Below are 537,379 nucleotides of genomic sequence, written 5' to 3'. Positions count from 1 at the left end.
GATTATATGTTATGGGGAGGGTGCAGAAAGAGGGTAGGGATAGCCATAAAGAAAGCAAACCAACTCTCCTGCTTCTGAAAACAAAAAAGCAGAGATGGCAACTGGAATTTATGGGTCAGGCAGGCTATACCTGGAGTTGCCCAGCCCACACATGCTTTTATCCCCTATACCTAGTCCCTGGTTTGGGGCTGCATTTGTCCACTTCAGAAAAGTGCATCTAGGGGTTACAGCAGGGTTGAGTGTTCCTAGTGCTGACCCACCAGGTAAACCCCCACAAATCCTCAAAGGTCCAGGCAGAAAGAAGAGAGTAGGAAAGGTCTTTAGGCCCCTGCTGCTTCTCTTTCCAACTCCACTTGAGACAACTATGCATAATGGCACCTCAGAGAGACTCTGAGAAATTCTGTGTCCCCAGATCAGAGCATCCCCCCTCTCCCCATTCCTTTTAAGCTATCATGGTGATCAAAGACACCCCGGTGGCTGTGAGCCTGTCCCAGGGCCTGGCAGAGTGCTGTCGGGGAAACCTCTGGTTCCATCCTATTTTCATTGCTAAAATGGCTTTGAGCAAGTCACCTGAACAGGTTTCATGTTTAGCTGTAGGTTGGAGGTTTCAATGTCTACTTTCCATGGATATTTTAAGTATTAAACAAGGCAATGAATGTGAAATACTTAACACAGTGCCCAGCACATAATAGGTACTAACAAGTACGGGCTATTATTGTTGTCAACATTGAGTCACTGCCCAGGCCATCATTAGCCTTGCCCTAATTTCAGATTTAGAACCAGCTAACACTAATCATGTACCCATAAGTGAGGGCTCTCACAAATACTACCTCATTTGAGTACCCAATTGCCCTGCTCATTTGCCTGGCTTATGAGCTTATTTTCAGTATTGCCTCTTGGCCCTGATCTTTTTTGTTCCTGTGGGTTTCCTGGCTTTCCAAACACCCATATCTTACCAGTGTCTGTGGTCTGGTTTCAGCCCACAGTCCATTCTGCTTCCCTCCCTGTGGTTCTCCACGACTCAGACAGCAGCTCAGACCTGGTGCCAGGGTGTTTACCTAAGAATGACCTGTGCTCATCACAATCCTTGGCCCCACATTTTTCTCCCCTGTTCTGACTCCTTGTGCTCCTTCTGGTATCTGCTGCTGCCCTCAGCCCCAAGTTGTCCCCAAGAACTTCAGCACCAAACCAAAGCCCTAGTTATTTTGCTGCTTGTCTAACATTTGTCTTTCTTGACAGTCCCTGAAGTCTTTTCTGATCCTCCGTGATACACTAGCTTTCTTGCACCTCTCCCCATCCTGTACTTTTCCTCTGTTCTTAACATTTCCACCCAACCTTGGACTCCCCTTTTCCCTACTCTCCACACCCTGGGCCCACTCCAGGCCATAACTGTATGTTCTATCAAAAATAGCTCAACCTTTTGTCTCTGTCACTAGCAGTCAATGTTCTAAAGGAGCTTAAACCAATTTCAGCTAAGATATTAATGCAATTGGTGGTTTAAGGGCTATGTATATACTTTAACAAAAAATTAAAGGAGGCAAAACTTTATCTCAAGGGAATAAATTCCTAATGGTCATGGGGGCCAAAGATTTAAGACAGAACTGCCTTCTCTTAACACAGTTTGCTTCAACCTAGTTCTAGGTTCATATAGGTTTATAATTGTTACATCTTCTTTATGAATTGACCCTTTATCATTATAAGGTGTCTTTCTTGCCTTTAGTAACAATTTTTGTCTTAAAGTCTATTTTGTCTAATATCAGTATAGCCACACCAGCTCTCACTTTCTCCCTATTTATGCTTTTAAATCTAAACTAAGTCTCTTGTAGACAGCATGTAGTTGGATTGTGGTTTTTTGGGGGGGGATTGCTTTTTGTTTTAGTTTTTTATTTTAGAAAGAGAGAGAGAGAGCACATGAGTGAGAGAGAGAAGCAGAGGGAAAGAGAAAGACACAGGGCTCAATCCCATGATCCTGGGATCATGACCTGGGCCAAAATGAAGAGTGAGATGCTCAACCAACTGAGCCACCCAGATGCCCCTCGATCATGTTTTAAATCTATTCTTCCAATCTCTGCCCTTTAATTGGAGAGTTTGCTATGTTTACATTTAATATAATGGGTAAAGTAAGATTTAGTGTCTACCATTTTGCTAGGTCTTTTCTATATTTTATATTCTTTGTTCTTCTGTTTCTCCATTACTACTTTCTCTTGTGTTAAATAATTAATTTCTAGTGCACTATTTTAATTACCATTCCATTCATTATATATATTTTAACTTATTTTCTTGGTGACTGCCCTGTAAGTAACCATTAAAATCTCAATTTATAGCAATCTAGTTTGGATTAATACCAACTTAATTTCAATATTACACAAAACTTTGCTCCTCTATAGTTCCATGCCCCCCTCTCATATGTTGTTATTGTCACAAATTATATCTTTATACATTTTGTTCCCATCAACATAGATTTATTGCTATTGATTTATGCAGTTCTTTTTAAATCAGATTTTAAAAGGGGTTATAAACAAAAAATACATTCATACCATTTTCTGTATTTAATTACATAATTATTTTTACCAGTGCTCTTTTTTTCTTCACGTTGATTCAAGTTACTATCTAGAGCCTTTTCACTTCATCAATATTTCTTATAGGAAAAACCCCTCTCAGTTTTGTTTACATGAAAATGTTGATTTATCCTTCAGTTTTGAAGGATAGTTTTGTCCTATTTTGAACTTCTGGTTGACAGCGTTTTTGCCCCTTTGCTACTTTGAATATACTATTCCTAGTTTCTGGCCCCCATGGTTTCTAATGAGAAATTACCTGTTAATCTTATTGAAGCTCTTTTGTGTATGTTGAATTGCTTTTGTTTTGCTGCTTTCAAAATTCTTATTTTTTTGGCTTTCAACAATTTGATTTTGTTGTGTCTAGCTGTAGGTCTTTTTGAGTTTATCCTACTTGGAGTTTGTGTAGCATCTTGGTTGGTTTCCATCAAATTTGGGGAGTTTTTGGTCATTATTTCCTTAAGTATTCTTTATACCCTTTTCTCCCTCTCCTTTCCTTCTCCTGTAATGCATATGTTGGCATGCTCGATGGTGTCCCACAGGTTTCAGAGGTTTTGTTCATTCTTTTCTTCATTGTTTTTTGTGTTCTTCAGACTGCATAATCTCACTTGCCCTATATTCAAGTTCACTAATTCTTTCTTCTGCCTGCTGAAATATGCTATTGGGACCCTCTAGTGAATTTTTTTTTCCATTGTACTTTTCAACTTCAGAATTTCTATTTGGTCCTTTTTATAATTTGTATATCTTTATTGATTCTCTCTATTTGGTGGGATTTTGTTCTCATGATTTCCTTTAGTTCTTTAGACATGGTTTCCTTTAGGTCTTTGAACATATTTAAGTAACTCACTTAAAATTTCAGAGACCTCACATTAGTAGCCACCTGCACTGTGTACAAATCAAGTTCTGCTTGGCAGTCGTTGCTTCCTTCCTCATACTTCACACAACACAGCCAGAACTTGTCTCATTCCTTAACCCAACCTCAAACCTCCTACCTACAGCCTTACCTGACTTCAGGATTGGAGGAGGGATATGAAACTCAAAAGTCTTTCAGATCTGAGAACTGTCCCTCCACCTTAAGCTCCTTCATGTCCTGCTGGAGATGTCCTGCCCAAGGAAGTGTCCAGCTCCTGGAGGAAGTGACGGGAGGCCAGAAATCCTCAGGCAGTGTTTTCTTTCCTGCCAGGAATCCAGACATTCCATAAAGCTTCACTCAGAAGGGATGGGGGGTGGGAAGGGAGGAACTACAGATCAGAAGTGTTTAATTACTTCAAAATAATGAAATCACAGTACATAAGCATACAGAAACAAAGATTTAAGCAACTTCTTGGTGACTGAGCTTAGGAGCACTGTCACCTCTCCTCCCATTATTTGGGGGAAATAAATTTGCTACACAAAGCCCAGCCAAGTTTAGTCAAAAATCTATAGGATTTTACTTTATTAGTTATTTCTTCCCTTCTTATCTGGTGTGTGTGTGTGTGTGTGTGTGTGTGTGTGTCAGGGTGAGGGGTAGGGGTAGGGTTGCCAGGATGTAGGATCTTTCTAAACCTTCCCCACTTCCTAACTTTATTAATGTTTCTATTAATAACTATGTTAATTATCCACAGTAGCAAACATCATAGCTCCAACTTTCACACAATTCAGTGGAGCCAGTTTCAGTGAAGTGGCCTACTTAGGAAGAACCTTCCTGGAAATGATGGGGGTTGGGAAACCATATGGTGCTTGGCAGAGGACCTGAAATCAATGTAGAAGCTGAGAAGCATTGGTGAGGCTGTCATTTATCATCCTGGAGTAGGACTGAGTCAAGGCCAAGAACTGACCCTCTCTCAGGGCTGGAACTTCATCAGCACTTTGGCTCTGATTCAGAAGTGGTACTTGCACTCTGTTGACATAGCAGTAGGAGACTCCTAGCAAATGAGGACTCTTCGGGCCATGGAGGTCTGTGCGATCATAATGAATTATGACTGGATCCATCTGACCTATAAAAGTAAATACTGCCCATAAAAACACTGCATTACTCAGCAAAAATCCCCAAAGAACATGGGCAGAAGGAATGGGATTTTTTTTAACTTGGAATTGAAACATGTAGAGCTCAAGGAACCTCATAATGAATTTGAGTAACATGACTGTGGAACTAGAATTCACTGAGCATGTGTAGTACCAGGTCAAGGACAGAGTGTCAGGGTGCGATTTACCATCCAGTCCATAGGCACCCCCAGGCCATTCTGTAATGATACTGTGTTGTGCTTATTTATACACACTACCCACAGGGCTCTGATAAGTGAAATGCGCTGGACTGAGCTCCCGAGGGCAGAAGCATTAATCTCTGCCTCATGCTTGGCACAGTGTCTGGCAAACAGTGTTTGCCTTATAGGAGCAGTTGAGAACAGAGCATCATTTCTCAAGAACAAGGCCCACCACTTGGTGAGCCACTCCACTGGAGCCCCAGTTCCCAGAAGCTGGGTGACTGGGTCCCTGTGGTCTGTTGCAACCCATGGGGTTGCCTTGCTGGTTCAAATGAGCTGCTGCTTCTGGCACTCAAAACAGTGCTGAGAAGTATTCCAGCTGCTGTGATTCAGTTGCATTTCAGACAGTGTGATGCCCATCAAAGCATTGCATCTCATCACCCTGCAGTCTCCCCAGCTGTTGCTAGTAGCAATCCATTACCCTCAGGCAGCTCAACAACTCAATTTGACTTGGGCTCCATGCCTCTGTGCATAAAAGATGCTTCCCTGCCTGGCTCTCTTCCTTCCTGGTATGGAATGGGCCATCTTTACCCAGGCTGTGCCTCTCCCAAATGTTTTCTCTAACCCCTGAAGACCTGCCCAGAATAAGAACCTGTACACAAGTTGTGTGGCCTCAGGCAAAACCTGGAACTGCGTGGTGCTCTGAGCCCCAGCTTCCACATCTGTAAAGTAGTGTTCTCTGTCTTACTGTCTGCTAGTGTGAAGGTCAAATGAGAACTCTGGGAAAAGGGTTTAGTCAACTGAAAGGCTCTAGACAAATGTCAGTTATTACATCATCATCTATCTCCCTGTGCGAGAGTCCAAAACAAAACAAAACAAAATAAGAAAGAAAGCCACACTTCTTGGTAACTGGGAGAAGCTGAGACCTCAGGTTAGAGCATCTCCTATTTCCCTGGGCTAGTAGAATAAGGAAAGCTTGCATTCCTTCAAGGTATAGACCTCTAAGAATGTTTTGTATCTTTCCATTCTGCTTTGTGGTGGGATGGGGGCCCAGCATCCAGGCTACAAGGTCCTCACTGGCAGGGTTCTGGTCTCATCCAATGTTTTTATTACCTAATAGACACTAGGTGTGGATGTGTAGATTTGTTGCTGAGTCAAGACTTCAGATCGTGTACTCTTAATTGAACCACCTTTAAATATATGGTTTGTAGACACTCTCCCTTTGGGACAGTAAAAAGCTCTGGAGTTGGAGGGGAGTGCGGTTGCACACAAAATTGTGACTGTGTTCGGTGTCACTGAATTGTACGTTTGTAAATGGTTAAATGGTAAATTTTATGTTTTGTGTATTTTGCCACAATACAATTTTTTTCAGAAAACACTTTCACACACATTTATGTTGCATGAATGAATGAAGGATTGACTCTCTTCAGTGTCCAACAACTGACAGTCTAAGGTACTGAGTGTTTGTCTCAGGTAATATCAGAGATGAGGGAGCAAGAAAGGAAGACACACTTAGCTTACTTAATGCCCTTGATGCTTCAGTGTACTCAAGGGAGGAAACACCTAGAAACCCACAGGTGTACACTAACATTCCATTAAAATGCCTTGACCGTAATCCCCAGGGTCCTCTTCCTTTCAGGGTGTCACCCAGCCCCACCCAACCCTGGATTCTGCTGGGGAAGGACCCTCAGGGCTCCTGGCACTTCTGCCCCCTGCACACTCTTCTTTTTAGGAGTTTGGCCACAGTCCTTCTAGATAAGCTCCTGGGGATGGGACCTCCATATCTTACATGCCAACAGGAGGGCTACGCCGGGTCTCAGAGTGTGGCCTCAATAAAGGCGTGTTGAATGAGTCTTTTGTTATTCCTGAACTTCTATTGCATTGACTACAGTGGAAAATACACTCATTAGAAATACTTCAGCTCGGCAAGATTTATGCTGTAATCATTTATGGTAAGAAGACTAGAAACTAGCAAAGAAGGACAGGAGCAGGAGAGGACCCGAATACTGTGTTCCATGATGAAGGACTGACTTGGGCGTTACACTTGCTCTGCACAACTCAGCAGGGCCAGATTAGAATCAGCCAGCACAGAGCATGGGGATTGTGACCTATCATAAGGAAGTGTGTCCCAGTGAGCACTGTCCGACAGTAGAATAGGCTGCCTCACCAGATAGTGAGCTCCCTGATACTAGAGGTATTCAAGCAGATGTTGAACCTTCTGCTCTTGAGAATGCCTCTACCTCGATCTGCCCAACCCTGAGAGTCTGGAATTGTTTTGAACTGAGACTGAAGCAGAAGTTTATAGTACAAGGCGTGCCCAGGAGTCTGGATCAGCTAACCAGGAAGCACCCCTGGACCAGGAGAATGCTGAGCCAGTCTATTTCTCTTGTTCATCTTCCCATTCACCCTTCTCCAGTTTATCCCCTGCTCTGTATCTGCCCCACTTCTCCTTCCCTTTCCCCTTTTATCTTTCTGATTCTCTATCCACCACCCCCTCCCGCAGCCCGCTCCCCCTGCCAGGGAGTAGAAAGCACCTGGCCTGAGAGTCTCACGATGCTTCTGCAGCTTGCCTGGCATGGAGAGAGGTGCTGCGTCTTTGCCAGCGGCCTGCCAGCTCCTCTATTGTAGCAAGTGAAATTACCAGCTTCACACTGCGGGTCTATTTAAATCAGCCTTTCATGTCTGATGGATTTAAAAATATGCTAGAAGTCAGCATCTTAAATACAAGAAACACAAACAAGCAGATGAGGCTGCATTTTCCTCCCTCTGTGCCCACCCCACCCTCTTCCCTTCCTCCCACTCTCTCCTACCCCCTCCCAAAGCAGTTTTCATTCACGAGGCCCATCTCCCCACCCACCCGACTGCCCCTCCGAACCCCCATCCCTCCCCTTCTCTAGATGGTGTGGCAGTCTTCAGCCTGATCCGTGGCGGGGAGCCCCGGGTCTAGGTTCCCTGCTCAACTCTGCAGGACACAAGTAAAGCCACCCAGTGTGGTCAGTGGGGTCTTCTGCCCTATTGTGTGCAAATGGAGCTCCAGCCTGAACCCAGGGTGGGCTCTGTCACAGATGAAGAGGCTGTGGCCCAGGCAGGAGGGGTAACTTGTGGGGTTCAGAGGTCAGTGAGCAGCGATCCTGGCTCCCCACCCACTGCCCTGGCAGTCCACAGCCAGCCTTCCAAAGCAGATGTGTTCAGTTTTCAGGGCAGGCTATTTGCTAGCCCCAGAGCCCCACCGCTCCCAGTAATCCACCTGTGAGGGCCTCTCGGGCTCTGGTCACAGCAGTGGTTCTCTGTCCTTAGGAATGGACCCTTTTTGGGGCCTTGGCCCACATCGGTTGACCCAACCCCACTTTCTCCAGCTACAATTTAATCATGTTCCCTGTAAGCCCTGGGTGTCATCTCTTTGGGGCTTGATATGTGGGCCCCAGGCATGTCCTCGGGCTGTGGGTCGGTGGCAGGAGTTCCAATGGCACCATCAGGATGGCTGTGTCACCTGAAAGTGCTCTGCTGCTCTGCAGGGCACAGGCGGAGGTGATGGCTGCGGCTCGCGGTTCTCAGCTTTGGATGCCACGGGAATCACCTGGGCAGTTTTCCTTTGTCTTTACTAGTTTATTTATTGGTATTTATTCTATTCCGCTTGTTTTGCTTTATTTTTTTTAAGAATAATACCGATTCTCATTCCCCCCAACACACGAGAATTTCTGATTTAAGTAAAAGTTAACAGAGCTTTTAAAAAATTTGTTTAATATTACCACTATCAGCAATAAAAATAGCGGAACGGAAAAATGTTCTGCTTGTGTGTGAACATTTTCTTGACTTGGGATCTGCTCTTGTGTGCCTGTGTCTTTGCCCATGCTGTTCCCTCTGGCTGGATTCTTTAAGAGAATTTCAAGGGCTTGCTTGTGGCCATGCAGCAAGCCATCAGATGGCCTGGCGGGGTTCTGAGGCCTGCCTGGGATTCCACACCCTGTCAACCAGCAGGCCTTAGAGAACAGCCATGTTCTGGTGCTCCCCACGTGGGAGGGACAGTTGGGGCTCAGATGCCACGCCGGATCATCGTGTGTCTGTGGATATAGAGTACATACACATATACACCATATGCACACACACCACACTCACATACTTACACATACCACACACACACACCACACATTCAGACACATCACACACCACACACACTCACATACTCACACAAATTCACATACCACACACATACCACACACATGCACATAAAAACACACCACACGCTCAGACACACACATTCATTTTTTTTTCAAAAAGGTATCTACAACCCCATTTATTGCAGCATTATTTACAATAGCCAAGACATTGAAACAATTTAAGTGCTCACTGATGGATAAGTAGATAAAATATAGATTAAAAAAATAAAGAAAAACGCAAACACACACACTCACGCACACATATATGTCCATCTCCCTCATCAACTTTTCCAGCATTGGTTCCAGCTCCCAAGTGACAGGCCATGGTTACAACTTCTGAAGGTGACCCCAATCTTCCCTTTTTTAAATTTTTTTTTATTTTTATTTTTTTAATATGAAATTTATTGTCAAATTGGTTTCCATACAACACCCAGTGTTCATCCCAAAAGGTGCCCTCCTTGATACCCATCACCCACCCTCCCCTCCCTCCCACCCCCCATCAACCCTCAGTTTGTTCTCAGTTTTTAAGAGTCTCTTATGGTTTGGCTCCCTCTCTCTCTAACTTTTTTTTTCCTTCCCCTCCCCCACGGTTTTCTGTTAAGTTTCTCAGGATCCACATAAGAGTGAAAACATATGGTATCTGTCTTTCTCTGTATGATTTATTTCACTTAACATAACACTTTTCCAGTTCCATCCACGTTGCTACAAAGGGCCATAGTTCATTCTTTCTCATTGCCATGTAGTATTCCATTGTGTATATAAACCACAATTTCTTTATCCATTTGTCAGTTGATGGACATTTAGGCCCTTTCCATAATTTGGCTATTGTTGAGATTGCTGCTATAAACATTGGGGTACAAGTGCCCCTATGCATCAGCACTCCTGTATCCCTTGGGTAAATTCCTAGCAGTGCTATTGCTGGGTCATAGGGTAGATTTATTTTTAATTTTTTGTGGAACCTCCACACTGTTTTCCAGAGTGGCTGCACCAGTTTGCATTCCCACCAACAGTGCGATACGGTTCCCGTTTCTCCACATCATCTCCAGGGTCTATAGTCTCCTGATTTGTTCATTTTAGCCACTCTGACTGGAGTGAGGTGATATCTGTGTGTGGTTTTGATTTGTATTTCCCTGATGAGGAGCGACGTTGAGCATCTTTTCATGTGCCTGTTGGCCATCTAGATGTCTTCCTTAGAGAAGTCAGACACACACATTCAGACACAACACACACACCACACTCTCATACTCACATACACACATTCACCAAACACACACCATATCACACATACCACACACACCATACAGTCAGACATCACACACTCATGCATGTGTCACACATACACACACACACATACACAAACACACTGATGGAAGTGCACACTCTACCCATTCCAATTTCATCCCCACTCCTTCCCCGGTAGTCCCACCACTGACGGCTTGAACTACTTTCCATGTAAGTTTGACTATGTGCCATGGTGCCACACAAGATACTATGCCCTTGGAACACAAAAATGGAGAAAAAAATCAAGGAGTTCAAAGTGAGTGGAAGAGTTTTACTAGCAAAGAGACCAGAAATGAGAAGGACTGTGCCGAATGCCCTGGGAAGTGGATGTTAGTGAGACTAAGCTCTCCCTGTTGGGAAGGGAGGTTTTAACAAAGGATTGAATGGCTCTCTGAGAGCAGGATGGTAAGGGGGTGCCCTCAGGCAAAGACAGAGGGGAGCAGTCCTGGTGGGGAACACCAATGGAGAAAAGGGTGATAGGGGAGGGAGCGGGTTTGGGGGTCCAGTGGTGTCATCAGCAAGGCTGGTGAGCCAGTGCGGGGAAATTATGGAGGATGAATTGGGGAATGTAAGCAGATGAGGCCAAACCTGGAGAGCCTGCCTGGACCAGAGGAGTTTAAATACCATCCCGTAGGTGACAAGGAACCACTGGAGGGTTTTGAACAGGAAGGTGGCAGGGTCAGGTCTGTGCCTGTGCTAGAAGAAAGAGGAGAGGAAGGATGGGGGTGAGCCTGAGGACAGGGAGACAGATGAGGATTGATCACCCCAGTCCCAGGACCCCACACTGAGAGGCCCAGGGTGTGGTGGGGAGGGAGAAGGAGCCTCATAACCCACCAACCTCAACTTTCAATGTGACCCATGTTTGTGAACCAGGCCACATGTTAAACGTTGGCCTTCCCTCTCTGCCTTCCCCCAGCCCAGTGGGTTTCCCAGCTGGCCAATACTTCCTCATTCAGAGACAGGGAAACTGAAGGACTCCGTATAAATGTGTTTTTTTGCTCCTTTTCCTGCTTCTATTCTCGCTAGGACATGCACGCCCACTTTCCACATGCCTCATAGTGCAGATAGTGTGTGTCCTCTTTGTGAGGGACAAGGGGCCAATGATTTCTCTAGAAATCATCAGCACAACAGATAACATCCAAGGAAGGACCTGGTGAGAACGAGCCCACGAAGCCATCATGAGCGCATTCCATACTACGGGTGCTACACATCTTTGCACCAAGACCCCCTGACTCCAAGGAATGGGTGACTTAAGGACCCTTATCCTCGTTCTAACTGGTTCCTCAATGTCTGAGGGGACATGTGCACCAGACCACACTCCTCACTGAGGAGTGACCCCCAGACCCCAAGCAAAGATGAGACTCTCCTTTTCTTTTCTGTGTTTCCCAGATGCTCTGACTGCTTCTGCGCTCTCTCTCTGTATCTTCAGTAAACTCTGCTCTTACTTTCTGCTGGCTTGCGTTTGATTTCTGTCCTGCGAGTAACCAAGGACCCTCTTGGCTGGTCCTGCGGGACCCCCTCTGTGTCCTTGGACCCAACCAGCCAGCATCAATTCCATACTGTAAGTCATTACATCTCAACCACTGCTCTTTTCCAATTAAATCCATTGAGCTTTAGAAAAGGTGCTTTCTCCGAATGAGGTGGGGGCTTAGGAGATATACACTACAAACCTCAAGGCAAATAAAATTAGATATTGTATCCTCCTCTACTTGGAATTTTCCAGGCCCAAATTTCTTCCAGGCACATAAATAGTCAAAGCTATGGCTGTGGTTTGTGGACTGGGCAGAAGTAACAGAGAACCCATGAGTAGACAACACTTTAGAGTTTACCAGTTTCTTCCACTACACCCTCTGTGGGTCATCTTCCCTCTGTAGAACGGGAGACTCAGTGAAAATGAGCACCTCCTCCAGAGCAAGGCTGGTGAGAACTAGAGCTGGGACTTATCCAGCCCCTGAACCCTCAAGACTGGGACCAGACTCACTGTGCTTAGACATAATCACATTGTTTGCCCTCAGTTTCCATCTACAGCTTGTCAACCCCAGGCCTCCCCGGATCCTGTACACTTAGGCAGCCCTACTCACACCCTCCCGGCCCCTCCCCTCCCTTTGCTCAGAAGCCGTCCTCTCCACAGGCCCCTTTGTTTGGGGACACTCTGAAGAGTGATGTGTGAAAGAGAATCTAATCAGAGATAATCAATAGGCAATATTAGCAGAACCAAATGAAGTCCCTGCCTGGATGAGAGTCACCTAGCCCCAGCCAACAAGCAGCCAGTATCCCTAACTCCATTTCCTCTCAGTTATTAAAATGATTTTACAAGAGATAGTCCCATCTCAGGAAAGTCACAGACTAATAAAGTGCAGTCGAGCGTCTGGAGAAATCCCACATCCAGGCTTACCCTCCCATTTCCTTTGGCTGCTCACTGGCAAAGCCTCTGTGGTATCTTTCTGCAGTACTGGTGGACCTTCATTTCCTCCTTGAGTCTTTATTTCTCACTTTGATCCCAGACCCTTCACAAAGCCTGGCAGCCATTCTCCTGTCTCGCACTAAAAACTCAGATGTAGGATCTTTTAGGAAAACTCTGTGCCCAGGGTCACGAAATAAGCGCCACAGAGTTACAGAACAAATCTCAGATCCTTCAGACTGGCCATCGGGGGAGGGAAGGGGGACGGTGCCTGGATTTCATTCCAAGTGAGCACCTTTATTTCACAGATGAGAACCCTGAGGCCTAGAAGGAGCCAACCAGGACAGCTACAAGCATCCTGGCAACTGACAGGAACAGCATGGCAGCAGGTCAGCATCTGCTCCTTCAGCAAGTATTTATCAGATCGGATGTCTCTGGTGGGCCATGGGGCTGTACTCAACACTGAAACACAAACATAAGTGAGCTATAGAACCTTCCCTCCAGGAGACTGTTGTCTCAGGGCAAGGGGAGCAGACACAAAAACAGATAGGGGTAGTACAGCATGGGAGGTGTGGGCACGGAGAGCTGCCCAGAGATGCAGGGAGCCCAGCAAAGAGGGTCACAGAGGCCCATGTGTCTGAGTCCTGGAGGCACTCAAAGCCTGGCATGAGCCATAGCCTGTACTCATAGCAATCATAGTGAATGGACACAATGTTTACCACGTCCCAGGCACGGTTCTTATCTAATCCTTACCGCCTTTCTCTGAGGAAGATAGTACTGCCAGTTCACAGGTCAAGGAAACTGAGGCAGAGAGAGGCTAGCTTCCTTGCTTGAGGTTACCCAGCCAGGAGAGGGAGAACTGAGGTCTTAGCTTCAGAGTCTACATGCCAGCATGGCCCGTGCTCCTCTGTTCCAAGGTGACTACAGGTCCTCAGTTAAGACACCACATGCAGCTGCCTGCCACTATGGCCAGGTATGAGCCCTCCATCCAGCCGTACACCAGGCAGCCAGTAGCCTTGGCCGTGAGTCACATTTAATGACCTCAGGTTCCCTAAGCCCTGGCCCTGCTCTGACCTCCCATGGCTTCTCTAATCCAGGCATTTGCAAAACCACCGTTTCCAAGCAACGGAATGAGGTGCCTTTTCTCTTTGGCCCCACAAAGCAAGCATTCCCACCTACTGTGGGCAGAGACTCTACTCGGAGTTGTTTCTCCCTTTCTCCCTAAGACAGCCCAGAGTTACCTGCATGTTCTTGTCTGGGGCCCTCGGTTCCAAGAACAGGGAGCTATCATTTATAAGCAGCTGTAGCATGCTGCATGCTGCATGCTGCATGGGGGGAGTCAGCAGGCCATCTCAGACTATCTCATCCAACATTTGCAATAATCCTGGAAGAAAGGTTAGTATCATCCCCATTTAACGGAGGAAGAATTCACACAGGAAGAAATACTGCCAGTAACTCCCTGCAGGTCTCATAGCCATTGGCTGCAGGAGTCAGGCTTCAACCCCAGGTCTATTCATCTCCAAGACTGGCTGGTGTTCACCGCATCATCCATGACCATGAGCCTGACTGGTGAATCTGTGAAGCCTGCATCTTTGGCTTCAAGCACAATGCTATATCCAACTGAGCTAACCAACCGTGGCCAGAAAGCAATTGTCATAATATCAGAAACCCATTATGACCCACGAAGCCTCTGAAAGACGCTTCAAGAATACATTTGTGAGTTGAAAGCGACTCCGAGCATTATGCTCCCCTGGAAACAGCTGCCTGGGGCTTGAAGACAACAGAGAAATCCCAAGATGCAGATCCAGCCTCATACAGACCCTACCGACCACCTCTTGCCTCCCAGACAATTACATCCTCTGAGCTAAGCGGAAGTCGTCCTTGTGGGGAGAACAGCATGACATGACACCAGACAGGATAATGCAAATGATCTCAGAGTTGCACAAATAGCCCCTTTGTGGATCCCCGATTGGTGAACAAGCAATCCTACAATGAAGCAATTTGTATTCAAGCCATTTTCCACAACAGCAACCCACAGAAGCCTCAATCTCCACCCTCCCCTCGTGGCTCCTGCGGGCTCTGCCCATTTTACATTGACCTTTTCTGTGGTCATCTGTGGTTTTCTGAAATAGGCAATGGAGTAAGTCTATTACCAGATTCCAAGGGAAAGGACTGCCAACTTAAGTAATTAGATTGCGAGCATGGGTGGCATGCAAATCTTGTCCTGTCACTTTCCTGATGAAACTCTTCGGTGCCTTCTCAGTGTCCAAGGCAAACGTCTCCCTGACATGGTGGCTCCCAAGGCTCTTGACTGTGGGCCCTGGCTATATCTTCTCACTGCTCTCCCCTGCCCCTAACCTTTGCTCTTCTCTGATCTTCTTTTTCAAATGTGCCACACTCTCTTGATGTCTTTGGGCTGGCCCTTGCCACGTGGCCTTCCTGCCAGATGCCTCCCTATGCCCATCTCCCTTGTCTTGCCCCTCCACTTTTGAAAGTTTCTGTTTAGTTTTTTTATGTTTATTTATTTATTTTGAGAGAGAGAGAGAGAGGATGCACGAGTTGGGGAGGGACAGAGGGAGACGGAGAGAGAATCCCAAGCAGTCTCTGTGCTGTCAGCACAGAGCCCAACACAGGGCTCGATCTCAGAAACTGTGAGATCATGACCTGGGCTGAAGTCAAGAGTTGAACGCTCAACTGACTGAGCCACCCAGGTGCCCCTGCAAATTCCTGTTTAAGGTCGTATCTTCAGAGAGGCTCTCTTGATCTCTTAGCAGTGTCTTACTCCTTCAGCCTCTGCCTTTCCTCTTTTATCATATTTGTCATTCTTCCTTAGGCTTTGCTCCCTCAGCAGCCTGTAAATTCCAGGAGGGCAGATACATCCATTTTGTTCACTCCTATGTTCCTGGGAGGGACTTGAGAAATATCTCTGGAATGCAAGAAGTTAAGAAAGACTGCTTGCTTAGTCCTTCCAGTTCCAGCCAGGACTGGAACCGGAGCCTTCATGGAGCAAATGAAATTACACCTGTGCTTGATCTGAAAATCATGCCCCACCTCCAGATAACATGTAGTGAGCATATCTCCCTCCTGCCCCCATATAGATCTTCCATGTTTCATGGTGACATGATAATCTTGGACTGTGTGGCTATGTGTGCAACAGAAAATTACTGCATCTCTAAGTTTTGCTTCTTCCTCCCTGCACAGATGTTCTCTCAGGAGGCTCAATCCTTGCCCTGGGCTCAGAGGAGGATCCCTATCGTTCTGTTCTTCTAATGCCCTCTGACTCACAATGCCACAGTGGCACATGCCTCGGTCACATTAATGACAATTTATGACAGTGGGGAAGTGGCTGGTTATTTCCTATTAAGTGTAGCCGAATAACTCTTATGTAAGCATTTATGTGGTTGTTACTGCAGTCAATATGAGGTTCCCAGCCTGATCCCCACCTCATCCCTCTTGCCAGGCCCAGAAGGTGCTGCCGAGTTGCTAACTCCAGCCATCAAGAAAATAGGTGCTCTAAGTACACTAACTCAGTAAATTACTAATCAAAACCAAATATGACTAGAAGAAAATTCTCCTGGGGAAAGCAGCGTGTGTTGGATTCCAGGGTAAAGTGGACATTTTGGATTATTACAGATCCTCTCCACGGGATGCAAACCAGATACTAGATGTAGACACTAGGCTCAGTCTCAAGGTCACCGGGAAGTCCTTGTGTTTGGAGATGCAGGTGGAGAGAGACAGAAGGTGAGGACCTTCCCAGAGAGTCCCAGGTGGGACTGTGGCATCTCAAGAACTGAGGATCTTTTAGCTCTAATGGAAGGACACATATCAGGTGGTGTCAGCCACTGTCTGCTGGAGGGCTGGGAGATGGACTTTGAGATCTCTGCAAGTGGGGCACCTGGGTGGCTCAGTCGGTTAAGGATCTGACTCTTGACTTCAGCTCAAGTCATGATCTCATTGTTCATGACATTGAGCCCCCACGTCAGGCTCTACGCTGGCAGTGAGGAGCCTGCTTAGGATTCTCTTGCTCCCTCTCTCTCTGCCCCTCCCCAACTTTCTTTCTCTCTCTCTCTCTCTCAGAATAAATAAACATAAAAAAAAAGATCTCTGCAAGCCACCTGTGAGGCTTTTAGAGAGCTAATGAACAGGAGCCAACAAGCAGGCCACCTCTGCCCAGGGCTTTTGGCAAAAACTCTACATGTGTGTTACTTACAAGGCTGCCCCCCAAACTCACCAAAGCTTGCAGCCCTGGGGCCTTGCCAGCTGTTGACTGTGGCTCTGATGACAAAGCCTGCTGCCATCCAGCACCTTCAGAGGTGCATAGGCTCAGGCACTGGCACCCAGGTAGGTTTCTCAGTAACAGAGCTGGAATGCAGGGCAGAAATATTATTAAAATAACAATCATACCTGGAATTGCTATTGTGCTTCACAGGTTCCTAACATGCTTTACATTTATCTCCTTTCATCCAGATCATCTCTAAAGGGTCTCGTGGACGTGCAGTAACTGGCCCAAAGTCACATAGTGAGTAATCAGCCCCACTGGGGTTTGTCTCAGTCTTTGGCTCCAATCCCCAAGGCATGTGGCAGAGTTGTCCAGTGACTGATGCCTGCCTTTGGGGGTGGGGACAGCAGGGCCTGGGCCAAGTGACCCAGCATCCTAGGGGTTTCCTCTGCCAGTTTGCTCTGTCTGCCCTTGAGGGTGAGGTGCTAGCTACAGACCCTTTGGTAAAGATGCTTTTCACTTCTACTGTGAGAAATGACCTATGGTTAGGATCAGGAAGGGTTCTGGGCCTCCTTGAGTGCTGTCATTCTCTGAAAATGATAGACCGGGTCTTCCTGTGGCATTAACAGATAGCTGGGCAATTCAGGCATATTTTCCTTCTATTTCAAAAGCTTAATGACTGAGGGACACTAAGGAGGCAAAATCCTCACCACTCACCCTGATACAGCTTGCATCACCGAGCTGGGCTCACACTGCAGATGTGGGGGGGGGGGGTGGGTAGAGCAGCCAGGTTAGGGAGGATGGCTGAGGGACCTCATTTTTCAGTGTTGGGGCAGGAGCAAGCTCAGCCTGCCCAGAGATTGGCAACCAGACAGTGCAGGCCATAAGGATAGGGATAGTGCCTGTGACTCTGCTACGTGCCATTGCCTACCTCAGGGCCTAGAGCCCATTAAGTATCTAATAAATGTTTGCTGGTCAAATTTCTGATCATCGAACATGTTGTGTCTGAGCCTTAGCTGAATATGAGCCAATTGCTTCCAATGGGATGAGCTCAAGGCAGCCTGGGATGCTTTAGATGTGGAGCCAGGCACACTCATCATGCCTAGACAGGTGTGAGATCACCCATCCTCAAGCAGGTTTATCCCAACAGTCTCAAGACCACAGGGCAAGGGTCTAAGACAAGCTAGACTGCCACACAGGTGGGGTTACAGTCAGAAACCAGGTATGTAACAAGGTGCTTTGCAAGACTCAAGACAGCAACCAAATAAAATCTGTCTTGAGGAAGAGGGTTCCAGAACCCAGGACCTCTGTGTAGTGGCAAGGGTGGGGTGGGGTGCAAGAACAGACAGAACTCCCCTAGTGTGTGATACCCAAAGATTAAGGGTAGGAGATCACTCATGTTGGCCAAGATGCAGAGAAAGAGGATCTCTTTTGCACTAGTGGTGGGAATGCAAACTGGCGCAGCCACTCTGGGAAACAGTATGGAGGTTCCGCAAAAAGTTAAAAATAGAACTACCATACAAGCCAGCAATTGCACTACTAGGTATTTATCCAAGGGATACAGGTGCGCTGTTTCTAAGGGGCACAGGCACCCCAATGTTTATAGCAGCACTATTGGCAATAGCCAAAGTATCAAAAGAGCCCAAATGTCCATTGATACACGAATTGATAAAGATGTGGTATATTATGCAGTGGAGTATTACTCAGCGATCAAAAAGAATGAAACATTGCCATTTTCAACTACGTGGATGGAAGTAGAAGGTATTATGCTAAGCGAAATAAGTCAGTCAGAGAAAGACAAATATCATATGGCTTCATTCATATGTGGAATTTAAGATACAAAACAGATGAGCATAAAGGAAGGGAAGCAAAAGTGATATAAAAACAAGGAGGGGACAAAACATAAGAGACTCTTAAATACAGAGAACAAACCATGGGTGGGGGGATTGGCTAAATGGGCAAGGGGCATTAAGGAAGATACTTGTTGAGATGAGCACTGGGTGTTATACATAGGGGATGAATCACTGGAATCTACTCCTGAAATCATTATTGTACTATATGATAACTAACTTGGATGTTAATTAAAAAAATAAATAATAAATTAAAAATTAAAATTAAAATTAAATTTTAAAAAAAAGGATAGGAGATCACTCCATGATCACTACTGGCCACTAGGCCAAGGACAGACTCCTATCTGGGTGACTGACCCAAAGCGCAGGAATGGGCTGAGATGTCTCGCTTAATTTCATTTTGTTACAGAGGTCTGGATTCAGGCTGGACCTCAAGGTGGGGTGCCAGCTGTAGTGCCAAGAGGGGAGGAAGGCTGTAGAGACAGGGGAGCAGAGAGGGCCTAGCAAAGGGGAGACAGCCTCCAGAGGTGGCTTTTGTGAGAGTAACAAAAATTCCAATATCTCCCCAGGGGCACAGATAGAAGGGACAGGAACCTGATAGTCCTAGAATGGCTCCTGAGCACATTACATGAAGTCAGGTTGGTCAGGTGTCACCCTGTCACCTCCCACCTGCACCCCCATGTTGTTCAAGAGGATGAACAGAGAAAGGCAGGTTTCTGCCCTTGGAGCCTGTGCTCTAATGGGGAAGAGAGCCATGCATGCAATGGCCTTCAGAGAGACTCAGGTAGACAGTCCCAAATAAGACCACCAATGAGGTCCCAGGGCTGTGGGTCTGGGTAGAAGTAGGCTGGGAATGGAAGGGGGAAGTTTTCCCCAAAGACAAAGAAAGAAAGAAGAGAGACAGGAGTGAGAGCCACTAGTAAGTTTTGTACAGTCTCAAAAAAAAAAAAAAAAAAAAAGCAGAGTCAGGGACAGAACAGATTTCACAAGTGAAGTCATCTTTATAGGGTCTCTACTGTCATGCCAAGACCTCATCTCACACACCCACTTCTATTCAGAACGTGCTCCAAGCAGATATTGCTTATTTTCCACTGAATTAGAGAGAAATTACATTCCCTCTAGAGCATTCTTGTGGGCAGGAGAAAGGGGCTGCTGTGGAAGTGCTCCCCATGCCTTGCCCAGCTTCACCCCTGCAACCCAGGGGCAGAGATGGGAAATGGCAGGGCAAGGGCTGAAGACCCAGGGCCGGGCGCAGGCTGCAGGGGTGACCTTCTTCTCCTCTGGTGGCTGGAGAGGCCTGAGAGACCTCTGGGCCTCTGTTCAGCTCAGTCCTCCCCTGTCTTCCAGGGATGAAGGGATGCCTGCAGGCCCCAAATGCCTAGAGCTCCTAGGGGGTCATCCTCCTAGTTGGTTCCTGGCCACATAGCATTCTACTCCATTGACATGGATGGAATCCTCCACAAAGTTGGCTGGGCTCCCTACCCAGGGAAAGGCAGAATGTAAGGGTTCCCCAATTGCCACCACCATGAAAACCCACTAATGAGTTTCTGTCTAATGCCCTCTGGGGGACCCCCCACCTCCATTTCCTTCTTCACCTCCCTTCCCTCTCCTGACACATTCACTGCTGTCTTCTTGAGCTTGTCCTTTTCTTTCCTTATCTAACACATGGGGATGGAAAGTACTACATGATGTTCACTGTACTTGTGTCCAGGTACAAGGAGAGGCCTCCAGGCCTGGGCTCAGAGGGATCAGCACGGGCAGCAAAGGGACCACTGGGCAGGACTGAGGTCACAGTCTAGCTCTGCTACAATTCCATTCCTCCTTCCGGGGCCTCAGGGGGCCTCCACCACAGAACAGGTGGGGGTGCTTCTGCACCTAACTTCCAGGATTCTGGAGAAGCCAACAAGCATACAGATGCCACAGGGTTACAAAAGGGTAGGGGCCACTGCTGCTGGAGTCACTGATCATTTTCAAGGACACCACCAGCCTCAGGACACCCCACCCACAGCTGAGCCCAGGCCTCCCCTGCCTCCTCCCCACCTCTACCCACTACCTCTAAATGGCCCTCTTCCTTCCCAGCATCTGGGAAATCTCCCCCAGGGGAGATAACACAGATGACATTACCCGTCTCAGAAGCTAAAGAATAACCAGAAACCAAACCACATCCAAACACTTCACCACTCTGGCAAAGTACATTGTGTTTCCATCCTATGGAGATTTGGTTACCACACTTGGACCAAAGCTAGAAGTTTTGCCAACAGGTCTCTAATGGAAAGCGTGATTGACAATTGAAATGCAGGACAGCCTTTTACAAGCTAGAGGGAAACCAACATGGGCTCCAAGAGGCTCAGCACAGCTTTTCTCAGGGCCTCTGTGTCCTATTGTGCAGTTTCTGCACTGTACCTATCACCAGACCAGGGGACAAGTGGGGACTGAAGTTCACATTTCCTGCCAAGCAGAGTCTCCACAGAACTGTGTGTGTGCCTTCAGGAGGCCCCTTTTAAAATTCAGGCAAAGGCCCCATATCTGCCCATAGAGCTTGCTCCCCTTTCTGAGTGATGATGGCTCCAGAGAGAATATTTCAGAGCTGATGGGGGCAGGAAATAGCATAAAGATGCAGGTGAGTGAAAATGGGGTTCTGGGCCAAGGGATGGGCACCCAGCCAAGACCCAAATGCTGCTCTGGGCAACTTTAGGTGAAAATGCACAGGACTAGCAGCAGGAGAGAGAGAACGTGAGAGGGTCCAAGATACCAATGATCTCAGAATATTAGGGTCAGGAGGATTCTGGGGTCACCTAGATACATCATTTTCAGAGGTATTTGCTTTTGGTATTGGTTCCTTTTCATGTCTTTATTTTATTTTTATTTTTTAGTAGTAGAATCTTTTTCCCAAGGAAAATAAAGACCGGCGAGGGAAGAATTGGATTTTTTTAAATTTATTTTTTAATGTTTATTTTTGAGAGACAGAGACAGAGACAGAGCATGAGCAGGGGAGGGTCAGAGAGGGGGAGACACAGAATCCAAAGCAGGCTCCAGGCTCTGAGCTATCAGCACAGAGCCCAACACGGGGCTAGAACTCACAAACTGTGAAATCATGACCTGAGCCGAAGTCAGATGCCTAACTGACTGAGCCACTCAGGCATCCCAGAATTTTTTTTTAAACCTAGGGAGAAGGGAACCCAGAACTCTGCCCACCTTGATCCTGGCACCTCCCACAAGCCCCAGGGCTCCAAGGACACAGCGTGGAACATCAGCTAGTCCAGATGAGTGGTGAAAAGGCTGAGGCTCAGGAAAGTGACATGACTTGCCCAAGGTCCATGGTGCACTGAAAGCAGAGGCCAGCTTAGGCAGGGCCCAAGAAGTTGGGGGCGCTAGAGATTTACCAGCCATGCTGGGGAAGGGGGCTGCCTTGGGAACCTGGGGCACCATCCTAGGACCCACGTATTTTTCACCTGTACTGGGTGGGAAAGCTCTACTCAAGGTGGGTGAGCTCCTGTCAGTGCAAAGGGTGGCAGACCAGGCCAAACACTAGCCAGGGGTGAGGGACCAGGGACAAGACACTGTGCAGTACAGCAAACTCTCAGCACCCTAGTCTTTCACTCAGACCCTGCCCCAGTCTCTCTCCAGGGATCCAGGACCACCATCTCCTGCTTTCTCTAGGCCCTCCCAGTGGGATGCACACCCTAGATTCTCCTATTCCTGAGGTTGGCCTTCCTCCAGGCTACACGTAGCCTTCCATTCTAGAGCACTCTTGGTTAGCTCCTGTCCTCCCCCCCCCACCCAACTTCACCCCTAAGTCCCTCTCCCCACCCTGTGAGAGTTTGCAGGGGACATGCTGTTGGACCAGTCCTGACTGCTTCTACCAAGGCACTACCTTCTGGGAGCTGGGAACAGCATCTGTTGCTCCTGTGATCTTCCATTCCAGTGTGGCCTCTGACCTCCTCCCAAACCCTCCCACCCCAGAGCACCAGGAACACAACCAGGCCATCGCTTCGCTCTCATGTGCATTTATTGAGTGCCAACAGAGTGCGTGGTACTATGCTCAGGGTTCAGAGCCACAGTCTAGTCAGAAGAAGACCAGAGCTAGTACAGAGAACGTTTCATAGCTGCTTAACATCTGTAAAGGATGGGAAGTGGGGAGAACTAATCACAAAACAAATTCCTATTCGAAAGCAACAGAATCTCCTCTGAGAGTAATATATATTCTATGCGCGCGCACACACACACACACACATACACACACACACACACACACACACACACCCTGAATGAACACAGAAATATACCCACGTGGTTGTATATGCATGCATATACAGGTGTGGGTAAATAAACTAATGTATATGCTGTACACGCACACGCACACACACGCGCACACGCACACCACCGCACAGACAGGTAATCTGGCTTATGCTATCAAAGACACTATGTCTCCAGGTTCTAGTGAAGCAATCTGTCCTAGATGCCTGCAGCATGCAAAACTTGGAAGTTCCAGAGATTCACAGTTAAGGAGGACAAATGGGTATACGTGTATACTTTTCCATCCTCGGGGGGCCCCAGCCACAGCACTGGAGGTTGCTCTTTGTCGGCGACAACAAAGCCTCTGTGAAGGGCTCCCAGAGCAGAGCTGAGGAACTGGAAGCTCTCTGTCCAGTGGCCCACGGGAGCCCTGGTGAGTTCACCAATCTTCAAGGCAGAATTTAAAAACTCTGGTTTTCGAGAGTGTAGTCCTGCAAACGGTGTTCCTTGTTACAGAGCCGCAGATCGAGGTAAGAGTTTCTCTTCTTGCTCGCTGTCTGCAGCCTCCCACGTATGCTAACGCATTTTGTAGTCATTAGATACAGATGTTTCACACAGCTGTCCCTTAAAATCCAAATCTACCGTGAAATCGAGGTCTCGCTACAAAAGGAAGAGCAAAGGGTCCCAGCATTAGTGTGGTAGCAAAGGCAAGCACCACCCCCTCCCGCAGGCAGAGGGATGGGTAACTACAGTGTTTCTAAGGTTTTCTAGCTAAGGGGTTCCCACAAACAGCCCTCGGGAATCTATTCTAGTGCCTCATTATCCACACAGGAAGTTCTTTGATTCCTAACCTAAAGCCTTCCTGTTATAATATAGAAATGTTCCCTATGATTTCATCCTGAGAGAAAACAGAGTGGGGTGGTTTAGTCTTCTGTGGCACAACCTTCAAAGCATTCTCTAGATGCTTTTAATACACACGCTTGCACCCGCGGTTGCTCAGAAAGAATCGCACGATCCCTGACCCACCAGGCTCGCTGAAGAAACGTGAACCAAACATCTTCCCGGCCACCAGAAGCTGTTATTTCCTGGGTTGGCTTGTTCTAAATGAGCTGAAACCCATGGCAACAGCCTCTGTGCCCAAAGCCCCTCGGATGCAGAACTGGAGGCTAAATGCAAGGAAGGCTGAGAGTCCAGAGTGGGTCCTCGAGAAAATCTATCACCCTTGAGTTTTAAGGGTCCATGGTTGGAGGCCTTCAGTTATACGTAGTGAGATCCAAACCCGGCTTTCTACTGCCCCTCCCCAAGTACCTTGTCTGGTTGTGCACAAGGCACTTGGGGCACCAGGGTGAGGAGGTCCTGGGAGCTCCAGGGAACCAGCTCCACAGGTCCCTTCTTCCCTCTGACCCTGTCCCAGACAGAGACTGCCTCAGCACTCACCACATTTTTGGCATTTGGCTTCATGGATATGGTCCCATAGATTTCTTCCCCCCTCCGGACAGTGAGGTAATCTTCCAAGTAGAAGACAGTCTGCTTCCAGTGGGTGTAGGGGGCATCGGGGGCTGAGGGGAGAAGAAAAGGGAGGTGGGAAGGAAGAGTCAGAGAAGATGTCTCCAGAAGGACTGAGGCTGAGACCTTGCCTAGAAGTTGCTGGGCTTCTTTTGGGATTCACCGAACCAACTCCCAGCACTTGTGTGGGTCAAGGCACCCAGCCCCTGGAGCCTGCCTCCAACCCCAGAAATCCTCACTCAGCCCCAGGGCTCCGCCTTCCATCAAGATCCCAGATCCTCCAGGCTGCTGATCTTAGCTAGGAATCAGAAGAGAAAGAAGCAGGTATTACAAGTTCCTTCCAAGGGGTGGGATGAATACCCTCTCACCAACTAAACTCATTAACATAAAAGAATCTCAAAAGGCTACTGTTTTTAATTAGTTCAACAGAGTGAAGACGTTCAGACAGCGTAAGAGGGAGATTTGTAGAGTAGACCATCCTGTCTCCCCTTAAATGACATCAGGTGTGCAAATTTCTTAACTAAACCCATGTCCCACCAACACCCCAATCCTACATATAGGCTTCCCTGCCACTTCTCTGCCCTAGAACTGAACCTGGTACCCTTGGCCCACATCTGTTGTGGGGTTTCATCTGTGTCCTCCTAACTGGATCTAAAAGAAGTAAGGGATATTTCTCATCCCACAGCCCCACCACTGGTCCATAGCTCACTCTTCCTGCATGATCCAAAGTCACACCAATCCTGGTAACTCCCTGTATTTGCCATTAAATCCCATCCATCCTCTCTCGGCACACTACATACTCTACAACCAGAAGAGGGGGCCTGCTTATGGGCCATCTTCCTCAGCAACAACTATCTTTGGAATACTTTTCCCTCCTAGTCCACCAGTCTCTCCCTTCCTCATCCTTCAAAGTCACTTCCTTTGGGAAGCGTAGTTTGGCCACCCACCCTGAGCTTTGGTTAACACAATGCCTATCATACTGCAGCATAAATACCTTTGTCTTTTTTCAGCTGTGTGCTTCCTCCACAAGACTGCAATTTCCATGAAGGCAGGCACCATGCCAGACTTGTTCACTGTTATATCCTCAGTGCCTACCACCACACTTGGTAGATCTGTAACTACTACACTTATAGATGGCAAAACCCAAATAGTAGACACTTTGTTATGCCTCAAGGTACCCATAGATGTTCAATTACATTGGAGACCTTGAAAACTATAGATAGTAAAAGAACCCATTATAGTAAGATCCTCTTGGCCCTTCAGTCTCTTACCTTCCTCCACCTGGATGTAGGACTCATTAATACTGATTTCCTCTTTGCTTGGGACAAGAGCTAAAAATGAGAAGACTTGGGGAGAATAATAATAAGTGCCTTTCAATACTTCAAAAACTGTCACATAGAAAGACATATGTGGCCTTATATATGGCATTGGAGGCAGAACAAAGGCTAGTCACTGGGAGTTACTAGAAGGCAGATTTTTAATTCACCAGGAAAAATTAGGGCTGTTCTGCAATCATCTGAGCTACCTGAGGCCCAGCTTTGAGGTGTTCCTATAACAAACACTGGAGATTTATCATGCACTGAGTCTGATCAGATCACTTCTAACAAACCCCAGGATCTATTTCTTACAAACCCCAGGATCTATTTAAAAGGTAGTGAAGAGTCTTTCTTTGCCCTTTACAATGAACTGGCTTGATCAAATGTCAGTGATCTGGTTAAAGACTTGGGTAGCCTTCAATGTATGCATTTGGGAAATCAGTGCAAACTCAAGGTCATGGCAGGGAAAAGCAGCCTGAGCATTTGGAAAGGCTTGAAGGAGGATCATGAACATGCAGTCTGTGGCTTTTAGATCCTAGATACCCAAACATATCCAGCTTCATGGCCTCTAAAGCATATTGCTGTCTACAGACAAAGTCCACCTGTCCCAGCCCCTTCCCTGCCAACTACATCTAAATAAATTGTCAAAAGATAGTCTCTGGTGTATACGGAGAATGGCAGTGTATGACTGACAGCACTCTCGCCCCCACTTCCTCCTACACCAGCTCAGACAGGTGTCTCTCCTGTTCTTAAAGACCTTCAGGCAAGGGGATTCAAGCAACTTCCTTCTGTCACCTAATCAGATGCCTTATGAGAGTCCCAGAGATTCACTGGCTCAGGTTTGGCAGCCATCAAGCCTAGGTGTGTCTGGTGGTGGTCCAAAAAATACACCAGCCTTGGGTTGGAGAAAAGTGGGTTTTTTCTCCTTGACAACATCAAAAGTTTGAGAACCTCCCCAAACATTTCTGTCATGGGGTCCATCAGCCATGGACTAATCATCTAGACCACTTTTCACAATACTAATTCTCCATCAAGGTGTCCAGGAGAAACTGATTAAAATTCAGATTTCTCAACTCTACTCCTAGAGACTTGAATTCAGTCATTCTGGGGGATGTGAAGGGAGCAGACTTGCCAAGACTTAAAAATCCCCCCCCCCCCCATGTATTGTAGGCACAGAGCATGGCTGAAATCCCTTTACAAACCCACTCTTTCGCATCTAATAACATCTCTTTGGTGGGCAAGAGTGGAAAGAACATTTAATTAGGCAACAACAGTCCCAGTTTCATGCCTCCATGTTGCCTTGTGTTTGCACTATGACCCTGGGGCTCATTTTATACACCTGCAGAATGTGGGGCATGATATCTATCTCCCCAAGTACTTTGAGAATCAGATGGGATGAGAAGGGGGAAAGTATATGACCAAATCTCTTGCTGTGCCCAAGACAGCTCCAGTTTACTTGTCTTCCTAGCATAACTATTAATAGCTTTCCTTTTCACTATCAGAAGTGTCTTTAATTGAAAGATAAATATGGTCTCCCTACCATAACACATTAACCCCATGTTAGGGTATTGCTAAACCATTGAATTATGTGGTTATAATCATTATGGGAGGTGGCATATCATTTTATTTATCCATAATCTATGGCTCTGACCTTCAAAGATGTTCTACATCACTCTAGTGGTCTAGAATGTCCTGGGGAAGCATCCAGAAAGGTGCTAGGTGCAAGGGTGAGCACCCAGAACAAGGCTGTGGATGACATCTAGAATTCTCATCAGTAAATAAGTCTTTCCCACCCTACCCTGCCCCAGCTATAACCTTCTAGATCATATAACTTTCAGCATTCCCTATTATGAAGATATATTTATCCTCTTAATATCCTGACCCCACATGCTAACCTCCCTTTTTCTCCCTCCCCTTCACAGTCTCTCTGGGTTGTGGGTTATGGACAGCTTTTGTTCTATATTTTACAGTGAGTATAACCAGTACTGCCCCCAACATTCCAAGTACATATGCACTTATTCATGCATGCATTCCTTCATTCAACAGACATCAATTCAGGATGCCTATCAGTTCCCAGATATGGTCCTAAATTTGGAAAACAGTGACCTCTTCAGCCTTGCCTCCCCCTCACATCCTATAGCCTAAATGAGAAGACTCTCAGGCAGCAAGGTCATCCTTGTGACCAAGGATGGGAATGCAGAGCTCAGGGGGCTGTGGGAACAAATGGCAGGGGCTTTCATAAGAAGATTTTTCCTGGTGCTTTTGGAAAGGGAGTGGAATCCTGCTTCTTGTTTCACTTCACAGTGGCTAAGTGGCTGGTAGCTTTGCTTAAAATTTAAAACTTTTTCTAGCTATAAATTTACAATTTATATTGCCCAGGGAGATCAGAAGCTTTTTAGAGAATGAAAGACTGTGCACCAAGAAGCTTCTCTGACCTGAGACAATGACTCACTGTCACCAGATGGCAAAGCAGGAAGGGGCTGCTAGGCATCTAGGTCCAACTACATCATCCATAATGAGCTTGAGGCCCAGAAAGTAACTTACTCAAGACCTATCTCCTTTGTCTGGCCGCCCTACCTGGCTGACTCCTGGAAAGACTAAGACTCTACCCCAGGTCTGATTCTACTCAAGCCACTGTCCCTCCGTGCACCCCCAAGGGTCCCTGCCCCCATCCACTGAGGATGTGTCCAAGGGGAGGGGCAGCTATGCCCACTGGCTGGCACAGCCTGGAACCCTAGGTTCCTGTGCCCATTTGCGACAGCTTCTGCCTGGAGCTGCAGAGAGGAGATGCCAGAACCATTAACAGGGATTGTTTTCAAGCAGCACAATACGTGATGTGCTTGTGAGTTGGCCCCTCCAGAGCCAGCTGTGGCTGGGCTGAGATAGAAAGCTCAGCTGGCAGTCAGTCAATGGGATGGGGGCACATATGGCAGGTTACATGCTGCATGCAGTTCAAAAATAGCTGAGCCCAAACAATACAGTGTACAGACATACACATAGATGGGATAAAACTTTTTTTTAAAATAGCAAGGGGATAAAGAACACAGAATTCAGAATAATGTTCATCTAGAGGCAACATGGGGGGTGATGGGTTGGTGTGGAGCCTCCATTTAGTTAGGTGGTGAGCACACAAGGATTAATTATGTGACTGTGAATTAATTTACTTATTAATTATAAATAGTATCATTATATTTATTAATAATGTACTCTGATTAATATTTATATTCTAATTAGTAGCAGTTTATTTCTTGATATCAACTAATATATTTACATTCTAAGAACAATAATACATTTTTTTCTAGTTACTAATGTGTGCTAGTTAATAATTATTTATGTCCTAATTACTGAGGCAGTGGTGAGTTCACAGGTGTTCGTTATAAATAAAAGTGAACTGTGCCTGATTCAATGATGTCATGTACCAAGAATTAGGATTAATTCAATTCTGAGCATCTGAGGTCCTTGAAAACAAAAAGCAAATACTCTTTTCTAGATGGTCAAAGTATAGAGGATCAGAAAAGCCCACTGACAAACCCACACTACCTTGTAAAAATGTTTGCTACCTGCTGGAAGCAAAACCCCATGTGGACATTCCCCAGGTGGCTGAGGAAGCAGTGAAACAAAGTATCCCCCCAATCCTGATCTCTATGTGGGAATGCTGCTGTGAGAAGGACCTATGTCAACCAGAAGGCATAGGCCTTGATGAGAAAAGGTAGTAAGCGGATGGAGTTAGCTTTCCAGTTGATGTGAAAAGCATCAACATTGGCCAAATTTACAATCTTCTTGTTCAGGCAGCCTAGCACAGAGTCAGTGGTTCTCAAACTGATTTGTGCATTACAGTCACCTGGAGGGCTTGGTAAGACACAGATTTCTGGACCCAACCCCAGAGTTTCTGATTCAGAAGATCTGGGGCAAGTCGTGACAATTTGCATTTCTAACAGGTTCCCAGGTCATGCTGATGCTGCTGGCTGTGGACTACATGGTGAGAACCTCTGCACCAAGGCATGGAAACAGGCAGTGCAGGACCTCTGGATGACCTTTCAGACCTACGTTTCTGGGGTTCTGTGCAAAGAGGAGGTGATATAATACTATAGCTGTAAAAAGACAGACAAGGGGTTCTTGGCTGGCTTAGTCAGTAGAGCGTGAAAATCTTGATCTTGGGGTTGAGAGTTCAAGCCTCACATTGGAAGTAGAGGTTACTTAAAAATAAAATCTTAAAAAAACCCAAAAAGACAAATGAGCTCAGACCTTGATCTAGACCCATGGTCTTTGAGCCTCTGAAATATAGTCCTCATCGTTTCTCACAGGGACTTGTGACGAACTACAGTGGGAGTATGACCATAGAACAGGAAGAAACTGACCCAGTGGGCTGGAGACTTTAATACGAAGGGCAAATCCTCATTATCCCTCAGGCAGCCAGGGGCTGAGTCCTTCGATTCTGAACTTAAGTTTAACCAGGACTCCTTCCTGTGGGGCATCAGGAATGTTGTTCCCGCCATCACAGTGCCAGAGAACCACCTCTGGGCAGGGGTGGGACAGCCTGTCTGCTTGACCTCAAGGAATGGAAATAAACTCAGGGAAGGGAAACCCCCAGCTGAAAGCTATGGGCTAGATCCTAGGCTTTACAAACACACAATATTTCCCAGAGTATCCCTGCCACCCTTTCTCATCACCTGTAGCAGGGCAGACCCCGGTGGAAACATCATCCTGGAGATGGTAGAGGCAGGGCCAGCTTCTGTGGCTCCATCCCTGGTTTCCAATCACAGCAATGGTCCTCAAGCAGGCTCCTGTTCCACCCTCCCACCACTGCCACACCCCACCACTGTGAGGCTGAGTCTTACTTACCCTTCAAGGTCCAGGTAAAACCTCCCTTCTCCCTCCTAGCCATCCCTGCCTACCAGGAAGACAATCTCTCCTGCTGCCACTCTGAGAAGGGGAACAGCTAAAAATGACCAAGGTTGGGGGCCTCTGGTTTTCCCCAGGACAGGGTGCACCAGCACTGGGCCAGATGTTAGAGACCAGAAGATCATGATCTTGGTGGTCAGGAGACACCAGTTCTGGAAAAAAAACCTTTTTTTCTTGGAGGGGTTGGATAAACCTCTTGCCCTCTCTGTTAATAGGTCAAAGAGGATCAATCATTGTCACCAAGGCTTCAGGAAGTGAAGAATCATGTCCTTGGACTCTGGTAGAGCTCACCTACCCTTGGCACATGCATGCTGGCTTGCCCCTAACGACATGCTCCTGCTTCCCAAGAAGACTTCACATGCGTGGCCAATAGGAACATGTTCCCAAGAGCAGGACTCAGATCTTCATATACTCATTTAACAGTGATCTGTTTAGAACCCACTACAAGCCAAACACTGCTCTAGAAGCCCAAAGTGCAGAGATTCATGAGATGTGATCCCAGCCCATGGGGAGACTGAGAATTGCAAACAGAGTGAAAAATGTTGAATAAGCTACATCTGACATTGAAATCCTGTGTAGTTGTTTCAAAAACAAAAAATAAAAATAAAATAAAATAAAGTAGTTATGTCAATGAGGCTGTGAAAGTGTCTCCAAGGTATATTGTTTTTTTGTTTGTTGTTTTTTTTTTGTTTGTTTTTTAAGTAGGCTTCAAGCCCAGCATGGTGCCCAACATGGGACTTAAACTCACGACCCTGAGAGCAAGACCAGATCTGAGATCATGAGTTTCTTGCTTAAGTATGCTTTCTAAGGTTTATTGTTAAATAAAGACAAGGTAGCAGAGGGCAGTGTGTTTGGTATAAGTCAACCCATGTTTTAAGAAAAGTGTAGTTTGGATGTGGTACCATAGTTGAGGGGATCTGGGTAAAGGGTTCACAGGACTCTATGTACTATCTTGGCAACTTCATATGAGAAATATTTCAAATAAAAAGCAAAAAATAAAAAGTGGTTAACATATGCTTCTGGGGCACAGAACTGGGCTGGAGTGGGAAGAGGACTTTTTCCTTGACTTTTTTTTAAAAAAAATTTTTTTAACATTTATTTATTTTTGAGGCAGAGAGAGACAGAGCATGAACAGGGGAGGGTCAGAAAGAGAGGGAGACACAGAATCCAAAGCAGGATCCAGGCTCTGAGCTGTTAGCACAGAGCCCGACGCGGGGCTTGAACTCACGGACCATGAGATCATGACCTGAGCCCAAGTCGGACGCTTAACCGACTGAGCCACCCAGCTGCCCTTCTTGACTTTTTTATACCCTTTTTTTTTTACATTTCCATGACAAACATAAGCACAAGATGTCAGAAAGCCCCAAGAAGAACTCCTAAACTTAACCAGGAGTGAAGGAAGGGATCAAGTAATATCTGAGCTGAGAGATGAGGCCTGTGCTGGGATTGTCCAGGTGAGGAGTGGGCATAGGGGAGGTGTTTGGGGCTGAATTGTGTTCCCTGAAATTCATGTGCTGAGGCCCTAATCCCCCTGCACCTCAGAATATGACTATATTTGGAGATAGACCCTTTAAAGAAGCCTTTACAATAAGGTCTTTTGGTGGGCCCTAATCCAATCTGGTTTGTGTCCTTTTAGAGTCTCCTCATACAAATACATAAATGTCCTAATCTCTTAGAACACCAGACAGACACCAGGAGTACATGCCCTGTGAGGACAGAGAGAGAAGGAGGCCACCTGCAAGCCAAGGAGAGAGCCTCAGGAGAAAGCAAACTTGCTGGCACCTTGATCTTCCAGAACTGTGAGAAGTAAATTTCTGTAGTTTAAACCACTAGCCTGTCATACTTTGTTATGGCAGCCCTAGCAGACTACTGCAGGGAGAAAGGAGATGACAAGAGCCTCTGACAAAAGACCCTCTTGTCCCCGTGAAACACCTGGGTGGACAAAGGGTTGGCATGTGCAGAGGCAATAGCCTAGAGACTTAGGAAGCCTTTCTAAGTTCAGGGGACTGTGAGGTGCTCAGTGTGACTGGACCCTGTGTGTGGTGCAACAATGAGACAGGGGAGGAAGGCAAAGCAAAGGAAGGGCAGTGAGAAATGAGTTGGGAGAAGTTGGTAGGGGGCCAGGTATGGTGGAACCCCCACTTACAGGGCAAAGACATGTGGGTTTACCTGCTTCAGGCAATGAGGCACCTCTGAAGGGGGGCTGGGAGGGGAGCTCAGGTGGTATTTGGGGAACAGTGTCAGGAAGGATGGATTGGGGCGGAAGGAGACAGAGAGACATAGTCTGCAGCCTACCGAGAGATTCACTGAATCCTGAAGTAGGGCACAGTGGTGAAGATGGGGAAATCTTATCACACTCTGTATCCTTACCCCTCACACAGACTATGCCTAGAAAATGTTCAATGAACAAATGTGCCCCTGAAATTGGGCTTCCCCCCTGCTTCTCTCCACCGAACACATACTCTCAGCTCTGATCATACAATATACACTTTCATTTACCTTCTCCTTTTGGCAGTCAAAAGTGTGGGGAAGTGCTGGAGAAGGCTTACAAGATGCTAAGCAAGGGCTTATGCCCCAGGTCCTTTCCCCAGGTCAGGCCAGCCCTGGTCACTTCCACAAAGCCTCAGCATGGAGGGTGGGGAGGGTCTGGAGTGCCAACAAAAGGCTCACCTGTGGAAAACCCCATTTTCTTGTGGCACTTGGTAAATTCAATATTAAAATAGGTGACCAGGGCGTGGATGTAGTCATTTCGCTGTATCTGCAGGCAGAAGGCAGATGTGAATGACAGCTCTTCCGTCTTCACCGTGTAAATGTCCACTTCCTGTGGCCCAGAGAAAAGAGAATGCCAGACACTTAGCATCTGCACTAGGTCTGGGTCCTGGTCAGCAGCTACATTCCCGTGGAAGACCACTGCTCTGGGGCTACCATTTACTCTTGGGATGGATCCCCAGGCCCACCCACCACCTCCCAATGACCTCATCCATCCTTTCTTAGGGTGGGGTATGCTCAGGCAATGGTGCAAACACATTTGAATCAGAATGTGAGGGCAACAGAATTAGGAAGGTAAATCTGCTGGGGATGGGGGCTTATGGAGCAGAGGGTGGAAAAGGGAGAGGATTAATGAGACAGAACATTCCTGAACCCAATCTGAACAGCCTCAGAGCAGTCCACCTCAGCACTGCTCTGCTCATCTAGTTGTTCTCAAAGTGCGGTCCCAGATGATGGGCATTAGCATCACCTGGGTGCAAATTCTGTATGGGTGGGGTCGGGAGGGCATCTCAAACCTATGGGATCAAAACAGCAATTTGTACTTTATCAAACCCTCCCAGTGATATCAGTGAACCAGATTAGTCATTTCCCAATTTTTTGATATTCAAGTTCCCAGCAACAGGAGACACCAAGTATTATCTTAGGAGTGACGAACTGAGCCCACCTACAGTCACAGACTAAACTAAGGGGAGCCCTGCTGACCATCTACACCAAACCTGAAAGGAAGGAAGGAAGGAAGGAAGGAAGGAAGGAAGGAAGGAAGGGGAGAGGGAGGGAGGAAGGAAGGAAGGCAAGAAGGAAAGGAGGGAGGGAGGTAGAGAGAGAGAAAGGGAAAGAGAGAAGGAGAGAGGGAGGGGGAAGGAGGGAGGAAGGAAGGGAGGGAGGCCGGAAGGAAGGAAAGAAGGAAGGAAGGAATGTAGGAAGGATGGTAGGAAGGAAGGAAGAAAGAAAGAGAGAAGGAGAGAGAGGGAGGGAGAAGAAGGAAGAAAGAAAAGGGAACAATAAGAGGTAAGAATTTTTCAGTTCTGGCCAGGAAATGGAGAGCACAAAGAACTAATAATTCTAACAATTTCAGCTGGGAAGTGGCTGAAAATCAATGTTGCGTGGGGAGCAAGTATAATGAAAGACAGTTTGCAATATGCTGTTCTTTTCTGTGTGAAGGATGCTGACCTGCTATTTGCTGGCTCCAATGAGACAGGGCCAACCTTCCAAGGGCCCTAGAGGCATCCAGACAGCTTTCAGAGGACTAAGGAAGCTTCCCATTGTCGGGGGTGTGTAGCAAGGACCTCTGTCCTGAAGACTTTGTAAGAACCAGACAGATATCTGTGTGCCTGGACTGGTTCCCAGGGGCTCTCCTGAGACCCAGATGATAGAATACGTTGGGGATAATTAGAAGAGGGGTCTGAAGGTGGGGAAACAAGAGCAGGGAAGACACAGAGTGATGTAGCAGAAATGGTTTTTATCTCTACATATTTCTAGGATAAATAAAGGAAAGGCAGATGCAAAGCATCCCAAGGCACTCAAAAAGAAGTCCTGCCTCCAAGGGGGTGGACAAAGGAAGAGGTGCAGTCAAGGGAGAAGGTCAGATAAGAGTCCTATTGTGGTCTAGGGTGTGCAGCCATCACATCCTCTGAGGGAAGCTGAAGCTCTGACCTATTAGTTGGGAAGAGAGTGGAATGCAAATTTAGGGGGATGGGGAGCTCCTCAGTGATGTCACCTCATCAGTTTTGCTGTGCTTCTGGAACAAAGGATGGGGAACAAGAATTAATGGGATGGGAAGCCCTGGGTTGAGCATGTAGAATTTGATGGGATTAGAAAGCCAGTCTCCCTTCATTCAATGCAAGAGCCTCTTTGGTAGCATTCCTGGGAAGTGGCCCTCTGATGCTTGCTTGGACACCTTCATGGATGATGTATTCACTACCTGCCAGGCAGCTGATTCCATTTCCTGACACCTCCAATGCACAGGTCCCTCTTCTAAATGAGTAAGGAGAGTACACACCAGTCTCTGTAACTTCCACCCATGGAATAAGTCAAATGTCTATTCTAGCTCACATGGGCCCCCTGAACATTTTCTTCTCCAGCATAAACTGTGTCTTCTTTTTTATTCACTTTGCATGAGTCATGATTTCTGACTCTGTCACCCTTCTTGTTTGGGACATACTTCTAGCAGCATCTGATCTCAAAGACCACACTGCTGGCTCAGACTTCACTCTGGCCAAGCCACCTCCCCCCACCACATCCTGCTCATGTTCCTTTTTTCCTTTTGTCCTGGGAACTGAGTGTAGGGTCATCCATCATATGTCATCCTGTTAAGTTTGGGTCATTGCTCCTTTTTAAACCCAGCACCTGTTAGTCATGACATTCATTATCCCTCTGGTCATGTATTATCCACAGTTCTTTCCAGCTCAACAACTCAGAGCAAAACGTGATTAACTGTATCTTTGTTACTGGCATCAGCACAGTCCACCAGGCTCATGGTACCTGCACTCATGGACTACCATCTCTTTCTTAGCCAGGGCCAGACAGCCAGGCTCCAGGCTCTTTCCAAGGTTCTTGTTATCTTTCTCTCTTGGTCCCCTGCCTCCAGCCTAGCCTGGCCTTTCCGCCATACTTCTGGCTCATCTCAGCAGCCTGGCCCCCACCATGAGACTGGAGCCAGAGCAGGGGATGCCCATTATTGGTCTGTGTACCCATGCTGTGTAACCTAGCACCTGACACCTCTCAGTCTTCTCCTTACAGGTCTCCCTGCTTGACAATGTTCCTGCCTACCTCCCCCAAAGCCCACCCCAGACCTTTCCTCTAAAGCAACCCACTAATCTCTCAGATCCATTCAGACTGTGCTGCTCCCTGAATCCAAACCCTTCCATGACTTTTTATGGGAAGACCTGGGAAGTAGGCTCTGTGACACATTTGGACCAGGCTCCTTTCTCTTGTCAACTCTCTCACTTCTTCACCACTTTCGGGGCACACACACACACACACACACACACACAGACACACACACACACACACACACCACACCCGTGGATCAGGAATTCCACCTCCACAGGGTCCTGCTCTCAGACATGTATCAACCACTGTCAGCTATCCTGTGTTAGCTGACAGTGTTCACTAGGTCCTACAGACATTTGCATCTTAATAGGGGCTTCTGAAGGAACAAAAGCCTTCAAGACAGAAGTAATGAAGCTATACATTAAAATGAAGACAATGGAGGCAGTTGGTCTTTTGGAATGGGGGCAGGGCCATCTGCAAAGGTGGACAGCTGCTCTGGGCTTTGGAGGCACAGAGGCCCCTCTGGGCTCAGGCCCACCCTCCTATCAGAACCAAAGCCTACAGAGCCAAACCCGGTTACTCTGGCTTCCTAGATCCCAGAGCCCCATGCTGGAAGGTTTCTATCTTCCTGCTGCAGCAGTATCTCTGACACCCCAGGAGGACTTGGCCTCCAGCAACCCCCATGAAAGCTCCATAGGTACCAACTACTGAGAAGAGCCCCTGGCCGCCATTATCCCCACCACTAAATAATGTTACAAATGGATGTCTCAGAGCGGAGGTCTGGTCAAAACAGAGTCTTAATTATAATAAAGTGTTACACTCTAAAACGTTAATAGCGATGAAAACAGCAATTAAGTGTGTGAAGAAGGGCAAGTGTTTTCCCAACAGGCTTGACAAAATGTTGCTTAGCACATTAGCAACAAAGCTGACGGAGGGGCTCTCTTGGTTGCAGAAGAAAACACAGACAACTCTTATCCTTCTCAGAAAAGAGAGGAAGGAAGGTTACTGCACGGGGATGGGGCAGAACCTCAGCACAGAGCTCCAGGCTCGACACACACTCATAGCCACAAGGAGTTTACAGGAGTGTGTATAATGCCCTCACTGAGTTTGTTTACTTTGTCTCTGGCTGCACTCAGGTATAACCAGGTGAAAGAGTCTTACTAGGAGAGGGGAGAAGGTGGTGGGAAGGCAGAGTGGCCTTGGAGGTGGGGTGGGGGTGAAGCATCATGTGCCTGTGACCTACAGAAGCACAGTGTCCACACCCACCCCACCCCACCAAAGGCAGAAAGCAATCTAGGGCCCAAGCACAGTAAAGGAATTATATCTTCAAGCTGATTCCATTACATGCAGGTGCCTAATGGTTACATATAGCTGCTACATGTCATTTGGGCAAATTCAGTTGCACCAGTAGATTTCTATCTATTCTACAGTACTTACAAAAATGTTTTGTGTTATGGGTGGGCTTATTTGGGGGTGCACTTTCCTGCTTCTTCATTGGGGCAGGGAGAGGGAGAGGCTTCAGGGACAGAGGGGCTGGTAGGAAATAACTACAAGAACACGTTTGCTTGCAATCAACCCTGCCTGGACTTGGAACGGACCAAGTTAAGAAGTAGTGAGAACACCATCAACAGAGGGCCCAAGACTTAGCTCCCAGCTACACCTCCTAGGCAGGATGTTACAAGAGGGAGGCAGCATCTGATGAGTCTCATCTGTGTGAGGCTCATCTAGTTTTATTTGTCCTCAGAGGTCCCTTCTAAATGCCACAGTGACACTATGGACCAAGAGTTATGGTTCTTCTTAGGAAGACTGTGCCGAGGCACAAAGGACAGTTCTCCCTTGGCAAAGCAGTGGTTTACATCAGAACTTCAGAAACCTCTCCTCATCCCCAGTGGCCCTATACTCTTCCCCTTTATCCATTGAAAATGCTGCAGGTCTCCAGCTGAGTACTTCCAGACAGGAAGTGACATGTACAGGACCAGAGCAGGCAAGTATGTTTTAGCAAGATGAGGGCTGCATGGGCCAATGAATACTTACAGAGCGAACCCAGATTTTTAAACGAAAAAGTTAACTTCAACCATATTAAAGTGATGTCTTTCTAGATTTTAAAAAACAAATAGTCATTTATATGGTTCAACATAATATATTAGCATATATAAATGCAAATACTTAGAAAAGGGGCTGGAAATGTCAATACAATGTGTAAACAATATTACCTCCAAGAAGTGCATGGGGCTGAGAAGGAGGAGAGGTCAAGGGGAGCTTTTGGTTTTACTCTATCAAGTTTGATACATTTGAATATTTAATCATAAGAATGCACTAAGGATCGGTGTGCTGAGGATGCTGACCAGCTGCTCATCATATGCACTGAAGAAAGCCTTGTAAGAAAAGCTGTTAGAGCCTGTACAAACAAGACTACTCAGGAAGGAGGTTGAGTAGCTCTGTCTGTCTGGGTCACATGTAGACTTGGAGGTGGGAGTATAACGAAGTTTACAGCAGATTTAGGTATTGGATTTCTTTCCTAAGACGGCCATCCACTTGTGAATGGAGTAGCTTCCCCAAACCTGAGCATACCCTCCTGCCTCTCCTTTGATGCCCCCTCCCCCACACCCTTCCACTTGCATCACAAAGGATATAAACTGATTCCTTCCCCTCAGCTGTGCCACCGTGGAGTCCAGTGGCTCTCTCTCTGGCTCTGCTCAGTGTGAGCACCTTCTTGTGACAGGCAGTAACATTGGGATGCCAGAGGCTCCGGCCAAGGTGGCCTTGCCTCACCAGGCAGGGGGTGTGCAGGAGCTGGTATTGCCTTTACTTAAGGCCCACAGCTTTCCAGGGTGGCACAGCTGGATTCCCAGCATGCTTGGGCCCAAGCAGAATGAGTCTGCAGACCTTTATTAAACAGGCATTGGTCACCACTTGTTTTGGATCCACGATGTCCACCAGGGGCTCCTTCATGGCGACATCCCGGATACAGGTCATATCAAAGCCATAGACATTCTCCCACCCTGTGAAAACAGAGTGAGACATGAGGGCCAGCAGCAGGACCTCCAGAAGTATTCCCAGCTCTCCTGAATACTAGAGCACAGCATGCCCAAGAGAGCAAGGGACAGCTCATGTTCCCTGCATCAGAATAGAAAAATTGCTTGTCTGGGTGGAGAGCTTGGCAGTATGTACAGATCTCACTTGATGGTTAGGAAAACTAAAGATCAGAGGGGCTGAGAAACTTCTCTATGGCCACACAGCTAGAATATCACAGGAAGCAGGTCTTCCACAGGCCAAGACCAGAATCCAAATTGCCTGACTCTTCCTGTGTCTACTTTCCTGTCCCTCCCTCTGAGCCAAAAGAGTCTCCTACAAAGTCTTATTTGCCATTGACGTTTCTATCTTGGTGCCTTTGTTCAAGCCGTTCTGCATACTTAGAAGACCCATCTTTGTCCCTTCTCCTGACCTCACCCACCGAACCTTTAACAAAGCATGAAGAAACATGGGCTCTTAAAATGGTATAGGCTAGTTTGAATCCCAGCACCACCACTTACTGGCCAGGGCCTTGGGCTAATTCCCTAACCTCTCTGAACCTCAGTTTTCTCAACTGAAAAATGAAAGGGGAGAGTGGGTCCATGAACATCTTTGCCTTTCTCATATGCCATGATGCACTCACTAGGAATCCATCCCATAAGAAATAAACCCCAAGTAGTGCACAACCATCCCAGTGGTGCTCATTGGCCCCTTGTAGCTGCTCATAAGGTGCTTTGAGAGGGAGAAAGATGTAGGGTGCAGGGTTGGTGAGTAAATGAATGCACATCTAATGGCCTAAGATCATCCTTAAATGGTGATAATCATTGCTACCATTGATTGGCCACCTAGCTCAGGCTAGACTCTTCATTTTTTAATGTTTACTTACTTAGAGAGAGAAAATGCAAGCGGGCAGAGGAGGAGAGAGAGGGGGAGAGAGAAAGAAATCCCAAGCAGGCTCCACATTGTCAGTGCAGAGCCCGAAGTGGGGCTCCATCTCATGAACCCTGAGATCATGACCTGAGGCAAAATCAAGAGTCAGACACTTAACTGACTGAATCACCCAGGCACCCCTAGACTCTTCATTTAATATACCCAGCAACCTCAAGGGGATACTTCTATCTGACAGTCAAGGAAACAGGCTGGGAGAAGTTGGCATCTGGCTCACACACAGTATCTGGGCCAAGATCACACTCAGAGAGATGGTGGAGCTAAGGCTCACCCCAGCTTCTCCCCTGACTCTTCAGCTGCAATGACCCAGTTGTGACAGCAACCAGGAATGCAATTTCCTTTCCTTGTACTGCAGAGGGTGGCCTAAGCAGAGATTTTAGTTACTGAGCAGCTGAATTTCATTTGTCTGTTTATTCAGATGAGTCTAGAAATGCATCAAAGTAAAGATGCTTTTCTCAAAATCTTATGGGATTAAGTTTCCTTTTAAAATGTGCATCAAATAAATGTTACCTTAGGGAACTATGTTTCTGTATGTTTAGGAGAGGAGGTATGTGAAGAGGGAGGTGGGGACGGTCAGCTGTGCCTCTTTGACTCTTTTCTAAGGCACACAAAGACCTTCCTCAGGGAGAAGAGGCAGAGAAAATCATCTCCCAGAGGACAAGCCCTTGTGAATTCTGGCTTGAGGATAAGATGTCAGTCATATACCATTAAATCACCTAAGGTTGGTGCCAAATTCCCAGTTGGAATTTACTTTTGGAGAAGGAAACTGTTTGCTTGGCAATGGGACATGTTTCAGAGAAGACCCCCTTCTAGATTCTGGAAATAGCTATCTGTCCTCTCTCCAGACAAAACATTTACACTAAACACGCTGCCTTCATGTAAAATCCTTCCTTAAGGAACCTGCTGTCATGTTCCTGTTCCTTCCTCTCTCAGCCCTGCCTTAAGCTGAGGTGTAGGGCAACTGTTGGGCAAATATCCAAGAAGTCTCTGTGCATAATGGTTAAAGTCCTAAGCTTCAGAGTTCAAATCGAGGCTCTGCCATATATTTCCTATGTAATCTCAGTGAAAATTTACCTCTCAAAGAGTTGGTTTCTTCTTTAAAATAGAGATTATTATATAATTACAATGACTCTATTTGGTTGTTATGAGGTTTAAATGTGATAATATATGCAAAGTGCATAAGACAATGTCTGGCACATAGCTGCTGATACATAATAGTTGTTATCATTATGTGGCTTGAGCTCTGGGCTTTGCCACCATCTCAGCTGTGTGACCATGGACAGATCAATCCTTTTATCTAGGCTTGCTTGTAAAAGTGAGGAGTTTGGTTCAGTGCTTCTGTGCTCCAAAATCATCTGGTACACTTTTTAAAAATACAAATTCCTGGGCCCAAACCAGACCTACTGAATCAGAATCTCCAGATTTGGCATCGAGGAAGCTGGGATTTTACAAATCTATATAGGTAATTCCAACCAGAGTGTGAAAAACTTTGTGTTAGATGATCTTTAAAGGCCCATGCAGTTGTGAAATGATGAGCTTAATGTCTTATGCTTTTGTGAAACCTTTCCTAACCACTCCCAACAATGGGACTACTTCTATATTCTCAACACCTATAGGCCAGCATCTAGCACAATACAAGTGCACAAATAATGCTTTTTAAATTAAATTTAATTCCCAAATATTTAATGTCTACATTGCTTTGCAATGCCCAGTGTTTTAGTTACGTTTTCAGAGGTTAATTCCTATTTTTCTCCCCAGCTAAACTACCCTGTCTTCAATTATTCAGGAGAAAGTTCACCCAGGACATTAGATTAGTTTTCTCTTCTTTCTGCTAACCGTTCATTTCCCACTAGCTCCTTTAATATATGTGGCTCAGGGATGGGACAACAACAAATCAAATAGGTTTGTTTTTTGCTGCAATTTCTTGTCTATTGCCTGAGTGTATGTGGAGTGAGGGCTATTGTCTACCCAAAAATATTGTTAATAATTTTCTTATTTAAATTGAAAAAAATAACATCAGAAAGACCTGTGAACTTTTGTTAATGGATTAAAAACCAAACTCTTGAAAAGGACTGCCCTGTGGTATAATGAATGCAACTAAGGCAACAACAAAGCCCAGACCTATCATCATTACAGACTAGATTGACTCAAATTTCCACTTTAACAGCCTGACAGAGGAAAAAGCATACTCTTTTCTGGGCATAAATGCTGTGCATCTGTCTCTATTGTGCCTTTACTGACAATGCCCAGCATTAAGAAAAAATTACAAGGTGAATGATAAAGGAAAAAAATATGACCCATAATCAGAAGAAAATAACAGTCAACAGAACCAGACTTAGAGACAGCCCAGATATTGGAATTATCCAATGGAGACTTTAAAGTACCTATAATAAGTATGTTAAAGAATCTAATGGAAAAACATGCATGAACAGATGGAGAATTTCACTGGTGAGACAGAAACTAAAAATGAGCTGATGGAAATGTTAGAAATGAAAATCACATATCAGAGAAGAAGAATTCTTTCAATGTGCTTACTAACAGAATGCAGACATCAGAGGAAATAATGAATAAACCTCAAAATAGGTCAATAAAAATTACCCAAACTTAAATACAAAGAGAAAAATAAAAGAAAAAAACCATATATAACACCCAAGATCCATGGGGCAATATCAAACAGTATCTAATATATGTGTAATTGGACTCCCCGAAGAAGAGAAAGAGAAATCAGGCAGAAAAAAATATTTGAAGAGATAATGACTGAAAATTTTCCTAAATGAATGAAATCATCAGCCCACCAATCCAAGAATGCTATAGAATACCAAGTGGGATAAATACAAAGAAAAACTCACATAGACACATCAGAGTCAACCTGATGAGTATCAAAATAAAAAGAATATCTCAAAAGCAATTTGCAGAAAAAGAAATATGAAGCACTAGAGAACACGTTTTACATTTCATTGGAGAGAGCTGTAGCTACATCCTCCTTTCCCACCCTGGCCCCACGACTTGGGTTTCTCTGCTAGAGCTAATGGGGCTGCCTCAGAATGTGCTCAGAGATAAAAAAAAAAAAATAGAGCAAGTGCCATGAGATGCTAATTACAGTTTCTCTTCTAGACAGAAGGGAAAACTTTCATACATTTCAGTCTCTCAAGAATGGAATCAACTCCTTCTATAAAATCAGAGACAGCCAGAGGATAGAACTCTGGATGTTGGGGGTGAAGTTGGAAAAGAACCCCATGGAAAGCAACTGAGTCCTCCAAGTGGTCCTGCCTTTCAACCCTCCAGTAGCAGGCACCACTGACTCCATAGGAGGCCTTCCTTTTCGTCTTCTCATGAGCCAGAAAGCTGGTCCCCATGTCTCTGACTCTCAGTAGGTTGTAGATTCACGTATTGGGTGAGGTTCATGTATTGGCTAAGAAATCAAATGCAACACTGACCACATTTCCTTCCAGTTTTAAGATTCTATAAATCTCGATAGCAGAAATGTAAAAATAAATAAATAAAGGTTGCTCCTCTCTTGGGGTTAAACACCTTGAACATTGTTTTACTATTTATTTTCATTCCTTTATTTGTTCATTCATTCACTCAACAAAATATGTACTGTGAGTCTAGTACATGCCAATCATTCACTTCTCTTTTTGTGTGTGTTCTCTAGCAGTTGATGAGCATATTGAAGGCAACTTCTGTGTTTCACTCATTCTTGTGTTTCCATGTTGCATGTGGTTGAGAAAGGAAAGGAGAGAAGAAAGGAGAGGGGAGGGAATAGGGGATAGGGGAGGGAAGGAGGGGAAGAGGGGAGAAGGGAAAGGGAGGGGCAAGGAGGAAGCTGTTTTGTAACAATTTACTTTATGAAAGGGTCTAGGCTGGTCTCATTCTCCTGCCCCACTTTAAGATTTTTCTTTTAGCTGGTTCTTGAAATTTGCTTACAATTGTTCCCTTAGCAACCAGCAACCTTTATGCTTTACTTTTGATTTAGAACTCAGAGTAACCAAAATCTCTGTTTATTTGAAACAGATTTCTAAACGGGCTCACTTCCTTTACTAAAAACAAAAACATATCATTAAAAAATTTTTAAATGGAAAACTTCACAGTGTTTTAAATTTTAAATGTATGTATGATTTTTATTTGGGGGGGTTGAGGTTTTTTGGAGGGGCAGAGGTTGGATAGAAGACTCCAGAGCAAATATTTTATGAGAAAAAAGGAGGCTGATGTAATTTTTTTTCCATTCCCAGAAGCTATGAAAATTGAAGTGAGCAGTGTGAGATTAAATCACATGATCTCCAGTCCTGGACTAGCATCTGAGTGGCAGCAATTGCCCTCTTGCACCTCCCAGGGTCTGCCCAGGGTCCTCTCCAGCTCCAGCTGGCTCATTACAACATGCATATGCCACAGGTTCCCAAACACAATCCAGGGGAAGGAAGAGGGCAAGGTATGTTTGCTTTTAAACCATGAAAAAGTTCCTTAAAGAGCTGTGCCCTGGGTCAGGACTCAATAAATATTTACACATAAGAATGAAGAATGCACCTGAAGTTTCTCCTCAAAACACTATTCAGTATAGTTACACAGAAAGAACTCCAAAAGCTGCATTATAATGCAGCTCCAGGGCAAAATATGCCCTATTTTACATGCATTTGATCAATGTTCACTGTTGAGTTGTTTCTGCAATCTACTGTGAGAGCACACCTGTCCTACATTCTGAGCCACCAGAGGCCAACAAGCTTGGCAGTCAGTCTCGCTTGCCAGAGCTACAAACAAGAAGGGGCTTAGTGACATGTTCAGAGCCTAGGTCCAGTCTGGTGCCATATACCACCAGGAACTGTCACATCCTTTGATATACATCATCTCACTTAATCCTCATGGTGCTAGTGTATGGGATTGACAATATAATCTCTGAGGTCAAAGGGGTTAGAGAATTTGTTTCCAGTCATCCAGGTAGGATTTGAACCCAGGGTTGACAGTCTTTGAATCATGATCATCTAACCTAGGCCACCTTCCCTCTCATTGCTCATCAAATGTTAGAAATGACACCAGACTGGCTGAAGGCAGAGGCCATAGAGCTTCAAATAACTGTCCCATTACTGTCTTCTCCTGGATCTGGCTCTGATGTTATATTATCATCAAATGTGATCTGTGTTTTGATGTTATATTTCCAGAAGGGTTTGAACATACACACACAAATATTCACATTCCATAGCACAGTCCAGCTGAGGTATTGTTGGGCACTAGCAATACTTAGATGGCAATTGTGTGAATCAATGGAGCAGTACTCTGTCAAACTCTGGAGTCTCTGCCTCCCAGGGCAGAAGGCGTTGAGCATATGTTCAGTCTGTGAACCCTTCCATGGTAATCTTGCCAAGGAGGGTTTGTTCACTGCAGGGGTAGGAACCGCAGGTCTACTGACTCCATCACTGTGTGGAGTTTCTGCCTCATGCTTGGGGTTGGATCATGCACGTGCTTGCCTGTGTGAGGGGTTCTTTACTCCTTTGTCATGTTTAGCTCTGGTTGAGGAGACATGGCCATTTCTAACTTACAAAAACACATTTGGAATAAGCTTGAAGACCTAACTTGTGTCACCAAGAAATGCTACCCTCTAAATTGAAAAGAACAAAGCATCCCTTTTGGACCAGATAAAACATTGGAGAGGTTGTTTGTTTTTTTTTTGTTTGCTTGCTTTTTTTCCCTAAGAGAACAAGGTTTCGGGTGATAAAGCAGTATAAATATAGGTTTGGATATGAGACGCCCAACATGCACACACACATATGCATGTACCCACGTGCACACACACAGTCTCCATCTCTCCCCACCCCCACTGCTGTCCATTCCCCCAAAAGAACCTCAAAGAAGAATTTGAGTAGCATGGAGACAGGATTGAGAATGGTCGACCTGGCTAGGAATCTGCCATTTCTGACCCTCTGTGGTGGACTTTTGAGATAACTGAACCTCCACAGGATCCCAGCCAGCTGGCCTGATGTGCTCTGCAAAAAATCAGCTTCAGCTGCTTCGATTCATTTTTCATTCACATTGCATTCATTCTCTCAGTCCAGGATATGCATCTTATACCAGCTGTATTGCTTATTTTCTCTCTGTAGACCTCCCACCCTTGGGACTAGAAGAAAACATTTAGAGAGAAGAATCCAGAATAAGTCACAGGTAAACTCTCCATAGGCATAGCAGCTATATTCATGAGATCAGATGCTCATCTCAGGGCCAATGAAGTGTCTCCAACCCCAAATGTACAAAAAAAAATATCCAATGAAAACTTAAAAGGTAACTTACAGTGGATTTTGAAGTCCTTGTACTGTCTGTCTTCAATTGCTACCACGTACAATGCTGCCCGGTCTGGAAACATAAGCCCTCCAGGTTTCTGTTGATGAATTGTGGGGAAATGGGTCTCGTAATCTATTCACCTGACAAAGACATCACATTTTGAACTGCACATAGAGTCACCAGACAGGCACCCCCTTGCCAGCATTTCTCATTCAGCAGACTGTCACCTTGGCCAGGGTTAGGGTTAGGATGGCAATGCTCAGTTTTTCTTTGGGAGCTAGGAGAATTTGAGGGACTTAGGTAGAGTTAATAGAACAAATGAACTGGGGAAAATGTTAGTCTATGAGGAACAGCAAAAGATGTTATAACCTTTAGCCCAGAGAAGCCAAGGTCATAAGCATGCTCAGCTCCCTGGCAGCCAAATAAGTCCTAAGCACCTGTTGATCAGAATAGATTTTTGTCTTGACAACAGAGAATGGGTGTTGTTTATGACCAAAGAGGCCAAGGATAGACCTACAGAATAATGTGATAGGTATGTTGGACCCAGGTACCATCATTCTGTCCTTTAAAGCAGATCTGGTTTAAAGAGAGGGTTCTGGAGGAGGTGACCTTTTAGCTCAACCTCTCTCTGGAGTACTCATGTTCTTCCTAGACTGTCGGCCAAGGGTAGAGCAGCAGGACAGCCAGCAGACCAACAAGGGGACAGCATGCAGGACACTTACCAGCCACTTGTCCCTGGCAAAGATCACCGTGTTGAGCATTGACTCATAGAACAGACAGTAGCCCATCCACTCGCTGATGATGATGTCTACCTTCTCCACAGGCAGCTCCACCTCTTCCACTTTACCCTTAAATATGGTGATGACTGGAAAATATGAACCCCACGGCCACACTTTGCAGGGACCCTAGCCTGGAACCATGAGCATCCCACATCAGGGCCAGACCTACAGGTTTTATCCCTGTTCTGATTCTGCTTTTAAGATGTGACGTACCTCATCCCTCACCAAGCTAGTTATACAAAAAGAACTGCAAACTACTTGTGTGTTTTCTTCCTAAAATCTACTGAGCAGTCACTATGCGTCTGGCCCTGTGCCAAGCTTGTGATATACACCCTATAATGTGGTCTTCCCAGCAACTCTATGAAGTAAACGCATTATTATTATTCTCATTCAGAACTGAAGCTTAGAGATGTTAAATGGTGGCTGTGGAAGTAGAGACCAGGTCTGATATGCTATGACTCTAACACTCTGATCATGGTGCCCATCCCATTTTAGGCTGCCATGATGGTCCAAATCCAAAGGGCAAGGATACCTATTGCTCTTGCATCTGTTCACATCCAGGGCTCATCTCCCAGTGGGTTCATGAGGAAGGCAACTTTGTGTCTTGACAAGAGCATGGGCTCTGTAGTCGGGAGTTTAAATCCTGATCTTCTCATTATTAACTATAGGACTTTCCAAAGGTTACTTGACCTAACTGAACTATGATTCCCCAGAGAATAAGCAGGGAGAATAGTATCTACTGAGTGGGTAGTTGAACTGATCTGATGAAACAGCAAATGTGAAGTGCCAGGTTCTTAGCCGGGGCTCAACAGAAGGTAGACATCATCTGACATTCCCCTGCCTTGCTGACCAGCTGATAGAGAAGTGAATGGGATATGGTTGGGAACACTCTCCTGCTCTTAGTGGCCTCTGCTCATAAGTCACTTCCAAGACCTTTCTATCCTTCTGTGGCAGGGAAACTTCTTATTTGGGGTTTTGATCATTTGACACAGTCGTACACATAATTTTGGAGTCTCTTTTTACATTTGTTGCCGTAAAGATCATAGCAAATACTATCTTAGATGTTGCTGTGAAATCGACAGGGTGATGTATTGGTTGGCTGATTCCATCTGAACATTTCCTCTGAAAGGATACACATATTCATGCTCTGAAATTCTCTTTCTGCACCATCTTCTGAAAAATCACACCATGCCTGAGCTTTGCTGGGAAAATTGAACAATAGCTTGTACTCAGGAGTGGAAAAAAAAACACATACATACACACAAAGAGAACAGATCTGTCCTGAATCTAAGCTTCATTAAAATTAATTTGGATTAGAGGTTGCTGCATGACAAAGGGCACACAGGTCACTGGTTTTGCTTCATGTCTTCACATTGAAAACACAGGTGATGGAATGCCCATTAGTAGCCTCTAATGATGATTTTCTCTTTGATATCTGGCATTTAATCAAGGCTTAATCATATAAGGCCTCCTCTGTAAGGAGTCAGACACTTTGCAGAAGCATATTGGCCCTGATCACTCTAGTATATGTGCTGCCGAAGCGAGCACGTGGCCCTGATCACTCTAAAGTGAGGCCCCCAGCTTGTGCGGCTTTCTTGGATGCTACTCATGAGCCCTACCCCTAAGGAAGGCCTAGTCACTTCCAAAATGTTCAGAAGGGGTAGGAAGAGGAGATATCAAAGCTCTGCTTCTCTGGGGGCTCCACAACTTAAGAGCAGGAGCTCAAGCAAAAGCAGGATGCAGGATGAACCAAGAGGATTCACACAGGGACAAAGTAAGGGATTTTTGAAAATGCAAATCGAGTGCCTAACTTATTTCTCATTCTGAAAAAGAACTGACAAATACATGCCTGGCCCACCTGCCTCATTATTTGAGTGCAAAGCCTGGTTTGTCTTACTTTTGCAAATTTGTTGTTGTTGAAGAATAGCTGACATATCATATGATATTAATTTCATGCACACAGCACCGTGATTTGACATTGCGAACTGATCACCACCATAAGTGTAGTTACTATCTGTCACCATACAAAGTTGATACAGATTATTGTCTATATTCCTCATACAGTACATTACATCTCCATGACTTATTTATTTTATAACTGGAAGTTTGTACCTCTTAATCCCCCTCACCCATTCCCCCACCACCCCCTACCGTACCTCTGGCAACCACCAATCTGTTCTTTGTATCTATGAGTCTGGGTTTTGTTTTGTTTTTTAAATTCCACTTACTAGTGAAATCATACAGTATTTATCTTTCTCTATCTGACTTATTTCACTTACTGTGATGCCCTCAAGGTGGCTTCCCTTTCTTCTCTCTTTGCACATTTCTTGCAGGCTCTTCCCTAATGCCTGCATGTGTCTGTGAGGCTATAGGTCTGCTCCATCTCTTACATTAGATCGTGACCTCCTTGTATCTCAGGAAGATGTGTTCTCCTGCCTGTGGTTACACCACAGCCTCCACTCTCAGTGCCTAGTATATGGTTCACTGAGAATGATTCCATAAACAGGACTCTAGTAGGGTGGCAAGAAGCAGAGATGGACAAGAATTTATAGTCCAGTCTGACAGATTGGTATGTACCCAATATTCCTTGGGTGTCCCCCAGCATGAGTGAATGCTGTCCCTGTTCTCTGCAGTAGTGCTCTATCCATTAGTTGCTATATCTTGATCACTATGGGTACAGCAGATGATAGGTAGGAAGACAGATAGACAGATGACAGAAGACAGAGAGACAGAGAGGGAGAGGGAGAGAGAGAGAGAGAGAGAGAGAGAGAGAGAGAGGGAGAGGGAGAGAGAATGAGAGTGGGTCACAGAAAGGCAGACGGAATCAATTAACCCTATTAAAAAATCAACAGTCTGCGTCTCTGTTCATTTAACATCACCCTTCTGCATCCAAACATTTCTCAGAGCAGATGTAGCCCCTACTTTGGCTGGTGAGTAGATGGGCCTTATGTGAAAGGAAAAAGGTAGGCTTCCCCTCAGCCAGTTGTGGACTGGATTCCAGACCCCATTCATGCCCTTGCCCAGGTGCTTCTGTAGAGTGCTCAATTTTCACAACCTCATGTTGGCACCCTGGAGACAGACAACTTCATTTTTGTTCCAGCCGACAGCAAACAAACCTTGATCAAACAGTTCCTCTCCTTTGGGGCCTCGATTTCCTTATTGGAGGAAGAAAAAAGGGGGGGATTGAACCTAAAATTCCCCAAGATGCTCTGCAGTGCCAAAATGCTTTGATTCTTCAAGTATGTATGAGCATGTAAAAGACATTGTGCAAAGTTTACTGGTAGCTGACACCAATAAAGAAGATGTACCTCCAACCTCCAGCTTGACTCGAATTTGTACAAATTCCTTAGGACCAATTTTTAAAGAAAGAGGCCACATTGTTTCCATGGACCCAAATATAATTGCCCAGCTGAATCATCAGGGATATTCTTCCTGTTTTCTATAGTCACCACTGGCAACCACTTAAACTCCCAGATTCAATTTCCTAGTCTGCAAAATGCTACCTCTTATGGTAGGCTTTATGGCACCTAACCAGGGGCTACTGGCCAGTGCATGGCAGCAGATTGGCTCCAAGAAGTGTGCAGGCATCCAACCCTTCTACATGTCAAGCTTTTTCAAGGGGATCTTAGCCACTGATTCTCATGTTCTGAGCAGCTATGGGCTGTAGAACTCTGCTCCCAATCTGATCCCCACATCACTAATACTGTGTTAACTCAAGGTTGCATTAAGGTCACTCTTTGGAGCTATGTTTTTATTCCATAAAGATTATCAAAAGTTTGTTCAAATAAGAGGACCATGGCTTGTGAATTTTGGAATGATTAATCATAACTAAGTGCACAACAGGGAGCAATAAACTCTAAACTCTAAATTGGGAGATCCTCCCCTGTAATTTCAAGTATGCAAATAAGACATCCAGATTTTTTTCTTTTTTTGGATTTGTTTTCTTTTCATCTTCAGTGTTCATTACAGAAATCTAGCCATTCTGACTCATGGTCATTGGTTTGACTTAAAAAAAAATGGGGTGACTGGGTGGCTCAGTCAGTTGAGTGTCCAACTCTTGATTTCAGCTCGGGTCATGGTCCCAGGGTCATGAGATCGAGCCCCATGTTGGGCTCCATGCTAAGAGTGGAGCCTGCTTAAGATTCTCTCTCTCTCTCTCTCTCTCTCTCTCTCTCTCAAATAAAAACTAAAAATAAATTTAAAAAATTAAACCTAAAACCAAAAACCAAAAAACAATTTGGGCAAGCCTGATCTCATTTGGGCCTCCCACATGTCCATCAGAGTCAGGTGACCCTACAGGTCTGGAGTTAGTAGTCTCCCCAGTTTACAGTCCTCTGTTCCCCAGAGCAGATCTTGTGTAATGGAGGAGTGGGCATGAGGGTCATGAGTGTGAGGCAGGGAGCATGCTCTGAGGTGGTAGAGCCTCTCTGATGCCACCCCCACCACAGCATGGACACCAGCTGCCCCTCAGCTCCTTTTCCATGTTGTTCACAGGCCTATTTTGGCGACACCCATGCCAGCTGCCAAACAGCTTCTGGGGGCCTGATTCACCTCCAGGCTACGATCTCCTCTTCTTAATTGTCTATTTCAGTTTCCTATTTCTGAGACCTAGCAGAGCACTTGACCCCTCACAAACATTCAAAAATCATTACTGAATGAATGAATGGATGAATAAGCAATTTTGAAAAAAGGATATTTGGGTTCAAAGACAAAAGATCCTCAAACTAGTCCTAATTATGATAGTAAAAAATTGCTGGCATTTGAATAGCAGCTTGCAGAGTGATTTCACTTACATTATCTCTATAACCCTCACAGGAACCTGTGTGGTTGGTTTTATTATTCCATCTGCCTAAATGAGAGAACTGGAGTTTAGAGAAATCAAAAGGTAGAGCCAAAGGCTAGGCCAATTGTGTAACCCTGGTACAAGTCACCAGCCTCCCTGAGATTCCCCTCCTTTGTCTGCCAGTGGATATAATACTTGACTTACCCACAACAATCGTGGGATTGTTGTGGACACCAAGCAGCTGCTTGGGAATGATGGGAGAAAAGAAACCTGAGAAGGCCAAGGATTAACCTATCCTTCTCCTGAAGGCCAGTCAGGTTGGTTAGTAGGGTGAGGAGAGGTAGAACCATCTTGAGCCATCAGGGTGGTGGAGGTGGAACTGAGACACCTCCCTGGTATCAGCCTTGCCTCAGCTTTCTGCCCTCATCTTCTCCAAGGTCCAGATGCATGGATAAACCTCTCTTACAAGGTCAGTCAGTGTAAGCCCCATTCTTGGGCCAGTGGTGGTGGCAGAAAGAAGACACCAATAACTTTACCCCCAATATCTGGTGGAACTTGGAAAATACCCTGCAGCAAACAGATCCCATAACTGGAGCTGGCATAGATGAGCCATGTGTGCTATGTAGCCTCCATATATTAGAACCTTCAGTATGGTACCCCTCTTTCTTCCATAACCCCCCATTCACCCAAGAACATAGGGCTTGAGCTTCTGCCTTGCCCCTAGTGCATAATCTGCCTGGCTTCATGTCCTGACCTGCTCTGGCTCCCTTGAGGACTGAGGGCCTACTCTGCTTAGCTAGAGCTCTGAAGTCCTGCTAGCTTTGGCCTGAGCCCTTCCCTCCCCAGACACCCTGCACTGGCTGGACTAATACTTGGGCAATCAAAACCATCCTGGGACTCACCCCACCCCAACCTATCGCCCACCACTTAGAATCCCTAGCATGGCACAGCCTGAGTGCATACCCCACACATTGGCCACAGGCAGAGGATTGTGGGGGCTTAGCCAAGTAGGGTAGGGATTAAGAAGGCAGGGGTACTGGACAGGGTTTTTGAATCAGTGTGAATGTAGAAGGCAGCAAAGCCTTCCCTAGGCTCTGGGACTCTGAAATCATTCCAGGTATCACTGTCACCCAATACTTAGAGTTTACAGGCACAAAATGTCTTCCATCTCAGGGAGCTGGCACCAGTGGTCCCTCTGTGTGATACATGTCTGTCTACTCAGCAGGTGGCTTCTTCACTAGTCAAGTCTGTGCCTCAGTGCCCTCGATCCAGAAGCTTCTGCACTTCCAGTGCTGTGCTGGTCAGTGTCTAAAACTGGCTCCAGGAGGGGGAAAAAGGCACCTGCTGGTGTCGGTGGTGTAAATATTTCCACCATGGCTGATTTCTGTTGTTCACGCTGGGATGTCACCCGTGCACAGTTGGGAAGAAAAGTGCAGAATCAGCTCTCACAAGGGGTGTGAACTGTGAGCCAGTTCCATCATGCCATTGCGATCCCCCAGTCAGAAGTGGGCACCCCACTTTTCTCAAGGACTCCATCATGTTTCTTTCTAAGACCTTTCACCATTTGTAATTTTATCATGATGTCTGTTCACTTGCGCTTATGTCTGTCTTCTCCGTGAGATAAGTGAGCTTCACCTGAGCAAAAAGCTTGTCTGTCAGGTTCACCATTGGCTCCCAGCACCTGGTACAGGGCATGGAGTGTGGCACAACAATGCCTGAAGAAACAAGGGCGTGAAACCCAGCCCTAAGATTATTAATAGGCTTCTTCACGAGCAGTTAGGAAAGGAAGCAGCAATTGCCAGGAGTCACTAGTACAGGTTCATTAAAAAAAATTATATCTGATTAATCTCATTTTTTCTTTTGACAGAGTTATTAGTCAAGTTAACAAATGAAATAATAATAACCATGCTAAAATTTCTTGGCTGCTTACTGCCTATGGGACACCATTGTGTTTTAACAGTGGTGTGTTGGTAGATACTTAACAACTGGGTCTCCAGGGGAAAGTAGCCCTGATTTGTAGCATTTGCTTGTTTCTGTGGTGTAAATATTCCCACTGTGGCCAATTTCAAGCCACCAAAGTGACTTCATCTGTTCTACAAATACACTGAAAATTTAACAGTTGGCCCTCAGGAGCCTGTAGGAGCCTGTCTCAGCATGCCACAGTTTTACGTGCAGTAACATGGAATCGTCACAATGACCCTATGACATGTTGTTGCTCCCATTTCACAGATGGGGGAACTAAGGCACAAAAAATAAGGTATCCAAGATCACAAGCTAATCGGGCAGCACTGAGCGTGAACCAGGAAGTCCGGTTCCAGAGTAAGTGCTCTTCACCCCCCTGCCTGCAGTGTACCATGTGGGGACCTCCAACAGGAGCTCTGACAAGTCCTTGCCCCCACAGCATCCTTATCGTATGGATTTGCCACTGGCTATTTGGCTGTATTCAAAGGCACTGATCAAGAGCTGAACACAGACCAGCCTACGAGAGCTTCCACACTCACCCCAGGGCACCCATCAAAAATGTGGGAACAGCAAGCAGAGAACAATGACCCTGGAAGAGCCATGCTCTCTCAAAAGCCTGAGTAGTTGTAAGGAAGGACCAAATCTACCAACAGGAAGTCTAATATGAATAAGAAGTGTGATTCTCCGTTTGGATTCAAGACATAGGTTAGGAGCTCCAGTTGGGCAGTAATTCTGATAGTCAACAGATACGGATACGGACAGACGACAGGCTGTAGCTGATTCCATCTCAGCACCAGATGACATTGCATTTTCCACAATTGCTAATGGAAAGAAGTTGGAGCCATGGTGTCAGAAGCACAGCATCTGGGTCCCTCCCGTCTCCGGGTTGGGCTTATTTCTTAGCACAACTCCAAGGGTGAGGGGGAGACAGTGGCTCAAACCAAGCAAAGAGTGTAGGATCTGGGAGGGTGTCATCATCGTCGGGGGATGTGGACAAAGGGCTGCCACATGACAGGACGCTCCTACTCTGCATTGCCCAGAGGAAAGGAAGGGAGCCTCGGCAAGGCTGCAGGGAGGAGGATTCCCCTACCCCGGAAACAAGTGCTCCTCACAACCACGGATCCCAAGTGGCTGGTGGCAGGGTTCCTATCAGGCGAACCATCCCAAGGCTGCATGCCCCGGGGCACGGAGGAAACCTGCCGCAGCAGAGGATTGAAGCGTCATCTCCAAAAGTCTCAGGGTGCGTGTGCGGCCAAGAAAGAGCAAAGTGTAGAACATGAAGCCTGAAAGGACCTACACTTAACGTTTGAGCACCTACCACACACGAAGCCTGGCATTAGTCACTCTGTGAACACTGTCTCTCATCCTCGAATAGCCCTGCACGCTGTGCGGGGACATAGCTCCTCTCTGGGCAGCAGGTGGTTGATCAGAAAGTCCAAGCAATGGGACAGAGCCATCTCTACTGTTATGTTGTGGAGCATGCTCTGTCCATTGCCACTCTGCTGTGTGCTCAGGCTTCTTCGTCTGTGACACTTAATACTTTAGGACGTGCACAGGCAGGAAAAGAGAAAGGAAAGGAGGGATACACTTTCTCCCTTGAGTTTCCTGAGAAGTAAGTGGGTTATAACTTTTTGTTTCTAGAGCTATAAAAATTTTATCCATCCCTGAGCTCCTATGTCAATCTTCACAAACAAATCTACGTTTCTAAGCATCTTGGTAGCGCACTCAGCTCCGCAGCAGGGAAAAGGAGGAAGTCAAAGTCAAACAGGAGTCTCTGAGCACGTGAGCGGGCCATGCATGTGGAAGAAGCCATGTGAAGGCTGCATGACCACTGCAGGTGGCTTCGTGGAGGTGTGTGTCTACACGTGAATAAATCCAGCCCCAGGAGCTGTATGGAGGTGGAGGGGGAGAGAGATTGATTGATTCTGGGTAGCAGGTATTTTATGTCCTGTGTTGTTATTTATGTCTGTACACCTACGCTCCCAAGCCCCACACAATTGGCTGTTGCAACATTTCAAAAGCATTTCCATGGAAGCATTTGTACAGTCAAGCTGTCCTCTTTCCAGTACACATGCCAAGGCTGAGCGAGCGGGTGCAGCAGACAGGGCCCTGGGCGGTCTCACCGGCTCCACCCACCTGTTGCTAAGCCCAGGAAGGAAGAAGTGGAACAACTTTGCCTTGTAAAGGCCCCTGGGCCTGGTGTTCCCTCCTCCTCGGTACACTGTATGTATGAGGAATGAGGCATGGGGTTGGCTATTTACTTGGAGATAAGGGTTTGTCCCTCTTGGGCCTTTGCTCACTAGTAGAGAATCAAGTGTGAGCCATCAAAGTACAGCGCCTGGGATGATTGCATGCTAAGAATGCGGCTGAGCAAACTAGATGTCTAAGCAGCCCAGAAAGGGGGTGTCTACCTGCACAATAGTCCAGCATGGGGTGTTGAAGCTTGAGCAGTGTGGGGGCAGTGTGGTAAGCAGGGCATGAAGAGGTGGCCTGGGATGGGAGAGTAAAGTCCAAGGGGCCAAGAGGGCTGCTGCATGGGAAGCAGCCTGGCTCTGCAAGCTGGAGTCTAAGCAGGGAGAGGAGAGTACCCATGCCAGTGTCAGAGCCCAACACGGGGTGACAGACACGTCTGCATAGGGCAGGAGGTGGTGACAATGGGAGATGGTGTACATCCAGGGGGATGGTTTCAATAAGTAAACATATTAAGAATACTGGGAGCCAGGGCAGCCTGGGTGGCTCAGTAGGTTGGGCAGCCGACTTTGGCTCAGGTCATGATCTCATGGTTCATGAGTTTGAGCCCCGCATCAGGCTGGCTTCTGTCAGCCTGTCAACTCCAAGCCCGCTTTGGATCCTCTGTTCCCTTTTCTCTGCACCTCCCCCGCTTGCATGGTTGCTCTCTATCTCTATCTCTATCTCAAAAATACATAAACCTTAAAAAAAAAAAGAAGAATAGTAGGAGCCAGGTTTTTCACTGTCAGAGAAAGGAATTGCAAACATGGGAAGAGAGAAAGTTAGAGGATCCTGCAGTGGTGGTTAGAGCAGGAGGTGGGGTAGCACATGGACTTACACTTGACAGTATGTATAGATAGATTCAGAAGTACACGTTATGTAAATGTGTATGTAAACACACACACACACACACACACACACACACACATTCTCTAGTTCTTTCTACTGAAGCAGCCTGGGGGCCTCAACACCCTAAAATCAATGAGCACATTTAGCCCCAGATTCTAGTTTCTAAATGCCATTGTCCAGTAAATGGACTCATGACTCCTTGGAGAAACAGCTGATTCTAAAACAAAGCCGTGGAAAGCATAAGATGAGACTGGAATGTTAGTGCCAGAAAATAAGAAAGCTCACAAAAAATAAAGAAGGAATGTCAAAAGGACACAGAAGCCAGCTTAAAGGTATTCCCATGACCAAATTAGGAACAATTCGTGTATCAAAATAAGTACCTTTAATAATAGATGTAACCTATTGAATAAAATAGGAAATTAATGATGAGGAATGAAATATTTACATGGTTTCAAACCACTTCACCCAGAAAATCTTACTAATTACAAAGGGAGAAAGAGCAACTTGACCATGGAGAAGCCTGGCGGACATCACCAGAAGCAGTGATCAAAGCAAATGCTGTCGGTAACAGGACAAATCAAAACTGCATGTCCCCAAGAGCGTGCAGGAAAAAGGACACAGCATCTCCGCGAACTCCTGCCAGGAGGCACAATCTGAACCCAATCTTGCAGAAGCATCACATGCCCCCAACTGAGGGACATTCTACAGAACTCTAGCCTGCAATCGTCAAGCATCAAGGCAACAAGAGTTGAGGAGCATCTGGCCACTCCAGCCTGAAGGAAACCAGAGATGTGGCAACTAAATGCAACATGTGGTTTGAAACTGAGTCCTTTTAGGAGCGCCTGGGTGGCTCAGTTAGTTCAGTGTCTGACTTCAGCTCAGGACATGATCTCATGGTTCATGAGTTCGAGCCCTGCGTCAGACTCTGTGCTGACAGCTTGGAGCCTGGAGCCTGCTTCAGATTCTGCGTCTCCCTCTCTCTGTCCCTCCCCTGCTCACTTTCTTTCTCTCTCTCTCTCTCTCTCAAAAATAAACGTTAAAAATTTTTTTGAAGAAGGTGATTCCTTTTACTCTAAGGGATGTTATTTCAACAAGTGGCAGACATAAGCGGGATCTGAGCGCTAGCTAATGATCATGGAAGAACGTTAGTCTCCTGATTTTGATGGTCACAGTGTGGCTATGCAGGGAAATGTCCCTGTTTGTATGACACGCATATGCATGTATTTGGGGCTGATGGGGCATCATGTCAACAACTTGCTCTCAAAGTGTTCAGGAAAAAAAAATGTTGTACCTTGTCTATATATTGGAATGTTTTGAAGGTTAAAGGAAAGAAGTGATAAAGATAGGAAGGGAAATAAACCAAATTACAGGGGGTGCCTGGGTGGCTTAGTCAGTTAAGTGTCCCACTTTGGCTCAGGTCATGATCTCACCATTCGTGGGTTCAAGCCCCGCATCGGGCTCTGTGCTGACAGCTCAGAGCCTGGACCCTGCTTCAGATTCTGTGTCTCCCTCTCTCTCTGCTCCTCCCCCGCTCACGCTCTGTCTCTGTCTCTCTCAAAAATAAACAAACATTAAAAAAAATTACAGGAAACTGAAGCAGAGGAGAGGCAGAGAGGGAAAGCTCTCGAGGTGTGAATTAGAGGGCATGATGAGGGGTTATTGGCTTCTTTTTCCTGGCATACTTTCAGACCCAAACCTCCCTTCTCCCAAAGTCAGGCACTCCTCACAGGGACTATTCTCCCCCACTGTCACTCAGGCCCACTCTACACACTGCTACCAATGGCTGCAAGCAGCTGCCCTTTGCAAGCTTGGGGGGCTATAGTTCCAGATCCCAAGAGAATTGGTAGCAAGAGACAGATGAAGAGTCAGGGGGACGGGGAAGGCAGACCGTCCCTCCAAGTTCAGGCGTCACTGCACAACTGAACCTGTACAGAGGCAGGGAATGGTCTAAATGTCCTTTGAAGGCCCCTTGGAGCCCAGGGGTGGTACTGGGAGGGTGTCTGATCAGACATCAATTTGTCCCCACCCTCTTCTCCTAACAGGTTTTAATTTTCATTTTCAGGATTGGCAGCCACTCCTGGGGCTTCCACATCAATGTAAACACACTTCAGGAGAGAGTACAGGAGCAAGAACCAAGACCAAATTTCTTCCCTACCTCTCCTACCTCAGTTTCCCCATCTGTTAAATGGGGCAAACTTCTTGCCCTATGTCACAGAGTTGGAGAAAGGGATGTCAGATGAAAACACATGGATGTCAGGCTATTGCACCCTTGCAGAGAAGGAATTGGCCAGTTTTCTTTTCCTATATTTAGTAGGCAAGTAGAGAGCTCACCTCTCTTTCCCTTCTGCCCATGTCAGGGACTGTTCTGAGGAGTGTGCAGGATAGCTGGCTGCCCGAAGTGAACCAGGAGAGACTGGACACCAAAGTCAGAGGTCAAGGAAACATGTCCTCTACTCAAGCTGGAAAAAGGCCTCTGGACCTCTGCTCATGGCCTCCCCAATACCGCTAACCTTTTTCATTGTCACTCACCTACCACCCCCCATCCTTTCCTCACTTCCTGCCTTACCCAGCTAAAATTCCATGATCCATTATGGAAACGAACTTGTGTGCCCCCACCCACTATCAAAGCCCCACCCAGGCGGCCCTCCTCACACCCAAGCTGGTGAGAGTGGTAAGGAGAAACTCACACGAGGACTGAGCTTATTGCATATCTATGCTGATTCATCTCCAGCAATCCCCAGCAGTCCAGCATATTTGCCTCCCTCCCTCCTTCTGAAAGACCATTCCATCGTTTCCCACATCTTTTCTCATCCCCCTCTTCTCTGCCAATCACTGTCTCATTCTTTGAAAAGAAAATGGAAGCAACAAACTGGGGGCTTTCCACCAGCAGCCCACCTCTATCTGGAGCCACACTCCTCAGTCTCCATCTGTTTCTGTGGTTAAACTGTCCCTACTCCAAGGGAAAGACCAACCCTTATACCTGTGTTCTGGACCCAAGGGCCTCATGACTGACTTTTCTTTTTCCTGTATGTGCCTGTCTACTGGACAACTGAATCAGACACACATGTTTTCATATCTCCTGCCCTTAAAAACAACTACCTGCCTTGGCCCCACATTCACCTGTAGCTACAGTTCCGTTCTCCTGCTCCCTGGCACAGCAAGAAGACTTATTTATAGCCCTCCCTCCACAATTTATCCTACTCTAACTCAACTTCAGTCCCCACTCCAGCATTGAGTCTGCTCTTGTTTAGAACACCTATGGCCTCCATGTGGCCAAATGCAATGGTCACTTCTCTGTTCTTCCCTTACTTGATCTCTGAGCATTCCCTATAGTCGCCCCTTCCTCCTTCCCTTGGCTTCATGGTGCATCTCTCTCTCTTGAATGTCCATCAGCCTCACTGGGTGTATCTTCTCTGCCTCTTACTGGCCCTTTCTCCTCTGACTGGCTTCCAAACGTTGAAATGCCCCAGAGCCCTATCTTTGGTCCATTTCTTCCTCCAGCTATACTTTAAGCCTACGTGACATCATCTTGTGGCTTCAAATAACATCCATATGCTGAAGACTCCCAAATCCCATGTGCTGGATCTCCCTGAAATATAAACTCATAAATTTACTCTTGCTTAACAAGTCCACTGGATGTCCATCTCAAACCTGACATGTGCGAAAGAGAACTCTTGATTTCTTTCTCCCTCCCGTCATCCCCAGAAGTTCTCTACTTCCTGTCTTCCACCATCCACCCAGTTACTCAAGGCAACAAAATAGCTCTTGCTCATATCTTTTTTATCATTTCCATATGCATCTCATCAGTAGACCCCCTTACCTCTAGCCCAAAGTGATCACTTTTCTCCACCTCCACTGCCACCACGCTGGTCCATGCCATAGCATGTCCCCTGAGCACTGAAACAGCCTCCTAATGTGTCTCTGCTTACACTCTTGATGCCTAAAACACATTCTAATCCATACCCCATAGGAAATACTTTTCTTTGCATAATAGTCTCCAAAATGCCTCTATCATCTTTAGGGAAAAGAAGTCAACCTTGTTTTCCTAGTTTACAAACCCTATGTATGGCCCAGCTCAGCACAGGGCCTAGAGGCTAAATCTCATCCAGTTGACTAATAAAAGATGCAAGGAGTTCTTTGGATTGGGTACACTTGTGGGTGTGAGTGTGTTCAAAATAGTTTTCCAGGAAGAGGGGCCTGGGAAAGGTTGCAATGCATGGGTAAGGAGTGAAGGGAGGAAGGGAAGGGAAGGCACCTCTATTTATAATCAGACACCAGCTTGGAGAAGGTCCCACTCCCAAAGGCAGCCTAATTGCCAAGACAGCATTATCAGCAAGACAGCCCATGGGCAGTAGATGACCACATTTCTCCAAAGGCAGAGCCTGGGGTCTGCTAGGATGCCACTGGTTTGCTGAAAGGGAGAGGTAGGGATGGGGTTGTGGAGAGGGAAGAAGAGGAGGAATAGCTGCCATTTTGCAAAACTCAATAGAATGCCTACAGCTGGGGCCAAGCAGAAGGCATGGCAGCTAAGCCATGAAAGCTGCGCTGGGAATAACGTGCCCTTGGCTGACATGGCTGGGATTGGGAACCTCAGAATCCTGTAGGTTCAGTCCTGCTAATAGAGCCTCCACCAGGCTCCACCTTCCCAAGGCCAAGTGCTCTGTACTTTTCCCTCTTACATCAGTCTATACCACCCAAACAAGAAAGTGTAAACCCCCTCACTCCCTCTGTCCATGGGAAAACACACAGAGGTATATCTTACTGTTGTCCAAGTGGTTGGCCTTAATGATCTTCTCTGAGTAGTCAGAAATACTGGAACATTCAATCTAGAAAGGGCACAGAACAAAGGAGAAAGGTGTAGAAAAGATCACAGCCTGTCTAGCTCCTATTTAACAGACAAATAAGCTGAGCCTAGATGGGTACAGTGACCCGCCCACAGTCATACAGCTATTTTTTCATACAGCAGACTGAAAACTACAGTGCATCCCTCCCAATTTTCAGGCCAGTGGCTCTTGCATTGAATCTGGCTGCCTTTGCTGTAAGGAAGCTGACTTCAATCCGCTGCTCCACAATGGAAGACCTGGCGTCCAACTTGGGAGATTCAGTAAGACCTGGCAGGTCTCCTCCTAGCCAGAGGAGAATGGGATGAGGTTGCTTAGCTGCTGTACTCTACCCACTCCCTCCCAACCTCCCTGCTGAACTGGGCACATTCCAGGATAGGGACCATCAGGAAAATGCCACGTCAGGGCCTCGGGACCAGTCTTGAGATCCATCCTGCCACACACGTCATGCACAAGTCAATTCTTACCCTTTCTGCAGTAAGATGAGATGGTTAATTCCTTTTAATCTACAAGTATTTCCAGTCTCCCCAAATCTCCTAAGTAAAGGGCCAAGATATGTGAAAAATTAGCCAAGTATCAGCTGAGAGCAAGACCTTACGGGAAGAACGGGAGATCAGGTCCACACCTGGGGCATGTGTCAGGAGACAGCCAGGGGATGCTGGAACCAGAGGAGAGAGTATTTGCATAGGAGGACTGAGGGGATGGCCCACAGCCTCCATAAAAGCCTTGGGGATGGATGAGGGCACCTGCAGGATCAAGTAGGGGTTGCTTTGTCAGAGAAGATAGACCTAGGCCAGGCTCAGAGCCCAAGAGGATGGGCCCTTTCCTGGACTAAGAGGTCCTGTGGCCTTTGATCCCACTTTCTGTGGGACTGTGTTTCTCTCCAGTTCTTTCCCCCTCCTTGCCACGTTGGCATCCATCTGCAAGAGGCTGTGCGGTTTTGTGGTGAAGAACACATATTCTGGAGGCAGGAGGCCTGGATTCACATCAGGCCTTGGCCACTCTCTAACTATGCCTCAGTTCCCTCATAAGTGAGGAAACAGTCTCTGTTTAACGTGGTCATCATGAGGATTAAATAAGCCAAAGCATGCGAACAATTGAGAGCACTGATGGCCCCAGGCCCCAGGACCTTGGCAGCTTCACAGTCCTCCTTCCTCTTTTCCTATCTTCTGCCCCCTGCTTTCCTTTCCCCTGTTCTTCTCTCTCTCTCTCTCTCTCTCTCTCTCTCTCTCTCTCTCTCTCTCTCCCTCCTCCCCCTTACCTCTTTCTCTCCTCTCTTTCCCTTTCCCTCCTTCTATTTCTCTCTCCCTCTCTTCCCCCCTCCCCCTCCCCCTTCTCCTGCCCCCTCTCCATCTTTCTCTCCTTCTCTCTCTCCCTCTCCCTCTTATTTCTCTCTCCTTCTCCCTCTCTCCTTCTCTCCCTCTCTCTGGAGAAGAGCAGTGGGCAGAGGGGAGCCTGGATCAGGAGAGACTGTGAAATGAGCCATCAGGAAAGAGGTCCAGCTACATGTGAGAGTTGTTTATAAAGGCTGTGACAGCAACAGATCAGGAGGCAGACGGATTGGGACAGTTGGGATAGTCACCACAGCTGGAAGGCGCTGAGTGGATGTCTCCTGACAGCTCCTTAGCTGGAGCCGCTGGCCACTTGGAAGCCAGTGAGGGGCAGCCCTACCCTTTCCCTGCTCAGCCCTCAGCTACCCGTGTCCCAGACCAGGAAGAGGCCTCAGAGACAGGGCTGGCAGGGAAAGCAGGAGCATGGCTAGGTGAATCAAGCCCCATCCCCAGGGTGTGTGATCACAGGAAGTGGAGTCTGTCCATTTCTGGAAAGCCTCCCTCCTGGTGAGGAGAGCCCAGTGAAGGAAAGCTGGAAGGTAGGGAAGGGCAGCACTTGACCTGAGGCACCCGGATTGGCCCACCTCATCACAAGTGTCTCAGCTGAATACATCATGGCTTTTCCAGTTCGGTCTGTGGCAGAGATGCCTTGAGGATGTCCCGGGTTTCTAGAAGACCCTCTGCAGCCCAGGCACTGTCCAAGTCAGGTGCCAAGGGGGAATGCTGTCCCTCCTGGGGGACTCAGGGGCCGGCCTCTGAGGCCAAGTAGGGGTGGGTGGCAAGGGTTTTGGAGGGCTCTGGTCAACCTGGGGGCCTGGAGTTGTCAGCACAGGCTGCAGGACAACCAGCTAAAAGCACAGAGAACAAAGCCCTACTAAAAGCTGCTCAGCTCCCACGGGCCTCTGCAAACAGCTATCTTGTGCATGTGCTGGGAGTTTGACTGTAGCGTGTCTTTTATTTGGACCAAGATTAATTTTCATATTCCAGCCTTGGACCCACTGTATTTTTCACACATCAGCCAGCTGTGCATAGCTCTTCTTTTTCACAGTTTCTTCCCAGGTCCAGACCCTCAGCCTCCCTGTCATCAGTCCGTGTGCAACTGTGTAGTGGCAGCCAGAGGAAGTCTGGGAAGCTTCCCAGAGGGTCAGCCTCCATTTCTATCTGGAAGACCTCAGTGACCAGAGCAGAATTTAAACCTACCAACTTGCCCTTCAAAGAACAAAGAAAGGAGATTGTCTTGTTATCCGCTAGGGCCTTATCCTAACTATATTAATATCAAACACTGAGTGTTGTCCATATGCTAAGCCCTGTTCTAAAGCACTTTACATATGTATTAAACTCAACTTATTCTTCACAATCACCCCATGAGCAAGGTGTTGTTATTATGACCATTTAATATATGGGGAAACTGAGGTACAGAAGTGAATTGTCCATGGTCACACATCTCATGACTGTAAAGGCAGAGATTCAAGGCAAAGCTCACATGTATAATCACACTGTGCTGCTTTTCAAGCTGATGCTAGGACTAAGTTCTCTAAGGTAATGATAACACCAGAATGATTTTCAGAAAGTCAAAAATCCTCTGTAAATGTCAGCATTTGTCAGGGCGAGGGGCCAGGAGCAATGCCTGGATGATAGGGAGTCGTGGGATCTTGCCACACCTCCTGAGAGTCACACTCGATTTTTCTCTACTCCTCTTCAAGGATGTGGCGCCAGCAAGGGGTGGACCTGGGCTTGTACTTGTAGGGAGGGCAGGAGAAGGTGGGAGGCAAGGGCTATCTCTACAGAAGCCAACAGGAGAGAGGGTGTGGTATGCTCACCCCAAACACCTTCTTGGCCCCTGCTTTGGCAGCAAACATGGAAAGGATCCCGGTACCACTCCCAACGTCCAGCACCACTTTGTCCTTGAACACATGCTTGTTGTGATACATGGAGTTCCGGTAGGTGAGTGTCCGCACCTCATCCTTCAGCATTTCCTGTTATGGAAGGAAAGGAAAGGCAATGTCAATTTATTCAAGGCACCTGGGAGTACACCAAGATCATCGACCCCAAGACTGTCCTGCCAATTTTTCAAGAATCTCAATGCTGGGGGCGCCTGCCTGGCTCAGTCAGTGGAGCATGCAACTCTTGGTCTCAGGATTGTGAGTATGAGCCCCATTTTGGGTGTAGAGATTACTTAAAAATAAATTCTTTAAAAATGAAAATCTCAAAGACATAATTAAGCTGAGTTGCAGGAGAGTATGGTAAGGCAGCTGGACCAGGGGCTACCTGCACAATTACAAACGTCTCCAGCCTTAAAACACTACCCAAGAAAGATAATTTTGTACTGTAAGAGAAGAAATTCCTGGCCAGCCCTGGGAAAGCTTCCATTTACCAAAGAACAAAAGTAGAAATTAGTGCAATGCAACTTGCTGGATTTAAGTTAAACCTGAAGCAGAATGTTCTGCTACAGTGAGAAAATTGTCATTGAACAGGTTATTGGAGGAGGTTTGTGTTTTGCGTGTTTTTTGTGGTTTGTGTGTGGGAGGTGCATACTTTTTTGTTTGATTTTTTTTAAGAATAGGAAGTGTTTCTTAATCTACCATTATTCTAGTACTTTGTGGTAAAAGAGAAAGTAGGTTACCCTTTACAACTATCTCCAACCTAAGGAGAACATAATTCATCTGTGTATGGTGGTGAGGCCGGGATCTTTGTCCGTTCAAGCTATCAGCAAACACTTCTGACTAACTCATCACCAGTAATATTGGGATTATAGTATAATTTTAGTATAACTTGCATATACTACATATTTTATTTTATTTTATTTTATTTTATTTTATTTTATTTTATTTTTAAGTTTATTTATTGGGAGGAGGGGGAGGAGAGTGCATGGGAAGGGCAGAAAGAGAGGGAGAGAGAGAGAATCCCAAGCAGGCTCTGCACTGGCAGAATGGAGCTTGACACAGGGTTTGAACTCACTAACCATGACTTCATGACCTGAGCTGAAACCAAGAGTCAGACACTTAACCGACTGAGTCACCCAGGCACCCCAAAAAGCACATATTTTAAATGCGTGGTTAGGTGTAAGAGTTTTGACTCACATACACTTGTGGGACAACTACCATAATCAAGATGTAGAACATTTTCCTCCCCTTAGGAAGTCCTTGATCCCCCTTGACAGTCAATCCCCACCCCCATCCAGATGACTAATCATCCCACTTCTATCGCTAAAGCTTCCTTCTGCCTTCATATAAATTGAATCGTATGGTATGTATGGCTTCCTTTGCTCAACATAAGGTTTTTGATATTCATTGACTTTAGTGCACATATCCAAGGTTTGTTTCTTTTTTCTTGTTCTTGTTGTTGACTAGCATTCCATTATACGGACATCCATTCACTTGTTGATGACTATTTGGACAGTTGCAAATAAGGCTGGTACAAACATTCTTGTATAAGTATTTTTGAGGATATATATTCATTTTCCTTCAGTAAATACCTAGAAGTGGGTTTGCTAGTAGGTGTTTAATTTCATAAGAAAGTGCCAAACAGCTTTCCAAAATAGTTGCTTCGGTTCATGATCCCACCAGCAATGTATGAGCACTCGAACTGTTCTATATGCCAATAACTTAGTATTATCCCTTTTTGAAATTTTATTCATTCTTGTAGATATGAACTGGTATCTCATTGTAGTTTTAATTGCATTTCCCTGATACCTATTGATGTAGGTAAATTTTCATATGCTTATTGGCTATTCATATAGATCTTCTATGATGTGTCTATTTGAGTGTTTTGTCCACTTTTTTTCTAGAGCTATTTGTCTTTTCCTTATTGAATTATAGGAATTTATATAATCCTGGAAACAAATCTTTTTTCAGATGTACATGTTGTTAATATCTTCTTCCAATCTGTGATGGGTTTTTTGTTTTCTTAATGTTGTCTTTGAAAAGCAGTTTTTACTTTTGACAATGGCCAACTTTTTAGGTTGCTTTGTTTTTATTTTTTTAATGTTTATTTATTTATTTATTTATTTTTAATTTTTTTTCAATGTTTATTTATTTTGGGGACAGAGAGAGACAGAGCATGAACGGGGGAGGGGCAGAGAGAGAGGGAGACACAGAATCGGAAACAGGCTCCAGGCTCTGAGCCATCAGCCCAGAGCCCGACGCGGGGCTCGAACTCAGGGACCGCGAGATCGTGACCTGGCTGAAGTCGGACGCTTAACCGACTGCGCCACCCAGGCGCCCCAATGTTTATTTATTTTTGAGAGAGACAGAGACAGAGCGTGAACAGGGGAGGGGCAGAGAGAGAGGGAGACACAAAATCCAAAACAGGCTCCAAGCTCTGAGCTATCAGCACAGAGCCTGACGCGGGGCTCGAACCCACAAACCCACCCAGGTGCTCCTCTTTATTTTTTAAAACATTTTTAAGGTTTTAGGTGTTTTTTTAATTTTTAATGATTAGAATTATTTGTGTCTTGTCTAATCTTTGTCTACCCCAAGGTCACAAAAATATTCTCCTATGTTTTCCTCCAGAAGTTTTATAGTTATGGCTTTTACCTTTAGGTCTATGATTCATGTCAAATTAATTTTTTATGTGGTGTAAATTAGGGATGTGAGTTCATTTTTTACACAAAATAGATGGTGTAAGCACCATTTATAGAATAGACTATCATTTCCACCATTGAATTACCTTGCCAACTTTGTCAAAGTTTAATTAACTATATATTGGTGCATTCTCTAATCTGTTCCATTAATAAGCCAATTCAAAACTAACTCAATTTCTGTAACTTAGTATTAACTTTGAAATAAAGTAGTGGGGCACCTAGTGGCTCAGTCGGTTAAGTGTCCAACTTCAGCTCAGGTCATGATCCCATGGTTCATGAGTTTGAGTCCCATGTTGGGCTCTGTGCTGACAGCTCAGAGCCTGGACCCTGCTTCAGATTCTGTGTGTCCCTCTCTCTCTGCCCCTCCCTCGCTCACACTCTGTCCCTCTCTGTCTCAAAAATAAACTTTAAAAAAATGTTTAATTAAAAAAAAAAGAAATAAAGTAGTGTGAGTCCTAGTTATTTTACAAGGTTATTCTGGTTTTTTTTTTTTTTTTTTTTTAGATCTTATGCATTTCCATATACATTTTAGAATCTGCTTATTAATTCACAAAGAACAGCCTCCTGGAGTTGATTGGAATTGCACTGAATCTATAGATGAATTGATATCTTAGCAATATTGAGTTTTACAATCCAAGAACACTGATACAGCCTTCCATTTATTTAGGTCTTCTTTAATTTCTCTCTGCAGTGTTTTACAGATTTTAGAAGTCTTGCATTTCTTTCATTAAATTTATTCTCAACTATTTTTATTTTATGGTACTGTATATGATTTTCTAAAATTTTATTTTCTGATTGTTTTATGTCACTCTACATATGACCTTGCATTTTGCAGACTTGCTCCCTTCATATACTAATTCTAGTGTGATTTTCCACAGATTCCTTTGTTTTTCCATGTAAAAAAATCTTCTCACTTGTGAATGAAGACACTTTTACTTTTTTTCCTTTCTATATGTCTTATATTTTTTGTTCTTTTTTTTTTTTTTGTGCTTATTTTACTGCACTGGCAAGGACTGCCATGAAGTAAAATATTCAATAAAATAGAAGGCCGGCATCTTTGTTCCAATAATATATAAATGTCACCACTGAGTATAATGTCAGCTGTAGGCTTTCTATGAGTCTTTTTTCAGATGAAGAAGTTCTATTTATAATTTGCTAAGAGCTTTTATCATGATTGGCACTGAATTTTGTCATGTGCTTTTTCTACATTTATTAAAATGATAGGTGACCTTTCTCCTTCATTCAGATAATGCATTGACCTCCATAGATTGTCTTCAAATGTTGAACCAACATCTTGTCATAATGTATTATCGTTTTTAAATATTGCTAGGTTTTATTCACTAATATTCTGTTGCAGATTTTTCTATTATATTTATGAGACATGTTAATCTGTAATTTTCTCTTACCTTCTCTGGTAATCAGTAATGCTGACTGAGCTTATGACACAAGTTAGAAAGTGTCCTCTCCTCACATATTTTCTGAAAAAGCTTGTGTGAGATTGGTATTTTTCTTCTTTAAATATTTGACATATAATTCACTAGTAAAACCATCTGAGCCTAGAGCCATTTTTGTAGGAAGATCCCATTTTTTAATGTTTACTTATTTTTGAGAGACAGAGAAAGAGAGAGAGAGAGAGCACAAGCATATGTGTGGGGGAGGGACAGAGGGAGGGAGAGAGAGAGGGAGAAAGGGGGAGAGACAGAGAGAGAGAGAGAGAGAGAGAGAGAGAGAATCCCAAGTAGACTCCAAGCTCAGTGCAGAGTCCAATGTGGGGCTCAATCACATGAACTGCAAGATCATGACCTGAGCGAAAATCAAGAGTCAGACACTTAACTGACTGAGCCACCCAGGCTCCGCAGAAGATTCAATTTTTTAATAGATGCAGGACTGTTTTAGTTTTCCATGCATTCTTAGATCGGTTTTGACAAAGTGTTTTTCTAATGAATGTATCCATTTCAACTAAGATATCAAATTTATGGGCATAACATTGTCATAATATTCTCAAATTACCAGTCGAATATCTATATGATCTATAATGATGTCCTTTTCTTCATTTATATTATAATTTCTATTTCACCTTTTTCTTGATTAGTCTAAATAGAGCTTGTTGACTTAATTAGTCTTTTCAAAAACTAACTTTTAGCTTTGTTGATTTTCTCTATTGCTTTATTTCTACCTCACTGATTTCTGCTTTCATCTTTATTATTTGCTTTTTTTCAACTTACTTGGGTTTTATTTGTTTTCTCTGCTTCATAAAGTGGAAGCTTTGACCATTGATTTTGCACTTTATTTTTGTCTAATGAAAGCATTTAAAGTTATAAATTTCCCTCTAGGTTTTGCTTTAATTACATTCCACAAATTTTCATGTGTCTGTTTCTAGCTATAACAAAATACCATAGACTGGGTGGCTTAGAAAACAAACATTTATTTCTCACAGTTCTGGAGACTAGTAAGTCCAAGGTCAAGGAGGCAGCAGATCCATTGTCTGGTGAGGACCTGCTTCATGGTTTGCAGATGACCATCTTTACCTTGTGTCCTCACATGGTGGAGAGCAGAGTGAAAAGGCAAGCCCTCCTATATCTTTGTATTTTTCAAAGAATACTTTGTAAATTTATTTTGGTGAGAGAAGGATAGATCATCTAACAAATGATGCTGCAGTGCCTAACTATCTGTAAGACAATAAGGCTGGACCAAAACCTCACAGGATTTAAAACATTACTTAAAGATTAAATAAGTATTTAAATATGGAGGAAAAAACAAACAAACAAACAAATAACCTTAGCAGAGCTTTTAGGAGACTGTATTAGTTTTCTATTGCTGCTGTAACAAATTACCAAAAACTTAGTGATTTAAAACAACACAGATTTGCTATCACACAGTCTGGAGGTCAGAAGTTTCATACAGGTCTCATGGACTTGTCAGGTATTGGCAGGGCTGTGTTCCTTCTGGAAGATCTAGGAAAGAATCCATCCCCTTGCCTTTCATAGCTTCTAGAAGCTACCTGCATTGTTTGGTTCATGGTTTCTTGCGCCTTCAGAACCAGCAACTGCATCAGTGTAACCTCTGCCTCCATTGTCATCATATCTCATTCTCTAACTCTGACCTTACTCTTCTGCCTTCTTCTTCAACTTATTGGGACTCTTGTGTCATGTCTCCTCTTATAAGGACACTAATTCCATTCATGAGGGCTCCACTTTCGCTTTCATGACCTACTTACCTCCCAAAGGCCCTACCTCCTAATACCAATATCCTGGGGATTAAGATTTCAACATATGAATACTGAGGGACACATTCAGTCCATGGCATTGTATTTTCATTATCATTCAGTTTCATTATTTTCTTTTTTTAATTTTTTATAAGGTTTATTTTTTAGAGCGAGACAGAGCATGAGAGGGGGAGAGGCAGAGGGAAAGGGAGACACAGAATCTGAAACAGGCTCCAGGTTCTGAGCTGTCATCACAGAGCCCAATGCAAGGCTTGAACTCACGAACCATGAGATCATAACCTGAGCTGAAGTTGGACACTTAACCCACTAAGCCCCCAGTTTAATTATTTCTTAATTTCTCTTGTTATTTCTTCTCTGGTCCTATTTTTCAGTGCTGCTTAATTTTCAAATATTTAGAGATTATCTAGATAATTTATTGTTTTTGGTTTCCAATTTCATTATGATCAAAATAACATACTGTGCATGATTTCAATCTTTTGTAATGTGTTAAGATTTGTTTATTGCCTGGCATAGGATCTATCTTAGTGAATGTTTCAATGTGTATTTAAAAGAAGTGTGTATTCTTTACCTTGAGAATGCAATGATCTACAAAAGCCAATTAGGTCAAGTTATTTGATTGAATTGTTCAGATTTCTACATCTTACTAATTTTGTGTGTGGTTATTTTTTCTATCAATTATCAAGAGAGAAGTGTTTAGAAAAATCTTTAACCATGGTTGGGGATTTGTATTTTTCTCCCTCTAGTCCTATAGATTTTGCCTGATGTTTTTAATGCTCTGTGCACACGTGTATGACAATTTTGTAAAGTGTCACCTTGGCCAGGCTACTCTGAATTTCCATAATTCTCTTTCTACTATGTCACCAGCTAAAGTGAGTCCCAAAGAAGATTCTTATGAGATTTGGAAGGTAGAAGGGGGGCAGAAATCATTTTGTAGTGCACACTTGTCAATGATGATGTGTTGGCTCGCTTTGTTGGCATGAAGCAGAAGCTGGGCCTTCTTCAGTTTCTTTGTCTCCTGGGCCAGGTGTGTGTGTTTAGCTTCATGATAAAATGCCCAGCCTCTATAGGATATGTCCACCACGGAAGTCAAAGGCAATAGAATGGACATGTCTTTTGGTCTGTCCTCATAGGATTCAAGCTTGTGCATATTGGTTTTAGCTAGTCCTGATTTCCCCCTATTTTACATTCATATTCCTTTCTGACTAGCTGCCCTATGGACTTCAAGCTCAAGCATCATATCAGACATGGAGACAATAGCCTTACACAATTACATAAGCCATACGTGTATATATACATATATATATATATATATATATATATATATATCCTACTGGATCTACTTCCATAGTTGAACTCTGACTGATACAGAATATGGTACCAAGAATATCTCCTGAATATAAGGATGTGTGCTCTGAATAGGTTTTGAGTTTTCTGGAAACTGTTAGAGAGGCACTAATGACCCTGTTGCCATTGATAAGGAGGGCACTTGTCATCAATAACATGAAATGGCAAAGGAGTTACTTAAATTTTACTTACATATCTCTAATAAAGTACCTATGGAAACCAGATTCTGGTTGAGCAAGTATTTGCTTCCTTAGAACATTTTAGTTAACATGAGAAGTATAATGGGTGGGTTAGTTGGTTGGTTGTTACTAACTGTTCTAAAACACTGGGAGAAAGAAAATGACCTCAGAGGTTTAAATTCACAGCTCAGGGTCTGAGTATAGCACCTGAAAGGTTCTATGACCTCTCTGGGAAAAACAAACACACAAACAAAAACATTTCATGTAAGTTCAGGATCAAGATTTCTTCTTTTTTTTTTAAGTAGGCTCCATACCCAGCATGGAGCCCAACGTGGGGCTCAAACTCAAGACCCTGAGATCAAGATTTGAACTGAGAATCAGAGTCAGATGCTCAACCAACTGAGCCATCCAGGCCCCCTGCCAGAGCCAAGATTTCTAAAACCTAAATCCAAAGTCTAATCCTGCAAGTACCTGATTACAATACAAATTGCATTCCCATCTTTGCAAGGCCTCTTTTGTTAAAGTGAGGCATCTGTTAGGAAGGAACAGGATCTTGAAAATTGGAATTGGAACACATAGACAACATATGATGAAAGCAGGGCCTGAAGTTCCTAAATTACAGAATCTTCTTTGCCAATAGAAGTATCTTCCACCCTTGTCTGAGGGATTTAGTTTTCCTTTCCCTGAAGAACCATATTGGCCTACCTTGAGGTAGTTGCTTGCAAGGTACTACTGATTCTCCTCAGGACCTACCCCTGCCCTCTTTGCTGCTAACCATATAACAAGATTCAACTCTAAGCAAACCCCAAAGCATGAGGTATAAAATGTGACTCATGAGGAGGTATGATATACACCAAAAGAGCTACATTATATTTCCCATTTATATAGATTGAATCCTGGGGAATATGTATGGGGATGTGTATGAAGGCTGTGGGATCAACATGGAGGGATAAAGTTGGATAGGGCCAAGTTTATCAATACAGGATCATTAAGCAGAAATTTTGTATTCACTGTTTTAGCTTGAGGGGCTTAGAATGTCTCTAACAGTTTATTTAGTTGGGTAGTTGAAACATGGACCTAGGGTTACCCTTCTCTAAATGAAATTTGAAATGCTGAACTTCGTTGATATGTTGAAGAGGAAGGTATCCAAAGGCTTAGAAGATTGGAATGTTAGACTGTATTTGTCATGTGAGGCCTACTCACCAAAGCCAAAGAACAGACCTTTCATCACAGCTATGAAAAATAAGTTTGCAAAGGGAGTCCAGCATCCTTAAAGACCTCTGTGATTGCTCTTTCCTATAGGTCATAAATTACAACGGGAACTGCTACCATCAAACTTAAATCCCTATATGCAACAAGAATAATATCAACCTGGGATTCTGGGGAGGCTCAGGTCAAACCACAGCACTTAACTTCATATACTAGGTGGGTGTGGTTATAGCAAAGGGCTTGGAGCCAAAGCGTAACAGTCTGATTTCAGAGATATGTGGTGTTGGCCATAGGTCTCTAGAAAAGAGATCATAGTGTCTCTAGAAAATAAATAAATGGGAAGCATACTGAATTCTTACTTGATCTGTGTAAGCAGAAAAATTATAGGTCCAGTGAACAGAGGTCTGTTTTGAATTGCCAAAATCTAGAGTCATGCCCCTCAATTGATTCCCAGACTTGAGCCAGTTAACAGAACCAGAACCCCTTGAATGAAGGAAAGGCCACGTTCCATGAAGAAATCCCTTGTTACATTGCCAAAAATGGATATTGTTAATCTTTCTTCAAGTATTCACCAAGAGGATCTGCAGCCATTACCACAGTACAGTGTGACTGCATTGGAGAAAGGAAAATAAACAAATTTTGGAGGATCATTGGACCCTGGCTCTGAACTGACACTAATTCCATGAGACCCATTAGTTCAGGACACCAATTCCAGGAGACCCACATCCCCAATTAAGTGACCTGTTTGCCTGTGCAGAAGACAGAGGCAGATCTTGGAGAGTGACTGTAGATTATCATAAACATCATCAGCTGGAGATTCCAATTGCAGTAGCTGTTCCATATGTGGTTTTATTGCTTGGGAAAATCAATACAGAGGGTTGCTGGTTCGTTGTTACTTTTATCAGTCTTAGAAATTGATTCACATCTATTTCTTCAACTCATAGATCCCATGCTTTTGAGCTCCCTAACCCAGAACATCATTTAGCCTGTCTCAATTTCCCCTGCTGAAGGTGGAATGATAACAGTACCTACTTCATTGGGTTGTTGTGATGATTAAATAAATGTAGTAAGTGTTACCAAAGTGTTAGTTCTGGCTGTTTGTGACAGCTGTCACCATTTTTATCCATGCAAGGAAACAGTTGAGGGTGAACAGTAGTTGAGGAATGGAAGCAAAATAATGGCAAAGTTTTTGGAGGTTTGTCATCATGGCCATAGCTGGAAGTCCTTAGTGCTTTCCCTGCTGGAATTAGATTGGTCCAGTACTTCAGCAGATTCTGTTGTTGCTAAAGAAGAGGTTCCCAGCATCCCACCTTTGATTCAATGCCTTCCATCACTTCTTGGACCCCTTCTTCCCTCTAAGGCTCCAGACCACAGGAGTTAGGTCCAAAGGTACAAGTCCTGGGAGAAGAGTTGTGACTTAGCAAGGCTTCCCCTGATTGACCCATCAAAAGGGAAACTCTCTCCCCTTTCTCCACCCCTGCTTTAATCATCCCTAGGAGAGAATAGCCCAAAGAAGTCTCCAGACATTTCAGACAAGAGCATGTCACTCTTTGTTGAAAACAATTCCCAGCCCCCAGCTGTGGATGCCTTTGTCTCCCAGTTTCCCTGCCTATTAAACACATGACAGCACATTGACTAATTGCTGGGAAATGAGGCCCTGAAGAATCTATTTCAAAAGAACCTGCAGCAAGATTGTCAAAAGAAGAGAGCTGGCCAGGAATGGGATGGGCATCCAGAGCTGGGGGCTGGGAACACAGCCCCACTGGCAGGGAGTCTTCTGGATGCTGAGAAACCAAGCCCAGGACCAACTGTCAAAGATGCTGGGAATTCAGAGCTGAAATTTGGGAGGTCATGGTCCTGGCCCCCTCCCCTCTGAACAGAAGCCTCAGTAGGCACACATTTGTCACTTCCTCTCCTGTTCAAGATTCCATTCCTCTCAGAGACGCCCTGTGACAGAATGTCACAGTCTTCCTTCTGGAGGCTGAGTACAGAGTCATCGCTGGATGGGGCCATGGAATGGAAGTATAGAAGTATCCAGAATCACCTCTTGCTGTGTTCTCCAGCCCCAAGCAGTGCCCTCTCCCAAACTTGACACCTCTTGTTCATATTCACAGACTAATCAAACCCAATCCATCCCACACCATGTTTCCTAAACACTCACTGATCACTATTAATCAGCAAGCTGGCGGTGCTGCTGCCCGCCCCTGTGAGCATCTTGTTAATGATGGGAGAAGACTGCCAAACGGCCAGCTCGGCTCCGGATGGTGAGGTATGGGTCTTGTCCAGACTGAGGAGGCAAAGGCATCACCGCGAGCTGTCTGGCACAGAACGGAGATCCCTGGTGCTTGATAATGAGAAACAAGCAGGCCCTGTCTCTGCAAAGAACAATGTTAAGAGTCCGTCCACATGCCCCCCTACTTTTTTTTTATACCAGATGATCTTGGAGACCAAATAGGGTGGAGGGAAGCCTCAAGGTTGAAGGAAGCCTAGGTAGCCACCCTGACACTGAAGACCTCTGCATTTCCCCAGAAGCCAGATCTAGAGATGGCCTACGGCAGCAGTAGGAGGGATTTAATCTAGTAGTGTCAGTTGAGCTAAGCATCAGAAGTACTTCCAGATGCAAAGTATTGCTAAAACTATTCCAGGTCAGGTTACTAAGGAAAGAAATGTTATATATGACCTGAAGGTCATTTACTCCATGTTTATTAGCTCATTCTGGACAATGCTTATATATGTTCATGTACTAATTTTCTACCAATGTTTCATGTACTAGGTTTTTCTATCAATACATGAAATTGAGGAAAGCTGGTATAGTATTTATTTGATGACCCTTGGTGTCTTCTCCTGCTGGAGATCATACTTTCTGGTATGCCCATTGATGTGCTAACCAGACATCACCTGAGTGATCAGATTAGCAAAATCAGACAGTGCATCAAGCCCTGGGTTAGAGGCAGGGGAAGCAATTCTTGAAGGAATTACAGAGATTAATCATAGCACAGAAGAGCACATCCTAGGAGCCAAAGTTGTGGCCCAGCAAGAATGCAGCCATTCAGATGGAGGTGTCCCAGACGTCAGTCACAGGAGGCTCCATTGGAGGAATGGCTCCTGAAGATGGGGAAGGACAGGCACCAGGTACATGTCATAATTAGCTGGTTTCTCATGGCGGGGGGGGGGGGGTTCCAGGCAAGCCCAAGGGGAGGCATTTTGGGGAACTAGCATCTCTTCCTAGGAATCTGCCTTGAAATAGGTACCCAGAGCCACACGCCTGTTAGAATTTGTCACATGAATTAGGGACAGGGTGAACTCTTGAAGATGCCCCCTTTCTGCTCCCAAAACTTCTCACAGGCCTAGGACAGGGCTCAGTGCACCACCTCACCCCAATCCCCACCAGCAGGGGGAACAGGATCAGGGAAGGTACAGCAGCTCACTTATCTGCCCAAAGATGACATCTTAGCCACCAAGAATGGCAGACTTAGCTGGCCCCGGTCTTTCTGGGCCAGGACTCCCAGAACACACACAGGACCCAGTCTTCCTCCCCTGCAGGCCCCAGGCCTAACACTTTTATGTGGACAGCAGTTCCTGGGAGACCAAACCCTGAGTCTCTCTCGGGTGAATGGGCCAGGTCCCTGAGTCTAGAATTCATTGAGGAACACTTCCTTCACTCTCTATCTCCACATGGAATTGCAAAGGAACCAGCAGGAAAAAAAATCAAAATTTCCAGGAAGAACAAAAGACCTGTTTTAAAGTCTATATGGCATGGAAGTTCTGAATGAAGGCCCTGGGCCCCAAATGTGAAGGTTTCATTTCTAGCTCTCCCATTTATTAGCTTGTGACCTTGTAAGCAAAGGAAGTGAGGAATGTAAGTTGATCTGGATTCTTAAGGTCTTACATCCTCATGTATAAACTGGGGACTAATAATCTTCTTGTATTCCTCAAGTTCATTATAATGAACTTGTATTACTTCTATAAGTAGATGGCTGGGTGGCATATAGAACAATGTGCTTTTTTTAAAAGGAATATATGATGTTAAAACATAAACAAAAGGGGTAAATACTAAATAATAAAGATTTTGCTTATTAAAAAAACAAATAATTACAAATAATTTGGGGGCAAATAATACCAACTTCATAGGGCTGACCTGAGGAATAAATGAGCCAATAATGTAAAATCTCAGAACAACACCCAGCATGTTATAAGCACTAAAAAAAAAAAAAAAAAAAGGAAAAAAGTGCTGGCTATTATTTTTAAACACTCGTCTGGCAATGACATTTTGATATTGGGAGGGCTTACAGAAGCATCTGATTGAAACAGAAACTTTGAGACTTATTTGAAAATGCATTTACAAAGCAAGCAAGGCTTCGTTCCTTTTTCACTATTTCTTCATACTGTAAGGGGATAATAGAAATATTTTCTTCATAGGGTTCTTAGGAGGACTAAATGAAATGATACGTATGATGTGCTTAGAACAATGCCTGGCACTGAATAAACACCCAGTTAATGAGTAAGCACTCTGCAACCTGACTGGCTTAGGAAAATGCTGGAGGTGATGGGGGCAGGGGCCCAACCCCAGCCAGGAATTTTCTGGTTAGGAAGCTCTGCTCTGTTCTACAGCTAACATAAATCTTCCCTGCTGTGGTATAAGGCAAGCATTTAGACACAAGAATTTCCTGAGAATCAATCAGGGTGACAGACCTGGGCCAGGTCTTCAAGGAAGCTTCCTGCATTTCTTCCCCTGGGGGTGCTCATTGGTCTAGGGCCTAAGGGTTCATGTTCATGCCTGCCTAAAGACTGATGTCATGGCCTCCGGGAGGTCCTCTCAGCATCTAGGACTCGAGCTGCAGAGCATCTCCTGCAGAGCCAGGACTTAGAACAAGGACATCGGTCCGCCTGGATCACCTGAGCTTAGGGTCAAGAAGAGACACAGGCGCTGGACCATAAAACAAAGAAACCCTAAGCACCCCTTGCTCTCTGGCTGAGAAACACACAGACACATGCTTTCAGCTACTCACCTGCTCTGGGCCTGGCTCTGACCCTCTCCCAGAGAGGCTCACAGGAGGGAAGGAGGGCCAGGGGCCTTGAGCCACTAGGAAAACCCACTTTAAGACAGTAGACAGATGAACACATTAGGCTGCCTCAGAGGACAGTGAAGAAACAGCAGGGCTGAGCTGCCCTGTTCTGCCACCAGCTCCTCACGGTTTACCTCGTGGATCCCAAAGTGAGCGTAGGAGTCGAAGTAATAATCTCTCGAGGTCATCTCCTCTGGGTTCAGCAGCTTGGACATCTTGCCCCGTCCTGGGCAGCTGGGTTGCGTGGAGACATGATGGACACATTGCACAGGCTTGGGTGGGGCGACGGGCTGAGGGGGCTGCGGGGGGGCACTGCTCACCTGAGGGGGAAAATAAAGGGTCTGGCATCAGCAGTGGAGACCAGCTCTTGCCCTCTGAGATGTCACCCCTGCTTGCCTCCCCTCCCTGAGCCCAGGGGTTCCAGTCTGCCACAGCAGCCACTCCTAAGGGACGAATGGACCCTTCTAGATGTCCCACTGAGGGCCATGATTTATGGAGAGGCGCCATGCTACTGAGGAGCCAAAAAAGACGTCCATTTAACCTAATTCCATCTCTTAATAGTCAGGCGACCTGAGCCGACCCAGATCTTAGTTTTCATATGTGCTAAATGAGGACAACAATAGGCGAATAGCGAACACTCACTAAAGGGCAAGATGTATAGCGTCACATAGCATGGTGGCTGCAGTGTAGATTCCAGAGCCAGTCTGCTGAAACTTGAATCCAGCTCTGCCACTTCTGAGCTATGCAATCTTAGGCAAAATTATTAACCTCTCAGTGGCTTGGTTTCCCCATCTCTCAAAGGGGAATAAAATGATCCCCATCTCCTAGAGTCATCCTGAGGATTAAATAGTTGTATTTGTGAAGGGCTTATAAAAAGGCTTAGCACATAATAGGTGTTTGTTAAACTGAGTCCCACCTGCATGCTTAGATGAGTCTCTGGGCTTCTCCCCCAGCAGGCAGCACTTGCCCTCCCTCCCCACCAACAGAGGCAGGTATCTTAGGTTCTGGGGTCTCACACCTCTTGTCTTCCCTCCTGGCTTCTGTAAACTTTATTCTGAACTTTGGTAGAAATTTACTCTGAGCTTGAATACCCACACTGATGGTGGCCTCCTGCCTGCACACAACCAATCACTGTTCTTTCTGGGTTCCCAGCCCCACCATGTAGCCTGGCTCTATACCCCACTGCACCTGCCAATCACCAGCCAGGCCCTCTTCCTCTATAGGCTAAGGGGAGAAAGAGAAGAAGTTCAGGGAGCTTTGGGACCCAAAATTTCAGCTTGACTGCAGAAGGATAGTCATCCCAGGAGAAGAAACTTCTCTCCCTGGAGTGTAGGAATCCAGGTGTGTGAGCAGCACAGCAAAGGTTTCAAAGCAGGACAGAAGTTTAAAAAACAGTGGGGTACCTGGGTGGCTCATTTGGTTGAACGTCCGACTCTTGATTTCGGCTCAGGTCATGATCTCACAGTGTCTTGGGTTCGAGCCCCATATCAGGCTCCATGCTGTTAGCAGCTGTTAGCTTCTTGGGATTCTGTGTCTCCCTCTCTCTGCCCCTCCCCCCACTGCCATCTCTCTCAAAAATAAAATAACTTTATTTAATTTAAAAATAAATAAAAATTAAAAATAGAGAAGGAGTACTATCCAGTAGTTGGTCTTCTGGGACTCCTGGATCCCAATCCTGCCTCTAGTAAAATTAAAAATAGATACTGAGAGGCAGGTGTCACGGTAAATCCTGGGGCCTCACTGCCTGGCTTTGAAACACAGCCCTGCTGTTTGGTGGCTGACCTTTAGAAGTCATTTGTCATCACTGGGCCTCAGTCTCCTCCGCCATAAAATAGAGATCATGACAAAACCCATCTGAGAGAGTGGTCAAGAAGTTTGGGTGAGTTCATGTACATGAAGCATTAGAACACTGCCTTGCAATAGTAAGCTCTATTGTTGTTGTTATTATTATTGTTACCATTATAATTATTATTCAGATTACATAAACACTTCCCTGCTTTGTGCCTCAATTTTCTCATTTGTGAGCTGAATCAGCTCAGACTTACTAATCTTCTTCCCATCAAGGGAAATAGGGAGACCCTAGGACAGAGCAAGATCAAGAAACCCAAGGGATTCCATCTCTTCATTATGCTGTTCATACAGCCCCAAGACTGCCCTGTGCCCTGGGCTGGAAGACAGTGAGCTCAGGGGAGTGTAATGGTCCCATTTTCCTGGTGTATCTAGGCTACAGCCTTTGGGAAATAAGCAGACTTCCCAGTTTAGCAACATCAGATTTGAGGTCGGCGAGATCCCGGCTGGCTGGCAGAGGCAATCGGGGCTGCTTCATTAGAATGCAGCAGGTGTGCCCACCCTCAGCTTGGGATGTTGGTCACGGTCTCTGGGAGGCTAAAAATAGACTGTGTCAATTGCATACTCCCGTGCTGGCTGCAGAGTCACCTCTAAAGCTAAAGAAGGCTCTGTGCATGAAGCTGACCCCAATCTTGACTCTATTTAAATATATTAAAGAGAGAAAAAGTCCTAGCTGGTCCAGGCAGCATGCATGGTCAGGGTCCCAGGAGCCTCCGGCACCCCTTAGCTGCCATTCAACTCTGATTTGAAGTTTCCCTTTTCCATGAGGTCTGTGAGATTTCTTTTCCCAGCTGCCAATTTACAGTCTACCACGCACCATGCGTTGCATTCATGAAGCAAAGGAATGAGTGGATCTGATGGCCTTTCACTTCAATAACTACAGATCATGAGGATAAAGAGGTGACTGTGGCCCAATCCTTGGTCCCAAAGACTGTCAGCCTAGCTCAGCCTCTGGCAGAGGGGACTTGGCACTCTGCCCATAGCTGATAGGTGTACCCTGTCCCAGGAGGCTGGGAGTGGGGTGGGAAACAGCAGTGGCCCATAATCCCTAGGCATTCAGCTACCTGGGGATGTTGCTTTTCATTCCATAAATACCTACTGAGCATTGACTGCAGCAAGGCACTGTGCAGGTCCTGTGGAAGAACAGACATATAAGAAGAGTGCCCTCAAAGGTCTCTGATTTCTGGTAGGAATATAAGACCTTTGAGGGCTCCACTAGATGGTAGAATAGGATTTGCTTTATAAGGGAAGCTTGAGCAAATTGTCGTAGGGGTTTCAAAGGAGAGAATTCACTTCCATTTTAAAAATCAGAAGCGCTTGGGATAGGCAGTGGGGTAGGTGGAGTGCTTTCTGAATGGATTTTGGTAGGTGGAGCTGGTGGGAGGGAATTCTGAGAGAAGGGGATAGCTTGAACAAAAATGTAAAGGGGTGGGAAAGCAGCATGCTTGTTTGAGGAGCAACTTGGCCAAAATAGTGGGAGATTCCATTGAAAGGAAATTAAGGCCAGACTAAGAGATTGTAATTAAATACAAGACAATGGGGAGCTGTTGGTGGTGTGTAACCAGAGAGTTCTATGTTTGAGCTCTACTTTAGGAAGATTAATGTGGTGGCAGTGTACAGGCGGGGCACAGAGGAGAAATGTCACATCAAGGGTCTGGGGATTGGTGAGGCATATGATATTATGAGGCCATTTTCAAAGTCCAGTCAAGAAATAATGATAACCTGAACACTGTTGTATTAGAGGGCCTGCCTGCCAGAGAAATTGCAGAAATAGAATCCACAGGAGTTGGTAGCTGATGAGATATGGGGGAAAGAGAAACCTTGGAACCCAAGATGGCTTCAACATTTCAAGTCTGGGTGACTAGCAAAATGGTGGCGACATTAACAGGAATAAGCAAGTCAGCAGGAAGAGCAGGTGGGATGGGGGGGATAATGAGTTTCCATTTGGATTTGTGAAATTTGAAATATCATTGAGTCATCTAAGAAAAGATGTCAGGCAAGCAGAGAATAGTGCAGTTCCAGTTAATAAATATCATAAAATAGAAAGGCAAATGATAAGCTGAGAAGTACATGTCTAACATATATGGACAAAAGTGAATATCCTTAATATGCAGAGAGCTCTTATAAACCTATAAGAGAAAGGAAAACATCTTCCATTTAGCATTGGACAAAAGATCTTCCAGTCAATTCACATGAAAATAAACACAAGGGGTGCGTGGGTGGCTCAGTCAGTTGGGTGTCCAATGGCTGATTTCAGCTCAGGTCATGATCCCAGGGTTGTGGAATCGAGCCCCCACATCAGACTCTTCAATGAGTTTGAAGTCTGCTTGGGATTCTCTCTCTCTCTCTCTCTCTCTCTCTCTCAAATAAAATTTTTAAAAAGAAAAGAAAGGGCACCTGGGTGTATCCATCGGCTAAGCATCTAACTTTTGACTTCAGCTCAGGTCATGATCCCACATTCGTGAGTTCAAGCCCTGCATCGGACTCTGTGCTGATGGCACAGAGCCTGCTTGGGATTCTGTCTCCCTCTCTCTGCCTCAATCTCTCTAGAAATCAGGCAGCTTCAAATTAAAACAAAAAGTTAAAACTTTTAATTACCAAATAAGCTTGACTCCTCCAGAAACTATTAAACCACTGCATTTTTAAGGGCTGCAGAAAAAATAGGTACTTGCATACAGTTCTAGAGAGGATTTTTTTTTGGAAGGCAGTTTGATAAAAATGCATTAAAAGTCTTTAAAAGCACAAATCCTTAAACCCAGTAATTACTTTTTTTGGAATTCATCCTAAGGAAAGAATCATGGCAGACAACACAAAAATAGGAGTCAATCTAGAGGTTCCACAAAACAAAACTGCTTACGTAAACTGTGGTACATCCACACAACAGAATGCTATACAGCTGCTTATAATATAGTGGAAGAGTGGTTAATAAGAGAAATGTGATCACGATAAACCGTGGGCTGAGGAGAACAAGTGGGAGAAGAATAGTGTGATCACATTTTTAAAATTAAAACTTATTCATGCCTGTGTGTTAAGAGGGGAGATTCAAGGAAGGCACCAGAATTGGCGGCAATTATGACAGGGTGCTGGATTACAAACAGTTAATTCTTTCCTTTCTTGTGCTTGTTTATACTTTCAAAAATGTATGCCATTGACACGTACTATTTTGAAAACAGCAAAACGTAATAATATTGGTAAAAAAAAAAAAAATATCCCAGACCTCTGGAAAGAAGCTGAGGCTGACACTCTGGGTGGAAACCTTCTGCTCAGAGAAAGGCTAAAGGGTTCACTTGAGAAAGCCCCCCAGGGAAGGTGGTAGAGGGGAATGAGGTTAGGCCAGGGAGAGAAGCTGGAAGCCTCCTTCTCTGAGGACCTTGGAGGCACCAGGGGACCTGGGGAGAGAGGCTTAGGGAGGAGTTACTTCTGTGACTGGCCCTCATCTGAGGATGTGCGATCCAAGCATTACACTCCAGTGACCTGTCAATGGTACCAAAGCAAAGACGACCTCTATCTAGCCTCACTTACCCAGAAGGACACCATGCCTAGGAAGCTGTGCAGTCACTTCTAAAGCTGAAGAAAGCTCCATGCATGAAGCTGACCCCAATCTTTATGTAAAGGTATTACGAAGAGAAAAAATCCTAGCTGGTACAGGCAGCATACATGATCAGGATAAGATCCTTCTGAACTCCTTAGCTCTGATTCCAAGGTTTCCTTTTCTACAAGATTCCTAAAACCTTTTTCTCATCTGCCAACCTACAAAAAGTGTCTACCATGCACCATGCATTGCATTCATGAAGCAAGGTGGTGAATGGATTTGGGGGGCTATTCACCTCGATAACCACAGGTCAAACAATGAAGACAAAGAGGTCACCACGGACCAGTCCCTAGTCCCAAAGGCTGTCAGCCTAGCTCAGCCTCTCACATATGGGACTTGCACTACCCATTATCTGATAGGTGTGTCCTGTCCCAAGAGTGGGAAACAGCAGTGGCCCATGGTCTCTAGGCATTCAGCTACATGGGGGTGTTGTTTTACATCCCATAAATACTGACCAAACATCTGCTGTAACAAGGCACTGTGCAGGTCTTGTGAAAGAACAGAGATGCATACAAACCCTCTAGGTCCCCATATGGGCATATAGGAGCCAGCATAGGAAGCCAGGTGTGTCTGTGGAAGCTATTAAAGTTGGTTACACCACAAAGAAAGGTCCTTTGGAAGGGCCCAGAAAACCCAGCCTTTGGCACATCTGCCTACCTTCCAGTGTCCTGGAAAGAATTGAGCAATGTAGGGGGTGGGCCTTGGGGGACCATGGTGAGCTCATTTGGGAAGTCAGAAGCCCTGACTCCTCCATAGGCCAACCAGAGGCTCTGGGTGAAGGCAGCCTTCAAACTTCAAATCATCTTGTATATACTGGCTGAGAGGGCAAACTAGGGTTGGGAATCACAGTAGGAGACAGTGGCCAGACTGACTCCCAGCCTCAGCATATCAGTCTCTCTGCAGCTGTGACTGTCACAGCTCCAATTTTATCCCTGTGCCCAAGTTCCTTCCCACTAGACATCTTAACCCCTCTAGCCCTACAGTGTGAGGCTTATGCTTCAGCCCTGCCTTCTCCGACTTGATGTCTGGTGCTGGTAACCATTCCTGCACCACTGTCTCTATCCTTGATGCAGTGGGATGCTTGGTGCTGCAATGCATACAGCAAGCCCTGCCTTGCTCTCCCACCTCCTCCCAAGGGCCTTAGGCTCAGGGCACTGCTTTTGCAGAAGGCTTCCTAATGCCAACTGCTCTCCCAATCTGCTGAGAGTCACCTGTCACCATCAGGATTTGTGACTTTGCCTTGTACTCTTAGTGCTAACTGCTGATTGGGACTCTTCAGACACTGTGATCTGCCTCCAGGCCTGGTCTTTCCCGGGGCGTTTTCAGCAGTTTTTCTCCCCAGTATGATCTTCCTAGTCCACCCCATTCCACTGGGATGAATGGGTCCAGGCCCCACTAAATGCTGAGATAAGATGTAGGGTTGGGGTGCCTGGGTGGCTCAGATAAATGTCCCACTTTGGCTCATGTCATGATCTCATGGTTCGTGAGTTTGAGCCCCACATCGGGCTCTGTACTGACAGTGCAGAACCTGCTTGGGATTCTCTCTCTCCCTCTCTCTCTGCCCCTCCCTGACTTGTGCTTTCTCTCTCTCTCTCTCTCTTAAAATAAATAAATAAACTTAAAAACAAAAAAAAGATAAAGTGTTGTGGAAGCACCAAAGCTGGAGGAAACACCAAAGCTGTATATCAAAAGGAGGCTAGTTGGTGCACATGGGTGGCTCAGTCACTTAAGCGTCTGACTTCAGCTCAGGTCATGATATCCCTGTTTGTGGGTTCAAGTCCCGCATCAGGCTGTCTGCTGTCAGCACGCAGAGCCTGCATTGGAACTTCTGTCCCCCTCTTGCTCTGTCCCTGCCCCGCTTGTGCGCTCTCTCTCTCTCTCAAAAATGAACAAACATTTAAAAAAAATTTTTTTTTAAAAGAAGGATAGTTTCCTGAAGAAGTGGCATTTGAACTGGTCCTCAAAGGGTGGCTAAGATTTCCACAGGCAGGGGTAGGGATTCAGTGAGAGATTTTATTTTTCCTTTATTTTTCTTAACCTAACTCGACTTCCATCTGAAAGTAAGGGTGAGTGATAGGTGATGATAATGATGATGATCCTTAACATAGATTGAGGGCTCAGTGTGAACCAGGCAATGTGCTAAGCACTTTACAAATACCACATCTTAAAATCCTCATAATAACTGAATGAATAACTGAAATTTACAAAGAAACTGATACTCAAAAAATTCAGTCAATTGTCTGAGCCCAGGGCTAGGGTGTAACAGAGCCGAGATATGAACCATTATCTGTTGGACACCAGAGTTGATGCTTTTGACACCGATGCTGTGGTTAGCTCAGTTCAGTCACACCAAGCTTAACTGAGCTACTGCTAGGAGCCCTGTCCTCAGAAATGGATGGCAAAGCTGGCCCAAACAGCACGCCCAGTTCTGGGGAGAGAAAGAAGGTCAACAAGGCAATGACTAAAAAGAAGAAAATGTTCCGTGAAGGTAGGCACAGGTAAGTACCTCTCCAAGGTAACTGAATTCAAAAGGCAGCCAATAGCAAGTTCTATTTTAGAGAAGGAGAAGCTGAAGTCCACATAAGCAAAGGAATATGTCTAGGGTCACACAGGTAAACCCAGAACTGGAATCTCCAAGAAAATAGAAAAAGGGTAAGGAAGGGGTAAGAGAAAGAGGTCTTAAGGAAGGAGAATGGAGGTGAAGGAATATGGAGGGGGAAGCTAGGCAGCAGGGGGCAGAGAGAAACCAGCACTTTCTGCACCAGGCAGCTGAAGCTAACCCAAGCCCATTGGGCTATAAATGGCTCTTACTGGCACTAGCCCAAGCTGTAAAAACGATTTTCCTGAGAACAAGAGGCTCCACTGGAGGAGCCAAATCCTGCTCTGTTTCCAAATGTCAAGAGAGCTTTTTCTAACCTGAGTCGTCTGTCCTTAGCAGCAGCCTGCCTGGCCTGAAGTCCCATGGGGGCGGGATGGGGGGAATGGTGGACAGACTGCAAAGGGTGGGTCACTGCAGGGTGGGTAGAAGATGGTGTGGGAGGTGGGGTGACTCCCTGGCCAGGTCTCACTACATCCTTCTTCCCAGATGCCTTTGTCTCCCTCCCAGCTTCTTTTAGCCCATGCTCACATCTGGCCCCTGTCCCAGGGTCACCCTCAGACCCTCACACTCTTTCTCCATCCCAATGTTTACTCACAAGACTGTGAGGTAATTGCCTAGAGTGAGCTCTTCTAGCACTGTGTCTGCCTTTAGATAGGGACCAGAGCTTTAACTGAAAGGAGAACATTTTAATGGTAGAAAGTCCGGCAGCAGCAAGGCCAGAAAGGGCTCTGGTGGGCATGTGGACCTCTCCTACTCATACCAAAGATCACACCAAAAATGTATAGCTCTCGTGTCTGCCTTTGGCCAAAAACAATCCTGGTTCCACCCTCATATCTACCCATGTTCCCTATCATCTAGGCTGAAGATGGTTCCCAGGGAAGCAATGTCAAAGTGAGCCTCCCCAGAAGGAAATGCTATGCTAGAGTACATAGCCCCAGATCATGGTTTCTCGTCCTAGGAATCATAAACTTGTGAGTCTGGGAGATGGGAAGAAACATCTAGATGCTGCTGGTCCCACAAGACAGTGTTGTCTTCTTGTACCTGGCCCTCCAGGGTGCCTTGGTCTGTATATTTGTCAACAGTCACCTTCATGTCCCTCACTAGAGTTTTCTCTTTAAAGGCATATACTTTCTCTAGACCCCCCTGGGGCAAGGTCAGGCACTGATGCACGTCACAGAGTATCAGCTGCTGTCACCCACTGGGACCTTCTTGTTTTACAGTGTCCCTGACTATAACTTGGTAGAGCCCATCTTCACATGCTTTATTCCTTTAGACTCAAGTTCCCTCTGAGACTGTTCTCTCTGGATTCACCTTCCCTCGGGTCCTGTCACCCACTATTCTCAGTCCCCATTCTCTCACTGGGGGGATGCCTTGTACTGAGGAACGTTGCCAGGAGGCCTGGCAGGACGCTTGGATGATCCAGGACTTACAGAGGGGTCTAGGGCAGTGGTTCTCAATGTCTAGTCCCCAGACCACTAGCAACAGCATCTCCTGGGAACTTGTAAGAAATGCAAATTCTCAGCCCTTACCAGAAACCACTGAATCATAATCTCTGTGGTAGGGTTTAGCAATCTGTTCCAACAAGCCTCCATGTGATTCTGATGTATCACAGAGTTTGAGCTCCACTGGTCTAGAGTTGCATTTTCCCACATTGTATTTCACAGAATAGATACTCCTAGAAAAGGGATTCCATGGTCAAATAAGTTTGGACAAACAAGCTAAAGAGATTTTTTTTTTCTTTTTGTTCTCCAGCTTTACTGAGATATAATTGACACATAATGTGTAAGTTTAAGGTACACCATAATGATTCAATATATGTATATATGAAAAATTGAAAGAGATTTCTTAATTGCAGTACTTTTAAATCATTAATTTGCTAAAATGAATTGTGAATCTCCAAGAGGGAGTTAGGATGTCTTTTGCTCCTAAATTTATTTGTGACAACTTTTTTTTTCTGAGACATCTATAAACATCTCTGGAAATTAATGTTCTGAGGAAACCATCTGGGTGACTCTGATTTAGGACAGTGTTTCTCTGTTAAAATATGTATCAACCACCTTGGGATGGGTCTCAGGCCCGACCCCAGACCCATGCTATCAAAATGCCTTTGCTCCCTCTGTCTCCTGGATCAGTAACTGCTGGGAAGGAATCTATTGGATTTGTTGGGTCTGACCTCAGAGCCTGTGGGAACAAAACACAACAAGCTGCACATTTAACAAGTTCCCCCAGTGATGCCTATGAAATCCTGGTCCAGACAAAGCTGAGGACAGTTACTTGCCTTCTCCATTACTCTCTGACCCTTAATGCAGCCCCCAGAGGCCAGCCTGGCATACTCTTTGTGCCACTGTGATCCCCAATGTCAGAGCCAGGCCAAGGACACCTGGAAGAAAGGCTGCCTTAGCTCCCACAGCAAAAGAGCTGGGATTGGGTCTGAGCTCTCTCACCTTCAGTCTAGGTGACCTTGGACCAGTCCCTACCTTGCTGGCATTGCCAGGGTCATGATGTGGCTCAACTCAAAGGGCAGTCCTCGGCAGCTGTGCACACTGTCTGCGTGCTTCCCATCAGCCCCTGGCTGTCTGTGGTACAACAGCAGTGCTTGCTTCAAATCAAAATGGCATTGCACCCACACGGCACTCCCTCTGTCGCCTGGATCAGTAACTGCTGGGAAGGAATCTATTGGATTTGTTGGGCCTGACCTATTTTTTAAATAAACTGGGGCTGTTTTCCAGCTATTAGTCACTTTTCTCCCAAGCCTCCACATATTAAATTCTCTTCTTATATCCTCAGATATTTTGGCTGCAAGAGATGTCAGGTTAATTGGATGCTTGCCTCCTGGCTCTTCCTCCTTAATGGGCTTAAAAAGCAGACTTCCCCTCCACTTCCTCCCTTTTCCCTCCCCAAGGCAACAGGAGCCTTTTCTCTCCTTTGACTTGAAAGAGGTCGCCAAGCACTTGGCTTCTCTCTCCACTTTCCTGTACAGGCAAATGTGCAGAAAGACACAGCCAATGTCCTCACACCCTAACCTCTCCCAGAGTTGGACTAAACTTTAGTCTCATATTTGGGTCAAATTGTCCCTGTTGGACATGAGATGGTTTGTGGGTCCGCACTCTAGGCTGAGTCATCTAGAGAGGCAAAGAGTATCAGGCAGAAGTTGTACAGATAGTGCATCTGCGGATTCTGGTCTTGGTTCTTTCTTGCCCTGTTTGGGTCACTATGCAAAAACAACTTAATCTTTCCTACTCTCAGTTTCCTTTTCTGTCAAATGACAACAGTTATGTGTCCTGCTTCCTTCACAAACCTACTATGATGATTGAAAGATGCTGGGTGTATAAATATTCGGAGGAAATTCTAATGTTCAGTGAAAGAGTATGTGACACTTCCATCTGCGGCAATCTGAATCTATGCCCTTGTGCTATTTTTGGATGTTCTCTGGGCTCTGCTCTGGCACTAGACACAGTGGCTTTGGCTACCCTTAGCATTCTGTTCTTCTGCCTGCCTGACTCTTGTCCTCCCCCTCCATACTGTCCACTCACTAGGCTCTGTTCTACCCCCCTTCCTTGGAGCTTTCTGAGTATTATGCAATTGCTATCTTTAGGAACAAGGCCGTCGTGGAAAATCAGTCATTTTTTCCAGTCCCTGACACCTGGTCTCTTCTACTCCTATTCTGAACTCATATGGCATCTGTTGATGAAGCTACTGGTTACATTTTGTTTTATTTTGTTGACAAATGGTCTCATAATTGTAGGTGTTGCTTCTACAACCAAGAAGTAAATTCCCCCAGGCCAGTGACCATATCTGATGTGTTATTGTTTCTCCTTTAATACCTGGCACAGAGCTGGGGCTCAATAAAGATGTGTTGGTTACAGTATCCTTATACACTTCAATTGGGTCAATGTTGCCCTTCATAAATATATTATGAAAGTGGAGTGAAGGAGGCTTCTTCCCACCGTGTAATCAGAGACCTTTCATTCCCCTTGAAAGGGTGGAGAGATGGCAGGAAGAAAGACAAAACTGAGAAAAATAATTATCAGGATCTTAATAATACTCAACACTCCTTGGAAGGTTCAATGGTACTCCAAATGTCTTTGTCAAGAAGTGTCTCCTGAGATTTCTAGAAGAATATATCTTGCAAATACAGAATGAATTTACTAAGCACCCGTAATTCCATCTGTACAGACTATAAGTGCATTCAAGTACAGATTCAAGCGTATTTGTTAAACATTTTCCCAACAATCTCTTCACACCAAGTAGTTCAAGGCCAGAATTGCAGCTAATGATACTGTGGCTCAGGGAAGCTGACTGACAGATTCAGCCCATACAGCATAGCTGGTCTAAACCCCAGAGCTGACCCTCAGAGAGCCTCAGGCCCCATCATCTGGCCATTAAGCTGATGGCTGAAGAAAAGTGCGCTACAGACACACGTCAGAAAGAAAATCACAAGTTGTTTGTCAGGACCACAGACACACCATCTAGATCCTCATCTGGTTTCCATGGACCCCCCCAGACAATTTCCATCTAGTCCTAGAAAACCCATTTACTTCAAATAAATGTATTTCCACCCAGATCCTTAGCATAAATAACTGACTCCTTTAATCAGAGATTCTGATGCAAGTTTGCACTGAAAATACTGGCATTCCAGCTAGAAACAGAACAATATCAACCATCCAGTATATATTTGACCACTCCTCCAAAGGTGGCTGAAATTAGCCAATGACAGATTCCAGGAATATGGATTTTTAAAAGCATTCCCAGGCAATGCCCATGATCAGTTAAAAAGCCAGATAAAACATAAGAAATAACAGTTTTTAAGACATTGAACATCAGGCAATGAAAAACTGTATCCCTGAGGTGGCAAACAAAAAAAGTGAATCCTATGATGACCTAGCGTGAGTATCCAAGCTACAGAGTAGGCAGTAGGAAACCTGCTAGAAATCTGTGTTAGTGAAAGAGACAGAGTCAGGACTCTGAAGACAGCAGGGTAGTGAAGGTTTGCAAGGCAAAATACTGGAGGGTAGAAGACTAAGGGAGGAGGGGTCTTGGTGATCTGGACAGAATCCCCCTCAAGCCTTCAGCTGAGATGGGTTAAACCATGCATGTGAGGAAACTACCTGATGCTAGGGGAAAAAAGTACTGAGAAGACAGAGGTACTGATTTATGTTTCTCACACAAGGGCAGGAATACTTCTTGTCCACCCAAGCCAGAGTGGAAAACTTCATAATTCATGAATATGCAGAAGAGGTTATTTTTCCCTTAGTGGTGGATATTAGCCCTAGACTAAAGACTGCTTTAATTCCCCCAAACAAAACTTAAAAGCAAGACCTGAAGGGGTTAAACTGTTTAAGTAATTTAACCATATTCCAGAACAAAGCCTAGAAGTACAATATATCAAAAAATACTCAGCACCCAACAATGTCTCAAGGTCTGGATTACATACTGTCTGGTATTCAGTCAAAAATTAAAAGACTTGCCAAAGAAGTGAGAAAACACTACCTATAATGAGGAGAAAAACTGATCACGTGAAACCAGCCCAGAAAGGACATAGGTGACAGAACTGGTAGACAATGTCATTAAAATTGTTACTGTAACTATTTCATATGTCCAAGAAACGAGATGAAAAATTAAACCTGATAAGTAGAGACATGAAAGATAGAAAAATGACCCAAATTAAACTTCTAGACATAAAAATTATATGTGATGAAAAATACACTGGATTAGATTAATAGCAGATTAGATATTACAGAAGAAAATATTAGTGAACCTGATACAGGACAATAAAAACTATCCAAAATAAAACACAAAGAGAAAAAATACTGAAAATAAGTTAAATAGAATGAAATCTTGTCATTTGCAACAACATGGATGGAGCTAGAGGGTATAATCCTGAGTGGAATAAGAAAGTCAGAGAAAGACAAGTACCGTATGATCTCACTCATATGTGGAAGTTAAGAAACAAAACAAATGAACAAACAAAGGGGAAAAAAAGAACAACAACAACAAAAGCCAGAGTGTTGCATACGGAGAACAAACTGGTGGCTATCAGAGGAGAGGTGGGTGAAGATGAAGGAGGTAAGTGAGGGGGACAAAGAGTACACTTATCTTGGTGAACACTGAGAAATGTATGAAACCATTGTACCATTGTACGGTACATGTGAAACTAATATAACACTGTGTGTTAATTATACTTGAATAATAGTTTTTAAAAAGTTAAACAAAGCATCAGTGAGCTGTGGGACAACTTCAGATGTCCTAGTACACATGTGATTGTAGTACCCAAAGAAAGGGGAAACAGAAAAATAGTTAAGGAAATATTGGAATGATGGCTGAAATTTTCCATATAATAAAAACCATAAATTTTCAGATCCAAAAACCTCAACCAACCCTGAAGAAAGTGAATATGAGGCAGAAAAACTACACCAAGGTAATAATAATCAAATTGCTTAAAACTACTGATAAATAGAAAATAGCTGTCAGAGAGAGGGAAAGAGATGTTATACACAGAACAAAAAAAATAATGACAGCCAACTTATAAATACTTATAAGTACAACACAGCCTAGAAGACAGAACAGCAACATCTTTAAAGTACCGAAAAGAAAAAAGAAAAATTATCAACTTAGAATTCTATACCCAGGGAAAATATCTTTAAAAATAAAGGCAACATAAAGACTTTTTGAGACTTCCAAAAGCTGAAAGATTCCATCATCCTCAGGCCCACACTATAAGAAATGTTAAAGGGATATTCTTTGGGCAGAAAAATGATATCAGATAGGAATTTGGATCCATGCCAAGAATGAAGTGCTCTGAAAATGGGTAAATACAAAAGAACTTTGTTCTTTTTCTTTAAATGTCCTTAAAAGATCACTGACTGAAGGGGCTCCCAGGTGGCTCAGTTGGCTAAGTGTCCAACATTTGGCTGAGGTCATGATCTCATAGTCCATGGGTTCAAGCCCCGCATCAGGCTCTGTGCTGACAGCTCAGAGCCTGGAGTCTGCTTCAGAGTCTGTGTCTCCCTCTCTCTCCTCCCCCCACCCTCACTCACTCTCTCTCAAAAATAAATAAACATTTAAATTTTTAAAATAAAGTAAATAAATTTTTTAAAAAGATCATTGACTGTTTAAAAAAACAATGTCTTGTGATATTTATAACATACATAGAAATAAAATGTATGATAGCAATAGCACAAAGGCCAGAAGGGGAAGAATGGAAGTGCTCTCTTATAAGATTCTTATAATATATGTGAGGTGTTATAATATTACCTGAAGATAGACTGTGATAAATTAAATATGTATAATACAAACTCTAAAGCAGCCACTGTATAAAAGCACAAAAGGTTATAGGCCAAAAAAATAGCAAAGGGTATAAAATGAAATCATACTCAAGTATTACCTCCCCCAAAAGGTTAAAACAAGGGTGAAGGTAACAAAGAAAAGATAAACTATATAGAAACAAATAGCAAGATGGTAGGTTTGAACCCAATAGCATCAATAATTACATTAAATATAAATGGTCTAAACACCTCAATTAGAAATCAAAGATTGTCGTATTAGATTTAAGCACACCCATATGCCACCCTATTCAAAACTTACTTTTAACATAAAAAAAGTAAAAGGATAAAAAAAGGTATACCATGTTAATTCTAATGAAAGGAAAGCTAAAGTAGCTATATTAATATAAGACAAGATAGAAATAAGAGCAAATAATATCAGGAAAAAGAAGATACTTTCATAATGATTAAGATCAATTCATAAAGAGGACATAATTTCAAATGCATATTCATCTAATAAAAGATATGCAAAGTGTATGAAGCAAAACCCAATAGAACCAATTATTAATGAAATGGAAATTGAAACTACAATGAGATACTACTTTGCATTCATTAGAAGGGCTAATATTTTTTTTATTTATTTAAAAGTTTATTTATTTTGAGAGAGAGAGAGAGAGAGAGAGAGAGAACAAATGGGGGGAGGGGCAGAGGGGAGAGAAAGAATCCCAAGCAGGCTCCACACTGCTAGCACAGAGCCCAATGCAGGGTTCAAGCTCATAAACCGTGAGATCATGACTTGAGCCAAAATCAAGAGTTGTATGCTTAACCAACTGAGCCACCCAGGCACCCCAGGAGAGCTAATATGTTTTTAAAAAGAAAGAAAGAAGATGAAAATAAAAAGTGTTGGCAAAGATGTGAAGAAATTGGAACCCTTGTGCACTGTTACTGGGAATGTAAAATGATGTAGTCACTATGGAAAAGAGAAAAGAGTATGGCACTTCCTCAAAAAATTAAAAATAGGATTATCATATGATCCAGCTATTCCACTTCTAAGTACACACTCAAAAGAATTGAGAGCAGGGTCTTGAAGACATATTTGTACATCCATATTCATAGAAACATTATTCATAAAGTGAAAATGTGAAAGCAACCCAAGTGTCCATCAATGAACGAATGAATGAATAAGCAAAATGTGATCTACACATAAAATGGAATATTGTTCAGCCTTAAAAAGAAAGGGAACTCTGACAATTACTGTAACATGGATGAATTTTAGGACTTTATGCTAAGAAAAATAAGCCAGTCACAAAAAGACAAATACTGTATGACTCCACCTGTATAGGGTGCTTAAGAGTAGTCAAAATCATAGACACAGAAAGTATGATGGTGATTGACAGGGGATAGGAGAGGAGGAGGAGATGGGGAGTTACTGTTTCATGGGTATAGTTTCAGTTTTGCAAGATGAAAAGAGTTGTAAAGATGAATAGGACTGATGTTTGCACAACAGTGTGAATTTACTTAATACTACTGAGCTATGCACTTAAAAATGGTTATTATAGTAAGTTTTATATTATGTGCTATTGAGTTTAATACAACACATAAGCATTTAATCGTCAAATTAACACCTTAGTGTAAACTCATTCATCAGGTCTCTTACTTCCTGAAAGGAGGAAGAAAGTACATTTTAATAATGATAAGAAAGACAAAGTTATAGTAATCAAAACAGTGTGGTACTGGCACAAAAAAATAGACACGTAGATCAATGGAGCAGAATAAAGAGCCCAGAAATAAACCCGTGCTTATACGATCAATTAATCTACAACAAAGGAGGCAAGAATATACAATAAGGAAAAGACAATCAGTTCAAGAAATGGTACTGGGAACACTAGTCAGCTGCATGCAAAAGAATTAAACTGGACCACTTTCGTACACCACAGGTGAAAACAAACTCAAAATGAATTAAAGACCTAAATGTGAGACCTGAAATTATAAAACTCCTAGAAGAAAACATAAACAATATCTTTGAGATCAGCCTTAGCAATGTTTTACTAGATACGTCTTCTCAGGCAAAGGAAACAAAAGCAAAAATAAACTATTGGTATTACATCAAAATAAAAAGCTTTTGCATGGTCAAGGAAAGCATCAACAAAACAAAAAGGCAATCTAATGAATGGAAGAATATACTTACAAATGATATAGCCAATAAGGTCCAAAATATATAAAGAATTTATAAAACTCAACATCAAAACAAACAACAAAGAATTCAATTTAAAAATGGGCAGAGAGGGGCGCCTGGGTGGCGCAGTCGGGTAAGCGTCCGCCTTCAGCCAGGTCACGATCTCGCGGTCCGTGAGTTCGAGCCCCGCGTCAGGCTCTGGGCTGATGGCTCGGAGCCTGGAGCCTGTTTCCGATTCTGTGTCTCCCTCTCTCTCTGCCCTCCCCCATTCATGCTCTGTCTCTCTCTGTCCCAAAAATAAATAAACGTTGAAAAAAAAAATTTTTTTTAAATAAAAATGGGCAGAGAACCTGAATAGACATTTTTCCAAAGAAGGTATATAGATGGTCAATAGACATATGAAGAGATGTTCAGCATCATTAATCATCAGGGAAATGCAAATTAAAACCAAATGAGGTACCACCTTACACTTGTTAGAATGGCTAATAGCAAAGACAAGAAATAAATGTTGAAGAGAAGTGTGGATAAAAGATAACCCTCATGTGCTATTAGTGGGGATGTAAATTGGAGCAAATACTGTGGAAAACAGCATAGAAGCTCCTCAAAAAATTAAAAATAGAAATACCAAAAGATCTAGCAATTCCACTACTGAGTATTTACCCAAAGAAACCAAAAACACTATGTGAAAAATTGTGTGCACCCCTATGTTTATTGCAGCACTATTTACAATAGCCAAATTATGGAAGCAACCCAAGTGTCCATGCCTAGATGCAAGGATGGATAAAGAAGATGTGGTATACAATGGAATATTGTTCAAGCAAAAAGAAGAATGGTATCTTGCCATTTGAGACAACATGAATGGACCTAGAGGGCATTATCTTACGTAAATTAACTCAGACAGAGAAAGATAAATACTATATGATTTCACTTATATGTGGAATAAAAAATAAATGAACAAATGGAAAAAATAGAAACAGATCCATAAACACAGAGAACAAACTGATAGTTACCAGAGGGAAGAAGGGTGGGGGGAATAGACAAAATGGGTGAAAGGTCATGGGAAGTAGAGGCTTCCAATTATGGAATGAATAAGTCACAAGGATGAATGGTACAGAGAAAGGAATATAGTCAATAGTATTGTAATAGTGCATGATGACATGGTAACTACGTTTGTGAACATAGTATGATGTATAGACTAGTTGAATTACTATGTTGTACACCTGAAAGTAATGTGACATTGTGTGTCAACTATACTTCAACTTGAAAAAAAGAACAAGAAAAAATTGAGAGAGCAAAACAAAATATCACCTTCATTACTAATAAAGTTGAAGCAGGAAAAAAAAAATAATGAGATGAAAGAAGAAGAAGGTAAGACCCAAAGACCATTTGCCCAAGGAATACCTATGGGTCCTGGAGCCTGAGAAATGTAATATCTAGAAGCAAAAGGAGGCCATGTGCTAAAGGAGAAGAAGGAAGGCACAGAGTCGAACTGCCATCCCCTCAGTGTTCTAGGTTCTAAACTTTGTCCCCAAACTTCATACCCTCCTTCATACCTATAAGGCCCTGCAGCCTCTCAAAGCCCTTCCTGCTATTCAGTCTCTGACAGTCTGGACTTCATTCTACTGCTTGTGCATCCAAAACTTGCCCCACCTAGGAACTTTGTGCCAACTGCTTCCCCCATATATTTGAATTGTTCCCTCTTTCACCTAATTCAGGTTTTTATTCAAATCTCACCTTTGCAGAGAGTGGTCTCTCCAGGCTACTCTTTCTGCAAACACCCCCTCCCATCACATTCTATTCCCTTACCCGCTTTATTTTTCTTCAGAACTTGTATTGTTACCTAATAATAGGTCATATATTTGCTTATGTCTGTCTTACCCACACAATGAAAGCTACAATAGCTACCATCAGGCACTACTGTAATCCCAGTTTATAGAACTGTGCCTGACACTGAGTGTTCAACAAATATCTGGGGGAACTATGAAAAGAAAAGGGCTGAACAGCCATGATGGAGCAGATGGAAGTCAGTCCTGGAAGCCCACTCTCACCCCACACCAGGCAGCTATAACTCACAGAGCCCCCAGTGCACATTTTACCACCTGTCTGTGCTTGACTCTGGCCCCACACTGTGCTGGCTCTCAGATTCTCCCCGTTATGAATGTCCTGCTCTGCCCTGCTTTATTTCAAAGGACGCTGAACACTCCAGAGCCCAGGAAAACTGGGTTAGCTATTAGCAAACCCTTTGTCCATGAGGCCTAAACAGAAGCTGAGCTACCAAAGTCCTCACAGGTAAAGTCTAAATTTATTACCAAACTTTACACTACTCTACTCTCTGCCATGATCTGAGCCCCATCTACTCCTCAGGTTCCTCTTCAAATGCTGCCCCAGTCCCATTGCCCTTCTCTGTGTCCCCTGATGCATTGTGCCCAGGCCCCTTGGCCTTGGTACCTGCTATTCCTCTGTCTAGAATCACCAGCTCCTCACTATCAACTGCCACATACTTGTCCAACCCACATCTGGACAACTCCAATTAGTCTTCAAGGAGACTCAGATGTCATTCCTACAGCAAGTCTCCCTACCTTTTTCCCTGTCATATTAAACCCCCTCCAGAAGAAATCAGTCACAGAACATTCAATCTGACTGTTAGAGAAAGATAATTCTCAACAGAATGATACATCCTTAATGCTTTGCAAGAATCCTTTCTAAGGACAGTTTTTCAAAGTTACTAATCGGAGGGTCCCAAGATCTCTTATTAAGAACAATGGGATTGCTGGGGCACGTGGGTGGCTCAGTTGATTGAGCGACCAACTCTTGATATTGGCTCAGGTCATGATCTCAGTGTTGGTGATATCAAGCCCCCTAGTGGAGCTCTGTGCTGACAGCATGAAGCCTGCTTGGGATTCTCTCTCTCCCTCTCTCTCTTGCCCCTCCCCCACTCACAGACACTCTCTCTCTCTCTCTCTCTCTCTCAAAATAAATAAATAAATAAATAAACTTTAAAAAATAAAAAAGAATCATGGGATTTATTCCCCAGGTGAGTGTCACGAAATTTGTCTCCTGTGCAACCACAAGACAGTTGACAGAGGAAAGCTTAGGCTTCATGTCTGTATAAAAGAAAGCTTATGGTTTTGATGTACTAAGAAATATTAAGGAATGGGGATGCCTGGGTGGCTCAGTCAGTTCAGCGTCCAACTCTTGGTTTCAGCTCAGGTCATGATCTCACAGTTCATGGGATCATGCCTAGCATTGAGCTCTGTGCTAACAGCTTGGAGTCTGCTTGGGATTTTCTCTCCACCACCCTCTATGCCCCTCCCATGCTGGTGTTCTCTCTCTGTCTCTATCTCTGTCTCTCTCTCTCTCTTTGTCTCTCCCTTAAAATAAATAAATAAACATTAAAAAAAGAAATGTTAAGGAATGGAGGGCACTGAAGCATGCAGCCTTTTGGGGGCATGCCTTTGCCTTTCTTCTTGCATTGAAGTTCTTAGCAAATGGTGAAGTCTTATTTTAAATTACAAGTCTTGTCCTTTTCACCCAATGTCTCTCTTCTACAGAGGTTCCCTTGGCACCCCTCCTTCAGTCTTTACAAATCCCCTGTAATGGCTGGTATCCTGTCTGACTCCCCTACTAAAGCATAAGCTCCTCAAAAGCAAGGATGGTTTCTTACTGGGTTGCATCCCCAAGACTTATCATAATGCATGACATGGAGTTGGCACATAGTACATTCTCAGCAAATGCTTATTGAAGAAGTGACTAATTAAATGGATGGATGGATGGATGGATGGGCAAATGGTCCAGCAGAAAAGACTGAGGCTCAAAGAATTTAAGCGGCTTCTGCCAGATCCCTGATGCCAACAAATGACAGAACTCAAGGCCTCCATGCTTTCAGAATTGGCTGTAGGCAGTTATTTCTGGGTCCAGTTTCCCCTTCCATTCCCCAGGAATCTTTCCTGATGAATGAGGCCCATATGTGGCCTCATCTCCCTTGGGGCCTAACTGTGACACGCAAACCAGGCCTACTTTTCTGAATCCACCCAAAACAGGTGAGCATGTAGCAATCCTGACCAACACTGACCACCACAAACAACAGCTACCACTTGTTAGCCAGGCACTATGGTAAGAGCACTTTCACTATCATTTCACTTGACCTTACAACAATCTTTTAAAGAAAGAATATATGATTCTTATTTTACAGAAAGGAAAATGAGGCCCAGAGAAAACAAGTAAGTTCAAGGTCATTGTGTTAGAAATTGGCAGAACATGGAATCAAGCCTAGAGGAAGCTGCCTCCCAAATTTTAACAAAGTTATGAGAAGCAGTGTTGCTCCAGGTCAAGATCCTGAGCTGTAGGAGGAGTAATGACAGCCCCTGCCCAAAGTATTTTCCATTCAAAGTCATACTTGTATCCAACATACCTTATTTCTAGTCTCATCTTGCCACTAATTCATTGTGCATCCTTGAGTTAGCCTCTACCCTCTCTGGCCTTGGATTCCCAACTATAGAAAGAAAAGGGACTAGATTCAATACCATGGGGCCCAAGAATCAAAAAAGCATGTCCACAGGGACCAAACTGGTGATGTAAACCAGTGGAATACATGAATATAGGTGATGACACCCACCATGGGTAAGCAGAGAGCTATAGCAGGTAGAGGATGGGCACCTTCTATAAGAGGTGCCTGGTGTCCCATAATGTCATCTTTTGATCAGAAATATCTTGATTTTTAAAAATATGTTTATTTATTTATTTTGAGGGCAGAAGGGCAGAGAGAAAGGAAGAGAGATAATATCCCAAGCAGGCTCTGTGCTGCCAGCAGAGAGCCCGACATAGGACTCAATCTCATGAACTAGGAGATCACGGTCTGAGCTGAAATTAAGAGACACTTCATTGACTGAGCCACCCAGGTGTCCCAGAAATATTTTTATTTTTATATGCTGGCCTCTATGAGACCAAATGAAAAAAACTGTGAGCAGTTTGTCTCATGTCTTCCCATTATTTATCACCATTGTGTTCCCAATTGGGGAGCTGAGGTCTGCAAAAAGAAGAAGGTCAGTGAAAGAAAAAGGCTGGGGCAAATAGATACACAACCCTGAGAAACAAACCATGAGGGGAACCTGAGCTTCTGGCTGATCAGAATAACCAAAATACAGAAGATAGAAACTGCCAAAGCCAAGGGCAATGCATGGTATTTAAGACAGCCTAGAATAGGTTAGAGAATGGAGTCAGCCATGCTAATTCAGCCACACAAGTCCAGAAGGTACAGGGAGAGTGAATTTCACTCAAAGAAAGTGGTGAATGTTTAGATTCATGTTCCATGTTCAGTGTAGAGCAATGGTTCTCAAACTTGAGTGGGCATCAGAATCACCTGAAGAGTAGATTGCAACATCCATCTCTGGAGTCTCTGATTCAGTATGTCTCAGGCAAGGCTGAGAATTGCATTTTTAATAAGTTCCCTGATGGTGCTGATTTGGTTGGTCCAGCGATCACATTGGTAACCAGTGGGAATTTGGGTTCTGGTATATGACTGTTTATGTTTGGAATCAGGGTCCATCAGTTACTAGACACTGGTAAATTCACTAAATTTGTCTGTATCTCAGTTCCTTCCTTTGTAAATTGAGGGCATTATTAGTATCTACTCCAAAGATTGTTTAAAAATTAAATTCGACAGTCTACATAAAGAGCTTTGAAAGGTGCTTGGAGTATAGTAAATACTCAGTGAATGCCATCAAAAATTTCTGTTAGTAAAAGTATTTCAATGGAAGCTAAAGTGGGAGCACCTCAGGACTGGTAACACAGGAGCTGTATGATGAGGAAAGAGGAGAGAAGTTACTGGAACCCAGAGATGGTGAGGGTTATATGGAAAGGACTACACGAAAACTTCAGTTCTGGGGAAGAGTCAACTGTGACCCCATAGGGAAGGAACTGGAGGAATAATTACTCTGACTTCACTTCTCTCCCTTCTTTAGTCTGCTGATGCTCCCCACTGGTGGAACTCAAGCAGCCAGAAGCTTGGAGGGGCTGGGAAAGGGAGCCTATTGATGTAGTCCATTATAGCTCAGTCTTCCAGGGCACAGAGAAGGATGGAGAAGGATGGAGAGAAAATTTGAGGAACAAATGTAAGTCACCAGCACACTTTGAAAAGGGCCTACAGATATTTTTGTCTACACCCCCACCTTGAGGTAAGGTGGCCCCTAACCCAACTCATATATATTGGTGAGCCCCAGTGAAGGAGCTAATAGATTTGGTCCACATCCTGAAATGCTAGTCACACGTCAACATCAATCTGGTCACTGGCATTCCTGGCAAGGTGAGCCAGAAGATCCTGGTTTGAGACCTAGCCAAGGCTCAGACAGTGAGCTCATTAGGCACCAAGCTTGGAGAAAACTTAACTCTTTGGCTTTCTGTAAGGGATAAGAGACCACCTTGGAGGAAGCAGAAAAAACAGGATGAATTTAGCAGAAACTTGAAAACAAGCACAGTAGCCAGTGCGTAGGCCCTGGCTCTGGCCCTGAAACCAACTCTCTGACCTTGATGAAGCGTCTCTCCTGAAAGCCTCCCTCTCTGAAAGACAGTCACTCTCACTCCTGCCCTCTTCATCCACCTTGTTCCTCCTTATCCTTCAAGAGGTAGGGCCTGGAAAAGAATTCCAAGATGTGCTAAGTTGCCTTAGGCTCCTTGGAGGAAACCACTAGAGCAATGCCTGATATAATTGTAATTGCTCATTATCTAAAATCGTACAGAATGAACTACTGCAAAATAATATACTGTAAGGAAGGAATCTGCTGAAGCAACGACTGAATTAAAATAGCTGCTGCTAAATGTTTTCCTGAGACCAGTAACTTTTGGTGCTCTATTTAGTCATATACTGGTTTTCATCTCCAGAATCCTTGAACAGCACTGATGTTGTGCACTTCCCTGACACTGATGAAGAAAGTAGCCTGGAAGAGGCAAGTAGCCAGCTCTCCAAAAAGATCCAGGTACAACAAAGCATAGAAGATATCACAGGGAGTTTACCATGGTAAGAGAAGATAGTATGTACAAGTATAGAGCATAATTATATTCACTGAAATCTGCAATTGGAAAAGTAGAATTAACAGGTGGAAGCCAGAAAGGGACCTCAATGAGAGATGTATCCCTGTCCCCTGGATTCAGGTAAGGTGTTATTAACCAGACCCAAATAGCCTAAGGGACTTACTGGGGTCATCAGCCAACTACTCAACCTAAATGTAAAATCCCTGCTCAAGCTGAAATACAAGGGAAACTTAAATAGGAATTATCTGTTAAATAGGCACAAACTAGATTTGGTTTAGGAGTAAGAGCTCTGCAAAAAAGACTTCCAGAATCCCCAAGATCAAGCCCATCCTGTCATAAAAGAGAGAAAAAGAAAGAGGACATAGAAGCCCACATTAGAGCTTTCTGAAAGAATTGAGTGATTCTGGGGATGTTGAACAATGCTTCACGTAAGGAACTCCCAGGATACCTCCATATGGCTTCAACCACCTATCCAGGTTCACTCTCTATCATAATATTTGTTCTTCTTCCTCTCAAAGGATGATGCTTGCATGGTAAATGCAAAGCAACCGAGAACCTCAAACTCCCTGATTCTTTGTTTTGCAGTACTCTCAGGGTCAAAGATAGCATCAGAAAAGTCCTGTCCCATAGCAAGCAAATTGCAGAGCCTGGACTATCGCCGGGTTTCCTGAATCCCTTGGACCTCATTCTAATATTATTTAACATCCAAGTATCACCACCAAGGCCAAATGAGATAAAGAATGGTGATCCCTGATGTTAACTCACAATGCCTACCAGCTGCAGAACAATCACCTTGCATTGTTCCTCTGAGCAGGCAATTTCTACCCATAACTAATTCACTCATTCATTCATTCATTCAACTAACATTTATTGAGTTCTTCTGTGTCCAGGCATTGTGTTTCAGTGTAGCCAATGGACTGGAAAGGAGCAAGAGCAGAAGCTGGGAAGAGGGAAGCCAGTTACAGTGGCCCAGACAAGAGATAATTAGTGTCTGATCTAAGGCAGTGGGCTAAGGGAAAGGAGATGTTAACAAAATAGGATTAAGGAAGTAAAATTAAAAGGATTTTGTTATATATTACCTGGGATCGGAATAGGGGAGGTGAGAATAAGAGAAGCCTCTAGTATGATTCCTAATTTCTGGATAGAATGATGGAGAGAATGGCAATGTCCATCATGGAGACAGGCATACAAACGGAGACAGAGATGAGCACATTCAGAGGAAAGATAAGGAGCTCAGTTTGGGTCATGTTGAATTTGAAGTGCCTACAGAATATTAAGAAAGGGAAATCCAGCCAGGTCTGGATGTCACAAGATGTAGAAGAGGATGACATCATCCAGGGACAGTAATCTGGGGACAGCCTCACTAAGAGGTGAACAGGAAGAAGAATCCACATGAAAGACTGAGATAGAACAGTCAGAGATGTGGGAGAGGCAGGAGAAAGTAGGGCTTAGGACACCAAAAAGGAGAAGCTATCAAGAAAAATACAATAACCAACAGTGTCCAATGTTATTGATTGGTCATGTGTAATGAGTCCATAAAAATATTGGATAACAAAGGGGTCTCCAACGTTGGTAGTAAGATCATGTCAGAGAAGGATAAAATAGGATTATCACTCCCCCAGGCCTCCAGTATGAAGCTCAGCTTTTGGCACCAGCCATGGTACCCAAAGGAGTATAGCATCCTAGTTTGGGCCTGATCTGGAACATAAGCCAGATCCCAACACTTTAGAAATGATGGTCCAGCACCACACACTGGGGAAGACAAATAAGTACGGCTTTAAGAAATTTGAAGCTCAAATAATCCCCCTTTTTAAGTTTATTTATTTATTTTGAGAGAGAGAGAGAGAGAGAGAGAGAGAGTGAGGGAGGGGCAGAAAAAGAGGGAGAGAGAGAACCCCAAGTAGGCTCCACACCAACAGCCGCATAAAATCTGACATGGGGCTTGACACGGGGCTTGAACTCATGAACTGCAAGATCATGACCTGAGTCAAAAACAAGAGTCAGACGCTTAACTGACTGAGCCACCAGGTGCCCCTTCTCTTTCTTTTCCTTTAGCCCTGTACACATTCAGTACAGGCTAGACCCATGGCACAAGTAAGGTTATCCATCAGTTGCCTAGTCAAGTGGATATTAAAGGATCTGCTGCCCAAGACTGGATTCTCTCCAACATCCAGGCCCCCAGAGTCCAGAACCAAGAATCTGTGGCTGTCTCCCCCTACCACCTGAATGGTAATCCCTTCACAGTCTCTCCTGCCTGAAAAAGAAAGAGCCATTGCTCTTCGAAGCCTAGAAGCCCATGCCTGGGAAGTGAGAGAGAATGGAAGAGACTGAGCCAGCAGGTGGAGAGCAAAAATGAAGGCAGTGGTTTCTGGGGGAAGATTCACTTTTCCCCAGATAAACAGCTGCCTGCAAACAGCCTACCCTTATATGCTTTGTTCAAGTCAGGACCCTAAAAGAGGTCTGCTTCTCACCAAGCCAAAGCCCAGATTGACAGCATCTTTTTGCTTTTCCCTAAACCTCCACTTTCTATGCCATTTGCCACCGAGGGGGAAAACATCTCCCATTTTGAACAGCACGAATTTAGCACACGTGGGCATGTCTGGAAGGGGAAGCCATGTGGAGGATGGCGATGAGCTTGTCTCCAACTCCACTGACAACTCAATAAGGGGAAATTGGCATAATGCTGCACTGGAAGGCACTTGAGATAGCAAGTGAATCACAACAAAGTTTAAGACTTGCACAATACCTCCTCCCTTTCCCAAATGGCCTTATGCCCATTGTCTCATTTAGTTCAGGGGCATCCCTATCAAGTAGGGTAGGTTAGGATCAACTCATCCATTTTTCATTTGGTCGCTGAGAGTTATGGAAGGCAGATGGCAACAGAGTCAGAACCACGGGTTCTGTCCGTTGGCTTTTAACTCCTTCTACACTACCTAGTATCAGCCAAGGGCTTGAGGAACTGGAATGAATAAGCAAAAGTTGAGGCATTTCCTCCTTAGTGCTTAGGACAGAGCCTGACTGTCTTGACTAGATCATACGGGGTACACTCCAGAGGTGAGGGCATGGATCTCAAGAGCTCTAAGACTGTGGATATTTGATGCTGAAGCAGAGCTGGAAGAAGAAAAAGAGGTGGGCACAGGCTTGGCAGAGCTTCCGTGAAGCCTCCAAGAAAAGCCGCCAGATCTGGCCTGGTAGACAAAATCCTAGGACCCTGCAGTACTGGAAGCCCAAGCCAGTGGTTTAGTTTTCTTCACATCTTGGAAAATGGAGCATCTTATTTTTAACCTTTAAACAGAGGAGTGAGTAGCAGTGATGGACCAAGATAATGGTGAATAAAGGAGCCTCTGCAAAGCTCTAGGCAGGAATTGTGTCCACTCTGCAGAGCAGCTGGGCCCCAAGTCAGTTAGGAGTGCCTGCAGTTAGGAGCCAGAGCCTCAGGGCAGTTCAGATCCCTTGTCTTGGGACATCCCCTACTCAGTCTCCTGCTCACATCAGTCAGTGATGTTGGGAACAAATATATTGTTTGATCCAAATCCCCGAACTCCTCTACCTCAAGCAAGGTTTTTCAGGGGAGCCTCCATAGTCTCTATGCTGCATCTTGTCACTGCTAAAGTGCAGTAGTTCCAAATTCCTCAGGCAAAACCCTGACCCCTACCCTTTCTGGGGCTTACGCCTTACCTGTTCAGGAGGGCATTAAACTTAGACCCTTGTTTATCCAAAAATCTCCCCTTACTGAGTTTTCCTTGAGTATAAACTTTCTCCTTGCAATTCTTGCTTTGTCCATCAGCAGTGAACATCTAACTGTGTCAGCTTAACTACAGCCTGGCTTCAGGTCAGGAGGATTTCTTTCTATAGTGGAATCCTAAGTAACTGGCCATAGTTGCATTAGGAAGGGACAGAATGGATAGATATCCATTTAAACACTAGCATCCGTAGAACATTTTCTATACAGGAAAGGTACATGTAGCAATGATCATTGAGCAAATGATTTTAAACCTCTAATAGGTACTAAGCACTGTGGTAGGTGCTGTTCAATTGTGAACAGCCCCTACTCTCACAAAATTTATGGTGGACTTATAGACAAGGAAATCAGCAAGTACAGTGTGATGTGTGCCATGACAGAGGACGCACAGGTACTATGGGATCACATGGGTGGGAGAACAAAGTCAGACTTGGATAAGGGGGTAGTGTCAGGGAAGGCTTCCAGAAGAGGTGACGTCTAAGCAGAGATCTAAAGGGAGAGTAGTAGGTTGCCAGGAAGTAAAGGGAGGAAAGCAGTTGAGTATAGCTGGCGTAGGAGCAAAAGACTTCTAAGAAATTAAGGAAAGGAAGGTGGAAAAGTGCTTAGGGCATTACGGTGCAGAGCCTTATGAGCTATGGTAAGCAGGAGACCTTTCTCCTAATGAAAATGGAAAAGTCACTGAAGGGGATTAAGGAGGTGAGAAGTATCATCAGATTTCCACTTCAGAACATGCATTCATGCTGCTATGAGAACAAATTTAAGCAAGGAAGGGAGGATGTGTGGACAGTGTCCAGGAGGTTACTGTGGAGATCAGGCAAGAGATGGGGAACGAAAGTGGGCCATGAACCAGGATTACAAAAGTGGGGCCAGAAAGGGGAGGACAGGTTCAGGACAAAGAAACAAACTTGCAGGATGTAGAATCATCACTCACCATGAAGAAAGGAGATAGGAGAGTCAGGGCTTGTGACTGGTAGATTCTTACTAAGCAGGGTGAGGGTCAGCAGAGGAGAGGCCGGTTGGTGGGAAGAAATGCTATCTCGCAAGGGAGCCAGCAAGACATCTGAGTGGGGGTGTCCCATAGGCAGTTAGCTATGTGTGTCCAAGCTCAGAGGACAGATCTGGGCTACAGCTTGGAGTCTGGGAATCAACACATAAACTAGTAATAAAGCTAAGAGAGGGGATAAGATGACCTGGACAGAATGGGTAGGTAGAGAAGAAGGTGACTCAGAGCCCAGCCCAGAGGAAAACCACAGTGTCCGAGTTGCATAATAAATGTCGTGCATCAGCTGCAAAGTCGGCACTGCCTAATCTTCATGACCTTGAAATTCAGGTCTGTCTCTACAAGACTCTCCCTCAGATTCCCACACTCAACCTCACCCCAACATGGGTCCCCCATAGGACACGCTTCTCTGTGTTGACTCATCAGACACTGGCTTGAGCTCGGAAGCTCCAGGCTAGTGATTAAATGTGTCCCTTATTGGGGCGCCTGGGTGGCGCAGTCGGTTAAGCGTCCGACTTCAGCTCAGGTCACGATCTCGCGGTCCATGAGTTCGAGCCCCGCGTCAGACTCTGGGCTGATGGCTCAGAGCCTGGAGCCTGTTTCCGATTCTGTTCTCCCTCTCTCTCTGCCCCTCCCCCGTTCATGCTCTGTCTCTCTCTGTCCCAAAATAAATAAACTTTGAAAAAAAAAAAAAAACCTTTAAAAAAAAATGTGTCCCTTATATATCTCCTACTACAAATTGCAAACCACGTAGGATAAGCACATAAGCATACAAGGATGTACTTCTGCATCAGGGACCCACAGACTTAGGTGTACATAAACATCCCTGCACATAAACGCACCCACATACCCTACAGTCTGGATTAGGTCATTTATGTCTACTCAAATGGAACATTAGAAGTGACTTTGAACTACAGGTTTTCCCCTAAAAAAACAAAAACAAAAACAAACAAACAAAAAACACTGGACTAATAAGCAGTTGCAACAGGAGGAAAAAGAATAAAATGTTTGTAGAGATTCTTCTTTATGTCTTATTCCATGATCAAATTTAATCCTCATGGCTAACCTGTAAAATGGGCTTTAGAATCCCAAAGGGATGAAGACCAAAATGTTCTCCTGTGCCTCCATGGGACAATAGCTTTTATTCTGGAGAATGGAGAGTAGGAAAAGATTCTAACAGAATCTTTGGCATATGTATGATATACAGGTTGACTTCCTTTATTCATTTAAGAAATATTCATCACTGTCCTACTATGTACCTGGAGGCAAGAGTCGACCAAATGCACGTAAATATAGAGCATTCCTTAATTAGGATCCTGTTTACACTCATGATGAGCTGTAATCATTTTTGTGGGACTGTCTGATTGAGCCTCCTTAGAGAAAGGCTGTCATAGCTGCTTGTCAGAGAGAGAGATGAAGTCCTTGAATTGAAGGCTTCTGTGGGAATTACAGTCTTCCATTTTCCAGAAAGGCCACCACTGTTCTTTACTTCAGCTAACAAGAGGTTACCTTTCACAACTGAGCTACAAATGGGGGCCTAATTGATGAATTTGCTAATAGCCTTCCCTTTATAGTGGCATTAGCCTAGTTGGGTCTTAGCTGTACCTCCCTCGGGTGAGGCCTCACACACAGTGACATATTCTGCTAGATTTATGGCTAAGAGGACAGGGAGTTTAATTCAGTAATTAAACATCCAATTTGCCACATGAGCCTGGGAAATATCTCCATCCTCCCTCTTCCTTTTGCCTGTGCCTCAGTTTCTCTTGGTGGGAACGGGGCGGGGGGAGTTATCAATCCACCCAGTAACCAACAGGTAGGAGTTTCTCTCTTCTTAGCCGCAAGGCTTGTGTGTAGGGCACAGAGAAGTCTGTGATAATAGGCCTTCCCTCAAAAGGTCTGCAATCAAGCATGATTGAGACTCTCACATCCCCCATTTCTCTCACATTGTTAGGGACCCAGTGAGGTTTCCATTTCATTCTTAAGATGTTGCCAAACACCTGCTTCCTAGAGCTTGGAGTGGGGTAGGCCAGGCTGTGGGTCCCTCCTGTAACTGAAGCACTTCACTTGAGGACTAGTGGCCCCTGGGAGGGGGCTGCTAAAGAGCCTTATCTTCAGTTGTCTTCATGGCTCTGGCAGGCTGACCTGAAAATGAATTGGTGATTCAATGATTGTATGACCTGAATCAAAGACGCCCTCCCCTGGCCACTGTGCTCCATCCAGCTCTACTGAAACTGGTTCCCTGACATCGGTGGTAAAGACCCTTTATTCATCCACTCCCCCTTTGGGATGGCACTAGATAAGCCCAGATTACAAATAACAGCTAATCTTTCTTGAGCATTTACCATGTGCCAGACGCATGCTTTTCGTGAAATAACCCATTTAATCCTCATAATAACTCAATGGGATAAAGTGCTATTACCATATCATAGATGATGGGCCAAGGCACAGACGATGATGGTAACTTGCACAGCAGGCTGATAAGCTGAGATCCAACCCCAGGCGTGCCAGTCCCAAGGGCTGCACACTTTCTGTCACACAGAACTGCCTCAGGGGAGAAGTCAGTGGCCCACATGATTTAATTGTTTGGAAGGCACCAAGAAAATCCTTATCCCTCCTGCCCTCCAGAATTGCCCCTCAAATAAGCTGGTAATGGGCTCACAACTCTACCCCCAAAATAATTCCTCTGGCAACAACAAAGCAAATCTCCTGGGAGGATGAGGGGATCTAATACATGGAGCCTGCTACTGACAGGCTCCAATTAGCTATAGTCCCTTTCTCCTGCATGGAAGTGTATCACTTCCTTCCCAGATTCCCAAAACCTTCAGTGGGTGGGAGCTGGTGTAGGGCAAAGACGAGAATAAGCTTGAGGTTGGTGATGTGGATAAAAAAAGGAGAGAGGCCTGAGTCAACAGCAGAGCACATTCCAAGTCTGAGAATACCCCAACTCAGCTACTTTCTGGCTCTACAACTGACCACCGCAGATTCCCATTTCTTCAACTGCAAAATAGAAGTAGAAGGAGTTGCATTGTAATCTTGTTGTGTAAATCAAATACGGTGATGCTTACAAAGTACTTAACACTGTCCAACGCACAGTACAGACATTAAGATGGCAATTCTTGTTTTAATTATTGCTACTGCACAAGGAAGGAAGGCCTGATAAAGACACTGAGAAGTCCATGGGCAAGGTGGACCGCTGAGTGAGCGGGAGGAAAGAGACTTGAAGGAGGGAGACTACCTTCATCGACTTTGCAACTACTCTGAGGCCTTTATGTATTAATTCAGTCATTTGTCAGCCATTTCAGCTCAGACCTACTGTATGTGGACACTGTGTCAGATGACGTTGTGGGTTGAACCAAGCTGAATCAAGTCCCCCTCCCCCAAAAAGTCCTAACCCCTGTTGCCTAGGAATATGACTTATTTGGAAATAAGCTCTTTGCAGATGTAATCAAGTTCAAATGAGGTCTTACTAGATTAGGGTGGGCTCTGGTCCAGTATGACTGGTGTCCTTTTAAGAAGAAGAAATACAGACACACACACAGGGGAGAAACCTATGTGAAGATGAAGGCAGAGACTGCAGCAATGTGTCTACAAGCCAAGGAATATTGAACATAGCTGGCAACAGCTAGGAGCTGGGGAAGTATCAAGAAACAAGCTCCCCCTAAGAGCCTTCAGAAGGAACTGACCCTGTTAGCATCTGGATCTCAGACTTGTGGCCTCCAGAACTGCCAGAGAGTACACCTCTGTTGTTTTAAGCCAGCCTGTTTGTGGTTCTTTGTCACAGCAGCCCTAGAAAATAAACATAAGCAATAAAATTACCAAGATACATTTAAAAAACAAAGTTCTTGTTCTGGAATCTTTGCTATTCATTTCACCCCCCAGAAGAGGCTGGATGAGAGTCCAGGTTTAATCCAATGGCCTTGGGTCTGGCTTTCAAAGAGGCATACTTTGTTAAACAAGAGCTTCTCCTCTGGCCCACCAATTAGGACTCCAGGCTGGAGGATAAGGATATCTTACAGGAGTAGGCGGTGTGGAATGAGGATTGTCCCAGCCACAAGTCATATCAGGTCCCTGCCACCCACAGGGCATCGCATTGAGGACTGTGAAAATGAGGATTGCAGGGTGGTGGTGGCGGCAGAAAAAGAAACCCTGGAAAACGAAAGGTGGGGGTGAAGTCTTGTTTTCAATTTCTTCCAAACCCACCATTCCTCACATCTCCTTTTGATATCTCCATTCTTCCTCTTCATAGTTTAAGTTTCTACTCTGGTCCCTCAGATGCCTTCATAGCCTGGTAGGCTGGAGAAGAGAAAGCACAGGTCTTGGTGGCTAGAAAACTAGAGTTTGAATCCCAGTTCTACCACTCACTATTTGTGGGATGTTAGGTAAGTAACACTAACTGTCTGTGTGTCTGTGCTTTGGCTTTTTCATCTGTACAATAGGGATAGTATGTAACTCATATATGTTATGTATGTACATCTGACATACATTGTATAATGCATGTGTGTATGTATGTAATGCACAATAGTATACATTGACCAAGATGATATATGCCAAAGCATTTTAAACATCATGTGAAAAGGAAAGAGATCTCATTATTCACAGTTCCTAGATCTTATGTACAGAAACTCTGGTTTTAGATATCACGTATCAGGACATACTACAAAATTAGCACAAAAATATAAAAACAATAAATCAGATGCTATGCTTAAAGGACCAATGCCAGTGTACAAATGCCAACATACAAATGGCTTTGACCTAGGAGTTAACCAGTCTCAACACCAGCACTCAAGATCTCTGTGATACTGGACAAGATTTTCCATCTCGTAGTTTAAATGATTTGTGTTTCCATCCAGCTCTAAGTTTCTATGACTTTATGAAAAAGTGCACATCAAGCTGTTTGCTCTTATAAAATTACACTTTAAAAAAACTCTTTACTTATGGGTCACCCATTACAAATCTGGGGAAAACTGTGATGCTTGAGGGAATTCTAATAACAAGTGAAGCAGAAAAGCCATTTGATGTGTGAAATATCCAATGGGCTGGGTAACACTGGAAAGGCAAGTTTTCTTGAACAATCCTCTCCTGGTTATTCATATGAGAAGGCTAATGTCAGAATATCAGAGACTGGGTTGGAATACCTTGGAACAAAAGCCAGTAAAGAGGGTGAGACAGCCCTAATACAGCCCAAAATGCAAAAACAACCGGCCAGCTTTTATCTCCTTTTAGAATAATATGAACAAAGGTGACTCGGATTACACTATAAGAGATTGAGCCCCACTTAAGGAAGAACTTCCTTCTGAGATACATAAGTTTGGAGAAATCACCTTCTCTAAAACTTTTCTAAAAAAATTTTTTTAATGTTCATTTCTTTTTTGAGAGACAGAGTGACAGAGCATGAGGAGGGGAGGGACAGAGAGAGACACACACAGAATCTGAAGCAGGCTCCAGGCTCTGAGCTGTCAGCACAGAGCCCAACACGGGGCTTGAACTCATGAACCATGAGATCATGACCTGAGCCAAAGTCGGGTGCTTAACCGACTGAACCACCCAGGCACCCCTAAAACTTCTCAATGAGAGACCCAGCAGCCAACTTTATGTCCTAGGTGAAGTGTGTGCAGCAGCAGAAGCAAGGACAGAGCGACCCTTTGAGAACTTTTTGCTTGTGTTCTCTCCATGCTTTTTCCAAGTCAGTTCACAATGGCACATAACGCCTGCATTTCACACAACACAATCCGGCTTCCAGTTACCTTGGCAGTTCACATGTTGTCATGCTGCCGACTTTTCCCCTGCTGGCACACTAGACTCCAAGGTGTAAGTACTGTTTTTACAGATGTTTGCATGTTCCACACTGGTATGTGATAATCACTTTGCATTTCAGTTAGCAAAGAGGAAATGAAACCCACTCCTGAATTGGAGACAAGAGTGTTGTGTTTCACCCTCGTTGACAGCCAAAAGCCAATTTAGGACTCTCTGAAAAGCCGAATTTCCCTGGGGGGAGGGGAGCACGGGGCAGGGGTGGGGGGTGGGATATGGGTATCTTCTTAATGCTCCTGAGCTTGCTTAAGGATTGAAATTGGTGTTTGCTGAGGGAGGAAAAATCAATGTGGATTATGGTTTATGGATCACTTCAGCTGGAGAAGCAAGCAAGTGGGAGAGCTCATCCAGTTTGCACTTTTTCAGCAAGACTCAGGCTAATAGCATAAACACCTATCCAGAGCTCACCACATTCTAAACCCTTTGCGTGAATTAATTCACTTAATTATCACAATTTGATGAGGCCGGAGAGGTTACGCTCAACATAACACATCTACTAAGTTCAGAGCTGGATTTTAAGCCAAGCAGTCTGGTTCCAGAGCTGGCATGGTAAGTTAGCTTTCACACTCTTTGGAAGGAGATGTGAATACAGACCATCCTCAAAGAAGTGGGGCTGGATACTGCTTCCTCTTCTCTTCCTCCTCAATTCCCTGACTTTTGTGCTATGGGACCACACACTTCAGCTGAAAGGAACTTCCCAAGGAGAGGGATCCCTTAGCCACATACACCATGTCAGAAGTCAGCTCTGTGCTCTCTATAACACTAACCCCCTTGTCCCATTGCAGGATTTTTCCCAACCCATAATTATTATCACTCCCTGGGTCAGTAAGTCAATAGAACATTTAAAAAAACAAAACAAAACAGTCTCCAAAATGACTCCTTTGCTAAAACTCTTTTCTCACCCCTAGGGCTCTCCTCTGAGGTGCTAAAACCCCAATCAGGGAGTCATCACCATAAATAATGCATCAGGCTTTCACTAAGAATCAGTAAAGCAAGGAGCAGCTCAGAAAAGTCCATTATCCCCCCATGGTTCGTAATTGGGCATTGTGATTAATCCATTTATCTGCTATTCAGATGAACACCCCATAGTAAGAGTCAGTAATTACAGAATATTGAATAGGTACATGAATAGCCAAAATGTACCCATGCTTTGAGTTACTGCGGCAACTTGATTCCCAGAATCTTTAGTCATTTTGAATTTTAAAGGTCCGCAACATTAGCAGAGAGGTGAGAGATAGGAAGCCCAATTTTCAGAATATCCTGAGTGGCTAAAACCCAGAAAGCTCATGAGCTTGCTTGTACATAATCACATGAATCAGCTCACATTCAACAATTTATCAACATTTATTATCTGCTATGTGTCGGGCACAGTGTTAAGAACAGGGTATACCAAAGAAAAGTTCTGAAGAGACAGACATATAAAAAGCCAATCATCTTGTAATAAGAAAAGTGAGATGTGTGTTAAGAACACAGAAGAAGAATGAGTACTCACTCCCCAAGAGGGTGGAGGATCAATGCAGATCTGGGAAGGCTGCCCAGAGGAAATGACCTTTGAGTTGAATCTTGCAGGTTAAGGAAGATTTTTTTTCCAGAGAAGAAGGGAAAAGAGCATCCCAGGCAGAGGGACAAGTATGCACAAAAGTATTCGGGCAGAAAGTGATCTGTACAGAGAATTGCATAGGACAGGCATTAAAGGACTTTGTGTACTATGCTAGGGGAACTGGACTTTATCTTGTATCCTGTATTCAGTAGGGCAACATGGTAAGATTTTAAAGACATGTGTGAGCATGAGCAGTTTGGTGCTTTTGAAAACCCACTGAGCGATGATAACGAGGCTGGATTGGAGAAGGAGACCAATAGTTGAGAGGCTACTGCCTTAGTGAGGGCAAAAGTGAAGATGACCTGCCTCAGGCACTGGGAGAGAACCGAAAAGGATAGTGGGATGGAACAGTCCGACTAAAGGCTTTGCAGACATTTCAGAAGGCCATACCAGAAAGTTTCTGATGATAGGTGGGGAGCAGAGGTGATGATGCGTTTAGTTGAGGAGGAGAAGCCTATCAAGTAGCTGGACAAAGTGTAAATGATACGGATATCGCTTCATGTATGTTATGTTCCAGGACTGTCACGGTATTTCCTTATATCCTCTGCCTACCCTCCACCGTAAGGGAAATCGGCTCAAGTTAAAGGGGACTGAGGCACTCAGTGCCACCCAGAACGTACCCTGCCCACTAAGCCTGTGCCCCTAGTGTTCCCACTGCCCTAGCTCTGAACTTCACTTATTGAGGGAGGCTTTGCTTACAACGTAAATAGCTTTATTCTTCACTTTTTCCTTCCTGTCTAACAATTCAAATGTCTTTCCCTGTCTTTACCTTGTGAAAAACACCTTCTCCCATCATCCTTGCCTACCCCCAACATTGTATCTCTCCCTTCCAAAGTATCTCTAACCTCCCCATTCCTTACCCACTCCTATTCACACATGACATCTTTTTAGAAGTAGCAAGTGTGGGGCAAAGAGCAGTGAATCAGAAGTGAGGGCAATCTGGAGTGCCTGGATGGCTCAGTTGGTTAAGCATTCGATTTTGGCTCGGGTCATGATCTCCAGATAGTGAGTTCAAGCCCTGTGTTAGGCCCTGTGCTGATAACTCAGAGCCTGGAGCCTGCTTCACTTCCTATGTCTCCCTTTCTCTCTTCCCATTCGCTACTCACACTCTGTCTCTGTCTCTCTGTCTCTCTCTCAAAAATAATAAACATTAAAAATTAAAAAAAAAAAGAAGTCAGGACAGTCTGTGTTCCAAGACTGTCCTAGCTGACCAGGTGACTTTCAGAAACTGCTTGATCTCTCAGCCACAGTGTCCTCAGTTATAAAATGGGGATATGAAATGAATACTAACCTTTGCTTACCTCACAGGATTATTATAAGAGGAAAAGAGATAAAGTGCTTGCAAACAACACCAACAGAAAGTAGGAAAAGTGCTACAGAATTATCTGGATTGTTGGGCACTACTGACCACCAGACGGTGAGTTGCTTACGGGCAGGGGCCTGGTTGCCTTCATCTTTCAATCTGGAGTACCTAATTATTTCTAGTACAGAGTCAGTGTTTGATAAACACATTGAATTAACGACAAGGACCACTGCCACCACCAACACACACACACACACACACACACACACACACACACACAGGTGTCCTTGCCTCTCTCTCCCACCATAATGCAGGCAAACCCATAATACCTCCGCTTTTGGAACTACTGCTCTAGTCCTGGTGTGTTCCAAAAACAGCAAGTTCCTGGAGGAAAACCAAGTGATTGTCACGCGCCTGGATGCCTCCACTGGGCACGTTTGACCAAGTCTGAATTCCTCCCCTTCTCAAGGGAAGTTGCTAAGAACTGAACCCCAGAATCCCTCTCCTCCAAGGAGCCCCAGCTGCGTCTTTCCTTACCCCCTCCCACCTTTGTGCCAGGCATGCGACGTGTTTTTTTTTTTTTTTTCTTTGCAGGAGCTCAGCCGCCTCTACTGCTGTTTTCATTGATGCCTTGAGCAGACCTGGCATGTGCAACTGCTGAGAAGGGGGGGGGGGGAGCGGGGAGCCGCGGGGGAAGCAAGTAAAAATAGCCTGGCGCGCACCGCTCTGCCTGCTCTGGACGCCTTTAACCCTGGCCAAGGTGGGGAGCTCAGCAGCCACTACAGCACACTGCTGAACCTGGCAGGGGTCTGCATCCAGACCCCGTACAACAGCTGGGGTGCGGGGGCTTAGAGACCCGTGAAAACTTTTTTTTTTTAGAAACCCAGAAGTGGGGGGAGGGAAGAGCAGGAGAAAGCTGTTTCTTGCTTCTAGCACTCCAGCCACCTGGCTGCAGGGACTGCTATGTGCCCACTGGTCCAACACTTTACAGAAGTGCAGCCTTGACTCGGAGCTATTTTTAGCAACCTCTTCCGCGGGTGGGCGATCAGAGGGAGGAGTGTGAGGGGATTGGGAAGGCTAGCTCTCTGCTGTGAGGCTAGGCGCCTTTGCGGGTGGAGAAGAGGAAGTGTCGAGGGGATAAGCATGCTGGCTTTGCCCTAACTCAAGGAGACAGCGTTAGCTGATGAATGCCCTACTGCTTTCAAGCCCCTGAGCGTGTTTGTTTTTCGAAATCGACAATTGCCAGATGCATGCTGCTTCTAATCTCTCAGAGAATTGGGATTTTAAAAGCGTTGCTGCCTATTGCTATGGGGTAAAGGTTAGCTGCAGTTAAGACCTTACCGAAGATCGGAAGGGTCTCTGCATCGTTTTGCATTCCAGCAAGACAGAGGGACAATCCCCGTGCCACACCTCCATCCCCGCCTCACGCTGCATATGGGTAACCATATGTGAAATGTACGGCAGCCCCACCAGACACCCGGCTATTAATAGAGCCCGGGAGTTTGCTCTCTGTCTTTTTCCTGCCACCGAGTAAGGGATGATCTTCACACACATACCCCACTCCGCCCCCACCTCGGCGCACCGTTTCTCCAGGAAGGTAAGGGGGCTGCCCACGCTGAACCCCTTCGTGACTATAGGTGCCTAGAGCCTACGGACTAGTCCAGTTGTAACGACAGCAGGGTCACTGCGAGGCCAGGGAACACAGCCTCCAGTCTTGGGACGCAAAACCCAGCAGGGCTCTTTGCGTCCCTGGGCCAACTCGAGAGTAGAGAAAGGGCAGCTATTGGGCTGCCGAAGGCGAGGGGGGCAAGAGCGCAATCTGAAGAGCTGGAGTGGCCTCCTCCAAAGCCGCTGCGGGACGAATGGCTGTAGACCCATTTCTCCCCTGCAGCCCGCGGCGCGCAGCCCCCACCCGGCGCGGGCTTGGCTGCGGCAGGAGCGGGCGCTGTCCCTGGTTCTGAAGGTGGCCGCGACCAGAGCTCCCTCCCCGGGTTTAGCGCCCCAAGGAGGCTCAAACATTCCAGGGTTGCAGACCTCTCTCCGGCCCAGATCTGAGCGGGAGGGTCTGTTGGTGGTGCCCGAGTCCCACCACCCTCTCGGTGTGGCCCCACCGCGGCCCGGAGCTCTCCGCGGTGCTGCGGGGACCGAGAGCTGGGGGGACTGACTTGAGCCTGAAGGGTAAAGCTCAGGCAGCGTCTGGAGACGGTCAAGGCACCGCAGGGAGCCGACCTGGTCCCAGGATCACCCACCCTAGCTTTGCACAAAGCTGGGACTCTGGACCCCTAATGAAGCCCAGAGGAGAGAGCAGGGGAGCGCTGCTGCCCAGGGTTTGGGACTTGGGGAAAGAGAAGCGAGCAGCGGGTGGCAGGAGAGGGAGATGGGGTGAGAGCGATTCTTTTGCATTTTCAAAAGGGAGGGGACCTGAGACATGCACTGGCTTTTCCCCCAACACACATACACACACACACACACACACACACACACACACACACACGGCCGGCAGAAGCAAGCGGGATGGAGCCGGGGAAAGTTTGGCACTAGGTGCTGAGCAGCGGCGGCGGTGGCGGCGGCGGCAGCGACAGCGGCGGCGGCGCGGTGGTCCGGGGTGGGCTGCCGGGGTCGCCGAGAGCCCCGGCCCTCTCGCCTCCTTACCTCGGTGTTCTCGGCAGCGTTCTCCGCCATTTTCCTCCTTAGGAGCAGGCAGCGGGAGGAGTGTTTCATGCCCATAAGAGCCAGCAAGGGTTTGATGATACAGAGATAGTAGAGAAAGAGAGAGCTGGTGTAGCTTTAAAAGAGAGAGAGAGAGAGAGAGAGAGAGAGAATGGGAGGAAAAAAAAAAAACCAACCCAGCCCCTCTGCTGGAGCGTCAGCCGATACAATCAACTACGGTTGAGTCTTTTCTGCAGTCTCCACTTTGTTTTATTTTCCTCCCTTCTCATCTGCTTCGGATTCCTTCACACAGTTTCAAGTTCTTCTCGCGCACCCGACCCCCTCCCCGCCCCTCTCCACCCGCGCTGCGGGCTAGGCTGGAGGGAGGCAGCCCCGAAGGCTTCGCGGCAGCGGCGGCGTCTCTTCTCCTGGCTGCTCGCAAAGTCCGGCCGGCCGGAGGCAGCCACCAACTCCTCTCAACTTCTGCCGATCGGCTGGGCGAAGCAACACGCTTCCTGCGCGTCTCTCCTAGGGGCTGAGCCGGGTGAGTGGGGGCGGGGTAGGAGGTTCGGTAGAGCGAGCGGCGGCTGGGCGCAGACGGAGGGCCCCCAGCGCCCCCGGGCCTGCCGCCTCCTCCAGGCTCCAGGGGTCTTTTGGCCGCCTCCACCCCCAGGCGCCGTGGACAACTTGCGCGGGGGCAAAGGGCGGCGCGGACGCTGCAAGGCCACGCGGGAGACTCGATGAAAGCAGGCGCCGGAGCTGGGCTCTTGCAGGTTCTTAGACCCGGGTGTATGTCCTCCCACCGAGGACAAGCTCTGGGCAAGATTGGGCCATAGTTACCTCGCCCCCATCCCACCCCACCCCCAACTTCCCAGATCCTCTGTCAATTCTTGGTTCCTTCCTTGGCGAATTATGGTTTCAGGAGCGAAGGGGTGGGTGTCTGGATGAGGGAGGGTCCTTAACTCCTTCAACTCTAAGGCTAAGTGTGCTATCATCTCTCCTTTTCTCCCACTGTCCCTGTCCAGGCACTTGGGGCTCCAAGCTTCTCTCAGGTTGAGAGGTCGGGCCAAAGGTTCAGCCAGAGGTGGCTCGGAAGAGACCATAGGAGAAAGTCAAATGGCTGGGCCCACAGTCCTGTTCCCCTTACCCTAGTCTTCCCCGGCAGCCCCCTGCCCACACATTTCTCTTCTCCCTCCTCACCCCTCCCCCATGGTCACCAGATTTTGAAGTCCCTTTTATGGGAGAGAGGGAGGATGTCACGTACCCATTAGGATTCTCTTGATCCTTTTTTAAGGGAGTTTGGGCGGCAGCAGGGGGTGTGAATTTTTATACAATGCATTCCTGTCTTCACTTTGAGAGCTTCTTTTTCTCTGTCTTACTGGCCATCTGTCAGGCGGGTGGGAAATAGAACAGGGGGGGCACTCTGTCTCTCCCTTTGCAACAGGCCACTCAGGCTGGACTCCTTCAAAGACAGCTGCACTTTCAAGCTTTCAACCCACAAGTCAAGGACAGGGACCTAAAAGATGCATGCTCCTTGAACACCCTGGCTCTCTTCACTTCATCCCTGTACTTGCATCGGGAGATCAGTTCCGCATGCGTGCCCTATTTGTTTTATCACCTTTGACAGCCAGGAAATGTGAGCCTGGTTGTCCTCAGCTAACCTCAGGGTCCATTGAAGAAATGGACCAGAATCTAAAAATGCCTCCATCACCTGGTCCTAGGGGAAAGAGAAGATGCATTGCAATAATTGGAGGAGGGAGAGGAGGAGGAGGAGTGGAGAGTAAAAAGAGTGAAAAGATAATGGGCAACAGGCTTGAGTTATTGGGCATGTGTGCATGTGTGTGCACGTTATATGTGTTTGGGAAAGAGCGAATGTAAATGAAAGAATGAGCCTAACTCCTTAACCTTTTTCTTACTCAGACCACAGACCTTGACTAGTATTGGGGGTGAGGAAGCAGAATCTTTGGCAACACCTACTTGGTCATCCTCCTTCCCTTTCACACATGCAGAAAGCTGTAGGGGGGTGAATGAGATGAATCTAAGGAATGACTTTTACCCTCTTGACCCCCATTTTCTCTAAGCAGCTTTCTCAGAAACAACAGATTTGAGACATCTCATCCTCTACGAAGAGGGTCTCAGTACTATTACAATCAATGAAAATCAGAAAGGAAAGTATCCTCACAGCTCTTTGGTCCAGTTCTCTCGTTTTACAAATAAGTACCCTGAGATCAGAAAAAGGAGGCCATTTGTCCATGATCCTTCAGCCAGCTGAGGGAGCATCTGAGAGAAGCTCCCCAGCCTCCTGACTTTCAGCTTTACACTTTTCTCCCACCCTGTTTCTGCCTGTGCAGTGCATCCATTCTGTGACTAACCAGGGAGGAGGGGAGCGGAGACAAGCTCCCACCGAAATAGGCTGCTGCCTGTGCGTGATTATGTTGCTATGAGAACCTCAGTGGGTGTGTTTCCTCCGTTCTCTGTTGAAATCTTTTGCTTGGCTTGGCTTCTCCCCAAGCACAGACACAGCTCCCCTTAGAATGAGGAGTGAAGAGGCCGATATGGAGAGCTGCATTCTCCTGGCAAGAGTTTTCTATTCCAACCCATCCAATGCAGGCCCAGCCTGAGGCTGTGAGTGAGAACCATAGGCCACCATGGTAGTTCCACAATGGCTAGAGTGAGTAGTCTTGAAAGTGAATAGTCCAGTCCTCTGTTGAGCCACCTTGGAGCAGAGAGTTGTTCCTGCTGTGTTCCCACCTAATTACAAATTCACAAGCAAAAGAATTGTTACTTTAAGAGACTAAGTTTTGGGATGCCTTGTTACACAGCAAAAGATTACCTGAATACTCATGTCTTAGGGTTGTGAGAATTGATGATGTGTGAAAAGTGCCTAGCACATAGTAGGCATCCCCACTACCCCACCACTCACAGGAATTCAGTCTTTCTCCATCTCTTTTGCATAAGTATGTTAGCACAGCTCTTACAATATTAAAAGAATTCCACAAAGAATTTACTGGATATCTGTTATATGCCTAGCTCATTAATAGGCACTGGGCTTGACAATAGGCAACAAAAGGTATTGGACTGATCATTGAGGAGCTCTCAATTCAGCTACCTTGAATGCTTTGAAAGTGTATAGAACTTTCATAGAAGAGATTTTGAAGGGATTTAATGGGAGGCAAGAAGATACATAGGACGACCAGACATACACTAAGAAGTAGGTTAAATATTCTGGAACAAAATGCCCTTCCAGGTAGAGATGTCTTGAGGACACATTTTACTTTACTTACATCTTTGGTGCAACAAGATGTATTGAAGAGGACATGTGAAGTGCTTAGGATAGTGTCTGGCTCATGGGAAGACCACAAATGTTGTGTTAATGCTTGCTAGGCCCTGTGCTAGGCTCTGAGTCAAACATTACAGAGCACTTATTACATGCCAGAGACTCATCTAGACTTAATGTGTCCTCATGCAGTTCTTTCAACAACTCTTTTGGGAAAGTACTGTTATTATCCCTCAAAAACAGATGAGAACACAAAAACACAGAGAATTGTCCAAGTGTTATGTAAAGTCAGGATTCAAATCTAGTATGATTTATTCCATAGCATGACCTTCAAGAGGTTAACCAGATTCTGTGAACAAGACAGTGGTTCTCAAACTTGGCAGCAAGGTGGAGTCATCTGAGCTTTAAAAATACCAGTGCATTTCTTCGACCCCCAGAGAGTATGATTTAGTGAGGCCTCGGCGTCAGAATTTTTTTAATTCTCTAGCTGATTCTATTGAGCAGTTATGGTCGAGGACAACTGGATAAGGATATGTGGAAAAGATGAAAGTATCCACAGAGAAAGAAGGTCTCTAAGTTATAGAAAGGGCCTCCCAAAACTATAGGAGCCCCCCCACCACAGTATAGAAAGCTCCATCTCTAACACAGAAGTTCTTGAGAGCCACAAAGTTCTTGAGAGTGAAAATGTGCTGATGGTTTAGCCAGCATACAAAGGTTGGAATAAGACTCTTGGGAAGGGTATAATTGGAAAAGTTATCTGCCTTTGTGAGATGCCACAGAGAAGTGAGTTTCCTGCCACTGGAAAGGGTTCAGTCAGTGGAACTGCAAACCCTAGAAGGTTGAGCAAGGCCTCTGAGGTTCCATCCACTCCATTCTGTGATTCCTGAATGGTCTCCTCTCATTTCTGAGTCCTCCGGGAGGTATAGACTGTGTAGTAGCTCAAGTTCAGGAGGTAGTCAACACTGCCTTGGCTGTTTCCCCAAATCCAGTGCCCCTGCAATCAGGATGCAATTTGTCTGAGAAAGCCTAGACTCTGGCTCATCCAAATGTGGTTGCTGCAATAAAAGATGTATAAGACATGTCCTGTGTCTTCCCCCCTCTTCCTTCTAGGAGAACCTCACATGTGGCCTGGGCTCACATATGGCCAAGGCACGCTGCAGTGAATCCTTGGCTCCTCAAGAATCAGGCCACAGCCATGATCCATCACTACCTCATGGCAGCTAACCCAGCAGTGTTCCTAATGTCTTTTGGGCCAGATGGGAACCCAGCCAAGGCTGCAGCTAGCTACCTGGCTGAGCCTCCAGGCAGCCCCACACCTGGGCAGCTTTCCTGTACAAAAAGGCCCAATTATTTCTTAAACTACATCTCAAAGAAGGACTTGCAAGAGTGTCCCCAGTACCTGCAAAGTCTGGGTTTCTTTTGTTTTTTCTTTTTCTGTTAAAACCAGAATGTTATTTCTTTCTCACTCTGATAATGTCTGAGTAAGTCAGTTCATTGTTGTTTTGTGCTGGATATGAAAACATTTGGTTTGATTATTCTAAAAATATCTGAGGGGCACTTTCTTAGTATTTCTTCATTAATAGCTTAATCCTTGGTGTTTTGTGCCTCTAAAAAACTGAATACCATCATTATCTGCCTTTGTCTCAGGGTAAGAAGGACTTAAAAGACATCTAGATTTTCTCAATGGCCTATGATGGGCCCCAAACTTCTTCAGAGAAAGGGAAAGAGGGAGATAGCAGTAGAACCATAAAGGTACTGAAATATTCCTTCTAAAATGCTATCACAACAGAAATTAGTTTTTTCTTCTTGGCAGAACTTGTACACCCCACTCCTTTCTTCCTTTTCAAATCTTTCATAAAGGCTTACCTTTTTCTGGAAAATCTCTCCTAAATCCTCCAAAGCTAACTAGAAATCAATTCAGTTTATCCAGTGCAATAACTCAATACACCTTCACTTTTTAAATTTTTTTAACTTTTATTTATTTTTGAGACAGAACATGAGCAGGGGAGGGGCAGAGAGAGAGAGGGAGACACAGAATCCAAAGCAGGCTCCAGGCTCTGAGCTGTCAGCGCAGAGCCCAATGCGGGGCTTGAACCCACAGACCAGAGATCATGACCTGAGCTGAAGTTGGACACCTAACCAACTGAGCCACCAGGCACTCCTGAATACACTTTCACTTCCATTAGCCCTTATATTAAGTATTATGACCCAAACACTGTGCTAGGCATGCTAGACTAGAAGATTAAATGACATATCCCTACCCTGATGACACATCTTCCAGGAAGAGTTGGTTATGGATTCAGGTCCTATCAGGGGTCATATGGATTGGTTCTAATAGGTTAGATATGGCTATAATCAATGGTTTATAGTTACATAGGTCTTGCAATAAAAGAATCTATTGATATGGACAGGGAGACCCTCAAGGCTATAGGGTCTGGACAAGAAGCATAGTAGCCTCCATTCAAGGAAGGCTGGGGACACATTTTCTACCAAGATTCCAAAGTTTCTGTGTGTTTCCGAAACTTTTATGGATAAGAAATGTTCAGCCTTGCCTCCCTGCCAGGCACATTATATATATATACATTGATGTCACTTAGAGCATAACATATTATGACCTGCCCTAGAGCAGGTCTGATCTCTGGTGTCTCAGGTATAGATAGCCCTACCTGAAAATGCACAGTGAGTGGAGATGGTTAAACAAAACTGTGCTTGATTCCGTCGGTTTCATTTCTGGACCATTTAACCACCCTGATCTCTTTCTTCTCTTCCCAGAAGAAAGAGTATGGGCTTTGTGGTCTTACAGACCAGTAGGTTAACCTCTCCATCTGTGTAAAAATGGCTTAATGGTGATCTCTCTCTGGCAGAAAAGTTGTGACAATAAAATGAGACAATGCAGATGAAACACCTAGCATAGTTCTTAGGAAATAGTGTTCTAATGAAAGTCAGTTTCTTTCCCAGCATCTCATCATATAAGACCATGTCTACCTACATGAGATAGTCACATGGTGTGATGTGGAGAGTGTCATGCAAGGGTCAGCAGAACTGTGCCCTAGTCCCAGCTCCATCATTAAGTAGGATGGTGGCCTTGAGAAAGCCACTTTGCCTCTCTAAGCCCATTTCTTCTTCTTTAAAAGAAGGGATTTCCTTCCCCTTTATGTTTTATCATTTTATCCATGGTACAAATTATGATTCTAACCACACCAAAATCACCACAAAGACTGGTCACACACATCTCAAACCAAAATGCAACTCTGATGGCCAAAACAAAGGCTGAAGAGTAGAACAGCCTCTACCTCCCACTTGTAAGAGATCTTGAGTAGAAAGTTAATTTCTGTTAATTCCAAGAATTTACAAAGGATACTTGTAGGTAATGCTCATTACAATGTTCACTCCAGTACTGGGCTATCATTAGAGCTTTCCAGAGGTCAAAAGGGGTTTCATTTTTTTTAAAACAGTCCTGCTTGATTCTAGCAGCCTCAATGACTACAACCAAACAGTCATTATAAATGGTCATCACCACTTCATATCTCCAACACTTGTCAGGGGACAGAGTTCAGTGGGGAAACCAATGAATTTCTTGACAACACAGACTACCTGGATGTAGTCAGCATAACTTCATCGAAGTCTCAATGATCCGTATCAATTTCCAAACAATGCAAATCAGCAGATGATCCAAAAATTGCTTTTCTTCGACTCATTTTATATACTCAGATACACACAAATAGAATTTCTACCTGTCTAATGATTCTTGGTTTCAAAACATATTCAAATTAATGTGCTGTCCCACAGTACACAATAATGGTCAAAGATGATGGTCCAGAAAGCAGCCAGTTGTGTTGCTGGAGAAGCCAGTCACAGTCCTCTTCTTGCCAGAAACAATCCACTCTGTGGCTACTTCACCTGTGAAAGAACAAAAATCAATTATCACACCTAACACACCAGTCTGGGTCATGGATTGTTCAAGTTATTCCACAGAAAAAACTACATAAAGGTTAGGTGACATTTTAAAATCACACTGCAAGAGAAGAGTGACTTCAATTTCTTGGACTATCCAGCTATCCATTTAATTCAAATGCAACTGTGGCTTTCCAGAGGAAAGGGCTTCCCCTCTCCTGGGATGGAAATACTGTTTGCAAAGCTAAGAGCTATTTCCTGTGGATATTGTTCTTCTCCTAGGCCCTCATGGAAGGGAGAAGAAGCCCAGTGACCTCAGAATAGTGACTTCAAGCCAAGTGTCCACTCCAGGCCAGGCACTGTGCTAAGTACCCTACTGAGTTCTCACACCATCCCCAGATGTTAGTTGCATTGTTACCCCTATTTTATAGATCAGGAAAGGACATCTCAGAAAGGTTAAAGAGTTTACTCAAGTCACACCCCTGGTAAGGGATTGAACAATGCTCAGAGTCCATGTCTTCCTGACTCCACCAGTGGAAGGAGCACAGACCTCAGAGGCAAACATGCCTGGTTTTCAATCCAGCCATAAACTTCTTATCTGCAAATAAATAAATAAATAAATAAATAAATAAATAAAGTGGACCTGGTAAAACCTACTTCAGGGTTGTTGTAGTGACTGACCCAGAATCAGGCTCATCGTAGACCTCAAAATATGGGCATGATGGTATACAGCATGTGGCCGGATGTGACCGACTTAACTCAGCAAAACTGCATCTGCTGCTATGTTACTCTCAGCCGTAAGTACAAGAATAAAAAGTACACCCCACCTCCAGAGGCCAGAGTATCTGTCAACCTGGCAATGGCTCTAGACAGGGTAACTCCATCTAAATGGCAGCTATCAACCTGTATTCTTGCTGCAGTTCTTACTGTCACATCTGCTTAGTAACTGCCCTAAGTGGTGTCATTCTGGGTGGCATACCATATTTGCAGGTATAGGGGATGTTGATTTTTTTTTAACTTCTGGAAAACTCAGCCACGGCAGTGGGCAAATCTGCCACATAACTATGTTAGGACTTAGTTAATGCATCCTGAGTGAATGTGGGATTAATCGCAGGAAGGAAGGAAAGATCCGGCACTTTAGCAGGTGGATGGTGGATTAAGAAGGAAGAGAATGATATCAAAACAACTTTGTATATATGCTCTGACTCTCTTCCAGCCAGCAAAGATGGCCTTTTCTTTTTTTGAAAGAAAAATTATATGTGTGTGTGTGTGTGTGTAATTTTTTTTTTCCTTTTGGTCCATAAACCCTGGGTCCATAAGGCCCTGGAAGGTTCAGGTTATGCCTTCTGGGAGGCTGTGAACAAATCATGCCTGCTTCCTTGTGCCTCATTTTTTCTCTAGTTAATACAAGATTGGGCTTCCTCCTTCTTCCTGCTGGTTGGGTAATGGAGTCCCTGACATTGTTTTTCTTGCTGCTCTTTCCCAGACTGAGTTTGGAACAAATTTTCTGGTTCTATAGAATCATGACCTAAATTTGGGTGGATAAGAGGGAAATTTGACCAGTGAGCTATTGGACTTTTCTCTAACCAGGGCCAAGGGCTCCTTTCCCTGGTCGTGGGATCAGAGTTTATTTTTGTCTATTGGCATCTCAGACAGGATTCAAATGATGTAAGAGGAACTCCAGTATAACCAAGCCACTCCAGCCCATCACACTAAATAACAATTACTCAAGCTTCCCATTCTTGACCTCTCTTTTTAATTTTTTAAATGTTTGTTTTTGAGAGAGGGGGGGGGCATGAGCGCAAGCCATGGGAGGGGCAGAGAGAGAGGGAGACACAGAATCCGAAGCAGCCTCCAGGCTCAGCTGTCAGCACAGAGCCCAACGCAGGGCTCGAACACACAGACGATGAGATAATGGCCTGAGCTGAAGTTGGACACTTAACCGACTGAGCCACCCAGGTGCTCCTCTTGGCCCCTCTTTTGACAGAGACTCTCCTTACCACCCTCTCCCTTTATGAAGATCCTCCCAAGGGTTTCTAGGAGACCCGTAGGACCACATCACATGTACTCACACTGAGTCTCTCCCCCCTCCTCCTCCTCCTCCTCCTTCTCCTCCTCCTCCTCCTCCTCCTCTTCCTTCTTCATCTCTGGCTTCCCATAGCCAATGTCCAATGACTTTGAGGTTGCTTTTAGGAGCCTTGCCATTGCCCAAGTTGACAACGTCCCTCATGAGGATGCTGATAGCTGTACCAAGGCTGGTCTTCCAGCACTTTCAGCAAATTCCGGATGTCATGAGAAGCAGGAGCAGACTCGGTGAGCCCCCAAGCTCATTCCTTGCACTCCAAATCCCTTCAAGGCTCTTAGAGAAGCAGCCCCTTCTACTTCTGGTACAAATTCTTCCATTGTTCTGCAAGGGCACAAAGCCCAGTGTCAGGGTGGAATGCCGATGACACACCATCCTTTTTGTTGCTCAGTTTCTTCCTCCCCTGTATTCCACACACAAGATAGTAGTACAAACTCCCCCATTCTTCAGCCATAAACAGAAGTGCCTATGATGGTCAACTCATGCAAATGAAGCCTTGGGGGAGGAGCAGGGACCTGGTTCCAACCAAGCCTGGATACCCACTACACAGAATGCAGTAGACTGGGCATCTTCTGATGGGAGATGGGTGTGGGTAGCACTGTCTTTTCCATTGGGCTGCCAAGCATTTGTTCATGCCTTGTCAAGGAAATTTCTCACCAGCGTGTCATTCTTATATATTTAGTTGGATGGGTAGATAGTAGCATTTATGAAATGTCTACAACAGGGTGGACCCATTCTCACATCAGCCCCAACTTTGTCCTCCTATTTCAATGAATTCCAAACTCTCTCTGCCCCAGCTTCCCCTCCATCATACCACCACACCGTTGGTTATTAACACTCTTGGGGAAACAGCCCTTGCAGTTTATTAGCTATCAGCTGTTGGTGGCCTTCCAGAGGTATTTACATTGCAAGAGGAGAGTCTGGAAGTCTACCTCCAAGTTACAAAAGAATGAATCTCTAATGGTGGAAGGTCAAGCATCAGTGACAGACTGGTCAGAACAGGATTTGTGGAAGGTCATCCTGCCCTCTTTAAAATCATTACACTCATTTCATTCTTCCACCCACCACTAAGTTGTGGCCTGGCCTACAGGCTGCAGAGAAAGCATGGAGTTCCTTGGTGGGGGAAGGGGGAGAGATAAAGCACTGAACTTGAATCAGGAGACAAATTCTAGCTCCAATTCTGTCACAAGTTGCTGAAGACCCTGGGTTGGGGAGGTGTCAAGATAGGGACCCCTGAGCAAAAGGAGAGGGTGACTATCCCTGCCCTCACAACTGTTTGTAGTTCTGGTTTCCATCTCTTCCTCTGTAATGTGAGGAGTCTGGACAAGCTGAATTTGTGGGTCACTTTCAACTCTTTCAGCCTATTATTATGAACCTTGTGGCTGGCATTCAGTGTAGAGATGCTGTTCCCAAGAAAAAGTATTTAGGAAAGCTTGTGTTTCAAGGGCTCAGGCACTTGGGCCCTAAGAATGAATACCCAACCCTACCTGTCTTCATAGTTGTTTTTCTTTAGAAAAAAAAAAAGATAAGTTTTAAATATCACCTTGAGGAGTTCAAATGCTCATGGTCTCCTGGTAGGAATCATTTGTTTAAAAAAATTATGTCCAAGCTAGACTTGCAGAGAAGTTCTGTCTATAGCTAGAAGTTTATGGGGAAACATGTGAGCCAGGGTTATCCAGGCACATGGAAGGGGCAGGCTGGTGAAATGCATCTGTAGACTGGGACTCCAGGCTCTGTGCAAGGCAGCCATAGGCAGCTGCCTGTTCCTCCACCACCTTCCCCATCACACTTCTTACCCTCTGCCCCTGCTATCAGTTTTCTCCGGTTCCATTCAGATGCTTTTAAGTGGCATATAGTGCCTGAAGCATGAATAAAAACATCTGAGGGTCTAACCTGACACTAATATAACATATAAAAACTCTCCACAGCATGTTCAAGAATCAAGAAATCTTTTCTTTTTTTCCCCTAGGCAAGGATGCCATGAGGTCATGTGCACTCAAAGCTCTTTGAGGGATGGGAAGAACTCTCAAGCTGGTCCTTTCCCCAAGTCCAGTGGGTCTTCAGGGGAGTGACTTAACCTTTCTTGGCAAACAGCAAGTGAAATGCAGGAAAGCCTTCCCAAGAGATGCTAAAGTAGCTGCTTCTTTAGGGGTTATTTTTTTCTCAGCAGAGAAGAGAGTTATCTGAAGAAAATAGTTTAAATTCAGTACTTGGGGCGCCTAGGTGGCTCAGTCAGTTAAACATCTGACTCTTGATTTTGGCTCAGGTTATGATCTCATAGTTCGTGAGTTTGAGCCCCGCATTGGGCTCTGTGCTGACAATGCAGGGCCTGCTTGAGATTCTCTCTCTCTCCCTCTCTCTGCCCCTCCCCTACTTGCTCTTGCTCTCTCTCATTCTCTCTCTCTCTCTCAAAATCAATAAATAAACTAAAATGATTTTAAAAATTCAGTACTACCTGGAGCCAGGGGACAGGACATGTGGCTTCAAGGGTCCCCTACTAAGTTGTACAATCTAGGATTATAATAAAAGGACTAAAAAATATTAGCCAGGTTCCTAGGGCTCTTTTGAAGACAGGTGATTGAGCATGGCTGCTTCTCAGCCTTCCTCCAATCTTGAGAGTCAGGGAGAAACTGGACAAAGGCCCACATGAGTGGAGAGAGGATTAGGCTCCACAGAGGGCCAGGCCCGATCTCGAATGGGAGAAGCTGCCAGAGAAGCACAAACTCACATCAGGAACATGAGCCCCGTTTGGTTTTCTCAAATGTAATTATACAAAGGATAGAAATTTGAGGGGGAAAAATTACTTTAATAACATGAATTTTTAAAAGCCTTCCAAATCCTCGTCTGTGGAGAAGGTCCAGACCACTTCCCAGTCAGAATCTGTTGTGCCTTGGCTTGAATTCTGCTGACCCGTGAGGCAGCCCCATATGCCCCTCTCATGCCCACAAGGAGGCTTCCTGAAGCAGCACTTTGTGGATTCACCTGGACTTCTGGTACCTACAGCCTCCTACAGTTATTTTTCCTTTTCCTTCCCAAGGTTGTAAGGCCCCTTTCCTAACTGGTCTTCCCCCTCCATCCAGGAGAGCTGGCAGTTTCCCAAACTGCCAGGTCACTGGGCAGAGTTCCCAGAGGCCCAGGCCATGCTTCCCTCTACTCAGCTGGGCATACACCTGATGTTCTGAGTGATTTAAGCCTGACATTGTACTGCTTCCAATCAAACAAAGTCACAGAGACGTGTTTACTGCAATCTAGAGCATCAGTCGGGGAGAGAATTAGTTTCCCCACCCTCATCCTTCTGAACACTTAATGGGATGGCTTTGAGAAGTAAGAGACAGAAAACATTTAATGGGATGAAGGCAACCCCTAGCCATAGGTCTTCAGGCTTCAGAGACAAAAGCAAGGACTTGGATCAGGATTGAGAGGAGATTGCCAACATGTCCTGCCCATTCCACACTTTAATACAGTGAACCTACACAGGCAGCACAGCTCATACCTTCTGGATGGGGAGTTGTTTCTATTTAGCCAATTGTCTGTGGAGAGAACAGATACATTCCCTCTTCCTCAACCAGATGCAAACTAATTGAAACTTCCCTGCTCTAAGACAGAAGTATGTGACATTAGCAAAAAGTAGGTCCTTGACTCCCATTCCCATCCCACTTCTTTTGTTCTATTTTTCATGACCTCTAGTGGTTTTTTTATATTAAATATAATTCATTGTCAAATTGGTTTCCATACAATACCCAGTGCTCATCCCAACAGGTGCCCTCCTCAATGCCCATCACCTACTTTCCCCTCTCCCCCACCCCCCATCAACCCTCAGTTTGTTCTCAGTATTTAAGAGTCTCTTATGGTTTGCCTCCCTCCCTCTCTGTAACTACCCCCGCCCCCCCGGCCCCTCCATGGTTCTCTGTTAAGTTTCTCAGGATCCACATATGAGTGAAAACATATGGTATCTGTCTTTCTCTGCCTGAGTTATTTCACTTAGAATAATACCTTCCAGTTCCATCCACATTGCTACAAATGGCCAGATTTCATTCTTTCTCATTGCCAAGTAGTACTCCATTGTATATATAAACCACATCTTCTTTATCCATTCGTCAGTTGGTGGACATTTAGGCTCTTCCCATAATTTAGCTATTGTTGAGAGTGCTGTTATAAACATTGGGGTATAAGTGCCCCTATGCATCAGTACTCCTGTATCCCTTGGGTAAATTCCTAGCAGTGCTATTGCTGAGTCATAGAGTAGATCTATTTTTAATTTTTTGAGGAACCTCCACACTGTTTTCCAGAGTGGCTGCACCAGTTTGCACCAGTTGTTTCCACCAACAGTGCAAGAGGGTTCCCATTTCTCCACATCCTCTCCAGCATCTATAGTCTCCTAATTTGTTCATTTTAGCCACTCTGACCGGGATGACATGGCATCTCAGTGTGGTTTTGATTTTTATTTCCCTGATGAGGAGTGACGTTGAGCATCTTTTCATATGTCTGTTGGCCATCTGGATGTCTTCTTTAGAAAAAATGTCTATTCATGTCTTCTGGCCATTTCTTCACTGGATTATTTGTTTTTGGGGGCGTGGAGTTTGGTGAGTTCTTTATAGTTCTTTATAGGGCTAGTTCTTTGGATACTAGCCCTTTATCCGATATGTCATTTGCAAATATCTTTTCCCATTCTGTCTGTTGCTTTTTAGTTTTGTTGATTGTTTCCTTTGCAGTGCAGAAGCTTTTTATCTTGATGGGGTCCCAATAGTTCATTTTTGCTTTTAATTCCCTTGCCTTTGGAGATGTGTCGAGTATGAAATTGCTGTGGCTGAGGTCAAAGAGGTTTTTTTCCTGCTTTCTCCTCTAAGGTTTTGATGGTTTCCTGTCTCACATTCGGGTCCTTCATCCATTTTGAGTTTACTTTTGTGAATGGTGTACGAAAGTTGACCTCTAGTGATTTTTATAGAGGGAGCCAGCAAATGATAAACTATTTGAATCTGTTATGTCAGAGATGATTCTTTTTCATATACACAATCAAATCATAATTTTCCTGAGTATACAATTCCAGTTCAATATCTTCCCCACCCTCCCCAGTTGTGTGCGTACAATTCCACTGCATTTTTGCTTCTAGCATTTCTAGTGAGAAGTCTGCCATTGCTATCATTCCATTTTAGATTTCATTTCAGATTTTTTTTTCCTCTCTGGTAGAAGAGGTGCTTGAACTCATGATCTCAAGATCAAAAGTCACACACTTTCCTGACTGAGCCAGCCAGGCACCCCACCCACTATTTTCTAAATAGTTTTCCTTTAGCCTTATTATTGTGATGTATCTAGTTACAGGTATTTTCTCATTCATCGTCTTTGAATCTTGAGGCTTTTATGTTATACTGATTATTTTATACCTCCTGGTAAATTTTACTGTATTGTTTCTTTTCTGTTTTCTTCATTCCACTCATCCTATCCTTCTGAAACTTCTTATAGACAGATATTAAAATATCTGAATATGTTCTCCAAATCTCAACTTTTCTTTCCATATTTTTATCTCATGATCTTTTAGGCCACATAAGAGAATTCCTCAGTTTTATCTTCCAGTTCACTAATTTACTCTTCAGTTATGTCCACTCTGATGATCCTGCCCATTTGTTGGTTTTTAAATTTTGTTATGAACATTTTTAGTTTCCAAAGTCTTTGATTTTTTTTTTTTACCAATCCAATATCAGTACTTATTCCAATGTCTCTAGAAAAGTCTCATTTTTCTTGGACTACTAACATTTCCTTGGGTGTGAACTTTTTTTAATTGCAGTCAGCACCTCTTTTTCATATTATTGTTTTTCTACACATTTTTGGTGAATCCTACATACACGCCCATTTTTGTGTAAAATCCATGTTAAATCCAGAAAATCCATGTTAGCTTGGTCAGAGGCAAAGAATAGGATGTACTATGGGGCAGGTTTTACTTCAACTTTTCCAACATAAGTGAGGGAAGATGCTTGCTGTTGGTATAGTGAGCCAGTAGGGAGTACAAAAGTAGAAATCCTTCTCCTGGGTTATGCTGGCCATCTGGAGCACTAGTTTGCCTCTCTGACCAAAACATCCAAGTTATCTCTATTACTCACCGCTTACCTTGAGGGAGTCAAATGTAGAGGTGTGGAGGGAATCATCTTCCTGGTAACCCCAACTACTTGCCTTATTATTTACTACAGGCTTCTTTCTGCCCCATATTTGCTATTTTGAGACCACGACCCCATTTTTTAGGAATCCTACAGCAGCATTTGGAGATGTGGCTTCCTTCATCAGATCTTAACTACTTTCCATTCTTCAGGGATTCCTCAGTTTCTGATCTACCAAAGATACCCTTTCTTGTTTTCTAGCACTGGGTGTATTTTTAAAATATGTATCATTTCGGGGCACCTGGGTGGCTCAGTCGGTTAAGTGTCCAACTTCAGCTTAGGTCATGATCTCACAGCTCTGTGAGTTCAAGTCCCACATTGGGCTCTGTGCTGACAGCTCAGAGCCTAGAGTCTGCTTCAGATTCTGTGTCTCCCTGTCTGTCTCTCTGCCCCTCCCCCACTCACTGTCTGTCTCTCTCTCTCTCAAAAATAAACATTAAAAAAATTAAAAATAAAATATATGTCAGTTCTATGGAAATATTTGTCATTGCATATGGGAATTTGGGATGGAAGGGTGAGATTGTCAATTTTTGTTAATCCCTCATCTTAAACAAAAAACACATCATATGTTCTCAATAAAGGGTTATTGGTTGAGTGGATTCTCATGCTTCACTATAAGTTTTATTTGAAAGTTTTCTACCTTTGAAAAATTATTGATTGACTAAGCAACTGCTTTCAGCATGCCCCTCCCCTCATTTTAAGTGGGTGCAGAATTTGGCATCAGATGGTGGGATCTTATTCAGGGCCTAAAGGCATGGCTTTTCTTGCCTTTTCTTATTATTCCAGATTTTCCAAGGACTGGTAAATTGAAAAAAGACCCTAATGTTTTTCATTAATAACAGATGCCCACATGAACTAATTAACACCCATTGGTGGCTCCTGATGTTGAGTGCAACTTTGTAATCTTTAGGGAGTATTAGTAAAATTTGGATTCTAGAGAAGAGGATGGTCCTTGGATAGCTCAAGAAGGAGATAAAACTAGTCTTCTTCTCCTCTGCCATTGAAGTACATGTAGAAGCTCAGGGATACTGTACATTTTATGTCATCTGAGTGAAAGCCATGGTACAAGTTTCTGTCCTGCAATTCATGCTCACAATCCAGGAGACACAGCCAGCAAATGAGACATGGCTTCCTACAGAATGTGGAAGGGCCCAAGCCAAGGATCTGTAGAATAAATCTCTGCATGGGGTGGCAAGGTAAGTGACATGCCATCACATATAAGCTCATGAACAGTTATAATATATCATAAAGATTCTGATTCCATTGGAGAGTTCAGTCTACCCCTTCTGAATAATGTAGCCACTTCCCTACAACTCACCAAAGCCCTGTCATGTACTCAAGGTCTCACTAAGTTTTATTTCCATGAAAACTTTCCTGTGGCCTCCCAGCCCAGAAGGAATCTTTTTTTTTCTTTAAACATTCACAGCATTATGGACAGTGTCACTGACTTTGACATCTCATCTTATAGAGTTTTGTCCTACTTTTAGCCAAAAGTTACATCCAACAACTGTGATTATGCAGAACACAGGTTAAGGGAAGGAAAAAACTCTCAGAAAAGTAAGGAGAATAGTTATCACATTGTCCATGCAACACTCCAACCACCAAACCAAAGTTTATTAGCCTTAAGTTGAATATAAAGATAAGCTTGCTCGTTAAACAAAAATAATTCTCTCATTTCTCCAGTCAATCCTCAATTCTAATGGTTACAGCCAGTTAGAAGCTAAACAGCTAGAAGTTGACAAGAAATAACTGCCATTGGTTTGCAAGAAAGAAGCACCAACAACTGGAAAACTTTGGGGGACATTTAAGGAAAGGTCAAGTTAGAAAGAGATGAAATTGTGTTCTGTGAATTCTATTTTATAAGGCAGAAGATATGACCCTTTTAAACACCTCCATCAAAAGTATTTGAATAAAATGTTTCAGAACTTAAAAGCTATAAGAATATCTGCTGCAAGAAAATCCAGGTACAAGGGGCACCCCATGTCCCAAGTGGAATAAAGAAAACTCAAACTACTTCCCCCTTCTGTGCTGCAGATGCTTAGCCATTTCTTGGCCGTGTCTCTTGACTTCTCAATTGTAAGATCCAATAGGGCAGGGTAACACCTTCTGTTCATTTCCCTCTCAATGACTGAATACACAGAAGATGCTTATGCATGCTAGTTGAAAGAATGAATGAATAAATTCATGCATGCATGCATGTATCTAAAAAACTGATCCCTTCCTCTAACTTTTATTTTTAGGCCCAATGCCTTTCATTATTCTGGAGAAAGATTAGGAAGTGGGTTTTTTAAAATAATTTTTGAACAACTAGGAAGCCTTGTAAATAAACCACTGCAGCCGCACAATGCTCACCACCCCCTTTCCTTTAGCTTTCTCTTCACTTCCAGCGCTACTATAAGGAAAATTGGTTCTCCTATAATCAGTCACACTCTAGGCTGATGCTACTAATATAAATTCTTAAGGAAAAAAAGACTACAGAATGTTGATTCCCTTGAAAATCTTGCCTGATTTCTCCGAGGCTGGAGCCTTGTGGGCCCAGCCCCTGAGGATCCCTCTTCCCTCCACCATCTGCCAAATGGACAGACTTGAAGCCTTGTCCCTATGGAGCTGCATGCTAGGATACTTGCATCCAGAACCCACAAACAGCTCCAGATGCTTTGTCAGGCAGAAAATGGAAAAAATAGGAGTCTGCTATTAATGCTCCAGGGAAGTCATCCCTCAATTGGCTATTCTGATTGACCCAGCTGTGTAAGTCTCTGCCGAGAAGGCTTTTGGCAGGGGCCCATTCAATCTCCCTCACTTCATGACTTCTCTGCACAGCACTGAGCAAAACTCCTGTCCTGAGAGAGGGATGGGGGAGGCAGAGAGAGAATATATGTGTACTAATGAGGGGCCTCAAGCACCTGTGGACCTTCTATATAAATTCAGACCAACTCATAGATACTTCCTGGTTCATTGTTTATAAACCTGCCAATAGCAAAACCTAATCCAAGTGGAGAATCAGACTTCAAAGAAATGGTCTACCCTCAGGTAGTCTAGCTGCTTTAGTCCTCCATTGCCCCACAGTCCCTCATATCTCTCACTCCACACAGCTGAAAGTCTTCCTTTTTAGAAGCCTCTGGAAAAGCAGCTTCAACCTCTCTCATTCACAAACACCCTGACTCCTAGCAAGAAGTGTTGATGTCTGCCTAACCTACACAGTTCTCACTTGCAGCTGAAGCTCCTTTTAAGGTGCTTGGCTCCCGGTAGGGCCAGAAAATATTTGAGTCTCTGCTCTAGTGTTGTGTTGGTAGAGAAGATAAAGGAATTTTTATTAAAGTCAGTCTTAAGACCAAGTACCCAAATGAGGACTTCCTTCTATAAAATTTCTTAGATTCTTAGTAAACAAAACACATTCGTCCTAACCCAAGCCCAACCACATTTCTTAGAAAATTATCAGAAAGCCAACTTTAAAAGCTCTGACATGGAAAAAGGCATCTAAAAAGAGAATCTAAGGTACATCAGTCTTTGACCCCTCGTCCTCCATGTACATCATACACTTACGGGATGTGGAAGAGAGTGAGCATAACAAACAAGAGTGTTCTGGGGACACCAGGCCCTCCTGGGAGAGGGGGAGCTCAGTAGCTGCCTGCACCTTCCCCTCCCCATGAATCAGTAACCCAGCACCCCACTGGGTAGGGTGGTGAGAGAGGAAAGCTTGTCCCACCAGTATGGCTAGAAGGAATAATAATGCCCCCCAGCCCTTGCAAGACAACAGATAGGGTAGGGTGACGGGGGTGTCTGAAGATTGTTTGCAATCTATCTCCACTTCTATTAGAGATCAAAAGTAATGAATACCCCAGTAATTTCTAACAACTCAGGAGATGGTAGGACTCTACCACGCTAAGGGCTGCCAAGCAAGATCAACCCAGATCGTCAGGCAGAAGAAACCCCCAAGGATCCTTTTAGCTAAAAACAGGCAGGTTCACTCATGAACTGATGGGAAGTGACATTCTGAAATGCCTGGAAACTGATTTTGAAACAAAAGCTAAAACCAGTTTCATGGCAAAGGTCCTTGCTTGACAGTCCCTGGGGGCAAATGTCCACAATTCTCCCAGCTAACCAGAAGAGGAAACCGTGTGTTTCCTCCAGGACTTTGCACCTCCGCTCTCAAATTTCCCTTATCCCCCACCACCAATGCCATGTTTCATGACCACTGCTGCTGCAGTACCTCAGAGACAGCCCAGGACCCTCCATGGCCACTAAATTTGATTTGCACAAAGTAAGATGAAGACCCAGTTTACTCATCACTACATTTCCCTTCTCTCAGAAGCCAGGCAGTCAGCAATATGTGATGAAAGTCACCAATAGGTTAATTCTACAGGCACCCTCTGTGGGGACCCTGCCCTCAGGGAGCTTACAATCTGATGGGCTGACAGCACCTGCTCCCAAGAGGAACAGAAAAATAAACAAGAATGAACATGTTATAAGCAAATCAATAATGAGAGTAAGAGCTTGAATACCACCTGGATAGAGTTCCATGTTTAAGTTTGTTCATTGAGCAAATGTTTACTAACAGCCTGGTGTGCCTGAGGTACTACGTAGGTACCAGGGATATAAAGATAAGTAAGACATGATCCCTACCCTGGAGGAGACGCCTTGCAAAGGGAGGAGTGCTTGAGAAGGTAATTGTAAGACAATGAAGGGCAGTCCTTGACAGGAGCTTGAAATGACTGCTTTGGAAACATCTAGGCCCAGCAGCTAGTCTTGGTGTGCTCAGGAGAAACTTCCGGCAAGGAACCCTAACGATTATGACGAGTTATTCAAGCAAAGAGAGGAAAGTGCTGAGGCAGGCACAGGGCTACAGACAGTGTAAGCTGGGTGGACAGGTGAGAAGGAAGTGCAGCATCTTCCAGGGAGGACAGCAGCTCAGGGGCACAGGATCAGAGGGCATTGTGTGTAAAGCTGACAGGCAAGAGGCAGAGAGGGGGAATAAATGTGCTGCATGCCTATAATGAGCAAGGACTTTTCTAGAGCTGAAAAGACAAGTATACATTACTTCATTTTATCCTCACAGCATCCTCTGAGGTAGGCACATTACCATCACTATACACATAAGAACGTGGAGGCTCATAGAGGTTAAGTAACTTACTCAAAGTCACATAGCCAAAATACTGCCAGTATTTGAACACAAGTCTACCCGAGTTATCCTGAGTCTATCCAAGTCTGAATACTAGTCATGCTCATATTACCACAAGATGTGAAGGGCCTTGGACACCCCGCTAAGGAGTTTGGACTTTATCCTGAAGGCATCGGGGAAGCCCTGAAGAATTTCAGGCAGGGGGATGCCATGAACAGATTCGCATTTTTAGAAGTTCATTCTGGCAGCTGTGTGGAGAATGAATGGGAGAGTGTCTGCACACCAAGACAGAAGGAGCAGACAGAGAGGCTGCTCATAAATCCCAGCAAGAGACTATGGGGGTCTGGAGGACAGTTGTGGCAGTAGAGATGAAGAAGATGAACTCCACGTGGAGTAAGAAGGTAGAATCAGCTAAACTTGGTGATGGAGTGGGAAAGGGTAGAAAGGAGAATGAACCATCAAAAATAAGCAGGTGGAGCAGAGGAAACACCCACTGGGATTGTCAGAGCTGGGTCTCACATAATGGTTAATTTGGCCAGTTGGGTGATTGGAGATAATATTTATCATGATAGGGAGCAAAGGAGAAGAGCAGGTTGGAGGGGTGAGGGAAGGAATCCTGTTTGGGGAGAGCAAGAGGAGATGCCCCTCCAGGCGGTGACTGCCCCATCTGGTCCTCAGGAAGGACTCCTGGCTAGGTTTCCATCCAGTGGGTGGTCATCAGCATCACAATCACATTTGAACTCTTGAAGAGAATCTGCCCACCCAAGGAGAAGGTGATGATTGAGAGCTGCAGAGAGTAGGCATAGAACCCTGCAAAACCCTAATCTCTAGGTGGGATGAACAGAAGGAGAGGATCTCAGGAAGAAGAGTGAAAAAGACCAGCTAGAGGAAACAAGGAAACCCAGGAAGAGCTAAGGCAGGAGAGCATCTCTGGGGTGGAGCTATCAATGGCATTCCACTGCAGAAGCTTGAGTCTGGGAGGCCCGAGAAGCAGTGTCCATTAGGCTTACAATCCGGAGGTCAGCAGTGATTCCAGCTGAAGGAGTTGCATGCAGCAATCATGGAAGCGTGGTCTGTGAAAGCAGATCATGAGGGTCGAGAAGTGAATGGGAAGGGGAAGCCTTAGAGACAATAAATGCAGACAACACCTTCAAGAACGCTGACTGTAAAAAGAAACAGCAACGGGGGGCCGTGGTTTCATAGGGACCCAGGGTTGGGTGAGGGCTTCGTCTTTTTTATTAAAAGAGCCAGGAGCACATTTAAATGCTAATGGGAGAGAGATTAGGAAAAGCCTAGGGCTGTGAGAGGAGCATCCAAGGAAGAAGCTCACTGAGGGTCCAGAGAAAGGATGGGACTCAATGCTGTGGGCAAGTATTAGCTTTACTCCAAAGAGCTGGTTATCATTGTTATGGGAGGAGAAGCTACCAGGAAGAGTGGGCCAGAGGGGCCAGAGAGTGGGATCTTCCCTCATAATGAAACTTCATTTTGACCTTGAAGGTACAAGGTGAGGTTGCTGGGAGTTGGGGTGGGTACAGATGAGTTTTAGTAGGAAAGAAACCTAGAGTGACAGGTAGAGGCTTGTGACAGCTTTTGTGGGCCTGCACATGAAGCTGGCCGGGGTCCAGGGAAGGGCTCTGGGCAGGCAGTGGCACCAGGGGCTAGGTGCAGATCAGAAATCCTGTGCTGGCCTAAATGCAGGAGGCTGTGTGACCTTTGGCAGCTGTGCTCCGTCTCAGCTAGGAGCAAAGTAGGCATCCAGCTGGACAGAGTCAAGGTCAGCTCCTCCTTAGCGGCTGACAGGAGCAGACAATGAGGCCAAGGAGTGGAAGCAGCACAGGCATGGTTGGCACAATGTGTCACAGAGAAGCAAGTGATGGCATGAGGGGACTTCTTGGGGGTCTTGAGAGGAAATGGAAAGGCTAAGTCCTGGATGCAGTGAGGCCTCGAGGTCACAAGGCTGACAACCACAAGGACCAGAGCTGGGATGGAAGAGATCGCAGCATATCAGCATTAAGAGGTAGAGCAGTTCTGGGTAATGAAGATGAAGAGGGTGATTTTGACTGGAGTGACGGACATTAGCAATTGCAATAGACTTGTCTCCACCAAAACATAAACATGCAACAGTCACATTCAGCAAGGCGTCACTGCTGGAGCTGTTCTGGAAACGTAGTGCCTTTCCTGCCTAGAACCTCCCTTTCCCACCACCTCTGTGTGCATTACATCTAGAAGAGCCTGAAAGGCAATGAGCTGGCACATGTTGGGACTCCAAGAGCTGCTGCATCTTTGACATGGGTGAGGGGTAGACACGAAGGAGAGGCTTCCTGGCCTCCTGTGGTCAGAGGCCACACTCCCAGCACAGCATTCTCTGCCTCCCACCTCAGGGCCTCCTGTTCTTGGCTCCAGATGCCTCATGGCTCTTGGGCTTTTGCCCCCAACCTGCCCCACAGACTTGTTCTCTGACTAAGCCTTCATTTACCCCGTGAAGATTTTGGCACCACTGGTGGCGTTCCCCTCATATTAGATCCTGATGTTCTCCAGCTGTTTTCCAAAGGCTGGCTTCTGGACACAATCCCCACCTGCTGTATTTGTAGCCTAACGCTGTTGGAACTGGTACCTGAGTCCCAGCACGGCAGCCTTGCTAACCCCCCGGGAGGTGAAGGCGAGACAAGCAGCTGGCATGTGGATTTGCCCGTTGATTTCCCAATGGGCCTGTGCACCTGTGTCCACATGTGGCAAATGGCCTGCTCGTACCCTCCAGGCCCTTTGAGCTGGCCCTAATACTCCCAGCTCTTGGACACTAGAGCATCCAGTGTCAGACCCTGTGCTAGGAAGTATATAGTCACTTGGACTTTCCAAAGAACTTTGACGTGAGCATTATCCTAACCTTACAGTTGAGGAAAGGGAGGCTCAGAGAAGTTAAGTAACCTGTCCCATTGTGTCACAGCTTGCCAAGTGGCAAAGCCAGGATTTAGAGCCAGGCCTTTGTTCTACCAAAGCCCCAACCTCAACCTTCTCTGAGTCAACCTCCCCTTGAAGGGCTGATGTCAAATTCATGTTTTCATTTACACCCATTCATTCATTTATCAAACATTTGAGCACTTACTAAGCTCCAAATACTACCTTAGGATTTAGAAACGATAGGTTTAGCATATAAAAGGCAAAGGTTCAGGGCGCCTGGGTGGCTCAGTCAGTTAAGCATCTGACTTTGGCTTAGGTCATGATCTCATGGTTTGTGGGTTCGAGCCCTTCGTCAGGCTCTGTGTTAACAGCTCAGAGCCTGGAGCCTGCTTCAGATGCTTTGTCTCCCTCTTTCTCCCCTTCTCCTCTCGCATTCTGTCTTTCAAAATTGAATAAACATTAAAAAAATAAGTAAAAGGCAAATGTTCGGATGAGCTAAGGTGTCAATAACCAGGGGCACAGTGAAGTCCATTTCTTAGGGCAACCTGCAGACCACCTCCTGTAGCCAGAAAGAGCTCTGCAAACCTTTCCAGTCACTCTTTCCTATTCCCGTTTACAGAACCAAAAAGAAAGGAAGAGAGTAGGAATGAGGCAGTACCTTCCAAGCCTACCACTCTCTGCAACCTGATGGGCAGATCTGACTTGGAAAAACAGTGCTGTGGGTATTGGTGTCTCTCCCACACACACCTAGAGGCCTTTGGAATCTTTTCAAAGCACCCGCCCTCCCAAGTGCTTCATAGTCTTTATTGCCCGGACGAAAGTTCAGACAGGCCAAGTCTTCAGAGACCTGCTACTCCCCCATTCAAACCCTCACCCCCTCCACCCACCACCTCCCCCCCCACTCCATGTGCGCACACACACACATGTCCTACCACCAACAGTCTCCTTCGACACAGGAGAAAACGCATAATGTTACCCCAGCTATTGCTTATGGGACCAGGGACAGGCATCAGACTTAAGGGCAGCCTGTTTATTGGCCAGTGGCCCAGGAGGTGGCCTAGCATGAAAGTGGCTACTAACATGGGCCTAACTGAATTCTCTAGAGAAGTTTGAAGGTGAGAGAAAAGGCAGCAGCGTGTGTGACTAGACGCTAAAAGACACAGAGAGAAGCCACAAGTAAGCAGAAGCCATGAAGAAGCAGAAACCACATGCTGTAGGCACAGAGCATCAGAGTCAGTAGAAGCAGAGACAGAGGAGTGGAGAGCCAAGTACAAGGATGGAGGGATTTTACCTCATTGTAGAGAGTATGAGATAATCAGACCCCTGGAGCTGCCTGAGGTCCAGAATCCTGTTCCGAGCTCCTAGAAGCCAATCTGTCCTCAGTGTTTATGGAATCCTAAGGCTTTAAGGCCTCCCAATTTCCAGAAATATCCTTATAATAAATCCCCATTACTGAAAGTAACCTGAGAGGGTCTCTGTGCCCCCTGAGAGAGTCTGACTAATAGGCAGGCTCTTTAAACCTATACGGATTCACGGGAATGGATGGGGGAGGGCTGGGAGCATGGGTGAGTCACCACACCGAGACTCTTGGTGTTTTTTTTTTGTCACTCCAACCTGCCCTTCTCATTCCTGCCAAAAGCACAGCCGACTGCACAGCCCAGATTTGGCTCTCTATCCAGTCTTGAACAGCGCAATTGCCAAAACACTCCCCAGGTACTACCATCACTGCCACTTGCTTTTCCATGAAGAAACCTCTGTTCCATCTGACTCCCTCACACACAAGCAACTTGGTTCCAGTCTCCCATTACTCAAGACATGGGTCACCAACCCCTGGACTCCACTAACTGTGGTCCCAATGGGAAGCCACTAATTCACAGCAGGGCATCTTCCCTTTAAATGTATCTTTTCTAGTAGCAGGTTTGAACTTAGGCCTTTAAAAACTCCTAAATGCTTGCTTTCAAGAGCAGGTGCCATGTCCCAAAGCCTGTGGCAAGTTGGAAGCTTGGGGTCCTTGAAGGAGCCCAAGAATGGAAATAGCAATTTAGAGCTAAGGAGCTCATCCAAATTCGCCAGGTTCACATTTAGCTGAAGGAGGGCTTCCGTTCTCCTCTCCCTCTGCCCCTGAGGCTCCCTCTTAAACCACCTGTGGACACAGCTGTCCACCAAAAGCAGTGGCTTGTAATGGTGCATAGTTCCTATGATCTGAAACCATTCTGAGATGGGTGCTCACTTCACACCTACCCCATTTCCTCCACCTAGAAAACTATAGTGGGTACTTCTACACTGGCAATGGTTTCCCGGCCATACAATGGAGGCAGGGCTCACATGTATCTCCCACACACTGAGAAGAGAGAACAAACCACAGAGAGCCACTGAAAGGGGACAGATTTCTCTCCTCAGTGGCGCCCCACCCTGACCACAGCCCTCTGCCATGAGCCCTCTTTCCCTCCACCGTAGCTTGCTTAGTGCTGCCCTTGGCCCCCTGAGTAAGAGGCACATCAAATATTTTGGGAAAATCACAAAAGTTAGTATAATTGGTGCAGTCGCCATGACATCCCAGATGCCCAGGAGACTGGATGATTTGAAACACTCTAACTGACCCGCTCTCTGGGGTTATTGAGATATGTGGGCATGTTTGCCTTTCCGTAGATACAGTGGCATCTCATTCTCTGGTTTCTATGGGAGATGAGCCATTCCACATGCATTATCTTTCTAGCTAACTGAAATTTGACACCAGAGGTTTTAAGATTTCTTTAAAAGGTTGGCAAACTGAATTTTTTTTCCAAATTACGTGTGATCCACTCCTCTGCCTTTTTAAACTAAGAGTTTTGAAGATAATGTGACCTTTTCGTGGTGACTTGCTTGGGAGTCATTAGTATGAATGCCCACTGTTGCCCTGAGAGGTGCTTTGTCCAGAGTTCAGGGACCTTGGTCCTCTTTATATCCTTCAGCACCTTGGCCAGCAGGGGTGTCCGGACGCATGTGTGGGATCACATGGAAGAGAACCCAGAGGTTATGAATCAAGATGTGGGCAGAGTTTGCAGCTCTTGATGGCCCTGCTTTGGGAGTGAACTTCTCCTTAGTGCCTTGCCATATCTTCACCCTCTTTCTTTTTTAACATTTTTGAGATATAGCTGACATATCATAAAATTTACCCTTTTAAAGTGGTTTTAGTAAATTCACAAAGCTGTGCAACCATCATCTCTAATTCCAAACATTTCTTCACCCCCAAAAGGGAATCCCATACCCATCAATTGTCACAGTCCCCCCTTCCCCGCCCCCTGGCAACCACTAATCTACCGTCTGTCTCTCTGGATTTGCCCATTCTGGAAACTTCCCTAGAAATGGAATCATACACTCTGTGGTCCTTGGCATCTGGATTCTTTCATTTAGCATAATGTCTTCAAGGCCCATCCATGTGTCAGGACTTGCTACTCTCCTTGCTCCTGCTTCTGAGCATTCCCTTCACCTTCTCCCTTCTGTGAGCATGATAACACAGCTCGTTAGGATATGTGCAAAACAGAGTAAATAGAAAAACTGTAAGTATTTGCGCACTTTTATTTCAGATGCTCAGAAGTGTTGCTTGCTTGCTTTCAATTTCCCAGTGATGTTCTCAATGGCCAAGGTTTCTGGATTAGTACCTCCCAGATAAGAAAAGGGTCAAGAATCATTCACTTCATTCTCATTGTGCTTCACGTTTTTACAAATCCTTTTATACCTCTTTTCTATTTTGAGTCTCTCAGCAGTACTGAAGAATTAGTTCATACAAGAAAGAGAAAAGTGGCCCCCAACATTTAAGAATGGGCCTGATATTCACAACTAGGCTTCAGTTTGTTAGGAGTTAGCCATGGTGCTCTGTTGGACATAATAATCGCACAGAGCATGAACATCAGACACAGTCTCACTCTGACTCCAAGGGAGACAAAAAACAAGACTACTTCATAATCATGTCTAAGTCCAGACGAAAAATCAGGCTGCTGTGCAAATCACAGAATATCAAGCACCTGGACAATACAAGTGACTACTGCTTCTTTACCAACCACAACTTGAGCCTGGCTCCATTCTTCTCATCTTCCAGATAAGAACTAAGATATACAATCATAGCATTACACCTGCTTACTGACAATAGCCAACTCAGAGAAAGGCCTCACTTTCCTAAACACTCCTGAAAATCACCAGACACAAGCCAAAACCCCATAAGTGTTTTCTAACATTCTCTTAATTGGTGTGCATTCTTCCTTCTTGCGACATCAATGAACCCAACTTTGTTCAATCAGAGGTACATTCTTGGTAGTTTTTAACTGGAGAATATTGGCAGAAATGAAGTTTCTACTGAGACACAGCAGAAACACTCATTTCCTCAAACCAAGTGACCCCTGCCTCTTTTATGGTATTCACATCTGAAACCTCTTGACTCTCTGCCTGTTTGGGAAATTATGCAGACCCTAGCAAGGAGGTAAGCTCAGAATTCCAGTGTTTCCTTGAGGCTTTTCTACTTTGAGCTTATTTTGTTTTCCTAGAAATTTGATGCTGAGGGACTTCTTTATTATCTAGTCATCTTTGGACTGTTCCCTGGTGAAATTGTTGAGTAGCCTTCTAACAGCTGCTCCAATGTCTGTCTGTCTAATGTCTTAAGTGTTGTTTGTCTTTAGGTGGAGAAGTTGATAGGAAGAGCAGAGATGAGGGCCAAGAAGTCCATCCTTGAGCTGGTCTCCATGGCAGAAGAATTCAGGAGATCTCTTTGCATTAGAACCCTTTGGGACAGGCTTTACCCGAGGTCACCATTTCAAAAAGGCTTCTTCCCCAGTTGGGTCATTGTGTTCTTCCAAGAAACTGCTCTCATTAATGTCTCTTCTGCCTAGAAGCTAGAGGACTTTTGGCTGGCCCCTGATTGGTGATAATCAGCTTTTGGCCTTTGACAAAGCTCCAAGACACAAAGTCTCCTTACAGTCTATTCCACTTTTCTTGGGGTCTTCTTTGTCTAAAATGGCACTTTTCTGGGCAAAAAACCCACTGCTTTATTATTCTTGAACATGTTAAGGCATCTCCTTATTTCTCTAACACAATATAAGAGAAAATTTGGAATTGCAGTGGCTACTTGAGGGAATTTTGACATGAACCAGATGGTACAGATATAGTACAAAAAGTGAAGAAACCCTCATGAAGATCTTGTCATGTCTAAAAGAGAGATCATTTTGTTTAATATAAGAGACACAGGCTTTCTCCTTTGTTTCCATACTTCAGGGATTATTAAGTGCTGGCTTTTTATCATACAGTTTGATAAAATGTCAAGGGCCCAAGCTATTGTCTAAAACAGTATAATGTCACTCTCTTTCAAGTGTATATGTCAAAACCCATTTTTCTACAGCTAACCTTTTTACCTTTCCTTGAAGAAAGAATCTCATTAGCCTTGTAGTGATAATTTCATACTTATTGGAAGCTAGTTACCTCTGATTTTGTTTCTGTCCTTCTATATTCCCACCCTTTGGAAATTATAAAGATAGCTGATCAAAAGCATCATTCAGTTGTGTGTGTGTGTTTATGTGTGTGTTCTAGCACTGTCTAGAATCCAGATAAACAGTCAAAAATGTCTACATAGGAAGTTGTTCAATTGTGTGTGTCCCTTTTTGTCAACACTAGAAAGCATATTTAGATAATAGTCTGTCTCTTACTCTCTCTCTCTCTCTCTCTCTCTCTCTCTCTCTTTTTACCACATTTGTGAGATAATAAGAGAAGGTTTTAGCTCCAAGATAGAGAGTCCTGGGCTTGATTCACAGTTCTTAAAAAAATTTACCATATACAAATATGTCAGTATGATGTTTTGCTTTGAACAAGGCCTTGGTTCAAGTTCATACTTCCCAAGTTTCTACATTGGTTTTATGATGTAGGTAAGTTATGCTGTTTCCATAACTTATTTAAAAATAAAAATATATACACATACATATAAAATTATATTCAACTAAAAAGAATCAGGATAATGGTTCATTTGGGAGGTGTTTATGTAAAAGACATTGAGGTTCTGGCTCATCTGCTTCCTACTGTATTTTGACTCCTCTCCTTTCTTTGCTCCCTTACAATCCACCTGTTTTTGACTCTCTGAGGTCTTCTGCCACTTCAGAAGAAATGAAACTCTTGTGGTTTTCTCCAACCTTAGCTACTGCTCTGAATTTAACTGATTTTTTACAAATTTAACTCCTTTTTAAACATTTAAGGTGTTTAAATGTTTAACACTTAAGGTGTTCCCTTTTGGGGGAAAAGGGATTCCCTTTTGGGGGTGAAGAAATGTTTGGAATTAGAGATGATGGTTGCACAGCTTTGTGAATTTACTTCTACCTAAGGTAGAAGAATATTTATTCTTCTACGTGTATCTTCTGGTTCTTAAGTTTCTCTTACATAATCCAGACTTGATTCTATAAAAAAACTGAACCTTACTCCACTTCAAGAAGATGCTTGTGCTAAGGTTATTACAATCATATCGGCAAAACTTAGCCCATTGAAAATGGAAACTACTATCAGGGCTCTTTTAGCTACAAGAGTCAATCTGTTCTTGCTTTGCAGGAACTATTTGAATCCACTCAAGGAATCTGCCCAAATTGAGGGACAAATACCTGGCTCACTACTGTTATGCTAAATGATGCTTATTCTCCCACTCCCAGTCTTTGACCCTCTAGGGGATTACTTCTCACATGGACATTGGGTTTACACCCACCTGAAAAACACTAACTTAACCCATGTATCCAGGATAGCTGTTAGAGACTTTCAAATGCTTCAAATCACTACCCTCCCATTGGATCACGTTCCCCTGAGAAGTATACTCAGAAACCTCCAAAACAGGCAAGCACAGAGTACAACATGCATACTCTGAGAGCTACAGTTCCCCCAGCAGGATATTCATACAGCAGAGAAGGATAGTCCAAACTTGTCTCTGGCCATAAACAGACACCATAAATGAAGCAGATTCTCCTCTAGAAATCCAGCAGATCAGTGTAAACTTCATTAGCCAGAGTTGATCATTGTGTGGATAATCATATGGCCCTAAAGTTTGTCTCAGGTAGTCAAAGAGAAATTTATATTGCAGTAAAAATGTCTTGCTATCCCATTGTCAATACTATAGGAAAAGCAGGGCAATATGTGACTAAGTAAAAGAGAAAGCCACCTGGCTCTCTAAAACAGACCCAGATGGATTTTAAGTACATGTTTTCATTGTCTGAGTTTTATAATCTGGGCTCTTTGACTTTAAGACCTGTCACAAGGAACAAATCAGTCTTTTGTTTGTAATGATTGCCTGTGTGGCAGTTAACTGATATATTATGCCCAAGGTCTTTGGTGCTACTGTGCAGGAATTATCAAGTCACAGGAGCCAGTAATTCACCTTGCAACAAAAGAAAGAGGAGAAGACCAACCCTTAGTCCAACTACACACTACACTCTCTGGACACCCTCTTGACCCTAATCAGTATAAATTCAGCAAAGAGCAAAATCTGGATGTCAAAGATAAATGTCCTATAGCTTGAGTCTGTCTCCATTGCCAAAAGGAAGAATCTTTGGCTGGAGGTCATTGATGCATTAATCTATCTTTTTTTTTTTTTTTTTACAAAAGGAAACAGAGGCTCATGGAGGTTAAGTGACTTGCCCAAGTTCACACCACTAACCTATAGCAAGGGCATAATTTGAACTCTGGTTGTAAGACCTGGCCAGGAATCTGAGTACATCCTATTGAGTTGCCTCCTTCAGTACCAATGAGAGAGAAGGAAAACTGGGGGATCATCAGACTTGCCATGCCAGAGCTACCAGCAGCTTTCCTTAGTCCCACAGAATGTCAGAGCTCAAGGAACTTTAGATACCATCCAGTCTAACTTCTCCAGAGAAGAAAAGTGACTTGTTCAAGGTCACACAGCAAATTAGTGGCAATATCCAGACATCATCCAAGATCACCAGAGCTTGGTGCACTGAAACACCTTTCCATTCATCAGTGGCAGGTGCATTCATCCTTCCTGGTTGCTGGAGGATGTTATGTTCTGCTTCAGTGCCCTTCCTCCTAGAAAGAAATATCTCCAGACTGAGGTGGCCACTTCCTCTCTTTCAGCCATGTGGAATTTCTTATAATTTTAATTGAAACAAGGTCATCTACATTTCTTAAGTGACTGAGTCTATCTTGAAAAACTCAACTCTCCTGTGTATGTGTGCACTGTTCTTCATGCCAAATGGAGAATGAGAAGCAGTGCATATACCCTTAACAGGAGGGCAAGCTACAAGCGCTGCCCCTTTGGAAACTTCTCAAGGCATCTTTCAACCCACCCATGCAATTATCTTCTAAGTTCATTCTCAGAATGGAGATTCCAAATTTCAGGATCTATTTATATCCAGATGACAGTGCTACTTCCCAGCCGAAAAAAACAAACTTTGGTAACTCCCTATGTCTTCAAAATAAAGTCACAAATCCTTAACCCATTATCCTAGGCCACCCGCTGTCTAGTTTAGCTCTACCTCTAGAGCTCACGCCCACTATTTCCTCTGCAGACACTTAGTCTCCCTTCAGCAGATCAGATATACTACAAAGAACTGCTCCTCTTTCTGAATCCCAAATCTGTTCTCTCTCTCAGCAAATCAAATACACGTACCAGCGTAAACGTCTTTTCTTCCCTAAAGGTAGGGTCCCTAGTTTATTTTTGTCCTCCTTACTCAGCAGAGAGAGCCTCACATATATCTTAATATTGAGTAAATGAATGAGTTATGCTTGAAAAAATTATACTTATCCTCCCCCTCTGTGCCTGGGAAGAATCAACTACTACTGAAAACAGATAATGTCTTTAGATTTTCTCAACAGAATATAAACATAAAGCTCAAATGAGAAAGCAAGCTGAAGGGAGTGTGACATTGCTTTATTGGTAGGATCTTTTCTCTCTGAAAGTACACTGAAGAATAAGAAACACATTACACCAGGGGTTGAGATGGTATCTACTATCTTTGTGGTTTGTGTGCACTTTTAAACCAGGATTCATGGCTGGGGAAACAAAAGAACCTCTCTGCCTGTATAATTTTGTTCCTTTCCTTTATTGCTTTAAATAGGCAAGATGTGGTTTGCATTCCTTCCACCACTAACGTTGTTTGCTTTCTGTTCCTGAACAAAAATAACTTGCCGTTCATATTGCTCTCAGAGGTTGTTAAAGATCCCCTCCCCCTTATGCATTCCACTCATTTGTAACCAAGGTCTTGAGTGTTGCTAACAGAGGCTCCCTCGGCCCCATATCTTCTGTGATAAAGCAGCAAGTGGTGGGTCTAATTCTATTAAACACTGGATAATATCAGTATCCTTTAACCTTACTAGGAAAGTCCTGAAGCTGGAAGGATTATGTTGTATACACAGTTGCTCTAGGCAAGGATGTGTCCCAACATCCCAGGAGTATAAATATCGTCACCATCACCACTGTAAGGTGATGACAGCTTTTTACAGTTTACATATCTTTTTCCTGGTTATTCTTCCTCCTAATCATTAAAAGCATCTTGCAAGATAGGTGTTACTCTCTAGAGCACAGCCAAAAGTGCTAAGTGGCCTGCTCTGGAGCACACAGCTTGGCAGGGCCAACATTAAAAAAGGCAATGCCTTTTCCTCTAAGCTGCAGCAAACCTCCACTAGAGTTTTATGAAAGTCTAGCTTCTTGGCAATATGTATAAAAAGCAACTATAACCTTCCTTGATATTCTAACCTAGCTAACAACCTTTTCAGTCTAGAGAAAATCTTCTAAAACTCCAAGACAAGAACACGTGCTGCATACCTGCACTTGTAAACATTCACCCCTCAACTATCACCTTCACTCTGAAGCCAGAAACTAGAAATTCTCAGAGTAGCATTTCAGTCATTAAGGCTCACTTTCAGGGCAAGTCAGGATTTGGGTTCATGTCTCCCTCCTCCCAGATGTCTCTGATTTTACAAAAATCACACCCTGAATCTTAGGGCCATCTGCTAATTCCACTCTTTCTATATGCACTCCAGGGATTTCTACCACTCACCACCTCCAGTAAGGAGGGTGATCCCTCAACGTGTGTGGCAGTTAATGCTTGCCATGCCTCTTCCATCTGCCTGCAGTTATGTCACAAGATCTCAGAAAAGGACTAGCCAGGTCTAACAAAGACATTTCTGTGACTTCACAAACTGGCTTCTATCCATTCAACCCAAAATTAAAGTGCTTTTTGATATTGGTTACAGTCAGGGGGCTGCTGGCCCTCCTCAAGCACTTTCATTCCTTTGCATACCCTCAACCTGGCTTCCCTCTACCCCTGCCAGCAGCTTTTCATAGGAGCAATCGTGACACTTGTCCTGAACCACATAAGGAGATTCCTAATGAGAATAAATGAATGACCCAACTTGTTTCTCTGTCTGAAACTTGGCCTGCACGTGAGGGACTTCCTGCTTTAAGAGAGGAGAGAGACTATCTCAGAATAAAGAGGAAATCGTGTCCACTAAGGAAGCAGTTCTCTCCAGTGAGGTCAGGGCAGGGCTGTTGGCAGCTTCCGTTAATTCCGTTGGGGCAGGCAAGTGGTGATTGGCAGTTGGTTCTGAGGTTGAGCTGAGGATGCTGGGATGGATTTTTAAGTGCACAGTTGGCCCTTATGTCATGAGCCTAGCTTAAGCGCCCAAGGAAATGGAATAGCAGGGAGAAGGGATATTCGCAAATAATGCCAAAACCTCTTGTTAGTCTTTGGCTTCCATATCCTTCCCCAAAACTTTAGCTCAGGTGCTAAGCAGCCCAACATCTCCCCCGTTCCTTCATGGAAGCGGTTCCTGCTGGCAAACCAGTAGCTGAAATGTTGGCAAGATAGAGGGTTGTAAAATTTACCCTAGATAATCTACAAAAAGCTTTGTTGGAGTTAGGTTATGCATCTCTGAATCTGAGTTAGGTTTGTTGGGTCAGTGACCTTGCTCACTTATTGGCTCAAGAATTGACAGAGGAAATATCTAATAAATGCCTGTTGGATGGATGGATAAACAGCTAAATTATCTTTATCTGAGCCTGAAAATTGCCTTTACCATCACAGAGGTAAAGCCCCAGCTGCTTCAGGCCAACACCTGTTGGAAGAATTCCAGTCGGTCCGCCCTAGGAAAGTGGGCAAGAAGAAGTCCTCAACAAGGCTAACACAGAGGATTTCCATCCTTCTTTTCTTGCCCTCACTTCCACTGTGGTGCTAAAAAATCCCATCAAGGCTGGTCATCAAAATAGCAACAGCAGGATACAAAAGAATAACTCTTTGTTATGGCCACTAAGAGTTTCCTGAAAACCTGGCTCTCTCCCTATAGCATTGCCTCGTGAGCATGGTGGTGACGAGCTGGGCCTCTGAAATCAGGAAGCCCCAACTTTGAATCCTGGGTCCTCTTATTAACTAGATGTGAGACTTTGGGCAAATTACTTAACCTCTCTAAACCTCAATTTCCTCAATCTGTAAAATGGGGATAATATTGGGTAAAGCACTAAGAATAATATCGTGAGTATAGTTAGTGCTCAATAAATGTATTTTATTACTCCTGCACTCTATCCTGCCATTCCCTTCTTTCTCCTCCTCTCCATTACTTCTAATGACATAACATTGTCTATGAACAGCAATAGGGTAGAATGACCAGAAAAACTAGGCAGTTTTGGACATCCCAGAAGTTATTTACAAGCCTAAGAGCAATCACTGTAGTCTGACCAACTGCCTGATCTTTTGAAAAGCATGATTAGTAGCTGATAGTGTCCATAAGCCCACATGTATTCCTAAGAATGACAGAGATGTGCATCCATTCATAAAGTAGCTCTTAACTGTTTAGAAGAAAAGTATTTTGTGCTCCCAGCATATCTCACATGGCACCTACAGTGCCAAGAGTCTGCTACTTAATCAGTGATGTCACCCAGAGAGATAAAGGGTGGATTAAGCCTAGGTCTGTGAACTGGAGTAACCCACTTGTTAGTGGCTTAGTCCCCTCATATATAAAGCATAAGGTATTGGACTAGGTGCTCACTGAAGTACCGTTAAGTTTTAAGACTTAAGGTTTAAACAGTTCTATTTTAGTCCAGAGAGGGACCATAGAAAAGTAAAATACAGCTTAATGTCCTAGAAGGACAATAAAAATGTTTCTATTTGAAGTTAACCTAAAAAGTGGTATAGTTGCATGTAAATGCAATGGCATGGGAAGTCAAGTCTTCTCAAACATTTCTCAGCACCAGATGTGGCACCTGGAACAGACCAAAGGGGAGGCCAATAGATTCTATCCCTTACCCCTCTCTCAAGAGGACTCCATATTGAGAAAGAGAAAGGGAGCCCCCAACTCTCCCTGCCCCTTTACTGGCCACTCTCAAGCTGAAAGTCAGGGGAAAGGGAGACTCTGAGGTCTTCCATTACTGCTGTAGACACTAACCAAGCCCCTCCCCCTCCATTCCTAGGTTTTGAGACTCTCACCTGCACTCCCACCCCCAAAACAGTCTCCCACTAGGTATTAGGCATCAGCTGCGCTTCACCTGCAAAAGGTCTTCCTTTGCCAGTTTTTGGCACAAACTTTTGCATATTGTTGGCATAAATTTGCAGGTAGGGTTCAAGAGGCCTTGACTCCAATTATGCAGGAGAAAACATGACTGCATTTGCAGTAAAAGGCGACTATGGGGAAAGCATACTTGATCTGTTGTGGAGTGTTGGGAAAGGCGTGCTAACTATGTTGGCTGGGATGTCCATACTGTAGCCCCAACACCTGCCCCGCCCCCCGCCAGCTAACACTGAGGTCCAAGAAATTGGAGCTTTCTCAGTGTTGGCTTGAGGTCATGCCTAGTAGGTAGAAAAAAGCTTTGCCAGTCATGGGGGAAGAATAGAGAGGGTGGGAAGGGGGACGAGGCCCATGTATTCCATCCAAGAGGAGCATTGAAAGATAGCTGAGTGCCCAGGTTCAGAGCTGTTCACTCCAAACTGTGAATGTATGATAACTCAACACAGAAGTCCTTGTGTTCTAGTGAGTCAAATCAGGCTATGACTTCCAAAATAACTGTTCCCAGAACAGCTCAACGAATGAAGGTATCTGGCTGAAAGATGGAAATTGGAATGCTTGCCCCTGCCATCAGCCCTCAGGCCACCTTCGCAGAAATTAATGACCATGCCTATTTGTACTGCATGTCCACCTAACTTAAGAAAAGTTCTTAACTAGAAAAGCAAGTGGGTGAGTACCAACCAAATAAGGCCAATCATTTCAAGTGGAGACCCTCTGAGCAAGCTGGCAAATAAACCAGGCTTTGACCTTCTTCCACAAGGTGTGGGAAAACCTCTTGTGATGACCACACATGAGGAGGGGCTCTGATCACAACCTCCGAAGGGACAAACTTTCCACTGATCACAGGGATCAGTGAAGTGAGACCCACAGCATGGCCACAAAGGCCACCAGAGCAGTCTAAAGTAGACACCAAATTTATTATTTGCCACACAAGGAGAGAGGCCCATTTCTTTAAGAAAGATCAGGAAGCATGTCCAAACTGAAGGTAAATAAGAAAGAAACAGTGTGGAAAAGAAGTTCTGTCTGAACTTCTGATTGGCTCAAAAAGTACTTTGTAAACTTTGTTTTGGGATTGGTTGCTGTTCTGATTTTGTGTCACAGAGGTGTGGTCACAGGTGTCGACAGATCCTGGGCAGACCTATCATGCATGGCCCTGGGAGGCTGGAGTATGTGCCTGATCTCACCTCCATGAAATTTTTCTTTCACACCCACTTTGGTTAAGAGTTAGGGTCCCCGGGGTTCCCCTGGCTGCTGAGTGGCTTTGTGCCTATTACTCCCACTCCCTTATCGTCATTGCCTATAATGGATGGACACACCTCTCTCCTGGCTCAGTGGATGATATAACTACATAAAAGCTTTTGGGTAATTTTGTTTAGCAGGTAGCTATATTTTCTAAACAGGAAAACTGAGGCACAGAGGCCCAAGCTCCAGTAAGTTGGGGAATTTATGTTTAAAACATGACTGAATCCAAGGTGCGGGGATGGGGAGCAGGGAAAGCTAATGGGAAAGATCCAACCAAATGTTAACTCTGCTTAATTCTGGGTGGTGGGATTGCAGGTGATTTTTATTTTCTTCTTTTCTGTATTGGTTTTCTACATTATTGTTTCCTGTATTGCTGTTCTATATTCTTCAAATTCTCTACTATGTGTGGTTTTGAGATCATATTTAAAAAAAATTTTTTTTGATGCAGCAAGGATGAGCTCAAGGTCAAGGTGACTGTAGTAAAGGTGTATGCACTCAGCAAAATCAGGACATTCTCCCCAACAGGAGTTGAGAATTCAGAGCTTGCAGCTGAGTCTGGAGCCCCCATGCTGGCCCAGCTCTGGGCTCCATCAAAGCCAGACAGGCCTGCCTTTCCTCTCCAATGACTCTGAGAGTGTGACAGTGCTGGCCTGGGCTCAGAAGCCCCCACCAGCTCTTGCAGAGTATACTCAGATGCTGGTGGAACAAAGACAACAAATAGCATGTCGTCTTTATGAGACACCTCCTCTGCAAGAAAAAAAGAGAAAGAGAGGGAGAGAAAATATTCCTCTGTTCTCTAAAAGTGGTGGGGAGCACAGTCCCACCCGGACTGTATTTTTTTCTGGCCTTAGTGTTTCCATGGCAGGTATGGTCAGTCTCCAACCTTACAATGTTAGGACCTGAGCTGCACCAAGAAAATGCACGTCTGACCTTTGTTTCTAAAGCCTTTGAGTTAAGAAAGCCCACAGCTTCTGTTCTGTTGTTCACCTACTTTCCCTGCTAGAGGGTTTCAATTCTTCCTGATAACATTCTTTTTTTCCTCTCCCTCTCCATTCAATATTTAGTCAAGGGGGAAGAGATAGTGGCCAACATCAATGTTTCAGCCCCTTGTCATCTGGTCCTCACTGCACTCTCTCCTCCATGCCAAAGCCGCTCAACCCTATAACTCTCCCTCCAGAGTCACCTTCCTGACCATCCACTCACATTCCTTGACTATTTATTCCTGCCCCATTGGATAGATTCAGAAGGATCATCCTGGCCATTTCACAAGGGAAAGACTTTGTGAATTGAGGAACAATTGGGCTAAACAACAAATTACTCACATTGTTAAATTTATGCCTATATGCCCTGACTTTCCATCTGGAGTTTTGCATGTGGATTCAGAGATTCTGGAGGTCCTCTGATATTCTACAGAAAATGGCACAGGTCGATGTGTGTGGGTGTTAATTTTTCTCTTGGGAGGGGGATCCATAACTTCCATTAGATTTTCAAAGAGGTCTTTGATAGAGAAAAATGCCCAGAACATTTCATCTAATGGCTCCACCCCCTAGGTTAGACAGAAATTCATCATCCCAGTAGAAATTGTAGCTTGGCCACAGAGGATGGTGAAGCCAGAGGAAGGACAGTCAAGGGAAGGCCACCAAGTATGTTCTCAGAGGAGGTGGTGTGTGGTGTAGTGGCCTAGCTAGCATATACTTTGATGTGGTCACTGGGAAATGTGGTTCAAAGGAGGAAGGAAAGAAGCATTCATTGAGCACCTACTTGACGGTGGGGAGTTGGGCTAAACAGTTACTATACATTTTCTTGCTACAACTTCACACATCCTCTGTGAGGTAGGACTTATTATCCTCATTTTACAGATGAGGAAACAGGCTCAGAGAAGTTAAGGAACTTCCCCTATGTCACATAGCTAGGAAGAGACAGAACTGGATTTAAAACTAGGGCTGTGTGGCCAAAGGTCTGTGCTCTCTTTCACTACATTTTATAGCTCAGTCTCATCTCTTGTGTCCCTGACATCGTCATAAGAGGGAAACAGCCATGTCACTTGATACCTTGGAGATTCAGGTTCTCTTAACTGCAAAAATGGAAATTCAGTCTGTCCCTTCCTCCCCTCGCCTGTCTGGCTGTTTGTCAAGGTGTAACTAAGGGAGGCGGAAGGACCTATCCCTATTCAGTTTAGCAGACTCAACTCCACCATCTCTCCCCTCAACCCTCCATACCAGGGGAGGGATGGGAGGTTAAGGCAATGGGCCAGGATGGCCTCAGTAAGCCCGGAGCCCAGAGAGTGGGTTATGTCACTAGCAGCTCTCTGTAAATTGGAGTGCTGGCTCAGCCATGACTAAGGAGAAAGGAAGGGCATGGCAGAGTGCTGGACCTAAAGCTTTCACTGAACAGCCCTCACCTTGCATGTGTGATAGCCTCCTCATGGCTAAGTGAGTAGCAGTTTCTTTGTTCAACGTGGTAAGGACAGAGAAGAGTTAATCCAGTTTGGGGAGGAGGGGGAGGGCAGAAGCAGAAGGAAGTCAGTGCCCCACCTCTCCACCAGCTCACCCTCCTTCCATCCTGTCTGAGGGTCCTCGTCCTCTCCTGTTTAGGCCCCCTCCCCGCAGGCTTGGTGGCACCTTCACCCACCTCCATCTTCCACTTCCAACCCACCAGCCACAAAGTGTGAGTTAGTTAATCATAATGTTTTTGTGAGGGACTGGAGCCATCCATTCGCTGGAACTTAATCTCCCACTTGAGAAATGTCCAAACGGGTGGCTTTCCCCAACCCCTCCCTCCCTGGCCCCTTCTCCTTCCCTCCCTCAAAGCTCAGCCTGAATGACTTCCTTTGTGGTGGGCTTCTCTTCCTTTCAAGCCCCCTCACCCCTCCTCTACAGCACTTTCACAGAATGTGATCTTTCATTAAGATCAGTGATTCATTTCCCATCAAACTTTAAATATTCCTCTCTGAAATGAGTAATCCCGACTTTGAAGGGAGCCATGCAGTGACAGCCCCGCCTCTATCTGATTCCCGCCACCTCCTGCCTTTCCCCATTTAAGGCCTTGAAAATCAAGAGGGAGAAGCCTTGGTAAGTGAGCCCTTAGCTGAATCAGGAACCAGAGTTGGGGGAGGAGACTTGATGCAAACATGTGAATCCAGGATGCCCAAGCATCCTAAACCAGAGACAGTGAGGGAGGGGGTAGGTTGCCAGACCCGGAGACCTTGACAATCCTTTCCAGCCCCAATTCTTAGGAATCTGTTATGAGCCTTTGGTGGCACCTATAAGGACCTCTGATAACATGGTAGAGATATCCACAAAGTTTTCCAACACACAAGCAGAGAGGTGTGGGTATGGCTATGTCCCAGGACTTGGTTAGCATTGTCAGAAAGAGCTTCTGACAGCAACAGACCACTCACTTGGCCCTTGACCACCCACCATGTGGCTTTGGCCCTCGTTCTTAGCTCAGCTCACTCATGTGCCCCTGGGCAGGCTTTTCTTAAAACCTCTGTTCCCTCTCAAGTACACACCCAGATGTGAAAAAAGCAGCCTGTTATTCCACATGGGTCACCATGCTTTGTACCCTGTGACACCACCACCTTGACCACAAATGTTTGGACATAGGATTAGTGCCTGAGCTGACAGCAGCCACCTTGAGATTAACAGCCGCCCATGACACGGCCTTGCTGGGGACCTGGAGTTCAAAGAAGCTTAGAGAGACCAACAGGAGATCAAAACAGAAGCCGAAAGGTGCCCTGGGGGCAGCAGGCATTTGACCATGGAGATGAAAGAGCTTACAAGGGCTAGAAGCATAGAGAAAGCAAACTCATGGTTAGAGTTGGTGTTTGCACTGGGTCCCCAGGATGGTCAAGTTCTCTATGAGGCTAAGAGCTAGACTGTTGCCCAAGTTGGCTTATTTCCTTAGGTATCCTTACAATAAGCCTCCATTACCTGAGGTGGCCTGAGTATATCACTGCTACTTGATACCTGAAAGAGCCTGTTCTAAATTTCCTGTGACAAACACATGAGACAACATATGTTGAGCACTCAGACAATGCTCCACTAGAGGCTAGACTTAGATTCCATTGCGGGCATGGGGAAGGTGCTGAAAGCCCAGACTTAGGCATTGGTCCTGAAAAATGGAATACATGGCCAGGAGAGTACAAGGGTACCAACCATTGGGCCACATCAGGACTCAAATCACAGGGGGCCTGAGATAAGATGTGTGGTTGGGACATACAGGGAAACAAGCCAGTGTGGCCAAGCCCCAACACCCAGCTTGACTCCTAGACCAGTGAGAACAAGGCACAGCCTCTGAGTGAGCCGGATTCAGCCCAGTCCTCCCTGACTGTGGAAGGGTGGAGTTCATCTTCTAAAAGATGTCTGTTTACTCAGTGCTCCCTAGGTTTTCATCCAAACACATCATCCCCAACCCTACTTTGAGGTCACTTTGGCATGTGGAGTGTAGCCTCTGGAATCTCCCCATGGAAAGCAAGGTCTTTCCATGTCCTACCCCTCTTGACAACACCAGCAGCAGTAACCTCCTAACGTCTCGGGCTTTGCAAAGACTTACTAGAGGTCTATATATTTCCAGCACACTCCCTTAACTCCTCCATCTGATACCCCACCAGCTTGTATAAACCACCACCTTTAGGACCTGGGACCAGGCCCTCCACTCAGTGGGAGCTTCATAAACAACCACTGAGGGATGAGGCCTTCGGAGTCCTGGAGATGATCTTTGTACTAATATATGATACCATCCAGGAGTATATTTTTACTTCTCTCCCCTATCAGGTCATATGCTCTGAACAGGCAGGTATGGATTTTTTATTGGCTCCTTGTTGTTTTGTTTTGTTTTTCCTTTGAAATGACTGCTAAACTGATATTCCACCTATGAATATATGGGGCTTATTGAACAATCCTGTGATTGACGTTTCTGGCCTCCCTCTCCCACCAAAGATGCTTGCTCTTCAGGTCTTTAGGTATTTCTACAGCATCCTTCAGGGGAGCCAGCATCTGCCTGAAGTGACCTAGGCTATGGTGCTGACTCTCCTCTGCCCTTTGTGGTCCCCAAGACCAGCCAGTTTTGCAATCCAGGGCTTCACCATCCTAAGAGGCCTGGCTCAGAAATCCCAGTCTAGGGAAGCTGAGGTCCTGGGAAGAGACCTGGAAGATAGCCAGCCCCGTTCCTAAGCCTGAGGGATCTGGGAAACCATGGGAGGGAATTGTTTGTGAAACAAGAAGCTTCCAGGCCACACCGTCACCCTTCACATTACAGTCCTCAGATATGGGCCCTTAATTACCAGTAGAAGGACCAGAATGCTGAATGTGACCCAAGGCCACCTTGCCCAGGGGAACCCCAGCCCAGGAAAGCTTCTGAGAGATCACTTGGGACATTAACTCTTGCATCTATCTGTTGGGGAAAATGAAGGACAGAATGGCTAGAAATAATTTTCAAGTTCTATTTCAGACTCTTAAAATTTGCCAATAGGTTCTCTTCCCTTCATGGTGTTTGAATGAAACCAAGAGGAAAGGGTCACCATTTCCTCAGCTCAGCTGTCTGGAAGCCAAGCGGACCTGGCACTTTCTTAAAGAAAATTGCAGGTCACTGGGAAGAGGTTTTCATCCTCACTGTCATTAATAATTTTGACTTGGTGTTCTGCAGCTTATTTATGTGGAGAAGACACATCTTACCTTCTCTGCTCCTCAGCTGCCAGAGAAAAACGGCCACAGTTTTCTCGTGAAATGCCATGAGGCACAATAGATCAAAGTGATGACTGGGATCAAGGAAATTAGCAACATCACGGCAACCCAGTTAAGGCAGTTCCCATGGAAAATGTTCCAGAGCCTTCCCTTAAGTGAGCCATGGTGCAGGTGGAAACGTGGAGTCCTTAGGTGATCATATTGTGAGGTGAGCTAATTGGGTGGAAAAATCCACATGGCCTCTTGGTTAACCAATTCCATAGGGTTCTGACTGCTAGAGTACAAAGGCATAACTAAGCACCTGCATACACCTGGTGGCTAATTACAATAATTGTAGGCCAAGCAACTGGAGAAAACAGGCAGCCTCCTAGATTTTGGCTGGGCAAAAACAAACTCATAAACCAATGGTCAATAGGACAACAGTAATAGAACATTGCTCACCCCAACTAGAAGACGGATCTTTTTGCAGGTGGGTTTGTGTTAGACACCACTCCGAGTGCTTATCGACAGTGGGGTGTGGTTGAAGGAGCACCAGACTGAAATCAGAAGACCTGGATTCTAGGTTTGACTCTGTCACAACTAGCTGTGGGACTTTGGGTGAGTTACTTCCCCTCTCTGGGCCTAAGCATGCTGGTCTGGAAAATAAAGGGGCTACATTAGACCACCTCCTAGAGCCCTTCCAGCCTGAAACTTTGAACCCATGGCTATTTCCTTGGCAACTCATGAGTTAATCATATAACTAGAGCTCTTCTCTCAAGACTGGCTCTTGAAGTAGTTTCATTTCCTGATCAAAGTAAAACAACACTGGCGTAGCCCAACAATGGGGTCTGTTCACCCCATTGTTCACCCTGGGTCCCAAACCCTTTCAGAGTCAATGAGCTCAAAATTATTTTCATAATAAAACTAAGATGTTATTTGCCTTTGTCACTGTGTTGACACTTGTGCTGGTGGGTAAACTGTGCCTTCACACAAGGCAGACCTGGCCGCTGTGTCCTTCCCAGCTGGGGGCCTGCAGAAGGAAACAAAAAAACAAAACAGTTTCACTTAGGAATGTCCTGGATGAAGCAGTAAACAAGTTAATGAAAACTCAACTCCTGAATACACTTTTTAAAATACTCCTTGTGACGATGAGGGAAGTATACCTAAAGCAATATGGCTGTGTATCAGAGTAAGATGCTTGTCTTGAGGAAAAGCACATGCGTGATTGAGCTGCAGGCTGAACTAGTCATTTCTTACATGAAACATTAGTTTTGGAAAGGACAATTTATAGTCTGAATGTGTAGGCTTTGGTATTTGGTGGCCATTTTTTTTTCCAAAAATAAGTAAGCAGTCACTTCAAGGAAGACAGTTAATAGTATTTCTTGCCAGTGACAAAATTTGAGCTTTCAAAAGGAAATCAGACTTTTGGAAAACTTGTATCTGTTATGGTGACCTTGATAGTATCCCAGTACTTAAAACTTTGCTAATAAAATTAATATTAACAAATGTAATTTCTTTTATATTGTGCAATTAGACATGTCAACATTTAAAAGACCTGCATAAACATTTTCCGAATAACTAATGTATGATGTTACAAAATCTCACATGGATAAGAGATCCATTTAAAGTTTAAGGTAAACTGGGGCACCTGGGTGGCTCAGTCGGTTAAGCATCTGACTTCAGCTCAGGTCATGATCTCACGGTTCATGGATTCAAGAACCGCATTGGGCTCAGTGCTGACAGCTCAGAGCCTGGAGCCTGGTTTGGGTTCTGTGTCCCCCTCTTTCTCTGCCCTTCCCATGTTCATCCTCTGTCTTCTCTCTCTCTCTCAAAAATAAACAAACACTAAAAAATAGAAAGTTATTAAAGTTTAAGGTAAACTAGTATATTTTAACGTAACAGAGTAGGAAAATTTCATTAATATGGATTGAGATTTCCACATTACAAGTAACCTTTAGGAAATCACCACTTGCTGAGTTTTGGTGTAGAATCAAAGAAGACTATGCACACTTAATTTAAAAGCTATTAAAATGTTTACCCCTTTTCCAGCTACATATCTAGGCAAGGCTGAAATTTCACCATATACTTCAACCAAAACAGCATATTGCAATGGACTGGATGCAGAAACAGATATAAGGATCCAGCTGTCTTCTATAAATTAAGACATTACAAAGATTTGCAGAAATATAAAACAGTGGTTCTCAACCAGGGGGATGTTGTCCTCCCCCAACCCCAAAGGGAAATTAGGACATTTTTTTGGTTGTCATAAGTAGGAGGAGGGGGGTAAAAGCTAACATTCAAGTGGATAGAGGCTAGTGATACTGCTAAACATTGACAATGCACAGGACAGCCTCCTACCATGTAGAATGATCTCGTCCAAGAGTTCAATAGTGCCAAGGTTGAGAAACTGATACGAAATAATGCCACTGTTTTAAGTTTTTTACTTCAAAAACATTTGTTAGCATACAATGGGCTTATTCTTGTCATTTTTATCTTTTAAAATTTTTTTAATGTTTTTATTTATTTTTTTTTTAATTTTTTTCAACGTTTTTATTTATTTTGGGGACAGAGAGAGACAGAGCATGAACGGGGGAGGGGCAGAGAGAGAGGGAGACACAGAATCGGAAACAGGCTCCAGGCTCCGAGCCATCAGCCCAGAGCCTGACGCGGGGCTCGAACTCCCGGACAGTGAGTTCGGCTCCAGGCTCCGAGCCATCAGCCCAGAGCCTGACGCGGGGCTCGAACTCCCGGACAGTGAGATCGTGACCTGGCTGAAGTCGGACGCTTAACTGACTGCGCCACCCAGGCGCCCCTGTTTTTATTTATTTTTGAGACCAAGAGAGACAGAGCATGAGCAGGGGAGGGGCAGAGAGAGAGGGGAGACACAGAATCCGAAGCAGGTTCGAGACTGTGAGCTGTCAGCACAGAGCCCGACACGGGGCTCGAACTCACAGACCGCGAGATCATGACCCGAGCCAAAGTCGGACGCTCAACCGACTTGAGCCACCAAGGCGCCCCATCTTGTTATTTTTAAATGAGTTATTAGGGTCTCTTAATTTTACAATTTTAATTTATAATATGGTAACTATCAATAGATATAACCCACATAAACAAAAGCTCTGGTGTCTTCAACAATTTTTAAGTTAATAAAGGGTTTCTGAGACCAAAAATTTTTAAGAACTTTTGATACAGACTGAATGTGTTGAGCACCCCTATGCATTAACCACTCTAAAAAATAAGAACATTTTATGGCAGGTGTGCCCACAGACGCGTAGTTTCTTCTCAAAAAAGGGAGGTATCTAGACTGAAGCAAAGTAAAGAGGTCAGTGCAGGGGTAAACAATAGCAATTTAAGTATCCAGTATGTGTCAGGCCTTGTGATCACTGGTAGTCATGCAACCATAACAGAAATGCATCCATTGTTCCCAAAAAGCTTACTGTCTAGAAGGGAAGAGAGACACATTAACATAAATTTTAACTAAAATATGGGTAAGAAGAGGGTAATATACGCAGGGAGTATGTGAGATCAGTGGGGAGGAGCCTTAGGGTTAGGAGTAGGGCAAGGTTGGGGAGACAGGGAAGTCTCCCCAGGGAAAGTCATGTCTGAGTTGAATCTTGAAGAATTAGTAGGAATTTGGTTACTGAGAGCAGGAGGGGCACTGAGGAGAAGGTGGTGTTCCAGGCAGTAGAAACAACATTAGCAAAGGCACAGAGATATAAAAGAGCATGGCAGATTTGGAGAAGATATGAAAAGGTTGTAGAGAAAATGAAAAAAACACATACTAGATATGCCCCCTAACAAAATAAATCTATGCCCCCAATAAAATTAAGGTATTTTAAAGTCAAAAAATAACAACTCTGATAACACCAAGTATCTCTAGTTCTGGAAGAGGATAGGCTGGTTCATAACTTAGGTATACTGCTACAAAGTACCTGTTTTGGAAAACAAAAATGAGACCTTGCTCTTTTATCTTGCTGCAACATCAAATGCTCTGCACACACTTCCCTCCCGTGCACTCTTTTTTTCTGTCTTTACACCATTTCTATCTCTGGCTCACAAGGGCTTCCCAGGAGGCTTATTGTGGGTCAACACATTATGCTGGGAATGGACAAGGAGCCTTTCTAGCTCATTAGCATGAACCCCCTGGAATTGGCTCTACATTTTCCAGAAAGGTTTCCTGTGGTTAGTTTACATAAACACACGTGATACTGTTTTTCCTACCAAGGAAGCTGGTCAAAGTGGCTGAATGTTTATTTCAGAAGCAGTATGTCAACACCATTCTGGAAAACTGGAGCCAATTTGCTGTACTAAAAGCCCACTGGGGTGGGAGGAGTTCCTCCCTCCTTACACAAAATAAAAGAGGAGAGGGAAAAGAAAAGGAACATTTGTAACAGTAATCACTGTCCATCTATTCCTACCAAGAGACTTGGTCAAAGGTTGAACTAATCCGGAGGACACCCTGGCATTTTCCCAGGACCCCAGGGGAGAGCCTGCCCTTTCCATTGGTAGGCTACAGAAGAAGACTGCATGACACGCATCTGGGACTCTTGCTTTCAATAGGAGTCTGATTGATTGACATTCCTTGCATTAAGGAGGGCTACTTAAGTCCCCAGCCCGGGGCCTCAGCTCCCAGGAACCCCTTCAGGAGGCCTGTGCAGGCTGGTGTTGGGACAGACAGTGAGGGTTAAATCAGGATGGGCGTTTTCCCAGAACAGAATGCAGCTGAGGCAGTGCCTCAGGAGGGAGACTATGCACAGTGGTCAGGATGGGGGATTAAGGCAGTAGGAAGGAGGGCTGGCTTGCATCCATCTGCAGGTGGAGGTGGTTGTATAAACAGGAGAAGGAGGCTATCGAGAGAAGTAGGAGGCCCAGGGGAATGTTGAGATGGGACTCTTAGAGCAGACTGGGGCAAACAGCAAAGGGGTGAGGATACCAGCAGTGAGTGAGTGAGTGGATCCTTACAGGCTACCTGGTTCAGGGGCAGGCAACCTAACTAAAAGAAGCTCATCCATAGGGACTTTGGCTTGCACCCCTCTTGCCAGTAAGCCAGTGATTGAGAATCACTCTTGGACTCTATGAACGTCTACAGACCAACGCTCAGGAGGGCAGTGAGTGTGCCCGAGGACGTGAGCATTGTGAGAAGGGTGTCATATGTGTCCCCAGGAGGGCCTTGGCCTCCCCCCCATCCAGGTCCAAGATGCAGGCCTGGAGTGAAGCCTTATCAATCGAGTTAAAATCCAAGTGGAATTATATGGGACCCCATTGGTGGGGCCAAGAGATAGATGGCTCTCCCAGCTGGGCACCAACCCCAGTAATCACCACCCTGGTATGCGCTCCACCACTGCAAAACAGTAGGTTCCTGCTTCAATGACAAGAAGTGCAGCTTGCATGCATCCTATAGCACATGCATGGGTATTGAAATCATTGCTAAAAACAGATACTAAGCTGGAGAGCACTTAATTTGCAGAAGGCACCAGTGTCGGATGTTAGGTCAGAACAAAGATCTGTATGCACCAGCTGTTACCTCCACCTTCCACCCCCTCTCCTCTGTGTCTGTTAAACCCATCTGGCAAGCAAACAGAACCAATCAGCACAGCCCTGATCCCCCCAGCCCCCAGCCCCAGGAACCCTGAGAAGAGTTTGTTGATACAGACCACCAGCATTCAGTCATTGAAACACCGTAGCTGCAATAGTAACAATTATTTTTTAAATAATAGCTGAGTGCCAGGTACTGGACTAAGCTCTTCACAAACATGAAGTCATTTAATGAACAGTAGTTGGTATAGCTTTTTATTAGCAACTGAAACCAAAAGTGACTTTACCTGAGTTTGGTGACTAAAACTAAAGCACAGGGTAATGGCACCAACTCAGTAGCACTCTATACTCTGTCCCGGCCCCACCCTGACTGGGAAGGAGGCTGCTGGGCTGCCCCCACAGCACCAGGTGGGGTGAGCATTTCCCTCTTTCAATGCTTGTTTTGTGTCAGCAGTAATGACAATGAGAAGACAGAGGACAATGTGGACGCATGTCTGGCTTCATGATTTATACTCCCAATCTGATTCAAAGCAGGAGTGGGAGATCAGCACCCACATGGGGGCTTTCTCCACCCTGAAGCACCAAATAACCCTGTTAGGGTTCCACTTCACTAAAAATGCCTCTTAAAACAACCACTCCTTTCAATGGTACAAAGCCTTCCCTCCACTATCTCCCTGGTCTTTCCCCCAAAGAGAACTAGCGGGAACCACCGGTGGCCATGCTTTTAAAGACCATGTGTTTCCTTCACCCATGGTCTTCCCTTCCAAAGCCACACTATGGGGCAGAGTCCGTTGCTGGGACCACCAGCAGGGAAACTTCACAAGGCAGCTTCAACATTCCTTCTGCCCACCACATTGGTCCTCTTCACTGTTGCCATTGGAAGAAGACAAACCCACCACTCAACTGCCTAAGTTTTCTCCTTGTCTTGCTCTCTCGTTCCATGAGTTCCCGCAGCCTGCACAGTTTCCATGCTTCAATCAGAATTGTGCTAGCTGTAGTAACTGTCATGCCTTTCCCTTCCCACTCATAGCAAGTTGACCTCTAAATTTCCCCTCTGACCAAGACTTTCACTCAGCATTTACTGATCACAAGACATGTCTAGAGAGAACTGAGAGCATGACTGGAAAATCGGATTTTGCAAAAAGACTTAAAAGTGGCTGATGTTCGAGAAAAGCGGCTTGCCTCCCTAGGATTTTGCCCTAGTAAGGCTAGCTCTGGGGCTGCCAGAGACCATGGTCCCAAGATATTTATCTGAACTAGGTATTCTTCCCCTTGTCCCCATCCCCTTAGAGGTCCACAGGCCAAAACAGTACAAACAGCAACATGACAGAGCCAGAATGGAGAAGAAGTCTGGGAGGACGATGGCCGGGTATAGAGACATGAAGTCCAGGAAGGTACTGCAGGAGGAGTAGGGGTATTTGCCAACATCTGGGAACAGTACTTTCCTTGATTCAGAATGGCTGCAAAAAAGAGCGCCATAGCACCTCTGATAAGAAAGGAAATTAACCCAAATCCTTGTCTGGGTTCTAGGCTAAGAAGGAATAGGACAATGAACCGCTCATTACTGGCTATGTCCATAGATGTATGGGAGTGCATGAAGACTTTTAGACCACCCTTTACACTATATATTGAAACTATAACAGGGAGATGTGATAGAGTGAGGGGGGGGGTGTACCTTGAATTTGAGTTCAAAAATATGTTTAAGCTGAAATTACACCTTTAGAAAAGATTCAGTTATAGGAAGATTTGGGGAGCGTGCATCACAGGAAAAGATGCTAATTCAGGTCTGTGAGGTAGGAATAAACTTGGAGATCGGAGAGAAAGGCTATTGTGGCTGAAGTGTACTGTGAGGAAGGAGAATGGCAAAGGCCAGCATTGAAGAGGAGGGCAGGGGCCTGGTTCTTTGGAGCCTGTAGGCCAGGGAAAGGTATCTGAGTTTTATCACAGATCTGATGGACAGCTCTTGGAAAGCTTTAACCAGGAGGGTGATGGGGTCAGTCTCCACTTAGAAAGATAACACCAGATGGTCCATGGAGAACACCCAAAGGGAGAACAAGCAGAAACATGAATCCCATGTAAGAGACTACTACAGCATTTTCTCGTGGGCAAGAAATTATGGTGGCTTTGACCTGGGTGCAAGTAGTGGAGGCAGAGAGAGCACCGCGTCAATCTAGGAAGCGCTTTGGAAATAGTCTTGACCAGACTTCATGTAGACTGAATATGTGTCAGGAGGGGAGAAAGGGAATCAAGGATAATCCTTAGGATTCCAGCTTGAACAACTCTAGGCACATGGTGGGGCTGTTTAGTGGGACGGAAGAGGTGGTGTGGTGAAGCAGGTCTGGGAGTCGTTAAGAAGTCTGGTTTTAGACATGCTGAATTTGAGACTTAATGGGTTATAAAATAGAATGCTATCCTGGACCCAGAATGCCTCCTGAAGCTGTGGCTTTTTCCCCAGGCTTTTAAGCTCTACCAAGAGGATCGCCTGCAGAGTCCACAGGGTTATTTGTCCTCTTCAAGGTCATCAAACAATAGCTTTGTCCTTGGTCCATTCATTCATCCATTCATTCGTCTCACACACACACACACACACACACACACACACACCTGTGGAGTCCCAGAAGGAAGGTCTGCACTTCCCTTCAATCTGCATAATAATTCAACCTATAGAGGCCTTTAAATCCAAAAGCTGTCATTATACTGTTTAGATACAGGCACAGAAAATTACAAATGAGGCCGAAGCACAGCCTCCAGTCCTCTAGTAGAGAATGCCTCTCAGGAATGACCCCAGCCTGGTTTGCTTAGACTCTGCCCCAGGCCCGGCTCCAGAATGCCAGCCACCTTGTGGTCTGGATGGGAGTTTCCTATTTCCCCTCCTGAGGAAACCAGCTAGGCACAGCTGAAGGGACTGGGCTGCTCATTTGGAGGGGTCAACAGGTCTGGAGCTAAAGATTGCTCAGGAGCCTAGGCTGGAGCTACCATCAGCTCCCTGTCTCTCCACCTCCCTGTACAGTGTTCTAGAAGATAGGGTCTAAGAAGTCACTTTCCCCTATGTCTTTGGGGACTTTTTTTTTCATTTTCACTTTTGTATTTCTGCTTTCTCTGTTTAAAAAATAATAATAGCTGTCCTCTAATTAGCTTTTTGATGATTTTATCAAGTTTTCAGATTTTTCTAAGTTCCAAAACATTTGTTTCAATATTATTTCCATTATTCTGCTCTCCTTGTGTTTCTTTCTTCCATTTCTAACTTTTTTAGCTAGATGCTTAATTGTCCAATTCACGTCCACACTTTTGGTTTAAGCATTAAATGCTACGAATTTTCCTCTTTACATAATACTGACTATTGCACAGATTTTGATATAAAGTGTCTTCATTGTTAGTATTTTCTAAATAATTGTGCAGTTTGGGTTTTACGGTGATTTTCTCACTCAAAATTTGTTCAGGGGAGTTTTAAAATATCCACAGTTGTTTCCACTTTGATTTTTGTGACTTGTTTCCAAATTTCCTGAAATGTAGATACAGAAAATAATCTCTATCAGATAAGTTTTTCAAACAATCATGAGGTCTTCTTTGTAGTTCAAAGGGTGAATTTGGAGGAATGGTTCATGTTCACCCAATGTTGAACATGTGTTAAATATTTTTAATGACATTATGCGGATATTTTACACCCATAGGAATTTTAAACCCCTCAAGTGGAACCATATGCTGAACCAGCAGACCTTTGTGTGTGAGTCTTGAGGGATGGTCAAAGATGACTTTTTCCCTCCTTCACGTATTCATCTCACAAACATGTGGGGCACCAAACACTTACTCTGTGCCAGGCCCTTCCTCCGGGAACACATGAGTGATGCAGCCCAGTGGTATGGATGGGCATGCACTTGCCACATGGGCAGTGAGAGCAAAGTCTTTCCAGGTGGAGGGGGCAGCAAATACAGCAGATGGAGTGATTGGCTCCTCGAAGGCCACTAAAGAAGTTCAAGTAGAAGAAAGAGAAGCCCCTGGCAAGGTTGAGGATATGTGAGTCTTTCATTGTTTCTGTCCTCTCCATTCCCTTCCCCACTCTGTCCTGGCATGTTCAACCCTCCTTGCCTGGTGCAGGTGTCGCCTGGACAGATGTGGCAGTGCAGCTGGCCGTGGTGGCCACAAGGCACTCCCTCCGTGGTACCTGGAGCCCCGTGGCAGAACTTCGTGCTGTGGATGAACTCAGGAGACACCACACGCGAAGCTTCGTGGAAGAAGTACCTGACAAGGATGTCTTGCTCTCTGGGTATCAGTGACAGTGGTGGAGTGTGCCATGGTAGTTCCTGTGTTTCTTGGTTATAGGCAGAAAGATCTTCCGTACAGAGAGACAAGGAACACATCATTAGTAGTTGGGCAGTTATTCTAGTAAAACGCAAAGGTCTCGAGTTTCACCCTGTGATGAGAAAACACCAGAGCCCTGGACACGCCCAATCCTGTGATTTGGCCTGTCACACACTTCATAGCACACCAGCTAGCAAAAGAGGAGCCTCGATGTTCAGATCAAGAAGGGCAAATGTCTGACTCTTCAAAAAAGTTCTAAGTTCTGAAAGAAGCTAAATCCACCAGAATAAGAAGCTAAAACATGCTTAAAATTGTTACAGGCAACTGAAGAATACTCAGGCTCTCCTTATTGATCTATAGGACCTGCGTGGAAAGCCAGACAGAGTGAGTCCCTGCAGGAACATTCTCTAATGATAAAAGCACCAGCAGCTTCCCTTGGAGAGGAGACGCAGGTGAGGACTTGGGATCAGGAAGTGAAGAGAAGAGATGACTGGTACTCCCCTCCTCTTGGAGCCAGGAGGAGACTGACTGAGGTGGCAGAGCCAAGTACACACCAAACACCAAGGGCAGGGAGAAAAATCCATTCTGTACCAACTTTGCTGAAGAAGAGGACAGGGAACTTCAAGCCTTGATTACAAGTGCAGAATGTTTGGGAGACAGTAAATGGAGTGACTTAACTTTGTCAAGAAGAAATGGAGCTTCTTAGAATGCCATCTGTGAAGGCAGACCATGACTTTGGAGAGAGGGGAAGAGTATTCAGAGCAAGTGACAGGATAAGCCATGCAGATGAAGAGCAGGAGACCTGCAGAAAGTGATTCAAAGACCTGGGAGAAAAGCTGCAAAGAAGCATTTCTCTTCTCAAAGCCAGATTCTGCCCCTTGAGCTGACAAGCTCTTGCTCATGGGTTGAAAGTTGGGGGGGCTGACAGAAACCTCATTGCCTCCAAACAGGAGGCTGCAGACCTGAGAAAAAGAGTCACCGAAGCAGTGGCTAAAGTGAAGCTTCTAGAAGTGGATTTCATAGTCCAGGCGGAGCATCCGACAGAGAACATTGCTCCCTGTTCCCTGAGCGTGGGGTGGGGCTTCCTCTGAGACTCTCCTCTCCTCTGCAGAACCCCTCTTGGCCACCACAGTTTCTTCCTCCAGCTTCTCCCCTCCATTCATGCTCAAATCCCATATTTCCAGTGGAGACAAACAGGGAGTTCACTAGTCAAAATTGCAAAACACGGAGGGGGCCATAGGACACTTTGTTTCTCAAAATATTGTTGAATCATTTACATTTATTTTTAGTTGAGAAAAATTTTTTTAATGTTTTTAATTTTGAGAGAGGGAGTGCAAGCAGAGAGGGGCAGAGAGAGAGGGGGACAGAGGATCCGAAGTAGGCTCTGTGCTGACTGAGCTACCCAGGCACCCCTAGTTGAGAAAACTTTTAAAACAGCAATTGTACTTTTGTTCAATTTACAACTTGATTGCATTATAAATTCAGGACAGTTTTAGAAAATAGGTATCATTTAAGTTGCTTTCATTATATTAAATTTTTAGAAAACATAAGCAGTAAATTCTCGTTTAATGATTCATTCTCCTACCGCCTAAAAAGTATGTAGCATTTGTATATTGCAGTTCAGCAATGAGGGGCATTTGAAATAGCAAAGACGGTATCCCTCTGTTAACGTTTCTGTGGTCTATCGTGATAAAAATGTGGAAGTTATTTGTTGGTCTCCATGAATTATGAGTGATCTTTTAAAAATTAATACTGGATGTTAGATCTTGACATGTCTCCCAAACATTTCTTCCTGTAATTATGACCTGGCCTCTGGAGGAAATCCTATGGAAAACAACATGGCCAGAAGATTTCTCCGCAATTACCCAATCCACATCTTGACTCTTCTTTTATTGGATATCAGTAAAACACTACAGCACACCCCAAAATATGCATTTCATTATATATAAATTACATGGATATACTTCTGTACTAATATATTCATTACAAAACAACCAAAAAACAGACTTTTAGGAAAAAATGCCATAAAACTTTACAAATGTTCCCAATATACTTACATCTAGTTAATTGGAGATTTTTATTCTCATTAAAGTACTGTCCATTATATTTTTAGTGAGAGCAATTTGGTAGAATTTGCATCATTTTTTAAAAAACTTTAATATTATACTTTAACATACATCAAGTTAAATATTTAAAATATCAAACTTGATACATCAATTCATCCTTTTAATGATCTTCAGAGCTTATAAAGGTAACTCACAAGGGCACAATGGATACACCACACAGAGTGTATCATTGACGAGAAAAAGTCCATGTATTGAAAGTCTAGAAAATTTGGGGGTTTTAAATCAACTTCTTACCTGATCTGGTTAGATCTTTCATTGTTTTTAGCCCCTAATGATACTGATGTACTGTTCCAGGTGCAGAAGGGTGGCCTCTCTTGCTTTTCTTGCTATTGTGCTTGCAAAATTACCGTTATCTTTAATCCATGCATTTCTTTGCAGGAATCTTTTAAGTCACTCATCCATTTTATGAGGGTTAATTTGGTTCACACTATCTAATACATGGTAATGAGGCCTGGGCAGATTGCAAAACATTACAGTATGCTGAGAACCCACCCACCAGTGAGGAGCCCACTGTCAACAACCCTGCATAATGAACCTGCCCCTTCTCTCGGTACAGTGGTGGGGACATGGGCGCCTGTCCCCATGACAATCTCTGTCCACCATACTGGAGGTGTGAGCACCTGACGTAGAGCACCCGTCACTATCCAGGTAATTTGAAAGACCAAGTATCAGTACAAGGTCTAATATCTGCATTTTGTACCTCAGTGGTTTGTGTGGGCACTCCACATAGAGGCCAACCTATTTGTTTTCCAGATGAAGAAAGGTGGGGCAAGGATTTATGACTTGCTCCAGGTCACACAAACATCACAGGATAAGGGCCTGCTAGACCAGACACCTGGTACTCTCCCCACACTACCATGATGCCTCAGTTATACTTCTGGCACAGCCAGCCTCTCGGTCCCTGGCCCTGTTTGAGACCACTAATTCCCACTGAAAACAATGAATGCTTCAAAATTAAAGCAACAACTTCACGCATGACAGTAAATGGGTAGATGAGAACAAGTTTATCTAGCAAAAAGGGTGATATGGAAGGCACCATTTTTATCACTATCAGATTAACGTCAGGTCCCAGAGAGTCACCCCCATCTTTGTTTCTCATGTGAATCACTCTCGAATCCGATGGTAACAGGAGTCGTAGTAAAGGGGAGTTACAAAATACTGAGTTAGAGCCTACTGAAAAATGTAAGTTGTAACTGATAATGGAGAATGAACATGGTAACCATGAGCTAACAATGGACTTTTATGCTAACAAATTAACCAGGAAAGACACTGAGCTGTAAGCAGAAGAGTAAATCTAAGGTGTTGGAGAAATAAGGAAGTTATGAGAAAGTACATTTTTTTAAATTGAGCACAGAATGATAGACTGTGATGCCAGCTGTGTTGGTGACATCTCTCAAGCTTACATGGATGAGCATATTCCATTGAGGCTGGTGCTACCCACGAGAGGTGGGAAGGGGGAAAAACCACCTACAACAGTGTTCGCCACTGTCAGATTTTACAGATAATGAAAACTCTAAAAGTTTGGGACTCCGTGTGGGACTATTTTTTTAAATCCTTGAAATAAGGACATAAAAACAATTAGGGGAGAAACCAATAAATTTAAGACTTTAATGATGTTGAACTGAAGAAAAGATTGTACAAATTTGAAATAAAGCATGGATTTGTTTTTCCACTGCTCTTATTATCCAAATTGCAAAAAGAATTGCATAGGAGTGCATAAAAATGTAAACTGCACATGGAGAGCATGATACATAAAATTGACATGTGACAAATTATGATGTTTTTGTGAATATTTTCCTCAGGGGTTAATGTTTTTAAAATGTAGAGTACATTACAAAGCAATATAAAAACCATTAACACCCGGTGGAAATACGGGCAAAGTCCATGAACAGAAAATATCATTGCAAATTAAATGTTTCCATTTGTCCAAAAAAGGACCACTGTTTTGAAAAGGACATTTTAATGCCAAGTAGGTAATCCCCCAATCTCAAAGGGTAAAGAGCAGTCCTTTAAATATGCATAGCTTTATGAAAACTCACCACTCTGTTATTTCTCTCATTTCACTGTGAACCAACTCCTGAAACCAGTATACACAGCACTATTTGAGTCACTGATCTAGAAAATTCTGAGGACATAGATAAGCTTGTGCAAATTGTTGGAGGTGCCTAATCTGCATAAACACCCAGGGATTGCTGGGATATTAAAGGAAGCCATCAGGGATGCATTTGTCTGATGGCCCTGGAGCCTCCAGAGAGAAATAGTGAAAAGACTTTGGGACTATCTGACTGGTCCCTGGCCCCTAGAATGAAGAGACTCAAGATAAAACCATGTCAACATCTTGGAGTCTGGGGGGGCCAATCTATGAAAGTGGGTGTACTAGGAGAATATTCCACCTTGAGGCCTGATTTGTAGGATGCAGGGGGCTGACACCCAGGTCCCATGTTTTCTAAGTTCTTCAACAAGGCGAGCTGATGGTACAAGACTAGCTTAACGGTACTAGCGAGTTATAATCACTAAGAGTTGAGGCCATCTAGATGAAGAATGATAGCCCTTAAGGAGAATTGCCAGTGGCTCCAGTCATTTACACAAGTGGTGGCTGTGGCATGGCAAAACACCAGGTGTCTGGCATCATGACTAAATCGTAGAAGGTCTTTGCATGAGGACCTTGCATAAAACCCCTTCACTTCTCTGAGCACAATGTGCCCACCTGCGGTAACATAACCCTCAAAGGTGTGCAGCTCACAGAGCAGAGGCAGGAGACCCACCTCCTTTCCAGGGCCTCCCAGGGACTTCCCCAGGCTCCACCTCTCACAGGAGATGGCATCTTTATCTGCAGATACTGTACAGTTGGCATAACCTGGATCTGCATTTCTCCAATCTTCCTCCTTAGAATCCCAGACCATGTAGAGCTCTATCCTCTAATTACAGCAGTGAGAAATATGCCAAAACAAAGGAAGACTTCTGAACGCAGAGTTACCACTTACATTTATTGGACGCTCACGTGTGTCGAGCCCTTCTGACAACACATGGATCATCTCATTGAAGCTGTTTGCTGTTCCCACTTGTCAGTGCAAGACTTTGAGCATAGAGGAGCTTGTAAAATGTCCATAAGGTTACATAGTAAATGGCAATGCTGAGATTCAAACCTGAGTCTGTCTACTCCCAAAACCTCTGTTTTTGGCACACTATATTCCCAGAAAGAGTACCTGGGCAAAAAGCTAGAAATATCCTGAATACACATCAGAAGAGCAACAATTAAAGAAATTATGCAATCCCCATAGTCCGTAATTGTATGCAACTGTTGATAAGAAATGAGCTAGATTTGTATGTGTATTGATCTAGAAACTTTCTATGATATATGGTGAAGCAAAAAAAAAGTTGTAGAAAAAGTGTTGTGCCATTTTTGATGACATTTCTGCACCTGTGAACATGTCTATATAAGCATAGAAAACCTATAGAAGCCTATAGCACAAACTCAACATTGGATACTCCTGGAAGGTGGGGTTAAACGGGATGAGAGTGACCTTCTAGCTTATCATTTGAATTGTTAGAACAAGAATATTTAATGATAATTTAAAAGAAAGAAGACCCTTGCTCTTGTGTACTTTGAGCAAACAGTAAGAGTTGAGTAAATGTTTGCTGAATTGAATCAAACTGAGACAGTTGAACCTTCCCCATCCACTGGACCCCCAACAGCAAGGCAGGCTGCCCAGAGCAGAAACGTGAAGTCTCAGCTCGGGCACTGGTGGAGAGAAGGAGCAGCCTTCCCTGCTAAATCCATCTCTCCCATCACCCAGACCTCAACGCTGTTGGGGAGATACTGCAATTGATCAGCTGGAAAGAACTCCACCTTGATGCTTGACTCGTGGATTTTGCATTTCCTAGCAGCACAATCATATCAACAACCCCATAACCCAATTATGGCTACACACCCAGCGGAAACTTCCCAGTGCAAAGTGGGGCAGCTAAGCCTCGTTGGCTGCACTACTGCCTTCTTTTAGAAACATCACCAGCAGCATGTAATCTTTAGTCTATTAATAGAGATCTCCTGCACTCTGATAACAGCAGCTCAAAAAGAGAAAGCGGCTACCTGGGTTCTTATGGCTGAAACCAGAATCTTGCCACAGTAGCCCAGCCCCTGTCTTACCTGGGGCTGCTGACACTGAAAACGTGGAGAGCTTTTGCCTTTCAAAGGCATGAACTTGAAAGTTACCCAGTGTTCCTATGGTAAGCGTATTAAGATGTTTTAAAAGCGAGTGTCAAAGACAAATGTGCTAGAGATATGTGATAGGAAAAGCCAAGTATATTTCTCCAGGACTTTGAGATGAACTCAGTGCACAATTGGATCCTACCCATCCTCATCGTGGGTGATGGATCCTACCCATCCTCATCAAATCATGACTTTTTTTAGAGGTAGGTAGATGCTTTACCAAGGCACCTGGGTGGCTCAGTCAGTTAAGCGTCTGGCTTTAGCTCAGGCCATGATCTCATGGTTCGTGAGTTCAAGCCCCACATCGGGCTCTGTGCTGTCAGCTGGGAGCCTGCTTGGGAGTCTCCCTCTCTCCCTCTCTTTCTGCCCCTACCCTGCTCATTCTCTCTCTCTCTCTCTCTCTCTCTCTCTCAAAAAAAAAAAAAATGAATAGACACTCTACCTGGGACACCTTTGCCCTGCTCAAGAGTGAGTAATTCCTCCAGCCACAACAATCCAGCACTGAATTCGGGCGTTTTCCCTAAGGGTCAATCCTGAATTTTCATCCTGGCTTCACATAAACCTTCAGCCCCTGTGGAAATCTCAGCTGGAATGTGAGTTATAAAAAAAAAAGGGTGGAAATTCACCCATGTTCACCATTCCCCCAACATATACCCCCAGCCTACCCCCACACACACCACCCCATCATACCTGAACACCTGATGCTACACATCAGTGTCTGGACACAACTCGTGCCATTTGCAAAATTTTCTGGAAAGCTCCTTTCATAACCTGATACATCAGCCATGCCCCACTGTGAGAGGGAAAAAATGCCCATGAAACTGTAGGAATCTGGAAGTAGTGCCAGGTGTGTGTGTGTGTGTGTGTGTGTGTGTTGAGAGAGATTTTAAATAGCTTTTACTCCCTAATTTCATGTTGCTCAGGGTTATGTTAAAATTAGTATATCCAGGAAATAGCAGTGAGGAAAGGTGGCCCAGAAACCTTTTAAGATAGCAGGGAGAACGTTGACCTGTTTTTAATTTTGCACATGTGAATAAACTACAAAGTGAATGGTAATTGACAAAATCTTCATTTCCCTACTATCTTTTCTTGTTTGTGCCTGGTAGCCCTTAGTGAGTAGGACTGGTGTAGGGAGGGGCCTCTCTGGGATACCTCCCTGTCGGCCTTCTTTCTAAGTTACATTGTCCTTGGTTCTTCAACCATCCCAAATGGGTTTTTAATGTCTGGATCTAAAGTACGGAGTTCATCATGCCCTCCATGTCAAGACAGATGGCCATCATTGTTGTGTGCAAGGCCCCTCATTTTTCCTTTCATCCTTCCCTGTCCTCGCTCCCACCTATAGGAACCCACTGAAATAACCCTTCACTGGAGGGTAGCTGATATTTTGGGTGAATGTATGTGTCTATTTTACAAAAGTGGTATCATGATATGCATCCCACTTTTTCACTCAGCTGTGTTTTTTACAATCTTGTCCTAAATCTAGTTCCTGGTTTCTGACTACCACAGGGTGTTCCACTATATTCACCTACCATATCCTGGCTCTTCCACTTGCTAGCTGTGTGATCTTGGGCAAATCACCTAACTGCTCTGTGCCTCAGGTTCCTAACACATAAAATGAGACACTAAGAGTAAATACATCTTCAGGTTATGAAGATTAAATGAATTTTTGGTTTATCTGAAGAGCTTTGAAACACACTTGGCATATCATAACTGCTAAAAAAAAAAAGCTAATTAATAATATTACTATTATTAACTAGTTCTCCATGCCTCTGATGTAGGGTGTGTTGATTAGACAGCTCTCTGATACATAAACAATGCCTCATGTTTTCTCCTAGAATTATTCATTAATTTCTCTGGGGCATATACTCAAAAGGAGGATTCCCAAATTATGGAATAATTTCACAAAGCAATGCCAGGACATGGACAATGGACAGCTCTCCTGGATGTCCAGCTTTACACTCCTACCAGCAGTCTTGAGAGTCCTCATTTCCCACATTCTCTCCAATACTTGGTAGCACCTCATTTCCCAATGGTTGCTAATCCAATGAATGCAAAGTGGTATCTTGTTTTGTTTTGCTTGTCTTAATCACTAGTGAGATTGGGCATCTCTTCATATATTTGTTAGCCTCCTGTGAATTCACTTAATTTTCTTTAAAAAAAGTTTTCTATCTTTTCCTTCTTGATTTGTGCTAGTTCCTGGCACATTCTAGAAATTAATTCCTTTTCATTTTAAAACTTGCAAACATCTTCAGGTCTATCACCAATCTGTCAACTTCATCTATGGTATCATTTACTGAACAGAAACTCTTAATGTGGTCACATCCATCAAGTTTTTCCCTTATGATCTGTGCTAGTTAAGTATCACTTAAAACTCTTTTTCTACCCTAAGTCACACACATACAAAGACACACAAAATTTTTTCATCATCTTAATACCGTAATTTTACCTCCACATTCAGGTCTCCAATCCTTGGCCTCCCATGGATCCACTGAGTCTACAATTCATTTAGAGTTTATTTTTGTATGTGATAGAAGTAAGAAATCTGAACTATTCTTCTTAATAACATATATAATAATTTCATGCACATTTTAAAATTGTTTGTTAAGCTAGTCCCAAAATTCTCTCTTCATTCTTGCTATAATTTCATTGGATTTATGGATTCGTTTGCAAAGAGTTTACATTTTCATATTAAGTCGCGAACACAGTATACCTCTCGAGTTACCTAAGTCTTATAATGATCTTTAACAAAATTTAAAATTTTTGTCCTCAAAGGTCTTATACATTCTTTGTTAGACACTTTCCTAGGTACTTCACAATTTTTGTTGCCTCTGAAAATATCTTTTCCTATCCAGTATTCCAGTTGGTTATAAAAAGACACTATTGATTTTTAGAAGTTGGCCTCATATCCAACAACTCTGCTGACATCTATTATTAGTTATAATGGTTTGTCTCTTGATTCTTTTGAGTTTCCCAGGTAATTTATCAGAACATCTGCAAATGACTTTTTGTCCCTCTCTATCTTTATTCTTTTTATTCATTTTTCATGTGTTGTCACATTGGCCAGGATCTCCAGTAGTAAACTGAATGGTAACAATGTTTTTGTAAGCATCTTGTCTTGTCCCATATTTCCAAATAATTAAGTTTCTCTGTTAATATATATGTCTGCCATAAATTCTTGGTAGATAGCCTTTATCAAACAATTTCTACTTCTAGTTTTATGGCCATTTACTTTGAGGGCCTTTATGAGTTTTAGTCATCTTTGCATTTTTGGAATAAATGTACTTGTCCATTATCATTTTTAATACACTGTTGGATTGAGTGAGTTAATGTTTAATTAGGGAATCCAAATGACATAGGACCATAACTTTCTTTAATTTTATTGTACTTACCTGACCTCAAAGCCAAGGGTATATACTAGCATCATAAAAGTAAATCGGATGGAGTTCTCCCTTGTTCAATTTTCTGAAACAACTTGTATAAGAGAGATTCTTGGTTCTTTGTCTATAAAACTGTGTATTCTTTTCTTATGGGTGATAGGGATGGTTTCAATTAACTTTGCAATTCTTCAGTGACTGTATTTCAAATTTGGCATTTCTTATGTAAATGTAAGCATATATGTATGTATGTGTGTATGCATATATATATGTGTATATATATATGTATATATATGTGTGTGTGTATATATATATATATGTTGTGTGTGTGTGTATAATTCACAAAACATCCAAGTCATTTAGGTTTTTTTATTTGTTTATTTTTTAATGTTTATTTATTTTTAAGAGAGAGAGAGAGAGTATGAACAGGGGAAGCACAGAGAGAGAGGGAGACACAGAATCTGAAGCAGGCTGTAGTCTCTGAGCTGGCAGCACAGAGCCAGATGCAGGGCTCGAACTCAAGAGAGTGAGATCATGACGTGAGCCAGTCAGATGCTTAACCAACTGAGCCAACCAGGTGCCCCAATTCATTTAGGTTTTCTAAATTTTGGCCTTCTAATTCACAATATTCTTTTTGATATTTTAATCCATTGCTTAGGCAGTTATTTTCCCTTTCTAAGCCTTCATTTTGTTTACATGTCATTTATTTTTAGTTATTTTTGCCAGAGATTTGCTTTACAGAGAATGAGCTTTAGATTTGTTAATCATTTTTATTGTTACTGTTCTCTATTTCAACATTATTTTTTATATTATTTGTATCTTGTACAAATCTGTTGCTTCTTTTCTAAATACCTGAATTGAATGCTTGACTCATATGTTTTCAGTCTTTATGGTTGGGTAATAAGTGTATTTTTTTTAAAGCTACACATTTTCCTCTAAGTATTGCTTTAGTTATGTCTCTCAAATTTCAAGTCACAGTGTTTTCATTATTGTTCATCACTACTTTGTATTTTTTATATGGATTCATCTTTAAATAGGAATTATTTCCAGATAGATGGGAGTTTTTTTAAGCTACATCTTTACTAGTAATTTTTCAATTTCATGGCACTATGGTCAGAGAACAGTCTCTCTGCATCTACCCAACCATGTTGGCATCTTCTATTGTTACAGTATTAATTGCTATGGCTTGACCTCTATATTCTAAGTTCCTTTCAATACTTTGAAAATATTATTCTGTCTTCTTCTTGAAACTAGTGCTCCTATTGAGAGGATGGATGTCAATTTGATTCTCATTTTTTATAGGTTTTTTTCCTCTCTGAAAGTTTTGATATTCTTAATTTTCACCATTGATATGTCTTATGGTGATTTATTAATTTTTATATTTGTGCCTATATTGTCCAGCATTCGAAATAAATTGTCCAGTTCTTCCTAACTTCTTGTTTCTACTTCAGGCTTACAACATCCTCTTATATTTCCTTGAATATATAATGTTTATTTTAAATTTGTGTTCACTTGCTGTACTAATTTCGCTCACTCCAGCATAGTGTATTCAGTGTGTTAAACATTTTGCTCTAGTGATTACTCTCTTTGGACAACTGATAATTTTCCCTGGAAGTTAATATTTCCTTAAGACTATCAACTTACTATTTAGGCAAGTGATATAAACTCAGGGAAGAAGTGGGATCATGGGTTCTAGTTTGTGTTTCTCCTAGTACACTGGAGGGAGGAAAGCCTTGCCTCAAGGCTCAGAGCTTCCAGCAGGACAGTCTGGACTCAGATTGCTCCTTCCCAACCCAGCCAGGAGACCCTTCTCCTAAAGGAATCTCCCAGCTGAGCACTTTCCAAGAGTTGATTCTTCCCTTGGCTGAATGCCTAGCCCACTCCCCTCTATGGCTGAGGAGGGGAGAAGGCTACTCTCAGGAGGGATTTAACAACCACCTTTATCTTTTACCTTCACACCAGTCTAAATCTGGTGTATCTCTGTCCTAATGGTAGCCTCCCTCTTCTGGCTGGCACAGGGCGGGGTGTGCCATTTTCACACCTCATGGCAAAGCAGAAGGCAATGATCCAACCAGGACTACAATCGGGAGATAATGTGACTCATCTGAAAAGTCTCCTTCCCTCCTATCAGGCATCTGATCTACCTCCTTTCTAACCATCCTTTCCAACTTCTCCCCCAACTGACATCTAAGTTTCTAATGTCTCCCCAGAATTTCTTGGAGCCACTCACCTCCCCCTGGCTTCTCCAGCATCTCCAGGTTGGCTTTGGACAGGAAGCCAGCATCTGTCCTGCTTGACCATTTCTTCTGGGAGTGGAATGGTTTCTTTCCATCTGCTGATTCAGTGTCCCTGCTCTATTTCTGATCCATTTCCATGCTTTCACCACCTTACTTCATGGCTGCATCACTTTAAACAAAACAAAATGAAAACCAAGAATTCTTTCCTGGAATTAGAAATCAACTAGAATCATATGAGCAATCTAGAGCCTAGAATGGAAGGCCCAGTAGGCCCTGAGCCCTGCAGACCCTTTGTCAGAAGAGCCTTTCTCACCGCACTCCCAGCCCCTCAACCCCCTGAGCAGTTTCCCTCTCTCCAACCCTTTCTTCCTCCCTCCACCAGGTCTTTCAAGAATCTCAAGTGTTCCCCATTTTCTTAGGATTAGGTACAGATGTATGTCACTTCCTCTGCATTCTGACCTTATTTCCATCTTTCCCCTGGGCTGCACCGTACATTGGTTTGAATGGTTACTTCAAAGTCTTTCCATTCTGCACCAATAAGATTCTGCACCAAGATGGTAAGGTCCATGAGAGCAGGTCTTACTCTGAGGTCAGCCAATATGTTGGATGACAGAATCACAGTCCGAAAGCATCTCAACAAACTGGAGTGATGATGGGTTGTCTTTTGCTTACTTCAAGATGAAAAGTGAAACCAAAGGAAAAACAGGAACCTAATCTGGTAATGGGGTCTACCACAAACATCCCTGCCACCTCTGCTACCACCATCATCTCAGCTATATTAGGCCTTTGTCCAAAGGCCCCTTCAACTTGGGCCTTCCGCTTCAATTGGGAGACTTCTCTGTAACCTAGAGGATGGCACATCCCTTGGGACCCATGCTAGGGACAGCTACCCCACAGCCTGTGAAGGAAGCTTCTGCATTCTTTAAACTCTACAGCCCATTCCAGACTCCTCTGACCTTATGTAAAAATTCCTTCTCCTTTAATGCTCACACAACCTGCCACGAGCATTCTCTACCCCTCCTCATTGCTGCCAGCCAGCAACCTACTGCTCACTCTAATTTTCTTCTGGTTCCTCCCCAAGAACATCGATATACTCAAGCCTCCTGCCTCTGCCCCCACCGCAGTGAGCTCCCCTGTGTGCGGCCTCATGCCTCACTTTCTCCCAAGAAACAAGCTTCTTGATAAAGTAGGCTGCAAATTTCCCCACTCGCTCACCCCTATTCACTACACGACTGTTGGCTCAGACTGCCCAGGGAAATGGTTCTTGCCAATATCATTGGTGACCTTGACTATGATCATTTAACATGTTTCAGCCCTAATCTTGCTGCAGCCTTTGATACTATGTACCTCTACTTCTTAAAGTTCGACCTTTCCTTGATCTCTGGGACACCACTCATTGGTGGTTTTTAATCCTCTCCAGTCTGCTCTCCCCTGCCAACCATTAAATAGAAGTGTTCCCCAAATCCCAAACTCAGCCTTACCCCTCTCTGATTCTTTGATCCTGACCTCTAAAGTGGCTCACCATGACATCATTTGCCACCCAGATTCAGAAGCCTCTGCCTTCTGGAGACTTTCTGAGTCTTTGCTCTTCCATAAGCCCAACATTTAAATGGTCACCAAGAGCTAGCAATTCCACCTTCATGCCCTCTCTGACATCGGCCCCTCTCTCCCTGCCCTCTGTCACTGCTTTGATCAGAACCCCATCCTTGTCAAGCTGAACAATTGCTGTGACTTCCCAACTTGTCCCTCTGTGTCCAGTCTTACATTCTCCCAACCCATTCTCTGACATGCAGGCAAAGAGATATTTCTAGAACAAAAATCTATGTCAGTCCTCTGTTTAAGGCCACCCACTGGTTTTAAAATCAAATCTAAATTCCTTGGCACACAAGGCCTTGCAGGACTGGGTATTCTTAAAGGCCTCAAGTCTCTCTGACTCATTTCATCCCTCAAAAGCCAGACAGCCCCACTTCCAGGACACTTTCCCTGCACCACCCTTGTTCCTGGCTAGGAGCTCTTCCCTCATGCTCCGGGACACCATCTGGACTTACCACTTTCCAGTACTTCTGATGTTATGTTAGATTGTCTGCCCCATGAGGCTATAAACTCCTTGTCTTTTGTTTCCGTGTTTTTCCATGTGTATTACAGTGCCTGAGTCCTAGTAATTGCTCTGGAAATATTAGGTGGATGGGTGGAAGGATGAATGAATGTTCTATCCTGCCTCGTGTATATTATACCATGGTTAGTTCTTTGTGCAAAACTGGAAAAGTTTAGATAATGTCAACCAGTGCAATGAAATGACTTAAAACCATGTCACTTGACAAATTTCAAAAGGGTGGGGAGGGGGGTAAGGGAAAGGGACCGAATGTTTATTGGGTAATTACTTATGACTTCCTAGTGGGCATTTTAAAAAATGTTATCCCATTCAAACTCCGTAAGAATAATCTGAAATCAATATTATTTTCATTTTAGAGATCCATAAATAAGGCACAGAAAAACTAACTTGGCTGAGGCTACCCAGCTAAGTGGCAACACCCAGATTTAAACACAGGTCTCTGTCTGATTCCAAAACCCATGCTCTCTCCACCACAATTTTGCCCAAGGATCACTGGTACCAGTGAAGGCCAGAACCCAGGGAGAGGAAGGCTACTGTCATGGTCCTGATGAGAGATGGGAAAAATCTGCACCAACGTGGGGATGGTGAGGTAGACATGGATTTTAGAGGCTCCTACAAGGAGCATTACACAACCTGATGTCCAGATGAGACAAGAAGAATCAGCGTGACTTCTGGAGCAAGTGGATGGATGAAGGTGTCATTGCAGAGAAATATTTGTTTTCCATGACTTTAGAGAAATGTGACCGGGTAGCAGATTCCTGTTCTCAGCAAAGAAGGATTGTCTGGCCAAGGTGAAAGGTGCTGCTTGCAGAAGTGGAGGGCAACAGACCTCAGCTCATTGCCCTTTGGCAAGGATGGTGGACAGTGAAGTACAAGCATCCACAAGAGGTGACTGAACTGGAAAATCTCAACAGGCACACATTTCCCTGCAAGTCCATGGTCTGATTCACTCCAACAGGTGTTGAATGGTCAACAAAAGCAATGCTTTTTCTTTAGCTTTTTCTCAACCTACATGAAGGTAACAAGGATGGTGGGGGTGGGGGGTGGAGGTGATTAACGCAGTTTGAGAGGATGGATGAATTTGAAAGGTGAGCTACCAGATCTCAGGCAAATATGGCCATGACTTCCCTTCCCCTTCACATCTACTGTCTGGCACCAACAACATGCTTTATATCATCTTGCTTTTTGCTTGGAAGGAAACATATGAACTTTCATATTAACTTCCTTTAAATTCAATCAAACAAACTTATTTGGTTAAAATGACATATTTTTGGAACAGCTTCTAGAGTTTTTATTTCTGCTGTATTTCTTTTTTTAAGCCATCAAGTTGCCTTCCTTTGCTGCTTTGCATTTTGATGGTCTGGTGTCTGGGATCCATGGTCAGTGTGACTTTGCCCCGATCCTCCCATCACTCTGGTTTGAGATAATAGTAGGTGGCCAGTTAATTTCCAGGTAGGACAACCAGGGACCTGTTCCTCCAGCTTTCCTTGTTTCCTACCAAGACAAACCCATGCAATTCCAGGGAGGCATTCCCCTTGAGGCAGTGGGACATTTGTCCACTGATCCATAGGGGACAGCAGCTTTTGCCCATTGTAATGGATGATCAGCAAGAGAATGATTGTGGCCCTAACCCCTGAACCTCTCAGCCCAGCTTCTGACACCTCAGAGGCTTGGGGGAAATACAGAGCCACCAAAGAAAAGCTAGTTAGAAATGAGCTTGGCAATCATTGAGCCTCTCTCCCTTATTTTACAGGTGAGGAAACCATGACCCCAGGAGCTAAAGGGAGTGCTGGCTGTGTGCTGCTCCATAACTCCAGAGCCACAGCTCAGACCGCAGCTCCTCATAGCCTCACCTAGCCCTTGGCCCCTAAAGCCCCTGAAGACTCTTGGAACTGGTAGAGAAAGCACAGAGGAGGGACAGCACATTGCCCTGAGCAAGCAACCACCCCAACAGCAGGCTAGCAATTGGTGGTATTTGCCTGCAGAGGCACAGAGAGAGTGTGCAAACTCCTCTCTGCAGCAGCTTTGGTCTGGGTCCGCTTGGTTATTGCACTTAGTTCTTTGTGACGGTAATGGCTCTGCTTTCACATAAGCCTGCCTGACAACTTGCTCTTTCAACCTCGGGGGGGGGGGGGGGGGAATTAAACGCTATAATTAAGTACGGTGCCTTCTAAGTGCCTCCTTTGCAGAGATGGCAGTTAAAGGGGGGATGGGTCCCATGGGTGAGGACCCAATAGCACGTCCTTTCTGTCCCCAGGTGCCTGTTTCAGGCTCTTGTGCTTTGGAATGTTTTCCAAAGTGGAGGAAACAGCAGCTTTTGGGCAATGGGGGTATGAAACTGCCACACCTTTCACATCCAGCTCAGACCAGTTAACATGAAAGATTGCCTAGAGCCTGGCCTCCCGCTGCCCTGGCTCCTGCTTTCTGAGAACCAAGGAGCGGACCAAACAGATGTGAGCTCAGGGATCCTCTCTGGGCAGGGTGGGGAGGGTTGGAGATCAAGTAATTGAGGAGGAGGGGTGTCCCCTCAAGTGAAGCCCAGACGTTAGCAGGCAGCTTCTAAGGTTTCCATGGCCAAAAGAAGCCTAGAGCCACAGTTTGCAAGGGTGTCTTTCCAACCAGAGAAAATGACACCACAGGCTGCCAAAACTGGACTCTACATCCTGCGAGACTGGTTGCAGAAAATAAATGTCTGCTCCTCCGTGCTAACAGTCTATCGAAATGGACCTATGCCTTTCTCCATCTTTCTTGAACAATTATGTTTTTAAGTTAAATTTAAGACATCGTGGAGGAGGAGTGGGAGGGCTCTCTACTGGTAAGATGAGGAGAATGTCTTAGATGTTCCTTGTCCTTTACAAAGCTTATTCACAATATCTCATCCCCACAATGATATGCCTGGTATTTAATATGGTTTTGACCATTGTAACTTCAACCTTTTTTTTAAAATATGAAATTTATTGTCAAATTGTCAACCTTTTTTTTATTTTTTTTTTATTTTTTTTCAATGTTTATTTATTTTTGGGACAGAGAGAGACAGAGCATGAACGGGGGAGGGGCAGAGAGAGAGGGAGACACAGAATCGGAAACAGGCTCCAGGCTCTGAGCCATCAGCCCAGAGCCTGACGCGGGGCTCGAACTCCCGGACCGCGAGATCGTGACCTGGCTGAAGTCGGACGCTTAACCGACTGCGCCACCCAGGCGCCCCTCAACCTTTTTTTTAAAGCATGGGTGCAGTAAGCCCTATTATCCCAGACCTAGACCCTCCACCACCTCCCCCCCACAACAAAGACAAACTCTACCTGCTCTGAAGTCCCAACCACAGTCCTGCTTTCTCCTGGCCATGCTGTGAAGTAGGTGAGGTTTTGAGTGAAGCCATGGTTCCATCACCAGAAATTAATTGGCCTAGTGAACATGAATGGAATTCACTGAGAGGAGATCAGAAAGCTGCCAGCATTGACTAAAAGACAGAGGATAAAGGTGAGTTGCAAGGAGAGTCCCGTCTGGACCCTCCAAGGCCACCTCCATGGTTAGTGTCATTGTTACTCCACCGCCTCTACTGGAATGATTCTCAGCTGTGCCAGAGTATTCACATTATTCTCAAGGTACAAATACCTGGACAGGAGCATCTCTCCCTCGTAGTCAGGGGCTGGTCACAGCACATGGCTTTTTTAGTTTCCCAGTAAGGGCATACCTTCTCTTGCACAGAGGCTCACACGGTAGAGGATTTCCCAAAACAAGAAGGTAGTGCGCATGCTGTATAGCCAAAGAAAAAAGACATCTACACTGTAGGACAGCTGTCATCCCCACTTCACAAATGAGGAAACCAAGACTCACAGCCTCATGACTTTAAGTGGCTAGTTCATTGTCACTTAGTAAGAAACGTCAAGCCTCTTAGGGTGATTGTGCCTTGCTCACCAATGAAGATATACTGTCTGGAGAGAGAAGGCTTTGAGTTTGCAGTCTTGCTTTGATAGATCCTACCCACCTTTGAGTCTGACAGCAATGCTCTGTAGGTTGAGAATATCCCATACAAAGGCAGTGCTTCAATGAGGGCAAATGGTTCAGTATAGCCCAGACCCAGGTTCTAAGGCTTCCTCTCTCTCCCCCTACTCATTTCTGTGATCTTTGTCTCCTTCTGGCCCTCTTGCCAAAATATCCACAGCAGGATGAGCTCAGGGAACACAAGTTCATTCTGGAACTTGGGGTAGAATGTAAGGCAGAGCAGTGGATGAGTCTAGAGAGATTGAGAGATAGCAGGGGTTTTGTATTAAGGTTTCTGGGCTTTATCCTGAGGCTGTTGGGAGCCTTGGCAGGGTTTTCAGCAGGAGAGAGACCTGAAAAAGTTTTGGGAAGTAGGGGAATGGATATGAAAGAATAAAAAAAGTGGGTGTGCAGGGAGCTAATTACTAGGCCAATATGGTAGACAGGTGGCCAGAATGGGGATGGAAAGAAATGGGGAGATTCAAAAAATATTAAGCACATGGAATCAAAAGGTCTTGGTGATTGATTAAACACAGTGTGGGTGACAGCAAGCAAAACAGAAAACCCAAATTGCTCAGGCAACTGGGTGGTCAGTGGGGCCATTCTCCAAGAGAGAGGACACTGGTGGATGAGCAGGCAAATTCATGACATGAGGCTCCAGGCATTGAGGACCCAGGCAGGAGGTTTTGAAGCTGAAAGGCCAAGTATAGCCTCTTGGTTGGTCAGTGTGGATCACGCCCCTTCCCACCTCTCTAGTTCTGTACCTGAAGGCTGTGACCAATCAGCTTTGATACCCCTCACCAGGTGTTCAAAGGCAAATAAACCAAGCAAAGTGAAAGTCCCTTGCAAGTAGCAGCGTGATGCATGGAGACCTGGGATCTTCTGTCAGCTCTGCAGCAAACTAGTTTTGTGACCTTGAACAAATCACTTGTCCTCCCTGGGTCTTGGTTTCCTGGCCATCACTAACACTCCAGGGTTTATGGATGAATATTTGAGGAGGTGAAGTGCTATGTAAATGTTTACTGCTAATAACAAATCATCCACAAAACGTCTGCGTATTGCCTGGGCAACCCAACGGCTTTACAAGTCTTAAGTGGCTCTTGTTCTGATTCATCACATTCTATGCATTTAACTTCCAGAACAAATTTAGCCCTCAAAATATCTTGGTACATTTTCTACCCACCCCTTAACATTTAACTTCTCCATCTTCCATACCACTTCACCATTTCTGTATCACCTGTTTCCCCAGCACACCCTCATCTTTTTCCTCTTCAAGCAAAGAGCCCAGCCCCACCCACCCTTCCCCTGGAGAAGACAAAAGCCACCTGAGACACTGCTTCACTGGGTCTGCACCAGCCACCTTCAAAAAGAGAAACCAGCAGGGCATCTAAACAAAAAGGAGCATGGGCAGGAGAGGGAAGGGGAAGTTAGGACCCAGTGAAGGGAGAGGCAAGGGAGTTATATTCAAACTTGACGATTACAGTACCTTCCCCCACACCTACTACACACATACATGCATGCTGTAAGCTTGAAGCCACAGGATCTGGGGAAGGTCTCCACAGGATGCCAATTTCGGCAGACATTCCAAGCTGTGCTGGTCACTGGCTAGAGTGCTGGTATCATCATCAGTGACAATGGACCAGCCTGGAGTTGCAGCCCATCCTATTTGTTCACTTGGACCAGCTGCTCATCAAGGAACAACAGAACCGAGGTTTGCACTGTCGGAAGCATTTGCCTTAGCCATACTCAGTTTGTGCCACCTTTTTAAAGCAACACTGCCTCTATAACATCCAGCACTGCCAAGATCTTAACCACAGGGTTATAGGACGAGCCATGAAGAGAGGTAGAAGTTCAACAACCCCCTGATTAACTGATGACCAAATTTGATGTGCAAGCTTTTGTTCCAAGGAAACTTCTTTTAAAATTACCTAGTCCAGTTTCCCTTATCCTATAACCTATTGGCTTGCTTGATTTTCCTTCCCTGTTCTGCCTCCTTACCCCATGTTCCCATAGTAATTTTCCATTATAAGGGCCAAGGGATGTTTCAAAGACATTTTGCAGTTGAGAATTGGAGAACTGAGGACCGTTGGCCTCCTCTCACAGCCTCAGCCATGGGCACCTTCACACCTGGCTGGGAGCAAGATGGGCAAGTCCCTTAGACCAGCAGGTGCCACCATTCTGAGAGCTGATGAGAATAATGATAGAAACATTTGCCAAGCACTCACTGGGCTCCAGGAACTGCTGTAAGTGTCTTACATGCTTCAGCTCCTCTAAGCCTCACAACAACCCTGTGAAGTAGATACTATTCTTATTTTCATTTTACAGGTGGGGAAATCGGAGCACAGAGAAGACAACTAACTGGGCCCAAGTCCCCCAGCTAGTAAGCTGTAAGATGCAGAGTTGGGATTTGAGACCAGGCAGGCAGCTACAAAGGAGGCCTCTCCAAAAACAAACCACACCCAAGATTGCTCTTGAGGCAAAAGAAGTCATGTGGGTGGAATTTTTATCTTCTGTTCCTACCTTTCCTCTTTCCAGGTAAAGTGATGGGAAAGGGATTCTGTAAGCCTCACTCAAGTAAAGTGGGGGCGACGGAATGGAGTGCATGCCTTATGGTGAAATTCAAGCCCTGTGGCTGGGATTATCTGAATTGGGATCAAATTATCAGCCCCCTTTAAATTATGCTACTTCTATCATAAGTAAAGTTCATCTTGCCCTAGTGCCTCTTCCCTCACCCTCCCCAAACATATCACCAAAATGGAACCTTTTGGGTACCCTTGAAAAGCCACTTCCAAAACCCACAGGGACCTCATTTGTTTGCAAACACCATGAAAACTGAATGCTCTTCTACATCCCCAACAATTTATCGAATTAGTTTATGTTGCATGACTAGTTTTCTGAAAGCTAACTCCTTTGAGCGTAGCCTCTGAGCATCTGTCCAAATCCCCCAGGCAAGGTGAAAACAAGATTCCCCCTCTCACTTCTTTCCTGTGCTACAGTCTGACATTTGATTGTTACATCAGCTAGTTCTAATATGATAGATAGACTACAAACCCTCTCCCCCCAAAAAACTCTGTGCTCCAAAGAAGAGACCCCAAAATTTATGAACTTCAAGTCTCTCGTTCAGACGTCTTTGGTTTGTAAATCTCCTAGACTCCCCATTCAATTACACGCCTCTGCTCAAGTACCTAATGTAAGCCATCAAAAACCTGAGATACTCTGGCTTCAGATCAATATAATAGTTCCCTCGGTAAGGTTCCTTCTGCAAAAGAACTGGAAGTATCCCTCTCCCAAACTCCCAAACACATTGGCTTATCATTATTATTTGACACCAAAACTCACATTCTGTTTGTTCTCTGCCCAAACTCATATTCCAGTTCTTTGTTCATGAGGCCAGCCCACCCCACCCCTGAGAAAATGTGTTCAAACTGCAGGAGCACCTGCCTTTACAGGTGGTCTCCCCACCTCTCCAGACCTGCATCCCTATTACATTGCTTCCTCTTTAAATCATCTTTACCTCAAACAGTACAACTCGTTTTTCTCCTTTCAATATTTGTTCCCTCCCGACTCTGGGTCCGCTCATGTCTTTCTGAAGCCGACACCAGAATCAAGGGAAGAAAGAAAAGCCAGCAGAAAGCCTTTGCCAGGCTCCAATAATGAGCTCTGTACTGCCTGCCCCTTTCCTGGCTGCTCATCAAAATTCTTTGTCAGTTCCTTCTAGATTTTCCCCAGCCTCTCACAAACACATTTCTTCCAAACTGTTCACCCCTTGTTCCACGAGTATTTACGGAGTGCCCACCTCATACAAGACCCTGCCTTTTGAGCCAGGGAGGATGCCAGGATTTGGAGAATAGGTCCCCACCTTCCAGAAACTTCCAGAAACAGTCTCAATAAGGAGACCTGACAATTATCAAAAGAAATACTACAGAATCCTTTCCAAATGAGAGGAACAGGCTCCACTAGCTGCAAAAGTTCATGATGGGAGCTAAACCTGGAAGGGCCAGTGGAATGAGGGTAAGAGAGGGGAAATGGGAAAGAGGCTCTTAGTAGGGGGCCATGTGAGCAAGGACACAAACATATTTGAGGACAGTAAGTCCACTACGCAGCATGGGATGGCCAGAATAGGGCCAAGGGAGTCTAGAGAAGGTGTACAAGAGGTCAGAAAAGTATGTGGGGCAGGGAGATCTGGATAGACCCAGGAAGCTTCTGAATACAAAGCTCAGAAATGTGTCTTGTAGACAGGGCCATCCACTGTGAAGCTAACCACTCCCCAACAAAACCAAAGCCAGGGGAAAGGTAACAGAGACTCCCACCAACAGCCCTGGTGATTCCTCTGCCTGAGGAGGTCCAGCTGAGCCAGGCTGACTTCCTTTCAGTCTGTGGTCCTGGCCAGCAGGGAGAGCCATCTATCACTTCAGCAGCCCACGTTTATTTGACAAGGTCCTCTGGAAAGAGCTTGTGCCTCTCAGGCAGACCCAGCTGCCTGACCATTGCTGTCTCCAACTAGATGGCAGGCCATGCTGTCTCATGGGCCTCAGTTTCCTCACCTGTACAAGAGGGGTTTAAATAAGATGAGCTAAGTTCTTCTCAGCTTTGAAATGCTGTCTTGCAATCTCTCTGGGGCCCCACATTCCTTCCTCCATGATTCTGGGGTGTCATTTTTTCCTCTAATGTTCTCCTTCCTCTGCCTACTGCTTTCTGGCCATTGCTTTTCTCTAAAATAGCAATTTTTTTAAATATGAAAGAGTTCATTTATCATAGAAAATTTGGAACATACAGAAAAGCATAGAGACAATACGAAATCATCTATAAACCAGTCATCTGGAGAGAACTATCATTAATGACTTGACCTATATCCCTCTGTCTTTGTACATATATACCTAATCACATACTTTTATTTTTAACGAAGGTAGCACCATACAGCACATACTGTTTTGAAAATTGCTTTTCTTTTCCACTTAAAATACATATATCTCGTTGAGAGTTCCATTTCCATTACTGATTGATAGGGTTGGGCTTGGACCAACTCTCCCACTGGGAACTAGAAAAGCTGGAAGCATATAACAAACTCTGAAAGCTTGTGAATGATGATCAAGGCAGAGGAATTTTGTCTGCAGTCATCTGAAAGAGAAAAGAAATCAAGAGAAAGGAGCCCAGAATTTGGGGCCTCTTTACCCCCTCAATACAATAGCTAGTCTGTAAGCAAAAGCAGTGACAGAGAGGCAGTTAAACGAATGAGCTTTCGGCAGTCTTGTGGGATCAGTATAACCAGAATGGAGTCCAAGTCCACTAGGAAGGAAAGAGCTTGGTAAACACCCCAGGAATTCAGAGAGGACCCCAAAGGGCTACGCTCTGATGATGAAGACGGAAGCCCAGCTTTGAATCATATCAGTTCTTGAGGGAATCAAAGTGACCTACTCCCGGATGAACTAACAGCCAGCAGCAAGCCCATATCCCCTCTGGAGGAAGAAAACAACACCCAGAACCTCAAATTATCTCTATAGTTTTTCAAAACAAAATGTGTAGCATTCAGAAACATGTATATGGTAATGGGGCCTGGAGGACTTTCACTACCAGGTAGGATGGAAAGCTGTGGCAGACCGATGCCCCACAGAGTGCAATTAGAAAAGCAGATAAAATGCAAACATCTTGTTTAAAGGCATCATAGAGCCTGTGGGCCAGTAAGACCTACACAGGATATGACTCCAGGGAGGGAAGTGGCTGACCTGCAGGTGCTGCTTCTCCCGGGGTCTTTGTCAATTCTGTGGACAGGAAAAAGCTGAGAATATTTTTCCCAGGTTGCAGGTCACTGATTCAGAAGTCTCATGGAGTTTAAGTGACAAAAACTGGAGACCTGAGGATCCTAAAAATATGTCTGATTTTTTGCCACAATACATTTGCCAAATTCTATAACTGCACAAGGCAAAAGGTTAAAATTCCCGGCAGAGAATTTCAGGGAGTTTTATGGAGCTAGAGACAAAGATTAGAGTTTGGGAAAAAGGGCCCCAGTGAACATTCTGGAGACTCAATTGGAAACCTTGGAGGTCTAAGCCCCACGGCCAAGAGCAAACCAGGGGCAGACAGAGCCTTACCAAACCACAGCAACAGCCTTGACTGGTGACTCAGTCTAGTCCCTGGGTGGACCAGCTCCCACTCTGCCCTTTCCTAAGAGAGGAAAGGGCAAACTCTTCCTAATGTTGGTAACAGCTTCTGGGGTCTCTAAATAGTGTTACATGTAACAGTCCAGACTTCAATAAAAAATTATAAAGCATGCCAAGAAGTAGGACCATAGCACCAAAAATCATGAATAAAACAAATGAGAAAAACAGACCTACAGTTACCCAGATACTGGAGTTAACCAACAAAAACCATAAAATAAATATGATGAATGCCTTTAAGGAAACTGAAGGGAGGATGGGGAAAATAAATGAAAGGATAAAGAATTTCACCTAAGAACTAGGATCTATTGTTTTAATAGAATCAAATAGAAATTCTAGAACTAAAAAATACAATATTTGAAATTATGAACTCAGTATCTGACATGAAGAACTCAATGGACTTTTTAACAGCAATTTAGAGGAGGTTGAGATTATGAACATAAAGACACATCAATAGAAAAAATCCAAAAAGATAAATTTTTAAATGGAAAATGTACAAAAGAGGATAAACCACTCGGAGCTATGGTCAGAAGAGTTAACATACATGAAAACATAGTCCCGTGAAGAAAAAAAAGAAGAAGAAATTGTTTTTGAAAAGATAATGGCCAAGAACTGATAAAGGATATCAACTCACAGGTTCAAGAACATATTTGAATCCCATAAGTAAAATCATTCCTAGGTGCACTGCAGGAAAACTGCTGAAAACAAAAGAGGGAAAAATCTTAAAAGCATCAGACACATTACCTTCAAAGGAGCAACAATAAGATCTATATCTGACTTCCCACAGAGATGATGGAAGCCACAAGACAATGGAATGCTATCCTCCAAGTGCTAAATGAAATTAACTGCCAACCCAGAGATCTACACACACCAAAACTAGTTATCAAAAATGACAGCAACATAAAGACATTTTTCAACAAATAAAAATGGAGAATTCATTACCATTGGGCCTTCCTTAAAAGAAATCTAAAAGGAATTTATTCAAGCAAAAGAAAGATGATCCCAGATGAAAATACAGAAATGTATGAAGGAAAGAAGAATAACAGAAAAGGTAAATATGTAGGAAAACATAAATGAGTGTTGACTTTATGAAACAAAATAATATTAACATATTATGGAGTTTAACATAGATGTAGAATTGAAATGCATGAAGACAATGACATAAAAGGAGGAAAGTGAATAAAGATAAAATACTCTAAGGTCTAGCATTATTAGGGATGCGGTGAAAATAATAGTTTCTGTTAGACTGTAAGTCAAGGATATACATTTCTAGCCTAATTACTACAAGAACAGTAAAAGAATGTATAACCACCAAGTTAATAGAGGGGGGGGAATGAAATACTCAATATTTACTTACTCAAGGGGCGCCTGGGTGGCTCAGTTGGTTGAGCTTCCGACTTTGGCTCAGGTCATGATCTTGCAGTCTGTGAGTTCGAGCCCTGCGTCCCGCTCTGTGCTGGCAGCTCAGAGCCTGGAGCCTGCTTCGGATTCTGTGTCCCTCTCTCTCTGCCCCTCCCCCACTCATGCTCTGTCTCTCTCTGTCTCAGAAATAAATAAACATTAAAAAAAATTTTTTTTAATATTTACTTACTCAAAAAGGTAGTATACAAGGAGAGAAAAAGGAATATAAAACAGGTCAAATAGACAGCAAATATAGCAAATGGTAGATAAGAACCCAAGTATCTCAGTAATTGCCTTACATGTAAATGGGCAGATTACTAAATATAAATAGGTTAATGCAAATACAAAGGTACTAAAGATGTAAAAATGGATTTTTAAAAGCCACCTATCTACTGCTTACGAGAAGTACTCTTTAAATATGAGTACACAGAAAGGAAGTAAATAAAAGAGTGGAAAAGATATGCAAACATTAAGCAGATGAAAGGTAGGATAGCTATTCTAATAGCAGAGAAAGTAGACTTTACAGCAAAAACATTACCAGGTAAAGATTTATTTAATTAGAAAGGAGTCAATTCACCAGACATTTACCACAATTCTAAAGCCATATGCATGCAATAACATAGCTTTAAAATATTTAAGGCAAAATTTGACAGAATTAAAAGGAGATACAAAAAATCCACACTCAGAGTGAGTTTGATACATCTCTCTCAATAGCTAATAACAGACCCAAAACATCAGTAAGAAAAGAGAAGATCCAAACCACATGATTAATAAATGAACTGATTGGCAAATGTAGAACACCATGCTTCCTTTTATATAATGTTCAAAAACAGGCCAGGTGATATTATTAGAAATATGAGAGTGGCTACTTTGGAAGAGGGGAAAAAAGCTCATAGTTGTTGGAAGTGGGCATGGAGAGTTTCTGGGGTACAGGCAATGCTATTTCTTGACCTGGGGGTTAATTAGATGGGTATGTTCGCTTAGAGATAACTCTTAGAACTGGTATAACTCAATGAAACAGTTGAGTAAATATATTTGTGTAGTTGGAACGCTACCTAGAGCAATAAAAAACCATCTCATCTATTTCATCAAAATGGGTAAATCTTAACAATTGTGGTGCGTGAAATTGCACATTACAGGATATTGCAATTTTTATAAATTATAAAACATAGGCTTTATATTTTTATGGAGATATATATACTAAAATAATAATTTCTGGATGAGAAGGTATGTACCAATTTCAGAAAAAGAGTCACCTCTGGGGAAGTAATGAAGGGAGGAGTCTAAGAGGCTTCAGCTATACCTGTAACCTTTTATTTCTTAAAACGTTCTTAAGTAAATATGGCAAAATGTCAACATTTGTTAAATGGCTGGAGTGTATATAGATATTTGCTTTATTTGCTCTAATTTTCTGTACCAAATATTTCATAATTTCTGAAAGTTTTAAAAATTGGAAATATGTTATGCCAGCAAATATTCTGAAATAGCAATTTTTATTAGTTTTATTTTTTAACGTTCATTCATTTTCAGAGAGAGAGAAAGCACGAGAAGGGGAGGGGCACAGAGAGAAGGAGAGAGAGAATCCCAAGCAAGGCCCCACGCTGTCAGCACAGAGCCCAACGTGGGGCTTGATGCCACGAACCAAACTGTGAGATCATGACTTGAGCAGAAATCAAGAATTAGACACTTAACTGACTGAGCCACCCAGATGCCCCTGAAATAGCAATTTTTAATGTTTTTTTACTACTATAAATAGTACTGTGATAATAAATATTCTTATTTTAAATATTTGCGGTATCTCTAATTTCTTTGGAGACATTCCTAGACGTCAGATTCTTAGGTCAAAGGTTACAAGCATTTTAAAAACCTATCATGGATCTTGACAGTCATCCATTAACCCTTACAGAAGAATAGAAATCAAAACAATGCTTTCTTTCTGAGAGTGGAGAATAGTCAGAGACCCATTCTCAATCCAACTCACATGCCCACATTTGGCTGTATCCATTACCAAACACTTTTAGCTAATTTTCTTTTTTTTTATTATTTAATTTCTTTTTTAAACTTACATCCAAGTTAGTTAGCATATAGTGCAACAATGATTTCAGGAGTAGATTCCTTAATGCTCTTTACCCATTTAGCCCATCCCCCCTCCCACAACCCCTCCAGTAATGCTCTGTTTGTTCTCCACATTTAAATATGTTTTTGTCCTCCTCCCTGTTTTTTATATTATTTTTGCTTCCCTACCCTTATGTTCATCTGTTTTGTATCTTAAAGTCCTCATATGAGTGAAGTCATACAATTTTTGTCTTTCTCTGACTAATTTCACTTAGCATAATACCCTCCAGTTCCATCCACGTAGTTGCAAATGGCAAGATTTCATTTGTTATGATTGCCAAGGAATACTCCATTATATATATTTACCACATCTTCTTTATCCATTCATCCATTGATGGATATTTGGGCTCTTTCCATACTTTGGCTATTGTTGATAATGCTGCTATAAACACTGGGGTGCATGTGCCTCTTCGAAACTAACTTTCATAGTCTGAATCCATGATGAGAGTTCTACTGGTTGCCTGGAAGGAGCTAATAAGGAAAGGCCAGCTGTACATAATGAGGCTGGACTACCAGGGGACCCTGAGAGAGTGAGAGAGTGGTTATTCCTAACGGCACTGTGAAGGAGGCTACAGTTGACGACCTGGACTCTGATTGGACTCATCCCAGTGTGTCATTCCACATAGAATTCTGCTTGTCATATGGTTTTCTGCACATGGCAAGTTCATGAAGTCCCTGGGGCCCAGCTCCCTTCCACTGTGGCAAACCAGCTATTTCTCAGCAGACGACTGCTTTTCTTTCACTCAATGCAGTGGAAAGGAAACTGAGAATTACTGGTAGAAGTTTCTCCCTCCACCCCCACCCCCAAATTCCCTGAAAGTTTGATACTGGATTTCTCTGAGCCACACCATTCCTGCCCCTGCCCCAGCTCTACCATTCCCAACTTTGAAAACTATGTGCTCTTCTGCTCCTGTGTTTTGTGGGTTCCAGAAACCTAAGTATGCTGTGCAGGGATGGTTACTGATGGGAACCCTATGTGGGGAGCAAGGAACCTTTGCAGTTAACCTGGAGAAACTTAGTTGGGGCAAAAAGGTTAGTTGGAGTGAACAAACCCATTCCCTCAAAGGAATGGCTGACAACTCTCAACTCCACTGGACTTCTGTCTCCATTTTAAAAGAGCTTCCCAGGGGTGCCTGGGTGGCTCAGTTGGTTAAGCATTCGACTTCTGCTCGGGTCATGATCTCACAGTTTGTGAGTTTGAGCCCCATATTCGGCTCTGTGTTGACAGCTGAGAGCCTGGAGCTTGCTTCAGATTCTGTGTCTCCCTCTCTCTGCCCCTCCAACACTCATGCTCTTTCCCAAAAATAAACATTAAAAAGTTTTTCTTAATTAAAAAATAAAAATAAAAGGGCTTCCCAGAAGGCCATTTCCCCATCAGCAGCAACACCTCTGCCACAATAGTTAGAGGCTGGAATAATTCAATGCCTGACCTATCAGATGGTGCCTTTGCATGCCCCTCCTGGGTGAGAAGTAGAAGCCTCAGCTCCTCCTTCTAGAAGAAATGCCTAAATCGTCATGACTGACCCCCTGCTTTGGAACTAGATAGCTTTGGAGCAACGCACCATGCACTGGGCAGAGCAGGTCAGGTAGACTCCAACAGCGTCCTCCCGCACAGGGGAAGAAATTAAATAACCCCAGGAGCCTCGTAGCTGATCGATCTTACATAAGGGCAGGTAGCGTGGATGAGCAGCATAATGAAATCATAGCTGGTACTGAACTGGACACAGGCACCTATGGAACGTTCCTGAGTAAACCGCTACATTTTTCATTGCTCAATGACAGGGGGACACGCAGATGGACTCCTTCCTTCTGCACATGACAGTATTTCTACACATATAGCCTGCACAATCTATAGCACAACATCATGGCACTGTCTGCCCCAACACCATTCTTGGCATGGCCTGCTGCCTGCTTTGGCTATAAACCATGGCTGAGCCAACAGCCAAAACCTAATGGGCTGAATCCCACCCTCCAAGATGGACACACACACTTGTAAAATCTTGCCATGGCTCCCCATTGCCTGCAGCCCAAAATCCAAGCTTGTTAGCTGGACATGCAATCATTTCAGGATCTGGCCCAAGTCTATAATTCTGGCCTCCCATCCTGCTGTGAGCCTCCTCTCACCCTGTGCTCCAGAAACATTTATCTACTTCCTCAATTTGCCCAGCATGCTTATGCCTCCAAACCTTTGCTCCTGTCCCTTGCTCAGTCTAATATACTTTTTCCTTTCTCTCAACCTAGGAAAAGCCTCCCATTCTTCCAGGCCTAGATGAAAAGCTACCTTCCACATAAAGCATCCCTCTTTCCTCAAGTTTAAATGTATCGGTCCTTCTCCTGGGCCTCTATTTGCACCCTGATTTAGGTTGTTTCATTCTGTTTTATGTTTTTGTGTGCTTATTTATTTGATAGCAAGGCATTGAAACATCTGCCATATACCAGGGACTGTGCTCCGCGTTGGGAATATATACACGGTCCCAACCTTGGGATAGAGAGGGGGAGATAGATATACATATGGGTAACATTAAGGAACAACAGGCAAGTCAGATATGTCCTTTGTCTGCCCAAATCCTCCAGTGGTCTCCCACATCACTCAGAATAAAGGCCAGGGTCATCACTTAGACCTAGACAACCTTACACAGCCTGCCTGTGGTTGTTTCTTGAACCATCTCCCATCACTTTCCTCTCACTCATATCCCTTTAACCTCTGACCTCTCCATCATTCCTCTAACATCCAGCAAGATTTTTCCCCAGGACATTTGCTCTTGCTGCCTGGAAACCTCCTTCCTTCAGTATTTGTAGGCCTTGCCTCCTTCCTTCCTTCCTCCCTCCCTTCCTACCTTCCTTCCCTCCTTCCTTCCTTCTGGTATTTTGTCAAATATCACCTTCTCAGTGAGGCTTTTACTGGCCACCTATCTAAAATTCTCCCTCTCTTCCTGACACATTGTATTCTCCTTCCTGAGCATCTATTCCATTGTGCATATGCTGTTATGTGACTTCTTTATTGCTTGCTTATCGTTTGTCTGCTCCATTGGATTGCAAGCTCCACATGGGGTGGAGGTTTTATCTGTCTTATTCACTGCTCTGCCTGGGACAGTATCTGGCATGTCATAAAGATGTGTATTAAATACCTATTGAATATATAAATCAAAGCATGAGTGGGTGCTACAGGAAATGAGAGCAAGAGCAAAGAAAGGAACAGCTCTGCTAAATCTCGCCAGAGGCCTCTCCACAGAGCCCAGAGAGCTCATACCTTGAGAAACCCAGATCCAAAGAAAAGCCTGTCTTCACTGACTTTTCTTGCTAGTATAATCGGCAAAATATAAAATAGGCTCCGTAACCTGATCCATAGCTAGTCAGTCAGCCCCAAATACATATTAGACCTCTCCAGTGGGCCAAGGACAGTATAGGCTCTGAGGGCCCAGCGGTGAACAAAACAGCCATTCCCTGCCTTCATGGACCTTATCGGCTAACGAAAAACAAATAAAGTGAATGAACAACATAATCGCACAGTATAACAAGCACCGGAACTCCTGCCTGAAGCACATCTTCCTGGAATTAAGAAATAATGTGGCTGAGTGGGCATGGGTGTGGGCTTTGGAATCACGCTGCCTGATTCAGTCCTAGTTGCACTATTAGCTGTGTGGCCTTGGGCCAGTTACCTACCCTCTCTGAGCTTTGGTTTCTCCCTGTGCAAAATGGGAACCTTAGCAACGCAATTGTTTGGGTTACTGCGTGGATTAAATAGGTAGCCCACGTAAAGAATTTAAAGCATCCTGACAAAGTAAAATGCCATGTGATTGTCACTGTTTCTGCTGACTATTGTTAGGGGAAGAAGGGCTCCGAGAGGTCCAGCACCGCCCAAGGCCATGCTGTATAAAGTCATTACATCAACTCACTGATAGGTATGCAGCTGTTTCCTAATTGGCCGGAATTATGCATGTGGTCAGTGGCTGGAGCAGGAAAAAAGCAGGCAGAACTTTTCCCTATGTAGGCCTTGGTCTAATCAGCACAGCAAATTCCTTCCTTCCAGCTTGTGATGTGATTGTTCCCTTGTGCAGAATGAGACTTGGGCTTGGTTGAGATTCCATAACTACGCGTCCATTATGCAGTGTACTGAGCAGCAAGCAGAAGATCACAGGGCCTGTCGCAGCTGGGGCTGCAATTAGCGCCCTCGGGGGGCCATTGTGTCCCTGCTGCTCTGCGGCCTCACCCCTCCCTCCTCCAGCTCCCTCCCCTGTGCCTACAACACAAATGGCCTGAGGACACTATGCAGCCACGGAGGACTCTGACCTGAGCTCTTGTCTAAACCCTTAAGCGGAGCCAAGTCAATGACCAGCAGCAGGTTTGGCAGTTGCCACCACCCCAGCCACCCAGTTACAACGGAGTCTGTGATAGGGTGTGTTTCTGGGTGCCTTCCAGAATCACACAACTACCAAGCTCTGCCCTGCCCTTCCATTCCTTCCCACACTTTCTTCCCTTTCCCCTGGAGGTCCTTACCTTCCCCAGCAACCCACCCCCCCCGCCCCCCACCCCCCCCAGCCACCCCCCAGCCACCACCACCCCACCCCCCCGCCCCCGCGCCCACACCACTTCAAGGCATCCTTCCTTTTTATGGGTCCCAAGAGCAGCAGATGAGCAGTGTTACTCTAGTACCCGGTGCATAATAGCATGTTGGGTTGTATTTCCCCCCTACCTAAACTGTGACCTCCTTTGAGGCTGACACTGTTTCTTTTTGCTTTGTACTCCTGTGCCCAGGGATCTGGCACACAGCAAGTGGATAATAAACCTTAGTTAGGAATAGACAAGCCAAGGAAGGAAGGAAAGAATGAGCAAATGTCTTCCAAAGAACAAATCCAAGAAGGGAACTGATGGCAAAGGGCAGCAGAAAAAGACCAAGGGCTGGGCAAGCTGGTTGGTTCGGTGGCCCCAGGCCAAGGGTGAGGCAAGAGCATAACTTTAGCACGTTGTAACTTACTATGCATGGAGTCCCTCACTCCAGCCCTGATCTGTGGGTTGCTAGCTATGACCCTGGGCAGCCTACTCTTCATTCCAGGGCTCTGTTTCTTCACCTATAAAGGAAGAAGGGAATTGGGCTAGGTGATCTCTTCTAGTTTGAATATGTTACAATTTTTTACTCCAATTCTTAACTGGCAAACTTGGAGCTGATAGAAAATTTTATTCCTCACTTCTATTTCCAGGACCCCACAAAACCCCCTTTATGAAACATCCCAGAGAGAAGTTCACTGTAATCATCTCTATAGATTTCTGTGGGGGTCTTTCTCACAACTGAATGGACCACTGCCATATGTAATTGAATCCATCACAGTGAGGTGCTGGCCAGCATTCAAGGTCCTAGACACGTTGCAATCAACCAAAGCAGAACTCCATAGTCCAGGGACCGTTGGACAAAAACATAATTTATTCACCACATTTCAGGTAATAGCAAAAGGTGATTTCAGAGGCATCAGACTTTGGCAAGAAAAAAAAAGTGCTTAGGGAATAAGAAGGAAGAGACTCAAGTTGAAACAAATTGTGTTTTATGTGATCTTAAATGTCACTTTTTCTTGTCTTGCCTGGAGCAAAAAAGATGATATCTCTCCCTCCAGGCAGTATGGTGTAGCAAGTAGTAAAAGTAGAGGCCAAGACAGACCCAAGTTGAAAGCCCAGCTGTGTGCCTAACTAGCAGAGGGGCAGAAAGAGGGACACACAGAATCCGAAACAGGCTCCAGGCTCTGAGCTGTCAGCACAGGGCCCGATGCGGGGCTCGAACCCACAAACCGTGAGATCGTGACCTGAGCTGAAGTTGGTCGCTTAACCTACTGAGCCACCCAGGCGCCCCATGTTTCTTTATCTTTGAGACTCAGTTTCCTCAATGTAAAAATATGGGTAATAGTATCTCCCTCACAGAGTTATCACAGGGTTATTATGTGAGTTTGAAAAGATATGTACAATTATCATTGATGAATACTAAACCACTGGATGAAAGATGGATGGGGAATATTCACACAACCTTGAAGTATTACCCTACAGATCACTTATGAATTACAAAGGAAAATGGTATTTCCACTGTATAGCAAGCGTGTAAACACTATCTTAACCAAGTGATCACAACATCTCCAATGACAAGACAAAGTGACATTTTGTGCCTCCTGATGTGGCTTGCTGAGAAGCACACAGCATCACTTATGTAACCATTTTTGCCAACAATATTTACCCCAAATCTTTCCATGAGGAAACATCAAACAAACCCAAAACTGAGGGAAATTTTGCAAAATAACTAGCTTGGATTTTTCAAAACTGTCAATGGCATGAAAGGTGGGGGGGGGGAGGGGGGAAGGCTGAGAAAGTATTCTAGATTAAAGGAGAAAAACAAAGTATGAAATATAAGTGCAATATGTAATCCTTTTTTAAGTTTTGGAAGGAAGGAAGGACAGAGGGAGGGAAGGAGAGAAGGGAAGGAGGAAGGGAGCATTACTATTAGGAAAATAAGAAAAATTTGAATAATGACTATATAATAGATAATGGAATTGTTTTAACATTAAATTTCCTCAGCGCGATAATTTTATTTTAGTAATGTAGAAAAAGGCTCTTGTTCTGAGGAGCTGTATGCTGGAGTATTTAGGAGTGAAGTGTCACAATGTCTGCATGTAACTCAAATGATTCAAAAATAGAGAGGGAGGGAAGGAGGGAAGGAAGAGATAAGGCAAAAATGTGAAACTAGGTATAAGAAAGTAGGTGTAAGAATTAAAGCAATTACTGAAACTTGATGTTTCATTGTACATTGTTATACTTTTTGTGGGTTTGAAATTTTATCAAAAGAAAGATTTGGGGGAAAGGATAATGCATATAAAGTTCTTGGCACTTAATAAGAGCTCATAAATAGTAAATAAGAAATGATAGTGAGGATGTGTGGATTTGACTGAAACTATTAAAATCTAAAAATGACAGTTTTATCCCTACATCCCAGTTCCTGACATCCCACAGGAGATGGCTCAAGCCCCTAGGCCATTCTGGGGTTCAGTTTCCCCATCTATAAGGCAGGAGGGACATCAGATCCATATGTGGAATACCAAAGACAAAAGAGACAGCCAGAGGGTGATAAAGATTACACATATAATGAAGCAATCAGACTTGGCTCAGGGGCTGGGATGAATCAGTCCACATTACCACAGTCCTGATGGTGACACTCTCTGATTATTCCTATGGACACTTTCCTGGCTTATTTTTCCCTCTTAGCATTCTTTCAGACTCTGGTGAAATTATTGTTTCTCTGTGCTTTTTTAAATGACCTATGAAATGTAAAAGCAGAAAAGAAGTATCTGTTTAGGAGGGCTAGAAGAGAAGGCAGACAATATTGGATAGATAATATGATTCTACAAGCATTGACTGAATACCTTCTTCTGTGTTAGGCCCTTGGCACAGAAAGAGCAATAAGACCCTTTCTTGTCCCTGCTCTAGGGGCTTATACTCTATCGGAGGGAAAAACACATAATCAAGAAATTAGACAAGCCACATGAACTTTTTGTTGAACACCGTGTGGCACGTAGGCATGGTAGGGTCATTGTAAGTAGGCGTCTAATAAATAATTCTGAAATGGATGAATAGTTGCATGGATGGATAAATGGATGGATGGATGAACAAGCAGACAAGAGAATAGAGATGTTACTCATGACTAACTCTCAACACAGGCAGAATAGAATTGCCCAGCGATTGCCTCCTTTGGGATGTATCTACACCCAAGCTGCCAATGGCTGGTCTGGGTTCCTGGAAGCCTTGCACGGGCAAAATCGCTTTACAGAGGAAATCCTGGAATCACTGTGAAACTATAAAAAGAGTAAAGAAAGCCAACGCTTGAATAAGGAGTAATTGAAAACAGTACTTGAGTGGGATAACTTATACTCACTGCCATATTTTAATTTTGTCCTAATCATATCTTTTCAAAAGAATTGTAACCCCTAGGTAATAATTAAGACATAGCCTAATAGTTACACTGTTGTTTTAATAAGGAGTTTTCTTTTTAGAAAAAGCAAAATAATATGGCTAAATCATGCTCTTCATCTCTTACCCCTTCTCAGTCACAGAAAATTAGAATAAATTTATTCATCTTCCCTCTACATTTCCTCCAACTGGTAGGAAAACACCAACATTGTGGGCACCACCTAAGAGGAATTGCCTGGCCTTTGAAGAATGTCTTCCTGATCCATCCAGGATAAATGACAGCAAAAGACAACAAAGGCTTGTCTCACTGGGGAAGTGGCATGGTGTAGTAGCAATCATGCTGAATCTAGAATCAGGCCCTGGGCACCTTCCTCAATCTTTCTAAGCCTCAATTTCCTGATCTTTCAAAATGGGGGCAATAAAAGTATCTATTTCATAAAGCTGTCACAGCAATTAAAATAAAAAATGATATGTCAGTTAGTACTTTGTGTCTCATAGTAAGCTATATCACTTACTATGAGTGATATTAGATATCACTGAGAGATGAAAAATAAAAGAAAACCTGGTAATTGGGAGCTCCATATGCAGTGCTCAGCTGACCTGGTCCTGGCTTGGTCACTTATTGGCTCACCTTGAGCAAATTACTTCCCCATTCTGGGCTTCAATGTCTTTGTCTATAAAATAATTTTCATGATCTCTAAAGTCCCTTCCAGTCTAAGATGCTTTACTATTAGAACAAGAGCCTAAAGAGAAAAAGAAGTAAGCACGTTTAAGAACAAGAGCTCTCCATTGCAGGCTCTCAGCATATGGCCAGAGTTGGTAATAAGTCTGGCTCCCCATTGCTACCTTGGAGGCAACCTGATGGCAGAAAAACTAAGTTGGGAGAGATGTCGGGGCCCCTTTGGATACAATTATAATGCTTCTGGTTCCACTTGAAGATGCTTCTTCCCCTCCAATGTCTGACACTATTGGCTATCTACTCAACAGCCATGCCCCCCTCCTTCCTTGAGATATGACAAAGTAAGAATGGACCTAGCTGCTGAAAGTGAATCATGATTGATCTAAACTGATGTTTCTCAACGGAAGGTGGTACTGCCCCCAAGGGAGGTTTGAAAGAAGTTATCACAGTGCCTGGAGAGCTCCAATGGTGCTTAGTAATTGAGGGGGGAACTTCATAAAGCTGTTAAAATTATCTACAAAAATATACTTAGTTACGAAACACTGCATGCTTCTCCCTGAAATCAGGAATAAGTAAGGGTGCGTCTCTCACCCCTCCATTCACCATAATACTGGAAGTTCTATTCAAGAACAAGAAATGAAAGAATGAAGTTGCACCCTTACCTCACACCACATAAATAAATAAATAAATAAATAACTCAAAATAAGTCAAGGATCTAAATGTAAAACCTAAAACAATGAAACTCTTAGAAGAAAACATCAGACCAAAGCTTCACAACAATGGACTTAGCAATGATTTATCAGATATGACATCAAAGGCACAGGTAACAAAAGAACAAAAATAGACAAATTGGACCTCATGAAAATTTTTTAAATTTGTGCATCAAAAGATACTATCCACATGGTAAAACTATAAACCACAGAATGGAAGAAAATATTTGTAAATCATACATCTGATAAGGGGTGAATATCCAAGATATATTACAGAACTCCTAAAACTTAACAGCAAAAAGAAACTGAAGACAGAAATAGGCGAAGACTTGGGTAGACATTTCTCCAAAGAAGACACACAGATGGCCAATAAGCACATGAAAAAATGCTAACATCACCAGTCATTAGGGAAATGTAAGTCAAAACTACAATGAGATACCAGCTTGTACCCATTAAGATGGATGCCACCAAGAAAACAGAAAAAACAAGTGTTGATGAGCATGTGGACAAATTGGAACCCTTGTGCACTCTTGTTGGGAACATAAAATGGCGCAGCCCCTGTGGAAAGGGGGTTCCTGTATGGAGGTTCCTCCTGTATGGAAGTTCCTCAAAAAATTAAAAACAAAACTACTATATGACACAGCAATTCCACCTCTAGTTATAATCCAAAAGAATTAAAGCAGTGTCTCAAAGAGATATGTGTACACCCATGTTCATAGCTTCATTGCAGAAACAACCCGAGTAGCCATCAACAGATGAATAGATAAGCAAAATGTGGTATAAACATACAATGGAATATTATTAACATTAAAATATATGAGTATTAAAAAGGAAGGAAAATCTGCAGATACCACAACATGAATGAAGATATTATACTAAGTGAAATAAAACAATCACCAAAAAAACAAATACTGTATGATTCCACTTAAATGCGGTACTTCGAGTAATCAAAATCTTAAAGACAGAAAGTAGAATGGTGGTTGCCAGGACAACGGGGAGTTATGATTTAATAGGCACAGAGTTTCAGTTTTACAGAAAGGAGAGAGTTCTGGGAATGGACGGTCATGGTGGCTGTGCAATACTATGAATGTATGTAATATCACTGAACTGTACACTTAAAAACGATTAACACAGGGGCGCCTGGGTGGCTCAGTCAGTTAAGTGGCTCAGGTCATGATCTCACGGTCCGTGAGTTTGAGCTCCGCGTCGGGCTCTGTGCTGACAGCTCAGAGCCTGGAGCCTGTTTCAGATTCTGTGTCTCCCTCTCTCTCTGCCCCTCCCCTGTTCATGCTCTGAACATGCTCTGTTCATGTTCATCCCCTGTTCTGTCTTTCTCTGTCTCAAAAATAAATAAATATTAAAAAAAATTAAAAAAAATTATTAAGACAGTAAGTTGTATATTTTGTGTATTTTAACACAAAGTTTTAAAAGGGAGGAAAAAGGCATACAGACTGGAAAGGAGAAAATAAAACTCTCCCTATTACATACTACAGGATTTTCTATATAGAAAATTCCGAAAAATCTACAAAAAACTACTAGAACTAATAAATGTGTTCAGCAATTTTAGAAGATACACAATAAACACAAAAATCTATTAAATTTCTATACCCTAACAATGGACGCCTAGACACCAAAATTAAAAATATATTACCGTCTATAATTACTCAAAAAACGGTAAATATTTGGGTTTAAATATAAAAAAAGTGTGTGTACAGGACTTGCATGCTGGAAGCAATAAAACACTGTTGAAATAAAGCCAAGATCTCAATAAATGAAGAGACTCACTGTTTGCGTGGTTTGGAAGACTCAACACAGTAAAGACGTTAATTATCACTCAAATTTATATACAGGTTTAAAACAATTACAATCAAAACTCCAGCAAGATATCTATAGATGGAGAAAATATCATTTTAAAATTTATATGGAAAGGTGAAGAATCTAGAATAGCTAACACAATGTTTAAAATGGAAGAATAAAGGGGGAGGGATCAGTCTACTCAGTTTTAAGACGTTATATCACAATATGTAGCCAGAGTAATCAAGACTGTATGGTACTGGGGAAGGGAGAGACACATAGATCACTTGAACAGAAAGGAGAACACAGAAATAGTCCAGCACAAGTACACCCCAGTGATTTTTGACAAATGCACAAAAACAATTCAATGGAGGAAAGATCGCCTTCTTAACAAATGATGCTAGAGCAACTGAACATTTATAGGAAAAAAAAATACCTTGCTCTAGGCCCTACATACCATGTAAAAATTAACTCGAAATGTATTACAGACTTAAATGTAAAACTATAAACCTTTTAGGAAAAAAAAAAGCACAGGAGAAATCTTTGGGATCTTGAGTTAGGGAAAAAAGTGCTTAAGCTTGACCTCAAAAAGGAAAATTGATAAATTGGACTTCGTCAAAATTTAAAATTTTTGTTCTGCAAAAGACCCTGTCGAGGGGCGCCTGGGTGGCGCCGTCGGTTAAGCGTACGACTTCAGCCAGGTCACGATCTCGTGGTCCGTGAGTTCGAGCCCCACGTCAGGCTCTGGGCTGATGGCTCAGAGCCTGGAGCCTGTTTCCGATTCTGTGTCTCCCTCTCTCTCTCTGCCCCTCCCCCGTTCATGCTCTGTCTCTCTCTGTCCCAAAAATAAATAAACGTTGAAAAAAAAATTAAAAAAAAAAAAAAAGACCCTGTCGAGAGGATGAAAAGCACAACTCCCCAGTAGGAGAAAATATTTGCAAACCACATACCTGACAAGGAGCTAGTATTTACCATATATAAGAACTTCCAAAACTCAACAGTAAAAAACAAACAGCCTTGTTGGAAAAGAGGCAAAAGATGCAAACAAACATTTCAGCAAAGAGGATGTATGGACGGTAAGTAAGCACATGGAAAAACATGCAACATCACTAGCGATTAGGGAGACACATTAAGATATCATACACACTTACCAGACTACAATGGAAAGTAGTGGCCACATCTAGTGCAGGTAAGGATTCGAGAAATGGCCATTCATGTATTGCTGGTGTGCAGGTAAAATGGTGCAACCACAGGAGAAAGAGGAACATTTTCACACTGCTTGTGGGAATGCAAACTGGGGCAGCCATTCCAGAAAACAGTTTGGAGGTTCCTCAAAAAATTAAAATTAGAATTACCCTACGACCCAGCAATTGCACTACTAGGTATTTATCCAAAGAATACAAAAATACTGATTTGAAGGGGCACATGCACTCCAATGTTTACAGCAGCACTATTGACCATAGCCACAGTATGGAAAGAGCCCAAACGCCCATCGACGGATGAGTGGATAAAGAAGATGTGGTGTATGTATGTACAATGGAGTATTACTTGGCAATGAAAAAGAATGAAATCTTGCCATTTGCAACAATGTGGTTGGAACTAGAGTGTATTATGCTAAGTGAAATAAATAAGTCAGAAAAAGACAGATATATTATTTCACTCATATATGGAATTTAAGATACAAAATAGATGAACATAAGGAAGAGAAGCAAAAATAATATAAAAACAAGGAGGGGAACAAAACATAAGAGACTCTTAAATACAGAGAACAAACTGAGGGTTCCTGAAGGGATGTTGGGTGGGGGGATGGGTTAAATGAGCGATGGGCATTAAGGAGGACACTTGTTGGGATGAGCACTGGGTGTTATAAATAAAGGATGAATCACTAAATTCTATTCCTGAAATCATTATTATACCATATGTTAACTAACTTGGCTTTAAATTTTTAAAAATTTTAAAAAATGGTGCAACCACTCTGGAAAATAGTTTGGCAGGTTGTTGTTGTTTTTTTAAGAAATTAAATATGCAACTACCATATGACCCAGCATTTGCAGTCCTGGGCATTTATCCTAGAGAAATGAAAATTTATGTTCACACAAAAACCTGTGCACAACTGTTCATAGCAGCTTTATTCTCAATAGCCAAAATGCAGAAGCAGCCCAGGTGTCATCCAATGAGTGATAGTGGTATATCCACACCATGGTATACTACTCATCAACACAAGAAAGAACCCTTGATAGGTAGAACTTGGATGCATGCAACAACATAACTCCAGAGAACTATGCAAGGTGAGACCAAAGGAAAAAATAAAATCCAACCCCAGAGACTTATACACTGTATGATTCCATTTGTATAGCTTTCTTGAAATGACCAAATTATAGAAATAAAGAACAGGTTAGTGGCTGCCAAGGGGAAGAGAGGGGGGCGACTTGAGAGACAGATGTGGGTGTGGCTATAAAATGGCAACATCGGGGATCTTGTAATAGAAATGTTCAATATCTTAACGTACCAATGTCGACATTCTGGTGGCATTATTGTATGGAATCGCTGTGTATGAATTCCTACAACTGCTTGGGAAGCTGCATTTAGTTCAAAATAAACAGTCTAGTTTTCTAAGACTGCGTCAGCGGGGACTCAACACAGCGAGGGAAGCCCCTGGCAGGGCGGTGGATATGGAAACTGAGCAAGAAGAGGCCCCACAGATGAGTAAGAGAGAAAGAGCCAATAGTTCCACATGGGGTCCCGAAGAATGTGCACGGGTATCTCACTTGCAGAAAGAAGAAAGAGAAAGAATTACCATAAAGCCAACTTACAGAAGAAACCTCTTTCAGCCCTAATCCATTGGAGGCCAGAGATTCCCCGCAGCCTGGCACACATTCCCCACGCCCCATACAAAACCCCACCCTCCAGCACAGACTTGGGGATGTGATCCGTTTCAGCGAAGTCAGCAGTTTGGACAGATGTTTGCAATCTAAGACTTCCTGTGAGGCACACAGGCCCTTAATAATATTTCTTATGGGAACTTGGTGGTTTGTGGTGCCAGGTCAGGGTGGAGCTGGACTGAGGTTTTGGTTGTACAGAAACAAGGGTTTTCAAGGCCACCTCTCCAGCCAGCAGGCCTTCCGGGTGGGGGAGAGGGGAGTGGGGCACTGCTCTCAATGGCTTTTCTCAGAAGATCGCTGCATGTGTTTCACTCAAGTTGGAGAAGAAAAGCTGTGTAGAACTTTTCCACTTCTCTCCTGCCTCTGCTGGGAGGCAGAGGAGCTGGTGTCAAGCCCCACCCCACCCTCCACTCCCCCGTCTCCTCCAGCCCCTAGAGAGAAATGAGAAAAGAAGAGAAAGGCTAGCAGAAATGGCCACCCACTAGGCAGAGCTGATGGCTCTCCTCCCCACCCCTGGATAGCTGCTGTGCCCACTACCTGGCTTCTGCATGGGGCCCCTTTTACATGAGGCACTCCCAAGGGAGCAGTTCGCTTCCTACCGTGCTTCTCGGGCACTTCAAGTGATTCCTTAAACCACACACTAAAAATTACCGTTCTAATGCAGTCGTTTGACCAATACCCCAATTCATCTGCCCGTACTGTTCTCAACAGCTTTTCCCGACCAGACGACAGAGATCTGGAGAAGCCAGTTCTTTCTTACTTAACACTAACATCCTTTCAGCCACTGCTTCCCTCCTTTTCGCTTCAGGAAGCAAAAACCAGAGTTAGGAGGGAACGCTTCCTTAAGTTACAGGCACAAACACTGCCTGTCTGTGACATCTGGATGTCTGGACGAGAGCCCTGAACCCTCCCCATTCCCCCATCCCTTGGTCTCCAGGAGGCCGTCCTTGAAGGCCAGGTTGCAAGGCAAAGGAAAGCAGACTGGCTAATTGGCAAGAGGCTCTTGACCAGAGAGTCCCCTTCTGCAAACTTCTTGCTCCACAACATGCAGCTTCTCTGCCAGCACCCTGGAAGCCCGTGGGCGTCCAGGAAACCAGCAGCCAGCCCCGGAGAGCATGAATATGCAGTTCTTCCACAGGGACATGGGGCTTTCTCCAGTCCTGTGCTCTTGTTCCGTAGGGGATGGGGAAGGGCACAGAAAGAAGAAAAGTGAGAAACAGGACAAGAAGACAAATTGCCCCAGTGATAGAGACACCTGTGGCAGAGGCGGCTGAGCTCCCAGGGACACATTCTGTGTGCCTGTGAGTGACAGGGCAGTGTCCTCCAGAGCAGGGCAAGCAGGCAAGGGCATAGCTGCAGAGATGCCCATCATCCCTCTTAGCTGCACCATAAAGGCCTCTTAGATGGCAGGAAAAGCAATGGAGCAGGTCAGGTGCATGGCCAAGTACAGTACACGCGGAGGCCTCTGAGTGGGCTCAGCTCTTGCTTCCAATGTGTGCGATTATGGGCTCTACGGTCCGCGCCCTTCTATGTCTCAGGTTCCTCAGTAAAGTAGAGGTATTAATACTCATCTCAGGAGGTGATTGCGAGGCGTCAACAAGAGTACATTTTGTCAGAAGGGACAGAAAGTCTGACAACCATGCCTAAAATAATGAAGAGTCTGTTGTTCTCACCTAACTCTAGAGGCAGACCAGCCAGGGCTCAGACACCTGTTCATATCTCATCAGTTTTAATGATTGCCCTTCACATATTAACATCTTGGGAATCTGGATGTGCTGTACAAGTGAGCTGTAGTTTCATTAACAGCATTTTCTCTTTCTTAATGGGACTTAAAAAAACGGTGTGTCCTACCATATTGACAGTGTTTCCAATGAGAGACAAAATGTAATCATGAAGGGCTAGCCTCAGCCTGGTGGCTTTCATCCTCACGCTTTGCCTCATGGTTGCTTCAGGCCCCTCATCCACAGTACAAGCAAGAGGAAGAGAGGGGTGGGAAGGAGACGGAGGGTTTTCTCTTCAAGAGATGTCCTCGCCAACAAATTTGCACTTACACGTTACTGGCTGGAACTGTGTGACATGGCCTTCTGTGGGGTACTGGGAAGTTGAGGTTCAGGGTCCCAGCCGAAGAGGGAAGCAGGGGAGAGAGAAGGTGGTTGGGCCTGTAAGATAAGCAGCCCAGTCTCTGGCACGGAGTAGAAGCTCACCAAACAGCAGCTCTCTACCTCCACACGCAAACAAAACTGCAAGTGGTTTGTGTCTGGGCTGAGGTAGGCCAGCCCACCAAGCAAATTCATTTTCTTGGAACACTATAATCAACACTCTCTAGGAATGCAAATGTGGCTTGCCCAGAAAGGAGCGATAAACACTTCTCTCCTTTCCAACTCTGCAGAGCCCTGTCTGTAGGCTCGTGCACCACCAGAAGCTCTGGTGCAACGTAAACAAACAAACTGTTTTGATTTTCTCACAAATGAGGTGGGGATTTGCTTTTTTTTTTTTTTTTTTTTGGTTTTCCTTTACCAAGCTAAGCCATCTCACACGTTTGCTGCAGCCTGCAGCTCCTACTGGCCTCCACGAGAAGGACATCCATACCCCAGGCACCAGGACGTTCCTGTGGCTCGAGCTTTCAAAGATAATGGAAAGAGAGCTGGCCTCTCTTCAGTTTCACATATGTTACCTCATGTAATCCTCGCTGCAAATCTGCAAGCAGGGAATAAGCATTTCTATTTGCTCTACAGCTCAGGGAAAGGGGGAAAGTGTTCAAGGTCATTAAGGAGCCGAGACACAAATGCAGCCCCATCCGGTGCCTGTACCCTTTTCCCAGAGCCACCCATGACTGCAGAAGTATTACTTTCTATTTTATTCTCAGTTTTAGGCACAGAAAAAGTCAGGCATCTCCTCCAACATCAGGAGCCAGTGGGAAGGTTGTCACAGTTCCAGTGAAGCGTGGAAGTGGTGTGTGTTGTGGCCGCAGCTGCCCCAAGACCTCTGGTCCTCAGGGAAGCTGGCTTCTGACTGTGTGCTTGCAGGGCAGTGAGCTGGAGTCACAAAGACTTACCAGAAGGTGACTTCAGAGGCCACCCAGTACAATGCCCTCAGGGGACAGTTGAGGAAACCGAGACGGGGGGGGGGGGGGGGGGGGGAGGGGTGGAAAGAGAGAGGCAAATGGCAACAATAATAAGAGAGACTAAAACTCAGGCCTCTAAACTTCTAGGCCATTTGCTTTTTCCAGCACAGCAGGCTCGGGTTGATTTTCAGGCTCTCAGGCAGCCTCTCCCAGTCAATCAGCAGGCCAGGCCAGGAAGCCACCCCAAGGAGCCTACTTGTAGATATTCATGAATTCACTTAACATTTCTAAAGCACTTACCCCAGGCTAAAGACTAGTTATACTGCAAGAACAACAAAGATAATGACCCAGTGCTCATGGTGCATTGGTGTTCTAATGGGGCAGACAGAGCAGAAGGAAATAAATGGAGAGAAACAAGAAAATATCAGCTATCAGATAGTGCTGAGTTCTGCAGAAAATGACAGAGAGATGATACGGAGAGTGACCGGGGTGTGCTTCAGAACTTGGGTCAAGAACGAGCTCTCCAGGGGCTGACATTTAAGCTGAGACCACAATGACAGGAAGAAAGTAGTAAGTGAAGATCTGGGGAGAGAGCCGTCTTCATAGAGGACACAACAGATGTAAAGCCGCTGAGTTGGGGGGGGGGCCGGGGGGGCAGAGGGGTGCAAGCTTGGCTAAATGAGGAAGAGAAAGAGATGCCTGGGTGGCTCAGGCAGTTAAGCGACCGACTTCAGTCCAGGTCATGATCTCACAGTTTGTGGGTTTGAAACCTGCATCAGGCTCTGTGCTGACAGCTCAGAACCTGGAACCTGCTTGGATTCTGTGTTTCCCTCTCTCTCTGTTGTGTCTCTCTCTGTCTCTCTCTCTCAAAACTAAATAAACATTTTTTTTAAAAAAAATTTTTAATGAGGAAGAGAAAGGAGGCCCCTGGGGCCTGAGCTCAGGGAGCAAGGGAGAGAAGAAGGTGACAAGGTAGGAGATGCAGGCCAAGGACAGATCCTATAGGGCCCCGTAGCTAAGCCAAGGAGAGAGATTTTGGTTTTGTTCTTAATATAAGATGTCACCGGACGGTTTTAACTATACAATGCCATGGTCTCACTTAAGCTTTGAATAGATCATTCTGGATACTGTGGAAAGAACAGAAAGGGCGTAAGAATAAGAAGAGGGGGGTGAACAGTCAAGTGATGCCGACACTCTGGGGCACATGCCCATCAAACCCTAAAGCTGGGGGCTCTCCCTGCAGCTGTGTGGGCTGCACCCAACGTCAAGGGTGCCTTTCGCCTAAACTACAACACAAACAGCATCCTCTGAAGTTGTGCCTAGTGGGCCTGGCTTTTTAGTCCCTCGTGATTCTCAAAGACACAACCTTTACGTACTCCTATCAAAGGATCAAAGTAAAAACCCCTTCAGCACCATTTTCTACACAAAAGTAAGACAGACAAACTACAAATCACTACGTCTAAGACCGGATCATTAACTAAGCAGTAAAGTAAATATGTGGAATAATAAAACCTAAAATAACCTGTACCTTTAATTAACTCAGGTCTGTTGAAAAATACATGAATCCCTTGCTTATCTGCCCCAGTGCTTAGGGAAAAAAATCATGGATGATTCAAAACCTCATTTATAAGATTTATATTTATGTAAACAGGTACTTAATGAGGAGTACTCGGAGGCATGTTGGAGCTATACAATGGTCAGTGCTATTTTGGTTGATATCATTGTCCAAGCTGAATCATAAATGCTTAAAAAAACAATATTCATTCTCTCATCAAATATTTATTGTATCCCCGCTATACACCAGCCATTGCTGGGCCCTGGAGCAAACAAACAGCCAATATGTTCCCTGCCTTTATGGACTTTATAGTCTAATGGCTGGACAGATGTTGAACAACAAAAACACACAACGAAATAGACAGCTACAATTTGTAATAAGAACTATAACAGAAAAGAGCAGAGAAAATAAGGGAGGGATTTTCATTTAGATCATGAGGGTCAGAGAAAGCCTCTCTATTGAAGCTTTAAGATGGCCAAGGGCCTCCATGGAGGGTGACACACTTCCACTGTCCCCTGACCTCATTCGTCTCTCTTACCTCTCTTCAAACACGTATGTGCTCAGGGACTCACCCTCTTACCCTTTATCCTTCCCTCCCAACTCTATGCCTCCAAGCTCTGTGACCCCCAAGTGCAAGCAGATAACCCTCAGAGCATCACCTCAAATCAAGTAGGACTCAGGAGCCAGGGCACCAGACAGGAAGGAGCATGGAATTTCCTGGTCTGGTTGTCACACAAGATCTCACTCCTTTTATAACCTTTGGGAATTGTTTCCTCTCTCCGGAAGTCTCCATGTCCCCCATCTGTCATGTGGGTGGAAGCACACTGGCCATGGAATCCCCAGATGAGCCCCAGAGATGGGCTCTGCTGCCCAGACATCCTTGGAGGGTCCCAGAGCAGACTGGCAGACCTCCAGGCCAGACTGGGAACAGAGTGGCTGAGATAATGAAGGAAAAGCCCTAACCCCTGCCTGATCCCCTATGGACGTGGACCCTGGGGCAGGGCCAGACCGCATGCAGGGCTCCCAAAAGACTTCTTTACAAATCCTGCCTGCTAGCCCCTGATATTTCTCCCCTCCAGGTCTCATAAACAAACCCTTGAGATAAGATGAGGAATGTGGTAGGAATAATGTCATTGAAGAAATCATGTGGATTTTGTTTCTGGATGCTGCACTTGACATAAAGTCAGATCCAAGTTGCTCACAGGACTATACCTCTAGTCTCCTCACTCAGCCAACCTTCCACCTGCCCCCAGCCTCTAACCTGTGAGTACTGCCAAAAGCACTCTTCATTAGCACAAAACCCAGCAGTGACAATGTGACATCTGCAGAGAGTGGCCCAGGCCAGCTCTAGGTAAGAAGACAAGATAAACCTTTTTTTGCCATTGCCTATTCTCACCTCTCCTGGGTGGGCTCTCTCATATCTGATAGTAGGATTGGGGAACGGCTAAGGAGAGCAGCTCCTGGAAGGGGAGGGGAGGTGGCGGAGGGGAGCTGCTATGGACCTGGATGAAAGGAAGGAAGAGGGGCATACACATGACTTGCAGGAGGGAGGTAGTCCTAACCGGGCTCTAGCTGCTGTTCTACCAACACCAACTGGGTGGTATCACATCCCTCTCCTGATGGAAAATGATACCACACTAGACAACCTTTAAGCCATCTTCCAGCTCTAAATTTTTAAAATTCTCAGCAACTGCTAGTTTTTTTTTTTTAACTTTTATTGTTATTTTTGAGAGAGGGACAGAGGATGTGTGGGGAGGGGCAGAGGGAGAGAGGGAGACACAGAATCCAAAGCAGGCTCCAGGCTCTAAACTGTCAGCACAGAGCCTGACGTAAGGCTCAAACTCACGAACCGGGAGATCAAGACCTGAGCCAAAGTTGGACACTCAACTGACTGAGCCACCCAGGCACCCCAGGAAGTGCTAATTTCTAAAGTGGTGCTCATCACACGTGTGCCTGTGTGCCCTGTAGGAAATGGGGCAGGAGACAGACTGCAGGGATCCCTGTTTGGTAAGAAGTGTATGCACGGGTGCAGTGGTTCCCAGCCTCTTTCAGAGGCAGAGCACCTGATGAATGATCACTAAATGCTTGACATACCCCCAGGGATTTTGGTGGATTTCAGCAAGGAGGGGAGGATCCAGGGCTGTGCACGATGCTTGGGGGCTGGGGCAGGGTAGCTGTAACTTCACATCACCCCAGCGTATCCCGTGCATTTTAGAGCCACTGCCCCAGCTGACCAGATTTGGGAAATTCATGTTAACAGTGTTTTAGACTAAACCCAAATCATACTGCATGCTATCAGCAGAGTCTCTTGATTGCTTTATAATTTATTCCACATTTATAACAGTCTGTTATTGTCCATCACTGTGCTACGTGCTGGAGAAGTAAAGATGAATAGAATGAAGTCCTTGCTTTCCAGCAGTCCCCACTGACCTGCTGGACCACCATGGGGTGTCCTTAACCAGAGCACCCATTAAGTCCAAATGGCACCTTTTGCAGGACCCCTTCTGGGCAGGTGCAGTCTGGCGGGCACACAGTCTGGTGAGTGATGAGGGAGCCTACGGCAAGCTGACAGCCACAAACACCCACCCCCACCCCAAGGTAATATTCCTGGGGCACTCCTGGCTGACCAAGAACAAAGGAAAGGGGAAAAACAAACGGTTAACTGGTAGAGATCATAGTCCTGCTGGACCTGAGTCTCCATCTACCTACAAATGTATTAGTAAGTCACAAGAAAAAAGGCAATCTTATCAATAGGCTAATCTCCAGTGGCGCCTAGGTGGCTCAGTTGGTTAAGCATCTGACTTCAGCTCAGGTCATGATCTCACAGCTCGTGAGTTTGAGTTTGAGCCCCACGTTGGGTTCTGTGCTGACAGCTCAGAGACTGGAGCCTGCTTCAGATTCTGTGTGTCCTTCTCTCTCTGCCCCTCCCCGCTCACTCTCTGTCTCTCTGTCTCTCTCCTTCAAAAATAAGCATTAAAATTTTTCTTAATCATTATAAAAAAATTTTTTAAATAGCTTAATCTCTAGAAACCTATAGACTCCTTTTCCAGGAGCCCCACCATCACCCCTCCATAGTGATGTGGGAAAAGAAGGCAGAAGGAAATGGCAGAACTAAATGTTCTTATAACCTGCAGTCCATTGACAAATACTTGAGGCTGGCAGAATAAAAAGTTTCTCCAGGAACTCCCTCTGGTCTGAATACTAATGCTTTGCTAGAGGGAAAAACAACCTTAGCTTGACAATAGTTAGGCCTCCACTATCCTGGGAGTCTTCTTTAGCATATGAAAATCCCCCTGGAAACTTCCCCTGGACTTTACCTCTCCCAACTCTATAGTATATAACCAGTCTCTCTTCATGATCCTGGGCAGCTCTTCCTGCCCACAAGTCCTGTCCCCGTGCTTTAATAAAACCACCGTTTTGCACCAAAGATGTCTTCAAGAATTCTTTCTTGTTCGTCGGCTCCGTACCCCTCAAACCACACTGTCACCCCAACAACCTCATCAGTGAGCAGATTATAGCTGGCTGTTGGTCTCCCTTTGCCTTTTCAATCAAGCACTCTGGTACAGTGAACAATCCGTACAATGGATCCTGACGGTCACGATAAGACGTCAAATTTCAATCACTGTCTAACGCATACTTTTGCTCTAATGCAAAATGCATGTTAGCAATGTCCGTCAAATGGAACACAGCCCTAAAATGTCACATGACAGTGGAGAGTGGAGTAAGCTGGCTATGACAGAAGGTGCAAAATGTAAAATCTAACCAACTTGGTGGTTATTGGAACATAAGAAAATGTACCATGTGAGATATACAAGAACCACAGGTATTCATAATAGCCCACTAGTATTAGAGGGAGACCAAATGAGAATGTGATAACCCTGGATGCTTTCATAGTCACTGCAAGACCCAGTTATACTGCAGCAGTAACTGCTCAATTTGTTTAATGTGTTTTTAGTATTTTAATGCCTTCAAGTGTGCCACACACAGTAAAATTAATAAAACTATATTAAAAAAAAAGGTTGGAAATCACCAATCCCCAGTGGAAAAGAAATGTATAAGAAAATAATTCCAGCTCCATGATTAAGTTCTTACTGGAGACATGAGAGCAATAAAGGCAAGGCACTTAGTTCTACCTACAGAGGCCAAGGAGGGCTTCCTAGAGGGGTGATACTAAAACAAGCTTTGAAGGTTGAGTAGAAGTTCACCAAGTATACAGGGCAAGAAAGGCTTCCAAGTAATGGGAGCCACTTGGGCAAATGTGTGGAAGGAAGAACAAGTTTTGTGTGCTGAACTGCATGAAGTGATACGGCTGGAGAGGGTAGAATGAGTCTGAGAGTGTCAAGAGGTTAAGGTGAGGCCAGCTCACAAAAGATTATTAAGAACGTGGCCCACATGCTTCCCCCAAATTCAAACACCAACCCCATCCCTGCAGAAAAAGTAAGATTATTCTGAAGATACACATGATGGAAATTTCTGTGGGGTCAACAAAATGTCACAATCCTTAATCTACTTAGCCTTAACTGCTAAGTAGTTGGTAGAAATATCAAGGACCCGGCTCTGCTAGATAGAAGCCTATCTTCAGGATCAGTTACCTAGTTTATGTGACCCATGAAAATGTGGGGCCTCTTGTTTGAAAAGTATTAAGAATTTCAAGACAGCAACCACCAAGTATTAAATGAAGTACAGGTCCCTTTGAAGCATGGGACCTCGTACAGGTCACCCACCCAGAGGACCAGCCTTATGGCTGAGGGAAACCAGAAGGCCTCATTAGAGCATTCTATCTTTATTGAAATTGGATTTATTTCTTAGGTTAAGAGCAAAGGATGGGGGATGGGGGAGAATAAGAGGTCAATTCAAGGCATCAAAAATCTTTTTTTAGTTGAATTTTCAACATTTTGTCCTCAAAGTATCCCTAATAACAAGAAAAAGGTGGGGTACAGAAGTCTCCTTTTTACAACTGGTTTGAGAGTCCCCATGTCATTAAAAAATGCCTGCATATATCACATTTTTAATTGAGGTACAAATGACATTATAACATTCTATTTGTTTCAGATATATAACATAATGATCCGTTATTTGTACATATTGCTAAACAATCATCACAAGAAGTCTAGTTAATACCTGTCACCTAACATAGTTAGAAAAAAACTTTTTCTTGTGATGAGAAATTTTAAGATCTACTTTCTTAACAACTTTCAAATATGCAACCAAGTATTAATTATGCTATACATTACATCCCCATGGCTTTTTTATTTACAACTGGAAATTTGTACATTTGGACCCTCTAAACAACATTTAACTGAATTTTATTTTGTTACCCAGTGTGAGAGTTGCTACCTTTTAATGGAGACTTCGGACTTCAACCAAATCACATGAAATTGTGAGGATTGGAGTGTTTGAACTTATTATGTCCATATACTTGAAACTTTTATTTACTATACTTTTTTTTTAATTTTAGAAAGAGAGAACATAAGCAGAGGAGAGGGGCAGGAGAAGAGAGAGAGAGAGAATCTCAAGGAGGCTTAGCGCTGAATGTGGACTTCACCCCACCAAGCTTGACCCCACGACCCTGGGATCATGACCTGAGCCGAAATCAAGAGTTGGGCACTCAGCCGACTGAGCCACAGGCACCCCACTATAATTTCTTGTTGTTTCTATTCCTCCTCTGATTCCTTACTTTTGTTGGATTAATCCAAATGTTAGGTGTTGTGTTTCCTTTTTTTTTTCTTTCAGCAGTTTGCAATTTATATATCTTATTTCTATTCTTCTGTTGTTTCCCTTGAATTTTTCTTCAGCAGAGGAAAGAAGACAGTTTTATTTCCAATGATATGTGATTGTCAACTGATAACTACTTTATCTTGCCCTTGTGTTGTCGTTATTATTGTCACTTTTAGTTTTAACTAAGTTTAAGCTACATGATATTTTCTCCTTGCGAAAAACTAACACGATAGGTTTGATCAAATTCCTCTTTAACTACACCTCCAACCCTAGGCCTCTGCCAAAAGGTAATGACTGTACAGCTGAAACATATTCTACCAACTTTTCCCATGCATTTCGTTATATATATATTTGTGTATATACTTCTGTATGTGTATACGTCTATTTGCAAAATTAAAAAAATGGCATTTTCTGTTATTCCATTCCTAGATATTTACCATAAAGAAATAGTTGAATAGGTAGGCAAAGATATATGTGATAAAAGTTTTCATAACCATGTTAGAAATACTTTTGTTTATTGAAAACATCCCTGGGGCGCCTGGGTGGCTCAGTTGGTTAAGAGACCGACTTCGGCTCAGGTCATGATCTTGTAGTTTGTGAGTTCGAGCCGCGCGTCGGGCTCTGTGCTGACAGCTCAAAGCCTGGAGCCTGTTTCGGATTCTGTGTCTCCCCCTGTCTCTGCCCCTCTCCTGCTCATGCTCTGTGTCTCTCTGTCTCTCAATAATAAATAAACGTTTAAAAAAAAAAAAAGAAAACATCCATCAATAGGGGGTAGGGGATTGATTGAACAGATTGTAGTACATCCATACTTTATATATAAAAAATGATGCAATATATTATTAAATCCATTGACATAAAAAGATGACTAGAATATATTCTAAAACAAAGCAAACCTGGTTACAAACACACACACACACACACACACACACACACACACACACAACTGAAATGGTGTTTACCAAAATAATATGATGATTATCTCAGATGGCTACAATTTCAGATGATTTTATGGTCTTAATATTTTATATCAATCAAATTTTTCTATAATAAGCATATACAGATGTTACACTTTTGAAAATATTAAAAACCTCATCCGTTATTCCCCCAAGATAAATTTTAACATAGATTCTCCAGGAAAATTCACGTTTATCCAAAGGCTTCTCTTCCTCCCTAGTATGTGACCTTGGATACCTGGAAAGCCTATGCCCCAGCTACAGAAGCAGAGTCTCTAGAAAACTTCAGGAAGATGAAGGAGGACTAGTCCCATGTGCTACACAGACTAAAAAATTCAAGCTGTGAATATTTAAGTGTCATTTTGCATGTTATTTATATATTTGTTCAGCTGTCTATACTTATGTTTTCTGTATCCTAGATGTGTTTTTCTATGTTTTGCCTGAAATAATGTTTTCCTGAGAGAGAACCAGGCTGTAAAGTCCTTCCTGTAGGATGTCAGGAGAGCATTTCAAGCAGTTTGACATCTAAGCAATTATTTCAACACTGTTAATGAAGATCGATAATTATTTCAAGCACTAATTAGCGCAGATAATGTTCTTGATGCCATTAGTATACCTCACAACAGTTTAAAAACTCCTACATCTAGTATAACATCGCTCTCATGGGACTCATACCTGAGCTTGTACAGTTCAATTCCACAATCATTTCTCTACCACTTCCTATTAAACGCCAGATATCACTGCAAAAATGAGTAGGTTAAGTCATCAAGTTCATAGTCAAATGCAGGCTGAATTCAAGCTAATCTAAACTGATCAATATGTGATATCTGATCATTTGCTATTCCTTCTGGAAAAAGAAAGGTGCTGACCAGATGCTATGAACCTCTATTTCTCACAGGGATGATGAAACTAAGGCCAGTCTCCACTCTCTAAGAGGGTAGAAAGACTCTCAGGAAGAGTTTCTCCCCCGTTTTAAAGACTTAAAGGGGAAACAGGCTGAGTCAGACACACTATGGGATGTGTATACGGATTGGCTTGACTTCTACCTGAGGCTTTTCTACCAAGAACATAGACGTTTTTCCTGGGAGTGACTCAGAGTCTGTATGAAGAGTTCTCATCAGGGCCACATCAGCACGGCAGCATTGCTCAAACAAGCAGGAGTGTCAGGCAGGCCGGAGTAGAGGTTGTCAAGGGTTTGTTCGTTTTTGTGCAATCTTCCTAGGTGGTGACTGGAAGTTGTTTGGAAAGACAGGCTTGTGCTCAGGGGATGGAGAAATCCAAGTTTTAGGTTTCCCGACCTGTGATGGTACAACCTGGAAGCTTCGCTAAGCGAATGTGCCATTCATCCTGAGGATGCCACCAATACCCTTTGTTTGGTGCGGTGGGTGCCTGTGTGTGTGTTGTATATGTGTATATCCACACACACACACACACACACACAAAGGTATTTTATGTGACTCTCTTCTATTTCGAGGAATAAATATAGAAATTCTATTTCTAGGAATGGATATAGATACTGTGATGGGGGAGCCAGGATATCAGGGCCTGTGCTGGCCTGGAGGGGATCGCACAAGACCTACCCTGTAACTCCAAGTAATAGGTATAGGCCATTTTATTTTTTAATTTTTTTAAGTTTATTTATTTATTTTGAGAGTGAGCGAGTAGGAGAGTGGGGGAGGGGCAGAGAGACAGGGAGAGAGAAACCCAAGAAGCCTCCACACTATCAGCGCAGAGCCGACACAGGCTCGAACTCACGAACCGTGAGATCATGACCTGAACTGAAGTCAACTCACTGAACCCCCCCCACGCACCCCGGTATAGGCCATTTTAGAGCAAAGGAAGTCTAAGTGTTACTACCATTATTTTTACACATCCCAGAAAGTCTACAAGCTCTCTACTCCAGCTTCCCATGTTGGATTGCTCTATCAGCTGTAAGGCAGGGTCAAGGCAGAAGCTCCTGGCACCCAGCCGGGGGCAGAGCTACAGACCTGGAGGAGAAGCACGGGTCTCCAAATCTGGGACGAAGACTCCTCCCTCACAGTAGCTTCATACTTAGGTTTCCATACTCCTTCCCATTTTTTTTCCAAAATAAGAGACCACTCTCCCCATTTTGCAGATGCAAAACTCAAGGGCCAGACCTAACAGCCACACCAAGCGCTTGTGACTCGGCCAGTGCTCAGACTCAAGGAAACCACTGAAAGGGGAGACCATGACAACAAGAGCTGTCTCCTCCATTCTCTGCAATCTCTGGGCAAAGAAATCACAACATTCTTCTTATGAACACAGAAGAACAGAACGCAAGACTTCCAACTTGTGTCCCTCTCTCTTCCCTCCTCATCTAGCCCAAGCCAAACCTCCAGTTCCCTTCCCACAGATGTTCGATTCTCAACCTTCTTCCTCAGCGTCTTCAAGTGTGTTCTGTGAAATAAAATGGCACAGAGGGAGATCTTGTGAGTGGAGCAGTGGTGGGGCAGCGGCCATCCCTTCATAGAAAGGGAGGACCAAACAAAACAAAAGCTACAAGTGCAGGAGTTCAGATTCTAGACCTGTGGGGTCTGGTGCAGAAGCCACTGCACATGTGTAGCTGTTGAGCACTTGAGATGTGCTAAGTGCAGCAGAAAGACGAAATGTTTTGTTTCAATTAATTTTAATTAAACTTAAGTTTTAAAATTGACCATTCAATTCGGTTATTGGACAGCAAAAGTATGTACGAAGCAAGTGAGATTTGTAACTACTTCTTCAACCATACACATTATGAACTCTAAATGCAGATCAAGGATTTCCAATGAAAATGTAGCATCTAAACTCAGATGCACTGAGTGTAAAACACACACCAGAGCTGGAAGTCTTTGTAGGAAGAAAACGCAAAATATCTCATTAATAATTTTTATACTGATGCATGTTGAAATGAACATACTTTAGATATATTGTGTTCAATAAAGTTGTATCATTAAAATTAATTTCACCTGATTCTTCTTTTTATATTTTTTAATGTGGCTACTGGGAAATTTTAAATTGTGTATCATATCTCTATGGGTTCTTTGCTCTAGATGTTTAATGTTCCCGGGGATAGTGCTGGAGACGGGATATCCTGGTCCAGAGCCTCATTTATCACTCGCCCTCTCATATTGCTACAAGGTCCCTCCGGAACACTTTCCAGCCCTCTCTTTCTGAATTTCTGGTTTAATGTTACTGACACTGGGAACACGCACTTCCCTTTACCCTTACCCCGCTGACAGTATTCTCTCTCCCTAATCCTGCTCCCCACTTGCCTCCTCTGCCCTGCTTTGGAAAACCCATTTCTACTACAAAGAGCTCTCCTATCCCTCCCCATTTCAGTCTTTTCCTTTAACCCCACCTTCCCTAACTTTTTCTGACAATTTCTGTCTCTTGAAACAGCTTCAGTAGAGGTGAAGGTCTTCATGAGAGGTCTGCTTCATTAGACCTCTTAGAGGTCTTAGAGGAAGGTCAGGAGGAGAGGCCATCATTGTCTGTTCTTGCCAGGTCTCTCTGCTGCCACATGTCTCCCACCTTCCCTCTCAAATGCTGGTGACAGATGTTCATGCCCTCTGTCTTTACCCCCTTTGCTTCACTCTCCCTTTCTCTCTGACTCTACACCTCAGGTTGGATTTCTGGAAAACAGGCTCTGCATAGAGATGGAGATTGGTGGGTAGGAGGTCTATCGGGAGATAGTCTTGGGAACAACTCCTATAAGAAAGTGAGGAAGTAAGACCAGACAGAGAGTGAACTTGAACTGAGATGCAGTTTCCACAGAGGCCTCAGCTGATCCCTTGGGGAACCTAGGAGCTGGGATAGCCCTTTAGGGTCCTCTGGTATGAAAGGAAGCAGATGTGTCTTTGTAGTCCTGCATCAACCGATTGGACCAGATGCCCCAAGGAGGGGCTATCTGGCTTACAGTCCCCACTACTGAAATGACCCTCTCAAAAGTCTCCCAAAGATCTCATTTCTAAGTCTAACCCTGTTTTCTTGGGCACCCTCCCCTTTGGTGTCCCTGTAGCACGGGCTCCTATGGAACATACACTCTTCTCCTGGATCTGGGTGTCCTGCACAGTGCTGACCCTCCTGGATGGCATCAGTTTCTTTCTCTGGCTCCTTTTCAAACATCTACCTGGGCTCTGTCCTCAGCCCGGCCCTCTCCACGTTGTCCAAACTCAGCTTCACATCACCCAGAGTCTGCTCTCAGACTTCCACACTCACAGCACCACCATGGTCCTTCTTCAGACCCCCTCTCTACCCCTCCATGTACACCACACACAGCAAGCTCTGTAGAACCCACACCCACCGCATCTTCTGCATTCACTCCCATTTCAGGTCTTCCTCTCACAGGGACCATTGTCGGCTCTGCTGATTTTTCTCTACTGCCATGCCTCCGTCAGCAATCCCAGCCTCCAATGTCTTCCCTGACCTAGCACCCTGGTAAATGGGTAACCTTGCTCGCAGCAGTCAAGTTCCAGAAGCACATGGCTGGATAAGCAGGGGCCTTTGTAGCTTTGAGAAATAATCTGCTCCACAGCTAGAACACAGCCAGTTAGTGGCAGCTTTGCACCTGTTCTCCGCCAGGGCCCAGCCAGGGATCTGTCCATCCTTCCTCTTGCCTCCAGTCTAGGAAGAGGTCTTGATTCTCCCTGGGCCCAGGAACATAAAGCCCATGGTCCACAACACTCTCACTGGGACAGGGCGGTGATGGGAGACTTCCCTACGCACAGGGGATCTGCCGAGGGAGAGGGGCGGCTCTTTGGGATCAGAGGGGCTTGTGCCTAGAGTCCCTGGGAGCCCCCACAGGCCAATGTCTCCCAGGACCTGAGCCTTGGAGGAAACTAGGGAAAAGCAAGACCTGAGAGAGGCCCCAGGGCGGGAGGCCCGGGAGCGGCGGGCAGACGCGAGATTGTGAGCCGCCCCTCCCCTCCCGGCAAGGATCCCCGGGCAACCACCCAGCTGCCCCTAACTCCGACTTAATTGGCTCTGTGAGCTCCGAACTGAAGAGAGGCCAACTCCCAAACAAAGAGGCGGCCCAGCTCAGGGCTTCTGGGCGAGGCCAGCCCGGCTGGGAGGAACGGAGCCCGGGAATCGGAGCAGGGCGAGCCGGGAGGGTGGGCGCTCGGGAAGCGGGGCGGGGCGGGCCGGCAGGAAGTGCCCGGGGTGCTGGGCTGGAGCCGGGCCGCCCGCACCCTGACCCTCTGAAGGTGGGAGGGCCCGGAGCGCGGCGGGGGTGCCCAGGCGAGCGCCGCGGCGCCTCGGGAGGCTGCGGGTCCCGTCGCTGCGTGAGGAGCCCCGCTGCGGGAGGCCCGGTAAGCGCCGGGGTGGGGTGGGGGGCGGTGGAGAAGAGCGCGGGGGGAGGGGGAGAAGGAGGACGCGCGGGGACCAGGGGGCCCTGCCCGCCAGTCGCGCCCCAGCCCCGCGCGGAGGAGCGCCCCCACCTCCCTACCCGCGCCCCCGCCGCCTTTCTGAGCCGGACGGTGGCGGGGCCTGGGCTGGCGGGGTCGAGCGGACTCTGGGTGCGGGTGGGGGCAGGGGGCCTCCGGTCCCTCAGGATGGGCGCGTGCACGCACTGGGGTCGGCCGGGGCCGCAGCGTTTGTGCCCCTAATCATACTGTCCAGTGTGCCGTTCTGCACTTAGGGCCCTGGGAGGGAGCTCTGGGCTTCTGAGTGGCTCGTGCCGCCCAGCGTGCTCAGTGTCAGTCTGCCTCTCCTCAAAATGTCACCTGAATTCTGGTAGCTGGCTTTTATGCATAAACCCGGGGTGACCGGTCCAGAATAATCCTAGGTAGAATTGTGTGGAGCTTGGCCCCGTACCTCGTGCAAAACAGAGTTTGCTAAATGCTGGCAGCTGGTGTGTCTTCTGCATGCGCAGGTCCGTGCAGCAAATTGTCCAGGAGTCCTATGGGGGCACATCTGCGTATTTGCGGGGACATGGCTGTGCGGGCCTTGTCACCTGTGTTTGCCTGTCCATTCCTGCAGGTGCAGTTGGCTGGTCTGATACGGGAAGAAGGAAGATGTGGATGGTTCTAGGGTGCATTGTTTTCACCAGTGATGTGTGCAGTGTCGACAAGTATGAACTGGCTGGAAAATATGAAAGGAGGGGTCAGTCTGCAGGGGCAGGAGAGCATCTCAGCTTGGGTCTGAATTGCTTTAGATCTCACCAGCAGGTGGGCACGCATGATGAGACAGCAGTGGCTCAGAGAGAAGAGACAGCTTCTAGAAATACCCCTAAGTACCCTCCAAGGCATAAGATGTAGATGGAAGGGTGGGAGAGAGAGAACGAGGGTGGATACTCTGTTTAATTTGTGAGCGTTTTGATGATAGCTACCTTTGGGGTCTGGACCCCTGGATTTGCATCAGAATTCAGTGGTTGTTACTACGTCACTAGCAATGTTCCCTGCACAGGTTGCTTTGGGGCTCAGTTGCTTTGTGTGCAAAATGGAACTAATAATTGTTGTCTTGCCTACCTCGTGAGGTGACTGGAAGCTCAAATTTGCTAATGCCTGTGCAGTGCTGGGACAGTGTTCGGTTCCGAGGGTGAAAGGCAAACACTCCGAGACTTGGGGAACACTCTGAGAGCCTGGGGCTGTTTGCCTGGGGTAGGAGAAGAAGCCGTTTGCATAGTGCTTCCCTTGATGTTCAGCATCATAGGAGCACATGCCTGGAGCCTGGCTTTGGACTCTTGGTGTGTGACATACCTACAGACCCATGTGTGGTGCCGGAGGTTTTGTGAATGCTTCTATAAGAAGAAAACTGACTTGGCTGGTCTTTAAGTCATTTAACCCCACAGCAGCTTGACTTTCCAGGTAGCCTTCCTCCAGGTGAGCCACCATCTTGCCAACAATAGAAGCAGTAAGGAGCACTTTCCACAGTTTGCCGCCAGGGAGATAGGAGAGGAGGAATCTTTCCCAACTAAGGTCATGCATGGGTCTGGGATGTCAACTGCATGGTGCTGTCTGCTGGGGTACAGCACTCCCAGACTCTAACTGGCTGAGCAGGGCTGAGAGGGTGCCAGGAGTCATGACAGACAGCCCCGAACCCCAGGGCATGGTTGGTGGCTTGTGGGCAGTTGGATGTCCCCTGCCTTGTTTGCATGCAGTGGCTATTTAGTAAACACTGTGAAAGGAGAGAGCCCTGAAAACCCAGGGTCAAGGACTGGCTCGGGCTTCTGACTTGATGGGTGACCTGGAGAAAGTCACTTCACCTCTTTTGGGTCTGCTTCCTCATTGGTCAAAATCAGGGCATCTTTCCAGATTCTTGTTGTGCCATCAGTTCACATTTTGCTTCCTCAGACAGACCTTTCCCGATACCCCCAACTAAAGTAGCTTTCTCCTGGGGCGCCTGGGTGTTTCAGTCGATTAAGTGGCCAACTTTGGCTCAGGTCATGATCTCGCGGTTCATCAGTTCGAGCCCCGCATCGGGCTCTGTGCTGACAGCTCAGAGCCTGGAGCCTGCTTCGGATTCTGTGTCTCCCTCTCTTTCTGCCCCTCCCCCATTCATGCTCTGTCTCTCTCACTCTCAAAAATAAATAAACATTAAAAAAATTAAAAAATTAAGTAGCTTTCTCCTGGCCCGCAGTCACATTGCCCTAGTCCTTTATAGCACTTTCCATCATCTGAACTTAGCTCTGCTACATCCAGCCACATTGGGAGATTCAGGAAAGCAGGGGCTTCCCCTGTCCTCTTTCCTGATGGCTCACCACCACCTGGAACACAGTAGGTACTTGAGAAACGTTGTGTCAGTGAGCAAATAACTTAGTAAGCGAGGAGTGGCAGCCTGCTTTTCATATTGTGCTCCCTGGAGCTTTTGAGGGAGGAGCAAGCCCCATGAGCAGGGCCCTGGGTCCCTCACTGCAACAGCTGGGGGTTAATCTGGGTTACTGGCTGCCTTCCAGGTAGGATTTCCTTTGAAGAAAGGGCCCTCCCACTAAAATAAAACTGGAAAACCATTGTGGCAGAAGACTCCTGGGCGCCTGTGCAACTCCAGCTTGAAATAATAGTACCGAACTGGTAGTAGTGCCCACTGGGTTCGGACACTCAGGTCCCACACGTCGTTCCTGCCTGGCCGTGGAAGGCGTCACAGGGCTGTTTGTTCTGCAGCCGGCTTAATTTCCTGACATTTTGGACAAGGTTAATATGAAAATGGTTTTGCACACAGTACGGCAACAAGGAGCACATGGGAACTGTGAACCGTGTGTGAGATAAGCGGGAGGCGACACCGAGTACTGCAGAGTGGATAAGCCACGCTCTGATATTTGAGAGCTGCCTGTTCAGGGTGACCGTGTCTGGCATTGTCCTCCCAGGCAGACCGCCCAGATGTGCCTCCTCCCCAGCAGATGTCCACTCAGCATGGTTTTTGTTGAGTAGTTGGCAGTGGACAGGAGCCCTCTCTCTTGAGTGATTCCTGAACCTAGACAGCGACGTGATGGTGTGCCCCGACATGTATTTACAGCAGCCCTGTCAGCCCCACGTAAAACAGCCGCTCCCGCTGTCTCTTCCTGTAGATATGTTTGCAGCTGGCATTGTGACTCCCATGTCCAGCACTGTGCCTGGGTTTTGGGCGTAGAACACCTGTTTACCACAACCTTTATTAATTCCCATGGGAGTTAGTATACCACAAACTAGTATACTGTATAGTATACTATAATATTATATAACACAATGTTTTATATATATATATAATTATGTAAGATATATTAATGTTGCTTAGGATATAATATGTAATATATAATACAATATATGCTATACATATTAATACATATGGTACATTATTAATATGTATATATGTTATGTAATTATATTACATATTATATACTATTAGTATCATATATTATTATACACTATAGTACTATTACTATTATATACTATATATGTAGTATATAGTATCTATAGTAATATATAGTGTATAATATATATAGTACTATAAATAGTATGTAATAGTAACAGTATATATAGTATACAATAGTACATACTAACAGTACGTATATAGCACATAGTTATAGTATATATAACAGTATATAACAGTTATATAACAGTATATAACATATAGTAATAATAATATGTATTAACAGCACTCCCATTGATGGAGAAGGAGGTTCAGCTGTTTTGTTGGGTTGTTTTGGGAGCGTAGTTGAGGAGGGAGACTACAGAGAGAAGTGGAGGGAGGAGATAGAACCCAGAAGAGAACCCTTTGTTAATTCCTTCAGACCATTGACCTTGCTTCTTGTAGACGTCCCTGCTCTGGCGGACTCTTGTGGGCTCCTAGGTTCATGAGGTTTGTACTTACAAGGGGGTGTGCTGTCTGTTGCCTGGTTGAGGGGAGGGCTTATCAATATGCACATATTTACCTGGTGCCTACATATTCACCTGGCACCTATTATGAGCCTCCAGGCCTGCCAATACTTAACCTCCAAGCATCGAGTTGTTGAGAAACCCCCAGGGAAGAAAGGAGAAAACAGCTGAGTGGAAGCTGTGTGGTGTGGTGCTCACCCAAGCCACAGCTGGAGCTCAGGGAGGGGAAGGAAAGCGGTGTGAGGCAGGGGGCGGTGGAGGGCAGAGAGCCCAGCTCTGGGTCAGACACTCCAGCCTGGGATCCGGGCCCTGCCCCTTCCTCCTGGGTGACCTTTCTTTTTTTTTTTTTTTTTTAATTTTTTTTTTTTCAACGTTTATTTATTTTTGGGACAGAGAGAGACAGAGCATGAACGGGGGAGGGGCAGAGAGAGAGGGAGACACAGAATCGGAAACAGGCTCCAGGCTCTGAGCCATCAGCGCAGAGCCCGACCCGGGGCTCGAACTCACGGACCGCGAGATCGTGACCTGGCTGAAGTCGGACGCTTAACCGACTGCGCCACCCAGGCGCCCCTGGGTGACCTTTCATGTGTTACGTGACCTCACTGAGGTTCAGTTTTCTCATCTGCCCACCAAAGAAAGGATCTCTAACTCCTGGCTGACCTGGGTACGGATGGCTGAGTTAGGCCTGGAGAGCTCAAATTTGTAGAGGGGCACAGAGTGTGTGGGCTGCCCAAGGTGAGCACTCTGGAGAAGGGTCTCTCTGACAAGGGGGTCCACCAGGTGGTGACTGCTGCCCTGTGCTTTCAAACCCTGATCTTACGTGCCAGTCATCTGGGGATGGGGTGAGGGAGGGGGTCGCCCGGGCCAGCCAAGCCCCCAGTTTCTCCTCTGGGCCCCTTCCCTCCCCACTGGGCCATTCCACTCCCCACACATGACTGCGGGCAGGATGCATCTGGATTTCAGCGGCTCCCTCCCACCTCACTGCCCTGTGTACGCATCAGGCCCTTCTTAAAGGCTTAAGGAGTTTTACTGCAAAATGCCAAGAATTCAAGAATTGAGGATATTACAGAGGCTCAGGAAATGTTAAAGGAAATTGCTCTGACATTCCCTGATCTGGTTTGAAGTAGTAAGTTTTGAAATAGAGTTCCGTGACCCTCTTTGATGGCAGTGGATGAGAACCTGAAGTTTTTCTCACCTGTGTCCTGACTTACAGGTTCTTCTTTTTTGAACAGGGAGCTCAAGTTTTGAAAGATTCATGTGAGCCAAACTTCAATATAAATGAAAATGTGTTTCTCCATTGGAAACAATTAATCTTTTAATAAACCTTTTCTGCTTATGTCATTTACATTTTTAAAAGATCAGCCTAGACCATTTAACCAACAGATTCCAGTATGTTTAAAGGCTCAGAAAAGAACAAAGAACAAGATTGGGCTGGTGTTGTCCAGTTTGTCTGAGGTTTGGAACAGATTGTAAAATTATGAGAAGTTTTCCATTATCCCGTTTGATCACACAGATGTGTTAAGCTAACCTCTGAAGCTTTTTCAACAGGTAAAGGTCCATGTTTCCATAAGTGCTCTTAGAATATTGTAAAGACATTTCTCTCTCAGAACCCCCTTCTACAGACAAGTACTAGGATTCTGACACTTGGACAACAATGTCTTATATTTCAGAATTATATTCCTTACCACTGCTCGAGGATAGAAATTATGTTTATTGACTTTTTATCCCTGGCAACTAGCACCATGCTGAACAAACAGTATGAGTTCAGTAAATGTCCACAAAATAGATATTTCCAGAGGGAGATTATCAGTCATCACTAAGACTGTGTGCTTAGGGAGAAATCCCACAACCAGGGCTGGCTACATAATTTGTGGGACCCAGTGCAAAATGAAAATATGGCCCCCTGATACAAAAAGCACGAAAAAGTGCCATTGAAAGTAGTAAATGTAAAGCTTTTTCCTGTCTTCCATGGTCTCTTTCTTGACTTGTCATGGTGGTTTTGGTTGCTACTTAATGGCATTCCAAGTAAAGAAAAATTAAAATTTTAAATGATTAGCATGCATTTTGGTATTCATCTTTATATTGTGCAATGCCAGTTTTAAACACACGTATGCGAGCATTTAACTCCTATGTAGAATCACCAAAATCACACAATTCAAATATCATAGCTCATGTTTTGTTCTTCTCAGAACACTGGAAATGATGCACAAAACGACCTCAGCTGTTTTTATTTCACTTCTTGATACACGCACATTCTTTTTATTTATTTATTTATTTTTAATGTTTATTTTACAGAGAGAGAGAGACAGAGCACGAGTGGGGGCAGGGCAGAGAGAAAGGGAGACATAGAGTCTGAAGCAGGCTTCAGGCTCTGAGCTGTCAGCATAGAACCCGACGCAGGGCTCAAACCCATGATCAGTGAGATCATGACCTGAGCCGGAGTCGGATGCTTAACCGACTGAGCCCCCCCAAGCTCCCCAATACATGCATACTCTGTCAACACACTGTCACACTCCACTTCCAGCCTAAGGGGAAAGGAAGGATTGAAAGGAAAGGCAATAGTGCATGGACCTTTCTTCCCTTTAGTTCATCCTTTTCAGTGCAAGTAGGTGACTGATGCTGGAAGGACCCCAAGTAGGAAAGGACAGGGTATCATAGGGTTCCTTAGCTGTTGGTGTTTCTTACAAGGCATCGCTCACCTTCTGCATTTGAACCCAGCAGAGAACTTGACCTCCCTGGGTCATCTGCTCCTGCTTACTCTGTCAAAAACCAAACACCTTATCTTGTACTCACTCACTTTGCAGCTCCTTGAACTCCACATCTGAAGGGTCCCCTGGATTTCTGTGCTCATGGATGTGAGAAATAAGCCCACTGACCCAATTAAAGGAGGGACGCCAAGACTCAGAGCACAGTGAAGTGAGGCTTTAACCAACGTTCTTGCAACAGCAGGTTTCTGATGGACAGGCACACAGGGGACAGTTACAGCAGACAATTTATCTCTTAGCATTCAGGTCCCTCCCCTGGTTCCTCATTGGCTGAGTCCTGCAGAGGATACAGCCTTACCCGGATGTCGCCTCTGCCCATGTAAGGCAAAAAGGAGTCTGATTGGAACAAATGTACATTCCCTGAGGTAATGCGGCAGCGACTTCGGGTCTTTAGCCCATGCTCATTGTAAAGCCCACAAAAAGCCCAGGAAATGGGGAGGGGAAAAATAACCAGGAAGTGAAGTGTCTTAGGGTTTGGGACTCCATTGGGGAGTGGGAGGAGGGGGGGAGCAGGTTTGAACATATTTCCAAAGGTTGTAAACCTATTGTTAACTAGACGGTACAGCTTTTTGGTATTTCTGAAAATGAATCATCTCCCTTCTCACATGGGGCATCATGGATCAAATGAGATCAGCAAGGAACAGTGGACACACGCACTGAGCATTTCTCTCTGTTCACATTGATGCCCACTGTCCCATAGGGCTTCACTTACAAAACACAAGCTCAAAGATTAAATCATTAAAAATTCCAAGATGCCAACAGCAGAGCATTAAACAGAGCTCCAGTCCCTTGTCAGCACAGGGCACTGTGAGTCTGCACAGTTGCCTGCTTGTGGAGTCAGCCCAGGCTTCAACCCTTGACCTTCCACTTTGGTTACATTTTTTAGATGGTGGTCCACTTGGAGCAGAACAGATCCTTTAAATGAGCAGGCCATTCAGGTGCCCTGAGATTCTAGTTAGTCATTTCTGTCTTTGGAAAACAGCAGAGGCTTCCATTTCCTTGTCCAGGTCTCCATCCTTCTCCTTTAAAGCATTTACGTTTTTAAAACAGTCAGTTTGGATCTTTCACTCACAGGTTCTAGTGTGGTTGAGAGGCTCAAAAGAAAAGAACAAAGGACAGGAGGAGAGGTGAGAATAGTCCATTTTGCCTGAGGGTTGGAATATGCTCGAAAGCGAAAAGCTTGTAGGAGTTCTAAGTCTGTTCAGAGATACTGATTAGCTGTTCCAGACATGACCATTTTCATACTGAAGCCAAGCGGATGGTTTGCCATGGGGAAAGGTATGGCTTTGTTACCAAAGGACGAGTTTATCTTTGGGTGACTGCACATTTTGGGGTGCTTTTTGCACACAGAGAGGCTTTAGGGAAGCCAGGCCTTCTGGGAGAAATAAATCCCACTCTCTGTGGGGAGAGAGGTGAGGCAGGGAGACAGGAATTTAAGACTAGAAGTGCTAGAACAAAATGAAATACTCAGAAAGCAATTCACACTTCTTGATGGCAGAGCAGATAGCTCCGGGCTTTTCACTGCTCTGGAAACCTCAAGTTCCAAGCAAGTACTAGGAAGCAAGTACTACTACCAGGAACTGAAAAGGGAGTTTTTTCCACCTTTTTTTTTTTTTTTAATATATAAAGACCTGTTGGAAGAAGTAGTTAGAGATAGCACAGAAGCCACATTTACATTGTACCTTGAATGCCTTTAAGTTGGTCTACCTTCTACCTTGGTGTTCCTGTATTGTCCAAATAATGCTAATTGTAAGTAGCAATTTCCATCATCAAATTTGGTAGTTGCATGACTCACTGTTCTCCAGGGGTCCACAAAATGGTTCTGTATGGCCTACAGGCTACAATTATATATTTAAAAGGCTGAAGCAAATGAACAAAACAAAGAGGAATATGCAACAGAGACCATGTGGGCCGCAGAGCCTGGGACATTTACTAACTAGTCTTCTAACAAACGGTTTGCAGAGCCCCAGTCCACCCACCTGAGATTATTGACAGTTTGGGGACCCCAGAGCACTGAACGTGGGCACAGGGGCTAGAGGAAGGCCTAGCCTCTGAACCCTGGTCTCTGAGACACCGCTTTCATTCATCTGGGCTGCAGCCTGGGAGGCCAGATTTTTACAAACTCCTCAGGTGGTCTTAGTGCAGCAAGTGTGAAAAGCATGGTCCTGAGACAGTCGTTCTCAAAGTGAAGTTCTGCAGAATCAACATCTGATTGAATTATTAGTGGCTTATTAAAACCTCAAAATCCAGGGTGGACTCCGACCTGCTAACTCAGAAACTCCCCGGGGTAGACCCAGAGATCTGTGTTTTAACGAAGCTTCTGGGCCATTCTGTTGCAAGTTTGAGAACTCTAAGGCTTGGCCTTTCAAACCTGAACCTGCTCAGTCAGGCAAACGTCATGTCACAAGGACATCGGGTAGAGAGCACAGGAGGAAGGGGGGGAGGCTGGCAAGGGGGCAGCAAGGCCTCCAAGTCTTTGCTTTGAAATCTAAGGCTCTAAATGACTGGAATTGTTCTTTTATTCACAACTGAGGCCCTGGAAGGTGAAGTGAGCTGTAGGAACCAGAACTTGGGACCAGAATAACACTACTAACAACAACAGTCATGAATTCCTCCCTTATGAAAGTTATCATTAACAATAGGTTTGTGCTCTACTTTTCATTACTACATATGTTTGTCTTTTAGTATCTTAACTTACATAAGGTTCCCACTTGGTAAACTCAGGGGTTTAAGCACACTTCTGAACTGTCTTGAAATAATTTAAATAAACATATACGTGCATAGGAAGTAGGAAAGCTATGTTGCTGACCTTCACCCCATAACTGATGGATGAATTCTCTTATCCCAACTGCCCCCTCTAGGGATTCTCATAGGGTACTCTGCCCAGGTGCTAGCCCTCCAACAATGTAGCATGGGGGACACTTATGAGTGTAATAGGATCTATGACTTATTGATGGCCTACTATGTGCTAGGCAGGCATGGTGTGATGTTTTAACATACATTATTTCCTGGAATCATCACAGACTTATAAAGTCAGTGGTATTATCCCCATTTTACAGTCATGAATGTTGAGGCACACATAAATTAAAGACTTTCCCCAAATCCCACAGCTAACAGATGACAGAGCTGAGATGCAACCCCAGGGAGGTCTGGTCTCAAAATTGGTGAGGGTGGGGAGGCAGGGGAGCTGGCACGTGATCCGGCCTGATGAAGCATTTTGGTAAATCTAAGCTGGATGAGCTGGTGGGCACAGAAAGCAATTATTCCTTGCTCTCCTCATTCTTGCCCAGTGTCCCGTGCATCCTTGGCAGGAGGTGAGCCCACACCTTCCAAAGGTTGGATTGCTGATGTGCCATCTTAGAAAGAATTCAAGGACCAGTGGTGCACAGGGGACCAGAGGTAGAGACTCTGTTTGAGGTGTCAAGAATGCAGTTGCTACCCACAGAGCTGGGTGGGCTTTAAATTCTTCCCTCCTCACTCTGGAAGTTAGCAGCCAAAGTGGTGTATAAATATTACATACCACACATTATCATCACCATCAATAATAATGAGGCATCCTTTTAGAGCTCTTCACAGTTCCAAAGCACTGTAGGCTCGTTAGTTCCCAGTGTCTAGTATTAATAGGCTCAGTAACAACTAGAGGCAGTGGGAGCTCAGAGACGATGGCCATTGGCAGCCTGCAGTCCTCCCAAAGCCCAGGCACTGAGCTGAAAACCAGAGATAGGTGCCTGGGGGCCTCTTCTCAGACCTATTCAGGGAGAGCAGAGATAGACATCTACCCTCTGCGTCTCTCTGGCCTACAGATGGGAGCAGACTGACTCCATCTTCTAGTCCTGGGACCTGCAGGCGGCTTTCCAAACCTCGGGTAGTGATGCTCATGGTGATGATGTAATTAGTCCATGGTTAGGGAGCCGCTGTGGGCAATATCTAGGGTGTTCTGATGCCAAGTCCGTTTCTATAACATCCTCCCTCTAGAACTCATGGAACTAAAGTTCTTCCTTCTTTTTTGGAAAGAATTAGGGTAACCGTGTGGGGGTTGTTGGTTAGTTGCCATGCGAGTGCATTATTTCCTTGCCCAGAAAGGTCAAATATCTTTAAAAAGACACAAATCTGTGTGTTTGGCTCTCCTCCAGGGAGAAGATTCGAATGCTTTCCAAGGGGGTTTCTAAGTCCCTAGAAAATATGTTTCTACAGACCTGAGATAAAGAAAATATGGTTTATTTATCAGGGAGCTTAGCGGCTTCCACATTCTCTTCAATAAATTACATCACTTTCTGGACTTAAGACCTAACAGATTCACATCCAAGTCCCAAAGTGAAAATTGGAATTTAAATTCGGATGCGTAAATGTTCTCTCCCTCACCCTTATGTACATAAGCACACAGTTCTATCGGTCTGTGTGGTGTGGTAGAAAGCAAGCTCGACCAGGGTCTGGAAACCTGGATTCCAGCCCCAGCTCTGCCTCTTCGGCTTCTCTGGGGCCCCTGGACTCCGATCCTGTGCGTAACTCAAGGCCTTTCTCTTGGGAGTTGATAATCCAGGCCTTGTCTATAACTACCCAAAATAGGAACCTTAACCTTTCTGTTAAGGAAAGTCCTAAACCTCTTTGGGGATCTGCTAAAACCTATGGAACTCCAGCATATAAATGGTAAAAAAGAAAAAAAAATTTTTCATATAATTTCAGGGGCCTCCAACTTAGAACCCCTTGGAAGGAATGGTCTTTTAGACTCACACAGCTAAGCCATGGTGTCCTGCTCCAAAAACAAGACAGGCCCTATTTTGAAAGCAAATGAGAAATTGTACAAATCCTACTCTCTGGGAAATGGGACAAGTTTTTATGTCATTCAGGCTTCCCCCGCCCCCATTTCCTGCTGCCTGGAAGGGAGTATCTGTGCCTTTCTGGTTCCCAACGAGCAGGTTGTGAATGTACTTAAGCCAAAGTAATGTGCACCATAATGAAGGCTTCTTCAGGGGTCCTCCTCCTTCCAGCCCAGAGCATCTCTCCTCTAGCCTGGCTGATCCCTGCCAGAGAACAGAGCATTCAGACTACCCTCTTCCCCTTGGTGGAGGCCTCTACTGCTGGGGAGGTCAGGAGGAAGCAGGCTGCACACTCAACCAGTGCTGACTGGCCTTCAAGGTCACTTTTTCTGGGTCCTTGCCTTCTCATCTCCACAGGACAGGGGAAGAAACTGGTTCAGGTACATAGGGGGCCCTGCCCAAGTTCACACAGCTGGTAAGAGTGACAGTACTTTTCCCTCCATACATGTGACAGGCAAAGAAAGCATCAGGGAGCCAGGCTCACATCCACCTTCACTCCCCAGCCCCCTCCTCCTACCACCAGGGATGGTGGAGGGGATAAAAGCCCCCTTCCTGCTTGCACTCAGGATCATGCATAAGCTGCCCCACAAGGACCACTACCACCCCCACCCTGAAGCCCACAGGTGTGCTCAGTGGGCTAAGACCAGTGTCATTTCCCAACCATCTCTCAGAGACTCCGGTTAAGTGAGTAGCTGCTGCAGCTGGGGAATAGGGAGGAGGTTGTTCTGGGCAATTTGCACTCAGCTGGGGATCCCACCCTGGGGGAGGGGGCAGCAGAGGGGGCCAGCACATGAGGACCCTGGTCCCATGAGTCAAGCCTTGTGGGAGTCCATGTTGAGTCTGAGAGCCAGGGTCATCATTGATTTGGGGCCCGGAGTGCCTCCCACATCCTCTAGACTGCTTCGAGTCTTATACCCCTCTCAGCCTCATACACACACAACAGAGAAAGCACATCCTGGTGCCTAAGAACAGATAACCCCTGGGGCTCCAGCTCCAGTCTGAGCCCTAAATCCAAGCTTGGGAGGCCTGCAGGGCCTCCAGAGCGTCTCCCACTTCTGTCTGGCTCACTGGGGACTGTAGATGTTTGGAAGTTTCTCCCTCTGCCCTCAGAGTCATGACCACCCAACCCTCTGGCCTTCTCCAATTTCTGTCAGGCCCCTGCACCTGGCTGTTGACTGGGCCACCTGTGGGCAGATGTTGGGGTGACAGGGGAGACCTGCTGCTTCCATCCCAACTCTGTGCCTGAGATGGCAGAGCAGAACTGAGCAGAGAGGGCAGCACTGGCTGGCCTCCTGCCCAGGGTCTGTCTATAGTTGACAGCCTTTTGGCCTTCCTGTAGTCACATGGCCTCAGACCCCAAGGCCCGCAGCCTCCAAAGACCAGCCCAGGTTCAGTTTCCTGGGCTATATACAGGGTCTGGAAAGCTGTCATGGGCAGTATGACCCCACACATACAGGGAGCTGCCTTGCAGAGAGGGGAGAGGAAGCCAGGATCAGTCATCATGCCCCAGTGTCCCTGGGGCCCTAGCTGAGAGGCTTCTCAGCTGTGCCAGAAGCCTCTTGGCCACAGGTGTTCTCATCAGCAGCTAGGGGCTGGGCACTAATCAGAGAAGCCTGATGCAGTGGCAGAAACTGGAAAGCAGCCCAGCTCATGAAATGGCCTGGCGGGAGCCAGACTAGGGCATGCTCCTGGGAGGCAGGCACCAGGAGCCTGGCAAGAGGTATCTCCAGACTGTCTGGAGACTGGTAGGGGAGGGGGAAGGAAAGGCTCCTCTAGGGCAGCACAGGTTGTGGATGAGAGGTAGATCTGTATTTCAGACAAGGCTGTGTGTTTTTGAATTTCCATCTGTGAAATGGGGATCTTAAGATTGCCCACTTCTTAGTTACTGTGAGTAGTATAACAATTATGTCATCATTATTATCATTATCATTGCCATCATCTGTGCAAGCAAACAGTGAGCTAAAGCCTGGAGAGGACAGAAATAACCAACCACATGCCCACATACAGGGCTGCTGCCGTTCTCCAGGAGGCTTGGGCCCATTTGCCCAGGACAGATGCCATATTGGAAAAATGAGGCGGGGCTATGGAAGAAAATTCAGCAATGCCTCAGTAAGTTACACACATGACCCAGCAATCGCATGCCTAGGCATTACCCAGAGGAATTGAAAACAGGTGTCCAGACAAAAACGTGTGCATGAATGTTCACACCAGCTCTATTCACTATAGCCAAAATGTGGAAACAACCCAAATGCCTATGGACAGATGAATGGATAAGCAAAAGGTGCTCTATACATACAAGTGAACGTTACTCAGCTGTAACAAAGAATAAAGTACTAATACGTGCTACAGCATGGATGAACCTTGAAGACATTATGCAAAGTGAGAGAAGCCAGACACAGAAAATCACATATTGCATAATTATGTTGATATGGAGTAATCAGAGTAGGCAAATCCTTAGAGAAGCTCATTAGAGGTTTCCAGAAGTTGGGGGGAAGGGAAGTAGGGAGTGGCTGCTTAATGGGTACAAGTTTTCCATTTGGAGTGATGAAAAGTCCTGAACTAGATAGTGGTGGATTCCCTTAGTGACACGGAATTGTACACTTTAAAATGGCTATAATGGTAAATTTTATGTTACGTCTGTTTTACCACAATAAAAAAAGGGAAAAAATGGGATAGAATTGGGGCCAGGTGCGGGTCAGGAGAAGATGAACCACTGATGAAATGAAGAGTTTCTCAGATAATCTCAGAGGTCACTTTCAGTTCTTAAAATAGCTTGTAAGTCTATGATATAGGAAGTAGATTTCTATGAGGTAGGCCCCAACAGCTCTCCCCTTGCTTATTTTGACTGGGGACAAGTGTGGAGAACAATATGAAATTAAAGAATAAAAAACCTAATGCCTGCATCTTGGTCTCCTAGAGTGCTAGAGCTGGGTTTCTTGCATGGTTCCAGCTTCAGGGGGAGTAAGGGAGGGGGAGACACTGTTCAAATGGGCTTGAAGCGGGGGCAGGCGGAGAAGGGGACTTAGCACACCCCTTCAGCCAGAGAAGCTACACACCTTATCTGTTTTATATGTTAGGTTCTACATACAAACTTGTTTGAAAGCATGTACTGCTAGAACACCAAGTTCATCATAAAGAAACTGAGGCACAGAGACAGGCAGGTGCTGTCCAAGGTGCTGGCAAGTAGTGCGGGAAATCCTGAATTAAACTCCCCCTCCCCACACACCTGGGCTTCTGCCTGTCTGCCATCCCCCCACCTCGTAAATACCATCAGCAGACATTCCTGGCATCCCTTTGGCAGTTCCCCCTTTGTTTGGGAGTCATGGGAAAAGAGGACTGCCCTTCATGCCTGTCCCCCCCTGGGCTCCAGGAACACACACTCTCCCCAGCCAAATCCCCCTCATGCCAAGTGTCAGCCTTCCCGTAGAGGGTGATGACCAAGCAGCCCCTGCCAGGACAGAGCCTCAAGAACATGTCTCCACGTGGGTGATGAAAAGCGCAGCTCTTTCCGGGTGGAAGTCCTACATCCATTCGTTCACAAAGACTGGGGAAATTATAATACAGATCCATCTCAGAGTATGGGAAAAATTATAGGCTGTATTCTTCACTATAATGAAGCTGGTTTTTAGAGGGAGCAGTGCAATGCATATTAGGCAATGCATTTTTAATTTTTGAAGGTGTTTCTGAGACCTAATGTGTCAAAATTAAAACCCTGTGGTGTTTGTGGAGAGAGGCAGTGATTTTCCTTGTTGGGTTTAGGGTTTTGCTTCACCATCGGCTCCTCTGCTCCCCTAGCCTGGTTCACTGGTGGGTGCAGTGAGGCAGCCTGGCCCAACTGCCTTGGACTGACAAGGAGCCGGCCTGGCCTACCCTTGACTGTCTTAGACGACATCCTTTCCACCGCGGCCTTACAGAGCCACCGCAAATCAACCAGACACAGGCTTGGTTCTCCCTTCAGATGCCTGGGCTCCGTGGGGGATTTTAAAATTCATTTAAAGGAATGCTTGTTCCCCAACCCCAGGATCTGGTTTATAACCTGTGAAACCATTTGGGTTTATTTACTCTAACCTCATAAGTAGTGACTCTAATTCTGTCATTCCCTGGACCAGAGGGTCCGGTGGTGCCCATTGCTTTCATAATGAAGTCCAGAATCTTGAGCCTGGCAAATGGCTGCTTTGTCACCATCTTTGCTGAATTTCCACTTGTCCTTGAACTCTCGCCAGTAGTTCCTCCTCTGCACACCTGGACAGACTTTTCTCTCTCTGAACTCCATGCATAGTGTTGGATGATGTGGATGTGGCTGTCTCCCCAGCTGTGAGCTCTTTGATCTCTGGCCCATTGCATCACATAGCAAGGCCTCAAATGTTCAGTGAATGAATAGACCGATTAATTAGTTAATCTCAGAAGGGAACACAGATATGTGAACCACCACCCTGACCACTGCAACAGTAGACAAAGGGTAGGCCTGCAGTGGGGCGGTAACAGTGAGAAGATCAGAAATGAATCGATTCCTAAGAGTTGATGGAGGAGCCTGCAGAAGGGGGACAGCTTGGTGAAGTAGTATGTGTTGGGGTGGGAGGTGGTGACACTGAAAAAGAGGGAGAAGTGGGACATAATCCTGAAGATAGTGCACTGGGTGGCGGGAGGGTGGGAACGTCACTACGCTTAGGGACGCAGGATGGCTGGGTTTGTGGGGGACATCCTGGCTTAGTTTTAGACAGGCTAGCAGTCAGGGACTCGTGGCCACATGAGTGAGCCTAAGCCTCAGTAGGCTCCTGAGAGTCATCAGCTTGTGAGACGTAGGTGGAGCTGGGCGTGAGTGGGGTTGAAAAGAAGAGACACTGGGCACCTGGGTGGCTCAGTCAGTTGAGTGTCTGACTCTTGATTTCAGCTCAGGTCATGACCTCACAGTTTGCGAGTCCGAGCCCCATGTTAGGCTCTGTGCTGACAGTGTGGAGCCTGCTTGGGATTCTCTTTCTCTCCCTCCCTCCCTCTCTCAAAATAAATAAATAAAACTTAAAAAAAAAAAAAAAAAAAAAGAAGTGACTTTGGGTTGAGTAGAGTGGTAGGGGCAGCCAGACTGTGGTAGGCTGCAGAACGACCAGACGGGGAAATGAAGCTTCAGGCCTTGGTGGCCAGGAGAAGAAGGGTCTGGCAATAACTTGAGGAGACAGGATGCATGTTATCAACGTTTATTTATTTTTGGGACAGAGAGAGACAGAGCATGAACGGGGGAGGGGCAGAGAGAGAGGGAGACACAGAATCGGAAACAGGCTCCAGGCTCTGAGCCATCAGCCCAGAGCCTGACGCGGGGCTCGAACTCCGGGTCCGCGAGATCGTGACCTGGCTGAAGTTGGACACTTAACCGACTGCGCCACCCAGGCGCCCCAGGATGCACGTTATCGTAGGACTTGGGAGGTAGCATGTGTGGCAATCAGATTGGGCTTCGGAGCCTCCCACCCGCGGTTGTATCCTGGCTCTGTGCACCGGTCTAGGTCAGGACCAACCTGTTGCCCTTACAGATGGAGCTACAGAGGACCTATTTTTGCCTTCTGTTTGAGTGGGACATTGTGCAGAGAAGACTCTGACTCCTGGAGATATGATTCAGTTCGAGACCCAACAGGACAAAAAAGTTTCTTTTTCTTTCTTGTAACAGTCCAGGGCAGACAAGCTGTTGTGCTCCACATAGTCATACGTGGATCCAGGTTCCTGCTCTCTTATTTCTCTACCATCCCTAAGGGCAGTGTGTGGTCTCCAGGGCAGTCCCCACACCAGCAGCATCAGTATCCCCCAGAAATTTGTTGGAAAAGCAAATTCTCCGGCACTACCCCAGATCTACTGGGTCAGAATCTCTGGGGCTGGAGCCGAACTACCTGTGACTGTGAACGCCCTCCAGGTGATTCTAATGTGCCTGAAAGTTAGAGAAGCAGTGCTCTGGGGTGCTGTCCTTGTGTGGTGGAAGCTAGATTTCGGGCACATCTGTGGTCCCGCTCTCAGGGGACAGATTGTAGAGATGTGTAGGAACAAGCCTGGAAGTGGCACTTCCGCTCACATTCCGTTGTCAAGGACTAGTACTCAGCCAGATCTAGCTGCTGAGAGGTCTGGGAAATGTGGTTGCTAGTTAGGTGTCCCTGTACCCACCTGCAACTCCATTATGATGGGAGGAGGAGAGAACAACTTTTGATAAACCACTAGCAGCCTGGGCTTATCTGCAATCAGTTTTAATCCACTATCCTCCAGAAGAGAGGGGGATATCTACCTGCAGATCAAAGTTAAGGCTTATATGTTTAAAAAGGTATATGGGGGTGGGGGGTTGTCAGTTGTACCAGCCCCCAAATGTCTGCCCACCCCCAGTGGGTTTGGGCAGCCCCACCCCTTAGACACACACCTATCTTATTTGCTCACCCACTATATATTGTGCTACCCAGTCCCTATTTGTAAACTTCCAGTAAAAGTCAAGATTTCACCCGAGGCACCAAGTCTTGGCAAGGAATGAGACAGAGAAGGAAGAAATGAGCTTGACAAGGCAGCTGCGTGCACCTGCCTAGACCGTGCCGTGCAGTGCACAACTCCAGGGGCAGCCGCTCACGGGGCCTCTGATGTGTACATCTCCCCCTGGAGTTGAGTGATGTGGCTGCCCTGTTGTTGTCACCCCCCTGAACCCCAACACCCTGGGCTCTGGGGCCTTCCTCCTGCCCTTGCTCTTTACCCTGTAGATCCTGAGGTTACCCTGAGTGGGCCACCTCTGAACATCCATCCTTGCTATGAGAGGCTTCTCAGGAGGTGTCTCAGTGCTCCACGTACCAAAGCTTGGACAGAGAAATTGACTCTGGGTGGAGGCGATTTTTTTTTTCTTTCCTCAAAGCCTGATGAAAGCCCAGACCAGCAACACCAGTGATGAGCTCAGGTCATGATCTCAGTTGGTGAGTTTGAGCCCCACATTGGGCTCTGCACTGATGGCACAGAGACTGCTTGGAATTCTCTCTCTCCCTCTCTTTCTGCCTCTCCCTGTCTCGTGCTCTCTCTCTCAAAATAAATAAATAATTTTTTTTTTAAAATAGTGAAATTACCACATGTGTAAATGTGCAGAAAGCAGCCAAAGCAGTACTCAGTGGGAAATACATAGCCTTCAATGTATGTATGCACCTTGAAAAAGATCAAAAGGCTGTACAACTAAGATCTCTGCACTTTATATTTGTTAAACTTCCATTTTAAGTTTAGAAAAATAGGAAATCATCGATACAACAAATTCACTAAAATACAAATAAGGAATAACATTTAACTATATCTGCCTTCTAAGAAAGACTTCTCTAACTAAAGTGATTTTTGTCATACTTTCAAACTGAAAATTTCAGGTGGTCAATGTAGGAGCATTGACCTTCAGCAAACCCATCCATCAGGAGCTTATATAAAAATTGCATTTTCGGGACACGTTGGGTAAAACAGAGCTTAGAAAGTAAGATGTTGGTGAATGATAAAAGAAGACGAGGAAAAATAATATCTCAGTATATTTTCATAAGTTCAGACTTAACCTTGGCAAGTGGAAACCCAGGGAACTGGTCTGGTGTCAATGGGCTGTTTCCAGGATCACCTTTGGAAAAGGTCCCCTACAACTATCCGTAGCCTTCCAATGTATAATCCCAAATTGATTCCTCTATACTTCTACAGAGAACGTAATTCTCTATCATTCTTACCCTGTCTCCTTCCATCACTGGTTATTTGGTAGGTTCTCATGATTTTGAGGCTTATCTTAACATTAACCTTAGTTAAATCGTATTAATATTTGTATCCCCCTTCTTTTAAAGTGACTTTCCTGTCAGAATCAATCTACTCTGTTAAAGTTAGGTCCTGACTTTTCTGTAGCGGATTCCTCATGTCACCTGGGAACAGGGTCTCCTGTCACAGTCGTCTACATAGAGTCTACTAGCAGGTGGATGGGTTTAGGTACAGAAACTGTGAAACTCTGTCTCCGGCTATCAGAGACCTGGTCTCTGGCTGATATATTCTATAAGGTTACCCATACATTGTCCTTCATTGAGAAGCCCTCAGGGAGTTGGTTGTAATAATTCCTTTGCTCTTGGGTGGCACTGAGGCTGTAAAATTACAGTGCACACAGTTCTTTTGAATTCACCATCCTGTTGGATCCTCACAGCCACCCTGCAAGGGAGACAAAGCTGGACTAGCATCAGGTCCATTTTACAGAGGAGGAAGCTGGGGCCCAGAGTCACACTGCTGTAGGTAACAGCTGGTATTCACACCCAGTCATCTAAACTGCTGACTAGTACTATTTTTATTTGCTCATTGACTCTTCTCAGAAGCACTAAGGAGGTCCTCATTTCATGGGTCAGGCTGCAGTTTACAAATAGACACAGGAAACACATAGCAAAGGATGACACCCATCTACACACAGAGTCCAAAAACTCTGTTTATGTATAAACGTGGAGAACAAGGAAAAAGCCAAACCGTTTGCCTCAGGTTATGAGTGGAGCCCTGTCTGATCCATGTAATGCATGTTGGCACTTTCAAATGCAGTAAAAAATAACCCATGTACTTAGGAAAACATATCTCTCAGAGCATAAAGTCTAAGACTTCTTGGTGCTAGGATTTTAATTCAGGTTCCACCTACAGCACCATCCACATGGCACTATAGTTAGCAATCAAACCTTAAGTTTGGTCCAGAAAAGTTGCCCACATTCATTTACCTGCACACAACAAATACGGTGATATAAATGAAACACCGGCAGTAGCCCAGAGGCCCCAGGCCAGCCCATGCCTCATGGTAGCACTAGCAGCTGCTAGATCCCCAGCCTCAAAGTTGAGGAGACGGAGGACCAGGGAGAAGAAGGTGGGCCCCCCCCAGAGGGTTCCCCTAAGCAGTTTGGTATCTTGATAGTGACAGCTGCTTCTCCCGACCCAGGAACACTGGCCCCACCACCTCCTCCTGCGGCCCCTGCCTGGGGTCTTGGCCCCTGGAAGCTTCCCTCATTTTTAGCTCCTACCAGAGGCCACCAAGCTGAGAGAAGTTACCAGAAGCCAGAACTGGAACTGCCCAGATAAAAGTAAAACATCTGCACCCACTCTGCCTATGTCTCTCCACTTCCCAGTTCTGTGCCTTCCTCTTCTGGAAGAGGGATAGTCACACCATTATGGGATAGTTTTAAGTAGTAAATTACTGCACATATAGCACTTAGCTCAGTTGTCTAGCATGTGGTTAGCATTTAGGAAATTTATAATAATAATAATAATAATAATAATAATAATTATTATTATTATTATTATATCAGCCAATCAAAATTTGTTGGTGGCCGTGGAGATAGGAGACCAGGTCCCTGCCCTGCCACTCATCTGCACTGTGACTTTGGCCACAGTGTGATCACCCCCACCACTAGTTCCTTCCCCATCCCCGCCCCAGGGATCCTTTTGGCACTTTTCAGCTGACCCATTTGGAAGGTCGGAGAAAATCCCACTTTCCTGACTGCTTCAGAGGGACTTTCCACCCACCAGGAATGGGTCAGGCAAGTGGAAATTACAAGAGAGAAGGAAAAGACAAAGAAGGACAAAGCTGTCTATGCAGGGGAAGGAATCACGCTATGCAGGGCTGCAACCAGCTTTATTAGGAGCCCACATTAAGTTATAAATGCAACCACTTAGATTGTTTTTTTTCCTTTCCAATTGTTTTTGCCCATCATGCAGGCATGGTCACTCGTTGGCCAAGAACCCAGAAGTGGAAACTGGCACTTACTTAGAGGAAGGGGTAGGGGTGGGGTGGGGTCTGGTTTTTCCATAGCAAATACACACTGGTTTTGTTTTTATTTTAGAATCACTAAGCTCCCCGGGAGCCCCCTCCCTGACCTCAGATATGAGGTGCTCACCCCTTAGGAATGAAGAGTCAAGGCACCCCCAAACATGAGCTTTTGTGAATGGGAGCAGAGAAGAGGCCCCTGACATCCCAGGAGTAGAGAGTATAGGGAAATGGGAAAAGTCACAACTAAGTGTGGCCAGCAAGATTGTCCCCAGGCCCCTAACCTGATTTGCTGGCCTTTCTGCAGCCACAGTGCCCAGCCATACCTCCAGGCCTCTGCTCACAGCATCCTGTCTGCCTGAGCAGCCTTCCTTCCTGTTCTGCCTGCAGGGACTCTACTGGTTCTCAAAGACCAGATTAAATGCCCCTCTCACCTGCCCATCCCATTGTGGCAGAATTACTGCCACTTCCTCTGTGCCACCCTCAGGGTGTAGAGGTGATCTACATGCCTGTGCCCCACCCCCGGACTAACTCCAGTGATTCTGAGTACAGCTCTTGGCACATAGTGGGGACTCAGTGCACGTTTGTTGAATGATTGAACGATGCAGCTGGCCCAGGGACCAACAGTGCCTTCGTACTTACCTGGGATTTGTACAGTCTGCCCCCAAGCACTCCACACCTCCTGCTGCCCCTCACCATTAAAGGACTCAGCTCTTCCCTCACCCACCACCCAGGGGATCCATTCTGCCCCCCACTCTGGTGCTCGCCCTGGCTGAGCCTTGCCCTGCACAGCGTGAGTTCCCACACATTTGGCCAGCCCACTGGGCTCTTTGTACATATCTCTCATCCTCTCTACACTTTGAGACTCATTCACTTGGGGGGCTGGCAGTAGAAGAGATAATAATCCCCAGTTCTCGTGGCCTGGGACGTTACACATCCGGCCTGATGAAAGTCCCCCAAATCTGTCACTTCACCATCAAGGCATTTGCGGTTGCTTTTCTGAGAATCCTGTGGTGTGGGTCCTGACTATGCTATTAGCAGCCCCCAGGCCTCTGGCTGCCCTTGAATGCCAGCTTTGTTCTGTACTCAGAGCCTGGGCCTGGAGGGACAGGCACCCTGAAGCTGCATTAGCAGGCTGTCTGGGAAGTCTCTGACATCTCAACGGGAACACGTCCTAAATGTGGATTTTGTGTGAGAGGGTGTGCCCACCCCGCGCTCCACCCGTACCCACTCAGCTATGTCTATTCAGATGCAAAGGATGGTCTTAGTGCAGGGGTATGGACTTCCAGAACTCGTAGGGGCTTTAAAGAACACTGATCCAAAGTGGCCCTCAGACCAGCAACAGCATCTGGGAGTAGGGTGACCTGACATCCTGACTTGCTGGGGGTGGTCCAGGTTTAGCACTGAAAGTCCAATATTCTGAAAAATCCCTCCCTCAGTCATGGGCACATTAGATCATTAGCTACCTACTTGCCTGCCTTGTGGCTTCCTGACACTTGCCTGCTTTATGGGTAGGAAAACATACAGCCAAGAGGGGATGCAACCCGCCAAAGTGCAGGCAGCAAGGAAGGGGCAGAGGCAGGAGAAGTGTCCTGCCTCTGTGGGTGGCTCAGCTGCCCAGTCTCAGCAGGTTCAGCCGATACACCAGGGCCCAGCCAGTCAGCTTGTTAAAAGATTAAGAAGGCACTGTAAAGGGGCATCTGGGTGGCTTAGTCTGTCGAGCATCTGACTTTAGCTCAGGTCATGATCTCAAGGTTCGTGAGTTCGAGCCCTATGTTGGGCTCTGTGCTGACAGCTTGGAGCCTGCAGCGTGCTTCAGTTTCTGGGTCTCCCTCTCTCTCTGCCCCTCCCCTGCTTGTGCTCTGTCTCTTAAAAATAAGTAGGAAAACATTAAAAAAAAGGCACTGAAAAAGACTCAAACTAGTTGCTGCCATCACTGGGCACTGGTCTCAGGGGGGAAGGTAGAGATGTCCATCTTCAGGGAGGGGGGACCCCGCTGAGCCTGGAGCATGTGGGAGGGCAGCAAGGAGCCAGGACTCCAGATGCAGGGCACAGTGGGGCCAAGGCTGGAGGGAGGGGCAGCAGGTCTTGTAAGAGGCCAAAGAAGAGATCAGCTTGGCTGGAGCAGGGCTCCAGGAGGTACGGTCACCTCTTCTTTGTACTCAGGCTAGCCCAGGACCCCATGACCAACAGTGACTACCACCTCCGGGCGGCAAGGTATCTCTGCCTTGCCTGCCCCCACTGTCTGCCTCTGGCCCCTGAGGGAAACCTCCTGCCATTGGCTCACAAAGTCCAATTCCCCATCCTCTAGACAGAAATAAAACCCACTTAGGAAGGTAAGTTATTTCCCACAAATCCTCAGACGCCCCTCGGAGTTCTGTGAACATGGTCTTGGAGGCTCTGAAACCCTGCTTCCTCCATCCTGGCAGGTCAAATGGCACGTGTTTGCTTTTCTCCTCTCTGGAGGAGAGGCCTTTCCTACCCCCACCCCCCAGCCACTGTCCCCACGTGTTACTTGCTAACCACAGGGGAGACTAAGGAAAACAAGGTCCTGGAGAGGGGTGTCCATCAGGGCAGCTGTCTGTCTGCCAGGAATCCCATCCAGAACCACCTGGCAGGTGGGCTGGGAGTGTCCACGCTCCTAGGAGGGTAGTTGCCTCACCCTCCCTATCCACCTGTCCCGGGCCACTAGGCAGTCGAGTTAAGGGCAATCAATGTCCTGAAGCTGATGCAGAACCACAGGAGAGTGTTCAGTGAGGCCATCCTTCACGAGGCTTGCATTTCAGAAAGAGTCCCTTGGCAGGGGCCGAGGGGCTGGGGCTGATGAGACGCCCAGAGACAGTTAAGAAGTTAGTGCTGAAGTCTAAGAAGGAGATGGTGAGGTCTCAACCAGACCAGTGGCAGCAGGGATGGTGGGCAGGGGACAGATACCTACGGGCAGGTAGTGAGTACAATTAAGAGGCAGCAGGGGAATGAGCCCAGGGAGGAGGAGGAGGAGGAAGAAGCCATGCTTCTTCTGACACCCAAGGGGAAGGATTGGCGAACAGAGGAGTGAGGGTCCCAGAAGCCAGGGGGAGGGGCTGGGCCACAGTGCCATGTGCTGGGAGAGGATTCACCTCTGCCAGAGCGGCATCAGTGCAGGATGAGGGTGGCTTAGGGATCCAGGGGAGGGGAGGAAATGGAGACTCAGGTAGATATTATCAAATGAGAAGGGAAGCAGCTTCTAGGGAAGGGGTTAGAAGAATGCCTAGGATAAAGGAGCATTTTTGCATCGATAAGGAGGGAAACGTGTGTGTGTGCTTGTTTCCCTGAGAAAGGTAATACAGCTGTAAAAGTGTCTGAGACCCAGGCTTTTTAAAACTGATCGCTCTTTTCAACTCATAGCCCGAAATGGCTACGAGAGCTGTAGTCAGCCCATCAGGATTCCAACCAACAGGAAGAAGGAAAGACTGAAGGGAGACATGCCCCCTCCTCACTTTAAGGATATTTCTGATCATTAGAGATAAAGACTGACATTCATTAATGACAAAGGGATCGATCTACCAGGATGATATCACAACTCCAAGTCTGTATGCGCTCCATAAAACAATTGCAAAATAGATGCAGCAAAAATGGACAGAACCGAAGGATAGACAAATTCATGGTCATAGCAGGGATCTGTAGTATACCTTTTCAACAGATCAGAGAACCAACAGACACAAATACAGTAAAGATATAGATGTGAAAAGTGCTGTTAGCAGATTTGGCCTAACACACACAGAGTTCTGCACCCTACTTTTTTTTTCAAATGCACATGAAGCATACACCCGGAAAATGATACATCTAAGAAATCTAGTACACTACTTCTGCTTCCATGCCTTTTGCCAGCAGTCAATCCTGGCTGCACCTAGCAGGAAGGAATCCTGGGAAATGTCTCCTCCAGGTGGCCAGTGCTCACTGAAACTGAGGGATTCTTGTCCGAAGGCAGAAGGGGAGAACAAGTATTAAGGAAACCAGCCATCTCTGTCCCTTTGTCCCGTCCCCTGACAGCCTGAGTCCCAAGAGCACTGCACAGTGGGTAAGAGCTTGGGCTGAGTCAGATGCCCCTCACCCTCTCCTGGCTTTGCCACTTACTTGCTATGTGACTTTGGATAGGTTATTTAACCTATGTGAGCCTCCGTTTCTTTACCTTTTAAAAACAGGAATTACCCTTCTTCCTAGGGCTGTTGAAAAGATGGAACAAGATAACACGTATAAAGCACTTAGTTCTGTGCCTGGCACATAATAAATGCTCAATAAATGTTAGCGGCTCAGAGACGGTAAGTAACTTACCCAAGGTCAAACAGCCAATAAATGACTAGTTTAGCTTTCAAATCCAAGCATCTGGCTCTAAGCTGGGAAGCTGGTTCTTTGGGGCCTCTGCCACCCCCAGAACAGGGCCCTACATACAGTGGGGATGTGGTGGAGGAAGAAAGCTGAACAGGAGGGGAAAGGAACCTGTGGTGGAGGAAGAAGCCTGAACAGGAGGGGATAGGAAACTGCTACCACCAATTAGCCTTGTCACTTTAGCGAATGTTAATTTCCTCATTCCCTCTGCAGAAGGTTGAATTAATGAGCCCAGAGGTTTTTTTTTTCCCCTGACCCTGATATATTCAGTTCTGTCTTCTCTACCACTAATGGCTGAAATTTTACCATTAGAAATGTGTTTCTTTTTGTTAAATCCTGTCTTCTGCCTCAACTCCTTTTTTAAAAATACAGTTTTCCTTTAGAGGGTGCTAGCCCCTTCGTTTGTGGGTCCTGACACTTGGTATACAGGTCTAGAGAAGGGTCTATAGCCTGGCTCTGCAGGCCCTGGTTGGGAGGAGAGATGCAGACAGAGCCCAGGGCCCAAACAAGCTGTCCATTTACTAATGGCCCACAGTGGCCCAGAGGCTCTTTTGTCAGGGCCACCTGCACAATGGCCGTGTAATAGCTCCTGTTCCAGTCGCCCAGCTGACCCCATCTATCACCATTTTTCACCCTTTTTTTTTGTAGGCTTCCTTTTTTTCTCCTTCTATATTTTTGTCCACCACACTGCCTCTGAGACAAAATCAGAGAAAAATGGGTTTTGTCCTTTTTTAACCAGAAGACTAAAAGTCTTAAATTACCTTCTTCAAGTTCTGCAAATAGAAATCCCAAATAAGACAGCCACCTTTTCTTTTCTTTCTTCCTCTCTCTGTCTAGGAGCCCATGGGCTTGAAATAAAAGGCAGAGTGGTAGCTTAGGAAGAACAGTGTGGGCTCAGCCCAGCACCGGCCAGGAAGAGGAGCAAGCAGGGTGGTAGCAGGGAGGGCCTGACTGGAGATGGAGAATGAGGGAGAAAGAGAATGGAAATGAGCAAAACCAGTGCCCCATTGCTTATGGCTCTAGAATAAGAAAGGTCCCCTCAAGGGCCCGGTTTCTTAAAGAACAACTGCTCTGTGCGTGGTAGAGCATGGACGGGTGCCCGGGGGGAAATGGAGCTGAGGGGAAGAGGAAGCTACAGAGGCTGTTGTTCAGACTTACTGGGAAACAAATGGGGTTACCAGGCACAGTGAAGCTCCTGTACGTGTGTCACCCCACTTCCCAGAGAGTCCCTCAGTGGGCAATAGGACAAGCAGAGGGAGCGTGGTTCCAGGGCAACAGCTAGGAATTTGGGGGCTGGAGTCCTGGGTTCTAATCCGTGCTGCATATAATAATAATAGCTAGCATTTATGGAGCTCTTACTGTGTGCCGAGGACTATGCTAAACACCTCACATAGATGATCACATTTTATCTTCCAAACAAGCCTGCAGCGTAGGTATCGTTATTATCTCTGGTACAGATGAGGACGCTGAGGAATGAGCAGTTGAATGACTCACCCAAAGTCTCACATATCTTGTGACAGACCTGGGTTTGAACCCGGGGAGTCAGACTCCAGAGCTCTTGTCTGCCTGCCAAACAACAAGGCCTGCTGATCTGCTTCCTCATGGGGAAAGTCAAGGTGCAGGGGACAGGTAGGGTGGACTGGGTGAGGCTGATGTTCTCTCCAGCCTGGACTGTCTGATTTGGGGCTCATGCCTCACCTACACACAAAAAGATCCCGCTCAAGTAATGCAGAGTGCCAGACTCCAGGGCCAAGCACACACGCCAAGTGTGCGTGAGTATGTGTGTGTGTAGGACAGGTAAATTTGTGTCCTGCAACCCTGATGAGACAGGAGAAGAGAATCAGAACACACTGCAAGGTCAGTGCAAAGTCTGTAGGAAGACCTGTAGGTTAGACTTAGGTCAAAAGGGCAAAACCAAGATCCAAAGGGTCTAGAAAATTCTTCTCAGTGCACCTGTATTGTGCATCCAACAGCCTTTGGATTTCCCTGATCTTTGCTCCAGGTTACATAGCCATAGCCTCAGACCCACCTGGCCAGATGGGCTAGTAAGGAGTCCTGGCTCTGGAAGGAGGACAGTGGCTCCCCATGGTCTGCCACCCCCCAACACATGTGTCTTCTTTGCAGGCCCAGCAACCATGGCCCATTACAAGGCCGAGCAGGATGACTGGCTGCTCGTCTACCTGAAGTATTTACTCTTTGTCTTTAACTTCTTCTTCTGGGTAAGTGAATTTTGCACACACATCCCCTTCCCCAGCGGAGTGAGTCAAGCCACCTTTGTTTTTTTTGTGAGTCACCACTCTGGTTGATTTCTTCCAAATCAAAGACCACCCATGGGCAAATTCTGCCTACTTGAAAGCAAACATGTACATTCGCTGCTGAGGGGGGAGAAAAGAATCTGGTCTGCAGGTTGGCGTGGAATCCTACCATGTGGCATCTGAATGGAGGATGCATGAGAACAACATGGAGTGTTGTGCTCCAGCCTGCTGCACAAAGGGTCCGGCTCTTCCTCCACAGCTAACTTGTGGCACCAGGGCCTTGCGGGAAATGTGCATGCCTGAAACAATTGCTTATTTTCCACCGAAGCCCATTTGCCTCTCCTGGTTAACTTTCTCCAGGCCCGAGGCCGGTGTGACGGCAATGGCCTCTTTAGTGACTCGTGTCAGGAAGCCTGCCCGTGGAGGTCTTTCAGGAGGAGCGGGTTCTGTCCACTTGAGGCAGTTACTGGAGTAATTGGGAGCAGAAGACCATCAGTTCCCCCAAGTAGCCAGACACCGGAATGTGTGTACTTTGTATCACAATCTCACGAAATCTGGAGAGGCAGAAGGGTGCTTAAGAGGCTAAGTAGGCTTTGCTCAGCTCTGCTGCTTACTGATGGTGCGGCCTCCGGCAAGCCACTTAACATCAGCAAGGCTCTTTCCCCAGCTACAAAACGGGGAATCGTTTCCAGCCGCTTGGGATTTGTTAAAAACAAGACAACAGGCCCCAAATGGAGGTACTTACACCAAGCCATCATGTCACCAAACCGAGACTTAATTATGGTCAATTACGGCTCTCCCAGAAATGGCATCCTAAACTAGTCAATCGGGAATCGCCTGATGAGCACTAGTTACGTAGTCTGCCTGATAGATCCCCGCCCTCCCCTGAAGGAAAGTAACCTTGCAATAGCCAGCCTGCTTTTTTGCCTAATATAACATCCTTGTTCCTGCTCCCTTCTGGGTATAAAAGTCTTTTCTTTGGTGCAGGTCCTCGGAGCTCCTTCCTGTCTGTTAGATTGGATGCTGCCCGGTTGGAAGCAACTTCTGCTCAAAGAAACTTTTAAAATGTTTAATATGCCTCAGTTTATCTTTTAACTGTTCACTTAGCAGATACTCTAAAACTATATGTTAAGTGCTTAGCTCAGTCTCTGCACATAGAGGGCATTCGATATGCAATATTTTGGGTATGTTAGATGCAGAAAGCCTGAAAATACCACCAGATCAACCTGCTGATAAAACAGAGCTGAGTTTCCTTATTACCCTGGGAAGCGATGCTCTCCCTTGACAGAGTCTTAGAAACATCTCAGAAAGGCAAAGGCAAAGATAGGTTATAACTACGTTTTCAGGGTCTTCCATTAAGACTAATGAAACTGCCTAAAGTGGGGCAGTGCATTAAGACACTGAAGGATCGTGACACACAGTAATTTAGGATTGTTGGGCATAGCAAGACAAGGGTTTGGAGAGCCTTGGAGAGTAGACAGTCATTTGATGCTATCTGTTAAAAAGTCGAACAATTTGGTGTTTGTTTAAATGTTTTCTGCAAAGTTCCTTAAATGAACAATAAACTTTTTTTACTTGCAACTTTTATCTTCCTGAGCAAGTTTCCTGGAATAGTGAAGCTGTATTGAGGAAGATAGTGGAATAATAAAGCCACGCTGATGTGATCAGTAAGCTGTGTGGGTGTAGATAGTTTTGATTCTCAGAGATAAATCCGATAGAGTGCTTGGGATTCTTGCTGAGTGAGGGTTTTTTTTCCTTTTAAGAATGTTTTTCCTGAGCATAAAGGTCTATGTCTCCACAACCGATAATCCCTAAAATACTGAAAAGTATAAATAAGAAAATAAAGATTGCCCATAGCTCACACCATTAGGTCCCTAGAGATGCTGTAACAAGGCATCATGAACTGAGTAGTTTCAAACAACAGAACTTTATTCTCTCACAGCTCTGGAGGCTGGAAGTCCAAAATCAAGGTGTCATCAGGGCCACGCTTGTTCTTAGAGGCTGGGTAGAATCTTGCCTTGACTCTTCCAAAATTCAGGTGGCAACCTGCAATTTTTGGCATTCTTAGGCTTGCAACGTCCTGATTCCGGTCTCTGCCTCTGCCATCCCATACTGTTCTTCCCATTCATAGATGCTGGGGTTAGGACTTCAACAAACCTTTTGGGGGGGGGGGTACACAATTCAACCCATAATACTTCTCATCCAGGGATGACCACTGTTGACACTCCCCCTAGACTTGGCCCTGATCAGGACAGGAGATGGTGGTGACCTACAGTATGGGGGTGACAGTGGGGATCAAATATTTGGAGAGAGTCAAGGGACTTGGGAGGCAAAGTTAGGTCATTAGCTGGCTGAGGGGCATTAAAATGTGTAACCCTTGGGTAGATGGTAAAGCTCTTCACTGCAGCAGTAGACTAGAAAGACAAGCTACTGGGCATCAGATGGCAAGGTCAGTTGTAGGCACGGTGAGTCTGAGTTGCCAGGAAACATCTGAGGAGAGATGCTCCATGGGAAGTTGGCTTATGGGTCTGGATCATTCCCACCCAGCTGGTGGCTACAGCCACAGAAATAGGTGAGAACCCCCAAAGATAGCTGAGACTGAGAAGAGACTGAGAAGAGAGGCAAGAATGAGATGTAAAATGTCCCAATGGTCAGGAGTGGGTCTGGGTTCAACAATGGCCCCTGTTTGCCCTGACTGAAGGAGCTTCTGAGATGTGGGACTCATGGAGAGCCCCAGGCAAGGAGATACCCGTGGTTCCCCAGGGAAGGCGGAGGAGAGGCTGTCAGAGCCATGGGAGGAAAACTAGGAGAGACAGAAGCTGGAGATTGGGAGGGCTGGGCTGTGTTAAAGGGAGAAGACACATCAAGTATTTTAAGGCCCAGAAAGTGGCCATCAGGTTTGACCACAGAGTTTACTGGTGGCTGTGGTGAGAGTACTCTGAGGAGAGTGGTGGCAGGAGGTGAGGGGCAGTGAGGAAGTGGGCACTCTGTGTAGACACCACCTGCTGGGCACCAGGAGAAGAGAGAGGGCAGTAGCTGGCAGGGCCTGGAGGCTGTTGTGACGTGCTCAGTGCAGAGTATCTTTGGAAGGGTCCTGACATTGCACATCCTGCCTGTGACCACCCTCAGGGTCCCCTCCATCCTGAGTGGACTCAGAGTCTGTCTGTTTGGTGCTGGCATTCCTTTGGGAGTGGTAGGGAGAGGGACGTGGGGGTGGCAGCACAGGCAGATGGGCAGCGAGCGTGTTACCAGAGCAGCTACCAGTGAGGGGGAGCTTCCCCCATATAGATCTCCCTGCTTTGGGTTAAAAATACCCCTGCCTGGGGGCCTGGCGGGATGTGGACCAGCTTCCCGGGGACCCATTCAGCCAGGCCTCATCCGCCTTATGACAGATGGTCAGTTAAGGGATATCCAGGCCTCAGTCTCCAGCCCAGGAGCATCCTGGCATCGTCCCCTGGACCCACTGCCATGTCCTCAGAAGTAGATATGGGACAGACTGCTGGCCCGTCTCCTCCCACAGCAGAGCACAACATCATGCATTTTGCAGTGCACAAAGTCCCTGGGAATTTACCAGAATTCCCTAGGGAGGGGCCGTGTCAGGGAGGGCCCCTTCCCTCGAGAGAAGGATCCCCCCACTACACACAGCCCAGAGTCCAGCAGCTGGCCCCACACCTGAGCCCCTCTCCTAAGACACATAACAATGCCGTTGTCTACACCGGCCACCACTCTCACCTCTTCTACCTTCCTCTTAAGACTCTAATGCCGAGAGCCAGGGAGGGTCTTCAGAGAGCAGCCAGTCTGCTGTCCTCTAAGCCCCTTGCTACCACCAGCACCACCATGCAGACACAGAGAGCGAGCCCAGACAGCAGCAACAGGTTGTTCTTGCGAGTATGATTGGGGTGAACACTCAAACTTCCTTTCTCCCCCAGAACAGTGTTCCCTCCCCATACATCACCTTGCCACACTCTGTCCAAATTCAGCACAGAGAGGATCAGGAAGCCTTCCTCGTGGTGGTTTATGATGCCTAGCCCTTGTGAGGCACTGCTGGATAAAGCCCTTCCTCAGGTTATCTCTTGCGATCCCCCAACCAACCATGATGGTCGGTATCACCATTATCCTTGGGCAGGGAGCAAGCTCACCCAGTTTAGAATCTTGCACAAAGTCCTCTAATGGTGACACCTGGGCATTCTGGCCAACAATAACAACAGTCAAAAACTCCATCCGCAGTGTTTAACAAGTACTGGGCAAGGCACTTGGAACAAATCAGTGACGGAGTCCCTAGTATGCATTGTACTTACTATGGAGCCTTCCTCTGTGGAAGCATCATTCTGTGTAATCTTGCCAGTACCCCTGCACCCCTGAACAGCTCTAGTAGAAGCCCCACTTTGCAGAGGGGGGAGCAGTTTGCCCAAAGACCCAGAGCTGGAGCCCAGCTCTCTTTCACCTCTAAACCTATGCGCACGGCCACCAGCTCCGAGTCCTGCACTCTCCTACAATGTCTTTGGGGCATCTGTGGATTAGTGCGACAATAGAGCGTGCTGGGAAGACTCAGGGTCAAGTTTGGGTTCAGATTCAGATCTTATTTATTTGCCATGGGACATTAGTTGCTGTGGACTGAATTGTGACCCCTGAGAATTCATATGTTGAAGTCCCAAACCACAATGTCCCTGTATTTGGAAATAGGGCCTTTAGGAGGTAATTAAGGTTAAATGGGATCAGAAGGGTGGGATCCTAATCCGATAGGATGGGCGGCCTTACCAGTAGAGGAAGAGAGAGATCTCTCTTTATTTTTTAAAATTTTCTTTTCAACGTTTTTATTTATTTTTGGGACAGAGAGAGACAGAGCATGAACGGGGGAGGGGCAAAGAGAGAGGGAGACACAGAATCGGAAACAGGCTCCAGGCTCTGAGCCATCAGCCCAGAGCCTGACGCAGGGCTCGAACTCACGGACCGCGAGATCGCGACCTGGCTGAAGTCGGACACTTAACCGACTGCACCACCCAGGCGCCCCTAGAGAGATCTCTCTTTATAAGCATGCACAGAGGAAAGGCCATATGAGGAGGGCAGAGCAGGGCATCCTTACCAACACTGAATCAGCCAGCACCTTAGCTTGGGACTTCAGTCTCCAGAACCGTGAGAGATAGAAATGCATTTCTGTGGTTTAAGCCACCCAGCTATGTATTTTATCCTCGTAGCCTAAGCAGACTAAAAGGTTAGGCAAATCACTGAATCTCACCAAGTCTCATCTTTTTTCAGACACTCAGTGGGAGTGTCAAGCCCTGTAAGAATTAAAGATGAATATTTGGAAAAATAGCATAGTTTCTGACATACTTGGTGCTCAGCTAGAATATGTAGCTATTTGAGGAGACTAAGGGACATGCCTCATCAGTTAGAGCTTTCTCTGTTCATAGCACTGGCTTTAAGACTTTGGGGATCATGATCCATGTAAGAAACAGACATAAGCATAAGCAATGACTATGTGAAGAATTGTTCGTAAAGCCAAGCTTACCTTTACTGTGTGCAGTGCACTCTGATATTTTCTCTTCTGCCTTGTGTCATTTTGTTTTGTTTTGCTTTGTAGTGCAGGTTACAATCCACCAAATTTATTTCACAGCCATAATGGGTTACAGTCCAAAGTTTCAGAACCCAGAGCAGCAGGATGGTGAGAGCGGTCCCTGCTTCCACCCTGGAGTGGGCAGGACGCAGGTGCCGGTGGCCATGAGCCAGGCCTGGGGGTCTCGATGAGACTTTAAACCCAGTCTCCCCGCCTCCCAATCAACTGTGCCATGGTTGCAAAATTTGAAGCCCGTGAATCAGTTTACACTCTGCATTGATTCTCACAACCACTCTTTAATGTCTCCATCCCTGTTTTGTAGAGGTGAAATGAGGCTCATGTGGTTGGCAGAATCTTATGTGAATTCTAGGTTTTCTGACTCAAAGTCCAGTGTTCTTCCCATCTGCAGAGACCACTGACCAATAATCACAGCCTTAGACCTGCTGCTCTGATGCTTCCTTGGAACCCAAGATGTCCCCAAGGTTTAAGGTTGCACCTGAATTGGGATGTTACAATGGTGTGGGCAGGCATGCAGATTGTGAAGGATATAAGCAAGACTTCAGAAGTGCCCCACTAGACACCCACATCCTGTGCCTAAGCTTCACCGTGCCTCTGGCCCCCAGGCCTGCAACACTCAACCCACACCTGATCCCCCCATCCTTCAGCGTCTCCCCATCCCTGATTCCACCCCCTCCCCCTCTGGCATTTGATCAGGGCCATCTCATGGGGCAGAGGAGACCTCTTGGATGTAGCTTTGGGTCAGGAGCCAAAAATGCCAACACTTTTATGCCTCCTCCCTGATCCTAAAAAGATAATGTGATCCTGGCTTCCTACATGGTGCCTAGGAAATGCTTTTCTTCCCTCCCATTTCCTGCACGGCTCCCTATAGCTCCCGTCATCCCTGCAATGTTGTTCCCTAATTTATTATTTTAATTAGCTGCTTGGCTGTGTTAATAATCAAAACCTTCCCAGCCTCCCCGGAGCTATGCCAGGCTACAGGAGAACGGGAGAAGAGCCGGCTGCTCCCGGAGCTCTGTGCTGCCCCGGGGTGTTGTGTGAGGCATTGGTACTTCCCTTGGGGACCAGTGAGGCTTGGCCTCCAGGGGACCCTTGGGATCCCTTAGGGGGGACATGGGCCAACACGGGAGGCAGAGATGGTGGAAGACTCGTGCCCCTGCCAGGGGAGGGAAGTGAGGTGACTTCAGGACATCTGTCTAGGACTCCCGTGGAAGGCCTAGAAAAGAAGAGCCCCAGCTCACTCTCCTGCTGAGAGTAGAGAGCCCTTTACTTCCACATCATCGTCCCACTGTACAGGCCTTTGCCTGCCTCTCAGGACATGTCATCTGTGACAGAACAGGTGAGGGGTCCCATGGCTGGTTTTTCTCCTGCTCCCCTTCTTAAGGTGCTAAAGTCACAGGACCCCCCCCCCCCATGGGGTTGAGGGCATCCCTGCCTCTCTGTGTGGTCAGAGTCTGCTCATACGTTTGACAGGGATGCACATTTGGTCTGCACGGGGCCATTGTGCGTGAGACCAGTCACAGAGGAAGCCTGTAGTGACAGCCCTGAGTAACGTGGCTTGCTTCGTGGGCAAAGCAGCTTTGTGTGGATCGACAGCCCAGCTGGTAAAATGGGCACTAAACTGGCCAATAAGGTTCTTGAGTTCTAGTCCCCACTTGGCCCCTGGCTACTTACAGGACCTTGGGAAGTCACCTCTCCAGGACTTTATATATAGAATATAAAAGGGGCTAGACTTGACTCTTCTGCCTGTCCCACCCTCCCTCCCCCTCCTTCCCTAAGGAGTTAGCAGGCACTACCACGTGTAGTGCTCTGCTGGGGATACTAAGATGAGGAAGATTTAACCAAGAGGCTACAAGGGAGACCAAGTGATGAGCACAACAAATACACTGTGACACGTGTCACTCTAGAAGCCCGTACAAGGCGTGGAAGCAGCAGGGAGCACAGAATGACTTGTGAGACAGGGGGGCAGATTCTGAGCTGGGTTTGAAGAAGGAACAGGTAGTCTTATGTTCTCTCCCAGCTCCAGCCCCCAATACATCCCACGATCTCTGCTCTTGTCATAAAGGTAGACTGGCTTGGGGAAAGAGGGAAAGTAGTGCTCTGATTTACTTTACCAAGGGATCTTTAAAACCACAGAGCCAAGAAAAGAGTGGATCAAAGTAGAAAGTGGCCTTTAGCAGGACAAGCCTACCCTTGAAGATTCAACTCAAACAGAACTGGCACTGAGGCCACGGGAATGTGGGGTGACCTGGGAGAAATGCCTGCCTGGCACTGGGGGGTGTTGGTCAGGTCATTAATCAAGCTGAGGCCAGATACTGAAGGGCCTTGAGCCCATGCTGGAGTCTGGGCTTGGTGCGCTGGGTGCTAGGGAGCCGGGGGCAGTTTTTTGGCAGGGTCACCTGGGGGATCAGCCCTGGAATCATGACACACTTGCTTCTGGGTTGAGCAGGGGCCAGGAGGCTGATGATACACGGGTGGGGAGGTGGGGAGCCAAAGCCAGGGCGGTGCATGGAGCTGGGTGGGAGAACAGATGGGGACTGGCATACGGCTTCCCTGGGAGGAGAGAGAGGAGTCCATAATGACCTTGGGGGAGGGGGGGTGGATTCTGGTCTGGGTGGGTGGTGGTGCGTTGATAAGACTGCCGAGGGCAGAAAGAGTGGAGAAGGCAGGTGTGGGCTCTACACGGGTGAATGCACATTCAGCTCAAAATCCTGTCCAGTCCAGTGTGGAGCTGGGCACCCAGGAGGCACCCAGCAAACACAGAAATGAACTGCAGGGCCACCCCGTGTGTTTCCTGCCTCCCCGTGCCATAGGCTTCCCTCCCACTGAAGGCAGAAAACTCTACTGCCTGGGGGACCCTTCTCTATTGGGAGCCCCGCAGTCCTGGCCCCTGCTCCGCCCCACCAGCCCTTCCCCCAAATCCCAGGACAGAAACGCTTCAGTAGCCTGGCAAAGATAATCCTGCAATTACTTTTACACTCTCTGCCTGATGTCTGTCAGGGCCCAGCCATGTGCGGTTGCTCAGGCTAATCCTTCTGAGCATGTGATGACCTGAGCAACTTTTTGGCAATGTTTCTTTTCTATAAATGGGAAGTTCCTAAAATTACAAGGCATCGGTGACCTGCCATGCCCCTCCTGGACTGCCGGTGTCCTCATTGGCAAGAAGACTTCACCCTCTGCAGGGTTTTCTAGCTAATCGGCTACAGGCTTTGGTTTTGAAAAATGTAGTTAATATTCCGCAATTTCTGTAAAGAGCCAAATACTGTTGAATCAACTCTATGCAAATAGCTGTTGAAATAGCTCATTGGGATCAGACCTCTCCCTGCCCCCTGAACAGTCCTCTCCGTTCCCCTTCCACTGCTCTTCCTGCTGATCTAGGCAGTCTCCCCAGGGCTTGAGTGAAAGCCATGAGCCACTGGTCCAGAAGCATCTTGCTGGAGGAGTATTGGCAGAAGATTGTCCTCTGGTACTAACGGGGACATTTTACCCACATGGAAGAGACCTCAGAGATATTCTCATCCAGCAGTGCCATTTTACAGATGAAGAAACTGAGGCTTAGCCAAGTGAAGTGTCTGGTACACAGTCACATGGTTAGTCAGGGGCAAAGCCAGGGCTGGAACCTCGGTCTGCTGACCTCCCAATACCCCTCCGGTGACCTCCTCCAACATTTAGCAGCTTTTACTCTTCTGTCCAGATGCAAGATTGTTTTCTCAAGAGCTGACCAAGCCCCATGCAGGAGACGCCCTGGAGGACTTGAAACCCTCTTGTTCCTGATGGCAAATCCCTCTCCGTGTCCCTTGCAGACACTAACTGCTCTACCAGATGTGACACCCCAGGGTGTGGGACGGGGGTTAGTGTCCCCATTGACTCAGAATCACATTCTTATTTCTTCTGGACGTCAGAACGAGTATGAATTTGTTTTCCAGACCTTAATCAGGGGCAGTGGGTCCCTTCAGATGGCTTCCAGGCCCTCCCTTGTGGCTGGAGACCCTGCTGCCACCCTGGCTCACTTGTGGGCTCTCCCTGCTTTGCAAGATTCCAGCCCTTTCTGTGACTGGCAAGAAGAGCTCTAGTAGAGAGCAACCCTCCATTAGTGGGATCAATACTGCTTGTCTCCCATGGCTGCATTTCTTAGAGCCCCCCACTCCTTCTCCTGGCAGCCCCATGGTTTTTTGTTTTGTTTCGTTTCGTTTCGTTTTTTCATAATAGGACTTTAAATCCCTTCGGATTGAAAACTGCTCCTCACCACCCCACCTTCAACCTCAAAGCTTCTACGGAAGCAAACACCCTCACATAGACAGGGGAGAGGATAGGGTTCAAGTCGGGAACAAATGTCAAGAGCTCTCCAGGCAGCTACGCCCAGGGGTGGGGCCCAAAGCTTCCAGGAAGTAGCATATTCAGTGGGATTCAGCACAGCGCCACCTACTGGAGGAGAGGGACAGGACACTCTGACCCTCCATTAAATAGGAAACCTACAAGGTGGTTTTTTCTCCCACCCACCTGGGAACTTAATTAAATATTCATGCCTAGATCCCACTCCCAGAGATTCCATTTGGCCTGGGGTGTGACTTGGGTTTTGTGGAACTCCCAGGTGATTGTGCAGCCAGGCTGAGAAATGCCACCTTATCTGGGTGTGGAGGTGGAGGAGGCCTCAGAGACTGTTCTCACTGGGTCTCATTGCCTGCTACAAGATTAGACATCAGCCCCCAAACCTGACTACATTATTTTACATGGATTACCATTTCTCTGGCCAAAGTGTCCAAAGCTTTTTATCAGATTTTCAGTGGGTTCCGTGTCCCCCAACAGATAAAGTGTCCCTAGTCAAGCCCAAATGTGCCCAGATGTGTGGTCCTAAGTCTGATTCTCAGCCTGTGGGGTTGACAAACTTAATGGATAATGGATAGTGTGTATTTTTCTATAAAGAGACTACACCCATTAAAAGATCAATGCAAAGTGGTCACATTGACTATCTCAGGCTGTTCAGAATCTCTTCCTGGCACTGTCATGTGCCTTTGATTAATAAAAAATGAGAAATGAATTATTACTTAATTAATGCACTGTATATGGTGGGCAAAAGCCTTCAAAATGTGAGATCCACAGGAAAAAGTAATCAAAGGAGTCTTTGGTGATTATAGACTGGGAACCACTAGTCTTTTATAACCCCCTTATTTGAGATATGAAGAAACTCAGGCTCAGAGAGGTTAAGGGACTATCTTTAGGTCACACAGCTAGTTATGCAAAGCTGGGACCCTCACCCAAGCCTTTCAGTCATGCTGTAGGGGGCAGAAAGAATATGTGCAGGATATTTCGCTGGAAACCCTCACTTGACACAACTCCATTGACCCAGACTCAGGAAATTCCTCATTGGTCATGGATGTTGTATGGGCCAAAGATAGCCTACATGCACAGGGAATTTAAAAACCTATTGTAGTCCAGGATTTCATTGAATCTAAGATACCATCAATTGTGAGGTACACCATTGTTTTCTGTACCAGTAAGACAAAGTACTGCCAAGTATAATCATAAGACGCCATTAATCATAAGATGCATCTCAATTGTCGGGTTGTTAAAATGGGGGCGGGTAGGACTGTGCATTGTGGAATTAAAGAAATGGGGCACGTTAGCCTCTCCCATGCCTTTCGGAGTGGCCCCGCTGTGTAATGTTCTTCTACCTGTTTCTCTTACCTCCTGGAGGTGCCAAGGAGGAGAAAATGGCACTTGGAAGGAAACAGATATATTTTAAAAGCGAAGTGAGTAATACAGCAGGGCCCGGCCCAGTCTGTGGAATCTGAGGACAGAATCCCAGACTAGCCTTCAGAAAACCTGGGTTTGAATCTCAGTTCTGAAACCTTCCAGTGGTGTTATCTTGAGTACATTTTTATTCTCTCCTCAATTTCTTCATCTGCAAAACAGAGATCATATGTGCCCCACCCCCACCCTATCCTCACCAAACTATTGCAAAACTTAGAGGGGAAGATGGTCAGCTGAATGGTGTACCTGCCTCCAGCATGGTGATTGCCGAGAACCACCTTTCGTTTGCCCCGCTGTGGCTCCCGAGAATGGACACTGTGAAGTGTCAGGGTGGGTCCTGCAGAGTCGCTCTGGGGCAGATGCCAGCACCTTAAGCACGAGCTTCCATGGACAGAGCCAGTGGGCCTTGTCTAGCTTTTGACACCCCACCCATCTGAGGAAGAGAATGCATTGTTAAATGAGGAAGGGAGACTGAGGGCCAGACAGAAGTCCACCTTCCCAGGAACAGAAAGCAGAGATGGTCAGAGGTCCCAGGGGCCCTGCCCCCCACCAACACCCTAATACCACCCCATCTGGCACCCTGGGGACACACATGCACACACAGGCTTCCACTGAGCATACAGGTCACAGAAAGGGTTGTTCAGCCTCTGTGCAGAAAGAACCCAGTGAGAGAGCCACCTCAGTTTCCCAGGTACCCCTTCCTAGGGAGACATCTGCCTGACCTGCCAGTCAACAGTGTCCTGTCCCTGTACCCTTCTCTGAGCCAGAAGGGAATGGGACAGTTAGCAAAGAAGAAATGTCTCCCAGTCCTCCTGCTGGTCCAGACCAACCCCATTTGTGGAGAATGCATCCATTCAGTGGTGGAGACACCATGCTCAGCCTCCAGTCCAAGGCTCTGAGCTCTCGTCCTGGCCCTGCCCCTAACTGCCCCTAACCAGCGGCAGAGCCTCCGGCAATTGACCTTTCCTCTGTGGGCCCCAGTTTTGTCACCTGTAGATGAGAAGAAATGAGATGAGAAGTCCCAGAGTGCTCCCCCCATGGGCACGTGTAAGCCTGAAATGGGGCACATAGGAAAGTGCCCCCCTGGGAAATGTGCACCAACCCAAGGAGCACTGGGGGAGAAAGGACACAGGGCAGCTGGGAATCAGGAAAGTGAAGGGACCCAGATACATTGCTTGTCCCATAATTGCAGCCATCTCCCCCACATTCACTGGGGACACAATAGGCCCTAGGAAGGGCCTAGGAAGGGTACCTGGGAAATACAACTGAGGTGGCTCTCCCACTGGGTTCTTTCTGCACAGAGGCTGAACAACCCTTTCTGTGATCTGTATTCTCAGCAGAAGCTTGTGTGTGCATGTGTGTCCCCAGGGTGCCGGACGGGGCGGTATTGGGGTGTTGGTGGGGGCAGGGCCCCTGGGACCTCTGACCACAATGTGGTAAGAAGTACAAAATTGGGAGTCAGACTCAGATTCAAAATCTGTTCCTGCACCTGCCTTAGATGTGTGACCATGGACAAGTCTCTGAACCTCTCCGTGCCACAATTTCCTCATCTGTGAAATGGGTAACCAAACTATTGTCTCAGGCTCTTCGAAGGACTCAATGAGATGGTGACTAAAAAGCACCTCAAACGTGGTAGGCTCTCTATCGATGGCAGCTGTGGAGCTCTCGGGGCCGCCTGCCCTGACCTGGGCTTTCCTGCAGGTGGGTGGGGCCGCCGTCATGGCCGTGGGCGTCTGGACCCTGGTGGAGAAGAGTGGCTATCTCAGCGTCCTGGCATCCAGCACCTTCGCTGCTTCCGCCTACATCCTCATCTTCGCAGGGGCCCTTGTCATGGTGACGGGCTTCCTGGGCTTCTGCGCCATCGTCCGGGAGGACAGGAGCTGCCTCTCCACAGTGAGTGCCCAGCCCCCACCCCATCCCCCCATCAGGCTCCTGTGCTGAGAACCCCCTGCCCACGCGGTAGAGGTCCCTGGAATCAGAGAAAGACGGCTGCCCTCGGGTCTGGTGTTGGCGGAAGTCTCCAGGCTCTTAGCACCTACGCCAGTCTCGGTGGCTGCTGCTGCTGCTTCTCCCCTCCCTGCCTTTCCTCCCTCCTCCTCCTCCTTCCAGAGTTCATCATAGGGTGCTTCTCAAAGATACACAGAAATGAAAAGGGTGTGATAGGGCAGCCCCTGTCCCATCACCCAGACTCCACAACTACGTTCTCCTCTTTCATTGGTTTCCTCCCTACTTCCTGCCTCCCCACCCCCCTCGGCACCCAGACACCGTGTCATCTGTAATATTTCACTGCATCCCCCTAGAACTGAAGGATCCTTCTTCAGAAAACATGACAATACCTTTTTCACACCTAAAAACAATTATTAGTCATTCCTTAATATCATGAAATAACCAGACAGTTTAAAATTTCCCCAGTTGACTCAGAAACTGTTTTTGTTTTTTCAGTTTGTTTGAACCAAAACCTAAATTAGGTCCATGTATTAAGATTAAGATTGGGCTGGGGCTCCTGATTGGCTCCATCGGTTAAGCACCTGACTTCGGCTCAGATCATGATCTCACGATTCTCAGGTTTGAGCCCCTCGTCAGGCTCTCTGTTGTCAGCACAGAGCCTGCTTCGGATCCTGTGTCCCCCTCTTTCTCTGCCCCTGCTCTGCTCGCACTTTCTCTCTCACAAAACAATTTTTTAAAAAATTAAGGTCGGGCAGTTTGTCTCTTGGGTCTCTTTCAGTCTCTCAGCAATACCACCTACCTCTCTCTCTCTTTCTCTCTCTCTCTTTCTGTCTTTGCTTAGAAATTATTTGTTGAAGGAACAAGATCATCTTTCCTATGCTTTCTCCCAGTCTGGAATTTCTGATGATATCCTTGTGACGTGTCCTCCGGGCAGTTGAATCTAGAAGCATGATCAGATGTAGGTTTGATTGTTTGGGCAAGAGGATTTCATGGGTGGTGTTGTGGGCAGCACAAGCTCCTTGAAGCCGGGAAGACTGTCCATCCATAGCCGGTTCATCGTGTCAGGAAAAAAAAACCAGGCAGGACTGGCAGGGGCAGAAGCCAGACCCACCCCCTTGCTCCCAAGGACAGTTTGCCAGGGTAGGCTCCCTGGCACCTGGGTGACATCTCCCCACTTTTAATCTCCTGAGGACCAAGCTCAGTGGGAGCAGGGGAGGCTACAGAACACGTGGACTTAGCAGGAAAGGGCCAGAGCCAGAACCAATCTGAGGCTTAGTGAGAAATCAGGTTGAGCCTGAATGGAATCAGGTCGCAGGACGAAGCCTCGAAGGGCTGTGCTCTCCCCACCCTGCTTCCCCATACCCTTGTGCATCCAACCAAGGGAGCAGGAGGCAGTGGAGGGGCCATCCCCTGAAGTCACTCTCACCAGCGGTGACCTACTTTTTCAGCTTTGGATACAAAAGCGCCTGTGCACAGGCTTCACAGGATGGCTCTCCCCTGCCTAGAAAAAGTCTTTAACTCTGCTCTGAGGGACAGCCTGGAGCCAAGGTGCAGGTCACATGGATGGTGGCACACCAGTGGGGTGAAGTCCCACAGGGGACCAGCCACCAGAGCGTGGGCTGTGACGTGAGCCGTCCTTCCAGCAGTGGGACAGGTGCACCATGAGCCAGCCCCACACCTGCCAGCCATCCCTCACGTGGCCTCGCATGAGTCCTCATAAGCCTGCTGGACATCCCTGATCTGATCAGCTTTAGCCGAATGAAGACACGGGACATGACCGAGTGACTGGGCATGTGATGCGGCCCGGGAGGAGGTGCCAGCCCTTATGGGGACCAGTGCAGCTGGGCCCAGAGGAATCCTGATCCCTCCATTCTCAGGGAGTCCACCTTTGCTCTGCTCAGCCCTTTAGGAAGTGGGGCCTTCAGCTGGGCCCCGGGCTTCAGGCTGGGCCCTCTGGCCCGCAGAGGCAGGCTGCTGAGCTGGGTCATCACCGGCTGCCCCTTCCTAACACCAGCTAATCTTGTGGAAGAAACAGGACTCACCTCTCCAGCCCAGGAAGGAAGGCAGAAGCCCTCACTTGGGAACCTTTCTTCTCAGTTGCAGCCATCTGTCTTGGTACCATAGGAGCTCCTAAGACCAGTGGTCCCCTACAGCCCAGGGAGACAGCCCCCTGCATTCCACCCCAGCATGCAGTTATAACACAGATGGGCATGGCTCTTTGAGAGCCACCTCCCTCTGTCCTTACAACAGCCGCCCTGCAAAGTCAAAATGCTCATGAACTTTCTGTGCACCGAGTGCTGTTCTAAACACTGCTGAATTTAGCTCGCTTAATCCTCACGCAGCCCTATGAGGTGTTTACTCTTATGGTGTGCATTTTACAGGTGAGGAAGCTGGGCCACAGAGGGGTTAAACAATTTGCTGGAGACCATCGTGTTAGTGAGAAGCTAGGTCTGGCTCCCGGGCCAGTGCTCCCATTCAGAAGGCATTGTTCACCCCACCATGCAGATGAGCAAGCTGGCCCTGGAGATGTGGAATGAGTAAGGGCTGGAGCTGAACTGGGAAGGCCAGTCTGTTAGAATTGCTGCCAAGAATCCCCATCACAGGGAGGCCAAGCAGGGTGGGAGGCAGAGGCACGGGAAGCAATGTGGGCAGAGGGACACGCCATTCTCCCTACCCATGGACGTCAGCACAGAGCATCTGTCCTGTGAGCTCAGAGATCTGAGTGGGCACAGGAGGGAGCACCCCGTGGGGCCCAGACAGAATACTAGGGCAAGAGACCAGGGGGCGGCAGGAGTGGCCCCTGCTCTCATTATAGTATGGAAATAGTGTGTGTCAGAGGATGCCTCATGTGGAAGGGAACTTGAGGGACATCGGGTGCCTTCCAGAGGTTCTGGTCTAAAGACACTAGACTGGGGAGTATGGGCATTGATGGGGGATACTCAGCTGTATTGACTTCTCTGGAGAGCGGCCCAATCATAAGAGCTTTTGGCATTCTCAAAGACCAAAAGGAAAGCCTAAGGGTCAGTAACTGACAGCATTCTGATCTGTGAGCCACACACCACAGGCCCCTCTTCTTCACTTCTGTCTTAATACCATCCATTAGCCAGGCCTGTCCCACCCTCCAGGCTGAGCCCTTAAGAAAATTGATGTCTTCTAGCCTCCAGTCACAGCCCGCCTGGAGAGGACCAAGCTCCACAGCCAGGGCTGGGCGGGGAAGACGTGGGGACTTCTGGAAGGCCAGGCTTGCCTGTAGGACGGTGCACATCTACCTCTTGGCTTGCCCTTCTGAGCTCCACAGGGTCAACAAGTTAGAGGTTTTCTCATCCCCCTGGGCCTCAAGGCAGGGCTGGGAACACAGGGACTGCTGGACGGGCTGGTGCTAGATGCCCTCCTTCTTCTCAGCCCCACCTTCCGCCCCACCCCCCACCCCTTGCCTGCTCTCACTTTCATCCCAACAGAACTGACACAACACATCTGACCTCTGTGGTCCACCATCCTAACCGGACACATCACCAGCCCAGAAGTCTAGGGGTGTGAGCACAGCACTGTAGCAAACAGCAAACCTCGAAGACTGGAGTCTTCTCTCTTTGCTTTTCCCTGATCCCCCACCCCCACTGAAAGAACCAAAGACGGAACCATCCCAAGGACAGAACACAGGTGAAGCAGTGCTTCTGAGTAACCCACATTCTGGCCTGTCAGCCCCGGAGTTATTGAGCACCTGACTGTTTAACCAAGAAGGTGGCTGAGACATGCAGGAATTTCTCAACCCAGGCCCCCCTTTGGAGGCAAGCGACGTGGTTAAGGCAGTTTCAAAGTGTTCTGTGGTTCCCGGAGGCTCCTTGCTGCTCTCATTTCATTTTTTCGTTTCCTTATCTAACTTCCTTTTGAAATCTTTCATCAGCTAATGGCTGAAGGAGACTCCAAAGGAGAAATGCAGCAAGCCTAGCTCTACACAAAGTGGTCCCCAAAGAGAAAAGGGAAAGACGAAAGACCAGGCATCCGAATGATGTGCGTCCAGCCTGGACCAGGAGGAGGGCAAGGCCAGACATCAAACGCTCCCTGAGAACTTTGCGGGGTGGGTGGTCCAGCTCACACAGTGCCACGTCCTTCCTGGTCCAGGCCCTTCCTCCTGGCACCTCTATAGCCCCCAAAGTCACTTTCCCAAGAAGGCAGCACTTATCAGGGACAGGAATAGCACATCTTTGCGGGCGCTGAAATGCCGACCGGCGTGGTGTGGGAAATCGGTAGAGGGGAAAGAGAATGAGGTTTAAATTATTCACACCAGATCTTCTGTTTCAGTGAAGGCTGCATGAGGGAGCCAGATAATTCAGGCCAGCTCAGCCGAAGGCCGATGGCCGGGACAGATGCTGCCTTGATCAAAAGAAAGGGGTATTTTTAGAGTTTTGAATATGGGCTCTGAAAACTTTTGTATCTTAAGCCACATGAAGATTATGATTTAGCTCAGGCTAAACGGGTCTTTGTGAGGGGCTCTTTTACATTTAGGGGATGGATTAAAGAGTAAGAAGTGCTAGAACCAATTCTTGAAAACGAGGAGACCCCAGATTGCAGTTTGGAGCTGGTTGTCCAGGGCAGTAAGGTCTAGAATTAAGGACTGGTTCAAAAGCAAGTTGTAGCGCTGCCTGCCCAACTTACTTTGGGACTCGGGGAAGTCACTCGGCCACCCCTGGCCACTCCTATCCCTGTCTTTATCTGGGGGTAAGGTATGTAGAGAATGAGAGAGCATTCTGAGGCTTAGGAAATAAGTCACCACATTATGTAAAGATCATAAAATGTGGCTATAATTATCGTTTACATCACCATCACCATGACCAAGCTCCTTTGAGAAGGAATCTAAATAAATGGAGTTATTCTTAGGGCCATGACTCCCAGGGTCCCTACAACTTCTTCCTCGATAGAAGCTGGGAATGGAGGAAGGACCCCAGTTCCCTGGTGGGGGTGGTGGGCAGAGCCCGGGTGGGGGTTGGGATGTTGACTGTGTGTTCCCATTGCCCATTTCTCAGCCTCCCATTACCTTCATGTTCATCAGCCGCCCAGCCAGAATGGTCATAGCCTCATCCGTTTGGTAACACTTTGACCTTTGGGTCAGCTGCCCAAATGCTTCAAAAGAATGGATCTTGCAGCCAGGGCTTTGAGAACCCCAGCTCCTCTCGATCAGAACAAGAGAGCCTTTCCTGGTCCTGTATGGTCTGGTGCAGTGGAGGCAGGAAATGGACAAGAGGACTCTTGCCAAGGCTCTTCAGGAAGTCAGGAGTCTGCTTTGAGGCAAGAGGGCTGCTCAGGAGACCCATACAGTCAGCCTGGACCCTGCCTCTCCCAGCTGGGTCCTGCTGGGGTCATTCGGGAAAGGCCTGTTGTATGCTGGACAGCCACAGCTGCCTGGTGGAGCATGGCCCCTCTTCCCCTCAAGACCTCAGCAAGTCTTTCCCATCAGCTTCCTTCTCAATGGCCTTACTTAGTTCAGGGGCTATGCAGGAGGGACTGCCAGGTGCCTTAGACATGAGCCCTCCACCCATCTCCTTAGCCAAAGAGAGAGATAGACTTGCCTAAGGTCACGTAGCCAGGAACTGGCAAAGCCCAGTCAACACCCAAGTCTTGATCCAGGGCCCTGTTTACTGTCCCAGGCCAGCCTTGCACAGCACCCCCCCCCCCTTTGGATGCTTCCAACACAGGAAATGGGCACTTGCCTTTCTTGTGCTCCAGGACCTATGGTTTGCATTCCAGGTGAAAAGGGAAGCATTTTGAGATCTGGGGTCAGTTACCCGGCTGCTGTCACTTGATCCACTCAGAAGTGAAGGTCAAGCTTCAAGGTGCAGGCAGTATGGTAGAAAGCAGCTCTGTTAGTGCACGAAAGAAAATTTTTTGGCCTATTTGGAGAAAGTTCAACTCAGTTATGTGCGGGTAGATTGTCACCCCGTAGTGGGGGCTCTCTGTGTCCCCACCCCCAGCTGTGGCCCGAGCAAGGCTCAGAGCTCAGAGAGAGAGAGTGTGTATACCGTGCACGTGTGCGTGCATGCTTACATGTCTGTGTGTTTCTGTTGCAGGAGGACAGGAGATGGTTGCTAAACAGCATCTGTTTGCATCCCAAATCCAAGAGCTTAGCTCAGGATCACTGCCTCTTTGTCATTCGGTTCCTGCTTCCTTTCCTTAGCAGATTCTGAGTTTAGCCACATAACAGAAGGAGACATGCTAGATAGTCCCTCTCACCTAAGGAGGCATGGTCCGTGTGTGCCCTGATGACTGTGGGCATGGGTGATCTGAACCCCAGATAGCCCTTCCCAACTTATTTGGAAGGCTGTGCCTCCATGCAGCTGTTTCTACCTTCCCAGTGACCTTTCCCTCCCACTGGTGTTAAATTGAATCTTATTCCACAAGCACACACCCAGTAAGGGGCCTAGAAGTGGGCTGGCAGCTGAGGAAAACTGATCCCAAGTGGATGGTCTCCTCCTCCCGAGGCCCCACCCAGGGAGCTGCTGAGGCTGTTGTGGGCCGTCGGTACTGTCCTGTTCTGATGAGGTTCGTTCCCTGACCCCCCCCCCCCCCGCCAGGAGCCACCCGCTTCCCACCGATGAGGTGAGCTTTCTGAGCCACACCCCGTTCCCATCTTGGAGTAGTGGCATGCCTCGGAGTCGCAGCCACCTGTGTCCCTGGGATGGGGATGGGAGTGGTGGCTGGATGGCTGCCTGGACATGCTCCTCCTGGGAAGTCCCCCCCTCCACGGTGACAGTCAGTGCCCTTCTCCATCCCCCCACACATCACACTGAGGTTTTGGGGGAGTTTACAATCCATTGAAAAATAAGGCCCAGGAGGCAGATGGCAGTGAAAGGTCCTCTCCACGGCTAATGAAGGTGATTGGAGCATGTGGCTTTATAGCTGCAGCTGGAAGCTGTAGCAGCCCTTTAGCTGTGGTTGAGATCGGGGTACACGCCTTTCTAAGAACTGCCTCACTGTACTTGCCACATGGTGGAGAGCAGAGAATGTGGCATCCTGAGGACAGGCTGGCCCCGAGGTGAAGGAGGAAGGCCCCCTCAGCAGATAGGACAGGCAGTGAGTAAGGAGAAGAGCCAGGGTGTCCCTCTAGCTGTCCCTGCAAGGAAGCAGGAGGCCAGGACAGAGGAGGCAAGGTCCCAACACTGCACAGACTGATGAAACTGGGCAAGACATTTTTCCCATCCAAGCCCTACACTTTATGCAGAAGGACCAGAAAGGGTGAGTGATTCGCCCAGGGTTACACAGCATCTTGTCACAGAGGCACACTGGACCCAGACTCCCAGGCCAGGGCACCTTGTGTAACACCCCTTTTCTCTGACCAGCACCATTCTGGGCTCAAGATGCACCTTTCTCAGGCTGCAGTGGATTTAAATGATCACCGCCTACCTGTAGCAGCAACTTTCTAGATGGAACAGGTTTTACAGCCACTTAATTCCCTCCACCTCCTCCCTGCAGTTTCCTGCAACTCATTCTCCATGTGCCATCGATGGGGCTGCCATCAACCTCAACAAGCATTTCTAGCACATTCCCAGAATTTTTGCCGGGCACAAGGCAGCATAAGAAGGGAAGACATGATTGGGCCTGCAGCCCAGTCCTTGGCTTGGAGTCTAGTGAGGAACACAAGACACCTGTATCAAAAGACCGAGAACCCTGTGGGTGGTTTCAATTCCTGTTTCCATCTGGTCAGAGCCTCTGACCTCTCTGAGCCCCAGGACTTTTCCTAACATCCAGGCTTGGTAGGGATTTCTCCTGCTCAGCCTTCCCTTCTTCCCCATTGCCAGCCCTGTCCTCGAATTACCACCGCTGGGAACCCCGTCCCCAGTTGCCTCCTTGGTTCTACCCTGGCCCCATGCACTATCTTATTTGCCTGCGGGCTGCACCACATTTCTCCCACAGCCTGGGAGAAGACACCAACAGGGATATCTAGGTCCTTCCGAGGGACAGCAGCAGTCGGCCATTTCCCCCATGCCCAAATCCCTCAGGCATCCCTAGGCTGTGGCCTCTGAGAGGAGTCTGGCCCTCCTTCTGGCAGCCAGCAGGCCAGGCCCCTGCCCCTCTGGATCCTGCTGTCTTAGCCCATCGGCCTGAATTCCTAGCAGCCCTAGCTTGAAATCCAGTGGACTCCTGTCTTTGGCTCATAGCTATAGGTTCTATTCCCCTCCTGACCCCACCCCCACCCACAATGTGATCTTTGGACCCCAGCACTTTGGCTTGGACTTTGGACAGCCTCAGCTGCATTCTCTTGATGTGTCCCTTGAATGCCTCCTGCCTCCCCAGGCCCCACTGTCCTCAACTCTCCCATCACTGATTCGACCAGCTTTCACTACCCCAGCCCTGGTCCACTCCTCCGCTCCCAGTCCCCTGGGCCAGAACTGAACATTAACTTCCGACTTCAGTCAGAACACATACTAGCATCCTCTGCACGGCCTAGGCGGAGTGCCAGCTGGCCGGGGCTGTGAGGCCTGGGCTGGGGCTCCCCGGGGTAGAGGTCACCTTCATCCTTCCAACAGTGACATCTTGTTACAGGAATAACTTGAGGCTCTCAAGCCCACATCCTCTCTTCTCTGCAATAACAGTCCGGCAGCTGCACCTCTGAGTCCTGACCGCCTCCAGCCACTGGTTAATTGCCAGAAAATAATGCACCCTGAGGTCATTGCCGCTTAAACAGCCTCAGCTGTTGGCAGCTCCCTGACCCTCCCACAGCATGCTGCTGTAACCCTCTCATACACGGCCAAGCTAGGACCTCAGGCTGCATTCTTCTCCCTGCAATTTTTTTTTTTTTTTTTTTTTTTTTTTTAGTTTTAGGGAGAGAGAGAATCCCAAGCAGGCTCCACACTCAGCACAGAGCCCAACACGGCTCACTCCCATGACCCTGGGATCATGACCCGAGCTGAAATCAAGCTCAGACACTCAAGTGACTGAGCCACCCAGGTGCTCCTCTCCCTGCAACTTAATGTTGGTAGCATCTTGAGTCTCCTCTCCTCTTCTGCCACACTGCTCTGAGAAGGGGCTGGTGCCTAGACTCCCACCCCTCACCCCAGCCCATTCTCACCTTCCTAGGCACCAAGCCTTCTCAGTTTTCCATCTCTGGCTTAGTCTCCATCTCTGATTATGCAGAATAGCAGAGGGGGTAGTGGAGGAGAGCTTCAGCGAGGTTCCCTCCTTTGTGGCAGAATCAGCCCAGTGAGGAATTCCGGAAGTCCAATCATAGAAAGTTCTTAAAACGTACTTCAAGGAAGGCACCAGCCAGAGCTGAGTTACCTGGGCTCATCATGTACCAGTGAATCTGCCTCAGAAACTTTATTTGGAGCTCAGCTTGCCCCCATGCAGTATTAGCCCATCTGAAGATGCAATTTCTAATTAATCCCCTTAATGTCACAATGAGATATATTTCCGCAAAGCTCCTGCAGAACCTCTCATTAAAGAAAGTATTGGTTTGGTTCAGAGAGTACTGTGCTGTTCCAGCTTTGCTTTTGGATCTATAGTTCTAGAAAATGTCCAACTTCAGTTCTAGTTCAAACTGTACCATTAAAGAATTAAAGAAAAAAAAAACTTTGGTAGATGGTACAGAGGGAAGATGAATGTTTGGGTCCCGTTCTTTGTTACCAAACTGGTTTCTTGTACATTTAGGGTTCACTTTGGCATATTTCGAAGTGGCATAGTTCTTCTGGGGAGCTCTGGGGATAGAGGCTATAAGAACTTTTTTTTAGAAGTCTCATTCCTGGTTTCTATCAGACCAAGACTAAGTAGTTGCTTCTGGAAGGACTGGGGGCAGCCCTGAGTACAGGGGCCAGCCAGTCACAAAAACCAAAGTGGGGCTGGAGGTCAGGGAGGAGTTAGGGCAGGGTGGGTCCAATTCACACCAAGGTTCCCAGGGACTGTGAAGACAGAACAAGATACAGGTCAGAGCAGGAGGGCAAACAAGGATCAAAGGACACACAGTCCTGGGGAGCAGGACGATCATGTGACCCTGGAGTCTGACAGAGGTTCAGAAAGAAGGATGTTGGCAATGAGGTCACGGTCAGGAACTTCTGGCACACAGAGGGCTTTGGGGAGACCTCCCCTAAGCTGCGATTTGATGGCTAACAGCTGTGCAACACAGACACAGTCCGGACAGCGAGTCCCAGGCAGGGGCACAGAGGGCAAAGGCGGGGAGGCTTGAGGCTTCGCTTGTGTGTAGGGCCCTGCACACACACACACACACACACACACACAGGGAGTGCTGCACAGCTGTGCAGACTCTAGGATCTGATGAGGCTAGGATCCCCCTAACCACAGCCACCCCAAGTGCTCTCAGGGAGCCCACCCACCCAGCCATCTGCTCTGTAGTGGGCACGACAGCACCCAGCAAGTAAGTGCACAGAGTTATGCCGCTGGAATCCCTGAGTTTGGTTTCTGGACTCAGCTGGACTCAGCCATGCTCTTGCCATGTGACCACAAACGGCTTCACCTCTCCATGCATGTGCCTCATGGTTACGACGAGGCTAACGTCGGTGCTCACACGGCAACATGATGAGTAATGCTATGCTCATCTCCGAGGGTGGTTGGGAGCTGTCATGAGACGTGCTCACCAGAGGGGCCGGCACCTGGGGAGAGCTGGCAAACCTTGGCCATTACTGTCATGGAGCGCCCACTGCACTGTGGGCTGTGAGTGAGGCACTGATTCTGCCAAGGAGGGGTTAATTTCTCCCCCCCCACCCCCTTTTTTGTGGAAGGGCTATTTTACCACTATTCTCACTATAGGAAAACTACATTTTTACCGCTGTTGAGAAGCAAGCTAGGCATACCTCTTCAGCTGTAGTCCAGGAATTCTGGCAGCCCATTCATGAGAGTAGTGGGCTCTGTTGGTAGAGAATGGGCCCTACACAGCACAGGGCCCAGGAAATCTTGGCTTTCATTCAAATAGGACAGTTTTCATGTTTCCTACAGGCAAGGGCAACACATCCCTCCTTAGCCCAGGGGAGCCTGGGCAAGCCAGTAGGTACCTAGCAGCTTCAGGAAACAGTGCTATCAAGAACCAAGAAATTCACTGACTACCCCAGGGTGCACCTGGGCCCATCACATCCCTATAATAGCTGCTGGTCCCAAGCACTGTTGGCTTCACTGATCCTCCCTAGAGTCGGGGTGAGCAGCTTCCTGCCACAAAGTGCCCTCAGAGGCAGGTACACAGTAACCGCCTCACATGTTTCTGTCTGGGTTCAATTTCAGGCTTCTCAGGAACTAGACCACCTTCCTCAGATCTTCTTTTTCACATCTCCCATAGTGAATAGGGGAAATCCTATGCAAGTCAAGTCCCAGCAGCGGCCTCAGAATCTGAAGTTAAATGTGCAAATCAGTTCCTCAACCTTGGCACTAGTGACATTTTAGCCCGGATCATCCTTTGCCAGGTGGCCTGACTTGGGCACTGTAGGACGTTCAGCAGCATCTTTGGCCTCTACCCACTAGCTGCCAGTAGCATTCCTTACCCCAGTGGTGACAATAAAAAACAGTCTCCAGACACTGCCAAATGTCCCCTCGGGGAAAAACCATGCTAGATTGGGAACCAGTGGTATAAATTAAACCACAGTAATAATTCCATACCACCCACACATCAGAACAAGATTAAACTCCTGCCCCCAAGCCTGGGGCTGCCAGCTTCAGCCAGTTCCCTTCAACTCACGGCATGCGTATTAAGATGTGCACTCACAGGTCTTCATCTGGGATGTTTACTGAGCATGCCTCTAGACCCAACACCGTACCAGGCACTGAGGCCAGAAGAACCTGAGATGTGGTCCCTGTTCCTCAGAAACTCACATTCTGGGGAGACGGGGTCACAACATCTGAGGCAATGATAACCTCCACAGAGCAGTAGGTACGGATACGTCACTCAGCCAGCCCGTGAGGAAGAGTGTGGCAGACAGAGGGGAGGGCACAGGGGCAGCTCTGAGTCTAGTCGAGGAGAAGGAGCTGCGCTGAAAGTTGTGTCAGAAGGTGGAGGCAGGTGCAGCACTGTAGGCACGTGGATGGGGGCGCTTGGCACCCACTGCGGACCCAGGGAGGGTTTCGTGGAGGCCATGACCGAGCCCGGTGATAGAGGGACAGGCAGGGGAACACTGAGGGCAGATACATGGAGGCTGGAAGGCTTGGGCGGTGTTTAGGGAACCGTGTGCAGGAACAGAAGGAGTGCTTTGCAGATTGGCGGCCAGCTAGCCTGTGCCGTAGGAGTACTGGAATGATTTGGCTGGACATCAGGAAGGCTTGGTAAAGAAAAAGGTGGAGCAGCAGAGGCAAGGCACTTGTGTCACGTGGCAGCCCCCCACCAGCCTGGCCCCACTGCCCAGAGGCAGGGCTGCCAGGCCCCTTGGTGCAGGGGGATCCCAGCGAGCACAACCTTTTGCCTGCTTCCCCGGGGACTGTCGCACTGGAGCTGTGATTCAGGGCCACCCCCGCCCAGGTGAGTCACATACCTACAGCCCTCCTGCCACCGAAGCTGCACCCATGCCCACTGAGCACCCAGCCGGTCCACTCCCTGGCACTCCACGTCGGTCCCCCAAAACCCCCGCCTGGCCCTCACTTCCCTCCCAAGAGCCTCTGAACAGCTGGAGGCAGCACTCTCCCCGCTCCTGACAACTCCGTCAGGTTGGGGAGCCTGTCTGATGCCTCCAAACCGTTTTGAGGGGCTGGCATGTACTAATTTAGGCTGCCATTACATCAGGGATGTGGTTCAGTTTCTCTCCCTTCCCATCAACCCTCCTCCCAGCCCAGTGTCAATAGCAACGGCGGCAGTGACGTCCTGGGGGAGCAGCACGACACTGCCAAGTCTTCATGACTAGCAGCCCGCGTGACTCTCGGCTGACAGCCCCTGGTGATCGGTGATGGGTGATCAGCAATCGGGAGAAGAGCCTCTCCCGCCCCCCCAGAGGGAAGGTGCCAAGACACCGAGATGCTGCCCCCCTAGCCGCCAGGGGCCCGCATCCTCCCGTTCAGTCACGGGCTCCCTCACGTCTTCCGGCCACACCACAGAAGGCACATGGGGCACACCTAGGGAGCCTGGGAGCATCCAGCCGGCAGTCACTGCATGCAGGGTCCTGTGTGGCAGGAGGAGAGTCGGCCTCAGGGTAACAGGGTCAGGGGGAGCAGAGGGCAGTTTGAGGCGAGCAGGATGGGCGGCCGAGTCAGGATGTCCACAAAGCTGCTGGGGGCTGTCAGAGGGACTGGCCCAGGCCACTGCGCCTGCAGCTGGCTGACAAGCCTGGCTCACCTCATGCTGTCACACACCGGCTCCGGGAGCAGGAAGCAGCTCAGACGACCGTGAAGTGGAATCCCCTCCCTTTGGGTCCTTTCAGCCCCTCGGGATAGGCAGGACTGCTGTGATGCCATTAGGCCCACCCATAGGCTCAGTCCCACAGGCACAGCCACTGCATATGGCCCCGGATGCCTGAGGAAGGTCAGAATTCAGCCACATGTTCTCATGGGAGCACATTTTTGTAACTCACACCAGGCTACCCATCCAGAGCCTGGAAGTGGCAGAGCCCAACCCAAACCTGAGTCAGCTGACTTCCGCCACCATTCTTCAGGTTTCCAGGCCCTATATCTCAGAGGCTCAGCAAGCAGAGGGCCCATCCACAGACCCCTTGCCAGCCTCCTGCCTCACCTGGATACCATCCCACACCCTCCCTAGTCCCAGGCACACGGAACACTCCAGACCCCTCCCCGTGGCATAAAAAGTCAATGAGGCCCAGGGAGTGTGCCATCGTGGGATCTGCAACTCCCTTCCCCACTTCTAGACCTGATCTGGGTGCCCAGGAGCTCACAGACAGCCTGAGTCTCCATTCAGAGCCTGCACAGGGTGACGAGGCTACTGTGTCCCCCACACGCCACCACACCCAGCCTTCTGTGCATCCTCATCCAGGGATGGCCAGGGGATGCCTGATCCTGGCCGTGCATGGACTGAGCTTGGACATGCAGGCCAGAGGCCTTTCCTTGTATGGCATTGAGCCCGGGGTACGTGGGGAAGGGCAAACCAGGAACCTCCATTTGTACTCTTGCCTTGGGCCCCACAGATGATAAGGGCAGCCACCATGATTCAGAGACAGGAAAGCTTCCCTCATTCCTGATGGTGGGCAGCTCTGAGCCTGGCAGACCGTGGGCTCAATAAGATGGCCGTGGGGTAGGTGCACAGTTCATGTAACTCAAAAGGAAGCCCTGTCCTCGGATGGAATGTTCTTCATGATCTTCATGAAAAGGAATACCTTCTCCTCCCCCTGTGTTTAAGTCCTGCCCATGCCAGGCCCCATGCTGGGCTCTGGGAGGTAGTCAGGCAAGGCCTCAGGGACTCACGTCGCCTCTGAGCTGGCCCTATGGCCCCTGCCCTGCTCCTTTTTCCCATTCCCATGCCCTCCTGCTGTATCCCTACCCCTGCTGAAGAGCCCTGGAATTTCAGAGTTCAGGCACAGGCTGAATATTCCCTGGAATCCAGTGATTTGAATGACTATGGCCAGGCAGATGGGCGGTACCTGGGGGGGGGTGGGGGGGAGACAAACACCAACCACTGCTCATGGGGAGGGGGGCTAGGCTTCTCCAGAGGGGGCTAATTTCAGGCAGCAGCACCCCACTGCTTTGCCTCCTCTCCCCACTCCCTCCTTCCCTCTTCCCTGCCTAGAGCCTGCTTCCTCTCCACCACCACCCCCACCCCTGCCATGCCCTCCTAGCCACGTGGGTCTGACATACATTTTTGACCTGTGGGCCCCCACAAGAACACACCAGGATGGAGCAGTGTCCTGGAGCCTCCTGACTAAAACTAGGAGGGAGGTCACGGCAGAGAGAGCACAGCCAGGAACGCAGCCGGCAGGCTGTGAAGCGTGCAGAGCGGCCCCGAGTCTGGAGGAGGCCAGGCCGTAGTTGTGTCAGGAATTTAGAAACCCCTGCAGGGCCGTGAAGGCCTGGAAAACACACCGATGCCTTTCACAGGGCACTGCCTTTGCTATTTCCTGAGCCTTGGTCGCTGCCCAGCCACCCCTACACTCCCAGGCTCTTCAGCTCTCTCCACTCCCAGAACTCGGACACCCCACGCCCTCTGCACTCTCCAGGCTTCACACAGGGCTCTCCCCTCTGCCTGGCACATGCTTCCTGCCTTCTCCACCTGGTAGCTCATCCTTCAAAGACTCGTGTGTCCCCTCCTCCAGGAAGCCTTCTCTGACTGCCCTCCCCCCCACCTAGGTCTTGCCCCATAGTAACATTTGTAACACAGCATTGTAATCACTTACCTATCCCCCCACCACCAATAACTCTGAGGGCGGTAACCGTCTGACTTACGATACCTGGCATGTAGCAGGTATTTAATAAGTATCGGACTGACAGAAGCCCAGTGGGTGAGGGGGTGAGTGGGGAACTCCGTGCCAGCAGCTGGGAGAGGTGAGCATGCCCAGAGCTGCCGGGAAGAGGGGGAAGATGGTATGGGTGGGTGATGGGGTCCTGGCAGGTCGCCCTGCCTCCCCTACTGCTTTGGGAAGACTTGTCCCGGAGCACTGTGTGCCTACCCAGGCCTGATCCCCGTGGTGACCACCTTCCTCCTTGCTCCTAGTACTTCTGCCTGTTGCTGGTGATCTTCCTCGTGGAGCTGGTGGCAGGGGTCCTGGCCCACATGTACTACCAGAGGGTGAGTAGACCCTCTTCCTGCGTTCCCCATCGGTGCCCCCTGTTGCCCTGGAGGCAACAATGTGGGGCGGGGTGCAGAGGTATGGGGGAGCTAAAGCTCGGCAGTGACACAGAGGGCGGTCTCATGTCCCTGGCCCCAACAATCCTCAGTATACCTGGGTCCTACTTCTTGTCTGGCTTCCAGCAATTCTCTGTCCTATCTGTTGATGCTAACTTATTTGGCATGGGGGCTGGGGAGTGGGAATGCCCCGTGGGAGGTGGGGTGGTCTCTCTCCCCTCCTAAGCAGAGATAGAGGATGAACCTAGCAGGTGGGCATCCAAGGAGAAAGGCTGGGGCCGGGGCTACCTGCCAGACTATGAAGACAGCACCGGGCCTTGCCTGCCTGCAGCAGACAAGGATGAAGTAGCCGGTCGGGTCTCCTCCCACTGGCTGCTGTGAACCAGGGGTTTGAGGTCATGACCAGGGTGAGACAGATGCCTGCACTGGTTGTTTTAAGGCAGCACCGTACAACTGATGGGTGCCCATAGGATAACAACTGTAAATATTGTGAATGTCACCTCATAATCAAAATGAGAAAAAGATATTTATTTAAAAGCACCCGCTGTGCCCAGCCTCATTGCCCTCCCACCAGCTTTGAGCCATCCCCTCCCCGGCCTGCCTCTCAGTTCTGTCCATCACCTGCCTGGCCCCAGCTTTTACAACACCTCTCCACAAACTCTGTGTTCTGAGCGGTCTCCTACGACGCTCCCATTACGCTGGGGAACCTCTGCCCTCACACCATTCCAAGTCCGTGGTGCTCGAGGCTAGCTGGCCTGGCTTTGGAGCGGGCCTGGAGTACGAGGCCAGGGTGAGTGGTTCTGCTGATGCCACCTTCCCTCTCCACTCTCTCCAGCTCAGTGATGAACTGAAACAGCACTTGACCCGGACGCTGGCTGAGAACTACAGGCAGCCGGGAGCCGCGGACATCACAACCTCAGTAGACCGTCTCCAGCAGGATGTAAGCACCCGCCCCCTGGGCTTGAAGGCCAAGCAGATTCAAATTCCGACTCTGTCCCTTCCTGTCTGTGTAACCCAGGACAGGTTACTTACCTTCTCTGAGCTTCATTTGCCTCCAAAACGAAGCCTCACTGCGCGTGTTGATCATTCAGTACCATTGCGTATGCGGAAGTCCCCACCACCATGAAAAGGGCAAGTTGAATCCTGGCCCTTTCCTTCTTCCTCCTGTGCCCTGCCCCCACCACGGACCCCTTGACTGCCTCCTCCAGGTCCCACCCCTAGGGCCCTTGCGGGCAGGAAGCTGGCTGCCTCAGGAGAAGAACTTCTCTCCTGGCCAGGATCTGGGCTCCTTCCATCAGCAGGGCTGTCTTCTTCCTCCTCTGGGGGCTGACAGCTGAGGTCCCGTATGAGTGAACTGTAACAGGCAGAGCTATTTCAGCCAGACTGCTGCAAGAACTTCCCAGTTGTGAGCCGTGGGGCGGAACGCTGGGGGACAGAAAGGTGGTCCCTCCAAGAAGAGGCTCAGCAGACCCCTTCAGTGAGGCCCGTGGTCCTGCCAGAAGTAGGGAAGGGACAAATGGCCCCCAGACCTGCTTTGTGCAGTATGGTAGCCACTAGCCATGTGCAGCTAGTTAAATTTACATTACAAAATTCAGTTCCTCAGTCACTAGCCACATTCCAGTGCCCAATAGCCATAGATGCCACCGAATTGCACAGGACAGATATAAAGCATTTCCATCATTGCAGAAAGTTCTGTCGAACAGTGTGACTCCAGGATCCTGATGGTTTCACGTCTGAAAATTTGAGGAAACTCTACCGGCCCACTCTGGTCCCCCTTCTCCCTGCCACCTTAGCCTGTGGTCTCTGCTCTATCCTGTATCTACAGACCCCACCCTCGGCCTGAGGCCTTGGTCTTTCTGCCAGGAATACCAGGCCAGTGAGTGGAGTAGAGGTTAGCATCTTAGCTCAGCTGGGGAGGCACCTTCTCCGTCTCCCCAAGACTGGCTTGGATCCCAGTAGGCTCTGTGCAGAGGGGTCTCTTGTGCTCTGCGATAGTGGCTGAGGGCACTCATGTACACATAGGTACACACATCCACACCCACACACTTAGCCCACACATACCCTGCTGGTCAGCCCAAAGCTCAGTCTGCATTTTTAGGGCCTCCCACATGAAGCACTGAGCCTGAATCCCTGCCCTCGGGGCCTTAGTTGGGGAGCCCAACACATGCAGTCAGTGCTAGGCTGGGAGGACCCTCTGAGTGGAGAACAGAGCTGGGAAGGCCAAGGGGGGAAGCAGGAAGGAGGCCCTGGGTTTGCCTAGTTAGAAAGGATGGGAGGGGGGCAGTCAGAGAGTAGGGAACAGCATGAGAAAGGGCACAGCTGGGAGCCACTATCTGTCACTGCCCCAGGCCTCCTCCATGGGCACCTGAGCATGTGGGCACGACCTCACACATGCCAGCAACAGTTAGAACCAGAGGGCCACGAGGGAGCCTGGGCCCAGGCCCGCATCCTAGGCGTGAGGAAGCAGCCCTGAGAAGGCAGTGGCTTCAGGCCAAGGCCAGCATCTGGGCTGCGGGCTGCACCCCAGTATGTAAATGACACCCACATGCCTGCATTCACAAAACGATCTTAGCATAGAGGGTGTCACTAACTGCTCCCCCCTGCAGGGCTCGCTTCTCAGGGCTTCACAGAATTGCCTCTTGCCGTCTTCACACAGAGCGGTGTGGAGGGGCTTCCTGAGCCCCATTTACACATGATGAAAATGAAGCCCAGAGAGGCTAGGTAACCTGCCCGGGGACACACCGCAGTATAATCCCACATGACACCTAGCACACACTGTGCTGTTCCTGGCTCCATGTGCTGTTCTGTTCTGCCTGCCTCCTGCCTCCTCCTCTTCCTTGTGGGACCTTTCCACTAGCCCCTTCCTCCACAGCTCCCAATGTCTCCCCTAAGCTGTAGTCACTGAGAAGCTTCAGAAAACCAGGAACCATATTACTCATGTGTGAGCCCAGTGCTAGCTTCACTCCTGGCACATAGTAGGTGCCTATCAAACACCTGTTAACTGTACTGAACGTACCTCCCACCCGGCCTGCACCTCCACACACCAGAGACAGTCTCAAAACAGCTGCCTGTGTGGCTCACACGGGGACTTGGATTCTCAGTCCCTCAACTCAAGGGCAAGAGAGAACCAGTGTCCTGTTGTGTCTGCATCACTGGAGACCTGGGTTGGTGCTTTCCTGCTCTGGAGTGGCACAGATGACCCAGGTCTTACCCAGCGCCAACTCCACCCCCTGGTCAACACTGATCTGCCCACACTGTGGCTCTGGGATACTCTCTGTGTCCCTCCCTACAGGTCTGTGGACTCGAGGCTTCAGGGTCTGAATGAGGGTCCAGGAACCTCTGGCAAGGCTGGGTCCCTGTTCCTGAGGTCCTGCCTCTCTGGGTGACCAGGAAAACACCCCCGTGTGGTGTGAGCTCTCCTGGGGTATATAGCCCCACTCTCTCGGGGACCCACCTCCATCTATCTCCCCACCCATCTTCTCAGAGACTCTCCCTGCTGTCAGGATGCCCAGCGTAATCTCCTTAAAGGACTTGCATGGATAGAAGGTAGCCATAAGGTGTCTTGCAGCCAGCTTCTGCACCTTCCTGGAGAGAAGGGCCCCCAAAAGCCCAGCTCCCTGCTCAAAACAGGCAAAGGGGAAAATTCGCAGGGAGAACAAATCCCTATTTGTGCTTGAGTTAGTATTTGAATAACGAGTCCTGCAGCCCTGACACGGAGGGACCAGAGGAGCCTCCTGCCAGGTCTTCACCTCCAGCCTCCTTCTGTCTCTCTAGTTCAAGTGCTGTGGAAGTAACAGCTCCGCCGACTGGCAGCACAGCGCATACATCCTGTCTCAGGAGGCCGAGGGCCGCCGGGTGCCGGACAGCTGCTGCAAGACGGTGGTGGCCCGCTGTGGGCAGCGGGCCCATCCCTCCAACATCTACAAGGTGGAGGTGAGCGCCCAAGCTCCAGCTGAGGCATGCAGAGCACACCCCACCCCACCCCACCCCACCCCAAATGGGGGGCTCGGGCAGAGGGGCGGGGAGAAGCAGAACACGCTTTCTCATTGGCCATGAGACCGCACAGGGCTGTCACTGGTCTCCACGAAGCAGCTTGGTTGGGGACAAGCAGGGAGGTTCTGAGACATCATGGCATGCCCCTGAATCACCCGAGAAGCCGGTGGGCAGTTGAAAGGCTGGAGCAGGCCCATTAAACCTCTGGCCTGCCCTCAGCGGAGTGGATGCAGCACCGGCCAGCCCTTCCCTCCGCAGCCTCGCCTACTTCACGCCGGCGTGCGTGACCTACCGTTACCTTACAGGGAGGCTGCGTCAGCAAGCTGGAGCAGTTCCTGGCTGACCACCTGCTGCTCATGGGGGCAGTGGGCATCGGGGTGGCCTGTCTGCAGGTGAGTTGGAGCGCGGATTAGGAGAGGGGGTTGTTTGGAAGAGTTCTGAACCCCTCTCCCATCGGCAGAGATCACAAATCACTGACCCTCTGCACACCCATGCGCTCTCCTGCCCTCTCCTCCCCTCCTCTTCTCACTACTTGCCCTTGGCAGCCAGGAATGAATCACATGGTCACTCTCTTCCCCAGAAAAGATGAAGGAAAATGCCTGGGGGCCTGGGGGACAACTTGAACTTGTAAGAGACCTGGGAGGAGTGTGAGTGTGGGCTCAGGTATGTGCATGCACCCTCTGTGTGTGCACGTGGGTGTGTGTGTGTGCACATGGATTACCCGCATGCATCTATGTGTACATGGGGTTGTATGCATGTACGTGCGTTTAGGTGTGCTTGTGCATGTGTGTATATGTGTGTGCATGTACAAGTACCAATTCCTGTGTGTGTGTGTGTGCGCGCGCACACACATGCCCGTGGATGTGCACTCCCCGTGTACTCCCAGCTCTTTGAGCGATGTCTTTTGCTCAGTTTCACTGTTCCACCCCTCCCTCTGCTGCCACCCAGGAAGTCAGTGTCACTCTCAGATCTGCTTTAGTCAAAGGTCCATACAGAGGAGTCAGGAGGGCACCCTCAGGCTGGGGCAGATACAGGAGCAATGGCCCTGCACACCCACTTTGCCTGGCACTCTGCTTCGGCCCAGCAGGTTCTAGAGGGAGCTCAGCACTGCCCCACCCTTCCCACCCCCGGGACCACCTGCACTGATGAGGAAAGGGGTGAGAGGCTGGGACCTCAGAGAACCTGAATCGAACCCTTCCTCGGCTCCTGTATGACTTAGAGCAGTTACAGCCCTGCCCGCAGCTTCTCCGACCACAAAATGTGGCTCATTTCCCGAACCACATAAGGTCTAGAGAAGAGCGAGGTGATGAATGTGACACACTCACTGTGCCGGGCACGGGTGAAGGCCTCCAGTCAGTGGAAGTGGTTGTTATCCAGCCATCTGTAGACTTCAGAGTGGTTTCAGGTGCTTTCTATCATTAGATCCCCACCACGACCTGAGACCTGGGCCAGGCGAGGTAGTAAGTGTGCTCCCATTTTACAGATCAGAAAGTTGAGACCCAGAGAAAAGACTTACCCAGGGTGTCACATACTGAAGTGGCACCCAGGTCTCCTGGCTCTTGGTCATTTGCTTTTGCCAGCCCCCTCCCCCCACCCCGCACCTCCCCAACCGCCAACACAGATTTCTTTGGAAAGCAAAGCAGGGGCTGGTATCAGCAGCTGGCTCAGGGAGGCTGCCAGTGTGGGGTTCCTTCCAGATCACCACTCTCCCTGCCCACATCAGTCTGTGCGTTCAGAGGACCTAGCTGCCGCCTCCTCCACTGGGCTCGACACTCTGGAGGAGGGGAGGGACCAGGCAACCTCAGGCTGGTTATTTCATCTCTGAGCCTCAGTTCCTTGTTTGTAAAATGGGGCTAATTATATCTAGTTTGGTGAGAGGATTAGCAATATATATGTAAATCACTTGTCACTGACGAGCAGATAGCAGGTGTTCAATAAATGGTACCATCATTATTTTTATCATCTCCACCTGGGCACATTGTCTCTCAAAAAAGCCCTCATTGTTTCCTGGCCAGAGCAGCTCCCCCTTCGTCTCCATAGTTAGCATGCAGGCCGGGAGCCCCAGGGGGCATTAAGCAGAGCCCCTCTTTTGCAGGACCCTAAGGCAGGCCTTCTGTCCCACATACCCCAGTGGGAGCTGAGGAAGGGGCTGCTCTGTGCTCCAGCGCCAACTGAAGTTTCCAGAAACCTGCTGTCTCCTTCAGGTGCTGAGGGGGCCTGCTGTGCATGGACACTGACCAGGCCAGGACCACACTCCCCATCCACTTCCTCCTGGTCTCTCTGGCTGTGGGAGCCCGGAGAAGCTGAAGACAGGGGCAGTGAGGCCTAGAGCAGGGAGTGGGTCTGCCAGTGCCCCAAGCCCAAGGTCAAGGTGAAACAAGTACCCTGTGAAAGTACTGCTGGGAGGCCATGTTGTCAGGAGGGTGCCTGCCTGCTGCAGAGGGGCTTCCTCCTTGTAAACATCCCCGACCGTGAAGTCTCAGTCCTCCAGGGCTCTCTGTGGAATGGCGCCAAGTGTCCCTCAGAGAGAGCTTCACCCAGCCACCACTGTGGACCCCCATCCATAGCCCAGATTCTCCACTGACTCTGGCTGAAGCCTGTCCTGCAGCAGCCAAGCCTCGGTTACAGCCCCCTCTGCTGGCCAATGCTGGAACTAAGCTGCCCAAGTCCTGGTTGGCCACCAGCCTTGAAGGGCTCACACCAGTCGTGTCCCTAAGCTCACAGTCACCCTCCACCAGTGTAGGTATCCCCACACACGCCCAGCCTGGCACTTCAGAGACTCCCAAGGCTCAGGAGATAAACGGCCAAGGTGGTGGCTCATGTTTCCCTAGTCCCCAGGACTAGAGGAGACCTTGCTATGAAGTCAGAGGACCTCTCCTCTTCTTATGTGATCCTGAGGAAGTCATGTTCCCTCCCTGAGCCTTGGCTTCCTTCCCTATAGAACGGAGGAGATGGACATTGTTGAGGCTTCCTTTAAGTGGCAGAATTCTATAACCCATGGGAATCTCACGTAGGAGCCCACAGTATTAAACAAGCATGAGGTGGTGCTGCTGCGGTTGAAGCAGGAGTTGGGGCTGTAAGATTCCATGAATTTTGGTAAGAACCCTGCCTCAGTGTGACTCCTGTGCCACCATATTCTAGAATGTTGAGGCATGTCTTGTGCATACTGTGAACACCAAGCAGAGGATGTGACAAACATAACAAACCCCGATTCCAGCCATTTGGCAACCTGTCACTTGTTGCCCTGTGGATGTGTGGACCAGGGCTGACAGGCTTAGATCGTAGCAGGCTGGGGGGAGACAGGATCTCCACAGAGCCTCCACGGCCACAGGCCTCAACCTGGGCTGCACATGGGGACCACCTGGGGAGTTTTAAAACTGCCCAAGGCCCCGGCTGCACCCCAGCACAATTAAATCACTTTGTCTGGGGTTGGCACCCAGGCACCAGCATACTTGTGAAGCTCTCTGGTGGGTCCAGTGTGCAGCCTGGCTGAGAACACTGGCCCACATGAACGACAAGAGCCATAGGGCACCTGGAAGTCAGATGTGGGAGAGGTCAAGGGCCAGGGAGAAGATGGCACCATCACAGTCCTTAACCACCCAAAGGCAGGCAGGTGGGGGAGGGCACATTCCTGGGAGGTACCAGAGGACAGACAGGAATAACAGGTAGAATTTACAAGGAGACAGGCTGGAGAACTTGCTAACAATTGGAATCTTCCAGCAGTGGTCCCTGTGAAGCACGAAGCTGTCTGTGGCTGCAGGTCGCGGCAGAAGTTGGCGGCTGGCAGGGACCCTGAAGTGGGGAGACCCGCATGTGATGAGCTGCAGGTCCCTGCCCCGCTGCTGCGTGCACCTGTTCCTTTCAGCAAGACCCTGTAGGGCCCCTCTGTCCACATGGGCATGTGGCCATCACTGCTCTGGTTTTCAGACCTGACAGGGATAATTGGGGTCTGGAGTTACCTCCAAATCAGACTCTTTCTGGAAGGACCTTACCGGTTATCTAGGCCAGTGCCATCAGCCCCGGCTGCACATGACAATCAGATTTGAAAAGTACCCTTGCTCGGGCCCCATGCCAAGGATTCAGGCTCAGATAGATGGGACAAGTCCTGTGCCTGGGTGTTTTTTCAAGCTCCCCAGGTGATTCACATGTGCACCTAGGATAGAGAACACTGGGCCCACCCCTTTCACATATACCTGAAGACAAGCCCAGCGACATGGTCACTTGCTAACAGTCACATGGCCACCGTGGCAGAGCCAGCCAGGACCCCAACTCCAGGTCTCTCTGTTGTACACCAGCTTCCCTTTTGGGTGGACTCTGGAGGCACTCCACCTTGGGGTAACTCTGGCAGAGAAACTTCTACCCAGGAAGGACATAGTGGCTCTGCCCCCTTTTCCTACTGCCCTGCTCACACACAGACTCTGGGAGTCTCCCACCCAGAAGCTATGCAGAGTGAGCATTCGTTGTTAGTTTTGTAATGAGAACCTCTAGGTGCCAGGTGCCATGGCCAGTGCTGGGGCCACACCAGTGGGCAGGATGTGGTCCCTTCTCCCAGGAAGCTTTCACTTGAGGCAGGAGGCACGTAGAACATGGGTTGTCACATGCCATCAGAGGCACTGTGCAAGTGTGAGACTTGGGGCTTGGGGGAGCATGTAAGAGGCCCTAACCTGTCAGGGCAGTCACAGAAGACTTCCTGGAGGAAGTGATATATAATTAAATCTTGAAGGAGTTTGATGGGAAAAAGCAAGAGGGGAAAGAGTGACAGGGCGAGAGAATTGAATTGGCAGAGCCCTGGCCTGCTGCAGTGGAGGGAGGGCTTTATCCTGAGGGCTCTGGGGAGCTACGACCTGGCCTGTCAAAGCCTCAGGATGCAGGAGGGGCTGGGAACCCTGATGTTGGTCCTGTCGTCCTGGTTTTTAAAGACTCTTTCCAGGGAAGGCTACCAAGCAGTGAACAGATTAGACGTTTCCCTATTGAGATTTGAGACTCAGAGAGGGTTATATCTGTGCCCAGGATCACACAGCCCTAAACAGAAACTACCCCATTCCTACTTCTATCCCAACATTCCCGTCCTGTAGATGGAAACATGTTGCAGAACCCAGAAAACTCACACGACAGCAGAGATTGGGATCTGCAGGTCAGTAAAAGGGAAACTGAAAGATGACATTGGATTGGCTTCCTGGGGCCTCCCTGGCCCTTCCTTGGTTCTCTTGGTGACAATCAAGTCCTGGCCCAAAAACCTCAAAAGCAGCTGAAACCGTGCCACCTCCCTGTTGTAAACAGCCCCATGTGGCAAATGCTGTACCTAGGCAGGCTGCCAGAAGAGGGCGCCATGCACCACACTGCCAGGCCCCCCCGCGCAAGCTGGGCGCCCCCGCAACCATCTCCACGCATCCTCCTCCATTCCTGCTCCTGCACTCATTACCACGTGTTTCCTCTGCTCACCCCGTGCTGGCCACGCAAAGTTGTGGGTGCTGATTCGTCCACGTCCTCCATCAGGAAGGAGACGGCGGTACCAGGGATCCGATAGCTTCCACTGCTCCTCTGCATGAATCAAGGTGCTTGTGTGTGTGCACGTGTACGTGCACGTGTGTGCAGACCTGTGTAGACATGTTGTGAGTGCATCCTTAGCCCCTCTGCATGTGTCAAGGTGGGGGCGTGTGTGCGGACATGCACCCTGCCTTCCCTGGGAGGCTCCCTGGTGGGAACACACATCTTCTACAGAAGTAGCAGTTATGGGCAAGCTCCGCCCTCCCGGTCCCCCAGCACAAACTGTCCACTGTAGATGTGGCCTCAAGTCCGTGCTGGCCCAGCTCTTCCCATCTGGCCTCCCCACCCCCCTGCCCCCGCAGAAAGAATCAGAAAGATCCAGATGACCCCACACGTTAGCCATCAAACCACGACATGGGGATGGGGAAGAGAGGGTGCTGCACGACACCTGGCTGGAAAGGCTGCGATGGCACCTGCTTAAAGCCAGTGGGAGACAAGATAACCTCTCAAGCTGCCTTCAGTTTGTGGCACTGAGTCGGGAAGGAGATCGGCACTGCTCTCGGTACCAAGTCTGAAAGCTGCACTCACAGGGTTCTGCCCTCCTCCCATGTAGGGGTGGAGAGGAGAGAGGAGGGGGGAAGAAGAAGGGCTCATCCTCTGCCACCTCAGGCAAGCTAGCCTTGCAAAGAGAAACCAAATGCCTACTAGCCCATGAGCGTCTTCATCAGCCTGCCCTCCTCCCACTGGTCAGAGCTCCGGGTGCATCCAGAGGGGCTCTAGCAAGATCAGGCCAGCAGCAGCTATTGGAGAAATTTGGCAATGATGGGGCATTGTTCCCTATCTTCGGGGAGATCCATCTTTGCCCATGTGCCACAGGACATTCATGGGGCTGCCCTAGCAGCGCCCTCTTTCCTGTGGGTGGGGAGTCTGGATCCAACGGCATCATTACCATGGAAAGATCACAGGCATGGGTCTCCGGGGTCTGACACATCCACATCTTGTCCTGCATTTTAGAGATTGGAAAAGTGAGGCCCCCCCAGGGGGACAGCGATTGCCCAGTACTGCCCTGCTCTGGGCAGGATGCTCTTCTCGTTCAGCTAGTGGGTGTGACAGAGAGGCTATTAGGCAGGCTCCTAGGGCCTGGGTCTGGTGCCTCATTCCCAGCTAACTTACAGGACAAGTTGGGGACAGCTCCAGGTGCTCCTTTCAGAGCCTCAATTTCCCCAGTGGCTTCTGTGAATCAACTATGAACCTTGGTTTTACTCTGGAGTCTGAGAGCAGCGAGACACAGACAGCAACAAGGGAGTGGAACTACTGCGGCTCAGGATCTGATGAAATCGGGCCATCTCTGGAGATCGAGGACCACAGACCAGCAGTGCACTGCTTGTTAGAAAGCAGAATCTCGGGCCCCACCCCAGACCTCCTGAGTTGGAATCTGCCCTTTATCCAGGTCCCCATGTGTGTGCCCAAGAGGGAGAAGCCTGCTGCAGGGCACTGCGGGAGAGCAGCTTCATGGGGTTCTGATTTCTCTTTGCTCCTCTGCTCTCTCCACCTGGCAGATCTGCGGGATGGTTCTCACCTGTTGCTTGCACCGGAGGCTCCAGCTGCATTTTTACTAACGGCCGACCGCGTTCCCCTCTGACTGCCCCTCACAAGGACAGGTGCCCAAATCCCATCTTCCAGGCCTGCAGAGTCAGCACCAGCTCACCTAGGAACTCCCAGAAACTCCCCCTACTCTTCCCAGCCCCTTTGGATCCACCAAGTGCCCAAGACTATGGCTCCTGTGATTCCCACCCAGGCAGGGGGGACCCATCCTGTGTGGAAACAACAACCAGAACCCCTTACCAGGCCTGGGGATCCTGTGGACGACAGGAGGGTGATAATCAGACCCTCCACTCCCTCCCAGCTCCAGAACCTAGAATGAAGGTCTGAAAGCCCCCCTGGGATGCCTGCATGGGGCACATGATCTCCCCACTGGTGCTGAGCACCCCTCTTCTTGTCTCTGCTTGGTGTGTTTTTCTCTACCCACAGGGAAGTGCTTACCGGGGGGGGTGGGGATGGAAGCAGGGTTGGCTCTGCCCCAGAAGATCCAGCCCTTTGATCTGCCCGCCCCCACACCTCCTCACCTGGGAGTACCCCTGCGGTCTGGGGTCTGGTTCCTTCCCGCAGGGTCTGGCAGCAGAGAGGCCTGAGGTGAGGCCCCGGAACTGGGGTTGGGCAGCAGCAGGCTGGTGGGGCCACCAGGGCAGGGAGGAAGGCAGGTAAAGTGGCCACACCAGCACATGCTGCACCAAGACCTTGCATCCAGCCTAGAAACCTTCCCTGGGAGAGGTACCGCAGAAGACCATGGCCTTGAGCTCCAGTCTACAGTAAATGACCCTCAGGGGTCTCCCCTCTAGGGCCTGATTCTCTGGGATGCCAGGTGTTTTAAATGATCTCCAGCCCTTCGTGTCGGTGGGAGTAAAAATCCTTCCTGATTAGGCCAAATCACAGACCCTGCAAAGTTGGAGCCACTGAGAAGGTACAGCTCTGAGTAGAAGGGTGCTGTGCCTGGAACCCCATTTTTCCTGGGCCCACAATCCCCAACCACATATGGCCACCACCATTCTGCCTCCAGGAGCCCTCGCTCTGCTTCCCAGAGTGAATATAGTGGCTTCTTTTGGTTCTCTCTTGCGTCTCTGAATCAGGCAGGGAATTTTCAGGAAGAATTTTCTCAAATACTAAGGGAGAACAGAACAGAAAGAAAATCCTAGAAAATGCAGAATATAGATGCTGGCAGTTTTCCAAAGAACAGGTGTCAACTTGTAAGACAGTCATGGAGACGAGACCCTCCCCCTCCAAATACCTATTACAAGTGGGTAACTTGTAGCGAGAGAACCCCACACCTGGCTTCCCACCTTCCAGGTGCCGTGCTTCCCGTGCTGGGGACCCTCTTACATCCCACCATGAGAGAGTGGCCCCTTGTTGCCAAGATCAAGGGCAAGAAAGGTCACACCTTACCTCCTAACTCATTCTAGGCCCCAGTCTGATGAGCTCAGTTCTTGGTGACCTGGGGAGTCCTGGGTGAAGGGTGTTCTCCCTTCCATACACAGCTCACTGCTGTCCCTAAACACAGCCCTCAACTGCACAGAAACCGTACTTGCTCAGAACAGGGATTCCCCACATGCACAGAGGGAAGACCAGGTTCCGGGGGCAGATGGCCTCCCCTATCCTGGGGAATCTTCTTGCGGCTTCTCTCCTCCACCCTCACGGCCCTGGGGCTGCTGATACAAGTTCATTAACAGGATACCAACTTTCCAGCAATCCCAGACTGCACCAAGGCTGGAAGAAATTGCGCTGTGACTAGCTTTGCTGCCCTCCAGCTTCCTGGGACTCGTGCGGACAGTTGAGAAATGACTGACTCCCAAGCTGTGTGCAGCTGGGCGCAGGCTGCCAGGTGTTACCAAGTGAGGGCTGAGAGAGAGAGTTCCTCCTGGGCAGGCAGCGATGCCCGGGGAGGCGCTGTGTCCTGTGGGACATGTCAGCCCCTGGCGGAGTCCCTGAACTCTTTACTGAGGTCAGCTGGGCTTGTGGAGACGGGGACAGGGGGATGGGCGGGATCGCTTGCACACCTTGTTGTCTGTCCCTGCCCCCCCCCCCCCGAGGTGGGTTAGGCTGTCCTAGGCTAAGGGCAGGTGATTCCACCCTGGGCACCTGCCCACCCAGAGGGCAGCTGGAGGATGGATGGACCAAGCTACAGAGAGAGAATGACCCAGAGCTTTTGGGAATGGTGACCAGCTAGCTCATGCTCACAGCTTGGGAGGGGTGAGGGTTAGAGGGAACTGAGGCCCAGGATGTGACAGGCTACCCGCTCAGGGCATACAAAGGGCTGGGGTCTGGAGCCAAGAATGCCGTCCCCAGTGAGGTGTGCCCACCCCACCTGAGAGGACGCAGATCTGCGCCACCCAGGATGACTGCCCCTAGGTCCCTGCTTGGAGACAGAGAGAGAGAGAGAGAGAGTGAGCCATGACTGTTGAAAGCTGTCCTCAGTCCTGTGTGAGCAAAAGGCCCCTACACACTGGGACCCAGAAAAGAAGCCAGCATTTTGTAAAGGTCAGAACATGGCGGATGCTGGGATGCACACAACCTGAGTCCCCACAACCTCGGCCTTCCCTCCCGCAGCGCGCAGGGGTGGACAACCCCAGGGCACGGCATGTCCCCCACTCTCCAGATGACCTGTGTTGGGGGAGGCAAGAATGAAACTCAGTGTTTGGTGAGGAGATGAAGTCTTGTTTAAAATGTTTGTGACCACCCTTTTTTCTTCTCCCTACCTCTCCCGCCAGCCTTGCCCCAACCCCAGGGGCCCCTCCGGCCTCGCCATGGGGGAGCGTCCAGGGCCTTGTGGTTACTGAAGGCCTACTGTGTGCTTAGAGTATGTTAGTCGTGTAAGTGCTTTCTCTCCCGGTAATCACAATGGGAAGGTACTATTCCCCCACTCTGCAGATGAAATTAAGGCTCGGAGAAATTAAGAGGTTGGCCAGTCAGTAGCAGTGGTTGTCGACATGCCACCCCCAGCCGGGTAGAAGCAAGGGGAGCCAGGCTGAGAGCCCCGTCTCCTCAGCATCCTGCAGCTCCCCATCTCTGCAGTAAGCTGTCAGGCTGCCGTGCAGGAACAGTGCGTCCCTCAGGGGCACTAACAGCCGCAGCCTGGAACCCCCTCCCAGACTGGATGAAACCATCCATCCGGCCCCGGCCCAGCACACCCTGGACATTTGCAATCAGCAGAGCAGTGTGGTTCCCTTCAGACTGACAGCCAGGCCCTCCTGGTGGAGTGGCTCAGGCAGCAGGCGGCCCTGGGGAACCATCACTCAGGGGAACAGCCAGCCTATCACCTCGGGTGCCAATGCTGACACCAAGTGAGGGCAGACCAGACCTGAGCAATCAGAAACCGCAAACAGGGTGTGGAATCTGGTGCCCATGCAGAGATCACATGTGGGGCCGTGGAGGGCTGATGAGGGCATGGTACACCCCTCTCCCTGCTCCGTACTGGGGGCCAGGGGAGAAACCTCAGGTTTCATGCATCAGAGCCGCCCTGGGCAGGGGGGAGGCACCCCGGGTGGTGATGTTAACCACCTTGTGCTACTTTTGCCTCCCCTGTGTTGATGCGGGACTCTGGGCTGGCACAGTGTGGTCGCTGTCGTAGGGAGGGGGTGGCCTGAAATCTCACCAGGCTGCTCACCCTGTGTGCTTAGACCTGGAGGGGCCAATGCAGCACTGAGGAGGGTGAGGGTAGTGAGCCCCCTGGGACTCTTGAGCTCTGCAGCCAGTTTCAGTCTTAGGATCTGTCACTCTGGTCCATGCCTGGGGTTGGAGGTGGGGAAAGTGAATTGAAACACTTTCATCACCACCCATCCCACTTTCTGCCTTGAAAATGTTTGCTACTTTCTGGCCACTTCGGGCCTGGGGAGAGAAGGGGAGGGGGAGGGGAAGGCAGTTGATTAGCAAAGGACAGAACCCATCTTCCATGTCACTGCTGTGTGGTGCTCATATCCCCGAGGATGCCGGTGATGTGTCTGAACCAGCAGTTCTCAAACTTGAGGAAGCATCCAGCCACCTGGAGGGCTTTCCAACAGACTGCCAAGTTTCACCCCTGAGCTCCACATCTGCAGGGGTGAGGCCAAGGACTTGCCATCTAATGAGTTCCCAGGTGCTGTTGGTGCTGCCGGCCCTGGAACCACCCTTTGAGAACCACTGCTTTAGACCACGCCACAAAGGACACTCTGCCACCTTCCTGTGTGTGCCACAACCCCCCAGAGTTCCGAAGCCCCTCAGGCTGTCCAGCTGGCCAGAAACGTGCCTCTCCAGCAGTGCCCTCTGGGTGGGTCTGTTATCTCGGCCAGGAGACCAGGTGCCTGGGTCCTCTTCCCAGAAGGAAACAGATCAGGTTCCCAGCCCCCTTTTCCCACCGCCTTCTGTGTGCCTTGGGAGAGTCTGGCTCCATTCTCAGCACCCCCACTTTCTAGTTTAGCACATGCACCCCCTTCCTCTCCTGCTTATGCCCCCGAGTCACCCTGTGCAAGTGCCCCTAGGAATTCCAGGCAGCCCAGGATTAGGCCAAATGGGCTTCTGGAACCAGCTGGCCCATGGATATGGGATCATCACAGTATTCTAGAAACAGAGAAGTTGCCTTAACCTCCCGCCTATAGAGAAGTTGCCCTTATTGTAAATATGCCCTCTCCTTAGCCGGCCTCAGCGTCAGCCTGGCCTCACATGCTGGGTGGCATGATAATAAAGGAATTGTATCTAGGACTACCTTCTGTTGCTTTTTTCCTCCTCTGCAGGGAAATCCCAGGTAGCTCATCAGATGTGTTTCAATCTACCGTACAAGCGGAAGCAGACAGTCATGGGGAGAAGGGGAGGAAGGAGGAGCCCTATTAGGAAACCCAGTGATTGGGGTCCCGCTTACCCTTCTTTTATCAGCTCCCACCTTTCCTCTGTTTGAACTGACCTCACTTGCATGTGTGTGCCATTGGCTCCTGGCTCCACTGGCTCCTTGGCAAGAGCCAAGCTCAAATGAGCGAGCTTGAATCGCGTTCCTCTTAAAGCTGTCCGCCTTTGGTCAGCCGGCATCCCCGCACCACTCACCATGATGGACGGCAGCCTCTGTCAGTGAGCCTCCGGCCTGCACATCCTCCTGCGGTATCGCCCCCTGCTGGCTGCAGCAGATGCCGGGTATGGTGAAAAGTCAGGGGCAAGGGGCCCTCTCTGGCTGGCCCTTGGGCCCCAGCTGAGTGTTGGAAGCTAAGACATGCATGCCTACTGCTACCTGGGCCCCTAGACCATCTCACTAATTTGTCCATCTCCAAGTCCATAGTGGGATGCTTTTTCATCCAAATGCGGAAAGACTTCAATCTTACAAGTCAGAGGAGCTGAGGGCATCAGGTTGCCCAGTGTGGAGCTAAAAGGAAGTAAATGCTTTGATGCATTGACTTGATTTCATTCACTATTCTGTCTAGAGAACTTGAGGCAGGTCAGTGAGTAAGCCTGAACAGTACCTGGGAAAGCCAGACGCTGAGGACCCCAAGATGGCAGGAGTGGGTGCGGTGGGGAGGCAGACTAGAAGTGAGCCTCTCGTCTGGGGAGAACCTGGAAGGGGCCTGTCACTTGCTATCTAAGCAGTTGGAGTCTGCAGCCCAGGCCAGCTCCCGTGTGTCTCTCCCTCCCCTTTCGTCGAGAGCATTCACCAATCACAGCAGCAGCCCTCTGATGGCCTGGATGTTGAGAAATGCACCATTTGGGCCTATCCAAGGTCTCCTATCTTGTTGGACCCAGACATCTCACCTCCACCATCACTATGAGTATGAATGTGTGTACACATGTACAGAAGCACACAAACGTGCCTGGGACAGACGGGCGCCCCTCTGCGCCCCTCCCTGCTGCACACAGGAGCGCCATGGGTGAGTGTAACTGCTGTCTGAAATGGCTGTAGGAGCGCCTGGGTGGCTCAAACGTCCAACTCTGGGTTTCGGCTCAGGTCACGATCTCATGGTTGGTGGGTCAAGCCCTTCATCAGGCTCTACATTGACAGCATGGATCCTCCTTGGGATTCTCTCTCTTTCCCTCTCTCTCTCTCTGCCCCTCCCCTGCTCGCTTGCTCTCCCACAATGAATAAACAAATATCAAAAATAAAAATAAAATGGCTCTGGTGGCCAACTGGGGCCTCAGGTAGGTGGGCAGCATCGAGCAGCTGTGTGAAGCTGTCCTTGGTGGCTGCTGCGTGGCCTGTCGGCTGCCACTGCTCCCTAGCAGTTGCCAATGCCTCATGTCAGTCCCAGTGCCAGGCTGTCATGTTGCCACCAGGTGGGCTGCTCTGAGCTGGGACCCTGGTTCCCACTCCGTCCCCCCCCCAACTGAGAATAGAGAGGCTGCTGGTGGGGGTGGAGGAGACACAGGCTCCAAATCCTGGATCATTCCACTTACCTTCTTCTTAAAAACAAGTACATGGAAGCTCCTACTTCCCTTTTCCTTCAACTTCTGTCCTGGGATGAAACCCTGTCGAGCGAGGACTGGGCGCAAAGGAGAGGCAGCTGCGAGGGACCCAGAGGGATCTTTTGGATCAGGCCAGGGGTGAAGAGGGCGGTGAGCAAAGCTTCAGTCTGGCCCTTCCCATCAGCAAGGTGCAAACAGCATCACTGCACTGAGGACATGTGCAGGCCAGCCAGAGCCAACAGGGCTAGGTTCCCGTCAGTCTGGGCACTCTTGAAGAGGTCATGGGCAATTTCTGCTGGCCTTCTAAAATATGGAAAGCAGCTCATGAATCCCTAATTGGGGGTTAGAGATCCCCAAGCTGGGGAGGAGATCAAATTCAACATGTCTCCCGGAGTTGCCAAGCTGTAAGGCTGAGTCCTTTCAGGAACTGGTGTCCCCTTCCAGGGAGAAGAAATGTATTGAGAATATGTCAGGATCCCAGGAATTCAGTGGGGGCAAGTTGGGGCAAAAGGCAAGGAGCTTCCTGATGCCATTTAATGACAGGACACAGGCTCGCCTTGTCCACATGTCAAAACAGCCCTGCTCCGCATGCTGGGCCAGGCTAGATCTCACAGCTCTGTAGCTGCCAGAAGGAAAATCTCTGACCAACAGGCTCCACCCAGCAGACCCAGCCACAGACCACAGTGTGGCCCTGCTCTGCCGGCTTCCCGCTCTCCTCTGAACAAAGGGACACCACGGGTTTGCCCCGGCTGGCTCTCAGCTGCCTGGCAGTCTGTAGGGCCACAAAGGGACGATTCCAGCAAGCAGCTTCAGAGAGACCGGCCCAAGCGTGCCCCGTGGAGTGTCGTTACGCTTTTTGTTAGCTTAAGGAGACACAATAGTCCATCTCCACAGCTGTCATTAAACTCAGCAAAAACGAGATGGCTAAATCAATAGCTTCCTCATCTTTGCCGAATGCTTTAGAAGGGACCATTGCAATGCCAATATTTTCATGTCCAAAACGACATTCATTTAATCTGACTTCCCTCTTGTTTCTGTGGAGCAGTGAATGCGGCAACCGGGCCATCCCAGAGCAAAATGGAGGCATGAGGGAAGCTCACCCACTGAGCCCACACGTCTCCACCCCCCGCCATGGCTCACTACCTGCCCCCATATACCGACTCCCCTGTCCAGATGACTCTCCTGTGTCCCCAGCTTTCAAGCAGGGGGATGCTCTTCCTTGGGGTTATACCTCTAGTCTGGGGACTCCTGAGGACCCAGACTTGACCCATTTCTTGCTAAGCACTTAGCCTGGTCTAGGAATAAGCTGGAGGTCTTTACATGCATGGTTTTATTTAATCGTTGCAGCAAATCTGTAAAATCGGTATTGTCCTCATCTTGTAGATGAGGAAAGCAAGACACGTTCAGTGACTACCCAGGCTCACAGCGGTATCATATGCAGAATAATTCAGACCCTCCAGCTCCCAAACAAGTGGCACCCAGATGTGGCACATCCCTAACGTTGAAAGTTCAGGCATGATGACAGCCGATAAAATAGTGGAGGTCAGGAAGAAGCCAGATCATGGATATGAGAGCATTTTGCAAGCTGCAAAGCTCAATGCAAACCAAAGGAGAGATTTAATTATATCACACTGGTCTCCACTTGCACACGAGCACGGAACCTGGAAAACACACTCGCCCTCCATTTGGTGCAGTCATCTACCTGTCCAGGGCGAGGGACATCATGTTGGATGAGTGGCCCGAATGCTCCTCTCCCCCCAGCAGCCCCCCCCCAGTAAATGTAGTAAATCTAGTTAATCACTAAGTCTCTCAATTTTCTCTCAGACCTGATGTTTTTCTCCCTCCCACTGACGCTTCCCTGAGGGCTCAGTCACCTCTCACTTAAGTCACTGACACAGCCCCTCCTTGAAGTCCCGGCATCCACCCTGTCCCACCTTACCACTCTCCAAGCGATCCTTCCCAAAGGCAGATCTGAGCTGGCCGCACATGGCTTCAAGCCTGTCAGCGGGCTCCCACCACTCTTGGTTTCAAGTTCAAGCTCTAACCTGGCTTAGGGTCTTGTGATCTGGTGGCTGCTGCTCTCTCCAGACACCCTCTTCACGCTTGCTCTGTGCGCCGGCCCCAATGACATCACCAGGGCTCACCTTCCAATCCCCTCCAGGTTAACTCCTGTCTTTAACTCTCAGCAGTGACATCGGCTCCCCAAGTTGGGGTCAGCATGTCTCCCACCCGTGAATATCACGATCACAGCACCGAGTTGCAATCCTGTTTGCTCTTCTGCGGTTCCTGTCAGATTGCTGGCTCTGTAAACACAGGGGTTGGTCTGGGTCCTTCACCATATACTCTAGGTGCTTGTACAAGTTAGCATCCAATAAGTCTTTGGGTGGATAAACATCTTGTCTCAGGAAGCCCTGGTCGTGGCCATTTTGAAGGAGCTCTCGTATGGGTACCAAGCCCACTGTGCTGCTGCTGGCAAGCCATCTTTCTCGTGTGCCCTTTGCTGAGTGCAGATGGAGAGGCAGTTCTCCCACCACAGCACACGGCCAGGGCAGTGGGGAGCGCCCCCAGGGTCATCTCATTCACCCCCTCTCAGGGGCTAAGGAGCCCACCACCCATGGCTCTAACCTAGTCATTAGACATCCCCGGGGAGAAGCAATACCCAGCCCTGTCCTGATAAGAACGTCTCCTCTCCTGCCCAGCCAGGCAGCCTGCTTTAGCTCATTTCACTGGAGCCCAGTGCTGAGCGGTCAGTGCATCCCATTGTCCTGTGATCCAGAGGACTTCACTCTGCCCCCCAAAAGCAGACAGCACAGGGACGTGGCCAGCATCCTCATGGGTGGGCGGGAGCTGGAACCACAGTAGGCATAGATGAAATGGCTTACACCCACACACCTCTGACTTGGTTGGTGCTCAGAGGATGTTGGAGGGTCACCGCCCCTAGTTCATGACTAGCCCCTGGCTCCACGGCCACAGGGTTCCTTCTGGTAAATCTCCTTAGGGGGGATTTTTAGGGACTACATTCTAGCTGGACCTTCGATAGAGGGTCAATTCTCAGCAAACCTCTGGGGGCTTTGGGACACAGCAGCTGCAGGATGGGGTCCTAAAGTTTGGTGTTCTGGGGCAACCCTGCCGACCTGGCCACTGCCCTGAAGAGCAAGGAGAAGCCCCCTCCTGCTCCTGGGCCCACATGGCACATTCACTCTTTGTTCCCACCCCAGCCCGGAACACTGGCAGCGATTTCCACGTACATGTGGTCCCAGACGAGGATGACCTCTGAGCTCCTCACTGCAACTTGTCACCATGACTGTGGCAGCCAAGGACACTGGGAGCCCAACTCCACAAACCAGAACCCCAGCCAAGGACACCGGGAGACTTCCATGACCAGGGGGCACAGTGTCCGTGGGCTCACATGGTGTTGAATGCCCCCTGCCTCCCTGCTGACCTCTCATCCTGACTTGGTGTTCCTGTGCCCTGTTTGAGGCTGTCTCAGAGCCACCCTGAGAGCACAGCCTGGGCCAAGTCATGCTGTGAGGTCCCCTCATCCTGGAAGAGCTGTCAGGCCCACTAAGAACGTCAGAGGGATCAGGGAGAGACTGTACCTACAGGAAGCCATGAAAGACTTACTCCCTCCCCCTCCCCCAACACACTTCTGGGCCTTTCCACAAGACTGGCCATGTGTGAGAAGCGACAGGTACTGAGGTGGGAGCTGACCCCTCACACAGAGAGCTCGGGCCTCTCGGACTAGCTCCCGACCAAGCCCGCATCCAGTCACTGGGCAAAGGGCACCCCTAGAGGGGACCGAGCCCCGCCTCCCCCAGCAGACCTGTGACCTGGGCTCGAGGAGGGGAGACAAGTCCTTGCCGTGGGGGTGTCCTAGACAAACGGTAGAGCCAGTGCCTGATCCGTCCTGTGTCCCTCACACCAACCACTACAAGAAGTCATGGCAGATTGAACACAAACCACGAAGAGACCACCTGTTTGTGCTTTTGACACATTATCAGTTTTTATTTAAAAACATGCTAAAAACATGGTGTTCGATAAAGCCAGGACCAGGATGAAGGAAACGCACAGATACGGCATTGCAAGCAGAAAAGTGCATTTAAAACCAACAAGCGTGCTGTCCCTGCTCTCCCACGCTCCCCGGGGGTGGGCAGGGTGTGCACATGAGCCCCTGGCTCTGGCCCTCAGGTGCCCGTTCAGGGCAGGGAGGTCAGGACCCGCCGGGACCACTGCCTCGCTGAGGTGCAGAGGAGTGAGGGGGAGACCAGGACCGGGAGAGGCCGGTCGCAGAAGGGCGGAGGGACAAAGGGTGGACTCAGGCACCTGGCACCCATCCTACACCAGGTCCCTGCTAGTTAGCACCTCCACCAGTGTGGGTGGGCAGGGGGCTGCAGAGGAGGGCACAGCCATTTCCATCTACCTGGACTGCTTTGGGGCCACCAAAGCAAGGAGCGACGGCCACCCGGGTCCAAGTAAACCAGAACATCTGTGCGAGGGTCTGGGGTGGGGCAGCAACCTTTCTGGAGTGAGAGCCCAAGGTGCTGGCCCATGCTGGTGCGGGGGAGGGGGTGACAGTGCTCCAGCAGGGGTCTGAGGGTGGAGACTGTCCCCCAACACCTGCCGCAGCCCCCCAAGGGTGGTTCTCAGTCCCTGCTCGCCCACCACCTCTGCAAGATGGCTACAGGGAAAGGCCAAGTCTCAGCCGGCACCCCCTTGAAGCTGTCTCCAGAACCTGACCTTCTAAGTCGAATCTGGAAACTGCATCAGACCTGACCAAACTGATGCTGATTTTGGCAAGGGAAGTCACACGTGAGGGAGCTCATCGAGTTGGTGCTGCCCCAGTGGGAGCACAGTCAGGAGAAACAGAGAAGACACTGGGCTGCCACAGACACCGTGTGGCATGACCTTCTATGTGTGGGATCCACCCTGCAGGAAGGGTGAGGGGTCTGGAAGAGCACCCCCACCCCTTGTGCCTTCCCCCAGAGGAGACTCGAGCAAATGCCTAAGCGGCCAAGCACAGGGTGAGGCAGGAAGGCAGTCTGAGGGACTGTGGACAAGCCTCCGTGAACGGACAGGTGAGGGGGCGCTGGTGGGGAGAGGGGGACCGCGGGGGAGGCTCCAGGGCCAGAGGACATCCCTGAAGCTCTAGAAACTAAGACTGCCAGGGAGGCTACACACACCCACCCCCCAAGGTGTTGGGCTTTTGCTGCTGATTTGAACAAAAACTGAAATTGCATTGATAGGCATGAACAAGCCCGCCCCATCCTCCCCAAGGTCATTACACACCCAGTCCCTTCTGTGTGACTCCAGCCGGCGTTGGCTGAGTGCGTCTCCGCAGTGACGCAGTAGCATGTCTGTTCTGTGCTCTGCAGCTGGGAGTCCCCAGGGAGGCAGCTGAAGTCCCACACCAGGAAGATGGCACCAGAGGACCCAGGAAGGCAGTTTGGCTCCAGCATGTGCTGGCCCCTTTGTCCCCCCAAGGACCCACCTTCCCAGCTTTGCCATGGGCACCTTCACTTCTGTCGTGGGGTGGGCTGTGGGGGGTCCTTGCCTGACTCATTGAGCCCACCTTACTCTCCACTTCTCATCCCCCAAAATCGTGACTCCTGAACACCAAAAGTTCCATACTTCTGGTCCCCCCTGTATTTTACTTCGGCGGGTGCAGGAGTTGCTGGCTGGGTGGCCAGGTCTCAGCTTTTGGAGCAGACAAGTGCAGGCTGGAGAGGAGACGTGGGCCTGGTGAGAAATCAAGGTATTGAGCCAAACGGTGCAGGGAACAGGCAGCTGCCCCACGTGAGGCCGGGTCGGGGAAGCGCACTGGATCCTAGCCGCCCAGTGGACAGCCTCTACAAGCTCAGTCCCATGAATTCTTGACTTTAGTTTTTAACTGCAAACACACTCAGACCAGCTTAAAGCCTGAGGGCCCCCCCGCTGCAGTCAGATACCCCACCCGGCCTGTTCAGCTTCTACACCGTGACTTGGCTGTTTCTCCCTGGGGCTGCTGTAGCAAGATCCAGTCTGACCTCCCTGTGCTTCTCCTCGGGGCCACGGAGGACAGACCTGCCACCACCCCACCATCAATGAACCCTGAGGAAGGGGATGAGGGTCCCGGGACCCCCTGGTCATCTTCCCCTCCCTCTCGGCAGGGAATGTGCAGCCCAGTGAGTACAGCTGGAATGATCACGGGCACTACTTCCACCTTCCCCTCCTGATGGTCACGGGACCTCTGCCACCGTCTGAGCAGCAAAACGTAAGGAATGCTTCCCCTTCCAGAAGCAATGTGAGAAAGTGAGCAGCATCTGAACTAGAGAGGTATTTGTCCGAGAGTTTCTAGCAGGAATGTCTGTGAAAGTAACTGGGGTTTGCAGAACCTGTCGCGGGAATATGCCCGCATGGGGCGGAAGGGGGAGCCTCCGGTGCCAGCAGAGGGCAGGAGGAAGGAAGGACGGGAAAAAGAAAAGACTGCTCATCGGTGAAGCAGAAGGACCCACAACGGCCCTGGCCACGTTCCTGGCAAAGCACTTCGCCGGCCCCCCACAGACCCCCAACCGTTCGGGCCGCTGGAGCCAGCATCAGCAAACCTATGGCCCCCGGGCAGGGTGCCCCTCCACGCTGCTCTGTGGCTTTCTGTTGTACACGCCTCATCCAGGCTCCTGTGCCACCGACGCGGGCCCCGCACACCCTGGCCCACTCTCCCTCCCACTCGGTGCGTCCTGAGCACAGGCCTGGTGCATCTCCCCGGGGACTCCTGAGAGCTGCACAGTGGTTTGTCCTGATTGAAACCTGACGGACATCCTCTCTCCCCGCACCTGTCCCCCACCCTCAGGAAAAAAAAAAAAAATCAAACCATTACAGAAATCAACGCAGTAAAAAGTTATAAATCAGAAAGCTAACCCTAAACTTATCTGGAAGATAATATTCCTGAATAATCAGAATCAGAGTAAAATAAAATAAAAAAGTTACACTGTAAGGTATAAAAAGCCTGGGCAAGATGCTCCCGGGGGCCTTGCCCAGAGGCAGTCAGACCCCCGCCCCCCCCCCCCCCGCCAGCTTTCCCATGGATGGCAGTGGGCACCCGTGGCTCCGTGGGCAGTCTCTGGACCAGGAGGGAGCACTCTGCGCCCCACCCACATGGGGACCAAGTGTCAGCGTGAGGAAGGGCAGAGGCAGAAACGCATCAGTGCTGGAGGGCTCCTGGAGCATGAACCCGGCCCACCCTGTCTTCTTTGGCAAATACACAGATGCAGGAATCCAGGCGCCCCCAGCACCCAAGGTCTCTGTGTGCCTCCTCCACACCTCCTCCTCCCTGACCCTCCACCCACCAAGAAGGCTGAGGCGGGGTGGGCTGGGGGAGGGTGGGCTGCGGGGGGAGTCGGGTGCAGGGGTCAGCAGTCTGGAGAGCGCGGGCAGGCAACACAAAGCTCAAATCTTCTTCCCTGGCACAGTGTCTGCGTGGGGGCTGGGGTGCTCCCGGCCAGCCCGCTCAGGCATCGTACTTTTTACCAGTCCGGTGGATGTGCTGGAAGAGGGTCATGGAGAAGGCCATGCCCAGAATCTGAAAGACATGGGGGAGAGGGTTTTGGACAGAAGCCCCAGGGCAAGTGGGGGTACCCACCTGTGTGCCTGAAAATCACTGGTGGATGGGAGCCAGTGGTGGACAGAATAGGTCACACACAGCTGAGCTCAGCCCCTCAGAGCTGTTTGTACAGAAGATCATAAACCTCTCTGAGCCTCAGGAATCTGCCCATTTCAGGGTTCTGTTGTGAGGACCCAAAGCACAAAGGACCCGGCCCTAACTGGTAGCTACCACGGGACTGAGGTGGGGGCAGGAAGGGGACAGGAATGTTAAAAACCCAAGCCGAGTCCCTCCGTTTGGTTCTGGAATACACGACGTGATGTTTTGGGTGCAGCCAGTGTGTCATCACCACCAATGTGCTTATGACAACATTAACACTCCTCTGTGTTCCCTCAACTCCTGAATCCTGAAGGGGGTGGTGGCCCAGAGCAGTGCAGGAGGAAGCCAGCCTGGGGCCTCACTGTCATCATGGGCAGCATGCCGTGGGCACACACCACAAAGCTAGGGACCGGGAGACGCTGCGTGCCTCTCGTGGTTTGGGTGTAACTGGAGGAGACCCTGGCTGGTGATGCTCTGGCGTTCTGGTCCAGGCCTGAGCACAGTCAGCTGAGAGGTGCCCTCTTCTCAATACTGAACAGCATCTTGCCCCCGTGTGCTCATCTCACATCAGAGCTCTGCAAAAGTGACAGCGGGCTTGTCTGCTGAGCTGGAAAGCTCTTGGATGAATCAGACACGTTCAGACCCCCAGACCCAAGAGTTTAGGGCAAGAAAGATACAAGATGTCAGCCATCTTCCCGTGGACCAGCCAGTCAAGTTCAAGCGCTCCAGGGAGAATCAGGCACTGAAGACTCTTGCTCGCCTCAGGTTGGAGCCATACATAAATGGACCAAGGAGGGAGCCCGGAAATGTGCATCCCCAGAAAGGTCAGGGGACTCTTGCTCCCCACCAGCCATGCCACCTTCATCTTTAGGAAGGGAGGCAGGATTCCCTCCTGGTCCCCCTCCACCATCTCGCAAAGCGCAGCTGGGCACCGAATGTGGGGCTTGCAAAGGACAACCGGGCACCGAATGCTTGCTAGGAACAGCTCACACCTACTGAGCACGTCCTAGCTGCCTGGTACTGCTCTACGCCCTGTTCCACACATGGGGCTCACTTCATGCTAAGAAGTGGCGTGATGATCATGCCCATTATGCTGATGTGGAAATTAAGGCACAGACGCTCAGCAACCTGCCCGGCTCATGTACATTTAATGGGTGCCGAGGCCAGAACAGACACCCAGGGAGTGTGAACACCTCAAGTGTTACCTGAGGACTTGGGTTCCATTCAGTCCTAGGGTAAGTGTCCCCGTGAAGTAGGGCAGGTGTGTTGTCAAGCAGACCCACACAGCAGATCTGCACGGTGCTGGCCCCAGGCCCCAGGCTCAGAACGGATGCCCAGGAAACAGAGCCCTACTGCGCCTGCGGGGTTGGGACAGGTGTTGGGATGGAGGCCTCAGGACAGCGCAGGGCCTCCAGGCTGCTGGGATCAGCTATTTAGTGCACGTGCGTGTGCGTGTGCGTGTGCGTGCGCTTCGTCTTCCGCCTCTGGCTTAGGTCCAGCTGGGAGCTCCAGTTGCGAGGCTCCTAACAGCCCTCTTACCTGCATGATAAGGATGCACATCCCCACCGTGCCAAGCACATGCTTATTGTCATCAAACCACGTCTTCACCTTTTCATAGCAGCCCTAGGGACCAGGACCAAAGGTTAAGGCACCACAGGACTGTGAGTGCCCCTTCCTGCCCAGCCCCCACCTCACGTCCCCTTCTGTCCCTGTCCTTGCTCTTGTCTCCTGCCCCTCTCTGACCCTCAGCCCCAGTCCTCTAGCTTTTGAGCAGGCCCCGCCCCTCCCCACCCAGGGGTCCACCTACAGGCTCCCACTGCACGGCCTCCGACCCCCACTCAACCTCCACCCTCAGACACTCCCGACTGCAGGCCCAGCCCTCCCACTGGCCACCGGCCTTTTGGCTTCGGTCCTGCGCGTCCCCCACCCCACCTTCCGTTAAGCCAGTTCCTTCCTGTCCCAGACGACCCTCCCCTGCAGGTGTCCTCTTGCCAGACTGTCCTCCACACCAGCTTCTGGGAGGGGGACCTGGGGAAGCAGCTTCCAGACTCACCGTTCTCCACAGAGGGGTGGTGGTGTTGCGCCCACAGCCCTGGGAGTTCTCCATGCAGCAGCGGTCGGGCACTGTGTTCTCCCCCAGCACTGGGTACCAGTCTGTGTAGTCGGTGACGCCACAGCAGCGCATCTGCAGGTGGGAAGGCACCGGGTCAGACACATCACTGCCCGCGGGCCTCCTCTGTGCCTCCCCCTGCCTAGACCATCCTGGCCCCACGAAAGCTGCCTCCCTGCAGTTCAGCAGAGGAGAGACAAAGGCCTCCTTCTTGGGGCCTCAGCTGGGCCCTAAAGGGAAGTGACAGCCCCTTCCTGGAGGCCAGAGTGCAGACAAGGTAACACCCACCTGCCACCCTGAGCTGGGCACTGGACACCAGGCAGGAGTGCTCTCTGCTTGCCCACCACCCCTCTGCTTTGTGGATCGTCCCAAGCTGGCTGCTGGCCCCTCCCCAGGGCTTAACGAGGGACCTCTGACTTGTTCCCCTCTTAGAATCAAGGCCTTCCTGCCTGACCCATAATCAGGGCAACAAACTCTGTCATCCATGCCAAAGCTTCAGAAAAGAAGGGACTGGATGATCTGCTCTTCTAGATTATCTGTCCTCCCTGGTCCCCTGTACCCACTTAGGCACTCGCCACCACTCCCGCTCCCGTGCCCTGCTCCCCCTCCTTCCCTCAGCTGCCTGTCCCTCTCCAGATGCATCCTCGGTCACCCAGGGTGAGTCCGAGCCGCACCCCCCAACCCCCCGCCCTGCCAGGCCCAGCCCCTCACCTCAGCCTGGATGATGTTCCAGGCATTCTTAAGCCCCACGTTGTTCTCTGTGTTGTACAGCAATAGTCCTTCTTTCAGGTCCTTCTTGGCGTTCTCATTTACCTGTCGGGTAGAGGGCAGGCCCCTGAGTCCCTTCTCCGAGTGCTCCACACAACTATGCTTGAATGCTCCCGGTGATGGGGAGCTCACTAATGCCAGAGGATTCCTAAGACTACACAGGTAATAAACCCCCCACACTCCCCTCAAAGTCACCTTCCCCATGCTCCCCCCTACCAAAAGCCTTTCACCTGGACCTCTCCCAGCTCTCCTGCTGCCATTCTCCTTCCTCCCTTCCTCATAGGTACTCTCTGCCCATGCTTCTCCTCTGGCTTGTCCTGACCCCAGCCCACTGCCACCCCACATACCCCTCCCTTCCTGTAAGGCCTACCTTGTCCATGTAGACAAAGAAGAGGATGAGCAAGATCAACTCTGCCAGGAGGATGATCAACAGGACGATGAAAAACTGCAGAGAGAGTGTCGGTGTAGGCACACGGTGGTGGTCACGGCCAGGGATGGGGTGCACACAAGGGCTAGGGGACCTGGGGACAGGAAGCACCTAGACAGGGCTTCCCAGGTATGGGAGAGGCCAGCTACGGCTCCTGAGGAGTCCCTGATAGCTAAGGGAGGCAGATGAAGGAGATAGCCAATCGAGGAGTGGAAGGGACAACTAGGGCCGAGAAACGCGATTGTGAGGAAGAGGGGTGTGGTCGGGGAGAGAACATCCTAGAAGCAGTTTCTGTCGGGCATCTAATAGGCTGGCGGTCGTCTCAGGCCTTGCCTGTCTCCGTGACCCGGATGCAGGGAGTTCAGAGGGCTGCGGGTATGGAGTTCACTTACACTGAGTAGGAGGCACTTGTTTTCCTTGATGGCCCCCAGGCAGCCGAGGAAGCCTGTCACCATGACAATGGTGCCTATGGCGATGACCAGGTTGGCTGCAGACAGCGAGGGGAAGCTGGGGGAGAAGGTGGCAAAGTTGCCTTGGGACACGGATAGCCAAATGCCCACTCCGAGCAGCCCACAGCCACAGAGCTGGAGAGAAAAGAAAGCCATTAGATCAGCACCGCTTTGTGTTCATCTCCATGGAACCCAAAAGGCTGCATGTCCCCACCCCCAACTCTGAGACTGGGAAAGGGGGAGAACGGGGCTATAGGTCACATAGGGCCATGGGCCCTAATCATGTCGGCTCTGAGGCCCAGACAAACCCTCAGCCTCTCCACGTCTGTCTCCGCATCTGGCAAATGGCACCCTGCCAGCTTCACAAACCTCCTAGGGTCACTCTGAGGATCAAATTTTAAATGACACAGGCAAAATCCTGTACCAAACACTGATGGTCCCAGACACACATGAGTGGCTGTGGTTACCCCACTTGTCAGTGGAGAGGCCCTGGCATTCAGGAAGAAGTCTGGGAGGAGGAGCGTGGTGCCCAGGGAAGGTGAGTAAAGACTCGTCTCTGGGGCCAGGAAGACTCTGAGTCCGGTTTCTCAGGGCCAGGCCTTCCGGCGACCACGTCCTCCTGCCCTGTCCAGCAGGGCCATTTGCCCACTATTCTCAGGAGCCTGAAGAACAAATTTCCCACAGATGGAAGGTGAAAGGAACTCAACGGGCTGGCCAACATGCAGGCCATGAGAATCCATCACTGCCTTCGCCTTCCATCCATGTGAGCCAGCAGCCCGCGCTCTGGCCCCGAAAACCGACTCTCCTCCACGGCCCCCCTGGGCCCGCGACGCCACCGCTTCACCTGGGGACGCTTGGGTTTCACTGGCTGCGGGTCTCCACAGCTGCCTTATTTTATGCTCCGTATAGCTGACACTCACCCTGCTCCCTCCGGCAGCTCTGAGGAAGTATGCGGAGTCTGAGGAGCCAATCAATCTGTCAACCGATATTTATTGAGTACCGAAGGCTGCGGCATCCTGTGCCAGAAGAGCCACAGCCACTTTCGAGACCTGCCTTCATGGGACCTCTGTGCTGCATAGACAGGAACAATAAAAAAGCAGCATCGACCCCACGCAGTATACACTGGTGCCAAATAAATAGTTCAGGAGTTCTCAGAGGAGGCAACCACTGTCCTGGCCCAAGATGTCAGTTGGAGGAGGCAGTCTCTAGAGGACGGCTGGACCTGGGGCAGGTGGGGGACCACAACATTCCACGCAGGGCAAAAGCATACACGTAAGGGCTCAGGAGGTACAGATGTGGATCTGACACCTGGCTCCGGCTTTTCCTGGTAGTGCGACCTTGCAAACTCCTTTTATGCCCAATGAGAATGACACCGCCTGCCTTCACCTTCTGGACTGTTGGGAGAATCTAAATGGAAGAAAGCATGTGAAGTGCATGGCCATGACCAGGTGCTGGTCTCCGAAAGGCATTTGCTGAGCAGCTCCCATGTGCCCGGGGCTGTGCCATGACCCCAGGAACCAAGCACATCCCTGCTCTCGAGCTGCTCTGGCTTCCGAGGGGAGACACAGATGGCCCAGTGAAGACAAGGCAGCTCACGAGTAGGGGGAGAGCAGTTCTCACATGCATGCCTGGAGGTTGAGGGGGAGAGGCACAGGCTGCCCCTCAGGGGTGGCATTTTCTTCCCTCATGCAGTCCACAAACCCAAACAGAGCACCCATGTAGTAAATGCCAGGGGCTGTTCTGAGTGCTGGGGTGGAGGTGGTAGCAGCACAGGCAACTCCCCCCCACCCCGCCCGCCTCACTCACGAACAGGCTATTCTTACAGTGCACACGGATGCTACATAAGCGAACAAGTGATAGAATCTCAGGTGATGGTACGTGCCGTGAAGGAAAATGAGGATAGCCACGAGTTAGAAAGTTTCAGGGGACAGAGTGGTCAGGGATGGTGGCATCTGAGTAGGGACCCAAATAAAGAGGGGAAGTGGTGGAAGGATGTTCTGGATAGAGGGAACAGCAGGTGCAGAAGCCCTGAGGTAGGACTGAGCCTGGCCAGCCCAGGGAGAAGCAAGCTGCCCAGGTGGCTGCAACAGAGTGGAGGAGGTGACAGTGGTGGGGGACCAGTAGGTGGGGTGGCAGGGGTCAGATGAGACAGGACCTTGCAGGCATCACTTAAGAAAACCAGGGTGGGATGCCCCTAGGCCTGGAGAGTGACATGGTTTATATTTCCAATAGATCTCTGAGACTGCTGCTCAGAGAAGACCACCAGAGAGCAAAGGGGGAAGCCCAGGGCGCAATCAGGAGGCCACGGCAGGGATCAGACAAGAGCTGGGGGTGACCTATACCAGGTGGCTCTGGAAGAGTGGTGAACAGCAGTACAAGGAGGTTTATCTGTAAGGTAGGATTGACAGGACTTGCTGGGATTTAAAAGATGAGTAGGATTTTCATAAATGAGGAACCAGAAAGGTGACCCAGATAGGGCATGATGGAAGAAGTGCAGGCATTCCCATGTATTATTAAGCCAGAGATGGTTCAAGGAGCCGGGGAGGAACAGGAGGAAGTGGAGCAGGTTCCCGGGTCCCCTACACCATGGAGTGGTCCTGCACCTCCTGCACCTGGGAGCAGTCCCAGTGGAACTACATCAAGGCTCCCCAGGTATGGGCACACTCAGGCCTAGAACACCCAGCCAATGGGGTACCCGCCAAGCTTTGCAGGGGGTGGGGGGGATGGTTGCCACCACCCCTGTAACCACTAGGTGGCGCTCCAGGCTGGGTCAGAAGCTCTGAAACTTCCATCCAACTTCTCATACTGACTTTTTTTCAATCTGGTCAGTTCCTATACTGCCATCTCAATTTTTCTTTCATTAATCATACCATGGAAATTCATGATATTCATGCTGAAGATTTATGGCTCTAAAAGCCAGAGCCTGGAATGATTGAGAGGAAACCCCATGGCTGCCAGGTCACTCACTGCAGGTAGAGGAGCCTGTTGTTAAAGAGACCTGGCTGTGGGACCCCCGGAGCGGCAAGATGCCGTTACCACCCTGCAGTGGGGACACCAGGGCCCCCAAGACCCTCCTCAGTCACAGTGCAGCTTTTTCTGGAAGCCAGTGCCCACTGGGCATGGGCCTGGCGGGGGCCCTCTCTACCTCTTTTCTCCATCTCCCTCCTGGGGAGAACTGCCGGGAGGTCCAGGAGCCCCTCTCTGGGAAAACCTCAACAGTTCAGAAATTCCCAGGACCTGGTCATCCCTCTCAAAATGGTTCTATGATCTTGCTTCATATTCTCTGAGTTGGTCGGCAAGCTTCCCAAAGTCCCACCCAGCAGCCTCCCTCTACCACGGTAAGAGAACAGCACTGTGGCTCTGTCCCCATACGTGCTTCCTTTCCCACTTCCTGTCTGAGGTCCCACCACGCCCCAGGCTAGACCCCAGGTGAGACCTGCTGCCTCCAGGTGGGGCAGTCCCCACACACAGCGTGTACTTAAGCCCTGGGGTGAAGGGGGCTAGCTCAGTGAATGAGGCCTTGTGGGATCTCAGTGCACTCAGGGACAAGAGCCTCCAGGTGGGAAGAAAACATGACCAATCAGGCCCTGAGTTTACAGATTAGGACAGCAAGGCCATGGCACTGCCAGACTGGGTCCAGACCTGGCTCCCTGGCCCGCCTTTGGTGTGGAGCCCCTTCTGTACCCGACGCCAGGAGACCGGCCAGTGCATGCCGAGCCTGAGCCGACCGGTAAAAGGCACGGCCTTAACCCCTGCCTCAAGCCTGGTCCCAGCCTTGCTCCCCTGCCTGCCTCTGGCCTGTTTTTCAGCCCAGCCAACATAGAGCTGCCTGAATCCTTTTTCTAAGATGCTGCTTTCATCATGCTGCTCCCCTGTGTGACCTTACAATTCTTTAGCTCTCTGAGGCCCAATTTCCTTTAAAATGTGGGATTTGGACTAGAGAATTTTTTAGGTCCCTGCCAGCACGGGCTTAGCCAAGCCTGAGACATGATGCTCTCATGTCCCTGCCCGGTGGTTCTCAACCCAGAGTGATGTTGCCCTCCTGCAGACACCTGGCAACATCTGGGGACACTTGTGGCCATCACAACTTGGAGTGTGGGGCTCCTACTGCTGTGTGAGTAGAGGCCAGGGTTACTGCCAAACAACCTATAATGCATAGGACAGTCTCCCACCACAAAGAACTACCCAGCCAGAAATGTGGATAGAGGTCAAGAAACCCTGCCTTAGCCCCTTCCCCATGCCAGGGGTCCACCCTCTGGCCATCACCTCCAGGAAACAGCCATCACAGAAAGAACCCAGTGTATTCCCTCCAAGAGTGGGGCAGCGTCCTAGTTCTGAAAGGGACAGTAAAATGTGGGAGGAGTAGAGAGCTGGCCAGACTCTATCTGGGGAGCTGGTGAGAACCAGGGCAGGAACAGGGAGAGGTCAATGTCTGGTGCATGGCAATGGGCAGGAGGGAGGGGATGACAGCAGAAAAGGTTTGCTGGGCAGGAAGGCAAGAAGACAGACAGGAAGCCAGAGCAAGGGGCAGGGGAGGGAGCGGCAGGCATGGGGGGGGGAGGGGGGAGGAGCACTGCCCCATGCGGACGGTGCCCAGCACAGGAAGGAGACAAGGTGTGCAGTGCCAGAGAACTTAGCTCGTGGCATTCAGGAAGATTCCCTTCCCAAAGCAAAGGACTGTCTCAGCTAAGATGACCGAGCTACAGTTAAACCCAGGGCAGGAAGAGACTCCAAGGACTCGGGGAACCACAATCTAGCCAAGTCAGCACCAACCAACCTGAGGTCACCAGCCAGACAGACCTGGTCAGCAACCCTCGCCAAGCAGGGGGGGACCCAGTGACCACCCTGAATAGCAAGCCCTCCTGCTCCCTGCCCCCTCCCCCAACCGAGGGCATTTCTAAATATTCTCAGTTCAGCGCTCCAAATAAATCCACATCCAAATGTGAGAAAACAAGTTCCTACCCTTGCACTTGCCTGTGGCCTGGATCTCTGTGAGGGCAGGGATTTGGGTCTGTTTTGTTCACTGCTAAATCCCCAGAGCCTAGAACAGTGCTTTACCCTTGGCAATGCCTTGGGGTGTCTCTCCTACGGGGCTCTCCTAAGGCCGTTCACGGACTCTGCAGAGGGAGAAAGTACAGGCCCTTTCAGGGGGCCATCTCAGGGTCTTCCTGGTCACCCTTGGGCCCATTGGCCTGATGCACAGCCAGTAAACTGAGGCCCAGCCAGGACACAGCCATATAGTGAACAAGCACTCCAGACTCACTTCAGTTATGAAGCCTGTTGTAATTAGCTGAATATCCCCGTGGCGTTTTTCTTCATCTTCAGTTTGAATCTTATTGATTTGTAGTTTCAATATATGTTTCTGCCTTGTGTCCTTATGTATTTTTCATGCAGGCATCCCATTTCTCTGGGGTGGGGAGTCCTGTGATTTCCCCTTCAATCCAACCTCCCTCCTTAGCTTCTACCCCTGACTCAGAGCACAGGACAGCCACTCCCTGTGTCCCCTCCTAGCTGCCAACCGTCTCTGCCCCGTGCAGGGGTGGCCTTCCCTGGGGGTGACCTCCTGTGCCAGGGCTGGGCCCAGAGCAGCACATCAGGGGCCTGCCCAGCCTTCTGTGCCAACTTGCTACCCACCCCCCACCGAAACACCAGCACTTTGGGAGTCAGGCTCAGTCTCCTCCATTCCTCTTCTGGGAGGGCCCAGAACACGCCTGGGATACTTCATAAACATTAGCTTCATGGATGGATGGATGGATGGATGGATGGATGGATGGATGGATGCGGGTAGGAGGGCCTGAGAAGGCCACAGCCTGGGAACAGGACCAGACCCAGACACACAGACCCACCTGAATAAGAAGCCCCCACACATCCCCTCGTCTCTGTTCCTAGAACCCCCAAGTGCCCCAAGTTACTCCCAACTCAGCCCCCTGAACCCCTTATTTGCCTGTGTGAGTCGTCTGTCTGCCCCTCACAGCCTCATGTGTCTCTGCAGAAAACCCCCCCAACCCCCCCTGCCCCCTGCCAGCCTCATCCCCTCTGCTTTGCAGGAGCTTTCCAAACACTAGGTCTCAACACTCCCCAGTGCTCTCTATGAGCCAGGGCCAAGTGCAGCGTTTAATGGCATTTAATAAATTAGTGGACGTGGAGAATAAAAAAGAAAACCAAAATGACTTTAATTTCACAGCCCGACGTGCAGCTAGTAATGGTCCTGCCTGGTCCTAGGAGAAGCCGTCCTGCCAAGAACTGCATCACAGGGAAAAGGGATAGGACATCAGCACCAGGAGTGAGGCCGCTACTTTGTATGTCCCCCACCCCCTGCCTCCAATGGGGCCTGCAGCTCATTCAGTGTCACAGCCATAAAGGGGGGGAAGGGAGGGAGCCAGACAATGTCTTTGCCAAAGTCACCCGGCAGGCAGGAGGATCAGAGAGCAGAGGGGAGGTGGCCACTCAGCGAGAAGTCTCCTTTGTGAGGCTGTCCCTGGTCCCCACAGACCAGCCCCTGCCTGCGCACCCCAGGGTCGTGGCGTTCAGTATCCATCAATAGTCAGTACATGCCATTCTGTCTTTGTCCAATTCTGGGTCCTCAAGAATTCTTTCTTATTAACTCAAGAACGCACTTCCTTGTGGCTGACACGCACATGCATCAGTCCTAGCTTTGCCTAAGCAGCCACTGAGAACAAGTGTGGCAGGCTTTTAAATATTGGAAGGCCTGTATCTCACGGTCCTTTCCCAAGTCTTCTGGTCTATTCAAGGGCTTTTACAGCTTTGTCTCTGAGTCACCCTCCACTGCTCATCCCTGTCCCACACTCAAAGTCAGATTCCAGCTACTGAGGGGATAGCACAGAATACAAAGATACCCCTCTCACCTCCTACATTCTGAGTCCTATACTTCTAGTAATCCAGCCGAAACCCCCACTGGCTTGGCAGGCAGCCCCCCATGGTTTTGGCTCACATAGAGCTTGTGCATAATTTAAAGTGAAACAGCAGGACTCATCAGTCATTCTTTTTTTGACCCCACACTTTTCTCTCAAAGCCTCCAATTTCTTCACATCTTCACCTTGCAGCCCCCAATATCACCAGCTTACATAGGTGACAGGGAGATCACACCCATATTTCTGAGCCGAATTCTCCTCCAAATAAACATTACATAAAGCATTTGCATATCTAGAACCCAGTTACATTTTGATTATCGCAGAATGAGGTTATTTTCTCAAATGGTTCTAGGAGAGAGCATTTAAACCTGGCCAAGCTTCAGGGATGCTGTGTTTGGTTTTGCTGCAAGACTCAGAGGCTGACAGACCTCTTAAATTATATGTTTCAAGAGTGACTTCTCTCCAGAGAACTTTGTGGAGACACTGAGACCGTGGTAATGCCTCGTTAGGGGGTTTTCTGGGGACAACTCACCAGAACCCCCCCATCAGGTCAGAGTGGCCACGGGTCCTGTCATAATACCTCTTGTGCCCTCGAACCCTAAGACGTACATGATGGTGAAAGAGTCCGTGATGAGGGAGACCTCACTGGAGACTTTGAGGACAGCCCCTGGCCACCCTTCCAGGGGTGCAGGCAAAGATGCAGTCACCAGCAGTCCTGGCCCCCAGCCGGCTGCACATAGGGCTTGGGGTCCTCCAACCCCAGCAGGGGAGGAGGCTGGCTTTGCTGAAGCACTGCCCATGTGTTTGGACTTCCTGGCTGGACCTCAGCACGGAGGGCATGTGCCTTGCCCAGGGGCTCACTCGAACCAAGGCATCTGTGGGACTCCAGGGTGACCAGCCCTAGGGGCAGGGAGAGTCTGGGTCTGTCCCCAGGCTCCAAAGGCTCCAGAGGGTGCTGAGAGCAGGCCTAGTCCCTGATACAGCTGATGTCTAGAGAGCAAAGGGCAGGGGCTAGAAATGGGAGGGAAGGGGATGTATCCACCTGGTGCTCCCCCAACACAGCCCCTTTAAACTCCGGTCTTCTGCAACCACTCCTCTGTCTGGGAGAAAGGCTTGCAGAGCACCGTGGCTCACCTCCCCCACCTCCACCTGCACCCCGGCCCCTGAGCCCTCTGGACGCCTCTAATCTGATGGCAGGTCCCAGATCAACTTTCTCAGGTGCTAGCACTTCTCTGCCTTCTCAAACTGAGTGGGGGGAGAGGGGGTTGAGAAAGGATGTAGAGACAAGCCCAGAACCCCCTCAGAGAGTCCGAAGTGGCCCTGAGGCGGCCAGAAGGAAGCCTGAGGAACAGCCCCCAGAAGGGCCACGGAGCGATGTGTGGCTGTGATGCCAGAGAGCGGTGGATGACACAAACTGCCGCCAGCCTTGTAAAGCAGGAGCGATCACTCACCAGTCCATAAACATCGATTCCCACCTCCAGTGCAGCCCTCCCTGGGCAGATGGAGCGCAGAGATGGAGGTGTTGGGGGGAAGGGACACTCAGGAGTACTTGTAGCCAGCGTTTCCCAAGCTGACCCCAGCCCATCCGGCTCCCGCTCACTGCTGGCAACGGGAGCTGGAGGCCCTGACCAGGAGATTCTGCTCAAGGACACAGACAGATTTTGCACAGAGACCACACAGGTGTTTCATGCCCCTCTCTGGGAGCACACAAAAGGAAGCAGGCTAAAGGCTGAAGGGACAGGGGCATGCACAAGAGGGACGCTGACAGTCCTCTGTCCCCGGCCCCCTCTAGAGGCTCTGTTCCCTGAGCTAGCTGGCAGGCTGCCCTTGGCTGGGACATTGGGGCGGTAGGGGTGGGGGGGGTGGGGGGTGGAGAATGACCCTTGGACATGTCTTTTTCCCAAACTCTGGAACTTGTCAACACTCAGTAGGAAGCAGCTTGGAGCCTGAGGCCACCCACACCCAGTAACACACTCAGTCAGGGTGCCAGTGTCAGAAGGGTGCTGTCTATGCTGGGGCGGGGATCCTACATGTAGCTCTCCTTTCCCGCACCCCCAGAGCCATGACTGCCTGAGCTCCCAGGCCTGGGGTGGACCCTCGGGGGACACAGCCTGGGACCACAGTAGGAGACACGGCCTTAACTCCCAAGGTTGCTGTAAATTGGGAGGGAAGGCGCCAAGGACTCCGAGTAGCTTGTTAGAGGAGTCTGGAGAAAGGATTTTCCAATCACCAGCATATTTTCTCCTTCCTGCATTTGCTTTATCTTATGCCTCTGGGGAGAAAGGCCCTTCTGACAGCATCAAAGTGTGGAGAAGTACGTGCAGCCAGGTTGCCGTGGGAGGCAGGAATGGGCTCAGGAAACCGGCCTTCAAGGATCACAGTGATGGCGGTGGCCATCTGGGCTTCTCTGAGAAGGCAGGGCGGCCAGCAGCCCGGCTCTCGGGATGGCAGGCTCGAGGACAGTGATGTGCTGTGCAGCTCTGGCCAGCCACCTGGCCTTTAGAGACGATGCTCCGCTAAGACAGGGAGAGAAACCAGCTCCCCAGCACTTGGAGATGCAGAGAGGATGAATAGGATTACACCTGCCGAGCACTTTGTGTTCCTTGGAATATAAATATCGCACAAGGTGCTGGGCTATTATTCAAACTCCTTGGAAAAGGCAGGGGAGCAGGACAAGGATCCCTTGAATTCCTATCACATCTTTCTGGCAAAGAGCTCAAATGAGACTATAACTCATCCTGGAGAACGGGGTAGGGGGCGGGGACCGTTCTCCTGTCTAAGGAAAGTGCCCCCACCCCCACCAGAGGTGAAGAAAAGCCACACAGTGGAAACATGTCCATTACTGGGGCCTTTCACGCGGCGAGGCTCGTCCATTCTGCCCATCACTAATGGACGCCCTTTTAATAATCTTCTACAGCTCAAGTTCAGCAAATAACACTCTATAATTACACATACAGATATCCGGAAAGATCGTGGCTGACAACCAGGTCCATCTGTGGCCCCAGGACAGCCATCCACATACACTTCCGCTGTAACCCTGGGACGTGGCCGACACATGACTGGTCTTCTCTCCAGGGATCCTGTGCCCACAGCCTGATTATTTACACTGCCAGATGGGAGCCGTGTCCACCCAGGCCAGGATTTGGCATTTCTGACACGCTTTGTGGGAGACATGGGCTGGTGACAGTCGGGTCCCTCTGCCAGAGATGGTGTCAGCGCAGCAACCTAAGTGACCACCAGAGACCCCTCCCCACTCTGTGCGAAGCCCTGCCTACCTCTTTGTCCTCCTGGCAGAACAGGAGGCCACAGCCCACCCTACTATTATTCCACATGTGCGCACAATTCAGGTGACTCTGCTGACAGCTGCCTGTCCAAGGTCAGAGAGCCCATTTGCAGGGGAGCAGTGCCTTACGCCTCACCCCTGCCCCTGCCCCTGCCCCGACCTCCCTACATTAACTCTTTGATACTGTGCCACTGCAGCCGGCAGAGCATAAGCACTCATGAGCACTGACCATGAGCCAGCACAGTCCCGACTGCCTGGCCTCTCCTGCCTCATTTAACCCTTTCAACCCAGTGGCAGGGAGCAGGGATGCTATATTACTCTCCCCATTTTACAGATGAAACAATAAAGGCACAGAGAGGCTAAGTAGTGAAGGAACCCAGGAAACCTGACTCCAGAAACCATGATCTGACCCACCGTGCCCCACTGCTCAGACCTAGGTCATCCCAAATAAGCCGTCGCCCCCTAGACATGTCTATCTGGAGAAAGGAAGGCTGGTTGCAGTGCTGTGTGCGAGTGAGGCTCTGTGGCCTGGAAGCCTACTTGTGCACTGGGAGGGCAGGAAGAGAAAAGGCAGTGACGGTGGATAATGGCAGTGGTGACAGGGTGGCGTCCAGGGTGACGATGGTGATGAAGACAGTAATAGTACCTATGAGAACGCTAGCATTTATTGACCCCATATTACATGCCAGGTACCGTGTCAACCTCTCTCCCCCAACACCATACAAGGTAGTTACTATTACTTCCCTCCCCACCAAATTCGCATATGGGAAAACTAAGGATCAGAGATTAAGTATCTTGTCTAAACTCACACATGGGGTTGGCAGGCCTGGGATCGTAATTCAATGCGATGTGACTCGGAACCGTATGACTGAAACCTCTCTGTGCCTCCTACAGACCTAAGAAAAACCCAAGACCTCATTTTATGAAAGCTTTTCAACAAGTTTCTAGCCCAATCTGAGTCAAGGCAGGTGGGAAGGGGGTGCTGAAGGGGACACACAGCCCCAACAGCCTTGGGAGGAGTTGTTACCCCACTTCATAGATGAGGACATTGTGGCCCACAGGAGTCAAGCCCTCCTCTCACACAGTGCCTGGAACCAAGCTGCGTGATACACAGGGATACAAGGAGCATCTTGGCCTGACCCACCAGGAAACAGAGCTTCATGGTACCACAGAGTAGCGACTCAAAGGCTGTCCACTTTTTAGACAGGAAAAACACGGAGGGCCTGATAACCTGCTTATTGAGGCTTACACATCAGTCTCTCACCAGGTGCTTCCAAGGTCTCTGCCCTGAGCTGGACACCGCACTGGCCACGGCCACATACGAGCCAGAGATGGGGTCACTGCTCTGGGAACAACCAAGCCAGCTGGACCAGCAAGTCAAGGTGATAAAAACCAGCCCCAATGTAGAACCGCACCGGCCAGTGTTGAGTGTCGGGTCAGGGAGGGCTGTGCACAACTCTGGCCTTGGAACCAGGTAGACTGGGTTCAAATTCTCAGTGCCCTCACCTACTATCAGACTGGGGGGAGCGGAAGGAGTCTCTGAAAACAACGTTCCCACTGCTGTTTTTAAATGGGGGATTTGTGGTACCTACCATGAAGTCGTAGCTGGGATTAAATGAGATTCATGAAAATAAACTTCCTAGCGTGGTGCCACGTACAAAGCTATAAACGGGAGTCATGATTAGTATTTATGGGCTGCAGTCCCCATTCACCCAGGTTACCGAGACCAGGCGGAGCAGCTGTAAGCCAGAGGCCAGCGGTGGAGAGAGGTGAAGAGTCCTGCCCAGGCTGCAGCCCTGCTGTCCCCAGGCCCCAGCCCCACCCCCGGCCGGCCTTCGTGGGCCATCCTCCTCCAAACAGCACAGCACGTCTGCCCAGACAAGCTTTACTCACCCTGCAGTCCTGCTGCTCCCCAGCCACCCATCTCCGGGAGGCAGCTCCCTTTCCCGATGTGTGAGCTGCTTTCTTTTGGCAGAGAGCTGCTGCTGTCTGTGCTCTGGACCGTAAAACAAGTTTTCATCAATAAATTAAGATAAGCGGAAAGCCAGCTCAAGAGGGGGCGGGCTGAGGCGGGCGGGCAGGCAGGCGGGCGAGAAGTCGCTCTGTGACCCAGAAGGGACCAAAGTAAATCCAAAGCAAGACTCGGGCTCACGGCCTCCTCTCCCCAGATCCCAAGGGCCCCATTTGACCCAGACTTCTCAGAGAGGGGGAGACACGGGAAGTCACCGTGCCTCTCTCGGGGCCCATTCCATACTCGGGGCGGGTACGCAAGTGTCCGTCACAAGTCAAGTCAGGTTCTCAGCAATGCTCTGAACCAAAATAATGATCTAAGTCACTGCGTTAGACAAGCTAAATCTAATCAGGTGCTGGCCTGCCCCATCACTAGCAGTTGAGAGCCACCTCCGAAAGGAAAAACATCGTTCTCGCAGAGCTTCCCCACGCCTCCTCGTGAACCGCCAGGTCCCCCAAACTCACCTTGCACACGTCTACCTCCACGCCTTGCTCACAGCATCTTCCCCTACCCGGGAAGTCTTCCTCTTTTCATCTTTCTCCATCCAACCCAGGGCCTTCGAGGCTCAGCTGATGCCCACCTCCTCCTCCTCCACGCTGGCCAACCCCACCGGGACCACACCTAGCATCCTGCAGTGGCTCGACGGTCTGACAACCCATCAGCCTTAGGACCTTCTCCCATTTGCCAGTGCTGACCTCTGCCAGGGGTGTGTTCCTGCCCACAGCGGCAGCACAGGCAGGCGTCTCCCGCCACCCCACCTCTTTGTGCATCTCCCTGGCAACGAGCTCAGTGTTGGGCACAGAGAGGTCCTCATTTATCAACAGCCAGGTATGGACAGAATGAGCCCAAGTGAAGCAGAGACGTGGGAACACGGAAGCAAGGCAAGTTTTCGACCCCAACAGGAGTGCCTCCCCAGACCTGGTACGCAACCCCCTTCCGTCCCTGACGCTCTTAAACAGGCCAAGCTTATGGCGGGAGACGGGCCAGCTGTGTGTCCAGCACCACACACAGAGAGGTGCGTGGCTCTGCCTAGGCTTATGGGTCAGTCGACAGGTGAGCCTTTAGACCAAGCGGGGTGACGAGCCCGACCACACGGCACATGCCACCGTGCTGCTAAGGGCTGCGAACCTCCAGCAGGTGGATTCCTCCCCGGAGCCTCTCAGCTCCCTCACTCATAACACAAAAGGTTGGACTTGATAATATCCCAAACCCCTTCCAGCCCTAAGATCCTGGGATTTCACTTCTGCTCAACCCTCACTCTAGCTGTGTGACTTAGGGACGATGACTGCACATTCCGTCCACATTCCGGAGGAAGTGGCCAAGGGAGGGAGAGTGCCAGGCCCTGAGCTGGGCCTGAGAAGTGGTATGTGATTTACGCTCACCCCATGATCTAAACCCCCAGTTAAGGAAACGGATGACCCTGGGAGAGATCTGCTCTGGCTAGGGTCCCCCAGTCAAGGGCCCAGTCGGATGCCCATTCAGCACCCTGCCTCAGGAACCCGCCATGTACATATACCCCCGAACAGTGGGAGGAGGTGGCAAAGTTGCAGGCCACACTGACATTAAATCAAGACTGCTAATTATACTCCAACCTGGACATAAATCAGAATCGATTACTTCTGAGCTCAGGCGCTTCCCATACCTGGAAGGAGCAGAGTAATGTGAGGGCTTTGATCAAGTCTGGGCTGCGGGGAGGCCTGGTTCTAAAGCAGATCCCAGTGGGCCCTCCCTCCTCTCTCCCACCCCTGCCACACACGTGTGCGTGCGCACACACACACGCACACACACGTGTGCACACACACACACACACACACAGAAGCACTCCCTCCACCAAGACCTGGAGGGGGCAAATGGTGCCATTTCATAAAGAGCAAACAGAGGGAAAATAACCTACATGTGAAAATGTGAGTTGGCATGGGGTGCTGAGAACAAAATTCAGCCAATGGAAAAGAAACATATTGACAACACCAAAAAGAAACAATTACTACGCATTTTCATATGAGATCCCAAGGAATAAATTTGCTCTTGCTTTTGCTTATTCAACAGAAAAAAGAGAACGAGCGAGCGAGAGAGCAGTAGCCAGAGAGGGATGAGGACACAGCAGAATGCAGGCGCTTGCACTTTACGGTTCCACATTTCCCTTAAGCTCTCAAAAGAGTGTTTTTTGAGATACAGGCTGACACAGGAGTCAAAAGAAATAGAAAAAATAACACTGTAAGTGGAGAGGCTTAGGGTGCTGCCTCCAGGGGCACCCACCAAAGAGACACCCTCCAAGTAAGAGGGACAGGTGCTGCTTCCATTCATTTGGCAAAAGCAGAAGATACTTTAAAAAAAAAAATCACTTGAAGACAGAACCTTTAACGTCCGTGGCAACAGCTGCTCAGGGGGGCCAGAGCCTGGCTTCACGTCAGGAAAATTCTGACCTCTTTGCAAAAGCGAGCCCCCAGGGTAGCCCCACAGATTCCACCCCTTCTGCAGAAAGCAGGTCACCACAGACCCAGAAAGGAGCAGGGCTGAGCCAGCACCAGAACCATTTGTGGGTGGGGGGCTGGTCCACGTTAGGACTCACCAGTCTCGTCCGTGAGCATGACACTGAATGCTGGAAACACTGGATGCAGGTGAGGACCGTGCACCTGCACCAGGCGCCTACACTGCCTCTCGGGTCACAAATGCCCGAGACCCTTTGCTCTCACAGAACAACGGTACCTCTTTTCCATGGTCTGCCCACCATCTGCTGAATCAGCGCATCTGTCCCAGGCTCCTGCAAATGTGCTTCTCCACCCGTATCCCTGCCTTGGGGACGTGCGTCCTTCACCTCTTCTTCCATACCAGAGTTAAACTTTGACCTGTGGGGCACCTGAGGGGCTCAGTTGGTTAAGCATCTGACTCTTGATTTTGGCTCAGATCATGATCTCACAGTTCGTGGGATCCAGCCCCACATCAGGCTCCGTGCTGACAGCACAGAGGCTGCTTGGGATTCTCTCTCTCTGCCCCTCCCCCTCCTTCTCTCCCTCTCTCTGAAAATAAACAAAAACAAAACAACATGGATCTGTGTCCAGCAGTTACGAGCACAGGCTGTGGCGTGAGTACCTGGCTTCTGAATCCCAGTTCTACCCCTCACCAAATGTAACTGGACTGGCTGACCTCTGTGACTCTGACCCCTTGTGTGTGAAATGGAGAGAAGGGCACTGTCTCCGAAACAAAATCCATGTAGTGTGCACCGTATACAGTGGTTGTGAAAATTAAACAGAACAAAGCTTGTAAAGCTCTTAGAACAAGAGCACGGCCTAACATCATAAAGGTTTACCACTGTCGTTGCTACCCTTCTGTGTCTCATCCATCTCAAATCCTTGGACCACATCCCTGCAAATCTCCTGCATCCACCTCATCTCCTCCACACCCGCAGCCCAGATCTGCTCTCACCCCTTTGGCCGGAATCCTGGGAGGTGCCCTTGTTGGTCACCCCACCTCCTCTCTGTCATCACAATCTACACACTCTGCCTGGCGCCCATCGTGCCTCACGTTCCAGCCCCTGGAAGGCTGCTGCAGCCCACACCACATGGCTGGAACTCCTCAGCAAGGCGTCCATTCGAGACCTCCTACAGGGTCATCTTTTCATTATTCGTGCACCACTATCCCCTACAATCTGAGGTACTCGTCCCTCTGTGATATACCCCACGCCGTGGGCCTGTCTCTTTTCTAGCTCCTCCCCCACCAGCCATGCCCTTCCCTCCACCCCCTACCACTCCGCAGTGCCAATCCTTCCCATGAAGGGTCCGTGACCTCCACTCACCCTTCCGTGTCTGTGCACTCGAAGCACCTGACAACTCGCAGTACCTAACACACTTTGCCCTGCAAATATTCACTGTTTGTTGGCTTTGCCCAAGCCAACCTCATTTTGCATCTCCTACAGTGCCTTGCATACAGTAGGCTCCCAAAAGGTGTTTTTTCAAGTTGGAACTGTTTTCACAAAGGCAAGCTCCCACCAGGATGGGACAGAGGTGATACAATTTGCTCTGTGCGGCTATCAGCTGGTACCCCAGGGGAAAGGGTACCTCCACTTACACTGTCCAGGACCGTAACGGCCAAGCAAGCCCCACCTCCATGAAGACCAAATACACCCAAATTCTTCAGCAGCACAGCAATGTCCTGTCAAATGCAGCTACGTTGCCATCCCTACCCCAACGCACATGACCACAGGGATTACCAATGGCCTTCCTTTGTGTGCCTCGTTCACGCAATCATCTTGCTTTCTCTTAGTCATCAGTAAGCACGAACTACGCCAGGAACCATGTCTAGCAGCACTGAGCACCTCCCAGGATCTCAAAGTGCTCTGCCTGACTACTGTGGGGCGGAAGAGGACATCCCCTCTCTGGGTTCCAGACTCAGGCACCCACTCGCCTTCTTGTTCTCTCCATCTGAATGTCTCACAGGCATCTCTCACGAAATAGGTTCACAGGAGAAATCCTGATGCCCAAGTCACAGGGAACCTCAGAGTCCCCAGTGACTCTTTGCCCTACCTGGTGTCCCACACCATCCATCACCACGTTCTGCCACTTCTGCCCCCAATTTCCACCTCCGGTCCATCCACTTCTCTCCATCGCCACTGCTACCATCCCTTCTTTGAACCTCTGCGATCATCTTCTGCTTTCTCAGCTGTCACTCTTGCCCATCTATAACCCATTCTCCACAGAGCAGCCAGAATGGTCCTTGTTCAAATTTCCAAGGTCCCCCCTCGTGGGCAGAACAGATTCCAAATCCTTCCCACGGCCTACAAGACCCTACGTGATCCAGCCTCTGCCTTCCTTGCCTGCTCTGTGCTCTGCTCCACTCACTGGCCTCTGTTAGTTCCCAAGGCACACCACACTATTTTGCATTTGGTATTTCCTTTGTCCAGAATGTTCTTCCTTAGGTAGTCATGTAGTTGGTTTATTCTTACCCTTCGAGTTTCCCTTGCTTCCTTCCCATCTTGTGTGGCAAGCTGCTATTACTTTAAGTGTTTGTTTTTATTGTCTGTTTTCCCTACTAGAGTATGAGCTCTATGAGATAAGAGATCTCTGACTCGCCCCCCGTGTATCTCTGGGGTGCCGCACTGTGCCAGGCACATGATAAAGGGTCAGTAAATATCTGTGGACAGGAGGGACAGAGGGAGGGAGGAGACCAGGATTTGGAAATCCTCTGTCCTTGAGAACGTTCCTCGGAAGTAGCATTTTGTATACATGGATGAAGCTTCTTGGCACCCCTGAGATCCTGGGAGCAGTAGCAGCACACTGAGTGGCAGGACACAGAAAAGGCCACAGGATGTAGAAAGCTGTGGCAAACAAGAACGAGATGGGACACAGGCTGGAAAGTCAATGGACTTGAGTGAGTTGAAATCTTTGCCGAGGCCATGCAACTTTAGGAAAGCAACTTAATGTCTCCAGGCCTGAATTTCTCACTTACAAAAGGAAGACAACACTGAACTTACAGGGTTGTGTAAATATAGCGCCTGTACAGAGTGGATGCTCACGTAAAATTATTTTTCTAAGGACTCTAGGGGTTCAGACCGCACACACTTTTTTTTTTTAATTTTTAACATTTATTTATTTTTTGAGAGACAGAGAGAGCGCAAACAGGGAAGGGGCAGACACAGAGGGAGACACATATTCCTAAGCAGGCTCCAGGCTATGAGCTGTCAGCACAGAGCCTGATGCAGGGCTCAAACCCACAGACCATGAGATCATGACCTGAGCTGAAGTCGGATGCTTAACTGACTGAGCCACCCAGGCGCCACGCCCCCACCCCACCACCACATTAGTTAAATGAGTCCCATCTTCCTGCTCCCTAGGCACTGGGCTGCCTATGTGTCACCATCACTCATGCATCAGCCACCTTATCTCAGGATCTCGCCTAAAGGACAAGAGGCAATGAGGACTGATTGGTGAGGCTCCTGGAGAGCATGCCACACTGCCCACGGAGATCAGATGCATTCAGATGCCACAGAACCTCTGCCGGAGTCACCAGGGGAAGCCTGCTCCCGGACAAACCCATCATTCTCTGTCTGCAGACCCTAAGGAGCAGGCACTGGGGCACCAGGAGAAAGGTCATGGTGTGGGGTTATCTAACAATGCTTGGGATCTGGGGTACCCCATCCTGCTTGCAGCCTCAGTGGGAGGGCAAAGAAGGAGGATAAGAACCAACTTGCCTGACATCTTGGTCTCAAAAACCAAATAGCGGCTCAAAAGCCAGGGAAGGGATCAGGCTCCCTCCACCCTTAGTCACTTCCTGAAGGAGAGGACAAGGTACCTGCCCAGACCAAAAATGCTCACTGAGGTCTCCCTCCCTCTAGGAATGGAGGGCCTGCCTTCTCCTCCCCCATCCCAGCAGAGAGAACACCAGGGAAATTGTGAAGCCCAGAATATATCCCTGGTGGAAAGAACGTGTCCTGGGCCCACAGCACTCAGATGCAAAATGAATCTTGCCAAGGCTCTCCCTTCCTAACCCCCTGACTCTGCGGGCTGGGACACCAGGGTGCAGACTGAGCCCAAGGGAGTGTCATGCGGCACCTGCAGATGGCTCAACTCTCAACCAGCCCTTGAGACCCCCTATACTTGCCATCACCATCCCAGCACCCCTCTCATCACTGCCCCAATTATTCTAAGGCTGCTTTTTTACACCATGTCATTTCTATGCTCAGGGGCTCACTGGCTGCCCCTGCCTGTGTGAGGTGCCCAAACCCTCTGGCCTAACAGTCAAGGTCCTCCACAAGCTGACCACAGGCTCATCCCCAGTGTACCCGTTGTCAGCCATTTCACTCATCATCACCCAAACAGCCTCTGTCCGGAAGGAAGATCCTGCTTCTCCTGAGTCACCCTGCAAGACCAGCTAAGATCCTGTGCTTTTGGAGGTATCTTTCTCGGGTAAAGAGCATGAAGAAACAGAAGAATAAAATCCAATCCTCTCTGTTTCCGGGCACCTGCAGTATTAGTCCTCTGCCCGAAGCCTCCTGACTTGTCACACGTGGTGGTTAGAAAGAAGCCATCACAGCAGGTAGAAAGGGCATCGGAAGGGGACAGCCAGCAGGCAGGCTCCAGAAACCCTGCTGAGATGCCAGCAGAGGGGAGCTGGGTGGTAGCAGTGGAGGGGCCTGGCTTTTAGCAGGAGAGCTTGTTGGGGATAATTTATTCCCCCCGTGTCTCAGCGGGTTTCAGCTAGTTGAGTTTATAATGGAACAAGCAGTTGCTGTTGTTCTTGGACGCCACGGCTCTGTGATGGGGGAGCGAGTGCTGCACAGATACAGCAGCCATAAAGCAGAAGACGGCCCGTTGGGGGCCATGACACTCCACAGGGACCAGGTTTTACAGTCCCAGAAAGAGGAGGTTCCAAGAAATCCATGAGCATGGCCTATCCATCACAGAAGGAAATAGAGCGGTACCCGTGGCTCAGGGAGGGAAGCGGGTCAGACTTGGGGAAGAAAGCTGGGCCAGAACCCCATGCAAGTGAAGGGGAAGGAATGAGTACCTCCGTAGATGGCAGCAGAGAACTGCCCACCCGCTGCCCTCAGAGTTCCCTGGCAGGGGGGTGGGGGTGGGTAAGGGCCAGAAACTTACTCTTACTCTGCAAATAGGGTAAGGCATTGTGCCTCTGGCCGACTGGGTGGGAACAGGAAACCCCAAAGCCCAGTGCACTACAGAAGGGGAGTTCTGTGCTTCTACTTATGAGAGTCATTGGAAATTTGGTGGGAGGGGTCTCCTAACTCATCAGACTTGTGGGGGCCGTTGACACACAGGCTGTCTACTAGGCGTCTTCCACCCAAGTCACCGCTGACACTCAGCGAAGCCAGCCTCCCCAAGAGGGGAGAAGTAGTTGCTGTCCTCATTAACCACAGGGCTGTCCCAGAACAGGCATCTGTGTGGATGGCCTGGTTGGAGAGATGGTCACAGGGCAGAGTCTATTCTGTATTTCAGGAAGCAGCTCTCTCTGGGATGGCCTTATCAAAATCCAGCTCTACTCTGTTTTAGGCAATGTGGAACAGTCAGGACTTTGGGGTTCCTCTGCAGTCCCCCTGAAAGGGTTAACCTGGCCTCAAAGTCAAGATCAGGGGCGCCGCTAGGGAGCTTATCTGACCTCCTGAAGGGATTAGCACCCCGCTCAAGAAATGCCAATCAGCCAACAGGGCCGAATTTAACCTCGTCCATCCCTCCTAACCCTAGCCAGGGCACTCTCAAAATCGACGATTACGCTACAGCAGCCCGTCATCCACTATTTATAACCCACTCGCCTTGTGCGGGGAACCAGACACCTCCCGTCACAGCGAGGTGCTGAGCACCAGGCCTGTGGCCTTGGCCTCAGGGACTTGGCCACGCTGGACCCCTGTGGGAGGGCCTCCCCAGGTTCCGAGTGGCCCTGCCCCATCTCCTCTGAGACACTGAGGGCTGCATTCAACAGGGTCTTACACTTCCAGCACAGCTCCCTGGGGAGTTCCAGGCCCCCTACTGGATGGGGCTTGACTCCCTGGCTTCTCACTAGCTCACTGCTAGGCCTGGCGGTCCTGCCCCCATCAACTGCCACACCACCCCGCCCCTGCAAGTGTTCTCCTCCCTCCTTCTCACTCCTTCATCACCTCCCTGGCTCCTGACCACCCAGCCAAGGGGAAGCAAGGGCAAAACCACAAAAGAAGCGGGAGTGGAGACACTCACATAAATAAGCCTTGAGGGCGGAATGGGTCTAGTTCGGGGTACACATCTCCCCACCTTCTGTAAAAGAGGTGGTAAATGAATAATGAACTGTGGCCCATCCAGACAATGGAATAGCTTTCAGTGCTGAAGAGAAACGAGCTACCAAGCCATGCATGAAGAGACACAGAGGAGACTTCGATGCATATCACTAAGCGAAAGAAGCCAATCGGAAATCACACTGGATAGTTCCATATGTACTGCATGATTCCAACCATATGACATTCTGGAAAAGGCAAAACTATGGAGACAATAAAAAGATCAATGGTGGCAGGGGGATGAACAGGTGGAGCACAGAGGATTTTTAGGGTAGCAAAAATGCTCTGTATGATACTACAATGATGGATACAGGACATTATATGTCTGCCCAAACCCACCGAATGCACACAGCCAAGAGTGAACCCCAAGATAAATTATGGACTCTAGATGATCACTGGGTCAATGTAGGTCGAGTCTTGACAGAAAAAAAAAGAATTTACCACTGTGGTCAACGACATTGATAATGGCGGAGGCTGTGGCATGTATGGGAGGCAGGGGGTACACGGGAAACCCCTGTGCATTCCTCTCAATGTTGTTGTAAACCTCAACTTGCTCTTAAAAAAAAAAAGAGGTGGGGCACCTGGGTGGCTCAGTCGGTTAAGTGTCCGACTCTTGGTTTCAGCTCAGGTCATGATCTAGCAGTTCGTGAGTTCAAGCTCCACATCAGGCTCCACACTGACACATACACACACACACACGCACGCACACACACACACACACTCACTCACTCAAAATAAACCTAAAAACGTTAAAAAAAAAAAAAGAGAGAGAGAGAGAGAGAGAGAGAGATGGATGACGAACTAACAGCCCTGCCTGCAAGGATGTAACTAGCGAGAGAAAGATGGCCCTTCGGTTCAAGAAAACGAAAAACAGCAGATGCCCGTGCCTCAGAGATACAAAGGGGAAATCCTGCTTTGTTCCTATGTGGTCCACACGTCTGCTGAACCTGACTCTCTTCTCTGGACCCACGCTATTGCTAAGACTTCCCAACACCACCATATCCTCAAGGGTTCGTTTATTTGGCTGCACAAAGATTTCATCTTAAGCACGTTTACCTAAATGGTAGTTTGCTTGAACTCAAGGGTAACCTAAAGAGAGAGGTTCCACGACTTCTGGGTTATGGGGCTGGATGCCCCAAGAGGTTCCTCCTGCACACTAGTCATTCCCATCCTTCTGCCACCAAAAAAAGGGAAATCCCAAGGGTGCTTCTATGAAACCCAAACAGCACCCCTCCTGTCCTCCCTATACCAGCCTACGGCAGCCACATCCCCTTGGGGTGGCATGGGGACAGTCTTGCGAATATGGTGGCAGAGGGCTGAGCGGGGAGAAAGTGCTAGAGAAAAGTTTAATAATAGAGCTGGGTTGGGCACGGCCCGTTTCCTTTTTCAGTTGCCCTGACCGGCTGCTCCCATTACGCGATGCGGCTGCGGGCAGGGCGAGTCAGCTGCCGTGGAGATTCAAACCCAGGTCAGCCCAGGGGCCACGTCTCCTCAGGCCACCTCTGCGAAGGGTCCACATGCTGCAGTCAGATGAGGCCCATATGCACAAACTCACTGGGCTCGCCTAACGCAGTCTCTCTATAAAAAGCCTGGAGCTGGCGGGACAGACAGAGCCAGGCCGGAAGCCCCAAGGTTGACTGTCCTGCACCCATCGGCCCTCTAGCCGAGCCACGTGCCTCACTCCTCATTGTCTCTCTTGACTGCAGACGGCTATTTTGGGCTCTGGGGGACAAAGGGGAGCTGATGACTGCAGCAGGAAGCCCACATGGTGGGCAGGTTGGCGTCAGAACAGCTCTCCTGGCGGCGGGACAGCTGCAGCCCTCTCTCCAGCCTCTCCCTTGTCCCCTGGAAACCAGCAAATACAATTCGCTCAACAGTCAACACTCATGTGTGCACGGAGCATCCGCTGTGCAGCAGTTACAGACTGCAAAGAGAGACACAGGATACACGTTTGTCACCATCGATGGGTCATTAATGAAAAGGGACTCGAAATCCATACTAAAAGAACAAGACTGGGGAAAGGTACACTTGGAAGCAAGACCCTTAGCAATTTTCACTTGCCGGACCTGTGAAATGGGTTTGCTAACAGTACCTCCTTCGGGGTTGTCACAAAGCTATAGTAAGGTAAGGCACAAAAAGCACTTAAAGCAGTGCCTGGTACCTAGTACACGTCCCACAGGCACTGAGTAATGTCATCGTCACTGCTGTTTTTGTCGTCATCAGATGGATAAGACAGAGCCAAGTCTTTCGCTTTAGCTCTCTTTTTGGTGGAGAAATGTGCTGAGCATTTGGTCTGGGCCCTGGGGCTCAGGCACAAGCTGGTTAAGAAGGTAGCTGTGGACCCGACCAAGGAGCAGGGCAAGGCCGAGGACCGGTGTCCAATTCTCTGTCCCCCATTGTCCTCACCTCTAAAATGAGAAGACCCTTCCCCATTTAGGGCTCCAACATGGGGGTGGGGGGGCAAGGAAGAGGGTCTAAGCACCGAAAAGGCATGGAAAGGAGGCTTGAGTCCTGAAGGCAGCCAGCACCTGGTCCAAAGAAGGCAAGGCGGGGGCTGACAGAGGAGCGGGCCCTCGCCAAGCCTGAGCTTCAAAGGTCACTCCCATTGCCACCATTTAGGGAATAGGCCTATGCACTAAGCTCTGGGCTGGGTGTGCCAGATGCATTTTTCGACTTAATATCACACCTGTCCAAGGACGTAGGCAGTATTATCCAAGACTAACTAGTGGGGTCAAGCTCAGTCCCCAGCTCTGACTCCATAGTCCTTACCCCTCCACTCCCCTGCTGGGCATCAGAGTCGCCTGAGAAGGTTTCTGACATCACAGATGCCCAGAACCTGCCCCGGACCTATGCATCAGAATCTCCAGGGCTATAACCACCCATCTGCCCAGCCAGCAGTTGGCTCCACTGGGCTGAGGCAGAGTGGACAGATATATCCCCAAGGATGTGCTGTCCCTTGAGACTTGACATGCCGTGGCCCCTCCCTACATACCCTCTAGAATGAACACCCTGTCACCACCACCACTGGCATCCTAACCCCATGATAGAGTTCCTGGGGCAGCAACCAGATTCTAAGCCTCACCTGGTGCCCTGTGGACCTCTGCTGGAGAAGGACCATTTCCTACCTAAGCTGATCCTGGGCTGATCAGTTGGCATGTCCTCTCCAGGCTTTGGCACCACCACAAGCACTATGTGTCTATGATGACGTTCTATGAATTCTATGCAGGCTCTGGAAGTGCCAGCAGCAGCCACTGCAGTGGCCAAGCTCATCCAGCACTTCCTTGTGGCAGACACCCACCCTTCAGACCCATTAACCCCTCACACGCCCACTACAACCGATGAGGTAAGTGTCATTATCATCCCCATTCACAGATAAGAAGCCAAGGCTCACAGAGGTTAAGAAACTTGCCCAGTGAGAAGCTCACCAAGTCGAATCCACATTCTAAGATCCTGAACGCCAGCCTCTATTGGATCCTTCATGAGTGATTATTGTTACTTCATTCATTGAGCCAGTAGGCAGCCTCATAAGTAATTGAACAGCCTTTACTGCCTGTTGCTATCGTCTTTTTATTTGGTTTTCTTAGAAACTTGGGTCTGCTTCAAGTAAGTTTTGCCTGGTGGGGAGGGTGACTTTGGCAAATGAAGCAGGACAACAGGTTCCAGAGATGTCCCAGATGTGTTGATAACCATTCTCTGAGGTCACAGGAGCACTTTGAGAGGAAGGGCAGAGCCGTGTGAGCCCCCTTTTTCCAGATGGCAAGAACAAACAGGGTGATCAAACAGCTTGCCCATACACGGCCGCAGCAACACAAGACAGTGGACAAACTGAGTCTCCCAACGGCAGTCTGGGGCTCACTGCGTAATCTTACAAACCCTCTTCTAGACTGCCCCGAAACAGCCCTATTTCCCATCCCCTGTGCCCTCCCCACAAGACAGTTGTCCGCTGGCCCATGGAGGGAGAAAATGACAAGCCCCCTCAGCTCAGCCTGGAAGGTACCTCTCGGCTCCCGTTAGTTTAAAATAGGCCACGAGGATGCCTGCCAAGATCCAATGCTCTTGGCAAACGGGAGGGTTATATTTCTGGCTGCGCACGGTGAAATGCTGGACCGGGGAAGGCTTCCCAAACCAACAGCTGACTCCGGCTGTGATGACAAGACGATCCTGAGAGAGTCGGCTGGAGCCCAGCTAGCTGTGGGCTCCCTGCATGTGTACAGTAGGGGGGCCCCGTCCCCACCCCCGGAGCTCTGAGAGCACGGGGACGGCTATGTAAGGGCATGGGGCTGGGGGGAGCCCAAGGGGACTGGGATTTCTGCCTGGCCCCATCAAGAGCTCACGCACACACAGGCATGTGCCCACACCTGCCGCGGATGAACATTCCTGCATGCCATTCCCTGGCCTGGAATGGGCTTCCCCATTTCACTGCCATCACCATACCCTGCAAACACCACTCTCATCTCACCTGCTCCGGGAAGCCTTGCCAGAGGCTCCACCTCTCCCCAGCCACACCAGCACCAGAGGGTGTGAAAATCATGTGGCCCATGAGGGACGGGTGTAGGAGCCAGAGGTGTGTGGCTGACATGTGGCAGGGAACATGGGTACAGGTTTTAAGTACAAGAAGGCCATGGCTCACACCGTCTGGACGTATTCCATGAAACTCTGCAGCATAGAACGGGGACCCAGAATTAGAACTTACAAGGTGAAAAGCAATCCCTTAGCCTCACTTGCCCAGAGACCCGGAGCTGACCAACATGGTGGCTGCCACTGTAAGTCTGGATGGAGACTCCACGGCTACCTGCTAGGAACCTCTGCTCCGGGGGCTGTCCCGTGAGTCTCCTGCCATCCCAGTCACTTTCCACTTTGTGTTTCCACATTAGCTAGAAGCTTCCCAGAGCAGGGTCCTCTTCCCAGCTTAGCTCCCAACTCTGAGCCCAACAGTACTCAAGCACGGTGCTGAGTAGCTGCCCTATCCCAGGGGATAGCCAGCTGGTGGGGGGGCGGGGGGGGGGGTCAAAGTGGGAGGCCCCAGGCAGCCCAGGGGATGGGGGCTGAGAGGCCACTGTCCTCCGTGTCCTTGTACTCTTTATAACTAAAGGCATCCTTTTCAACAAAAAACCTACACACACACACACACACACACACACACACACACACACACACCTAGAAACTCATCAAAAGATGAACAGTGGTTATCTCTGGATGATGATATTATGAGTGATTTTAATCTATGCTGTTTTTTCTCTATTTTTTCCATTAATCCCCAATGATCACATACTAATTTTATAACCAGAAATAAACTTTTTAAAGAAGAAGCAACCTCCTTCTCCCCTCTCAGGTCCCCAACCCCATTGTTTGTCGAGAGTGGCCATTCAGAGACCTTGACCCTCCTTTTTCCCATACCGCCTGGGACACTCACACATACCAGGGAAGGAAGTCACGAAGCGAGTGGATTTCATCATTGTTGGGAAAGAAACAGCACTAGACTCTCCAGTCTCTCTGGTACTGGATGCCTGTGTGACAGCATGCAGCATATGGTGCATGTTCAATGTTACTTCCTTCCCGTAGTCCTGGAGGTGGCCTCTGCTGTTGCTCTTTACACCAGCAAGGCTCCCTACCCATCTCCAAAGACAGCCTTCGACACTTAACATGCCTGCAACCTCTTTAAGGAACCTATGATGGAACGGAGCCCACAACCAGGCTCTAACCTCAGCACAGGATGGTACCAGGCCACACCCGTTATTGTGCTCACTCCCAAAACGCAGATAGGAAAGAGAGAGATAGATGATGATGAAGAAAGGGAGCTGAGAAGGAAGGGGAGGCTGAAAGGAGACAACGGATCATGGGTTGGAGCAGGATGCCATCCCCACCTGCCACGCTGTCCACTTTGCACCACCTTTAATCCCTCCCGGGCTCCAAGCCCCTTCGCCGGGCAGGTCGCCGTGCCCATCACGGCCATGAACCTGGCCGTCCCCAGGCCTGGCAGCCTGTGATCGGCACAGAAGTTCGAGAGCCGAGCACTGCATACTTCGGACGCTCCATCATAGCACCCGAAATGGGTTCTGGTGTCACAGGCGTGATGCCGTGAGCCAGCCAGGCTGGCATGGGCCACCTCCACAAATGCTGAGAAGCTGGCCTCAGCATGGGCAGGCTGGGTTCCGGAGTGGGAGCAGAGACAAGGCCTCCCACTAAAGGTCTGAGCCACTCCAGGCAGAGCTGAGGGAGGGGCACCGGAGCCTGGCCCTCAGCATGCCCAACTCTAATGGGTGACTCACTTGCACACATCCAACACACCAGACACCACAAGAGGCAAGTGAAAAGGTGAGGCATGAAGGCAGATTCTAAAAGCAGTGAACTCCTCATTCTAGAAACACAAAGCTTGCAAGGATTACATCAAAGTTTGCAAAATCCTGAAGGACAACGACAGAGCCAACGCAGACCTGTCCAACAGATCCCAAAATAGAACCTCGGGCATCCCTCGAAGCTTAAAAAAAAATTATCTGAGGACAAATAAAAGGCAGTTCAGCGTTACACATGGGCAAAGGCAAGGGGCTCATTACCATGCGGGGTGGCACTGGACAAAGACATGGCTAAGATCAAGACAGCTCAGATAAACCCAGGGGTGACAGAACCACAGCAGGCCATTAAAGGAAGCAGGGAAGCTGGGCGCTCGTAACCTTCACAGACGGCAGCCCTGTGGCAAACACTGCTAGATGAGCCGCTTACCTGGCATGGGTAGCCCTGCCCACATGCCCTGTGCACTATCAACACCACTCACCGACAAGGTACGGCATGAGAGGAAGGCACAGACGTCCAGAGTTCAAATCCTAGCTCTAGCACTCACTTGAAGGTCGAATAAATTACCTAACCTCTCTGGAGCCATTCCCTCGTTTGCAAAATAAAGATAAGGATATTTCTGTGTAGGCATGATCTGGATTAAACCAAATACCACATGTGAATCCCGAGGCCAGTGCCTGTCATGTGGGAGGTGGGCAGCAAATAGCAACAATCCATATTCACTTCGCCAATATATCAGATGTGGTTCTGCCCACAGGAACATCAGGTGCGTGCATAAATAACCTAGCATGAGTGCAAATTAGTAAGGATTGTAGGAGAGAGAGAAAGTGGAAGAGGAGTTCAGAGGTTCTACCTGGAGGAGTCAAGGAAGGTTTCACGGGAGAAGAGAAGTGCACTTGATATGGAATCTTCAAGGAAAAGGGGATGGGCTTGTAATGCGCAGATAATTGGTATGGAAAGAACCATGGGCAGGAAGGAAAGCGTGAGCCACACAGCAGCATAGGAAGGAAGTAGAACAGGAAATGACATCTGAGTACTTTCTGGGGGTCACCCAGGGTGCTGTGTGACAGGTGGCAATGGGGACCATGAGGGGTGGTCCAAAGGATGCTTGAGATCATTAAGAGAGTGACTCCAGGTTGGAAGGTCCAGGTGATGGAGATGGGGAGCATGGCCTCCGCTGAATTCTGAGTGCTGGCACCTTGAATGGGAGTGGAGAGAAGGTTGTTAACACGGCCAAGGCACTAGGAAGAAGAATCCAGCAGTTGTGAAACCAGTGGTCTAAGAGAAACTGGGGATAGGAAGATCAGGAAAGACCCTGATGAGTGGTCAAGGGATGCGGGGGTCCTGACCGAGGGAAGTGGCAATACAAATGGACAGGTGGATGACGGATGGGGAGGGAACAGGCAGAGTTTCTGGTCTGACAGCTGGGCAGGTGATGGGACCTGATACCAAACCAAATAACATAGGACAAAGGAGGGCTTCTGAAGCAGGAAGACGACATTAGTTTGAGGAACCAGTGGAAGGTACACGTGGAGACACCGGAATGCAGTGGGAAACGTGGTAAGAGAGAGCTGCAGACCTGGCACCAGAAGATACGGCTTAGCCACGTACCCTGTAGCCTCAAAGCGTTATCAGACAAAACATGACTTAACTGTGCTGTGCCTGAGTTTTATCATCCAAAACATGAACAAACCATTCCTTCTGGGGGCTTATTGTAAAGAGCAGACATAACGTATGTAAAAACACACCGTAAACTACAGAGCACTTGGTACACATGAGATATTCTTATCAGAGTTCATAGCCGACACCAAGAGGCTAGACAACTTTGTCAAGGGAGAGAGAGAAGAACAAGAGGGAGGAAGGACCAGAGGTGTGATTTTCAGGGACATCCGGTCAGAGCAAAAAGCAGCCCTAGAGAAAGCAGAGAAGCAGAAGACAAACCAGGAGGGTACGACATCTCAAAGGTCAAATAAAGAGTGTCTTATCTCCAAAGGCTACACACCGACCTCCCCTGAAGCCCATGTCGATGCACCCATGCTGCCAGCCCTGGCCATCACTGCCCAACATCCCACAGGGAACAGGTGCCCTTAGTCCATCCTGAACAGGAGGACAATGTCAAAGCTGAGTAGAGTGTGTGCCACACGGAACTGTGGCACCTTGAAGGACTAACCACTGCAGATATAACTATGAGGCGTAAGTGGCCAAGTAAGGGAGGGCTCATCAAAATCCCAGGGGTCAGACAGGTCACAAAAGAAGCATTCAGCAGCCACTTGCTCCCCCATTACAATGAAGTGGCTGCTGCTCAAATGTGCAGAGCCGAGCGCATCTGTGGGAGAGGGGCTGTCACTTCATTGAGAGACGGTCTTCTACCCCAGCATCCTCCCTGCCCCGCCACAACGCCCCATAGGCACACATGCGCTGGACCCGCACACTGCCCCATTCTAGCGATGGGAACCGATGGGCGGTGGGGCTGGAGGAGGCAGGGCGTGTGCTCCTGAGAGGTGGTGAAGGAGCTTCTCTGTGAGTCTGGGAGCCAGCAGTGGGAAACAAATAGCCCAGAGGGTGGTCCACAAGGGAAGCAGCAGTGAGGACACCATCTAGTGGGCCGACACCAAGACTGATGGAGAGGGGCCTGGGCAGACACCAGTGTGGTAGCTCACCGGGATCTGAACCTTCCAGACCAGCCGGTCCTCAAAACCAGACAGCCACAAGAGAAGAAAGATGACAGTGGGGAATGAGGTTGGGGTGCTTCTCTGTGGAATGGAGCACCCCATTTCTCTCCGGGTCTCTTTCCTCCACCACATCTGTCTCTGAGGAGGCTTGGAGACCTTGTCAGTCATTTTGGCCTGACACTCTCTCAGGCCTCCCTGTGCTTCCTCTTGCTCTGAAGGCCTAGAGAACTGAAGCAGGAAGGACCTCCAGAGGGCTTCTGGCCCCATCTCCTGCCTCCAAACTGACTTACCACCCCCCACATCACAGATGATGGGCCACCATTACTCTTTCCCCTGGGGATAGGTGGGCCAGCAAACCCCATCAGCTGTACCCAGAGCAAGTGAATCTCTTCTTTCTGACTCTGCCTTTAGCAAACTTCACTGGCCTCTGTCGGATTATTTCTGCTATCTCTCACTGCTCATGGCCAGGCCTAGGTGAGACCCATCGTCATTCCCAAGATGCTTTCTCAAAAAACTCCTCAGCGTTCAAAGCAATACACATTTCTTGAGCACCGTCTAGGAGCCCAGCACCTAAGACGCTCCTTTTCTGTGTTCTGGACAAGCCCACACCTTCCTTCCACCCATCGCCTAAGACCATGCTCTTTTCTGATTGCCCTCACCCCCAGGAGCCAGAAACACACTGCTGACAATCCTGGAAGTTGTCCCACTTTGCCCACAGAGCAGGCTTGACTTCTTCACCTGTGCCCTCAGGAGCACAGATACACGCACCACCAAGCCCCAGGGCCTTCTCTGTGAGCTGCTCTGAGCTGGGCTGGCAAGGATGGCCAACAGCGCTTGAAGAGGGGATCAAGGGAAGGTGCCAGGATTGTTCTGAACAGCCACCAGCTCTAGTTTTGCTCTGCCCTACCCCAAATGAGGCTGTTATGAGGCCCAGAAATTGAAGGGTCATGGTCAGGAAGGACGTGGGTGTACCGACTCAGATAACAGGGGTTTGGAACAACTGGCCTGTTCCCTGGCACTGAGAAGGAAATAGACTCAGGATCCCAAACTTTTCAAATGGGAAATTTTCCCAGTTGACCATGTGCCTTCCTCCCTCTCCACTACAGGGAACATTCCCAACAGGTAAATTGGGTTCAAGCCCTCTGTCACACAGTCCTCCTACCTGCCCCCCCCAACCCTGGATGGCTGTGATGAGCTCATCAGAGTCCTATGAAGGGGGCACTGACGCTGGGAAGAGGAAGGGGGCTGGGCTGGGGGTGGGGGTGAGCAGCCCCCATCCTCCCTAGACTTTGAGGAGAATGCCCCAGGCTGCCCCGCAGAAACTCTTCAGCGTACAAAACTGGAGCACCCCCACCAATCACAAGAGTACACAAGACAGACAAAGAAACAATCCCAATGCCACTAAGCTTCGTGGCCCCACCCCTTACACCTCCATGCCATGAGCAAAGGATGTTTGGGGTGAGGGGATATGCAACCCAGGCCTCCACCACCCACCCCTCTTTTGACTGTTTTGGCAGCTAACATACTGCAAGGAAGCAAAGTAGGGAGGATGGGGGAGCAGGCCGCCCTTTCCCTGCTCAGTTGTAGGCGGTGGGGGCCCTGAGAGGTAGTCCATGATTATATGGCAAGTCAAGGGCAAATGCTGTCCCATCTCACTCCCCTTCCTTCCAACACAACTAGGCTTCCACTCAACTTGCTCCCCTCCTTTGAAACATTCAGAAGTAGTTTGAGAAAAACAAAATTGAAAAACATTTCTCTTGGCAAGACTCAACTTTCCCTTTCCATTTTCAGGGTGGAAGCCCAGAAGCAGTTCTGAGGACATCCGTCTGTCCTTCCTGCACCCCCTGGGCACCTCCCTTTGGCAGTAGCTTGGGAACTGGAAATGGACCTGGCACCTTCCGGGGCTGTTCCACCGGCTAGCAGGTGCAAGAAACGTGCCTTGGTCCAGGCATCTGCTCACTCGCTTGGCCGCCTCAGGACGGTCCTATCAGAGTGGTGCTGAGTTCCAGAACCAGACGCTGCCAGCGAGAAGCAGAGGAGAAGCACCTGCCAGGGGTTGGAGGGGGGCATGGATGGTACCTGGGACTCAGGGAGGGCTGTTCTCCTCCCTTCAGTAACACCTCGGCCTGCTAGGCTGCAGCACACAGATGTGTCTTTCCCAGAAGCCTGGATGCCACGGAGTTGAGAAAACTAAGGCACCGAGAGGGAGAGAGACTTGGCAGAAGTAGGTCTTTGAAACTCCAACAGCATGCTGCTGGCTACTGAGAGACAAAGCTGGGTCAACTGTCCTCAGGAAAGGGAGGGAAGAGCCCAGCCACACTCATAGAATGTTCCAGAGCCTGGCTAGGGTGGTGCAAACCTGGTGAACCACACACCCTCCCTTCTCTGCTGTAGAACTCCAGCAAGATTTGGCTCCACTAACCCTTTCTCCTCCATTACTCGGGCTCTCACACCCATGACTAAAGACACCATCAACCAGATGGTCCCCTTCAGGGGAGCCGCTGGGGGCTCACCATCTGGTAGGACCTGCTGCCACTGATGCTCGCTGTCTGCCTACAGCAGAGGCACAAGGGACGCAGGAGCGCCTTCTCCCAAAGTGGACCTAGCCAGGTGCTCTGCAGAAGCCCCAGCACACACCGCCAGGAGCCTCTCCCCATCTTTGTACCTTGTGCCTCCCTCTGGGGAGGGCTGGGAGGACCAGGACCCAGCTCCAGAGCTATAGCCAGCAGGACCTGACCCCCTCCCCGGCTGGGGCAAGAGGCAGCGGCAGGTGGCTTCCAGACACCTCTTTGTGGGAATGGCTAAGGAGCTCTGGGGGGTTCAAGGAGAGAAAGGAAGGCCCAGGGTGAGGATGAGACCTGCCTAAACTCACTCATCCATGAGGACCAGAATCCCTGTGGCTGAGTCTCATGGAGAGGGGACAGCAGTTTGGATCAAGAAAGTTGAATCACAGACAAAGTAATCTTCCTGCCCCCCGAGCAGACTATTGAGGTGAAAAAATCACATCACTGAAGCATCTGTCCCCTTGGAGTACACTGTGTGGGGCAAAGTGCCCCGGACAGGCCCTGCTGCTAAAGCTTACACCCAGCAGGCACAGTAGGCAAGCTGGGAGGGCACAGCCTTGCCCGGAGCCCAGGTACAGCAAACAGAGGCCACACTCCTTTCGACTGATTAGCCAACACCTGGCCAATAAACCTTCGGTTCTCAGGGGTGCAGAGCCAGAGGGTATGTAGGGACAGAGGAGCCCTCTGATGGCTGGCAGGGGTAGCTCAATCATAGAAGGCTTCTCAAAGGCAGCGGTCTTGACCCCAGTTACCTCCTGCACCCCTGCCATCTACCACAGGCCATGAGGCCGCACTGTCTGCCCGCCAGACAACCTGTATCAGAGGAGACAGGAAAGCAATGGGGCGTGCATGGCCCTCTTCAGCCAACCCTGGGCAAGGAGGGCCCAGAGAGAGGGGGCTGGAGGGGTGGAGGCAGGGCCCGCAGCCTAGCTTCTCCCCCTCTCTGGTGCCCAGGACTGACACCGTCTTGGCTGTGATCTGGTCCTGCACTAAGCGGCTTAGCCGCCCTATCTCCTCAGCTCAAGGCTCAGCTGTCTGAGGACGAGGGGAGTGAAGCTACCCCACAGGAAGTGAGTGCCTCCAGCCAGACAGAGCTGCTGTGACCCAAGCCACTCTGAAAGCCAAGCCAGTCACTCAGCTTCTCTGAACCTCCTATGTGCGAAAGCCCCTCCATCTGGGGCTATAGCAGGAGCACAACAAGGCAGGAGGAGCAGAGGCCCAGCGTCGTGCCTGGCCTGCGGGAGATGCCGTGTGGAAACATCCGAAGAAGCCCGGGGACTCTCCATGTTCCTACCGAGGTCCTGGTTGGATGCCCTGCCTCCAAGGACAGGCTCACACTTCACTGGTGGGCGGTGGGGGACGTACACAGGGTGTGGGGAGCAGCCACCACAGAGGGGCACACGATGCCCAACGGTCAGTGTCGCTGGAAATCCTGTGAGGAAAGGAGGGAGCACAAGGGGTTCTTGGGGATCACACGCTGGGCACCCGGGCCCAGGGAGAGCTCACCCAGACCTCATGGCACATCCGGGGTATAGCCGGGGCTCCCTACTACAGCAGCCTGCCCCTCCCTCCAGGGCGTAGGCAAGCGCCAGTGGTCAGCAGGCCTTCTCTGCACAGTCCTGTGCCATAAACTGAGCACATGGAGAGGGGCAGGAATAGTCCCCGTCCTTGGGAGGGAGGAAGACAGCTGGCCATAAGGGACTCAGCCCAGGGCTGATGGTGGGAGGTCAGGCAGGCCGTGCCCTGCTCCCAGGAGTTGCTCCCCACCTCTAGACCAGGAGCTGCCCTCGCTAGTCGCTAGGATGGGGCGAGAGGAAGCTCAGTGCAGAGGGGCTGGCTGGGCACAATCTCAGGGTACCAGGCCACTAGGCAGAAGGCATGCCTACCCCAACCCCCATCCAGGGAAGGGCAGGTGGCAGGTCCCCTCCCAGGCTGTCCCAGAGCAGCCATCTCCTCCCCACTCGCTCGGGGCTTTGAATAAGCAGCTCCTAAGAGCTGGGGTCAATGTCATCTGCAGGCTTCTCCCTGCTGCTGAGAAGCAGTCCTGTTGGGATCAAATGAATAATGTGCCCCAGGGGACGGAGGAGGCCCAAGAGGAGGACCCCTGAAGCTGGCCTGAGGGATACCAGAGGTGGCAAGACGGTGGGACAGCAGAGCCCCACTTGATTCGACTACTCCCTGCCCAGAAGAAGGTCTTCAGGAGAAGAGGGGAATCCCTCCTCCCCAGGGCCAGCAGCGCCCCACACACTGGAGCCCCAACTCTGAGCAGCTGCCTCGCAGAGGCCCGTGCCCTCCACTGCTCTTCGTCAGGACGTGGCCCCGGCTAGCAGCATTCCATTCTATCCTGGGCCGGGTGACACAGCAGAGCCCCAGGCTGGCAGCCCCACTGGGCACACCCCGAGGCCAGCACCTCCACCCAAGGTCAGGGCCTGTCACAGGCCTGCAACCACACCCACCGAGCAGACCAGGACTGAGGCGAGCATGTTGGCCAGAGCTCTAGCGCCCCATGTCACCATTTTACAGGCAAGAAACTGAGACTCAGAAAGACAAAGATGGTCTGAAAACTATGCCACCCATACCCCCTTGACCATTTCTCTGGATCTCTGTTCTGTGATGTCCTTCTGGTCCTATGCGGGCACATGTGTACACATACGTGCCCTTAAAATTCAGGAGCTTACGATGTACACACTGCCCTTTTTACAGTGTGTGAAGTACGGTATGTTGCAAGCATTTTCCCTGTGTCATATTCAATAATTCCAAATTCACTCACTGCCAGACGTACCACACGTTACCTGTTCCCCTAATGTAGGACGCTCAAATTGTTTCCAGTTCTCCTTTACTACAAATTGCTCTCTAATGAACACTCTCACACATATTTGACAGCATTTCTATTTTCTCAGGATAGATTCTTAGAAGTACAGCCCCTGATCAGAGGACAGGGCCGATTTTAAGGCTCTCCATACCCCCTGCAAGCTTGTCTAGCGCAAAGGCTGCATCACCTTACACTCCCCCCAGCGCTGTATCATATTAGCAAAGAGCAGTGTGAAAATCTGGGCACATTTGAAACACAAGAAAATAGCATACTATTATTGTCAGAATTGGGATTTCTTTCATTACTAGTGATGTTATGCCTTCTTTCTCATGCTTATCGATCACCAATATTTCTTCTTACACAAACCTAATTACGGCAAAAGCCAGCAAGCCACAATTCTCAAACGTCCATGCCATTTCAGGGTTATTGTTATAATATATCAAATACATATTCCATCACAGGAGTTCATATTATGCTCGTATTTAATACCACGGTACAGTAGAGACAGGCACGAAGCAGTGTAGAGAGCACCAGATCTGAAGCTAGACAGTCCCAAGTTTAAATGCCTACACCCTCAAGCACCCACTGGGTAACCTTGAGAATGTGATTTAGCCTCCCTCAGCTTCAGTTTCATCTGCTCTGGAAGTAGAACGTGGAACCACAGTAACTACTTTTCGGGGTCCCCAGGCAAACCAGGCAAGGTAATCGGTGTAGGACCGCACCCCAGTGGGTGCTCAGCAGGAAGCAATAGCTACCACATGGATGCTATTGAATGGCCCAATACGCAGAGCGCCCATCCTCGATTATGGGGAGAAGAAAGAGAGGGGCCAGTGATACTGGGCTCCACTGCTCTGATGCTAACTCCCAGCATGGCATTCCAAAGCAGGACTTCCACTAGCTATACTTTACAAACAGGGCCCTCATCCTTTGAGGGTTATCAGTGGGAAAGCAAGGGAAGAGACCCAATGACCCTAGCTTTTCCTCTCCAGGAGACAAGAAAAAAACTCAGTGTCCCAGTAAGCTTCAGAAGGGAGCAGGAAGTGATCGCTCTCCTACTTGGGGGGTCCCGGCTCCCGCATAGAGGGCTCAGTTCTAATGGAACAGAGCAGCAGGGAGGAGAGATGCCTGGGGGGTGGCTGGCCTGAACTGCTCTGGGTGCAGGCTGGGGCTGGCTGCAGCTATCACTACCTACCAAGAGGGGAAAATCATTAAGCCATCCTAAGACACAGCCTTATGGCTTAGATGCCTCCCCTCCCTTCTCTAAAGGTTGGCAGCGGGAATGTCTACTCCACAAACCTGGCAGCTTACTAATGCCAGGAAGCCCAGAACCTCCTTCCTGCTCCGCCTCTCACCATGTAAGTGTCATCCTGGGGCCACAGACAGATGAGTCTAACCAACTCAGACACAGGCAGGTGGGGAAAGATGCCACCAGCCCATCTGGCAAGAGAGAGCAGTCAAATCTCCCCTTTAAGCAAGAAAACAAGGCTTTTAATGGGCAAGCCCTCCGCCCCCGCCAGAACACTGAGCTACCCCAAGAGCCATGAAGGGGCCAGGTAGAAAGCAATTCTGATGTATCTGCCCACCTTAACACCCTCTAGAGGCAGTGCAACAACAGATGAGAGCAAGAGCTTTGGAGGCCTACGGCCTGGATTCAAATCCTGGTTTCCTAGCTGCCCAGCTGTGTGAGCTTAAGTATGTTACCTGGCCTCTCTGAGCCTTCACTCCACATCCATAAGATGGCAATGCTGACAGAATTGCCCCCATAGGAGCGCTGTGAGGACTGAGTGAGGTAAAGCATGTGAAGTGCCGAGAACAACATTGGACGCATTACAAGCACTCAATCAAGAGGTGGGGAGTGGAGATTACAGAAAACGCCCTCCGCTCTCTTTGTGGGCTGTCCACTTTCCAGATGACCATGATCCTGCTGGGGCTGCTCCTCTGGGAAGAGCCAGCCTCCCACCCTCCCACCTTGTCCACACCACCTACACCTCAGCCTGCAGTGGGGCCTTCTGAATCCAAACGCACCCCTCAAAGTGTTCAAAAAGCAGCTACGTGTGAAATGATAGGCTACCTGGCATCCACTTTAAAACACTCCAGAAGGAAGAAGAGGTGGTGAGCAGCAGGCCGTGGAAGCTGCGTGATGGGTACACAAGGGTTCCTTACACTATTCTATTTCTGCACCTGTTTGAAAATGTCCACGATGAAAAGTCAGAAGGAAACAGGAGCTATTTCATAACACCTGGCCCCACTCCGTCAGACCTCGTCTCTGTACCTAGGATCCTGGGGATGCTCTCCTTCTGCACACCCTATCATCAGGTTTCTCTTGCCTTTATTCCTTTTGAAAACTTCCAAACTCCTAGCTGTTCTCCTCCACACTGCCCCCACTCAGCCCCTTCCTTCTCTCCCTCCTCTGCCCCTCCCTACCAGTGGCTGTCAGAAGCCCCTGATGACCCTCCAAGAAGGCCACATCCAGGGCAGTGGACTCTGAACTGGGACATCTGGGTTTCAGCCTTAGCCACACCACTGTCTGTGCTGACCTATACAACTAACCTCTCCCCACGTCAGATCAAATGGACACTCAGCAGTGACAGCAGGCAGATTTTTAACAGTCACTGCTGCTACTTTGAAAAGGCAGAAAAGAGTCCCCAGTTTGCTTCTCTGAGTCTGCTCATGGGCATGAGACTCAGGCAGTGGAGCTGTGATAAGGTGATTTCCATGGCAAACACTCCTTACCCACAGAGGGGCTATGGAAATGGGAACACGGGCACTAGGGCCATATTAACAGGGATAAAAATGAAAACCGAGAGAGACGAGGGGTGCATTCTTCTGCAGACATATGGGAGTGTGCACCTTCACAGATGATAAGCTTGAGGCAGGGAGGCAGCGTTCCTGGTAAGTGTGGACCCCTATCACTCACTCCCTATCCCAGCTGCCTTCTAAGCCCAGGGTTTCTTCCTCCTTTTCCTCCCAGGATGACAGGAATCAGTCCTGGAAAACAGGCTTCTAGGATCACAGGCTGAATCAGAAGCCCTCAAGTCTAATTCCAGGCCTGTCTGCCATGTGGGTGACTGTGGAGAAACTCCCCTACCCCTCTCTGGGCATCACCTGACCCCTTTGGGGAGTACCATGCCTCTGGGGCAAGTGGAGAGAAAACACAACAGGAGACACCTTGGGAGTCGAGGTACTACACAAGCTAGAGGGGCCAGGAGCTAGTCACTATCAGTGACCCAGGTTCCCCAGGCGCTAAGCACCAACTGGCCCGTCCGGTGCTGTGGTCAAAATGGCCTTAGCTGACGGCTCCCAGGGCATCCACACACTGCCCCACTACGGCCTGGGCTTTGAAGTAGTAATAAACTTCACCTCTGTCTTCTGAGTAGGGCAATGAGGGCATGCAACTTTGCCCCAGAGCAGGGGATAAAAGGACAGTTGGCTTTGGGTCTAAACCCAGAAGTCCTGACCCCCAGCCAAGGCTCTCCCCAGGAGACATCAAAGAGCTGACGTTGTTTTCTGGGAAAGAGCACCATTTGGGGCTCGGTTTTCCTGCTAGTGAAGTGAAGGAGCCGGTCCTGATAAGTCAATGACATTCACAAAGGGCACCGTGGGAACAAGCAAAAGCCACACACCACAATTCAGCACAAAGCAGGCTGGCCCCCGGCAGCGGCAGACTGTGCTCAGCCCAACATGTCCTGGGGGTGGGGCAGGAGGGATCTCTGAGCCATGGCCAGGCAAGGAGTTTGCCCTGCCCACCAGATTGAGGGAGGGCAGCAAAGTGAGAACAGCAAAGGATGCAGACTCAGGACGCGGGTTCAAGGCTTGGCTCAGCTCAGCTGCTTCTAGCCATCAGCCTGAGGCCAATCGCTCCGTTTTCTTACCTGTGAAATGAGAAGAATCCATCTTGGCTACAGGAGAGAGGCAAGCGCCGCGTAAACTGCGAGCAGCATGCAAAAACGAGGGAATATTCTAGACTTCTTGAGGATGAGAGGGGGAGGGGAGAGGAAGAAAGGTGGGAAGACAGAGGAAGTCAGAGGAAGGGTCCCCCCGTGGAGCTGAGAGTTTGAAGCCCGACCTGCTGGCTTTACCACCAAGCCCTTTGTCATCACAGGAAACGCAACCTGCGGCAAATATATGCATTTGCTGAGTTCATAAACATGATTAAAAAGGTTGTTTGCAAAGTTCATACAGGGGAACGAGCTGCAGATGGCAGCGGTAATGCCCTTCTGCAGCAGGCAACAGCTGTCTGTGTGGACTCAGGACAGCTGGGGGCAGGGGGCAGTGCTGATGCCCACTCTTGGCTTTGGAAGCGGAGGGTGCACTGACCCTACCCTCTCTGGGACTGGGGATCGGGGACCCTTCCAGAAAGTGAAACCCTAAGCTATAAAACTGCCATGCATTCCAGAGAGATCAATCAAGTTTTCGGTTCCAGCCGAAAGAGGAGGGCAGCTAGGGCCAGACAGAGAAGCGTGTGAGGTGAGGAGGCTTCCTCAGGTGGGACACAGCCTGGCCACTCTGGCAGCCCAGCCCCTGGGCTGTCCATGGCAGGAGGCGGTTAGCCGATCTGAGGTCTCTCCCTGCTCTGAGGCCAACAGGCCTCCCTGGTATGAGGAGAAGGGGTCGGAAATGCAAGGGACCAGAACCTTCTCTCCTGCTCACAGCTTTGCAGAGGGCTTTGTAGGTCACGTTTCACCGAAGTGGGCATCAGCCTACCCGTCTTTGATGGTGAGCCACCAGGAGGCAGGGTCCCAGGACTATCTGTCACTGGCTTCCTATGTAAGCAGCCAACATAGACACTTTACGAATGCGACGAAGGAGACAACATTCACGAGGATAATACGATGAGCCCTCGGTCCCAGTTCGAGGTGCCCCCTCTCTCATGACGCATCTACTGCCTCAGCCCCTTTCCCCCACCCACATTCAGGAGCAGCTCCACCTGCCCCAGGAGGCCCTCCCCGATGGGTCATCCGTGGCAGCCCTCACACCGAGCTGCTCTCATGCGTGCTGCAGCTTCATGCGCACCTGTTGGACAACCGGGGGCCCCCGTGGGCAGCGCCCCACCTGTGTGACGTTTCTCAAATGTTCCCTGCAGTAGGAGGAACTCAGCACCCAACGAAGACTTCCATGACTAGGTCTGAGCATGCAGAGCTGTGTCCCTGCACATCACTACGGGCCCTCTGCCTCCTGCTGAGCTTGGAGAAGAGTCATCCGTCTGCCACCAAGAATCTGCCAAGGGCTGGACTCACAGATGATTCCCCTACAAATGTTGGGGAGCACACACCCAGGCTTACGAGTCTCTTCTCTACCCCCACCCCATTTTTTTCCGGTCCCAGAAAGCCCCAGCTAATCTCTCAGTGAATACCATGTGCTGCATCAGATTCAGAGCCAGCCAACTGCATACCAGGCGCTCTTCACATATCATCTTCTTTACTGAGAGAGGCAACATGGCGGTGACGAAGTGCACAGGGGCCAGCTGGGGATGAACGGACTCTGTAACCACCAACTGTGTGACCTGGGACAAGTTACCTGACCTCTCTGAGCTGCAGCTGCCTCCTTTGTAAAAGAGGTCTCCATCACCACTCTCTCACATTTGCTGCCAAAATAATGTTTGTAAAGTGTTTACAAAGTGTCTGGCCCTCTTAGAAAGCACCCAATAAATGGTAATTAATATTACATTATTGCATCAGTCCCTCAAGGTATTACTGTCTTCTCTCTACCAGAAAAGAGAATAAAGCTCAGGATGTCAGATTCAGAGTCACAGAGTTGTTGCTAAGGAGACAGAGATAGGGATTTGAACTCAGGTCTTCTGACTTAGGGCACACTGTTCTTGCAATACCATGGGCTTGCAGAGAACACTAAAGGGACAGAGAGGCAGCAGGGTATGCCTGGGGAAGGCCACAGCTTCAAGCGACAGAGACCAAGTAGCTGGGGCCCCTGAGTCGGGTACCTGCACCCCTGACTTCAGCAGCCCCCTGAAAGATGAGCCTCAGCAAGTCTTCAAGAGGCTTGGCTGGTCCCCCAAGTTAAATGCTGCTACAGCAGCCAGGCCAAACCCCCAAAGCTAATGAGACTGGTACCTGCTCTCCCCACATAGGAAACTGGGAAGGTGCAGCCAGCTGCCAGCCTTCACACATGATGGGAAAGCAACAGTTTCCAACACTCTGGCTGCTGGGCAAACCCAGCTCATAGGGGCACTACCTTCTCCATCTGCAAACAGCCAGCAATGACCAGAGGGTGGGAGATGGGATGCAGTGGGCATTTCGCAGACGACAACCCCCTCGATGGGGAAAACCACACACATGCGCCCATCACACCCAGTCTTGCCAATCCCCTGAGACTCTGGTGACATTAGACACAACCTCAAGGAGAATAGGCACGTTCACAGACATGTTCTCCTTTGGCCTTCTGGGCCACCCCGGGGAAGTACATACTTTTGCCCCATTGTACAGATGAGGAAACTGGAAAACATTAGGTGATTTCTCCAAATAGTAAGGAAATAGTAAGGAATAATAATAGTCGTGCAAATAGTAAGGAAAGGGTTAGGATACAAACGCCAGTCTTCAGGTTCCAGGCCAGGATTCTTTCTGGAACAGCATGCTGTTCATTTGTCCTCCTGTTTATTCATTATTCTCCCTTTGTTCCACTCATTCCATCATTCACTTGCCTACATTCCTGACCCTCGAGGTCACTTATCCACTGCTACCTTCTCCTGTTTCCTGAGAAACAGTGGGAGACCACGGTGATGTTTTCCTTTCCTGCAGACCTGCCAGGAATGCCCGCTTCCCCAAGCCTTACCCACAGAGCTGTACACAGCCAACAGCGGCTGGTCCCAGAGTAAGAGCTGGGGATAGCGCAGACGACTCCATGCTTCATCCCTGACTGCAGCCCTGGTCTAGAACCAGCCCCTCCACTGCACAATGAAAAGCCCCATACAGACGTATTTGAACCTTCCAGAAATCTGGCTCTGGGATTGGTATTTTGGGAGGGGGGCGCAGAGTAAGGAAAGGGAAAGGCAATGGAGCCAGTCACCCAGCTCACAGGCACATGCATGTGGCTGAACTGGATCCAGCCAATTAATTAGTCAATTAATGACAGTATTTACTGAGTACTCACCACTGTGCTCAGGGCTGCAGGGGGCAACAGGTACTGGGAGACAAAGTTTCTACCCTCAAGAGACTGATGATCTGGTTGAGAGAAGGAGGCACACATATCTGGAAAGAGAACTGACCAGGCAGGAAGCACCACAGTCTCAGCTACAACACAGACATGTAGAGCTACTGAGAAATTCAGAGGAAGGTAAGGCACCTGCAACTGGGGACAGAAAGATTTCGTTCAGACCATGGGATATCATAGGGGAGATGTAGAAGGATGTCCAGGATTTAAATCTGGGATGGCATGGAAGGAAATTACCCAGACTACCTTCTCAACACCACAGCTAATGCAAAAGACTGCCTTGATCTTTCTTTCCCCAATCTTAGCTAAATATTTCACTTTTTTATATAGGCACTTGGCAGAGGCTCCAGGATAGGAAAGCAGAGCAGTAAATTAGATCTGTGAGAACATCTCAGCCACACACAGACACACACACTGGCACACGCACGCGCGCGCACACACACACACACACAAGCTCACACACTCCATTCATCCCCACTCTGTTGTGAAGTGACTGCCATTCTCCGTAGCCTGCTGTGGGCTCAGACCTGGGGCTGCTGGAAAAAACCTGGCTCAGGCCACTGGCTTTGGAATTATCCCCTGCAGAGACCAGGCTGCTCACCTGACCAGGACAGGCGCAGCCTCTCTACCCCAAAACCCCAGTCAGAGAAAACCACACCTGATCGGGACTAGCCAGGATGACTCCTTGCTTTGAGATCCGATGGTTCTAAAAAGAGAAGACGGGGGCGCCTGGGTGGCGCAGTCGGTTAAGCGTCCGACTTCAGCCAGGTCACGATCTCACGGTCCGTGAGTTCGAGCCCCGCGTTGGGCTCTGGGCTGATGGCTCAGAGCCTGGAGCCTGCTTCCGATTCTGTATCTCCCTCTCTCTCTGCCCCTCCCCCGTTCATGCTCTGTCTCTCTCTGTCCCAAAAATAAATAAATGTTGAAAAAAAAAATTTAAAAAAAAAAAAAAAAAGAGAAGACTGTCCTTGCCCCACAACCCAGCACCCAAGCCCTAGGATATGCCCTGGAGACACTCCTAGACACACACCCGGTCAGGAATGCTCACCGCAGCTTGCCCCTGCCAGCCAAAACAGGTATCAAAAGACAGACTACATAGTCACACAGTGAAATATTACAGGGAAGGGAAAATGAGCGAACTACAGTTACAAACATAACATGGGTGAGTCTTGGACACATACACCTGAATAAAAGAAATGCAAGCTACATACAGCATACCACCATCTCGTACAGCTCAAGTGCGAGTAAAATTACAGAGGTTATGTTTAAGAATATGTATCAGCGGCAACACTACGCAACCAAGGAGAAAGAGTGATAAGAATGCAATCAGAAGACGGGTTCCCTCCAAAGGGAGAGGCCAGGGGCACACAGGCGGGACGAGCAATGACAAGAGGCAAGGCATTGGTGAGGTTGGCTGGTGGGTTCAGGGGTGTCCCTCCTATTAGCCTTCATAACTTACATGTATATTTTGTCTTTATCAAATACTACTTAATAAAATAATCGAATGAGCTTGCTAGCTTAGGCAATTAATAATTTAATGTGGCTGTGGAAGCTCAAGAAGTCAGTGAGCCAATCTGCCGATGGTCACATAATGACACAGAACAGCAGGAGCGGTGGTGGGGCTGGGCAGAGGGCTGCGCCCTTGGCCAGCAAGAGTTGGGGTTTGGAGCACGCGGGTTCCCAGCCCCCGCTCCTGGGCGCACCCCCTGGGTTCCTTCTCACTGCTCCCACGAGGGAAGAGGAGTCAGAAGCATGAGGAGCAGCAGGGGTGTGCAGACTTCAGGGGACAAGACGGGAGGGACGGGAACAGCTGTCAGCACAGGAGAAGGCCGGCCACAGAGAAGAGGAAGGAGAACCTCTCTGTGTAGCTCTGGGGAACAGAGCAGGGCCAATTGGAGAGAATCAGCCACAACTAACGTGTCCTGGAAGGGAGCGAGCAGTCCGAGGAGGTGGTGAGTGTCCACCGCAGGTGGCCACGTGGAGAAGCTGGAGCTGGGCTGTCTGCCCCTGCTAAGGGCCAGGGCGGCTCGAGAGAGAGCATATGAGCACACGGGCCAAATGCCGCTCCCAGGACCAGGGAGGGCTGGATGTGTCAGTATCATCTGGGGTGCTGGCTAGCCAAACCACTCTCGAATTCCTCCTTCAGACCAACAAGGCATCTCCACAGGTGGGAACCCCAAGTCCAAAGTTGCGTAAACTTCCCCAGCCACTCTGATGCAACGCTAGGCTCAAAACCACCAGATTTAATGTCCTTTAAGAATCCTTTTAGTTCAAGATTCTGTGGACCAACTGCACCAGTGGTCTGGAGCAGGGAGCGGGCAATCAGGACAGGGGATGGGCTTCTATGTCTCAGTACCTCTGATGACCCAGCCCAGATCCCTCCACTATAGGCTTCTTGCCTCTGGATTGAAAAAAAACAAAAAAACAAAAAACAAAGTTTAACTGGCTTCACAGCCTCTAGCTGTTGGGAGGATGTTTAAAAAGTAAGTAAATCTATCTATCTATCTCATGGTAAAAAGAGATACAAGCTTATAAGGGAAACTGGGGATTGGGAGAGAAGATGTTTTGAGAGGAGATGGCACACATTTCCTGGGATTTACCATTACGTGTGCCGGGAGCAGGTACTTGGGTATACAAGGCACTCTGGTAGCTGAAAGCCTGTGCCCACTTCACTTACAAAGCTCACCATCCTGAGGCCCATAAGAATTGTGCCAAAAAGAAAGATCCAGGAGTGCACCTAATGACCAGACAGCAGGGGCTTCTGGAGAAGCTGGGACTGAGGTCCTGCAGATGCCCAGTCCCCTCCCGGTGTACATGTAATTGTGCTGTTGCACTGGAGATGAGCAGGATGCTCCCAGGTGGTTCCTGGCCAGAGGCAGCCCAATGCAGAGCCGGCCCCAGGCTCAGGGAGCTCGCAGTGCCGGGGGCGCAGTGGCCAACTCTCCCGGCTGGGCATGCATGCAACAGCGGGTGGAAAGGCAGTGGTGGGAGGAATCTTGGAGGCCAGACGGCCCCCAAAGTGAAAGGCCCTGCCCAGAGCCAACGAGAAACCTGACCCGGGAGATCATCTGAAGGCGCCGCCCGCCCACGGCCTGGAGCGAACCCCATCCAGGCTCCAAAGCGAACATCTGTTGTCCTGGCACCAAGGCTGGCCAATTCTACGTGAATTTCCACCCTCCCCACCCCTACCAGCTCCAGTCTTTGCCCCTTGAGGTTGACCTCTTTAGGGTGGGCCTGGCATGGGGTATACACAGGTCAGGTTGTAACGCGTGGATCTGGTGAGCTCTCTCCAAGCTCTCACCCATGGCATCTCTCCCTGGTGAAACGGGGCCAACGCGAGGGATTTTGCCCTAGCCAAGGCCAGAGCGAGGCCCAGCTTGGGAATGCTGTCCTTGCTGATGCCCCATCTCACATCGTGTTTAGCATCTGCAGTGGCGGCAGCAGCAGAACCAGAGTCTTCCGTCTGAAGGAATCCAGAGGGGCGGTGCTCTGATGGAAATCCCGGGGGCCAGACAGGGGAGGTGCTTGGCCCTAGGTCACGGAGCCAGGGAACCTGGGACTGTCCCTGCTTCCCTTCCCTCCCATCTGCCTCTCCCATTTCTGCACCTGCTGTCCTGTTGCTTCTGCAGGGATAAGAGGCTCCACAGAGCAGAGAGAGAAAGAATGCATGGCATTCCCTGGCGAGAAGTTAAAATGACTTTTAAAAACCCACAATCCTTACACACTCTCTTGACCAAGCACTGTCCCCAATTCGAGGTGTCCTTCACCTCCTGGACAGGCTTATGGAGGTCAGGCTGCGCTCTGATAGCACAGAGCCCCCCGGCCCCACCCCATCACTACACCTTTAGGCAGGGAGGAGTGCACAGAGACGCTACTGGCTTAGGGCCTCCAAATAAGGCCAGATAAGGCCCAAGCCACCCTAAGGAGTCTCTAGGGTGACTAAGGAGTAAGCAAGCCTTTCGACAGGTTGGCACCTGCTCAGGGAACAGAGAACCGGGAGCAGTGGCTGAACAACGAAGAAAAGAGGGGTGCACTGGGGATGAAAGGAGATGGTGGGGGAAGAGTTGGCAAGACGGGCTGGGAGGGACTTCTGCTGCTGTTCCCAGAGCAGCTTGGGAAAAACCTCATGGACTGAGAAACCACTATTCCACCCCCATTTTAGAAGACTATACCCAAAGCGTTGAGGAGCATTCAATAGGCACCTACTATTTGCAGAGGCAGGTGCAAAGCAAAATGCCTTAGTGTCCTCTAGAAACACTTAGTTCTGGGCATGAAGGGAAAGCCCCAGTGCACGCAGCACTGCAAAAGAAAGGGCTGCCTGGCTCCGGGCAGTGGGAGAAGGGCCCAAGAGGGAAGAGATGGTGAGACATGGACAGGGGAGTCAGGCCCACAAGGGATAGGGAAGCTGGGCTGCAGGACTACGCATCAGAACATACGCAGGAAGAGCTGGGACTTGACCCTGACTCCTAATCTTCAAAACTGGTCATCCTCCCAGACATCCTGGGATGTCTGCCACCCCTGCCTGGGTCCCAAGCATCTCTAACAGAAGCCCAAGCAGGCTCAGGGCAATCCTGAGGGCAATGGGGGTGGGGGTGGGGAGGGGCCCAGGTGGTGTGGAGGTGGGGGCAAAGCAGGGCCCCACAGGGCACGTGCTGGGAAGGGTGGGAACCATAGGAAGGATGGAGAATGAGCTGAGAATAAGGAAAGGAGCCACACTCAACACAATCAGGTCCCAATCTCCCGCTCAGGGACCATAGGAGGCAAACTCATCTGGCCCAAGGGAGACAGGGCTGGCTCTGATCTTCGCACACAGCAGACGGTTCATGAATGTCTTTGCAACAGAGGCGGGTACAACAGGGCCTGCCTGCCAGAGCAGAGGCTGCAGAGCTCCATCTGCATCCCACACAGGCTGTACCTGGCAGGAGGGAGATGCCACCACGAGGCTGCTTCCCCCCTCTTTCCGAGGTCAGCAAAATTCAGCAGGGAAACTGCACATAGGTTGACCTTGAGGCAAAGCCCTCCACACTCTTCCAGTGCTGTGCACAAAGTTTTCAATCAGGCGTGGCCCTCACTGCGTAAAAAGGTCCTGGTGAAAGCCCCTTGCCAGCAAGCCCCAGACAGGAATACTGCAGAGCTCAATTAGGCCAGGGGTAAGGAGAAAGTGTGTGATCAGCAGAGCAAGACAACCGTGGGTGCTTCCCCCCAGTCCCCCAGTTCCAGAGTTTAAGGATGAGAGGAAAGGCAGAGCAAAGCAGCATGCCAAGTGCAGGTTCAGGGTCAGAGGCATGCTTGAGGGCCAAGCCACGATGCCACGGCACGATGACCTAGTGTAGGAGTCACCTTCCCTGTTCTACTGGCTGCCCCCTGCTGAGAGGGCGGGTACAGATCCCTGGCCTCTACCATCCCCTAGGTCTAAAATGGGACCCACCTCCCTCCTGTGCCCACTGCACCTGAGGATGCCCTGGGCAGTGGACTGACACACCCATGTCCCAATCTCCAAGACCTGTGAGTGTGGCCTTATTTGGTACAGATCCCTGGCCTCTACCATCCCCTAGGTCTAAAATGGGACCCACCTCCCTCCTGTGCCCACTGCACCTGAGGATGCCCTGGGCAGTGGACTGACACACCCATGTCCCAATCTCCAAGACCTGTGAGTGTGGCCTTATTTGGAAAAGGGGTCTTTGCATGTGTGATTAAGTTAAGGATCTTGAGATGGGGAGATCATCCTGGATTACCCTGGTGGGCACTCGCGAGCATCCTTACAAGAGAGAGGAAGAGGGAAATTAGACACACAGGGGAGAGTGTGACATGAGGGTGGAAGCAGAGACTGGAGTGCTGTAGGACAGAGAAAGAGGTCAGAGCGATGCGGCCACCGGCCAAGGAATGCCAGCAGCCACCAGAAGTTGCAACAGGCAAGGAAGAGTTCTCCCCTAGGGCCTCCCAAGGGAGTGTGGCCCTGTGAACACCTTGATGTGGTCTTCTAACCTCCAGAACTCTGTGAGAATACATTTCTGTTGTTTTAAGCCACCAAATTTGTGGCAATCTGTTACGGCAGCCACTGGAAATCCTGGAAGGGAACTGTGGTAAGTTTCCATCAAGAAACCTGCTTGGGTAACAATCTGTGCCCAGGTGGAGAGGTGCTGCCACCCAGGAACAGGCCCTGTCCCCCAGGAATGGGCCCTGCCACCCTGGAACGGGCCCTGCCACCTGAGAATGGGTGCTGCCACCAGGGAACGGGCCCTGTCTCCCGGGGAACGGGCCCTGCCACCTAGACACAGGCACTGCTCTACGGCTCACCAGCAGCCAGGGCTCAGGGCTGGTGCTAGAGCCAGATGCTCTGGGGGACAGGGTGGAGGGAGTATGGCCTCCGGAGCCCAATGGCTTCAGTATTACTTGTGTGATCCTGTTACCTAACATCTCTGAGCTTTAGTTTCCTCACAGAAGATGGGGCTGTACTGGTATTGTGTCCCAAGGTGGTTACAGAAACTAAATACTGTAAATATTGTAAAATATTTTTTACTGTCTGTTGAGCACTTAGCACATCACCTAGCACACAGTAATTGCTCGGTAAATATTAGCTGCCATCGTTATATTCTTGAAAGGGGGCGTGAGGAGCAAAAGGGCAACGTATATGAAGGTGTTTGCTGAACAGGGAGGCACTACATGAGTGGCAGCTGTTGTCAGGTACTGTAACTCGGCAGAAGTCAGGCTCTTTAACACCGCAGCCCACGCGAGAGGGACCAATCATCCCTGTTCATGAAGAACCTCACCTCCGCTCATCTTCAAGCCCACCAGGGCACCAGGCGCCACCTCACGCAGGTCTGGTGCAGGGAGCAAAGGGGTGCGTGGAGAACACTGTGAGACGACACGGCAAGAGGGAGGTTCGGGGTGGGTCTGGCCCACAAGGCGGCCTGCTGCACAGACACTCGCCCACTGGAAAGGGCTGTGTCCCCTCAGGCCTCTGACCTTGGTGTCTCAAGGAACCCAGGAGCACACAGGCCATGGAAACTATGCACAAGGAGCTTGTCAGGAGGCTGAAGCAGCCCTCCAGCCCCTCCCCCTGCAGTACAAAGAAGCCCAGACTGTGTATCCTTGGGGGACACATTCAGGCCCAGAAAAAAACCCAGGACACATGTGTGGCAGACAACTTCTAATGCTGTTCTGGGGCTCTCAGTCTCCCTGTGTTGGTTAAAATTACTGTTGGCCTCAGCTCTTGCATTTAATTTTTCACCACTGAACAGTCATTTGGATTTGCCCATGGTGGTGTTTCTCATAGAGTACAGACAGTACAGGGCTCAGTGTCCACAGGGAGAGAACTACAGACTAGGGTTCCATTTTGGCCTCCACCACCTACCCAGGCCTGCTGGGGAAGTGCTTGGTGTCCCCCTCAGCCCCTCAGTATCTCACTAATCAATGGGAAGAGGACCTAGCCCCCTCTATAGTCAGGGCCACCATGTGGAAATCCTCAGAAGGATTCAGGTCACAAATGAGGGGGGAGCCCTAAAATCTGAACACACCTCCTCTTTACCTAGAGGTGGAGGCTTGGGACTCTCTACCTCTAGGTAAAGAGCAGTCAGTGTTCTACCCAGAGAGAAGGAGAGACTAGGTGATCCTTAAGGACCCTCTTGAGCAGAGGAGTCAAAGGTGGGCCCTCCTAACGCTGCCGACATGTGAATCTGACCTTTCAAGAGCTGACTGCTCCCTAAGAAATATCCTGGCCAGTTTTCCTTGAACTTGTGGACCAACTAGGAACATTCCTCCTTTCAAAGCCCAAAGACCAAGAATGGAAGGTTATCTCCTCTGGCCTATAAAGAAGTTTCTCCTGCTATGTGCAATTCTGGGAATAAAAAATAACCTCCTTTCTGATCCCGCCATCCCCCTCCCATACTACCCTCTTCTCCTCACATACAGATTTCCTCCCCCCAACACTCAGAGCAACCTCCTGCACCCTCCCTCACCCATTTACACTCTGCTCTGGTGCCCCCCAGCACTGACGTCAGTAGGAGAGACAACAGAACAGCGCCTCTGACCCTCCTCCTGCCCGCCATCCACACTGATGGGCCCTGTCGTAGTTTGCTGTGGTCAGAAGAAAGGAAAAGCAGTTCCCAGCTGGCTCCCAATTGGGCCAGTGGGAAGGAGCACAGAAGAAATGTCCCTCTGGGTCCCCCGAGTACAAGCTTGTTCTATGAGCTGAGAAAGGACATGTCTGCCTTTCCCAGGGATTAAGCCTGGTAGCCCAGGACAAAGGAGTGGCCTGGTCACAGCCCGTCTGATGAGCATAGCCTATTTAAAAACAATCCCCCCTGCTTCCCCAGACTTAAGGCAATCACTCTGCTCCTGTCTTCCTGTTATTGTAGAGAGGAGGGGGCTGTTTTCCCACCTTTTTAAAGCTCCGGAACCAAGCATGAGTCAGGCAGTGTGCAGGGATACATTGCTCATCTTCTCATAAGGATGCAACAGGCCAACATCCCACAGAGACCTGCCCCGCTCACAGCTGCCAGCAAACTGCCCCCAGACCGGCACCACACACACGTGACTCCTGCTCTGCTCGGAGCTGCTGTGCCCATCTTGGGTGTGACACCCTTCCCACCACCTGGCCCCCACTTCAATGGAAGGTGCAGAAAGTGCTGCTGACCTCCCCAGCCCAGACTCCCTTCATTGCTGGGTAGGCCTACAGGCCGGGGAGGGCCCAGGGATGCGAGAAGTCAAAGCCCTGTGTGATCTGAGGTCACTCACCTCCCTCCACCTTGGGTGTGGATGAACGCATTCCTAGAGTCCCCAACATTAGGCTGGGTGCCTCTCCTGGGTGCCCTGCACAGAACTAGTAAAAGGTGACACTCACACTCAGCTGTGATTGAGTGATGGCAAATTGATTGCTGACGTCCTGACTGTCACATGGGGACAAGAATCACTCCCCATGGCCGCCCTGTGAGTTTGACCATCACTTGCCCCCCCCCCCCCGCCCCCGGCAGCCGCCCCCCCCCCTCCACAATGGGCTGATCTAAGGCAGACCTGCTTTCACCAAACAGGAAGCATGCTGCTACAGCGAAGCTGACAGAACTGGGGAATCTGTCAGGGGGCCTGCACTGACGTCAAACCAGACCTGACAGCTGTCATTCCCCCAGCCCATCACGCGGCCATCCTGGCGCAATGCGTGTCTGTGACTGAGCAGGCACTCGGCCTTGTCTGAGATGCAGGGCTGCTCAGAGCCATCCACGCGGATCCCGCCCCTCCAGGCACAGCCTCCCCAGAGACAGGGTCCAGAGGCCGCTTCTCCCCAGCCCGGGGCTGGGACAGTACAGAAAAACAGCCCTGAACCAGAGCCTGAGCCTGGGGTTCTAGTCCTGCCTCTGCCACCAACTTGCTCTGATTCACAGGCCAAATGCCTTTCCTTCTCTGGGTCCTAGCTCCCTCATGTGCAACGAGAGAGGGATGGGCTCGCTGAGCTCTTTCCCTCCCACAGCCTGCAAACTCCGGGGCTCAGAATTTCACCTCCCTGGCTTGTGAAGGTGCCTGGCACACCACCTGGCAGAGCGGTGCAACCTTGGTGAGGCCCAGCCACTCCCAGTAGACAGCCTCACTGTCCCATTTATAATTGTGCAAGGGTCCCAGGGAAAACCAGGTGCTCCCAATGAAGACAGTGCTGCCTGACACCTACCATACAGAGAGGTGGACGGGCCAGGTGCACACATTCAGCCAAGGGTGGAGTGAGTAGGTTGAATTTGAAGCAATGGGGACTCTGGTAAGATAGGAGGAAGAATTTCCTGCCTGCCAATTAGAAAAACTTCACTTTCTTTTTTTTTCAGAGATGTTTTTAAGTAGGCTTCATGCCCAGCACGGAGCCCAGCATAGGGCTTAAACTCACAACCTGAGATCAAGACCTGAGCTGAGATCAAGAGTCAGATGCTTAACCCACTGAGCCACCCAGGCATCCTCTTTCAGAGATCTTGAGCAATAGTTAGTATGGGTTCTACCCTAAAGAAGCACACACCCACCTACAGATAGAGAAACAGACAGGTAGCAGTTTTCAGCCTTGGCTACACATGCGAATCCTTTGGGGTCTTTCGATACCCAGATGCCCAGGAAAAACCACAACGCAATTAAACCAGACTTTTGGAAGACAGAAGCCAACACCATTATTTCATTTTCAATCCACTGTTCAACTCCAATGTATGGAGAAGACTGAGAAGTGTCCTGACGTCTGGCTGCCTCATCAGTACCGGGTTAATCATTCTCCTAACAAGCTACTCCTGCTGCTAGTGCTATATCCGTGCTCCAGCGTTAAAGTGCTCGGACTCCCATTCTCTTTCCACAATTTCATAACAGTGTGAGAGCAGTGCTATCCTCCCAGGTGAGGGGACAGAAGTAAGGATAGGAATTGCTAGGGAGGCAGGGTGCAAAGTGACAAGTGGGCCTCACTAGTACATTTTTTTACTCTAAGGCAAGACAGACATGCAGACACACACACACACACACACACACACACACAGGCACGCACACACAGACATGCACCCACATATAGGCACATACATTGATACACACAGACAGGCACATACACATAGGCACGTACACACAGGCAAACATGTACAGGCATACTCACAGGCACACACATAGACACGCACCCACAGGTGCACACACACAGGAACACACACAGGCAAACAGGCACACAGACACAAGCACACATGCAGACACGCATCCACAGGTGCACACACAGGCACATACAGGCATGCACACACACACACTCAGGCACATACACACAGGCAAACAGGCACACGGGTGCACATACACACAAACACAGGCACATACACACAGGCGCGTGCACACAGGCACACACACATGCAGGCACATACGCAGGTACACACACACAGCACATACACACAGGCATGCACACACAGGTGCACACACAGGTGCACACACATACTCAGGCACATGCACAGGCGCACACACTCAGGTGCACACACACAGCGCATACACACAGGCATGCACACAAACACACAGGCATCACATACATTAAAGCTCTTAGGGCTATTGCTCCAGGCCTAAAGCATCACAGCAGCAAAGCACACAGAAAACATGCCACAAAAACTAGGGGGGCTGGAACAGACAATGACACAAATGAGGGCCCCATCCCACACCTCCATGGGACGTCAACATGAGCATTCCCAGGCCCACTCCTGACAAATCCCTTTGTGACATGTCTCCATCGAGAACTGGCCATGCCGGGGGAGGGCTTGGCAGTGAGCTGTGTTCAAATTAGCCGGGGTAAGGGCGCGGAATTTCACTGTAATTGGTCATGTTTGTTCCAAGGATGACGACTACAGCACATTTCTCATGTTAATGTCGTCCAACTACCCGTGTACTGCAATTACTCTGCATCGATTTTAAAGCCGACTTAGCACAATAGCAGCTTCTAATTTGTAAGCAAAACCTCAGTGGCATAAATCAAACTGTTAGAGGCAACGCCACCGTCGCATGCTAATGGGGAGTTAATAGACAGGGGAGGGCAGCTGGGGCACCGGGCCCCCACGGGTCCATCTCCACCAGGTGCCCACGCTCCACCTGTGTGTCTGCCTTGGCCTCCACGTGCATTTCCAGGGCAGCTCCCCAAGTCTGAATAGCCAGAGCTGTGACTAATGCCCCCCTCTGCTCTCAGCTATAGGACAAAACCCACAGTACGGAGAAGTCGGTTGGTCCTGTGTCTCAGCATGAGGCCTGGGGGATGATTTAAGGAGAGAACTATAAATTGTGGGAGAACAAGGACCCAGAGGCCAGCATTTGGTGAACTTGACTCTCTGGTCCCTACTACCAATTAATATTTCTTGAGGACCCACTAGAGAAAGGGCCTTGGATTTGGCACGCTCTTGGCAGGAATGTGGGCCTCCAGAGCCAAGACAAAATGAGCCATCCATCACACAGGACCCCACACACCATCCGATCAGATCACCTCGGTGGCATCAGGCTCAGGAAGGAGATACAGCCAAGAGCCAAGACCCCTGTGACTCCTCCCAGATACAGATCCATGGGGTGCTGGGGTGGCCTATTAGCCTGGCAAGGGAAAAGCCCTGGGCCTGCAGACTTGTGCTGGTAAATGCCCAGGAGGAACTTTCGACCTCTCCCTTTGCACCATCATCGTCCAGCCTGGGCAGGGTTTGGAACCCACCAGATGCTTCTGCTCCCCACCGTGGAAGTGCAGGTTACACCAAAGCCAAACAGGCCTCACCTGGGCTGGAGCCAGGGCCCTATGTGCAGGAAGTGGGGGTCCCCACCCACACACCCTTCTCTTCCCAGGACAGTCATGGCTGTGCCCCTCCCTCCAGCGTCTTCACAGAGCCAAGCCCAGGTTGTGCCTTGGGTACAGGAGAAGTTCGATAACGTTAGAGGAAGAACTGTCAGGAAACGACGGTGCAGAACCCTGCACAGCTCCAAGGAAATGTGTTCATAACAGAGCACCTGAGACAGCTGCTCACTTTCTTTCCAATATACTCTCGTTCGGGGTTCTTTCAACCACACATTTTATGGTGTCAAAAGAAAGGCTTCGATTAGGTGCTCAGGTAGATTTAATATTTCTCTTTAATACAAAATAATGTCTCAATATGTCAAGGCAGTCTAGTATGACAAGGTAGGGACTATGTTCCATCCCTGCTTTTGTCTTTCCCGGAGCAAGTAGGTGTTTGAATGAATGAACAAACAAGGGGAAGAGCTAGCAAAGGAGACAGTGAAAAATCTAGAGAGCGGTCCTAACAAGAGATCATCCTCCCACCACCGACAGTGAAGGGAGCCCTGGAAAGCTCTGACTGTGTGTTCATGGTGGTAAACTAGTCCCCTCGTCCCCAGGCTTCTCTCTCCCCTCCCCCACCCATCGAGAGCCAGCAAGCCTGCAAAAGGTCAACTTGATACCAAGTCTCCAGAGCTCTCCTTGCCCCAGAGCCATAAAAGGTAACTTGAAATATCTCTTTGAATCTTTGGAAAAGAGCAACGGGTGAAGGATGGCTCCAGAGTCAAGAACCGTCTCACAGGAAAAGGCCAGTGCATCCCTCATCTAAGATCTATGACCAGCAAGGCCCTGTCCTTTGAAAAGCAGAACCCAGAAACGGCCTGCCCTTCCCACCTGAGGCTCCTCAGCTCGTGGCCTGGTGTGCCACCATTGCCTCATACTGAGATAGCTCCACCAGGCAGACTAGGAATGACCCCCACAGGCCAGGAGAGCAGCGCTAAGCTCTGCGCTTGGGCCCTCCTGCCCGTCCAAGGAAAACACATCAATACCAGATTCTTCTGCAGATATCCCCCATACTTCCCACTCCCCAGGAAACGACCCAGGTTAAGCCTATCAACAAAAGCATCACCTCTGGCTACTCCAAAGAAACACCTCTGCCCACATTTGCTGAGCTATTCTGTGACACAACGTGTTCTCCTGGAGGGATGGACGAAGTGAGGCTCAGCCCCTGGGCCAGGGGCACCTGTCACGTGGGCTCCCAACCATGAGGCCCGCAGCCTACCAGCGAGGTGCCACCCGCCCACCCCAGACCCACTGGAGAGCATGTGGGGCGACACCCCGGGTTTGCTGATCCTGGCAGCTTTACTCGGAGTCATACTTCCTTGGTCTATTACCAGCCTGGAACAGAAAAGGCAATGCAGGTATTCCCCCACTTTCTTGAAACTTTGCACTGTGCCACTTTTACACAAGATGTACATCAATACCTGTTTTCGCTGGCTGAAAGAAATCCGAAGAGGATTTTCACTTTGCGCACACACACACACACACACACACACACACACACACACAGCAAAAATACCATTCAGTGTTTGTTTTGCAGCCAGCCATTATAGAGGCGGCACACACCCTGAGCTGTGAGAGTGGCCCCACCGAGTTCTTTCCCTGGAAACTATACTCAGCGTCTCAGCACCAAGCTGCCATAGCTTTGAACTGTATCTGTGAGCATCTGTGCTTTATCTCCACTTATTTTGTGCCTCTGTTAGCAAGATGTGCCCTAAGGTATCAGAAAAGCCTAAGAGAGGTTATTTTTTGCATCTGGGAATGCTCAAAAATTATTTCCATATAAATTAATGGTAATTGCTTCTTCACTTTACACCATTTCTGCTTGTGAAAGGTTTCATAGGACGACTCTACTTTTGGATAGCAGGGGAAACCTATTTGGTGGTTAGGAGCAAGGAAAGCTCTGGAATCAACCAGACAAGGGACAAGGGAGGCAAGGCGCTCAGACCAGGGCCCAGCACAGGTGAGCCCCCAGAAGTGGGGGCTGCACAGATAACTAGAATTCAGGCCTAGTCCAAGAAACTTCCTTGATTTATTCCCTCTATTTAAATCATCCTTTCTACCTTCCCTCCGTTTGTCCCTACTCCTCTATATTCCTAAATCCAGAGTGAAATATACAAAACTTTAGAGTCTTAGAAGAGGTCTCAGTTTAAGAGAGCTACCTGTCCAGCTGATCCTTTGCTCCTGGCATGAGAGGTATGGACAAGTGTCCCTCCATTCTCCCGAAGGTCAGTCTTGGTCAGGTGCCCAACCCAACACAGGCACTGCGGTTGAATAAACGCAGTTCCCTCTGTAGGTGCTACTCAACACAGGCAACATAATAATAATGATAATAACAATAACAATAGAGACAAAGTAGCAGGAACTATCCTTCCTTGTGTGCTGTGCTGGGACATTCCCTGCTCCCCCCCCCCCCCCATCAACAACCCCCTGGGGAAGGCTGTGTGTCACGGTCAGTGTTCACAGTGGAAACAAAGTGAGTCCAGAGAGACTAAGGAATCTCATTAGATCATCGTCAAACTGAGGCTGTGACTCTGGGCTCATGTCCCCACCACGGCCACTAGACTATCTGCCCCCTGGCCTGCCAACAGGAAGGAAAACCACCTGTAAAATCCTTGTCCCCAGCACATCACTCTCCATTTAAGGCCCGTGCTTCGCAACAACAGAACCTAGACAGCCAGGAAGGGTGGCTGTCTGTCTGGCTGAGTGGTCCTGACAGCCAACACGCCCACCCTGGCTCCCTGTGCCTCTGGATCCCTCCTTTGGGGGTCCCAGCTATATTTCAGGACATGGATTGCCAGGGGGTGAAGGAAGAAGAGAAATATCAGGTTGTTTTTTTAATGACCCAGATTCCAGCCAGATGCATTTGTTATTGGCAGCGGAGAGCCAGCGGAGCTAAGAACACAGGCAGCTGGCGATGTCTTAATCACTGCGGAGAGGAAGGGACAGGCAGGCTCAGCCCCTGGAGCTGGCTACCTGAGGCTCTCTGCCCGCGTCTGCCCCGCCCCTCCAGCTGTCCCTGTGCCTTTGCCTTTCGTTCCCCTTATTCCTTTTCCTCTCCTTCTCCCTCCTTAGGTTCTGCTTTTGTCTTTCCTAAGTGGGGCACCCAGTCTCCCCATAGGCATGCCTCGGCCCCACCAGCAAGGCCAGGTGGGACATCTCTGCCCACCCAGGTCCCTGGCTGGTCTGGCTAATGCAGACCCCAGGGGCCTCCTCCAGGACCTTCTTTTGTGAGCTCAGTAAGAGGTTTCAACTCTAGTTTAAACATTGTGTCCCTAGAGACCGTCCTAAAAGCATAGAACAGCCCACCTTCGATTTTCTCCCCCGTCTCTGGCTGAGAGAGCTCCAAGCACTCAGCAGCTGGGAACCCATTCCTCATCTGTCCATCTCTCCCTGCCCTGCAGGAGGCTGGGGGAGGGGGAAGGGGCGAGAGGGACCGAATGACTTGCCTCATTCCACTGAGGAGAAAGCCAAAACAAAGCCTAGAGAAAATAAGGGCCCAGCTGAGGAAGTGGGGGCTGAGAACAGAAACAAAACACCTACACCCTAATTCTGAACACATGTTCCCTATTTCGCTCTGCCAAGGAATATGGCTACACTACCCCAGCTAGCATCACCTGTCCATATGAGCCTCACCTGACCCGAAGACACCCATCACTTCATACAGTGTTTCCATTACTCCATGAACCAACCTAGAGAGTAGACCTATTATTGTCCCATTTTACAGATGAGGAGGTCAAGAGTTAAGCATCTTGTCAGGTCCATATAAACAGTAAACAGTAATGCCAAGAGACAAACGCACTGCCTCCAGAGCCAGTGATCTTTACACATATTACCTTTCACTTCCCAAACCAGGCAGCCTGAGAAGCCTGGCAGAAGGGAAGGGGCAGGGAATCGTATGCTGGGAGGCGGGAGTGAAGGGTGGCTACAGGGATGCAGACAGGGGCGGCTGAAGCCAGGGGCAATTAGTCTCTGTGGGGTCTGATTTTCTTCTCCCCTCCCAAAGGAAAAGACCTCGTCCGATTTCCTGACATAAGTGAAAGGGAGAGAAACATGTCTGCACAAGAGCAGTGTCTGGAACGAGGCTCACCCCTCACTCTCCTCTCAAAGACCAGGCCGTCCGCCACACCGGGGCCCCTCACTGGTGCCTCAGTGATGCAGACAGACGGTCATCAGGGACATCAGGTGTTGGGTGTGGTGGTGTTGTTTTTACTCCTCCCCCACCTTCCTCCTCCCATCACCTAGAACGCAGAAGCTAAGTCCAACCTCCGACTGAGTCCGTGGACATCTCCATCAGGGGACCTATGACTGCCTCTCCAGAAGGGCTCCCAGGTGTGCCCTCCCTCCTCAGTCCCAGCATTCAATGTCAGGAGGCATCAAGTCAGGGGCAGTGTGGAAGGTTCGTCTACTTAGTTATCTCCTAAATACAGCGAGGTGAAGGGAACCTGGAAGGGAGAGAGGTGTGAAGAGAAGTTTGGGAACACCAAACAGAAAAAGACAAGGAAAAATACTCTAGTAAATTAAATATAAATAGCAAAGCAAGAGGCTGCCCTCTGAGAGGTGTCTCTCAGCCCTCTGCCCCCTTCCCCATTTTCTCCAACCCTTTCTCCAGCCACATTCAGAAGTCCACTCTGGCAGCTTTGCCTTCCCCAGGATGGTGGGCCCTTCAGGTAATGGCCTGGCCTGGAATTTCACAAGGGTCCTGGGAGCCTATGGTAGGCCCAGACAGAAGCAAGGGGCCATGGGTGTCTGTGTCCAAAGGCTGGAGGTCAGGGCCTTGGCAAAGGAGGTGCACACTTCCCCAGGACACCTGCAGTTCTGTGGAGAAACCAGCCCACAAGTCTACTCGGGAAGCTGAGGAGGGTCCACGTAGCCTGGAAGCCAGGCCACATCCTGACTACATGTAATTCAAATGGGTTACCATGCCCACTCGGGCACTCTGGGTTCCAGTGCATTCCATGACAACCAAGAAGGCTTTGTTTATTCCACATGTGACTTGGGCCCTCAATATAACCCCTTCTCTCTCTACAACTCAGTCTCCCTAAAAGCAAAATAAGGCTGTTGACACTCTGGTAAACCTCCCCGAGGAGAAAATGTCCTTTGGGAGACAGTATACAATACTGATCACAGGGAGGACTGAAGCTGCCCAGACCCTTGCCTCCAGGCCGACTCCCCTTAACCAGGCTGAGTGCGTGGGGTGGGGGTAGACATCTCTGGCAGAAGCAAAGGAACTGCTCACATCTTCGGTGTACATCCACAGCCGTGTGGGTGAATGTGAGCACTCTGCTCGTGCCCTGCCCCCAAAACCTACTTCCACATCTCCATGCTTAAAGCAGAAACCAGTAGGCTTTGTCCCTCAGAGGATGATTGGCCTGGCTTGAGTATCCCCACAGGGCAGATAAACCCAAGCAAATTCGCTCAAACTCCTGTCAATCAAAGTGCCAGACTTACAGGCTCAGAGACCAACCCCACACCCAGTGGGGGAAGGGCCTCCCCAGAAGATCCCCGGCCAGCACAAGATTCTTCCTTGGCAGAGCTGAGGTCACCACGGCCCTGAGAAAGGGCAAGGCAACGGACCGGGTACGCAGTGGGTCTGACGGATCAGCCACTGAGAAAATGAAACCAGCTCTCTGTGATCTGGAGACACAGGTCATCTTAGTAAACCCCTAACCAAAGGAATGAGCCTGAACAAGCCACACAGAGCAGTCCTAGATGAATCTGGAGGGGCATTTGTAGTTCCTACCCAGACAAGCCATTTTCTCCACACTGACCCGCTACAGAACTTTGGGAATGCTGGAAGGGGCCCCCTCCTGCCACCACACTCCCTGGACAGTCATGAGTGGGCTTGCCAGGGTGTCAAGCATGGTGGGATGCCTTGGCAGGCAGCCTGCAGGAGCCGGAATCACACACTTTAGTCACACACGTACAGTGGCCACCTGGATGGAGAAATATGTCCGGGAACAAACCACTGTGCAACTTTACGGCCCACTCGGAAACGGGAAGGCAGGAAGGTGGTGGCAGAAACAGACACAGAGGGCGACGGGCATTAACAAAAAAAAACGACACAGTAATCCCAATTTACAGAGCGCCACCCTACACAGACTTCAGAGGACTGTCTCGATGTACCCGCCTGACAGTTCTTTGACAGGTTCCTTGACCGGTTGGCCAGCCAAGTATTCAGGTTTATCCCCATTTTACAGATGAGAAACTGAAGTCAGAGATCGTCACAGGGGGAGCCGTGGCAGAGCTGTGAGGGGCACCCACACTCCTGGTACAAGCTTTTTCCATGCTGCCCCAGGGGCCTTCTAACAAAGTCAGAGTAAAGGGCAGGCCCAGGGGCTCTGGGCCAGAAGGGGAGATACAGCCAGAGACGGCAAAGAGCACCCAATGTGTGTGCTATCCAGTTGAGGACACCCACCCTGCTGACCCTCACATAGCAAGGGGAGGGGCAGACAGGTTCCTGAATTCATGATTAGGCAGCCCATTGAAGGGACAGCATCCCCAGCTTGGAGCCTTGAGTTTAGTGGGGTTGGGGGGACTGCTGTTTGTTTTCTCAAAGGGTGGCAGCTGGGGGCACAAGGTAGGGCCACAGGACAGGGAGGCAGCTGGTGTTGGGACTGCCCCAGATAGAGGTGGGCGGTAAAGAGGGGAGAGATAGAGGCGGGAGGCATCTTGGTGCAAGGGAACAGCGAAGACACTGTTCAGGGGACTTAGGGGAACGCAGGAAGGGAAAAGAAAGCTCTTCCTAATGATGAATGCTGGAGGGCGGAATTGGAACAATTGTAATTAAGGCTTCTAACAATAGGAAGGGAGCCGAGACAGTTCTGTGTGTCAAACAAGGTGCTGAGCTCCTCTCCTGCAGTGAGTGTGCTTAATAAAGCGGCCCACCCCTCATTACCTGCTTGGTGGGTGACAGCCCTCTCGGGTGGGGGTGGGGGCCAGGCAAAACCAGCTGACTGCTGTGGCTGGCCCCATCTCCTGCTCAGACCCAGCCACAACCCTGAGGCGGGAAATGGGAAGCAAGGGAGATTCTCTGCCTGCCACTGAGCAAGGAAACCAAGGTCCAGGGAGTCAAAGCCCATTGGGGAACGTTCCATCTGGAACCCAGGAGCCCCTGTGCCTGCACCCAGCATGTGAGCCTCCAGGCAGAGCAGAATCTGGGGCAGTTTTGTGAGCTTCAGGCAGCGAGTTCAAGCACACCAAGGACACACCTGGCCCTGCTAGGTGGGTCCTCCTCACTCTGGACTGTTTCCCCACTTGTGAGATACAAGGAATCCTCCTTGTTCCCTCACTCTACCAAGGCTACTGTGAGGAAAGGAAAATAAGGTATCTCAAGAATCATCAGCTCTTTAAAAACACAAAGGGAGCAAAAGAAATGTGTAAAAACGCAGGATGTCAGAGCCCAAAGGGACCCCAGAGATGAGCTGGTTCAAGTCTGTCATTGTCCAGATGTGGGAACTTAGGCCCAGAGAGGGGGAGTAATTTGTCCAGGGTCACACAGCCAGTGAGTAACACAGCCGGAACTAGAACTGAGGTGTTGGCACCCCATCCCCTGCTCTTTCCCGCTCTGCCACCTTCATCCCAAAAGCAAACTGAGAATTAGCTGGTGTATGTCTTGCGCGAAACGGGATTCCGGCATTTCTACAAATGGGGAGGAAATGCAGGATTCATGGCTGGGCACACCAGAAATTTGCAGGCTGCTGGAGGGGCCATCCAACCTACCCTGCCCCCAACAAGTTCTGAGGAGCCCCCAGCCAAAAAGGAAGAGAGAAATCAGCAATGCCGAGAATCTTGTCAATCTTCCTCCTACAGCTCCTGATTCAGACCCGCCACCCTCTACAGAGCGGCTTTTATGAAACATGCACTTTTCACACAGACTCCCCTCCTCCCACCAGGCAGGCTGAGAAAGGGGCAGATGAAGGGGGGCTTGAGGCAGAGAGGGGGAAGGGGGGCCTTGCGCCCTTCTCTTTGGCTGCCATAAATGGTAACAAATCAAGCACCTTGTGCGCTCAGCTCTTCCAACAGCATCAACTTCCTCCCACCCACCACCCTCCTGAGGGTCCCCCAACCTCCTCCCCACCAGGCCCCCAAGCCTCAGGGACCGGTCATGGTGGGTGTCCTAAATGGCTCAGACATTACAGAGCTCTGGCCCAGAACCCAGGCTGACACGCTGTCACTCTGATTTGGGTCTCATGAGCTCTTGCCCACAGGCAGGGGAAGCCTCCCTAGAGTGGGTGGGGGGCACAGTCAGGCCTCAAAACACACCTGACCTCCTGGAGAGAACACACTGGGGGCTGCCCCTCAATGAATGGAGCACAGAAGGTTCTGGGTCCTTCCGCCAGTCACCACAGTCTCCTTAGACCCCCCTGCCAGTACAGCCGGGTTCACCACGTCCTCCACACCTCAGGGTGTTACACAGACCTTCCACCCAATGGTCTCTACACTCTGCCAGGTACCACCCAAAGTACTGTTTTTAAAAATTTTTTTTTCAACATTTATTTATTTTTGGGACAGAGAGAGACAGAGCATGAACGGGGGAGGGGCAGAGAGAGAGGGAGACACAGAATCGGAAACAGGCTCCAGGCTCCGAGCCATCAGCCCAGAGCCTGATGCGGGGCTCGAACTCACGGACCGCGAGATGGTGACCTGGCTGAAGTCGGACGCTTAACCGACTGCGCCACCCAGGCGCCCCCAAAGTACTGTTTTTAAAGGGGTCCCCAATGATCAGCAAACTTTTCTACCAAAGCAATTCCTTGCCCACCACAATCTGGCTCAAAACTCTCTTCCATTAGCCCCTTTCTCTGGCTTCAAATATCACCTCATTTTTCCTGCCCTCACCTCCTCCATCATCCCCACTACCCCCTCTGCTCGTCCAGAAGCCCTTTGCCTAGCTGTCCTCTTGCCCCTTCCCTGCCGTCTCCCCAGGCACACATCTTCCATCGCCTGGGCCCTCAGGTCTTCTCCTCTCTGCCCTCAGATACTCCCTGAGGTGCCTGCTCTGCTCAGAAGACAGACAGCAGGTGCTGGACACGAACATCCTGACACCACCCTCCATGGTCAGGACAGCACTTAGCATCGTGCAGGGCACGGCAGGTACTCAATACGTACTGTCCCTTCCATCCCAGGGAGGTGCCCTGATGCGCACCTGTTGGAGGAACACCTTCTCCTCCACGCTAGCCTCATTCATCAGGTCTGTACACATGGCCACAGGGAGCCTGAGGGCTAGGTCCTGCTCCAGGCCCTCATCGTGCTGACCACATTCAGGCATGCCTGAAAGGCCATCCAGCCTCCTCACCGTGTGGCTGAATACCATTCTTTTGTCAAGGATCAGCTCAAGTCCTGTCTCTTGCGCAGAGCCCTCCCTGTCCACCTGGCCTTACAACTGGAACCACTTGGGGCTACCACAGCTCACACTTTCCGGAAGCCAAGGCAAACAGGAAGCACGTTTATGTGATTATGTAAGAATATATACCATTTATAAGTGCCCACTACACGTGAGAGGCCATGCACAGGAACTCTGATTGACATTAGTTATTCAATAAGTCCCCACTGCCTTGTAATACTGGATGGGGAGCCCACGGGTCGCACACTGATGATGTCCATAAAATGCACGAAACTTGGTCTGGCTGACTGCACGTGTGGGCTCCCTGTGGCATGCTACACTGCCTTATCATACACCCTTGTGACAGTAGTTGGCTCTTCCCAGCTAGACTACAAGCCTCTCTAGAGCACGAACAGAGGGAGTTCTTGTTCCCCTACAATGTGCAGCATGAGGTTAGCAGACCATAAGCAGACCTCAAGACTCACTGGCTGGTCACAGAGAACACATTTTTGGGAATTCAGAGACTTAGGACTGGGGAATGTCAGGAAACTCCAGGGCAGGGCTGAAAAGTAGCCACAGCACCGTGGGCACACCCTCCCTAGAGCATCAGCAGGCCCTTCCAGCAGACCCAAGGGCACTCACCAGGGGTGGACATGGAAAGGGGCTGACACAGTGGAATCCATATGCATGGTTTGCTGGGAGATGCCTCAAAGGCATCTTAGCTCTGGGGAAGCTGGAAAACCAAGCTACCTACCTACCCCTGAGCAACTCAGACATACCAAGATGACACAGCCGGCACAGAGAGATCAGAGGAGCACCACGGCTGCCGAATCTCCCCCACACAGGCAGCCAGGATGGCCACACAAACACAGCAAGAGCTGCTGGATGGGGGTGGGGAAGTCTCAGCCTCCCCATCTACTCCTGACCTCTCTCCCCAGGAGGTGGGGAGGACGCTTCCAGGGGATGAGCAAATCCTAGCAGTGGCACCTGGCATTTGGGGGGCCAAACACTTTAGCACACATCTACCATTTCTGCCTCTGCCCCTTCTTTTAGTGTCAGCTCCCCTGTTCTCCTTTGGGGAATTCTCTTCTCCCCACTGCATACAGCCGTGTCCCATCAATCAAGGTGCTCTGCTCAACCCTGGCCAAGGATGGGCTCATGACCAGTCAGACCCTCTGTCCTAGAAGTCAATTCCTGAGCAGTGGGCCCCAACGGCCAAAAACTGACAGAGTCGACATGACCAGGGTCATCGTTACCTCATGGTAACGACACCCCAGAGCAGCTCTGGTTTCTGTCCTTGTGTGTGGCCTGTTGCTTGGCTTTCCTTTTAGCCTGTGAGCTAACCTTGTCTCTCCATAGATACTGAAAGATCCGTAGATAGAAACACAGGAGTGCAAAGAGCAGAAGGAAAAAGAAAGCTGGGCCGGTGCATGGCCAAATGCTAAACAACTGCTGGGCCGAGGTCACAGAGATAAATAGTCAGGTCTCTGTGTTCTGGAGTTTGCCATGGTTGGTGTGTGATGCTTGCAATCTATGAGCCCCACAGTCCATCCAGGAAATGGGTTGCTTAAAATGAGGATACCAGTTTATACCCAAGGTCACACACACTTGTGGGGAATCTAACTAAACTGACATATTCATTTACAATGGACCCTTGAACAACACCAATCTCCCCACGGTTAAAAATGTGCATGTACATCAATCTACACTTATTCAAATATGTTGCCAGAACTCAAAGATCTTCCTAAGAGACGTGTCTTTCCAGGGTGTATTAATTACAGTACATTGTGGTTATTACTTTCTTTCATAGGAATATTACCCATATGGAACAAAATGCTATTATTAATAAAAATGTATTTTACACATGTGTAAAAAAAAATCTGCACCTAACTTTTGACTCCCACAAAACTTAACTACTAATAGCCTAATGTTGACTAGAAGCCTTACGGATAACATACGCAGTTGATCAACACATATTTTGTATGTTAAATGTATGTATCATATACTGTGTTCTTACATTAAAGTAAGCTAGAGAAAAGAAAATATTAAGATCATCATGAGGAAAATACATTTACAGTATTGTACTGGAAAAATATCTGCTGTGGACCCACACAGCTCAAACCCATGTTCAAGGGTCAACTGTATATATAAATATAGAGACACGTATTCACACTATAAAAACATTTCTAGGGGCGCCTGGGTGGCGCCGTCGGTTGAGTGTCCGACTTCAGCCAGGTCACGATCTCGCGGTCCGTGAGTTCGAGCCCCGCGTCGGGCTCTGGGCTGATGGCTCAGAGCCTGGAGCCTGTTTCCGATTCTGTCTCCCTCTCTCTCTGCCCCTCCCCCGTTCATGCTCTGTCTCTCTCTGTCCCAAAAATAAATAAAAAACGTTGAAAAAAAAATTAAAAAAAAAACATTTCTAAACATTTATGATGTATATTCATACACATTTATATATACATGTGTCTTACATATGTCTGTATACATGTGTGCACACGTACACGTATGTATATATGTGTGTCAACATGTGTCTGTTTGTGTGTGTTTGGGGCAAAGGGGAGCTCTGAGAACTTACAAGTTAGGTACCTAACAAAAACCTTTAGGCCCCACAATCCGTGCTACTCAGGGACTCGTCACACAGAGACACACACCTTCCGACTGCCCCCAACCCCACTCCTTCTGGCTTTGACTGGCAAGTGTCTCTCCTCTGGCGTATGGGGTCCCAGTCCCAAGACTCTGAAAGGGCACCCCCAGCCCTAATCCTGGGGGAGGACGAGCAGTGGGCAGGGCCACACAGAACCCCTGGTTGGGTGCACGGGACCGAACCCACCATGTCCAAGAAGGGTTGCATCTTGGGGTTCTGTTCTGAGGTGGCTGGCAGCTCCCCTCACATACAGCCACAGGCTCTGACACAGAAATACAATTAAACCTCCGCTCCCTGTGGAGAAAGAGGAACCCTCTTGCACTGCTGGTGGGAATGCAAACTGGTGCAGCCTCTCCAGAAAACAGTGCAGAGGCTCCTCAAAAAATTAAAAATAGATCTAACCTATGACCCAGCAATAGCACTGCTAGGAATTTACCCAAGGGATACAGGAGTGCTGATGCATAGGGGCACTTGTACCCCAATGTTTATAGCAGCACTCTCAACAATAGCCAAATTATGGAAAGGGCCTAAATGTCCATCAACTGACGAATGGATAAAGAAGATGTGGTTTATATATACAATGGAATACTACTTGGCAGTGAGAAAGAATGAAATCTGGCCATTTGTAGCAATGTGGATGGAACTGGAGAGGGTTATGCTAAATGAAATAAGTCAGGCAGAGAAAGACACATACCGTATGTTTTCACTCATATGTGGATCCTGAGAAACTCAACAGAAGACCAGGGGGGAGGGGAAGGAGGAAAAAAAAGTTACAGAGAGGGAGGGAGGCAAACCATAAGAGACTCTTAAATACAGAGATAAACTGAGGGTTGATGGGGTGCAGGGGAGAGGGGGAAATGGGTGATGGGCATTGAGGACAGCCCTTGGGATGAGCACTGGGTTTTGTATGTAAGCCAATTTGACAATAAATTATATTAATAAAAAAAAAGAATAAATGTTAAAAAAAATTTTTTTAAAACCCACTTCCTCATCTCCTTTTCTGCCAAAGGACAAATCTAATCATACTTTTCCCTTCACAGGCTCTTCCCACTTCTCCCTCACATCAGAAATCATTTCTCAGGCCATCCCACTAAATTTCTAACTCCACAATAGGAAGGGAAACTGAGGCATAGAGAGACAGATGGAATTTCTTGAGTGCTCATCACTCATCACGCAGTGACCAAGAAACAACACCAGGGCCTACCTAGAACCAGATCACAGGGCACCAAAGCCCATGAGTCCACAGCACCTCTGGAAATGAATGCAATGGAGGCAACAGCATTTTCCAGAGTCCTGGGGGAGAGTGCTGTGTGTGCTATAAAAAAAGCACTGATAAACCACTGCTCAGGGTTTATCACCTGAGCACCCACCAAGGGCTTGCTGCAATAAGGCTGGTGGTCACAGAGCCGCCTTCCAAGGTAGTGAGTATGTGTGGCTGTATGGGTCCTGTTTGGCTACACAGGATACTCCAGGTGGGGGGCCAGTATGGCTCCCCCCACAGCATGGGGCCTTTCCTTTAGATAAACCCCAATCATATTTAAAGGGTATCACCTGCCAAAGGCATCCCATGATGAGCCCACCCAAGCCCCCTTTACCTAGCACTTCTGGGCCATTCAGCCAGCCCACAGACCAACACACATTAACTGAGCACCAATCATGAGCAAGCAAGGCACAGATAAGATGAAGGCCCCTCACACTCACCTCCTCCTGCTCATGGCCTTGGATGACAATGCCTTTAGCCTCAGTGTCCTCATCTACACAGGAGTACAACTGCCCACTCGAGGTAGCTGCAAGGATTTCAAGTTCCTAGAAGATGCTAGCAGAGTGGGGGAACAAGATACAAAATATAAAAGCAGGGCCATATGGTTAGAACAGTAAGCCCTGCCAGAGGGCCTGGGTGGCTCAGTTGGTTGAGCGTCGGACTTTGGCTCAGGTCATGATCTCATGGTTCATGAGTTCGAGCCCCAAACGGGGCTTGCTGCTGTCAGCACAGAGCCCACTTTGGATCCTCTGTCCCCCTCTCTCTCTGCCCCTCCCCTGCTTGCACTCTCTCTCCCCCTCTCTCTGCTTCTCAAAAAAAAGGAAAAACAGTAAACCCTGCCATGATGAGATGAGTAGAATCTGAAATATTTAATAGCACAATGGAGGGTCATGCTTTTGGGAAGCTGTGAAGAAAACAGTCTTCATTCTGGGGCACTCGCATAAAAAGCACAAAAACAGATCATGAAACCTAGACTGTACACAACTGACTACCCACTAATCTGAGAAAGGCCCTGACAATCACTAGGTGGTCATCTCCTGACCCATTTCTGTTGGGGCTGGGACTGGGGGAGGGAAGGCACAAATCACCAAGGGGTCACATCCAAATATGCATAACACTGGTCCTGTTATCGCAGGGTTGCACCGCACCAAATTGGAAGCACAGATCCAAGAAAAACACAATCTGAAGTTAACAGAGGAAAGAGCTGGATTGGGATGACCTCCCAGAGTTAGTCATAAAAAGAATATGGGCTCTGAACCCAGGTTCAAATCCCAGTTCCGTCACTTTCCAGCTTAGTGATCTGGGGCAAAAATCCCTAACCTGCCAGAGCTTCCAACTGCTCGGAGGCAAAATGAGTATAAACCTACCTCTCCTCATCAGGTGCTGTGGAGGGCAGATAAGGTAACAAAGTTAGGGAAGTGTCCAGCACAGCACCTGGCCAACTGCTCAGCCCCACCACACCATGAGGAGGAGTGGCTGGAAGGTGCCCCCTTCTCCATCCTTGGGTACATAGGAGTTCTGCTGTACTCTGAGGGGAGGAAGGGTGGTGTCAAAGGACAGAAGATCAAAAGTCTCGACATAACAAAAGCTGTGTAAGAGCTTCATGGAGAACACTATGAGACTTTACAGAAAGACATTAAAGAAGGCCTAATATATGAAGTATACCATGTCCATGAATAGAAATACATGCCTAGAATACAATTTATATTCATAACTGGAAATTAAAAAATAGTAATTCTCCCCAAATTGATCAACAGACTCTATGCAAAGCCAATCCAACTACCAACAGGGCTTGCATGAGGGAGGGTGGGGAGAAGAGGTGACTGATCGATTGATTTTTGGTGAAACTAAACAAACTGTCCAAAATTTATGCAAAAGGACAAAGGGCCAAGAACAGCCAAAACATTCTTGAAAAAACATCAGATAAGAGGATTTGCCTTACCAGAGATCAAGACTTATTAAAAAGCTATAGTAATTAACACAATGTGGCACAGGGATAAATAGTGCCATGGAAACGGCACAGTTGGCATGACTCATCTGAGGGGAAAGTAAGACTAACCAATCACTGGAGGCAGGACCACCAATTTGTATATGGGGAAGAAAGAAACTGAGCCCTACCTCACACCACATGGAAATACGCATGCCAGACATAATAAAGACTTAAATGTTAAAAGGAAAACTTACAGAAATAAATACAGGTTGTCACCTTTAATCATTCACTCGTTCCTATTATGTTATGACAAGCACGGTCCTATTACAAGCGATGCAAAGAGATCCATAAGATACTATGTATTTCTTGAACAATATGTAAAAAGTACAATCTAACAAAGAAAAGAGACTAGTACATTTGACTACATTATAATAAAGGATTTCTTCTTCTCAAAAGGCCCTATGAAGAAAGTGAAAAGCTAAGCTATAAACTGGAAGATATAGACTGTGTTTGTGGCACACTTAATAGACAACACATTAGCATCCAAAACATAGTAAAACTCCTAAAAAATAGGAACAAGCAAGCAACTCAATAGAAAAATGGACAAAAACATAAAACAGGCATTCACAGAAAAGAATGGCTAATAAAGCTATGAAAGGATGTTCACTAGTAATCAGAGAGATGAAAATTTACGACATAAGATAGCATTTTACACCCACAGTATTGGAGAATGCCAAAACTTCCCATTGTCAACTGACATTCCACTGGTGGAAGTGTCAACGATACATCCACTTTGGAGAACAATGTGGCATTATCTGGAAAAGCTGAAATGTGCAAATCCTAAAACTTGGCAATTCCACTCCTTGCTATGTACCCTAAAGCAGTTCTCCTGAAACTCTGGTCCATGGAAATGCTTAATACTTCAGAACTTTATAGCAATTTGATGCTTCCAGAACATTCACATGCATTGTCAATGACTGTCTGGATGTAGGTGAGTCACCTATGGTTTGAGCTGAGAAACCCTGGCCTATGCACACCAGGAGCCTTGTACGAGAATGTTCACAGAAGCGTGTTTTTAAAAAAGGAAATAATCCAAATGCTTATTATCAGAAGAATGATAATGGAATACTTTAGAACAATAAAAATAAGTGGATGATGGCCACACACATCAACACAAATGAATCAATAAACACAACACTGAAGTCTTAAAAATTCAGATGATTCCATCTATCAAAAGTTTAAAAACAAGCCAAACCAAATGATGTGGTGTTCAAGGATGTTTACGTATGTGGGAAAACCACAAAGAAATAGACCTAACACAAAAGGATCCTGGTTCTCTCCAGGGGACAGGTTGGGGGCACACTCGGGAAGGGGCACACAGAGGCTTTGTGGGTAGAGCCAGTGTTTTATTTCTTTTCTTTTTTAATTTTTTTTAACATTTATTTATTTTTGAGACAGAGAGAGACAGAGCATGAACAGGGGAGAAGCAGAGAGAGAGGGAGACACAGAATCTGAAACAGGCTCCAAGCTCTGAGCTGTCAGCACAGAGCCCGACGCGGGGCTCGAACTCACAGACCATAAATGACCTGAGCCGAAGTCGGACGCTTAACCGACCAAGCCACCCCGGCGCCCCATAGTGTTTTATTTCTTAAGCTAAGGAACACATGGGTATGTGTTCCTCATGTAATTGTTTTAAACTGTATGCATTTACATATGATTTATTCCACAATTTGAAGAAAACCGTTTTCAGTGACTGTTTTTCTGGTTAGTAAAGTGACCTGGACCTAGAGCCGCTCATCTGCTCAGGTCACAGGCCAACTGCCCAGCCAGCAGAGTCCAACACTGAGTGACATGTCCTCTGAGCAGCCAGGGCAGAAGGCCCTTAAAGACCCTGCAATACAACCACCGGCCCAGCTGGCCGGCTCCCGGCCTGACTCACCATGCCAGCGACAAAGGGAAGCAGAAGGGTGTGGGCCGCCCCACCTGGGATGGCCAGAGGTAAGTGTACAGTGAGTGTGGCAAGTGCGGCTGCCAGCCCTGGGGTCTGAGACCACACCGCACCCTTCCCCCATTGCCTTCCACTCCCACCCTCCATCCCAACAGACCTGCCTGAACCTCCTGGCTTCTCCATTTCTACCCCACATATCCCTATGATCAGAAGACACTCTGAATGATCCCCAACCTGAAGAGACACCTGGGGCCCCTTGCGGGGCTCCAAAGCCCTGCCCGCCTCTGTCACTCTAGCCCCAGGTCGTGTGACTCTGTTAGAGGGGCTACCTGTTCACATGCTCTCACCGCATGAAGCGCAGTGATAGTAATGTAACCATAACGGCAGCTGCTAGGCATTGTGTCCAGCATGGCGGCATCCTGCTAAGCAGGATCCCTCCAGGACACATAGATGGCCTCAGCTGGGCCTCATCACAGCCCTGGAAGATAGCTGATACTGTCAAGCATAAGGAAATCCAGGCACCTCCAAAACACAGGACCTGGAGACTCTGACTCAGTAGGTCAGTGAATGGGAGGCAGGGAGGCGGAGGGTGGGGGGGCGGGCAGGGGACACGGCCTCTGTTCATGTAAAAAGGTATCTGGTTGATTTGAATCCGTATCCTAGTGAAGAACTGCCAAAGCAGACAGAAGCCATGTCTCTGTTCTCCTCGGCCAGTCACCCTCCAACAGCCACTAAACAGGACCCCCCACACGCACCAGTGCACTAAGCCATCCAACACAAGGAAGAAGCTCTGAAACCCCGCAGCCTTCCCTTCCAAGCGCTTCTCCGGGACTCCTCAGAGCCTTCAAAGCTTGCTGGGGCCCAAGGGAAGAGAAGGCAGAACCCCTCCCCATGGAAGCACAGACTTACTACCTGAAAAGATATTTCAGATATCACCCGAAGCCCCATGACTAGCTAGAGAAGGGTAGGGGGTGAACCTGATCTCTGCCCTGCCCTGCACCCCACCCCACCCCCACCCCAGCCACAGATCTGCTCACCCTCAGGCCCACGTGCCATTTGCAACGTCCCTGCCCCAACCCCCCACTTCTGCTGGCAGATTAGCTTTCAAATGTGAGCAGGGACAAAGCTGGCTCAGAAGACTTAACTCTGCCCGACGGGTTTAGCTCAGCTTCAAAGCTTCCTAACTGGAACCAAATAAGCGGGCACATCGCAGCTGGAAGGGAGAGGCCGGAAGGGGGGAGAGGACAGGGGCATCTCTGTAAGCTGGATTACCTACAGCAACAGCTTGCGGCCTGAGTGACACAGCAAGACCCGTCATGGTGCTCACTGTCGGAAAAACAAAACAGCCCTTTCCTCCAGGCCCTAGGGACAAAGTGAAGAGCGTCCACAGACACTGGTGCACACGCCACAGCAGGGCAGGGCCACCTCCTCCTCAGAACCCACGCCTCACTCACCGCCCTGGAAGCTGTTCTCAACCGGCACCACCCAGGCAGACACCAGCCTTTGTTTCTCCGGGTTCAGCCCATCTCATGTGTGCAGGAGGCTCTGTGTCTCTTCCCCTGGGCTGCAAGCTCTCCCCGGGCATGGCTCTGGATCAACTCGAGTCTACCTCTCTCCACCTCTATCCGGGCCTGGAACCCCACCTTCATCCATCCAGAAAACTCTTCTCCATCCTTCAAAAGCCAGGTGTCACTGGCTCTACTCGGTTATCTTTGTATCTTTTCTCTACTAAGCAGTATCAATTATTCTATTAAGTAACTCTACTGAACACCTACTGCTCAGAACTGCAACTGTTTACTATAATTGTTTATGCGCCTGACATGTGCCTGACTCCTCCGCCAGCCTCTGAGTAGTAGTAGCTCCAGGGCCTGGCTTACAGCAGGTGCTCAATAAATGCATGCAGTACACACTAGCCACAGTGCATCCTGTCAGCCCTCTCAGAAGAAACAGAAAAAGATACGTATTTCGCTAGTTCTTTTTTCTAAACTAGAAAACTCCTAAAGGAAACTCAGACTTTTTTCCTCCCCTTTATTTCTGATGGACACAAACATTTTAGAGAGGGAGAGTCAGACAGCCACCATGCAGGGGCGGGGAGACAAAAGGACAAATCAAGCCAGGCCACCTGGAGGCTGGGTCCAGACCTGCTGCTGTCCCTCCCTAGAACGCTGGGGAGGGGGAGAGGGCCCAGCTCTGACCCCTGCCTCGGTAGCCCTGTGTTCAAATGCTTGGTGGAGGACAGGCTGATGACCTCCCGATTCCACGACTTCCTGGCCCGAGAAAGCTGATCTGCTCTATGCAAGCCCAGTCAGCCTGTTCTCACCAACTAGAGGCTCCTGTGCACGCAGCGAGCATTCAGTAAATAGTTGTGGCATGACTGAATGGGCTCGATTGGGACCCCAACAGCCCAGCAAGCCCCAGAGCCTGCTGCCAAGTTCAGCCAAGGGCAGTCAGGCACATGGAGGCACAGCAGGGGGAGGGCGAGGCCCCCCATCCTCAGAAGAGGTCAGTGCGGTTTTCTGTGCTCTCCACTGGCAGGCCAGCCAAATGGAGGGCAGAACCATGGCCCTTTCCTCAAGGCAGCGACAGCATGCACCCTGTTTCAGCTGGGACTCTCTCCTTTCTCTCCTCTTCCACCCCGCCCCCTCTTGATTGACACCAGTGCTGGCTCTGACACGATTTAAAAATAGATATTAAGACAAGGAAGTTTAATTTTTTAATGCTTTGGAAAGGAAGTGAACACGGAGCCGGCATTCATTCCTTCATGGCCATGGCTCTGGGGTCTCACCAGGCCCCTCTCCCCCAAACAGAGCCATGCCTGACCCACTCCAAAGGCCTACTTGGAGCCCTCTGGGGAGACAGCCTGATACCTCACACCTGAGCACTTCAGGAAGCCTCTAAATGCCTCTTGCTGCCCAGCTTAGCTAGTCTCTCGCTTGGAGAGGCCAGGTGCAAACCTGTTTGGACCCTGTTGGGGTCCCCTCAACCCCTCAGCCCACTTCCCACACTTCACTTTCCAGACAGAAAGCACCACACAGACCCCTGAGACACACAGCCCATCCAGCATCGATTGTGCACAGACCCGTGTCCTGGGCCACCATGGACCAACGGGGAGTCAGGGAGCCCGCAGAGGAACTCATAACACAGCCAAGCCAGTAAAAAAACACATGATGTGACAGGAGAGCCTTAACCCAGTTGCCTGCACCCAGAGGCAAGTGAATGGTCTGTGAGGGGCCAAGCCGCCAAGACCTGACCCCACGTAGGGGAGGTTAATCAGGGCCTCCAGCCGGCACCCTACCCGTGGCAGGCCGGCCCCAACCTTTCCCCTGCTCCAGCAGGCACACTGAGCACTGCCTCTTTGGCTAATTGGCCTTTATTAAGGGAGCGATCCACAAGGAATAGACTTTCCAGTGGAGCCAGAATGTCACTGCTCTGCCAGCCATGATTTAAAGTGACAGGGCAGCTCGGCCGGCAAGCATGGAAAGTGACCATTATCCTGAGTGGCAATTAGGCCAGCAACCGCAGGCCCACCCCATCCCTCCTTATCAGATAGGAGCTGGATTTGGTTTGGGAGGGTCTGGCAGGGATCATGATCTGCTGTCCCAAGAAGGGGACACGGGCCCCAGCACCCAAAGCCCACGCCTACACTCTCTCTCCCCTACTCAGAGTTTAATGCATCGAGCCTCCTTTGCCCTCCTGGAGGGGCTCCGATTCACTTCATCTCTCCCCAGGGTATTCCACCAGATGGCTCCCAGAGGGCTCAGAGATGGGGCTGACAGAGGGAGCTGCCCCATGGTTTCCACTGGCTGGGAGAAAGACCCTGGGGTGGGTTTGATTACCAGTGTACAGGCCCCTTGGGATGGAGAAACTTCTGTCCCAACTCAGGCCTCCTATTCCCTATCCACCAAGAAGCCAGCATTCTCTTTGGCCCCAAGGATCAGGGTGAGGGGCGCCAAGGAAGAGGAGGAGGGGCTCAGTCAGGCATGACCCCTGACTCCTCCTCCCCTAGCCCCACCATTTCTAGCAGGCCCTCAGAAATGCTGCCCTGGGTGCCAGCATGGCTAGCACCATCTGGGTGAGGTCGCTGGTACCAGGAGCAGACCTGGACACCACCCCCTCCCCCAGCGGCCTACAAGTCACCTGCCCTTTTCTTGGTGAAGAGGAGGAGCACAGGCCACATAGATCTGCCTCTATTCTGTCCCCGGTGATGTCACCCAGGCTCTCACTGATAGCAATACTCTAGAAGCTCCACCCAGTGGCAAGGAACCAGGATTCTCACGCCTGGGGCTGGGGGGTGCAGTGTGACAGCTGCACCTCTCCTCCATGCTGGGAATCCTCCCAGCGGGCTCTGAGAAGGCAGGGGGGTGTGGCGGCAGTGGTGGGTTTGGAGAACTACCAGGTAGGCTCCAGGATCTATAGGAAGATCTCTATCTATTGATTGCAGACTTCGGTTCAACTCTAATGCCTCAGAAAAGCCTTCTTTTGGGATCTGAGCCACGAGACTAGGAAAAGCGATGGCTACACAATTCCTAACAATTGCTCTGGGTCCCACAGGCCTTGGGCTCTGACCAGCCTTGCATCCCTCCTCACCCTTACCATCTCACTGACCTCCAGCCTTTCTCTTCCTGTATGCATTGGAAGTGAGCAGAAGTCTCCCAGGGGTCCTGCCTCATCAACTACCCCACCTGCCTTGGGTCTAGACACCTTCATTCTTTCTCTTCTGATTTGGCTCTTTCCTCCACTTCTTCTCTATCAGGCCCAAGCACCTGCCTGCAGGACGTCTTTGTTCAAGTACAGTCACCCCATACCCAAATCCTGGCTAACTGCCTGCTACACCTTCTCCACCTCCCAAAGAACCCAGTGGCAAATACTCTCGCACATGCAAGCATCCGTTTCTCTTCTGCTTTCCATCTTTCCTAAGGTCTACATCTTATTTTGTAACTCACATGCTACCAGCATAAAAGAACTGGGTCTTTGAGATTCAATTTCTCCCAGCTCCTGGCATGTCATGGGAATTCTGAAAATATTAAGTAATCAGGAAAGTCAGAGATTCTGAGAGAGAGAGTCTCCTTGCCTGGTGAAAGAGGGGTGGTGGGTACCTCCTAATTAGGAAGAGACGGCACGTTCTCTCACTATAACCAAAGAAAATAAAGCCATTCCATCAATCAGCTCATTAACCTCTGCCAAGCTTTTCAGGGAAGATGAAAAGAGCCCTTGTCACCCCACAGTTAAGTTGCTTAGGAGAGCCTTCATCACAGGCAAGTTGGAGAACTAACTTCTCTTCCCTATCAAGTGGGACTCCCCACCACACAACAAGATGTGGTTTCACCACCCTGGCCCACCATTCATTCACTCACAAACATAATGAATGCCTACTACGTGCAGCACACAGCCCACTGTGCCAACCTGTGAGAGAGGAGGTCCCTAAACCAAGCCGGGACCATTCTGGAGAAGGAAGGAGCCACAAGCAGTTATATCTACTTCGACCAGCAGGTGGCGGGGTGGGGGTGGGGAGGAGGGGGGCTGAGTAGGAGGAATTGTTGGCTGAGGCACTGAGCATCCCACCAAGGTCTTTCTAGTAAGTGTTAAGATATACAGAGTGGGGCAAAGAAGAAAGGTAGGTTGAGACTATGAACAAGGGCAGAGAGGGAAACTCCACCATGAAAGCGAGGCAGCATTCATGTAAATCATAGGCACTAGAGAAATACACACCAGTACTTGGCTGACATGGACACTGGCAAATGAGTCAGAGGACCAGGAGCACTTGCCCAAAGGTGGCCACAAAATCATTCTTGACATTCCAGTGGCTCTGCCCCAATTTCCACAAAACCCTCACCACAAGACAGGTAACGTCCTAACGGCAGTGGCTGGAGGGCCCAGGACCATGCAGACATCCGGGGAAATCCAACTCAAATGATCTCAAACCAGGCTCTTCAGAAGAAAAGCAGCAGCCTATGCCCCAGGCCAGGAAGGGGGCTCCCCCCACAGAGGGAAGGCAAAGATGCAGGCTGTCCCATAACTAATGGGATCAGACATGAGGGAGACCATCACAAGAGCCCCCCCCCCCCCAGACAGGAAAGGAAATCCAGTCCTTAAGCAATAAAGCAATTTGCCCAAGGTCACACAAGAAGCTAACACAGAACCAAGACTAGACCCAGTCTTCTTCCCGCCCAGTCCCGAGCTCTCCCCTTCTATGGGAAAAGTCACCCCCCCACACACACCCCCAAAAAAGTTGGTCAGTTAAAGCAGATCACTTCACACGAGTGTTGAACATCAAAGCACAACGGCTGCTACGGAGCTTCACTGTGAATGACTTTCTCCTGCCCCCAGTGCTCTTTCTGGACCATGGGCAGCTGACAGCCTCCAGCAGGCAGGACAGGCCCTGGGGCAGAGCCAAACATCTGTGCTGACTACGTTGGGGCTCTAGTGAAGAAAGGAGGAGGCAGTAGCTGGGATGAACAATTAGATGTGAATTTAAGAAGTTTTCAAATTTGCGTAACTAGTATTTCTTCTGCACACACGCACACGTGTGTGCACGCGCCCCCCAGAGTCACAGAGGATGGAGAACAATTCCAAGCTGCCCCACCCACGGACACCTTCTCTAAAAAATAATCTCTCACCAAGGATAGGGGTGCTCCCTTTGTCCCTTCTAGCCTCTGGGGCTCCTGGAGCTGGAGAGGGCTGGCATTCCATGGTGGGAGCACATGGCCAGCCCGCTCCCTGCCCAGTCCACTGCAATCCCTCAAAAGCAGCTGCCCGCCACCCGATGGCAGCATCCCTCCCACACTCTCCTTTTCCACACAAGCCCTAACTCAGGGGCATATCTGCAGGCTACCAAACGTGTGTCTCTACACTTGGGATAGGGGCTCCTCTCCTCTTCCTGGGACTCACTGAAGGAGTCGGAGGAAGTGACCTCCACTACCCCTCCCACCCTCACCTCATGCCCACAAAATGCTGCAGATCGTATTCTTGTGTATTCAGGAAAAACACAAGAAGAAACTCGAAAACCATCCACACTTGTGCCGGTCTTCCACTCAAGGTCACAGCTGTTAAAAATTCTGGCCCCACACCTAGTTCTGCAGGTTACCCAGCTGGAGGCACTTCCAGCATGGGTTTCTTACAGGGGAGGGAGGTGGCAGCAAACTTTGTCAGCCACCTAGGAGTAGAGTTAAGTATCTCCTGGAAGACAGGCAAGTTAGAGCCTCCATTCAGCCACCACGGAGAGAGAAAGGAAGAGAAAGATGAATGAAAGGGGGGGGGGAGACAATTTTTTAAAACCCCCACACTTACCGTTGTGCAGAAAGCAGGGCAATGCAGCAGCCAGGAGGAAGAGGGTATCACGCTAGGATAAGCAACAAAGAGGAGAGGTGGCAAAGGAGAGATAAACGCAAGGACTTACCCAGAATATCAAATTGAAGAGGAACATCATGTACTTCAAGCAGCAGAGGCAGCCTCTGGCCATGTTGCACTTCTTAAATTCTAGGAGAAAAACAAAGGACAGGTCCAGGTAAAACACCACGTACTTGCTGCCTTTGGGTGCATTGTACTTGTCAGTCTTAACGCCAGCCTCGGCGCGGCTCTGGCCCCGCGAGCCCGCGGTGCCGTAGAAGGCGCCGGCCGTGAAGCCGCGGCCAAACGGGCGGCCCGAGGTGGACGGCTTGGCAAAGTCCGAGTCCTTGCTGTCCAAAGATGGACTCCGGTGGATCGAAGAATCCTCGCTACTCGACTTCTCCATGCTCGCGTCGTTCCCGGGGGGCGCAAGGGGCGGGGGGCATCGCTCCCGGAGTGGGACGGAGGGGGCGCCCAAGTCGGGCGCGGGCTGCGGGCGGGCTGGCGGAGCCCTGCACGCCCCCTCTCTGTACCCGGGCGCACTCCCGGCCAGACCCCGTGCTCAGGGGCCGCTGCCTCTAGGACGGCGCCCCGCTCCCAGCCGCCTGGCCCGGGAGGGCTCTGCGGTGCGGCGCGGCTCGGCTCTACGCGCGCTCGCGAACGCTCTCCGGGAACTGGCTGGCCTGCGTAACTTAACGTCTTTGGGGAGGCTGCAATTTGATTTCTCTTTCCAAAGCGTCAGCTCGCCTCCCGGCTGCACCGGCCGCTCCACGCGCGGCACAGGGCGCCAGGATCCAGGTCCCCGGGCACACCTCTCCCTGCCCAGCCCCAGCGCCGTGCCCGACCACTTCGCGGGCGCTCCGCCTCCTCTCGCTCCGCGACTTTGCGGAGCTGCTCGCCGGCCCTGGGCTGCCCGGGCGCGCGGCGGGCCGTGCCGAGGGATCCGCCGCAGCTGCCACCGCTGGGCTTTCCCTGCGAAATCCCAGCCCCGACTCCTGACTCCGAAATTGCCCGGAGCCCCCTCCCCGGGCCCTCGGCCCCGCCCCCTGCTTTGCATTCGACCAATGAGCAGTAGGCCTTACGGGGAGCGGGCAGCCTCCCCCTCCCCAATGACACATTATCTTTAATAGGATTAGCGTTCTGCTGTGTGCCTATACAAGTGCGCCGCGAGCCCTCGCTAAATGTCAAGGGCTCTGGAGCTGGGGGTAAAACAGAACCTTCATCGGAAGGCGCTGGTCTCTTCAACAGGAGAAAGGGGGGCGGTGAGAGAAAGGGAATGGCTGGAGGTACCAACGACCCAAGGAAACCAGAGGAAAGGGCTGGGGAGGACAGAAGGAGGGAGGAAAGAAGCGCGGCCACTGTCGAGGTGGCCGCCTTCCCCCCCCACCACCACCGTGCACACGGGGGCCTGTCCGACCCCGGGCACACGGTCTCCCTGCTACACACACACGCTTTTGCACACGTGGGTCTAGCTACGGCTTGCAGGGAAAAGAGACCGCAGGGGAGGTGCGAGGTATGGGAAAGGCGCTTGGGGCCTCCGCGGGGCGCGCGCCGCCCTCCCCGCCCCCTCCGCGCGCGCGCGCACGCTCCAGCACACACGCGGCTCCGCGACGCTCCTGCAGCTGCGCGAGGCCCCCCAACCCCCACCGCCCCCGCGTTCCCGGGTGGGATGCGGTGCTGGCTGGGACCACAGCCGGGATGAGAAGAGTAGGTGGCAGAAGTAAGGTCCTGCCTTGCCCCTCTGAATCCTGCCTATGACAGGGTGACGTAGGAGTGCTCTTGGACACAGGCAGAGTCCTCTCCCGTGAGGAGGGCACGAAAGGGGCTGGTCAAGGGAAACAGCACGAGGAATGCTCTAAGGGACTTGGGGAACATCCAGGAGGAGACTTGCATCCCACTGTAAAAAAAAAAAAAAAAAAAAAAAAACACGTGTGTCCCAAGTATTTACCAAGCTCAGTATCCCAGCACCTAACAGCGGCCTTGGCCTCTAGGAGGCGCTAGACAAGGATGGCTGGAGAGAGGAGGAATTCCGGCCCCTCCGTGGGAGTGGGAGTGTGAAATGTCCACCCTGGAACCCATTAGACATTTATTCCACCTTGCTATGTGCTGAGCATGGGGCCAGGCCCTTGAGGAAACACATAAGGTGTGCTGCTCCCTGCCCTTCAGACACACACAATCTAATCAGGAAGACAGAAGGACATTAATCACCAAGGCGATGGGCAGGAACATAATTGGCTGTGGCCCAGAGGGAGGAGGGCATTAATTCCAACCACAGGGACAGGAAGACACTCCTCACAGGTTGGCTGTGGTGGTTCCATGCTGAGTCTGCACTCTCACTGGCTCACAGCCAGGGGTACAAGCACCCCACTTCTCTAGAGGGACCTGCAGTGGTGTTACTATTCTAAGCCCCTTCCCCACTCAGATGGCTGCCCAGCAATGAAAGCTAATGAGCATCACAGCCATGGCACCTTGGTCTCTTGGCTGGGCACAGTGGTCTTCTGGATGCTTTCTACAGATGAGGGGCATGTGTCTGGCTGGCTCCTGACTGAACCCACTGCCACCTGACTGGAATGGCTAATGTCTTTTGTCCTCTTCAGCCCTGACCGGCTCCCACGGGCTCCCGGCTGCCACTCCATTCTCATAACATTACTTCTTTGATGCAGGAGAGATCATTTACCAGCTGGACTGCGAGTCAGGAGACCTGTTTTTCACTCTGAGCTCAATTTTGAGCTGTGTGATCAAGAACAAGGCAGTTTGCCTTTCTGAGCTACCATTTCCTCCTCTTTAACATGGGGATTAATAGAGCACCCCCCCCCCAAGAGGAGTTGTGAGAATAAACTGAGCTGGCAGGTGTGAGACCAGTCTGAGTACCATAAGTAAGCCCTGAGCAAATGCAAGAGCCTGTTATCACTAGTCTCAGAGATTTGGTGGTGTCAGCTAAGGTGCTCCCAGGCTGGCCCCTCTACCTTCTCAACTCTTTCCCCCTTGATTCACACCTTGTTCAGTGAGAATAGCCTCTGCATTGTCTCTGGATCTTCACCTTCATTTCTAAGTGGATTTAGGCCAGTAACTATTTCCTGGTGGGCCAGGGTGAAGGACAGGGTAAGAGAAGAGGAGGCTGCCAGTTAACAGTTCTGCTCACTCCTGGTCACCCTTGTGGGAAGGGCATTGAAGTCCAGGTCGTCTGTCCATTAACAAAGTTCAGTGATGTCCCCTCAGGGCACCTGGCTCAGCCACTATAAGAATAATCAGAGCTTTGTAAGTCCTCATTATATCCCAAGCACCCAGCTTCACACACACTGTAACTCACCAAATCCTCATGACAACCCTACAGAATAAGGATGTTATTATCCCCATTTTACAGATGAGGAAACGGTATGATTTCAAAGCCCATTTCTTTACTCTCTTGAGCTCTAAACCAAGTTCCCACCCTTGAGAATCTTCCAGTCTAAGAGACAGAATCTAAAAGCACAACAGGGAACCTGAAATTGCATGTTCTGATGAGAGGTCATTAGATAAAAGGATCTTAGGTCAGGGGGAAGCCTTCTGCCCCCACTCCAAGACCATACCTAGAGAAGCCCAAAGTAGAGCGATATAGCACGTTTCATGACAGGACCAGCAAAGAGCGTCCCTTATGTCCCCTGGAGCGAGTATGGACAGGGAAAGAGGAGGCGGGAGGGCATGTCAGGAAGGCATGGGTATGGTACATGCAGGGGGCAGTGAGGAGACAGGCCTGCCTGAAAGTCAAAGTGAGCTACTGTGCACGGCCTTGCATGACACAGGAAAAGTTTGGACTTCATCCTGGAGCTTCCCAAGCAGTGGAGGCACATGACAAAATTGGTGCCCTAGGAAGCCGGGTCTGGCAGCAGCGTGGAGAAGTGAGAAGATCAGCTGCTGTGGTTGTCCCGATTTCTTAATATTTTAGGTACACAAGTAACCACCAGGGATCAAAGGTGGTCTGAGACACCATGTCTCCTGCCCACCCCCGATCCTCAACCACTTGCCATGCGCAGGAGAGCTGGAGCCCTTGAGGATCTCTGAGCATGTGAACAAGACAGAGCTGCTTTGCCGTGCCTTTTTTTTTTTTTTTAACAACAAAAAAAAGTGAAGCAAGTACAGAATCCCCAGAGGGGAGAAAGAGAAGTGAATACGTGAAATCAACATGCAACATCTCCACTGACTGGCAACTGGGGAGATGTGGGCTCCGAGTAAATGTCAAGCTCTCTCTGCCTCTTCCCGAGTTTCTCAGGCTTGCAGTGTGAGACACAGCTCAGCTTTGGTCACTCACTCACCCACACACAATCAGAGCTGATGGGCCAACACAGATCCCCTTCCTGACCTGCACTGAATGTTTCTGTATTTGGCAGTGTGTGCAGCTCATGAGGTATCCTGTACCTCCAAGCTTCAAATAGGGCAGACTCATCGAGAATTTAGATTAGACACGAGGTGACACTTGCTATCCTAAGGAACGTGTGAGATGGGCCACCTCTGATGAGGCTTACCTCATCCCAATTTTTAAACTCCAAAATTGGGATCTTTCTAAGCAGTATAGAAAATGCTTTAATTGCTAAGCAAACCATTTACCCATGGTGCCAAAAGAAAAGAAGGCTGGGGAGGTCCCTAACGGGGCAATATCCCACAAGGTTTACAAGAAGGTTCAGCAGACAAGGAATGGTTAGAAGGGTCCAGAGGCAGGGGCAAGTCTCCCCTTTGCCATGAAAATTAAACAGCTACAAGGTCACATGTTACCATACTTGGCCAGGATTCAGGAGGATGGTAACAATGCCAGTGAAAGGTCAGAGTAAAAAAGAACTAGGGGTAGTTCTGGTTTTTATGCGTTAAGTTTCTGAGACTAGTAAGGAAAACAAATAGGGCTTGGCTGCAGTGACCAGGTTCACGGTTAGACAGGATTGCTCCAGACAGTCTACCAAGGGTGGTCCAGGTCCCTCGCCCTCTGGGAAGAGAGTCCCCAGCTATTTGTTCAGCCTACAATTATAGTTTGCCCACATGCCTCTGCTCTGGCCACCAGGCTTCCCCAAGGAGGCAGGGGCTGGATCTGAGCCATTCCATCACCCCCCAGGGCCTGTCACAGTGACCACCACAGGGCTGGTACTCAGAATTTGTAAATAGGTAGAGGGGAAAGAAAGACCACCATGCCTAAGTCCTGGGTTCTCTCTAAGGATAGCCTGAGAGCCCCAAGTTCATTAACCAGAGGATGGGACACAAGCCAGAAATCTATGGAATTGTTCCTGGAAAGCAGGCTATCTGAGGCCATCAGAACCTGACGAGAGAACTCAGGAAATGTAAATTTCCCAGCTACAGATAACAGGGTATAAAGGCCACAAGGTCAACCATTTTGTTCACAGCCATATTCCCAATACATAGAGCAGCATGCGATGGGTGAGGAAACAGATAAATAAACTTACAGATCTGAAAGCCATTTTGGAGGAAGACTCAGGAAAGGCAGGAAGTGGAACACAGGGAAGACAGAGGCCAAGCTGCTCATGGACCCCTCCCCATCCAGGGTGGGGATAGAGGTCCTTTAAGAGGTGCTCTAAGGACAATGCACGTTTGCCTCCACTGAGCCCCTGGTGAACTCGTGCAGGCTCCCTAGTACTGCAGTCACATCTCAAAGCTCAAGAGCTGGCCATGATCGGCCCCTGTCAGAGGCCACTCCTGGCTACTGAGAAGCCATGACTGTGAAGAGACCCTCAGCTGTGTGTCCACACTCCACAAGTGAGAGGTAAGCACACTGGTCAGAGCATATGCTGGTGATACTGTGAGTAGTTAGCTCTGAGAAAACTGGGTTACGGCTATAGACCAACCGGACCACTCATCAGGAGTACTAAAAATAAGGCTTCTAGATCATGAGGAGCCAGGTGAAGGTATGTATGGATCGTCAGAAAACCAGCACCCCTCAGCACATACCACATGCTCTTGTGACTGTGGGGCCAGAGGGGTGCGGTTCTGTGAGAAATGATGGCTCAGATGCCATCAATAACCCCTGCCCATACCCACCGCCCGACCCAACCTCCAAGAACAGAGTTCTAGCAAACTAATGTCAGGGAAGTGCTCTGGGCTTTGGGACTAGATGGACCTGCATCCAAACCCCTTCTGGAGCAAGTTATTCTAGAACTGCCGAGAAACCTAGAATGACCACTTACCCACATGTATCTCAGTTTCCACAACCACAAAATGGAGATGATAATGCACACCTCCCCAGACGGTAAGAAGCTAGAGATTAGGGGCGCCTCGGTGGCTCAGTCAGTTAAGCGTCCAACTTCAGCGCACGTCGTGATCTCACGGTTCGTGAGTTCGAGCCCCACGTTGGGCTCTGTGCTGACAGCTTGGAGCCTGGAGCCTGATTCGGATTCTGTGTCTCCCCGTGTCTCTCTCTGCCCCTACCCTGCTCACATTTTGTTTCTCCCTCTCTCAAAAATAAACATTTAAAAAAATGAAAAAAAAAAAAGAAACCAGAGATTAAAGGTTAACACTGTAATGCACACAGCACAATGTCTGAAACAGAGACATTCAAAGGAATTGAGGCGCTATTATCATTATCAACATAATTATTATAGTAAATATGGTCCCAGTCCCCATCTAATTACAATGCAGTTGAACAGAGATACAACACATAATCAATACAAAATGTTCTGTGGCTCCAATTCTAAGGTTGAACCCTGGCAGTTCCTCTTCCTCGGGCCCTCAGTTCCGGGCCCCCTTGTCCTGGGCCCAACACCCCTGCATTTGGCCAGCCCATGGGTGCCAGTGCCATCCACCTGCCAATGTCACCTAAACGTTTACCTGGATCTGCCCCATCTTCTGAGCCCCAAGTGCACATACCCAGCTCCCACTTGCTGCCTCACAGGCAGCTCCAATTTCACATGCCCCAGAGGGACTGACCTTGCCCTAGCCCTGCTCCCCAAGCCAAACCCTCCCCTTCTCAATAAATGGCCTAACACTCAACCCATTCCTTATGCCAGGAGCCCAACACTCACCCTTGACTCCTCATTGGCACTGCCACTTGCTCCCACCTCCAATCAAACACAAGTCCTGTCCAATGAGCCACCTTCTACTTCTGTCTCCATGGGCACTGCCCTGGTCCCATCTGACACCATGTCTCACTTGGGCTCCTGCCTCAGCCCAGGACAAACTCCCGTTCCCACCTCAGCCCTAGGTCCTCTTCACAGGGCACCAACACTGTCTTCTCACTCACGGTGTTCCCCGACTTTAATCCCTCCAGAGGCTTCCCATTTCCCTGAGATTAGGGGTGTGTGTGTGTGTGTGTGTGTGTGTGTGTGTGCGCGCTAGTCTACTTTCAGTTGGCACCACTGGCCCCAGCCTACTTGTCCAGCACCATTTGCAAGTAAGTATTCTTCTCTTGCTCATTATGCCCCAGCCAGCAAACCCTCTGAGCTTGCTCTCTCCTCAGAGCCTTTGCCCATGCTGTTCCCTCTGCCTGGAATGCTCTTCCTCAACCCACTGCCTGACTTAGTTGTATGCACCCCTGAGCTCTTGCAAAAGAGTTTCTTCTGGTTTGCTGGTTACCCCCACAGCCCACACCGAAGCTCCCCTGCCCATCAACAATACAGCCTCAGCACCACCCGCCTCTTCTTGCCTAACACAGTTTGAAAGTATGCATTCATGGGGCGCCTGGGTGGCTCAGTCAGTTAAGCCACTGACTTTAGCTCAGGTCATGATCTCGCGGTTTGTGAGTTTGAGCCCTGCGTTGGGCTCTGTGCTGACAGCTCAGAGCCTGGAGCCTGCTTCAGATTCTGTGTCTCCCTCTCTCTCTGCCCCACCCCCGCTCACACTCTGTGTGTGTGTCTCTCTCTCTCAAAAATAAATAAACATTAAAAAATTTTTTAAAGAAAGTACACATTTATTGAGTGACAGTTTGCCATCTGACTCTCCTCTTTGACCATGAACCTGAGGGCAGCAGGGATTGGGTCTGTTTTTCTCACTGCTGTGTACCCAGTACAATGCCTGACCAATGGTGGGGGCTCAATAAATACTTGATAAATGAATGGGGGCTCAATGCAGGGTGTGCACAGGGCAAGCCAGTGTCATTAGGAAGGGACTTCCAGATGTATGGTCACCTCGGGCCACCTAAGGAACAAAACCTCAAGATACTAGTTACCTGTATGATCTCTAGTTCCTCAACTACAAAACAAGGATCTTGGACTAGGTGGTTAAAGGCACTTTCCAGAGTTCCAGCCCTGAAATTCCCACTTGTGAAATGGGAAGATGGGCAGGACTGGACAGGCAGAGGGCAGGAGGAAGAGTGTGCTGGGAGGGGAATGGCTAGGCAAAGCCAGAGGGCAGAAGAGTGCCCAGGACATCCAGGAAGAACATGTCCACATGCCCAGCCAAAACGAAGCTTTGCTGAAAGTGCATGAGGGAGAGAGGTGGGGCTGGAGCAGAGATGACCCTGGATGCCAATTAAAAATCTACATAGGTGTTTCCCCACCTCCTCCTCCCCCTATGCCTCTTGTTGACTCCACCTTCCTCCACCCACACTCCCACCAAGATGAACACGTTCAAAGTCGCCATTTCCTCTGCCTGGAACTCCCTCTCCACACTTCTCTGACTGGCTAACTTTCACAGCCCAGGTGGCATCGGGGTGGCCTCCTCCTAAAGTCTGTGCCCCTCCTTGGAGCTCCAGAGCCCGTCGCAGCACGGCACTGCCCATTTGCCACCCTCCCCGACCCCAAGAATGCACTCCTTGAGAGCACGGGCTGTGTCCATCACCTTTGCAGGCCGGCCCTTCGCAGTGTCTCGCACATTGTGCTCTTAAACATACAGGCACTCTTAAATACCACCAAACTCTTGAGTGAGGCAGTGAGGGTCTTTGAGGGGCTTGTGAGCCAGGAATAGTCGCTCTTTAGAAAAATGCCCCTTGGCTTAGAGCAGGGGAGGCTTTAAGCAAAGAGCAAGAATGGACACTCCCAAAGGACAACAGTCTTTTCTTTGAGGCGGTTTATAGAGTAAGAGGGAGCAGCGGAAGCTGAGCCCTGGAAGCATAGGCTGGTGGTCCACCTGTGCGATGCCCACCTCTCAGGCCCTTTTTCCCAAGAAAGTCCCAAACCAGCACCGTCTTTCATCCCAAGCCCAATCAGCATCCCGAAAGGGCCTGGTGTGCAACACATTGTGCTGGACAGATGTACCCAGACCCACAGATGCACACACACTGAGCCATTCACTCCAGGGAGACAGAGAGAAAGAAAGGATTTGTTATTAGTACTTATCAAAGAGGGCAGGTGGCTTCAGGGAGGATGAGATAAGGCCAGACCGCCAGGCACAGGGACGTGTGATGAAGCCTGAGGTTTATTGCCATGCACCAGTGGAAATTTACTGACCCAGCAAATCCAATATTCCTAAACCACTCCACAGAGGGCACTGACTTGCCGGCTGGGACCACGCTCTCTGACCCAGCATCCAGCCTGCCTGCGAAGCTGGCCCTTGCAGCTGGGACCCTTCCGCTGATTCAGGAGCTGCTGCCTGCTGCCTCCCCTCTTCCCTCCGTCCTTCCGCTGAGTCTGGAACCACCGTCGGGAAGGGCAGTGCGTGAGTGGCACTTGGGGATGCTCGAAAGAAGATGGAGAAAACACAGTGCCCCGGGATCCACCAGCTCTGAAGTCCTCACGGTAAGGGAGCCCACACTTGTTCTGCCCCAGCTGAAGACAATGAGAAGCGTGTGGGTGAGCGGAGGGGAGACATATTTGGGCATCCCTATTGGGTACTACCAACTTGGCTGTCGAAGGACTCCCAAGTCTCAGGGCGCATGAAGCCACTTGTGGTCTCTGAACTCGCACCAGCCATTGGGTAAAGTGCGGCAGCAGCATCGGCCAAAACCCCACTGCATCTCTCTTCCCTCTGCCTGCCTCAGGCAGACCCACATCCATGCAGCTAAGTCAGACAAGGTGCCTCCAGCTGAGGGGGCCTCAGAGAAACATCCATCCCAAACCTGGAGGCATCTTTCTCATGTCATAGTAGTTAAGATGAAAATGGTCACCAACCACACCCTTCAGTCTGCTATTTGGGTTTCCAAAGCTCTCACAGACCTGCTATGTTCTTCCAAAGCCTCCCAGATTGTGCCACAGAGCTGTTGTAACCCAATCTTACATGACGTGTACCCAACCATGTTCCCCTGACCCAGATGTGCCCAACACATGCTAGAATGCCGATGGCATGCACACACGTTCCCTGTCACGGCCCCCCCTCCTTAAGACTGCCAGCCCCACTCTGCCTCCCAGCTGCCACAGTCTCCTTACTGCCTCCAGTCCTCCTCCCAAACTCCCCCCGCCATAGGCTGCCACCATCACTGTCCAGAGACAGGGCTCAGGGATGCCACACTGCCCCTCTCACCGGCTCAAAAGCTTCACTGGCTCCATGGGGGATTTAACACAAACACTCAAGCTTGGCATTTGAGACCTTCCACACTGTACTTTGTGGGCCTTATTTCCCACGAGTCCCTGACCTGTGCCCTGTGTCCCCAGCAGTCAGAGCTCCTCACTGTTCTCTGGACACGTCCCCACCTCCCCGCCTCGATACGCTGGCTCGTGCACTGCCCGCTACCCATGAAGGCTCCCTCACCCATCTCTGTCTTTAGTAAATGGTCTGGACTCACCTCAAATGCCACATCCTCCATGAAGAAGACTCTGATCCTAAGAGTCCCCCAAAACTTAGAGGCCCTCTTCTTGTTCTTAACCTCTCTTTGAGGGACTAAGTTCACTCTGCCTTGAATCATGGCTGTTTGCATAAATGTCCTCCTACAAGATGACAGAAAGATCTGAGGGGATGAACTCACCGGTATGCCTCTTGCAGCAACCAGTCGGATATGTGGTGGACACTTAAGAAATCTGAAGGCAAATTAACTGAATCCCTCACACAATCCCCATGGCCCCCAAGCCTCACCCCCACCTTCATCATATGTACTCACCTCAACCCATGAATTGGACACCCCTGACACTGCCCTCAGCCTTTCTGGTAGGTGCTCCCCTTGCTAGATCACTGGCATTTGTCCTCCCTTCTGGAGGCCCTTTCTGGGGTCACCCACCAGATCTGGCCATCTCCTGAACCACCGGAGAGCTCAGATGTCCAGCCTAGAGCTCAGTGTGGCTGTGCTCCGCAAGGCCCCATGTGCCTGGGTGGCTATGTGTCATTCATCCCCCAAGCTCTGGCCCCAAGGGGCACTTCTATATCCCAGTTGGGCCAAATGCCAGGGCACACCTGCTCTTTCCCTCCCCCACACCACTGCCAGAAGAAATGCCAGCCTGTAGCCTCGGCCGGACACAGCAGGGACAGGCACTGAGCACTGGCACTGCCCCTCTCTCCTTCCACCCCCAAGCCTGAGCCTGACCAGCATCCAACCTGGCTTATCCCCGATCCTTCCATGAATGCACGCTCAACCATGCGGCCCTGTCTGCCCGTAAAGAGAGCACAAGACAAACACTTCTGCCGCCGGGAGCCAGGCAGAATGAGGGGCTGGGGCCCCGGTCCCAGCTCGGACACCTGCTATCGGTGTGACCTGCGTGACCAGAGGCATACTCTGAGCACACAATTGTTAATTGAATGAATGAATGAGCACACATTTTCTTGTGTGTAACCTGGGGCTGGGTATGGTTGTGAGGGACAGATGAGGCATGGTCTGGGAAACTGCTTCATCAAATGGACAGTTCTACACTTCGGAACCTTCCAGCCACACACACACCGTAACCATCCAAGTTACATGAACTCCATGTAAAGTCAAAGGACACTATACTGGTTACTAATCACTGAAGATTTCCTGGGCTCACTACCGTGGGTGTTGCTGAGAAGCATCAGATCTTAGGAGCTAAAGATCCATTTGGGGGAAGAGCAACAAAATGAAAGGACAGCAGGCGACAGAGGCCCATGCGCATGTGCTAAAGCAGGTGGTACACACGGAGTGCTCAGGTGACCAGCCCGAGGAGGGTGGGCCTATCTGGGAACTCTTCCTGGAAAAAAACAGGATGCATGCTGAGCTCTCACCCTCACTGAAGGAGAGCAGAGGATGGGGTCCCACATGCCCGAACACTGTAAGCAAAGACGTGTGACTCAGCTTGTTCAAGGGGCTTTCGTACCTAAGACTGCATGTGATATTCACCACACTCCTACCAGATACATGAGGAGGGCTGTCGTCTCAGTATATGAACGAGGAAACTAATCACCAAAGAGAGGAGAGGGCTTGTCTAAGCTAGTTAGGGGCAGGGGCACCTGGGTGGCTCAGTTGGTTAAGCATCCAACTTCAACTCAGGTCATGATCTCATGGTTTGTGAGTTCGAGCCCCACATCGGGCTCTGTGCTGACAGCTCAGAGCCTGGAGCCTACTTCAGATTCTGTCTCTCTCTCTCTGCCCTTCCCCCACTCGCACTCCATCTGTCTGTCTCTCTCTCAACAATAAATAAACATTAAAAAAAAATTTTTTTAAGCTAGTTAGGGGCAGAGTTGGGACTGAACCTATGTCTCCTGACTTCTAAACCAGAGACTTATCCTTACACCAAGTGGTTTTACCTGGTCCCAGCACTGGAGTCTGCCTTTATGCACGAAGCAGACCCCTACTGAGGCATGCACATGGCGTGCTACATACACAGAGGGGGGTGAAGAAAAGGGAAGGAATGAGATGAGATTCATCATCAGGATGCCCAGCCAGGAGTGACAGAGAAGCCCCACACATGGCACCGGGGACCAAGCCCTGTCACACCAGCACTCCCAACACCAGCTTGAATCACCCCCTCAGCCAGCATGTTCCTCATGCTCTTTCTGACCTCACACAGTAGGAACACATATATGTGCTTTGCCAAATGAAAGCACACAGAGGCCCTACCCTCCAAAGCCACTGTCCACGCATAGTAGAGATCATAAGCCAGTGGTGGGCTGCTAAATGCTTTAACAAACAGCTCTCCAGCAGAAAAAGCCATGATTTGTAGTGCTTGCCAGTTTCTACAGTGTAGATACTCCCGCCATGGCCAATTTCAGTCTACCAATGGCTTAACAAACAGCTGACAAATTTCCTGATTATTTACTAATAGGCTCTTGAGAGCAAGTACCCATAGGCTCCAGCAAACCACTGTAATAGCCCAGCTCCCTTCCCTCCAGAAGAAATTCCACAGCAAGGAGAAGAAACCCAGTACCATCCTGTCCTCCTGCCCAGTAGAAGAAGTCTCATGGTTAGGGTGTAGGAGTAGGAATGGAGGCCAGACAAGTCCTGGTGAAGGCATGAAGCAACCCTCTGTCTGGTCTCCTGGGGTGCCCCACAGGGGCCTAATAACCAGAGAAAGCCCACTGACATTAGCTCCTGTACTACAGTGACCCTGTCATACAAGTCAGGCCAGGTTACTACTTGGCTCAGAACCCTCTAATGGCTTCCCATCTCTCTCAGAGTAAAAGACAAAGTTCACACACACACACACACACACACACACACACACACCCCCCACACACACCACTCACTGTCCCCACTACAGCCACACTGTCCGTCTTGCTGTTTCTTCCAGCAGAGGTCTTATGCTGGCTGTTCCCTCGACTGGAACATTCTTCGTCTAGATCTCTGCATGGCCAGCTCTCTGATCTCCTTCACACCTTCGTGCCAAAGCCACCTTCTCAGTGAGCCCTTTCCTGGCCACCCCATTTAAAACTGTACCTCCCCCCTCACACTCAATCTCTCCTACCCTGTTCAGCTTTCTCCATCGCACTTATCCCCAGCATACAATATAATTTACAGGCTGACCTCAGAGATATTGCGAGTTCAGTTCCAGACTGCTCTAATAAAGCGAATGTCGCAATAAAGTGAATATCATGGTAGTGCAAGTATTGCAATAAAGCAAGTCAACTGAATTTTGGGGTTTCTCAGAGCACAGAAAAGTTTAAACTACTGTAGTCTATTAAGTATGCAACAGCATTATATCTTTTTTTTTAAAAAGTACAGGGGCGCCTGGGTGGCTCAGTCGGCTAAGCATCCAATCTCGGCTCAGGTCATGATCTCGCGGTTCGTGAGTTCAAGCCCCACGTTGGGCTCTGTGCTGACAGCTCAGAGCCTGGAGCCTGTTTCAGATTCTGTGTCTCCCTCTCTCTATGACCCTCCCCTGTTCACGCTCTGTCTCTCTCTGTCTCAAAAATAAATAAACGTTAAAAAAAATTTTTTTTTAAAGTACATACCCTTAATTTTAAAATATTTTACTGCTAAACAGCGTTATCATCTGAATCTTCTGCGAGTTGTAGTCACTGATCACAGGTCACCATAACAAATGAAAATCACGAGAATTACAAAAACTTGACACAGAGACCAAAGTGCACAAATGCTGTCGGAAAAATGGCGCCCACAGACTCGCTAGATGCAGGGTTGTCACAAACCTTCAGTTTGTAAGCAATGCAAGGTCTGCAAAGCACAATAAGGAACAGCACACTAAAACAAGGTATGCCTTTGCTTTTTTGTTAATCGATTATGATCTCTCTCCCCCACCAGACGGAAGTCCTGTGGGGGTGGGGATGTGGTGTGTTCATTGCTTGCTGACTTCTACAGCCCAGAACAGAGCTTTCCCTGTGGTGGGTACTCAGTAAGCACTTGCTGGATGAATGAATGCTGGAGGACACCCCTGCCTCATCCTCGAGGTGCCATTTTGGCTTCCCAAGAGGAGGTAACTGGGGAGTGAGGGAGCCCAGTGGTAAGTGCCCACCTGACTAGGACTCAAGATACCTGTGTCCTCCCACTGACCTGGCCCAGCAGCACCCTCCACCCCCACCCCCACCCCACGCCTCATTTTCTCTCTTCATTTGGGCTGGAATGGGACCCTACAATAGCTAACCCGGGGCAGTACCAAGGGCCAGCGCTGGAGCCAGACAGGACACCAAGCTGAAGGCCTCTGAGCTCAACAGTAGGACGCTCTGGAGGCAGGTTCAAGGCATTCCCTTAAAAGGTCTTCAGAAAGACAAGCTCTTTGCTTCTCCTCTGCACCACCCACACCTGAGCCTCCAACACCACACACCACCCCCCCGTTCCCCCAGCCCCGAGCCTAGAAGAAACCCCCAAAGAATACTCTCCACCCCAGTAGTTAGAGCCAGTGGAGCCCCAACTCCACGCGGCTGCCCCATCATGCCTCAGGCGGGCTCCCCACATGCAAAGCAGCCAGCTCATACTGCTATTTTAAGCTCTGCGGGCCCAGCTGTAGCACGTAGCCACAGCGGGCCAGAGGCCCGGGCTGGAGGTAGGAGAACTCGCTAAGAGTGCTGACCTGGGGAGCTCAGAAAGGGAGTGCCGGCCACCCTGCATAACACCAGCCCTTCCTTGGTGGGGCCGGAAACTCCCAGTCCACACCCTCAAATCCACCAGCCACAGGGAAAGTGAATCAAGAGCTGCACTGGGCACACCCAGATTCCATTTCTGAATGTGACCCCCTGAGTTTCCACATTAAAATGACTCCTTGCCCCACCCAGACAACCTCAGAAATTCCAACAAAGCTGGAGCTAGCGGGGCACCCATCTTCCAGGACCTGGCCACACGAGCACACACCACAAATGCAGAGTGAATGAAGGGAGCTGGCCCACTCTTGTCTGAGAACAGTTTATTCACCGAGTCCCTCTCCACCCCTCTCCCCGACTCCAGTCCCCCCTCAGTGACTCTGCACACTGCTAGGCACACAGCCAGACTCAACGAATACTTGTTTACTAAATGAGTATTTCCAAATGTATTCTGAAACCAAGTATGGTCAGGGGACAAGCTAGTCTTGATTACTTTTATCATCTTTAATGTATACACTTCGGGGGCACGTGAGTGGCTATATCCGTTAAGCATCTGACTCTTGATTTCGACTCAGCTCATGATCCCACTATTCATAAGATTGAGCCCTGTGTCTGCACTGACAGCTCAGAGCCTGCTTGAGATTCTCATTCTCTCTCTCTCTCTGCCCCTCCCCTGCTCGCACACACTCATGTTCTCTCTCTCAAAATAAATAAATACTTAAATATATATGTATATATACACACACACACATACATATATATGCATTTCTACTGCCATCATCAGGCACCAAAACTGAGAATAAAGACTATAGGACCAAGGAACCAGTAGAGTTTAGTAACAAAATAGGGATGCTCCAGGCCTCACCCCTTCCAGGGAGAGCTGCCACCCCTCAACTCCTGGGGAATAGTTACACTGTGTTCTCTGGGAAGCATGTCCCCTGAAGTTGTGCGACATGGAGGCCCCACCCCTTCCATCAACCACAAACTGGCTTGAGAAACAACGCACAGAACAGAAAGTCTGAGTGCAGGCTATTCCCACCCCAACCTGATGCTACAGGACATCAGTAGACCCTCCCAGGGCAGGATGGGTCACACGTGCAGGGAGCTCCCGGCAGCAACCCACAGCTCTAATTGCTCAGTTTAAGCAACATCAGCACCAGAGAAAAGGGAAAAGTGACCCAGAAGTTGCTCTAATTAGGGAGCTTTGGGACCTCTCTTCTTGCTACCCATCTATCTCAAGGCTGAAGCAGCCACCCACACAGTAAAGCAATAGATTCACCACCCAGTCTAGGGGGATCGAGGGGGAAATTCCTTGAATTTTCTTGTTGGAAGAAGATCCCAGAAGCTATGGGTCTTCAGAGATGGTCTGATTCACTTCTCTCCTCCCCTCCCCTTCCCTGGCTTTAATCAACCTAGACGGATGCTTTGGAACATTTCTATTATAATTGTAAAAGCAATGACGATTGCATGCAACTACAGAAAAGTGTATACTGTTCAGAGATTTTGCATAAGGAAGGGTCTCGCCTCACGAAAGCAGGCTGCAGCACACGCCACTGTATGGGAGGTGACGCGACTTGCACCGAGCCAGTCACTGAAGGGCCACAACCAGGTCTTCACAGCCCTGATCCAGTGCCCTTTCCAAGTGCTGGGTTCCCTCCAAAACACACTTCTCTTAGTGTGGCTCCCAAGGCCACCTACTTCCAAATCCTTGAGTGTCCTGATACCAAAGGAAAATTCCTGAGCCCACTCTGGCCTTCCAGAGTCCCCAACCATGACAACCCCCCTGTTAATAAAACCTCCAAGGGACTCTAAAGTGTGCTCAACTTGGAAAGGCCCCGCCAGCCCTTCTTTTCACTACGCACTAGCAAATCCTCCACGCCTAGAGGCTGTTTGGGTACAAGACCCCCACTGCTCCCTTTGGTTCATCTCCTGAAGATACATCTGCACATAATCACCAAAGTCACCCTGAGACATTTCTGTCAGTAATCTGAAGTCACACCAGCTGGGAAGACAATCCTGGCCAACAGCTCCCCTCTCCAGCAGGAACATATCTGCCAAAATCACTCTGTCAGCCTAAGCCCATACTCACAGACGTGCCTAATGAAGAGGGACACGGTGGGGCGGGGTGGGGAGGGGGTAGGAAGGGAAGGAAGAACAGAATGGTAGGATTAGGTCACTCCAGGGCTGCTTTTCTTTCCCTCCTGCATGTGTCAAAGACATAGCACTCTGCCTCTGATTGTTCACTTTCAGATACGCTCTCACCCTGGCTCTCACCCTGACAAAGTGGATACCCAGCTCTCCCTATGTCAGCCCTGGAGTCGGCTTTCAACCCGCACTCCATCATCTGTTCTGACCTTGTATCTACCATTCTGTCTTGGACTGCACTCCTGTGTGGCTATTCCAGCCTTAGGGAGGGCTACATGGGCTGGCTCAGCTCTCCACCAGCCTGCCCCAATTCTGGGCTTCAATTAGCATCCCCTCCCTTGGCATGGAGGCTCCTCAGGTTGATGGCGCAGTTACAGATCTCCCCGTCCTCATGACCCCAACACACACCTGCTCCCCCACCCTCCCTGCTCGCCACCCCCTATCATGAGTCTCCTTGACTCAGCCTGGGCAGCCCGAGCGGGCAAGTCTTGTCTTTGTAAATGGACTGTCAGCTGCAAGAGAGCAGAGCACGAGTCAATTCCTGCTGTGTCCCCTTAGCATCCAGTCATGTGCCAGTGACTCAGTAACCACTTGTGGAGTGAATAAACGAAGTCTGAAAATCTAGCCCAGCCAGCTCTCCTGGTGGTATCTGGTGCTTACAAGAAAAAAATGCGTATGTTGGGGGGGGGGGGCAGGGTGGGAACCATGGGGTGAGAGAAAGAAGAGAAAGAGACATGCTCACTCACATAAGGACAAGAGCAAGGCAATCAGCTCAGAGGGCCACAGGCCCAAGGGAGCCTGGTAGGGTGTACCGACAGCTTCTATACCTCCCAATATCCTCTGTCAGTAACCAGAACTGGCAAATTAGCAATTTCCTCGTTCCATCAGCAGAGCATCTCCCAAGCAGAAAGTCTGTCTGATCTGGGTGAATTAATTGAGTAATTAACTTCCCTAATCTGCTCCCTCCAGGCCTGCCTTCCAGAAAGGGATAGCAGCAGCCCAGGGGAGGGCTGATAAGGGGCAGGAGAGAGACCACTTGCCCCCTCGGGATCCTGCAGCCTTCTCCACCAGCCTGTGCCACAGCACACACAGCCCGCCAGACTTCAAACCCCGCTCATGGCAGTGCATGTGCTCTGACTGTGGTACCACCTCTCAATCTGCTTGGATACGGGCTATTTTTGAGCTCGTTACTGAGGCTTCTGTTTGAGGCCAGTTTTGAGCTCTGGTGCCCAAGGGACATCACAGGCAACCTGTCGGATACAGCAAAGGAGCAGGGCGGAGCAGGTGGAATGAATGTGGGCAAAGACTAATGCAAATCACAAGAGGTATATGACTGCTGTAAAGGGCTGGCTGGCAGAGTGGGCAGCAGGAAGGCACATAGGACGAGGCCACAAGACCCAGGTGTGAGGCCCAGCTTTGTCTTTGAGAACCATGTGACTTCGGGCAAGCCACTTAATCCCTGTGAGCTGCAGTTTCCCCATCTACAAAATGGGCATAATGTCTCCCTCCCTCCCTCCAGGGCTGTCCTAGGAGCCGGTGAGCCCAGGAAGAGCGGCTCGCTGATGTCCAATCTGCACCCCTCTACAGAAGCCTCCTGAAGAAGACCGTACAAGGCAGCCAAGTGACTGTGCCTGAACGCCGCCTGGGCATCACCTCGCAGCTCTAACTACCGTAAAGCCGTTCCTTATTCTGAGCTCTACACCTTAGAGACGTGGATGGGGTGTGGGGAGACATGGGCCACAAACTCAGTCACATCAGTATCAAATCCCAGCTCTGCCCCTTGACAAGTTACTTAACTGCCCTGCACCTCAGTTTCCTCATCTGAATTATGAGTCCCATAAATGCCTAACAACACGCCGAGTCGATGATCTACATACAGGGCCTGATTCAGTGCCTGGAACACCCTACGCTCAATAAATAGTAGATAATATTTCTTTTAATTATTATTATCATCATCATTATTCTGGCTAATAGAATTAGCTCTTCCCTCCGGAGCAGTAAAACAGAGGCCTCATTCCTCACCCAGGTGCCAAGCTTTCCCATGTAAGAAGGCAGTATCACGTGCCCCTGAGTCTTCTCTTCTCCAAGCAAAACATCCCCACTCCTTTCCGCTGGTACTCACTCATGCAGCAACCTACAGATCCTTTGCCTCCCTGCCCACTCTCCTCCCGGCTTGTCCCGGTCTGCCAACGCCCTCCCTAAGATGCAGTGCCCTCAACTACTGCATCTGATCGATACAGTACCTCCAGCACCCACCTCAGCACCCAGCACATAGCAGGGGTGCAGCAACTGTTGGTGACAGAGCAGTGATGAAGGGGATGGACACTATGCTCCATGGAGTCTGAACATTGCAAAGGGCAACAGGCTGCAATAGCTCGGATCTGGACACTCTGTTTCCACCAGTGCAGTGGTGCAGGCACTGAACTGCCTTCATACTGTGTGTCAGACCGTCACAAACATAAAGCTCCGAGCAGCACCAGGGCCTGTCTGGGGGTGTCACATCAAGCATTTGAAGCCTGAGCTCCCCCTTCCACATTCCTGCAGGTTTCTAAATCTAAGTATAACTGTAAACATTCGCCCCTCACCTTTCATCTTGTTAGTTTCTCTCCGTTGTTACAGCACACTTGTTAAAGTCCTGATTCTATCAACCAATGTATTGGTAAATTATTTCTCTTAACGTTCAGAAGAGCACAGAATTTTTGCATTACAATGGATGTTAGAGATCATCAAGCTTAATCTCTGCCATATCCAAATGAAGAAATCCCAGACTAATGAAGTAACTTGCCCAAGGACATCTGTAATTTTGCAAAACTGAGACTTGAGCCCTGGATCCTTCCTTTCAGCCCAGATCACTAATAGTAATGCTATAAAAATCTGAGTACCTACCTTGTGCAAGGATTTCAATAGCTATTTTCCCCAATCCTCTTAACAAGCCTGAAAGATAAACACTGCTTTCCCTACTTGACAGATGAGAGAGCTTAGGTGATTCATCCTGGACCACATAGACCAGGAGTACATGGCCAAGCTAGGAAAGGAACGTGCTCTTTCTCCAGAAGCCCTGTTCTAAGCCGTCAAGCACTGGAACACTTCCACCAGGATGTCCACCAGGAATGCAAAGCATCAGGCCTAAATCTACATTTGTTACTTCTCTCCCCGCCACCTACCTGTTCCTCCTTTGCTATTTAATACTCCTACTCTGTTAATAGCATCACCACCAACTTAGTCACTTGATCTAGAAACCTAGAGAGGTTCCTCAGACTCTGTTGCTTTATCTCTTCACCCTGCAGATTCAAGCAAGCCTCTGTGCCCCCCACAACCCCTCCCCCTCCCCCCATGCCATTCCCTTGGCCAAAACTCCTCACTTGTATCTCCTTCTCATAAAACCAACAAAAGGCTATTCCCAAAACTTCCTGCCTGGTTCCCCCTTCCCAGCTTGCTCCAGTTCCTGAACACCTTCTACAGTAGCCCTCACCAGCATCTCTCGGAAAGAAACTGATCTTCTGTTGCTCCAGCTTAAAACCCTTGTTGATTCTATTCCAAATTTCTTTTATCACAACCTCGCAGGCTTGTCACTCAAACTCCTATGCATCCTGCAAGACTCAACTCAGCCCTCATTCTGGTTCCTGCCCTCCTGACTCCCCTGAGTCAGTCAGTCTTTCTGATGAAGGCTTTGCAAGCACCTCTACCGTGGTGCCTCACACACTGTACTTCCTTCACAAGCCTTTCACCCCTTTGGAGGTGAGCTCCTTGAGGGCAGGAAGGTGACATCTCTGAATCCCCGGCTCCAATCCGTGGATTTGCTAATTTACTCAACCTTGAAAACACTCCATGAATAACTGTTGAGGAAATTAGCTGTTTTCATAAGTCAGGGCTCTGTTTATGCTTTTAGTATGAAAAACAAACCATTAGGTTAAAAAAAAACCTGTGTCTTAGGATCAAATTTATTTTAGAAAGATGATGTTAATATACTGACTGATGGGGTCCTTGTTAAAAGATGTGTGAAATCCAAGCCTCCTGGACAGGAGCTTGCTTTGAAGGCATCAATGACAATAAGGAAAAGAAAAACCCAAACCGCAAAAATAAAGAATCTGAGCTGTAGTAGATGTGTGACTATGACCCAAATGAATTAACTTGCTAATTGTTTCCATTTGCTTTAATCTATAGCAACTCCCAGATTAGTGTTTGTTCCAAACTGCAGGTCATTGCTCATTAATGGGTTATGAAATCAGTTTAGTGGGTCAGGAAGAGTATTTTTAAAAACTAAACAGAAAATGCTAGAATGAGATATCTCACATGGTAATTTCATGAAACATTTTTTCAGATGTAGCATGCACATGTATGCAGGCATAGATGCACACACACGTGCATACACACATGCGCATGCACGCACACACATGCGTGCACACATGAGAACAGGGACTTTATAGGCATGAAGTTCAGAGCTGCTACTTTCTGCAAGGGCCACACCTGGTCAGGAAGGTTTACCCAGCTACAGGAAACACCCTAGATTTGTCCTCTGAGATCGAAATGTGCTTAAAGATGCCAAAATGTTACGTGCACCATGAGAAAACACAGCAAGTTTTGTCATTGTGAAAACTCGTCCCTGGCTCATTTGATCCAGCGACATCATCTGCTGGGCAGAGTTCTGGCTAGAAATGTGGGCACAGGGTACTCGCCTGCATAACTGGGAGAACAGAGCCCACCTCCAAGTGAAGCAAAATCTCAAATGGACAATGTATAATATAGACTCTTTATTCATGTATTCCTCTCTTGATGGCTGAAACAAAGTTGGTTTAAAAAATGCATGAAGTTAGCTCAGCACAGAACTATACCTTCCTACCCCATTAAATGAGAGCAAACCAATTCTGAATTGAGCCAATATTTTATCCATTACAAATTCTACTCAGCTGTCTTGCATCATGTGTCGAAAGTAGACACCATCTCCCACTGGTTCTCCAAAACAGAAGGAAGACATCATACCCTCATGCATTTAAAGGCTCCATGCAGAGGACGATGGCCTCACGTCTTGCTTCATTTAGGGCAGTATGAGGGGACTGGACTCAAAATGCAAGGGGAAGCCTTCACAAGAAAGCTGTTAAGGACAGGGGCAGGTGAGCGAAGCACGCGCCAGCTACCACCCTGGGCGGGCTGAACCCTGGTCCACCTGCAGTCCAAGCGGCCGAGTAGAGGGTGTGTAATGCGCCCAGCATGGAAGCAGCAAGGTCCCTTCCTTCCTAGATGACTTTGGGAGGTGCCTTCCTGTCTGTGGCATCCATGGTTCCAGGATGAGGCGGGATGGTGACTGTGGGGTTGCCACAAACAATCGGCCCTCCCCCCGGGGCCCCACGGCCTATTTCCAGCTCCTGATAGTTCCTGTCTAATGCCAGCGTGGACTGAGGAATCCAGGGCATCCTGGGCTCAGCATTGTTCAAATCACACATTCCTCTTCATGAAAAGCTACTGAATAACTCTCATTCCTCAACCCTCCCAGGAGAAACCACATCAGAGGATAAGCAACCAGATCCCGTGTGTGATGGGAACAAAGGGGGACGGCGGGAGCCATAGGGTGTCTCCACCACTGTCCATCAGACCCTCTGCAGCGGATACACAGACTGCCCAGAAGGTTCACCTGCCCCATCCCACAGGCTGACCCCACTCTCAAACCTTGGCAGCAGGAGCAGGTGTGAGCTGCCCGAGCCAACCTGTATCCTTGGCCCAGACACACTGCTTTCCAAGTGTCCAAGTTTCTATGCCATCCTTCCCCCTGACTTTTTGTGAATACCCCCATTAAACCCTCAGGGAAAGGAAGAAGACTGCCCATGTTTGTTGAGAACCTGAGTGTCAGGCACTGGGTGAAGGACAAGGGGTCTGAAACCTTTCTATCTCTATAGGGCAACAGGCACACTGAAGACAGAAATGGCAATGGAGAAAAAAGCACAACAGATTATGCTACTGTGGTAGGAATGGGTGAGAAAAAGCAGAAGGAGGGGGAGGTCAAAAAAAGCAGAGGAGAAAGAGAGAAAGAAGTGTGCAGTGGGGAGAGGCTGAAGCACACCCTGGCCTACCTCCCCGCTCCCCACTGCACCTGCCGCCCGCAAAAAGTCGAACAAACTGCCTGGAGGCCAAGCAGCGGGCAAGACCCTTTCCCGAGGCAGAGTCCACAGGACCCCACACTCCCAGGTGGCACCCAGCCCACCCTCACCAGCCACGTCTCCAACCAGAGAGACGCTCTGTGTGAATCACTTCCGTGACAAGGGATTTCACTGCTCTGGCTTCTGACTTGTAAAAAAGACTTGGGAACACTACAAGTCACGGAAATATAAATCAAAGTAGCCAAACTATCACTGTTTACACCTATCAGGTTACATATATATATATATATATATATATATATATATATATATGTATATATATGTATGTATATATATATATACACACACACACACACACACAAATATATATTTATAATTTTTATATAATGTAAGTACTGATTTATATATTTTTTCAATGCTGGCAAGAGTGTGGCACATCTCCTTGGGGCCTCCCACTCCCCAGTGCCTAGCCACCTCCACTGATTGGCCTTGGCTCCCCCTCCTCCCCAGGGCTCTCAGAAGACTGACCAGCATCTTCCTAACACTCAGACCTGCTCATTTGGCTCCACTGTGGAAACACTTCAATGGCTACAGTTTTTATGGAGTGACTAAGAAAAGCTGGGTTGGGTCATTTGGAGAAGCCCGGACAGGACTCCGCAGGGCCTCCAGGATGCACAGTTCTGGGCTGAGTGGCAGTGGGAAGGTGGAGCTGGGTCAGGCAGGGGAGCAATGCGGATATGGGAAACCTGCTGGGAGTTTTCCAGGGATTTTCTCTAACACAATACCTTCTCCCCTGTGACTAGGTCCCAGGATGGAGTGCAAATCACCAAATGAAAAGGGAGGAAGTCTTAGTGGTGGTGAAGTTATTCAACTCTTTGGTTTTTTTTCAGTAAGTTCTTCTCTGGGACTAGACAAGAGACAAAATATTTTAATCACCCGAAAGACACAGCAAGGGAGCAGGTATATTAAGTGGACATCACAGCCCACTGGTAACTGGTAACTCAGGTGACAGTGAGGAGATGCCTGTTACATGCCAATAGTTTGTGCCCTTTGCACACTCTGTTCCCTGTGTAGAATGTACTTCCCTCTCTTGGCCACTGTTTTCTCTGTGGCGCCTCTCCCCTCCCCAACCCAGGCAAAACCGGATGCTGTCCTCATCATTCTCTGAACACCGCCCCCCCCCCACACACACACACACTAAGATTCTTGATCTGCACACTGCTGTGTGAGTCTTGATGCTGAGAATGGGGAGGAGAGAGAGAACAGGAGGTGATTCTCATTGAACTCTGAATCCCAGAACCTAGCACAGTGCCTGCCTCATAAGAGGTGAAATGCATTAATGCATGAATGAATGAGCAATGAACAGATGCACACCAGGCAGAGAATAGCCCCGAAAGTAAAGGGACACAAACCCCAAACCTGTGACCCTCCAGGCCCTCTGAGGATTAGGATGGGCCATGAGTGTTCCCGAGAGGGGACAGGAGCAGAGACAGGGCTGAGCAGAACCCTGGGAGCCAGTCTGGGTCTGTTTAATATGCAGCATGTAGATTCCCAGCAATCAATGCTCATTTTTAAAACACGGTTGCCCAGAGCCACCCTCCCTGCTTGGTTCCATGGTCAGTATTAAGTATCTTTCTATTTATAAAGTGACTCTCACTGCAGTGGTGCAATGCCGGTCCTACACCCAGCCACAGAGGTGGGGCAGAGTGGAGCAGAGGGAGAAACTGAGGCCCCAAAACAATCTCTGGACACGCCAGAGAGAGACTCTCCTCCTACCCTGGGGCCTTCTCAGTGGAGGGCCTGCTGGCCAGCTGGGAGGTGCTGCTCTCTTCCTCTCGGCTTTCGTGACCACCGCCAGATAGGCTAGGCCTCTCAGAGTGAGTCTACGAAGCACTGAGGGAAATGAGCCCAGAGGGACAGGGAGCTCGAGCAGCCTGTCCCTCTGGACAGGACTTTCCAAGTCCAGACTTCTGACCTTCCCCGCATCCGCCAGCTCCCCATCTCATACCTTCTCCAAGGCAGTCACGCTCTGGCTCACAAGAGCCAACCTCCCAATTCCTTCTCCATCTCTCTGTCCTCCCGCCCATCTCCGGGAGCCTGGACATCCCAGTGCCCTTATGATCAAGGCCCAGGAAGAGAGACACGAGAGAATCGTGTCACCGTCTGGGGCTTCTCCCTCCCAATTTGGGCCCCAGTTCTGAGGGGCTGTCCCTCTCCCCAGCTTCGTGCCTCAGCAAGATGTTTCCCGGGTTTCAGCACATCACATTTAGCAGGGCTCATGTCTCCAGGAGACACAAGAAGTTGGAGGCTCGGCCCAACACTTCACATCGTGCAGGGCACAAAGCTGGTGACGGAAGCCTCATGAGTGCTCCTGGCCACCTCCTCAGAAAATAAGGAAGGAAAGATGAGAGCTGAGGCAGGGGAGGCTGAACAGCCAGGCAGACTTCTTATACCACCAAATCAGGAGGCTCCCGAGGTCCCGGCCACGTCGGTTAACACCACAGCTGAACCACCACTGCGTGCTGGGCCCGTAACCAGACACCCCGAGGAAGGCCCCAGGCCGAGCAGGATGCACACACTTGTGAAGGCGGACACACAAACCCCTCTCCGTTTTCTAATGCACAGAATCAGGAAATGTCCGAACCAGAAGGTGACCTAGAAGTCATGCAGGTGCAAACACTCTTTAGGATTAAAGGAAAAATGAGCTTCCAGAGGAAAGAATTAACTCTTCTCTGGTCATCCAGCAAGGCCATAACAGAACTGCTAGGAAAACTCACATTCCTTGACTGCGTGATCAGTGTCTTTTCCACTATACTCTCTTCATTCAACAAACACTGGCACAAGCGGTTGATTTAAGACATAGTTGGTCCCTATGCTCAAGAAGCTTAGAATTTAAGACAGAGACAGACAGAGACAGAGGGAGAGATATATGAAACAAAATCTTTAAAACAAAACCAACCCGTTGAGCAGCACAAGAATGTGCAGGTGGTATGATACCAATGGAGCACAGAGAGGGAGGTGACTGCTTCTGCTAGGGGGCAGGGCACAGAGCTTGGCCCACTGGGTGAGCAGGAGTCTGCCCGCCTAGCACAGAGAGGAGGAGAGTGTCACCATCCCAGGGAGAGCAAATGGCACGGGTGCTCCCCAGAGACTGGAAGCACTTGGCAAAATCGAGAAGAACCAGAAGAGCAGTGTGGCTGCTGGGTGCCACTTGTGAGGGCCACACAGGCAGGGCCCGGTCCCGTGTGCAGGGCCTGGAAGGCACCCCCAGACTCTGGGCCTTCCCCCGGGACAAGAGGGCACCAATGAAGTCAATCCACCCAACAGAAATGAGCATCCTGCACATACCAGGCACAGGTAACCAGGTGAGCAGGTATGGCCACTCTGCTGTATGGCAGAGGACAGCCCAGAGGGGGCTAACAAGGAAGCTGTTATGACATGGGGTAAGACACCTGGAGCACCTCAACCGGGAAAGTGGGGTCCAGAGGCAGAGTGGAGGTGGAGACAACAGAGCCCAGGTGTGGGGAGGGCCAGGATAGGTGGTAATGTCCTTCGCAGGGACCGCCCTCTTCATTTAATAGACTCACCTGCCTTGTGCAGTTAGTTACTTTTTGTGCCTACATGCCTTGGACAGCTTTGTATTCCCCACAGGCCCAATCGATCCCTGCAGGTGGACGTTGATTACAAAGCCAGCATGACTCCACAGCTGGAGAAAGCCTTCCTAAGTGACAGTGCTGATGGATCTAGTACAAGAGTGGGCCACGCGAACCAGCCCCTCTCGCCACCCAACCCGCCACCAACCTCACCTCCTCCATTTGTCCCCAAATGGGGTCACACGGCCAGTGGCTCCCACCAGCCGTGGGTACCAGGAGCCCCCGTGGGCAGGGGACGGTCCACGGAAACACTCCAGACTAGACTCCCATGACGCTGATTCTGTGCACTACAGTGAGACTCAGCAAGCTGCTTTTAAGTTCCCTGGATGACTCAAATGCTCACTCCAGATACCAACCAGTTGTGAAATTCTCTCATTTTAGATATAAACAGGCTTGCGAGGCTACACGGTGGTCCATCGCTTGATGGAGAACGGCCACAGAGGGGAGACCTGTACCAGTGCAGTCTGGCTCCCCCGTGCCACCCTGGCCGCAGAGAGGCCCCAGCACCCAAGCACCAATCTGCATCCCTGCCTCTACAGCAGTGCATGGAGAGCAGAAGCTGGGGCTGGGGGTGGGGACACTAAGATGGATGGATCCTGCTTTGCCAGCTGCTGCCAGAGGGCCAGGGAGGAAGAGGAGAAATGAAAAGCCTGGGAGATATTTTCCCCGTGATTTGTGCCGCTCGAGATGCCCTGTAGCAATATTTATCCTGCGGCTCTGTCCCACTTTCGTTTATTATCCAGCTTAGCCTGAGTTATCACAACCAGGACGGGACCCATAAACTAGCTACCTGACACCATCGGGACCGTGCAGCGTATTTTAAAATCTCAAGGAGCAGCTTTGATCCTCCATGGAAATTTAAAGAAATAGGTGCACTCCTCATCCTCTGGGGGCCATGGGCATTCTCGAAGCAGACACCAGGAGAACCCGTCTCACTCCCAGAGATGCATCCTGGACACTGCACCATCCACACCCTTCCGCATCCTACCTCCTCACGCAAACTACCATCCGGTCACAACCCCTTGTGTGGGACTGTATCACACGACTTCCAGGGTCCCAGGTCATCTCTAGGCTTGAGTTTTAATCATCTGCCAACAGTATTTCATTAAAACATTCACCAGTCAACAGATGAATAATGAATTTATTGAGCACATTCCATTGCATCTTAGGTCTGTGCTAGGCAAAGGGGGTTCAAAGTATAAAACCAGGCTCTCAGTCTTATCTAGCAGATCTGCTCGTAGAATACACAGGGCTGAATAACTAACAAGGCAGGAAGGATAAGGGTCCCGTGGGAGAGGGAGGGACAGCAGGGGCCACTAGGAGAGGTCCAGGGCTCAGGGATCCACAGGGTTGGGGCTGGCATCAAGAAGAATTTGACAAGAGAGTAGACAATCAATCCCAGACTGACAGCAAACCATTTCGAAAGATCACAGATTAGTTGTGTGATCTAGTTACTGGGTTTATGGCAGTGTATAAAACCAGAAGAAAAAACAAATCCCTTCTTATGGCTTACATTCTTATTTGAGGACAAGGGGGTGACAATAAAGAAACACAAGAAAGAAGTAAAAAAAAAATTATATGTCTGATGTGCTGTAGAAAATAAAGAGGGACAGGGGTACCAGGAACACAGGGGGTGGGGGAAGGGAAGCTGTTTTGAGCAGGGTGGTCGGGGATGGTCTCAGCGATTCACCGGAGAAGACAAGTGGGGAAGCCATTATAGTAATCCAAGCAAGAGATGATGGACGGTGGCTTGGACCAGGGCTGTAGCAGTGGAAGTAGGAAGAAGAAAATGGATCCTCGCTGTTCTATAAAGGACATGGTGGGGGCGGGGGGAGACCAAAAGTCCACTTTTAGATACATTAAGATGCCTACTAGCCATCCACATGGAGATATGACCCCATGATTTTATGAGTCAAAGAACTTTAGAAACAGAACAGACTTGAGAAGAACGACCTGGTGTCCTTACCCAGCAGGTAACGATGGGATAGTGACCACGAAGCCTCACCTGGTAGCTCTCCCGGCAGGTGCCACTGCCATGCGGTCCTTCTACCCTGCTCTGGGGTCTGTGGCATCACCCCCGGCACTCCTGCCTGGCTTGTTGGGAGGACCGACCTACGCATCTGTCTCTCTATAGGTGAGGTGCTCTGAGGCCAGGAGGAGCCAAAGGACTTGTGAAGGGCCTCTATTACCTGACTGCAGGGCCCAGCTCAGTGATGTCTTCTCTCCGCTACACATACCCACAAATTAGGCTTTGCTCTAGACATGAAATTTTGATGACAAGGAGTGAAAGCTCTCTGCTCCTAGAAGATTTTTCATAAAAGTTGCTTATGAATTTGAGTTTCCCTCCCAAAAATAGACGTTAAATACCAAATCCATGCTACCTGATGTCTGGCTGCAAAGTGGACATAGTTAGGAATGACACAAGACTATGAAATGTGAAGTCTGCCTCCACTGAAAGGAAGGAAAATCCTAAGCCCTGGCATGGACCAATGTGGATGTATCAAAAGGCTCTAGAATACTCCCTGCAAACACCATAAAGGAGATGGATGGGAGAGAAATTCAGATTTAAGTGACATTTATTGAGCACCTTCTATTTCCAGGCTGTTCTTTCGCTTCATTCAATCCTCACAGCAACCCTGTGAGACAGGTATTAGGATTCCCAGATGAAGGATGCGGAGCCTAGAGAAGTTAAGGGACTTGCTCAAGGTCACAGAAGCTAGAAAAGGATGGAGATGAGATTCAGGACAACACCTTGCTCCTTCTCCAAGACATTTTGACTCGTAAATCAGAACCCTTCCATTGCCACACAGCCTCCCAAAAATGAGGAAAGAAAGCCTCCCCCACCCCCCGCAAATCAGGATTAAGGGGATGGCTTAGCCTAACTCAGGGTACTGAGCACATCTCAAGGCTCCCCTCATACTTCCCCTCCACCCTCTTCTCCAGGACTGGCACCTTCCTAGACCCAATTACTTCTGGCCAAAAGGAAGTCATCTGCCCACCTGGATGCCTGACATAGTCTTCTTCCCTCCTTCAAATGTGTTTCAGAACTGCCTCCTCGATCAAGCTCTCCAAACTAATGCCATGCCTCTACCTCCCCCAATGAGCTAACAGAGTTGGAAAAACACCACAAATGTCGGGCTCTGCATGCGTGACCTCGACCTCTCTCCAGCTATAATTACTCACAACCCTCACTGACACCTATGGCTCTGAGTGTTTACAGTATTTATTATTAATAATGATATCAAATTACTTTTGAACAGCACTTTTCACTCTTCCTAGGCTATCATATTGTTAATTCCCATGGTCCTTACCACTACCCTGGGCGGTAGGGAGGGTAGGTACGCCTACTGCTACTTGCCACACAAAGAAATGGAGATACAGGGGACAGGGACTTCTCCAAGGACACCAAACTAATTAATGCCTGAACTAGAAAGCAGAGCTTCTCAATCCCAGATCAAAGATCTTTCTGCTAGACCAGATGAACTCTCTGGCCTGACTTCCTAGAGCAGGGTCTCCTCCCACACCTCCTCCCTGAGAGTGCCAGAGTCCATCATACCTTCCTCTGGCCTGAAGCCAAGCTGTCTCTAACCACCAGAGTATCCCCAACCGCCCAAGACAGAGTGAGCGCCTTGTGCCCGCCACAGGGAAAGGCAGAGCACCCCAGAGAAAAGATGCCCCGCGTGTGGAGCGCCTTTGCCGCTCTCCAACTCCCCGTCCAGAAGCTGGAATGGTCAGAGGAAACTCATGAGCACATGAAAACAGAGCCAGTCTTCTCCACCTGATGATATCCACAGAGAGTCCCATCCAGGCAGACGGCTGCCAGGGGCTCTGAAAGGGGGAGAGAGATGACAAGCAGATACGCATGCACACACTTCATGTTCCCGGCTCCATTTAATGCCACATGAGATCACCACCTCATATTTCTCCACTACCCTCCTCCTGAGTCACATCCAAACCTGAGCTCACCCATCAGCATATGCTAGTGCCGGCCAGGAGCAGAGGCGGGCCCGGCAACGGACCACATCTTATTCTCTCATTTGCTCAACAAGAGTTTTGTTGATGGAGACACACAGGGAAGGAGGGGTGGGAGGCCACCTTGGCTTCCTGGAGGGACAGGGCCTGACCTGGGAAGAGACGTGAGATTGACCAGATCCTCCTCACCAGAGCCCATTCTTCCCCAGTCCCTGTAACCCTTCTTGAGACACTTGTTGGTAAAGAGATTGGATGGAGCACTTCACGAGTAAGTAACACTAGTTCCTAGACAGAAAGGGGGTAAGAGAGAGGCTGGGGAATGGGGAGGGGTATGGAAAGACACAGAAAAAGTAAGTGGGCTGTTGCCTGCTCTGGCCCCTCTCCTCAGGGGCCTCGTATGCTCTCGTACCCTGTCCCGGATCTGTTATTTGAATACATGCATTCTGCTCTGTGTGGAAGCTGTGGAACTGGGGGACTTCAGGCAGAGCCCAGGGCTTGCTCTTCCAGCCCAAAGCACCTGGCACATACACACTGGGAATGACACATACTGGCTCTTGGCGTTAAATTGAAGGAGGCATAAAGAAAAAGGCCAGAAGGAAGATTTTATGAAGACCTTATCAACTAAATAGGTTTGAAGCATCTGGAAGGAGTTGGTGCAGCATAGAGAGATGACTTTTTTTTTTTTTAATGATAAAAAGTGAATGGCTCTTTGTCAAGAATGGTTGATGCTACCCCTGCCTTGTAGGAGACTGAGCTAAATGGTGCTGTCGGTTCTCCTAAGCCTGGACTTCCATAGTGCTTTTTGGTGCATTACATATGACATGATGGCAGCCTCCTGGGGCTGCTCTTCCCCCTGAACCCTGGGGCTCCCTAGGACCATACAGGGAGAATCACCCCAGGCTGTGCCTTCATCCACAAAGGGCTAAAACCCCTGCTGACTTCACTGTCTCCAAAAGTATATGCCTGTAACCTGAGCCAGCAAAATCAGGCCCAGAGCTCCCCAAGGAGCCAGCGGCATGGCTCTAAGGGGGTGGTCAGCACAAGCTGAGCACACTGCCCCAGACAGGGACTCCACAGGTCCAGTAGAAGGTACCTCACCCACCACCTGGGTGATGCCGGTCAAGGCCACAGGAGGAAATTCAGTCAGCCCTGGTCCCTGCATTCCAGGCAAGCAACTACATCTGTCCCCAGCAGCTCCCGGTCCTTGCCATCACCAACTTGCAGAGGTGACCCATGTTCACAGCACTTAGGCAGCAGCTATCTGGACTTAGAGCCTCATCTGAGGGGCTTATGCATGCCCCGAATCCAACCCATCACAGGCTCCATACCCCCACAGTCACCCTAGCCTGTCTCCATCATGCCCTCCAGCTGAACCTTGGGTCTATCCCAACACATGTCTTCACTGAGCACCTACGTACATGCCTGGCACTCTCCCAACCACTAAAGGAGAAGGCAGGTGCAGAAGCATACAATATAACCCCAGCCTCAAGGGGCTTGTAGCTCCTCTATCCTAAGCTGACCAGTACTAGACAGCAGTTATAGGTTTATTTGCCACCCCCAAAATATGTCTTAGGCGCTCTGTGTCCTCATTGGATGGCCTAGAGTAACTTCCCTAATGTAAGAGCTAAAAACTCCAGTGTGTGCCCAAAGCCCCATTTCTAGTGCTCAACTTCACTGGTCACCAGCAAAATCAAACAAAAGCCATCCTCAGATACTACCACACTACCATACCAGAATGGCTAAAACAAAAACAACAGAAAATACCAAGTCATCGGATAAATACAGGCTATCTGGAACTCTCAGACACCGCTGTTGGGAATCCAGATTGGGACAACCACTTTGGAAAACTGGCAATATCTATGCAAGTGCACTATTCCCATATTCTATGTCCACCCTTTACTACAGACCTATACAAATTAGATTTAATGATAAAGATATACCTGCATACCCAAAGAGGTACTAAAAAAAAAAAAACAAAATTTCTGGAAGCTACCAAAATGTCCATCAGCAGAACAGCTGGATCAAAAATGGCATAGTCAGTTCCATGACAGAATGCTATGTAACAATGAAAATGAATGAACTATATAGCCACTCCAGTAACATGGACAGCTCTCAAAATAAAAATTAAAAAAAAAAAAAAAAAAACCTTGAGGAAAAGAAGCCAGACACAGAGGAACACATACAATATGATCCTACTGATGTGAAACTCAAACACGAATCTATGCTATTTAGAGGTCAGGATGGTAGTCACCCTTGACTGGGGGTAGTGGCTGGAAAGGGGCATGAGGGTGACTTTTGGGTGCTGTAATGTTCTGTTTCTTAATGTGGGAACTGGTCCTATTGATGTATGCTCTTCGTACGAATTCAATTAATGCTACATTTCCGTGTATGTATGTTCTACTTCAATCAAAGGCTAGAAAAGTTTTCCACTTCTGTTCCCTTTTGTTCACCCTGTAGCCCTTTCATATTAAGGGACAAAGCTGTTCACGTAAAAGAAACCACTGATCATCTGTCAGTGTGTGTAATAAGCTAGTCGTTTTTCATCTCTAAAATGAAGAATACAAGATAATCTCTAAGGAACCTTCCAGCTCTAGATAGTCTGATGCTTTGATCCTATTCTTAGTAAAACCTCATTAATCAGTAATAAGAAATTGTTCCCAAATTAGTGAAAAATAAAAAAAAAAATATGGAACCTTTGTTTAAAGAAGGCAGTGTGACAGCTTTCAAGAACTAAGCACATTACAAATTAAAATATAAATGTCCACTAAATTGAAGTTAATGAAAAAAATTACAATACACATTAGGCTTACACGACTTAATACTGCTTAGATATTATTAAAGTCCTGTGTCTTGCCCATGTTAAATCTTCCCTTCAACCATTTTAATCAAGATGAGTCGTGAATGCCACAGTACTGCATCTGTGATATTATAAGCGACCAAATTAGAGCATTTTGATGGTAACACAGACCCAGACATCTTTAACCTCCAAGTCCCAGCCACCTCCTTTTCCATCCCTGTTGGATGAAGCCTCTGCCCCACACCTGAGAAAAGCTGAGCCCGGTCTGAGCCCTGTGCTGATCCCACTCCTCCAGGGCTGTCCTCTCACATGAGGCTGCCCTCGAACATGGCTGACACACAGATTACTGGGGAGACTTAAGACACCCCTGGGAGCCTAGCAACACCAATGATGGCAGCGGGACGGGAATGCTAGGCGCCATCATAAATAAAACCTCTGCTCAGTAGCTAATCTCACGGGCGCCTCACAAATACACAAACAGATAGACTAAGGCTCCCTCGCAGCCTTGAGGGCTTACAACCGGAGGCACCGCCCTCCCCGACTGCCCACAGAATCATAGCCTTGCTGGCAACTCTTTGGGCTCAGCACCTCCTTCTATACAATGGGAAGAAATTCTCCCATGCCCCTCGCCCTGCTTTGAAGGGATGGCACAGGAACTTGTTCACGAACATTCCAAATATCTCTGGACTCCCCCGCCAAATAAGAAAGTATGGAGGAATCATGGCTCAAAGGAAGTAATTTCCTAGAGACCTTGATGCAAGTCCAAAGAGCGGTGTCTGCCTCAAAAACAGGCATCTCACAAAAGTTTGCTGAAAAGTGAGTGAGTGAACCTGACTCCCAGCTAACTCCCCACTGACAGCTCTCCTTTCCCCCAACCAACAGAGAGTGGGAGATGGTTTTAGCGGCAGAGTACTTGACTTGGGTCAAGTTAACTCACAGGATCCAGCTTCTTTGCTAAAGATCTAATGCACTACAGAGGACTCTGTCTGAAGGCCTTCATTCCATCAGAAAAAAAGGGCAGCTGAGCTAGGCCTCCCTTCCCCCTACCCTGGGGCTGTGAGTGCACTTCCCCTCCTCCAGGCTCCACCACCTGTCTCTGGACCAAATACGGATCACAGAGAGGCATTTCCTGAGCTCTGCAAGCCTGCTGACCCTGGAGGTTAATCCTACCCCTCTGTGGCCAGGCTACGCGATGATGATCCTCTCCCTCCCAACCAAGGGAACCACAGAATCCTAGAATTTCAGAGGCATAAGGGACCTGAGAAACCCTCAAGTTCAAGGCTCCAAAATGTCCAGGCATTAGCCCAGTTTCCCAAAGCAGAACGAAGAGGGCAGGGTTCAAAGCTAGGTCTTCTCTCAGCCTAATGCTCTTTTTACTATACCGAACTGGACATCCAAGTGCCACTTTGGCCCTTTGGTGGTGGCAACCTGCAGTGCTTTGCTAAAAAGGATTGAGTCGGATGCAGAAGAAAGACTGCTGTGATCAATTAGCAACATCCACCTTGAGCCAAGGAGGAGGGTTTTGCATCAAGTATTTGCCAGCCTGCCACGAAGCCACATTGACTCCCAGGGTGAACACTCTGCATCTCCCTATCCAGAAACTCTGACTGTCATTCCACAGTCTGGGACATGTGCAAGGGCTGGGCAGAGTGACTGTCCCTAAGGGGAAGAGAAGAAACTGAGTCAAAGAGTGAAAGAGACCAGAATGGTTTGAGAGTAAAATCCAGAAAACTCTGCTTTTGTCTCAAATCAACTATTTTTATTGAGTGCCCCCTATGCATACGTTGGATAAACATGCATCAGATGCCCACTGTGTGCAAGGTATGGTGTGGCTTCCTCACCCATGCTACATCCCACAGAGAGCAAACCTGCCTCCTGTCCCTGCTACTAACTTCAGGAAGAAGTCAACTTCCTTTCTGCTCTGCGGACCCTGTGTCTGAAAACAGACGTCAAAACATCTCCCGGGATTCTTGTAAGATTCATCAGCGAACATCTATATGAAAGTGTGTTAGGAAACAGAAATCCCCTTCCACATAAGTACAGAGGGTCTCCGTCATTTCCTCCTCTCTCTCTTCTCCCATTAGGGACTTGGCACCCACCAACCCTGAGCCTCCTCACCAGTCAGTCTTCCCCCCAGGCCCTCAGTAGCTCAACAGTCTTCCAGATCAGGAACTATTGGGGAGCACTGCAAAGAGATGAGGACAGAGAGACAAGAGCTGCCTGAACAATTGGGAGGGAGAAATCCAGCCGCTACATTAAACATAGCAGGTAAGTCTCTAATATCCACAGGCAGCAACTCACACCAGAGATTTTCTGTATCCTCCAGGGCAGAGCAAGGGATTACCACTGATGTGTTATCTGCTCCAATTCTTCCTGCCAGGAGTCAAGTATCATACCTTAGTAATACGGTCTCGTGGACGCTCCCTACATGGAGATATGCAAATTATACACAATGGATAGGGAGGGCCACACACTGGCATCTGTGCCTCACAGATATTTCCCACTCCAGGACGTGAAACCCAGGAAAATTCACTGGATAACATAAAGCTTGGGTCAACTGTAGGCAGAACACTCACCTGGGGGGAGGGGGCGGGCTGAGACCTGTACTAGTCATCTGTGACCTAATCAAGCAGACTTTGCTGAGTGACCAATGTCTGTAAAACATAGCACTAGGTGTGGTGGAGTGGATGCAAGGGAGAAGGAATACAATAAAATACAGAACGAGAAAGCATGGTCCCTATCTCACGCCCTGTGTTTCAATTCTGGGGTTAAGACATAAAGATATTTTGCCACAGGGGAGAGTATGGGAAGTGGCAAAACAGAGGTAGAAACATAATAAAGACAAAACAGAGAGAGAGAGAAGAGATCAACGTATTCAATTATAGGGGCAAGAAGGAGTAGCTAACTTTTGTGGACAAGATATATAAGCTATACTGGGAACACTTGATAGGCTCCGGAAGTCAGCCAAAGGGCAGTGGGGAATGAGGTAAAAGGAAGAGATTGGGCACACGGTGTAAAAGCATTCGTTCATTCTTTCATCCATCCATCCACTTATTCAACAACTCTTTATAGCGCCAGACAGTCTCTACATGCTGGAGATGTAGGCATGGAGGTCTGTGCTGACTAGAGCCAGCAACCCTGGAAGAGGATGCGAATGAGCCTGGAGAAGAGAGCTGGGCCTTACTGGAGAGATCTGCCAATGACTGGCAACAGAGGGAAGAAAGAGAAGGCCTGTGCCCTCTGAGTCCCCCACTGCCTTCCCATGGGTACTCTACTCAGCAGGCTGCCCAGTGCCTCAGCGCCTACTTCAGCTTTCCTGGTGAGGAATATGGTGCTGGGAGGCCTGGGAGAGAAGGGGTACATATAACCCAGAGCCCGATATAACCATAACTTGTCTTACTAACTTCCCTTAAATCCACCCGGGGGACCTATTAGCTCTGCTGAAAAAGTGCTGAGGGGAAAGAAAATGGTCCTCCCCTGGCCTGAAAGCAGAGTCGGATTAAAGGATCCAAAAAACTGAAAATGCCCTCTTTCCTCTTTTCCCCAAACATCCATCACCTCTGGCCTCAGCTGTCACAGTCATCTCCTCCTCAGCCCGATGGAGGGTCTGCAAGGGTCCCACCAAGTGGACTCTGGGACCCTCAGGTACCTCTCCAGGTAGAAGGAGAGTGGCTAACTTCTCTGCTCTTGGTTCCAGCGGGTCTCACAGGCCAGGGACACCTTTGCTGAGATAGAAGCCCTCAACCTCTTGTTCTGACCTTCACCATCATCAGAACCAATTATTTAGCATATGCAGGTGCACACAACACCATTCTGAAAGTTGTGAGGAGCAAGGTCAACAAACATCGAATTGTAAAATCCCAACACCAAAGACTGTCAAGCAGGGCCTGGGCAGCTGAGTGTTGTTGCTACTGCAAGTAGAAAGGGAAAGGCGACAGAGAGAATTCTCCCCAAACCAGGCTCCCAGGCTAGTTGTTCCCCACACTGTCCCCTCTGATGGCAGGCTGCTCCAAATGACGTTTAAGGTCCTAGCCATTTCAACACGTGCTGCTGGACAGCAACATATCCACACGCAAAGAAATGAAGTTGAACTCTTGCCTCACACCATACACAAGAATTAACCCAAAAGGGATCATGGACTTAATGGAAGAGCTAAAACTATAAAACTCTTAGAAGAAAACACAGAGGGTAAATCTTTGTGACCTTGGGTCAGACAAGGGTTTCTTAAGACACCAAAAGCAGAAGTAATATGAGAAAAATTAGATGAACTTGTACTTCAACAAAATTAAAAGCTTTGACACTGCAAATGATACCACCAAGAAAATAAGAAGACAACCCACAGAATATAAAGGAATATTTACAGACCCTATATCTGATAGGGGGCTTATATCCAGAATATATAAAGAACTCTTACAACTCAGTAATTAAAAGACAAATAACTCAATTTAAAAACAGGCAAAGTGCATCAATAGATATTTCTCCAAGAAAGATACCCAAATAAATACATGAACAGATGCTCAACATCACTCACCATCAGAGAAATGCAAACCAAACCCACAATGAGATGCCAACCTACACCCACTGGGTGGGTGGGTGGGTTTCTACAACAAGACAGACAATAATAAGTGTTGGCAAGGGTGTGGAAAAATTAAGGTCCTGTACACATTGCTGGTGGGATGTGAAATGATGCAGCCACTTTGGAAAACATTTTGGTAGTTCCTTGAAACATTAAATACAGAGTTACCACGTGACCCAGCCCTTCCTCTCCTGGGTACTGAACCTAGAAAAATGATACCATGTCCACACAGAAACTTGTACGCAGATGTTCACTGCACTATTAGTCATATCAGCCCAAACTGGAGGAACCCAAATGCCCATCAGGTGATGAATGGATGAACTAAAGGGGATGCACCCATACAACAAATTATTATTCAGCTATAAAAAGGAATGAAATATTTGTATGGTCTGTGACATGGATAAACCTTGTCGTAAAAGATCCCGTAGTGTAGGACTCCACTTATAAGAAATCTCCAGACTAGACAAGTCCGTGGAGGCAGGACATAGTTAGTGGTTGCCCAGGGCTGGGTTGTGGGAGGAGGAAGTGAGGAACGACTGCTCGCGGGTACGAGGTTTAATCTGGGGGTGATAAAATGTTCAAAGAAAGACTGCGGTGGTAGTAATACTGCTCTGTGAACATACTAACCCCCTGAGCTGTACACGAAATGGGTGTGTCCACTTGCTGGGGCTGCCACAACAAAGTACCACAGTCCGGGGGCTTAAACAACAGAAATTTCTTTCCTCACAGTTCTGGAGGCCAGAAGTCTAAGATCAAGGTGTCAGCAGGTTGGCTTTCTCCTGAGGACTCTCTCCTGGGCTTGTAAATGGCTGTCTTCTCCCCGTGTCTTCACATGGTCCTTCCTCTGTGTGTGCCTGTGTCCTAACCTCCCCTTCTTAAAGCACACCAGTCATATTGGATTGGGGCCCACCCCAATGACCTCATATAACCTCTTTAAAGATCCTATTTCCAAATACAGTCACATTTTCAGGTACGAGGGGTTAGGGCTTCAACATACAACTATCTGTAAAATCCCATCCACAAATCCTAGAGATCAGCAAGCCCAACCCCTTGTTTTGCACATGGGGAACTGAGGCCCAGAGATGAGGAGCTATTGCCCCCAAATCGCAGTTGGTCAGAGGCAACCAGGAGTAGAATTCACGGCTGCTGCTACAAGTCCAGTGCTCTTTCTCCTACATCCTCCTTCCACCTGAAACTCTAGGGCTCAGAAACTGAACAGACAATGACGGGAAAAGGAAGAGAACTTTAAACTTAAGGAAAATGCCTGAGAACTTAGATCATGTGCGATCGAGAAATAAATAGGCCCCGCGGCTTGTGGGAAAGGGGGCCAACAGCAGAGCTGTAAGGAGGCCCTGGGAGAGACCTGCACAGTGCCAGCAGAGGCCGTGAGCAAATTTGACATTAATTCTGTATCTGCTGTGTGCCATGTGAAATAGAAGCTTGTTACCGAGCAAGATGTGCTCTACAGAAGAGCTGGCACTTCAGCTAATCCTTGAAGAATGGGCCCAATTCCACCGGGTGAGGGCTTTCCAAGCAAAAGGAGCCAGGCGACCAAACGCAGGTAATTTCCAGACCTGTTCAGGAAACAGCAAGTTGGCCGGTGCAGTGGAAGCATATGCTTTTGTCCAAGGAGCAGTGGGGGGTTACAAAGCAAAGGTAGGCTGAGGTCAGATCCTAGAGAGCTTTGCACACTATGCCTCGAAGCATGAACTTGAGATGAGTAACAGGGAGCCACTAAAGGTTCTGAGCCAGGAGTGGGGAGCACCCGAGGAGTGCTAGGGAAAGGTGGCCCCACTACAGCCAGACTGGGATGCTCTTATAAGAAACATTCACGGGACGGGAGAGGATGGTAACAAGGAGAGCTGAAAGGAAAAAGCCAATGGAACTCAGGGAAGAAGAGAGCTCCCTGCTTCTAGGGGAGCTCGCCCAGATTTGTCTTAATTAGACTCGGGAAAGCGAGAAGTTGAGGCAAGCAAGGAGAGGAGGGAACTCTCTGCAGGCACTGAAAAGCCGCCAACTCCCGGGGCCCATGTTGTGATCTGGTGCTGACAGCCCTTCATCTTTTCTGCGGTGGGTTTTTGTTTTTTTTTTTTTTTTTTTTTTTTTTTTTTTTAGGAGCTAGAGGGAGGGGTGAGGAAGGGGAGAGAGACACAATGGAGTTGCTTAGTGAACAAAAGCCTGGTACGTTTTTGCTCTTGTATGCATCAGGGTGTGCCGCTCTGTCTGCACCCTATAATCATACGCAATGCGGGGGTACAGCCCGTGCCTTGCAGCCAAGGCATGGGCAGCAGTGCCGCCTGCCCGCCAGTGTGTGCCATGCACCAGCCTGATCAGGGAGGGGGAGGAAGGGCCCAGGTACATGCAAGAGAACGGGGAAGACAGCATAAGAGGTTGAGAGAGTCCTTGGTTCAAGTCCTGGATGTTTCCCTTTCCAGCTTTGTGACCGTGAGTCAGACACTTCCCCTCCCTAGGTCTCAGTTTCTTAGACTTCAACACAGCAATAGCCACTACTATTAAGTGTCTATGTGCCAGGGACTATTTGGGCTCTTATCCCTTACAAAATGCCCTATGAGGTAAGTCTTAGTCTCCCCATTTTACAGATGGAGAAAGTAGGGTCCAGAAGTTCAATTGGTTAGTCAAAGTCAGAAAGCTATGCTTAAACCCATATTTGTCTAGCTTCAACATCCACACTCTTAAACAATATCACACTTAATGTAAATTAAGTGGACATGACAAAACCTGCTCTTCCTTCCCCTCACCTTATGCCATGAGGCTCAGTGGGGAGAACTCACTCTCAATACTGTAAGAGTATTGTCTTTACTGATACTGTAGTTACTCAAGGTTCAAAGGTTCAAGTCAGCTAGAACTCACCTCAACTGACGCCCTAGCCCCAGGCCCTTCTCCTACACAAAGCCCTCCAACCAGCCCAGCCTTCCACCCTGTTGACCCACTGTCACTTTATCCATGATGCTCTTGGTCCCTGGATTCCATTCGACTCCTAGAAGCAAAGTCCAAGTCTCATCTGGGTTCCAAACTCCAACAAGAGTCTACCCTATTGGAAGATGGTGCATACCCCCATGAGTCCCCCAGTCCTGCTCAGTGGGGTTCCCCCACAGCTGCCCTTCACTAGCCCCAACCCTGGAGGAGATTATATGAAAGGATTCAGGTAAAGCATCCAGTACAGTGCCCAGCACCAAGATTTAGCCATTCTTTACCACTGTTCACAAGATCTGGGCCCAGGCACCACACAGCCTTTTGATTCTTTAATAGCATGTTCCCTTCCCCTTGGGTAGTCATCACATGCCAACGTACACCCAGACACACATCCTGATGCTTCTGACACAAGCTGGGAAGGATATCGACCTATTATTAATAGAGGAAAATCGGACCTGACATTGTCAGTGATCTGAAGCCTCCCAGCTGAGGAAAGCTTTGTTTTTTTTTAATAAATAATATATAACACAGGGTGTTTATTTCCCTAGCAAGTCGTACTTCTTAAGTATCACTCAGCTCATACGTCAAGGCTGTCATCTGGGTAAACCGTAGAGTGATGCTGGCGTCTTCTAGTCCCTTCTTCTTCCTGAGGAGTTAGAGCACCACAGAAGGATCCCTCCCACCCCGCCCTTCATCTTCTCTACAGCTCTCGGAGGGTACTGGGGAGAGGGGCCCCTGGCAACACTGCCTCCAGAGTGCCTACAATAAATATTTGCTAACTGCCCAAAGGGGATGATTTTCCTCACTGCACAGATGGGAAGATGGAGGAAAGGCAATTTACTCAGCACCCACCTAATCCAATTTTCCCACTTCTGACTGTGCACTTCAAGCCCTCTCTCACTTGAGACCTAGCTCCTCGCAAAGGCCTTGCCAGAGGGACTAGAAAATTGAATTGCAGTCTCTTGCTCAAGACGGACCAACAGACACAGATGCCCAGTCTCTCGCTGACCAGAACGGTGTAGGGAGAGTAAGTGAGGATGGCCCAAACCCTCACAACAGCACAACCCATGCCTGCCTGGGCGTTTCTCACTGGTGTCACCAATTGTGTAACGTTCCGTGTTGTCGCTGTGTATGCGAGGTGCTCCCCTCCCCACGATTTTTATTAATTGTACAGCTTTATGCTCCTTGTACCCTCCCCTGAATAACAACTGACATAACACAACTGCCCTGCATAACAACTGACCCTAACACATAAAGCAGGCTAACAAACTAGCACCCTAAGCCACAGATATGCTTTGTTTGATCTGTACCATGTTTTCAATTTTTTATCAATTGCCAATAGTTAAAAACCAGGAGACTTTAGTCCAAAATCAGGAGCTCAAGCTTCCTTTGAAAACTGGAAGCGCTGGCAATAGCAGGCTCACATTCTGGTGTGGGAACCATCAGCCACAACCAAACCACAGGAACAGGGTAACAGGGTCTTCAATCTGTCACAGACCCTGGCCCACACCGCGCCTCTGAGTAGGCAGCTTTGCCTATAGTTTGGTTGCATGTACTTGAATGGGTGGGCCTGTGGTCATTTAAGACTACAAGATGCCTGAGGGGGAGAGCTGGATCTATTCACATGCTTTCAATGGGGTCCCATGGGGACATGCATTTAGAGAATCACCAAATGAGTTAAACATGCGTAGTCAAAATCTGTGTGCCCAGGCCAGCAGGCTTCAGAGCCAGAGCTACCACAGACATAGAGTTCCCATCCTTTAAAACTCTGCTACCTAACTCACTTCCAAGGGTATTTTGTAAGGCCAGACTTAGACCAAGATCTGAGCTAAATCCTGTGGCTGCTCTCAGGCACCTGACTTCCGGCAGGCATTTAACAGCCCAGAATGAGATCTCCCATTACTCTAGGAAAGAATGCCTGGCTTCTTGACTCATCCTAAACAATTATACAAAGAGGGGGGGTGGGAGAAAGAAAGGGGTGGAGAGAGAGAGAAGAGACACATTCATAGACACACATGTGTGTAATATTAATATAATACATGGCTGTACATCAATGCAGATTCCTACATTAGGTAAGCTAAAAAAGTGTGAACAAACTAAATGTTAGACAATGGGGAAATTGATAAATACTCAAAGATTGCTATGTAGGCACTTAAACGCCTAATTGTGATGATTATGTAGCTTGTGGTAGAACAGTAAAGCAAACAGAATGCAAAATTCTATCTACACTATGACTATAATCATGTGAAAATTATGTCTGCAAGTAAATACAGACTGAAGGCATCATAGAAAATGGAAAGTTGATTTCTCATGGTGGCAGGTTTGGGAGGCTATTTTTTTCTTATTCCTTTGATTTGTACCCTCATTGTACAGCATTAGTTATAGGATAACTATTTGTTTTTGAACTTCCAACCCACTCCTAACCCTAAAATAAGCTAGCATAATCTGAAGCCAGATAATGATGAGGGCTAGGTAGAAAATGTCTCCTTGGCTCAGGGCCTTCCAGGAGTCCCACAGGGGTCAGGCACGAGGCAAAGGTTTTGCCACAAATCAGTCTGCAGGGTTGGGGGGCACTCTGTGCACCTCCTCCACCACACATACACTATAAAAAGGAAGCTCAGCACTCCTCACTGAGGTGCTGTCTCCCAGGGCCCCCCTTCACATGCATGTGGCCCTCTATGGCACTGTCACCCAGCTGTGGTCTCAGAGCCCCCATCTTCTGGATGCTTCAGGAAAGGAGCAGGCTCCAAGGCTTCCAGGCTGGAAGCAGCCACACCAACAGTCCCACTCCTCACTCCTTTTCAATACACTTTGCATCGTATCCATCACTGAGGACTCAGGAATCAGTCCAGGGAAGAGGCTGCTGGCAGAGGCAGGCAGAGCATCAGGACAGGAGGACCGCTAAAGTGCCTGCTAAACGGAGGGGACCCACCATGGCATCGAGCCGAACCCCACGTGAGCCGGGGGAAGACAAGGGTGGAGCTGAGCATCAGAGGCCATGTGGACAACCAGAAGACATGACCCCACGGTGGCCTCCTGGTGGCCAGGAGCTGAGGACTGTAAGGTAGCCTTATTGTAAGCGGTGACAGAGAGCTGGTGCTTCAGAAAACAGAACAAGACATGTTCTCACATACACTCTCCAAGCTGATCAGACTCCCCAGGGAGAGATTTCCTGCTATGAATTCCCCCTGGGACTGAGAGGCAGCCGGAGGAGGAAAAAACCTCCTCCGAGAATCACACCCCAAATCCAGCAGGGCTTCCCATTTTCAGGGAAATTCACTTACACTCGATGATTGCACTGTTACTTTTCAATTCCAAAAACTGGCTTCTTTTACAAAGGGGGCTGGGGTAAAGGGGGGGGCAGGGAGTGAGGAATAGGGAGAGAGGCATTTATTGCTGCCCGATCCTTTTCAGTGTATGGGGTTCACAGAGGGAGTCCCCAGGAACAGGGGTGACAGTCCCGACAAGCAAGGGTGGGAAGAGGGCAGCCCAGCTGGTCAGGTCGTTAAGACCCTTGAGGGGCATCTGCAAGCCGGGTGCCTACTGGAGAGGAGGTGGTAGGCAAGGGCAGAAGGCCAACGGGACGACGGAATAGACGCCGCAGCAGGCAGCCGGTCCCTCCTCCTGTAAGCAATCCCCACCACAGGGTTATTTCCAGGCACTTTTTCCTGTGAGAAAAGAATGGGAGGCATGCAGCCCAGCCATTACCCAAATCCACCCCACCACGGCTCCGTGCCCAATTACGTCCAGTGGGGGGGAGCCCTCCAGAGCCTGTAATCAGCAAATCCGTTTAAGAAATGCAAACTGGCAGCCAGAAACAAGTGACAGAGGCAAGGCAACAGAGAGCCTCCCTTACAGCAGAGTGCACGCATGCTCACGAGCTCTGCGGGTGTGCGAGAGCGTACACCGGCCACTCCAGACTCTACAAACCACACGGAAAGGTGGCCAGAGACACTCCTGGACTTTTATAGCTCTTCAGGGACCTGATCTCCAGGAAGTGCTAGCAACTGCAATCCAATTGTGTCCCTGGCTAGAGAAGCCGGCTGGAGACTGGGGACTGCAGGGGGAGGAAGAACTTCATTGGGAAAAAATGTTGACAGAGTTGAATGTCGAGCGGAAGGACAAAAGCTTGGATGAAGGAGCCTTACTGAGCAATAAGGCATTCTGAGTGCTCCAGCAATTTGCATGGGGCTGTGCAGGGAGTACTGAGTTCGTTCAGGGCGGGGAGGCTATGCTCCCCAAGGCCAGGCCAGGCACAAGGTGAGGAAGGGGTAGCATGGGCTCTCCTGCAGTGCCTGGGACTTAGCACCCTGAATTAGCCCTTAAGTGGGAACTCGCTGAGGGCAATCCCCAGCTAGAAGGAGGACCCAGAAAACTGAGGCCAAAGAAACATGCTACCTTCACCCAAGAGAAGCTAGCATCTATCGAACACCTAGCGTGGACCAAGCACATGATACCTCTAATCCTAAGAACCTGCAGCAAAGTGGGTATATTATTCTAATACCGCAGACAAGAAATATAGGAATCCAGGAGATACACCCTCAGCCACGTGGCTGGAACCAAGACTGAACCATACCACACTCCAGATACACCACACTCCATTGGGGGTTTCATGGTCCAGTTTTCCCTAAAGTGAACCCTCTCCACCCCAGACCCCTCCCTCAACACCACCACCACCTAGCTCACCGGGTGGCCCTTAGTCTCTCTGGGCATCGGCTGCCCCTTTCTGTTCATGTACACATGGAAAGGGTAAGTCAGCCCATAACTCTGGAAGAGGAACTGAAAGGGACGAAGGAGCCTTCGACATGGTTCTCTGAACCCTAGCTAAAAGTAGTAGCCCCGGTGAGTATCTGCAACACTCCAGCCCTCACGCCTTATTATAATTGTTAGCATTCTTGCGCTCCTGTCTGTCTCCCCCCACCCCAGACTGTGCACTCCCTGGGGGAAGAACACTCCACCTAATTCTGCCTGCACCCCTCTGCCTACAGCTGCATCTGGCACGCCACAGACACTCATTCAATGTCAGCTGGTTGAATGAGTGGGTCGATGAATGAATGCATGAACAAATGCTCCTTTTAAAAGCCAGCACACTTCAGAAGAAAGCACTCATGAATATCTGTTTACCATATTTCTCCTCAAAGGTAGAAAAGTTGGACCTTCCCAAACCTAACTTTGCATTGAAATCATCTGGAAAGCTTTGTCAAAATACAGATTCCTGCCCCACTCCCAGAGTTTCAGACTCAGAAGAAGATCTGGGCTGGGGGCCCAGAAATCTGAATTATTAAAAAGCTCCCCAGATGTCTCTAGCTCAACGCCAGGTCTGGAATCACTGATGTATATTACTTGGCTAACACCCGTTCAGTCCTGCACTGGGACCGGATGAAGCTAAGAAATAAAAACAAAACAAGTGACTCTCTCCTACAGCCTTTTCTCCAAAGAGCTCCAACTGACTTTTTATGCCGTGATGCTGTTACCTACTGAACTAAACCATAAAACAGAGTCGCAGTGCTCCTCCCCATTCTGTAGGTCGGCAAACTGAGGTCTGCCCAAGAAAGGGTGTTAATTCCTCTTTTCACCTATCCTTTGAGTTCCAGTAGAATGCAGGGTACTCCAGCATTCAAGGACTCGGCTACATTTCTAAAAAAACAAAAACAAAAAGGAAGAACAAGGCCAGCCACACGCTTGGCTGCAGGACTGACATACCTACGCCTCCTATACAGACTTGAAGGATAAAACATAACTGTTGTTTGGCAGTCACACACCCCAAGTCAGCCCTTCAGACACAGCACCTCTCGAGTGTCAGGCCATCAAGAGGGACAGAGCCCTGTGCCCTTCATCTCAGGCCAGCCCTGGAGGTAGGGGAAGGGCCGTTCATTCATTCATTCGTGAAAATTCCAGCACTGCTGAGACATGCCAAGCAGAGGAGGTTTGGAAGATGCTGTGTCCCAAGCAGAGGTGAAGGAAGGATTTAGCTACCCCTATTCTTTCGGTAAAGGAGCAGCCCTGCTGGAGGGCTGGCCGACAGCTGAGCTGCCCACAGCCCACTGTTTATGCAGCAGTGGGGGCAGCCTCTCTGACTAGAGACACCTCTTAGAGGCTGGAGCCAGAGGCACCTCGGCGGGACATGCCTGAGAGGCCCCCTCTTCCCTTCCCCTCCTCCTTCCAGCCGGCCCTGGATGAGATTGATGGAGCTGGGGCAGCTGCAGCAGCGGGGGGTGCAGGGGGGACAACAGCTGGACACAGGGAGGGCCCCTCCCCCTCTGGAGCCGGCCAGGAAGGAGGGGACAGGTCCCCTCCACGTACTTCTTCAGGAGCGGAATGTGGGCCTTCAGGCCCCCTCTCACCGCGCTCCCCCTGCCTCTCCTCGTCCTCCAGGCAGGCGGGTGTCTCTGGGTTCCACAAACAGCAGGCCACTCAATGGCACAGTCGCACATTCTAGGCCCCAGAGGGGGCGGCCCCACGCTGCTACGGGCCACACTCCCCGCAAACATTCTGCCCTCCACCACTGGTGAGGGACCTGAGCACCCACCCCCACCAGCTATCCCACAGATCACAGGTGCCACAGGAAGGAGCCTGGAGTCTTGTCCCCGATCCCGACGTGGTAGAGGGCAACGTAGTGCCCCACAATATGGAGTGCTGGCCTGTCAGTGGACATGGATTCTGTCACAAATTAAGCTTGTGACTCTTTTTTTTTTTTTAACGTTTTTATTTATTTTTGGGACAGAGAGAGACAGAGCATGAACGGGGTAGGGGCACAGAGAGAGGGAGACACAGAATCAGAAACAGGCTCCAGGCTCCGAGCCATCAGCCCAGAGCCTGACGCGGGGCTCGAACTCACGGACCGCGAGATCGTGACCTGGCTGAAGTCGGACGCTCAACCGACTGCGCCACCCAGGCGCCCCAAGCTTGTGACTCTTAACAGACTTGGAATCAATACTGGTTCTATTAAAAAGCTTCATGACTTTGATTTCTGGTTGCCTTGTCTGCAAAATGAGGATGATAATACCTACTTTATAGGGTAGTTCTTCTAAGGAGAGAAACCACATCCTGTTCCCTGATAGGTACCTGATGTGTGATGCGCCTCAGGTTGTTCATCTGTAAAATGAGTGAGCTAGCCTGGATGGTCTATCAGGGCTCCTCCAGCACCTATAAAATGGATTCAGCCTCTGGCCAACAACCCTGGGGTGTATCTCCTTCATCCCTTTCCTCTAAAGAGAATTGCTCCTCAAAATCCCTTCCTCAGTTCTGCAGTTTCTCCCAGATGAATAAGGCTGAGGTTTCTCCCCTCCTGTTCCCCCATCCAGGCCCTACAACTCAATCTTCAAACGTGCCAAGGGCCAGCCTTCCATCTGCCAAGCCATGCCCCCTACACGTACGTAAACCATTCACACAGTCCAGTAATTTCTTACCAAGAGCAAATTACTCACTCCTAACACATCTCACACCAAAGGTGGCCCACCAAGTGGAAACTGTTGGTGCAGAACAGTACTGTCCAACATGGCAACCACTAGCAACATGGGGCCACTTAAATTTAAATTGTAATTAATTAAAACTAAATAAAATTAAAAACTCCATTCCTCAGAGTGTCTGGGTGGCTCAGTCAGTTAAGCGACCAACTCTTGATTTCAGCTCAAGTCATGATCTCACCATGAGAGTTATGAGAGTGAGCCCCATGTCAGGCCCTACATAGACAGCACAGAGCCTGCTTGGGATTCTGTCTCTCCCTCCCTCTCTGCCCCTCCCCCGTTTACTCAATCTCTCTCTCTCTTTCAAAATCAGTATTTTTTTAAAAAATAAGGGAAAAACAATTCTGTTCCTCAGGCACAGTAGCCACATTTCCAATGCCAGATAGCCTTGTACAACTAGTGACTGTTCTACTGGACAGTCCAGAACAGAACATCTCCATCACCACAGCGCTGGTCTAGGAGATGCTCTCAAGTGAGGGGCAGAACAGGCCCCAGGTGTCTCAGATGAATCTGGAGGGGGGACAGAAAGGGAGGGGGAGGGCAATCCTGGAGGAGGAGGGGCCATTCCCCATTGCTTCAGCGGGCATACCACCAGGATGGGGGCTCCCACAGGCCCACCAACTCAGGGCAGGCCCCCCGGGGAGGGCTCCCTGGCCCCAACACCTGGCAGGATGCACAGACAGCTGTCACACCATGCTTCATTTTTGGGATGCATGGGACGCTTGTCATTCTCTCCAGCCCCTGGCAAACTCCCTGGCCTTTCCCAGCTCATGGTGTACACCTTGTTTCACAGCAAGGGGTGCCGCCACCCTCCTACCACCCAGCTTCAGCTAGGGTTCGACCTCAGCTCCTCCACGTCCATCCCAGGCTCAAACTATCTGGCTGCTGGCCTAGACAGAGGAAAAGGAAGATGAGAAAGCTACTTTCAATCAAGCACCTATTATATTCAAGGGACCACCCGAAAGTACTTTCACATTTTCCCATTGGATCCCCGCCCCCAAAACGCTTCAAGGTAAGTGTAATTAAACCCATTCTCCATATGAGGAACCTAAGGCTCAGAGAAGGAACTTGAGTTGTGCAAGCTAGAAAGTAAGGGTCACAGTCTCTGTGCAAACCCAGAAATGTCAGAGTGAGGAACTTATTATCTATTACCCCGTCCATGGCCACGGGGCCCACAGACTACTGACGAAGGAGGAGTAGCTGCTGCCACTCTCCCTCCCAGGGAATTCTCCAAACACATCAGCATGACAGTCAGGACCTACGGGCCTTTGGAGTTTCTGGCCTGAGAGAGTCTAGAATCTCAGGAAGGTCTTGGCAGTGGCGAGGCGAAGAAAGGCCGTAGACAAAGCAGGTAGAGCAGGATATGGAAGAGAAGGAAGAAGGCGGTAGGGAGAACAGAAAAGCAAAATCATGGGAGGGGACAGAGCACATGGAGGCATTTGAAAGCATTCCAAGCGTAATTAATACCTGTCTTCCTCCATTAGACCTCAGCCTCCATGAAAGCAATGCCCTCGTCTTGCTCACTGCTGTGTTCCTAGGACTACCACGGTGCCTGGCACACAGCAGGTGCTCAATAAATGCCTGTCGGAAAGATGGAAGGGTAGATGGAAAAACAAACAGAATGTCAAGGGACTGTGGAGAAAGACAAGTCGTCTTTCTGCCCTTTCAGAGCCCAACACCTCCAAGAAGTCTTCCTGACTTCAGTGCTCACTCAGCTCCCAAGGGCTCTAAAACATCCAGGGCAGCCAGCCTCCTGGGCTCTGTCTGCCCCTCTGCATCAGCCATCACCCATCCCTACTGTCCTGGCGACCACAGGTCGCCACATAAGTCTAGGCTATGTGAGGGCTGAGAGAGACGGCAAAGACCATGCGGTCCCATCACCTCATCCTCTAGGTGAGGAGACTAAGACTTAGGGGAACTGGCTTGGCTGGGGCACAACCTCAAAGGGGAGAAAGTTTCTCGTGACAGTGTCAGCAGGAGCTTGATAACAGAAGCCCAGTGCTGAGCCCCAATGCTCTGTAGCTCACTCACAGGGCCAGGCAGTGCCTACAGCCCATCTGTCTCTACAGCCTGCCAAGAGGCCTTCCTTCCCCTGTGCCCATGTTGATGAAACCCACTGCGGGTGACTTCAGAACATTGCACCAGGGGGAGGTTTTGCTGGCCATGGCGCCAGGCCTTTAATTTCCGATTTCCCAGCCTGATACCCCTAATCGTCCGAGCCCTCTCTGCTCTGAGCCCCATGTGGTCATACATCATCTTGGCTGATGCCAGCCATGCCTTCCCCCAGCCATCTGGACAGAAAAATGAGGAAAGAGCAGGACAGGATGATTTTGGCAAAGAGGACCGATGGGAAGCTAAGGACACCTGGTCCCTACCCTTCCTGACCTCACTGTGTATATGCTATTGGAATGCAGGGTGATGAGCATGCTTTTCTCTTCCCGGGACTCAGTTTCCCTATAAGTAGTTGGGACTCTTTAGCCTCAAACTCAGCAAGATGTGTTGAGATGGAGATTCCTTTATATCTGCCCCCAGGTATAAACAAGGATATGCATCAGTATAAATGTGTATCCATATAAATCCATAGCAAACCCAAGTTGGGCACTTTCTAGGTATGGTAGGGTCTCTGCCCTGGAAGAGCTCTCAATCAAGTCAGAGAGTCAAAACAAGTTCACATAAAAAGCTACTTTCCAAATGAGAGCACTGGCACATGAAGGACACGGGACAAGGCCAGGGTGGACTGGCGCAGTTAGGGAAGATGCAACAGGAGACAGAAAAGCCAGCACCAAAAAAAGATGGGCGTGATCTCAAGAGTCAAGAGGTGAATGCAAGAGGTTGTGGGCCCTGAGCACAAGGCAAGTGTGGTCCCTACTGAAGGACCTCACTGTCCAAGCAGAGAGCAAACACATCACCCACCATGGATATGGCACCCTGCTCACACGGGGGAGGTGGGGAGCACAGGAGACTCTGGGATGAAGCAGGGCTCCTCGGGGAAGGGGCTGATTCCAGGGCTGGGGCAAGAAGAATAGACCATGAGCCTGGAGTACCTTGGGGTACCAGAAAGTAAGGATAAGACGAGGCCACGTCCAAAGGGCACAGGAGCCAAAGTGAAAGCCCTTCCAATGGTCAGAGGTGGAGTAATCTGAGCCACAAAACAACTACATTATTGAACTGTAACTATAGCCGATATGAACACATATCCATGATATTTATTACACAGCAGATATCCATACATTTGTTATATACTATACATTTTATAAGATAGATACAATAAATATTCATGTGTTTGTAATGACAAAAGAAATAACTCGATAATCAAATAAATAAATGTGGGAGAGGGGCCAGCTCTTCCTACAGAAGAATTCCAATTAATAAACAGAGGAAATGAAGGAAATAGAAATTACCATGAGGCAAACACTGCCATAATAACTCACTACAGGCAAGAACCACTGATGGATGCTAAAATTCGTGAGTAACGTTTAAGGAAAACTTGGATATTTGCATAGTCTCAAAGTATCTTCCCACAAGACATTTATGAATTACCAAAAGAAAAACAGTACCTTTATCGAGGAGATACCTGGCAACACCACCTTCTCCAAGCAACCAAGGTGAACGTCACCGGTAATAAGACATATTGACAGCATGCACCCCTTGACACGATGCACTGAGAACGATGCACCCCTTGACACGATGCATCACGTCTGTGGTATCCTTGCCAAAAATGCATAACCTCAATCTAATCATGGGAAAACACCGGACAAATCCAAAGCGAGGGACATTCTACAAAGTTCCTGATTAGTAATCTTCAATATCGTCAAGGCCATGAAAGTCAAAGAGAAACAGAAATTATCACAGGTTGGAGGAGACTAAGGAGACATAACAGCTAAATGCAGTGTAGGATCCTGGGGCATAAAAAGGACATTAGTGAGGAAAACACCAAATAGTCTGTAGTTTAGTGAATAACATTACACCAATATCAATTTCTTGATTTTGACAGTTGTACTATGATTATGTAAGATGTTAACAACAACCCAAGAAAGCAAAAGGGCGTATGTGCATGTGTATGCCACACGCATACAAGCTACAGGGCACATGTGTGCAGGAACGCAGGAATGTCAGGAAGTGTGGAAGAGAATTGGGGGGGGGGGATGGTCCTTTGCTGTTTCAGGCAGCGTGCTGAGCCTAGGATCCGATTTTCACAAAAGGATTACTAGATTACATTCTTTACCACAGGCAGCTGTCCCTGTCAAATAAATAATCACCGCCTTACATTTATATATCACCTTTCACCCTGCAGCCCTTTTCCTACAGCCAGGACCAGCCTGGGAACAGTCTCAGCCCTTCACACGGTGGGGAGGGGCCAACCCACACCAGAGAGATCAACCCAAACCCCATCTGGTTTCTAAGAAAGGAAGGGCCAGGACCCCCAGTCAGAGAAGGAGAAACTCAGCAGCCAAGAGGGGAGAAGGGTGTGGGCGGATGGGTGGGGTGCCCCAGGATTAAATAAAAGCCAGCCCGAGAGAGAGAGGCAGGTGGCAGGCTCCCCTGAAGGGTATCCGTGTCAAGCAGTGTCAACCCAGGAACAGTAGGGCAGAGTGGCTACCGGCCCTCAGCCTCTGAAGCATGTGTGATGTTGGGCAGTTTCCTCATTCCTGAGATGTACCTATCACATAGGATTCCCATAAGCGTCAATCCATGTTAAGCACTTAGCATAACAGCTGACACCAAATCTTGCTAGTCACCTGCTGGCCATTTGGGAAAGGGCCAATGCAAGGGCCAGATGGGCAGAGTAGGTGTGGGCATGGTGGAAAATATAAGGACTTACTAGTCGCAAGGAAAGAAGCCATGAGTTTCCCAAGTGGCTGTCACCAGTCCACTGTGGAGCAGCATGGAGTAGGGTCCTTACATCCAAGCCATAGGTAGCTGCCTACTCAGAAGAGGCAACTTGTTCTGATGTGGGGCTGTCCCAGCAAGGGAGAAAGGCAAGAGCTTCCCTGTAAGGTCCACAGAGCAGGGTTGGCCAGGCTGGGGAAGGAGGGAGGGGAGAGCTAAGGATGGGCAGCTCAACTCAGAGAAAAGCCTTTAGACCAGTGTGCCTGTGTTTCCCAAGCAACTAAGACACCATGCAGAGCCACCCAGACCCTGATGGATATTTACAGTCCAGCTGCATTCACGCATCCACTGAAAAGTCGGGTCAAAACATGAGGGCCGTCACCACCCGTAACGCAAGCCAAGGGCAAGTGAGAGGACCAGAGAAAATGCCAGGCACCAGAGATGAAAGAGGTCACTCTGGGTAATAGCATCATGCAGGGCTTCCTCAAAGAAGCAGGGCTCTCTCTAGACCTCAAAAGACAAGGAGGGCTCCAAGGAGCAGCGACGGGGGCAGAAAGCTGGCACGGACACCAGTGCCATCACAGCATGCTCCAGAGGCCGGCAGAACATCAGTCACCGTCATGGTGGGGGCTAGGGGGGGGTGGGCTGGAAAAGCCATTGAGTGTCAGACTGAGAAGGGCTGGAGCTTCAGCCTCTGAGTGAAGACACCTCTGTGTGCTGCCACACCTCTTGTGCTGAGAGAGCTGGAGAAGTTGGGGGAGAGAGAAGGTTTGGGCATCAAGGAGCAAACTTTCAGTGAACAGGTTGAGTGATTTTTTTTTTAAGTTTCTCATAACACAGGATACTTAACAGCTGATAGAGACCATGGAAGCTTAGGCCACCTTGTGTAAAACAAAACCCAAGCTTCTCCTTTGGCAAGGACCCCTTGGTCCACATCAACTGAATCTCCTGGCTCCCCCTCTGGCCTCCCACATAGAGTCCCAACCTCTCCGTTGGCCTCTACTGTGAACTCCCACATTTCCCATGGCCTTCTCCATGAAGCCCCAATGCTTCCCCTTGGCCTTCTCCAGTAAATCCTGAACTCCCTTGGTCCTTAGCCAATACACATCCAAACTTCCTTCTAATACCCTAAATAAAACCCCAAGTTTCTCTTTAGCCTCCCCCTGTCTACCCCCAAACTTCCACTGGTCACATGACTGAACCCATTCTTCCCTTTGTCCTGTCCCAGGATCCCAGTATTGGGTATCCATTCTCACCCATGGAACCTCACACCAGTCATCTGCCTTCCCACACCTAACCCCAAAACATCCCCGCGTCCTCCCGCTGCAAGCCCAAACTACCTTTGAACTTCCTGTGCCCAACTACAAACACTCCTCATTCAAATTCCTCAAGAAATCCTGCACTTGACTTCCTTTGGACCTTCATCAAACCCCCAAACTCTCCTCAACTTCCCCCACCAAATCTAAATCTCCAGCTTCTTCTAAGAAACCCTCAAGGGGTTTCCTTCTAGGGACTCTTGAGCAAGCCTGGGATGCTGACGGCAGCACCTCCCAGCGAATCCGAGGCAAATGCCAGGCATTTTATTCCCAGTCCATCCTGGACCCATGGGTGGGCCTGCCATCCAGGATTAGTACACACTTCACACCATACGTGAATCTTATGGAGATTTTAACAACATCCTGTTTGACAAGACAGGTCCTTCAGCTCTGACTAAAAATCCCCAGGGGTGCCTGGGTGGCTCAGTTGGTTAAGCGTCCCAACTCTTGGTTTCAGCTCAGGTCACGATCTCACAGTTTGTGGGATCAACCCCCACATCGGGCTCTGTGCTGGTAGCACAGAGGCTGCTTGGGATTCTCTCTCTCCCTCTCTTTCTCTCTCTCTCATAATAGACAAATAAACTATAGAAAAAATAAATGAACGAATGAATGAACGAATGAATGAATGAATGAATACCCTTAAGAGTTCCCTAACTCCAAACAAACCTAAGAAAGCTATGGCCATGTCCCTCACTAGAAGTGCTGCTAAATGCTTACTTTCCGTTTCCGACCCTGCCTGGTCACCACGGTCCCCAGACCGCACTTCAAGGAGCACTTGCCTAGATGATTATTTCCTCGGAGACTGTCCTGGGGCTGCCCGGAGACACCCTTTGACGGCCCAAACAGGAGGCCTTCCCAGGTGTGCAGATAACCAAGAGCTAAAACGGTAGAGGGCAAGTTCCACACAGAGGGAAGCATGGGCATGCCCCACAGGACCAGCTGGGGTTTACTGTCCCTGTGCTTCTAGCTGGGCTGGTGTGGGTGCAAGGGTCTGAGCCCCAGGTGGGTCAGCAGCAGGGGCTGGAGCCTGCCCACCTGAGATGCGGGAGAAAATCCACCTGAGGGAAGCCCTGAGGAAAACTGTGTCTATGGACCCCAAGGCTGCAAACTCTGTCAAGGGATGTATCAAGGGGAGGCGTGAGGCAGGCAGCTGGTCCCGGTGGCCCACTACAAAAGCCGGGCCCCAGGGAGAAAGCCCCTCTGACTGCAGGTAAGGGACACACAGGCAGGCTGTCCTACGGGAGGAGGAGGGAGGAGGGGAAGGTGTGAACAGAAAAGGGGAAAATCTAATTAAAACTGGTTCCTGCTCAGCCACCTGCTAAAAACCACAGCTCACCCAAGGCTTGGACAGAGGATCGCTGACAACACTGCCAAAGGTTTCTCCCCGTGGCCTCGAGCAGAGAGGGGAGGGGGAGGAGGCAAGGAGCAGCGCAACGCCGCCGTCCTTCCGAGAACCCCCCCAAAAGAAAAAGGCTCAAAAAGCTGAAACCTGAGAAGATGCCAAGGGGCAGCGGGAGGCAATTTACAGCCGAGAAAACTGAGCACACGGGCCAGATGTGGGCCCTGGGGAGGAGGGGGGCCTAATGCCGGTGTGCGCCAAGGGGGTGTGGCAGAGGCCCGAGGGGGTGGGGCAGAGGCGCTGAGGGGGTGGGGCAGAGGCCCGAGGGGGTGGGGCAGAGGCGCGAGGGGGTGGGGCAGAGGCGCTGAGGGGGTGGGGCAGAGGCCCAAGGAGATGGGGCAGAGATGGCTGCCCTCCCTGGGCTCAGTGGCCAGAGCAAGGCCTGGTGACAGGGCTGGAGAGAAGGAAGCAAAGGGGCAGGAAGCAAAGGAGGCAGAAGGAGGCAAGCCAAAGAAGAAACCGAGGAGGGACGAGCCCAGAAAAGAGGTCCATGAGAGAGGTCTGCAGGAGCATGGCACAGGCTGGACACCTGGGCCTCCACCCTCTGTCCCATTGGTCCCTGGACTAGCTCCTTCCTCTGACATCTGTGACTCCAAGAAGTGGTGAGTGAGAATCAGTGAGGAGACAAAGCTGACTCTCCTTCCTGGCTCAGCCCTGCACTACATACATATACACAGTCACACACACACACACACACACACACACACACACACCACAGGGATCTGGTCTTCCCAGCTTGCTGCCACACCTGCCAAACCCCGCCCCAGGCGGAGGGGCCAGGCCAGGGTGGGGACAGGATAGGAAAATCCATTCCAGAGTGGGAATCTCTGGGCCGCCTCACCATTGCAGATGACAGATGTGGTCCTAGGTGCATGAAGGGGCAGCTGAGACCCAGAGAGGGGGAAGGCCAAACCCCAGGTCACACAACAGTAAGGGGAAGCCAAGCTCCAGACACCTGACTCTCAGCTCTGTGCTCTCCCTGCTCCCTATACTACCTTCCTTGTTCCCAGAACCAGCAGCAGCCCCAGTTTAAGGAAACAGAGCTGCCCCCTCTCTTGAACATCAAGGGGGTTGGGATAGGATGTGGGGAGGAAGTCAAGCCCCCTAAAGAGCTGAATACAGAAATTCATGTGACAAGAGGTGGAATTATTTCCCCTGGAAAAAAAATTAATAGAAAGCCCTCCCTTACCAGACCCCAGGGGTATTTTGCTGGAAGCTGACGTAATATAGAGAGGAGAGGCCAAGGGGAAAGGAGCCCCCCAACCCCCAGCAAGCCTACTGCCAGGAGCACAACAGGGAGACTGCAGCTGGAGCTGGGGCGGGGGGGGGGGGGCGAGGTTGAGGAGGACAGGACACGCCAAGCAGGATGTTGGAGCCGGAGACGCAGTCCTTGGCGGGTGTCTGGCTGGAAAGCAGAAGCCTTTGAACTGGCAATCCAGGGGGTGATGCTTCCCTGGGGCCCAAATCCAGGCTAACATAGATGTGGGGTGCCCAGAGAAGGGTGTGTCAGAGGTTTCATAGCGGTTGTGTCGACCAGCAGAACCCACTGGATGTGAAGCCAGGTGGGAGGTGGGAAGCAAAAGGCAGGGTTCTGGGAGAGCAGGGACTCAGGCTCCAGAGGCAGACACTTGGATCCTCCAGCGAGGAGGGGGTGGGAGGCCTGTGGTGGCCAGGAGTAGGGGGCCCAAGGAAAAGTAGGCAGGGCCAGTGTCCATCTTCCCGTCGACTCCTGTCACTCAACCACTGCAGTTCTGATAAAGCTGACATGGTTTTGTGGCCAGAAAGAGTGGAGCTGAGTGTAGAAGACCAGGACCTCAAGAAGACCCATCTCGGAGAGGGAAAAAGACAAAGGGGAGGATAGAAGCCAAACCCATGGTTGCTGCTCCAAATTTGGAAGGTGCTGCACCAGGAGGGGGGGCCCAAATGAAAAGGGGGGCTGAGCAAAAGCCATGCTTCAGAGAAGCCCAGAACAGTATTGGTACCTCAAAATGCTGGCAGGAGCTCGGTTCCCAGCACATAAACACCCTCCTTCCCAACCTGATCTGTGCCCTCATAGTACAATGGCCAGTGGAAGGTTCTAACAGCTGGGGCCACCTGGCACTCCCACAGTACAAAGTGTGAGCTGGGGCTGAGTCCCAGGCCAAGCTGCCCTCCATCCTGCCTCCCGCTCAGGGTGTGAGCTGGTAGAATGCCTGAGCTCTTACTTGCAGGCTTGGGCTCTTTGACTTCCCGCAGGGCACCTGCACACACTTTCCACTTCCAGAGGTGCCGGCTGTGACTATAAAGTACTGGGGTAGGTCTTCTGACAGTCATCCTGGTCCTGAGAGTGAGTGCTTTTCTTACCTCACCCCCGCAACCCCCAACACACACACCTGCTTCATTACAAAAAGAGAGGCAACACAGTGTGGTCAAACAAAATGCCACTGGACGTGGAATCTGAACACCGGGGTCACCATCCTGTATTTGAAGTGTTGGGCCCATTCTTACTTTTCTATATGCCTCAGTCTCCCCATCTGTAAAAAAGGGGACGTGCCAGTACCAAACACAGGGTAAGACCTTTGGAAAGACCATGGGAGACCACGGGAGATGACGAAAAACCACATAAACTGGAACACAAACTGTAGAGTAATATGCAAAGTGCTTAAGAATGAGCACAACTCTGGGGTGCCTGGGTGGCTCAGTTGGTTCAGTGTCTGACTCATGGTTTCAGCCCAGGTCATGGTCTTGTGACTCATGAGTTCGAGCCCCACATTAGGCTCTGTGCTGACAGAACAGAGCCTACTTGGGATTCTCCCTCTCACCCACTCTCTCTGCCCCTCTCCTGCTCACTCTCTCTCTTATCAAAATAAGTAAATAAAAGTTTAAAAACAATTGAATTTTTTTAAATGTTTTATTTATTTTTGAGACAGAGAGAGACAGAGCATAAGCAGGGGAGGGGCAGAGAGACAGCGAGACACAGAATCCAAAGCAGGCTCCAGGCTCTGAGCTGTCAGCACAGAGCCCAACAGGGGGCTCGAACCCACAAACCGTGAGATCATGACCTGAGCCAAAGTCGGACGCCTAACCAACTGAGCCACCCAGGTGGCTAGTTAAAATTTCTTTTAAAAAATGAGTACAATGCTTAGGTGGTGTGTGACTTATGAGAGCCAGCCTGCCGGATGCAAGTCCCTGCACACGACCAGCTGCATGTGAGGGGTGGAAGAGTTCGGGGTGGGCAGAGCATCGTCTGGCTCCAACACGTGCTTTGCAAATGTCTGCCACTACTACGGATCACTGTTAGCGTGGCCCACATCTTTGGCCTCTGTGCTGTGGTCCCTCCCTCAACCACCACTGCACCCGTCAGTGTGTGCATAGACTGCCAGGCTGGGGACTTCGCAGAAACCAAATGACTCTGGGTCTCAGCTCCTAGTCCCTTTAAGGCACAAAACCCCAGCCTGGGACATATGAGAAGACTTCCCCAATCATGGGAGCTGTACTCAAGAAGTCTGGGTCACACTGAGGGAAGGCTCCTGAAAAGCCACCTCCCGGCACTGAGGCTGTTTGAGCTGAGACAGCCACTTCTCAAGAATGTTGTGGGAGAGTCCAACATCAGGCTGCCTCAGCTTCACCCCAGCCTTTCCTCATACCCATCCCAGAACCAGCGAGACATGGAATCTGAGAGTCCGTGTGCCATCCAAGAAACGATGGCTGACCACCTAGAGCAAAGGGCTTGACCTAAATAAAATCAACATGGAAGAGAAATTGGTAAGTTTCCTGCTGCCATCTAGTGGCCGACACAAATAAGAGCAGGCAACGAGCCAGGAGGCCACCAGCCAAGGGGTGACCAGTTAGCAGTCAGCCCTGCACCCCTGACCAGGGGTGAGTGACCAGCTACGTGAGGCAGCACCTAGCAGAAGACAGAGGGTGCAAGAAAAATCATTAAAGTGCTGGAAAAACGCCTGCCGGTTAGCCTCCAGAGATTGAGGGAGGAAGGTTCATTCACCCACATAAGAAATAAAAATGGTGGTCTGCCAGGTGAGCAAAATAAAAACTTAAACAATTTTTAAAAATATATTTTAATGGCGCTCTGACTCTAGGGCAAGGAACCACATGGGCACTGAGAAAAATCAGGTAAACAAGATGCTGGCCCTGCCCTGACCATAAAGCTTCCTATGTGGCCTCTCCTCAACTCTCGAAGGCCCCACGCAGCCTCACTCCTGTCACACACGTCTACCAGCCCCTGACTTTGCCATGTCTTTCCCCATGCTGGTCCCTCTTCTCCCTGCAAATGTCACCACCCCTTCCACATCGCATCATACCCTTTCCTTAGGCTCTCATGCTGGACTGTTATTACCAGATTGCATGTCCCACCGGATCCAGCCCCCCTGCTCTCAGCTAGCTGTCACATCCACAAAGCTGCATGGCTGGCTCCACAGGCCAAACTGGATCCCAGAGCCCTCAGATACTTCTCACCTCCTGTCTTGAAAAATATAGGACCCTAACCCTGCCATGCCAAACCCCAGGGCCACTGTCCAGAGACCTCCCTCCATCCCTCCAAAAGGACCATCTGTCTGCTGGCCTGTCTGTGAGCCTCCTGCTACAGGCTGCCTTCTACCTGCAAGCAGCAACCCTGAGCAGAGGCAAGCAGTCCCTCACAGATCTTAGGTGCTCCCTTTGGATTGACAGAGTACAGACCAGAATCAGGAGACCTGGGTTCCAGCCTCAATTGGCCCCTAAGTGGCTGCAATAATACTCTGGCAAGTTTCTTCTTTCCTAAAGCCTTAAAATTTCCCCTTAAAATTGTAGAATGAAGGCTTATTACTTGGGTCCCATTACTTGACTACAGGTCAAAACATCTATGGCACTAATTCATACTAAAGTGTCAATGACCAGTAACAGCTAATTGTGTAACTGCTCCCACAATACTCTCATCTTGAGAGGGGGGAAGGCCTTGACCCATCACCCATTCATTCATACAGTAATTGAACACCCATGTGCTTGTGGGGGGATCAATATTTTCAGCAGTGTGACTTGCTTAGGTCTGCTCCAGACACAGGAGAAAGACTGATGAGGAAGGCAAAATGTCAATGCAGAGCTGACATGGGCAAACTGGAAGGAAGGAAGGAAGGAAGGAAGGAAGGAAGGAAGGAAGGAAGGAAGGAAGGCAGGCAGGCCCTCACCCTTACCTGACCCGCTCTGCAGGCACTGTTTCTTGTACTCACCCCTCACAGCAACCCTGGGAGCTGACTATGTTTATAACTGAAGAAACTAAGTTACCCAGTGAGCGTGGAGCTGCGAGCTGAGTGCCGGTGGGTGCTCATAAATGGCCCTGCCCTCTCCTGCCCTCCATCGACATGTGTTTGTGGTATCTGAGCCCTGAGGTTCCCCCACTCCCCATTCAAGATTGTCATTCCCGTGGCCCCTTATTCAAGTCTGCCCACCAGAGTCAGTCAGAGTCCCCAAGGGGGACCCCCAAACGCCTGCCCAGCTTTGAAGAAGCATCATTCTGGGGTACATCTGAACGCATTCTGTTGAATATGCTCAGCCTGATGGCATCCGTTGTTTTGGAACTGCCCTTGGATAACAGTTAAAACATAAATGGGAATGCACTGGAAAGAAAGGCCTGGAAGGACCCAGAACCCATAGTAAGTTTTACCTGATTTCCCCTGGGAAGGGATCTGAGGATGGGGGATGGCTATGGGGGTGGGGTCTCTCACCTTTTACCCTATCACTTTTACATTACTTCATTTTTTGCAGCAACCAAATTTTCATATAGTAACTGAGTCATTATTTTAAACACTCTATGCAGATAGATGGCAGGTCTACACCCGGTACTTATAAGGAAAGTGCCAGTGGGGTGCACCAGGTCTCGCAGGACAGGCTCCTAGAGCAGGAGACGAGTCCATGGCTTTTTCCAGGATGGGTGGGGTCCCCTGGGCACAGGCAGATGGTGGCATGGTTTCTGCAGCACAGAGAGAAACTCTCTGCCCCCCAAAATACCTCATCCATCTGCTCATTCATGCCTGGAATTCCTTCACTGAAGGGCAGTCTTTGATTCCTTGGTCAGAAATAGGTCTGAAATCATAAACCCACCCAAGAGAAGCCAAACAGTGCCTTCAAGTCATACTCAGAGGGAACAAGGTCACTGGTGTTGGGGGCACAAGGCTCTTCCAAGGCTCTTAGAATAATCCTGTGGCCAAGATGGGGATGTCAGGCTGGAGGCAGTAATAACCTGGTGGATTAATAACAGCCCAAAGGTGAGAAAGAGGACTTCTTTGTCAGCCTGCAGAAAGGCATGTGGCCTCACCCTGGCTTAGGTGGAAAGAGAGAGCCCACAGACCAGGACTGGGGAGGACAGGCTGAAACAAGTGTGACCACCTGGGCTGAAAGAACCAGACCCTGAGAAGCTCCACGAGCTGGAGGAAGGGATGACACCCTCAAGGAGAGAGTGGATAAGAGAAAGTAGCAGATCTGGAGCAAGGGAACAGGGAGCCCACACCATACTGCTCCCAGCCTTGCCGGAGGCCTGTCCAGGGATCTGAGCATTTTAAACAGGATCTAGACAAATGGGGCCACACACTGTGGAAAGTACCAGTAGGGTGGCGGAAGACCTGAGAACTGGGTCAAAAGAAAGTGTTAACTCTGAAGGAGAATGCTTCAAAGTTACTGATCATCAGAGAAATGCAACTCAAAACCACAATGAGATAGCACTTCACATCCACTAGGACGGTCATAATTTTTTAAAAAAATGTTTTAATGGCAATAACTGTTGGCATGGACGTGGAGAAATTAGAACCCTCCTACTTGATGGTGGGACAATGTAAAATGGGGTAGCCACTGTGGAATAAAGTTTGGCAGGTCCTAAAACGTTAAACATAGAGTTACATATGACCCAGCAGCTCCACTCCTAGGAATCTACCTGGAAGAACTGGAAACAGGTGTCCAAACAAAGACCTGTGCGTGACCGTTCACGACAGGTACATTCACTATAGTCGAAAGGTGGGAACAGCCCACATGTCTAACAACAGATGAATGGATAAACAAAATACGGTCTATATGATGACTTTGGGGATGATGGTGGGAAGTTCATGGGGTTCAGAGCTGATGACCCGTTACATACTATGAAGTTGGAGGAGGTCAAAAGGGAAGCCTCCAGAGGGACTTTGATATGCTAAAGAGGACTCAAAGTTATCTGAGGCCTTGTTATTGTCAAGCTAAGATTGTTTTTCCTCTAGTAAGGCATTAACATTAGGACAGTAGGGAGTTCCTGGAGAAACTAGTCCTTTGCCTCAAGTATTTGTCAATGGGCTATAGGTTATAAGGAAATTTAATTTTACCTGCCATTGTCTTCTTGCCTTGGTTCCCCATATCACTATGGAGGAGTGATGTTGGGGCTCCAGGAAGCTGAGTCTATGGGTTTCTGGAGATTAGGATATTGATAAGATTGCCTTTTCCTTGTAATTTACTAAGATATTTTTGTAAACTGATGGAGACTCATGTCCTGTAAGACTGTGATCTCTATCAGTTAACCATTTATTTTCTTTCCTTTCCTTTGTTTTTGGGCAGCCAGGAGTGCCTGAGGAATATCACACACATCCCACCTGGGGACATGGTGGGGGGGGGGGCCCACTTTGCTAGCTTGTACTTTGCCCTCAGCTTGCCTTATGCTCCCTCATCATATACATACCAGGGAATACTATTTAAGCCATAGAAAGGACTGAAGTACTGACACATGCCACAATATGGATGAGCCTTGATAATACTATGCCAACTATTGAAATAAGCCAGACACAAAAGCCACATTATATGATTTTATTCATACAAAATGTCCAGAATAGGCAAATCCATTGACAGACATCAGATCAGTGGTTGCCAGGGGCTGCAGGGAGGGGAGATGGGCGGCAGGGGAAGGGATGATGTCTCAGGGGTGCGGGATCTGTGTGTGGGGTTGTGAGAAGCAAGATGGTTCACTTTCAGAAATACCAAATAAAAGCAGCGCTGTCTAGTTAACAATAGGTTTACAACCTATTGGAAATATGTACGAACCCACCCCCCAAAATGGAGTCCCAAATCCTTAGACACTTCACTTCCTGGTTCTTCCCCTCTCCATTCCACGGGCTTATTTTTGTGGGCTTATTTTCATGGGCTTTACAATGAGCATGCGCCAAAGAACTGAAGTCTCTGCATCACCCCAAGGAATGCACGTTTGGCCTTACATGGGCATAGGTGACACCAGGTAAGGCTGTGACCTCTGCAGTACTCAGCCGATGAGGAATCCAGGGAGGGGCTTCACGCTAGGAGATAAATTGTCTGCTGGAACTGCCCCCAAGTGTGCCTGTCCATTAGACACCTGCTCTTGCAAGAATGTTGATTAAAGCTTCGTTTCACTGTGCTCCGAGTCTCGGCATCCCTCCTTTGATTGGGTCAGTGGGCTTATTTCTCACAGGGTGATAAAAAAGTTGTGGCTCTAGATGGTGATGATGGTTTCACAACACAATGAATGTACTTAATGCCAATGAACGGTCCACTTTAAAATGGTTAAAATGGTAACTTTATGTTATGTGTGCTTTTACCACAATAAAAATAAATGTTTTAAAAATGGAGAGCACTTTAGGAGGGACATGATACCTGATGGAAAAATCGTGAGGGTCTGTCCAGAAGAGATCAGAGGACAGGACTTGTTCTGTGAGTTCCCACAGTAAGGAACCTACCAGAAGTCAAACACTGACAGTACAGTGTGCGTGGTGGCACATTTGATGAGGGGGTGTGGGGCAGGCTGAGGGCAAAATACAGGCTAACAACACCCCTCTCCCAGGTAGGATATGTGTGATATTCCTCAGACACCCCTGGCTACCCAAGAACAAAGAAAAGGGGTTTAAGTGCTTGCCATGGTGATGTGGGAAACAAAGGCAAATGAAAAATTAAATTCCCTACTGCCTACAGCCCATTGACAAGTCCTTGAAACCGGCAGAGTGACCTCCCTCTAGGAGCTCAGCTGCCTCTATGATGACACTTAGCTAGGGGCAAAAGAGAATCTTAGCTTAACATTATCCCAACCTCAAGGATCCTGTAAGTCTACTTTAACATATAAAAATTCCCTTGGAAACTTCCTTTATCTCAACTCCCCCCAGGGTATATGCTGGCAATCATACCCCAAGCTTATGGCCCCCTAATATACATCTGAAGGGTCTCATGACTGATTTATTAAACGGTAATAAGTGGTGTTTCCCTAGCAACAGCTAGCCCCTCAAGATCCTGGAAACCTTCTTCCACAATTCCTTAGAGACTTACTCTATCCCTAACCCCCTCTCAGCCTGAGGGTATATATAATCAGTTATCTGCCACAACCCCAGTGCAGCTCTTTCTGCCCACCGGTCCTGTCCCCGTGCTTTAATAAAATCACCTTTTTGCACCAAAGACATCTTCAAGAATTCTTTCTTGCCGTTGGCTCTGGACCCCTCCACCATCACCCCAAAACTTCATCACATTCACCACATGATGTGTCAGGCACCGTGCCAATGGCTTTACCAGCATAGATACTACTATTGTACCCATTTTTAGGTGAACAAACTGAGGCTCAGAGAAGCCTCAGTCACACAATTAATGGAGGAGCTAAGCACCTGTGCTCTGTGCCACCATGCTCTACACCATCCTCAGTGGAGAGGACACAGCTGCTGCTTCAGAAAGCCTTAATCAAACCCCACTATCACCTTTCTACGTGTGGCCTCTGGCTATTTGCTCAGCCTCACTGTGTCCAGCTTCCTCCATTGTAAAAACTGGAATAACTGCCATCAACTGGCTCCAAGGCCTGTTGGGACAATGAAATGAGATAACGAAGGTACCTAGCAGCTCCAGGCACATAAAGGGACTTCATAAATATTCAGTTCCTTTCCCCCGCCTCCCCCCAAAGTACAGAAATTTACAAAGGTAGAGTAAACTCTCTTAGCAGGTGGAGAAGGAGGTGAAGAGGTGAGAAGAAGCAAAGGCCCCACTCAGCAAGGACAAGAAGCAGACGGGTGCCCCAGGTGACTTTGAAGCTTCTACCCTTCAAATCTGCTGTGGCTACAGCATGAGACCTTTTCCCAAGAGCAGGCTATGGCAGAGGAAGAAAGGGAGCCATTCGAGGACACTGAGATCCTACAGGAATCCGAGTTCCCTCAAAAAGAAAAAAGGTGAGAGAGACGGGCGGCTGGGAACAACAAAAATAAAGTTTGCCAATAAAAATAGAAGGAACGTACACTTTTAGAGCATCCCCATGTGTGCCAGACACTATGCTAAGCATTTTATATAGATTATCTCACTGAATCCTCACATCTCTGCAGGGCAGATACTATTATTACCCTCATCTCACTGATGAGGAAGCTGAAGCTAAAAGGGGTAAAGAAGCTTGCTCAAGGTCACGGAAGTAGGAAGTGCTTGCTCTGCCACCGGCCGCAGGCCAATCCTAAGTGCCAGCCTCCAGAAGCCCTATATCACCTGACGTGAGAGGTGATGGCCTTTGGGCTTCATCTGCCCAGATCCTGCCTCCTGCTTTCAGGCAGAAGTCTATCCAGAGCAGAAAACTAGCCCCAAGCAGAACCTTCTCCCTGCCTATCTATGGGCAGAAAGCCAAAGCCAGAAGCTAATGCTAAGAAGAAATTGTGAAGATCCAGTGAATATTTAGGAAAATTTTGTAAAGTAGAGGGGGAAAAAAAAGAGGAACTTCTGTTTTCACCAGCTCAGTCAGCTTTGGGAAGAAACCACAGGCCACTTGGGGCGGCTGCCAAATGCTCAGCCCTATCCTGCTGGTGCGTTGGCTCTGTTGCGAGAGGGGTTCAAGTTTCCCGAGCTGGCCAGGCAGGACCAGCCACAGGCACACGGCTGACTCTGCAGTGGCCAGGGAAAGCAAAGCTGCAGGGACATGACCCACGGGCCATCCCAATAGCACTGTCCTGAAGGAGCCAGAGTCCCTACAGCCTCCCCTCCACACCCCCCCACCCCTGCTGCCTAGTCCATCCCATGGATCAGCGCCCCTTTCAGAAAAGAGGCTGCAGGGAAGGCACCGGAGGTGACCCAGGGCCCAGGGCACGCTCAGGGTCTGCACACTACCTGAATGGGGGCCAACAGCACTGGAAGGAAACGTTAGTGACCAGCAGTAAGCAGGCTCTAACGCTGCCTGGCTCTGACCCTGCCTGAGACCCCAGTCCACGGTGGAGGCCATTCATCTTACTCGTGAGCCACCTTGAGAAGAAACTATGAGGATAAAAGAGACAGATTCTGAAAAGGATGTTGAGATTCTCATTTGTTCATAAGCTAACTTTTAAGGGCTTATGATGTCTAGGACACTGTGCCAAACCCTATACATGGACTATCTCATTTCATTTTCACGAGAGCCCCAAGAGGTGGTAATCACCATCATCGCCATTTCAAAGGACAAACTGAGTGTTGAAAAGGGGCCTGTGCAATGACAAATTAGTAGATGGTAGAATTAGGATACACACCCATGTGGTCTGACCTCAGAACCCACACTCTTAACCAAGATCCTTTACCACTTCCTAAAACAGACTCTCAGGAGCTAGTAAAAAGAATTATTAAACAAAGTTCCTGGCCTCAGAGCATTTACAGCCTGATGAGGGAAATGGATAAATAGATCCAATGCACAGGGAAACAGCCTACGACTGCATATATTATTACCAAAGGTACTCATTCATTGCTTCCATTATATAAAGGCACGAGCTAGAGAACCAACGGAATGACTGAAGAAAGACGGTGGGAATTTAACTTTAAAATATGATGTGCACATTTGGGGCTTCTGGGTGGCTCAGTCGGTTAAGTATCCAACTCTTTATTTCAGCTGGGGTCATGATCTCACAGTTTCTAAGTTTGACCCCTGCACAGGTTCTGCACAGACAGTGTGGACACTGCTTGGGGTTCTCTCTCTTCCTCTCTCTCTGTCCCACCCCCCTCCCAAAATAAATGAATAAACTCTAAAAAACAATAATAAAATAAAATAAATGAAATGAAATAAAGTAAAATAGAATAGAATAGAATAAAATAAAATAAAATAAAATAAAATAAAATAAAATAAAATAAGACGTGCACAATAGCCATACAGTGGAAATGACCCAAATGTCCATCAACAGACAAATGGATAAATATATGCAGTCTATACATACAATGGAATAGATTATTCCACTTAAAAAAGGGATGAAGTTGTGGCACGGGCAACAGCACGGGTGAACCTTGAGGTTGTTATGCTAAGGGTACTAAGCCAGTCACACAGGACAAATGCTGTGTGATTCCACTTATATGAGGAACCTAGAGCAGTCAAAACCATAGAGACAGAAATTAGAACGGTGGTTGCCAGGGCCTAGGGGGAGGGGGGAAATGGGGACTTGGGGTTTAATGGGAACATAGTTGCAGTTGGGGGTGATGACAGAGCTCAGGAAATGGATGGCGGGGGTGGCTGCACAAGATTGTGAATGTACTTAATGCCCCTTTGTGAAGGTAACCTCATGTGTTGCCTTCACTGGCCCAGGGGTGCCCAGATGAAACATTATTTCTGGATGTGTCTGTGAGGTGTCTCAGAAGGGATTAGCATTGGAATTGGTGCAGTCAGTAAAGCAGACCACCCTCCCCGGCGCAGGTGGACATCAACCAGTGCGTTGAGAGACTGAACAGAACAAAAGGCGGAAGGAGAAGGAATTCAACCCTTTTTTCCTGCCTCACTGCTTGAGCTGGGACATCTCTTCTCATCTTCTATCCTTGAACTATCAGCTCCCTTGGTTCTCAGGCCTTTGGACTCAGACTGAATTACACCACCTGGGTCTCTGACTTGCAGATGGCAGAGGGTGGGACTTCTCAGCCTCCCTAACTGCACGAGCCAATTCCTCCTCAATCTCCATTTACATGATGTGTATATCCTATTATCCTATGACATCATATGATAAAATACATGTGTGTGAATGTTTCTCCTATTGGTTCTGTTTCTCTAGAGAAACACTACTGAATTGTACACTTAAAAATGGTTGAAATGGGGGTGCCTGGGTGGCTCGGTCCTGCTTCAGATTCTGTGTCTTCCTCTCTCTCTGTCCCTCCCCTCCTTGTGTGCATCCTCTCTCTCTCTCTATCTCAAAAATAAACATCAAAAATGTTTTTAACTTAAAAAAATGGTTAAAATAGTGAATGTCCTGGGGCGCCTGGGTGGCGCAGTCGGTTAAGCGTCCGACTTCAGCCAGGTCACGATCTCGCGGTCCGTGAGTTCGAGCCCCGCGTCAGGCTCTGGGCTGATGGCTCAGAGCCTGGAGCTTGTTTCCAATTCTGTGTCTCCCTCTCTCTCTGACCCTCCCCCGTTCATGCTCTGTCTCTCTCTGTCCCAAAAATAAATAAATGTTGAAAATAGTGAATGTCCTGTGTACTTTGTCACAATAAAAAAATTTTCTGAAGACAAGATAATATACCGGTGGTGGTGGTGATAGCCTGCTAGCTTAAGCATTTTGTCTTTGCTCTAACGAGTGAGAAACCCAGAGTGCAATCCAAGCAACCTTGTTGTGGGGTGCAGGGGTGTTGAGTGGTCATGAAGCCAGGAAGGTATCTCTTGGGGGATGTGGGAAATTCAGCCTTTTGTCTTTAAGGCCTCCTTGAAGATGACCTGAAAACTGGGCCTTCTGTATTTTGAAAGTTTACTCCCCACTGAGTGCAGAAAGCCAAGGAAGCAGGTGGGCTCAGCCTTCTTGTGTCTGCAGGTCCAAAAGGAGCGGCAGGTCCTGAAGGTGGAGTCTGGGGGTTAATAAAGTGGTCAGGGCTCTGGATCCATAAGACAATGAGCCACTAAACCCACATTCCTGGCACAGTGTGCCACCCCACGCAAGTTGAGAACTAAGACCAGGATGGGGGTGGGGGGGAGCCTCTCCTCCAAAAATAACAGTATTACTACCTTAATATTAGTTGATCCCTTAACCAAGCGTTTTATAAGCATTCTCTCATTTAATTTCTATAACATCCCTATAGGGTTTTAGCATTATGCCCACTTTACAGAGGAGGAAAGTAAGGCTCTAAGAAGCTAGGGGCGGTGCTAACAATCACTGGGCTGGTAAGCCAGGATCTGTATCTCTCTGATCCAAAACGTGTTTTCTTAACCACTACAGGATACCGTTTTCTTTGTACACTTGAATAAAACACACTCTCGCTGTTGGGAGGGAACATTGCCACAAAGGCCAGAATTTATCCAAACAACACATATGAGAGCCTTAAATGCCAGGTGGCATGCTAAGTCCTCATCAATATCTACAAAATACAAACAAAAAGGCAGTTGTTGAATTCGGATCACAAGTCTTCTCAGGGCTCACTTCGGGGTCAGTTTCAAACCTACTATCAGCCACAGAACTCTGTTAAGACAGTAAACCGTGCCTCTCTCCCATTCCTCTGTGGTGAAACCAGGCAGGAGTGGTATTACCTAATAGGCCATGGGAACGACGCATCATTTTAAATTGGGCTTTCTGAGGCCATTTAAGGCAGGAGCAGAAAATTCTTCTATCTGACAAAGGCCATCTGAACTACAAAGGGAAAATCAATTGGGATCGCATGAGTGGAAAGACACTTAAATTAGGGTTTTCTTTTAGAGGGGAGTATAAAATGTCTCTCTTGTCATCGTGTTCAGGAAACACAAGCAATAAAAAATAGTGCATATTTTTAAAAAATCTTTCTTCGGTTTACAAATGTATGGCCAACTAAGGGAGAAACCTGGCGAGGGGAGAGTATAATAGGGAAGAAAGAGGGAGCTCAAAGGCAGAGGAACCACCTCCCCAAACACAATTAATGCCACGCTCTGGAAAGTGCTAGAGACCACGTTCTGCAGGGCACAGTGGTGCTACGTCCATGCAGCCAATACCCTGGGTCCTGGGAGATGCCTGAGAAATGGATGTTCTTGCTGTTATTACTGTAAAGAAACTTTAGAAACTATAAAAGAACATAAAAAAGAAAATAAAAATCACTAATAATCAGTATCATCGTTAGCATTTGGGGTATACTCCCTTGGGTCTTTTTTCTTCGCATGTTTAAAAAATTAGGATTTATAGCAGATACAGTTTTAAATCTTACAGTATTTCCTGACACATTCTCATAAGCATTATTTTGAGTCATATATGATTTTTGAAGACATGACTGTTTTTTAATACTGTAAGACATCAGATGAATATGTCAAAATTTACATAACTAATCTATTGTTGGACATTTGGAATGTTTCCAATTTTAACTATCTATTATAAATAATGCTACAATAAAGATATATTATGCACATCTGCATACATATACATACATATATACACACATATGTATATGATTACTTCCTCAATACAAGTGCCAAAAAACAGAATGACTGAGTCAGAGAGAATGAATATTTGATATAAATTTCCAATAACCATACTAAAAATAATTGTAAGTAGTGTTGCATTTTTGCAACTCTAGACATAAATGGCATCACATCTCAGTATTTTTTACATTGACCAATTTCTTTATTTTTAAGTTTTTATTGATTTTGAGAGAGACAGAGATGGTGTGAGTGGGGAGGGGCAGAAAGAGGGGAAGAGAAACCCAAGCAGGCTCTGTGCTGTCAGTGCAGAGCCTGACACAGGGCTCAAACCCATGGAATTGTGAGACCATGACCTGAGCCGAAATCAAGAGTCAGACGCTTAACCAACTGAGCCACCCAGGCACCCCTACATGGACCCGTTTCAATCACGCTGACAACCGAGTCAGTCCTGTGGGCTAGGAGTTTCCCACCTCTGTTTTGAAGTGTCTCTTTATCCAGGAGCTCATACACCAGACAAAAATGCAGTTCCAAATCACTCTGGCAGCCCACTGTTAGCACAAGTCACAACATGTCTTGCATCAGAGGTGGGTGATAACATGCCTGTTTCCTTCACTTTCCTATAAACTCCAAGGACACAGGGACTTGGTCCCACTCACTTTTGCATGCTCTCTGCACAGCTTCTTTCAAACCACTCATCATTCACCAAGGGTCCTCAAACTGGTTTCCATACTCTTCCACATACCCCATGTTCCTCCCTAGGAAGTCATATGTCACAGGACTTTGAAATGAGAAGAATCTGAGATCTTGGACAAGCTCCTTGCCTTCTGGTGCATCAGATGCCTCGTCTGTAAAATGGGGGTAAGGATACGTCCCTTAGAGAGCTACCAAAGGACTGTTAGATAAATTATGGAAAGCGCTTGTGTGACAGGAACCTCAAAAACACTCAATAAACAATCATTTTTGTTTAAAAAAAATCATAATGCATGAACACAAACCCACCAAAAAATTGCTTAATCCTCTGCCCACTGGAGGAGATTAAAGAATCCTACAGCTGTCTTTCTCATCTGAAGCTTATCCAGGTCCTGGATGCCTGGGTAGAGATTCAGAACCTTCATGGATTGTGCCAAACCCACTTAACCTCAAACCCATTTAAGGGAGGTCTGGCAAAGCCCGACTTGGATGGCAGGCAGGCAGCTGGTCAGCACGGAGCCTCTAAAGCTCTGGTCAGCTGTGCACCACGACAGAGTGAGGACAAGCTACAGGGAAACCAAAAAGCAACAGCCTGAATGCAACCCATCCAGAACAGGACTTTGGGGCACCAAGAGCAAGAAGGGAGATGGTTCAAGGTGCCACTGGCTCCTCCCAATGGGGAGCCTGGAAGCAGGGTGACTGGTGTAGCCACCACTCCCTCGCTGACCCTGGACAGATCTGCTATTGTTCATCGACGGTGCTGGGAGTTGAGTCACTGTGACATTGTCCAAATGCTCTATCAGGAGGAAACAGCTGGACAGACCAACATCAAGTGCAGGAAACCTCCACCTCCACCAGGGCTCCCCTCAGAGCCCCCACCCTGTTTGGGAGGCCCAGCATCCTGCCTGCCCATCCCTCAGGGACCCCTGACCAATCCCAAGGCCTCCACAGTCTGAATAGACATCTCTGTTTCCTGCCTCTATTTGCCTGGGGCAAAATACATGTTCTTTGTATGGCATTTTGGCAACACTCTGAGGCGTGGGGAGGTGGGGTCTCCTGGGTTCAACCTCCCAGTAAATAGAAACCAAGATGGCTCAGTCAGTGAAGCATCTGACTTGATTTCAGCTCAGGTCATGATCTCACAGTCCTGAGATCAAGCCCCACATCTCTCTCTCTTTCTCTCTCTCTCTCGAAGAAGAAGAAGAAGAAGAAGAAGAAGAAGAAGGAGGAGGAGGGGAGGAGGAGGAGGAGGAGGAAGAAGAGGAGGAAGGGGAAGGGGAAGAGGAGGGGGAGGAGGAAGGGGAAGGGGAAGAGGAAGAGGAGGAGGAAGAAGAAGAAGAAGAAGTGGAAGAGGAAGAGGAGGAGGAGGAGGAGGAGGAGGAGGAAGAAGAAGAAGAAGAAGAAGAAGAAGAGGAGGAGGAGGAGGAGAAGGAGGAGGAGGAGGAGGAGGAGGAGGAGGAGGAGGAGGAGAAAGAAATCACTCATAAAAGCCACTGGGCAGTTCATGGTTTAAGGTCAAAGACAGCCAAGTGTGACTCCTGCCTCTCTAATAGTGAGTGGCTGTGTGACCTACACAGTGTGAGTTATATCACATCCTTAACCTGAGGCAGGTAGAAAACACAAGTTAATGACACCAGCCGGGTTTACAGGCACATTCCCACACTGTGTCAACACTGAGGGGGTCGGGAAAGCACAGGCCCCATCTGAGGGTGGTGGCTGAGACTCAGGTCTGGCCAATTGTTGCACCTAGCAGCATGGACTCCATGTGACCAGACTTCTCATCTCTAAACCCCAAATCTCTATTTTTGTGAAATCTCTTCAGTGTTTAAGTTTAAATAAATAAGCAAGAACACCAAAGGGGCCCAAACAAAACACATGTGGCCTGGACCTGATCTAGGGGCCACTGGATTGACTGCAACCTCAGCTCTCAACGTCAGGTTCCTCATCTGCAAAACGAGGGCAAGTGAAAGCCTGGTGTTGGGAGGATTTGATGGGTTTAGACCCGTCAGGATTCCCACAGGACGGCACACAGGAAGCGCGTGACAAACAGGGACTGCTATAACTTGGCAGAGCTGGAAGGGCCTCAAGAAGACGTACCCAACCTTCTCATTCTATGAAGAGGAAACGTCAGAGAGGGCCTGTGGCTGACCCGAGGTCTGTGAATGAGCCTGTGGCAAGAGGGCCTGGGCCTGGGCCTCTCACCAAAGATGCACAGGCCCCCAGCAGCCCCTCCCAGCTATAGACTCAGTTTATCCAGATGGCTCTGCAACTGTCCCTCACAAGTGCCAGCCTCATCAATATTTGTGGGCCACCGGCTGCCAGGCCTGTGATGTCAGGACACTGCGGCTTCCCCCACTCCCCTGCTGCTCCACGCTGTCACCTAGAAACATCTCCAGAGCACAGCAAACACAGCCATCTCACCTCCCCATCTCCCCTCTCCACGCTTCTCACAAAAGCCCAGGGTCACTCACACCTTCTAGCACAGGTCTCTTTCACCAGCTGATGGCTCACTTCCTCCTCAAATCTCTGGAGGTGACAGGCTGGCCTGGTGTGTCACCAGCCACGAGGGGGAGGCTCTCAGGTTAAATACCCCAAATACCCCTCCAGGTTGGAGTGGGCCAGAGGAAGGAGAAGAGAGAAAGAGTGAGGGAAGGGGAGAGGGCTGAGACTACCAGAATAAAAAAGAACACACAAACATCATGTGGCTGAAAGGATTTCACACCAATCCTCCAGAAAAGCCAGAAGAGAGATGTGGAGACTCCAACAGGCCTCGTGGGGCTCAGAATCAAGTTTCCCCTCCTGGAAAGACCACAGACTTTGGAATCCCCCAGAGAAGAGTTTAAATCCTTCTCTGGCATGTCCCACTGTATGACCTCAGGGGGCAGCTAATGAGCCCCTCTGAGCCTTGTTCTCCTCATCTTATAAAGTAGATGTCTAGCACAGTACTTGAGGCATAAAGGGAAAGTAACAACCACTGGTTATGCATGTCACTGAGGCTTTCTTCCCAGTATTAAATTGCCCCTAGCCCCTTCGTGAGCATCCTGAGGGGAAAAAGCATAGGCACTTGTCCAGGTGGGGATCAGAATGAGCTGGAAGAACATTCATTTGCGACTGATTTTCTGAACAACATCCCACACACTTGGGATGAGCTCTGTGTGTTGTATAAGCGATGAACCACGGGAATCTACCCCCAAAACCAAGAGCACACTGCATACCCTGTACGTTAGCCAATTTGACAATAAATTATATTTAAAAATTTTTTTAAATAAATAAATAATAAATAAACAACATCCCACATACGTTCTCTGTGGGCAGTGTAACCCATACTGTTGTGCTCACAGTACCCAAGGAAGGTACTCGTTCACCCCCCTCCAAGTTCACCCCCCTCCAAACCCTGCCCCAGGGTTACTGAGCCCTTGGCCCTGTGCCTTCCATCTCTCCCCTACCATCCACCAAAGTTCTGTCTTTGTAACCTGTCTGTCATGCTTAATAACGGTGCCTGAAGCCTCTTCCCATCTCTGGAGGGGACTGGGAGGAAGAAGAGGGAGTGGTAGATGTTTTTCCACAGGTTACGGATGAGGAGACAGAGGCAGGGACATGAAATTGTCTCCTGCTACTGGGAGACCCGCCTCTGGCAGATTCTCACTCAGAGTCTGGGAGCAGTGAAGGCACCGGTCAGCGGTGGGAAGGAAGGGGAGCAAAGGCCTCTGAGGGGGAACGCCATGGGGTTGAGCTCACACCAAAGTTTTCCCATATGTGTCAATAAATATAAACAAAAGGAAAAAAAAAAGAGGGATCAGGTAATCCAGTAGGAAAGAGAGAAATCATCCTCACCATCCTGCTCACCACCACTAACACCTGCACCATGCTTTCTACGTGCCGGGCAGGTTCTAGAAGCTTTACACGCGTTAACTCACTTCATAGTCACAGCAACCTGCTGAAATGTGTCCTTTAGTGTCTCCATTTTACAGGGGAAAAAAGGGTCTGGGAGAACTTGTCCAGGGCCACGACAGGGAGCAGTGTGGCTGGTGTGTGAACCGGGAGGTGGGCCTTGGCCATTCACTTTGCCGCCTCTCACCTCTAGGCTGCCCTCACCTGCTAAGCCCTGAGATGACAGCTTGCAGGCAAGTGGTCAGACCCCACGGCCACAGCACCTGTAGCAACTGCCCCCTGAGGTGCTTCCTTCAACTGGAGGAGTCAGACCAGGATCTGACGGCCTCGACAAACGTCCTGGTCCTTGGCCTCTGCCTCTGCCTCCAGGCAGGGAGGAGGAACAGGAGGAGGCAGGGGCCAGAATGTACCGTAGTATTCTGTTCCCACTGACTCAGAATCCCAGAACAGATGGACAGGGGAATTTCTGAATGAGTAACTAACCACAGAAGAATAAAGTTATGTAAATCAGCCTGGAACACAGGAAGAAATGTAGGCATGGGCTTTCAAAAACTCAGGCCTAAGGAAGTGGGAAATGCCCAAAATGTGTGCTCCCTCACCATTCCTGCCTCGGGGCAAAGCTGGGCATATTGTGGGTTTCTAGACTATTCCCAATTCTAAAACTACTAGGTTTTTACCCCACAGGCAACAGCGCAGGAATTGCTAAACATATTTGGATTTCTCCTACCAAAAAAAGAAAGAGGCCCTAGGATACAAAAATCAGACAGACAAATGATAGAGCTCTGATTCCTCCCCCTTCCTCGTGTTGTTTTTGCTAAAGTGCTTTTATTAACAGGCTGCTTGTCACCATCTCCCTCCAGCAGCTTATAAAATGGAGCCCAAGGAATGTATCAACAGCTCTGCCCCATCAGGACAGGAGGTGACAGTGGGGAACACTCAAACTCTCAATCACAAACCCTTTCAGCCAAGCAGGTTGCCCCTGCAACACCCATCAGGAGCCAGATGATGAGGGCAGTCTGTGCTGCCTTCCTATAGACTGAGCTTGGCAAGCAGCAGGGGGAAATGGACAGGCTTTAGCTGGAATTTTATTTTTTCTGTAATCTTGAATGAAGTTATCTTTCCTTCCTGAGCACTTTCTTCCATAAAACCGTCCTGCTGGTAAAGGTGAAGATTTGTCACCCTCATAGGCTTACAACTCATTCTGGCGCTCGGTTTGTGTGGATCTCCAACGGGGAAGGCTCAGGCTGAGTCCAGAAAACAGTGCTGGAGTGCATCCAAAGGCAGCCACCGGGGCAGTGGGGTCTAGAAATGAAGTTATCTGAGAGACAGCTGGTGGAACTGGAGAAGAGGTACAGGGGTAGCTGTTGTCAAATACTCCCGGGTTGTCATGTGGACGAGGGAGCAGGCGCGCGTTCCCAGGCTCGGCCGGCAGAGACAAGGCCAAAGGACGGCTCCAGAGAAGCAGATCTGAAAACCAGAGCTGTCCAGCGATCAGAGGGGGTGCTCATCACTCAAAACATCCAGGCAGAAGCTGGCTGCTGGACTGGGATCCAGCGCAAGCCACGAGTGAGAAGGACACCCACTGAGGACCCTTCCTCCTCTGACAAGCTATCTTCACCTGACAACAATAACAAGCTATGAGGAGCCAGATGACCTCAGGAAGGGCAGGGTCTGTTGATTGGTTTTGTACTATTATCATTTATGCTCAGCACTTCATACACATGACCCTGTTTCATCTTTACCATGACCCATAAAGTGCGTGCTAGGCCTGCCACATAGTAGGTGCCCGAAAGAGACGTGCTGAATAAGGTGAATGCATGAGTGAATCCCTTTTGCCAAGGGGAAAACGGAGGCCTACAGAGACTAAGCACCTTGCCAATGTCGAGCATCTGGGCACAGCAGAGTCAGTCTGTGCCCCGCATTCTGAGCCCCCAGGCCCGCATCCTGATCCACTGCACTGCTCGCTATGCCAACTGCCTTGGTCTTAGGGGACCTGTTAGAGTTAGCGGGCTGCGACCAAGTGCCACAAGGACATTGCTAACAGCCATCAGGTTCTGTCCCCCAAATATGCTCTAATAAGCATGCACTGCTCTTACAAAAGAAAATGATGGAACTTATCTAGGTGCTCAATTCAGCCCACCGTCTCACAACCAAAGGTGTGTGCAATGAAAAAAGAACTGGCCAATCAAAAAGACAAGCAGTAAAAGAGTCGTTGAAACAATTAAAATAGGGGCACCTGGGTGGCTCAGTCGGTTAAGCGTCTGCCTCTTGATTTCAGCTCAGGTCATGATCTCAAGGTTTGTGAGATTGAGCCCCGCGTGGGGCTTTGAGTGGACAGCACAGAGCCTGCTTGGGATTCTCTCCCTCCCTCTCTCCCTGCCCCTCCCCAACTCACACATTTTCTTTCTCCTTCTCTCTCTCTCTCTTTTCTCTCTCTCAAAATAAGTAAATAAACTTAAAAATTTTCAAACAAAAAGTCGTCGGCAAGGATGTGGAGGAAATGGAACCCCTGTACACTGTTAGGTGGAGTGTAAGACGGTGCAGCTGCTTTGGAGAATAGTCTGGAGCAACTTAAGAGGCTCAACACAGTTACCATATGACCCAGCAATTCCACTTCTAGGTATTTGCCCAAGAGAAATGAAAACACATGCTCACGCAAAAAATTGTACGTGAACGTTCACAGCAGCTTTATTCACAGCAATCTAAAGGTGGAAACAACTCAAATGTCTGTCAGCAGATAAATGAATAAGGACAAACAACATGTGGTATGTCCACGCAATGGAATATTACTCAGTCTTAAAAAGAAATCCTAACAGGCGACAACATGAATGAACCTTGAAAATACCATGCTTAAGTGAAAAACTAGTCATAAAAGACCACATATGACATGATTCCATTATATGAAATATCCAGAAGAGGTAAATCTATAGAGGAAAAAAAGTACATGAATGGGGCTGTTTGTGGGGATGGGATGACTACTAATGCATACGGGGTTCTCTGACAGGGGATGAAATTTCTAAAATTGATAGTGATGACAGTCGTATAACTGAGAATACACTTAAAACTACTGAATTGCTCACTTTGAAAATGGGTGAATTTTATGATATGTAAATTACTACTTAATAAAGTTTTTTTCAATTTTTTTAATGTTTATTTATTTTGGAGGCAGAGCACAAGTGGGAGAAGGGCAGAGAGAAAGGGAGACACAGAATCTGAAGCAGGCTCCAGGCTCCGAGCTGTCAGCACAAGGCTCGACACGGGGCTGGAACCCATGCATGGGGAGATCATGACTTGAGCCAAAGTCAGCCATTCAACTGGCTGAGCCACCCAGGCACCCCAATAAAGCTGTTTTTTAAAAAAGAACCAGTTGAGTATCTTCTTCGATTTTAACAGATCACGGGGAATCTGATAAGGGATAGAGATTATGGAGTAGATCAAGGGAAGGCAGCAGCTCATAAACTCATTACTTCTTACTGTGTCCAAGATGCCATCCACTTGTTCAACAAATACTTACTGAACCTACTATAAGCCACGCATGATGCTACATCAGAGGTCCATAAACTACAGGCTGGCCGAATCCAGCCTGTTGTCTATAAAGCCTGCAAACTAACAATCATTTTCCCATTTTTATAAGGTTAGAAAAAAATCAAAAGCAGAATAATATTTCATGACATGTGGAAATTACATGAAATTCCATCATTGATGTCCATAAATAAATTGGGAAACAGCCACGCACATTCGTGTATGTATTGTCTATGGCTACCTCTGTGCTTCAAGGGCAGAGCTAAGTAGCTAACACCAGAGACCAGACGATCTGCAAAGCCATTTATAATCAGGTCCTTTACACACAAAATTTGCCAACTCCTGTGCTAGATGCTGGAGGTGCAGGGGAGGAAAAGGGATGAGCAACAGCAGTTTAGGCTTCTGTCTCCTGGAGTTTATGGCCCAGGGAGAAAGACATTCAGAGTCTGAGGACCACACAGGTGAGTATACAGTTATAAATGGAGAGAAATGCTATGAAGGAAAGAACCAACAAGTCTATGAGAGCACAGAACAAGGGGACTGACCCGGGTCAGGGATCAGGGAAGGCTCCCCTGTAGGCAAACCTGACTAACACGTGAAGGAGCATATGGGAGTCACGTGTGCAAAGGCCCTGGGGAAGGCAGCATGTGCCCTGGTGAAGGGCTCAGAGAAGCCCAGCACAGCTGCAGCACAGAGAGGAGGACAGGCCTTGCAGGCAGCGATGCTCCCAAGTCTGTGCTCCCCTGGAGACTGTGGGAAGGGGGCTGAGAACCATCCAAGAGTGGTGACTATGTACAAACCCTGTGCCTACATAGGCACTACCCAACTGCAAGTTAAGAAGACATGGGTGGGAGTGCTCATCAACCAAAAAATATTTCTTGATCATCTACCAAAGTGCCCCCCACTTTCTTTATCCAATGTCACATAGGACACAAAACAGGAAGAAGAGGCAGTCTTCGACTTCAAAGAGGAAGCAAGGAATTGAGGAAACAAGTTCACGTCCTCAGCTCTGCTACTCACAGTCGCACTCACTGGCCCCCAAGACCTGGAATGTGCTTCCCCAGACACTCAAGAGGCCTGCTCCCTCGATTCCCCCTGAGGTCTCTGGATCCCCATATGAGAGGAGCTCTCCCTGACTCCTAACACAAAATAACTCTCCCCATCACCCTCTCACAGGCCTAGTGGGTGCCTAGTGCTGCCCCATTTTCACCTCCACGCTTGCTCTGCCTGTTACACAGTGTTTGTTTGTTCACTGACCCACTCTGACACAAGAAGACAAGCTTTATCAGGGCAGGAACTTTGTCTTCTCACTGCTATGTTCCCTGCACCAAGACCTGACATGGAGTCAGCTCACAGATCAGTATCCATGGAGGAAGTGCAAACACAAAAACACTTAAAGAGAAAAAAAAGCACTTGATGGGGCACCTGGGTGGCTCGGTAGGTTAAGTGTCCAACCTCAGCTCAGGTCATGATCTCACAGTTCGCGAGTTCGAGCCCCGTGTCAGGCTCTGTGCTGACAGCTCAGATGGAGCCTGCTTCGGATTCTGTGTCTCCCTCTTTCTCTGCCCCTGCCCCGCTTGTGCTCTGTCTCTCTCTCAAAAGTAAAAATGAACATTAAAAAAAAGAAGAAGAAGAAAAGGAAAACATTTGAAAAAAAAGGTGAATGTCCTTGATTTGTAACCTTTGGCAAATTGTTTCTTTACAGCTCCATCTCCTCACTGGAAAAATAAAAATAATAGAAGTTTCTACTCTGTGAGTAAATGAAGTAATGCACAGAAATACTGATCATTACTGCTGGCACCATCATCTTGTGTGATGGGGCTATTTTGTGTCACATGTTAACCAAGGCACTTTAAATACATACCATATTCAATTCTCACGTAAACTCCATGAGATAACTTTCAATACAAATTCCCTTTGAGAAGATGAGGAAACTGAAGCTCAGAGAGACCAGGTAAACTGTCCAAGGTCACATTATTAGTAAACAGCGGAATTAAAATCCAACCCAGCACCATGGGGCTTCAAGGTCTAGGCTCTTTCCTTTCTACCCAACTGCAAACTAAAAAAGCCAAAGGCTGCTGCAGAAAGGGAGACTGGCATATCCTGGAGCAGCAGAGGACTGTTCAGGAAGGAAGGGAGACTCTGATTCTGTTCTGAAGGTTAGAAGGGTCCAGCTGAGCAGAAATGCAGGCAAAAAAGACATTCTAGGTCAGAAAAGAAAAAAAAAAAAAGGAGGTAGGGGCAGTTCTTTTCCACAAGAGACCTACACTGTCATAACAGGAGCAAGAGAAGACAGTACTGGAGTCACAGGACTAGCACTTTGGACCTTTGATGCATCTGGTCCAGCCACTTGCTTTACAGAGGAAGACACCAAGGTCCAAGGCAGTAGAATGACCTTGAAAGGCTGCCAAAGTCCTAGATGGTACCTAGGTTCCTATGTGCCTAGGCTTACGTTCTAAACTAGACATGTTCTTATTCTTCTTCATTTAATTCCTCTTCAAAAATTACAGAAGTATGGCATGCTCACTACGGCCAGAGAAAATAAACCAAGATGAGGAAAAAGTCCACAGTGTCCCCACCGCTAGCCATCAAGTCTGTTAAACAGTTTGATATTTAACAGGTGTAGAGTTGTGTTAAGTTGTTTGCCTCTCAGTGCAAATGAATTGTACTTCTGCTTCCATTTTTGTTTACAAGTCTCTTTGCAATTCATTCGCGTGTTCACTCATTGATTCGGCCAGCGACTGCTGAGGGTCTCGTGGGTCACTGGCACAGCTCTGGGTACTGGGGGTTCTGCAATAAGCATGCATAATAAAATGATCTTTCATTCCGTTCCCACAAAGGCTGAAGAAACACACCCCCTGCTCCGTGAAAAACAACACAGAAGGGCAACTAAACATACCAACTACGCTTTGGCCAAAGCTCTCAGAGAGAACACGTGAGTTCACCTGGGCTGGTCCCTGACACCTCGCTAAAACAAGAAAGAAGAGACTTTTGTTGCAGGCATAAGCCCCCAATTTCGAAGAGAGCAGAAGGGAAGATGGTAGCCACACAATTTTAGAGACTGGAGGGCACAAGGACAAAGGCTAACTATCTTAAGAAACCTGATAGTGCTGAATCCCAAAGCACTGGCCCCCCAGAACTCCCAGAAGGCATGGGGACCAGCAGCACCAGGGAAGCCTGGTTACAGGTCTGCCTAAGAAAGAGTCCCAAGCCCCCCGACTTCCTCCCCAACTTGCCTCAGACAGGTCAGTGTCCCTCCCCATCCCAGGGGTTTATTCTTTGGAGAGGGTAAAGTGGAAGGTCTGCAGAATGGAGAAACTGAGCAAAAGGAAATGCTGGGCATCATGCTAGAAACGGCTAAGCTGAAGTACAAGAAGGCCCAAATCCCTGCCCTCTTCCCCATTAGGTTCCTGGGCATAGAGGGTCAGCCTTAGGCTTTCCAGGTAGACTAATAGAAGATTCCTCTCTAGGAAATCTTAACAGCTCAAGAGAAAATACCTAAGATACTAACTTACTGGTTCCTAAGTGAAACAGGCCCACCAGGTCACCCCACATTAGGCCCAGAGTCCACAAAGGCCTGCCACATACAAACACACAGAGCTTAATGCCCCACGCAGATGTAAGCAGACTACCAAAGGTCTGTCACAGGAAAAACAGAAAAAGCATACGTACACACACCTTATAGGCATTGGTAAGGAAGAATACTTCCCCCCAAAATAAAACTATATAGCACCAGAGAAATAAGAGGTGATATTGCATCTATGAAACCAAAACAGAATGCTATTTAAAACAAAAAGATATATTCAGAAAACATAAGAACTCTTAAAAATTAAAAAATATGCTAATTAACATGAAAACCTCAATAAAAAGCTGAAGAAATCTCCCAGAAAGGGGTGAGAGTAGAAAAGAGAAAGAAAATAAAATTATAAGACCAATCCAGGAGACTTAGTATCCAAATTCTAGGAGCTCCAGGGGAAAGAAGAAATAAAGTGGCAAGAGAAAAATCATCTATGAAGTAATTCAAGAAAACTTCCCAGAACTAGACAATGTGTGTTTCAAGAGTGAAAGATTCCAGGGTGCCCTTGCATGAACGTATATCCACACTAAACAATGTCACTTGTGATATCTCAGAATGCTAGACAAAGATGACTTTTACACAGGATGCTGGCAACTCCAGAGAGAAAAATCCTTTGTGACCTACAAAGGATCAAAATTGGAATGGCATTAGACTTTTGGACAGTAACCCTGGAACTGAAAAGAAAACTAAGCAATATTTTGCACACATACGCACACAAAAATCCCTAGCCTAGAATTCTACACCAAACCAAGTATCAATAAAGTGTGAGTACAGAATGTATACTTCTTCAGATTTTTAAGGCGAACCCATTTATAGAGCACCTCTGATGTGGGCCCCTGCATTACCTGTATAAGGGCAAGATGCCTCACTGTCTATCCCACTAGGCTCTATGATAGAAACTGTCTTATTCCTCTCAAAAGCTTCACCCAAGGCGCTACAGGGTCACAAAGGAAAGGCACCCTCAGCAAGAGGGAGGCAGGGAACACTTAGTGGAGGGAGGGGACATCTACAATGGCTCCTCAAGACTTTGTAAAGAATGTACAGCCCAGTGTTGTTCCAGGAAGGATGAATGAGTGCAAAGCCTTGGGGACCCATCACAAACCATCAATTTGCTGACCACAGATAAGCGTCCTAGCCAACAGGTGAAACTCAAGCCAGGAACAAACAGACCAGTGATATTGCCAGGCATTTGGATTTGTTTTAATCATCTTTTCTGGAACAAGGTAATATATAAATTAAGAAAAATACCATTCTGAGTGTGAAGAATGGGGACACTGAGGCAGGAGGCTGGCTCAGAGTATGACCTAAGAGTCTCTGGAGCATTTGACAGCCAGACAGGGCACAGGCCACCATGAAGCCAGTGCCCTAACAGAAAAGGAAAGCCAGACCTAACAACCACCATGCAAAGGCCTCGGAGGAAGGGCACCTGGCATCTGGGGGCTGGGCAGGGGCAGGGAGGGTCTCTGTACCTGGGTCCTCTCTCCTCACCCTGACCTGAGAAAGCTGGAGCTTTAAGGCTCAGAAAGATTGCAGGTGGGAAGACTAGAAAGAAGGCCCTAGTCACCTGGCTGGTCAGCCAAACCGGCTGGGAATGCAATCCAAGTTTCCAGGCCACTTCCCACCCTTTACTGTCCTGCCTCACCACCCTCAGTCTTTGAGGCAGATATTCACTTGCTGGCTTGTGAGGTCAGGAGAACAGGCCAAGGCCGAGGCATGTCTGGCCCCTCCCCCACTCTAACTCGAATTGATGGAGGCAGCGGTCTTGATAGAGCCCCCACCCTCGGCACCCCCTTCCCCACCCCCACTGCAGGAGGCAGCTGTCAGCTCCATGGCCCTGTGATGATGCCACGTTCTGCAGTGGTGGCCTGTCAGCAACAGTGAGGTTTCTGAAATAGAAACAAAGTCAGGGGCCTGTTTGCTCTGCTTCTGTGGCTGCTAACCCGCTGGAATCTGAGCAGCCAAGAAGGAGCCTTTCCTTCCCAAAATGGTCCTCTCTCTACCCTGCGGAACAATGGACCCTCCCCTGCCTGGCCCGCCAAGGTCTGGCGCTGTGGGTGGTGGTGTGTATTCAAGGTTGGGAGAGTGCCTCCAAGCCCCAGCCCCAGGGCCCCCACTGACGCTGAGCAGCCAGGGAGTCTGGCCTGAGGCGGCCACCTCCTCTCTTTTCCAGAATCCCCCTCACTTCACGTGGCCAGGGCCGCATCAGCTCTCTGAGACCACTTGCTAGGTAAGGGCAGGGAGTCCCAGCTCAGCCCCATCTCCCACACACTCAGACACCAAAGGTCAAGCTAAAAAGAACAAACCCAAGTCAGCTCAGCTCTTCCCTCCCTGCCCCACTCCAGGCAAGCTGCACCCAGGCCTGGGCTTCCCTCCCTTGATCCACCCCAGCCTCACTCCCCCAGTTTTCCCACCCGGCAGCACTTTTTTTTTTTTTTTTTTTTTTTTTTTAAGTAAACTCAACCCCCCAACGTGGGACTCGAACTCACATGCCCAAGATCAAGAGTCACAGCTCTACGGACTGAGCCAGCCAGGGACCCCCAGCACTTTTTTTTTTTTTTTTTTTTTTTAAGACAAGGCAAAATCTTCCTACTTCCTTAGGGAGCAATAAATATGAGGATTATGGAAGTGACATTCTGAAAGTGACCTAAGCTACTTGGAAGAAAAGGGGGAGATAAAATACAGGGCACTTTGGCCCAGACTTCACTCAGAAAGAGAGGGAGGCTGTGTCTCCAGGGAGGGGGAGACCATCTGCAGAGGTCTCCCGCCCACCTGCCTCGGGGCACTGAGCCCCAGTCGGTAGCAAAAATTCCAGGTCTCTAAGTACAAGGGCTTGTCTGATAGGCCAAACACAAAGACACAAGGCCCTCTCAGGCCCTGAGAGTCTGCTGTCTGGAGACAGGGCACAAATTCCACTCCCCAAACTGCTTCCCTCATCTGGAAGCAATTTGCCCCAGCCTCCACTCAATACGAGAGTAAGAGGAGAGAGCCTGCCCCTCACCCCTCTTCTGGGTGGCCCGCTGAACCCCCGAGAGCAGCCAGAGAATGGGTACACGGTCCACCCGACTGCCACACCCAGATGTCTGTTCGCTGCCATTCTAAACGAGCCATCCCTCTGCCACTGAAAAATGGATGACAGTCAAGAGCACAAACTTTGGAATCAGATTGTCCTAAACTGACAGCCAGCTCTACCAGCTGAGTCTAGGTTTCCGCCTAAGGAAGATGGAGATAAAGTAGTCAGGAGGATTAAATGCGACCATGCCTGGCACTCAACAAGCACTTGATAGAGAGCAGTTATTATTATTGCTGCTGCTGCTGCTGCTGCTGCTGCCGCATATATACGCTCAGTCGATTTTCTACATAGTAGCCAGTGATCCTTTTGAAATGGGAGGCAGGTCTGTCTCTCCTCCATCAAATTCCTCCACTGGCTCCCACCTCACCACCAGAGAAGCTAAAGCCCAGAAAAAGACTTCCAAGGCCCTATGTGCTCTGAGGACCATGACCTTTCCCTTGCTCACTTCACACCAGCTATACAGGCTTGAACAAGCCACACACACTCCTGCCTCAGGGCCTTTGCACATCCTATTCCCTCTGCCATGGGATGCACCTTCCCCAGGTATCTTCAGAGTTGGCTCCATCACCTTCTGCCATCTCTGCTAAAATTTACCTCCTCGGTAAGGCCTTCCCTAAGTGCCCTGTGTAAGCCATAATCCCTGAGCCCTGCCCTATCCTCCACCCCTTCCCTATTTCACTTTTCTCCATAGCTTCTGTCACTACCCAATGTAATACAGAGCTGAAATTATTTGCTTATGGTCAATCTTCTCCACCAAAATGTAAGCTCTTGAGGACAGGGATTTTCCTTCTCTCCTGCATCCCCTGGCAGAGGAGCCCCTCAAACATTTGTGGAATGAGATTCTCAGAACACTTAGGGTGAACCAAGCTGAGGCCAGGATCGAAATCACAAGTCCTCAGCCCCACTTACACGCTGTCAGTCCTCTGAGGCTCAGTGGCTTCCTCTGAAAAAAAAAAAAAAATCCTCATTCTAACCACTTCTCAAGGTCATTGTCAGGGGGAAACGACAGTAAAATGATGCCTGGGAGTATGCTTCAGTGCTTTCCTAGCAGAGTGCCCTATAGAAAAGGAAGACTCCACAATGCATCCCCCATGCTAACTTTCAGTCCCAGGGCAGAGACCCTAGTGCTAAGGGGAGCCTTAAACACAGAAGGATTTACACACACAGTTCTTGCCTCAAGGAACCAGCTAAGTCATGTCTGAGGTCCTCAGACAGGTGGACACATCAGGTGCTAGTCCCCACCGAATCCCTGGTGCCCAGGACCTGCTTACATACAGTAGGTGCTCAATAGATGACCGGCAGAAGCACAAATGAGCAAATCCCATACTGATAACCACATAGAGAATAGTAAGATCACCAATGTAAACACCCCCAATAAACCATTAGTTGACCTAAACAGCATGCAGACAACAGCTACCATGGATAGGACTGATGAAAATAGTATCTTTTTCTTTTCTTCACATGGAGGGCAAATGTGTTCTAAGGCGGACACTAGGGCATGGGTACAGAAGGCCACGGGAAGGGTGAACAAATTCGGGAAATCTCTTTTCAGTGAGCGCATTTCAAGAATTAGGCCAAAACACTCCCCGTCATGACAGAGCGCACTCCGTCAATATTAGCTGTAATTATAGCATTGTTTTTATTATTGTCTTGGCAGCCTTCCAGTGGAACAAGCAAGCAGCTGGGAGACAAAACACTGAGGTCTCCCATCTGACAGCGAGGGGCCTGGGCACACTACTGCCCCGCCGAACCTCATCTACCTCATCTGTTAAGTGGCAGAGGCCAGGTGGAGTGCTGCACAGCCCTGGCCACACGACCCTGGCCACACGAATGCCGGGACTCCTTCCTCCCGGATGCTTTCATTCAGTCGTCAGACGTCTACGGGGTGCCCACTTTGTGCCAGCTGCTGTCTCAATGCTGGACGTATAGAGCAAATACAGAGAGAGGCACGCCTTCTCCCCTGGAGCTCCTTTTCCAGTGGGGGCGCTGACTTTGTGAGCCTAAATGCACTTGCACTCCAGCCCTCCTAGCAGATCAGTTTCCAAATAACATTCCCTTTGCTTCTATGGGAGAAAGGACTCCCATTTGCGAGGAGTGCTGCACTTTTGCTGAGGAAGAGGCTAAGCCCACACTATCCAGGACGGCGAAAGCAGCTCTGGGAGCGGGAGCCTCAAACATCAGTCCTGCAAACGAGCTCACCCCCCGCTCCCCAGTGGAGCCCTTGTTCTTCCCATTTGCAGAGGAAGAAACAAGACTTCCCCATGTCAGGCCTGTCTGACCAAGGCTAAGAGGACCAGAGAACCCGAGTCCGAGTTCAAGAGTGCTCCTCACATCCATGACCATACGTGGCCCAGCGAGCTGAAGGAAGACGAGCAGCACACCGGGAAGGAGGCTCTCGGGAGCTCGAGGCCACTTGGGGTCAGGCCAGGGCACTCAGCTGCCGGGAAGATTTCTCACCTCAGGTCTGCTTCCTATAAAGCCCTTGCCCCCAGAGCCTGCCTGGCTGTGACTTACCCCCTGGGCACAGCTGACTGCTGCAGACACCACGAAGGAACCAGGGAGGTACCATGGATCCCCTAGCAGACAACCTGACAAAGGTTCCTTCCACTGAGAGGTTGGGCAACAGCTTTAGGGAAGCAGAAGATGGAGTCCTTGGCTTTTTGCCCCTTCTGAGTCAGCCCCATATACTCTCCAGCCACTGAGCTGCAGACCTGCCCTTCCTTCTCTGGCTGGAATCTTATTTGGAGCTCCCTAAAGACCACCTTAAAAATGGCAAAAGGCTGGGGTGCCTGGGTGGCTCAGTCAGTTAAGCATCCAACTTTGGCTCATGTCATGATCTCACAGTTTGTGTGTTTGAGCTCCATGTCGGGCTCTGGGCTGACAACTCAGAGACTGGAGCCTGCTTCGAATTCTGTGTCTCTCTTTCTCTCTGCCCCTACCCTGCTCATGCCTCTGTCTCTCTCTTTCTCTCTCAAAAGTAAATAAACACTAAAAAAAAATTTTTTTTAATGGGGAAAGGCAGGTCCTTGAAGATTCTCTTGAAAATCCTGCCCCCACCACCGTTTAATGGGCCTCCACAGTGTGCAAGGTACTATCCCAGACCCAATGGGGTGGCATCTCCCTGGGAGCTTTCAGTCCAGGGAGGGGAGAGGCCGCACAGAGGAAGTGACACGATCCCAGAGAAGTAAGTCAATGAACAGGTCAAGAGCAGCCGTGTGTGTTCAGAGCGACGTTCGCGAGCACGGAGAATGGCCGCAGCAAGGCTGCCAGATGTTGCTGTGTGGGCAGGAGGGAGAACAACGGGCTAACCAGAGTCCTGCACTGTCTCAAAGGCACTGTGTGTCCAGACACAGGAGACACAATGGGACAAGGCACTGACATAAGGCACCAGCCCAGATGGATGGGGTGCCAGTCAGGCTGGAACTGAAATGATGGAGATGAGCACAGACGGCGAGCAGCTGGTCTGCAGGGCCACCAGAAGGAGTCCACTTTGGGCAAGGATGAAGGTATGAGGAGTTCCACAAAACTGTAGTAAGGAGGGCATATTCAGGTGTGCACTGTGTGTGGTGGCGGGGGGGGGGGGGGGGCGGGTGTTGGGGACTGGGAATTTCCAGGAGGGCTGGATCATTGGGCTCAAAGGGAGGACAAAGATTTAGAATCATTGAGTAGAAAAGTATCTTAGAAACGATCTCATACAACATCATATCTAATCTTACAATCCCAAACACAAAATCCCTGATCAATAAATATCAGTTTTTACTTAAACCCCAGAAGTGATGAAGAGCTCACTACCTCCCAAGATAGCCTATTCATCTGCTAGATGGCACTAGCAGTTAGAAAGTTCCTCCCAGGGGCACCTGAGTGGCTCAGTTGGTTAAGTTTTCAACTCTTGATCTCAGCTCAGGTCATGATCTCACAGTTACTGAGTTCATGCCCTGCACTGGGCTCTGCACAAATGGTGTAGAGCCTGCTTGGGCTTCTGTCTCTCCTTCTCTCTGCCCCTCCCCTGCTTGTACTCACTCTCTCTCAAGATAAATAGAAAGAAAGAAAGAAAGAAAGAAAGAAAGAAAGAAAGAAAGAAAGAAAGAAAGAAAGAAAGAAAGAAAGAAAGAGAAAGAAAGAAAGAAAGAAAAGAAAGACAGACAAGATAAGACAAGTTCTTCCTGGAACTGGATCCACATCCAATCTTCTGGAATCCCCTCATCCATGGGTCCTAGGTTTGGCCCTCTGAAGCTACAGGACATGTTTAAGCCTTCTTCTTCCCCATCAATCCTGCACATGTTAGAAAACAATTATCGTGTCCCCCTTACCACTCCATAAAAGCAATTCTAGGACAAAACGAACATTCCTAAATCCTTCATCCAACTCCCACGTGGTATAGCGTCCAGCACCTTAGTCGCCCTTCTCTGGATGAATTCAGATTTGCCAGTGTCCCGACCAGAATTAACAAACCCCAACACTACAGATGTGGTGGAAGCTCCACAGAGCACAAAGAGAGTCTGAATTCCATACCCACTGAGATAGTGTTCTTCTTAGATAGTTAGCTTACAGTTTCTTTCATTTCTCATTCACTCATGCAATCAACAAATGTGAGCTGCCTACTATATGCCAGGCACTGGACTATGTACCAGGGAAATACTACATTTTCTTTGACAACAAGAAAATACCATCTCATCTTTGTGTTCAGGGAGACAGCCTACTTAGAGAGATAACAGACCCAGATAAAATTATGAGGAAAAGAATATCCTGCTTATGGGGTCTCATAAGAGTGCTGACTAGAGACACATTCCTCAGTGGGGAAGGAAGTGATGCCCGAGTCTTCCAATAATGCTGGACTTTGGTTTACCACCATGGTGAAGTCATGCAGACTGGCTCTACCCTCCCACTTTAAGCAGCTAGAAATCTGAACAGAATACATGAGACAATTCCTTCAGATATGAGACAACAGGCCGCACAGGACTGTAATCCCTGAGAAGAGGAAAACGTAAGAGTGAGTCCTATGGTTACCCAGCTGACTGCCTGGAGGTGGTTTACACACAGCTGCACAGGAGAAGGAATACAAATGGAGTCCAGTGGGGCACCTGGGTGGCTCAGTCAGTTGAGCATCCGACTTCGGCTCAGGTCATGATCTCACAGTCTGTGAGTTCAAGCCCCGCATCAGGCTCTGTGCTGACAGCTCAGAGCCTGGAGCCTGCTTCAGATTCTGTGTCTCCCTCTCTCTCTACCCCTCCCCCACTTGTGCTCGCTCTCTCTCTCTCTCTCTCTCTCTCTCTCTCTCTCTCTGTCTCTCAAAAATAAACACTAAAAAAAAATTTTTTTTTAACACACAAATGGAGTCCAGTGGTCTCACCAAGCTGAAGAGACAGAAATCAGAGTTCATGGAGCTAGAATTGAAGGTAGAATAGTAGAGACGAAGGGCTGTGCAGACAGGGTGCTCTAGGAATGTGCAGAAGAGTCTCCTTGACTCTCTGGCTAATCCACACATGTGTGAAGTGAGCTCCACAAGACTGGGAAGAGAACCAATGGAAAGCAATAGGCCAAATGATTGTAGCACACAGGGCCAAAAAGAGGTCACATTCCCCCCTGGAGAGTAGAGAGACCTCACTATACCCAGGGCACTGGGCAGAGTCCTCAGAAGGGTGGTGCCTTAGTAGTGAAGCTAAATTAGCCCTGGACTAAAAGCTGCTCTGGATCCACCCTCACAAAGCTTAAAGACAAGCCTCAAATATTAAACTGATCCCAAGCAATTGAAATGCATGCCAAAATAAAGTCCAATACTATTTAAAGAAATATAATGAAATCCAGCAACATTAAATCTACAATGTCTGGCACTCAATCAAAAATTAGCAAGCATTCAAAGAAGCAGAAAGATATGACCCATAACCAGGAGAAAAATCAACTAATAGAACAGACCCAAAGATGACAAAGATGATGACACCAGCAGACACAGATGAAAAGCAGCGATTGTAAGTATGCTCCATATGCTCCAGAATGTAGAGGGAAACATACACATGATAAAAAGAGAAAAGATATAAAAAGACACATATCGAACTTCTAGAGATGAAAAAGATAGCATCTGAAATAAACGGTACACTGGATAGAAAAATTTAACATCAGATTAGACCCTGCAGAAGAAAATAACATTGTACCTGAAGACATAACAATAGAAATTATCTCAGATGAAGCACACAAAGAAAAAAGACTGAAAAAAATTAATAGAGCATCAGAAACCTATAGGACAATATCCAAGAGGCTAATAGTCATGTAACTAAAGTTCTAGAAAGACAACAGAGAGAAGGGGGAACAGAAAAATTCTTGAAGAAATAATGGCTGAACAAATTTTCCTACCTGCTAAAACAATGCAGATAAGAGAAAACACAATGCAGGGTGGGAGGGGCATTTCAAGCAAGTAGACCACACCGGGAACAATGAGAAATGAGAGCTTGCATGGTGGGAGAGGGAGGAAAGGCTACAGGTAATTTAGCCTTACAGAAACACAAGAGGCAAAGTGGCTCCAAGGGGGAAGCAGTAAGGCTGGCCAGGGGCAGGTGCAGACCTCATCTTGTTGGCCAAGGGATGATCACCTCATCCTGGACAAGGGCAACTGATTTTTTAAACCTAATGTCAGATTTTACAGTTTTCTTGAGCAGAAGTGTCCAGAGAACAGAAGAGAGGTTTGGGGCCCAGCTGTGACATCTGAGCCTTCAGCCTGCCCCCCATGGGGATGACCAGCTGAGATGCCCACCCTTGGACCCCATATGGAACAAAGAGCAGAGGCAACACAAACACCCCGCCCCCATCTGAGAAAGTTTTTCCTCCCTACAACCCCCGAAATCAGATCATTCTTAAGCCAGAAAGGACCTCAGGGATCAGAGACTCCTCATTTTACAGATAAAAAACTAAACTAAACTAAACTAAACTAAACTAAACTAAAGCCTAGAGAAGTAATGTGACTGGTCCAGGACAAGCCAGGTGTCCTGCCTCCTGGTAGCCTGCTCTGTCTACTGACCCACTCTGTCTGTTACAGTTCCACCCGCCCCTCCAGAACTATGGACTGGTCTGGATGATGCTTCTGAGTCTGAATGTCTACACACAGTCGTCTCTACATGTCCAATCTAGCTCCTTCAGGACAAGGGCAGATTCCTGAACTTCTGTAGGATAGATACTCAGTACACATCTCCCTCCCGTACACTGAGCAAAAGTGACTCTGGACCTGGCTCTGGGGAAGAAAGGAGGCAGTAAGCCTCCCTGAGAATCCAAGGCCACAGCTGCCCCAAGCCTGCCTAAGTCTGAGAGGGACAGAGAAACAGAAAGAGGCAGTTAGAGAGACCCAGGAAGCTGGACCCACTGACCCTGGCCATGGGAGCTCCCAGGCGACTCCCCAAGAGGCCGGGATGGTCTAGTGGGAGGAGCGACATTCCTCTGGCCTCTAAATCCTTCTCTCTTATCAGATTGGCACTGAGCCAGGCACTGAGCTTGCCACCTCCTCCACCCCAGGGGAGGAAGAGGAAATGGTCTTAACTCTCCTTCTCTACCCCTCCCCATACCAGCACCCACTTCTAGCCCCAACTTCACTGTGGGCTCTGGGTTGGGCGGCACCTCTTTACAGAGGTTAAGAATGAACAAATTCTTGGGCTATTCCTGGAGCCTTGATTTTTATCATCCTTCCATTCTGGTCAATTCTGAGAGGCCAGCGGCCGGGAATGCCAGAGAGATCTGAGCCCGGCCCACCAAACCCAAAATAACCCCACACGTGCCTCCCTCAAGTCCTCACGGATTTGGCCATTTGGGGTGCATGTTTTCCTAAAAAGCTGCCCTCAGGCCCTGCAAGGTCACCTCACACACAGGGTGCTCGGAACTCAAGAGGCATCCTTGGGTGAACTGAGGAAGATGGGAGCAGGTGTGGGGGTGGGGATGGAATAAAATAGAATCCGGGGTCAGCATCTAGAAAGTCTGGCTCCAGCTTCCTCTGCTCAAAAGAACCTGGGAAAACCAGCCTCAGTTTCCTCCACTGTGAAATTTTTGAGCAGGGCTCCCTGTTCACCCCTCCTCGGGAAAGGGAAGGTTAAGTCTCTCAGGCAGAGCCACGGCTCCTTCAGTGAGGAGCTCCTGATCTACAAGTCCTGCCCCTCCCCAGAGACATTTCAACCCCTGCGATTATGAAGATGGATGGTTTATTTTTTAATTTTTTTAATGTTTATTTTTGAGAGAGAGAGAGAGAGAGAGAGAGAGAGGGAGAGAGAGACAGTGTGAGTGGGGGAGGGGCAGAGAGAGAGGGAGACACAGAATCCAAAGCAGGCTCCAGGTTCCGAGCTGTCAGCACAGAGCCCGACACGGGACTTGAACCCACAAACTGTGAGATCATGACCTGAGCCGAAGTTGGACACTCAACCGACTGAGCCACCAGGTGCCCAAAGATGGATGATTTTAAATCAAGCAAGAGCTCTAAATGTCCAGGGGAATCAGCTAGATTAGGGATACATTTCTTTTTATATCACAAATGCAGTATTTGTTCCGTTCATTCAAAAAATATTTGAGTGCCCACCTGGTTGGTACCAGACAATGAGAAAACAGGCAAAGTGTCAGTGGAGGGGACAATCAAGGGCTCTGCTCCTCAGAAGGAAGGAAGAACCAGAGATCGAGTGGAGCCGTTAGAAATGTCCTTGCCCATCAGAAAAGAGCCGTGGAGGCTGCAGAAGTCCTGAGTCCGAGTCCGTCCCCTGACAGCACTAACCCTACTTGGAACCTGGGGGATGGGGGGTGGTGGCCGCAGGGGCTATGGAGATCAGTCCCCTAGCCCACTGGGACCACTGGGTTTACAATGTGGCAGCATCTAATGCTTTAGTCCCTGGGGTGGGGACCAAAGAAGAAAGGCCCTGCAGAGTCTGAAGAATCACCTCCTACTTCCCCTCTGCTCCAGAGTCAGGGTGGCCATGCTCCCGCACCCCAGCCCATAAAGAAAGGGTCAATCAAGCAAGGCTTCCTGCCTGTGCTGATCAACATTCGCCCCAGAGCCAGCTGCACTGAGGGCCCAGGAAACCAGATTGCCAGCCATCGCCCAGAACTGGGGACAATTCTGTGCTGTAACCAGGTCCTACAATCAGTATTAGCATCCCAAAAGCCAGCGGCCCCAGAAGCATTCCCAGAGAGAAGAAAATGTGTCCAATTCAGGTCCTCCAACTCCGGGACTCTGCTGTCCCACATGCATCGGGCTTAACTGGAATGTCAGAACAGGAGTGGTGTGGAGAGAGAGGCCCACTCTGCCTGATATTCCAGCCCCCAGTGTCCAAGCCAGAGTGGGCTTGAAGCATCCACCCAGCCTGCATCCACCCAGCTTGAAGCATCCACCAGCCCCAGGCATGGTGGCACCCATTGTTAACCTCCCCATCAGCCAGTAGAGTGTGGCCCCTCTGGGGAAGTCACACCCATGTTTCAGAAAGGCAGCTGCTGCTGTTTTCTTGAAGAACAGTCCTCAGAGCCCAAGACCTAGTCCACTGAGCATCCCCAGGGGACATCCATCCCTCTCCTACAGGGACACCTGAACTTGTTAAACCACCGAGGGGCATTTGGATAAGAAGTGAGGAAGGTGGATGCTGGAGGTGAGGTAACATCACTTTTATTCCACATGAGGTGTGGGTATAAAGCAGGGAGACTTTGGCTGGGGCAAGGCAGGCATCTCCTTTCAGCCCTACATAAAGGGCTCTGGCTGCATCTACAGCAACCTCTTCCCTTCCTGGCTGGCCTTCAGAGCCCACTCCTGAGGGCTGTGGATGTGGCAGGACCAAGCCCTGGTTGGGGGGGGGGGGGGCGGGGAATGGGAAAACCCACATAAAACACACAAGAAAGTTGGTAGCCAAGAACAGAAAGGGTTGGGGACTCACCTAACCCTGCATCAGTGAAATCAATCTCTCTCTCTCTCCCTCTCCCTCTCTCTTTTAATAAAGCATTGCGCATAATTTATACCCTATTCAAATAGTTTTTTCTTTTTTTATTGAAGTATAAGTGAGACACATTGCATTAGTTTCAGGTGTACAACATAATAATTCTACATTTGAATACATTGCTAAATGATCACCACAATAAGTCTATCTACCATCTGTCACCATACAAATTTACAAACATTGTTTTTCTTGATAGGAACCTTTAAGATTTTTCCTAACAACTTTCAGTTTTGCAATACAATATTATTGACTGCAATCCTCATGCTGTATGTTACATCCCCATGACTTACTTATTTTACAAGTGGAAGTTTTGTTTTTGGTTTTGGGTTTTTGTTTTGTTTTAAAGTTTATTTATTTTGAGAGAGAGAGCATGTGGGAGTGGCAAACAGAGAGAAGGAAAGAAAGAAAATCCCAAGCAAGCTCCACACTGTCAGCGCAGAGACCGATGTAGGACTCGAACTCATGAGCCATAAGATCATGACCTCAAATCAAGAGTAGGACACTTAACCTACTGAGCCATCTAGGTGCCCCTATGAGTGGAAGTTTGTACCTCTTGATCCCCTTCACCCATTTTGCCCAACCCACATACCCCTTCTCCTCTGGCAACCAATTGTTTTAGATTCCAGATATAAGTGAAATCATAAGGTATTGTTCTTTGTCTGACTTACTTCACTAAGCATAATACTCTCAAGTTCCATCCATGTTGTTGCAAATGGCAAGACTGCATCTTCTTTATGGTTGAGCAGTAAGTATTCCATAATATGTGTATACCACATCTTCTTTATCCATTCATCCATTGATAGATATTTAGGTTGTTTCCATATCTTGGCTATTATAAATAATGCTGCAATGAACATAGGAGCGTATATATCTTTTCAAATGAGCATCTTCATTTTCTTTGAATAAATACCCAGAAGTGGAATTACTAAATCATATGGCAGCTCTATTTTTAATTTTTTTAAGAATTCCTATACTGTTCTTTTTTAAAAAATTTTTTGTAACGTTTATTTATTAAGGGACAGAGAGAGACAGAGCATGAGCATGGGAGGGGCAGAGAGAGAGGGAGACATAGAATCTGAAGTAGGCTCCAAGCTCCAGCTGCCAGCACAGAGCCCGACGTGGGGCTCAAACTCACGAACTGCGAGGTCATGACCTGAGCCAAGCAAGGTCGGACACTTAACTGACTGAGCCACCCAGGCGCCCCAAGAATTCCTATACTGTTTTCCACAGTAGCTGCACCAACAGTGCCCAAGGATTCCCTTTTCTCCACATCCTTCCCAACACTTGTTATTTTGTCTTTTTGATAATTCTAACAGGTGTGAGGTGATATCTCATTGTGATTTGATTTGTATTTCCCTGACGATGACCGAGGTTGAGCACCTTTTCATGTGCCTGTTGGCCATCTCTATGTCTTCTTTGGAAAAATATCTATTCAGATCCTCTGCCCATTTGTTAATCAAATTGTTTACATTATTGTTATTGAGTTATAGGAGTTCTTTCTATATTTTGGGTATTAACCCCTTATCAAATATATGATTTGCAAGTATATTCTCCTATGCTGCCTTTTTATTTTGTTGATGGTTTCCTTCACTGTACAGAAGCTTTTTAGTTTGATGCAGTTACATTTGTTTATTTTTGCTTGTGTTGCCATTGCTTCTGGATTCAGATACAAAAAGATATCACTAAAAACAGTGTCAGAGAGCTTACTACCTATCCTTTCTTCAGACAGTTTTATGGTTTCTGGTCTTATATTCAAGTCTTTAACCCATTTTGAGCTAATTTTTGCATATGGTGTAAGATGCCAATCCAATATCGTTCTTTTGCACATGGCTGTCTAGTTTTCCCAACATTTATTGAAGAGACTGTCCTTTCCTTATGGTATGTTTTTGCCTCCTCTGTTGTAAGTTAATTGACCATATATGCGTGGTTTGATTTCTGAGCTCTCTACCCTGTTGCACTAATCTTTGTATCTGTTTTTATGCCAATACCATACTATTTTGTTTACTATGGCTTTATAATATAGCTTGAAATCAGGGAGCATGATGCCTCCAGCTTTGTTCCTCTTTCTCAGGGTTGCTTTGGCTATTTGGGATCTTTTGTGGTTCCATATAAGTCTTAGGATTGTTTGTTCTATTCCTATGAAAAACACCATCAGAATTTTGATAGGAATTTTGATAGTCTGAATCTGTAGACTGCTTTGGAAAATATGGACATTTTAACAATATGAATTCTTCCAACCCATGAGCACAAAATATCTTTCCATTTATTCGTGTCTACAATTTCTTTCATCAATGTAATAGTTATCAGTGTACACGTCTTTCACGTCCTTGGTTAACTTTAATCCTAGGTATTTTGTTCTTTTTGGTGTGATTTGAAATGGGAATGTTTCCTTTTTTTTATTGTTTTTTTTCCCCAATTTTTATTTTATTTTTGAGAGAGACAGAGCACGAGCAGGGGAGGGGCAGAGAGAGAGACACAGAATACAAAGCAGGCTCCAGGCTCCAAGCTGCCAGCACAGAGCCTGATGCAGGGCTTGAACCCACAAACCACAAGATCATGACCTAAGCCGAAGTCAGACACTCAACCGACTGAGTCACCCCAGGTGCCCCATGAAATGGGAATGTTTTCTTAATTTCTCTTTCCTATAGTTCATTCTTAGCGTATAAAAAAACAACAACATGTTTTTATATATGGGTCTTGTACCTACCCTCCAACTATATCAAACTCATATATTAGTTCTAACAGTTTTTTGGTGGAATCGTTCAGATTTTCTAAATATAAAATCATCTCCACTAACATTGACAGTTTTACTTCTTTCTTTCTAATTTGGATGATTTTTATTACTTTTCCCTGCCTAATTGCTCTGGCCAGAACTTCTAATACTAAGTTGAATGAAAGTTAAAAGAGTGGGCATCCTTTTCTTGTTCCAGATTTTAAGAGAAAAGCTTTCAGTTTTTTTGTCATTGAGTATGATGTCAGCTGGAGGCTTGTCACTTATGGCCTTTATCATGTTGAGGTACGTTCCATCTATACCCGCTTTGTTGAGAGCTTTTATTGCAAATGGATGGTGAATTTGTCAAATGCTTTTTCTGCATCTATTGAAATGATCATATGATTTTTGTCCTTCATTTTGTTAATGTAGCATTGACTGGTTTGAAAATGTTAAACCATCCTTGCATCCCTGGAATAAATCCCACTTTATCATGGTATATGATGCTTTTAATGTATTATTAAGTTTACTTTGCTAATATTTTGCTGAGAAATTTTTCACATATGTCCATCAGGGACATTGGCCTGTAGTTTTCTAAATTTTTTTAAATATTTATTTATTTTTGAGAGAGACAGAGACAGAGACAGAGCGTGAGTGGGGGAGAAACAGAGAGGGAGACACAGAATCTGAAGCAGGATCCAGGTTCTGAGCTTGTCAACACAGAGCCTGACACAGGGCTCAAACTCACAAACTGCAAATCATGAATTGAGCCAAAGTCAGACATTTAACCAACTGAGCCACCCAGGCACCCCTTGGCCTATAATTTTCCTTTTTTGTGGTGTCCTTATCTGGTTTTGGTATCAGAGTAACACTGGACTCATTAAAATGAGTTTGGAAGCATTCCCTCTCTTCAGTTTTTTGGAAGAGCTTGAGAAAAGGATAGGTATTAAGACTTCTTTGAATGTTTGACAGAACTCACCAGGGAAGCCTTGACTTTTTGTTTGTTGGAAAGTTTTTGATTACTGATTCAACTTCCTTAGTAATCTATTCAGATTTTTTATGATTCATGAATCCGTCTTGGAAGATCATATGTTTCTAGGAACTTATCCATTTCTTCTAGGCTGTCCAGTTTGTTGGCACATAATTGTTTGTAGTAGTCTCTTACAATCCCTTGTATTTCTTTGGTATTGGTTATAACCTCTCCTCTCTTATTTCTGATTTTATTTATTTGAGCCATCTCTTTTTTTTCTTAGTGAGCCTAGCTACAAGTTTGCCAACTCTGTTAATCTTTTCAAAGAACCAACTCTTAGTTTCACTGATCTTTTCTATTATCTTTGTAGTCTTTATTTCAATTATTTCCAGTCTGATCTTTATTATTTCCTTCCTTCTACAATTTGGGGCTTCATTTATTCTTCTTTTTCGAGCTTCCTTAGGTATAAAGTTAGACTATTTGAGATTTTTCTTATTTCTTGAGGTAGACATTTATCACTATGACTGTACCTCTTAGAACTACTTTTGCTGGGGCGCCCGGGTGGCTCAGTCGGTTAAGCTTCTGACTTCGGCTCAGGTCATGATCTTGCGGTTCATGAGTTCGAGCCCTGCGCCAGGCTCTGTGCTGACAGCTCAGAGTCTGAAGCCTATTTCGGATTCTGTGTTTCCCTCTCTCTCTCTGCCTCTCCCCTGTTCACGTTCTGTCTCTCTCTCTCTCTCTCTCTCTCAAAAATAAGTAAACATTAAAAAAAAAAACTACTTTTGCTGCATCTCATAGATTTTGGTATGTTGTAGTTCCATTTTCATTTGTCTCAAGTAAATTTTTTATTTCTTCTTTGATTTCTTCATTCACCCACTGTTTGTTCAATAGCATGTTGCATAATCCCCATATATTTGTGATTTTTCTTTCTTTTTTTTTTTGAGTTTATTTATTTTGAGAAAGAGACAGAGAGTGAGTGAGTGGGAGAGAAGCAGAGGGAGAGACAGACTCCCAAGCAGACTTTGTGCTCTCAGTGCAAGCCTAACACAGGGCTTGAACTCACAAACCTTGAGATCATAACTGGAACCGAGATCAAGAGTCAGACACTTAACCAACTGAGCCACCCAGCACCCCTCTAACTTTCTTTTTGTAATTGATTCCTAGTTTTATACCATTGTGGTTGGAAAAGAGTCTTGATATAACTTGAATCTTCTTAAACTTATTGAGACTTGTTTTATGGCTTAACATGTGACATATACTGGAGATGTTCTATGTGCACTCCAAAAGAATGTGTATTCTGATGCTTTTAGATGTAAAGTTCTATACATATCTATTAAGTCTATGTGGTCTAATATATCATTTAAAGCCAATGTTTCCTTATTGATTTTGGTCTGGATGATCTATTCATTGATGTAAGTGAGGTATGAAATCCCCTACTATTATTCTAATGCTGTCAATTTGTCCCTTTAGGTCACTTAATATATGCTTTGTGTATTTAGATCCTTCTATGTTGGGTGCATAAATATTTACAAATGGTATATCTTCTTGCTGGATTTACCCCTTTATCATTATGTAGTTTCCATCTTTGTCTTTTATTACAATCTTTTTTTTTTTTTTGAAAGAGATTAGAGACAGCATGAGTGGGGAGGGGCAGAGAGAGGGAGAGAGATTCCCAAACAAGCTCCGCACTTCCAGCCCAGGGCCCAATGTGAGGCTCAAACCCACGAACCATGAGATCATGACCTGAGCCAAATCAAGAGTTGGACGCTTAACTGACTGAGCCACCCAGTCGCCCCTACAATCTTTGTTTAAGAGTCTATTTTTCTGATGTCAGTAAAACTACCCCTGCTTTCTTTTGGTTTCCATTTTCATGAAACATCTTTCTCCATCCCTTCACTTTCAGCCTCTATGTGTCCTACTATCTAAAGTGAGTCTCCTGTAGGTAGCTCATAGTGGAATACTGGGTTTGTTTGTTTGTTTGTTTGTTTGTTTGTTTTAATCCATTCAGCCACTCTATGTCTTGATTGGAGAATTTATCCAATTATTTATATTCTGTGTAGAATTTAAGGTATGCACTTGTTGACATTTTGTAGTTTTTGTTTATGGTTTATTGTTTGTTTTGTAGCTCCTCTCTGTTCCTTTCTTCTTTTCTTGGCTTCTTCCCTTGTGGTTTGATGACTTTCTACAGTGTTGTGCTTATGTTCCTTTCTCATTATCTTTTGCATATCTATTATGAGTTTTTGCTTTGTGCTTACCATGAGGCTCATATTTAACAGCCCATATACATAGGAATCTATTTTAGGTTGATAGCAGGTTGTTTGAATGCATTCTAAAACTCTATGCTTTTACTCCACCCTGAACATTTTTTATTTTTAATATCACATTTCACATCTTTTTCATGTCTATCCTTTAACTAATTATAGTAGTTACATTATTTTTAATACTTTTATCTTTTAACTTTAATACTAGCTTTATAAGTGATTAGTCCAACACCTTTACTAAATAGTTGCCTTTCCTGGTTACCATTCATATGCTTTCTTGTTACTAATTAGTCCCCATTCTTTTTAGCTTTAACATTTCACGTAGGGACAGTTTAGTGCTGATGAACTCCTGTAGCTTTCAGAAAGCTCTTTATCTCTTTTTCAATTGTGAATGATAACCTTGCCAGGTAGAGTATTCTTGGTTGGAAGTGCTTTCGCTTCCCTTTCGGCACTTTCAATATACCATGACATTCCCTGCTGGCCTACAATGTTTCTGCTGAGAAATCTCCTGATAGTCTTATGGGGGCTCCCTTGTATGTAACAAGTTATTTTTAAGATTCTCTCTGGGCATGCCTAGGTGACTCCGTTGGCTAAGTGACTGACTCTTGATCTCGACTTGGGTCATGATCTCACAGTTTGTGGGTTTGAACTCCACATCAGGCTTTGTGCTGGCAGCATGGAGCCTGCTTGGGATTCTGTCTCTCCTTTTCTCTGCCCCTCTCCCACTCTCTCTTTCTCACTCTCTCTCTCAGAAATAAATAGGTGAACTTAAAAATAAATTCTCTCAGGGCGCCTGGGTGGCTTAGTCGGTTGGATATCTGACTTCGGCCCAGGTCATTGAGCCCCGCGTCGGGCTTTGTGCTGACAGCTCAGAGCCTGGAGCCTGCTTCGGATTCTGTGTCTCCCTCTCTCTCTGCCCCTCCCCCACTCAAGCTCTGTCTCTCTCAAAAATAAACAAACATTTAAAAAAATTCTCTGTATCCTTAACTTTTGACATTTTAATTTTTTTTTTTTTTTAGAGAAAGAGAAAGAGAGTGCAAGCAAGGAGAGGGGCAGAGGGATTGAGAGAGAGAGAGAGAGAGAGAGAGAGAGAGAGCAGGATCATGACCTGAGCAAAAATCAAAAGTCAGTCACTCAACCAACTGAGCCACCCAGGTGCCCTGACATTTTAATTATAATGTGTCTTGGTGTGGTCTCTTTGGGTTCATCTTGTTTGGAACTCTCTGGGATTCCAGGATCTGGGTGTGTGTTTCTTTCCCCAGGTTACAGAAGTTTTTGGCCATTATTTCTTCAAATAAGTTGTCTGCCTCTTTCGCTCTCTCTTCTCCTTTTGAAATTCCTATAATATGAATGTTAGTCCATTTGATATTGTCCCATAAGTCCCTTAGGTTACCTTCATTTTTTTTAGTTCTTATTTCTCTTTGTTCATCTTTTGGGTAAGTTCCACTGCCCCTGTCTTCCAGCTCACAGATTCTATCTTCTGCTTCATTTAATCTGCTTTTGAAACCCACTCATGTCTTCTTCAATTCAGTTATTCTTCAGTTCTACTATTTCTGCTTGGTACTTATATTCTCAATCTCTTTGTTGAAGTTCTCACTGTGTTTAACCATTCTTCTGAGTTTGGTGAGCATCTTTTAACTATTACTTTGAAATCTACATCATGTAAATTACTTATCTCTATTTCACTAAGGTTTTTTGTTTTTTTTTTTCTGGGGTTTCATCTTGTTCTTCTGTTTGGAACCTATTCCTCTGTCTCCTTATTTTGCTTGAGTTTCTGTGTTTGTTTCTATGCATTAGGTGAAACAGCTATCTCTCCCAGTCTTGCAGGAGTGGCCTTATGTAGGAGATGAACCTTACTGTTCAACTATGCCCTAGCTCTTGTTTGCCTCTTGAACCTTTGTGATTATCTAAGCAGCCGGTTTTTTCCTGGTGGGTCCCTGTGTAGAGGTTATGCCAAGATGTGTCAGTGTTCCAGAGGGAAGATTTCAGTTAGCACCTGGTTTCAGGCCATTTGGGAGCTAGATCCTCAAGTAGCAGGTTTTAAAGCATGCAAATATATGCAGTCCTATGGGAACATAATCACAGACCCTGCTGGCCTGCAAAACAAGCAGTCTGGAGGAGTCCCCTCAGTGACAGTTGTAAAACGTGAGGCTCCTTTCTGGGAGGGACCAGCAAACTTTCTGAGAGGTATAGCAAGGCTGAGGATCAGCTCAAAGATGGTATCCTATGTTCCCTGATAGCACCTCTGTAGCCTCTAGATGTGTTGTAAATGTGAAGCCTGCCCCTCAGGCTAAAGCTCCAGGGCAAGTAAATAGGCCTTTTACATCAGATAACTGGGAGTGTGTTTTAGTCTGCTGTCTGTGCAGTGCTCTGGGGATGGCAGTCTGCCAAGAACTGTCTCTCCAATTGTTTCAGACCCATTTGACCCAGAAACACAATCGCCCTTGGTCACTGAAGCCAGGTGCTCAGGCATCCCTATGTGGGCTACATCCATAGGCCAGCTTTGTTGGAGCTGTAGTCAGACAGCAGGTAGTGGCGGGGCTTTTGTCCTGCTGGCTGAGGCACAGTCTCAGGGAGTAGCGCACGGGGGCACCCACCAGTGCTAGCAGGGTAGAGGGAGAGTGACAAAATGTCATCTGCCATCTACCACCACCACTAACTGGGTAGAAGGAGAACACCAAAAATGGCACCCACCAGCATCTCTGTCCCTGGAGACAGTCCCAACAGGCTCTTGTCCTTCTGGCAGATGCCTTAAGAATAGCAAACGGAGGCACCTGGGTGGTTCAGTTGGTTAAGCATCTGGTGCCTGATGTCAGCTCAGGTCATGATCTCACAGTTCATGAGTTTGAGCCCTGCATCAGCACAGAGCCTGTCAGCACAGAGCCTGCTTGGAATTCTCTCCACCCCCCACCACCCCTCCTCCACTCATATTCTCTCTCTTTCTCTTTGTCAAAAACTAAACTAAACAAACAAACAAATAAATAAAAGAACAGCAAACAGATCTCTTTCACTTATGGTCTAGGCACTTTTCAAACTGCTGCTTCTACACTAGGTTCGAGGACAAGTGAGTCTGCACACGAGCCCTTTAAGAGTGGAGTCTGGGTTCCCTACAGCCCTGTGGCTTTTTCAGACACATGCCCCGTTGTTTTTCAAAACCAGATGTTTTGGGGGCTCGTGTCTCTAATGCAGGTCCCAAAGGCTGAGGTGCCTAATGTGGGGCACAAACTCCTCGCTGCACAGGAACAAGCTCCATGTTTGTGAGATCCCTCCCAAATGTGGGCCACCGTGCCAGGGGTGGAGTCTTTGGCAAGACTATGTCTCTGCCTAACCTACCATCTCGACGTGGCCTCTTTATCCATTGTGAAGGAGCTTACTCCAGTAGTTTTCAGGTCTTTTTCGGAGGGAATTTTCCCCTAGGTAGCTGTAGATCTGTGTCTATGGGAAGGGGTGACTTCAGGATCTTCCTACACCTCTTGAACAGAAGCTCCCTCATCACCTGGAGCACCAGGACCAAAAGATGCCTCAGATCTTAAAAGAATCAAAGTATTCAATAACTGCTTGTTGATGAATTGATAGTATGACTGTTGAACATGCTGACATGTGAATCCATTCACACAGCTGTAGAGAACCGGAAAGGGGGGTGTAGGCATGGGCAGAGAAGTTAGGAATCCAAGACAGGCCTCTTAGGTCTCTACTGATGGGGAATTTACCTAGCAAGCAGTGAACTCTCAGTTGAAGCAGGCCGAGGTCCTCCATCCAGTTTTTCCAATTCCTTGTCCAAAAGGAGTTGCTGAGGTCTATCTTGCTGTGATGCCAGCTTTCTCAAGGTTTGCAGACAAGGCTTCACGTTTTCCTCAACCCTACACATTGGTCCACAGTAAGCCCCATGAGCTGATCAGATACCATTAACCCTGCAGCAGTAGCACAATGCTGGCCCCCAAGTCACCCAGATGTAGCAGGGTGGCTCCAAGCATAGGGCAGCTACTCGCCCTTCCCCACAGTCCTCGCCAAGTCCTCTCTCAGAGCTGGGTCAGCTCCCCCACAGCACAGTCGAGAAGGAGGGGGGAGAATGACCGAGAGGCTGAGCTGTGCAGCATGGACTGCACTTTCACAAAAAGAGAAGCCTGCAGCCACGAAACATCTCTTTTCCAAGAAATGCTGAGAGGGAGCAGGGAGAAAATAAAACACCGAGGCATTCTCAAATGTGGAACCTGCTCAGCCTTTGTTCTTATTTGATGAATGCACCAACCACGAGGCAGATGACAGGCCAAAGAACATTGTTGTGCTGAGAAAGTGTATTTCATCAAGTCCAGCCCGAGATCTCCAAGGAGAGGTAAGTCTGATGAACGATCAGTGCTGGGGAGGACTTCACCAGCAGCCCCACTGCTGCATCGTCTAAACTGGCACTGGGGATTCATAAATGACCCAGAGCTGGCTCTTCCCCTGTTTCTTTCTGCCTCTCTGCCATTTGTGACATTTCACAGGAGAGAAGAGCTACCAAGGCAGGTGAAAAGAAAATTTTAAAAACAAATACATTGTGGGAAGTCAAAATGTTAAGTCCATTGTGCTGCCTGAGAAGGAAAAGTGTAATCTGTGAATCACACAGGCCTGGGTCTTTCCATTTCACATCTGCAGTTAGAAGAGGATGGAGAGAAAGTCTGGGGCTTAGTAGGTGCAGTATTTGCTGGGTGAATGAATAAAAGAATTCCCAGCAGAGGCTTGGATCTGGAGTGACCAGCTGGCTTTCTTAAAGACCTGTCACTCACGGACTCACATTCTTCAGAGACGTCATGAAAATTAGCAAGGGGTACTAAGCAGCCAAGCTCTTGGCAGCTTCTAGAGTGTCTAGCTCTACTTCTACAGCTCCAGTCGCCCTAGCAGGAGCAGTCTGCTCCAAAGCCCAAATTCTGAATTACACTCAGCATGAGCCCCACACACATGCAAACACAGAGAATCCACCTCAAACAGCACTTCTTGCCCAACAAGATTAAGTGTCCTGTCCATGCCAATTTCCCATGTTGACCCATATGGTAAAGAGGGGGCTGGGAGGGGAAGAAGCCTTTGCTGTCTTCCAATGATCAGTGGGGTCTAGGGGCACCTTGGTCAGTTAAGCATCCGACTCTTGATTTTGGCTCACATCGTGATCTCATTATTGTGGGATCGAGCCCCACATCAGGCTCCGTGCTGGGCATGGAGCCTGCTTAAGATTCTCTCTCTCTCTCTCTCTCTCTCTCTCTCTCTCTCTCTCTTTCTCTCTCTCCCCCTCTCTCTCACCTGCCTCTCCCCTGTGCACACCCATGCTCACTATCTCTGAAAGAAAGAAAGAAAGAAAGAAAGAAAGAAAGAAAGAAAGAAAGAAAGAAAAAGAAAGAAAAGGAAAAGAGAAAAAAAGAAAAGACAAGACAAGACAGAAAGAAAGAAAGATTGGTGGGGTCTATTCCCAAATATTCTAATTCTCCTCCTTCTGGGCACATGAAGGAGGCCGCCTTCAAGAGGTGGAGTTTTCCCCCCAACCCTAGAGTTCCAGCTGGTCCTCTGACTTGCTTTGATGAAGCAGCAGATGGATGTTACCCTGTGAGACGTCAGAGCCTAGATCCCAAGAGGTCCCAGAGATCCCATTTCACCTTAAAGGACAGTTTCCTTGAGAATGAGAAATCACATGGGGGAAGAGGGGCCCAGATGAGAGGCAACACCAATCATCTGACACCTGAGAGAGGTTCTCAGACTGTCCAGGCCCTGCAGGGCCACCAGGTGACGGTCACCACATTAATGAGCTTAGGTAATGAGACCAACTGGGCTGGGCCTCAATGGCTAACCCACAGAACTGTGAGCAAATAAAAATGGTTCTGCTAAATTTTGGGGTGGTTTGTTATACAGCAATAAACAATCAATACAAAACTCATCCAGCAAGTCTGTGCAGCTATTCACAAGAATGAGGTCATTCTCTATGCACTGATGTGGAAAGATGGCTGGAGAAGTTGCCAGTCAGTATAATACAATTCTACTTATGGAAATTGTTAAGTTAGTAGGTAGACAGCTGGATGCCGGTCTATCCTAAAAATACCTGGAAAGAATAAAAACCAAAGTATTAACAGTGATTATCTCTGAAGGGCAGGATTATAGGAGATTTTCCTTTTATATAATGCATGTAATGTTCGAATATTATAATGAATCTGTGGGGTTTTTTGTGACAACAACAAAGAAAGGTATATTTTAAAAATTCTGCTACAAGCTGATTTTTCCTAAAACATCCCTTTCATCCTGTCATTCCCCCGTTCAGGGACCAGCACCTGCTCCCCACTGCCAGCCTCCTACAATCTGACTCTCCTCTGGATGACATTCAAGGTGCCCCCAGGCCAGAGCCCTCCTCCCCCTCCCCCGTGTTCATCTCCAGGTCACACCCATCTCGACCCCCACCTCCAAGCCTGCCACCCACCACCACGACCACTCAAAGAACCCCTTCCTGTGCCTCTCACAATCCCACCCCTCCCACGAGGCCCAGCCCCATCTCCCCTGGGACCCTCTAGGGGTCCTCAGAGAAAGTTCCACCCAGCCCTGCCCTGGATTGGATGGTGTACTATATTATGATCTCCCTGCACTGCAGGAATTGACTGTCCCTTAAGGGGCACCTTTGTAGACACAGGCTGACTGACCACCATCATCTCCAGCTTCTCTGGCTAATAGTGGGAGAGGGAAAGAGCACAGACAGGCAATTCCAACTCCCTTCCCTCTCTGTGCCCACCGGCTGGATGGTGGGTAATGACCCTGGACTAGGGGCTTCCTCCCCATGCACCTCGTCTCCACAGGCAAGTGGGAGCCAATTTGCAACAGCTGCTAATTCACAGTGACTCATGCCTCCTGGGCTGCTCTAGGGGCTCTCCCTCCCCACCCTCCAGGTCCCACAAGCTGTATTTGGATCCAAACTCTGGCTTCAAACCTAATTGCCTTCCTGGGGGGCCCAACGGCTCTTCCTCCCTCAGGTCCCTGCAATCTGCACGTCCAGTTTTTAAACAAAGCTGCTTAGAATCTCTCAGGATTAAGTGGAAAATTGCAAGCCCAGACCTCTACCTCACTTTCTCTAAAATACAACATGTCATTCTACATGTTCATACAGTCCCATTCAAACCCAGCCAGTCACCCTGCCCCTCTGAGCCCTTCCATAGGGCTTGGCCCTATTGGGGGCTGGAGACTTGCTCAGGCAGGCTCTGCTCCCACTGTCCTTGGCACCGCCACCCCCAGGGCTTGTCGGAGAATATCAGCCCCCTAAGCATCCATTTCCACACTGTGGCAGGTGGCCAGGTAAGAGGGCTTAGGCAGGGCTGGCAGGTACTGTGTTCAAGTCTTACACCGCCCTCTAAGGAGGGGGTGTTCCCACCACAGGTAGACAGTGACGTATTGAAAGGGCTCAGGTGGGCCTCTCACCTGAGTCCCAGAACAACACAAGAGAACTCCTTCCCACACAAGCCCACACGGGCACACCCAGCCACACACACGCTAGGGCAAACACATGCATACTAACCCACATGCACACAGACACATGTGCATGGCCACACCCTGTCCCAGCCTTGCTCTGAGCACCCCACTGAGATCACTTCCCTCACCTGTCCACTGGTCTCAGAGACCCGTCCCCACCCCCAAGCCCTCTCCCTGACTCAGAGCCTGGCACATTTCCCTCACTGGGAGGGGGAGGACCACGCATGCGTGTGCCGCCAGCCACATGCACCCTGCATGCTGGTAGGAGGCCGTGGGCACGGGTGGGTATACACAGCCAGGGCTCCGGGGGAATTCCCAGGCAGAGACAGGCATTGTTCAGGTTTTACAATCATGTATTTGCTTTAATGTTTCTTTTTAACCTGAGAAACAGCAGTTTTTTGAATCTGCATGAAGATGCTATAAGGGTTAGCAGTGGCCTACGCTGCTAAGGCCAAGGGTAAGAACGCACCAAGCTCCCATGCCAGAACAGGACCCTCAGCCCTCCTGCAGAGACAGTCAAGCCCCCCCCCCCAGTATGCGAGAGGATTCCAGGGGTTCTGCTGAGCTGTCTGACTCTCCAGACCCCCTGGACAGTTCTCCACTCACATCCTTTCCTATCACAAGGTCAGATATTTGAACAAACACTGACCATTGAGCATAGATATGGTCACAAGACTCTCAAAAAGTGAGTATTCAAAATACAGTTAATTTCCCACCACTGTCTGAGGAGTGGGAAGGAAGACTAAGCAGAGAAGAGGTGTGATAAACCCAAGAGCACAGACAGTATTAAACAATAGATACTCAAAAAATAATCTACATTTCACTCCTGAGTATAGACTAGAGCACACAGGCTGTGACACTCAAAGCCAGCAGAGGTGCTCCTTCTGGCTCTGTCACATTCACAAGGACCTCAACCCAGTTCAGGCTGAGTTTTTGGTTCAGTACGAGGGAAAGGGTTTGGAAGCTGGACTACACCCAGGCAGATATTCTCGCTTCATTATGCTGTGGCTATAACTGAAGTTGAAATTGTCAACTCACCAGGCTGGAGTGCAGCCATGGAACCTTCTAGCTCCTAAATGCATCGGTCAGGGGCAGGAGGCAGTTAAAATGAAAGCAGCAGCAGGGCCACCAGCACAGGACGGAAGTCAGGCCTCAAGACCCTGCCACTGACCGGACAGGCAACCATCTCTGTAAACAACCTCCGCCCCATCCCACTTCCATCAGAAACCAGGGCCTCTGTTTTAATCATTAACTTCACTCTTTCCTCCTCCATGTACCTCTAGGCCAGAGGCAGAGAGGGCCCTTGTAAGAGGAGGAGGTATTCGGGAAGCCCCAGGACTGGAAGCCAAAACCCCCTCGTCCCACTCAGAAACCACCTTTATCAAAGCTCAAGGAACCTTAGCAAAGGGCGGTCCAGACTCCCATTTTTCAGGTGAAGAAACCAGCCTGATGAAAGCAACTAATTTGCCAAAGGTCACAAAGCCCATTAGAGGCAGAGGCAGGAGCCAGGTGAGAGCCTCCATCCAGGAGCTGGCCATCATTCCAGAGGCTCAACAGCATGACAAGAAACGACACAACCAAAGCCCTGTGAGGCCAAAACCATAGGAAAGGATAAACTTCCTGTCTGGAGGTCCTTCCTTCAGGTCTCCCTCCCAAATGTACAGAAGGACGGTCTTCTGGCTAGAAATGACTGGTGGTGTCAGGGGCCATCTGTCTCCCCAAGACTGTGCAGGCCTCCTGGGAAGCTTGCCACCATGTTCTGCCCTGGCAGGACCCCCCGGGAGCAGGCTGCACAGGATCTCCATGATAGGGCAGGCCATACTGTGTGGGGCCAGGAGGCGCTGAGTGGCAAGGGGTGACCTAGTCCTCAAGTCTTTCCCTCCCTGCTGCTTGCTGTCTGCCAGATTGGTTTCCTTGGGCTCAGGCCACTGTGCCTGGCTGCACTGCACAGTCCATCCACAGGCGGTGCTCCAAACCCCACAGCGCAACAATGAAAGCAGACACCCCACCCGAGCCCCAGGGAGGAGGGGGGAAGACTTAAAATGGGAGCTCCCACATTCCTGCCACAGGAGCCAAAGGAGGGACCTGGAGGTGATTCTCGGGAGCCACAAGAAGGGGCTCCTGGCCTGTGGTAGGAAACGCAGGCGCTGCGGGCTAGGGTCTGAATCCCCGCCTCACCTCCCACTACAGATGTGGTCTTAGGCCAGGCTCCGGCCAGCCTCAGCCTCAGCTGTGGCCACTGTAACATGGGGGCAAATGACAGCTACCTTGTAGGATTCTTGTGAAAATTCAAGGAGATTTAAATGAAGATTTAATATGACTTCAGTTAAATTCGTCGTGGACACAGTCTGAAACCATGGCTACCGGTGATGATGATAAATGTGAACGCTGGCATCCTAAGTATGACGTGCAAAGTATGGCAGGACAATAAGAGGTCCGTGGCCACTCCTGGGACACCAAATAGTCTCTGCTGCAACTCACAAAGAAAGGAATCTTTGGGCAAGATAAGTTACCAGCCAGCACCATCCTTCCAACCACCACCCCCATCCCCACCCCAATACTGCTGAGTTCTTGGAACGTGAGAGATTTACCAATCATCCAGGAGGAGAAAGCCACAGGATAAAACACACATAAATTAAAACATAAAAAGACCCAGGTCTTTAAGCAGTATCCCCAGGGAACCTGAATCAGCACCATCCACAAGGGCTGCCTTACTGCCTAAGTGGCTTCTGCCTGGCTCCAGTAGGCTAGGGACCTTGACGCACAAGTGCTTGGACAAAGAAGCTATCAGCAAGACCCCAGGAAGCTGTGGAAGCAGAGATTAGGATCCTGGAGAGGGTCCTGGCAGAGGGTGCCCACCCGGAGGGCCAGGGACATTGCTGCGGCAGCCAGGATAGAGAACTATAGAGAACAGAGACAGGTAGGATTGGCCGGATTCCCCCAGATTCTTTTCTGGCCAGCTAGTGGGAGGTCCTCTACCCTGGCTCCCAAGCCTGCTGGGAGGAGACAGGAAGCAGGAAGGTACAGGCCTCTCCTGTGTCCCTGGATTTCCTCCCTGTAATCAAGGTGGCCAGGAAAGAAATTAAGAGAACTACCCCAGCCATCAATCAGAAATAGTGGGGAGGGAGTAACTGTCTCCTTACCCCCAAAGCCCAATTTTAGGAGCTTATCAAAATGCAAAGTCAAAAGCCACGACAGAGAGACATCTAGCAAACATCAGCATACCATTCATTCTATCCTCCCTCCCGAAGAATGACTTTAGACAGTTTATAACACAAAGATTTTCAGAGACCCCATCACACGATGGACCCAGACTGACCTGTTTCTTTGAATTTCCTACAAGCACCTTGGCTGCTGACTGAGGGGAGAAGATCCCAGGATATTCCTGCAGAAAAATAAAAAATTAAGTAATTGCTTTGCTGTGAAGCCATTCTAGGGTGAATTCCGTCCAGCAGTGGCCACTCTTTGGAGAGGAGGCCTCCCATCTAGAACCTAGTCAATCAACAGATGGAGAAAACCAGAAATGGTAAACTGGTTCCAGCTGCTACACCAAGTTCACTCAGCTAGTAGTGGGTGCCTAAAGCATCATACGCAGAACCCAAGCCCTGGCCTGGTGGTTAAGACAGCTGTGATCTATTAGTAATGTCTGCTGTGGGCAGTTACAGAAGGAACAGAATCCATGCTATACATATTTGCCATCTGTGGAGTAGACCTTGGCATCAAGGGCTTAACATTTGTCATTCTGACCACTCACAAAATGACCCAAACTTTCAAGATATGTAAAACTGTTGAACTTTACTGAGACCTGAGTGTAACGCACAGCCCCTATGGGGCTGATGTAAAGGAACAGGACATGTTGTTGTTTTCATCTCTACCACATCCAAACTTTCTCTTGTGGAGCAATAAAAACGTGGTGGAAAATGCCCATCAAGTGAGAGAGAAATCTGCAGCAGGAGTTGAAAGGGTAGTTAACTCAGGGTATGAAAATATATACAGGAAACACTTGGCTCTCTGCAGAAACATGACACTGGAGAAAGCCAGGCCCATGTACAAAGACTGCTGCGGATGCAAATCTGGCATTCTAGAAGGTACAAGATTCATTTCTTGAGGACATCAGAGGTACACACTGTGCCCACTCTGTGATGCTCAGCAGTGAGTAGTGGGCCAGGAAGAACACAGAGGGAGTCAGAATCCACCCCCTGAAGGGGCTTATCATCTACTTGGAGACATGATGGTACACAATGGAAACAGTAAATGGCCTTGCACATTCCCAGTCACGCAGCTTAGAATCAGCTTCAGTGCCCCTTCCTCCTCTCCTCACCACCCCCATTCAATTAATTCACAAATGCTCTAACCCTGCTTCCAAAATGTCCCAGATCTAGCTCCACCTTGCCATTCCTCACAGCTGCCCAGTGCTCTCCCCACCATGATTTTCCTCCTTCCTGGGCCCCAGACTCACCCTCCTTAGACCTCGCCCTGCTTCTGCGGCCCCTGCTCGAAAACCTGCCAAGTTCCTGTCTCTCCAGCAGCAGCCCAGTGCCTGCAATGGTGGGCACTCAGCTTCTTATGACGGAACGGTCGGTCGAATGGATGAGATTCTTTGGCTGTGCATTTGTGGCCACCCACAATAGGCCCACTGTCTACCTGGTCCAGCCTTCTATTTCTCTTCATGCAACCTACTCACCAGCCCACACTCTCAGCACCTCTCTACAGGCTGATCCTTCCTCCCTTCTGCTCAACTGCAAGCCACTCTTCAAAGTTCACATCAAATGCCACCCGCTGCATGAGGTGCTTCTCCAGAATTGAGGTGGTTAATCTCCTTGTTCGAACTCACATAATACCATGGGCCACTCACCTTGTACCTTGAATTGTCACTTTTTGAACCCCTCTCTTGACCTTTTACTGCATTATACACGCCATGAAAACAAGGACCTTTATCTTTTTCATTTTTGTATCATCAGAACTTAGCACAGACTCTTGTACTATGACACACACACCAAGTGTTGGTGGATTTCACTAAAGAATCACCCCCAGGCAGTGTATAAAAGTCAGGAGAGATGAAGACAGAAAATGCCACAGGAGTTCCAAGGAAAAAGAGGTGCTTTGATGGATGGGTGGACAGAGAAGCCTCCAAGAAGGAACTCAGGCATAGTAAGGTCTTGAAAGAGGGGGAGGTGGGAGCAGGAAAGAGCAATCCAGAAAGGTGGAACAGTGTGAACTCACGGACAAAGGAGGAATGAGCAAAGCATGCTTGGGAGATCAGTTTGGCTGGAAAGTCAGCATGCTTGGGAGATCAGTTTGGGTCCCTGGGCGAGAAGGGTGGGAGATAAGGCTAGCCAGGCAGGCTTGGAGATGGACAGGAAGGATGCTGAGTGCCAGACTAAGGTACCTGGATTTGACTCATTCCCTCTTAGTCAGTGAGGATGACAATCACACCAGGCCTAGGCCTTAATGGTAGAAGAAGTCTTGTTTCTCTTGTTCTGAGCATATTAGTCTAGTCTCCTTAGCTAGGTTATAAATAACAACCACCATTTACTGCACACCTGCTGTGTGTGAGGCCCTAAGCTACGAGCTTCACATACATTATCTCATTGCTCCTTCCAACAGCCCTGAGAGCTTCATATTGTTATCCTGGTTTTGCAAGCAGGAAGCTAAAGCTACAAGAGGTGAAGGCACTTGCCCAAGGCCTCACCCACTCACTCACTTACTCACCAATACAGTGGTACTGGAGTTAGACACAGGGATGGGGCCAGCACTCCAACCAGCTACCACAGGCCCCAGGACTTCCCTTTGAAGCCAGGCTGCTTCTTCACAACCCTCCTCAATAATTCCTTAAAGCCAACATTTATTAAGCACATAGCAGGAGCAGAATAAAGCACACAAAGAACGGTGGTTTGGTGGGGGACGGGGGGGGGGGGAGAAATGGAGAGTTATTGTTTAATGGGTGTACAGTTTCAGTTTTGCAAGGTGAAAAAGTTCTAGAGATCTGTTGCACAACAACGTGAGTATACTTAACCCAAATGAACTCTACGCTTAAATATGAAGATGATACATTCTGTTACTTTTTTTACACAATAAAAAACTTTTTTAAATAAAGCACACTTATTATTTGACTGATCGGCTGTCCCTGGCATCTTATTTTGTTAATCATCTAACTCAGGAAGAGACTCTAGAAACATTTTAATCCAGTGACCCTCCAAAACACAGAGCTGAAAAGGGGAGGTAACATGTCCAGGGCTGCACAAACAGATGGTGTTAGAGCTAAGATCAGAGCCCAGCTTCCACAGACTTAATAGGGAAGAATGACAGAGACAGCACAGCATAATGCAAAACACATGGCAGGGGGGTGGTCAGAAGCCACAGGTTCAAGTTCTGCTTCCTTCCACCTAATGAGTTCTGTAACCTCAGAGAAGTCATTTATTCTCTCTGAGCTTCATTTTCCTAATCTATAAGAAGACAATTAAAAAGAACATATACTTAACAAGATTAGGTGTGAGTCAAATAAAATTATATACAGCTAATAACGCAGTGAAAGCATTTGACCAACTACGAATTACCTTATAAACACTGGTTATTGTGATTAATACTAAATATCTGTTCATAGATTTAAAGACTAAAATCTGATTTAGTCAGATCAAACATAAAACAATCCCATTCCATTCTGGTCCACTCTCAGCTGTTCAGAGCCTTGCACATAGCAGGTCTTCAATGAGTGAGTGCAGAACTGAATTACCCTTCAAAGTTTTCTCCACCCCCATCCTGTTCCCTCCCTCACCCCCAACCCAGAGCCCAGCTGCATCAGCCATGCCAGGACCAGGTGGAAGATAGGAAGCCCCTGTGAATGTCTGCCTCCCTGGCTGCATTCCTTAGCTAAATATAAATGATTTGTCCAGTCCATTGTTTGAAATTATCCATAATACCTCGCCTCCCCTCCCCATTACTTACGATGACAAGCTGACTGCACATCTTTATAGCAGAACATACATACAAAACATTCTCTGCGGCTATTTTTAGTAGAGAGAGGGAAGCTGGTGGGTATACAGGGATCAGAGCATGAGTCCTCAGTTTTCTCCACTAGTCCAGGAAAGCTTCCTGGAGGAGGAAATACCTGAGTCACTTCAGAGAAGGGGGCAGCTGCAGGTCAGAAAGACACCCTCACATGAGTGTGCTTCTCTGGACCAAAGGGAGGTGAGCTGCTGCCTTCTAATCCCCATTTTTGGGATGGGGAGGAAAGGCCGACACAACCCGGGAGGCTGGCGGGGGGGATCCCATATTACTCCAATACTTCAAATTGGCCCAGACAGTACACGCATTTGGGGAGGGGTTAGGGAAGAGGCCAATATCTTTTTCAAAAAGAGAACATCCAAGACTGGATCCAGTTCCGAGATACACAAGTACAAACACTATTCACATAACAAGACAGTTTCTTGTTGGGACTTTTTTTTTTTTTCCCCAACCACAAGAAAGTTTTTTAAAGTCCCAAACTTGGATACACAGATGGACTACATCTTGGAACTCGGGATGTGCCAAAGTCCTGTCACTGTGAGTGCCGATCTGCCAGCGGTGGCCCAAGGAGTGGTCAGGGGTGTCCGGCGAAGGGGGGAGGCAGGCAATATCCCAGCCCCGCCCGAGCTCCCGCCCTCCCTGAGGGCGCGCTATAGACTACCCCAAGCCAGTCCACGGAGCCACACAGTCAGAAAGCCTTGACAGCTCTGAGGCTCTCTCTTTCTGCTGCAGCCTACAGCCCTCCCATCCCTTCACTTGGCATTCCTCTGTCCGCTCTCCCGCAGCCCCGTTCCCAAAGGGTCTTCGTCCGAGCCTCTCCGCCTGCAGACCACACTTCGCTCTGTTACAGGACTCCGCGCACACACACCCCCTTCCCCGGCCGCTTCCCGCGTCCTCACAGGGCGCCTACCCAATCCCTCCCTCGGCTCGCCCACTACCGCCCTCCCGACACCCCTCCCCGGGACGCCCCGGAGTCGCTCCCCTCGATGGAGATCCGGGCCGGGGCTGGCGCGGCCCGCCCACAGCGGGCCCGAGCCCCGCAAGGCCGCGCGCTCCCGAGCCCCCGGGCCCGCCGCCCGCCCCGACCGCACTCACCGCGCTTGGGGAACGTGGGGTCCCGGCTCACTCCCGCTCCCGCACCACCGCCGCCGCCGCGGCCGCCAGCGGAAACGGGGGGCGGGGCCGGGGGCTCGCGGCGGGGGGCGGGGCCTGCCCGGGAATGGCGAGGCCGCGGGGCGGGGCCGGGGGCGGGGCGGGGCGGGGCCGAGGGGCAGCAGCCCGAAGCGCGAGGGGAGGAGGGGCCGGGGCCCTAAGAGGGAGCTGGAGTGGGTCCTGGAGGCCGGGGCTTCGGACACCCCCTGGCCGCACCCCAGCGTCCGAGGCGGAGGGAGCCCGTGGTGAGGCCGGGGCCGCGCTGGGCACCGGCGTCCAGGGCCAGGCGTGGCCGCCCTCTGGGCTTCCTTCCGGAAGCCTCCCTCCCCTCCCACCTCGGGACTCCGACCCGCCGCTCAGCCGGGGCGTCCGCACGACGCCACCCCCCTGCCACCGCGGGCCTGGGCCGCCGCCGCGACCAGACGCGGGGAGGGAGCGGGAGGAGCCCGGGAGGCCGCGCGCCCGCCCCGCCCCGGGGGCTGTCGCGGCCTGGGTCGCCTGCGTCCCCCGGGAGCCAGGCTGGCCGGTCTCCCGCCCCCGCCCCCACGCCTGAGAAATCCGTCTGCGGTATTTCGGGCGGACTAGATGTTGACCACGCGGTGTGCAGTAGGTCCTGTCCGCAGATACCCTGGAGGAAGAGCCGCTATTTGCCTCCCCAGGAGCGCAAGGCCTCCAAGTGTTGGTAAAGGGCACCGTGTGGTGGAGGAACTGAATTGAAGCAGGAAAATTCAAGTTAGGCATCTCTGGCCCAGCGCTTCCTATAGGCCTTTCTGGGCCTGGATTCTTGAAGTCAGAAGGCCTGACTCTTTTCCCAAGTGAGGGCGCCTGCCGTCTCTCCTCTCCAGTATTACTGTCCTCAGGCGGGTTCTGTGCTCCCCACGTGCAACCATGGTGTGTTGAGTATGACTTGAGACAGATTTTTTTTTAAACCTGACTATAATTACCAGGACCCCTTGACCTCTCCTAATTAGACTGGCAGTTTCTTCTCATCTCCGGGGCCCCCTCCCCTTTATACACTCACAGTCTTGCTTTTGTCTATAACACTTGACCAAATAATCCACCTCCTTCTGACTCCCCTTTTCCTTCCTTCAACACCTTGTTCACACACACAGCCCCATAAAGTCTTCCTACACTAACCCCCACCCACCCCAATGTCTTCAGTCACTGTGGCAGTCCTTTACCCTTGAGCACAATGCTGCTAGTTCTGCCCAGCTTCCAGAAGAGGAAACAGACCCAGCAAGGGAAAGGGACTTTCTAGCAATATCTGCCTGGGAGTGGTCCTACTGTAAAAACAAAGAGAGGCAACCTGGTATGGGAGCAACCATGGGGCTTTTGAACCCATCAGACTCTGAGTGGAATCCCAGCTCTGCCTCTTACGGGTTGTGACCTCTCTAGACCTCAATTTCCAAACCTGTGAAATGTGACTTAGTAATATCAATGCCACAGGGCTGATGGGCTTACTAAGACCATGGAGGCCAAAGCACAATATCTGATGCATGCTGGATGTTTAACAAATGTTAGTTTCCCCCGCCCTTTAAAGGAAGATACACAAATCTGAAATAATAGAATTATGGAGCCTTAGGGCTGGAGAAACATGAGAGGTCCCTAAGCAATACCCCAGAAAGTGGTTGCTCACCCTTCATCTACACATCCAGAGATGGGGACTCAGTGCCCCCAAAAGGGTTTGCAGCTGCAAAAATATCCTGTGGGGCAAAGCTATAGAGGATGTGGGATTACTCACCATAAAAGTCACTACAGTGACTTGTAGTCTGTGAGGCAGACACACACGGGTCGTGTCCATTGAGGACAAAATTGAAATAATTGGCCTAATGAGGAGGAAGATGTGCTTAGGGCGGGAGCTTCCAAAAGCACGGGGCCACGGTTTTCTGTAGCTGACTTCTGAGGAATGTCATCGAGTTTCTGTCCTGGAGATTCTGGAAATGCTGAGGAATAATTCCCCTAGTGATAGGGTGACTATATCCAGGTGGTCAGGACACAAGCCATTCACTCTACTTGTCCTGACAGAGTTATTAATAGTCCCCCTTTCACTCTCAAAATAGCCTGATTTGGACAAAAAACTATATGTCACGTTAACTATGAACAAAGGCAGTACTCCAAACAGCTCCTTCCAGCCCTGGTTGTCAATGGTTTCGCTGGAATTTCTGAATCCCCAAAGACTTCAAAAATTTCTATGTCCATTTATCCCCATTGAAATCACCAAATCAAATCAAAAGTGATCAGCATAAGTTTCCCCAAGTCAAGCTGAAGGACAGTGCCTGATGAATTGTGACACCTAGTGGGGAAAGTTCACACTGCCTGAGGCTGAGTTTTAGGAACACCACATTCACACAGGTTTCTCCGAGTCAGCCTGAGAAGCAGAGAACAAGCTGTTAACATTTATCAAGTACTTATGTGTCAGCCACAGTTCCAAGCACTTCACACGTTGTAATTCATTTGATCCCGACAACTCCATGAGATAGGTACTACCACCACCGTGGCTCCATTTCACAGATGAGGGAATTGAGGCTCAGAGGCTAGGGAATTTCCCCCAGGTCATGCGGCCATTAAAACTGAGCCAGGGGGCACCTAGGTGGCTCAGTCGGTTGAGCATCCAACTTTGGCTCAGGTCAGGATCTTGCGGTTCACTAATTCAAGCCCCACGTTGGATTCTGTGCTGACAGCTCAGAGCCTGGAGCCTGCTTCAGATTCTGTGTCTCCCTCTCTCTTTGCCCCTACCCTCCTCACTCTCTCTCGAAAATAAATAAAAACATTAAAAAAAAAAAAAAAAAAAGACTGAGCCAGGGGGGTACCTGGGTGACTCAGTTAAGCGTCCGACTCTTGATTTCAGCTCAGGTCATGATGTCAACGTTCATGAGTTCAAGCTGTGTGCTGGGCTCTGTGCTGACAGTTCAGAGCCTGCTTGGGATTCTTGGTCTCCCTCTCTCTGCCCCTCCCCCTGCTTTGCTCATGCTCTCTCTCTCTCTCTCTCCCTCTCTCTTTCTCTCAAAAAATAAACAAATAAACCTTAAAAAAAAAAAAAAAAGACTGAGCCAGGATATAACCCCAGGTTGTCTGACTGCAAGGCCTTGGCACTTAACTGCTACTCTATCCAGCCCATGTCAGCTACATATGCTACGTTACTGCAGTGGTGTCTTCCCTCACAAGTGACTTCAACCAACCCTCTGCTATGGAGATGACACGCAGGGAGAGTAGGAAGCAGAGTGTGTGAGGAGCCAACCTCCACATCTACCAATAAAGAGTGATAGTTTCTGCATCTACTGGGGATGAAAATCAGGGCATTGAACCAGACCGTGAGAAGATTTGCAACCATCAACTGGATGCACTTTCCAGCAGGAAGAATCAAAGAGTTCCTCCCCTACCCTGCTCCCTTCAACATTTATTCATGCAGTTTCAAGAGTGTTTACAGGTCACTGAGGCCCCCCAGCTACACCCAGAGGGCCAAACCAGAAGTCCCACCATTCTCATGGTGATGAAGGTGGAAGTGACCAAAGAAGGTTTTTCTGCTTCCTTTCCATGCTCCCTCTTCTAAAGAATGCAAATCATCCCAAGGACCCCTCTTCCCTTCACCTTATTTCTCTTTCAAGCTCAGTGAGATAGGTGTTGCAGGACCAAGGGAACGACAGGAGTCTTGCACAAATCTTTGTGATAGGGTTGCCGAGTGATATCTGGGACAGACTTATTCTAAAAAAATGTATTCATTATTTATCTGAGTATCCTGTATTTTTAATTGCTAAATCTGGCAACTCCACTTGGTTATTGACCGATGCTAAAATAGTTAGAAAATTGTACTAAAGCACAGGTCTATAAACTTTTCCTGTAAAGGGCCAGATAGTAAATGGTTTAGACTTTGTAGGCTACTCCATCTCTGTCACAACTACTCAACCCTGCCACTGTAGCAGCTATAAACCATTCATAAAGAAAATGAGCATGACTGTGTTCCAATAAAACTTTATTTACAAAAACAGACATCAGGCCATAGTTTGCCTACCCCTGGGTCAAGTTAGGGCTTTGGACTCCTGGCTTTCTTCAGATGTATTGTCAGGGTGAGAGTGGTCTAGACCCATGTTCTCAAGCACAAAAAAAGAGAGACTGATCAAAACCATTGCATATAATAAGCACCAGTAATTCTGAGTGGGTGTGCACCTGTGCATGTGTGTGATCCAAGGTGGGTCAGTGCCTGCAGGAAGCATGCACTTCTAGAGGGTTTAGAGCCACCTAGGATTTAGAAAGTCTTGGTCAGACCCTGTCTGAAAAAGTACAGACTCTGTGTCTGGGATTCACCGTGGTCGGCATGTACTCTGTAAAGACAAAAATGCAGAGGCAACATTGTGAAGTCAGACAGAAAGTGCAGAGGCCAAGAAAAGCAGAACGCCCCTGCAGAAGGCCTTCGGGTGAAGCTAACGCTGTTGGTATTTGTTCACCTAATGCAGAGTACTCAGAAACACATGGTAGCTGTTGGTAAGGGTGCGTGTGTGTGCCACATGTACACCATCTATCTGAACATGTGGGTAGTAACTGAGGAACATGCATGGTGGGTTGAAATCAATTAATGTAACAGTAATAACCATATCAGTTACATTTAAATCAACTTTCTTATGATCTTAGGATATTACTATATGCCTATCAAAGGCAATTCAGTGGTTTAAAATCACCACTTAAATTCTGCCCTTCAGAATTTAAAACCACATGTTAAAGGGCTGACCAATGAAAAGCATTAAATCCAATCATCAATTTGCCACAGCACAGGAAATGTTAACGTGTCTGGAGCAAGGGAGTTGTGGGGAGCACGGTGCAAGATAAGGGCATAGAATCATGTAAGCAGCAGACTATATTGAACCACATTAAGGATTTTGACATGCACATATGTCTTAAGATACATAAATCATCACTGAAGTGTTTTAAATAAGAGAATGAATGACAGCATCAAATTTGGATTTTGAGGCTATCACTCTGGCTGTAGTATAGAAAAGGAATTGGAGGGTGGCAGGGGCCAAATTGGAGGGTGGCAGGTGGCTCAAGTAGTGGTCTAGACACAAGATGAAGTTAGCTTGGTCTAGGTTGGTGGTAGTGAATGAAGGATATGGATAGACTTGAGAAATTTAAAAGGTGAAATGTACAGATTGGTGATGGATATGGGGAATGGCGAGGGGTGTCAAATATGACTTGTCAGGTTCCTGACCAGTCTTGGAGGATGGTTGGTGGAGCCATTCATCGAGATTGGCAATAGGGGAAGAGGACTAGATTTAAGAGAAAGATCGTGGGTTCAAAGAAGAGGACAGCTAATAAGTATCCATCAGATTCAGTGAGTTAAAGGTCACTAAGGATCTTGAAAAGAGCCATTTCTTTGCCACGAAGACACAGAGGCTGTGCTGGAGAGAGTGGAAAAGGCAGTAGAATCTGAGAAATGGGGATAGAAAGACAATTATCTGAAGAAAACAAGCTGGGAAGATACATGGAGCAGAGAGCTGAAGGAGATTTTGAACCAAGGGTGGGTTTGTGGAATTTAACAGGGAGAATTGAACCTATTAATGGAAAGAGTCCTATTTCTGGTACAGAGGAGTCCACTTCTAACTGAACAACCCTCTCGCAGATAATATCAATACACTCTGGACAACTTTCAAAACAAACAAATGAACAAAAGAAGACCAAACCAACCAACCAACTACCCAAGAACTCTGGAGAGTGAATCCATGTAGGTAGATTTTGGAGGGGATTCAAAGTGTGGAAGAAGAACTGACATGAGATGAGTTCCCATTTTTTGTGGATTTGCCCTGTGTTAGCCACAGTTGCAATGCAGCATAGGACAGCTATAATTCCAGAAGAAAACCCACTGTCTCTCAGCCAGAGGAACCAGAAGGTAGAGCCTAGAGCAATCAAGGTCGCTGAAGAGTGAGGGAAGAATCCTAGAAAGAGGAAAGCAAAGGGCCGAGAAAAGGAACCCAAATTTCTCTGCATAAACTCTGCCCAAGTCTCTGGCTCTTTCTTGAACTATATATGAGCAGGGAATCCCAGGTAAAGATGAAAGAACCAAACTGAGACTTGAGCAATTGCCTGCTGCAGATAGTACAGAGTACTGTACTACAGAGTACAGAGTCTGTAGTTTGCGTATAATCAAGTTCATTGCTTGCAAGAGAAAAATATCCATACTGTTCTTAGGGATAAAATAGATTATAGTCTCCTTAACATAACCTTCATATTATTCAGGATACGATCCCAAATTACTCAACTTACAAAGAAACAGGATAATGTGACCCATTCTCAAGGGAAAGCAAGCAACAGATGACAATCCCAAGATAACTCAGATGTTGGAATTATCAGACAAGAATTTTAAAACAGCTATTAAAACTATGTTCAAGGGTACAAATAAAAATGCATTTATAATAAATGAACAGCTAGGAAACCACAGCAGAAAAACAGAAAATATAAAAAAGAATCAGGAGCACCTGGGTGGTTCATTTGGTTGAGCATCCGAGTCTTGATTTCAGCTCAGGTCATGATCTCACATTCGTGGGATCGAGCCCTGTGTCAGATTCTGAGCTGTCACTGTGGAGCCTGCTTGGAATTCTCAACCACCCTCTCTCTCTGCCCCTCCCCCACTCACATGTGCCCGCGTGCTCGCTCACTCTCTCTCAAAATTAATAAAATTTTTTTTAATTAAAAAATAAAAAAGAATCAAATGGGAATTCTAGAACTAAATATCTGGAGCTTAAAAAAAATTCACTGGATAGGCTTACTGGCCAAATAAAGATCTCAATAGGAGAAAATGAATATGAAGATAAATCAAAAGAAGTAACCAATCTTAACGAGAGAAAAATCTCTAATGTATGGGTAACTGGAGTCCCAGAAGAAAAAGAGAATATGAGATGGAAAAAAAAAAATATATATATATATATATATATATATATATATATATGTATAAAAGCTTATGGGGAGGATCCAATCAAGAATAAGAGGTTGAGGGGCACCTGGGTGGCTCAGTCAGTTTATCATCCAACTCTGGATTTCAGTTCAGATCACGATCCCAGGGTCATGGGATCGAACCTCATATCTGGCTCCATGTTGAGTGTGGAGCCTGCTTAATATTCTCTCTCTCAACAGAAACCCTCTTGCACTGTTGGTGGGAATGCAAACTGGTGCAGTCGCTCTGGAAAACAGTGTGGAGGTTCCTCAAAACATTAAAAATAGAACTACCCTACAACCCAGCAATAGTACTACTAGGAATTTCTCCAAAGGATACAGGAGTGCTGATCCATAGGGGCACATGTACCCCAATGTTTATAGCAGCACTGTCAACAATAGCCAAAGTATGGAAAGAGCCCAAATGTCCATCAACTGACAAATGGATAAAGAGAACGTGGTTTATATATACAATGGAATACTACTTGGCAATGAGAAAGAATGAAATCCTGCCATTTGCAGCAATGTGGATGGAACTGGAGGGTATTATACTAAGTGAAATGAGTCAGAGAAAGACAGATATCATATATTTTCACTCATATGTGGAACCCAAGAAATTTAACAAGACCATGAGGGAAGGGAAGGGGAAAAAATAGTTACAGAGAGGGAAGGAGGCAAACTATAAGAGACTCTTAAACACAGAGAACAAACTGAGGGTTGATGGTGGGGGAGGGGAAAATGGGTGATGGGCATTGAGAAGGGCACTTGTTGGGATGAGCATTGGCTGTTATATGTAAGGGATGAATCACAGGAATCTACCCCCGAAACCAAGAGCACACTGTATACACTGTATGTTAGCCAACTTGACAATAAATTATATTTTTTAAAAAAAGATTCTCATTCTCTCTCTCTCTCCCTCTACCCATCTCCCCAGCTCCCGCTGTCTCTCTCTCTAATAAATAATTTAAAAATGGTTGAATATATGGGAAAGATAAGAGGCCATAAATAGTAAAAGTTTTTCTAAAATAAGAGAAGGGAAGGAATCCAAGTTGAAGTGCAGAGACTTGGCTAAGGCAGTAAAGATTAACACCTGCACTGCAGCAGGAGGAAGGAGGATAGGATGGGAGCAAACAGGGTGGATTTGTGTCCTAGGTGGAGATTTTCATTTGATGGCTTCTATTTCTCCTTTTATTTTTTTTTAATGTTTATTTATTTTTCAGAGCGAGCATGAGTGGGTGAGGGGCAGAAAGAAAGAGAGAGACAGAAGATCTGAAGCGGGCTCTGGGCTGACATCACAGAGCCAACATGGGGCTCGAACCCACGAACCGCGAGTTCACGACCTGAGTCAAAGTCGGATGCTCAGCCGACTGAGCCAGGTCGGTGCCCCTCTAGAGAGTTTGTTTTTTTTTTTTTAATTTTTTTTTCAACGTTTATTTATTTTTGGGACAGAGAGAGACAGAGCATGAACGGGGGAGGGGCAGAGAGAGAGGGAGACACAGAATCGGAAACAGGCTCCAGGTTCTGAGCCATCGGCCCAGAGCCCGATGCGGGGCTCGAACTCACGGACCGCGAGATCGTGACCTGGCTGAAGTCGGACGCTTAACCGACTGCGCCACCCAGGCGCCCCCCTCTAGAGAGTTTAAAGGGAGAAGTTGAAAGACAGAGAGAGACAGAAGTTCATTTGCTGCAAGTTGAAGTGTAAGGAATGGCCAGGAGTTTGAAATAATCACTGTGGGAGAGTGAGTTCATCCTAGAGACTTACTAGTGTCACCTAGGTGTAGTAAGGGCTCCTTTGAACATAGTAACCATGAATTTACATGGAACCAATATGTCCTACTGTGTGGCTTTCCCAGAGGCTGCTTGAATGCAAGCACCCTGATTTGGGCGACTTAAGTTCATCACAGTTGGGATTTTGCCAGAGGGGTGTGACCAAATGACAGAGGATCAAGGTTCAGGACAGACATTACTTCCAAGCTTGATAAGGAGGATGGGAAAACAGTGAGAGGGCCGATGGTACAGGGATAATTAGAGAGGTTGTAGACCAGAGGTGAAGGGAAATGGTGGCGGTGGGAGTAGTCGAACTGCCAGCTGAGAGGAAAGGAGATAGAAGTCAGACAGGGGCAGCCTGACTCCATGAGTCTTTGAGTGGAACAGTTCCCAGAGATGCCAAAGCCCCAGTTGTGACTGTGGAGGTAGGTGGCTTGGAGAGAACAGAGGTGGCCCCACGAAGAGAAGGAAATTAAGAAACTGGGAGTCTGGGTTGCCCTGTTGAAAACTTCATCCAGACCGATGCTGAGTTTACATGGATGAGAGGAGAATACAAGACAGGTGCTGAGATCTTTGAAGCATGAGAGACCAGGGGGTCGGTAAATGGCAGAGTCTCTTAGAGGGGGAAGAAGGTGGCATAGTCATACAGCTGACACTCAGAAAAATGGCCTACAGGAAGTGGGAAGTAAGAAAAGCCCCCCCACTCTCCCAGCTTCCACACTGTGGTGTGGAAGAACATAACCAGCCACCATGTGGGAGGGTATAGAACAAGCAGGTAGGTAGGTATATTACTTATCTGTTACCGCACGATAAATGACCATAGACTTAGTACCCCACACTTTCTGTGAGTCAGTCCCCAGCATGGCTTAGCTGTGTCCTCTGCTCAGGATCTTACAAGACTGCAATCAGGGTATTTGCCAGCTTGCCATCTGGAGTCTCGACTGGGGAAGAATCTGCATCCATGCTCACTCAGGTTGGTTGTCAGAATTCACTTCCTTGTGGCTGCATGGCTGAGGACACTGGCTTCTTGCTGGCTGTCTGCTGGAGCCATCCTCAGCTCTTAGAGGCTGCCCTCAGTGCTTCGCATGTGGGCTTTCCCAACATGGACACTGATTTCATCAAGCCAGCAAAGAGAGTCTCCTAGAACAAGTGGGTCAGCAAGACAGAGTCTTGTATCACATAACATAATCACAAGTGTGACATCTCATCACCTTTGCCATATCTTAATCATTCGAAGCACAGGTGCACATGCACTCAAGGGAGGGTCATCACACAGAGATGTGAATGCCAGGAGTCAGGGATCATGGAGGCACCTTATGATCTGTCCTCCCAAAAGGGAAGGAGATATGGGATGTGTGCTAGTCACTTAGGGGCAGCATAGTGGATGCAGGTGGGAGGCAAGGAGGTGGGAGCTGGATCAGGGCACGGAAGTGCTGGGCACCTGAGGAGGAGGGTTTGGCAGAGGATGGATGGTGTGACAGGGAAGAGGGGGTTAGACTTCAGGTACAAACTGATGGAAATGAGGTTCTCTGCCTTTCCCCATCATAGGTACTACGGAAGGTAAATCTGCTTACTTACAAAAATATGTTGTGTCAAATAGGTTAGCTTTGCTAAATATATATTGATTCTATTTTCTCTCTAAAGAGCAGATGGTTGAGGCACACACACTGGGACAGCCTGAGAGGAGACTTAAAGATAACAGGGAGAAACAAAGTGACAACTCCATTTCCAGCATGAAAGGCAGAGGAGAGCCAGAAGGCAAAGACTGCTCTGGGAGAAAGGAGAGAACTGAAGCTGACACTTTGAAATTGGAATCAAGCCTAGTGAATTCAATAGAGTTGGATGAAATGAAATTGTGTGACTGTCAATAAAATGACCAGAGGATGATGGTTGATAAGACACTCAAGGATCATAAAAGTGACAAGGAACACATTTGCTGCCCCGGACCAGGGCATCTGGGATCTAAGTCAATATACATTCATTTACAACATGGGAAGTTTCATTCATAGTATAATTAAAATATATATAGCATGACATATTAAGGTTGTTTTGAAAGAAGAAGCAGCAGCTGGTAGCTAAAAGCTGGTAGTTTAAAAGTGGGGGAATAAAATGAAAGCCTTTATAGAATATATATTTCTCAGGGACTTAGTAAGGTTGGCGTTAAATTGGATAAATAAGTGTGAACTCATTTTCTGGCTCTCTCACTATTGGACTGGAGGTGGAAACTCCTCCTCGCCTGTAGTCCTCATGTGGGTAATCTGATTTGCACAAGGAGTGCCCAGATATTGGCCCCTAATAACACTCACCACTTAAAGAATCCAGGGCTTCTTGGAAAGTAGCTGACAGTGTACCTTGGTGCAAGAAGAATCAAAGCAGGCCTAAATCCGCTAGATGATGCAAGAGCATGTTAGTTTCAAAAGATATTTCAGGAAAGGGACACAGCAAAGGAAGGAAGCATGGAAGCGAGGGAGGAAGGGGGGAAGGAAGGAAAGAAGAGAGGGAGGGAGGAAGGGAGGGAGGAAGGAAGGGAGGGAGGAAGGAAGGAAGGGAGGGAGGAAGGAAGGGAGGCAGGGAGGGAGGAAGGCAGGGAGGAAGGAAGGCAGGAAGGGAGGGAGGGAGGGAGGAAAAAGTGGGGAGGGATGGAGGAGAGGAAGGAGGGAGGGAAGGGAGGGAGGAAAGAGATGAAAGCAGGGAGGGAAAAAGCAAAGCTGCAACAGTCTGAGTATCAGAAAGGAAACGAACATCTTGTGAGAAGCCCAAGTCCATCTTGCTGTTGAATGTGGGTTATACTAGGGCACCTGGGTGGCTCAGTCAAGTGCCGGTCTCTTGATTTCGGCTCGGGTCATGATCTCACGGGTTTGGGAGTTGTAGCCCCGTGTTAGGCTCCATGCTGACAGTGTGGAGCCTACTTGAGATTCTGTCTCTCTCTCTCTCTCTCTCTCTCTCTCTGCTCCTCTGCCACTCTTGTCTCTGTCAAAATAAATAAATGAACTTTTAAAAAAGAATATGGGTTATACTAAAAAAAAAAAAAAGGTCTATGTGAGTTCCCCAAAATGTCAACTATTCAATGTGCATACCATAGCCAAGTGGGTTAATAATTAAGCTGTGGGGGCGCCTGGGTGGCGCAGTCGGTTAAGTGTCCGACTTCAGCCAGGTCACGATCTCGCGGTCCGTGAGTTCGAGCCCCGTGTCAGGCTCTGGGCCGATGGCTCAGAGCCTGGAGCCTGTTTCCGATTCTGTGTCTCCCTCTCTCTCTGCCCTTCCCCCGTTCATGCTCTGTCTCTCTCTGTCCCAAAAAGAAATAAACGTTGAAAAAAAAAAATTTAAAAAAAAAATAAAAAATAATTAAGCTGTGGATTTCTTGTACCTGTGTCAGGCAGTGCGACTTAAGGGACACCCAGGGATAAGAGATGCACTTTCTTTCTTTAAGTGAAGCTCTTACGGATGTTGTAATTGTGGCCAGCAAAATTTGACCACAGGAAGCCACTCCCACAGGTAATTGTCCAGCCAGGTGACATTCTTTAAGAAGGCACATCCAGACCCTGTCCCCAGACTGGTCCAATCTCCAGGTGGCTCTCCACATCTCTAACAGTACAGCAACTGCAAACATGAAGCTCATGACTCTAGTCCGTAAGTGTGTATGAGCCCTGCTTTCGCATCAGTTATCTCAACCCAACTGTGAGGCTCATTCTGCTTTCTTTGCCTGAGTAGAGGCTTGGAAATAAATATACAGATGGTGAATGACGCAGACATATATTAACACTTTTGTGAGAAGTGTAAGGGTGTGTGTGATAGTAACTGCAACAATCCTTGGAATAATCTGTGTTCTGTCTGTAATTTTATAACTTTAAATTTTTTTAAGGTTTTATTTATTTTTGAGAGTGAGAGTGAGAGCGGTGGAGGGACAGAGAGAAAGGGGAACAGAGATGACGCAGACTCCGTGCTGACAGCAAGCCCAATGCGATGCGATGCGATGCGGGCTCGGATTCACAAACAGGGAGATCACGACCTGAGCCAATGTCCAACATTCAACTAACTGAGTCACCCAGGCACCTGTATAGTTTTTGTAACTTTAAAAAATTAATTTAAAAATGTATTGCTTTATAAAAAATTCACAGAACATAAGTTAAGCATCAGCCATTTCAACGTTTACAATTCTTAACTGCTTTTTAAGGCGTGGGAAAAGTATAAAAGCATGTAACGTATTGGCGTTGTGATGTTGATTTAATAACTTAGGTGGATTAAATGATGATTAAATGCTTAAATAAATCTGATTAGATCTACAAGTTGAGACTTACTATGTTTAGTGTATGAATGTGAAACATGAATAGTGTTTAAGTTCTTAGTGTTAAAGTCTTAGTATCTAAGATTTGTTAGATTTGTAAGTCTGCCTTGTTAGATTTTTTTGAAGTGCTTAATTATAGCTTAAACAGTCTAAGCTAATTTAATCAATCGGGTTTGTAAGTGATATTAAATGTTAGGAGAATTTATGAGCTAACTGAACATTAATTAAAGAATAAATGAAAGATTTAACATAAAACACTAGCTTTATGAACAAAATAGCAAGACTTGTAAGTTGAACTTTAGTTAATAAAATTAGGCCTCAAAATTTACAACTTTAATCAGTTGAAAAAAATTAAAATACACAAATAACCTTAAGTATTCTTTTCCATGCATAAAATGTCCCCTCCAACAATAAAAACTCAGTCGATAGTGGGTTAGTAGTTCACAAGCTAATACAAAGTATAGAATGATATTTATTTCTTGAAATGTTGACCGTTGCAAATATTATAAGTCAAGTATTCTAAGTCAAATTAAAGAATTCACCCTTATTTGAACTTGTTTATTTTCTTTTATTCTTTTTTTTCCCATATTTTATTTATAGCAACTAACTTTTGCAAAGAGTGGTGAGTATGTTACTCAAATGTATACATTTCCCAGGGAAGGAAGCCCTCCATATCCCACCCCACACTCCATCTGCAAGAGGAATTATTAGGAGTTGGTCACAGTATGGTGTTTTTCTCTGCACCTGGTCAAAGTCCAGTCTGTTGCTTCTCCAACTTGAATGTGCACAGGAATCACCTGCAGACTTCAGAACAACTGGGGTGGGGCATGTGGGGTGAGAATTTGCATTTTTACTGAGCTCCTGATGATGCCCTGCATCTAGGACCCATACACTAAAGCCCAGGAAGGGCACACTCTGCACACATGGACATGTGTGGACATGGCTCTTTACAACACTTACGGAGGGCACGCTATCCCCGCCCCCCGCCCCCCCCCCCCCCCCCCCGCCTCTCTCAGGTAAGGAGTTTTCTCTGTAGATGGAACTGTATGCTACTACTCATACAGCAGCAGAGCCCCAGGGGCCCTCATCTACGGAGGCATTGAGGTAACTGCCCTCCCTTGTTCCTGACACTCCTGCTGCTCTCTGACATGTAGCCTGCCCTCCATCACAGAGATCAGATCCAAGACTGTTTGGGTATGGCCATGGAGGGGGTTCCGGGGTGGGAGGGGGAGTGGGGTGGGGGGGAATACAGAACAGGAGGCCTGATGTTATTTTCTTGATTTTTTTTGTGTGATCTCCTCCTGTTAGCATGTAAGCTCTTCTAGGATTGGCACCAAGATTCTATTCAGCGTTGTATCCCCAGGAGCTGGAAGTGCCAGACACATCCTACCTGCTCAGTGAGTGTTTATGGGATGAACAAAGCCTTTTTTACCTCTAGGCCATTCAAGCCAGCCCTTCTAGAATTTGACATTAGGGCTCAAATCGTACCTGATGAAGACAGTGATAAGTGCCTTGTTTAGCCTCTTTTGTGGATACACCTCCCCCAATGAAGGGGAGCTGTGGCCAAGGGCAGGACTAGAATCTCTTAGACCCCTCTCCATAGTGCCACTTCAAGGCCACATCCATCTCTGGCCCAGACACGCGATCCGAAGAGTCCAGGCCAGAGGGTGAGCCCTCCTCGCCTCAGGCCAGGGGAGGACACTGAGTCGGAGGTGGACAGAGCAGAGGGCAAAAAGAAAAAACCCTGAGGCCCCCAAAGCTGCAAGGAGAATGTGAGGAGTTGCCAAACTCCAGACAGCAGAAGCAGATATCAAAGCCAGGGACTACAGCCAGGAACCCAAGGTCCAGGGAGATGAAGAGCCGGAGCAAGTGGGCCGCTTGGAAGTAGGGCGGGGCCGAGGCCTTTCCCTGGGGCAGGCATGTGAGGCTTGCTTTAATGTGCCTCCAGGATCGGGGCCTCCAGGGTGGGTCAGTCAAGATTAAAGAGGGACGTGGGTGGGATGGACAGAATGCTATTTCCCCGAGGCCTCTTGGTTTTCTAGGGCCAAAGCTGGGGGAGCAGCATGTGACCTTAGAAGTCACAAAGCCGACTTCCAATCCCAGCTTCTACTTCCTGACTGCATAACCTTGAGCAACTTACTTAAAAGTAATCCCACCTTGCTGGTAGGAAGGTGCAAACCCTTAATCAGCTTAAAATCTGTGTATCCCCAGCAATCCCCAGATTGGTGGGGATTTACAGAAAGAAATTGGAAAGAAGTCAGCAAAGAAGTTACTGAAGAGGAAAAGCAGAAGGAGAGATTCATGCCAAACTTCAAAAGCTCCCAGACTGGCCTCTGAGGAAGGGAGACTGCAAAGAGAAGCAGATCCCTTTGATACCAAGAAAACATTTATATGGTCACAGGACACTCAGCAGACTTGGTCTGAACATCTGATTGCTACCTGATTACTTCCAAAATGGGATTGCTAGCATGCCACTGGCAGCCACACTTCCCCCGGGTGTTGATGCCTATCTCATTTTTACCTCCTTTGTTCTCCACAGTCTCCTGTCCTCCACATCACCCTTCTAGAAATACAAGCATTTTCCTGAAAAGGCGACAAAGCTCTGATGCTCCACTAAATGACACCTTCTCCTGGCAACATGTTCTCAGGGACCTCTGGGGCCAGCTTCCAATTATCCCCCCAGAATTGGGCAAACTCTGGGCCAGAACCTCCTGCACGTTCGTAACCTGCTCTCCACCTACGTTCATGAGCGCTGGGCAAGGAGTCAGATGACCCGGGTTAAAGTATAAGAGCTACAACCTAGTAACCTTGACTTAGTGGCTTCTCTGAGCTTCCGTTTCTTCATCTATAAAAAAAGAAGTCTACAGAATCACAACGGAGCTGCAAACGTTGAGGAAGGCAGCATGTTTGAAAGTGCTTTGTAAACTGAAAAGTGCTATAGTCAGGGTGTTGTTGTTGCCACAGCCATTCATGCTTCAACCACTATGCCTCTATGTTTGTTGCCAAATCCAATGATACATCGGTTAGAATTAAGTTTGGCTGCTAATTGCAAACACACACACACACACACACACACACACACACACACACAGAGTAAAAGTGATTTAAGGGGGATAGTTTATTTCTCTCTCATATGAAATCTGTCCAGGGCTGTTATGGTGCTCCATGGTATCAAAGACCCAAGATCCTTTTATCTTGTTGCCTTACCATAGGTAACTTCCATTCCTCAGGTCATTTCATGGTCCAAAATGGCTGCAGGAAATCCAGCCATTACATGACAATCCAGTCAACTGAAAAGAAGAGGTAAGAAGAGCATGCTTCCTCCCTTTTAGGACACTTCTGGGAGGTGTAGTTCTCCTTACCTCCACTGGCCAGCCTAGACACATGGCCACATCTAGCTGCAAGAGAGACTAGAAAATACGGTACTTATTCTGAGTGACCAAGGGCCCAGCTATAACTCAGGAAGAAGGGGAAGCTAGGGAGTCTCTACCACAAATGGTCATTTCTCTATTTTCATCCTAATCTACCTGCCAGTAGCATTTCAGCACTCCCCACAGAAACCCTTTCTTTCCTTCCCTACTGAGAAAACCATGCCCTCCTGGTTTTCCTCCTCCTCTCTTCTCAGTCCTGGGGACACCCCTTCCTTCTCCATCCACACGGTCCTCCTAGGTAATCTCATCCAGTCTCAAGGACCTAAATGCCAATCCAGGTGCCAGGAAATCCTAAATCCTGCTGTGGCCTCTCCCCTTAATTCCAGAATCATATATGTGGCTGCTACTTGCCCTCTCCACTTGGACGTCTAATAAATGTCTCAACCTCAACTCTTCATCTCCAACCACAGACTTACTCCTCCCCAAGTCTCTCCTGTCACATAAATGGCACCAGTGACTTAAGCCAGGAAATTTGGAGTTGATCGTTAATTCCACTTTTCCCGTCCTGCCCACACCCCTGCCATCAGGAAGTCATAGTGACTATCTTCAAAACAACTCAAGGTCCACTTTCTTTGATGTGCGCCGCCATACTCTATGCTCTCCTCCAAAATACCACCAAGTCACCCCTGGATCTCCACAGCAACCTCCTAACTGGGTCTCCCTGCGTTCCCTCCTGCCTCCCATCACCTATCTTCACACAACAGAGTGATATTTTGAATAAGTCAATTGGGACAAAGGTGGTGATTCCACACCTGCATCTACTTTGTTCCCTGCAGAAACGTCTAAGACGACCATGAACGTATTTTTTTTAAGCTGTATATCCTAAAGGACAAAGAGTACAGGAGAGGAGAGGACAGTAACAAAAATTCGGAAGCTGGAACACGGAAGGGCGAGCACCAACTGATTTAGCAAACCCAAGAAAGCTGAATCGTAGCCCAGAGAAAGCTAGCGAGGGGCATGATTTACAACCACCAAACTGCCCCAAAGTCCACACGTGATGGCACCAGCTTTGTCTGGAAGTGGAGGTTAGGAGAGGAGGGCTCAGGGTCAGTTCAAGAAGAGACAGAGCCCCCAGATCTTCTCCTCGGCTCCAGCCGCGGGACCGCCGCTCCGCAACCAGGCAGGGGCCGGCGGAGGGTGACGTGGAGGGGCTCTGGGGTGGGACAGCAGAAAACAGGGATTGATGAATGAGTCCATACTGAGCCGTCCCGGCACTTTTCTCCCACTGGGTCCCCACACCGCTGCTGGCCAGACGGTCCTCCCCAGCAAGAAACTGTTGGAACCCTTCCCATGGAGTCGGGCCGGAGGAGGAAGAAATACCCTAGAGAAACCCACTTCCTCACACAAGAGCTGCCAGAGGGCACAGAGCGCAGCCCCGCCGGGACACGCGCCCTCCGGTGGGCTCCCGGAGCCGCTCGGAAGTATAGCCAGCCAGCCGGGGGTCACCGGCCCGTGAGGAAAGTCTCCAACGCGGACATCAAACACCGAAACACACCAAGAGAAACACAACCGGGAAGACGCGCGTCAGGCGGGGAGAGAAGCCACACCCCTGACCCCTGCGGCGCTGGGCGGGGGGGGGAACCGGTGAAGACCAGGCCCCCACGCAACCCGGCAGGGAGGTGCTCCAGCGCGCATGCGCCGCCCCTCCCCCCCCCCCCCCCCCGCTCCCGCCGCTGCACACGCCCGCTTCCTTCCCGCCTCACCACCCTCGAGGTCAGGGTCTTCCCAGGTCCTCGTGTGTGTGTGTGTGTGTGTGTGTGTGTGTGTGTGTGACTCCCACTGTCGCCCCAGAAGCCTAGCGCAGGAGGAGCAGGCTTTTCTGGAAAGGGCCAGATAGTATTTGGGCATCGCGAGCCGTGTACAGTCTCTGCGCCCCCCTCCTCCGCTCTAGGCGGTAGCGTGAGCCGCCACCGACAGAGGCTGTGGCTGTGTCCCAACCAAATCCTGTTCGCACGCCGAACCTTGAATTGTGCAGATCATTCTCATGGGTCACAAATGTTGTTCCCCTTTTGATTTTCTTTCAACCATTTGAAACTGTAAAAACCATTCTTAGCTCCCCAGCTATCCAAAACCAGGCAGCCGGCCAGATACATCCAGACCGGTTCTAGTACATCATCCCGTTTTCTGGTCCTGAAAGCACTGACCACTTCCTGCCATTTTCTCGTTTATTTGCTTCTCCGTGTTCCCTGTTTCTTCTCCGCCCCACCCCACCCCCCAAGCCAAGATGGAAATTCCGTGAGAGCGCTGCCCCTCCCCCCTCCCCTGCATTCTGCCTGGCGCCCTCGGCACCTAGGAAAGGGCCTGGAGCACCGCGTGTGCTCAAACGTGCCTGTCGCGGGCCAGGGTGACCATGGCGCCACACCGGGACCAGGCGAGAGGACACGTCTCTGGGACCGTCGACGCTGCCCCGGCCCTGCCCTTCCCTCTCCCCCTCCTCCCTCTCCCCCTTCTCTCGCTTCCTGCTCCTGTTCCCCTTCCTTCCTTTCCTCTGGCCCAAGCTGCAAGCCCGTGTGTGAGGCCCAGGGCGACCCACAAACCTGGGAGCCAAGAACCACTCTGCCTGTCCTCCGAGCCACCAGACCAAAGGACGGGGGAGCAGCGCCCAGACGCGGGGGCAGCCCACGGATCCACAGGCTGACCAGCAGGCCCTGCCAGTGAGGCGAGGCCGCCCGCTTACCACCAAGAGGGCTTCAGAATGACCCCCGTGAGGAATGGCTGCACAAGCCCGCCAACTTTCAGCATGATGTAACGGGGCTCATGGTGACACAGAAGGAGCCATCTTGCACTAGTGTCCAGAGAAGAGGATTTCTTGGGAGAAGTCAGGTCCCCAAAGTGGAGACGGGGCACCAGACTCTCACATTGGTGCACACGTTCCTCGAAGCTCGCCCAACTCCCTGCTTGAACATATGCACAAACCGCCGTGTGCAAGTGGCCTCGTTTCCCGCCGAGGAAAGCATGCGAGACTAGCAGACAAGTAGTCCCATGACCTGGGCGTGGTGCTGCTGCATGTGAACCAATGAAGTGGCACTCGGACCTATCAGTCACGCTGTTTCGATTTCGGTCAGCAAGCCGGTACTGTGGGTCTGCATACTCTCAGGTCAAGGGCTAAAGTCACGTTCTTAACATGCCAAGCCAGGAACCACAGCCAGCCAGCCCCTGCCTGAAGCTCTCATTTTGATCACTCTTCAAATCCAGTGGTTTTTGTGTCCTTTTGTTGTTTATTAAGCACCTAACACTCTGCTTCTAAAACTGCAGTGCTCACAGAACCTGGCGCCAGAACCTCCTCACTTAGGCGGTGGTGAGGCATTTATGTAACGCGGCTGGCAGCCAAGGCTCTTGTGCTCTGCTAGCCCAACGGCACAGGCACAGGCTTGAACTTTACCCCGTTTGCAGGCATCCCTAAGGGCTTTCTATTCTCCTAGGAGGGACTGGGCTGGCTGGAGGCGGCTCACGTGGGCTCTGAATTCCTGCTTCCACTGACATGGTTCAGTTTATGCTGCCTCTGTGGCCCCAACCTGCTGCTGCTGTTTTGGGGCTCTATTCACAGATGGGACTCTCTCAATTCCATAAAAAGAAATCACTCGCACAAAGGCCTTTGTGTATGTAGCAGACTTTACTGAAGATTTGGGGAGACAAAGGGGGGTTACATAGCAAAAATACAAAAAAAAACCCTTAAAGTTGAATATTAGACATCCATGAGCTTAAAAATAAAAAGACCTTTAGCCATTTCCACCCATTGGGCTCCAGCCTTCTGCAAAGGGGCCGGACCACCTCCCCCATCTTCTCTTGGGAAGTAAATCTAAATTCTGGACAGTCTCTTAGCCCACCATTTGTTCTGTGCTCCCTTTCGAGACCCTTCCCTGGGGTCTACTTCCCCTCATGGGCCACAAAGTTATTTTCCTCATTTAAGAACACTTCCTTGACCATTTCTGAGGCCTGAGGATGAAACTCTAAGCATTGTGTCTGTGCTGGACAGTTCCCACTAAACTAAGAGCCCGTGGCCTCCTTATGGGCTCTGGGAGACATTAGAACAGAGCTTTTTTACCCCCTAACCGCGAGTGCGCGCGCGTGTGTGTATGTGTGTGTGCGCGCGCGCGCGCTTTCCTGGTGGGAAGAACAGTCAGTGCAGGCTTTAATATACCTAAGTTATGACCACTCACTGAGTGCTCACGTGAGCTAGGTACAGTGCTACTCCTTCACATATACTCTGTCACCTTTCTGCTGATAGCAACCTAAAGTCAGAGCCATTTTCTTCCCGTTTCACAAATAGGGTTATGAAGGCTCTGAGAGGGTAAGCTGTTTGCCCAAGATCACATAACTTAGAAGCAGTCAATTTGGCCCTCCAGCAACCTGGCTCTAGGGTTTTAGTTCTTAAGAACAACTTACATAGAGATTGAACTCTTTGGGGAAAAGCTCTTTGTTTTTATTTTTGGAGTGGACATAACAGACAATGCAAGAAAGAGTCAAACACAGTGGTCACTGGGCATAACTGCCCCTGGGGTAAAACACACCACTGCTCTTTCGCACATTCCCCCTCTGTGCAGACTCAGCCCAGGGGAGCACTGGTGAACCAGTGGAGCCCTGCACCAGGCCCAACGCTGAGGACTGTCAGGAGCTCCCTGCTGCCCCCACCCCTGCTTATATGAAATGCCTGCCCTCCTACTTCCAGCCCGTTCTCACCCTGCCCACTGTCCTCTGAAGCCTACAGCTGGTTAGAGGGCACAAGTGATGGATTAAGCACAAATAGTCTATGAGCAGCCTGATACAGCCGCCACTGATCCTTACTCCACTGGCTTTAGTCCCGAAAGGGCAGAGTTGATATCCACACGCACATGCATGCACATGCACCCTAAGGTCCTTCTGTGTGAGTTTCTCTCATTAGGAAGATCATCCCACTCTATGGAAGTTCACTGGGGGCCCCTGAGGCAATCTGCTCAGTCACTGTCAGACGCCAGGAGACAGGAGGTCTGTTTCCATGTCCCTATCTCAGTGCCGCTCCCTGCTAGCTCTAGATGTGTTGAGAGGGCAAAGGGGTCCACCCTAGAGTGCTCAGGGCCCTCACTCACCTCCCAGGCCCCAATGGCAAGGATCACATTGCCTTGTATGTGTGTACTCCTTCAGCACATGTTTACTGAGCACCTGCTATGTCCCAGATGTGGTGTTTGGTTTACAGAAAGCAACAGACCAAGGAAGCTACAGTCTCCACCCACAGAAGCTGAGTCTAAGAGGAAAGACAGACTCAGAAGCAGACAATTACATGTGCTTCTCTGTGGTCCACAGCAGCTCCACCATTTATTTCTAAAAAAAAAAGCAAAGATTAAAGATCAAAAATATTTACTGCTTGTTTCAAACATTTCCAGGGATCTCCCTTCACAAGGAGTAAAACCCAAAGACCTTGCCAAGCAAGAGGGTGTTGGGCTGCGGAGGAAGTTGGATTGCCTGGCCCCACCCTGGCCCCCACCCCAGTCTGGGCGGCTGGCCCGACCAGGATCTAGCCCCTGCTGCCTCCGTACCTTAGCCTGTGCAGCTCTTGCTCTCTGTACCTGGCACACACCTCCTCTCTGCACCTGCCCTGCACTCAAACCTCCCTGCCTCTACTCAGAATGCCTTCCCTCACCTTCCCCAGGCGGGAGAGGCTTTCCCAGTGACTCTCAGCACCCCTCACTGCCTTGAAAGTACTTGCCATGGTCTGCACATCCTGTTATGTGCTTTGTTTCCCTCCTCAATGAAATGTAAGCTCCCTAGGGACCGCATCTGTCTTGGTCAGTGATATGTTCCCAGTGCCTGGCACAGAGCAGAAATTAAGTAAATATTTGCTAACTGAATGAAAAAAATGCATTAATACTCTAAGCAAATTAGTTTACTTCTCTGTGCCCCTTTCCTCATCTTTCAAAGGCAGACAGCACAATACCCACTGGGTGAGGATTAGAAGAGGTGACAGGGTGCCTGTGTTCTGGTACCATGTCACAGGTGTCCAAGGGGTCAGGAATGGAAGGCTTCTGCCGCATAAGGGCAGGTGTGGCTAACCCTTCTGCATGAGAAGGGGTGAGTGCACACCAGCTCCTGAAGAATGTAACAGTTCTCCAGTGGGAGAAGGGCAGGGCACAACTGGCCAGGGGAACATTTGGTGCCAAGACCGAAAGGCAGGGAAGGGCACCCACCTCGGGCCGCAGGGCAGTCAGTGTCAGAGATGCCTAGCAAGAGAGGCGGGCCAGGCCAGGGCTCCCACTTGCCCCCATGGCCGCAGTCTGCACTGCACCAGGGGAAAGGCACCTACGTCTGCATTCCTGTGGCTGACTAGCCTGGAACTTACGGCTCTAAGTACATGACTTTCCATTAAGCTACTGAGGTCAGGTCATAAAGAAAAGGGAAAATGCACAGCCAACACTTGGCCCCCACACCTGCACTGACTCCTTTCCACCCATAACACAAAAGATCATCTCCTTGACTCGTGCATTTGTGCCACGGCCAAGAGGCTGCTCACACATCCTTCCTGCGTATTTACCTAGAGGTTCACAGTCAAGCTAGAAGTGTAGGCATAAGGTGCCCTTTATCCAAATAGCCTGAGGGGAAAGGTGCGGGGAGAGGGCAAGGCTTGTGACAGTGACCAGGGGTGGGGTGGGACAGGCTCACACAAACCCGCCCACGGACACGTGAGCACACGTGGTCTGCTCAGACACTCCCGGACCCCAGGCCCCACCTCCACATCACATCTTTTGATGCGAGCCAGCCCCGGATAGAGTGCAATTATGTAACTTGGCACGAGGTCTAGCAGCCATCCAGAGGCGTCTGCTTAAAGTTGCTTCTTGATGAGAAGAGGCAGTCCTGGCCTGTGAGGTAGGAAACTGGATAGCCAGCTTCTTTTCCCCATCTGGAGCACTGGCCAGCCCTCATCCTATCTGCTGATCTAAACATTGCTTATCTAAACCCTTTAAGGGGCAGCCCCTCTCAATCGCAACCTCTTCCCTGGATCTTCCACACCCTGCTCTCTACCATCTCTGAACTCCAGTTTCTGTGAGGACCAGCCAACCCCACTTAAGAGTTATCCAATCTGGCCTTTTAGACTGTGAGCTCCTGCTATGAATAATAATGTATATTTATCAAACACATTTATGTGCTCGGCACTATGCTAGGCACTCTACGTATACGAGGTAGGTACTCTTATTATACCCATTTTACAGATGGGGAAACTGAGGCACAGTGAAATTAAGTAACTTGCCCCCCAAGGTCACATAGCTAGTCAGTGGCTGAATGCCAGGATTTCAATCCTAGCTGTTTGACTCGAGCCCTTGATCCTAACCACCATAACACCTCCTAAATGCTATTTTACTCACTTTTGTATTCCCATAATATATCTCCCTGAGTGCTGGACACAAAGTAAACACTGATAGTTTGAATCTTCTTCCCCTTCTGCTCCAGGTTGCTGGAATTGTGGTTCCTGCTGTGGATGATAACAGAGGACCACTAGATGGCAGCAAAGAGCCAGGCCCAGGCCCCCCTGAGGGAAGGGAGGGATAAACTAATTAACAACACTTAATTAGTGCATCTTGCACCAGGCACTTTTATAGACATTAGCTCTCTTTCTCACTAAGGCCTTCTAAGGTAGGTACTATTGCCTTCCCTTTTAGAGAGAGCAAAGGACACTAAGGCTCAGACAGGTAGAGAAATTTGCCCAAGGTCAGACAGCTAAAAAATACCAGGACTGAAGCCAGGACCACCAAAACCCTCAGCCCATGCACTTCTCAAAAGAGATGAACCAGGGAACCC

At 48.3% G+C, this 537,379-nt stretch overlaps 3 protein-coding genes and 1 long non-coding RNA gene across 7 annotated transcripts; 1 reads left to right on the top strand and 3 right to left on the bottom strand.

Annotated features, from left to right (window-relative positions):
- Positions 1-22,637: 22,637 nt before the first annotated feature.
- On the bottom strand, positions 22,638-120,525 carry PRMT8 (protein arginine methyltransferase 8). Its single transcript, XM_043564954.1, has 10 exons — positions 119,366-120,525; positions 78,889-79,074; positions 64,969-65,124; positions 61,739-61,802; positions 47,097-47,239; positions 46,384-46,471; positions 39,034-39,149; positions 33,277-33,427; positions 24,320-24,441; positions 22,638-23,542 (listed from the first exon to the last, which is right to left on the bottom strand). The coding sequence occupies exons 1-10, from the start codon at positions 119,438-119,440 to the stop codon at positions 23,459-23,461; spliced, it is 1,185 nt and encodes a 394-aa protein (XP_043420889.1). The 5' UTR covers positions 119,441-120,525; the 3' UTR covers positions 22,638-23,458.
- Positions 120,526-126,318: 5,793 nt separating this feature from the next.
- On the bottom strand, positions 126,319-128,356 carry LOC122472730. The gene is made up of 2 exons (XR_006294515.1): positions 127,003-128,356; positions 126,319-126,539 (listed from the first exon to the last, which is right to left on the bottom strand). It is a non-coding gene; the product is annotated as an uncharacterized LOC122472730 (long non-coding RNA).
- A 101,801-nt stretch (positions 128,357-230,157) lies between these two features.
- TSPAN11 (tetraspanin 11) lies at positions 230,158-303,008 on the top strand. 3 transcript variants are annotated; one of them, XR_006294700.1, is made up of 9 exons: positions 230,158-230,342; positions 258,137-258,231; positions 271,292-271,483; positions 287,109-287,183; positions 288,076-288,180; positions 291,015-291,173; positions 291,539-291,625; positions 291,814-291,896; positions 298,280-303,008. XR_006294700.1 is itself a non-coding variant. In XM_043564321.1 (8 exons), the coding sequence occupies exons 2-8, from the start codon at positions 258,148-258,150 to the stop codon at positions 298,337-298,339; spliced, it is 762 nt and encodes a 253-aa protein (XP_043420256.1). In that variant the 5' UTR covers positions 230,160-230,342; positions 258,137-258,147; the 3' UTR covers positions 298,340-303,008. The 3 variants fall into 3 exon arrangements, 2 of the variants coding, with proteins under 2 accessions (XP_043420257.1, XP_043420256.1); XM_043564321.1 differs by lacking the exon at positions 291,814-291,896 and having other exon boundaries at positions 230,160-230,342; XM_043564322.1 differs by lacking the exons at positions 291,539-291,625; positions 291,814-291,896.
- A 5,657-nt stretch (positions 303,009-308,665) lies between these two features.
- Positions 308,666-513,245, bottom strand: TSPAN9 (tetraspanin 9). Of its 2 annotated transcripts, XM_043563266.1 has the most exons (9): positions 513,155-513,245; positions 508,374-508,439; positions 395,314-395,393; positions 316,061-316,252; positions 315,612-315,686; positions 315,185-315,286; positions 314,417-314,548; positions 313,903-313,986; positions 308,666-312,243 (listed from the first exon to the last, which is right to left on the bottom strand). In XM_043563266.1, exons 3-9 carry the CDS (start codon positions 395,374-395,376, stop codon positions 312,172-312,174), a joined length of 720 nt encoding a protein of 239 aa, XP_043419201.1. In that variant the 5' UTR covers positions 395,377-395,393; positions 508,374-508,439; positions 513,155-513,245; the 3' UTR covers positions 308,666-312,171. The 2 variants fall into 2 exon arrangements, with proteins under 2 accessions (XP_043419201.1, XP_043419200.1); XM_043563265.1 differs by lacking the exons at positions 508,374-508,439; positions 513,155-513,245 and having other exon boundaries at positions 395,314-396,251.
- Positions 513,246-537,379: the final 24,134 nt, after the last annotated feature.

The sequence above is a fragment of the Prionailurus bengalensis genome, chromosome B4 (genome assembly GCF_016509475.1).
Source record: "Prionailurus bengalensis isolate Pbe53 chromosome B4, Fcat_Pben_1.1_paternal_pri, whole genome shotgun sequence".
Taxonomy (NCBI): domain Eukaryota; kingdom Metazoa; phylum Chordata; class Mammalia; order Carnivora; family Felidae; genus Prionailurus; species Prionailurus bengalensis.
Note: the sequence above shows the minus strand (reverse complement) of the source record. Positions and strands in the feature narration are given on the sequence as shown.

Coding starts and splice junctions, on each gene's coding strand:
- PRMT8 (XM_043564954.1), bottom strand. CDS start 119,440: ATGGGCATGAAACACTCCTCCCGCTGCCTGCTCCTAAGGAGGAAAATG. Junction 61,803..64,968: donor GGGCCAAGAAGGTGTTTGGG/GTGAGCATACCA, acceptor TGCCCTTTCTAG/ATTGAATGTTCCAGTATTTC. Junction 46,472..47,096: donor TTGCCAGGGACAAGTGGCTG/GTAAGTGTCCTG, acceptor ATTCATCAACAG/AAACCTGGAGGGCTTATGTT.
- TSPAN11 (XM_043564321.1), top strand. CDS start 258,148: ATGGCCCATTACAAGGCCGAGCAGGATGACTGGCTGCTCGTCTACCTG. Junction 271,484..287,108: donor ACAGGAGCTGCCTCTCCACA/GTGAGTGCCCAG, acceptor CCTTGCTCCTAG/TACTTCTGCCTGTTGCTGGT. Junction 291,626..298,279: donor TCGGGGTGGCCTGTCTGCAG/GTGAGTTGGAGC, acceptor TCCACCTGGCAG/ATCTGCGGGATGGTTCTCAC.
- TSPAN9 (XM_043563265.1), bottom strand. CDS start 395,649: ATGGAGAAGTCGAGTAGCGAGGATTCTTCGATCCACCGGAGTCCATCT. Junction 315,287..315,611: donor TCTTTGTCTACATGGACAAG/GTAGGCCTTACA, acceptor TCTACCCGACAG/GTAAATGAGAACGCCAAGAA. Junction 313,987..314,416: donor CCACCCCTCTGTGGAGAACG/GTGAGTCTGGAA, acceptor CCTGGTCCCTAG/GGCTGCTATGAAAAGGTGAA.